This window comes from Cupressus sempervirens, chromosome 8 (genome assembly GCF_028749045.1).
Source record: "Cupressus sempervirens isolate cs-2001-9-10 chromosome 8, ASM2874904v1, whole genome shotgun sequence".
Taxonomy (NCBI): domain Eukaryota; kingdom Viridiplantae; phylum Streptophyta; class Pinopsida; order Cupressales; family Cupressaceae; genus Cupressus; species Cupressus sempervirens.
In genome coordinates this window covers 781,463,405-782,040,120 of record NC_143125.1, presented here as the reverse complement: position 1 = coordinate 782,040,120, position 576,716 = coordinate 781,463,405, and the positions used below count along the sequence as shown (strand labels likewise).

General features: G+C 33.8%; 1 protein-coding gene across 2 annotated transcripts; it reads right to left on the bottom strand.

Annotated features, from left to right (window-relative positions):
• Nucleotides 1-386,647: 386,647 nt before the first annotated feature.
• On the bottom strand, nt 386,648-391,241 carry LOC149544739 (uncharacterized). Of its 2 annotated transcripts, none has more exons than XM_089795322.1 (3): nt 391,099-391,241; nt 387,983-389,955; nt 386,648-387,560 (listed from the first exon to the last, which is right to left on the bottom strand). In XM_089795322.1, exons 2-3 carry the CDS (start codon nt 389,647-389,649, stop codon nt 387,338-387,340), a joined length of 1,890 nt encoding a protein of 629 aa, XP_089651448.1. In that variant the 5' UTR covers nt 389,650-389,955; nt 391,099-391,241; the 3' UTR covers nt 386,648-387,337. The 2 variants fall into 2 exon arrangements, with proteins under 2 accessions (XP_089651448.1, XP_089651449.1); XM_089795323.1 differs by lacking the exon at nt 391,099-391,241 and adding an exon at nt 390,779-390,992.
• Between the last annotated feature and the right edge of the window lie 185,475 nt (nt 391,242-576,716).

The following is a 576,716-nucleotide window of genomic DNA, read 5'->3' as shown; positions in this document are numbered from 1 at the left end:
AAAAAATTAAAAATTCACAAGGTACATGTCAAGATCCATTACTAATGCTCACCTCATTGATTAACATGTTACACCATCCCTTTAGCTACAAAAATAATATTCCACTTGCAACACACTAACAATCAATCTATCATGATATAAATTACCAACCAATCTAAAGACATGCACCAACCGAAGTATTTTATCATCCTTTATTCTTGCATACCTTACTATTTCTTACTAACAATTTATATTAAAAATACTAGAAATTTCTCTAGAATAACTCTTTGCAACTAGCTTGTAGTCAGTCTTCACAATTTAACAATTATAACTCATGCAAATAAATACATAAAGAGTTATAACTATGAACATGAGGTCTACACTCATCATACAACAAACATGCATGCTCACATACTCAAGAATAGTATAAATTATTTTTTTGTACTGATCAATATCCTATAACATATATATAATCAATATCTATTTAATCTAATCTAGAAACTATAGAAAATATGTTTGCATCAATGAAAAAATCGTTTTATCAACCCATAAAGTCAAAAGTAATTCCAACTAAACAATCATAAAAATTTAGTAACACATCTTAGGATTCTTTCATATCCATGTTCAATCTCTAGTTTTACTTCATCTTGAACTTTTTTTTTTTGTCATTAATCATATGTTCAATGTGTCTACCTCTCCTCTAGGACATTTTCACAACTTTTGACCTCGATGTAATGTTTGTCAACATGTTCATCATGTATGAAATGCATCTCTCCTTCCAACAACTATCTTTAGACAAGTTCTTTGTAATTTTAAATCAGATCTTCACTCTTTCACCTCTAAAAAATTGATCTAGAGATTTGTAAAAACTAGAATTAAGATTCAACTACTAGAAGGAAAGAAGACTTTTTCTAATACCACTTGGTGTGAAATCAAGGATAGGATAGACCTTGAAGATCTATACAATCTTCTCATCAAGAGAATGGTAATGAAAAATAATATAAACTATTTGAGATACAACAAAGTTCATCCTTCTCATCATCAGTAAACTTAGTTACAAAAAATATAATACATGTAGTTCTACATGCAAGACATACTATCCTGATTATAAATGAATTCCTTAGCTTTTATCTTCAAATAAATAATCACATCCTTCAATACTTGCATACTACCAGACCAAGAACAACTACAAAAAAAATTATACTTGCACAAGTCATAAGATGGGATAATAAAAGAATATATTTTCCAAGAACAAGGAAACATATTACAAATATAGTTAAAGACCCAAATCATGTGATTCTTTCATAATATAATGGAATAGGAATATTTATCCAACATAGATGTTAGACAAGGACCCAAAAAATCAAGATTCAGTCCATTGAGATTTATCAATGAATAGATAATTTTGAATGATAAAAACAAAAAAACTTATCATGAAGCATATAGAACATATACGTCTCACAAGGAATCCATCAGATTTCTCTAGCTAAATTCAAAATAAGGTGTAATTCTAAAAAATAGCACAATATGACTTTAGGAGTATGCCATAAGGTTCACAATAGCAATAGAATCTAATTGAATGTTAGCCAAAGAAAACTTAGAGACTACAAGAATAGGAAGCACAAAGAAAGCATTATTTTTAGTTGATGTAATAATACTAAGATCCCAAGATGCTTTGACATCAAATAGTAAAATGTATTCTCATGTAAGCAATCATCCCAATGAAGAAAACTAGTTTCAAATGACAAAAATACTAATATCATTATTCCTCATTCTTTTTCTCTGATTTATAGTATGACCTTATTATAATATCTAGCCATTAGTTGTTACATGTCAACCTCCACTAATTTTTTAAAAAGTGTTTTTTAACTAATACCAAATCTTATCAATTGATATTTGCATGACATAATTTCCTTAAAAATAATTTTCTTCAACAATGAAAGCACATTTTATACAATATGATCAAATTTAATATTTATTTCCTACTGCACAATTGTACAATTTTAAATTTATCTTTCAAACCTTATAAATTTATGTAAACATTATATTATTGTAGTGCATGAACTAATAAACAATCATAAACTCTGAAAACTCATGTATGGTAAACCATATATTTATGATGTTAATTGACATTACTATTTTATTGATTTCATATTACATATAAATGACTTTTAAGCCATTTTCCTTATATAATCATTTGATGATATATATATTACAAAATAACAAGACTAACTAATAACTTATGGTCAAATTTTAAGGAAAATTTATATTTTTAAATGTATTGAAGAAAATCTAGAAAGGACAATGTATCACAGTAATAGGGGTAAGTACAACGTAGGTCATGGACTATGATTTTAGTGTGGATGACATATAATTGGTGGAATAGATTTTCCTTGATGCTTCTAATAATAATTTTAATGTGGTGTGTTTGTCAATTTGACCTTAATCATTAACATATTGATTGACATGGAAAATCAAATATTTGAGGTCAATATAACCCATTAAATCTTTAAATAATTTTTATCTGAAATCAACATGAATAGTTAAAAATTGTTATGTATGTAGGACTCATATGAAATGGAGGAAACTAGAACTATGAATTTAGGGATCTTGAAGGCCAATAAAATTAAAGTTCTCCACAAAGAAATGCGTGAAATTATATAATAAACTATAAATGTTTCAATATAAATTGAATCTCTATGCCACTCAATAAGATGTTAGCCTTAGTGTTAGGAGCATGTGAAGGAAGAGTAAGGTGGTGAAAGTATTGAAAAGAAAATCACATAAACACCTCATATTAATAGAAAAGGGATGCTAACATTTCTTTAATTGAAGTATAATTTTCCTTATAATTTCTCTCATGTTGTAGTTGCTTCCTTATTTGAATTTTGTATTATTTTCCTAAATTATTCTTTTACTAGCTGTTGTGTTTTAAATATAGCTAAGTAAACTTATTGAAAAGAATCATGATACAAGGCTAATCATAGAAAGAAAATTTTGAACCACATTTTTATTAATGATTATAGTATTAGAGATAGACTTATTAGGAAAGATAGTGAAACATACCACTATGCAGCTAACTAAGGGTTCAACAAAATTTTCATATAGTTCATTTCATAGATGTTTTTGTTATATAAAGAAATATATGGGAAAGAAAGTTGCTGAAAAGAGTCTGCGATAAATTAAATTGGATGTTAGTGAATTTGATTGTATAAATTAGTTTATTCTGAACGTTTTCTTAATTTTTTGATTCTAATAATTTCTAAATTTAACTATATAAATAATTTTTTTATTCTAATCAAATGCTTTTTTCCCCACCGACTTAACATCTCAGATCCAACCTTGGGTTAATATCAAATCATCGCTTATAGAAGTTTCATTGGTTCTGTCATGTCATCATACTCACAGTGCGTTCCTCCAAAAACACTAGTGAACATCTATCTCTTCACATTTGAGTGAACAAATATCTTAGAGCTTAACACAATTAGATATAAGGTGGTACGTTTGACTTAACAAGAAAATGACCGTATTATTTACCCAAGAATATTACATAGATGGAAAATACTCTGCCATTTTTAAATATTATTTTGTATGGTGGGAAGATAATTTTAAGCTATAAGTCTAAGAATAAATTTTAGTTTAAAAAAATTTAACTATCACTTGATAGATTTAAATATATGAAATATAGTTTGTTTTAAAGTATATTATATTTACAAATCTATTATATTTTTTCCTAATGTGGTTATAAACAATTGTAATACATAGTTATATATAAAAATCTATTATTCTTTATCATATTTTTATTATTTAATTTTAATCATCAAATATTTGTTTAAAACCCAAAAATATATAACAAAAAACTATCATTTTATTAATTTGACAAACTAGTATAACTTTTTTATAAAATACTTGTATATGAGTGATCCTTAAGCATATCATGTCCACAAAAACCATTTAATTCTTTTTGGTTTATAGTAATTCTTGAAAAATAAATATAAATAAATTAAAGCAACATTAATGAGAGATTTAATCAAATAAAAGACCATGATAACTTAAACAAGAGAATGACAAAGTAATGTCTATAAGATGGAAGAAGGATATTATTGGTAATAAACATAATCGAAATGTACATAATTTGAACAAACAACAAGATCATCAAAGTGGAAAATTGGTTCACACAAGCCACCATCAACATGATCAAATATGGTATCATAAACTATAGATTGAAAACCTCTCCAAATTACACAATCTTCATCATGACAGATTTTACTATACAAATAGGGCAATAGATTAGAAGAATTTTCCAATAAATAATACTCACTAGGATAATTGAGAATGAGATTACTCCATTGCTTATAGTTATTTTTTTCTAAAGTGATACAAAAGACCATGATTACATCAATGATATATTTCTCACATTACAAATTGAGACCAATAATTGGGCATACCTATAACTAAACTTTTATAGACTTAGATCACTATGCAAAAGATCAAACTAAGGTCTATTCACTACAATTTTAAAACATAGCCAAAAATTGAAATTGTATATATATTTTTATCACAGTCACTACAATCTTATAGTACCACAATAAAACATAGAAAACATTTGCACTTGAAAAACAAATTCAGCCTGAAAAGTAGTGTGGATGACTGGGATATCGTTGTTTGAAAATCACAATCATAATTAGTTTTCCTAAATCCATCACAACTCTAAACTTTAAATGACTTTATAATTTCCATTTAATGTTTGATTTCGATGATCTAAAAGTCAATTTAGGGGGTTTCGGACCTCCACTATATGATGCCAACCAAAGCCAAAAAAAATGAAACCTCAAATTTCTTTGAATAAACTATACAATGTTGATGTCCAAAGAGCCTTATTCCTCACCAACAATTGATTCAAGGAAAAATTTATATTCTTAAAATATATTATTTCTACATTAAGAGCATTGATACCACATTAGGCTTGCTCTAATACTAGGTTAGAGTTGTGGGCAACCTTGCAACACTCCTAGAATAAAATAATAGACCAAGATATTTTTCACAATAGAATGACAAGAAAGTTGTAATAATATCAAGATTGATATTAAATTGATAATGTACATAATCAATGTGTACATTGTAGAAATACTTATACAAGAAATGAAGTAAGATACTATGCTCAAGAGAGGATAAATGATTACCTACACAAGGTGGAATCAAATATCCACCAAAGATAGATCATCCTCCATTATATAGTTAAGTATGTGAAATCTATAGGGAATTATAACGTGCTATGTGGACTAAAGATAAATTTCACATACAAAGTGAATTTTGATAACAACTATTCACACCTAAAGTGGTTTATTTTTTGTACTATGTGTTAACATAGGTACAAACCCCTATGTGTCTCATATGCAAACTAATATGTAGGAATTATCCTAAGTAGGTTAATTAAGCTGTAATTAGTGAACATATTTAAATACACAAAAAAAATTAGAAATAAATATTTGATTAGATCAAGTTTGTTGAGTTTCTCAAGTCCCTTGCATATTTGTTCTTTGTTTTATCCCTGGTTGTACTGGTCTATGGTCTATTTGTGGGCTCTATCCTTTCTTGTTGCATTGTCTTTTTCTCTTTTTGGTTTTTTTCCTCTACTATGTTTATCTTTTGATGGATATTATTTTTTTGTTCAAGCTATAATATTTAGTATCTTTAGTCTTCTATTGCAAAGGCTTTCAAGGCCCCTCCAAAACATGTTTTCACTTAAGGAAAAATAATAAGTATCTAATTAAATTTAAAGCTTAAAATTATCACTTTAAGAAAATCCTAATATAATAAAAAGTAAAATAGAAATGAAATCAATTAAAATAAATATGAGATTAAATATGTCAATTAGCATATAAATTATAGTTTTTTATACATCTATGTAAACTAGGAGATGTTAGTTAATAGGTGGGAAGAAAAAAATTTGAAAAAAAAAGGGAATGGTTTTGATCAATTCAAACAAGACAGTAAACATAAAAAATAATATGAAGATAAGAGGTGAGTGAAGAGGGAGGACTTAAAAAGAGTTGATATTTGAAAATGACTAGTACAAATCAAATTAATACCAAAGATGATTCTTTTGAATGGAGAAATAACATTATGCTAGTAACCTAGTTGTTGAAGATTTTGCATTCTTCTAAACAAAGGGGTTATGCAAGGGACCCTAAACCAAATTTAAACCAAATTTTAAATAGATTTTGATTTTGGGAGAGAGCTAATCACAAAACTTGATTACACACAAAGGGTTTTGAGAGGTCTCCCATGACCTATCATTTCTCTTATCAGCTTGATGATATATATATTTAGAAAATAATTCTCACAAAGGTTGTTACCTTCTTTCATCATGAAAAAAAGAGAGAAACACATCAGATTAGTTGCAAGACCTATAGTTCTAGCTAATGATGCCAATTGACAAGTGTTTGACTCTAGTGTACAAATTGTCAACCTTTTGCAAAGTGAGGCAAAATTCTCTAATAGTAATTAGTCCAAACTACAAAGCCAATATGGTGATCAGATCATGAACCTCAACTCCAACAAGTTGCCTAAGGGTCTAATCACCTTAGAGAGTATTTTCAATACTAAAGATCAAGCAAGGGGAAGAGGTTTGACCTAGCTACAAAAAGGGATGGTCACATACTAATTGCCACTATAGATGGAAAGGTTTTTAATTTGGGAAAGGTATGCTCTAAAGCTGAACAAGAAAAATTTGTTCATTTATGTCAAGAATTTAATGATTTATTTACATGGACATATGATGATTTAAAGGGTTTGGACCCAAGTTTTTTTCAACATACCATTCAATCCTAAGATTGAACCTATGATGAGAAAGGAGCTATCCAAGCTATCAGAGGCTGGTATTATTTTTCCTGTCAAGCATTCCTCTTGGGTAGCCAACCTTGTTCTTGTTAGGAAGAAGAATGGGTAAATCAAATTATGTGTGTATTTTAGAGATCTAAATAGCACATCTCTCAAAGATCACCATCCTATACCTTCCATGGAACAAATCTTATTCAAGGTCATTGGCTCTGAAAGATTTTCTTTCCTAGATGGGTTTTCAGGTTATAACCAACTGTTAGTCTAGGAGTATGAAAGATACAAGACAACCTTTACTACTAAATGGGGCACTTATGTGTATAGAAAAATTCCTTTTGGACTAACCAATGTAGGTTGTCCCTTCCAAAATGGAGATGGCTTTCAAGAGTATGCTTGAGAAATTCGTGTTGGTCTACCTTGATGACATAACCATCTATTCAAAGAATTTGCCAAACCCCTTTGGTCATCTGAGGCAGGTGTTCATCAAATGTAGGGAATATGGTGTGTCCTTAAATTTGAGCAAGTGTTTTTTGACACCACTTAAGGAAGATTTCTAGGACATATTGTGTCTAAGGATGGCTTAGCTATTGATCCACAAAGAACAAAAGAAATATGTGCTCTACCACTTCCTTTTCATAAGAAAAGGTCTATAGAGCTTCCTTGGTACAATCAACTTTTTAAGCAGATTGATTCCTAACCTTGCTACAATGGTCAAACCTCTTACAACCATGTTGAAGAATAATATTGTGTTCACTTGGACAAAGGAAGGGAAACCTAGTTTTGAAGAGATCAAAATGACAATAGTATTATCTCCTACCCTTATCAATTCCAACTTTGATAAGGATTTGTTTCTCTATACCCTTGGTGGTGACTCAATCATATCAGTTGTCTTGACATAGTTGAATGGTATAGATATAGAACAACCTATAGCCTTTTTTAGAGAAGGGCTAAATGATAATGAGGAAAAATATAGTTATTCTAAAAAGCAAGTTCTTTGTATCACAAGAGCTTTAAATAAATTTAGACATATGTTGTCACATAACAAGGTCTAGCTCCTAGTCCCACATGCAAGTGTGAAGGATTTCCTCTTTAATAAAGATACTGATGAAAAAAGAGTTGGATGGATCACCAAGGTCATGGAATATGACATTGACATCAAGATCACAAAGCTTGTGAGAGGTAAAAGATTATGTGAGAAGATGATTTCATTCTAGGAGATGATTGAAGAGGTTGCATTGGTATTAATAAATGAACAACTAACATGGGATGGAAATCTAAATAATTGGATACATTACATGACAACCTACTTGTTGGGAGTGGGATATCCATAAGGATTAGACTAAGCTAAAAGGAGATAGTTCAGATTGCATTCTATTCATTTTGTCCTAATAGATGGAATTATTTTTAGGAAGGATCTCAATGGAGCCCTATCAAGATCTATTAGCCTTGATTAAACAAATAGAATGATCAAAGAGTTACATGATGGCCTTGATGGTGGTCAATTCTTGGCTAGAACAACAACCATGAAAATAATGAGAAATGGTTCTTATTGGAAAAAAAAATTCAATGACTATCATAAACATATGAGGAAATGTGAGAAGTGTGCTTTATTTTTAGGTAAACATAGGCTAGCAGCTCTTCCCCTTCATCCTATTCAAGATGATCAACCATTTTCCTACTGGGGACTAGATTTTATTAGTCTAATCAATCCACCATCTAGCTTTGGTCACAAGTGGATCTTAACTACAATAAATTAATTTACAAGGTGGATGGAAGTAGTAGCTTTGAAGGATGCCGTAAAGACTTTAGTAGTGGAATTTCTTGGTAGAATTATTATTAGGTTTCGTGTCCCTTCAATAATAATAAGAGATAATGCCAAGTCCTTTGTTGGAACACACATTTTCTCTTGGGTAGTTGACCATGGTATCTATTAGAGAACTTCCTCAAATTACTATCCAAAAGTAAATAGCTTCAATGAGTCCTCCAAAAAGAACTTGATTAGGATTATCAAGAGGAAAATTGAGGACAATAAGAGGTGTTGGCATTCAAAGTTAAGGACAACCCTTTGTGCTAATAGGATTACACCTAAGAGAGAAATTGGGAACTCACCCTTTATTCTAGTATATGGAAGGGAAGCAAGACTTCCTATTTCACTTGAGTTTCCCTCTCTTCAATCAGCTCATCAATTAGAGCTAATTGAAGATAGTGCCATGACAATCAGGATGGAAAAATTGATTTAACTAGAACAAAAGAGATAGCAAGCTATGCAAACACTTGAGACACTTCAACAACAAGTCAAAAGGATTTTTGACAAGAAGGCTAAAGTTATGGTTTTCAGGGAGAGAGACCTTGTTCTTAAGTGGGATGCAAATAGAGCTAAACTTAGTAAATACTCCAAGTTTGATGTTGTGTAGAGTGGCCCATATGTTATCACTAGCTACAAAGAGGCCAATGATTTTTTAACTATCCAGGCCTAATGGTGAGATTCTTCCAATTCCAATCAATGTAATTTACCTTAAGCCTTGCTTCTAGATAAGGTTAAGGCTTTCTATACATAATAAAGTCATTTTCTACTTTCAATAAGTGCTCAAGCACAAGCTATTTCTCTATGAGATAGAAATTTTTTAAGGTTTGCAGTTGCAGAGGTTGCAATTTTGTTGTAGAACAAGGCACACTTTTTGTGACTCCAGTCGAATGGATTTTTTAAGGCCACTAGTCCATGCTTAGTAGACAAGAAACCTTCCTAGTTCACCATAAATATTATCAATTTTTAGCCCTTTGCTAATTTTCCAAAGGTTGTCATTCTCATGAAACACCCAGGCTGATGATCATGTCGCACATTCATTAATTTATTTATAAATTGTCATACAAGCATATATGAGATACATAAAAACCTTATTCCTTCTTTTATATCCCCAAGTCACTTATATTCTTCACATCAAATGAAATATTTAGAGTTGTGACAATGCAAAATTCCTTCATCGCTCTGCCACTACAACTTCTTAAGAATGAGATGGGTTACAAAGGTCAGAAATAGTCAAATTTATCCATTAGTTTGGCTTCACAACTAATGACGCTAGCATTCAAACCCAAGTTACAAAGAAGAGACTCACTGTTAATCTTACGATCACTAATTATTTATGCATTATTGGATCTTAGGTTATGAAGTTATGATTCAAAGATGGTAGTCAAGTTTGATGTTCTTCACATCTTCTCTTCTAGTCAAGGTTATCCAAGAGTTATGGTAGTGATGATGCAATTCTCTTTGTTTTCTCATTTTCAAGGTTAAAAATGTGGTTGATATTTTAGGTTGTGAAAGGGTGATCAACAATTGGGGTTAGTTTTTGCAACTTTACAGGTGGCAATACAGTTAAAGTTTTTTAACTTGCAAAGCCACAAGAAGTGCCATGCAGTCAAGGTTAGATAACCATCACAATGTCACTTACATAGTTAATGGTAATCTAAGGTTTAAATTGTGAGGTTTTGGAATGTTTTTTTTACACTCTTTCAAGAGCTAAGTTGAGGTTATGAACTTAAGTCATGAAACTATGAACAAGGAAATGTGGAGATAGTTAAGGGCTAGATGCAATGTAACATGGATTCATCTACATTTATGAGTTTTGGTTGTGAAACTACAAAAGTAGAGATGGAAGTGATCAAAATAGTGATCATGGAATTGCATTTTCTAGATAGGTTTCATGTTTGGTGGTTTCAATAGAGAGACAAAGGCATAAATGACTGCATTGCAGTATCACATAGTTAAACAATAGTTAGGTCCTAACCATTATGAGTGTGAAGCAATCCATTTTATGATGTTTGCAAGGTTGTTGTAATTAGAAAGTTAAGGTGAGTTCATGTTGTGAAGTACCTATAAAGCATGAAATAAAGGTGTTGTCATTTAATGAGGGAAATGAGTTGTAAATTTGCAAATAGGAGTAGGTGTAGGTCAACATTTAAAAGAGAAAAAACTAGGTGAGGTGGTAGAGTGCTTAAAAGATATAGAGCCATGTGGAAAATTTGGATGGTTAAATTCAGTTGACATGATGACATAGCTAATCTAGCATGGTTGTGAACATGAAACAACAACTCTTTGATGGCAAATAGGTCATTTGATTTCCTGCAGCCACCTTGTGGTGTTCTCTATGCCTAGTAAATGCAAAAGATACTCCATCGCTACAATGGTGATCCATCTATTGAACTAGACTAGTTATGGTCATCATTTCTATCTCTTCAAGGCCTAAATTACATGAAAATATCTGATTTATACATGTGAACATGTACCCAATTAGATCTTCCTAACATCACTAGCTATTGTTCTCTACATCTTGAAGGCAATAGTTGAGTTTTGGCTTTTAGTAGAAGTTTTCTCAGTTATTCTTAAGCTATAAAAGAAAGTTTTGTAACCCTTTCAAGTGTCAATATTTTATTTGATGTTGTGTCACCTATATTTGCATGCTCTACTATTGTAATTTCCTTTTTCCTTTGAGTGAATATAATTCTTTCTTGTATCTCTTTCTTCTATTAATGTATTGTGCAATCTCTTCTTGCCTTATGTTGATGTATTGTCTCCATTCTTCAACTATATAATTGTATCCATTTGTCCTTTGAATGATATAGAGTGAAGCTACTTCCTTATAGAATTATCTTGTTTTTTTATCTACATATGGTTGTAGAATTAAGAAAGAATTGAATCTGTATATCTTAAGATTATATCCCGAACTATGTTTTTCTAGGCAGAGATAAGTTTGAACATACTATTTGATGTATCAACCCTTTAGATTAGATTAGGTAGTTTGATTTTCATGAATTTATTTCTCCCTTTTCCTCTCAAGAAGTAATTAGATGAATCCTGATAGTAAGGAAGTTAGCCTTCTCTGCAGACTCAATCTCATTGTTCAAGTCCCACAACTTAGAGATTGTTTCCATGCTTCACAAGGTTTCCTTTAGGTCAATTTTTAGGAAAGGGTGAAAACTTTTGTGACAACAACGTGCCAAATATCTTTGTAGCCTTCTCTATACCAAAATTTGTTTGTGGACTACTAGAGAAACTATCTAATACTTAGACAAATTTATGTATCTAACTAATAAATCTTCAATAGTATATACTTTCATCTCATCCTAAGATATATGTTTCCATAAATGAAAACACTAGCTTATCCTACCTAGCCATATTTTCAAAACTAGGGTCTTCCAAGCAACATGTTGATCCAAGATCTTGCTACATGGAAGCATTTGAACACAAACAAGAATTTGTAAGCTCCCTGTAAACATTTTAGCCCCACCAAGGACATGTGGTACATTGTTATGTTGTTGCAATGAATATAAACCATGCTTCTTATTATAGTGATAAGATAATGACTATTGATATAAATTGGCATTGACATTGTTAATCAAGCTCTTAAAAGGCTGATGGCTTACTATGATCATTCCTAATTCTAACATGTATCCATCATATGCAACATAAATAAATGAATAAAATTGATTAGTGTCAAGTCTCCACTAGACATACATGTCACTACCTTTCTATGTTGCAATGAATCAAAACCTCACATCTTGGTATAGCGATAAAGTGACTACCCTTGATCTTGTTTTGATCCAATGATCTAAAACACCCTTCTTCTAGTGCTTTTGATGGTCCATTGAAGACATGTCAAATGGTCTCATTCTCACAGTAATTAAAACCTCTACACATCACTATAGTGGAAAGATGACAAGTGTTGATTCAATCACAATCTAATAGCTATAAAATAATAAATAACTAGGTCCACAAAATGTAAGGTACTATCAAGAGAAATTAAATATTAAAAAAAGAGCTTTGACATTATCAACATTCATAAAAAGATGAGAATTAAAATAAAAATATAGAAGACACGGGCTATAAAAACTTTTTAAAATCCCCCAACTTATGATAAAATTCTTTAAAAAAAAGATTTTCAAAAGTAAAACAAGAGTAAACCCTCTCTTTGAATGGTTAGGATTTTTATATGATAAAATCCAACTCTAAATTTTTTCAAAATGCGACCATTGAAAACTATGTTTCAAAATCCTAACTTAATGAAATATAACCTCCTATAAAGGGGCTAATAGTACTTCATTGTAAGTTTAAATCCTTTAATCAAGGTAGACTTAATAGACTTGTAATGTCTAACCAAGAAGACCGCTTACAAGGTAGATCATTAGAACTTATCAACATTGTAGCCCTAATAGAAAAACTTTATTTCTTTACTACTAGAGATTTGTGGCTATCATCTATGCACTAGTTTTACCTTCACCTTGCAATGTTTTTGGGTAACCAAAATCTTTGTATTATGTACTTTACATTTTCATGTTCATGGATTTCATGCATAGTTAGATTTATTTCAATTTTACAGTTCATGATTATATAGTATATGATGTATGATATCAGATGGATTAGAAGTGAATTTAGTTAGTTTGTTATTTTGTTCAAGTAGTTAAAAGTTTTATAGATCCTTATTCACCCATGTCTCATTATCTTTCTTCCCAATAAGACTTCCAACACATTGGCTATAAAATTTATTTTCTTCCTATGGGTTATCTTGGTATGCCTTTAACTACAACCAAAGTGGTCAGAGTGTGTGGGAATTTTTTTTGGAGAGGATTCAAGTGAAAGTGAAGGCATGGAAAGGAGCTCTTCTAAGTAATGATGTTAAACTTCAAATGCTTATGAAAATCCTTCAATGATCAACTCAAAATCTAATGTTTCTCTTCCATATACCTATTAAATAAATTGAAAAACTAGATGGTATTAAGAGAAAATTTCTATAGGCTAGTGTTGAAGAAAAATAGAGGCTCTCTCCTTTGAATTGGGAGATGATTTCTTCCAATAAGGATTAGGGTGTTCTTAATAATAGGGATTTTGATGTAGGAGCATCTTGGGTGTATGAGACATCTTGCAATAACTAAAAATATTTTATTTCAGATTTTTGAATAAGGATTGTTTTAATTAGTTTTTCACTGGGGTTTTAGTAGTAGTTCAAAGATTCCTCCATGAAGAGAGTGTGGTGGGAGATTTATAGGTGTTACACCTAAGGGTTTTAGAGCCCTCTATAGGAAAATGCAAGCATTGCTAGAACAAATTCACATAGGAATGGACCTTGATGTAGGAGCATCTTGGGTGTATGAGACATCTTGCAATAACTAAAAATATTTTATTTCAGATTTTTGAATAAGGATTGTTTTAATTAGTTTTTCACTAGGGTTTTAGTAGAAGTTCAAAGATTCCTCCATGAAGAGAGTGTGGTGCGATATTTATAGGTGTTACACCTGAGTGTTTTAGAGCCCTCTATAGGAAAATGCAAGCATTGCTAGAAAAAATGCACAGAGGAATGGACCTTGATGTAGGAGATGATGAAAGTGAGGATGAAAGAGAAGAAGGAAATGTTGATCAAGCAGTAAAAGATGAAGTTATAAACCTAGAGGAAGAGAGGATTTTTAATGCTATTTACAAAATTGGAAAAAGACCTAAGTTTTTTGTTCCCACATTTTTGGGAAACATTAATCCAAACAAATTGATCAATTGGATCAATGAATTTTAGTAATACTTTGAATATGAAGATATTAAAGCTCTAAATAGGGTCAATTTTGTAAACACCAAATTGAAGGGTCAAACAAAGATCTAGTGGTAGGAGATCCAATTAGAGTGAAATACAAGAGGGAAAGAAAAAATCATTAGATGGGATCAAATGATAGGTAGAATGAAGTAAAATTTCATTCTCATGGACTATGAGCTTGAAGTGCTAAGGAAGATACCAGGGTTAAAGAAAGTAGGAAGATATGTTCAGGAGTATACATAAGATTTCTCCTAAGTTCTCATCAAATTAGACCACATGAAATTTGATAAGGAGAAAATTGCCCATTATCTTAATCAGTTGAGGAAAAGAATTTAGGAGGATCTAAGTCTAGTATCAATGAATAGTATTGAGGAGGCATACTAGTTTTCCCTAAGAGTAGAGGAGAAGTTGTGAGAGAAATATGATAAAAAGAATAGTGGAAAAGGTCGTCGTGGAAGATCTGATGGATGGTATTATGTAGGTAAAAATGATGATCATAAGAACATTGATGAGGCTAGTAGTAGAATTTAGAATGAAAGGGGAAACAATTCAAATTATTTCCATGACCAAGATAATAAATATTAGAGATGAAGAGGAAGAGGAAGAAGACACCATTTTGGAAGAGAAAGTTTTTATGGGAAATGTTTTTACTGTGGAGAAGTTCATAGAGAATTTAAATATTCTCAATGGTAAGAAAGGATTGATAGAAGAACTAAAAGCCACACTAGAGTTGTGCATGTTGATGAATATTCTAGATCATCACACTTTAAAAATGTTGAAAGATGAGAAGTCCTAGTTAACAAATGGTCTTGCTAAGTGGTGAGAATGAACTTGATCAAAGAAGGTATTGGAAATTTGGTCAATGCTCCCTTGAAGATTTGTGACAAGGGCTTAATGACCTCCTATGTACTATAAGTTGAGTGGTTATAGCTGAAATTGATAGATTAGTCTTTTGGTGCAACAAAAACCCCACTCTAACAAGTGCTATTAGAGCTTGGTCACAAGTTTGAATCCTCACACCCTTAGCTAACACTAGGGGGGAGATTGTTGGAAATTTGGTCAGCACTCCCCTCGAGATTCATGATAAGGGCTTAATTGCCTCTTGTGTATTATAAGTTGAGTGGTTGTATAGGGCATTGATAGATTAGTCTTTTGGTGCAATGTTAACCCTACTCTAATAGAAGGAGTTTGTTTCATACAAGGTGAAAATGTGAAGATAAATATTGTGATGTGATGATTGATGGTGGAAGTACTGAAAATCTAGTGTTAGAAAAGGCAGTCACAAACTTGAATATGAAAAGGAAAAAACATCTGTGTCCATTCCATATTGCCTAGGTGCAAGATGACCACAAGGTCATGGTCAGGAACAAATTCTCTATGAGTTTCAAGATTGGAAGCTTCTAGTATGAGGTGATGTGTGATATCATACGTATGGACATATGTCATATGTTGTTGGGTAGGCTATAGCAATTTGATAGGCATGTTATACATGATGGGTGTGAAAATACCTACACTCTATCAAAGGATAGAATGAAACATAAGCTAAAGCCATTGAAGGATATAGATGAAAAGATATGTAGTATTTCTAGACTCTAGTTTTTTAATGGAATGAAGTTCCTAGAGGGTATGAGGCATGAACCTATGTGTTTTATAGTAATTCCAAAAGAGAGCAAAGAAAAAGTAGAAAAGGTACCTATAAAAGTTGTAGATTTATTGAAAGATCTTCTAAATATTGTATTAGATAATGAGCTTTATGGATTACCACTAGTAAGGAAGATCAATCATCAGATGAATTTAATTCTAGAAGCTAGTTTTCCAATTAAGGTAGTGAATAGAATGACACCAACTAAAGCTAAGGAGGTGAATAGACAAGTGCATGAGTTATTATAGAAGGGGTTTATTTGAGAGACTTTGAGTCCATGTGTACGACTAGTAGTGTTAGCACCAAAGAAGAATAGAGAACGGAGGATGTGAATAAGTTCATGGGCTATCAATAAGATCACAATCAAGTATAGGTTTCTAATACCAAACATGGATGATATTATGGATTGTTTGAGTGGAGCTATGTATATCACAAATATATATCTAAAGAGTGGGTACCATTAGATTTTAATCCAAGAAGGAGATGAGTGGAAGACTACCTTTAAGAAAAAGGAAGTATTGTATAAGCGGTTAGTCATGCCTTTTGGGCTAACCAATGCACTGAAAACTTTCATGAGGCTCATGAATGAGGTACCGAAGGAATTTTTGGGTAAGTTTTTCATTGTTTACCTAGATGCTACTATGATCTTTAGTAAGATGTTAAAGAAAAACTTGATTCATATTTGAAAAGTTTTTGATAAGTTGAGGGAAAAAAAGTTGTTGATAAACCTAAAGATGTACAATTTTGTGAAGAAGTTAGTGTACCAGGGCTTTGTAGTTTTAGGAGAAGGTCTAAAAATGGACCCAAAGAAAGTGAAGGATATCCTTGAATGGCATATTCCAAAGAATTCTACAGAGGTGAGAACTTTTTATGGACTGACTACTTTACACAAAAAAATCATACAAGTTCTAAACATTATTTGTGAACCCTTGATTGAAACAATGAGAGGGGATAGGAAATATTTTAAGTGGACTATAGGAGCATATAAGAGTTTTAATTTTTTGAAATAAAAAGTTTTAGAGAAAACTATTTTAACACTTCTAGATTTTAACAAGGTGCTTCAAGTAAATTGTGATGCTAGTGGTACTATAATAGGAGTTCTATTCTTTGTTGTGTTCTGTCAAATACCCATACTAGTATTTCAACTATAACTTGGACCATATTGTCTGTACACTTTTGCACACTTAACCATGTCATCATGAATTTGTCATAAATCTATCCTCAACTGTGAATAAAATAATTTAAAGTGTGTCATCCATACACATCGTATCAATCTCTATGTTGCTGCAAATTGTCTAACACTTAGACAATTTTCTATCTCTAAATGCATAAGGGAAATGCTAAACATATGTTACCATAAATGACAACACTGAAGACATCTTATTGACAATATTTCTAAAAATCTCCCCCTTTGTCATTAATGGAAACATTTGAAAAAATTAGATAAGTCCCAAAATGATGTCATACACAACAAGAAAAAAAAAAAAGTAACTACACAAAATTGTCTTCAAAACATAACAATTTTATTCATGTTTTGGTGGATCATTACATTCCTTGTCACTCCTTATATTGATACATATGTGTACTCCCCTTACATATACAATCATATCATTTACATATTAATACTCCTTTCCATACATACAATTTTCCCTACATATTACTTCCCCTTTGAATTTAATGGAAAAGGTGTCACAAACTATATACAAAAATGTGTGGCTTGTTCATCAACTTGATATCTTGCAAAAACAATCTACATATACAAGTTTCAGTCTTTCTACTTCCTTCTTCCAATTCTCCTTCACTATATTAGATGTACTTATTAGTGTGCATAGTGCATAAGATGCCACTTCAACTATGTTCAAGTTAGTATTGGCAAACTTAAAATAGGAAGTCTTTGCTACAAGACATTCCTCTAGTTGCCTTTGAAAAATGATGATCTTCACTAACAAGATTTATCTAATAGTAGATAATATTTTATATACCTTTTCCTTATTAGACTCCAAACCTATGATCAAATTGTGGACCTTATCCACTTCTTTTCTATAGTCCTCAATATTGGTCTTAAGGAGTTGTAATTTTTTAGTGAGTGTGTCAAGATCACTCAACTTACCCTTCATCTAACTCTCAAAGTCTATCAAGTATTTGTATGACATTTTACACTATCCATATAACTTCTTACCCTCATGAATGTGTTTCCTTAACTCCTTCAAGATCAAACCAAGTTCCTTTAAGTCGTTTCTCACATTTATGCACACTATATCAAATAGTGTTGCATCATGCTTGACTTGTGCTTGTATTGACATTATCTCAGCTAAATTTGTGAATTCCTCATTAAAGGTCTTCACCAATGCCTTTTATTTTGATTGGAAGATTGGATTAGCTATAGTTGGGGTAACTGTCTTCTGCATTTTCTCTAGGACTTTAGTTAGAGCCTTCTCCAAAAAATTTGCAATTTTTTTCTTTTGGAGAAACTTGCTCAAAGAACTCATTAGTGCTTTTTTATCATCATCATCATTAGATGGAAATGCTACTATTTTTTTGCTGCTATCAGAGTTACTATTGGGATAAGTGTTACTTATTTTAGTTCAACACTCTTCTTCTATTCCTCAACCTTCTTCCTCTATTATTCTAGTCTTTCAACTTCTTTCTTTGACTTCTCTTCAGCTTTCTTCCTTTCATCTTCTTCTTCTCTCTTTCTCTTTGCCTCTTCTATCCTCTTTTTCTCTACTAATCTCTATGTTACTTTTTCTATTTTTCTACCTTTCTCCTTTCTTCTTCTCTCCTCTTTATCTCTTTTTTCGTCTTCTCCTTAGCCTATTTCTTCTTTTCCTCTTGTTCATTATCATTAGAGCATGAGTAAGTTATGATATTGCCAATAGTGGATTGGCCAAATGTTGTGAAAGGATTCCCTTTGCATCTACAGTCATGTGTGTACTGTCCACTTGCATGGATTCAATACCCATAACAATATGTGGTGGTAACAATGCTTGTTGTTTCTCTCTTACTTCCTTCAACATCACTAGAAGGTGTGCTTGCATGCACATAAATAGGGCTCTTAGGCATGGATAGTGCACTCACCTCTGCTGCTATAGGAACTAAGGTCATGTATTTCACAATGGCTTGCTCTGTTTCCTTCTTTACATCTTCATAATTGCCTTCCATTAGAAGAATTGTTATTCTTTTTTTCCTCAGCAAGGGTTCAATACTCTTCAAAATTATGCCCAAACCCTCCTTGAATTCACTTTACATAACCTACTGATCATTGTTTCCCTCAACTTGGTGTCCTCCTTTGCCACTCTTTTCTTTCTATTCAATAACCTATTATATAGGTCTTCTAGTAGCTTACTTAGAATGATATCAAATCTGATGTTCCACAAAATCATATTTCTAAGTATTGTATTCTCTAATTTCATTCTATCCATATTATTGTACAAACTATAATATTTATTCAACTATATAAAATTGCCATGATTAATTATTTACATGTTAAATTTTTTTACCTTTGGCTTTCATGCTTTCTTTCCTGCTAATGTCATACATTCCTAAGTGGCTTGCTCTACTAGTCTATCCTTGGCTTCCTCCTTAAAATCTTCTAAATCACTAAGTTGTAGTATCTTCCTTCTCTTTCCCAATTCATTGGTCATTTGTTAGACCCTTTTCTTGGTAGATGGTGATGATTATTGCTTACCTTTACCAGTTTCTTTGACCTTCTCTTCACAACTGGTGTTTCCACCTTTAACTTTCTCCTTGATTGATCACTTCTTGTTCTTATTGGTTGCACTTGTGCAACTACTACATAAGGTGTATGTGCACTGAGTTTGGCTATAGTTAGACCTACTAAAGATGTTACAACAATAATACTTATTTCTAGTATCACCTCTAATTGACCACTTGCCTTCATTTCTAGTGCAATGCCTTTAACTTCATTAAACTCCTCATGAGTCATACTTGATTCCTTAAGGATGGAACCAATCTTCTTTTACACACCCTTCTTTATCTCTTTACTATGAAGTTAAGAATGAACTCTCTCATCATCTCTTCATAGGTTCCCCATCTAGGGTACTCAATGTCCTTTTCAGATTGGAGTATGATAAGGACATATCTTTCAATAAGTTATGTGCTCATCTCATATCCCATGGGCTCTATGAACTTTACCTTTGGTTCTACAACTTCAATGTCAGTCTTATCAATTTTCACCATGAAGCATAAATCATTCTTGTATTTCTCCACCATGGAGGGAAGTATTATGTACCTCTATTTAATTTTAGGCTAAAAACTCTTCATCATTCTATCAATGTCCTTATCTCTAACATCCTCTAGCTTTGATCTATAACACTGAGTAACCAAAGTCATTGTGCACTCATTGCTCTCCCAATTAGTCACCCCTTAGAACTTCTTAGTTGCATAGAAAAATAAATGGGTCAATAAGGATTCAAATTTAAATACTGCATTCTTGGTCTTCTTCAATTTAGCAATGTTATCCAACAACTGTAATGTAATTATTTTACACATATTCACTTTCCTTCCTTGAACTTCCATTACATACGTTGTGTGCAAGAATCTGGTTGGTAGTGAATCAAGCTTGAACCATGTTTAAATTGTATCCTAAAATCTTACTTAATGGTTTTACTCTGTTATCCCAAATTGTATCATCTTTCATGTTTCTTCTTTCAAATCTTATTTTTAGGTTTGTTTCAACCATCTTCCTTACATTCTTCTCATTTATAGGATTGCATCCCTCATTACTTAGTCATGTGACCTTTTAAATTAGGTAATTATCAATTGTGACATGCACATCTCCTAACTAAAATATTTCATCATGTACCCTACTCAAAATGATTTGGGTCCATTCATAATTATCAAATTCTTTACAAAACATTTACTTTATTAGGTTTGACTTATTTAGGCGCACATACTTAGACTTAAAATTTAGTTCATTATTACACATGAAGTCCTCCTAAGTCCTTGTGTATATCTTCATCTCCTATACTCTCAATCTTGCAATGGATATAACTTCTAATGTATTCAACATGAAGTACATTATACAAGATTTGTGAAAATACACCTAACTATCTCTGTTTACCTGTAACATTGTTTTCTTTTTCAAATCTTCCTAAGAGCATATATTTTCTTGCACAATTGACCATAGCTTCCTTTCTATGTCTTCTACCTTATATCCACTATTCAACTTCTAATTTGTTCTCTATCATTAGTTTTAACCTACTGACACTTTGTCTCTAATGCAACTGCTCAATTTAGATAGGATGAGTCACAAAAAATTGTTGACTTCAATGTCACATCAAGTGCATCAAAATACTATTCCTCCAAAACTATATAAGAACTTTCTAGATCCTTAGCTTTCAAAAATGCTTCTTTGAGTTCATTATAATGTTCTTTGATTTCTTCCTTTTGACTGTTATCACTACCATTTCTATTCCTTCTATCATTTCTATTGTTGCTCCTTCTGTAATTAGGATTTCTATTGAAATTCCTTTCATCCATTTTGAAATATCTTGTTGTGTGTCCAAAGTTATTACATAAAAAACATACAGGTGCATTCATCCTCTGATTGGTTCCATTTTGACTATCAGGTGCTCTGCAATTCCTTGCAATGTGTCCAGGTTTGTTATACTTGTAACACACAAACTAGTTCTTTTCTCCATCAAATCTTCCTCCATCATTAGATATGATCTAAGATCTCCCTCTTTAATTACATGTAGGTTTATTATTCCTAAACATTCTAATACTTGTATTATTACCATCAAAATTATGTTTCTTACAATCTACTACTTTATGTCCATAACCATTACAGTTATACCAATATAAATTAGTGATAGGTTTAAATGAGTTATCTGTGTAATCTCTTTTCATATGACCAACTTCATTACATATGAAACATCTAGCTCTAAACTCATGTATTACTTCCTTGGGTGATACATCTTTCTTAGCTTTATCAACTTTCTCCTTTTCTTAGATTCATCATGTTTCACTAACTAATCAACTAACTCAACCTCTTTTGACACTTTAGTAGTTGTCTTGATTCTAGCTTACTCAGATCAGATTCTTTAGGGGATTCAACAACTAGATCTAGTTCTCTTTTGATCTCAACTATCTTGGCTGATTTCTCTCCAATAACATATCCAAGTCTTGTCTTATCATAAGGTCTCTAGTGAAATATATGTTCATCAATCTTCTCACTACTGGAATAAAGTTTCTCTAATTGTTGCTTAGTTTGTATCAATTATCCTTTCACAATGATATTGTACTTTTCTAATTCATCATGCTCAATATCAATAGAATCTAATTTATATGTTAATTGACTCAATTGGGAACTAAGGTCTGCATTCTTAGATTTCATATCAAGTTCACTCTTACTACCATATTTCTTAAGACTCAACTTCAATTCAACAATTGTTAGTTCATGTTTCAAGATGTCATTTTCTTTCTTGAGATTTCCTACTTCATCATTTCATTAGTCTAAACAATTTCTTCCTTGCCATATTTTAGATCATCAATCTTGTCTTTTAGTTTGCCAATGTATACTTTTGCATCTTCATACCTATCTTTCAGGTTATCTCTTTCTTCTGTAAGAAGGTCAATTTGTTCATGAGCTTATTCAAGGTTTTTCTTTTACTATTCCATATCCATAGGGATCTTACTCAATCTTTTAATATTTTTGAGAGTAACTTCGATCTAATACCAATTTTTAGAAATAGATAATACTAAGAGGGGTGGTGAATCAATATTCCATAAACTTTTGCAAACAATTGAATATTGTTAATTACTTTATAACTTGCATACAAAAGTAAACTAACAATGTTGAATATTAAATATAACCATACACATAAAGAAATCATAAAAACATTATGTTGGTTTAAAGAATAATTTTGATAGCTGAGTGTCAATACACTTAACCATTTTTCACTATACATGCCGAGAAAAGAGTAGGTGCCGAGTAATAACAAGTGCCGAGTAACATAAGGTGCCGAGTAATAACAAGTACCAAGTAATATAAGGTGCCGAGTATTAACAATTGTCGAGTAACATGAGGTGTCCAGTAATAACAATTGTTGAGTAATATAAGGTGTCGAGTAATAACAAGTGCCAAGTAATATAAGGTGCCAAGTAATAACAAGTGCCAAGAAACATAAGGTGCTGAGTGTTAATAAGTGCCAAGTAGCATAAAGTGCCAAGTAATATAGTTTTGCTAAGGTGTCGAGCTATCCAAGAAACAACATGTGCCGAGTCTCAGTAATGCTTCAGGAGCCGAGTAACTCAAGATATTAGCATAAGAGTTTGTGATTGCACAAACTATGATGTAAACCATTTTTGTAGCTGACATAAGATAAATCTTGAAAGATATAGAGATAAGAATGAATCTTTTACATTTTCTATCTACATGCAGCCAATTGGAAAATTGGAAAGGCATGCAACCAATCAGCAAAATGCAAGTATTGAGCAGGAAATTAAGAATCAATGTGGATCATAGATTCATATCAAACCCTAAGTCTTCAAAGTCTTTTTAAGGAAGACAAAAGTTTCATTAAAAGAGAGATGATAGAAGTACAGCAGTGATAAAGGAAAAACATAATTGAATTCAGTGAAATGAGACATAGAAAATAAGAGTAGCAATTCAATAATCAGTTGATCAGAACAAAGAAAAGAAGAAAACCAAAAATCAGATCTCAGAGGATCGAAATCAAAGAAAGAGCCAGAACAAGTACCTGCATTCAGCAAACAAGGATTGCAAACAATTAGGTTTATAATATCTAATACTCTCTTACTAGTGTATTAGAAAGGAAATCCTATGTAGATAGCTTGGCTTAATAGCTATCTGTAGATCCTTATCAAAAGGTGAATAAATCCTTTAACAAGGTGACACTTCATGTTGAGTGTTTTGAAATCCTTTAACCAGGTCACTATTGGCACAGTGTAAAGCCTTTAATAGGGCAGACCATCAGAAGTGGTTGAACAATATTGCTACAGTAATTTTTGTGGGTATCATCCCCACCCCAGTTTTACCTTCTTATTCTTGGAGGGTTTTTGTGTTACCAAATTCTAGTGTTATGTGTTGTGTATGCATGTTTTAGTTTCATATTTTCTTGATGTATTTACATGCATGCAATTTACTTTCAGTTAAAAGGTTTTATTGCTTAAATTACAATTCTTCTGATTCACACCCCCCCTCATAAGTATTCTTTCCATATTTGAATATTCCAACAATTGGTATCAGAGCCTAGTTAGGTTCTCACAAGAAAAAGTCTAACAGCTTGGAGGAAAAGATCTAAAGATGGAAGCTTTCAAACTTGGAAAGATCATTGAAAATTAGGTGATAGATGTGCAACTTGCTCTGCATAGCTTGGAGGAATTTAGAAACAAGTTGAGAAACTCATTAAAAAAGAGGAAGGATCTAGCCATAGCCGAAAATGAGATAAACTACAAGGAGATTGATATCACAAATATATTTTCCAATGGAGATAATAAAGAGTTTGATGCAACAATTGTAGAACTAATGGAGAAAAATAAAGTTCAAGAAAATGAGATAAGATCTCTTAGAATGGAACATGAATCACAGGCTATAATGTTATGTGAAATCACTGAACAAAAGAAAAGAGCAGTTGAAGATAATGTAATGATGGAAAATGACAAAAGGAATCTTGCAAATAGGCTTGAAGAAAAATGTACTGAATTGACAAGGATCTCAAACATGTAGATGGATAATCTTGCCCAAATGATGAACCTTCATCATGAACTTAATGTGAAAGACATTGAGATCTCTACACTGAAGATGCAGAATGAAAAATTACAGAATAACCTAAGAAGAGAGAAGGAAATTTCAGAAAATTTCAATAAACCCAATGAAGCCATCAAGTATTTTGAGCAATTACTGAAGTCCCCAAGATCAACCCATGATACATCAGGACTTGGATACAACAGCGCTGAAGTTGGAGAATCATCAAAGAGTGAAGAAAAAAGAAGCAACAAAGGTAAAAATGTCAAACCTACATGTCATTTCTATGGAAAGAAAGGTCATACATCTAATGTATGTAGAAGCAAGAATGCCCATCAGCATGATAAACCTAAAATTATGAACCATTGTCATAACTGCAAGAAGCAAGGTCATCAAGCATATGAATGCATAATCAAGACTATTAAGACATCAAGATTTGAGGGTCACTGTCATAATTTCAAGAAATATGGACATAGAGCTTTTGAATGCAAATCAAAGCCTATGTGGACATCAAATCAACCAGCAAGGACATCAAACCATGAATTTTGGGATTACAACACCAGGTACAGTTGTCACTATTGTCAAGAATATGGACATACACCCCAGAATTGCATAAGAACCCATTTCAAGGGAAACTATAAAAGATGGTTGAGTCAAACTACGTGTTTCAGTTGCTTAAAAACTAGTCATGTTAGCAGAAATTGCCCAACAAGGTCAAAGGCACCAAGTTCTGAGTTCAGCAATAGAAAGGCAAAGACAAATGTTGAACACATCAGAAGTGAAATGAATAAGACATGGAAGAAGAAAGATGAAAGTAGCACATCAAGTGCAGGTATCACTTCACCTAATAGGTCAAGTGATCACACTTCATCAAATTAAGCAAGCATAGGTGTGTGGGACTGATAAACTAAGGTACATCAAACATCTATCCCAAAAGATTGAATAACTGCAAAGAAGAAATTAGCATAAGAAAAGATGCCAAGTCAAAATTGAGAGTCTTGCAAAATTTGTCAAAATTGTCTTCAGATGCCGAGTTGCTAAGAGCGACCAAGTTGATAGATGATGCCAAGCTATGAAATACTAATGGGAGCTGAGCAAAGTGAGAATACAATAAGTGTCGAGTTATGTCGAAATCTTTCAAGTGCCGAGTAGATAGTTGTCAACGCACTAAGCATTAATTACTCTATTTTGAAGGGTACATAATTCAATTTTCAATCATTTCCCACCATTCAAACACAAAGAAAAGTCAAGAAGAGCAGAGAAGATCAAGGTCAGCTCAAAAGCCATTTGTGACGACTTCAACAGTGGTTCAACACAAGTTTCATCGATTTGAGGTATTTTACTTAAGTGCCGAGCTACATAGAGTTTATAAACTTATTTAAATTGTAAACCCTAGTTTGGAAAACAATGGCATCTGGGTTAGGAACCACTAAGGGTAAAGAGATTCATGAAATATAGCTGGTTAGTAATGAAGTAAAATAACTTGAATTCAAACCCATTCCAGAAGTAGCATACAAGAATGATCCAGCAGGTGCATTATCAGTTATTCCTGATAAAGTTTTTATGGTCCAGGATGTTCGCAAATGTTATAACTGCAAAATTGGAGCCATAGGAGATTTAGAGATTTACAATGCATATGACAAGCTATGTGAGAACAAGATACTGAAAGATGAGTTCTCAATAGTAGAAAGAAAAAGATTAACCAAAACCCTAAAAATTTTGATTGTTTTCAAAATTGAATGTGTATGGATAGTTTTGAGCAGAATACATGATGGAGCCTTTTGGTTAGAGTCAGGGCCAGTAAAATTCACCAAGAAAACTATCCATAGGATTACTAGCATTCCAACCCTAGATCGACCAAAGACCCTGTGAAATGACAAAAGGGAAGTAATAGAGAAAAACACAGGTGCTAAATGGAATAATAGAGGAATGACTATTGATATAGTCACAGATCCTCTACTAGATTTTGCTGTGAGAATCATTTCACACAAATTCTATCAATCAAGCAGATTGAATAGTGTGCCTTGTATAGTAGTTGATGTTGCATATAAGATAATTAAAAAGTATCATACCTATGATCTAGCGGAGCTCATGTTTCAAAAAATTAATGAAAACTTGGGAGCTATAAGGAAAAGCAAGGGAACTCAATGCAAATTCGGATAAGTTTTGGTATGCATATTTTTCTATCTGATGAAATAATTCCCTTCAGTAGGTAAGGTAAGATGGAGTCTAGACAAAACAATTGTTGAACAAATCAATGGATATATTGAACAGTTGGGTGAAAATTTTGATTCCCAAATGACTAGTTACTTTGAGGACTTTAAATAGTCCATGAAACAAAGAATGAGGATTCTAGTCTCATTGATTGAGAAATATGAAAAAGATATTTGTTTTCTTGTAGATATTGATTATACCTATATACAAGCAATCATACCTAGAGTAAGATGGCTTAGGCCACTAGGTTATGAACTTTATATTGATCAAGCTTCTGTAGCAATAACAACCCTTCTTACAGAAGAAGTTGATAAAAATGCAAAAGCCTTTGGAACTTATGATGTTGTTAAATCAAGGGTGATAATAGATTTGAAGACTGCCTCAGTAGTAAAGAAGAAAGAAAAAATGGTGAGACAAATCAAGAGAAAATTTGGTGTTGAAGGTGAAGGAACATCAGAAGAAGACATTGAAGATAAGGGAGATGAACCACAAGGTCTGACTCAAGGGTTAGGAGAAGACAAAAAGGAAAGTGCTAAGGAAGAAGAAGCCGAGGAAGCACAAGTTGAACCACAAGGTCTGACTCAAGGGTTAGAAGAAGACAAAGAGGAAAGTGCTAAGGAAGAAGAAGCTGAGGAAGCACAAGTTGAACCCAAGGTCATAAAAAGAGAGGTCACAACTCCTCCTGCTCCTCAACCCAAAGGAAAGAAAGTAGTTGCTCCTGCACAAAAGAGACCGACTACAAGGGCTACAACACAAAAAGCCCAAGAGGAGGCAAAAGAGAAGAAGAAAAATCCAAAGAAGATTGTTGCCAAGTCTAAGAAGAAAAGAAATTTTTTTGCCTAGCCTGAAACAGATGAGGAGAAGACAAAGTCAAAGGAAAACAACCAATTTCAAGTGGTAAGACACAAACCTCAGACTGCTATTGATAAATTATGTTCAAAAAATAGGAATGATGATTTGAAAGGTTTAAAGAACCTAAATCTTTCTAAGCTCACCAAAGAAGAGAAAAATAAATTAGAAGAATCTGTGTATGCTATGATGGCTGAATATAAGCACACACCTCTTGAATTAGATGAATCAATGCCTAAAGAATTGTACAAAATTGTAGAGGATAAATGGCATTTTTGTTTACAAATGGAAAGGGAGATAAGGGAGTCAACATTAGCTAGATTATTTCCTGATTTGTCTAGAGATCAAGTAGAAAATGCAGTAAAAAGGCATAACAATAGATTCACTCCCAAGCATAGAGCATTCAACATTTTATAGAACAAAATTGAAGAGGTAGTTACAAAATCCACAAGATTATGGAAAATAGATTACAAGAAAATAGATGATGTGTATAATGAAGAATATAAGGTAGAGGCAAGTGCCAAGATAAAGGAAAAGAAGGCATCAAGCATCAAAGAAAAAGAGAAGGAACAAGTGGAGAAGAAGGTTGAAGAAGAAAAGAAAGAAAAGGCACATACTGAGGAGAAAGAGGAAGAGAAAGATATAGCTGAGCCACAAGATCAAAGTGTTCAAGACACATAGGTATCCCCTCCTAGTCCTCCTCATGCCACTGTCACACCTGCATAGATTATAAAAATCAAGGATGTTACAGACACTTCAAACCCAAACATCAACCCATTAACTACAAAGGATTTAGAAATCTTTGACCAATCATCACTAGTAGCAAAATTAAGTTCAAATCTTGTATTGGTTAGTGTTGATGAATTACAGAATCTAGAAGTTAAAACAAAGATAGTCAAGGTGAAAACACAAGTGCCACCTTCGACCATACAAACTACTGGTATTCTATTTCTTACACTACCACCTCCACCAAGTGTAGTCTCCTATACACTTCAAATGCTGAGTACAGCAATAGGGGAAATAAAAGAAACATCTAAACAACCAACAAGTTCAACCCCACCTTGTGATCATCAAAAAGATACACAAGTTGAAGAAAAAGATGAGACAAAGAAGAAGAAGGAATCTGCAATACAAACACTGGTTGCATTACCAAAATCTGGTACTCCAACACAGACTCTTCAGCAGCTGAGCACTGATGGGTTGCAATTACAAATCAGGACACTAGGCTCGAGCTCATCAAAGGCAGCTAGGAAACTTCACTATGGAGTTCCTGAACTTGATGAAGAAATAAAGATTCCATATTATGAATCCAACACTCTCATTGAAGAGAAGATCAATGAAATTCAAAGTGCATTGGACAAAAGAAGGAGACAAGAAGCACTAAGAAGAGAACACAAGCATAAGCTCACCTTGAATGAAATCAAAGATATATTCATAGAAGCTTTCTGCTTACAGTCTCCAGATGAGTCAAGACCAATTATAGAGAAACTATCTGATATAGTTGACCAAGTGACTAGTGAAGACCAGGAAACAAATGCCAAATTGCTAGAATGGTCAAAAAGAAAGTTCCAAGGAAAGGTAAATAATAAAATATCCGGTGATATAGCACTATCACAAGTGGAACTGGCAAAGAAAATTGAAACAGTTAAAACTGTACTAGGAAACATCTTTTCCCTGTACAACAAGTTGTGTGATTTTTCCACATTCACATAGACACTAGCCAGAAGATACTAAGCTTGGAGAAAAATCTGAAGATTTCTAGCATGCAACTCCCCACAAACCCAGCTCGAAGTGAGAAGCATTTTGCCCAATCGCTTCACACACAAAGAGAGTTAGTTGTCTTAGCAGCAAAGGAGGCAACCACTAAAGCTAAATTGATGCAAATTCAATCTTCATTTACTCCTAATTTGGAATTACTTCACAAGGAGCAGATAAATGCAGAGACAGTCCTCAAGAAAGACCCCAATCTTTCTACATCTGATGGATGTGTACACCTAGCAGCAGAGATTGCCATCCAGCATAAGTCATTGGATGTTGCACTAGCGAATTGGGATACAGCTCTGAAGGTACTCCTTGAAGCAAATAGTACATTTTTGGCTAAGTATGGCATTTCCCTCTAGAACCTTTGACATAAGTGTCAAAAAGGGGAAGAATAAGTATGGGTGAGTTAAGTACAAGAATGAAATAATAATATGATAAAAGGGGGAGATAGCAAATTTTTGACAAATTTTGATTAGTCAGAATGTAAAAACAGGACAGAAATCACTGAGTGTCCATACAAGATCAACTAATAAGGAGTCATAAGGTATATTGTTATTTGCTCCTAAAAATTTTGTAGCAAATAAAAAGATACATGCAATAATGACAAAGATACCAAGATCTTAGTTAAGTGTTTTTGCCACTCATGTCAAAGGGGGAGATTGTTGGTTTAAAGAATAATTTTGATAGCTAAGTGTCAATACACTTAACCATTTTTCACTATACATGTCGAGAAAAGAGTAGGTGTTGAGTAATAACAAGTGTCGAGTAACATGAGGTGCCGAGTAATAACAAGTGCTGAGTAATATAAGGTGCCGAGTAATAACAAGTGCTGAGTAACATAAGGTGTCGAGTAATAACAGGTGCCGAGTAATATAAGGTGCCAAGTAATAACAAGTGCCGAGTAATAACAAGTGCTGAGCAACATAAGGTGTCGAGTGTTAATAAGTGTCGAGTAGCATAAAGTGCCAAGTGATACATTTTTGTTAAGGTGTCGAGCTATCTAGGAAACAACATGTGCTGAGTATTAGTAATGCTTCAGGAGTCGAATAACTCAGGATATTAGCATAAGAGTTTGTGATTTCACAAACTATGATGTAAACCATTTTTGTAGCCGACATAAGATAAATCTCGAAAGATATAGGGATAAGAATGAATCTTTTACATTTTCTATCTACATGCAGCCAATTGGAAAATTGGAAAGGCATGCAACCAATCAGCAAAAGGCAAGTATTGAGCGGGAAATTAAGAATCAATGTGGATCGTAGATTCATATCAAACCCTAAGTCTTCGAAGTTATTTTAAGGAAGACAAAAGTTTCATTAAAAGAGAGATGAGAGAAGTAGAGCAGTGATAAAGGAAAAACATAATGGAATTCAGTGAAAGGAGACATAGAAAATAAGAGCAGCAATTCAATAATCATTTGATCAGAACAAAGCAAAGAAGAAGACCAGAAATCAGATCTTAGAGGATCAAAATTAGAGAAAGAGCCAAAACAAGTGCCTACATTCAGCAAACAAGGATTGCAAACAATCAGGTTTATAATATCTAATACTCTCTTACCAGTGTATTAGAAAGGAAATTCTATGTAGATAGGTTGGCTTAACAGCTATCTGTAGATCCTTATCAAAAGGTGAATAAATCCTTTAACAGGGTGACACTTCATGTTGAGTGTTTTGAAATCCTTTAACCAGGTCACTATTGACACAGTGTAAAGCCTTTAACAGGGTAGACCATCAGAAGTGGTTGAACAATATTGCTACAGTAAGTTTTTTGGGTATCATCCCCACCCCAGTTTTACCTTCTTATTCCTAGAGGGTTTCTAGGTTACCAAATCCTAGTGTTATGTGTTGTGTATGCATGTTTTAGTTTCATATTTTCTTGATGTATTGACATGCATGCAATTTACTTTCAGTTAAAAGGTTTTATTGGTTAAATTACAATACTTCTGATTGACCACCACCCCCTCCCCCCCCCCCTCTCATTAGTATTCTTTCCATATTTGAATATTTCAACACATTATTTGTTAAATAGGGAAACCTTGGCCAAGGGAAAACCCTAATTGGGGTGATACCCATGAGATGATTTACTGAAAAAAAGGATCATGTTAAGGATATTGACCCTATTAGGAGTCCATGAAGTACATATGGTGTCTTGAGTCCTTGTTAGAAGCCTCAAACCTGTTAGGAGTCAGTACATCAAATACATTGTGTGCAAGAAGAGCCCATTGCCTTAACATGCATTTATACAATAAGGTTCTTCACAGGAATATATATGCATACAATACTTTCTCACTATTGTAATTCATATGTTCTCTAATCATACATTAGATCTAGCATCACATAAGGCTCATATATCTTTCAAGTTGTCTATACAATAGTTTGCATATCACACAACTTCGACATCTATCATATATCACACACTTATCTGCACAAGATAATATCTTTTCTTATACTTAGAAAATTAGTAATTCTCTCCTTAGTTGGCCTTCATGTGTTCACATGTTTGATATAATATAAAATAACTTATGGAATAATATCCACAAAGTTGGCTCATCATGACTAAGTAATTATTTTGTTACCAAAATTATTCCTTAAGTCTTACAACTCAATTTTCTACTATGCTTTGTTCTGCTCTACCAAATACATGTACTAGTATTTCAACTATAACTTGTTTCATACTATCCACACACTTTTGTACACTTTACCATGTCCTCATGAATTTTTCATAAATCTATCCTCAAGTGTGCATAAGCTATTTCAAAGTATTTTATCTATACTCATCATATCAGTCTTTGTGTTGTTGCAAACTATCTAACACTTAGACAATTTTTGATCTCTAAATGCATAAATAAAATATTGAATAAATGTTGCCATAAATGACAACATTGAAGACATCTTACTGACCATATTGCCAACACTATCAAAAAATTATTTTAACTTTGGATAATCTTAAAAGAAGAGACATTCCACTAGTCAATCATTGTGTTGTATGTGAAAATGAAGTGGAAACTCTTAATCATAATTTGTTTTCTTTCCCTTTTTTCCTGGAAAACTAGACAATGCACTATGTGTTTGTTAAATTTGTATTGGTGCTAGAACAATGATCCTAAGGAAGTGGTCAACTCATGGATGTCCATTTCCTCTCATCCTTTTACATTTGGAACTCTGATGGTAGTCCCTTCTATATGGGAGTTTCTATATTTGGAAAGAACACAATAAAATGATCTCGAGAGATAAAAGTAAAAATGCCACATCTTTTTTAGGCCTTATTCAAAAATATGAAGGAAACTATGAAGCCTCCTAATCCACTATTCCAACCTATAGTCCATTAATTGGAAAGTGGGTCACCTTTGGCTAACCCAATTCGAGAGCATAGGGGTTGCTTTATAAGAGATTTAAAAGTTGAAATATTTATCAATCTAAAGAAATGCAGATATATATCACTACAGAGCTTTTATTTCTATTTTCTTTACACTAACTTAAGCTTTGTATTTAATTTCTAAAAAATTTGATGATTTATCTCCAAAGATTATAATTTTAACAAATATGAAATTTAAAGTTTTGACGTGTAAATGGTTGTCAAAGTTAACCTAAAAAGATAAAAGTTAACATTAACACACTCACACCATCCTACTCTACCCTTCTACCATTGTAGAATGCCTATTAGCATTAATAGCTTCTAATGCCATAATTATTTTTATATAAAATTTCAGATATGATATGTAAAATAATTTAAACATTTAGTAATAATTTTAAAACAAGAACTTGAATTTCAAAACAATTATAATTCGAAATGCGAATGTGCTTTGTTATCAATCACCTCACAATGAAGGTTGGCCATTGCTGGTTTAATTTGCCACGTTCTACTTTTTAGGTCAGGTTGTTCAACTGCCAATTTGTTCTTCCATCTAAATTCAACCCACTCTCATGAAGAGATCTTTTGTATATGTCACAGAAGAGACATTTGGCAGTTTCATGGTCATAGAAGATGAGAGTCTCAAAGATTTCTGGGATTTTCTAACATGGCTTATTATGTTTCTACATTATTAATCACTATAAATAGATTAAATATGTTATTAATAGTAATAATATCTCCTCAATTATGTTGATATGGATAGCATAACCTAATAATAATAATAATTCGATTTGACGATATCTGAATTTAATCATGTAAACTAAAAATTTCAGCGCTTATAGTCATACTACACGAAACTAAGAATAGGATTTGATTTTATTTCTCCGTGGGAGACGTGCCATTCCTGCAAATCACGTTGCGTAATAAATTGAGATGTGAATATCATTATAGTCAGCAAAGCTTTCCAGGTCATTCAATACGTTAGGCTTGATTAATGAATATCTTAGAACTTACTAGTATAAAATAGGACGTGGCACGTTTGACTCAAAAGGAAAATGACAGTATTGTAGAGAGAAAAATATTGAATGGAAAGATAATATTTTCATAATTTATAATATGATATTCTATGGATTTTATGTTTTTCAGGTATAGCTAAAATCAAGAGCATGGTTTTGATGTATTTCAGTTAAAGCTAAAATCAAGAGTAAATAAAGTGAAATGTCATTATATTATGATTTTGATAAAAGAGAAATTATTAATAGAATATTAGTTTTAAGTTTCAAATGTGAAAAATAGTTGATAAAATAATACGAAATTTCAAAGTATATATGTATTATGTTTTTCAGCTACAAACTATAATAAAAAATTAAAAAGTGAAAATATCATTTTATAATGATTGTGATAAAAGAGTAAACATTAAAGGAATACTAGTTTTAAGTTTGAAATGTGTGTCAACATGTGTGTGTGTGTGTGGTGTCTTATCAATTCAAATCTAGTACTAATGTTTCAAAATATGTTATGATGGATATCATAGTCATGTAACGATATAGATTTTGTTCCCAAGCTTATGGTTATTTTTTCTCTTTGCAGTCTATACCATAATGTGAAGTATATATGTATTAATTCATATGGGTGTTTGATGTCTTCATGGAACTAGAGCCTTTTGACCTATCACATATAATATGCAAAATAAACATTTAATATCCTTTTCTACATGTTGACATTTGGACTCCATGTGCACTTGGTACTTGTTCATATTTCCCAAGTCCATCTAGATTGCCACCTAGAATTAAAGGCATGATTCAAAGTTTATAGTTCATTTCACCACCCACAACTCAACCACATAAAAAGTCAATGAGGGATGAGGTATAAACTTCCTTATCAAAGAAAAAACTATGGTCATGAATAAGACATGGCTCCCACTAGAGAAAATAGTAAAATAATACTCAAGGTGAAAAGAATACTTAATTCATTCAATATTCTCTAGTATATTGATTGTATGAGACATTTATAAATGGTCTAGGGAAAGACCAAGGGATTGTGAACACCACCTTGGCCACAACTTGTTTAGTTTTTTAGAGATCATTTACAATGAACTGATGGGGTTTTGTTACACATCATCCTACCATATTGATATCATTGAGAATATTTCTCTATGACACTATAAGGAGTCGTTAATCCATAGAGAATAATATCAAATGTCATGTGTAACTATCAAGGTTAGGGATAACAAAAATGAAAATAATACATGTAAGAACTCACATATGTTAGAGTAATTAGATATTTCCTAGCTAACTCTAGTTTTCTTAAGCTAAACTTTAAGCATCTAATAACTAATTCTTTTATGAATTACTATTATGCAACCTAAGTTAGACCTTTTTTGGGTTTTGATCTCCTTTATAAGGATGATCTCTCTTTGTAATTCATAATTCATTTTTGATAATAACAATATCTTTTTTTCTCATCAAGAATGTCTCATATATGGATCTAACAATTCTAGTCTTCGTAGATTTTTGCTTCTCTCTTTCTGTGACAGGTTTTTGCATGTAGGTGTTTTTTGGGAGTTCTGGGGTTGATATTTCATCAACTTCGACATGGTATCAAAGCTCCAAATCTTCATGCCCCTATCCTATTTATGAGAAGTTTGGCTTGGCTTTCAGATTTGTGTTTTTTTTCTTTTAGAGGGTTTCATTTTTCAAAAGATTTTTGTATTGAATCTAAGGGGGTCAATAATTTTTGGTGCACTTTCAAAAAAAATGGACATTGCTATTAAGCCCAAAGTACCCAAAAACCTCTATTTTCATATAAAATTTGTCAAATTTGGATACAATTGGAATTTGAGGAAAAATAATATTGCTTCTAGATTGGGCATGTTTCTTGAGGAGGTGATTTGATTTTTTTTGCACGAAAATAAATATTTTTTGACACAAAATTTGACATTTTTCATCTAGCACCGACTCTTTTACTAGTGACAGAGTTTTTCATACTTTTTCTTGTTTCAGGCGGTTGGATAATTTTTTCCAATAGGGGCCATTTTTTCAAGCATTTTTTTACCCTAACACTATTTTCCCATCAAATTTGGGCTAGTCACTTCTTGATGTCAGTGCCATGTCAGCATTACATCAATAGATTGTGTGATCTCTTCGGGCTCTATTTGGTCACCTTTGCATTTTTTCTCATATATCAAGCATACAGACTTTGTTTTCCAAAAATGAGATATTTCCAAAAAGTCGGTTCAGAGCTCATCACATTGCTATAGTTAGTTTTCAGTTTTGATGCTTTTCTATGGCATATTCTACTATCAAAGTCAAGGGTAAAATTTTGCACTCCCAGACGCATATCTTGAGCATCTCGATTTGGGATTATTTATATCATTGGAAAGGTCATTCTAAGCACTTTCTAATGATGTTGGTGGTTTTTTAATATTCTACTCTAGGAACATGCCATTTAGTCTTTTACATCTTTGTATTCTAGTAGATATATTGGTTGTTTCTAGTTTAGGGATCAGTTTGATTGCTTCAAATGATTTATCATGACTTGTACTATCTATTGCATTAGTCTTATGTCTCTTTTGTTCTATTTATACATAATTTTATGCATTCTTACAAACACACTGAGATAAAGTGCAATGTTATATCTATACTTTCATTTCAATAGTTTTGCCTTGTTTTTCCTTCTAATTCGAGTAGTGTCATTTGAGGACACTCAAGCAGGTTATTGTATTCTTGGGATTCATTATATCTTGTGCCTTATTGTACATGCATTACTCATTATTAAAGTGTCATGAGGGATTGATATTTTTCCTTTGTTTGTCATCTTCCTTTGTCTAGTGAGGGTGCCTTTTGTGACATCAGCTTCATGACATGTCCTAGATCGATCACCTTAGTACACACATATGTACTATTTTGTGCATCTTGATCGTGGTTCCTTGACATGTAGTTCTTTTGGCCCACTTTTCCAAATTCATGTCACCTCACCCTTATCTACATTAGGGGGGTTCTTATGTTATTTCTCATGCTTCATTTGTTGAATTGATCAACTCTTTAGGCTTTAGTGTTTCATGCCATATGTACCTTTGAGTTCAGTTGTTTTCCTTTGTATACCTCCTAATTCGATGCAAATTGTAGTCTTCTCTACCTAGTCAGGTTCTACTTCAGTGGATGTTCTTCAGATCGTCAGTTACTTTTGATAAAGTTTTGTAGCTTCTACATGCTTCAATGGTGTTCTTCATGATCATCTTTTGTTCCTATCTTCTAGAACATTCCCTAGTTTGGAGACCTTTTTAGCCCTTTGTTAGTTTTGTTTGAACATTATTTCCATCTCTTTTTAGAGTAGGATTTTTCCTATGTGGTTTTCTATATTTCTCCTCTTTTCAAAGATTTGGTTGTGCTTTGGTACCTCATTAGGCTTTGTTGTCAAGACCAAAATCAACTTTCATTAGTAGTTTCTAGATTTTTAGTTACTCCTTAAGTTTATCTTAAGGGGAGGTGTTAGAGTAATTAGATATTTTCTAATTAACTCTAGTTTGATTAAGATAAAATTTAGGCATCTAATAATTAATTATTTTTAAATTATTATGATGCAACCTAGGCTAGACATTTTTTGGGTTTTGATCTTCTTTATAAGGGCAATCTCTCTTTGTAATTCATAATTTGTTTTTGATAATAGAAATCTTTGTCTTGCTCATCAAGAACGTCTCATCTATGGATCTGACAATTCTAGCCTCCGTAGCTTTTTGTTTCTCTCTTTTTGTAATAGGTCTTTAGATGCAAGTGATTCTTGGGAGATGTGGCTTTGATCTTTCATCAACATCAATAACATATATCACCAAAAAGAAATTTAGTAATCAAAACCAAATCAAGCATTGAAAAATATATGGCTCATGCATTAATAAAAGTTTATGCATATTGAATGGTAAAAAATATATTAGATTAAAAAATATATTATTGCAAGGGAATGGTGGGAACACTAGGAATAAGAGTTGAGGTTTCCAAACAATCATCCAATTATTTTATGAGCAATCTAGGAATAAATATTCCTTGATCAAGATACTCATGATGCTCAACAAATATCATAGACTTTATTACACATACTTCATCATTATATACAACCTTTAAGAGTGTTATTGTTTTAACACATGAGTATATCTAGACAACAAGATTTTAAAATTTAGAGACTCTTTCAAAAAGTACTATATTATATCACTTATTGTTAAAATATAAAAAATATGAAGATGTGCAATCTAATTTAAGTATAAACTCAAAACTAGGACACACGACTATATCCAAATCCAAAAGTAAATGTTTCTACTATTGGAAATATAAGAGGAGTAACTAAGAGGGGAGGGGTGAATTAGTTACCACTAGAATAAATCCCAAATCCCTTAGATGTCAATACATAACATTAAATTTACTAAAAATACTGATGCTTGGTAGATACACAGGCACTTGGTTTACACTAGTAAATGTTGTAACTCAACAAACACTGAAATAGAAACATTTACTCGGCAAATAAAAATCTTAAGATATTATCAGTGATTAACCTTATTTAACTTAGTTGCATACACATAAAAAAATGGCATGAACACAAGTGACACTAAGATTTAACATGGAAACCCAATTTGGGAAAACCCACCAATTGAATCTAGTTACTGAACTGAGCCCTGTTAGGAGAAAACCCTATTAAAGGTTACGAAACGCACTGCTAGGTGTGACCCTATTAGAGGATTTAATCACCCTGTTAGGAGTATCCTTATTAGTGGTCTTTAGACACTTTAATCTAGAAATACCACCTTGCTAGAGGATTACAAATAGTTATTAAGCCAATTTTGTTAAGAGATTTAGATCACCACTACAATGGTTAGAGAGTAACAATGAGATGACCTAATTTATGATGTAACTAAATTTTTTATTATAGATCTCAATTCTAATTTGTATGTACTTGATCTTTTCTGATTGAATATATCATTGTAGCTCAACAAGGATATTTTGCTTATCCTTCTAATTTGCTTCCTCTAAGCATTTTCAATTCTTCTATTACTTGTACACATTCAATCCTCAATTTGGCCTTATATTTATATCATAGACATTGTCAAGTTCGCTTAAATACAACTTAGAATACTTAATATTCATCTCCTTAGTTGGCTAGAACCAATAAACAAAACTATATAAATCAATATGCCAAAACAAGAAAATCCTTTGTTAGTTGACCTTTCTAAGTAGACACTAACTTAGAAATGTTTTTCCTATGTTAACCAAGTGAACTTAGCTAACACTACATTTCCACAAAGTTCCCTTGGTAACTGAGTGAACTTGGTTAACACTGGTTCCATCCAACTTTTCCTTCATTAATTGAATGACATCGATTAACACTCAAGTTCTTCGATCTTCTCTTTGTCACCCAAGTGAACTGAGAAAAATTATCCTCTAAACTAAGAAAACTTTAGAATGCTCGACAAATGTAGGAAACTATCTTCATCATTCAGATAAGCTTGACATAAAGTGACTGGCAATGATCTAACATTTTGTGTAACATCAAAGATAATACACAATTAACCAATTATTTTCAACAATCTCCCTCTTTGGCATTGTGGAAACACAACATGTCATAATACAATGAAGTTTTAGAGAAATAATAAAGTAATGAAATATCCTTAGTTTCATTATGATTCTCATCCATGAGAACTCCCTCTATTAGTGTGAACTCTCTCTACCTTTAGTTTCTTCCCTTGTCTACAAACTCTGCCTCTTCAACATCTTCTTCTAATAACAAACTTTGCCTATTGATATTAGACCAAGTTCTCCCTCTTTGACATCTTCAAATAAATCATTTTTGATATGACAAAAAATTGTCCCTCTTTGACATCTCATGCCAAAGATGATATTTAAAGACTATCAATGTACCTCATGTACTGATTCATATGCAATATGCCCTTTTTAATACTACATCCACTAGCTAATCTTCAACATGCTCGGGTTGATGCATCACTAAAATTCATTTTAGTTTTCTTCAAATAGGGGAATGACCCCTAACTTACCTCTCAGACACAAAAGTGCATCCTTAGGTAATGTCTTAATGAATATGTCTACCATTTTTTTTTTGATATTCACATATTTCAATCTTACCTCTTTATCTCAAGTACCAATTCTCTCAAAAAATGATATTTTTATAGCAATGTTATTGGTTTTGGTATGCATCATAGGATTCTTTAATATATTAATTGCTTTAGGTTTATCACAGAGTATAACGATTGGACCCTTGATTTCTATCTTCATACCTGCCAACAGTTTGTTGAACCAAACAACATTGGAACAATTAACTGCTACTGCCACATATTCTACCTCTTTTCTAGATTGAGAAATACAATTTTTCTTCTTGCTTGTCCAAGACACTATTTTTTTACCAAGAAAGAATAATCCACTACTGGTTCTCTTCTTGTTATCAACACTTCCTCCTTAATCAGTATCTATGAATCCTTTCAAATCCAAATTGCCTCCTTTTTCATTCTATAATCCATAGTCTTTAGTACCCTTCAGATATCTCATGATTCTCTTGATTTCCATCATGTGATTTAATTTGGAATTTTTTGAGAATCTTGCCACCATACCAACTGCTAATGCAATATTAGGCCTTGTGTGCACTACATATTTCAATTTTCCAATCATCGATTTGTATGTGGCTTGATCTACCTCTTTGGAATCATCATTTTGGAAAGCTTATCTCTAGTAGACATAGGTGTTCCAATCAGTCTTGAATCTTCCATTCCAAACTTCTTTAGTATCTCCTTGATATATTTAGACTGAGTAATATAGATACCATCTTTCTTCTATTAGATCTGCAATCCAACAAAGAATTTTATCTCTTCAAAAATGGACATCTCAAATTATTTACTCATCTCTTTTGAAAATGCCTTACATAAATCATCATTTTTTGTAAATAAAGTATCATCCACAAATATTTATGCCAACACAATTTTCTTGTCTGGTCTTTTGATATACATTCAATTTCTTTGATCTTCTCTTTAGCACCAGACTAAACTCGACAGATTTTATCTTTTGAACTAGGCAAACTCTAGAATGCTCGGCAGACATAGGACACTATCTTCATCATTTGAGTGAGCTCAACATGCACTAACTGACAATGAAATGACATTTTATGTAACATCAAAGAAAATACACAATTAACCAATTTTTTCAACAATCTCCCTCTTTGGCATTGATGGAAAAGCAACATATCATAATACAATGAAATTTTAAAGCAAGGATAAAGTGAGGAAAATATCCTTAGTTTCATTCTCATTCTCATATTTGAGAATTCCCTCTACCTTTAGTTTCTTCCTTCGTCTACAAACTCTACCTCTTCAACATCTTCTTCTAATAGAAAACTTTTACTGTTGATATTAGATCAAGTTCTCCCTCTTTGAGATCTTCAAACAATTTTTTGTGATATGACAAAAAAATCTCCCTCTTTGACATCTCATGCCAATGAAAATATTAAAATAATATTAGTGTACCTCATGTACTCATTCATATGCAATATGTCCTTTTCAATACTGGATCAACTGACTAATCTTCAACATGCTCTAGTTAATACATCACTAAACTTCATTTTAGTGAGCTTCAGATAAGGGAATGACCCCTAACTTAGCTCTTAGATACAAAGATACATCCTTAGGTAATGAATTAGTGAATATTTTTGCATTTTGTTCTTTAGTATTCACATGTTCCAATCTTACCTCTTTATCTTGTACCAATTCTCTCAGAAAATGATATTTTATAGCAATGTGATTTTCTTTGGTATGCATCACAAGATTCTTTGATATATTAATTTCACTAGAGTTATCACTAGATATAACCAATGGATCCTTGATTTCTATCATCACACCTACCAATAATTTCTTAAACCAAAAAGCATTGGAATAATTAACTATTATTGCCACATATTTTGCCTCTATTGTAGATTGAGAAATACAATTTTTCTTCTTGCTTGTCCAAGACACTATTCTTTTACCAATAGAAAACACTCCATCACTAGTGCTCTTCATGTCATCAGTACTTTCTTCCCAATAAGAATTTGTGAATGCTTTCAAATCCAAATCACCTCCTTTTTTTTTTTACTATAATCCATAGTCTTCAGTACCCTTTAGATACCTCATGATTCTCTTGATTTCCATCATGTGATTGTTTTTGAGATTTTTTTAGAATCTTGCCACCATACCAACTACTAATGCAATATTAGGCCTTTTGTGTACTAGATATTGCAATTTTCCAATCATTAATCTATATGTTGTTTGATCTACCTCTTTGGAATCATCATTTTTGGAAAGCTTATGTCTAGTAGACATAGGTGTTCCAACTAGTCTTAAAACTTTGATTCCAAACATCTTTAGTATCTCCTTGATATATTTGGATTGAGTAATATAGATACCATCTTTATTCTACTAGATCTATAATCCAAAAAATAATTTTATCTCTCCAAACATGGACATCTCAAATTCTTTACTCATCACTTCCTATAAAGAAAGTGTCATCCGCAAATTTTTTTTCCAACACAATATTCTTGTCTGGTCTTTCTTTGATGTATAGGTTGTTGTAATCATTTTTTTTTTCTGAAACCCAATATTTATCAAGTAGTTATGAAGTCTTACATGTCAAGCTCTAGGATCTTTCTTGAGACCATACAATGCTTTGTGTAATTTATAGACCATATCTCTTTTGCTAGGATCCACAAAACCTTTAGGTTGTTCTATGTAAACTTCCTCTTCAAGAATTGCAGTCAAAAATGAAAATTTTACATCCATTTTGTAAACCTTAAATATTTTATGTGTAGCATAAGTACCTTCTAATCTTGCAACAAGAGAAAAGGTTTCACCATAATCAATATTGTCTTCTTGAGAATAAGTTTTACATACTAACCTTGCTTTGTTTCTCAAAACTTCTCCATCTTCATTCAATTTATTTCTTAAAGCTCACTTAGTGCCAATTACATTTTTATCCTTGGGTCTAGGAACAATTATCCAAGTCTTATTCCTCTCTATCTATTCTATTTATTCATTCATGGCCTTAATCCAACTTTCATTATCCAAAACATCTTTTATTGATCTAGGTTCAAAATCAGCAAGAAAATATGTACCATTCAATTTATTTGTTATCATTGTTCCATCTGACTTATCTCCAATGATTTGATGAGGTGCATTGTTCCTTTTGACATATCTTGCTAACACATGTACTTTAGATTTAGAATTTGTTCAACAAACCTCATCATGATCTTTTGTATCAAGCTTAGGTCACACTATCTATGACTTGAGTCCATAAGACTCAATTTTCTTTGGAAATAGCTTAGTGGCTTCTAGTTGTGACTCAGGTCCTTTAGACCACGACTTAGGCTACATTGGTTGTAACTTAGTAGCTTTTGGAGATTTTGGGGACTTGGGTGGTGAAGTCTGCTAATTTCCATTTTGATTTGGCAATGTATTAGGTTCATAGTAGACAATCTTTTTGTAATCCTTAGGTTCTTTGTTTCTTTCTTCTTCACTCTTTTCTACAAACTCATCAATTCTTACATGTGCACTTTCTATGATCTTATGAGTTGACCAATTCAAACATTTATATGCTTTGCTTCTGTAGGAGTATCCTAGGAATATGCCTTCATCACCTTTGACATCAAATTTAACTTTCCTAGATTCCTTCAAGCTATAACATTTTCTACTAGATACTTTCAAGTAACTTACACTAGGTTTGTAGCCATACCATAGTTCATAACGAAGTTTGATTTCAGTCTTTCTTCAACTATACTTTGTTCAAGATAGGCAATGCAATATTGATTTATTTCTTCTAGTATTTGATTGCAACACTCTTTTCTATCATTAAAGTTCTTTAACAATCCATGATAGATATGTTCCTTCTTTTAGCTATACCATTATGTTGTGGTGTACCAGGAGCTAATACTTGTCTCCTAATTCCTCTTTCAATGTAGAATTTATTGAACTCATTGAAAATGAATAGACCACCTCTGTCTAATCTAAAACATTTTAGCTTCTTTCTAGTTTCTTTCTCTACTCTTGCCATTTACCACTTAAATTTTTGAAATGCTTTAGACTTTTCTTTTAGATTTATTACAATCATCATTCTGGAATAATCATAAACAAAAAGAATAAAATACTTATGTCCATTGTAGCTCTCTATTCCTATAGGTCCACATAAGTTTGTATGAACTAGCTCCAAGACTTCTTCAAAATGACAGTTCTTTCTTTTGAAACTTATCTTTCCCATCTTACCAATTTGACATTTCTTACATAGACCCATATCTGGTTTCCTCAAACTAGGAACACCTCTTAACCTTTTCTTCTTTCTTATCTTGATTATATTATCGAAGTTCACATGACATAACCTTTTTATGCCACAATCAACTTTCTTCTACTTGAGCAATAAAACATGAACTTTCACTAAGATCTACATAGAATATGTTACCTTCTATTTTTTTCCAAACCTAATAGATCTCCTTTCCCATCTAGTAGCTTGGCCTTACCATTCATGAATTCTACCTTCAGTCTAATGTTATTCAACTATGCTACACATAGTAGATTATGATCTAGTCCTCCAACCCAATAAGCATTATCACATCTAATTTCATTGGTTAGTGAGGTACAACCTTTTCCCTTTATGCATCATGGTTCATTGTTTCCAAATCTCACACTCCCACCATCATAATGTTGCATATGTTCAAACTTTTTTTTGTCTCCAATCATATGATGTGAGTAGCAACTATCAATAATCCTTGTATCATTTTTTCTAACATGAGATATACGTATCATTTTATCTACATCATCAAATTCATCTTTTACAACAATACAAACAATTTCATCATCTTTGCTACTATCTGAATCCTTAGCCATAAAACAAGATTTCTTACCTTTGTCCTTGTAGTCCTTGAGGTTCTTAAAATCCTTCTTTCCTTTGTACTTTGTGTGCTTCTTTTCATCCTTGTCTTCTTTTTTTGGGCATCTTCCAGTAATGTGTCCAACTTCTTCACAAGAGAAACATATTAAATGGATTTTACCTTTATACTTTCCTTTGCCTTTGGGATACCTTCTGCAAAGAAATTCTTCAATGGATTCAAGATCACTATCATAACTATCTTCCTCTTCACTCGTAGATTGTTTTCTTTTAGAATTTTTAGCTTTCTTCTTGAGTGATACCTTGGCATCAAGTGCACACTCAAGATTTCTATAACTAGGACTATAATTATCATAGTTAACTTGTTCAAATGCAATCAATTTTCCAACTAGACCATCCAAAGTTATCTTGTTATTTGGATCACATCTCATCTCTTGAATAGAAGACACTCTAATTGCATAGATAGGAAAAAGGGTTATGAGTACCTTTCTTACCACTGTTACATCTTCAATTGTTCCTCTAAAGGCTTTGATAGCACTACCACTAGCTTTGATTCTCTCAACATATTTTACAACATTTCCATCCTCTCTTATTTCCATCTGATCAAACTGACCTCTTAAGCTTTTTTCCTTGGCTCTTTTTATGTTATCATCACCACCACACATATCCTTCAATTTGGTTTTTATGTCATGAGTAGTTGCACATCCTTTGACCTTGTCAAAGTCTACATAGTTGGGATCTAATGTAATGTCAATCATCATGATGTTATGATTTTCCTTTACAAAAATCTCTTCTACAATCAATATTCTAGTAGGAGTCTTGTAAGAATTTTTAAAGTCTTTCAAACCTGAATCACTTATGGTTGCCAAGTGCAAATTCATAAGTTCCTTCCATGCCTAGAGTTTATCTTTGTTTAGCTTGGAAATCTCTCTCCTTTAAGACATCTTGATCATTAGCTTAGGTCCTTGAAACCTTTCTCTACACGCACCAAGAAACTCCAATACCAATTGTTGGACATATAAGAGTAGTAAGTAAGAGGGGAGGGGTGAATTAGTTACCATTAAAATAAATCCTAGATCACTTAGATATTAGTACATAACATAAACTGTACTAAAAATAATAATTCTTAGTAAATACACAAGCACTTGATTTATACTAGTAAATGTTGTAACTCAACAAATACTAAAATAATAACAATAACATGGCAAATGAAAATCTTAAGATATCACCTATGATTAAACTTATTTAACTTAGTTTCATACACAGAATAAATAACATGAACACAATTCACACCAATATTTAATGTGGAAACCCAATTTGAGAAAAACCACCAATTGCAACTAGTTACCAATTTTCACTCTTCTAAAGTGAGCCCTATTAGGAGCCAAACAAACTATTAGGTGTGGCCCTATTAGAGGATTTAATCACCCTATTAGGAGTGACCTTGTTAGAGGTCTTTAGACACTTCAATCTAGAAATGCCACCTTGTTAAAGGATTTACAAATAGCTACTAAGCCAACTCTATTAAGATATTTAGATCACTTCTATGATTTTCACTTTATCACCTGAGTGAACTCAGTAGACATTGTCTTCTGAACTAGAAAAACTTTTGAATGCTTGATAGAAATAGGAAGCTATCTTTATCACCTAAGTGAACTTGACATATACTCACTAGAAATGATATTACATTTTGTGTAACATTAAAGACAAGATGCAATTATCCAATTGTTTTCAACACCTACATGGTCATATAGAAATTTATATAACCGTAATACCAAAAGTACATACAACAATGACACAATCCTATTGGTTCCTAAATTAACAACTTTTAAATAACCCAATGATAAGAATAAATACATCTAAGGGCAACTAATTCCCATCTACAACATACCTATTCAAACACTAGGGCCAACTATAGGGCTAGACTCCTTCTTTATCTTTAGGCTTTGCAAAACCTAGGCAGGTGAACCCATAGATTCTTTATATGGTACTAGTATCAAAGTATACAACTAAATCTGGACAAAGTAGATAAAACTTTTATTTCTCCTATTCTCATGTAATAACAAAGATGTGTAGTAGAAAATTAAAAATCCTATGAAATCCACAAGATGAGTGATGGCATCCTTTTAGCTCTTAAATGGAAAGGGAAATGGATGATTAATTTAAGTTTGATTTCAACAAATCCCAAATATACAACAATAAAAACAAATTGATCCTGTAGCTGATTAGTGCCCTATCTATTGGGCAGTTCCATAAATCATACACATACATCCATGATACCAATGACATACTCCCTACATCAAGATATTAGATATATCCTATCCATTTGTAAATTATATATCAGTGTTCATAAAGACCTCATACACATGAAATATCCTTCTCATGCAACTAGCAACCTTGTCAAATATATCAAGAATTTACTTGGCCCTTTGTTCCAATAGAAAAAAACATAAGACATTCAACCTTAAGGGGCTACAAAATGGTTTAAGTTCTTTGTCCCTAAATAAAAATAAAATTGTAAATTACAGAGATAGGACATGAGAATCAAAATGAAACTAAGAAGTTTGATGTTCATTATATTCATTTCTTTGAAACTATACATTCAAGATACATGCAAGTAACACATAAAACTACTAAATATACCAAAACTACCTAAATTAGCTTTACAACTGTTGCTCATACAATAGAAAATGTTGAAGAATGGTGGAAACCTAGCTAAGTAGGCTTAGAGAATTTGGGAACCAACTAAGTGGTATCACAAACTAACTAAAACCTATCCAAGAAACTAGAACCAACCCTTACAATGAGAGAGAAAGAGAAAGATATAGGAAAGGAATAAGAAATTGGATTTGATCTAGAAGTGACACATGTCCACTTGAATCTCTAGCCCCTACTATTATAAAGCATCTCTCTTCTCTCTACAGCCTAAATCTGAAATGAATCTCATCATTATGCTCCAAGAAACCAAAAATATCTTCTCTAACTAATCAAAAATCTCATTCTAACAAAAACATTAATTATACATCTAAAATTATAATAAATCCCTCACAAAAATAACATGAGAGTGAAAAAACCATCACTAACTACATCCTTACTACCTTTGGCATGCACCCATTTTACTAGTTTGCTAAAAACCATGTCTAAACTACCCTAATAGAATGTGGTTGAAAAAAAGCACCTAGGAAAAAATCATAAAGATCTTGAATACAATGTTTCTTGTACAAAAAGGACTACAAATCTAAAAAATTAATTCCAAGGGTTTTATGAAAATATATGATAGTCCTTTATTGGCTTATAAAAAATGTTAGAAATAATAGTCCACCGAGATAACTGGGGCGAGGGGGGTGAATCAGTTATCCAATTAAAACATTTATCAACCTTAATTAATCTTAACCATCCATTCAAAGTAAATAGAAACCATAACAAGATGTAGATACATGATTACATTAGATTTGTTAAATAGGGAAACCCTTGATCAGAGGGAATTCCTTGGTGGAAATGATGCCCACAATGATATATATATATATATATATAGGAGACTTTAAATCCCTATTAGGAGATTCCAACCTTGTTAGGAATTGTAGAAGGCAGAAGGTCCCACTATCCAAACAACTTCTAGGGCAAGACCACTAAACTTCACTATCCAATTGATCTCTCAACTAATCTTTGTAGAATAATTGTTTGTATTGTACTTTAACCTTGTTCCTCTATCCTATTGACCAAACCAATCACTGTTAGACCTTGAAGACTAGGTCATGAATGTCAGATCCAAATATCAAACCTTAGATCTCAAAATAAAACCTCAACAATGAAGTTTTCTTCAAATTTTCTCTCCTCTACTTATCCTCATATTTTAACTTGTTTCTCTTCTATTTATATCTTTTTTCTTCTTTCAATAATTTATACATAACAAAGGAAAATGTCCTTCCTTTATATTGAATCTATAAAACAATTTCCTGAGTCAGCTATTACACGTTCTCAATTATTTATTATAGGACCTGATTAAGAACATGTTATACTTAGCGATAGCATTAATTTTCCACCTTATAACTTCAATAACTTTCCATATGTGTAATATTATGATGAGAAAGCTTAGCAACATCATCTCCAACATGTTATCTACACACTTTTTACCTTGCTTCTTAGAATAACAAATCTGCTAAGAGATATAACAAGTTTACCAAAACATTCTTTTATAAACTCTATCTCAGAGCAATCTTCATTGAAAGTTGCATAACTTCTTCCAAACTTAATATCTTCTACTTCTAAGGTTAGCTGTATTTACTAGACACTAAGTAGTATCTCTCTTTGACCTCACTAGTGCAAATGCTCACTGATCTATCTATCAACTAGATCTTTACCACTATTCTTCTATCAGATACCATAGAAAATTGCTACATTGACATCAATGAAAAACATAGTCATGAATGTAACATATCATCAAAATAATATTTCTACAATACTCCCCCATAGGAATATCATCAACATTCATGCTTCCAATAGGAAATGCCTAGGATGCCTCTTCAAAGATCAAGTTCAGAAATTGGTATAACATGTCTTTCAATTTTGCAAATATTTAATTTTAAATCAAAGTTAAAACTATATGATATAATTTTTTAAAATTTAAAAGGCCTTTTGCACGTTCAAAATTAAAAACAATAATTAATAAAATATCTTTTTTTAGAGCTGAATTTTTCCTCCAATTTCTAATCAAGGTCAACTTGCTTTGACCACCTATGCCATGTGGCAACACATGATTCATCTGCTTATGCTCTGTCACTACCACCTCACCTGCCTATTGGACACACTACCACATCACCAGCATGTGGCATCCTTTGATTGGTCAAAACTACTCTATATCACATTGTCAACCACCTAAGCCTACTGCCACATGGCATAACCATGCTTCTTTGAATTCATCATCATCTTCCTTGTAACTTTTAAATTCAAAGATGTGCTGGTCATTGGGTTTGACATGTGTCACAATTTGGTGAATCCCTCCTATTCTCTACCATGTAATCACTAACCACCACATGTTAGCATGGCATTTCCTAGCTTTTCTTAATGACCCTACATCTTCATTTTGTAGGTTAGCATGAGCCATCTAATCCTACCACGTGTCATAATCTTGAGCATCCATTTTGAAGTAGCCACATCACACCTCAAAATTTGTACCATATGTCTCATTGAAATTGGTCATCAGGTGCCATATGTCATTTTATGGTTTGTTGAGTCCTCTTGCCATGTCATCATACCTTGATCTACATGCTCAATCAAAATTGGCTTACCTTTCCTCTAGCTAGCTAGGTGGGTCCCTCACGAGCTTGCCTTGTGACTCAAAAGTTTTGAGCCTTTAAGACATTTCATTATTTAAATGCAAAATAATATCATCCCACAACAAATGTGGGACAAAATTTTGGCCTATTTTCCTCCAAAACTACGGATCAATTATGGAAGTCCATTAAAAAATGTCACTAGGTTTGATATACACTAGCTTGGCCTTTAATCATTTTTTTGTGCCTCTTATAGACTATTGTGTCACCTATACATGGATTGGAGGATCCATTTTGACTCACAACCTACATACAGTCCATAAATTTTAACATGCACTAGTCCACTCATGAAGACAAAACCTTCCCCCACTAGCAAAGAAATTTGAAATAGTGTTAGCTTTGTCAATTGTGTTGTTGATATGATGTCAACAATGCAATTTTGGTTGGAAGCAGTTGGTCCAATATCAAATCATGTGCAACATTAGGAAGGAACACTAGTGTTCTATTTTGAAAAAAAACCACTGGCGACCTCACAAAAATCTTCACAATTTTTTGAGAGTATCTCACAAGTTTCCCAAAAGATTCCTATAGTGGTATCTACATGCACTCCTAAGCCTTGAAGTGAGCATGGAAACCTTTGACAACTCTAGGTTCATGTGCAGGTAACATTCATTTGGTCACACATTAGGTTTCCATTCAATTTCCTTTTCCTTTTCTAATGATACAAGAAGGATAGTCCTCTTGCTATCACTAAATAAATATTATCCCCCTTCTTCAATCGCATTCAAACACTTCCCTTTCATTGTAATGCATGTGATCTATAGGAAAGGATACCAACATCTTACATTCCACAAGATGTTCACAATAGAGAGAGATGTCCCCTTCCTTTTAAACGACTTTTTTGAGATTATTCTCTTCAAAAGTTATATGTGTATCATTTTTATCTGGAGTACCTACTCTAAAATCTATATCTATTCTTGATGGAAAGGTAGGCCATAGTGGGATCACAAATACATCAAGTTGGGTCAAAGTTTTTATGGGGAATTTTACTTGACATCTAGAAACTCTGAAAGAGATAAAGTCATGATGTCCTACAAGAGCTTTGTATGCCTCCTTCATAAGAGAGATATTCAAGTCTTCTAGGACATGCCATGCCCAATCCTTTAGAAATGTAGAAAGAGGCTAGCTGATGTTGTAATTCCCATCCTAATTGCTAAAAGGCATAAAATGCTCTCCATGATGTCTAGAAAGATCAAATTTAATACTTCATCGAAAAATATCTTCTCCATTTTTTAATACCTTCAAAGCTATGGTTTCATTTTGCAAACTCAACATCTCCAAAACCTCTCAAGAAGCCATCATCATTCTTAATTAGATGAACATCTACCACATCCAAATTAGCTGCACCTTAGAAATGATCAAAAGGTTAAGTACACCTCTAGAAAGGTGATAACTAGAAAAATTTACTTGAACTTTAGATTTGTAGGGAAGATTTGAGATAAGAATCCAAGTAAAAAAGTAGGTTTTTACTCTAGTAATAATATGGATAAAAATGTTATGTTCTTTTCCTACTTCAATGCTCCTCCCCATTTTATTTGCTCATACCTCATTCCACACACTCATTGGATATTGATTAGTGATAATATGTGTGAAATGAATGCAAAATTGGTGATCATAACCATTTTAACCTTTTGAGACATTTCATCCTCCATACAATTTTGTTGATCTAATGGAATCAGTTGGACCCCAAAGTGGGTCCACCTAAAAAAAACATGAACTAAAACACCTAATTCTTGGAACCCACTAATTTGACTTCTTTAACTAATTGGAATTGATATGGATTAGAAATGATCATTAATTGATTATTCAAAACTCATTTTAACATTTTTTGCAAACTGTGACTTTTGTGCCAATGGGTCATCTAACTGGTCTTAAAAGCTAACTAAAATAGATAACTGAGCCCTCAAAATAGACATACTAATTTTATGTTCCATGTTCTTTCACCTGTATATGAGCAATGTTAGTATGCTAATAGAAACCAAATTTAAATAAAGCTTCTACAAACTAAACAAAATTCATAAACTTCAAGATAGACTAAGATGAGCTCTCAATTGAGAATATGAGCCATTAATGGACTCTCTCAATAAGAAGCTCTCTTGTTGAGTAGCTTTATCTAAATGGATAGGATGTATGCTCAATATGCTTCCAAAGGCTTCAATGAATGATTGTGGATTTTTGGTGTGGATAGATGGCTTTAGTATGGATTTGGCTCTCAAAATAGCATTATAACTTTACTTCATGGATTGTGTTATTTTGCAAAGGGGAAGGATCCAATTTATAGGCAAGAGGCTTGAGGGATTGAGGGCTAAGATGCAAGAATGGGAAAAAGCTCATGGAGGGCTTAGATTTCATGAGAGGAGAGCACATGGATTGTGCTTCCTTACAACCAATCAAGGAGTGACACATGTCACATGGTGAGAGGATGGAGAAAAGGGGAAGGATGAGTCAACAAAGGAGGCTCAAGGGATAAAATCTTCATAAAGACCCTCATAATGACTTGTAAGAGCAATAAAAGGGCTTGTAAGAGTCATTTATGACCTAGTGGACTTCATAAAGTTTTATGGTTGAGATATTTTGAGGGTGATGAGAGAAAATTCGACTTGGACTTGATTAGGAAGGTTTTAAGCTTGCTTAGGCTTGTGAAAATGATTAGAGGATGGATTAGGATGGTTTAGGATTAGCTTAGGGATAGGCAAGTGGATGGCATTTAATGAGGGTGGGTGAAAGAGGAGATATTTGTTAACTTTGGCTTGGGTTAGTAAGTCTTAACCCATGTTTAGGGAATGTGACAAGGTTAGGAAGGGATTAGGATTAGGTTTAAAGACATCTTCTAGAAGAGTCTAGACTTTGGATGAGGATAAAGACTTTCTAGAATAGTCTAGAATTTCCTAGGATGAGGATAAAGACTTTCTAGAAGAGTCTAGAACTTCTTAGGATGAGGATAAATTAGATTTTTAGGAAATAAATAAAGTTTTATTTATTTCAAGGGTTTGGGTTGAGGAGATATTTATTAAAACTTTTTTAATAAACATGAGGATTAATATTTAACTTTAATTAAATATTTTGAGTTGGGATTAGGGGTAAGAAATGATGGGATTAGCCTTTAATCAAAATTAAAGAAGGATTAGAAGATTTTGGAAGAGGTTATTGGTCATAAGGAAATTGGCCAACTTTTGGGAAAAAAATAAATTTTTTATTTATTTTAAGATTTTTGGTCAATTTATTAATTAAATAATTAATAAATAAGGAAATAATGTTTAAATAAGATTTAAACATTTTTGGGAGGGATTCCTTAATTAAATATTTTTAATTAAGATAAAAGGATTTAATGGCATAAAAATTAATTAATTAATTAATTAAATAATTAATTAATTAATAAATGATGATGTCATCAGGAATTTTTTAGAAAATAAAAATACTTTATTTTCTAAAGGATTTTTAGGTGTCTACATTTTGCCCCTCTTTGATGTGATGCCGCAAGTGGCATGACATCAAAGATAAGAAAATAAGATGCCCAAGGCTAGAGTAGAAGAGGAGAGAATGGACTGCGAGTTGCCCCCTCAAGAAGGCGGCGGGGAGAGAAAGCGAGGCTCGATGGCTTCTTAAAAAGTATAATAATCTCGGATGAACAAGGAAACTCAGATTGGCAAAGAGAAGGGGCTGAATTAGCTCAAACTCTTACTATGGGAGAATGATAAAGGGAGAATCAGAGGCACAAGAGGAAGCAAGCTTAAGATCTCAGGGATTGCAGAGGATGAAGGAGCGGAGCGCTATAAAAAAGAATCCAGGATAGGGAGATGGATAAGGGGATTATAAAGCTGATGCAACAGGATTTCAAAGAGTTAGATTGGCGGAAGATGGGTTTCGGAGATCCCTAGGACTAGGATTGTGGATCTCGAAAGATGAGGCTTGGTGGGTTGATTTGGATTGGTGGATCCCTAAGACTAGGATTGTGGATCCCTAAAGCTAAGAGTGATGAGTGATTCAAAGAGATACTGATGCATCAACTGGGGTAGGAGAGATGGATGTTGGATATGGATGGGGGATTATGGAGATGAAGGAAAACCATTGAAGCTTTTTGAGCGGGGGGATACTTCAAAGAGAAGTACCACTATGTAGTTGAGCACTAGATTTGCTATAGGACTATTGGTTAATTGCCAAGGTTACCAAGAACATCAAGGCCTGTTCACCAACTGTCCAGAGGACTAACAAACTGACTCGAAACAAACACGCAAGGGTTGCCCAAGCATCACACATGAATCCCAGAGGAAGCAGTGCGAAACCGACACTAGGTAACCCACAAGCAGAAAAGAAAAACAAAAGAAAGACTTGATCAAGACCTTACACTCTAATTGCCCCATTCGCAGCATACCATGATATGGAAGATCGTGGCAACCTTGAGGAGGGAACAAGGAGATTGCTTGGAAAAGATACTTCAAGACCCAAAGGGGGAGATTCCAAATCAAAAGAAAGTGAAAATCCAAAAGAGAGCCGTTTGCCAACGAGATGGGTAGGACGAGGTACTAACGGACCAAGATTAGACTTGAGGAAAGCTATATCCTGCAAGGACCTATCGGAGAGCACCTAAGTTGGTGGATCGGGATGAGTGGTGCGTCTGGCAAGCTGAACTAAGAAGGATAACACTTTGGTGACAGGAGATCTAGCTAAAGGATGCATTGAAATAGCTAAACAAGCTGTGTGGTGTGTACAAGATGCTGATCAAGGATGAAATGACACGAAAGCTGGATAGATACAATGGTACTAAGTTAAAGAGGATGTACAGGTTGACCGACCAAGATATGTTACAAATGTACAAGTTTGTTCATGTTTTGGTTTTTTGTGAGATGGAAATGTTTGTGAAGGATGGGATGTCTATAATTGTTGATAGGTGGATAGGTAGATGGTTTGCAAAAAGCTTAAGGAAAATGGAATTCTTTGGGTGCATGTGATAGGATACAAGCTAGGATACAAGATTATCTACCATTTGGAGTATGGTACAAGCTTTGGACAAGATTTGGATATACAAGGTATGGTACGAGATTTACAAGGTATAATACAAGCTTTGGTACAAGATTTTACAAGCTATACAGGAGGTATTTACAAGCTTCATCAGATTTTGGATATTTGGTTGGAACATCAAGGGAACAAGCAAGTGTGTCTAATGGGATGGTGGGTGAATGGATGAGGGATAAGATAGTGATAGATAATGGATTAGTCTTTAGTACACAAGGTGCCTGAATTACCAAGTTTTCACCAAGGTACCTATCCAAGGCGCTTGAATTGCCAAGTTTTCACCATTGGACGCTTATTTCTCTTTACTATTTTTTTTTTTTTTTTGTATTTTTCAAAAGCTAGGTATACCAAGGATCTTCAAGCATAGAACTTCTTGAGATGAATGATGTTGGTAGGATCATTCAAGAGTTCTCCTTTTGGTGTAGATAGCTGATAAGCTCCGGAGCCAAAGGAAGTAGTGACAACATAAGGACCAAGCCATGTAGGTTCAAACTTGCCTTTCTTTTCTCGATTTGCTTGGACTTTCATGTTTTCTTTAAGGACCATGTCACCTGGCTGAAAGTGTCATGGAAGCACCTTCTTGTTGAAATTCCTTTTGAGATGAGTTTGATAGACTGTGAGATGATCATAGGCTTGTTGTCGCTTCTCGTCTAAGAGATCTAGCTGGGTGAGCCGAGCTACTCTATATTCTTCATCTGATATTTTCCCTTGCAAAGATATGCGCAAGGAGGGAAGTTCAACCTCTATAGGTAGTACTGCTTCGGCACCATAGACTAGGGAGTATGGAGTTGTGCCTGTGGATGTACAAAAGGAAGTTTGATAGGCCCATAGGGCTGGATTTATTTGTAGGTGCCAATCACGGCCGGAATCATTGACAACTTTCTTTAGAATTTTGAGGAGGGTTTTGTTAGTTGCCTCTGCCTGGCCGTTACCTTGTGGGAAATATGGGCTAGAAAAGTGGTGATGGATGCGGAGGGAAGTGAATAATTCTTCCATGTTGAGATTTTCAAAGTTACCTCCGTGATCAGTGAAGATGGTGGATGGGATGCCGAAGCGGCAAACAATGTGGTACAAGATGAACTTGGAGACCTGAACTCTTGTAGCTGAGACTAGGGGGACTGCTTCCACCCATTTAGTGAAATAGTCTGTAGCTGTTATTATCCATTTATGTCCATCAGATGAGAGGGGTGTGATAGTTCCAACTAGATCAAGGCCCCAACAAGCGAAAGGCCAAGGTGGTGCAATAGGCTGTAGATCCTGTGCTGGAGCGTGCACAAGATTTGCATGCTGCTGACATGGGAGACACTTTCTGACAAAGTCACAGGAGTCTTCTTCAATGGTAGGCCAATAGTAGCCTGCTCTAAGGATTTGTCGCGCTAGGACAATACCACTCGTGTGGGCACCGCAAAGTCCAGAGTGTACTTCCTTTAACACCATCACAGCCTCATTTTGGTCTAAACATCGAGAGAGAGTATCGTGATAACCCCGACGATATAGGGTATTGGCTATGATAACATAGCGGGATGATTTTTGGATGAGGTTCTGGCGTTGGGTACGTGTGAGGTGAGGGGATATGATACCATCGTTAAGGTAAGCATGAATCTCATGGTACCAAGGGGATTGGGGACCAACCAAGATACAAACACGGTTTGAATCCTCATTCGCATAGGTGGGTGTGAGGAGCTGCTCCACTAAAAACTCATACTGTGTAGCTGCTTGGGGAATTTCCAAGAGCGAGCCTATAGTAGCCATAGCATCTGCTGCTTTGTTCTGTATTCGAGGCACTTGTGTAAATTGAAGCTTTGTAAAATGTTGGGTTAGCTGATCAACTAGCTCTTTGTAGGGTAATAGCTTTTCATCTTTGGTTTGATATTCATTTAGGGCTTGCTTGATGATGAGCTAAGAATCACCAAAGATTTGTAGCTCAACAATGTTCCATTCTACAGCTATCTTTAATCCTGCTATGAGGGCCTCATATTCAGCTATATTGTTGGTGCTAGGGAATTGTAGCTTGAAGGCTTTTGGAATGTAATCTCCTTGAGGTGTGACCAACAATATTCTTGCCCCTGATCCATGAGATGTGTATGAGCCATCAAAGTAAAGTTTCCATGGGGGTTGTTCTTCAATTAGACAGATATGCTCATCTGGAAATTATGTGATCAACAGATAAGCATCTATTAGAGGTACATCAGCTAGGTGATCTACTATAGCTTGCCCTTTGATTGCCTTTCTATCCACATACTGGATGTCAAATTCACTAAGGAGCATAACCCATTTGGCCAAACGGCCTGTAAGTGCTGTTCTAGAGAGCATATACTTGAGAGGGTCAATCTTGGAGACTAGTTGGATGGTATGACTTAGCATGTAATGGCGAAGCTTTTGAGTTGAGAAGACAACTGCCAAACAAGCTTTTTCCATAGGAGTGTAATTGAGTTCATAACCAACTAGGGTTCTACTGATGTAGTAGATGGCTCTTTCTCTTTTGTAGTCATCAAGCTGTGCTAGAAGTGCCCCTAGAGCAGTAGGTGTTGCTGATATGTACAAAATTAGGGGACGACCAGGAATTGGTGGAACCAAGATAGGGGAATTGATGAGATACTGCTTGAGATGGTCGAAGCTGCGCTGACATAAAGGATCCCACTTGAAGTTCTCATCCTTCTTTAGTAAATTTGAAAATGGTGTACACTTATCTGCAAGCTGGGAGATGAAGGACCGAACAGATTGGAGCTTTCCTTGAAGAGAGCGAAGTTGTCACAGTGTCTGGGGAGGAGGCATGTCTAAGATAGCCTTGACCTTCTTGGGGTCGATCTCTATACCTTGTTTAGAAACTATGAAGCCTAGAAGCTTTCCAGATGTGACCCCAAAGACACATTTCTTGGGATTCAGCATGAGATGATATTTGGCTAACCTATCAAAGACTTTCTCCAAGTCAGCAAGATGATCCATGAAGGTATGAGACTTGACCAAGATATCATCCACATAATCCTCCAAAATGCTATGGATGAGATCATGAAAAATGGCTGTCATAGCTCTTTGATAGGTAGCCCCAGCATTCTTTAGGCCAAAAGGCATCATGTTGTAGCAAAAGGTTCCCCAAGGGGTAGTGAATGATGTCTTATGCTGATCCTCTTCTGCAATCTTGATTTGATTATACCCAGAAAATCCATCTATGAGGGACAAAATTTCATGTCTAGCTGTAAGATCTACAATCATATCTATGTTGGGCAAGGGAAAATCATCTTTTGGACAAGCTTTGTTAAGATCTCTAAAATCAGTGCAGATTCTGATGTCATCGGAAGGTTTAGTGACAGGGACCATGTTGGAGATCCACTCTGAGTAGTCGATAGGTCGGATAACCTTAGCAGCTAACATTCTTTCTAATTCAGCTTTGACCAATAATGCCACCTTGGGGTGCATTTTTGTAAGCTTTTGTCTGACGGGCTTGATCTTTGGATCAACTGCAAGATGATGAACTACAAGCTTTGGATCAAGTCCTGGCATGTCCTAATATGACCATGCAAATTGGCCAATATTCTCTCTTAAGACCTCAAAGAGGAGGTCAGCTTGGTCTTGTGATAGGGATGCAGCAATGTGAACAAGTCTGGGGATCTCTGAAGAACCAATGTTGACTTCTTGAGTATCCTCAATTAGAATAGAAGACACCTCTGGTCGATTATCTTGAGGAGGCAATGCTAAATCCTCATGTTCTTCTTGTGGCTCTAGATTTTCTTGCTGAGGGGTTCTCTTCGTTGTCTTAGCTAGTCTCAGATTCACCTTAGTTCCAATTTTGGGTGTATCAGAACTAGGTTGGGGATTTTCTCCAAAATACCCCTTGGGATCTAGCTTGTAGATATAGGCAGAATTTGGCTTTGTTTTCTTGTGAGGAGTTTCAGCTCCCATGAATCTTAGAAGTTCCTCCTTTGATGTGAACTCATCGATGTGCATGACACTTGGTTGGTCCCAATCTATGAGTTGTGGATGGGCGAGTGGTAGGTCAATGAGGTGAATGGATAGTTCTTGGAGAACAGAGTCTCCGAGGGAGATTTGGTCTAGGATATCGTCGTAGGCTCTCTTTTCAACTTCCTTAGGAATGTCTTCGATTTCAACAAGGTTGCGGTGAATGTTCGAAAAAGCGTGACCGTTCTCATTGGTGCCCCCAGTTGTGGGTATGCCAAAGCCAAGACCTGACTTTGATTCCCACTTGTGTGCGTCGATGGGGCACTGCATGCCTCTTTATTCTGGTCCTAGACCACCACCTTGATAGTTCCATTTGTCAGTGATGAGCTTATGTTCTTGGGGATACTTTTGGCTAAAGTGATCAAGGCATGCTTGATTTCTTTGAGGTGCATCCTTATGTAACCATTTGTTGATATCTGGAGTGAGCTCCTCATGAAGAGGGATTTTCGAGGATACAAAGGTTGTTGGGCCAAACTGTTTGTATCGAGGAGGTGGAATTTCCTTAGCTTTGTGATATGTCAGTCGTCCATGGGCATGTGGATCAAGTGGGAGTGCCCCGACAGCAAATGCATCTGACAGACTATACTCTCCACAACCTTTGTTATTGATCTTCACGGTAGACAGGGTAGAGGCAAGGATGGTTTCTGGGTCATTATAAGTGTGGGATGAGCTGGCGATGGATGTGCCGATATCAATTCCAGGGCAACGGTTTGTATATGAAGCTTCAACCGCATTGCAGTAAGCAAAGGGTTCTGGATCGGCATGGATGGTTACCTCAGTGCCTTGATGCGGAAATTTGATGCACTGATGGTAAGTGGATGGAACGGCTTTCATGGCATGAATCCATGGGCAATCGAGGAGGATGTTAAATGGTAGGTTTAGATCAATAACATGGCAGAGTGTCTCTTGGATGACTGGCCCAACCTTGATTGGCAGCAAAATAGTTCCTTCTGTGGTTCTTTCCAAGTTTTCATAAGCTTTGATGGTGATAACCTCACTGATGATATCTGCCTCAGTATACCCAGCTTGTTTTATGAATTTTAGGGTGCAAATATTCAAGGCTGATCCATTATCTATCATTACTCTTTTTATAGCAAAGTTGGATACCATGATGGCTATGCGAAGCGAAATGGTGTGATCTGGGTCGACCACGGGTATGTCGGTGGATTTGAATGATAGGGCACATGAGGATGAGAGGTGTCCAACAAGATTACGAAAATCAGTAGCATTGATATCAGAAGGGACACGAGATTCTATGAGAGCACTATCAAGGATGTTCTTGTACACAGGACTAGTGCAAAGAAGGTCTAAAATGGAGATTTGGGCTGGCATGTTCCCAAGATGTTCCAAGATATTGTACTGACTTTTTGATGGAGCTGATGGTGTTGGTGTAACAGGTGGGCCTGCGATGTTAAATTGTGCTCTTCGAGTGGTGACTACACACTCATTGTTTGGTCCTTGGATATTGATAACATTGACAAAAGGCTCTTTCTCGGATATACAACCTATAAGGCTACCATAGTCTATATAGGATGAAGTGTGGTCATTGTTCTTCCCATGCTGTTGGTTTGGCTGACGGTTGTTGGTGTTGTTGTTGTTGGTTTGGATAGGTGCTTTTCCAGGATTATGGTTGTGGTGTAGAGGAAAAGCATTTTGATAGATCTGTAAGCCTGCATTGGGAGAGGTTTGGGCACCAACAGTGATTTCCTTCCGATCAATGAGGTCCTGCACATAGTCTTTCAGTTTCATGCATCTGAGGGTAGTGTGACGTTTTACCCTATGAAATTTGTAGTACTCATTATCTTTGTACCATGCAGCTTTGGATTGGCTTGGGTCAATTTGCTGGGTAGGAGGAAATTTGATGAGGTTTTCTTTGACTAATTTCTCAAAAATGACATCCAATGGCTCACCAAGGGGTGTATAGCTTCTAGGTGTAGGTTGGAATCTAGGCTTTTGTCCTGCAGCTACATTGATGGCATTAGCTTGATTGCTAGACCCTTGAAAGTTGGGTCTTGGAGTGTGGTTTTGATAGCTTTGGTTATTCTGTTGTTGGTAGTTGATAGCTTGTTAATTTTTTGGTTGATATGGTGGGTTGGACTGGTTGTGAGAAGGACCATTAATATTCACATGTCTGGTGTCAGTGACGCCATCTATTGCAACGTGCTTGTTTTTGTTCCAATACCTAGACTTGTCATTGGAATGTGATTGATTTTGGTTGGCTTCCTTGTAAAGCTTGACCACACCATCTTTAATGAGTCCTTGCTCAAGGATCATTCCTTTCTCTTTGATAGCTTTGTAGGTTTGCAAATAGTTCATGGTCATGTGGTGAGCCAAGCTAGGATGGGCATTATCAATAAACATTTTCACAACATGGCATTCTGGCAAGGTGCATGATATGCGGGTGGTAAGGGTTTTCCATCTTTGCAAGTATTCGGCAAGGCTTTCTCCACCTTTCTCCCTAGACAAAGCTCTATCAAAGGGATAACCTTGGTGAGATTGATGGATTTGGAAGATTTTAGGAGTGGCAAACTTTTGGCAAAAGTGACAACAATTTTTAAGGCTTGGATGTGAGGTTTTGATTGCTGGCTAGATGGCTTGATTCTAAATGAGATGGATGAGCTAATAATGCTTAAGGGGATAACCTAAGATGGCTGGCTTTTCTACAAAAATGACTCTAAAGTGAAGCTTATCCAAGAAGATGTGGAGAAACAAGGGTGTCTAATCATAGAAATCATGCCTAGTTGGTAAGGCATAAGCAGGATTAACTCCTGGATGTTGGCTAAATTTGATGGTGCGCTCTAACCAGGGCTCTTGAAGTGCTTCGTTGGTAGCTTTGTCCTCTACTTTGTGGAGTTTGGCAATTCGTGGGCTTGGTGTTATTTCTTTTCTCTTGGCTGAAAGTTCTTGGTATGCTAGAGATGGTTTGAGTTTAACTTTGTGGAACTTCTATTTGGGTTTGGGTTGCTCTGACATCAATTTTTGAATCTGCTTGGCTTTGAGAGATGTTGGTTGTTTTGCTTCAACTCGTTCAACTTCTGGAATAGGCAGTGACTACGCTAAGTATGCCCTAAGCTAGGATTGACCAAGTTTGGCAAACATTCATTCAACAAATAAAAGATCAAGCAATAGATAGAAACAACCAAATAGAAGTTTTTGATTCTCAAAAAGTGATACTTGCACCAAGGAGTGTGTATGTTCTACAAATGTTTCAATCAGTCACCTCAAACACATTAACATCCTAGATGGTTGTCTACAAGGTTGACAGTTGGTTTAGCTAAGGAGTCCTCGATATACCCAAGGTACGTGAGGCCCAAATCCGTAGATGAGACCAAAAAGATGTCACACAGCCGAGAGGAGCGGTAACCCACTTCTCCTCTTTCACTTCTCAAGGGTATAAAGTTCCTTGAGGCTTAGCCTGAGTGACAAAATCTTGATCCCAAGAGAGGTGTCTTTCGATTCACCTCCCAATTCTTATACTCTGCCAGAACGCTGGAGTTGAGGTCATCCAAGGGTGATGAAATCCCCAAGCAGGCCTCCTAAAAAGAAACAAGGTTTTGGATCCTAATCTTATGCACCCAAGATGGCCTCGAAAGACGACAAGGGGAGAGAAGACTTGGATGACCTTGGGCTAAAAAAAATGCTTGTTTTTTTACCAACTGACTCTTATGTGTGCTAATCTAGACTTTGCAAGCACTCATGTTTAAGAGACAATGTTCAATTCCAACTTGAAGCACCAACAAAAGTAAATCGATCGAAGAATGCAAACAATAAGAAGAGTTAGGGTCAACAAAAGCAAACTCGTGCGCCCAGAGGCCCTCCACGTCAAGTATCGATTAATTTTCTTTAAGGCATTCAAGATTGAGTGTGAGTTTGTTTTAAGCCCAAAACAAAAGTGTGTGAGATTCGATTTCAAGCGCTCGCTCGGAGGCTCTCCACGTCAGTTGTTGTTCAATTTTAGTGCCCAAACTTGAAGTGTGATCGATTTAATATAGAGTTTTGATCATTTAAGAATTTTGATAAAGTTAAAGCAAACATTCAAAGACCAAGTGAGTGAGTTAGATTGTGGAACATTTAACACCTTTTTCAAGTAGACCCATCCCCATAAATGGCGCTGAGATTGCAACCAATGGTTAATATTTGATGGGTGATTAGAAAAGAGGTGAGTCCAAGGAACTACTCAAATTGATTTTTGAAAATTTGTATTTTAACTTAACAAGGTTTCTTAAATGTCCAAAAATCAAACTTTACCTAGATTGCATGTGGAAAAGAGATTTGTTTTGTTCAATTTTTAGAAGCTCCAAATGAATTGTTTGATATTGCAATGGTTAATTGATCCTTAGAATTCAAAATTGGATTTTTTGTTTTAATCATGCATTCAAGGAAAATTTGATTTTAATCCATGGCATTCAAGAGTGATTTTAGCAACATGCATTCAAAGACAAGTGGTTAAACATTCAAGTGTTTTCTTTTGAGCATTCAAGATTGAGATTTTGTGTGTTGTTTTAAGAACTTTGAAGTGCTTTGTTTTAACCTTAGATCATTCAAGATTTTTTTTGGACTCAAAAGTGAAAATGACTCTTTGGACTTTGGTTTTCATTCAAGATTTTGTGTTCTAGTTTGCATGTTTTAAGCCCAAAAATGATATTCCTAGATTGTTTTGATGCATGAAAAACCTAAGAAACATTCAAGATTTTGCAATAAGACATTTGTTTGGAACAAATAACAAAGCTTTTAGGACAATTTTTGGCAACCATTTAGGACTCTTAGTTTTCATGAGATTTTTTAAAAGAACTTTAGTGTGCACTTAGTGTTGATTTTGAACCTTTTGAAATAGAAACTTGAAGTTCTTTTTAAATTCCCAAAAATGAAGTGTTCCTAATTTTGCATGAATGCATCTAAAACCTTGATGTTGCAAGGATGCAAATGATTAGATTGGTTTAGTTTCACTTGTTAAAAGATTTTTTCTTTCTTGCAAATTTTTAATTTTTCAATGGATTTAAGTATGATTTGGAGGTTCATTTTAAGCACTAAAAAGAAGTGTGTATGATTTTGCTTCCTTAAAAAAAAAATGGCCAAGATCTCCCAGAAGAAGAAGAAGAAGAAGTAGATGGAATAAGAAGAATATAGACAAGAAGAGGAAGAAGAATTTCAAGTTCTTTGTCCACCTATAAGCTTGAAAAATATGCAAACACTATGAGATAGATTATGAGTTCCTTTGTCTTCTTCATGCTCATGTGGACCTACAAAACCAATTTATACAATCCTACCAATCAAAAAAATAAGAAAAATTAGCCAAAATCAGCAAATGACATACAAAACTTGACTAAAAAAGCTAATGAAGATGACCCATGCGGGGTCCCACCGGGCGTGCCAAAATGTATATGAGCAATGTTAGTATGCTAATAGAAACCAAATTTAAATAAAGCTTCTACAAACTAAACAAAATTCATAAACTTCAAGATAGACTAAGATGAGCTCTCAATTGAGAATATGAGCCATTAATGGACTCTCTCAATAAGAAGCTCTCTTGTTGAGTAGCTTTATCTAAATGGATAGGATGTATGCTCAATATGCTTCCAAAGGCTTCAATGAATGATTGTGGATTTTTGGTGTGGATAGATGGCTTTAGTATGGATTTGGCTCTCAAAATAGCATTATAACTTTACTTCATGGATTGTGTTATTTTGCAAAGGGGAAGGATCCAATTTATAGGCAAGAGGCTTGAGGGATTGAGGGCTAAGATGCAAGGATGGGAAAAAGCTCATGGAGGGCTTAGATTGCATGAGAGGAGAGCACATGGATTGTGCTTCCTTACAACCAATCAAGGAGTGACACATGTCACATGGTGAGAGGATGGAGAAAAGGGGAATGATGAGTCAACAAAGGAGGCTCAAGGGATAAAATCTTCATAAAGACCCTCATAATGACTTGTAAGAGCAATAAAAGGGCTTGTAAGAGTCATTTATGACCTAGTGGACTTCATAAAGTTTTATGGTTGAGATATTTTGAGGGTGATGAGAGAAAATTCGACTTGGACTTGATTAGGAAGGTTTTAAGCTTGCTTAGGCTTGTGAAAATGATTAGAGGATGGATTAGGATGGTTTAGGATTAGCTTAGGGATAGGCAAGTGGATGGCATTTAATGAGGGTGGGTGAAAGAGGAGATATTTGTTAACTTTGGCTTGGGTTAGTAAGTCTTAACCCATGTTTAGGGAATGTGACAAGGTTAGGAAGGGATTAGGATTAGGTTTAAAGACATCTTCTAGAAGAGTCTAGACTTTGGATGAGGATAAAGACTTTCTAGAATAGTCTAGAATTTCCTAAGATGAGGATAAAGACTTTCTAGAAGAGTCTAGAACTTCTTAGGATGAGGATAAATTAGATTTTTAGGAAATAAATAAAGTTTTATTTATTTCAAGGGTTTGGGTTGAGGAGATATTTATTAAAACTTTTTTAATAAACATGAGGATTAATATTTAACTTTAATTAAATATTTTGAGTTGGGATTAGGGGTAAGAAATGATGGGATTAGCCTTTAATCAAAATTAAAGAAGGATTAGAAGATTTTGGAAGAGGTTATTGGTCATAAGGAAATTGGCCAACTTTTGGGAAAAAAATAAATTTTTTATTTATTTTAGGATTTTTGGTCAATTTATTAATTAAATAATTAATAAATAAGGAAATAATGTTTAAATAAGATTTAAACATTTTTGGGAGGGATTCCTTAATTAAATATTTTTAATTAAAATAAAAGGATTTAATGGCATAAAAATTAATTAATTAATTAATTAATAAATGATGATGTCATCAGGAATTTTTCAGAAAATAAAAATACTTTATTTTCTAAAGGATTTTTAGGTGTCTACATCACCTAGCCACATTTTTTCTCATGATGTAATCTTGGTCAAAAGATACTAACCATAAAATTTTCCTTCTCTAAACTACTTGCAAACAAACATGTTAGAAAACAATAGAGTGCATATAGTTTTGGCTTCAAAAATAGGTCAAATGGCCTCTTGAGGGAACAAAAGCTAGGGCATTAGTTTACTATGATTGGGGGAGTATAAATATGAAATTTGAGCTCATGAAAAATAACTAGAAAAATTTGGCAAGCGGTCAAATTGGGGTACATGGATTCGTAGAACTGCGAACAATGGTAAGAAATTAGTTTTTTTCCAAATGGAATGGACCTGGGAAAGTGTGCAGATAGAGTCATCAAGACTTGGAAACTAACACACTTAAATTATTTTTAGATTATAACATAGTGGTACAATCCATATGGTCTCATTTATCATAGATTCAAACTTATCACATCCCAAACAAGGCTATTGATCAATCTGCACTTATGACATCAGTAAAACTTTACAAATTGTGTTTGGATTCAAATTTGAAAACTGATCAAATAGATTTTTCATAAGCTCAAATTTGGAAAATAATAAGAATTTTGAATCTATAATTCAATGCAAAAGGAAATTTATCATTTTCATCAATAGGATCAAAGTTATAATAGGTCAAACAGGGCCTCTTAGAATTCTAAACAATTTACATCAACATGACAATAGTAAACAATCGACTATGAGGGATTCAAAACCTAGTCAAAACATATCAAAATGAATTAAAAATTGAAAAATAAATTCTTTGACATGCATAATAAATACTCCCAAAGTAGCAAATCACGAAATATAACCAAGTGCAAGATATTCAAATGCAAACTAGGTTTCCTATCATTGTTCGACACTTAGACAAAGATACAAATATGAACATTGCTCAAAATGAAACTTCACACAATGGCTCGTAATGGAAATTTATCTTCATGGAATGCATAGATATGTTAAATTCAAGTTATTAGAAACATTAAACACTTCATAGACCTCAATAGGACAACCAAGTACAGATGCATTTAAAATGCATATAAGATCTTAAAATGGCTTAAAAGCTTAGAAAAGGTACTCAAATTGTTGATGCAATTTTGAGTCACAAAAGATCCAACAATGCAAAAAAAATTTCAAAAAAATACTATAAAACTAATATGACAAAAAATTGAAAAGGGATCTAAATTATACCATAACATTTATTAGAAATAGAGGTCTAGTTGGCAGTTGGATGTACTATTTATGTGTTGTATTGCTGAAAGGTTTTGGATGTTACAACAATATATGTTAATGTGATCATGGAAGGAAAATATTTTGTATATTGTAGGGTGATTATTGTCACAATTAATTTGAAATATAAGAGGTTAAGACATCAAATCTTAGATTAGTATAGAAGGATGATTATAGATATCATATCTACATTTTCTATATCTTACATTTAGTTCTTGATGAGTTACAATATGATAAGTAGGAGAGTTACAATATGTTTGGTGAGGACTAGTAGTAGACCATTGTACATGAAATAATGTTAGAGGAAGATGGTAGCATATTTTATTTACCTTATTAACAAGTTGGAATTAACATCAATGAGGTTTACTTATGGTAGGAGATTTTTTAATGCAACTATGTGTTTGATAGCAAGTCATAGAGAGCATTTTAGAATGCTCACTATTGTGAAACATGTAGTATGTTTTATTGGTTGCTGACTATGTTGAGGAAACACATTATATATCATTGGAAAATCTAATAATTATATTGTAACAAGTACCTTAGTATAATATTTGTAATTATCTTATGAACACATCTATTCCTTAGCATGGTCTTATAAAATTATTTATTTCATCCCCTTTTTTAGTAGGTTGGAAAATGCTTGATCTATGTCATAAAATTATTTAAATTTTGTTGCTAAGAGGGGTTTCTATATTATTTCCATGTTGCTATAAAAATTCCTAAGTATTAAACCCTAGTATTATTATACTTTTGATGTTATTGTCCAAGTTCTTTCACATTTGTTGACCCATAGTCTAGAAAATCTATTTTTTATGTTCACAACTATTTATGTTGTTAAGGATTTATTTTTTAAAATTTTGTGAAGTCATGATGTCCTTTTTGGTCATATAACATCTTGTTTGTTTCTCTTTCTCAATGTGGAGGTTGCACTCTGGTGACTATTTATAAAGCATAGTTTTGTGGAAGTGTCTTCTTTATGAGGAGAGCTATTGCAAAGTTACGAGGTGACTGTTTAATTTTAAAGTGCAACCTTGTGCTGGTGAAAAGATTACATAACATCAATGGGTTTTGAGGTTCCAATTTTAACTACTGAGAGTTAGTGTAACATATCCATAGTTAGTGGATTAACATGATTGAAGTTGTGAGGATGTAGTAAGAAGAAGAAGATGGTGAGCACATCTTTACTATGGTTTAGGCAGACAAGAATTAAGAAATTGTGAGCTTGTGACTAAGCTTCTAGTGCAACTTTGTAAGGAGACATAAGAAAGAGGCATGCTGCCATGTGGATAAGTTAGATTGAGGGATAATTACAAATCAATGGTGTATTTTGATTCTTGTCAAATCATGTTATGGCCATACCTTGTGGAATATGTGTGTGTTTGCAACATCTTTTAAAAGAGTTAAGTTTTAATTACGAGTTAAGATAGAAATTCTACAAAAGAATAAGTGTAAGATATCTAGGTTAATAAGTTTTGTTAAGTTAACTATCATGATGGTACAAGAAGGGTTTTACTAATAAAGTGAAACTTCACAGAAGTATAGATAACAAAAGTTTAGGAGTTATGAGGTTGAGACCTAGGGTGTGTGTAACTTTGGTCAAAGTAGAGGGTCGCAAAGTTGAGATTTTATTGTTAGTGTAACATTACAAAGGTAGAACTATTGACTACCAAGATAGTTATAAAGTGTTAGAAGGAATAAAATATGTTAACCATAAGTTTTTAGTTTCAAAACAAAGCCTAAAGAAGACTACTTCATGGTTATGATAGTGTTAATGTGTAACTTTGCAATGATATAAATATTGATTCAGAGAGGGTTACAAAGTCCCAGTAAAATAAAAAATGATAAAATATACACTAAGAGTAACATTATAGAAGTCTTTGGTTTTCATAAGGGTCTGGTTAAAAATTTATAATAAACACCAATGTATGAAAGCGTGGCTTTGTTCCATTCATGAGGGTTTGTATATATCTTGTTGTATCATCTTAAAGTGAAAGCAATTCCATGTTAAGAGAATTTAGTCCTATAATTAAGTGGTCTAGAGTCATTTCAAGCATGTTGAATGGGTCTTTTTATGGATCTAGTAATTTTCACTATATATTTAGCCTCTCTCTCTCTCTCTCTCTCTCTCTCTCTCTCTCTCTCTCTCTCTCTCTCTCTCTCCATTTCTAGCCTATGTCTAACAAACTACTCTGTGAAACTAAGGAATTTCAGCTCTATGTCAAGGATGACCTTCTTGTCAAGATCAACCTCAATCCTAACCTAGGTCAAGCACAACCTTAACCCTAGCATATTTTCAATTTCTATTAATTTTAAGATCTTGGGCTTCGATAAGTTTCTTTTCCCACTTTCGGGTCAACTGTTTCAAGTTTCAAAATGGTAGAATCCCAAATTACATTTAATCTAGGTCTATTCCTAGGGGTTAAGGATAATTGATATTTGATACTCCTATGTAGGCCTTCTCTAGGAGTTCGTGCCCTAGATATCTATATAAGAAAGCCTTCTTCCCTCATTTTGACACATAAGCTATCCATAATTTCATGAGTGTATCCACTATCTACAATCTAGAAGCAATGTAACTTTCTATGAGATAGGAGCCACCATTTATGAAGTGTATCCACCTACATGAAGTTATGTTCTATCAAGAATTCAAGTGCTCAAGCATCCAATTCATCAAGGAGGACCATTGTTAACCATTGAAGGATTCAATCTCTATGGAGCCCTCTTGTTGAAGATTTCTCTATCCACATTCATCCAAACCTTTTTCTATTCAAAGATACATTCAAGATTAGTGTTGAAGATCAATGTCATTTGAGAAATCCTATGTACATTTTTTGCATCTATACTTGTGGCTTTAAGGATTTGAATTATCCACAAGGATTTCCACATAAGCAAGGTGAATAGTTCCATTTACTTTGTCTATGCATATATATATTGTTTCAACTATATTTCAAGGTTAATTCCAAACTAGGTTTTGATTTATGCAAACCCCCCATCCAACAAACAAACTATTTTTGTTGTAGATACATGTGTGGAACAATGAATTGGAGAGTAGATTCAGATACCCTTTTCATCAAACTTGCGAGATCTATGAACAAAATTTTTGTCAGTATCAGTGCAAGTCAAGTTTGACATTTTGGGGTACAATTGTGGCCTAGGGTAAGATTATGCCCTGCCAATAGGGTCAAGTTTGACCTCCCTTCAAAAAGACAAATGATTTCTAGGTTTTCTCTATCTCAACATTTTGTGTCCATAACAAGTTGTAGATTTTCCAAAAACTACATACAAACATTAGAAATAAGTATTTTCCAAATTCAAGGTTAGTATTTATCTTTTATCTATTTCATGATTTAAAGACATACTCCCCCCACACTAGAAAGATTGCATAACCCCCACTTCTCTCCCTATTTTCCATTACTTGATCCATTTTTGCATTAAACACCATCTAGTGTTTAATCAATTTGGATCATTACTTTTGGAATCAAGGTTGTAAAACAAAGTTTCCATTTTCATTCTATTCATTTTGATGAACCCAACATCCTTACCCACTCTCTTTTGTGGAATTATATGCCCTATTATGCTATATTTCCTTTCATTTTATTAGGTCTTTTCTTGTATTAAGATTAGATTTAATTTATGCACTTGTATTTTAAAATTCAAAAATACAAAAAAAAAATTGCAAAATCTCTTTCAAAATTCAAAAATATTGTTGTTTTAGTTCATTTTCCTTGCATTGGTTTATGAGCTTTATTAATTGTAGTCCTACTTCCAATATTATAGTTAGATGCAATTGTAGAATTATGGGTACCTTTGAGCTCGAGTCTTCTTTTCCTTTCCTTAGGATTTTGAATGAAACTTTGATTCTTCCTAATTCTAATCCTCTTATGGAGCAAAACTCTTCTCACTCATCTCATGATGAGGATGATTCTTTAAGAGTCTCTCCTGAACAAGTCCAAAAGCTTTCAAACAAAATTGATAAATGGGTAATTGGCTTCTTCAAGAAAACTATTCAAGATATATAGGCTCTTAAGAAAGTTCTTTATGATAGTGACCAAAGTGTTAATCACTTGTGTGATATTACACACCTTGTGCATTCCAAAATTAAACCTTTAGCTCAAGAAGCTCAATATTTAGGGTCGAATCCTCCTATCACTAGTGTAGAACCTTCTTCCATTCATATTCCTAGTGTTCCTACTTATACTCCTTTGGTGACTATGATGGCTCCCTCTATCCCTATGAGTGTTCCTCCTATGTCCCTTCCTACTTCACCACCTTCTTATCACAGTGTTCCTTTTACTTACTTTTCTCCTTTGCTAACGATAGTTCCTAGTGTTCCTCTAGTTGTGTCTTCTATTCCTATAGTTTCTTGCATTTTGCCTAGTGTATCTAATGTTTCTTGTTCTCCTATTTCTTCTCATGATTCTATAATTATCTATTTGGCTCAACTTGTATCATCTTTACAACAACAACTTGCATCCTTGACTCAAAACAAGTTTAGTATCCCTACTTTTGACATGGGAATTCCTTTGTCTTGGGATATTATTTGTACTCCTATTCCTCATTAAGTTGATATGCCTCATATTGAGAATTATAATGGTAAGGGAGATCTTGTTCATCATGTTAAAACATTTCAAATCCTTTGTAGTGATTATGCTCATGATCATATGATTTTAGAAAAGTTTTTTCCTCAAACTTTTTGTGACAAGACCCTAAAATGGTTTTGATCTTTGATTCCTTACTCTATTCACTAATTTCCTCAACTTGCTAATGCTTTTATTCAATAATTTCAAAATAACAATGACTCAAAAGTTTCTTTGACTGATTTGATGCATTGGAAACAAAATACTAAAGAAAATTTGATTGAATTTATTGGTAGATTTAAGAATTTGCATGCTCATATTCCCTATCTTGTTCCTAATATTGATACTCAATGTATGTTTATTTCAAATTTACAAAAGGATATTAGAGATAAGATTCTACTTATTGAATTTACCTCTTTTCAACAACTTTGTGCAACACTTCATCATTATCAATTACAATTTAGTCAATTTGAGAGCACCACTTCAATGACTCATATTTCTGTTAATAAAATGATGCTTCTCCTAATTCAAATAAAGTTCAAAAATTCAAAAACCATTTCAAGATAAATAAACAAGTAAATGCAAATCAAGTTGTTGTTTCATCTCACAATGCCACTTCTGTATCCACTTCTTTTTTATTGAATTGTATGTTTACTCCTCTCTCTAAAACTTTACATTCTATTATGAATAGGTTGTTAACTACTAATATGATTACTTTAACTCCTATTCAACCTCTTTTACCTACTACAATGGCAGTTAAATCTTTTGATTTGAAAGATTTTTGTCAATATCATTGCCAAAATGGTCATGATACTGAGAAATGTTATTATTTGAAACATAAGATTAAAGACTTAATTGATTCTAATTCTTTATTTGTTGATAATTTTGATGGTAGTGGGGATAAATTTGTTTCTCATCCTAATCAAAATTTTCAAATCTATAGAAATCCTTTACCTACACATGATACTAATACTATTGATCATCCATCTTCCATGGATATTGTGTATGATTCAAAGATGGATGATCTTAATCATGTGGTTAATCAAGTGGATCATGTGGCTCAATCTATATCTCAACCTCAATCTCAATCTCCACTTCATCGTCAAGTTTTAGCTCCAACTCAACTAAAACTTGTGCCTAAATTGAAGCCTCAACCTAAATCTTGACAACAACCTAAGAAAAATGACCTCGGGAACTTTTGATTACCTTTACTGATTCTAATTTTATTAAAGCTCCTGATGATCCCCTTTATATTTATGCTAAGATTGTTGAGATACCTACTAGTGGTTTTCTTGTGATCCTACCTCCTTAATCAATGTTATTACAGAAGAAAATATTTTTATGAAATGTTTGGAATGTGATTTTTATGATAAATCAGATGTGTGGATTTAGACTGGTAATGGTTTTATTTATCCATCATTTGGTTCTATTGATTTACCAATTGAACTTTGTGGAAAAATTGTGAACACCACCTTTGTTGTTGTTCATACTTCTAATCAATTTCAAGTTATGATTGGTTCACCATGGTTAAATTTTGTGCATGTCATTGCTTCACCTATTCATAAATATCTTATGTTCATTTATGATGATGAAGTGAAGATAGTTAATCATAGCTTATATCATACTTATAGGCCCAAGGATGCTACTATCATTGATTGGGGACACACTTGATTGGCTAGTCCTTCATAGTAGCCTTTTTTGTGTGTTTTTTTATTGTATTTTGTTTCTCCTATGATATGTTTTCTAAATATTATTAAATTCTTTTATATCTTCTTTGTTACTTCATTGGTGCAAGGTGATAAAAGAATCAAACCTATTGTACTATTCCTCTATATGTATCTCTATTTTTTCATATATTGTTTCATGTTATGTTGTACTTGTGCTATTGTTCATACATTTTTTCTTGTGTCATCTTCTTCGACTCACAACTTCTTAGCACTAATTCTTTTTGGTCTCTAGGTTATCATTATAAAAGATTCTTGTTTTTATTTCTTATGTGATCTTTCCTCCTTTGTGATTGTAGTTCTACATTCTTTTGGGAATGATGTCAATTTATTTTCCATAATATATATATATCTTATGGTCATACTAAACTCATGCTAGCTAGATCCCTTCTATGTTCTTTGTATGTTTATGTACCATTTCCCTTGATTTGTCTTTGTTTGGGGACATCTTGTAGTGGAAATGTAATTAGTTGAGTTGTTTATGTTTCTGTCAAAGCCATTGCTCCTATTAAAGTGTTAGAAATGACTTTAATGTAGGGGCATACACTCTGCTCACTTATTACACACACATGCACACTTTTAAATAAATAAATATTATTTTTCAAGATACTTTTTCTCTCTTTTCTGATTAGTGACTAATCCTTAGAGCATGGATTTATATTTTAGGATCTCTTGATCCCTCCAATTTTAAATATTATTGATCCCTTAAGGTTGAAGGTGTCCTTAAGATTGGATCTCTTTTAGTTTTACTCATATAGAATAGAATATTCTTGAGGCTGAATCCTTGATGTGTTGACTAGTGAGTAGCCACATTCACTAGGCAATTCAATTCTATCTTTCCAATTGAACAATTTTCTTGTGTGGTTCATAATGGGACATAAATTCTCATTGGGAAAGATAATCATGCTCTTCTTTTCTTTTTCTCTTTTTCTATAGATCTCTCTCTTATTTTGATCTTGGATTTGGTGAAGACTTGAATCTCTAGGGGCTTGAGGATTTCTTTGTTCCATTGGTTTTAATAGGATTATCTTTTCGTTATAATCTACTTTACCAAGAGTTTGCATTGAGTCCATACTCTTGCTAAAGTGGGGGCTTAATGTATCATCTTAAAATGAAAGTAGTTACATGTTAAGAGCATTATCCCTCCAAGTAAGTTGTCGAGGGTCATGTCAAGCACCTTGAATGGGTCTTTGCATGAATCTAGTATTTTTCCCCCTAATTTTCTTCCCTCTCTCTATTTCTAGCCTCTTTCTAACAAACTTCTTTGTGAAACTAAGAACTATAGCCTTTGGGTCAATGAATACTTTGACCCTAACCTAGCGTAGGGTCAACCTTTTCCATAATCCTAGGTCCTATTTTTAATTTTTAGGGTTCCAAGATCTTGGGATTCAAAAGGTTTCTTTTCCCACTTCTAGGTTAGCTATTTCTAGTTTCAAAATGGTAGATTCTTAAATTACATTTAATCTAGGTCCATTCCTAGGTGTTAAGGTTAAATGATATTTAATACTCCTATGTTGGCCTACTATAGGAGTTAGTGCCCTAGATCTCTATATAAGGAAGCCTTCTTCCCTCATTTTGACACACAAGCTATCCATAATTTCATGAGCATATCCACTTTCTACAATCTACAAGAGATCTACTTTTCTATGAGATAGGAGTTACCCTTTATGAAGTGTATCCACCTACATGAAGTGAAGTTATATCAAGCATTCAAGTGTTCAAGCATCCAATTCATCAAGGAGGACCATTGTTAGCCATTGAAGGATTCAATCTCTATGGTTCCCTCTTGTTGAATATTTCCATATCTACATTCATCCAAGCATTCTTCTGTGCAAAGATACATTCAAGAGTGGTATTGAGGTCTAATGACATTGATTTGAGACATCTTGCATACATTGGGAGCATCCATACTTGTGGATTCAAGGATTTGAATCCTCCACAAGGATTTCAACATAAGCAAGGTGAATAGTTCCATTTACATTGTTTATGTATATATATTGTTCCAACTATATTTCAAGGTTAATTCCAAATTGGGGTTTGATTGAGGTAAACTCATCATCAAACAAAAAAAATATTTTTCTTGCAAATAGAAGTGTGGAACAAAAAATTGGAGAACAAATTCAAATACCCTTTCATCAAACTTGGAAGATCTATGAATAGAAATTTTGTTGGAGCAGTGTAGGTCGAGATCAACTTTTTAGGGTACAATTGTGCCCTAGGGTAAGATTGTGCCCTGCTAATAGGGTCAAGGATGACCTCCCTTCAAAAAGGTAGAAGATTTCTGGGCTTTCTTCATCTCAACATTTCTAGTCTAGAACATGTTACAAGTTTTCCAGAAACTACATACATACATCAAAAATTAGCATTTTCCAAATTCAAGGTTAGTATTTTTATTTTATCTATTTCAAGGTTTAAGCACATACTCTCGCCACAAAAGAGAGATTATATAAGCCCTCTTTTCCCCCTATTTTCCATCAGTTGATCTATTTATGCATTGGACACCCTCTTGTGTTTAATCAATTTGGATCATCCTTTTTGGAGATCAGGGTTGTAAAACAAGGTTTCCATTTTCTTTCTATTCACTTGTTATGAGGATGCAAGAAAGTTAATGAAGTAGTATGAGTTAACTTAGTGAGAAGCGTAGTCAAAATCTCTTAAATGGGTAACAAAGGATAGATAGTTGGTGTCCCAACAAATGAAATAATGCCATGGTGGTAAGAGTAAGTTGATGTCCAATTGTAAAAATACTTCCAAGTCAATGTTAAAGATATTTTATGAACATATTGAATAAGTAATTTTTCCATGGAAGTATTTAATGTAATTAATGTTTTACATGGCTAAATAAAACCTATTCAATTATCATTGAAATTTACCTTTAAAAAGATATTGAATTCGCAGAGTTCTAGAGCTAATGGATTTTTGATATTTTGTGATTTTCAAGATAAGATTTTAGGAAAAAATGGAAGATCGAGATTCAACAAATAATGAAGGTGAAGTTGAGGAAGATCCAACGGCTCCAATTTAGACCAGAATGAGAAATTCAAATGCATATTCAAAAGAATGTATAGTTTTATTTCTTGGATCATCAAATTTATAATCTACTAATGTTTGTGAATGGAGAGACCCCTACTCTTTCTCTAGGGATTTTATATGCATTGCTACTAATGGAAATAGGTTATCTATGTTCTTTTATAGTAAAAATTAAGTGGTCCTCTGACCTGAGGTTCATTAGATATGAGTTTTTCCAAATTGGTTGTATCTAAGGATTTTTGTTGATGATGATCACATGAAGCATTTGATAAAAGCATATAATCCTATCACTTAGTCTTCCCATAAAAAAGATAGAAGCATATTGGGTACACTAGATAGGACAGTGTTCATTGAAGCATTTAGACTTAAGAAACCTATGCATCTAGAGATTAAGAAAGAAGAATATGAGGCCTTGTATGCTAGATAGAAGAATTATTATACTAGCAAGGTTATGTTATGACATATTACAAGTAGAAAGAAGAAGCTCAAAGAAATACCAAAGAACATTAGCGTAAAAGTACAAAAAATTGTCACCCTAAAGTTACGAAGGTAAAGACTAACAATAGAAAAGCGTTAAATTTCAACAATGTAAAAGTGACATTTTTGTTTTGAATTTTGAGATGGTGTAAACTGATGAAATGTGTATAAGTTGATGAAGTTTTTTTTTGTTAATTTTTTTCTTTTTTCTTTTTTAAAAGTCTTATTTCTTTTAAAATTTTCAATGGCTTTTCTTTATTGTCTAAACAATATGGAAAATCAGGGGTTATGGGGACCACCACAAAAACAAATGCAAATAAATGTTTTTTATTATGATTATAAAGTATGTTATAGATGAAAAATATACTTAGAACTATCAAACAAAAAGATTAAAAAATATTTATATTTTGTGTTATAGCTATTCCAAGTTTGACTTTCAGGATTTAATAGTTTTTGGTTTCCACCATCTTTTCCCTATAGAGTCCATTTTTAATCAATAAAAGAGTTACATATTCTTGAAGATAACTCTCTCCTCTAGAATAATTGATGATTGTTAAAAAAAAATAGGTATCATCTACTAGTTTTTATACTTTTTTAAAATGTGCATTATCTTCAACATTGAAATACCTACTTGCAATAATTTGTAATTATTGTACCATATAAAGTCAAAATTCCAAAAACATATATGTGCATAATTTTGACTTTGACCTCTATTTAGTGTTTTATTTTATTTTATTTGAAACCCTATTTTTGATATTGAAATTGGCATATGAAGTGTAAATTTTCTTAGAATTACAAAAACCATAGGAAAACTACCACATAAGATGACATATAGACTAATTTAGTCGGATTAGATCTAGCTAAATAGAATCTAGCCAACTTAGTTTCAGTCAAATCACATTAGGGTAAGGATGAAAGAATGAATTTGTCTCATTTTTTTGGCTAACATGACCGAACAAGTCAAAATGAATCTAGGCAAACTGGTTTCAGCTAGAAGGAGTCCAGCTGGAAATCCATAGCATCATTTAGGTAGCACTTGACACATATGTATGTGAGGGGCTTCTAGTCAAAATCCTTTTGGATAGAATCGCTCTTGCCAAGCTAGGTCTGTTAGGAACACTCAAAAATTATATAAATTAAAAATTGATAAATTTGCCTCTCATTTGCCTAGAACAACTTCCAAGGATTGTGAAGCGGGTAGGGGCTATATGAGCACTTCAGTCGGATCAGGCATTACAACATTTTTTCCAATATTTTACTTTATTTTATATTTTCTTAGTTATAAATTAGTTTTATAATGATTTTTTTAATGTTTTACTATTTTAAATTTGTATATGCAATATTTTGTTTTAGATTTGTGTAATATTAGACAAGTTAGAAAAAACATTTAATTTTAGTAAACTTTAGACAATATTAGAAGAAATAGGTAAAATGTAAAGAAATTTTTCATTATTTAGAAAATACAAAAAAAATTATGAAATATAGAAGATTATTTAGAGAAAAATATTTAAAATAAGTAAATTTTTTACTTTGTTTTTGTTAGAAAACATTACAAAATGTTAGACAAAAGGTTAGAAAATACTACTTGAAATATTTTAAATCCTAAGAAATGTAGAAAATACTAGACAAATTTATCTAACATAAGTAAAACTCTAACATTGAACCAAAGGAAATTGATAACTGAAACCCTCACATTGAACCAAATAAGAATCTACTTCTTATATTGAAGCTAATTAAACTCTAACTAAAATCATAACATTGAACATAATAAATTATAGCTAATGGAAACTATAAAATTGAATGTAATCAAAACATAACATTGAACCTAATCAAAGTCTTTCTCTCACATTGAACCAGATTAGAACCTAACTCCTACATTGAATCTTAAAACCTAACATTATTCACCTAATTCAAACCCTTAAACCCTTAACCTCTCTCTAACTCCTAACCTTCTCTCTCTATCTCTCTCTAACTCCTAACATGTTATTTGTAATCCCTAATCCGCTCTCTCTAACCACTAACCCCTCTCTAAATCCAACTTAGTCTCCCTAATCCTTAACTTTATCTCTCTCACTCTCCCCCTATCTCTCTAAACCTTAACCATCTCTCTCTCTCTCTCTCTCTCTCTCTCTCTCTCTCTCTCTCTCTCTCTCTCTCTCTCTCTCATTAAATTGTCTCTCTCTAACCCCTAGTTCCTCTCTCTAACTCCTAAACATGTCTCTCTCTAGCCCCTACTTCCTCACTCTCTAACTCTACCCTCATCTCTCTAATCCCTAAGAGTAAGGAAACTTGCAATAAAGATATAAATATTTCCATATAACCCAAATAGATCTAAAAAAATATGTAATTTAAATCCTCATGCAAGATAATAGACAACATACCCACAAAAATGTGACATAAGATATACCCTAGGAAATCATCATGGAGGAAAAACCCAACCTCCAAAAGTATCCATAGACATGTATTATCAACAAAATACCATTGCAATACAATCATGGAATCTCTCAAATCCATAGCCACCACCAAGAAATCTATGTGAACAAGTATGAATCCACACATTGCATGCCATGCTTCCAATCTTCACAAATGCTTCCTTGGCCAACCTGTCAAGCCTTGTCATGCTTGACTTTCATTTTTTCCTTTTACCCTTTTGTCTTCTTTATCTTTTTTCTACAACTACCCTTGTCACTTCTTATATAGTAGAAAGTCCCACAAAACCACTAAGTTGTATTATATAAGCCATGCACTACCTATCACATTAACCCCACATTTAATATTAGACATTTAATTCTTTTCCCTAATATTAATTAATTACATCAAATATTATCACAATGTTACAATACAACTCACCAAGTATATCCCATAGGAATCTTTACATGTTCGACTTCCTTCTAGGTTCTCTTAGGTGAAATATTAAATAATAAAATAAAAAATACAATACAATAATATTATACAATGTGTGCAACACACATTATCCAAAGAATCTCCCACTTGTTGAATATATTGCATGGGGTCAATCTATAGCAACTTAAATGGACAAGGAAATAATCCCTCCTAGAATATCTACCATCATGGATCAAGGTACATCATGTGCTCCATCTTGGTACCCACAACAAAATCAAAGCATCTACCTTCTCAAACATGAATGATCAAATCTCCTATTATGCCACTATCACCAAACATACATAGAAGTCATCCGAAGAGAAAACTACCCAAACAACATTAGAAGATCATAAAATCTTGTGCCAACTAAAATGTCACACTCAAACACCTTATTGAAATCTAGTTACATGTATTCATAATTGTCAAATATCCATAGCTAAAATAGTATCCACAATAAGTTTCAACCCATCCAAATATCTATACCTCCAAAAGGTATACCAAGTGAATCTTATATCATCAACATATCCAATCTGAATCCCTGGGCTTACACCTAAGATAAACATTATTTCTAGCTCCTCTTACAAAATAAAATCCTTACCCAGGATAATTTAGCCAAGAGAGGCCAAATCTTACCTAATAGATGCTGCCTTTGTAAGCAAGATCAGGAAAAGGTTAATCATATGTTCATCCATTGCCCCTTCTCCTCTAGGGTGTGGAGCCATTTGACTACTAACCTGGACTTCAATTGGTGCCCTCCAGCTTGCATCCAGGATTTCTTTAGTTAGTGGAGAAGCCACCACCAAAGATTGAAATCTTAGCTATTGAGCTCCTGGATCCTCCCACACTTCTGTTGGGGAATTTGGAAGGAGCGCAACAACAAGATTTTCAGAGATAGGGAAGCACCTAAGGTTATTATAGCTGAGAAAATTGAAGGCCTAATGATAGAGAACTATTCCATAACTAGAGAAGGAGACATTAAGGTTGGAGGGAACAACAAAGACAAGAAAAAAACAACATCAAAAGAAGATAGGAGGCTATTTGGTCTTTTTCCCCTAAGAACTGGCATAAAGCCAATTTCGATGGGGCGGCCAAGGGGAATCCAGGGCCAGTTGGATGCAGAGGAATCATAAGAAATAGCTTGGGAGGTGGCATTGTTGCTATCTCTTCCCCTATTGGCCACTAAACCAATCATCTAGTTGAAGCCAGTGCTGCTAGGTTCATTGTTAAGTTGGCACTGGCATCAGGGATTGAGTAGCTGTGGCTTGAAGGTGACTCCTTAAATATAATAAATTGCATTCTAGGAGCCACTAAACCCTCCTGGATCATCGAAAGCATTATTAAGGACCTAAAATTAGACCTAAGGAAATTTAAAAACTTCCACATCAGCCACATTTATTCTGAAGAAAACATAGTCGTTGACTAGTTTGCCAACGAAGCGGTTGTAAGTAACTCGGTGATGACGTGGGGAAGCAATAATGTTTTTTTGGTAGCGGCAACTGAGCTAATCCGAAAGGAGAAAATCCACAGCACCAACATAACATCTCTTTAATGATGATAGGATTTGATAAATGGTACTTTAAAAAGGGAAATATTTGGAGTTATGCAAAACCCCCTCCATTCCATAATCATGTGTACAGAAGACATGAGCATAAGGAAGCCAAAAATAAACCCATTAACCAACGCAAAATCATTTTTTCTCTTAGCGCCTTTTGCTACTCTAAATTTGGCAAAAATGCTAGTGGATTAGAGTTAGTTGAGCCGAAATCAGCAATGGTGGGAGAAAGGATCAGAAGAGAGCCATGGGGTGAAGCAGAGAGGTGGAAAGAGAAGAGGAAGGTCTAGAGAAATCTCCAAAAGGGTGTTATAACTAAATACATGGAGAAGCTTCATGGTTTTGATGCAGGGGTCACTAAATCTATGGTTAATTCTTGGCAAAATGGAAAGGTCAAAATTGATGGAGTTTCCCACCAAATCACTGAGGGTCTTATTGCGGAGCTAACTGGCCTTTCTCAGGATGGCTTGAACTTCTACAGGGATAAGAAGATGTTCGCCAATGCTGTCAATGACTTTGTCAAGGATGATAAGGAGAAAAGAAAATTGGTCAAGATTGACACCTTCTATGACATTGAGTCCATCAAAAAAGTTTTGGAGCTATGTTCTCAAGATTATCATTGAATATGTCACTCTTGACCCCAGGTTTGATAGAATCAGGACTCATCATTTGGTTCTGTTAAATCATTTTAGACACAAAGTGAAAATTTCTCTTCCATTTTACATTTTCACCTCCATGGCCAAGAATATAGAGGGGTTCAAGAAATTCCCTATTAAAAATCTTGCCCTCCATGAGGGTCTCCTGCTTCTGGTTTATGAGTTCTTGAAAACCCTCACTATTGGTAAAACCATTGGGGTTTTGGGAAGTGCTTTGGAGGACACTACTAGTTCTGATTCTTAGGATGAGCTTGAAGTGAAATCAAAGAAAATTGAAATCCCATGCAAAGTTACCCTTGCTACCCATGATCCCCGCATGCCTAGTAGGAAGAGCCCTAGATGTCTTCCCCCAATCCCCCCCTCTCCTCATCTCAAGGAGGTGAAAGAGGCCAGTGATGATGAAGTGGAGTTTGATATTGATTCTGAGAAGGAGGATTTGGAGATGGGGAAGGATATTGACATGGAAGAAGATAAGGGGAGAGAAAATGAAAAGGAGGTGGTGACCCCTATGGACCCCAAGGATAACCCCAAGAAAAGAAAAGTAAAATAGGTCCTGCCCCAGGAACATCCCAGTGACCTTGTTGACATGCCCCTTAGCCCCACCTAGCCCAATTCACCTCAGGAGGTTCTCATTTCACCCCCGGAGGAGATGATTGAAATCATGGTTGAAAAAGGGGGGTAGGTTATCAAAAAGAATAAGAGGAGGGCCTGGAGGAACTTCTATGGGGACAAATTCAGTTTGGGTATTATTAGAGAACCTACCAAAATCTAGGTGCTGGAGGACCTTGACAAAAGCACTCAATATGATGAGCTCATTGACCCTTCTCTTTTGGTTCTCTTCGAAAATGTGCATGAAACTGGCTTCAACTTCCTGAATAATGCAAAGAACAGTCTGATTGACAAATTTTGGTCCATCAAGTGGCTTTTTTAGGAAATTGAGGCTCTAAAGGACATGAGCAACCAACCCAACAACTAGGGAACTAACAAGGACTAGGATGCCAGAGGAAGAAATGACCAGGTGGGTAGCTAGGAGAAAGATAGAGGTTAGGTCTCCAGAGACCATCATGATTATAGGCTCACCCAGCTTGAGTAGAAGGTCCAAAGGCTGGATTCTATCCACCACATAATCACCAAATAGATAGTGGACACCCTTCACACCTTGAATGAGAACATTGTCAATCTGGGGAACTATCTGACTACCATTAGCCTTGAAAGGGATGCAGAGTAGAACATAGAGCAAGGATTCAATTTGGATGTTCTTCAAAAAGAGGCTAGCGACCAGGAAAATTAGAGGAACCAAATGAACACTCCTACCAGGATTCAGGAGGGCATGGCCAGTCAGAAGGACAATGATGCTGCAAACATCTTGTAGGCCATGGACACGGACATTCACTAGCCTACTTGCCTGTCCTTTCCTCTCTGGCCTTTGGTCACTGGCTATAGGCCTTATTTTGTCTCTGGCCTTTTGAGGCATTTTTTTTTTTTTTTAAGACTATTTTATTTAGCTCTTTTCACTATAAAACTTTGGGTTTCAGGATCCCTGTAAAACCTGTTTTACCTAATAAAAAACATATCCAATCTGAAATGTGTAATCATAAGCCTCAAGGGAAATACTTACCACATATATACCATGAATGTCTCACTACAAAAGATAATATCAAATCTATAATGAATCCACTCACAAAATATCAAAGAAGTGAATATGTGTAGTATCAAAGGCATCTACAACACATAAACCAATAACCTACGATAATAACTCTCATAAAAAGTCTCCAATGCTCTCCCAAATTATCTACAACCAACAGAGAAAAGAGATGAAGGAAAACCATGTCATCTCTCATATTACATACATGAACACAAACTAGTGATCTAAACATCCAACCAATCTCAAATCCAATGTAAGTGAAATAGGACATCTAGGAAAAATAATCAAGACCAAAGAGAAACCATGTGAATCATAACCTATATGATATTCTTCTACATACACCTCTAGATGTATATTGTGCAAGTATGATATCCTACATAAATCTGCAACCAAGAAGCCACAACAACACCAAAACCAAACCATATAAATAATCATGGATGCAAGCCTCTCACAACTAGATATAACTCATAAAATCATTCCTATACCAAGGAATAATAATTCCTAATCAAAGAAATATTCCCAATATAAAACAATCTCCCAAACTCAACCAACATAACAAAATCATATGCATAAGGAGATAACCAATGTGAAACCATCTCTCAAATCAACCCTCCAAAACTAACTCATGTACCATAGCTCAAGATTGATATCTATAAATGACAAGTATAAACAAAATGCACCTGAGAGAAACAATGAGCTATACCTCTCAAGTAGTAATACACCAAGTAGACCAAGAGTGGGTAATGAGAATGTTCATCAAGATATTCAAGTCTCCAAGAAAGACTCATTTAAGAAAAATCTCCTCTCAAGTGCATATCATGTGAATGCCCCTCAAACTTCCTATTGAAACCATCAACTATCCCAACAAATAATTCTCTAATCCAAGAGAAATCAATTTTTTGAATTCTTTAGAATTACTAAGAGGGGGTGAAATAGTAATCCAAGGTCCAAATGTTTAAAATAAAACTTTCCAGAACTTAGTGAACCCATATCCATAAATCATTTTTATCATGCATGCATCCATTAGGTCATATGATCATTTAAACTTGTAGGTTATTGTCAAATCAACTTTGTAGAAATGTAAACATAAAATATAATAGATTCAATAACACATTTGACACAATGATTTAATATGGAAAACCAATTTGGGAAAAACTACCAGTAACATGCTACTCATTCTCACTTTTCTGAAGTGATGCCTTATGAAAGATCAACTCTATTGAAGGCTACAATGCACATTGCTAAATATGACCTAGTTAGAGGATTTTAATCACCTTATTAGGAGTGAGCCTTGTTAGAGGATTTTAGATCATTCACTTGGAATGTCACCTAGTTAGAGGATTTAGAAATTATTGTTAGGTCAACCTTAATCCAAAGTATTTACCCTAGACTAATATGATGATTAAAAAGTAATAGTAAGGTTTGATCTAATAAAAACTTAAAACACACTTTCTAGATTATAGATCTTTGTTTTTAGTTCTCCATTCTGCTTGGATTTCACACACTTTAGCTTTGATAGCTTGTTCACCCCTCAAGCATCCATACCCTTAAGCCTTCTTTATTTTCTTTCCTATAATAGTCTCTTCTCTTGGGTTACTGAATGAAGCAATACACTAGACTCCTTGTCTTCCTTAGGTTCTCACACATGCCAACCCTTTCTACTGACCAGTCATCTCTATAAATAGAAAATTTAGATCTTTTGTCATTCAACCTCCATCATTCATTTTAGAGTTAGGTTTGGATTAGGTAGGATTTAATGAATGTACCCATAATTTTATTTTATTCCCTTCTATAAACTTCTCCTTCAATCCTCTTTCAATTTGCCTCAAAACAATTCATCTTGAATTCAATGCCACTAGCTCATCAAGCTTATCGTCCACATGGTTCACACAATCCAAGAAATCAAACTTTTTAGCTTAGATTCATTGAATTCATGATCTTTCTCATAATGTTGACACTTGGCATTGATGCTCAGCACATACTATGTTATTTGGCATTCATTATCAAAATACTAGCTTGAACTAAAGTTTATTGGTGCTTGACATCAACTAAAATTTACTCAGCTTACACTGTATCACTCAACATACATTGGAATTTCACTTTTCTCAGCTCCAAATGATTTTCTACTTGAATCTAACTAACATTTCTTAACACCTATTATGTATATTATTAGCTTAGGAGATGTACTTTGTTTAACTTGTTCTTCTAAACTTAATCAGTGTATCCATCCTTTGCAACCTTAAGTAGATTATCAATGCACTATAATATCACTTTCTTAACTAATCCTTGTACTTCTTTTCCATATCATAACTCAACCTTTCCTCTAGGTTCTATTATTACCTTATTTGATCAAATCCTCTTCATCAATCAAACAAATGATAGCACTCAAATCATCTGAACAATTATCTTACCAATAGATAGCAGGTTTGACATTAGCGACAAAACAATTATTGAAACACATTTCTATACTTGTATCAATAGATTTTTAATAATCAAGATCACCACCATCTCTAAGTATCCATTAGAACATGTAAGAAATCGATCCATGCCAACTTGAAATGCAACATATAAATATCGTGAAGTATCAAGCAAATGATCAATCTACTTAATACCAAGAAACTAAACCAAGATGAATTTCAAAGTTCTAACCATGAACTTAGGATTATAAATATGACAACATGATCTAAACCATCTCAACCAAAAAGATAACATTCTCTGTATGAACACACCATAAGGTGTCAAAATTGTAAATGTAAATCAAGAGTATACCATGACATCATAATGAAACCATCCTAATAATGTGGATAACACATCAAATAAAAGGATAAATCATATCTTTACCAAGAACTTCATAAGTCCTCAAGATTGAACCTTATTCACACGCCGTGAAGATAAAAATTGCACCATGAAAATTTTAAGGATGTTTTTATAATAATATGATCTAAGACTAACCTCCTAAATTTGTAATCTCTCTCTCTCTCTCTCTCTCTCTCTCTCTCTCTCTCTCTCTCTCTATATATATATATATATATATATATATATATATATATATATATATATATATATATATATATATATATATATATATATATATATATGATGCCAATAACTCCTACTCAATCATGGTATCGAGTTATCCATAGAATCATAAAATCCATCTCCTACATTAAGATCCTCCAGGTCTACACATACAACCAAAGTGTCAGTACCAAGTGAAATCAAGATCTCCAAGCCAAGAAGATAAAAACCAAACTAGGAAGTAATCATGCACTTATGCCTCATTACTATCACCAGCTCCCATTGAACCATGTATCCAAGCTAGTCATGACATCATGATGAAAAACTATCCTCTAACAATGAGAATCAACTAAAGCATCAAACCATCAAAGAACTCAAAGTACTCATTACAAGCTCCTCAAAAGAAACTAAATAACTATGATCCTCATCTAGGAAGATATTTTATGCCATCGTGACAAAATTAGGAATCCAAAAAAATGAACATCAAGGATGTACTTATATATTCAATCATGTAATGCTAATATCCATGGCACCATGATCACATCCATGAACCAAGAAACTAACTTCAAATGTGTCCAACATGTTAGCATAAAATAGTCAACCAAAATCCTCCACAATGATTGTAACTAGTAACAACGTCACATCCCTTCCACATGAAGACAAACTAGTAAATCATATGACTAAGTGCATAAACAATCCAAATCCAAGCCACCATCTGAATATGCATCAATAATGAAAGATCAATGTGGAAAGATAACTCATATCCAATTCATAAATGTAACCTATAAGTATAGACTACTTACAACACTACATAGCTTGTAGAGTCAACAAGTCATCATACATATCCAAACCAACACTAATAGTCATATGATCATGACACCAATTTGAAATATGAATTGACAATGACATCAAATCTAGATCTCCAAAATATACAATTTCATAAACTCATAATGTTTTTGAAATTAAAAGTGACCAAAAACAAGGGGGTTAGCCCTTACATCCAAAATGTTGGTAACCAACACATCACTAGCTAGAACCAACAGAGAAAATTACTGAAATGAAAGAAAACTAAGAAGTAATTTAACCAGAGTATTTCTATCCAAACTTCTAACCAAAAAATGACTATAAAAAACTAAACGATAGTATAAGTCCATAAAGATAGCTATACTAAATAAAGTTCACAAAAGAACTATTGGCAAAGTCAGGACAATTGAAGTCTGAGTAACAGCTAAAAACCAGCAAACCAAGTAGCAACATATTAACATAAAATAAAAAGGATCCAATGATCCTTTAAAACTATATAATTATTTGTCAATTTTCTCCTTTCCCTTCCCTGCCAAAAGAACCCAGACCCAATCATCACCAAGAAACTTAAAGAGAAGCTTATGATCTTCCATGCCCATCCTTGTGTCTTCCTTCTCCTATGCTAGCAATTGGAGGGTGGAGGTAGTAGCATGAGTGACCTTGAGGGAAAATTTAGAGAAGGTAGAGAATCCTTCCTCTAAAACATTAACCCTATGATTCAGCTGGGTAATCTCCTCCATTTTCTTCTCGACCTTCTCTTTGTTTTCAGTTCCCACCTTTTTGGCTTCCTCTTTGGCTTTTTCCATCTGGTTAGAATCCTACAAGACCTTTGGGTTAGTATAAACCTTGGATTTTTACTTGACCAGGGAGGAAATGTTATTGGGGGAGGTATCAAATTTGTTACTATCTTCACAAAAGGTAATGGTTTGTAGGGTGAAGCTGGCAGAAACATGGGTAGTCTCTATAGTGATACCAACTAACACTCAAGTGTTGCCTATAGACATATAGGCATCATCAATAGAATTTTTAGTAGAATTCTCACTCTTATCTACCTCCTCTTTCCCTTTTTCTCTCTTGGAGTTAGATTTATTCTCCTACTCCCTCTCCCTTTCATTATTCTCAGAGCTTTCCTCCTCCACCCCTTCAACCCTAAATCTATTAGATTTCTATTTATGCCTTGCTTGGGATTTGGCAAGTCTACCAAAACTTCTCCTATCCTTTCTGCATCCCTCCTCCTTTGAGCCCTTCTCTTCCACCTCCACCAATTTTTCAACTTTAATCTTTTTACTAGCCTTATGCTCAACAACCTCTTCAACTTTCTTCTTTTTCTTATTTTCATGGCTAGGGGAAGGCTATGGGGTATGAATTTTGGTACCAATACTAGTTCTCAGGGGGAGCCCTAGTAGTTTTTCTGGTTGTTAAGTACTACCACCCTAGGGGGGCATAGGGCAAGGTGGAATTGGTATAGGAAAAAAATTAGGCCTTGGTGGATAATGGTGAAGTTATGCCCCTTTTTCCTCTTGTCCCTAACATCACTAACCATATCCTCCAGAGAATGTAGCAAAAAAATTGGGATAGAGATAAAATCCCTATTTCTAAAATGATTCAATATGGGAAAGTGGTAATAGTAGTAAACACCAAACCTACCCTCTAGCATGACGTATTTCATGAGCACTAGGCAAACATTGTCCCACAGAGCTAGTAGCCTATCCCTCTTAAATCCTCCTTTGTAGTGCACTGGCTCCTCACCCTCTATGAAGAAACTATTCATACTATCTTCATCTATCATTTTAGTGACCTTTCTTCATTTTCTTCCTTTCATAGATAGCCTAGTGGCCATGGCTATTTCTTCCTCATTTATCTGGAAAGTAATGCCATTTATGGTTACCTATCAATCATGCCACCCATTAATGAATTAGAGGGAAAAATTTGCATCATACCCCACCATCATCTTCATGTAGGGAAAAAATCCCCCTTCCTTTAATAGGAACCAAGTCACCATCCTATCTTTGAAATTCTCAATTTTTTGGGTTCTAGTCTATTCAAATCTCCACCCATTTCTTCCTCGCTTTCTTCTAAATCCCTCACCTCAGTGATGGGCATCTAAACCTCATTTTTTCCAATATCTATACTAATTTCTTTAGCTATGTACCTCTCTGAGAAGAGTGAAATGGTTATATAAGCCCATTTTTGAGACACTTCAAAATTCCATGCGAATTCATTATGAGAATCATGCATGTTTAACTTCTAATTTTTAAACCCCTCAAATCTCTGACACTCTGTTTAATGATATTATTCATATTTTCAAAGAGGAAGTAATTTGAATTTCATAGTAAGTTACCATAATGGTGAAATAACACTATCCTTAATTCATATCCATTCAATTTACCATTTGTACATCCACATCTTCTCCTCATTTCTCTAAAACAACTATTAAATTTAGTGAATTTCAACTTTCTAAGGGTAAAATTGCCAAATTTGGCCTCGACCTTAAATTTTGTATTCATAATTAATACTCCCCCCTCTTTTCTTGCAAATCAAGGACTTAATGTCCTCATTTAGATTTTCCATATTTCTCCAGCACGTGACTGTCATTAATTCAAAACCCATGGCCACTACCACATTTGCCACCTTATTTCCTTCTCTATAGATGTGTTGCAAATGGAACTTTTCCATTCCTTCCAAAATGTGCCTAATGTCCATAGTGATAGTTCAAATATTCCATCCTAAGCGGGACACTTCATTTGTTAAACTGTAGTTCCATTGGATTGATATCATGAGATTCATTATAAATGGTAAATCATCATTAGATATATATTATTTATACATACATATTATTATATATATAATATATATATTACACATTATATTATATATATATAATACATATGGTTAGTCATATTATATATACTAACCAATGATGATTAACTATAGAGACATGTCTCTCTATGAGACATGTCTCCTCTTTCTCATATTTATATGAGAAGAAAATCTGCAATTGGAACACATCAATCAAATTGGCAATGTTACTACATTTGCAAAAATGATCCTAGAAAATCAACATGGTATCAGAGCCTCCTGCAAAAGTAAGACAATACATGCTAAATAAGTGACTATTTGATAACTGAAATAGAATGCAAGGAGAAAAATAATCCTCAACATAGATGTTTCAAGGTTGAGGAGATGACATTTCATATGCGATCAGTATTTAAAATAAATTTGTGTGATGATAGAGACTAAAGATTTATTGGGTATCACATAAACTCTTCTCAAATCACCAACGCTAAATCTATTTCATAAAAGTATTGGAAAATGTATGTAACCTGGGTGCCAAAAAATGTTGAATCATTAAAGGAGCCAATTTATATCAAAAAATAATGAAATATGGTGTGGAAGTAGTGAAGATACTTAACCACTAGGAGACTACTAAGGTCCATCTCATCACGAGATAGCCGAAGACGTTGAAAATCTATGCCAACCATTTTTTCATTATATAAATTAGAATCAGGAGATTGCAAGCTGAATTAATGGCAACTAAAGCTCAGATCAATGTTGTAGAAGCTAGAGAAGTTGCATTGGATAAACAAATATTGGGATTTCAAAGAGCCTATCAATAGAGCTTCTTCTACACAGAAGAAGACTACAAAGCATGCATTAGATGTTTTTTTTATAAAATAAAGTTGCAGTAGAAAGAGAAAAGATAGTTGTAAAGACTATAAAATTGATATGGAAAGTATTATATCTACACTCAATGCTGCAGAGAAAGTAGAAATCACAAAGGAAAAATCATATGTCAGAAGATTTGAAGCCCTCAAGAGAGCTAAAACACTACCACAACTTCTGTAAAAGCTTGGAAAGAAAGATCATAGATATCAGAGTTTCTTTTGCAAAAGATATGAAAAAAATAGTAAAATATGAATGATAATGCATATAAAATGTAAAGTAAAGATGACAATTCATTAAGAGATGACAATCCATAAGGAGAACTTTAGAGGACAATGATAGTGGCAATAAATTTGATGGGCATAATTTTTGTGTGATGTTCTCTTTGACTCACTATAAGGGTTGCAACACTTTATAGCTTACAAACACAAGCAAAGCCAAAATGCTCCTTTGATCACTCAGAGTAGGGGCCTTGGTTCCTATTGGCATCAATATGGATTTTTAGTGAAGCATTTGTGTATGCAAATCCATCATGGAAGTTCTTGTGAGCAATATGATGCCTTACAATGCCTTAAATGCTTCTAGTGTGCTTGCACAATCAAGCTTTAAAAATGAAATGAAAGGTGGAAGGTGTTTGATTTTAATTTCTTTGTTGTTGCTAGAAGAGAAAGGTGTATGAAATAAAAGATTAATTTCTTGGATGAGTGTGATGTTGAATATGACTGTTTCTAGAAACATTAATGTTGAAATAGTCATTTCTTGTGTTCTTTTATGTTTTCTCCCACCATATCAAAATGGATTGACTATCATTGTCTCTAGATTACTTTTTCAACAAATGGTCCTTTGATGACTACCTAAATGAGGATAGCTAGCATTCAATGATAGTTTTGGCAAACACTTATGGATTTCTCCCTTGAATTAAAGAATTGAACTCGAATATATACTCTTCTCTTTACATTCTTGTAAGGGTTTCTTAATAAGAGGACTATTCTATGGAAACCTAGCTACAAGATGTGGCTGCCATTGTAGTGTTCACAATAGCATTCTAATGTTCACATAACCTATGACGATCGATATTGTCCTAGAGGACATTAATATAATGGATTTTTGTGGAGTCCAACAATAATTTTAATACAACTCATATCCTTTCGTTAAATTTGATAAATGAATTATATTCAAGCTATTAAACCCTTGATGGAAGGAAATCATAAAGATTTGTATAAACCCTTGATGTTGGAAATAAATAAGAAAGGAGTGATGTGGAGGTAAGTATTTATCTCTTTATTATTGGATTCTTTTGTGAATATGAAAATTAAAGTGATAATAGATTTAAGATCAACGTACATCTAATTGGTAAATATATTTGACATTGATAAAGAATAGATTACTAAATATGTAGGGGTTATTCATTGTTATTTTTGAATGAGAATTTCATAATCATTGTTATGTTTTATTGGTAACAATCACTTTGGAAATATTCATTCATATGATAAGGATATTATAATTGAAAGTACATATAGAACATTATGAATTTCTCAAAATAGATAATTTATGTCTATTTAAGAAATGAATTATAATATCTTAAGCATAGGGGCGAAAGAATTTTAGTTTAGAATACCACATCAGTAATAATAAGGACAATTAAGGATGTTGGTATATAGATAAGTATTCTTTGAGTATTACAATTATCTAATCATTGCAGACTCTAACTTATTTATATTTCAATAAGAGCTATGTGTCTTAATCTCCTTCTCTAAGAATGTTATTGCAAGGAGAAAGAGATTAAGAGTTAGAAGGAGTAAACCAATGTTGTGATGGAAACTTCAATGATCAATAAAATTGTAACAGTCAAGAGGACTAAAATTCATGCAATAGGCCTACCCCTTGAGTACATCATAAGAATGTTATGACTTTAATTAAACTATCGACAAGTCTCTCTTTGATAAATGAAACTTGACAGTTGAGTTGTAGAGTCATTCAAGTGGTACAATCATACTCAATCAAGATATTGGTGTATTGTGGAAGAGTTTGAGTTTGTTTCTACTATTAAGCTAAATAAATGTTTATATTTTCATTGGATAAAAAGAGAAAGTTCAAATTTAGATAGAGGTTATCATATTTGATACAAAAAAATATAAGAATGAGTGGAAATTTTACATTGTGGGGGGAATAATATTCAATGTGTCATTCCCACATGAACCTTCATTAGAAGAGATGTTCTATTCCCAAATATTCTAAGAAGACAATTTTTTTGAATCTTCATGTGTAGACATACTACCAGATATTGTGCAGACTCAATCTTACAAAGTAGCTCCAAAGAAGTCATTAGTCTTATGAGGATCAAGTTGAATAATGCAACATTGGAGCTTGGATTATTTATAATTAGAGGAAGTCTAGAAATACATGGGTGTGACTTCGTGATTTTGATGGGCCTATCTCCATGTAATTAATGAGGAAGTATTGACTATCACCTGAAGGTTGAAAAGATTAAAATATTCAAAGGGAGTTCAAAAGTTTTTATGAGTAATAAAATGATTTTAATCAGTCTACACCTTGTGAACATCATAAGAAAATGAAAGGATCCTTAAATAACTTGCATGATCATACTCTAGATACCGAGTATGTAAAATTGTTCGATGATATAAGAGTTGGAACTTCACATTGTGGATGGTAAATATAATTAACAATGTTTGAATTCCCACTTGAAACCTTCTTTAGAGAGGAGAGTTAATGATTTGACATTTATGTATTTTCATAGAAATATAAGTAATTCTTACTCTTGAGTATTACAGTTATCTACTTACTAAAGTCTCTCTCTTCTTGGTTATAAACTTATACATACTATAAGAGTTAATTGCATTGATCCTTTATATCTAAAGATATTCTTGCAGAAAAAGAAAGTTGGTACATTTTCTACCAATATTATTGTGTAGCCTTTGGAAGTGAACATTTTTTTATGATTAAGATTATGAAGAGGGAATCTGACATTGCTTCAGATTGAGAGTGAGCAAATAGAGAACTTGATTCTGTCAACTTTTTATTCAGAGGGAGTAGACCATATCACTTTAGAGGTAAACTTGATATGATTAATGTTTATTATTTCTTATGCACTTATTGACTAACATCATATGGTTGATGACTATATGAATACAGTGATAAATCTACTCTTGTAGAAAATGCTCAATGACTTAATGTCATGTGACCTTGTGATACTAGTGCACTTATCACAAGGATGAGTTAAATTTACCAAGCTTCTTACAAAGTTGAAATTTTGTACTTCAGAGGTAAACTTGGTATGACATTATTATAAATACATTAATTGAACTATATATTCATGAATATAAAATTCTTTTCTTGCAAGCTTGTTTTGTGAAAAGTGACAACTTTTCTTGTGAAAGGTGATGATCTTTCTTTTGTTTTGATCCTATTTAAAGTGATGACTTTATTATAATTGATCTACCTTCAAACAATGGTTAAATTTAGTGTTATCTTTATTCTTTGGGCCATATTTTTTTGGACACATTGATAACTTTCATGGTTCTTTGGGCCATATCTTGCCGAACACCATGAAAACCCAAGTTATCCTTGTTCTTTGGGTTGAATTTTGCTGGACACATTAATAACCTTCATGGGTCTTTGGGCAATGTTGCCAAGCACCATAAAAATCCATTTGTTATTGTTCTTTGGGATAGATCTTGCTAGACACCATAACTTATTAGACCAAATTTCAAGTGGTGTTTTTATATCTACTTTAATTCCCCCTTTGCTAAAGAGAGAGTGTTGAGGATTCTATCCTCTTAGTGTATTGAAGTAAATTCCATATGTTAATTTACATATGTGTGTTAATGAATTCATATTGATGTGCCATTCTAGGGATATCATGGTGAGATGATATCTCCTCATACTCAAGATCATAGTATGTTCTATATCAATTCTTCCTAACTAAGAGAAAGTGTTAAACTATAGTTCCATCAAAATAATATGATCATGAGATTCATTATAAATGGTAAATCATCATTGGATATATATTCTTCATACATATATATTATTATTTATATAATATATATATATTACACATTATATTTTATATATTATAAATATATATATATATATATATATATATATATATATATTGTACATATGGTTAGTTATATTATATATACTAATCAATGATGATTAACTATAGAGACATGTCTCTTATTTCTCATATTTATATGAGAACCAAATCTACATTTGGACCAGATCAATCAAATTGGCAATGTTACTACATTTGTAGAAATGATCCTAGAAAATCAACACCGTTAACCAAATCAATAACTAATTTGGAGTCCCTGCCTATAGTTATTTCCTTAACATGCATTTCACTAATCAATTGAAGACCCTAAAATTGAGCCATAGCTTCAGCCAAATTATTACTTCCATCCCCCACCTTCCCAGAGTAGATTAATAGCACATTACCATTCCCATTTCTTAGCACTCCACCTACCACTCATATACCCCCTCTAGCAGCCCCATCAAAATTTAGTTTGAACTGGGTTAGGGTTGGTGATTTCCATCTTGTTTACTATCTCTTTAACACTTTTGAGTTATCAAAAAGATAAAAGTCCTCTTGAACCCCCCATTTTTTAACAATCTGACCTTCCAGCCTACCTAGTTCTTCCTTCGATAACTTACAGTTGGCTACCCTTAAATTTTCCTTCAACATTTTTTCCATGATTCTCATCACCACCTCCCCAAGTTTTTTCACCTCGCTAAATATTCTATCATTTCTCTCTTTCCAAAAATGCTATCAAATATATGGTGGAACAATTTTCCATAGAAAAACTAATTTTGGGCGGTAGAAGGAACAACTCCAATTCTCCACAAATTGACCTAGGTTGTCCTTCAGAACCCAATTCAATCCAAATTTCTCCCACACTATAGCACAAATATTCAAGGTATACTAACATTCAAGGAATAGGTGAGAGATACTCTCCTCATTTTCTTTGTAGAGACAACATCAGTTTGTGATAAAAAAATCCCCTTCTTTTCAGATTGTCAAGAGTTAAGGTTTTACCATGCTAAATAGTCCACTAGAAAAAAAAAAATTAGGGAGGAGATTACTAATCCAAACTTTACCCCATAATGGTGGGCAGAAATCCTTACTAAAGAGCCATTTATAAGCCAATTTGACTATAAATTGACCACTAGATGTTAAGTCCCAAACTATAGCATCCGCTTGGATCCTAATTGGGGGTCTTTGTACTCCTACTATCATTTCCAATTCCTTAATAAGTTGAATATCCTCCTAAGTGTAAGTTTCTCTACATAGTTTCTTCTACTTCCTCCCTTGATCCATATAGTCTTCCACCTTCCTTCCCATGTCTTCTTTTAGTAACTCCATTAATATTTTAAATTTTTTGTAAACCAGCGATTTCCCCACCATCCAATTATCCTCCTAGAATCGGATACTACAACCGTTCCCCACAATCCACCTTGTACCTTCCCTTAGCAAGCTTCTACTCCTAAAAATATTCATCCAAATTTTGGAGCCTCCAGGAAGGTCATTGCTAAAGAGATTCTAAGTGAAAGGAGAATTTGAAAAATATTTAGCTTTCATTATATTACCCTAGTCTATCTTGTCTTGCCTTAGTCTCCATCCTATCTTAGTAAGGAGTGCTTTATTCAGATCTTGGACTCTTCTAACTCCTAACCCCCCTTCTCCTTCAACTTACAAACCTCATCCCAATTGACCAAGCTCAATCTTTTCTTCCCTCCATCCTTGACCGGAGGAAATTCCTCTATATTCTCTCAATTTTGTCTGCTATATTTTGGTTAATTTTAAAAAGGGATAGGAAGTAAATTGGAATGCCTTGTAGAGCTGTTGAGAGCAATTGTAGTTTTCCAGCATTGCTTAAGATTTTCCCTTTTCATCCTGCTAACTTCATTTGAATTCTTTCCGTTATCATTAGTCACCTCCTTAGTGGTTAATGGTAGACCAAGATAAGTATCTGGGAGGTTGGTAGACTGACAACCTAAAATGTTTCTTCTCTTCCTTTGTAATGAGGCATTAGTATTAAAAAAATAGATCTTACTTTTATAGTAGTTAACTTGCTAGCCTAAAATTTCCTCATAATTATGAAGGATAGTCTTCTATGTTTCAACTTCCATAACCAAAGATTCTCCAAAGAGGAAAGTATCATCAACAAATTGTTGTAGTACTTTAGTATCAACTATAGTAGTAGGCTTAATCCCTTTAACACATACTATGTTAACTAATTTAATGAAAGACCTCCCCAGTATGTCAATAACCATAATAAAAAGGTAGGGTGATAGTGGGTCACCTTTTCTTAGAACTTTCTCTGCTCCAAAATTGCCCCAGGGGGAGCCATTTAAAAGAACTGAAAACTGAACTGATCCAACCATCTTCTTAATTAGGTTTATCACTTTGTCATTGAACCCCACTCTTTTAAGCACCTCATAGAGGAAGTCCCACTTCACCTTATCATAGGCCTTAGAGATATCTAACTTGAAGGCCATACCAAGATTTGTCTTCCTAGAACAAATCCCTTCTTTGGAGTACCAATTATTTTTTCCAAAAGTGGTTTTATCCTATTGACAAGAACTTTAGAAAAGATCTTAAAAATAGTATTAATTAGGCTTATCACTTTTTCATTGAACCCCACTCTTTTAAGAACCTCATAGAGGAAGTCCCACTTCATCTTATCATAGGCCTTGGAGATATATAACTTGAAGGCCATACCAGGTCTTTTATTTTTTTCCATAGAATGAATGACCTAATGTTTGGTTATCACTACATCTGGAAGATTTATCTTCCCAGAACAAATCCCTTCTATGGAGTACCAATTATTTTTTCCAAAAATGGTTTTATCTTGTTGACAAGAACTTTGGAAAAGATCTTATTTTTTCCATAGAATGAATGACCTCGTGTGTGGTTATCACTACATCCAAGATTTGTCTTCCCAAAAAAAATCCCTTCTGTGGAGTACCAATTAATTTTTTCCAAAAATGGTTTTATTCTGTTGACAAGAACTTTGGCAAAGGTCTTTTATTTTAAACTCACAATGTTACCATAGTCAATATATATAATAAATCATTTTGATCAATGTATCACCAAATCAATCATGCCAAACATGTAGAAAATCTAAACCAATGTATAGAGATCTCTACAACTTTTCATTGACTACTTGAAGTCTAAAATCTGATTCTATATGCCTAAGTTATGCCCTTATTACTGCTCAAAATTAATAACATCTTAGTTTTGAGCTTGTAAAACCTAACTAAATATTAAAATGAGAAAATCAAGCCTACACCAAGTTCTAGTGCTCTAAATTAACTTTTCAATGACTTTAAGAAGTCCAAAATCCAATATCTTGGGTGAAAGTTATGGGCATTTTACCAAGATAGTCTTTGTACCATTTTCATTGTGTTTTTTTTCTATGGTGACAAAAAAATTGAAGGGATTAAATTTGATGGCCATCATGAACTAAAACTAAATCTTTTTTTATTTTTCTATCAACATGGCCAAACTAGGGTATATTATATATCAAAATTTATGGAAAAAATAACCTGGATCCAATGTTGAGGTCTATTTTTTCCTAGGAGGTCATTTCTATAGGCTCACAACTAAAACCCTCATTTAAATGAAATGTCCAAAAAATTCATTTGACCAATAATTTCACATGCCCACTTTCTACAACTATCTCATCATTATAGCAAACCCAAAATCCTCATATCTACAATAAACAACCTACAAAACCCAGATATCTTGTATTTTCTTGTGTCCTCTCATGTATCCCCATGGAGTCAATCTAGGGTTACAACAATAATACCAAAGCTTTGATACCACTCATAAGAAAACTTGCATTATAAATATAATCATTTCCACATAACCCATAATAGATTTGAAACAAATATATAATTGAAATCCACGTGCAAGTGAATAGAAAATATACCCAAAAAATGTGACACGAGATATACCTCAAGATACCTTATTTGAAGGAAAAAAGATTTGCCTCCAAAAGCATCCATCATCATGTATTATTTAGAAAAATATCATTTCAATACAATCATGGAAGCCTTCAAATCCATAGCCACCACTAAGGAATCAATGTGAATAATCATGAATCCACACATCCTATGGCATTCCTCCAATGTTCACAAATACTCGGGCTTGGATAACCTCTCACGCCTTGTGTTTCTTGTCTTTTCTTTTTTCCTTTTACCCTTCTCTCTTTTTTTGTATATTTTCTTCAACTACCCTTGTAACTACTTATATAATAGCAAGTCCCACAAAACCACTAAGTGATATTAGATAAACATGTACTACCTAACCCATTAACTCCACATTTAATATTGGAGATTTAATTCTTTTTCCCATTATTAAATAATCATATCAAATATTATCACAATGTTATAATACAACTCATTAAGTATATCCCATAGGAATCTTTACATGTTGCATGTCCATCTAGCTTCTCCTAGGAGCACCATTACATATTAAAATATAATAATATAATATAACAATATTTTGAAATGTGTGTAACACACATTATCTCAACACTAACCTCATCTCTCTAATTTCTAACCCTCTTTGTCTAAATTTTAACCCCATCTCTCCAAACCCTAACCCCCTCTCTCATAACCTTCTCTCTCTCATAATCATAACCTTCTCTCTCTCTATCCCCTAGTTCCTCTCTCTAACTTTTCTCCCACCTCTTTAATCCCTAACCTTATATCTCTAACCCCTAACCTTCGCTCTCTCTCTAACTCTTAACCCCATCTCTCTAAACCCTTACCCCCCCTCTCTCTATTCCCTTAATCTCTTTATAACTCCTAACCTTGTCCCTCTAATCATTATTATATTTTCAAGTATGACTAGGTTCATTTTTAAATTGTTATCTAAATGTGATTTGCAATTATTAATGAAATCAATAAGTAAAGTATTTAAATTTTCTTTATATGTTGTACAATATGACTCAAATTTGTACTTTAATTTCATGTAGGTTCATTTTAAAAGATTCATTTAGTTTGTTTTTATTAAATTAGTTTTTAAAATAATATTTGTGTGTGTGTGTGTATATATGCATGTGTGGATCTCTATTATCAACTCTCTTGTTTTGTTTGTATTTATATTTCATCATTATGGCATTTTATGGTAGTGATTTTAAAGAGGAAAATGTATATGGTCATTTATGTGGTGCATCATCACATTGATCCACTAATACTACCCATGATAGACAAAAACTTTTCACAAAAGAAATAAATATTTACAATTAATATCTCTCTCTCTCTCTCTCTCTCTCTCTCTCTCTCTCTCTCTCTCTAATTACTTGTATAGATTTCATAAGGGGATAATCTATACCTTCAATAACCATTGAACTAGTTGGACATGACTTGTTATTATTATCTATAGTTGGTTTAGTCAATTTCAATTTCACTTTTGTGCATCTTAGTACATAATAATCAACACCTTTAAACATTTTTCAAGATCCCCATACAAATCAAAGATGTCACCTACAACTATTACATTTGGGCCCGAATTGCAATGGTAGACCATTGCGATTGTAATGGCCACTTGTCGCCAAGCAATAGTACAATGAATTGGCTCCTATTAAATGGGCGTTCAACTTTTGCTATCGTAAATTGTGACAAAAAGGGCATCCATCTCAATTGCAAGGGATAAAGTTTTCATAACTTGGAACAAGAAAAGGTAAAGAGTTCATCTTCACATCATCCTAATTGTGACAATAGACCATCACAATTATGATGATTTAAGCTTTTAATCTACTATAGGACCAACAAATAGCTATCAAAGTGGGCTGTCACAAGTGTGATGCATATTTGGCAATATTTATGTGGGAGTGATAGCTATCCATCAGAAAAGTCTATTGTAATTGTGATGGGTATGTGATAGCAATGTTGTGGGAGTGACAACTATCTATCACAACAAGTTGTCGTAATTGTGATGACTTAATGAGTTATTTAAAAAAAAAAAAATTGGCAAAAAATATTTAATAAGTATTCCCTGATTCCCCATGAGGACATCATGGTGCAAAGAAGATCAGAGTCAATTGTGATGCTATAGGGAAGAAAGGGAAGGAGATGTTCTTGGATGCAACATATTTTTCCATTGGAGAAAGAAGAAGGTGCAACCATTGCAACATGGGACACTAAGTTTTATGAATCACTTGGTTGGGGAACTATTTTTAGTAGATGTCTTGTTGAGGAGGATGAAGATGGTCAGATAAGAATGCATGATCACTTGAGGGACATGGTGAGGGATATTGAAAATAGATAGTTGCCATACCATATTTGGTCTCCAAAGTAGGTTATCAAGGTGAAGTTGGATGAATTTCCATGTTATTTTAAGAAGCTAACACTTCTAGAGTATCTTAGTTTAGAAGGGTTTCATAGCTATTAAAAACTAATCCAATACAAGGGACAGAGATTCACACGATTAGTTGTCATGCAATTATAGGTTAATGTTGTGCTTTACTTCCTTTCGAGAATAGTTTAATATTTTCTACTAATCAGGGCCAACCACATGAAGGGGGAAGCTTATTTGGCCCCACCACCCTATAATCTAAATTCCTCATTAATATCTAAAATGTTTAAGAAAGGATCAATCATTAAAGTACCAAAAATGGTTCTAGACCTATAAAAGAGACATCATTTTCCCATCTTCTAGTGCATATAATTTTTTTGTCACATCCAAAATAAGAGTTTGCCACTTTAAATTGAGAATGTATGTGCAACTAGATTATATATGTTGACAATTGGCTATATATGTAGTGATGTATTATTTCCATTTATGGAAACACATGATGTACTTGCAAAAAACCTCGGTAATAAAGATACTTAGCTTTTGGTACTTAGAAAATTGTTTAAGTATGAAATTGTCTTACACTAGTACATTATTTTATATGTAAATGTTTCTAACATCATATTATGACTAGAAAAGTTAGATGGAGGGAGTATACATGTTGATGATGATTTTTATAACCTTGAACATCTGTCCAACCAATACAAAAAAGAGATATTCATGATTTAGTAAGTGAAATAGAATAATGAAATTAAAGGAAAGGAATTATTTTGTTTGCAAAATAATTACTTGACTAGTTAATGTTAATTTCCTAGATATTTAATCTCAGGTGAAAATGTGTATTGTCGTCTTAGCTAACCTAGGAGAAATTTGTGAAAAGGCGCAATATTTATACAAAGGATATTTTGCAAGAAGTGATATATGTGAAGCTTTTGAGAACTTGATTTCATGATTTAAGATCAAGCTAAGGTTAGAGATTAGTCAAGAAAGAGGATACAACATTTATATACCTAAGGACTAATTATTGTTTGGGTAGTGACCTCTTCTTGTAATTGGAAATGCATGTTTGGGCATGTTAAAAACAATAGTTCACAAAGATAACTAAGAAGGCAAGTGGGAGAGATGTGAATTAGTTATCCAATAGTTAAAAACATTTATCCTCTTTAAACAATATTAGTAAACAACAACCATAAAGATGCACATAAAAAATTACACCAAATATGTTGACTAGGGAAATTCTTGATCAGAGGGAAAACCCCAATGGGAATGATGCCCGCAAGATGATGTACTAATATAAATATTTGTTATTATAGGATGGACCCCATTGGGAGTCTATTACAACATTTAGTACAAAGAGTCCCTATTACAAGACTTTGAATCCCTATTAGGAGATTCCATCCCTATTAGGAGTTGTGTCAACCCTATTAGGAGTTGTGGAAAACAACTAAACCTACTATCCAAATAACTTTAGGATCAATTCAATGAACCATCTATCTAATTGACCTTGGTAATATTCCATTCAGAATAATAGATGTGAAATAATCTTCTACTTCTTCTTCTATCTAGTATGTCAGACTTCTTTTCCCTTAGACCATGCAATCAGATTTGGAACTTAATTCTTAATAACAATAACCCTTAAGGTCACTTACATGTATAGGTAAATTAGTATGCTTCTTTAGTGCTCTACTTTCTCAATAGTTCACAAGTTTCATGTATTCTCTATATATGTTAAACATGGAAAAATATATTTCCTTTATACCATGCCTAATAATAAATCCTTGAGTCAGCTTCCCACTTAATTAAAATATGTCAATTAAATGAATACACATTTAATTAATGTTGTTGGCTCATAGTCATAAGAAAACTTTTACTTGTGTGACTTTTGTACATGCACTTTCTTTGACATCATCACTAGTTAGTATACTATCTCGAATTAACTATGCAACCTTTTATTATATTTCTGATGAACTATAGTAATCACACTATAGGAACTACTTTTGTAATACTCCAGTTTCATATGATTCTCTATAGATGAGTAATATCTTTCATATATTGTCAATTCAAGTTTCATGCACTTACCCTTGTAACACACTTATTGTAGTGTACATTTACAACTGTGCATCAATAGATGAGTTATGCATTGTTCTTAATACAAAGATCATAGTCTATTGTTCTATTAGTCTTCACAAACTTACTACTATGTTGTTGTCAATGACAAACACAGTCATGAATACATCATATCAATGTTTTTCAATGCTCCCCCATAATGATAGCATCATCATTCATGCTAACAATCTCCCACTTTGGTATTGATGGCAACATATATGAAAAACATCTAAGTTCCAAGAATACCAAGTATATAGATCAATTAATTCTTGCTTCATTTTTCTCAATCAAACATCATGCACCATGTTCTCATTTCTTCCCCATTATACTACATAGAGTATTTTTCATGTCACTCCCCCATTTACATCAATGTGAAAGGTTAAAGTGTAATACACAAATAGTTCAATTTCTCAAAGATACAATTGTATGCACCCTAAAATGGTCACCTAGATTATGGGCCCCCATTATTCAATTGATCAATTTATCAATTTCCTAAATCAATGATTTGCAATATTTTATTAAATCAATTCAAATCAAATTCCTTGATCAAATTTGATTATTTTAGTATTTTCTAAGGTTGGTCATTTTATCCTAAGTCTTATTTAATTAAAAGAAAATCTCTCTTTTAATTAAATAAAATAAGTCCCCATTTAATTAAAAGAAAACCTCTCTTTTAACTAAATATTTAATTCACATTTAATTAATTAAGAGAAAACCTCTCTTTTAATTTAATTAAATATTTCCTATTTAATTAAAAGAACTTGCTCCCTTTTAATTAAATAAAATTCCCACTTAAATATCTCTTTGTGATGAAAAAGGAAACTAAATAAATAAAAATAAAATAAATCTTTTTTTAAAAAATTTTCTCTACACTTGAATGCACATATCTCTAAGTGGGAGTCCTCTTTTTCCTCTTTCCACTTTCTTCTCAAACACTCATTTTTTTTCATTGGTGGAATTTTGTCTCACATGGATCAAACTCTATTATCCCATATTGGTTGTGAAAAGCCTCTCACCTCCATATTTTTCTTTATAAGGAGCCCTCTCCTTCTCATTTTGATATAGAGCAATAGAGAGAGATATAGAGAAAATAGCTCATTACTATAGTATTGTTATGCTACAAGTTTGGAGAGTGAATTTTGGAGGAGTTTGAGCATTAAAGCTTTTTATGGAGAACTTCTATCTTCTTTTTGTATTCTCTCTTGCATTCATGGCTTCCATCATGAGGTTTCATCCTTGCATTTTCATATTATCTTAGAGTCATATTTGTTTTCATAGATTAATATTGTATTGTTATTTTCTTTCATAGATTAGATTTATTTTCTTGCATTGCTTTGCATTGTCATCATTTAGATTAGTTTTCATCTTCATTTGAATTCATATTTTTATCCTTGAATCTCTCATTTATGGTGTACTTGCATGGGCACAAACTAGGTTAAACTGAGGGCCTCCATTACAAACCCTTGCACTCCATGAATAGAGAGCTATGAGCCACCATTGGAGACCTCATTCTTGAGAAACCTTGGATATAATGACTCACAAAAGTGTGCTTACATTTTAGGCATATATTTTTTGGTGCCCACCATGGGGCAACCCACCTTTGCTTGCTGGTTTTAGATATTTTTGAAGTTAACCCCCTTATGCAGATTTGTTTGGAGACAAAGAACCCTAGATTTGAAAGATTTGATCATATCTCCCAAAAAATAGTTATTTTTATCTAAATTTATTTTTACATGGTGGTGACATATCAGACAAGCTTCAATCCAATTTTCATATTTTTTTGAGGTATTTTTAATTTTTTTAAATTTTTCTTTATCTTTAATGAAAAATCATTTTAACAAGAAAACTAATTTTTTTAAGAAAAGTCTACATTTTTAGAAAGCACTCTAAATTCTAAATAGAGTTGGTTCTTTGTGTTTTGATTTTAGAGATCATATTAGGGTCCAATAATATGATTTGCAAAAACTGGTCTATTTTGACAAAATGGCTCCCTAGGGCACAAATAAAAAGATATTTTCAAAATTCTAACATTTTTTGAAATATTTCTAATTTTTGAGATGGGTCACCTTTTTCTATTTTGGGTTTTGGATCCAAATTCATATCCTATAGGTCCAATCTTGATGACTAGGTCAAAAATTAATTTAAAAAAAAAGGGCATTTAATGAATCGTGTGCATTTAATTTTTACAATGGATCAATGCATGATGTGAGCTTTCATATGGATTATTTTTTGATTATTATCACTCTTAAAAATTATATTTTTAGATCTAACCCTAGTTTTGCATAGGTTAGATATATATTGCATGTCTTGTGTTTGATTATTTTGCATTCAAGCATGAATGAGAGGTACAATAAAGAAAAGACACGTTGCAAGGATTACCAATTATTTTGTTGCATCTCTATAATATTTAGATTTGGAAGTAAAATTAACATCTCATGTGTTTCCCTTGAGTGTTCTTACATACTTTCATAGATTCACACTTCATTTGGTGCTCTAAAATTGGATCTAGATTTGCTTTCGCATATCTGTGTTTCACATAGTAATTAGGCTCTATGAACACTATTTAGGAGATTTTGAGAGACTAAGCTTAATTTTTTTGATTTACATGTGAAGCTCCTTTTGAAGATGAATCCCCTTGTAGGCAGGGAAGGATATTTGCTATTATTTCATTATTTCACTTGGATTTGTCCTCAACATCCATTAGTACTTTCTCTTTTGAGATTGGTGGTGTTTGTTGTTAGATTTTTTAAAAATTTGGTGAGGTGATTTAAAATTAGCATGTCAAAGACCTTGATTAGAGAGGGTTAAACTATAGTGGACATTCCCTTTATTAGGTCAACCATGTCGATGAAACCTCAAGCAATAATAGTCATTTTTGACATGGTAGTAGCAACTGCTATATAAATATTCTTGTTAGGGAAATCCTCATAGGTGTAGTGTTTTGTTGGGCTGTTAGATCTCCTCAGTATCTTTGATTGATTAACTTCTTAGAATATGTCAAAACCCTAGTGCACCAAGATTAGACTTTTTTCACTCTAGATTGCAAAAGCTATAGAGTTGAACATTACTAATAAACATAGTGCTACCAAATTTTCATTTCTAAGAATATGTGCGTGATTGGAAAACATTTTGAGAACATACATAGTAGTAGCTCTAGGGATTAGATTGATAATATGATACTATTCTTGTTCATGTGCAAGGCTGCTTTGTCCCTTGCTCATTATTTGAAGACATTTGCTTTGAATCCTTGATTTTTGTCTTGCGTACACAGTTCATGTTTAAAAATCTATTGATACACCTAGTTGGACATTTAAAATAAACAAAATCTAAGTTCCTGAGTCAAGACTTTATGATCAAACTACTTTGTTGTCCTATTATTTCCAATCTGTCTAGGTTGATCTAGTTTAGATTAGGCTACTTACCACATTATTAGAAGCTTGTTTGTACCTTTGGTTATTGTGCTTTGACCTCTTGAATTAGTAATCATTGATTTCAAAAGAGACCTTGTTTGGAGTTGGTGAGTTAGAGACCATCCTTGTTGAGAAAGATATACCTTGGATTCTTTGATATTATGCTTGGAGAGTCTTAGTAATCTCTTGTCTATTCACTTTAATCAAAATTAAATTTTAATTAATTAAAATTTGGGTAAATCATCCTCCCAATCTCTATGTGCTAGGGTATTCACCCAAATTTGTGGGCACTTTTGTGGCAATTTTAGTTTACACCTATTGCAATATTTTATCTTATCATTTCTCTTTTGGACAATTGAGTGCTTTTACTATCCTATTTTGGTACCAACATTTCTTAGGGTTATCCTATCAACTAGTACATTTTCTTCCATGTTGGTTACAAGTGCTATTACATGTTGCTAAACATTCAAATGAACTCAATAGGTATCAAATTTCACAAGATGACTCTTGGTCTTCTTTCTTATTTATCTTCCATGTCTTTCTAGTCTCTCATTTCCATTATTCCTCTTCTTCAAGTCTTCTTGATTCTTTTCTTCCTATTATCATATAGTCTACCTACTTCTATTCATCCTTTCTCTTCTTCCATGCTTGATTCTTCTTCTTCTAGAACCATGGACCCTCATTTGAGCATAGATGAACTCAATCTCCTTATTTAATTTGAAAAATGTTGTTACTCCAATAGATATATAGATGCCAAACTTGTGACCAAAATGATGGAAAAAGTGAAGAAATGAAACATTCTTGTTAGGATCATACACAAGATCATATCACAATATCCTTATTCCAAATATTCTTCATCTTCTAAGTCTTATCATGATTCTTCTAGATACCATTTATATTCTTTATCTTCTAAGTCTTATCACGATTCTTCTAAATATCGTTCACATTCTTCATCTTCTATGTCTTATCATGATTTTTCTGAATATCACTCACATTCTTCATATTTGAAGTCTTAACATGATTCTTATAAATATCATTCAATTAGGTCTTCACCTACCTCTTCTTCATGATATCATTCTTCTTCTACTTCTACCAAGAATCTTATTCCTCTTACTGAAACATACCATAATGAACAACATGAAAAGTCTTGTGATATACCTATCTATAATACCTATAGTGACAATGGTTATGATGATGATGACTATTATATTCCTATGCATCCTAAAAGTCCTCCTAGTCCTATGTTTGTGCTTAAAGGGGATGACTCATGGATAGATATTTATGGTAATCCATATGACTCAAATTTTGAAAACAACATTGATAAATTTTGTGAACAAAAGCTAAATGATAAATCTGCAATTTTTTGAGGAAGAGAAAGCATTTTTTGTGCTGAAATAAAACATCAATGGTTTAAGAGTTCCTCTTCTAAGAACCCTCATTCTGAAAATAAAGATTATACTCTTGAGAAATATCATGTTAATGTTGAACATTTTTCTTTTGATTCTCTCCTTCCATCTTCTACTTCCTCCACTATCCATACATTCCCTAAAGATTTCGAGTCTCTCAAATCTTCTACCAATCCTTCATCCAAAAAAGATTCTAATGCTTTTCATATGGTTCCCTATAGTTATCCTGAAAAGGCTACCTCTTAATGAAACTCAAGGTAACCTTCACTTAGCTTCAAATACTTTTGATAATGCTAAACTTAAATATCCTAAGCCTTCATGCACTATAATGCCTACTTTAGGTAGTCCTTCATCATCTATTACAAAGTCTTCCATACAATTCCAACATGCTTCCTTCTCCTTAGGAGTGGATTCATGTCAAGAGGACTCTAAAAATGATAAAGAAAATAATATAAAGAAAGATCAAGATCAAGAATCCTCCATGTCATCCAATTATTTTCACGATGTCTTTGATCCATTTTATGGTTCATTTTATCCTTTGTACCCTTCCTCATTCATTCCACTATGTCTTAAGTCTTCTGCTAAGCAAGATCAAGCTACTACTTACACCACTAAGCTTATTGACAATCAAAATGACCTTAATATAGTTGTGCCTTCCAAATATGATACTTCCATTAAGGTTATTAAAAATGGTGTTGTTACTTCCAATGTTGAGTGTATTAAAAATCAAGAGAAAAACTCTACACTTATACTATCCAAAGATCCTTGTCAAGATCAAAGTCTTCCATGTTGTTGTACCACTCCATGTTTCCTTCCACTTTCTACTCTTCCTAAGTCTTCTCAAGCTTCATGTACTCCTATCAAAGAAGTTTCTCCTATTCAACATGTTCATGATCCTATTGAAAATCCTAATACTCACTCTAAAGATGCTAATGTCCTTGATTGTCATATAGATGTTGATGAACTTATTGATTACCCATTTGCATCTTTCACATCCATCCTTGGACCTCCTCCACCAATATCAAATGCATCACATCTTCCTTCCATCTTGGGTCCTCATGTCCCTTTAGTTTCCCCTCCCAACTCTCCTAATTCATCATCGATCTTGGGTCCTTATGTCCCTCCCTCTCCTATATTTCCTCAAGATCAATGTAGATGCATATCCTTGAATCCTTTTCATCCACCCAGTCACCTAAACCAATCATACCATCCTTCTTCTTTCACAAGTCCCAAATATTTTTGAAGTAACCTAAATATTCAATGCAAGAAAAAGAAGCAATTCAAGAATACATATAAAAAAGAAAACCACCATGTCTTCTCTAATCAACATGGGGACATAAAGTCAAAAGAGATATCTAAGAAAAAAATTATAAAACAAGTATGGGTTCCAAAATCCCTCATTGATGATATTATCTCTAAATCATTAAAAATAAATGAAATGAGACCTATAGCTATATGGATTCCAAAGTCTCTCCCGAGAGAGTCTAACGTTGAACAAAAATTGAAGTTGACATTTAACCTTCCAAAGAATTCCACTTCATCTTCTTTCAAAAGTATTATTCCATTCCATGCACCTAAACTGTTGTAATACCCCAAAATTGGCTCATTTGCCATGATATCAATTCTGATATATTTTTGATTAATCCTAAGTCCTATGTCGCTAGGCAATTCTTATTCTGCTACTCGCTTCTTGACTTAATTGTCAAATGAAAAAAACCTAAATCTGCATTTATCATACTCTTTATTTAATTCCTATAGTATTGACTCACATTAGTCATATTAAACCTATTGATTAAGATTTAATTTAATTATTAAGTATTTATACTTAAATTAAATTAAATTAAATTATCTCCTAAGGCTAATGTACTATGGAATTAAATTTATTTAATTTAATAAATATGCCTATTTTAATTAATTAAACAAAATTATTTAATTAAATGGAGAAGCTACTTATAATTAATTAAGCAAAGTTATTTAGTTAAATGGGAAGCCATTCCTGATTAATTAAATAAGTTATTAAATTAAATAAGAAAAGTGTCTCTAATTAATTAAATAAAATTATTTAATTAATACGAAAAGGTAATTATGAGATTATATCTCATTTTATTAAATTAAATATCTCTCCAAATTCTCTCTTTAGTTCAAAAAAGCAAATTTTCAGTTCACTACTGATCAAATTGGAAATGACTCAAATCACTTACTCTGACACTAAAGTCTATCTGAGTTGACTGACTCTTACACTCAGATTTGAGCTAGTTAACTCCCTTTGATTTGGGAATCTTCCTTTATGTTAGATTATGGTGACTGATGAGGAAATTATTGTATGTACTTCATAATCAGAAAAATATTGTACATCATAATTCGTGGGGTTCGGAGCATCGTCCCAAAAAAAAATTTTGGGATGTGGCCGACGTTTTAGCCAACATATTATGGCCAACATATGACCAACATGTTATAATCCTAAAGTGGTTTAATACTTGTATAAAAGGGTTTAGGGATGGGTATTTTCATTATGTTGTGATGCAAAATTGGTTCTTGCGGCGGTACTAAGCTGTAAGGGATTACGGATTGTAATCAAGTTGTAATCACTAGATTGTAATAAGATTGGACTTGCTATTTGGTGGACATAGCCCAGGGATTGGGTGAACCATGTTAAATCTTGGTGCCTTGTGTTCATTTTTGTGTGATCTATTATTTTTTTGTTAATGGTTATATTTGCATGTAGTTTTTATTTCTGTTTGTGGTTTATCCTAACAAGTGGTATCAAAGCCTAGTTGTTTTTCAGTTATTCTCTACAAGAAAGTTTCACAGTTGAGTGGGAGCAATGGTAGATGAAGGTAGGTTGAGGGTTGATAGGTTTAATGGGAAGAACTTTCAGTTATGGAAGATGTAAATGGAAGACTATCTATATCAGAAGGATTTATGGAAGCCATTGGAAGGCAAAGCCAAGAATCAAGGAACTATGTCAGAGACTAAATGGGATCTTTTGGATAGAAAGGCACTCAGAAGCATTCGATTATTCTTGGCACCATCGGTGGCATTTAATATTACAAAAGTAAAGATGACAAAAGATTTGATGAAAACCCTAGCGACACTATATGAAAAGCCCTCCGCTTCAAATAAGGTATTTCTCATGAAGTGTTTATTTATTATGAAAATGGCAGAAGGTAGATCTATTGTAGATAATTTAAATGTGTTTAATACTATTACTAGTCAGATATCTTCTGTGGGTATCAATTTTGATGAAAAAATTAGGTCTCTCTTGATTTTGTGTTCTTTTCCTGAAAGCTAGAATGGCTTGGTAATGGTAGTGAGTAATTACGTTCTTGGATCTAGTACCATAAAATATGATGATGTGATCGGTGTTGTTTTGAGTGAGGAAACTCATAGGAAATCCTCAGGTGGATCTACATCAGCAAGTGCTTTGAGTGCACAAAGCAGGGGCAGAATGAGCGAGAGAGGAAATAACTCTGGAAATCATGGAAAATCAAGAGGAAAGTCAAAGGGGATGAGGTCTCAATCGAAAGAACCAAATGACTGCTGGTACTGTGGGAAACCAAGGCACAAAAAGAAATATTGCTAGAATCAAAAGAAAAATGAAGGAGATAAATCAAATGGAGACAAGGAGGCAAATATGGTAAGTAACAAATCCAAAGAGGATGCTTTGCTTCCATCTTTAGAAAATGTTGATGATTCATGGGTTTTAGATTCTGGTGTTTCATTTCATGCTACACCTCATAGAGGTTATTTCATTGATTATGTCCAAGGGGATTTTGGGCTTGTTTATTTGGGGGATAATGAACCCTGTCAAATTGTTGGAAAGGGAAAAATTAAGATTAAGTTGCAAAATGGGAATCATTGGCTACTACATGAGGTAAGACATGTTCCAAAGCTGACTAGGAATTTAATTTCAGTGAGGCAACTCAGTGATGAGGGTTGTGTAGTTACTTTTAATGATAAAAATGGGAAGGTTTCAAAAGGTTCCCTTGTAGTAGCAAAAGGTGTGAAAGTAGGCACCTTATATCTTTGTACAAGTCATATTGTTCCTTCTACTTTGATTTTCTTAGAAAGAAATGAATGTTCAGGAATAATTGCTACAGTTGAGCATGGAGAACAAATAGCTACTATAGATTTTGATATAGCGCCCTGACATAATAGACTTGGGCACATGAGTGAGAAAGGTATGAAAGTACTTCATTCAAAGAAAGTTTTTCCAGGTCTGAAATGTGTTAATATGGATTTCTATGAAAGTTGTGTGTATGGAAAACAAAAGAGAGTGAGTTTTGTAAAGACTGGGAAGGAAAACAAAAAGGAGAAATTAAAGCTTGTGCATACAGATGTATGGGGACCAACTTGGGTATCTTCCCTTGGTGGCTCTCATTATTATGTTACATTTATTGATGAGACAACTAGAAAAGTGTGGGTTTATTTCTTTAGACAAAAATCTGATGTATTTCAAACTTTTAAGAAATGGAAATGCTTGGTTGAAAATGAGACTAGTAAGAAATTAAAATATCTTAGATCTGATAATGGTAGTGAGTATTGCAGTCATGAATTTGAAGATTATTGCTCCACTAATGGTATTCATAGATAGAAAATTGTTCCAAAGACTCTGCAGGAAAATGGAGTGGCTAAACACATGAATAGGACTATAATGGAGTGTGCAAGGAGCATGCGATTGCATATTGGGTTGCCCTTACACATGTGGGCAGAGGCTATCAATAATGTAGTATATTTGATTAATAGAGATCCCTCTACTCCTTTGGGTTGTGGTATTCTAGAGGAGGCATGGACTAGTAAGAAGGTGAGTTATTCTTTTCTCAAGAGCTTTGGTTGTGAAGCTTTTGCTCATATAGACTCTAAAATAGAACCAAGCTAGAAGCTAAATCAAAGAAATGTGTCTTTGTTGGATATGACATTAATGAATTTAGTTATAGGCTTTGGAATTTTGAAAATCATAAAATTATAAGAAGTTGAGATGTCATATTCAATGAGAAATTGTTGTACAAAGATCTATTCCAGCAACATGAGAAGAAAAAAGATGATTATGTAGTGCTGGATGATACTCCAAAAGCTGATGTTCCAACCATTCCTCATGATGTGCAACAACTGCAATAAAAAATACCACACACACCAGTGAATGTTAGATGGTCAATGAGTAAAATTAGACCTCCACAAAGATTTTCTCCCTCTTTGTATTCTATTTTACTTATTGATGTTGGTGAACCTAAAAGTTATGATGAAGCTATGCAGGTGGATACTAAGATTTAGTGGGAGTCTACAATGAAAGATGAAATGGACTCTTTGCTCAAGAATAAGACATGGGATTTGTGCAAGTTGCCTGCAGGTAAAAAGGCTTTACAGAATAAGTAGGTTTACAGGTTGAAAGAAGAAGAAGGATGTAAGCAAATATTTAAGGGCATGTTAGTTGTAAAAGGATTTGCACAGAAAAGGGAATTGATTTTGATGAGATATTTTCTCTTCTTGTTAAAATGACTTCTATCCGTACTATTTTAAGTCTTGTGGCTACTGAAGATTTGCATTTAGAGTAGTTGGATGTTAAAACAACCTTTGTTCATGGTGATTTGGATGAAGAAATATATATGCCTTAGCCACAGGGATTTGAGGTCAAAGGTAAGAAGAACTTAGAGTGCAAATTGAAGAAAAGTTTATATGGCTTGAAGCAAGCACCTCGAAAATGGTATCTAAAATTTGATAGGTTTATGCATGAGCATGGCTATAAGAGGTGTCATTCAGATTATTGTGTTTATTTTAAGAGGTTGGATGATGATAGCTACATTATTTTATGTTTATATGTTGATGATATGCTTGTAGCTGGGTCTAACATGGATCATATTAAGGGGCTGAAATGCCAGTTAGCACATGCATTTGCTATGAAGGATTTGGGGGTAGAAAAAAAAATCCTTGGTATGAACATTTGCAGAGATAGGAAGAATAGAACATTAACAGTATCTCAAGCTGATTATGTTGAGAAGGTGTTGCAACATTTCTCTATGGAGAATGCTAAAGCTGTCAGCATACCTTTACCTGGTCATTTGAAATTGACTAAAGAGATGTGTCCTAAGACACATGAAGAGGAGGATAAGATGTCCAAGGTACCCTATGCTTCAGCTGTAGGAAGCTTGATGCATGCTATGGTATGCACTAGGCCAGATATTGCCCATGCAGTGGGAGTCGTTAGCAGGTATATGAGTCATCCAAGATTTGTGCATTGGAATGTTGTCAAGTAGATTCTCAGATATTTGAGAGGAACATCCAATAAGTGTTTACACTTTGGGGGCTCTACTACTGATTTATAAAGCTATGTTGACTCAGATTTGGTAGGGGATAATGATACCAGGTAGAGTACTATAGGTTATGTCTTTACTATTGGTGGGGCAACCATGAACTAGGTTTCTAGGTTATAGAAGATCAATGCTCTATCCACTACAAAGGTAGCCAAGGAGATGATATGGCTTCATTTCTTCTTGGAAGAATTGGGACATCCTTAGAAGGATAATTATTTGTTCACAGATAGTCAGAGTGACATTCATCTTGCAAAGAATTCAGCTCTGCATTCTAAGACCAAACACATCTAGTTGTGGTACCATTTCATTCAGTTAGTTTTGAAGGATGGACAATTAAAGTTGGATAAGATCCATACAAATTACAATCTAGCAGATATGTTGACAAAGGTTGTAACAACGGAGAAGCTAAGCTTTTCTTCAGCTTTGGTTGGTCTTCTAGACTGAACATGCATAACAAAATAACAGAGTCCAGGGTGGTTTGATCCAGTGGGAGCCCCATGCAGTAGTGGTATTGCTCCAAGATCAGTCTCCAAGTGGGAGATTGTTGTTTAGTGTGGAGCCTGATCAGTCCCCAAGTGGGGGATTTTTAGATTATGGTGACTGATCAGGAAAGTACTGTACACACTTCATAATCAAGATAGTATTGTACATACTTCATAATTAGTGGGGTTTGGGGCATCATCTCAAAAAAAATTTGGGTTGTGGCCGACATTGTATCTGACATATTATGGCCAACATATGGCCGACATGTTATAACCCTAAAGTGGTTTAATACTTGTATAAAAGGGTTTAGGGTTGGGTATTTTCATTATGTTGTGATGTGAAATTGGTTCTTGTAGTGGTATTGAGCTATAAGGGATTACGAATTGTAATCAGGCTATAATCAATGGATTATAATAAGATTAGACTTACTGTTTGGTGGACGTGGCCCAGGGATTGGGTGAACCACATTAAATCTTGGTGCCTTGTGTTCATTTTTGTGTGATCTATTATTTTTCTGTTATTGGTTATATTTGCATGTAGTTTTTATTTCTGTCTGTGGTTTATCCTAACACTTTATAACTAAACTTCATCTTCAATCCTAACCATTGAATGAAATTGATCTCAACCATTGATGAATTCCAAGAAAGTCTATTTAAGAGACCCTTATCTCTTCATTTTTAAGATGTTGAATAGAATTTGCATCGAATTGCTATCAAATTGCACACTCGTTTGAAGCTTATTGCATTTCAATTGATTCTCATTTAGCTTAATTTTCATATAGAAGTAATATGCATACATTTTAGCATAGCTTTCTTTTACATGTTCTTAGATTAAACATGCATACTCCATTCTAGATTAATCTGCATTCTCATATAGATTATTTGCATTTTCTTTTAAATCTTCTGTTCTTAGAGGGTTTGGTTGCTTAACACCTCAAATCTAAGGATATCTAACAAACAAAATCCCTTTAGATAGAAGGCAATAGGTCGCCTTGCTGGCTGATTTTTGGATGAACAATCCAATGTTCATTCTAAGATGAATCCACAAAGAAAGACCATGTTGAAGTGTGTGTGTGTTAGCATAGGCCACATATTCACCCATACATTTCTGGTGCCCACCATGGGGCAAAAAAAATCAAATTTTCTAGCCTCTTTCTACATTTTAAAAATCATTTTCATGTTTTCTCTTCGTATTGTTTCGTACAAATTCAAGAATTTTTGCGCGAGACCGTTCATTTTTGTGCGAGGATCCAAAATCTTCATGTGAAGATTCTTTTCATATCATGTGAGAAAGTGCTTGAGTGCATGCAACTTCACGCAGCACCTTTTTCTTCACCCAAGCCATTAAACAATTTTTCACAGGCTCTAAATAATTTTGTGCGGCTCTGACAGAGATTTTGTGCAAAATTTTGTGATAGCAGTTTCAATTTTAAGCGTTATTTTTTGAACTTTAGATCATTTGATTTCACTAACGTGCTTATCTTGATCTATTTCTCTAGATTTCTTGCAGCTTAACTGTTGTTTGTAGGACATTAGCCAAAGACTCCTTTTAAAACCCACTCAAAAATAGACTGACTATTTTCTTGTAGGATGCTTGTCGAAGATATGCTTGTCAAAGACCATATTTCAAACCCACAAAAATAATGTGTGTCTTCTTTTCTTGCTTTCAAAACTAGTCTAATTAGGGGCTTGTGAACTTCCTAGGGTGCAAGATGGAAGAATAGGGGAATATGCTCTTCACTTCTTGGAGGTCATGACCAAGAGTGAATCAGAAACCTAGATGCTTCCGAAAGATGACATTCCAAAGAAGGCAAGCAGCTTGGTGGTTCTCCAAAAGCTTGTTCTCTTCTATGATAAGACAGTGATTTCCTTTAAGGGAATCAAAATCTTTAAGGAAGAATGAGTTTGGATTGATTAAGCCAAGTCAATAATTAACTTGTCTTGCATGTTTGGGTGAGGAAATAAGGTAGAGCATTATGCTCTTTCCCTTTGAGGGAAATCAGAAACTTGGACCCTTAGATCTAAACCACCAATCCATGTCAATCCTTTAGAGGGCCTACCGGAGTGATCCAACCTCTGAGAATGATCCAAGTGAGCACACTCCTTTTGCCAGAGATTCCAACTCACTATAATCAAGATTCTTTGTAGAGTGAAAGACTCCAAAGCCGGATTAATTTCTTCCCCTTAACTCTTGATATCGCATATCAAGGGGAAGCTCTGTCTATGCATTGGTTGGTGCCGGCCCCTGGCTTGTTAAGCAAGTAGTGTGCATTTTTAGATTCTGGTGTGGGCTACTAGCCTCAAATCTGCTTGTGGAGCCACTGGGGATTAATTTGAACCAAAGCCAAGTAAAAACCTCTTAGTTAGAAGCCACCCAATTCACCTTCGAAAGGAGGCATAATCTTTGTGCAAGGAGGGGGAAGAATCTCTCCTATAGAACTCACCATAGGAGTGCTACTAGACATTTTAAGGTGGTATATGCACTTGTCCCCTACCACAAGGGTGCTCATTCAGTGTATACTATTGAGTCCTTTGAACATACCAAAAACATGGGCACCCTCCAGGGGGTGACACGGCTATGTGAGGTACACACATGCACATAAGATGTGGGACAAAGGTTTTTCCTTCTCTACCAATTTTTATTTCTAGGGATAAAGTGTGTTTTTTATTGAGTCATCAACAAATTCCAAACTAGTTACAACAAACAAAGGTCAAGACTCCCTTATCCTGTTGAGTTGCCTTGTCCTTAGCAGGACTATTTTCAACTACTACTTGCCTCCCACTATCTTGTTAAACACTTTTCCTGGATTGAAAACTTGAAAACTTTGTCCAAACATCTTACTCGGTCAACCTTGCTGCCTATCCAATCAGATTTTTCTGATAAATCCATCTACTCTATCCAAAAAGTCTAGAAATCTTGTCAAATTTAGTCGCTGTTCTAAAATTGGTCTACCTTCTTGCGCAAAAAATTTTTCAGTCTTGCACGAAATCATTTTTTCCTCGCATGAAATTAAATTGTTGTCATGAGTCTTCACACAACCCTCTAAACTTCTTCACACCAAATTAAACCACTGTCACTGACTTTCGCGCGATTCAGGAAACTTCTTCATGCAGCTTAGAAAACTTCTTCGCACGACCTATAAAAGTTTCTCGCATGAGACTTTGTGCCAGCATCACCACTTTTGGTCTATTTTAGCTATTTGCAACCTATATGCTACCCTTTTCTACGTCTATTTATCACTTTTTATCTGCAAATAGTCCAAAAATGGTGACATTTTGCTTTGCTAAGGGCTTGTATCTTGCACTTTGACTAGTCTCATCTCATAAGTTATTTTTGGTCCTCGTCTTAATACTTGTGATTCTTTGTGTCGCATTGATCATAATCTCTAGTTTTCCTAGCCTTTAAATTAGACCATTTGTGCCTTAGTGAATAGAATTCTTACTATTATCTTGTCCTTTTTGAGAATAAGTCTTAGTGTAGTCCTTTTCCAGGTTCTAGCTTCTTGTCCTTGTCTATGACCATCACAACCAAAAGTGACAATGTGTTTTATCCTTATAACTTTAGATGTGGTCATGCTAGGGGTCGTAATCATGATAGAGGTTGCTTACCTTTCATTACACAATCTATATCTAGTTCGGCTAGTGAGTCATCTTCACAATATCCCTCACCTGCCAGGTCATCTTGAGTTCAACGAACATTTTCCATAAACTTGCAACAAATTAGGAATCCTTTGTACCAAGAGAATACTAAGATAGGTAGAGGTCCTGCATTACCAAACACGATGTCCGATCCTTTTTTCAGAGGATCTTTTGAAACACAACACACTGAAACTAAACATGTTCCTATAATGACTAATTGTGAACCTGAACATGGTAGTTATAGTCGACATCAAGAACCATCAAGGAATGCTAAAGAGAAAGAGAAAGACTATGACACTGATGAGGAACAAGAAGAAGTAGAGATCCTCCCTGAACACATAGCAAAATATCAAAGAGATAAAAACTTCCAAAAGATCATGGGAATCTTACTCAATGAAGAGAAAGAAAAATAATTTCTCAAACTTGCCCAAGAGGGAGAAAATTTACCTTCTCATTTCAATGTGGAAACCATTGTCACAATTGAAGAAGAAACTGAGACCTCTAAACTCCAAAAATAATTGAAAATTATGCAAGACCAATTGGCTCAGATGATGCATGAGAAAGAAAAATCCACAAAGACATACACATTGGATACTCTTTGTTCATTTCCATTTGAAAAATGCATAAACATGCCACCTTTCCCATGAGGCGTAAAACTACCCAAATATGACAAGTACTTTGGTACTACTAATCCCCAAGATCACTTGCGGGAATTTGGTGCTTTGTCTATGGAGTTTATACACGATGAAACCTACCTCATGCATTTATTCCCTAGAAGCCTAGGTGGTTAGGCTTTGGAGTGGTTCTCACATTTACCTCCTAGTATCAAGACATTTGACAAAATTGCCAATCTATTTGTTCAGCAATATTCTCATAACATACAACACCTTGTCAATATTTGAGATCTATGCAACCTTAAACAGAAGGTTAGTGAAACTTTCCTCACTTTCCTCCAAAGGTGGAGACAACTATACACTAAGTATTCCTATAAAATCCCAGAAACGGAGAAGCTTGACATTTTCACTGATAACCTCTTACCTAATTTCAGGTATAGAGTCCAACTACAAGGTCCACGTACCTTTGAAGACATGATTACACAAGCTATTCATATCGAAGTATTTATTTTCAAGAAAGATGAACTCACTCTTCAGACAGACATAAAACAAGGTTCCACTTCCAATAGGGATAAAACCAAACATGTCAAGAAGAGCTGAGAAATTGTACATGATGGAGTTGTTGACAATGTCACACCCAAACTTTCTAAAGCTGCATTGAATCTCATAGATGGCCTCAAAGTGGCCAAAAACAATGAGAAACCTCCTCCTAACAATAAGATGTCTGGGAATAAATTGAGAAAATCTTGGACAACATGCCCCAAGTGAGAATATATGCCTTTGGGAGAACCTTTGGATGTGCTTTACAAAACATTGCTACAACATAAGCTTATTTCACCAATGGAGTCCCTATGATCCATAACCACATCCACCATGGTGGAATGAGACCTCATTCTATGAGTATCACCAAAACAAGGGACACAAAACTAGAAACTGTATAAACTTGCACCATAAAGTCCAGGACATGTTTGATGCTAGTGATCTCGTGGTAGATGGACATAACAAAAACTCAGATCACAAGTCGTTCAAAGAACCTTTCCTAGCTTATGAAAAAGGAGAGACTTCGAAACCACAACCCTACAAAAAGGTCAACTATACATATTCCAATGATGACAATGTCATTAACATGGCTGAACCTGTAGATTCTGAATACTACGATGTTATTACCATTAAGGGCAAGCAAGATAACAACAAACCCATGACACCATTTGTTTTTAGGGGCCCTACTTCATGAAATGTGATAATACACCTTTGCAATACTATGCTAATGCTATCACTTGCTCTTGCGCCAAGTTGGTGCTCAAAGTCCCTACACCTCCTACTTTGAATCTTGAACAACACAAAGAAAAAGCCCTTGCTGGTCCATTTAGCAAAGGTGCAAAACCCACAACGAACTTGATCGCAACTAATTATAGTATTCTCGATCAACTAAAATGAACTAATGCTCATATTTTTATCTTTGAGCTACTTAAAATCTCACTTGCTCATAGGTAGATTCTAGGTAAAGCCCTCCCTGAGGAAAATGTTCCTCAAGATCTTGATCTTGACTGATTTTAAAACATGGTAGGTCACCTGACCTCACCATATCTTATGACTTTTTTTGAGGAAGATGACAACTCACTGAGTCACCTACACAATCAACCTCTACACATCGAGGTTATGATCCATCAAACAAGTGTTCGTTGGGTACTCATTGATAATGGTGCTGGCCTAAATATTGTCTCTGCTACTCTACTTAGACAATTGAATTATTCTGAGGACTCTGTTGATTGTCAACAAAAGATCACTATCAAAGCATATGATGAAGTGGAATGAAAGTCTCTAGGTCCTGTGGTTTATTCGCATTGGTCCTATCGAAAGGGATGTCACCTGTCAGGTGCTTGACATTCCCTTGGCCTACAACATTTTATTAGGATGGCCATGGATACATGAGATGCATGTTGTGCCATCCACTTACCACCAATGCATCAAGTTCCCATTTCATCACTCCAAAGTTACTACTTTTTCTACTACTAGCTACACCTACAATATGCTCAAAGCTGCCAAAACTTTCATCCCTACTAACCTTGAGTCTACTGATTATCACAAGAATAAGCTAAAAAAAATTGAGTATTCATTCAAACTAAAAGAAACTGGTATGGGAGAGTACCACATTGAACCAGTGCTATCATTAACATCTCACCCAAAGTCTCCTTGACATTATGGGAGACCCTCAGAAGTAAAAAAGCCATTTGTGCTGACACCTCAGACCAAGTATAATGACACTTTTGTCAAGGCTACAATTCCCTTGGAAGATGAAAGTGAAAATAGAGCCATTGCTGCATGGCTTTATAGAGAAGAAGCTCTAGTGGACCTAACAGAACAAGCTCGAGAAATCACTCCAAAGAAATATGGACCTAGTCTTAGGCTTATGAAGCATTTTGGTTACAAGGGAATTGGCCCTATTAGGTGCAAAAACAATGGCCTAATTGTTCCTATCAAAGCAAAAGGTCGAAGTAATCATGATACAATTGGCCTAGGGTTTAAGAAGGTCCCTTTCCATTTGGGATCAAATAAATTCATCCCCAAACCTGAGAGTTCATCTAAAAATGAGTCACAAGCGAAGTCAAATACTCAAGAGGAAGAATCTAATGATGAGGATTCCTATCCTCATCCTATCCCTTATGATCTCACTAAACTCTTTGTTGAGACAAATGACTTTGTACCATGTGTTAGCACTATGGATGATACTAGTGATTCTTTTGAGAATGATACTGAGCAACTCAAATATCATTCAGAAAAGGGAGAATCTAAATAGTCATGCCATGTTGAGTATTTGTGTAAGAACCTAGAGGATGAAGGTGACTATGTCCCTATCACTATTGGGGAGTTCTATAATCTCTCGCCATGTAGCACTTATTCAAAGGAATATGAGTTTTACTCTCTTTCAAAAGGGACTACTGATAAAGACATTGACCAAGTGCATGTCTATGAAAACCAAATCGAAGTGGGCAAAATGTCTAGGGTTAGGTCACATGGGTCAAATCTAAATAGTGTCCTAGAATCATCAATTACTAACATTTGTACTTTGAGTAATTTGAACACATGTGTGGATGAGGTCGTCGTAGGTCTCAAATTGTTGGTCCAAGCACTTAATGACTATACTATGAACGTAATTGAACCAGAAACTACTCTCTCACTCACACATCTCAAGCTTATAGACTAGAACCCCAATACATCTAGCAAAATCCCCACGTTCTAGAATGAGTATGCTCTCACCTATTACATAAATGCTATCAAACTCGTAACATCTTCCACCAATCAGTAGAGAATCAACATGATTGAGGCTAACATTAAATATCTCAGTCACACAATTAAAAAGAAAAAATGCAAAAGGTCTGATGGTGAAAACCACATTGTGGCAGTGTCAGAACCCAAAAAAGTAAAAACAAAAGACACATCCAAGGGTGAAAACCTCTTTGAGGCACCCGCAGATGAGATATTTGATGTCCTTCCTAGTCACTTTTAGGAGAGATCATCAGTGTTGATAGAGATGACACAACCAATTAACCTAGGCACAGAAGAACATCCTCATATGATACATCTAGCACAGTCATTGTCACCTAAAGAAAAGGAACAATTCATTTCCTTTTTCAAGGAAAAGAAAATAAATTTTGCTTGGACATACTCTAACATGCCTAGATTAGATCCTGATCTTATCATGCATCATTTTTCCATAGCACCAAGCATCAAACTAGTCAAGCAGAAGCTTCAAAAAATGCACCCTCATGTTGCATTGCTCATCAAAGTAGAATTGGAGAAACTCCTAAAGGTTGGTTTCATCCATGCAATTGATTATGCTGAATGGATATCCAATATTGTTCTAGTTTCCAAGCACGATAAATCTATTAGGGTTTGTACAGACTTCTTTGATCTTAACTTGGCATGTCCTAAAGATGACTTTCCACTCCCTAATATTGATATGATTGTGGACATGATGGCTAGCTATGAGATGTATTCGCTTATGGATAGTTTTTCTAGATACAATCAGATAAAAATTTTGCCAAAAGACCAAGAGAAAATGGCTTTCACATGTGCATGGGGAACCTTTTGTTGGAATGTGATGCCATTTGATTTGAAGAATGCTGGTGCTATGTATTAGCAAGCTATTACTACAATTTTCCATCACATGATGCATAGAACCATGGAGGACTGCATTGACGATACCTTGGTCAAAAGTGCTAAATGCAATACTTATCTGCAAAATTTGGGGCCCATCCTAGATCGCAAGGAAAAATTTAGTCTTTGGCTCAATCCTAAGAAATGCGCATTTGGTGTCACATTAGGGAAGTTTCTAGGGTACATTATTTTTGCAAAAAGAATTGAGGTAGATCTAGCAAAAGTACAAGCAATAATGGACATGCCACCACCTTGGGACATTAGTCAGATGAGAGGGCTATAGGGAAGGCTTCAATCTATTCACAGGTTTATTTCACAATTGGTGGATAGATCGCAACCCTTCACAAAGACCTTATATAAGGGTGTGAAATTCAATTGGAGCCAGGATTGTGAGCAAAGCTTAACACAGATCAAACAATATCTTGTCAATACACCCATCCTGATGCCTCCTATTCATGGGAAGCCTATGCTTTTATACATTTCAGCCATTGAGACATCTCTAAGCATCCTATTGGCTTAGGAAGATAGTGACAACAAAGAAAGAGCTATTTACTACTTGAGCTGAACATTGGTCTCTTATGAGAAGAACAACAACATTATTGAGATAGCTTGCTTGGCAGTTGTCTTTGCTTCCCAGAAGTTGAGACACTACATGCTTGCTCACACTACATGACTTGTGGCTAAAATAGATCCACTAAAGTACTTGCTTAGTAAGGTAGCTCTCATAGGAAGATTGGCTAAATGGGTTATGATACTCAGTGAGTTTGACATCCACTACGTTGAACACAAGGCTATTAAGGGATAGGCAATTGCAGACAAACTGGCTGAGGCACCCATACAAAGTCTTCTACCAATGAACATTGATTTCCCAAATCAGTCAATTATGACACTCATGCACCACACATGGGTTATGTTCTTCGATGGGTCCTTCACACAACAAGGATCAGGTGCTGGATTACTCTTCATTACACCACAAAGATACTCATTGACCAAAGCATAAAAGATTTTATTTCTTTGTACCAACAACATTGTTGAATATGAGGCTTTGATCAATGGCATGAAAATTGCAGCTAAATGGAGAGTAGATCAGTTAGATATCTTTGGTGACTCTTAGCTTGTTGTTAACCAGGTTAATGATGTGTACCAAAAAAAAATGAGAAACTAATTCCTTATAGGCACATGGTTGATGACTTAAAGAAGTATTTTGCACACATCACTTTTTAGCAAGTTCCTCGAGTAGATAATAAAGTGGCTAATGCCATGGCCACCCTGGCCTCTTTGCTACAAATGCCTGAAAATGATCTCCAACACGAGTTCTTGGTGGAACCATTGCACTACCTAGCCTATGACTCCCCTAATTCTAAGATGATTTATTCCATTATAGGACAAGAATCATCTCTCTACCATCACATCTATTCTTACCTTCATAATCAAACCATTCTGGAAGTTTGATCGAAATGAGAAACATTACCTAATCCGTAATGCTTCACATTATGTGATTATTGCTAATGATCTATATAGGAGAGGTCTCAATGGAACACTCCTTAGGTGTTTAGAACCTAAAGAGTAAAAATGTGCACTAATTGACATTCATGAGGGCATTTGTGGATCTCATTCCAATGGCCTGACACTAGCTCGCAAACTCCTTCGTGTTGGTTAGTACTAGCCCAAAATGGAGCAAGAAGCTATCAAGTATGCTAGGTCCTGCAAGCAATGTTAGTTACACAAGAATCTCATCCATGCTCTAGCCAAAGAGCTGATTCCCTCTACTTCAACCTGGCCATTTCAACAATGGGATTTTGACTTGGTGGGATAGATCCACCCAACCTCCTCTAATGGACATAAGTTTATTATCACGGCTACATATTATTTCACGAAGTGGGTAGAGGCAGTACCTCTTATAGTTGCTGATGGAAAAACTGTAGCACTTTTCATCACAAACTACATCATCTGTAGATATGGTGTACCATCCTTAATTAATATTGGCAATAGAGGACAATTCAAGAACAAAGACCTCAAAGAGTTGTGCAATAAATTCAAAATCACACAACATTGGTCTTCCATTTATTACCCCCAGGGTAATGGCCAGGCTAAGGCATCCAATAAGGCAATCCTCAAAATTCTTCATCGCACAGTAAGTCAAGGAGAGGCTGGCATCTCCAGATCAACCTAGCCTTGTGGGCATATAGGACAAGCATCAAAACTCCAATAGGCACGACTCCCTTTACTTTGGTGTATAGAGTGGATGTTGTGCTTCCAATAGAGGTTGAGATTCCTACCTTGAGAATCTCTATGAAGGGCCTTATCACTGATGATGACTATAGGATAGCTCAACTTCAAGAGCTTGTATTACTGGATGAATCATGACAAGTGGCATGTGATCATATGTGAGCATATCAACAAAGAATGGCCAAAAGCTACAATTAGAAGGTCAAGCCATGTGACTTCTAGCTAGGTGATCTCATCTTGAGAGAGAACCCCAAGAATCAACAATAGCGAGTACAAAAGGGAAAGTTCAAACCAAATTGGCTCAGTCCCTACATCATCACTACAATATATGGATCTAGCACCTATCAAATTTCCACAACTGAAGGAGAAGTGCTTAAAGAACCTATCAACACTCTCCACCTGAAGCAGTTTTATAGTTGATCTGGTATCAATAAGCTCTTTGTATATATCTAAATGTCCTAAAAAAAAAAATCTAAAAATTAGAAAAAGTCCTGAAAAATTGTTACTCTAGTGAAAACCTAGCAATAGGCGCCTTGGTAACACCAAAAAAAGTAAGAAATCTCAAAATACAAAAAAAAAAAAAAAATTCTTGCTAAGAAGGTGAAAACCTAGTAAACAGGCACCTCTTGTTCCCAACGCTCCATCTTGCAGTGCATCTTTTGGCTTTTTGTACAGTCACTTTCATTCTTTTGTTTTTTCTACTTTTCCTGCTTTCTGCTCATATATCCATGGATTGAGTTTTGTTACAGCTCGAAGGCATTCCCCTTTAGTGTCACTCTTTTTGAGATTCTCCTCATAGAATCTCTTTCATGACAATCACTAGTGGTCATCACTGCATCTGCCTATTGTAGCTAGTGTCACTCTTTTTGAGATTCTCCTCTTAAAATCTCTTTTGCAATAGTCACTAATTGTTTCAGCTATGTCTAGCTACTGTCTCTATTGTCACTATTTTCAAGATTCTCCTCATAGAATTTCTTTCATGACAGTCACTAGCTGTTCTAGCTATGTCTGCCTACTATTGCTTGGGTCACGTCTCTAGATTCCCTTATGGAAGATCTCTCTTGCATCAATCACCAGTCATCCTGGTTGTGTCTGTCTACTATCACTCAATCCCTCTTTGGTTCTTCATCATGAAGATCCCTCTTTGACCTCAGTCACCAGTCGTTTTGATTGTATCTGCCTACTGTCATCATCCTACTGAAGAGATTTCTTTCAAACATGTTTTGGACATTGACAAATGACATCAATCCCAAAAACATTGAACTTAAAAATGATATACTTGTTTGGATATACTGAGCTCTTTCTTTGTTTGTTTTTTTTTTCTTTATCATATCTCCTCAAGCAACTTGATGATGTCATCTTCGACTAGAGAAGTAATGACTAGGGGCATGATCTTTTCTTTGCTTTCTGTTTGTGGTTTAGTTCCAATTTAGTTGACATATTCTTATAAGAGGGGTGTCCACTATAAGAGCCTACATCTTGTATTGGATGGTTGTGTGTACCTTGACTCCTTTTATATGAATATGTCAATAATGTTGGTTCTTCTCCTTGATTATTAGAGTAAACTCTTCATGCTATAGTAAATACTGATATTAGTAAAATTTGTGTGGCCTCCATATAGTAAATTTGCTCTCAGTACTACCATATTGTGTCCTGTACCCCAACTGAAGTTTGATCCAGCATGTCCTCATCAAGCATCTCAGGTGCTTGCTGCTATGGTGGAGCCTACTGCTGTGGTGGTGCCTGTGTCTATAGTGACACCTGCTGCTATGGAGCCTCCTATCGAGAGGCTTGCTCCTCAGTCCTTTGTATCTACCATCGACTATGTCCTATCCCACTACCCCCGACACCTAGGTATGATCCCATTTGACATAAAGGAATCTACATCTACTGTACCCAGTATGAGACTTGTAACTGCTGCTATGGCTAACTTGGTGGCTATGGCTATGCCTACTACTACTGGGGCACTTGCCTCTATGGCTACCTTGCCATACCCACTAGATCTATAAATCATGAGAACGGATGGTTAATAAAAATGCCTGATACGCAGACATCATCCCTGCATCTACTACCTCTAGTAGGTAGTCCCACTGAACTACAGCTAGGCTATGAATATCTATCATGGACCACCCTGGATCCATCCATGTTGGCCATCCCCACTCAAAATCCTTTTGCAACCTGGCATAGGTGCAGTACTCAATAGAAATGTCTTTTGGTTGGCCATACTGCTACCACACTCATGAAATCACAAACCTCTCAATAATTGATGTGGTCCTACCCGCCAAAGGGTGAGAACTGAACATCCATGGTAACTCTCTAGGGGCATCATCACAGTGCTCTATCTCTTGCCAGGGTCACCATACAAAGGACACCAAGTCATCAAGACATATCCTCCAGTGCTTAGTCTTACCTAGGTGCACCTGGGTAATGTGCCCTCTATACTTGCATATATAGGGCTCCATAGGCTCTCTGGTATCCTAAAAAATGGGACTACAAACAAGAAGGTGCTCCCATGCCTATTCTTGTAAGACATAAAATCCAGCTACCATCATCTTCTTCTCATGGAAGACAACCTCATGCATCTCATGAAAAAGATGGGCCAACATGCATTGACCCAACCCAAAGATCTCGGGTGCCTCCAACATCCTATGAAGCATGGCTCCCCACCCACACTCCAAACCATGCTGTCCTCTATTAGGACATAAGAAACAACTAAAAAATATACCCAACATAGATGCTAGCCTATGCGTTAGTCCATAGGTGTGCATTAGCTCATCCCAGCAGATGGCCCTGCCCCTTGATAGCTCTCTCCCAAACATAATGGACAGTGCCTCTGTACCTGCTCTAGGAACTATATCATAAATGACCCAAGCACCATGAAAGGGGATCCTTGGTATCCTCCATATATCCTCTGAGGTGATCATCATCTCACCCATCAGAAAATGAAATGTGTTCATCTCCGAATGGAAATGCTCAACCAAAGCTGTCAGTAAGCCATGATTCACCATCACGGCTAGAATCCAGCACAGTGAAGACAAACCCAATCGAGCAATGTGTGCTTGATCAACATCACCAAGACTCTGCAATAACTCCCCATTTGGTATGTAGTACAATCTAAATATGACATCACCGAAGACCTCTTGCATGCACAACAAAAATGACAAATGAAACAATTAGTATCAAGTTGAAATAATACACCAAAACAAATGAAAATGCAATTTTTGAGCACAAAATTGAAAATTTTAAGCATGACTGTCATGGTATTTTGCCAAAAGTTTGTGAAATCTTGCATGAAGCCATGATTTTTCATGCGAAGTTCTCCAAGTCTCATGTGAAGATCTCAAGTCTCACATGAAGAATCACGTCATCGGGTGAGAAAAGATCTTCATGCACAAAGAATGAATCCCCTTCGTGCAAAGAATCTTGTTCTTCGTGTGAGAGATAAATGCCTCTCACATGAAGATCCTCCTACCATGTGCGAAGAAATAGTGCACCTTGTTTCTTCGCGTGAAGAAAGAAGATCTTTGCGTGAAAGATGATAGGTCTCACGCGAAGAAATATTGGACCCCCTAAAAACATGCTAATAAATGCAATAAATGACCCTATAAAGCGTAAAAGTGAAACTACAAAGAGGGGAAATCAATGACTCATCAGTGGTCCATAATCTACTGGCCAGTTGTGCCGTCTAGAGTGCTCAAAATGATGGTATCTCATATTCACTGCCATATCTCTATTAAAGCTCAAAATCGCTAGAAGAAAAAAGCATAAATGATTTTGAAAATGACACCTTGGACCCTTATATAGCTATTGATCAAATTTTTTAAAGTGCTCCAATTTGCGCAAAAATCACCCCCTAGCTAATTAGACCATTCTGAATCCATTTTCGAGATCAAATTCAAAATTTGACACACCTAAGTGTCTCAAAAATGTCTTTTAAAGTTTTGGGGACCGATGCAATCAAATGCTTGTGTAGTCTAAATCTTTCTGATACTTTGCAATTCTTGGAATCCTTTCAATTCTAAATTCTTCATATTTTTAAAATTCATTTTGAAAATCTTCAACTCAAGTCAACTATGCTTAATTCTAGTTAACTAATGGTCAAACTTGGTCTTCTAGACCAAAGAAGCATACTAAAATGACTCTGAATCATCTCTTGATCATTATGATCTCTTCCATATTCTACTGAATCCTGGATTTCTCCAATTACTCTTTATGCTACCTACATCATATTTTTGGTGTGTCATCTTTCGATTTCGCTCCCGAGGGGGCAGAATGATTACATCATTGAACTAAATTTCAACTCAATCTCAATCTCATTACTTGGGGCATATGGTTCCCATCTTATGTCCTTATCACTTGGGGCATCTCATCACTCGAGGCATCTTGCTCCCTCTTATCTGGCATCTTTGTCATCTATCTTATATTTTCATCAAATTGATCAACCTTATAACAGCTCTTCTCAGAGTTTCATGGATAGGTATTGGGACAGTCTAAACCCCAACTCTTGAGAATCAAGCCTTGTTCTAGGGATGATTCTACGACTTGTGATTGGACCTTATTATCTTTTTTCAATCTCGAGTATCTAGGTGTTCTATATCGATCCTTGAAGGTTATGCTCCATTCTAGAAATAATCTTCTAAATGCTATCAATCTTAGGTATCTAGGTGTTCTATTTGGATCCTTGAAGGTTAAGCTCTATTCTAGTGATAATCTTCTAAATGCTTTCAATCTCAGGTATCTAGGTGTTCTATCTAGATCCTTGAAGGTTAAGCTCCGTGCTGGAGATAATCTTCTAAATGTTATCAATCTCGAGTATCTAGGTGTTCTATCTAGATCCTTGAAAGTTAAGCTCCATTCTAGAGATAATCTTCTAAATGCTTTCAATCTCAGGTATCTAGGTGTTCTATCTAGACCCTTCAAGGTTAAGCTCCATTCTAGAGATGATCTTCTAAATGCTTTCAATCTCAGGTATCTAGGTGTTCCATCTAGATCCTTAAAGGTCAAACTTCATTCTGAAGAAACTTTTTAAATTCTTATCAATTTTAGGTATCTAGGCATTCTATTTTGATTCCTTGGGATTAAGCTCTGTTCTAGAGATAGTCCTTAAAAGCTTATCAATTGCTCTTCGTATCATCAACTTCAAAACCAATCTCAATTTTGCATCATGCTTTCTGATTTTCTTTGAATTGAACGTGTTGTTCGAACATTCATTTAAAGAGGGGCAAAATGTAATACCCCAAAATTGGCTCATTTGCCATGATACCAATTCTGGTCTATTTCTAATTAATCCTAAGTCCTATGTCACTAGGAAATTCTTTTTTTTCTACTCGCTACTTGATTTAATTGTCAAATGCAAAAAATCTAAATCTGTATTGATCATACTCTTTATTTAATTCCTATAATATTGACTCACATTAGTCACATTAAACCTATTGATTAAGATTTCATTTAATTATTAAGTATTTATACTTTAATTAAATTAAATTATCTCTTAAGGCTAATGTACTATGGAATTAAATTTATTTAATTTAATAAATATGCCTATTTTAATTAATTAAACAAAATTATTTAATTAAATGGAGAAGATACTTATAATTAATTAAGCAAAGTTATTTAATTAAATGGGAATTCATTCACAATTAACTAAATGAAGTTATTTAATTAAATAAGAAAAGTGTCTCTAATTAATTAAATAGAATTATTTAATTAATAAGGAAAGGTAATTATGAGAGCATATCTCATTTTATTAAATTAAATATCTCTCCAAAATCTCTCTTCAATTCAAAAAAGGAAATTCCTATTCACTACTGATCAAATTGGAAATGACTCAGATCACTTACTCTGACACTAAAATCTATCTGAGTTGATTGATTCTTATAGTCAAATCTGAGCTAGTTAACTCCCTTTGATTTGGGAATCTTCCTTTATAATTGAACTTCATCTTAAATCCTGACCGTTGATTGAAATTAATCTCAACCATTGATGGATTCCAAAAAAGTCTATTTAAGAGACCCTCATCTCTTCATTTTTAAGAGGTTGAATAGAATTTGCATCAAATTGCTATCAAATTGCACACTCATTTGAAGCTTATTACATTTTCAATTGATTCTCATTTAGCTTAATTTTCATATAGAAGTAATATGCATACATTTTAGCATAGCTTTCTTTTACATGTTCTTCCACACATTCACACATACAACTACAACTTCTTCTATTCACTCACCATGTTCCATCATGTATTCCTTCATTCATGTTTTCTCCATCATCTTGCCACCCTTCAAGGTGTGTGTTGACATTGATCTTGCCTTCATTTCCATCTTCCAATATCACTCACTTTGCATAAAGTCATATCCTCCATTTTTGTATTCTATCTTCCTTTCCCTATTAACAGCATTGAGCATATCATTTCAACTGCTTTGCATGTCATGGTTTAAAATTTCAAGGAGCATCATCTAAAAAGCTTGACTTCTTCTAAAAATATTCAAAAAGTTTGAATTTTTTATTTTTTTTAAGAGAAATAAAAATATGAAAAATTTAAAAATGTGCCTTGGTGAAAACCACTCCCTTGTTGTGCCTTGGATAAGTACCATAATGAAAATCTAACAATTAGGCATCATGCACAGTTCTTCTACATCTTTCATCCATTCTATCTTCTCTCTTTGATCTTGGCAATGTTGACCTATACACAAACATTTGGCTATCTTGTGAGCTATCTTATGATTATCTTGTTTTCATTCCTTTTTTTTATAGTCTTCATATCTATTTTCCTCCATTCATTCTAGTATTTCACTATCCTTTTCCCATTTACCCCTTTGGTGTTGATCTAATAAAAAAAGAGTAAAATACAATGCTATGGAGCCTCTTAACATGTCTATGCCTTTGGATTGCATCTTTCCAACTATTACATTATACCTTCATGAATTATCTTATGATGGCCTTTTATTTCTTGTCCAAATGTTTTTTACATGACAATTTTTCCCTAGCTTGGGTACTACTGAGGAGTTTTTCCTTGAGGGTTTCTTCCCTTTATTCTCCTCCATTCTCTTGTATATATACCATACTTCATCTAGTATACTTGTAATCTCACAAATAATTTGATCTTTTCGAACATAGACATTTCAAATTTTTGTTTCATCTAATTTTTAAACTCCTTACAAAAAGCATCTTGTCCTCCAAATATGATATCATCAACAAATATTTTGGATAATAGTATACCTTTTCCTTCTTCTATCTTCATATACATATTGTTGTTATAATCTATCCTTTAAAATCCCACAAGATAAGTATGAAGTCTCTCATACCATGCTCTTGATGCTTGCTTCAATCCATATAGGGCTTTTTGCAGTCTTCATACCGTGTTATTATTATTTTCATCAACAAATCTTTCTGGTTGTTCTATGTGCCTTCCTCTTCTAGTATGCCATTTAGAAATGCAAATTTAACATCCATCTAATAAACTTTGAAACCTTTGTATGCAACATAAGCAAGTAGAATTCTCACTCCTTCCATTCTTACAATAGGGGCTAATGTCTCACCATAGTCAATTCCTTCTTCCTATGGATATCTTTTACAAGCTACTCTTGCTTTGTTCCTTGTCACTTCACCATTATCATCTAGCTTGTTTCTAAATATGCATTTGGTGCTAATCACATTCTTGTCTTCTAGTCTAGGAACTAGACTCCATGTTTCATTCTTCTCTATCTACTAAATGTAAGGTCCCTCCTTGTATGTAATTATCAATACGAATGCTCTACTAAAACTACTATAGGAGATTGAAATGGATAAGATGTAATGCTTTATGTTGTGAATGCCCTAATGAAATTATGACAAGTTAATTCTTCCATGTTTAAAATGCTCAGTGATTCAAGAACTTCTACATTATCTTGACTATGTAAATATTAAAATTCTACTAATGATAATGCATGGCATTTTTCACCTAGTGATAAGGGTGTTGATTTTGGTACCTTGATGATTAAGTTTCATACTTTCAAATAGTTCATTATTCCTAAATTAGTGATGTTATGATGTTAGGTAGATGCATGCCTAACAATAATTATCCTAGTATGTTAATCCGAATTAATGAATAAGTTATGTTATATTGATTTTGTGTCTATTGATGATTAAATGTTAGAAGAAATAAATTAAACAGTTAACTATATGAAAGATTCATGTTTCAATTTATGTAACTATACAGATAAGTTTTGAATTTATGTATGTGATTTTCTTGAACTACTGATGTATGCAATTAGTGTGCAGGACATTTAACCAGGAAATCAAATGGAAATACGAGACTGAACCCCTTGCTATTTGTGCTAAATTGCATTTTCATTCTTTGAAGGTTGTTATATAGTCTTAAAATTTTTCTAACTTTTGATTGGTTCCTATTAAGTCTTTAATGCCTAAAAACATTAAATTTAAGTACCCTAGGGGTAAGGGTATGGGTTGGGAGTACTTTTCACCCCCGTAGTCTCCTTGGTTGACTTTTAGGGTCACTCAAAAACCCTACTTTTGGTTGATTGCGAAAATTGAGTTGTCTCCTCCATGAGTTGGTGACTGAAACTCCACCTTGGGGTTAACTAAAGTCTAGTTGAGTTAGGATCATATTTAGATGCATTTTGGAGAAGTTTTAGGGGTTGTTACCCAATCTCTAGTTTTTAGCGAGAAGTTGAAGATTGAAGGAAAGAAAGGATAAGCTCTTCTCAACTTGTCATTTTACCATAATTTTTTGTGAAGGTAGGGCTCTTCACTCTTTTGATCTTGTTTCTTCTTATTGTTCATGCTTGATTCATGCATAAGGCATTGTGATGATCTTTGTATTGGTTGTATGTGTGTGTTGAGGGTGTTTTGGGAGGGATCTTAACTTGTTCCTTGGATGTCATTTTTATGCTTTTCTTTGAAATTTTGAGGAGATTTCATGGGGATTGTTTTGACATTACTCACCCTTGGATAGGGAAGAAGTGGCCAAGTATGGGGGAAGGGCCTTAGTTGGACCTCAATAGTGTAGAGTCTCCTCTCATGGTGAGAAGAGGGAAAGAGGGTAGGGTGTATGGGCCCCTACTTGTCATCACATACTTTGTATGAAAATTTGAATTCTTGCGGAAGGGAAGGAATGAAAATCCTTGTTGCATTGGCCTCGAAAGGGCATTGGTAGAAGAACAAAAGTTCTTGAATTTTAGCCCTGAAAGGGCTATGTTATGGTATGGTGATTAACGTCTCCTAATAATGTCAATGTTGAACCAATTGTGCAAATCAGGATGGGAATGCATGCTTGTTTTTTTCTTCATGTTATGTTTGATTTGTCTCCAAGTTAGTTTCGTCTTCTCCATGATCACCATGATGTATTGAAGAGATTGAGAAGGATCCTTGTTAAGGACCAAGAAGAGAATTTGAATTGTATTGTAACATTATGTAAAAAAAAATTTAAACTCTTGTTGAAGTGGAAAGGATGTCGGGTTTTCTTACTAGTTCTTTCTTGATAGCACCTTGAACTAGGTTGATTAATAGAAAAAAAAAAGAGATTGAGTAATGTTTTCTTGCATATGAGATTTTTGTGTTTTAATTTTTACACATATGAGAAATGAAGAATAGGTAGATTGGTGATGTTTCAATTATGCAAAATTCAAGTCCAATTATGCTAAGGAAGATATTATGTTAGGTTGAAATTTTCAATTTGATTTGTGAATATTGGGAGATAAAACAAATGAATCTTGTATTGTTGATGAACTAAATTATTCAATCTCCCTTGTTAAACTAAGTAGTTAGCAAAGATCCAATTTGGAAAGGATAAATACACCTCTTGTTAAAATATAGTTGCAAATATATATATATATATATATACTCATACTTCAAGCAAACAAAAAAAAAGAGAAGAAAAGAGAGAAAACAAAATTTCAATAAGCACCTGCAGGATGCTGGAAAATGCATGAGGAAAAGATAAAGCTTTTCAAAAAAAGCAACAGACTTGATAGGGATTATTATATTATGTGATAACTTAATATATAAAAAATATATAGGTATTATAAGCAATTTTAAAATATAAAAGGAATTGTTAATGATCTTACCACTACCCTTATCTACTCCTAGCCCTCAGCTAGAAAACTTTTCATCTTAACTCCATCTCTATTCTCTTTATTCCCTAGGCGTTGACTAGGCTTTTATTAAATCTACACAACAACAACAAAAAAAAAGAGGGAGTTAACTCACATGCCCCTAGGTGAGTTGACATGTCACCTTTCTAACAAATGAGATTTGGGAAAATTACTTCATTGGAGAAAATTGTGTTAGACAATTCAAAGTTTGTATGCTTTCTCCTTCCTTGCCTATCTATCCATGCATACACTTCCTCTAGTAGGCATATTAAATAACCTTTGACCCATTCCTCATGCAAATCCATGCCTACACTCTCCTGCGCTAGCTGCAAGTGGGAATGAAGTGAAGTTTTAAAGAACAAACATTTGATGTTGTAAGTTTTTTTTGCACTCCCCCTTGATTTGACATTTCCTTCCTTACTCATTGCCTCCTTGGTAAGTGCCCAAGGTAGGTGGGAAACAACATGGGCTGCTTGGTCATCATACTCCCACCTTGGAAAATGCATGGGGGGAGTCAAGTCTAAGTGGTAGAGAGTTTGGGGGTAAGTTAGAGTATGGTTAGGATGGTGAGTTGAATTAGAATTAGGATATTATTTTAGTATAGTTAGTTGAGGGAAGTTAAGTTTAGATAGGATTAATAAAGTGGTGGTTAGTGATGTCATTGTAGATGTTAGTATTATGATAATTAATTTGTATTAGGGAGTTTAGTAGTATCATATTTGGGTAATGTGAATATTGGTATTCTTTTAGGATTTTAAGATTTTTAATGAGTTAAATGACTTAACAATATTAAATGTTGTTAGGATTTTAAATGAGTTTGGGGGGATTTGATATTAGGGTTTTAAATTTTGTTAGTTTTATTAAGTTAATTTGTAATAAATAGTTATAGCATTTTGTTAATAGGATTTGTTTTAGTAAATTTGTAATAGAGTGATGTAATTTGTATATTTCAAATGTTAGATAGAGTTAGTTGTTAAGAAAGTAATGTTAGGTTAGTTTTAAATATAGTTAAGTTTATGGATTAGTAATGGGTAGTTTATGTTGTTTGAATATTGGTTATTTAATATTCTAATGCTTAGAAATTTCAATTGATTACTTAGATTTTAGTTGTTTCATATTGTTAAAGTTTTAAAGTTAATTAGTTTTATGTTTGTAGTTGTAATGTTTTAAATATTAGTAATTGTAGATAGATAAGTAGTTAAGTTAAATTATTTTGTTGGAATACTTTAATAATAAGAATAACTTATTAGTATTAAGTTGTATATTTCAATCAGTGTAATTCGATTTTAGTTATCACTCTAGTTAGCTATTGAATAGATTTAGTTTTAGTTAGTATGTTATTAAGTTAGTATATAGTTGTTAGTATCTTTTGCTATTGACATATAATTGGAGAAAGTTAATTTTCCATTATTAGTTTAATATATTGTCGAAGGTTAGTCAATTTATTTAATTTGTTTAAAGAGATAATTATTAGTGTCCGTTAAGCTGAAATTTAGTGTAAATTAAAGTTGAATAGTAGATTTGTAAATTAGTTCTTTTTAATATTAGTGATCATATTGTCTTTAATTATAGATAGCATTATTGTATCTTAAATTTGACTTGGATTAATTCAAGTTATAGGTTGAGTTTGACCATTAGGTTTAACTTAAAGTACTAAATTCCTAACTCAATAGTTGTCTAGCATTTCATGTTACTTTTGTTCTAAGGATGTAAGATCTCAATTGGGTTAAATCTATATGAAGTGTTGAGTGTTATGTTTAGGTTAGAAGGATACAATTAAGATTGTAATTTAGTAATTATTTTATCAAATTTTGGTAATTGTATTTTAAATGTTAGTTAATTATATTTTTTCTTATTGGCAATTACAGTTGGTTTTAATTAAATATAGTTGTTGTATAGTGTTAGCTTCTAATTAAGCGGTCTTTAATATAAGTTAAAATTAGAAATTATTTTTAAGTGTTAATTACGAAAGTAATTGACTTATAATTGCTTTAATGATTGAATAATTTAATGTTAGAATCAATTTTAATATTCATAGAAATTGGCAAAGTTAGTTTCCATTACGAGTATGTATGTTGTTTAAATTAAGTTAGTTGAGTTATTTGATTTACTTAAAGAATTAATTTAGAATCATTGTGTCAATAATTAGTGGATGTTAAGTTGAATTTTAGCATTAATTAAAGTTAATTGTAAAAGTTAGTTAATTTGGCTATTTTAATGTAGCAGTTATATTATTCTTAAATTGAAAGATAGTGTTATTATGTCTTCAATTAGTACAAGTTTCAAGCTGAGATAGTCTATTGGAGTAAACTTTAAATGTTGAGTACAAACTAGATTTAAATAATAATAAAAAATTTGTGTGTGTGTTTTTGCCCTTGTATTTTGGGCATGACACTAAATTTCTTCTTCCATAGGCTTGTACAAGTCATCATCTTCCATTACATCTTTTAGTATCTTAGGTTCCTTCATGCTTAACAAACATGATTCACTTCTCAATCTATTTCTTGTCATTGTCCTTGCATCTTTGTTTCCATTGATTTGTTCTGCAAGATGGTGGTTTTTGACTTAGTTGGACAATCTTGGCTCAGTTCTTGTAACTTCATTTTGTCTCTCAGCTTTAGAGTCATTGTGTACATCTTTGTCAGGTATTTTAGCATCTCTTTTATGTATATTGATCTCAAAATTAGAATGTTCATTTTCTTCATTCTGCAACTTAGCATCTAAATGCAACTTAGTTCCTAAATGCAACTCGACATTCACAGGTTGTGACTCAATAGTTACTAGGACTTGTTGTCGGTTTGCATCTTGATTTGGAGCATCCTCTTTAGTAGGCATTTCTTCATATAAGTATACAAATGATTTGTATTCTTTTGGTTCTTTCATAGGTTCAGCCTAGTGTACTTCTATAAACTCATCAAAATTCACATTTTCACTTTCCACAATATTGTTAATGTTAGTATTTAAACACTTGTAAGCTTTACTTCTTATGGAGTAACCAAAGAATATACCTTCTTCACTTTTTGCATCAAGCTTTCCATTCCTAACATTTTTAAGAACATAACATTTGCTTCCAAACACCTTAAAGTATGTCACATTAGGTGGATATCCATTGTTGGAATTCTTTTAGAATAACTAAGAGGGGAGGGGGGGGGGATTGAATCAGTTAGTCAAGGTCTAGATATACAAATAAAACTTTTCACAATTTAGTAAACCCATAAAACATGCATACCCATGCATGCATTCATTGTATATAAGCTAAAACTTATATATTACTATCAAATCAACTTGTGGAAATGTAAACCATGAAGCACAACACATCCATCATCACATTTGACACAATGATTTAATGTGGAAACCAAATCTAGGAAAACCCACGAGTAACATGCTACTCATTTTTCACTCTTCTAAAGTGATGCCCCATTAAAGGCCAACCCTATTAAAGGTTACAATACACACTATTAAATGTGACCTAATTAAGGGATTTCAATCACCCTATTAAAAGTGAGTCTTGTTAGAGGACTCTAGGCCATTCACTTGGAATGCCACCCTATTAAAGGATTTTCCAATAACTATTAATTCAACCTTACTCCAAAGGATTTAGAAAGTAACAGTTGAGCTTCAATCTGATACAACTTACAACCTTACTTGCAGATAATAGATCTCTATTTAGTCCTCAACTCTACTTGGCTTCCATTCTTTGTAGCTTTGGCAACTTGTTCACCCTTCAAGAATTCATCCTCTAAAGTCTTCTTGCTTAGTACACCATTACAAACTCTTATCTTAGGTCACTTGATGAAGCAAAACCCCTTTTTCCTTCTCATTCTCAGGCTTTTGCACCAAAATCTCTTCTAGCTCTTTTTCTTCATGACCAAACATTCATATATATAGGAAATTAGAACATTTTCTTATCCATCATCTAAATTAGGGTTTTAGATAGATTAGGTAGGATACAATGTACCTACACCATATCTTATCTTCTCCAGAAACTTCTTATAGAATCCGTTTGAATTCACCTCCAAAATAGTTTACATAAGATTCTATGGCATTAGCTCATCAATCTTATCTTCCTCTTGATTCACAAGTTCTAAGAAAATGAACTTTTCAAGCTTTATTTGGAAAATCTTTGATCTTTGTCATAATGCAGCTTTTCGGCATCATCAATTTTCTGATGCTCGGCACCTACTACATCACTTGGCATCAACTGTAAAATCACTCAACATCAACTAAAAATTATACAACATCTAATATCTTGCTTGACATCCACTAAAATTTGTTTTCACTCAACTCCAACTGACTTTTTGCTTAGTTTGAACTAACTTTTCTCGGCACCTAGTATCCACTTGGTCAAGCTTGACAAATGAACTTTGTTTAACTTATTCTTCTAAACTTTCTAAGTGTAGCCAACCATTATGTAACCTCAAGTAGATCATCAATACACTATGTTATCACTATCTTAATTGATCCTTGTACTCCATTACATAATCATAAATCAACCTTTCCTCTAGGTACTTTTGTTACATCTTATTGTTCAAATCTTCCTTATTAATCAAGTGATAGTACTTGAAACATATAAAAAATTGTCTTACCAGAAAATAGTAGGTTTGACATTAGTGACAAAATAGTGATTGAAAGACATAGTCTTCTTCAAAAATCTTTCTAATCAATGACCTTTTTAATTAGATGTCAACAATCTCCCTCTTTGGCATTGATGGCAAACCAAACTGATCAACCAAGTCAATCAAATGATAAACATATTGTTGAATCAAACTAACTAGGTTAAAATAGTAAGAAAATACCAAAAAGAAAACTTGTATTGAAATTTCTCCCTCTATCAACAACTTCAATCTTCTGATTAGGTTACAAAATACAACTCCCTCTGAGTTCCTTCTTAATTCTCTCTTTCATACTAAATTAATCAATAGAATATCTCCCTCTTTGTTATGATCCTTTCTCTGATTGCTTTTTGCTTTCTCCCTCTTTCTTTCTTGATCCTTTGATGATGTACTTTCTCCATTGTTCCTCTTGCACTTGTTCAATTTAATGTACTTTATCCCTCTTTAGCAAAAATTCATAAGACGTATACTCAATCACTTGGCATCTTTAATGTATGAAGATATAGGATTTTGTAGGTTCTTTAATTTTTTCCTCTATCACCCTACTTGTGACTATTTTGCAATTCCAGTTTTGTGATTACTTTAGGCAATTTCTAAAGCAAGATCCACTACATCAATTTGTATTAAGTAAATGTCAGCTTGCTTGAGCAAGGCACTCCCTATGTCTTTTACATATCCTTTGATAGGGGTATCACCCCTAGTTTACCTCTTAGATACTCATAAGCATCCTTAGGTAATGCTTTTGTGAAGATATCAAAAATTTGCTCCTTTGTGTTAATATATTCCATCTTCACCTCTTTATCTTGAACCAATTCCCTTATATAATGATACTTGATTGCAATGTGATTTGTCTTTGTATGCATTATAGGATTCTTTGATATATTGATAGCATGTGTATTATCACAATAAAGTGTCACCGGTTCTGTGATTTCTTCCTTCATTCCCTTGGGTAGCTATTTGATCCATACAATGTTTGTGCAGTTAATAGCACTAGTAACATACTCTGCTTCAATAGTATATTGGGAAGTACAGCTTTGCTTCTTGCTAGAGTCCATGTAACAAGTCTTTTACCTAAGAAGAATGCTTCTCCACTGGTGCTCTTTCTGCCATCAATATTTCTAGCCAAGTCAGCATCTATTTAGGCTTTTAGTTCAAACTTTTCATTCTTCTTATAGTATAAACCAAACTCTTCTATTCCTTTCAAGAATCTCATTATTATTTTCACAACCATCAAGTGATTCTCTCTAGGATTAGCAGAGAATCTTGTAACTATCCCCACAACTAATCCAATGTCAGGTCTTCTATGTACTACATATTGCAACTTGCCAATCATGGATTTGTATAATGTTTGATTTACCTCAACTACATCATCATTCTTTGATAGCTTGAGTGTTGTTACCATAGATGTACTTATTGGTTTGGAATCCTATAGTCCAAATGTCTTCAATATCTCTTTGACTTATTTTGACAAAGTGATATATATACCATATTTCATCTGACATACTTGTAATCCCACAAAGAATTTGATCTCACCAAATTTTTACATTTCAAATTCTTGTTTCATCTAATTTGCAAAGTCCTTACACAAACCATCTTGTCCTCCAAATATGATATCATCAACAAATATTTTAGATAATAGTATACCTTTTTCCTTCTCTATCATCATGTAAAAATTGTTATTATCATCAGTCCTTTCAAATCCAATCTTCACAAGATAAGTATGAAGCTTTTCATACCATGTTCTTGGGGCTTGTTTCAATCCATATAAGGCTTTGTGCAATATACATACCATATTCTTATTATTTTTATCAAAAAATCCTTCTAGTTGTTCTATGTAGATTCTTCCTCTAGTATGCCATTCAGAAATGCAGACTTAACATCCATCTAATAAACTTTGAAACCTTTTTAGATAGCATAAGTAAGTAGAATTCTCACTCCTTCTATTCTTACAATAGGTGAAAATGTCTCAATATAGTCAATTCTTCTTCTTGTGCATATCCTTTGCAAACTAGTCTTGCTTTGTTCCTTGTCACTTCACCATTCTTATCTAGCTTATTTCTAAATACCTATTTGGTGCCAGTCACATTCTTGTCTTCTAGTCTATGAACTAGACTCCATGTTTTATTCTTCTCTATTTGTTGAATTTCTTCTTCCATAGCCTTGTAGCAGTCGTCATCTTCAAATGCATCTTTCATTGTCTTAGGTTCCTTCATGCTTAAAAAACATGATTCACTTCTCAATCTATTTCTTATCATTTGCAATGCACCTTTGTCTCCAATGATTTGATCTATAGGATGATTTCCTTTGGCATATTTGGAAAATCTTTTCTTAGTTCTTGTAACTACATTTTATCTCTCAACTTTAGTGTCACTATGTATATCTTTGTCAAGTATTTTGGCATCTTTTTCATGTATACTGATCTTAGAATTAGAATGTGTATTTTCTTCATTCTGCAACTCGACATCTAAATGTAGCTTGGTTCTTAAATGCAACTTGGTATTCACAGGTTGTGACTCAGTAGTTGTTGAGACTTGCTATTAGTTTGCAACTTGATTTGTAGTATCTTCTTCAGCAATCATTGCTTCATAGAAGTATATAAATGATTTATATTCTTCTAGTTCTTTTGTAGGTTCAAGTTTGTGTATCTCTATAAACTCATCAAAATTCACATTTACACTTTCCACAATTTTGTTAGTGTTAGTATTTATACACTTGCAAGCTTTACTTCTTGTAGAGTAACCAAGGATCATACCTTCTTCACTTTTTGCATCAAACTTTATACTCCTAACATCTTTAAGAATATAACATTTGCTTCCAAATACCTTAAATTATTTCACATTAGGTGGATATCATACCATAGTTCAAAAGGTGTTGAATGAGTACCTTTCTTGACTTTCACATGGTTCTAGGTATATACAAAAGTACTTATAGCTTCTCTCCATTATTCTAGAGCAACATTCTTCTCCATCATAAGTGTTATGGCATAGTCCATTATAGACCTATTTCTTCTGTTAGTAATTCCATTTTGTGGAGGGGTCCTAGGTGCAGATGTCTATCTTTTGATTCCTCTATCATTATAGAGCATCTCAAACTCATTTGAAGTGAATTCTCCTCATCTGTCTAATCTCAAGATTTTTAAGCTTTTACCTATTTCATTTTCAACCCTTGCCAAGTACCACTATACATTTGAAAAGCATTATATTTTTTTTTAGAAACATGACTATTATCATTCTAGAGTAATTATCAATGAATAGCATTATTTACTTGCCTCCTTTTTAGCTTTGCACCTCAATAGGTCCACACAAGTTAGTATGAACATTTTTTAGTATTTCTTTACAGGTATAAGCTTTACTTTTAAAGCTTGAATTTGTCATCTTGCCTAGCTGACATTGTTTGCATATCATATTAGCATGTTTCTTCAACTTAGGAAAATGTCTAACTCTTTTCATGTTACGAATATTAATTAGATTATCAAAATTAACATGACACAATCTATTGTGCCAAAGTTATACATCATCAAATTTTGCAATATGACTAGTAGCATCTTCTATATCCAGATAGAACATATTACTTCTGGTTTGATCACCTTTTCTAATCAAGTTCCCATTCATGTCATATATCTTGGTAGTTTTATTTTCAAACTCAATTTTTCATCCCAAATTATTCAACTATGACACACTTAACAAGTTATAATTGAATTCTTCAACATAATAAGCATTGTCACATGAAATCTTGTCTTTGAGTTTGATAGACCCTTTTCCTTTTATCAAATATGGTGCATCATAATCGAACCTTACACTATTTCCATCATAACAAGTTAAGGTAATGAACTTACTTTGATTTCCAGTCATGTGATGTGAGCATCCATTGTCAATAATCCATTTATCATTCTTGTTCACACAAGTCACAAGCGCAGTTGCCTCATGCTCATCAGATTCATCCTTCATTGCAACATATAACACTTCATCGTCATGTTCATTAGAATCATGTTCGTCAAAAATGTAGCATGACTTCTTGCATTTGTCTCCATAGTCTCTACCATCATCTTCTCTTCTATTTTTGTACTTGTTTCCTTCTTTGTAGTTCTTCTTATAGCAATATGACCAACTTCATTGCAATTGAAACAAATGATGGGAAACTTACCTTTGAACTTTCCTTTCCTCTATAAAATCTTCTTGCCAGTAGTGCTTCCAATTTTTCAATGTCTTCCTCATCTGTGTTACTATCACTAGATGAATATTTTATCTTTCCTTTCTTCTTCCTCTTCTTTTGCTTTACCTCATTTGAATCCTTAAATAACAATTTTTATTTGAAAGTTGATTTGATACACTCTAGTTTGTAGTTGTCAAATTTAGATAGCCAAAAAGTAGTGAGTCTACCTACCAGACCTTCAAGGGTTAGATCATTTCCTAGTATACATCTTAACTCTTGGATTGTAGAAACTCTAATGGCATAAATAGGAAATAATGTCCTCAAGACTTTACTTGACACACTATCATCATCTATTTTACAGCAACATATTGAGAAATATTCTCACCTTCTTCCATTCTCATGTCATCAAACTTACCTATGAGACTCTCTAACTTGGCTCTTTGAACATTTTTGTCTTCTCCATAGATGGTGGATAGGGCATCCCACATCTTCTTTGCACTAACAAGACCTTTCATATCATCAAATTTGGCATAGCTTAGGGATGAGGCAATCTCCAACATCACCTAATGTGTTTTTTCTTTTGTGGGACAAATATCGGTTCCACTTTTGTGGGACAAATAAAATCCAATAACTTTGCAAAATGCACTAATTGCATTTATCATTTGTTCACGCAAACATATAAGCATGTTCGCAGTGAACATATATTATAACAATGTTTGTAGCAAACATATTGTACATTTATTAGGTATGTTCACAATGAACATAATTAATATGTTTGCTATGAACATATTTTATGGAAACTGCAATAGTTTAAAATGTTGTTTTCTTAATTTGATTGTTCATTTTTATGGCCCATTGATTTTGACTTATATGTTGGAGTGAACATGCTCGACCCAAGTAGCATGCCCCATCATTCTCCTCCAAATTCTCATCATTGCACTATTTCAAGTATGTCTATATGTTATTATTTGAATGTTTTTAATGTTAATTTAATATTTTTATTGTTTATTTATGTTACTTAATTCTATTAATTTAACATTTTTATTTTTATGTTGTATATGTTCATTATATATTAGAAAAATATTAATATAGCATTAGAAAACAAATTTAGAAAAAATTAGTGTTAAATTAGATAAATATTAGAAAAACAATAGTTTAGAATATTAGAAAAGTAATAGTTTAGAATATTAGAAAAACATTAGAAAATATTAAAAACATTAATTTCTAGAATATCATAACATTAGAAAAAAATATTAAATAAAAAATATTAGATAAAACATTACATTCAAATATTAGTATTTATTAGAAAAACATTAAATTTAAATATTTGAAAAACATGTTAGAAAATATATTTAAAATAATATCAATTTGGAAAATATTAGAAAAATATGAGAGAATATTAGGAAAAACATTAGAAAATATTACAAAAATATTACAAAAAAATATTAGAAGATATTTTTAAAAACATTAGTCTTGAAAATTAAAAAATATTAGAAAAACGTTATAATATATTAAAAAAATAAGTGTAGAATTTTAGAAAATAAAATTTAGAAAAGTATTAGTTTTAATAGAAAAATAAATTAGTTTAATTAGAAACAAATTTTTTAGAAAAATATTAGTTTTATTATAAAAACATTAGAAAAAACAAATTTTAAAAAATGTTAATTTTATTAGAAAAAATTAGAAAAATAATTACATTTTTAAATATTAGAAAATATATTTAAAAATATGAGTTTGAAAAATATTTAAAAACTATAAGAAAATAGTTTTTAAAATATTAACTTCTTCAAAATTAGAAAATATTAGAAAATTATAAAAATATTAAAAAACTAGCAATGTGGAATTATTAGGAAAACATTACTAAGTGAAATACTAAAGAAATGTTAATTTCTTGTACAGTATTAGAAAAATAAATTAGTATTATAACATTAGGAAATATTAGTATTTAACATTAAAGAAAATAAATTAGAATATATAGCATTACAAAATATTAGATAAAAACATTTTATATTAGAAAAGCATTATAAAATATTTTGAAAAAACATTACAAAATATTAGAAAAAATATTAAACTTGAATTATTAGAAAACCATTAAAAAAAATATACAAATTAGTGTAGAAAATTAAAAAATATTAGAATGAGCCAGATCTAGACATAACCCTAAAACTAACTATAACCCTAAAAAATAACAGTAACCATAACCTTAATCCTAACTCAAAATCTAACCCTAATTTCTAACCCCAACTAAAACTCTAACCCTAATTTGAAAACTCTTTAACCCTAGAGTTCCATAACTGAAACGAGCTAATGTAACCCTAGGTTGAATCGTAACCATAATCTAATCCAAACCAAATTTAACTGAAACCCTTAGATCTCTAACTCAAACCCTAACCTAAATCAAACACTTAGATCTAATTTCCTAACTAAAAACTCAAACACTAATATTGACCCATTCTTCCTACAAATTTAATCTTAGTTCAATAAGAACAATAAAAACTCTCTTATTAATTTAAATATTAATAGGATTACAATAGATTTTTTTAATTAAGTTATATATATATATATATATATATATATATATATATATATATATATATATATATATATATATATATATTATGTTCATAATTTGTTCCCTAGCTTCCACTAGAAACCCAAGTGGTCCAGTATGAACTTGTAAGACATGTATATATGATGCAAGTGTCAACTTATTCAAATAACTTATATTCAAGGACCTGTATTATAGACAACAACAAACTATAATTGTATATATATTTTTGATAACTTTGCTTTATGTCAATTCTACACATTTTTAGTTGTGAGCCTTGAATTGTATTTCTAAATCATTTTCAAACCCTAATAAATATTATATCCTAACCTCAAACTCAAACTATAATCTAAGTTCTCAAACTAGATCTAATGTTACAATCCTAACTGAAAACTCAAGCCCTTATCTATCTAGAAATGCCACCCTTTAATCTAACTCAAACTCTAACATGTAAGATTTCAGGTAACTGAAAACTTAGTTAAACCTAATTTCTTTAACTCAAACTCTAATGTAATCCAAAACTAAAAACTCAAACCCTTTTTAATTTAAATGAAATCCTAATCTAACCCTAATCTAACTCATTTCAAACCCTTTAAGTCAAACCTAGGTACTAATCTTTAATTGGACTAAAGTTCTAAAAACTCAAGTTCTTTAACTCTAGCTCTAACTCTCATATATGTATGTGATCATATGAATTTTATTGATATGTGCATGTGTTACAAATTATCTAGACATGTGATGTATGTGATTACATATATCTTTTAATTTAAATAAAAAATTGTTTGTACTAGACTTAGATAGACATACATGTACATGTTATAACATATGTATTATATGTACAATTTATAAATTTTATATAATGTAGCTCCATCAAATGTTGTACAGATATGACTTTACATGATTAGCTTGCTCATCATCCTACTATGGCTCCTGCTATGGATCCTACTGCAGCTCCTACTGTAACTCCTACTATGGTTCCTACTGTGGTACCTAATGCAATTCCTATTGCAACACCTGATGCAGTTCCTATTCTGGCTCCTCATGCAGTTCATCATATCTCTCATGGTCAAGCTCATGATGCTACTCGTGGTGGGCTCCTATCTTACCTCATCATAGGGCTTTTTGTGGGGCTCATGTTTTAGCTCCTGGTGTAGCTCCAAGAGATGTAGGTCCTAGCATGGCTCTTGTGCAGATCCTATTGGAAGTCCTACACCTGTAGCTCCTACTAGAGGTCTTGCACCTACAGGTCCAATTGGAGGTCTTGTTGTACCACCTCCATGCATCAATATTGATGCATTATTTGCACTTTTAGAGTAGGAGGTTGAGATATTATTGCACTCTATATTGTCCTTCAATGACGGTCTATATAGAGATATATGTGCTACTATATGTAGGAGTTTACAAGATTTGACTACTAGATTTAGAGCTCACCATTCATTTACCCCTAACATATTAGCTTCTATATCAAGGAAGCTTAGGGCTGAGATTTCAGGAGATGCATCTTTTGATGATGTCAAGAGGGTGGCACCCAAAGACATTACCAAATGAGATCTATTTTCGTCATATGAGGGTGCATAGGGTAGGGTGAGAGGCTACTAAGTTACATGATGCAAAGATCCTATTATTGCTAGCATGATCTTTCTTTATTTTTTAGCTGCACATGGTTGTTATCTTAATAATGACTACATACCTATATATTTTGCATAACACTTGTACACTGAGTTCCACATAGCAAGATCAACATTAAATACTTAGACATTTCAGATTATTACAGACAGGGGCATGGTCAGATCATAGATTGTGACCAGTATCGTAGTGCACAAAGTCTACCACCTCTAGATGTGGGATAGTTTGTTGGATAGAGACTACCTCCAGTGACTCCAGCACATGCACCTATTGTAGATAGAGTTTTCATTGCTTCCTAGAGGGAAGCAATTGATAGTATTGGAAAAATTGCATCTATGGCTACTAGTATCACATCTAATTCTCTTGGTCATTATATTCACAATCAATGGAGTCATCTAGGTTGACCATCTTCAAAGGCATCTAATAGCACTTTAGGCACCTCCTCTAATGATGCATATTGAGCTGTTGGATTACCAATACCAAGAAATGTTCGTGCTCTTTCAGGATAGCATACACATATGGATTTAGCAATATATTTTTGGAGGATCTATTGCATAGTATTAGTTATATTTCTAATACATTGGGGATGCCAATTCACTTAGTGATGGATGCCATTAGACACCATCAGAGCCTCATAGTTCCACAAGCATAGACTACACCAGTGACAGTTGATACACCTATGCATAGGTCACAACATTTTGCACCAAGCTCACAACACTCTATAGATGGCTCAAGAATATGAGTTGGAGATGTTAGGATCATAGTTGAGGGCCTTGATGATTTTGGTAAGTAGTTGCGAGGGCTTTATGAGATTGATACTAGTTTGAGCATGGGATTATCATCATACATGGACATGTTATTCTGACCTAGCACTAATTCTACACCAGTACCTAGCTAGTTACACAGTCCAATTCGCTCATCGTTACTAGTAGTTGGAGATTGTGGTGTTGAGGGTGGTTTAGTACATGTCAGAGTTTCAGGAGATGATTCTAGAGTATTAGGATGCACTCATGTTTCAGGCAATAGAGGTGCATCAATAGATGATATGATGGAGTCTACTTCAGATCATCCTCCACCTTCGGAGACCTAGGTACACACACACACACACACACACACACACACACACACACCCACATATAAAATTTATTTTTAAATTAAAATATATGAAATTAAAAAATTCAGCTTAGATAGATATTTAATTTAAGAACTATAATAAATCATGCAGGCATAGGTCGCTGAGCACATGATTACATCTAGTGTTGGGTCAAGGCATTTACATCAGAGAGATGATTCTATTGAGGCACCCAGTAGTGCACAAGTATAAGTTTTAAATAGTTTGTCAAGTTATTTATGTTTCAAAGAAGATATATATGCACTCGTATTTAACTTGAACATGTACACACACATGTGTGTGTGTGTATATATATATATATATATATATATATATGTTTCTAGATAGTTCTAATGTATATATATAAATATTTGTAGGGCTTGATTGATGTACCTTAGCCATAAGATGGACATGAGACTTGATCAAAGGGTCATTCTTTTCATATGGGTCTTGAGGGGTCCCTCTAGTAATAGTAGATTTATATATTAGATGGACGCATTTATATATTGGAGACTTTGTATATATTGTAGAGACCTACATGTTGCATGTGTATTTTAGTACCTTGATAGAATACATACATGTTTCACTATTTATTTGACTATTTAGTACTTCAGTAGTTGGATGGTCACATGTATATGACTTTTTATATTTTGTTACATGTATACATGTTTATTCAAGACTTACAATTTGCATATGTATGCATTTCAATATCTAGTCTATATCAGATGTAGATATTTATTCTTGAGACATACATGTATGTGTATTTTAAAAAATTTTAGTAGAACACTCTTCATCAATTCAATTATAGATTTTAAACTTTAGATTTTATTACATGATCATTATAAAACTTTATTATGGACATATTTAAACTTTAGCTTTTAGATTTTATTCTGATCATTATAAAATAATCAAATAATGTATTTCATGTGATTAATTTCACCATGGTCATTAATATTATTATTAATGTAATTAATATTAAAATGTGAAAGGTGAAATTAATTAACATGTTAAATGTGAAATTAAACACATGAAAATACTCTTGAGAATGTAGGGAGATCAAATGTATCATTCATTAATATACAAGTTACCCTAACCAAGTGCATTCTATCCCAAATGAGCAAGATTAGAGTAGTTCACTAGTTGGAATGCACATAATAAAAGGACATATGCATATAGATAAAGGTTATATGCATAGCAAGATTAAATGTATGCATGGGGAAATAACCATATGCGTAGTTCCATCTAGTTTGAGGCAAAATACATAAATCTAAGTACTGATACCAATGTGTAACCTATATCCACACCAAGGAGTACCAAATAAACTAAATCAAGGTGAATTACACTTAATTACATCTAGATAATCATTATATGAGCATGATTTGGTAATTAGAATTACAATATGGGTATATAATTAGAAAAGAGAGAGGAAGAGAGAAAAAGGGAAGAAATAACAATCCATTTTACACAAAGTCTCTCAATAAAGTTCATCATCTATGCATTGGTCCCTAATATTTCTTGATTGTGTCACCTGACCATGTGGAACCCACATGCTCACCCTAAAATGCTTGCAGAGATAGTTTCACAACCAAAATAAGGAATAAATCACACAAGGGAATATAGGTATACACTCATGCCAATTAATGAAATCAATGCAAATAGTCAATAACATTTGGAGAATACTCAAGACTTGAAAAACACCCATAACACAATACCAATGCAATAAAATCATAGTACACTAGGGTTACTACTCAATACTATAAATGATTTGGTGTAGGGAATCAAGAATGGAGTTTCATGACAAGAATGTGGAGGCCCATTTAGCATTAATTCAATGATCAACATTTGAAAATTATTAGAATCATTATATATCTTCAATCAACTTATAGAAAGAGATAGATACCATGCTTTCAATTAAAGTTACTAGATGACAAGAAGCAATACCTTTAATAAATGTCCTCAAATTTGCATACATTGACTTACATTCAATTAATGTCCTTAGATTACGAGGTAGTCATATTAATTCTTATTAATTTTTTTACCTGATATATTTATTTATTTTTTACTTCATTTAGACGTCTAACTTATCATGATGACCCATATGTATTCTAGACAAGCATGGAGGGATACTCCACTCCATTATCCAAACACCAACTAGGCTAATCTTATTATCAAAAAAAGAAATAAAGAAAAATAATACAATAGTCATAAAGATATGTAAATCCCCCACAAATCTATTTGACTCCACATGAAAATATGCATACATCAAGACCTTATAAAGTTTATGTCATTATAATAATTTGTTTTAAAAAAATCCTTAATCCTCACAAATGTCATAAATCTGATGAAATTAGTCGGGCCTAAAGTGGGTCCGACTTTTTTTTTTTGCTTTCATACAACTAAATTTCCAAATTGATCTACTAAATGCTTGATTATAGTTGGAATCAATCTACGTCATTGATTCAACTTTTGAAAATCACTTTACCTCTTTTTGACAACTGTCAATTTAGTTCTAAGGGATCTGTTGACTAGCCTTTAAAACTGATCAAAAAACCTAACCGAGCTATAAAACCATATAAATTAATTCCTTTTTCTACAATATCTTACCTTGTCGAATCTCATCTTGTGAAAAATTATCAACCAAAAGATATTGACTATCAAAGTTGCCTTCTTAGAATTATTTGCATGAAAATATGTCAGAAAATCATAAATTGCATTCAAATTTGGCTTTGAAGACTGGGTAAATTGATGCTTGGGGAAATGAAAACTATGGTGTTGGTTTACTATCATGAGGACAATATAAATCTACAATTTGGGCTCATGAAAAATAACTAGGCATAAATGGCAAGGGGTCAAAGTAGGCTACTCAAAATTTGTGTCTTGGAAACAATGACAAAAAAGCATTCTCTGCAAATGGAATTGACTTGGAAAAGTGTGCAAATGGATTTGTCAAGACTTGAAAATTGGCACACTTAAAGTATTTTTAGAGTAGACCATAATAGTACAATCTTCTAAATCTCATCTATCATGGATTTCAAGATATCACATCATGCACAAGGCTTCTGACAAATCTTCACTTCTTGACACCAGTAAAAGGTTACAAATTGCATTGAGAATCATGTTCAAAAATTGACCAAACAGATTCGTCATAGGCTCAAAATTGAAACATAGCAAGTCTCTGACCTCCAAAATTCAATGCAAAATAAATTTAACATTTTGGTCAACTGGGTCAAAGTTATAACAAGTCAAATAGGGCTTTCCAAAATTTAGAATAATTCACATCAACATGACATCAATAAATGGTCAAATTTGTGGGATTCAAAATGTAGTCAAATAGATTCAAAATGACTCAAAATCTTTAAAAAAGGCTCTCTGGGATGGAAACTAAACATTACCAAAGTGGTGAGCCATGACACATTATTTGGTGCAAGATATTCGATTGTAAACACAGCCTCCTATCGCTATTTGACACTTGAGCAAAAATGCAGAATTGGAAATTGCTCAAAATGGGACTTCATGAAATGGCTCAAAATGAAAATTTATCATCATGAAACACATAGATGCACTAAATACAAGGTATTAGAAATATTAAACACCTCTTATGCCTCAAATGGATGGTCAGGTACAAATGCATCAAAAAGCACTTATAGGGCTTGATTTTTCAATGGTACTCAAAATCAAGGCTTCAATTTTGAGTCCCAACAACCACAATACTAGAAGAACTCAAGTGGTCACATACCAAGAGTACAAGAACCTCAAGATCCCATCAAGTATAAATATCTCAACTATGATAAAAGTTTTTATTCCAAACACATGCATTAATCAATCTAATTTGAACCAAATGTGGTCATAAATAAATCCAAGAACACAAGGCAATAAGATAAGATAGTTATTAAAATGTATGTACATTTAAAAACACATTAATAAACTAATAAAATAGGGGTTATGAACCTGTATAGTAAACTAACAACTTTAAATTGATTCAAATTATTATAAAATAAATCTCAAAAGTCAATTCAACCATTATGTACACTTATAACATGTAATCTCTTCTCATGATCTTCACTATCTAGTCTCCACTTGCAATGTACATGCTTAAGTTTGACTGGATGTAGACAAAGCCTAGTAGAAATGACCAGGTGGCTATATTGCAAAACCTTGTTGTCAAGTTGATAATCAACAAAGTGTATTCCATGTTAGACTATTTTGACTTGCTTCAAATATGTTCCCTCTAACACAACAAAACCTGCACCCAAATTTAAATATTTTAAAATTTGATAGATATAAAGTTACCTAGATATATATATTTATTTATTCATATATGTATGTGCAGACATGTATGTATAATACCTATGGGGAACAAAATTCCATCACTTTCTTCAGGATCATATAACTTTGTCTTCTTTGTAGTACATTGCAATAAATAATAATGGACACCTTCATGATTTCTAGGCTCACCAATCACTGCAAAGACATCTCCTGCATAAAAACTATACATACATGTGTACAGTATATATAAGATAGTTCAAATTGATAATTAAATAACAAGCTGAAATTAACTGACAAGTTGAGATTAATTTTTATGATACTTACCCACTTTTACCAATCTAAAGATATGGTTACAATCATCAAAAATTAATGGAATATCATCAAAAAATTTATTATCTTTATCAAATGTATCAATAACATCAAGTGGTACTAAAATCCATGCACCTATATATCCATGTCTTTGATTGATGTATTCGTGATAGTCTTCATCAATGCAACCATCACAAAAAATTGAGTATTCACTTGTCTTCAATGTCCAATTGCAATTATCTATACTCATGATCGAATGTAAGGAGCGTGTCTTTTCTATCCTCTTGCAACCATGCTTTTTTTTCTATTAACACTTCAAAGTCCTTTAAACTGAAAATATGGACAAATTAAATTTAAAATTCAATGAATTGAAAGATAAAACTTAACAATAAAATTTTATAACTTAATTTCATAAAATTTAAACAGATGTACATATCCATACCTACTATCTCCCAAAAGATTCTATATGGTACCTATTGGCTCATTTTTGATGATGTCGCAACCTCATTTGATGCAAAATGTGTCTTACACCATTCAACAACATCATGTGCATCATTTACACGAATTCCCTAGTAATTTATTTGATACTTTCATAGAGCACATTTGATGCAAGCTCCAACACCATCATGTTCACCTTTTCCATGGCCACTCTCGAAGAAATTCCATATATTTTTTATATTCTCATTGCAATGATATCTACATAATGCATAAAATGATCGAGATAATTTGAAATGTGTGGCACATCCATCAAACCAAACATAATGTTTATCAACATTTATGTCTCTTTCTTTCAAATAAGAAAAGAACATATTGAAGAAATGTTCTACATAGTGAATGTCATGTTCTTTATCATCACTTATATAAAAATGGTATTCCTTTTCAATTACTCATGCTTGAGCTGTACTCTTAACACCATCCAAATCTAACTATGCATGTCTATAACAAACATGTACCATAATAGTGACCTACTTAGAAAAGTAATGATTTGATTGAATTTCTTTATGATGAAAAAAGGAATAGTTCTCTGAAAAATCAACAACTGATACAATCGTTCCAAGTTGGAAATTATCTCTCAAATTTTCAAATTGTTGTACTTGCCACTTTGAAAAAAATGTGTGATGAATATAAGGTTGAACCAAATTCTTAAATCTATTCATAAATGTTAGAATAGGTAACTCATCTTCAACATATTCCAACATTTTTGTCTCTTTCACCAACTTTGTTTCATTCTTCACATACTTGTAACTTTTGCAATTCAATTTTTTGTTACATCAATATTTTAAAATTTCAAAGGAAATAAAGCCAATTCACCACATGTTTTCATGACATTAACTTGTAGAGAAATAAAAGCGAAACCTACACCATATTTTCGTCGGGATCCTCAAAATCACTTCTTACTTCAAAAGAATGCCATCTTTTGCAAAATTTAGGCATTCACTATATTGCCACCGGCAAGTTGCATGGATTTTTTGGTAACAACTTAGAAAATTCCTGGATAAATTTGAACTTCGGTGACACCACTTGCAATTTTTTTCCACGTGCATTTCTTCTTGAAGTTGACAGGCCTAGGACATAGTATGTGGTCATAATGTCTTTATGTTAACACATTTCATAGTGTCGGATTTCACTTTTTAGTATCACACATAATTCTTCGATGATCACTACCTCGCTATGCGTAACCTCATTTCAAAAAGACTCAACAATGATCCCAAGCAGGTAGGAAAACTCCTTTTCAATTTATTTGACCAACTAGATTATCTATTTTGTCACATAGAATGGATGATATAAACTCACTTCTCCTACTAGGAGGAGCAACATGAAAACCATATGTGTCTTCTACAAACTTTCAAAATACTTTATAGTGGAGATCAAACTCAATATGATGATGGCAACAACATGTTTCAAACACTTTTTTTGACCTCACAAAATATGGGTTCAATTTTTCAAACAATGGTTGCCCAACTTTTACATTAGGATGTTCACTACAAAATGACAAATATAACTCATGTTGTGTTGTGTCCAACCAATGTTTTTCATGATGTTCATATTGACCAAATGCAATCCTATGCCTAATAACATCTATACTATTTGATGAAGGATGAGTGTTATCAATCCAAAATGATATGATTATATTTTTTGATAACTCTTCAATCCTATCAGAATGAGGTGCTCTACACATGATTGCCCAATTGCCCTGCATGGTACTATCATCCACAATTAATCTTCTAGTAACATATTCTCTCATTGTTTTCCTACTAAAACCCATTTTAGATGAAATTGAAGATATTTATCTATTTTTGGTCATATTCTTATTTACAACAGACATCAACATCACTTTTCTTGCCATAGACTTATCTTTAGTTTGAGAGTGTTTTCCTATGTTTCTCAAACCTTGTTTAACATTTTCAATCACATCAGTTTGCATGTTAGAAAATATTCTCTTCTTTGATGTTGTGTCTACACCTAACAATTTCAATGCCTCTTGCAACTTCTTTTGTGTAAGAAAAAGTGAAAGCAACTGAGCTTGTTCAAGTGTTTCAGTGTTATCAAATTTAGTTATAATTTCTCTTATCTTCTTATTCATTGACCTTTTCTTAGACAAACTTAAGGGCTAAACAATAGTTGCAAGTCTTCTCAATTTATCCACATCCATTTTATCTAAATGATCTAAATTTTTTTATCAGAAATATCATTCTTTACAGATTGGGCAATATTTAGGGGTTCATCCATACCAATTCCTGCACCTGATCCTGGCCCTTCTCTAAATTATGTTACTGAAATTTCTATAGGGAGCGATCTTGAGCCTTCTCCAAAATTCATTTTTTGAGATTCTATAGTGAAAGATTCTAACTGTTCTCTGACTTCAATTATTTAAACCACTATGGGGAGTGATCTTGAACCTTCTTCAACATTCATTATTTCAGATTCTGTACGGAGTGTTCCTGACCTTTCTCTCATATGCACTTCTTCTACTTCTATTGAGCCTTCTTCAACATTTCCTTCACCTTGTTGATTGTCTACAAATAATTTATAATTAAATAAAATTAGATAAAAAATAATATTGAAACATAATTAAATTTAATACCATAAAAAAAATTAATATATAAAATTACATACTTTGTTTAATTCGATGATAATGTGCAACAATCTTCTGAAGATTTCTTTTTTTCTTTGTCAGAACTCTTCCTTGCATATTTTCTTTGCCTTCCTTTCTTGTTTCCCATTATAAAACCATATAAAAAAATTACTCCTTGCCTCAAGATAAATTTTGCATAATAACTATATAAACATGTTGCCTAGCATGGCTTCACAAGTATAGCTTCACATTGTTTTAAAACTGACCTATTTGCAGGTGATGTCAGCATTTTTTGAATGTTTGGGTGAAATATATAGTTTTAAATATTCATGCAAACATGCTAAATTGAATTTATAGCAGCTAGAAAACTAAGCTATGTATGTTCACTACGAACATGTGTTCGTTGCTAACTCATAAAACATGTTCACTAGGAACACCATGTTCGCAGCGTACATATCAAATTATAAATTTTTGACACTCTTTTTTGAATTTTTTTTCTTTTGGCTCTTTTGAAATGCAAAATTGAAAATGAGTGATCTCCTACTATAAAACAAAAAAAGCCAATTTGTGCTACTCATAGCAAGCCTTCCAATGAATATAATTGTAATGCATATTATTGGTCTAATTTTTTACGTATCAAATTTTCTTAAGATCATGGTAAAAAAAAATCAGACGAGAGTTTTTCTGTTAAGTCATAGGGTTTTAGGTTTTGGTTTAGTATATTTTGATAGCTTTAAAAATCTGTAAAAAACCCTAGGTTTGGCCTTTTAAGTTTTATCTTGGCACGATAATTTTAAAAAACAAACAACAAGGAGCGAATATTCTTTTCCCGCCTGCTTGGGCATCATTGTTGATTCTTTTTGAAAAGGGGTTTTAATCCTACTATTGGATCTATTTTGAATCTATAGTTGTCACATATTTGCTATGGCAAGATGCTCACATGTTATGCATAGCGAGGTAGCGATCATTGGAGAATTATGTGTGATACTGAAAAGTGAAATTTGACACTGCAAAATGTGTTAACATAAAGACATTATGACCACATGCTATGTCATAGGCCTGTTAGCTTCAAGAAGAAATGCACGTGGAAAAAAATTGCAAGTGGTGTCACCGAAGTTCAAATTTATTCAGCAATTTGCCAAGTTATTACCGAAAAATCCATGCGACTTGCTGGTGGCTATATAGTGAGTGCCCAGATTTTGCAAAAGATGGTGTTCTTTTGAAGTAAGAAGTGATTTTGAGGATCCCAAGGAAGATATGGTGCAAGTTTCACTTTTTATTTCTCTATAGGCTAATGTCATTTGTAGTTCCTTTTTCTTAGCGCCATTTTTAATGGTTACTAGAACTCGCCATATCGTTAGCCGGATTGTTGGTATTTTTTTTGGTAGAGATGTAGCAACCCACCTAAAAGTCACAAACATGGCAAGGCCAAAAACATGTGATGTCATTAAGAGATTAGAAAATACATATGTGTGCCAGCATGGGTATGTGCAAGATCATGGTGTACCAAACTATGGCCTTAAGTGGCAGTGAAAAATCAGCAAATCAGGTTTATGTCAACTTGACACATAATTTTGAAGTGGTTATGGACTTTATATCAAAAAGTTGTAATAAAATAATTTGTAGAAAATTGAATCTAGTTTCTAAACTACTAGGCCTTATCAGGAGAAAAAAATAATTGATTGGTCAAAAGTTTCAATTTTAATGCAGTACTAAGAAAATTTCAGGGTGAAAATAAAAAGTAGGTGTATGTCTGACCACCTTAATCAAAATCAAATCATAATATTTCTTTAATATAATTATAGATATGAAAACTAGACTCATGCCCGGATGTGACGCATATTTTTTGATATTTTTATTCTAAATAAATAATTAAATATGAATTTTCTACCAAAACTTTTTCGGATTAAAAAAAGTCCCGTGTCTGACCACCCTAACTAATAGAAAATTTGATCAAATTTTTTTTTTTTTTTTTTTTTCTTATACTAGGCGAAGTATAGAAGGTGACGCAACTTTTAGATTTAAAAAATGTTATACTGTTTGAAAGTTATAGCTATTTTTCATTCAGTATGTCAATCAGCACTTTACAATAATCTTCATTGATAATTAACTAATAAATACTTATCGAACTCAGAATTTGACAAAAATTATATTCATGGAATCTAGAGAGTGATATTAAAAAACCCATTTCGTTTCATTCAATTTCAATCAAAATAACATTGTCAGATGGCTACCCGAAGTTTGAGTATCACTAAAACTCTCTATAAACACGTCTTTGGGGTTGACCGGGCAGGCTTGGTAAATACCAAGCCTGATTGGATATCCGACTCAAAATCGGATATCCGATTTGACATTGGATATCCGATATGACTCGGTAGTCCAATTTAAAAAATCTTCAAATTTTGGAGGGAAATTCGATTTAAACGTTCTAGTTTTTTATTTTTAAATTATTTCACTTATATTAATATGTAAAGGCATATTTTAATATATTATATATATATATATATATAATAACGTAATGTAAACATACAAGATATAATCTAGTAATATATAATAATATCTTATGTTAATCTTATTACAATCTATAAATATAATATATATTATTATTATTTTTACTAAATATAATAACATAATTTATATATATATAAAATACGTATTATATATTATTATATTAATATGTATAATAATATAATATTTATATAACAACGTAATATTTTTATTAAATATAATATATATTATAAATATTATTATATTAATATGTATGTTATTAATATATTTATATAATAACGTAATATTTTCATTAAATATAATAATGTAATATGTATTTGTATATATATATATATATATTATTATATTGATATGTATATTATTAATATATATGTATATTATTAATATGTATATTATTAATATATAAGAGTCAAAGGGGGTCATAGGGTGACCTATAACACTCTTTGACCCATTAAACGACGATATATGTCTCTAGGGGTCCTAGGACCCCTAGGGACATATGTCGTCCTTTAATGGATCAAAGATGGTCCCTTTGACCCATTAAATGACGACATATGTCCCTAGGACCCCCAGGGACATAGCTAAATCGTTCATATCGGTCAAAGGGGGTCATAGGGTGACCTCACCCTATGACCCCCTTTGACCCATTAAACAATGACATATGTCACTAGGGGTCCTAGGACCCCTACGGACATATTCGAATGGGTATTATGGGTCAAAGGGGGTCATAGGGTGACCTATGACCCTTTTTGACCCATTAAACGATGACATATGTCCCTAGGGGTCCTAGGACCCCTAGGGACATAGTCGAATCGTTCATATGGGTCAAAGGGGATCATAGGGTAACCTATGACCCCCTTTGACGCATTAAATGACGACATATGTCCCTAGGGGTCCTAGGACTCCAGGGACATAGTCAAATCATTCATATGGGTCAAAGGGGGTCATACGGTGACCTATGACCCCCTTTGACCCATTAAACGATGACATATGTCCCTAGGGGTCCTAAGACCTCTAGGGACATATTCGAATGAGTACTATGGGTCAAAGGGGGTCATAGGGTGACCTATGACCCTCTTTGACCCATTAAACGACAACATATGTCCCTAGGGGTCCTAGGACCCCTAGGGACATATTCCAATCGTTCATATGGGTCAAAGGGGGTCATAGGGTGACCTATGACCCTCTTTGACCCATTAAACGACGATATATGTCTCTAGGGGTCCTAGGACCCCTAAGGACATATTCGAATGGGTAATATGGGTCAAAGGGGGTCATAGAGTGACCTATGACCCTTGTTGACCCATTAAATGATGATATATGTCTCTAGGACCCCTAGGGACATATTCGAATGAGTAATATGGGTCAAAGGGGGTCATAGGGTGACCTATGACCCTCTCTGACTCATTAAACGATGACATATTTCTCTAGGGGTCCTTGGACCCCCAGGGACATATTCGAATTGTTCATATGGGTCAAAGGGGGTCATAGGGTGACCTATGACCCCCTTTGACCCATTAAACGATGACATATGTCCCTAGGGGTCCTAGGAACCCTAGGGACATATTCGAATGGGTAATATGGGTCAAATGGAGTCATAGGGTAACCTATGACCCTCTTTGACCCATTAAACGATGACATATGTCCCTAGGGGTCCTCAGACCCCTAGGGACATATTTGAATCTTTCATATGGGTCAAAGAGGGTCATAGGGTGACCTATGACCCTCTTTGACCCATTAAATGATGACATATGTCCCTAGGGGTCCTCGGACCCCTAGGGACATATTCAAATCGTTCATATGGGTCAAAGGGGGTCATAGGTCACCCTATGACCCTCTTTGACCCATTAAACGATGACATATGACCCTAGGGACATATTCGAATCGTACATATGGGTCAAAAGGGGTCATAGGGTGACCTATGACCCCCTTTGACCCATTAAACGACGACATATGTCTCTAGGTCCTAGGATCCCTAGGGACATATTCGAATGGGTATTATCGGTCAAAGGGGGTCATAAGGTGACCTATGACCCTCTTTGACCCATTAAACGACAACATATGTCTCTAGGGGTCCTTGGACCCCAAGAGACATATTCGAATGGGTAATATGGGTCAAAGGGGGTCATAGGATGACCTATGACCCTCTTTGACCCATTAAACGACAACATATGTCCCTAGGAGCCCTAGGACCCTAGGGACATATTCGAATTGTTCATATGGGTCAAAGGGGGTCATAGGGTGACCTATGACACCCTTTGACCCATTAAATGACGGCATATGTCCCTAAGGGTCCTATGACCCCTAGGGACATATTCGAATGGGTAATATGGGTCAAATGGGGTCATAGGGTAACCTATGACCCTCTTTGACCCATTAAACGATGACATATGTCTCTAAAGGTCCTAGGACCCCTAGGGACATATTCGAATCATTCATATAGGTCAAAAGGGGTCATAGGGTGACCTATGACCCTCTTGACCCATTAAATGACGATATATGTCTCTAGGGGTCCTAGGACCCCTAGGGACATATTCGAATGGGTAATATGGGTCGAAGGGGGTCATAGGGTGACCTATGACCGTCTTTGACCCATTAAACGACGACATATGTCCTCAGGGGTCCTCGGACCCCAAGGGACATAATCAAATGGGTAATATGGGTCAAAGGGGGTCATAGGGTGACCTATGACCCTCTTTGACCCATTAAATGACGACATATGTCCCTAGGGGTCCCAGGACCCTAGGGACATATTCGAATAATTCATATGGGTCAAAGGGGGTCATAGGGTGACCTATGACCCCCTTTGACTCATTAAATGATGACATATGTCCCTAGGGGTCCTAGGACCCCTAGGGACATATTTGAATCATTCATATGAATCAAAGGGGGTCGTAGGGTGACCTATGACCCCCTTTGACCCATTAAACGATGACATATGTCCCTAGGGGTCCTAGGACCCCTAGGGACATATTCGAATGGGTAATATGGGTCAAATGGGGTCATAGAATAACCTATGACCCTCTTTCAACCATTAAATGACGACATATGTCTCTAGGGGTCCTAGGACCCCTAGGGACATATTCGAATCGTTCATATGGGTCAAAGGGGGTCATAGGTCCCATTAAATGATGATATATGTCTCTAGGGGTCCTAGGACCCCTAGGGACATATTCGAATGGGTAATATGGGTCAAAGGGGGTCATAGCGTGACCTATGACCCTCTTTGACCCATTAAACGATGACATATGTCTCTAGGGGTCCTAAGACCCTTAGGGACATATTCGAATGGGTAATATAAGTCAAAGGGGGTCATAGGGTCACCTATGACCCTCTTTGACCCATTAAACGAAGACATATGTCCCTAGGGGTCCTAGGACCCTAGGGACATATTCGAATGGTTCATATGGGTCAAAGGGGGTCATAAGGTGACCTATGACCCTCTTTGATGTATTAAACGATGACATATGTCCCTAGGGTTCCTAGCACCCCTAGGGACATATTTGAATCGTTCATATGAGTCAAAGGGGGTCATAGGGTGACCTATGACCCCCTTTGACCCATTAAATGACGACATATGTCCCTAGGAGTCCTAGGACCCTAGGGACATATTTCAATTGTTCATATGAGTCAAAGCGGGTGATAGGGTGACCTATGACACCCTTTGACCCATTAAACGATGAAATATGTCCCTAGGGGTCCTGGGACCCCTAGGGACATATTCGAATGGGTAATATGGGTCAAATGGGGTCATAGGGTAACCTATGACCCTCTTTGACCCTTTAAATGACGACGTATGTCTCTAGGCATCCTAGGACCCCTACGGACATATTCGAATCGTTCATATGGGTCAAAGGGGGTCATAGGGTGACCTATGACCCTCTTGACCCATTAAACGATGATATATGTCTCTAGGGGTCCTCGGACCCCTAGGGACATATTCGAATGGGTAATATGGGTCAAAGGGGATCATAGGGTGACCTATGACCCTCTTTGACCCATTAAACGATGACATATGTCCCTAAGGGTCCTAGGACCCCTAGGGACATATTCGAACTGGTAATATGGGTCAAATGGGGTCATAGGGTAACCTATGACACTCTTTGACCCATTAAACGATGACATATGTCTTTAGTGGTCCTAAGACCCCTAGGGACATATTCAAATCGTTCATATGGGTCAAAGGGGGTCATAGGGTGACCTATGACCCTCTTGATGCATTAAACGACGATATATGTCTCTAAGGGTCCTAGGACCCCTAGGGACATATTCGAATGGGTAATATGGGTCAAAGGGGGTCATAGGGTGACCTATGACCCTCTTTGACCCATTAAACGACGACATATGTCCCTAGGGGTCCTCGGACCCCAAGGGACATATTCGAATGGGTAATATGGGTCAAATGGGGTCATAGGGTGACCTATGATCGTCTTTGACCCATTAAATGATGACATATGTCCTTACGGGTCCTAAGACCCTAGGGACATATTCCAATCGTTCATATGGGTCAAAGGGGGTCATAGGGTGACCTATGACCCCCTTTGACCCATTAAATGACAACATATGTCCCTAGGGGTCCTAGGACCCCTAGGGACATATTTGAATCGTTCATATGAGTCAAAGGGGGGTCATAGGGTGACCTATGACCCCATTTGATGCATTAAACGATGACATATGTCCCTAGGGGTCCTAGGACCCCTAGGGACATATTCGAATGGGTAATATTGGTCAAGTAACCTATGACCCTCTTTGACCCTTTAAATGATGACTTATGTCTCTAACGGTCCTAGGACCCCTAGAGACATATTCGAATCGTACATATGGGTCAAAGGGGGTCATAGGGTGACCTATGACCCTCTTTGACCCATTAAATGATGATATATGTCTCTAGGGGTCCTAGGACCCCAAGGGACATATTCAAATGGGTAATATGGGTCAAAGGGGGTCATAAGGTGACCTATGACCCTCTCTGACCCATAAAACGATGAGATATGTCGCTAGGGGTCCTAGGACCCCTAGGGACATATTCGAATGGGTAATATGGGTCAAAGGGGGTCATAGGGTGACCTATGACCCCCTTTGACCCATTAAACGACGATATATGTCTCTAGGGGTCCTAGGACCCCTAGCGACATATTCGAATGGGTATTATGGGTCAAAGGGGGTCATAGGATGACCTATGACCCTCTTTGACCCATTAAACGATGACATATGTCCGTAGGGGTTCTCAGACCCCAAGGGACATATTCGAATGGGTAATATGGGTCAAATGGGGTCATAGGGTGACCTATAACCCTTTTTCACCCATTAAACGACAACATATGTCCCTAGGGGTCCTAGGACCCTAGGGACATATTTCGATCGTTCATATGGGTCAAAGGGGGTCATAGGGTGACCTATGACCCCCTTTGACCCATTAAACGACAACATATGTCCCTAGTGGTCCTAGGACCCCTAGGGACATATTTGAATCATTCATATGAGTCAAAGGGGGTCATAGGGTGACCTATGACCCCCTTTGATGCATTAAACGATGACATATGTTCCTAAGGACATATTCGAATGGGTAATATGGGTCAAATGGGGTCATAGGGTAACCTATGACCCTCTTTGACCCTTTAAATGATGACATATGTCTCTAGGGGTCCTAGGGCCCCTAGCGACATATTCGAATCGTACATATGGGTCAAAGGGGGTCATAGGGTGACCTATGACCCTCTTGACTCATTAAACGACGATATATGTCTCTAGGGGTCCTAGGACCCCTAGGGACATATTCGAATGGGTAATATGGGTCAAAGGGGGTCATAGGGTGACCTATGACCCTCTTTGACCCATTAAATGACGATATATGCCTCTAGGGTTCCTAGGACCCCTAAGGACATATTCGAATGGGTAATATGGGTCAAAGGGGGTCGTAGGGTGACCTATGACCCTCTCTGACCTATTAAACGATGAGATATGTCACTAGGGGTCCTAGGACCCCTAGGGACATATTCGAATGGGTAATATGGGTCAAAGGGGTTCATAGGGTGACCTATGACCCCCTTTGACCCATTAAATGACGACATGTCTCTAGGGGTCCTAGCACCCCTAGGGACATATTCGAATGGGTATTATGGGTCAAAGGGGGTCATAGGGTGACCTATGACCCTCTTTGACCCATTAAACGATGACATATGTCCCTAGGGGTCCTTGGACCCGAAGAGACATATTCGAATGGGTAATATGGGTCAAAGGGGGTCATAGGGTGACCTATGACCCTCTTTGACCCATTAAATGATGACATATGTCCCTAGGGGTCCTAGGACCCCTAGGGACATATTTGAATCGTTCATATGAGTCAAAGGGGGTCATAGGGTGACCTATGACCCCCTTTGATCCATTAAACGACGACGTATGTCCGTAGGGGTCCTAGGACCCCTAGGGACATAGTCGAGTCGTTCATATGGGTCAAAGGGTGTCATAGGGTGACCTATGACCCCCTTTGACCCATTAAATGACGACCCTCTTTGTATTATATATTATTATATTAATATGTATAATAATATAATATATATATATAACGACGTAATATTTTTATTAAATATAATATATATTATAAATATTATTATATTAATATATATGTTATTAATATATCTATATAATAACATAATATTTTAGTATATATAATGTAATATTTTAGGATATATTATTTATACTATTTTAGGATAATAATTATAATATAAATAAACTTTTTTATTATAAATAAATAATTATACTTTTTTATTATATATTATATTATAAGATATTACTTTTTATTATTATATTATATTATATATATATATTATATTACATTAATATAATATGTTATTATAATATTATTATTAATGTATAATATTATACGATTATAATATAATAATAATTATAATAATATTATTATATTATAGTATAATAATTATTATAATAATAATATTATTATATTATAGTATAATAATAATTATAATAATATTATTATATTATAGTATAATAATTATAATAATAATATTATTATTATAATATAATAGTATGATATATTATTTAATATTATTATTATTATTTTATATCAATAATAATAATATTAAATAATATATCATACTGTTATATGATTTTAATTATTAGTTGGATATTGGATTTAAAATCGAATATCCGATATCAAATTGGATATCAGATATGATATCGGATATCTGATAAGGCTCGGCTTAACCTTCCAGGTTTGGTTCCTGGATAGGTAAAAAAAAGTCAGAGCGGATTTTGAAGCGCTTTTAGGCATCTTCAAACTCTTTTTTTTTCACATCGCCACTTTTTGGCACACCATGATCCTGCACATACCCGCATGTTGAGCTAGCTCAGTGACAGCAGTATCTAGGACCCAAGCCCAATGTATAAAACCTACGAAGAATTTTGATCATTAGATCAAACCAAGATCAACATCCATCACTAGCTCACTATGGAAAAGTGCTCGAAAGTTATGAATAGTGAGTTAGTGAGTTGGGGCCCACCACTATTGTAGTAATGTGTATCCACAAGATCAAGTATGGATCAACGATGCTCATCAACTAGCTATGGAAATATGTGCGAAGATTATGTATAGCGAGTTAGTGAGTGAGGGACCCACCATTATTTTCTTAAAAGTCATTTCAAATATCTACCACATGATTAAAGCAAAATTAGTGTTTATCACTAGCTCGCTATGGAAAGGTGCTCGAGAGTTATGCATAGCGAGTTAGTGAGTTGATGACACATTTCCTTGGTCATCCATGGTCCCAATTTGAAATGCCATCCTTGAAGGAAAAGTATAGATGTAGGTAGTTTATTGGTTTGACTTCCAGTGTGCTAAGAAGAACATTGAGCTAGCCTAGTTTTCATTCTTGGATCGTATGATTTTTCAAAGATCAACAGTGTAAATTTAAAATAAAGTGTGATGTTACTCTATTTTTCTATTCTGTACATTTATGATGAATGAAAGCTTCACTTGTGGGAGAAATAGAGTATAAAATAGGAGATTTTTATTAATTCCAGTCCCATGCAAACAAAGATTGCATGTTTTCTAAGCACAAGAGCCTATTGATTGTGTTGTGTTAAGCCTGGTAAAGACGTGAAGCTATTCCTCCATTGTTTGAGATCAATTATAGAGGTTCAAAGAAGAACACGTTCAGCAAGTCAAGTACTCATAGTACAACCTCTGTGGCATTCCAATTCTTTCAATACTATCAAGATGTCTCCTAAGAAAGCATTTTCTAGGAAAATTAATTATATCGATAGGAATGTCCACGATGATTTATTAGAATTACTCCTAGAATCCACTAAAAAGCCTACACAAGTTAAAAGTTTACTCTCCTTAAACCCTAGGCTTAAAATTGTTGATGGCTTATATGACAAGGGGAATTGGGTTAGGGATGCAACAACTACTCAAACTAGTCTTATTTTGTTTAAAAAGTGGTTTTTAGAAAGGAAGTTGTTTGCCCCACATGCTAATGTCTGGAATTTTGATTTGGGTAAGTTAGTAGTTCTAAGTGTTTTTATGGATTATGATTTGCTTGAAGCCATTTCCAATAATTATAACCCAACCATTAGGGTTGTAAGAAGACAGGATGGTGTGCTAGGAATCTCAATTAGTCTTGAATAAATTAGAGAGGTTTTTCACCTAGAACCATTGTCAGATTACCATGTGCAAATCAATCTGCTAGAATTAGAGAATGAATACAAAGAAAATAAGGATGTAATTAGGGGAGGTGTACTGAGGGCACATATTGGTACAATAGGAACTTTTCCAGTAATTATTGTAGCCTCTAAAGAGCCTTTTCAAAAGATTCTTTTCACTTCTCGGGCTATGGAGATATATAGGACCTTGTGTCGAGTTTTTGGTGAAGATGAGAAGGAGTTCATGCCCATTGGCTTCATGTACATGATGGTTCAAATTGCTTCTTTCAGTTTAGATGTTATTTTTTACTTTGCTTCCTTTTTGGCTAAAGAAATTCACATTGGTTTAGTTGGGATTTCCAAAGGCAAGGTGGAGAAAACTTTTGGCCACTACTCTCTATTAATGCATATGTTTTTGTTCAAAGGAGTGACATATTTTGGTAATGAGATGGAATTGAATAGAGAAGAGAATGGTGAAACATTGCCAATCTAGTTGTGGAGTGCATATATGACTTGGGATGCAAGTAATGCCAATTTTGTCAGATTTGATAGGTATTTTGCTTCTAAATTGAGATGCCTCATATTGAGTGACAATCCCATAATCCCTAAGGTACTAATGAGTCTCATCAGGCCTATGGATTAGCCCCATAATTTGAAAGTTTCACATAATTGGGGCGATATAATCACTTACTCTGTTTCTACTATTTTCAAAATCTATGGTTTTAAAGGGAGTCTTCATGTCTTGCCTTACCAAGTACCTTTGAAGGTAGGAATGGCTGAAGTTTTGTGGCAATTTGGGAGAGTAGAAGAAATGTTTTTGTTGAAAAGGAAATTAAGGTCAATTTTCCCTACCTACATAGTAGCCCATTAGTTTGTGATTACCAAAGGAAGTTGGATCTTTTTGCATAAAATTTTGGAGCAGTATATGATGGTTGTCTCTCATCCCTATTTTTGTGATTCTGAGGGATTTTTAAATCAGACATTAAGGCATAGAATTAAGCTGGGACAGGTCAAGCATGATTCTTATTATCTAGAGGACATTATATGGAATGAATTCTCATTGCAGGAGTAGGAAACTAAAATGGAAAAATGGAGAGTTTACTCCTGGGTCCTAAAATTCATTCATTGTTTTCATCAGAACTATAATCCTTTAGATAATGCTAATACATAGGCTAAAAAAATAAGTAAGCTCATGAATAACTTCCCTGAAATAATGGAAGTTATAAATGAGAAGAAACAATTTTTTATTGATTCCTATCCTGATAAGACCAAAGAATTCATGAGGAGGTTGGCTTTCACTCCAAATATAGGAGCTGGTCAAATAATTGTACAAAAGAAGCCTGGGTGTACTATAATTTAGAATAAAAGGGCTCCTGTAGATAAGGGCAAGCAAATAATAGGATCCACCAGCATAGCCCAAGAGGAGAGACCTAATGAGCCTAGTCCTAAGAGGCAGAAGGTAATAATAGAAGAAAGGCCTCAAGTTGAGGAATATTCACCCACTCAATCCCCTTTGAGGATTGGAGAAGAACAACTCACTGGTGAGCAGATTGAAGAAATGGGATCACAGAGAGGCATTTTTATTACTCAAGCAGAATTAGATGAGGGTAACCCTCCAGAACCTCCCCTCCCAAGTTTGGATCTAATAATAGCTTATTATAGAGGTAGGGAATTGGATCCTATATTAGAATAGGCAAGTCATCAATTATTGGCTGATGATAGTTTTGTGAAATCTAGGGCTTTTCAGCAGTTTACATGGAGGGAAAACATGAACATTTTTTAGGAGAAATGTAAAAGGATGAAAATAGAGCATCTAGAAATGGATGAAACTTCCATGCGGAACCAAACTAAAGAAGAAATGATGAAATAATTGTAGAATATAAGCCTTGAGGAGGGAAGGAAAATGATAAAGGTATCTAACATTTTATTATTGCCCAACTGGGATATTGCAGATGCATTGATTTTAAATTCAGTTTCTAATAAATTGGAGTTGCAAGACCCAAATAAAAGAGACTTCCACGAAATTGCATTCATTGAAGATCAAACTACATTGGTCATTTGGTCATTGAGAAAAGGATCTATAGCCACATCATTGCAACCAGATGATTTTGGGTTGATGGGAAATATACTTGTAAGAAGGGTTTTTGATACCTCACATGTGCAGGCAGCATATTGGAATGTGGATTCTTCCAAGTTTCATTTGGCCACTGCTAAGAAGGAGGAATAGGTTATATCTAAGTTACAGAATAAATATGAAACAATTCTTTTGGCCTATAATAAGGAGGTAAAAAGGAGAATTGAACTTGAAAACAAGGTAATGGGGAAGTCCACAAGGCCAAGAATAACATACCCCCATCCTCCAGTGGAACCTTTTAAGTCCAACCCCTTGTAGAAATACTAGAAACACCTTAAAGGCCAGAATATTACATAGCTGAGGATTTTGAAGAAGAGAAAAGAAAACTATGGGCCTTACATGTAGAGTTAAATATGCAGTATGAGGATAAGCTTAGAAAGGCTCTAATGTATTTAGTAGATAAAATTGAATGGCCCTTATTCTTTGATCAGTTGGCAAGAGTAATAAGTATATGGGAGGAAATAAAAACCCATGATGAAACCCTCAAGCCTATTGTTAGTAAGTGGGGAAAAAAGGAAAAATAAATTACTCTTTTATGTTATTTAGTTATAGGGTCTTCCCATGACCACATTGAAAAATTGTATGATATTGCTAATGACCTGTCAGATTTTGATAATAGGAGAGTTTCTCTGCAACTGAAAGTTGTTTCTTATTTGAATAAGCACAAGAATCAAAAATTTGATCTGTTTCCTTGTGCCTTGGATAAAAAGAATAAATTGAAAAATAAGGATGAATGGAGTAAAGAACTGGATGACCTTTTCTGCGTAAGGATAAATAAAGTTATCAATGAAAAGGGGTATGTCTAGTGGGCCACCACGACAAAGGAATTGGTTAAAGTCTAGTTATTTTTTTATTCTTTGAAGCAAGAATTTGTTGGTTTTGAAAAGTAGGTTGACTATATATTAAAGAAACAAGATTATATCATGCAGTTTAGCTAGCCGAATGATATACAATTTAACACCTGGATGGCAGATATTCCTTTAGACAAGAAGTTAGAAGAAGACAGTCCAGATGATGATATGGAACAAGAAGGTGAGGTGCAGGTCATTGACACATCAGCACCAAATTTGAAGAAAGAAGAAGGTGAAAAAGTAATAGTGCCTGCTCAAGGTGAAAGCAGTGAAAACTCGCAGGAGAAAACTGATCTAGAGGCATCATGTTGAGATAATGGGTGTTACACACATTGCATAATACTGTTATTTTATTATTTTATTTTATTATTTAATGTTGTACCTAGATGGACGTGCAACATGTAAAGATTCCCATGGGATATACTTGATGAGTTGTATTGTAACATTGTGAAAATATTTTATGTAATTATTTAATATTGGGGAAAAGAATTAAATGCCCAATATTAAATGTGGGGTCAGTGGGTTAGGTAGCACATGGTTTTAGCACATGGTTTATGTAATACCACTTAGTGGTTTTGTGGGACTTGCTACTATATAAGTAGCCACAAGGGTAGTTGTTGTAGAGTGACAAGAAGAAGACAAAAGGCAAGAGTCGAGCGGGACAAGGCTTGACAGGTTAGCCAAGGGAGCATTTGTGAAGGTTGAAAGCATGGCATGGGATGTGTGGATTCATGCTTGTTCACATAGTTTGCTCGGTTGTGGCTATGGCCATGAAGGCTTCCATGGTTGTATGGCAATGGTATTTTTCACTGAATAATACATGGTGATGGATGCTTTTGGAGGCTGGGTTTTTTCCCTCAATGAGGGTTTCCTAGGGTATATCTTGTGTCACAATTTTGTGCGTATGTTGTCTATTCTCTTGCATGTGGATTTTAATTCTGTGTTTATTTTAGATTTGTTATGGGTTATGTGAAAACGGTTATATTCTTTGTTGCCAAGTTTTCTTACAAGTGGTATCAGAGCTATGGTTTTATTATTGTGACCCTAGATTGAATCCATGGGAATGCATGAGAGGATAAAAGAAAAGGGCAAGGTATATGAATGATTTATTGCAGATCTAAGGGTTTTGGATTTGTTGTTATGATGAGATGTTAAAATATTTGGGCATGTAAAATTGTTGGACAAAATGATTTTTTCGGATGTTTCATTTAAGTGAGAGTTTTGGGGGGTAGCTTGCATAAATGACCTCCTAGGTAAAAAAGACCTCACCATTGGATCCGGGTCGACATTTCCATAAAATTTGATATATAATATGCCCTAGTTTGGCCATGTTCAAAAGAAATGGAAGAGGTTTTTTGGTTTCAGCTCATGATGGCCGTCAAATTTAATCCCGTCAGAATTTTCGTCACAGAAAAAGTAAAAAATGAAAAATTGTACTGAAAATGGTAAAAAGACTGTCTTAGTAAAATGGCCATAACTTTCTCTCAGAATATTGAATTTCAAAGTTCTTATAGGCGTTGGAAAGCTAATTCAGAGCACTAAAACATGGTGTACATTTGGTTCTATGATTTTGATATTTTGTTAGGTTTTAAGAGCCCTAAAGTTAGATATTTTTTATTTTGAGCACGAATTAGGACATAACTTGGGCATACGGAGTCAGATTTTGGACTTCGAGTAGTCAGGGGAAAGCTCTTGGAGAGCTCTACACATTGGTTTAGATTTGGTGTAGATTTGGCATGATTTATTTGTTGATATATTGATCTGAATAGTTTATAAGTATATTTTGACTATGGTAACATTGTGAGTTTATGGCATTGGAGATTTAAGATTTGATGTCATTGTATACTCAGTTCATATTTCACATTGGTCTCATGATAATATGGTTATCAGTGTTTGGTTTGGATATACATGATGAATTGTTGGGTCTACAAGTTGTGTAGTGTTGTAAGCGGTCTATACTTACAAGTTTCATTTATAGCTTAGTTATGGGTTGTCTTTGCCCGTTGATATTTCATTATTGATGCATATTCAAATTGGTGGCTTGGATTTGGGTTTTCTATGCCCTAAGTCACATGATTTACTATTTTCTTCATGTAGAAGGGATGAGATGTTGTTACTAGGTACAACCATGGTGGAGGATTGTGGTTGACTATTTTATGTTGACAAGTTGGACACTTTGAGAGAGAGATACTCTGTTCATGGATGTGATCATGGTGCCATGGATTTTGGCATGACATGATTGGATATAAAGGTACATCTTTGATGTTCATTAGCTTAGATTTTTGATTCAGTTATGGTGGTATATCTTCTTGGTTGAGGATCCTGGTTATTTGGTTTCTTTTGAGGAGCTCATGATGTGCACTTTGAGTTCTTTGATGGTTTGATGCCTTGGTTGATTCTCATGGTTAGAGGATGGGTTTTCATCATGATGTCATGGATAGCTTGGATACACGGTTTAGTGGGAGCTTGTGACAGTGATGGGGTGATAGTGCAGGATTAGTTTCTGGTTTGATTTGGATCTTCATATAGGAGATGGATTTTATGATGCCATAGGTGACTTGGTACCACGGTTGAGTGGGAGTTGTTGGCATTGATATATTTATTGAGTGTTTGCAGATGTTGGAGGTTTGTCTTAGATCCTGTTGCTACAGAAGCATCTTTGACATTTGCATGGTGCACTTGTTATCTTCATGGTGTGTGAAGATGGTTAGATCTTGAGGACTCATGGATTTCTTGGTTATCTTCATGGTGTGTGGAGATGGTTCTTCATGGTATGTGGAGATGGTTTTCTTCATGGTGTGTGGAGATGGTTGCATCTTGAGGACTCACAGGGTTCTTGGAAAATGTGTGGTTTATGCTTTTATTTGGCATGTTATCCTTGGTGTGAGGATGGTTTCATTATTATGTCATGGTATACTCTTGATACGCATTTAGAGTTGTGACATGTTATGGTGTGGTCATATGGAGCATGTTATCTCTTTAGTTGAGATGGTAAGATCATGTTGTCATGTTTATGTTCCTGAGGCCATGGTTGGAACTTTGACATTGATCTTGGTTTAGTTTCTTGGTATTGAGTACACTGATCATAAGCTGGATACTTCATGATATTGCTATGTTGCATTTGGAGTTGGCATGAATTGATTGGTTACAAGTGCTCATGGATACTTAGAGACGGTGGTGACGCTAATTTCTCTTGGATTAGAGAAGTATTTGTTGGGACGGTTGATGGTTTCAGCAGGAAGTCCGAGAGGCAGTCACCTGATATGGACTTGAGAGGAGATTGTTCTTAGATGAGTCTTGGTTGGAGACTTAGGTATCTTGATAAGCATTCTCATTCCCCACTCTTGGTCTACTCGACGGTTTGCTACTTGAGAGGTATAGCCCATTGTTTCTCTCAGTTGCATTATATTTATGCTTGTCTTTCATAGATATGGATCTTGAGTTATGGTACATGAGCTAGTTTTGGAGGGTTCATTTGAGAGATGGTTAAGCATTGGTTATCTCCATGTGCATATGTTGTTATGCTGGTTGAGTTTGGGAGATGGTTTTATATTGGGCATATTTCTTGATTTAGGAATGGTTTATTGAGTTTGATCTTCTTGTGAGAGGCTTACATCCATGATTAGTTATATGGCATAGTTTGGGTGTTGTTGAGGCTTCTTGTTGGGGTTTTATGGAGGAGATCATACTTGTACAGTTTACATCTAGAGGTGTGTGTAGAAGGACATGATACAGGTTATGATTTGCATGGTTTCTCTGGTCTTGGTTATCTTCTTGAATGTTTAGTTTTGCCTACATTGGATTTGAGATTGGTTGGAGATTGTGATCACTGGTTTGTGCTCATGCATGTCATGTGAGAGATGACATGGTTATTCCTTTATCTCTTTCCTCTGTTGGTTGTGGTGAACTTGGGAGAGCATCGGAGACTTGTTATGAGAGTTGTTCTTGTAGGATATTAGTTTATATATTGTGGATGTCCTTGATACTACATGGATTCAATTCTTTGAGATGTGTTGAGTGGATTGGTTATAGATTTGACATTATCTTTTGCAGTGGGAGCTTCTTGGTATATATGTGACAGGTATTGCTCTTAAGGCTTGTGATTGCAAGTTATAGATTGGATATGTCGGTGATATGTGATTCACTTGTTATACCTTTGAGGTATGGATAGTTGGATGGGTTTGGTACTTTGTTGTGGGTGCTATTTCAGCTATGGATATTTTGACAACCATGGATACATGTGATTACCTTTGGATCAGGTTATTGTGCTTGGAATTTTAGTTGGTAAAGGATTTTATGCTCTTCTAATGCGACAGGTTGGGTGGCTTTCTCTTTGGATGGCTTCTATTTATGTCTAGTGGCAGTGGCATAATAGGAGGTGAGATCATTCATGATTGAGATGCTGGATACTTTGATTTTGTTGTAGGTACTAGGATGGAGCACTTGGTGTATTTTGATCCATGATGGTGGATGTGCTGGGAGGGATTGTTCCCTTGTTCATTTATGTGGCTACGGATTGACCCTATGCAATGTATACAACAAGTGGGAGATTGTTGAGATAATGGGTGTTGCACACATTGCATAATATTGTTATTTTATTATTTTATTTTATTATGTAATGTTGTACCTAGATGGATGTGCAACATGTAAAGATTCCCATGGGATATACTTGATGAGTTGTATTATAACATTGTGAAAATATTTTATGTAATTATTTAATATTGGGGAAAAGAATTAAATGCCCAATATTAAATGTGGGGTCAATGGGTTAGGTAGCACATGGTTTATGTAGTACCACTTAGTGGTTTTGTGGGACTTGCTACTATATAAGCAGCCACAAGGGTAGTTGTTGTAGAGTGACAAGAAGAAGACAAAAGGCAAGAGTCGAGCGGGACAAGGCTTGACAGGTTAGCCAAGGGAGCATTTGTGAAGGTTGAAAGCATGGCATGGGATGTGTGGATTCATGCTTGTTCACATAGTTTGCTCGATTGTGGCTATGGCTATGAAGACTTTCATGGTTGTATGACAATGGTATTTTTTGCTGAATAATACATGGTGATGGATGCTTTTGGAGGCTGGGTTTTTTCCCTCAATGAGGGTTTCCCAGGGTATATCTTGTGTCACAATTTTGTGGGTATGTTGTCTATTCTCTTGCATGTGGATTTTAATTCCATGTTTATTTCATATTTATTACGGGTTATGTGGAAACGGTTATTTTCTTTGTTGCCAAATTTCCTTACACATCACTAGATAACCCTTCATTGGCTAGCTTGGTAGCCACATATTTTGAAGATCTGAAATAGTGAGAGACAAATCAAAAGTTAATGATTTATAGCAGTAACAGGAATTGGCCTACCTAAAGAATATTTGATGTGCCTAACATTCTGTTGTGACTATCTTTGTCTTTTGAAAGATGTTTTGTTTCTTGGACACTTGTCAAATCACAATTGCCTTTTGCTTGTTGCAACTCATGCTATATAAATGAGTTTTCAAGGCATTGTGAGGGTCTAAAACTGGTAGAATTTTGGTGTTCTCTCAAGAAAAGTACATTCAATCAGTCCAATAGTATGTGGGTGTTTTGAGTTTGCCTCCAATTATACTCTCTAATAGCATATTGAAATGATAAAAAAGGCAATCTATTCTAGGTTTTCAATTGGTTTTCTATTGGTCATTGTATTAGTCATCTAAAAGGATAATACAAAGGGGTATTTATAGTATATTTGTGTCATCAATTTATGTCTCCTTTTTATGGGTTTGTCTACTTTGATGTCATTTTAAATAAGGTTTAATTTTGCTAAATGCAATCTGGATGGATTGTATGCTGATATCATAGTTGCTTTTAATTCAAGGAATTATATAAATGCTTCAATGAGTCAGTAGGGTTTTTTATAGAAAGGATATTTCATAAGAATGGAAATGGGTGATTACAATTGATTAATTCATTTACAAGTTATTTGAATTAGATTTTCCACCAATAGTCAATATTCTGCCCGATGGATAAGGCACTGGTCATATAAGTCAAAAGTGAACAAGGGTAAATTCTTCTATTGCATATCAAACCAATTATAAAATCAAAATCATTTTCATTCAATTGTGTTTAAAGTTGTAAATGTTGGTCAATACTCATTTATATCTATTCTATGAGTCTCAGGTAGCTGTTATTTCTAGGAATATTTGTAAATTCAAGGAGAAAGATGACCAGATCTGCTAATAAGAGATGCATACAAGTTTGAGAATATTATTTAAGAAGTGAAGTAAACTGCTCATGTGTTAGTGGGTAATAGATGAGAATCAAAATGAAACTAGAAGAATCTTTACACAGTAGTTTGCATTAGAATCATCCCTAGGTATACCCACCTTGGTTCTACAGAGCCTAAAGAGTAGGAAATCACCCATGGTTTTGTTGAAGTTGGGTCCAAATGGTTTACTCATTGTATCTATTAATAGGAATTAGCTGATCCTTAGGTTATATGAGTGTTATCGTCCTAGTATTGAACATTTTGTTCAATAGTTTTCAAACCCCAACACATACTATATTCATTAAGACTTTCAAATGTGAGTTTAACTCATTATAGGTTCATTACCGATTGAACATCAACTGACTTTGACACTTTGGGAAAATTAGTAAATTAGGTCAAAAAAATTGAAAAATATCTAGGAAATAGGTTATTGAGATAGCTTTCTATTAAAAAAAAAAAGGTTTATGATAAATTGAGTTCAAGTTATCTATGTGAGAACAAATGTATGTCTGAATTATGATTGTTGTCACTTCAAAACTTTATAAACTTCAATCAAACCAAATGCATCCTCTAGACATTGATGTTATAAATCTAGCATTGAAAGAATTACCTCTTTATCTTTTCTAGAAAAAGAAGTTATGTGTGTCAAACTGACTACCACTCTTTAAAAATATTGAATTTTAACATGTACCACTTTTTGGAGAAGAAAAAATTGGCACAAATAATTTTTTTTTTAAATTAAAAAATATAGTTACAAAGAGGAATAGAGTACTACAAATCACTAGTTTATGTCATCTTGAAATTATTCATAGTTTTAAAGATATAGCCACTTGAATGTGAGTTTTTTTTCAAAAGTATTGATTTCAGTGTCAAAATTGGTCAAAAAGTGGAACCCATTATCGTGGCATTACCCTAGGGCTCTTGCTGGATCAAAATGCTTCACTAAAATGAAATATTGTGCATGATCTCCAAGTCCTACAAGGTGTAGTTTCATCAAACTTTTCCATGTACGAAAGTTATCTCTATTGAGCATGGGTACTTTTCTTTTTGACATCTTGATCTTTCTGCTTCTAGTACCTTAAAACTAATCATCTCAAGCAGATGGCTTTGATACCAATTGTTGGAATTCTTTTAGAATAATTGAGAGGGGGATGAATTAGTTATTCAAGGTCCAAATGTACAAATAAAACTTTTCATAATTTAGTAAACCCATAAAACATTCATACCCATGCATGCATTCATTGTATATCAACTAAAACTTATATGTTACTATCAAATCAACTTGCAAAAATGTAAAGCATGAAATGCAACACATCCATCAACACATTTGACACAACGATTTAATATAGAAACCCAATTTGGAAAAAACCACTAGTAACATGCTACTCCTTTTTCACTCTTCTGTGATGCCTTTTTAAAGGCCAAGCTTGTTAAAGGTTACAATACACACTGTTAAATGTGACCCAGTTAAGGGACTTCATTCACCCTATTAAAAGTGAGCCTTTTTAGAGGACCTTAGGCTATTCACTTGGAATTCCACCCTATTAAAGGATTTTCCAATGACTATTAAGTCAACCTTAGTCCAAAGGATTTACCCTAGACTAATACAATTTTTAGAAAGTAACAATAGAGCTTTGATCTAATAAAACTTGCAACCTTACTTGCAGATTGTAGATCTATGTTCAATCCTCAACTCTATGTGGTTTTCATTCTTTGCATCTCTAACAACTTGTTCACTCTTGAAGCATTCATCCTCTTAAGCCTTCTTTCTTAGTATGCCATTGTAAACTCTTCTCTTGGGTCACTTGATGAAGCAAAACTTTTTCCTTCTCCTTCTTATATTTTCACTCCAAACTCTCTTTCTAACTCTTTTTCTTCATGACCAAACATTCCTATATACAAGAAATTAGAATATTTTCCTACTCATTATCCATCATCTAAATTATGGTTTTAGGATGATTAGGTAGGATACAATGTATCTACCCCATATCTTTTCTTCTCTAGAAACTTCTCTTAGAATCCATTTGAATTCACCTCTAAAATGGTTTACATAAGATTTTGTGAAACTAGCTCATCAATGTTCTCTTTCTCCTAATTCACAAGTTTCAAGAAAAAAAACTTGTCAACTTTTATTTGGCAAATCTTCAATCTTTGTTATAAAGTAGTATCTTGACATTATCAAATTTCTAATGCTCAAAATTGTAAAATCACTCGGCATCAACTAGATTTTATTGGTGCTCAACATCAACTAAAAATTACTTGACATCTACTATCTTGCTTGGCATCCACTAGAATTTGTTTTCACTTGGCTCTAACTGAATTTTTTCTCAGCTTGAACTAACTTTTCTTAGCACCTACTATCCACTTGGTCAAGCTTGGAAAATGAACTTGTTTTGTCTTATTCTTCTAAACTTTCTAAGTGTAGCCAACCATTTTGTAACTTCAAGTAGATGTCAATATAGTATGTTATCACTATCTTAACTAATCCTTGTACTTCATAACATAATCATAACTCAACATTTCCTCTAGGTACTTTTGTTACATCTTGTTGATCAAATCTTCCTCATCAATCAACTAAGTGATAGTACTTGAAACATATAAGCAATTATCTTACCAGAAAATAGTAGGTTTGACATTAGTCACAAAATAATGATTGAAACACATAGTCTTCTTCAACAATCTTTCTAATCAATGATCTTTTCAATAAAATATCAACAATCCATACCATAGTTCAAAAGGTGTTGAATGAGTACCTTTCTTGAGTTACACATAGTTTAAGGTATATACAAAAATACTTATAGCTTCTCTCTAGTATTTTAGAGCAACATTCTTCTTTATCATGAGTATTCTGGCATAGTCCATTATAGATCTATTTCTTCTTTCAATAATTCCATTTTGTGGAGGGGTCCTAGGTGTAAACGTTTTTCCTTTGATTCCTCTATCATTACAAAACATCTCAAACTCATTTGAAGTGAATTCTCCTCCTTTTTTTGATCTCAAGGATTTTAGACTTTTAACTATTTCATTTTCAATTCTTGCCAAGTGCCACTTAAACATTTGAAAAGTATCAAATTTTTGTTTTAAAAACATGATTGACATCATCCTAGAGTAATAATCAAAAAATAGCATTATATACTTATCTCCTACGTAGTGTTGCACTTCAATAGGTTCATACAAGTCATTATGAACAATCTCTAGTATTTTTTTAGAGGTATCAACTTGACTTTATCATTCTGCCTAGCTAACATTATTTGCATACCCAAATATTTAGGTTTCTTCAACTTAGGTAAACCTCTAATTCTTTTTATGTTACTAATACTATAGAGATTATCAAAATTAACATGACATAATCTCTTGTGCCAAATCCATACATCATCAAATTTTTCAATAAGACAAGTAGCATCCTCTATATCCAGATAGAATAAATTACTTCTAGTTTGATCACCTTTTCCAATCATTTTCCCATTTGTGTCATATATCATGGCAATTTTATTTTCAATCAACTTTGCATCTCAAATTATTCAACTGTAAAATACTTAACAACATATAATTTAATCCTTCAACATAGTAAGCATTTTCACATGAAATCTTGTCTATGAGTTTGATAGATTGTTTTCCTTTTATTAAATATCATACATCATTCCTAAACCTTACACTATTTCAATCATAACAAGTTAAGTTAATGAACTTACTTTTTTCTCTAGTCATGTGATGTGAGCATCCATTGTTAATAATCCATTTATCATTCTTGTTCATACGAGTCACAAGTGCAGTTGCCTTATCCTCATTAGATTCATCCTTCATTGCAACATATACCACTTCATCATCATCTTCATTAGAGTCATGTTCATCAGCAATGTAGCATGAATTCTTTCCTTTGTCTCTATAATGTATGTCATCATCTTCTCTTTTTTTTTTGTGCTTGTTTCATTTTTTATAGTTCTTTTTTTGTGTACATCTTTTAGCAATATGACCAACTTCATTGAAATTGAAACAAAGAATGGGTAACTTACCTTTGAACTTGCCTTTTCCTCTATGAAATAATCTTTCCAATAGTGCTTCCAATTGTTTAATGTCTTCCTCATCTGTATTGTTGTCACTGGATGCATATTTTATGTTTATTTTCTTCTTCTTCATATGCTTTACCTTCTTAGAATCCTTCAATAATAGTTTAGATTTGAAAGCTGATTCAAGACTCCCTGGTTTGTAATTGTCAAAATTAGATAGCTCAAAAGAATTGAGTCTACCTGCTAGACCTTCAAGGATTAGATCATTTTCTGGTATACATCTCAACTCTCAAATTACAAAAACTCTAATAGCATAAATAGGTAGTAATGTCCTTAAGACTTTATTTATCATAGTATCATCATCTATTTGACCAATAACAACTTTTATTGCACTAACAACTTCTTTTATCCTAGCAACATATTGAGTAATATTCTCACCTTCTTCCATTCTCATGTCACCAAACTTACCTCTGAGACTCTCTCAATTGGCTCTTTGAACATTTTTTTCTCTTCCATAGATGGTGGCTAGGGCATCCCACATTTTCATTTCATTTTCAACACCTTTGATATGATCAAATTTTCCATAGCTTAGGGCAGAGGTAATCTCCAACATCTCATGATTATGTTCTTTATTTTTCCTCATAACTTTAGTAGTTATGGCTCCTGTTGGATCAACATGCTCCACTATAATGGAAGATTGTGCATGATCTCCAAGTCCTCCAAGGTATAGCTTAATCAAACTTTACCATGTAGGAAAGTTATCTTTGTTGAGCTTGGGTTCTTTTGTTTTAGACATCTTTATCTTTGTGCTTCTAGTACCTTAAAGCTAGTCCTCTTAAGTAAATGGCTTTGATACCAATTGTTGGAAATATTTTAGAATAAATGAGAGGTGGGGTGAATTAGTTATTCAAGGTCCAAATGTTCAAATAAAACTTTTCTCACAATTCAGTAAACCCATAAAACATTCATACCCATGCATGCATTTATTGTGTGTCTAATAAAACTTATATGTTACTATCAAATCAACCTGAAGAAATGTAAATCATGAAACATTACACATTCATCAGTACATCTGACATAATGATTTAACATGAAAACCCAATTTGGGAAAAACCACCAATAACATGCTACTCCTTTTTCACTCTTCTGAAGTGATGTCCTATGAAAGGCCAACCCTATTAAAGGTTACAATGCACACTATTAAATGTGACTTTGTTAAGGAATTTTAATCACATTGTTAAAAGTGAGCTTTGTTAGAGGACTTTAGGCCATTCACTTGGAATGCCACCCTATTAAAGGATTTTTCAATGACTATTAATTCAACCTTACTTCAAAGCATTTTACCCTAGACTAATACGATTGTTAAAGAGTAATAGTAGAGCTTTGATATGATACAACTTAAAACTTCACTCACAAATTATAGATCTCTCTTCTGTCCTCAATTCTGCTTGGCTTTCATTCTTTGCAACTCTAATAGCTTGTTCACCCTATAAGCATTCAACTCCTTAAGTCTTCTTACTTAGTATGCCATTGCAGACACTTCTCTTGGGTCACTTGATGAAGCAAAACCCTTAATCCCTTCTCCTCCTTAGGTTTTTGCACCAAAATCTCTAACTTTGTTTTGTTTGCTTCATGACTAGACATTTCTATATATAGGAAATTAGGATATTTTCCCACTCATTATCCATCATCTAACTTAGGGTTTTGGATGGATTAGGTAGGATACAATGTATCTAACCCATATCTTGTCTTCTCTACAAACTTCTCTTAGAATCCATTTGAATTCACCTCCAAAATGGTTTACGCAAAATTCTATGCCACTAGTTCATCAATCTTATCTTTCTACTAGTTCACAAGTTCCAAGAAAAAAAATTTGTCAACCTTTATTTGGAAAATATTTGATCTTTGTCATAATGCAACAACTTAGCATTATCAATCTTATAATGCTCAACACATATTGCATCACTCAGCACCAACTGTAAAATCACTTAGTGTCAATTAGATTTTACTACTACTTGGCATCGACTAAAATTCATTCAACATCTATTGTCTTGGTTGGCATTCAGTGGAATTTTCTTTCGCTCAGCTCCAATTGAGTTTCTTCATGACTTGTACTAACTTTTCTTAGCACCTATTATCCACTCAATCAAGCTTGATAGACAAAATTTATTTAACTTGTTCTTCTAAACTTTCTAAGTTTAGCTAACCATTTTGTAACCTTAAGTAGATCATCAATACATCATGTTTTCACTATCTTAATTGATCCTTGCACTTCATTACATAATCATAACTCAATCTTTCCTCTAGGTGCTTTTGTTACGTCTTATTGATCAAATCTTCCTCATCAATTAACTAAGTGATAGTACTTGAAACATACAAGCAACTATCTTACTAGCAAATAGTAGGTTTGACATTTGTGAAAAAAAAATGATTTAAACACATAAAAATCTTCATTATAGTAATACTCTTTTCAAATGATCTTTTCAATCAGATTTCAATAGCATTTATAAAGAAGAACTTTCTTCTTTAACTACTTATACTCAACTTTTCACTAAAGTTACTCTTCTAGTAGTGAGAATAGCTTCTATAAATTCTTGGGAGCTAAGGAACCCTAAACCTATGCTACATTTTCTTGAAACATGGGATAAGTTACTACAAGATTCAGTACTTCATAACATTCTAGATCATATAGCAATGCCCAAATTAACAATAATAGTAGATGCTTAGGATACTCATAGGGATACTGTACCAATACATTAATGGTTACATCCTTGGCTTCCATTATTGGGATAGCATATGGAGCCTTTATATCTGATCATTAATTATAAATTGGAGAATGTGTTTCATACCTAGCATGCAAGTGATGCATCTGCATATGCAATTTTATCACCATGGAAAACTATATTTGATCTTGCTAGCTAGGAACAACTGATTGTTCATTTTACTATACCTAATTTGATGAAAATTCTACAAGAATTTGTAATCAACCTAGCTAATCAGTATCTAGACCAATTTAACTAGGTTATGGCTTGTTTATTTCTAAAAGGATCTTATATGATATATTTTTGTAAAATTTCTTGCGAACTCTGCCCATTTTTCCTAGTCTACGTTATTTTTGTGTAGGACTACGCATATCAAATGTAGGCATATTAAACTTGGATTAAGGGAAGCAAGTTTTTATTTCAAGGAAGAAATAATTTAATAAATATTAATGATAGGGGAATCAATAGAGGTAATAGTTTTCAATGACACATTCGACACACTTGGAAGAGTGTTAAAAATTAGCTACAATAGAAGGTGCTATAAGTGGGACATTTGGAACCATAGTATGAGGATAAGGATAAGTGTAATGAATACTATTATATGAAGGTTGTGAGATAGGAAATGAAGTAGGTGGAACACTCATAGGTAGAGAAGAAATAGTAATACTACTAATAGGAGGATTAAATCAGCTCTTCTCTTGCTACTCTAACTACTAGGGTTAAATGAATCATACTTGTTACAAGCCTTCATCTAATTAGAAATTTTATTTCTTTTTCCTTTCCTCTTAATCACAATATTAGATAACTATCTTTCAATAGTAGGAACCTCAACCATAGGTTTTTATATCTTCAAACTAAAAGTCATAAAAACACTTAAGTTCACTACAACATTTTGGGTCAAATTGTGATGAAAATTTGTGACAATAGGCTAATTTGTGGATTTTCATTTTTTTTTGTAATTGTCGTTGATTTTTGTGTTGCAATTGTGATGCCTACATGAGTATTAGAAAAAAAACACAACATAATTCATTCCCCATTTTTTTGATTGATAATGGATAGTAGCACATGAAAGAGGGTGGAGAGCTCTAAGTTCTAAACTTTGGTGGAGATTTTTTTTCCATGCCCTTTGGATAGCTGCATTTTGTTGTCATGCCCTTCTAATCTCTATATTTTTTTGTTGTTTCATTGGTGGATATTAGTAGAGATCTAGGATTTTAGTGTTGTGTTCTTTTAATCTCTACATTTCATTGTCATGCCCTTGTGATCTCTATGCCCTTGCTCTATGATTTTCTTTAAGGGGACAAGAGGTAACTATGTAAATGTTCATTTCTTTTCCTTCTAAACATGTATCTCTTTATATTTCCCCCAAAAGGTAATTAGAGAAGCTTCTCTTTATGTATATGTATGTATATATACATACATACACACATGTGTTTTTTTATGTATGTATGTATACAAATGTACATACATACATACATACATACAAACATACATACATATACAAAGATCACAAGGGCATGACAATGAGATGTAGAGATCACAAGGGATCAACAACGAAATACAACAATCACATATGTACATACATACATACATGCATGCATACATACACATACATACACATATTAATACATATACGTATACATATATATACATACATACATGCATACATCTACATATAAAATTTTATCACCTTAGAAAACTATATTTCATCCTACTAGTTGAGAATGACTAATTGCTCATTTTATTATACCTAATATGATGATAGTTCTATAGGAATTTGTAGTCAACCCATCTAATCAGCCACTAGAGCCATTTAACTAGGTTATGACTTGTTTCTTTCTAAAAATATCTGCTATGACATGTGTTTTTAAAATTTCTTGCAAGCTCTGCCCATTTTTCCTTGTTTGCATCATGATTGTGCAAGATTTTGAAGTAAGTCACTTAGCATAAGTTGAGTGAGTATTATTCTTTTCTTATTTAGATTCTATAATATGTATGCATTTGGATCAATTATTCTATTGTGATAAGATGTAATAACCACCTTAAAAAATCTATCTATCTATCTATCTATCTATCTATCTATCTATCTATCTATCTATATATATATATATATATATATATATATATATATATATATATATATATATATATATATATATATATATATATATATATATATATATATATATATATATATATATATATATATATATACATGCATACATATATACTTGCATACATATTGACGTGACAACTAGGCTTTCTCCTACCCTAGCTTCTTCTAAGGTCTCCTTCAATCTATCCTAGTTACCCTAATCCCCTTAGGATCCTAACACTAAGGTCCTAGTCCATTCAACTAGTGCACAACAACTAGGTAGAACAATCATGCCTTTACAACTTTCTAGGCTTGTTTTTTTTCATATTGTTTCTTCTTCACTAACTTCAAAAACCTCCCCAACTTCATGATTGACCCCCAAAATGGAAATATGAGTGTCTTAGAAGAAACTATATCACCATTTAAGACTTACTACCACATTTGGAGTTGAAACCCTTAATGAGTCCCATGAAACGCATCAAATTGTACAAAACTACTTGCAAAAAGGCTACAAGCAATTAGCCCTATTAATGATGAAAATTGAGAATAACTTGGAAAGTTCCTTAATAAGGGGGTAACCTATTTACTGATCCATACACCCTTTTTAGATAACTAGAGGATTCATGAGATCTCAATCTCTCAAGGAATTCATACAATACAACCTATATTAGTGCCTAAAAATTAGGAATAAATTGAGATGGTCTAGAAAGAATGAAGTTTCCCCCTCCTTAAAACCTTCAAAAATATCTCATCCTGTGATTTGAGATTCTACACACATTCTCCTATTGCAATCCACCCTTTGATTGATGCATTTCAAGCATTCAATCGCTCCTAACACCTCTATTGCATATTGTGATCCCTAGCCTCACATCATTGGCTCACCTAGAGAATCACCATAAAAAAAAAATCCCTTGATTCCTAGGGCCCCTCCTTCACTTTATAGTATGTACAAAGAGTCATTTTCCTAGTCTCAAGAGACTATATTGATCCTATGATGGGAAGAAAAGTTATGACTCCATTTTTTTGAGGGACCTGGTTCAGAATGATAGGCAATCAAGAAACAAAATAATTTATTTTAGCAACATAAACCCTAAAAAGTCACAAAATAAACTTATAAAGAATCTCAAATAGAACTCTACTACAAATATCAAACACTATAGTTCCAAATTCAATCAATGTAAATGCCAAGAACCACAAAAAGCATAAAACTATAACAATTGTCTTGTTGATAGTCCATACACCTCAAAATGGATAAAAATTTTGAGCCTTTAAAAAGATTGAGGATGACCTTAAATACACATACCAACTCCAAGTCTAACTTTTTTAGACATTTATCAAGATCCAACCAAAAAATTTCTTGAATGCAACAAAAAGTTGTCAATGTTATCAATGATAACATCGACAATTTCTTAGTGAGTTTTACATCTTTAAGTGTTTGACCCTCAAACTTTCTCCAAAGATTATCAAACCTTACTGAAAGCCTTAAGTGGATACAAAACATGTAAAAAATAACTTTAAGAACTTTTTTAGCCATTCTACCCTTCAAAACACAAAGATTCTCTATTTGACCTAACCATGCAACTAGGAGAAACTAGGGTCTCAAGAGGCTTTCTAAACTTAGCTTACCTCAACACAGGACTAGATTGGCCCTATTATTCACCTAGTAGTGTGGCTAAAACCACTATAAGATAAAATAACCTAGGTTTCCCAACACCATACTCCTCCACAAAAGAAAAATATGTCACTTCAATCAACAATAGGTCTTGGGGGATGCTGACCTTGTTGAAGTCTACCTTAGCAACCCAAGTGGCCTCTAAAGATGGATTTTCTTTCCACTTGATAAAGTGCCCCATTTACACCTTATGTCTAGTGACCTTCTTAACTATTGACTCCAATAGTTTTTTGACTTCCAATTTTCTTATGAAGGTACTACTATAGGCTCCAGATCAACACTAATTCCTTGACTACTCTAAGCTAGTGTACCTTTTAATTCAACTAGATCTTGCACATTAAAAATAGGAGAGATGCCTAAATCTAATGAAAAAACAATTTTATAAGCATTGGATTCATATTTGGCTATGATTTTTCAAGGACCCACTCTCTTCATTTGTAGCTTAATTGGTACATCATTCTACAAGCCGCAGTAGTTCAAATGCACCATGACATAATCTCCAATGGCAAACTAAATTCCTTTCCTTATTTCATCTATTTTGGCTTCTAGTTTTAGTGTATTATCTTGGAAATTTTCCTTCACTTGCTCCTTTATTTCTTTCATGGTTTAGGAAAAATCTTCATCATGCCCACTTCTATGTTCTATTCCTCCAAGATCCATCAACTCATATATAGCCCTTAGATGCATCCCATACACAATTTTGAAATGGTTTCTACTTGTGGTTCTATTCTTACTATCATTGTAAGCATACTCTTCTTTAGGAATGATGGTATCCAATGTTTTCCCATACTCCTTAGTTAGGAACTTCAAGAGATTACCTAACATCCTATTAGCAACCTTAGTTTGACCATCAATTTGAGGAAGGTATGTTGATCCAAATGAAAGGTTTGTACCAAATCTGCTCCATAAAGTCTTCCAAAAGTGGCTCGTGAACATCATATTTCTATATGAAACAATTCTTAGTGGTAGTCCATGCATCCTCACAACCTCCTTAAATAATAGGTGTGCAATGTGGCTAATATCATTAGTAGTCTTACATGGAATGAAGTGTCCCATCTTACCGAATCTTCCAACAACCATATAGACACTATCATAACCTTATTTTTTCTTGGGAAGACCTACTATTAAATCCATGTTCACATATTCCCATGGCCTATTTTCTACTGATAAGTGCTGATATAGACCTACATTACTCATTGCACCCTTAGATTTCATACAAACCATGCATTGTTCAACATACGTAGTCACTTTTAGGCCAATAGTAGAACCTTTGGACTATTTCTAGAGTTTTTCTCACACCAAAGTGTCCACTTAGACTCCCATTATTCTTTCCCTAAATTAGGTTTTCCCTTATGGATCCCCTTGGTGCACATAACTAATTGTCCTTAAATAATAATCCATTTTGTAAGGTAAATTTAGACAACTTGCTATGGAAATGGTTCTCAAAATTAGAACATACCTTATATGCCTCTAAAAAGTATTCATCCTCCTTATAGAGACTATTGAATCTCTCCTTCCCAATTCTATGAAACTGAACCTCTAAGACAATTAACAACCTCCTACTCAATATATTTGTCACTTTGTTCATCTGCCCTTTCTTATGCCTAATTGTGAAAGTGAAAGCTTGTAGATACTCCATCCACTTCAAGTTTCTATTACTCAACTTTTCTTGAGTATTAATATAGCTAAGAGTTTTATTGTTAGTAAACACAAAAAATTCCTTGGGCAATAGGTAACGCCCCCACTTCCTAAGAGACTAAACTAGGGCATAGAGTTCTAGATCATAGGAAAAATATTTATTTTTGGCATCATTTGGTTTTTAACTAAGGAAGGCTACTAGCCTACCTTCTTGATGCAACACTTCCACTATTTCTAGGCCACTTGCATCATACTTTATGGTGAAAAATTCCTCAAAACTAGGTGATTTTAAGACACATTGGGTAGCCACTTGTTTGTTTAGCATCTCAAAGGATTACTATGCTTCTAAGGTCCACTTGAACTTAGACTTGACCCCACCCTTTATGGTATCTATCAAAGGTGCACATATGCCACTAAAATTCCTAATTAACTTCCTATAAAATTGAGCTAGACCATGAAAACTTCTTACTTTAGTAGACATAGTAGGTCGTGTCAGTTGACGATAATAAAAAACTTCTCTTGATCCATCTTCAAGGACCCCTTTAACACCACAAAGCCCAAATACACAAGCTCTTATTTGGAGTCATACTTGTCCAATTTTATAGAAAGCTTCTCCTCATGAAGTCTCCATAATACTACTTTCACATGTTTGATATGCTCTTCCATTGTCTTGAAAAAGATAATTATATCATCTAGATACAAACCACAAATCTTCAAGGTGAAGTCGTTAAGCACTTCATTCATGAGCCTTATGAATTTTCTTGGAGCATTTGAGAGACCAAATGGCATCACAAGCCATTCATACAACCCATCTATTATCTTGAATTTCATCTTCCATTCATCTCCCTCCTTAATCTTGATTTTGTGGTATCCACTCTTTAAGTCTATCTTTGTGAAGTACATTGCCCCTCCAAGACAATCTATGAGATCCTCAATCCTAGGTATGGAAAACCTATAACTGATTATGATCCTATATATATCCCTTGAGTCTATACATATTCTCCATTTTCATCTCTCCTTGGATGCTAGTACAATAGGGACTACACATGGGCTTGTGCTTTTCTTGATAAGACCTTGGTCCAAAAGTTCTTACACTCATCTTGCTACTTCCAAGTTTTGGTCTAGAGTGAGCTTGTATACTACCTTGTTTGGAAAATATACACTAGGAATAAAGTTTATTTGATGTCTTGTCACCCTTCTCAGAGGTAAAGTGGTAGGAGTGGCATAACTCACATTGTATTTGTAATTTTCAAGCAATGCTTGTACCTATGCTGGGAATGTATCTTTGACTATCTTGTCTTCTCCCTTAGACTTCAACAAAAAAACATAGCTTTGGCTCTCATCATCCTTGAGGTCTTTGACAAATTCCTTCCCACTAAATAGAAACACACTAAGCACCTTAGATTATGGTTCTTCTCCTTCCAACAAAGATTAGGTTTTAAAATTTATTCCTCCTTTCTTGAATGATATGGAGTTTTCCCTTCCATCATATATTTCTTCTCCATCATATTGCAAGAATGTTCCCAATAGTATATGGAAATCATCCATGGGAAAGATATCAAAACATAACCTATCCCTACACCCTGGAATGGAGAAATCAACCCAAGTCTATTCATTGACCAATATACTTTGACCCTTGTTGAGCAAATTCACCTTGTGTAGATTCACATGGGGTGTCTTAGTTAGTTTAAAGTTTTCACCCAACTCCTTAGATATCATGTTATCAGAAGAGCTTGAATCCACTACAACCTTCTAGTCCTTTCAAAGAATATTACATCTTACTCTAAGAAAATCCCTCTAATGCTTAGGTTTGAGTCAAAATGTAGTTGCTTGATTAGTACCATTATAAACATAAGGTTCTCATATTTTTTCTGATTCTATGTGATCCACTTCATTCTCCTTTCCACTAGAGTAATTGTTTTGAGCATATGCTACTCCTTTTTCATGGTTTGAAGAAGAGGGATTTTTAGGACATATGTATGTTGGATGGTCTAGTTGACCATATTTATAACACTTCATACTAGAAAATTATGAGTTACTTCTACCTGATCCCCTTCCTCTACCTCTGTGGAACCTCCTTGGTTACCTCCTCCTCTACTATAACCTCCTCCAGGAATGCTTTCAGTGGCTTTCTTAGTGAGCTTGGTCTCATCTTGGTTCCTTTGCTCATTACATCTACCTTGGTATCCTCATCTTTGCTCCCTATGATTTCTTCCCTTGCCTCTATCCTTAAATTTAGATTCCCCTTTCTTTCTAGTCTTCTTTTTAACCCTTAAGATTGATTAAACCTTTGAATAGTAGTAGATGTCCATAAGCTTATCTCCTCTTGGATGTTCCACTTCAAACCACGCAAGTACCTACTAACAATTGGCTAATAGTGATATGCAATTGTTGTCATTAATGGCAACACATGATGTACATGTTGACAAGAAACCTCCGAAATAAAGATAATTAGTATGTGGCTATCAAAAAATTGTCTAAGTATAGAATTTGGTTTAAAGAAATGTATTGTTTTGTTTATAACATGTTGCAAACATCATTTTATGTCAAGTGAAGTTACATGGAGATAGTATAAATGTTGGTGATAATGTGTATAACCATGTATAAATGGAACAAATTTAATCATGTTTTGATCAATTAGGGTAGCAGAACTAATGGAAAGAATTGTTTTGGTTGTAGAACAATTAGTGGATCAATTAGGGCCGATGTCCTATATGTTCACTCTAACTTGGAAAAGTGAATTGTGGTCTTAGCCAACCTAGCAATATTTGGTGTAAAGGAATGGTATTTATGGAAAGGAAATCTTGTGATAAGAAGTGTGCTATTGTGTACAATCTTGGTGTATTAGTGCTATCTTGTAAGATTACAAAGTGAGTGAATTTTTGTGAAAGTGATAAATGTGAATTTTTATCTGGTGATCCCAAATCAAGATAAAGATCAAAGGTTAGACAAGGGAGGAAAGTAATAGTAAATTAATTGTTTAAGAAATGAGCTCTTCTTGTAGTTGAATATTCATCTTTGGGTGGTGGGCTCCTCTTGCATACATTATACTACAACTCCTAACAAGGTTGGAATCTCCTAACAAGGATTTCAAAGTCTCGTAATAGGGACTAGTTGTACTGAATTTTCTTATCGACTCCTAATAGGGTCCATCATCTAACAAGGAACATATATATTAGTATATTATCTAGTGGGTATCATCCCCACCAAGATTTTCCCTTGGCTAGGGTTTCCCTAATTAAAAAAATATGGTGTCATGAGTTATCTTTGTGTATTGTTACTATTACTATTCAAAATTACCTTATTGCTTTGTTATGCATCATTTAAAGTAAGTAATAATATCGAGTTGGAAATTAAATTTTGTAGATTATTATTCAACCCCCACCCCCCTTAGTAATCCCTATTTCTAACAATTGGTATTAGAGCATAGTTACTTTTAAGAAGCTTAACAACTTAAGTAAGATCCCTATGGATATGGAACAATTGATGAAGAACCTTGAAGAATCTCTTGAACAAATTGATCTACTTACTGAAGAAAGAGACAAGCTAGAGGATAGATATGAAGACTCCAAAGTATACATTGGTTAGTTGAAAGAAAATATTGAACATCTAAAATCAAAGCTTGAATCTACTAAATCTAGAACTATTGATGATGACTATTCAAAGTTGAAGACAGAGTATAAGATCTTGATGCATGCTAAAGTTGAGTTTGAGAAATGATCTGATTAAAGTTGAATCTAATTTGAAGAATAAAAATGAAGATCTCAGAACAAGTCTAGCAAAGAAAACATCTAAGTTTAAAACATTGAAAGAAGATTGTAAAGAACTCCATAAGTACAATACTATTGTGAAAGGTGAATTGACATAGTGCAAATAGCAGCTTGAGAAACTCTATTCTAATCAAGAAAAACTTGATGATTCTATGTCTATACAAAGATCATCTTATGACAAGACTAGCCTTGGCTATCTAATTAACATGTCTGCAAAGAAACCTAAGATTAGATTAGATCCGAAAGAAAAAGACAAATCTAATGATAAGATTAAATCCAATCAATCTCTTGAGAAACCTAAAGAAATTAAGAAAATCAATTAAGTTGAAATCTTGGATGAACCAAAGAAAGTGGGGACTCCCATGACAACCAAGTATGAATTTAGAGGTAAGTGTTTTTAATGTAATGAAATAGGCCACATGAAAAGAGATTGTACTAATAAGTCACTTAATCATGTTAAGGACTTTTATTGTCATAATTGTCATTGTATAGGTCATAATGTAATTGATTGTAGGAAACCTAAGTATGATAATGATAGAAGACATACTAGAATGTCTAGAAATACTAAACTTGCAAGTAGAAGAAGATCTAATGAAAGGACATTGAGAGAAAGAAGATCTTATGATAATAGAAGATAGATCATGTGTTATAAGTGTAACAACTTAGGACACACTTCTTGGAATTCTCATGCACCTGATGATCAGCAAAATCTTAGAAGAAAAGAACCTGCATTTTAGTTATGCAACGAATTTGGACACATGGTGAAGTACTAAAAAATGGAAAATCTTCGAAGATAGAAGGAATAATAGAAGAAACTTCAGAAATAGAGGGAATGATAGAAGGAACCTTGAAAAGAACTCTAGATCTAATAGTAAAGAACAAAGAAACATTGTGATTGAACTTTGAGAAGAACTTAATGAAGCATTCATGAAAGGAATAGATATCTTAAGAGAAAAGTTAGATGATGAGACAGGAAGATCAAAGTCAGTTGTTGAGTTTGATTCAATCAAGTTGAATTAAGCTTGGTCACAACATCATAATTTGATAACATTAGTTAGGAACAAAATTAGGGGTAGCAAAGTTGGGAAAAGGTGTATTGAGTCATGTTTAGATGGGACATAAGCTCACTTATGATTTGGAGCTCATCTAAACAAGTTATGATGAAATTTAGAGTTACTGGTAATATAGTAAAAGTTAATTCTATAACAAAAGATAAAAAGTATATTTTTGCAGAGAATTTCATGATGTGAAGTCTTGAGGATGTTTTCCATGATGGAAGGAGGCTATAGTAAACCTAAGTTGACGTCCAAAGATTAGATTGACAAGTTTGGGTAGTTATCTAATTATAGAATGCAAATAATAGCTATTTCATATTTGTGATGTACACAATTAATACAATCTTTAAGTTGATGGATAAATGGAATACAAAATTAAATTTTACTTCATTAAAAACACATTCAAAGAAAAGAGCATCCACAAGTAGCTTCTCAAAGAAATTTTGTAGAAAACCCTATTTTTAGAAAGAGGTATTTTATCATTTTTCTACAACAAATTTTCAGTAAAAGATATTGTTGATAAAAATTATGGATATGTCAATTTTTCATAGTGTTGAGAATGAGGATAGACCTAAGCTCAAGATAGTTTCTGTAAAACTTAGGGATGGAAACCCTAACTCTACATTTTCTATTACTCCAAACAATGTAGTTTACCTTGAAGATGTAGAAAACTATTTGCATTGCAAGTTTGATTTGATTGATAGTGAATATATGAATAATAATATGTAACTAGTCTTTAACTATGACATGACTATGAAGCCCAAACTTGATTAGTTAAAGCAATTTGGTTTGTTCGTATCATTTTTGCTGCAAGCTAGATATAGATGAATGGATGCAAATCATATTGAGTAGATTACATGATGGAAAATTGTGGATGCAAGACAATGTAGTAGACATTTTTGCCAACCTAATTCATGATGCAACTGGTCTTAAAAAATAAGGAAGTGTACCCATAGGTGAAAAGATGGTTAAGAAGAAAGTAGAAAGTTAGACTAAGGTAGTATACAATGGGAAAGCCATGGTAATCAGCTCCATCAGGTAGGATGATGTGAGATTTCTTAATAGAATTATTGCTTACTAGGTTTGTGTGAGTTCTAAGATAGATGAACTTTCAATTTATTTATGCAGCTTACAAGATATGTGTTGAGAAAGAGAAACTTAATTTGAGTGAAATACTAAGGATGCAACTCTTGGAAAACCTTGGAAAGATTAAGAGAACAAAGAATGGTGCATTTAGATTCCAATAATTAATAAATCACATATTCTTTCATGTACTAAAGAGATTTCCTTGTTAGTAACATATATAATGAGTAGTGATAGATGCATTACGGAAAAGATTGCAAAGGTATGCAGAAGGCACCCTAAAGACAAGGTATTGGATAGTGGTAGTTTGATTATGAAGACATTCCAAAAAGAGATGAAATAGAGATTTAGGATCTCACCTAAAATTGTGGGTAGGTTCAAGGAGGAGATATGTATTCTAGTTGATATAGACTATACATACATTCAAGTAGTAGAACCTCAGGAAACATTTTTAGACCCTTTGAGCTATGAGTTGAGTGATGATGTTGTAGTGAGCTACATTGACTTGTTGTTGAATTTAGATAAAGATAAAGCTGAGTATAGATCTAGCATGTATGATGAGATTACACAACATGCTCATCAAGAAACCTTGGAGAAGGCATCTCATAAGAAGGTTGATTCAATTATGAAGAAAGCATTATCTGAGGTTAGAATGATAGAAAGTGAATCTGAGGCCATGAGATAGATAATTAAACAAGGTGTATTGAGCATATAACCCTTGTCGATTTAAGTTTCTAAGACAACTTTAGGACATAGCATTCCTTATGTGGCAGTATCTGACGTTTAGCCCAATGAACACAAGAGAAAATCAAAGAGATTGGCTGAAGCAGTGTCAAAAAAGACTAAGAGAGTCAAATAGATGGCTATAGGACCTAACAAGAGGTCGAGAGCATTGTTGAAAATTGAATCTAGTGATGATGAAGAAGTTGAGGTACAAGAAACCAAGTAAGCTCAAAAGGTGAATCCACCTAAATAAGCAACAAGGAAAGCTCGACAACCATGGAAGTTGAAGATTGAGGAGATAAACACAACAATTGCAAATGAGGGAAACTTTGTTGAGATGAAAAAGTTTTATGATCTATACAATAATTTTGAGAGAGATAAAATTGGTATATCTATTATGAGACATATCATTTCAAATGATCTAAGTATGAAAGATATCAAAGGAGTAGTAAACCAGAAAGTCTATGAGAGACTAATAGAAAGATGACTCCAACTATATATGTGAAATGTGGGCCTCAAATCCTCGCATACACTTTAACATGGTCATTACCTAAGAGATCATCTTGGAATGAACATTGAATTTTCATCTGAGTAATCCAACAGTGCAACCTGTTGCCTTCTAACTAGAAAGATTTTTCCTTTGCTCTTAGATTGAGAAGTAGGCAACCAAACCTCTTAGTATGAAGGATTTATTTAGCTATATGATAATTCTTTTAATCTAGATGAGATGTAATTTAATCTAATAAAATGAAAACCAAATTACACTATATGAATGCATTTTAATCTATATGATAAGAAGACTAAGCAATTATGAAAGCTATGAAAGTATTGAGAAAGTGAGTATCTATTTCGATAGTAATTCAATGCAATTTGATTCCCCTTGTACTGAGAAATTATAAGCCTCCTAAATAGAATTCCCAAAATCAATCAATGGTCTAGATCAATTGGGATGGACGGTTGAGATCAAAGATGATATTGAGTTAGGATGGAAGATTCCATGTGCAAGTGAGGTTAACTAACTTAAATCCTAAGTGTAATGAAGAGTTAACTAAAATTCAACTAAATGCGAGAACAAGTTGATTAGGTTAATTCCAATTTGAGAAATAGATCACTTAGAATTCCCTTTCCTGAACTAAAGAGAGGATTTGAATAGAATTTTTAATTTAATAAAATAAGATATTTCCTCAAAAATGTTTACTTTAAATTAATTAAACAATCACATTCAATAATTAAAGTGAGGATATTATTAAATTAAATACATTTAATTCCCTTGCACATTAACTAAAGAAGTAATTTAATTTAATCAAAGTATGAACACTTTTGATTAAATCAAATTTGATCAATACGTTTAATAAAGCTAATTTGAGTCAATACTTAGGAATTAAATAAATAATAGATTAATACATATTAGGGTTTTCTGTAGTTGACACCTAGGTCAAGTAGCGAGTAATTAGAATCAAAATTACCTAGTGAAATAAGACTTTGAGTTGATCAAAATAGACTAGAATTGGTTAACATGGCAATGTGCCAATTTTGTGGTATTATATTCACCCCTCTTTGAATGAATGTGCAAGCAATACATTTGATTAAAAGAAATTAGAAGTACAATGTAAAGATCAAGAAATGAGATTAGTTCCAAAATTGATGATACAAAGGCCAATTGATAAGATTTTAAAGGTTACCTCCAAAATGAAGCTTAACCTTAGGGGATCTAGATATAACACCTAAATACTGAAGTTGATAGCACAAAGATTTTCAAATTTCATAGAAATATTCCCAGAACAAGACAGTTCTCAAGAGTCAAGGTTTAGACTATCTTGATACTTGTCCATTAAAAGATGATAAGATTAATCATGATTTATAGAATTATCCCTAAACAAGGCTTGATCCTTAGGAGTTAGAGTTTAGACTGTCCTGATACCTATTCACTGAATAGTGATTGAAAGCAAGAGCTTAAAATCATCCCCAAAACAAGGGTTAATTTGCAGCAATAGTTAGGATTATCTCTAGAATGAAGCTTAATCCTTAGCAAGAATTTAGAATTATCTCTAGAATGGATCTTAATCCCCCAAATTATAGATAAAACACTTGAATGCTGGTCCATAAAAAATAACAAGGCCTATCACGAGTCATAGAATCATCCCCATGATGAGGCTTGGTCCTCTAGAGTTAGGGTTTAGATTGTCCTAATACCTATCCATTGAACTCTAACAAGAACTAATATAAGATAGATTAGTTGATCAAAAGATAAGATAGATGACATAGATGCTAGATAGAGGGGAACAAGATGCCCTAAGTGATTAGATACTCTGAGCAATGAGAACATAAGATCAAGATTGAGTTGAAGAAAGTTTTGAAATATTCAATGATGTAATCATCCTACCCCCTTGGGGGAAAAATCGAAACATGACACACCAAAACAATGATGTAGAGTAGTATATTAAAAGATATTGAAGAAATCTAGGGATTAGAAGAATATAGAAGAGATTAGAAGGATTTGAAGAAAAAATGGAGTTGATTTGAAGTGATTTTGAGATCTAAAAAGCCAAGTTTGATCATAGTTAGATTAAGTTGAATTTTCTAGAAATTTGGAAAATTTTGAAGAAAATGTGATTTGAAAATATTCCAAGATTTAAAAAGTATCAAAAAAATAGACTGCATAAGCATTCAATCATGTCAGTCCCAAAAATTTAAAATGTGAATTTTAATTGTTTAAGTGTGTGAGATTTTGAATTTGTTTCCAAAAATGAGTTCCAAGTAGCCAAACTATCCAAGATGGTGATTAATCGATTATTTGTGTAGTTGTGAAGAAATATGATACTTTAAAGAAGCTAACAATTCTTCATCACAAGGGATGCAAGTGAATTAGTCATCAAACCATATGCATATGCAAAGCAACCATATGCTAGATGAAACCTTAGACTAGATACAACCCTAGGTTTGGTTACCAAGCTTTAAAAATTATCATCACTAAGTGTATAATGAAACCCCACATGTTATACAATCTCTATTAAAATTTTAGTCATAGAAATATGAATAGGACATCTGTTCTAGCTTTGTTAGGATTAAATATAAGCATTTGAGGCACAAGCAGCAAGAATGACTAGAACATTTGTCCCTTTTAATGTAGCAAGCGAACATAAGCATCAAAGGACAAATGTTAGGATGACCAAAATGTTTCTTTTCTATAAACACATCAAACACATGAGACATCATTCTTATGATAAGTAATCAGTAAGTATTCTATCCACAATGACCCTTACATTCATAACTTGAGATTGAAGTGTACTAGGTATACTTGCAGTGACCCATACTTTCACTTAGCAAAATGAGTATTAGTATTTATGGTAGTATAAAGAGTTCACTCCAACAATCAAGGAGAAGAACCAACCTCACTAATTTGTCCATATAAAAGGAGTCAAGGTATACGATGTATATGTGAAAATGTGGCCTATGCTAACACACACACTTCAACACGGTCCTTATTTGCGGATTCATCCTGGAATGAACATTGGATTGTTCATCCAAAAATTAGCTGGCAAGGTGACTTGTTGCCTTCTATCTAAAGGGAATTGCTTGTTAGATATCTTCAAATTTGAGGTGTTTAAGCAACCAGACCCTCTAAGAATGAAGGATTTAAGGAATGAAATTAATCTATATGATTGTGCAGATTAATCTAGAATGAGAAATGCATTCTAATCTAGGAACAATTGAAACAAAACTAGATTAACCTATGCATATTAAGCTAAATAAATTTAAACTAAGAATGCAAGATGTATGAAAAAATGTGAGCAAATGTGAGAAAATGTGAGTATGAATTCTAGCAGCAGTTTGATGCAAATTTCAAATTCATCCTCCCTCCAAAATGAAGAGATGAGGGTCTCTTAAATAGACTTTTTTGGAATCCATCAACGGTTGAGATCGATTTCAATCAACGGTCTAGATTAAAGGTGAACTTTAGTCATAAAGGAAGATTCCCAAATTAAAGGGAGTTAACTAATTTAATTTGAGTAAAATAAGGAGTTAACTGATTCAATTTGAGTAGAATAAGGAGTTAACTAATTCAATTCCTTTTTGATCAATAGTGAACTGAGAATTTCCTTTTTTGAACTGAAGAGAGATTTTGGTGAGATATTTAATTTAATAAAATGAGATATGCTCTCATAATTACCTTTTCTATTTAATTAAATAATTCTATTTAATTAGTTAGAGACACTTTTCTTATTTAATTAAATAACTTCATTTAATTAATTAGGAATGGCTTCCCATTTAATTAAATAATTTCATTTAATTAATTAAAATAGGCACATTTATTAAATTAAATAAATTTAATTCCATAGTACATTAGCCTTAGTATATAATTTAATTTAATTAAAGTATAAATACTTAGTAATTAAATAAAATATTAATCAATAGGTTTAATGTGACTAATATGAGTAAATACTATAGGAATTAAATAATAAGCATGATGAATGCAGATTAGGGTTTTTTGCATCTGACAATTAAGTCAAGTAGCGAGTAGCCAAACAAGAATTTTCCTAATGGAATAGGACTTTAGGATTGATCAGAAATAGACCAAAATTGTTTGAGATGGCAATGAGCCAATTTTGGGGTATTACATTTTTCCCCTCTTTAAATGAATGTGCAAGCAACACGTTCAATTCAAAGAAAACCAAAAAGCATGATACGAGGATCAAGAAATGAGATTGGTTCTGAAATTGATGATACGAAGACCAATTGATAAGCTTTTAAGGACTATCTCTAGAACAGAGCTTAATCCCAAGAAATCCAATTAGAGCACCTAGATACCTAAGATTGGTAGCACTTAAAAGAATATCTCTAGAACGGAGCATAATCTTTAAGGATCCAAACAAAACGTCTAGATACTTGAAATTGATAAAAATTTAAAAGGTTTCTTTAGAACAAAGTATAATCTTCAAGGATCTAGATAGAACACCTAGATACCTGAAACTGAAAGCATTTAAAAGATTATCTCTAGAATGGAGCTTAACCTTCAAGGATCCAGATAGAACACCTAGATACCTAAGATTGATAAAAGATATCAAGGTCCAATCATGAGTCATAGAATCATCCCCAGAACGAGGCTTGATCCTCAGGAGTTGGGGTTTAGACTGTCCCAATACCTATCCATCGAACTCTGAGAAGAGTTGTTATAAGGTTGATCAATTGATGAAAAGATAAGATAGATGGCAAAGATGCCAGATAGAAGGGAACAAGATGCCCTGAGTGATGAGATGCCCCAAGTGATAAGGACATAAGATGGGAACCAGATGCCCCAAGCAATAGGTATTTAATGATGTTTAATCATCTACCCCCTCAGGAGTGAAATCAAAAGATGACACACCAGATATATGATTTGAAGCAATATATCATGAGATATATGAAAAATTTGAGATTCAATAGAATATAGAAGAGACTAGAACAATCAAAAGAAGATTCAGGGTTGATTTGAAATGATTGCGAAGTTGCAAAGACCAAGTTCGACCAAATGTTGACTAGATTTAGACATAGTTGACTTGAGTTGACTTTTTTCAAAAGCGGATTTTGAAAATATGGAGTATGTAAAGTTGAAAGGATTCTAAGAATCACAAAGTATTAGAAAGATTTGGGCTACACAAGCGTTCGATCGCGTTGGTCCCTAAAATTTTAAAATGCATTTTTGAGGCTCTTAGGTGTGTTAGATTTTGAATTTGATCCCGAAAATGGAACCAAAATGGTCCAATTAGCCAGGGGTGTGATTTTTGCGCAAATCTGAGCACTTTGAAAAATTTGGTCAACAGTTATATAAGGGCCCGAGGGGTCATTTTCAATTCATTTGTGCTTTTGTCTTGTAGTGATTTTGAACTCTGATAGAGACATGGTAGTGAACGTGAGATATCATCATTTTGAGCACTCTAGACAACATAGCCAGCCAGCAGAACACGGACCACTGGTGAGTCATCGATTTCTCATCTTTGTACTTTCATGTTTATGCATTTCGAGGTCATTTATTGCATTTTTAGAATGCTTTTAGGATTGTTTAATATTTCTTCACACGAGATTGATCGAATTTTGCATGAAGATCTTCTTTCTTCACGTGAAGAAACAGGGTGCACTGTTTCTTCGCACGCGATGGTGAGGATCTTCGTGCGGGAGGCATTTGGTTTCATGCAAAGAAGGAAATTCTTCGTGCGAGGTGATTTGTTTCTCATGCAATAACATCTTTCTCTGCGTGAATAGTTCTTTCTTCTATGATTAGATCCTTTTTGACGCGAAGGCAAGATTCTTCGCATGAAGAAATAATAGAATTTCACGCGAGATTTCACAAATTTTGTACAAAATTTTGTGACAGTTATGCTTAAATATTTGATTTTTGCGTTTAAAAATTGCATTTTAGTTCATTTTGATGCTTCATTTTGACTTGATACTGATCATTTGTTTGTCGTTTCTTGTTGTGCATGCAAGAGGTCTTTGGAGATGTTGCATTTAGATCTAATTTCCCACCATACGAGGAGCTATTCTAGAGTCTTGATGATGCTGACAAACACACATTGCCTGATTGGGTTTGTCTTCTTTGTGCCGAATTCTAGTCGTGATGGTGAATCATGGCCTTCTCACTGCCTTGGTAGAGCATTTCCATTTGGAGACAAACACCTTTCACTTGCTGATGGGTGAGATGATCATCACACCAAAGGATATATGGAGGATTTTGTGAATTTTTTTCCATGGCACTCAGGTCATCTATGATACAGTTCCTTGAGCAAGGATAGAGGCATTATTAGTTGTGTTCGAGAGAGAGTTATCGAGGGGTAGGGCCATCAGCTGGGATGAGCTCATGCATACTTACGGACCGACACACAGGTTGGCAGCTATGCTGGCTATATTTTTGAGCTATTTCCTATGTCCTAACAGAGGACAACATGGTTTGGAGTGCGGGTGGGGAGTCATGCACCGTAGGATGGTTGAGGCACCTGAGATCTTTGGGTGGGGTCAGTGCATGTTAGCCCATCTTTTCCATGAGATGCATGAGGTCATCTTCCACGAGAAGAAGACCATGGTAGTGGGAGTATGTGTTACAGATCTGAGCCTAGGAGCATCTCCTTGTATGTAGGCCGATATTTGAGGATGCCAGAGAGCCCATGGAGCCTTACATATGCAAATATCAAGGGCATATTACCCAGGCCCACCTGGGTAAGACTGAGCACTAGCAGAAGCATCTTGATGACCCGGTGTCCGTTCTATGGAAACCCTGGAGAGAGACAGAGGACTGGGATGATCCCCCCAAAGAGCTACCATGGATGTTTAGTTCTTGACCTCTGGTGGGTCGGACGACATCAGTGATCGAGAGATTTTTTATCTCATGAGTGTGGTGGCAGTATGGTTGTCCCTAGGGCATTTTACATGAGTACTGTGCCTATGCCAGGGTGCAGAAGGATATTGAGTAGGGATGGCCACCATAGATGGATCCAGTGTGATCCATGATAGATATCTGTAGTCTAGCTATAGTTCAGTGGGACTACCTACCATAGGTAGTAGATGTAGGGATAACACCTGCATATCAGACATTTTTGATCAGCCATCTGTTCCCATGCTTCATAGATCCACTAGGGATGGCAGGGAAGGTACAGAGATAGGTGCCCCAGCAACAGCAGGCACAGCCACAGCCACCAGGTCAGTCACAAGTTCTGCCATAGGTCTAGCACTGAGTATAGTAGACAACTATTCCACCATGTCATATGGGATCAGACCCAGGTTCTGGGGGCAGTGGGGTAGGACACGGTAGACAGCAGAGGCAGAGGACAGAGGAGCAGGCCTCACAACAGGAGGGTCCATAGTAGCAGGTGCCTCCACAGCCATAGGTACCTCCACAATAGCAGGCACCAGAGATGGTAGATGAGGACATGCCGAATCAACCGGTGGGTGGCATGCATGACATGGTGCGATGGTATTGAGAGTGGGTTTGTCAGGCCTCCTGACAGTTGAGAGAGTTGCAGATTGTAGTGGCAGTTTGGGATGCGTAGCTAGTAGAGTGAAAGCGGGACACTGATCTTTGGAGAGAGCACGCTAAGATGGCAGAGTGAAGATTAGAGTTGGCACAAGATGAGATCCGCTTCTAGTCAGCTCAGGCAGCATATTACTATGTTGCATACACCAGCACCATGCTTGATGAGACACTTTAGGTGCAGTGATATTCTCAGTATGCGTGAGAGTTTGGGGCGCACGACCTCCTATCAGGCCAGATATGCCACCGTCAGCTCTACCACCTGCTGCCCCTACTCCCCCTACTCCTCTTGGAGGTGAGGGTTCAGGACAAAGTTAGACGCTCTATGCCTGATCTTTGATTTTGATCCTTGGCTATGTATCGATTGGTGTGCCAGCACCACATGTATCATTTTTGATCGATTGCACTCGAGTAGCACCCATTTTTGTACTGATCCATTCTTTTGATATATATATATATATATATATACAATATTTTGATCCAATTTTCTATGTACATGTCATTGTCTATTTTATTTTGCTTTGATGTACATGAGATGTATGTTGTACTTAGATAGAATGCATATGTATGAATTGACATCTCATGTAGTGTTGCATTTTTTTCTTGATAGTCACAGGTATTCCATTGAGGAGCGTGAATCGACGAACCAAATGCTTGTTCAGCCATGGAAGAATCTAATGCATATGGAGTATGAATAGAATGACAATTGAATTGCATGCTTATGCAAATGAAGTATGTAATGTAAGACTATGTTAAATTAAACCCTAGGTCTGGTTACCAAGCCTCGATGATTTATCATCACTGGATATAAAATAAAACTAGTATATTATACAATTCTCATTGACATTACAATCATGGAAATATGAATATAACATACGTTATTGATTTGTTGAGATTAAATGTAAGAATTTGAGGCACAAGAAGCCAAAATGACCAGAACATTTGTCCCTTTTAATGTAGCAAGTTAACATAAGCATCAGAGCATAAATGCTAGGATGACCTAAATGTTGCTTGCATGACAGGCACACCAAACACACAGGAGATCCCTCTTATGCTAAGTATTCAGTATTCATTCTATTCGCAACAACCCTTGCATTCGTAACCTGAGATAGAAGTGCGCTAGATATACTCACAATGACCAACATGTTCACCTAATAGGACGAGTATTAGTATGTACTATAGCATGAAGATTTCACTCCAACAAACAAGGAGAAGAAATAACATTATTGGCATATTCATATAAAAGGAGTTGAGGTACACACGACCATCCAATACGAGATGGAGGCTCTTATAGTGGACACCCCTCTTATAGGAATAGATCAACTTATTGGAACTAAACAACAAATAGAAAGCAAAGAAAAGATCATGCCCCTAGTCATTACTTCTCTAGTCAAAGATGACATCATCAAGTTGCTTGAGGAGATATGATAAAGCAAAAACAAAGCAAACAAAGAAAAAGCTCAGCATATCCAAACAAGTATATCATTTTTGAGTTAAATGTTTTAGGATTGATGTCAAGTGTCAATTTCTAGAACATGTTTGGAATAGATCTCTTCAGTAAGGTGACAATAGTAGGTAGACATAGTCAAAACAATTGGTGACTGAGGTCAAAGAGGAATCTTCACGATGAAGAACCTAAGAAGGATTGAGTGATAGTAGACAGACACAGCCGGGACGACTAGTGACTGACATAAGAGAGATCTTCCATAAAAGAATCTAGAGACATGACCTTAGCAACAGTAGGTAGACATAGCTGAAACAACATTTGACTATTGCAAAAGAGATTCTATGAGGAGAATCTTGAAGAGAGTGACACTAGCGACAGTAGGCAGACATAGTGAGAACCACTGGTGACTATCACGAATGAGATTTTATGAGGAGAATCTTGAAAAGAGTGACACTAGCAATAGTAGGCAGACACAGTGAGGACCACTAGTGACTGTCGCGAAGGAGATTCTATGAGGAGAATCTCAAAAAGAGTGACACTAGCAATAGTAGGCAGACACAGTGAGGACCATTGGTGACTGTCGCAAAGGAGATTCTATGAGGAGAATCTCGAAAAGAGTGACACTAGCAACAGTAGGCAGACGCAGTGAGGACCACTGGTGACTATCATGAAGGAGATTCTATGAGGAGGATCTCAAAACTAGTGATAGTAGGTAGACGCAGTGAGGACCACTAGTGACTATCATGAAGGAGATTCTATGAGGAGAATCTCGAAAATGGTGACACTAAGGGGGGATGCCCCTGAGCTATGACAAGACTCAATCCATGGATACATGAGTGAGAAAAGAAAGAAAGCAAAAGCATGAAAGTGATTGTACAGAAAGCCTGAAGGTACACTACAAGATGAGGCATTGGGAACAAGAGGCACCTATTTACCAAGTTTTCACCTTCTTGGAAAGCTTTTTTTTTTTCTTTTTTTGCTACCATGATGCCTATTTCTAGGTTTTCACCAATGGCACCTTTTTTTGTTTTTCAAATTTTTTTTTGTATTTTTCTCATTTTTGATTTTTTTTAGGACATGTAGATATGTACAGAGAGCTTGCTGAGATCAAATCAACTGTAAAACCGCTTCAGGTGGAGAGTGTTGACAGGCTCTTTAAGCACTTCTCCTTCGATCATGGAAAGCTAATAAGCACCATATCCATATACTGCAGTGATTATGTATGGACCTAGCTAGTTTGGTTTGAACTTTCCCTGTTGCACTCGTTGTTATTGATTCTTAGGGTTCTCATTCAAGACGAGGTCACCCAGTTGAAAGTCACATGGCCTAATTTTTTGATTGTAGCTTTGTGTCATTCTTTGTTGATATGCTAGTAGATGATCACATGCCACTTGTCATCATTCAACTAGTAACACAAGTTCTTGAAGCTGAGTTATCATGTAGTCATCATCAGTGATAAGGCCTTTCATGGAGATTCTCAAGGTAGGAATCTCAACCTCTATTGGAAGCATAACATTTGCCCCATACACCAACGCAAAAGGAGTCATATCCGTTGGAGTTCTAATGCTTGTCCTATATGCCCACAGGGTTGAGTTGACTTGGAGATGCCAGTCTCTCCTTGACTTACTAACTGTGCGATGAAGAATTTTGAGGATCACCTTATTGGATGCCTTAGCTTGGCCATTACCTTGGGGGTAATAAATGGAAGACCAATGTTGTGTGATCTTGAATTTTTTGCACAGTTCCTTGAGGTCTTTATTCTTGAACTATCCTCCATTGTTAGTAATGATTGAGGACAGTATACCATATCTAAAGATAATGTAGTTTTTGATGAAAAGTGCTACAGTTTTGCCATTAGCAACTGTGAGAGGGACTACCTCTACCCATTTTGTGAAATAATTTGTAGCCATGATAATGAACTTATGTCCATTGGAAGAGGTTGGGTAAATCTACCCCACCAAGTCGAAGGCACATTGTTGAAATGGCCATGTTGTAGTAGATGTAATTAGCTCTCTAACTAGAGCATGAACGAGATTCCCATGTAGTTGACATTTCTTGCAGGACCTAGCATACTTAATAGCTTCTTCCTCCATTTTAGGCCAGTAGTAACTAGCACAAAGGAGTTTGCGAGCTACTGTCAGGCCATTGGAATGAGATCTACAAATGACTTCATGAATGTCAATTAGTGCGCATTTGGACTCATCGGGTTCTAAACACCTAAGTAGTGTTTCGTCGAGACCTCTCCTATACAGATTGGCAGCAATAATGACATAATGTGAAGCATTACGGATTAGGTAACATTTCTCATTCTGAGTGAGACCTTCAAGAATGGTTTGATTACAAAGGTAGGAATAGATGTGATGGTAGTGGAATGATTCTTGTCCTATAATAGAACAGATCATCTTGGAATCAGGTGTGTCATAGGCTGGGTAGTGTAACACTTCCACCAAGAACTCATGTTGGAGATCATTTTCTGGCATTTGTAGCAGGGACGCCAGAGTGGCCATGGCATTAGCCACTTTATTATCAACGCAAGGAACTTGTTGAAAGGTGATGTGTGCAAAATACTTTGTCAAGTCATCAACCATGCATTTGTAATGAATTAGTTTCTCATCCTTTGTTTGATACACATCATTTACTTGGTTGATAACAAGCTAAGAGTCACCGAAGATGTCCAACTGATCTACTCTCCATTCAGCTTCAATTTTCATACCATTGATCAAAGCTTCATATTCAGTAATGTTATTTGTACAAGGAAACATAATCTTGTACGCTTTGGGTAATGAGTATCTTTGTGGTGTAATGAAGAGTAATCCAACACCTGATCCTTGTTGTGTGAAGGACCCATCAAAGAACATAACCCATGTATGGTGTGTGAGTGTCAAAATTGACTCATCTAGGAAATCAATGTTCATTGGTAAAAGACTTTGTATGGGTGCCTCAGCTAGCTGGTCTACAATTGCCTGTCCCTTTATACCTTTGTGTTCAACATATTGGATGTCAAATTCACTTAGTATCATGACCCATTTAGCCAATCTTCCTATTAGAGCTGCCTTATTGAGCAAGTACTTTAATGGATCTATTTTAGCCACAAGCCATGTAGTGTCTCAACTTTTGGGAAGCAAAGACAACTTCCAAGAAAGCTTTCTCAATAATGTTGTAGTTTTTCTCATAAGAGACCAATGTTTGGCTCAAGTAACAAATAGCTCTTTCTTTGTTGTCATTATCTTCCTGAGCTAACAGGATTCCCAAAGATGTTTCAGTGGCTAAAATGTATAAAAGAAAAGCCTTCCCATGCATAGGAGGCATTAGGATTGGTGGATTGACAAGATATTGTTTGATCTGTGTTAAGCTTTGCTCACAATCCTAGCTCCAATTGAATTTCACACCCTTATGTAAGGTCTTTGTGAAGGGTTGTGATTTATCTGCCAATTGTGAAATAAACCTATGAATAGATTGAAGCCTTACCTATAGTCCTCTCATCTGAATGATGTTCTGAGGTGGTGGCATGTCCCTTATTGCTTGTACTTTTTTTGGATCTACTTCAATTCCCTTTGCAGAAACAATATATCCCAAAAATTTCCCTAATGTGACACCAAATACGCATTTCTTAGAATTGAGCTAAAGACTAAATTTTGCCATACAATTGAGGATGGGACCCAAATCTTGTAGATGAGTATTGCGTTTAGCACTTTTGACCAAGGTATCATCAACAAAGTCCTCCATGGTTCTATGCATCATGTCATAGAAAATTGTAGTAATAGCTCGTTGATATATAGCACCAGCATTCTTTAAACCAAATGGCATCACATTCCAACAAAAGGTTCACCATGCACATGTGAAAGCCATTTTCTCTTGGTCTTCTAGCGCAATTTTTATCTAATTGTATCCAAAAAAACCATCCATAAGTGAGTACATCTCATAGCCAGCCATCATGTCCACAATCATATCAATATTAGGGAGTGGAAAGTCATCTTTAGGACATGTCAAGTTAAGATCACGGAAGTCTATATAAACCCTGATAGATTTATCATGCTTGGAAATAGGAACAATATTGGATATCCATTTAGCATAATCAATTGCACAGATGAAACCAGCCTTTAGAAGTTTCTCCAATTCTACTTTGATGAGCAATGCAACACGAGGGTGCATTTTTCAAAGCTTCTATTTAACTAGTTTGATGCCTAGTTCTATGGACAAGTGATGCATGATAAGATCAAGATCCAATCCTAGCATGTCAGAATATGTCTAGGAAAAATTTATTTTCTTTTCCTTGAAAAAAGAAATGAATTGTTCCTTCTCTTCAGGTGATAGTGACTACGCCAGATGTATCACATGAGGATGTTCTTCTGTGCTCAGGTTAATTGGCTGTGTCAGCTATATTAACACTGATGATCTCTCCTGAAAGTGACTGGGAAGGAAATCAAATATCTCATCCATGAGTGACTCAGAGAGGTTTTCACCCTTGGATACGTCCTTTGTTTTTACTTTTTTGAGATCCGACACTGCCACAATGTTGTTTTCACCATCGAACGGATTTATTTTTCTTTAATTAATTAAAATAGGCACATTTATCAAATTAAGTAAATTTAATTCCATAGTACATTAGCCTTAGGATATAATTTAATTTAATTAAAGTATAAATACTTAGTAATTAAATTTAATATTAATCAATAGGTTTAATGTGACTAATATGAGTAAATACTATAGGAATTAAATAATCAGCTTGATGAATGCAGATTAGGGTTTTCTACATCTGACAATTAAGTCAAGTAACAAGTAGCCGAATAAGAATTTTTCTAATGGAATAGGACTTTAGGATTGATCAGAAATAGACCAGAATTTGTTGAGATGATAGTGAGCCAATTTTGGGGTATTACATTCACCGTCATCCAATACAAGATGGAGGTTCTTATAGTGGACACCCCTTTTATATGGATGTTTCAGATCATTAGAACTAAACCACAAATAGAAAGAAAAGAAAAGATCATGCCCCTAGTCCTAACTTCTCAAGTTTAGAGTGACATGATCAAGTTGCTCAAAGAGACATGATAGTGAGAAAGAAAAGCAAAAAAGAAAGGCTCAGCATATCCAAAACAAATTCATCATTTTGAGTTCAATTTTCTTTGTTACAGGATTGATTTCAAGTGTCAATGTTTAGAACATGTATAAAAGAAATCTCTTTAGTAGGGTGATACTAGCAACAATAGGTAGATGCAATTAGAACAACTGGTGACTGACACTCAAAATATTCTTGACACTATGGGGTGCTAACCCCTGGTTATGAGAAGATTAAACCCATGTATACATGAGAAAAAGAAACAAACTAAAGTAGGAATGCAACTATACAGGAGCCAGAAGATGTATTGCAAGATATAGCATTCAGAACAAGAGGCAACTATTTACTAGATTTTCACCTTCTTGGCAGAGATTTTTTTTTTTTGCTACCATGATGCCTGTTTCCAAGTTTTCACCAATGGTACTTCTTTTTTGTTTTTCAATTTTTTGAATTTTTCCAATTTTTTTGGTATTAGCAAGGTGCCTATTGCTAGGTTTTTACTAGGGTAATGATCTTTTTATAGGAAATTTTGCAATTTTTAGACTTTTTCTAGGACAATTAAGTATATAGAGAGAACTTTGGAAACCAGATTAGTTGTGGAACCACTTCAAATGGAGAGCATTGATAGGCTCCTTGAACAACTCTCGCTCAGTTGTAGAAAGTTGTTAAGCACTAGATCTAAACACTATAGTGACTATGTAAGGACAAATCCAGTTGGATTCAAACTTCCCTCTTTGTACCTATTGTTACTGATTCTTAGGGTTTTCCCCCAGAATAAGATCACCCAGTTTGAAGTCACATAGCTTAACTTTCTTATTGTAGGTCCTAGACATATGCTACTAATAAGCATGAAGATGATTGCACACCACTTGTTGATGTTCATCTAACAATACTAACTCTTGAAGTTGAGATATTATGTAATCATCATAACTAATGCAGCCCTTCATAGAGATTCTCAAAGTAGGAATCTCAAACTCAATAGGAAGCACATGTTAGCATGTATGCTAGTGCTATGGGGGAGTATTGTAGAATATTGATATGTTGTATAACTATGTTTTCATTGATGACAACATAGTACTAAGTTAGTTAAAAATTGGTAGAGTAGCAAACTATGATTTTTATGTTAAGGACAATACATTCTGTATTTTCTCATGCATAGCTACTAGCATGTATGTGACATCTGGGCAAGTGCATAGAACTTGAATTGACAGCATATGGAAGTTATTAATGATTCACAAAGAACCATAGGAAAATAGAGCATTGGAAAAAAGTTTCTATTGTATGATAGATATAGCACATTGTATTTGGAATGAAGGGTTACATAGTTAATTAAAGGTAGCACACTGACCATTGATGATTTCAGTGAGTGCACAAGTATGAAAATTTCACGTGTGGAAGATTGTGTATAACTGTGAGCTGATAGCATTAATTAAATGTGTATTTTATTTAATTAACTTATGATAAAGTATGGAACTCAAGGAATTAATATTAAGTGTGGTATAAAGGAAAGATTTTTTTTGAGTTTTTGATATAATTATTGGAGATTAAGAAGTAGAGAAGAATTATGAACTGCAAAGTAGAGAAGAACAGTAATCTGCCAATGCATGACCTCAAGGGTTACTATTGATGAGTTCAGAGTTCTAGATCCAACTACATTATCTGAAGGTGAAGAAGTCTGATGTACTAGATAGAGGAAGAAGCTAAAGATTATTTCACATCTATTATTCTAAAAGGAATAGTAACAAGATCAATTGGACAGTGGGTTTAGCTATCTTCTATAACTTGTAACAAGGTTTGAATCTCCTAACAGGGATTCAAAGTCTCCTATCAAGGACTCTTTATACTAAGTGTTGTAATAGATTCCTAAAAGGGTCCATCCTCTAACAAGAAATATACAAACTAGTACATTATTTTTTGGGCATCATTCCCACCAGGGTTCTCCCTTTGATCAAGGGTTTCCCTAGTCAACATATCTAGTGTTTTATGTATGCACATTTCTTTATGAATGTTGTTTTTCTAACAATTGGTGTCAAAGCTTTAATTCCTTGAAGGAAAGTTTAATAGCTTTGGGAGATCCATCGAAAATTTTTCTGAAAGGAATGTCCTAGATTTGATGGTACAAACTATGATAGATGGAAGGATAAAATGAAGACTCATGTCTTGTGCATTGGTCTAGGATATTGGCTTGTAACCAAGACATCAAAAAATATTGCAAAAGAAGGCAATCTTGAAACCTGTACTAAGGAACAAAGAGAAGTTTTTATGTGCAACGTAAGGGCAAGAGAAGAAATACTGTCAACATTACCTGAAAGTAAGTAGAGTAATGTAAAATTACTTAAGACATCTCATGAAAGTTGGAAAACATTAGAGGCTAATTATGAGGGTGATACACATGCAAAAAGGGTTAGATTGCAAAATTAATATTGTACTTTCCAAGATGCTAGAATGATGGAAGTTGAATCTATAAGAAGTTATGTTGGGAGAATATTTGAAATTGTTTCAAGAATCACATCTCTTGATGGAAAGAAATTTGATGATGAAGTGATATGGAAGATTTTGAAAATTTTAACACCACCTTTCAAGTTAGTAGCACAAATGATTCAACTGATGATACACTATACTACTAATTTCACCAAAGAGACATTACTTTTTAGATTGGAAGCTACAGAATTTGACCTAAAATAGTCTAGAGAATTGGCAAAAGTTGAGATAGAACTCAGTGCACTAAACATCAAACTTGGTTTAGCAAGGAGCATAAAAGCATAGGGAGACATTTCTAGTAGCAGCAAGACCATTGAAGGAAAGATCCAAGAGGGAGTAGCTCTTCTTGTGGAAAGAGAAAAGGATGGTAAGAATATCTTCAAATGTTGGACATGTAATGAATATGGTCATTTATGCTTCTAAGTGTCTTAAAAGAGAAAGAAAGTAGAAGGGAATAGTAAAGTCTAGAAGACCTAAAAATTGTTTATATACTAATGAAGAATAAGAAGAAGAGGAATCTAATGAAAACATGAGTGAAGATGAATTAGGATTTGTAGCTATAAAGGAGGATGATCTTGACAAAAAAATCAAAGAAGAAAGTGCACTGATCTCACAAGTTGAAAAGAAATATTGGATCATTGATAGTGGTTGTTCCCATCACATGAATGGTAATATGAACAAGTTTGTTAAATTTAGAAGCCATGATGGAGGAATTGTCAGAGTGGGGATCAATGCAGCCTATCATATTACAAGAATTGGATCTATCACACTTCATGGAAAAACATATACTGATGATGTTTACTTGTTGATGGACTGAAGCATCACCTGTTGAGCATTAGACAGCTTATGGACAAAGGTTAGTTTTGTAATAACATATGCATTATCAAAAATAAGGAAGGAAAACTTCTTAGTATTGGCACAAGAACCAGAGGTAATTTATTTCAGTTAAGCTCTACTAAAATAACATGTTTGGTAGCTAAGATTGATAACAGTTGGCTATGCCATAGAAGATTTTGTCACATTAACTTTGATAACATTGTAAAGGCTAGTATTACACTTTCTATAAGAGATTTACCTAAGATCACTAAGCCCACTAATACTATTTGTAAGGAATGTATTTTAGCTAAGTAGAAGAGAGTCTCATTTCCTAGGAATAAGTTTTGTACAACACAAAGTTAGAATTGATTCAGACAAATCTGAGTGGTCCTGCAAGAACAAGAGGATACTATGGAGAAAGGTACTTTGTGATTTTTGTTGATGATTTCACTAGAATGATGTGGGTAACTTTTCTTAAAGAAAAATTAGAAGAATTTGAGAAATTTAAGATATTTAAGAATAAAGTTGAGAATAAATTTGGAGTTAAAATCAAAAGCTTAAGATTAGATAGAGGAGGAGAATTCACCTCTAGAGAATTCAATATCTATTGTGAAGAGCATGGTATTAGGAGACAACTATCTTCACCCCATACACCTAAGTAGAATGGGATTACTAAGAGAAGAAAAAAACAAATTACTACAGAAACAAGGGCTATGTTGTTTGAGAATGATGTACCAAAGAACTTCTAGAGAGAAGCAATCAATATAGCAGTATACACACTGAACAAAGTAAAGATTAGAAAAGTTATGCACAAAACACCTTATAAGTTATGGTTTGGTCACTCACCATCAGCCAAGTATTTTAGGATATTTGGAAGCAGTATTGCATTAGGAGAGATAATGATATTGGTAAGTTTGATCCAAGGAGTGATGAGGGTATGCTTCTTGGCTATTCATTAAAAAGTAAAGCTTATAGATGTTTCAACTATAGAACAAAAACTATAGTAGAGAGTGCAAATATTAAAATTGATGAAAAATTTGGCACCACAAAGAGGATAACAGATTATAACTTTGATGGAGATGATTACTCTAGAATGACAAATAGAAGTAATGAATTATTTCTCAAGATTAACAATAACTTGCAAAAAAATGTGCAAATTGAAGATGTAAGAGAAGAACAGAGCACAATGCCTGAAATAAGAGTTGAAGTAGCAACTCCTACTCCAAATAGGAACATGATAAGACATCATCTTGCTAACTAGAAAATAGGAAGTAAAGAAAAGGAAGTAGTGACAAGGAGAAGAATTAATGAAGAACTCAGTTTGATATCTCAAGTAGAACTAAGAAGAATAGATGAAGCAATCAAAGATGATCACTGGATAAGAGAAATGGAGGAAGAACTCCAGTAGATAATAAAAAATGACACATGGAAATTATTTTCTAGACCTAAGGATAAAAATGTGATTGGCACAAAATGGGTATTCAGAAATAAAATGAATGAACAAGGAGAAGTAATAAGGAATAAATCAAGACTTGTATGCAAAGGCTACTCTCAAAAAGAAGGAATTGATTATGAGGAAACATATGTACCTATAGCAAGGATGGAAGTAGTTAGAATGTTCTCGGCATATGCAGAAAACAAGATTTTTAAAGTATATCAGATGGATGTTAAATTAACATTCTTGAATAGAGAACTTGAAGAAGAAGTTTACATTGAACAACAAGAGGGTTTTCCTTTAACAAAAGAGAAGGATATGGTTTGTATACTAAAGAAAGTATTGTGTGGACAAAAGAAAGCACCAATAACCTAGTATGCAAGGTTGGACAAATACTTAGCAAAGATTGGATTTTCTAAAGGAACAACAGATAGTAACTTGTACTTGAAAAAAATAGGAGATGAATTGCTAATAGTCATTATATTTTTTGATGACATCATTTTTCGTGAAAATGATGAAGCCATTAAAAAATTCTCAAAAGGCAAAAAGAATGAATTTGAGATGAGCATGATAGAAGAAACGAGATTCTTCTTAGAATTGTTGATTGTTCAAAACAAAGAAGATATTTTTATCTCTTAGACCAAGTACTTAAAATATTTGCTAAAAGGATTTGGTCTAGAAAATTGTAAACCTATTGGAACTCCTATGGTAACTGGTCACAAGTTATCAAGCAAGGATGAGACACCTACTATTGAACAAAAGAAGTACATATCTATGATTGGAGGATTGTAGTATCTAACTCATAGTAGATTAGAAATAGCTAATGTAGTCAAAATTATGGCCAAATTTCAAGTTGATCTTAAAGAATATTACTATGCAGTAGTAAAAAGGATATTCAAATATTTAAAAGTGTAATGCCTCACCAAGGGATCCAAAAAATTTTACTAAGTTTGTCAAACAATTATTTTTTAAACATGAAAGATAAAACCATTCATAACATTTGCGAAAGCAATAGCAACAATTTAAATGAAAATAAACATAACATATATACATAACAGGCTACATTCTTTAAAGATCCCTTAACGTTGTATCACATCTAAATTAACTATTCATCTAACATCCCATCCTTATGAAATAACAATGATACATCCAATGTACTTAAACAATATACAAGTGTCTTCTTGTAATTATATTTTAGTTTAGCTCAATCATCCACTGTACATATCACAGGGTATGAAAAGCTTAAAAGAATAAACATCCAAGTAAATAAAGTACATCATCATCATCTAATATTAATCCATGATGCAATAACATAAATGAAACCACATATCATACATGATAAATCATCACAAAAAATATAAACATCCATCACAAAAGATAACCATATATCACAAACATAAATAACTAAGTGCATGGTTCCTCTCAACCGTAAATAGCATCATTAGACCATCGTGGATCCTAGCCATCCCTCCGTGTGTAACATCCCAAAGCATCGAAGAGATCATCAGTATAAACATAGTAGGAATGTCACTCCTAAAACATCCTACTAACATGCAAAGTAAATCATAAAATAACATCATCTAACATATGCAAATCATCAATTTAAGAAACATACTAGTAAATACATTCATCATAAGGTATATCATCTATCATAATGATTCAAGAATAGAATGAAGATAAATACCAACCAAGAATACTCCAGCCATGGTGTCTCGAACGGATCTCAAATGATAAGAGTAAAAATACACTACCACCCGACCGCGTGGAACCTAAGTGGTCCACTCCCACCGTGCTGAAGAGATAATCTCAAGTTCCAAATAGGATATTAATACACATAACATAAAAAGTTAAAGAATCCTAAAAGTATACTAACTCAAAGGTTCTAACACACACAAAATCGACATCTAATTCCTAGAGGCATACAATGACATGTAGGAAACCTACTCTGCAAGCAGAAAAGTGTCATCGCAATTATCACGTACAAGTTACCCTGACAGTTAGTTAAACTCCACGAGTCCATACTAATCTCATGCGGCCACTAGTATCCTCTCATACTGACGAGGCATACTACGAAATGCACGGTCGCAACCATGCATTTTCACTACTCCCATCCTAGCCTGTACAAGCACTCAAGGTATAGGCAAGAACATCAAAACAATTATCTTTTTAGGTTCATTTAATCTCTATTTAGCGTGTAAATGTTATCAATTATTAACCAAACTTACAATGAGTTACCCTAGCAGCCACTTAGGGCCCCGACCCCCATTGTAAGCCACTTCTCGACACTACAAGTAGATTACCTACCCAAAGCTCATAGAATTATAAATTTCAAAATCATAAAAGATAATCCATAATAAAATCATCAAATATGCATAAAAGTATCAAATATCCATAATAAGAATCATCAAATCTCCAAGATAAGAATAATCAAATCTCCATGAGCATCTGAAAAAGCATCCATAGAAAATCATGACCACAATAGTTTTCTATTGGGAACTGAAGGCATCACTGATAATCATAAGTATCCATTGGTTCTCAATAATCAAAATATATCTCAAAATAAATCACAATATCCATTGGTTCTCAATAAGCAACCAAGAATATCTCAAAATCATACTGATTGAAGACTCCAAAATGGTTGAGTTAAAACATGTCACAACATGACATCATCAAGAAATAAATCCACATTTTAGTTTCATCATGGCAACTAGAAAGTAATTCAAAGATAACTGATTGAGAACTAAAAAATGATTAGCTCAAGCATCTCAGATATATATACATCTCAGCTTCACACATGAAGGCTGAAGAACAAATACAAACATTTCATAGAGCATACGATCACATAACTATGGTTGGGCTTATAAAGATCAAGATTAAATAAGATCAACATGCCATCACATCTCATAACCCCTGAGCCTCTGGTAACAACCTAAGACTGGTCAACACTAATCAACCCAAAATCCAAAACAAGAAGCATATAGAATACACGATGCAAACACATATTTTGGTTTACTAAATTCACATAGTTGAATAATGTGTAGGGGTTTCCAGTTTTCTATTTGCAGGTATACTTCAAGTGTTTTAAGTTCCATCATTTGACCTACAAGTCAACCCAATTGTTCTTCAATAGCATTACCCTTCCATTATTAAGAATTACATTCTAAGAATAACTTAAGGATAAATATTTACTAAACTGATCATCATTGACCTTAATTAAATTGTCATTTATATTTAACCATGATCCATATTCTAATTGATTAACCTTTCAACTTTTTTTAAGATCATTATTCGTTATATTATAAGAGGACCAATTATCATTCTTCGAATAAAAGATTATAACTTTATTATAATGATCAATTACATCAATCAATTAACATAGGTCCATATTTTAATAGTCTTCAATTAAATATTACTAAGTCTTCACCATCAAATATCTAAGGTCATCATTCAAGTCATAAGAATAAGACCTATCAACTTGATATCAATATTTCTACAATCTTATTAAAAGAATTATATCAATTAAATCTTTATTACTTAACTTAATTGTTAATTAAATCTAATTAACTCTCATTGATTGATTTAATTAATAATTAAATAACCATAACAACGTTCCAATTAATATCAGTTGACTAATAACTAACTATAATTTTGTATGATAAAAGTCAACTATAATTCAATACTCAAAAGATCATATTAATAATTCAATAATAATTATTAAAAATCTTAAATGACCATATTCGTCATCTTTCAAAGAATACCAACATTTCTTTAACAAATTCGTATTATCATTAATCTTTTCAAATAAGACTTTATCACACAACTTAATTATTAATATCATAGTTATAATATCAACTCAATGAATATCAATTGATTAAAACTCAATTATAATCCAACTCCAAAAATTATTATCTTTTACCAAACTTCAATCAATAAATGATCTCCACTATATTAACTCTAATCAAATTTGTTGATATCTATTTAAACCATTATTTATTAATAGTTTGCTAGTCCTTACAAAAATTAATAAATAATAAACTCCTCAAACTATATATACTCGATCTATAGAATCCTTCCATAAACTCATTAGTTAATATTTGGCTAACTCTAAACTCCATTAAGGTATTTAAACCTATTAACCAATAACATAATAATTCAGTCTTAATCCAATATCATTCAGAGTTTCTAAATTTAAATTAACATAATATAAATTATCATCTTACAATTATTTAATCAATATTAAAATCAACCATTAGACTCCATTTTCTAATTGTTCTAATAATATTTTGTCTATATAAACGTTGTTTGAAAGAGATCCCTATCACAAACCAATAAAACTCATTGTAGATTTTAACATGAATAATCTCCAAATTCTTAACATTATTATCTTCATTAAACAATTCTAAAATTGTATAATATATATTAAATAGTATCCAATATATATTATAAAAAGTCTACTATATAAACTATATTAAAATCTCTTTTCTTTTAATTTTTTCTCATCCATTTATTTAGATTAACTAATAATTAATTACACTTCTTCTACTATTAATTAATCTTAATTAAATTTGATTTAATTAGATTAGATAATAAACCATATAAAACTAATGCATATTAATAAGATTCTAATAAGGGAAGATTTCAATAATATCTTTAATTCATTCCATTCTTTGATATATTATTTTTGTGAAGTTTAAGCATAAAGAACTCTTGGTTATGAGAAATGGAGAAATATTTGTCTTTGAAGAAAACAGTCTCAGTATGACGGTCATATCTCCCTAATGAACCGTTGAATCGAGCTAAAATTGAAATATGTTGGACAGGGCCAAGTTGCACCAATTTTGACAGGAGCGATCGAATAAATTCGACCCCAATAAAAAGTTATGAATAACTAAGTTCGGGTCTATCCAAGGGGCAGCGACAGGTCAATTTGTGATGAATTAAGAATTTTCTGTTAAAATAATTATTCTCTAAATTTAACCATAAAAGGGTTTGTTTATATGCATCTAAAAATATAATTGATAGAAAGATTACATCTAATCATTCAAATTTTCACCATAAAATTTCTATTTTAATTTCAAATCTTGTCTTTCTAATTTAATATAAATTCGAACCCAAACCCGATTAAAAACTAATTTCTTTCTCATTTGGAACTAGAGTTTTTTTATTATTTTCTTCTCATCCAAATAAAATATCTAGATTCCAATTTTAAATACAGAGAGTATTCAGACACATAAAACAAATATGATGAAGACAGGAAGAGAAAGAGTGCATAAGGAATATGAGAATATCACGAGTGTACCTGGACATTGATGTTAATTTGTCATGTCTTAGAAGTCTATAGAAAATCTCTTCTTTCTCCATCATTCACAATTCTTCCAAGAATCCAAGCCGATTGAATCCTCTAAGTGATTAAAAGAGTTAGAAGGAGCATAGAAGCAAGTAGAAAATATATGAGCATATGAATCTTCTTCCATGCATGTAAGCTTTGAAATTTCTATTTTTTTTAATTTTTTAAATTTTTTTTTAGCTTGTAGCTCAAGACTTACATTAAGCTTGTAGCTTCCATTAAACTTTTCATTTAAGCTTTTATGAATGCCTGAATATCAAGAGCTCTCAAAAAACTTTTGGAATGCTTATTAAAACCGCTAAAAGGTGTCACCAACTAAGCATGGGTCTTTTCCAATTCTTTTTTGATGAGTCATAGAATTGTAGACACCTTATGCTTAATTGATGCACTAACTCCCGTGTTATTGACACATGTTAATTCTCATGCAAGCTTATAACTCCAATTTACTTTTTAAATAATTTCTATTTAAATTTTATAACTTTCATTTTAATTTTTATAACTTTTATTATTATTATTTTATTTATTACTTTATTATTATTTTATAAATATTATTAATTTTAATTTCTAATTTTTTTTTATTTAATTCTTTTTCCCTAATAATTCATATTTAATTAATTACAATCAAAATATCAAAAATCATGATATTTTATTAATTTTTTCAAATAAATAATTTATTAATTAAATCTATTTATTAAGACTTAATTAATAGAAAATTCACCATAGACCTCCAAGATCAAATATGAAAATCCATCATACAAAATAAATCTAAAGGGTTAAAAATCATGAAATATGTCATCTGACACATTCGGTGGATATTCAACTCAGATACTTGTCCTAATTTTTCGATTAGGACAAACTCATTCTAGCAATTCAGAGAAGTCGATACCCGATACTTACAATCTACATAAAAAATCATGCATGTACAAACACAATATATACTAAACTAAACAAACAATGGTAGGAAGTGGTGCATCGTATAGATCCTGACTAGCAGGTGACTATGACTCCCTTTCTTAACCACATCAGACACGCCATACAAAAGCAAACACGCACACCATACACATGCAAGTATGGGGTAAGTATCCATAAGAAAGCACATATGATAATAAATCATCTTACTAATCATCATTAATAATTGAAAGCAATGTAATAATCATCATCAATAATTGTGAACACTAAAAATAATCATCATACATACATGAAATGTAGAGTCTAAGTAATCTCATCACATAATAAACTAAATCCATAGCACAATATCTGATAATCTCAAAAGAATGCTGCTAACCAACAACATAAAACTAGTTTTAAAAAAGTTCAACAACGATAACAAAATGTGAACTAGCGGTAGGTACTACATCCACCCCCCCCATAGGATTAGGCTTACTCTTGGAAGCTTACAAGAATGAGAAACTAAGATACTCACTATGTGGGTCTCATTGAACCCTTTCCCTCTATAGGGAAACATGTTTCCATTGAAGATATTACAACACCCTTAGAGCAATATGATTCTGGTTTAATGGTAAACCGAAAATCATATCGATCCAAAATTTATTCTTTTAACAACTACTAAAATAGATCCCTTAATTCATTCTAAACAAAAGCAACTTAATGATTGCAAAGATAAACAGAGGTTTACTACCTTACAATATAGATAAAAGATACATATTTTGCAACTAGAATGAGTTTCAATTTTTAGTTTTTCTTTTGTTTAAATTTTGAGTAAAAATTTTTAGTTTTGAAAGATAAGTGTTGAAATATAAAAAAAATATGCAAGTAACAGTTTTAAGTTCTGTTTCAGTTCATCTAGTTTCAAGTTTTCAGTTTGAAAAAGATACACATGATAGTTTTAGATTTTCGTTTTATTCAACTAGTTAATAACTAGTAGCATTCCAATATACCTAGAGCTCTCAATGTTGAAACTCGGGCTCTGATACCAAATGTAATGCTCCGCCAAGGGATCCAAAGAATTTTACTAAGTTTGCCAAACAATTTTTTTTAAAACATAAAAGATAAAACCATTCATAACATTTGCGAAAGCAATAGCAACAATTCAAATGAAAATAAACATAACAGGCTACATTCTTTAAAGATCCCTTAACGTTGTATCACATCTAAATTAACTATTCATATAACATTCCATCCTTATGAAATAACAATGATACATCTAATGTACTTAAACAATATATAAGTGTCCTCTTGTAATTATATTTTAGTTTAGCTCAATCATCCACTGTACATATCACAAGGTATGAAAAGTTTTAAAAAATAAACATTCAAGTAAATAAAGTACATTATCATCATCTAATATTAATCCATGATGCAATAACATAAATGAAACCACATATCATACATGATACATCATTACAAAAGATATAAACATCCATCACAAAAGATAACCATATATCACAAACATAAATAACTAAGTGCACGGTTCCTCCCAACTGTAAATAGCATCATTAGACTATCATGGATCCTAGCCATCCCTCCGTATGTAACATCCCAAAGCACCGAAGAGATCATTGGTATAAATATAGTAGGAATGTCACTCCTAAAACATCCTACTAACATGCAAAGTAAATCATAAAATAACATCATCTAACATATGCAAATCATCAATATAAGAAACATACTAGTAAATACATCCATCATAAGGTATATCATCTATCATAATGATCCAAGAACAAAATGAAGATAAATACCAACCAAGAATACTCCAGCCATGGTGTCTCGGATGGATATCAAATGATAAGAGTAAAAATACACTACCACCCGACCACGTAGAACCTAAGTGGTCCACTCCCACTGTGCTAAGAAGATAATCTCAAATCTGAAATAGGATATCAATACACAGCATAAAAAGTTTAAGAATCCTAAAAGTATACTAACTCAAAGGTTCCAACACACACAAAATCGACATCTAATTCCCAGAGGCACATAATGACATGTAAGAAACCTACTCTACAAGCGGAAAAATGTCATCACAATTATCACGTACAAGTTATCATGGCAGTTAGCTAAACTCTACGGGTCCATACTAATCTCATGCGTCCACTAGTATCCTCTCATACTAATGAGGCATACTATGGAATGCATGGTCACAACCATGCGTTCTCACTACTCCCATCCTAGCTTGTACAAGCACTCAAAGCATGGGTGAGAACATTAAAACAATTATCCTTTTAGGTTCATTTAATCCCTATTTAGTGTGTAAATGTTATCACTTATTAACCAAACTTACAATGAGTTACCTTGACAGCCACTTAGGGCTCCAGCCTCCATTGCAAGCCACTTTCCGACACTACAAGTAGATTACCTACCCTAAGCTCATGGAATCATAAATCTCAAAATCATAAAGGATAATCAATAATAAAATCATCAAATATGCATAAAAGCATTAAATATTTATAATAAGAATCATCAAATCTCCATGAGCATCCAAAAAAAGTATCCATAAAAAATTATGACCAAAACAGTTCTCTATTGGCAACTAAAAGCATCACTGATAATCATAAGTATCCATTGGTTCTCAATAACTAAAATATATCTCAAAATAAATCACAATATCCATTGGTTCTCAATAAGCAACTAAGAATATCTCAAAATCATACTGATCAAAGACTCCAAAATGGTTGAGTCAAAACATGTCACAACGTGACATCATCAAGAAATAAATCCACATTTTAGTCCCACCATGGCAACTAAAAAGTAATCCAAGGATAACTAATCGATGATTCAAAAATAATTAACTCAAGCATCTCAGATATATATACATCTCAGCTTCACACATAAAGGCTGAAAAACAAATACAAACATTTCATAGAGCATACGATCATATAACCATGGTTGGAATTATAAAGATCAAGACCAAATAAGATCAACATGCCATCACATCTCATAACTTCCGAGCCTCTGGTAACAACCTAGGACTGGTCAACACTAGTCAACCCAAAACCCAAAACAAGAAGCATATAGAATACACGATGCAAACACATGTTTTGGTTTACTAAATTCACATAGTTGAATAATGTGTAAGGATTTTCTATTTTCTGTTTGCAAGTATAATTCAAGTATTTTAAGCTCCATCATTTGACCTACAAGTCAACCCAATTGTTCTCCGATAGCATTACTCTTCCATTATTAAGAATTATATTTTAAGAATAACTTAAGGATAAATATTTACTAAATTGATCATCATTGACCTTAATTAAATTGTTGTTTATATTTAACCATTATCCATATTCTAATTGATTAACCTTTCAACTTTTTTTAAGATCATTATTCGTTATATTATAAGAGGACCAATTATCATTCTTCGAATAAAAAATTATAACTTTATTAGAATGATCAATTACATCAATCAATTAACATAGGTCTATATTCTAATAGTCCTCAATTAAATATTACTAAGTCTTCACCATCAAATATCTAAGGTCATCATTCAAGTCATAAGAATAAGACCTATCAACTTGATATCAATATTTCTACAATCTTATTAAAAGAATTATATCAATTAAATCTTCATTACTTAACTTAATTGTTAATTAAATCTAATTAACTCTCATTGATTGATTTAATTAATAATTACATAATCATAACAACGTTCCACATAATATCAATTGACTAATAACTAACTATAATTCTGTATGATAAAAGTCAACTATAATTCAATATTCAAAAGATCATATTAATAATTCAATAATAATTATTAAAAATCTTAAATGACCATATTCGTCATCTTTCAAAGAATACCAACATTCCCTTAACAAATTCTTATTATCATTAATCTTTTCAAATAAGACTCTATCGCACAACTTAATTAGTAATATCATAGTTATAATATCAACTCAATGAATATCAATTGATTAAAACTCAATTATAATCCAACTCTAAAAATTATTATCTTTTACCAAACTTCAATTAATAAATAATCTTCACTAGATTAACTCTAATCAAATTTGTTGATATCTATTTAAACCATTATTTATTAATAGTTTGCTAGTCCTTACAAACGTTAATAAATAATAAACTCCTCAAACTATACATACTCGATCTATAAAATCCTTCCATAAACTCATTAGTTAATATTTGACTAACTCTTAACTCCATTAAGGTATTCAAACGTATTAACCAATAACATAATAATTCAGTCTTAATCCAATATCATTCAGAGTTTCTAAATTTAAATTAACATAATATAAATTATCATCTTACAATTATTTAATCAATATTAAAATCAACCATTAGATTTCATTTTTTAATTGTTCTAATAATATTTTGTCTATATAAACGTTGTTTAAAAGAGATCCATATCACAAACCAATAAAACTCATTGTAGATTTTAACATGAATAATCTCCAAATTCTTAACATTATCATCTTCATTAAACAATTCTAAAATTGTATAATATATATTAAATAGTATCCAATGCACATTATAAAATGTTCACTATATAAACTATATTAAAATCTCTTTTCTTTTAATTTTTTCTCATCTATTTACTTAGATTGACTAATAATTAATTACACTTCTTTTACTATTAATTAATCTTAATTAAATTTGATTTAAGTAGATTAGATAATAAACCATATAAAATTAATGCATATTAATAAGATTCTAATAAAGGAAGATTTCAATAATATCTTTAATTCATTCCATGCATTGATATATTATTTTTGTGAAGTTTAAGCATAAAGAACTCTTGGTTATGAGAAATGAAAAAATATCTGTCCTTAAATAAAACAGTCTTAGTACGATGGTCATATATTTTTAATGAACTGTTAGATTGGGTTAAAATTGAAATATGTTGAAGAGGGCCAAGTTGCGTCAATTCTGACCGGAGCGATCGAATAAATTCGATCCCAATAAAAAGTTACGAATGACTAAATTCGGGTCTATCCAAGGGGCAGTGACAGGTCAATTTGTGATGAATTAAGAATTTCCTATTAAAATAATTGTTCTCTAAATTTAACCATAAAAGGGTTTATTCATATGCATCTAAAAATATAATTGATAGAAAGATTACATCTAATCATTCGAATTTTCACCATAAAATTTTTATTTTAATTCCAAATCTTATCTTTCTAATTTAATATAAATTCGAACCCAAACTCGATTAAAATCTAATTTTTTTCTCATTTGGAACAAGGGTTTTTCTATTGTTTTCTTCTCATCCAAATAAAATATCTAGATTCCAATTTCAAATACAGAGAGTATTCAGACACATAAAACAGATATGATGAAGACAGGAAGAGAAAGAGTGCAAAGGAAATATGAGAATATCACGAGTGCACCTAGACACTGATACTAATTTGCCATGCCTCAGAAGTCCATAGAAAATCTCTTCCTTCTCCATCATTCACAATTCTTTCAAGAATCCAAGCCGATCGAATCCTTCAAGTGATTAGAAGAGCTAGAAAGAGCATAAAAGCGAGTAGAAAATATATGAACATATGAATCTTCTCCCATGCATGTAAGCTTTGAAGTTTCTATTTTTTTATTTTTTTATTTTTATTTTTTAGCTTGTAGCTCGAGGCTTCCATTAAGCTTGTAGTTTCCATTAAGCTTTTCATTTAAGCTTCTATGAATGCCTAAATATCAAGAGCTCTCAAGAAACCTTTGGAATGCTTTTTGAAACCACTGAAAGGTGTCACCAACTAAGCATGGGTCTTTTCCAATTCTTTTTTGATAAGTCATAGAATTGTAAACACCTTGTGCTTAATTGATGCACTAACCCCCGTGTTGTTGACACATGTTAATTCCCATGCAAGCTTATAACTCCAATTTACTTTTTAAATAATCTCTATTTAAATTTTATAACGTTCATTTTAATTTTTATAACTTTTATTATTATTATTTTATTTATTACTTTATTATTATTTTATAATTATTATTAATTTTAATTTATAATTTTCTTTTATTTAATTCATTTTCCTCAATAATTCACATTTAATTAATTACAATCAAAATATCAAAGATCATATGATATTTTATTAATTTTCTCAAATAAATAATTCATTAATTAAATCTATTTATTAAGACTTAATTAATGAAAAATTCACCATAGACCTCCAAGATAAAATATGAAAATCAATCATAGAACAAATCATACAAAATAAATCTAAAGGGTTAAAAATCACAAAATATGTCATTCGACACATTCGGTGTGTATTCAACTCAGATACTTGTCCTAATTTTCCAATTAGGACAAATGGCTCAAAGGGTTGGGATTTGGACTTAAAAATTTATCTCCCCTCTCTTATTATTGAGATAATGTGATAGGTTACGCTCATCTTGGCAATTCAGGGAAGTCGATACTTGGTACCTGCAATCTGCATAAAAAACTATGCATGTACAAACACAATACATACTAAACTAAATAGACAATGGTAGGAAGTGGTGCATCGTGTAGATCTCGACTAGTAGGTGACTACGACTCCCTTCCTTAACCACATCGCAAGGCAAACACACACACCATACACATGCAAGTATGGGGTAAGTATCCATAAGAAAGCACATATGATAATAAATTATCTTATTAATCATCATTAATAATTGAAAGCAATGTAATAATCATCATTAATAATTGTGAACACTAAAAATAATCATCATACATACATGAAATGTAGAGTCTAAGTAATCTCATCACATAATAAACTGAATCCATAGCACAATATCTGATAATCTCAAAAGAATGTTGCTAACCAACAACATAAAACTAGTTCTAAAAGAGTTCAGCAATGATAACAAAATGTGAACTAGGGGCAGGCACTACAAAAAAGAATATTAGATTATGACATTTGGTATGATAGAAGCAATGACTTTACTCTTTTTACTTATACAAATGCTAATTGGGTTGGAGATAGGGATGACAGAAAAGGCACTAGTGGAGGAGCATTTTTTCTTAGAAGAAAACTAGTTTCTTGGCTCAACAATAAGAAAATTTGTACCTCACAAAGTACTGGAGAGGTAGAATATGTTGCAGTAGCAAAAAACTATAATCAAGTCATATGGATGAAGCAAATGATAAAGGATATTGGAATTACATTCATAGAACTTGTTGGCCTAGTTTTTCACCACCCTTGTTTTGTTGTATTCAATAGTGAAAAACCCTAAATGTGCACTCAAAGTAATTTGAAATTTGGTCAAAAAACCCTAGGCAAAAAATTCACCAAATAACCTTGTGCCTTGCCTTGTTTGGCCCTAGCCTATGAAAACTTTAAGAAGTATCATTTCAAATAAGTTTTGGCAAGACATTTCTATCCCAAAGGTTTATTTACGTAAGATTGACCTTTTTAATTTTTTGATAAACCTTATAAAGCTTGTCTTAATTGCAATTTCTTTCCTACATCATAGATCCTTTTGAGATTGAGGGTTGAGGCTTGCCTACAATATGGAGATGCAAGGTCTTTAAATATTGCGGGCAAGAACCTTTTTGACATGTAGCCCTTCCTGATGTTCTAGCCTTAATGTGCCACAAAAGTTTCATAGTTATCAGAGCTAGTCAGACCTTCTTGCAGAGTTGTTAGTGTTCTCGCACATGTTCTAGAATTCCTGCAATATCATTGGCTTGCACTTTAATAAAGGTATTATTTTATAGTTTAGATTTTCTGATCATTGATTTGACAGTCATCAAGGGCTAGCACTTGCCCGCAATATGGAACTGATTGAATTTTAAATAATATGGGCATGCATCTTTGTGACGCATGGAAAAGTGGGACAAAGCCTTGCAAGGGAATGATGAGTCATGCCATGCTGGAAAGGCTAGATAAAGTAAAGTACACTCATTGGTGGAATATGATAGGTATGCCAAGTTGAAAGTGATGATGTCATGGGCATGGAAACTTCAAGTGCTATAGTCAGGTGAGTTAGAGCATGTAGATGGAAAGCAGTCATTTCATTGGCCCAAGTGGATGATGCAAGCATAAAAAGTAGAATTGTTTCACACTGTTGATCATGTCCTGATCAATGAGGGATGCTTGCCTGCATTAAAAACTTGAATGAAGTTTAAGTAGAGTGCATATGTTCCTTGCAGACACATGTCCATGATGACATCTAAATTCTTAACTCAGAAGCTTTGTAGGGTATAATCACTATCAGCAATGATCTTTCGAAAATCAACGGCTGATGTAATCTCGCAATAAGGAAATGCTCGATAAATAAGTAAAGCGGGAATGTGCCAGCTTGACATGTGGAAATAATGACATCAAGCACCTAGTTGCTTAGAAGAAGAGATAGGACCCACTGGCGTGGAAGTTGTCAAAAGGTGCAAACTCATATAAAGGCTTTGTATTGGTCAGTATAGTTGACTAGACCTTGTCCAAATATGAATTGATCTTATCATTGATCTTGTCTTGATCAATGAGCGGCACTTCCCTGCAATTCTAAAGTGCAAAAAATTTAAGAAATATGAGCAAGTGATATTGTGACACGTAGCCTTGTTTTTAAAGCCATAAAGCTTGTTTCCTTTTAAATCAGAGCCGTCCGATCTGATGAAAATCTATGGATAGGATTCAAACTTGGTTGCAATTTGGAGGTAACAGTTACAGGAGTTAATATGATTCAAAATTCCTTCGTGCAACCTTAATGCATGGGTATAACATAAAAATTCGCCATTACTGAATCACAAAGTTTCAGATTTTCTCGGAGCAAAAGGATTTCCAGAGAAAGGGCATGGAATTTCACAATGGTTTTAGCTAAATTATAAAGAAAATTGCAGAGAAAGAAGGGAAAATTTAGCAGGTAAGTAACCTATAACCATAAGAAATCCAAAAGAATTTGTGATAAGAGTTTAATTTTTTTAGAAAGATGCCTCCACGAAAGGAGTTTTATGGGAAAACTGATTACTTAAAGAGGGTTGTGCATGATGACTTCCTAGAACAATTTCCCTTATCAGTAAATAAAATAACTAAAGGAAGACAACTCATTCCTAAGAACCCTAAGGTAGTTATCGCTGAGGGTTTCTATGATAGGGAAAATTGGGTAAGAGATGCCCAAGTATCTATGGGAGGTTTGCAATTGTTCAAAAAATGGTTTTTGGAAATGAATTTAGATACCCCCATGAGCAATGTCTAGAAATTCGACATTGAAAAATTAACAACCCCTACAGTTTTCTTAGATAGTGATCTATTTACTAACTTGGCTAAGGAATATGATCCTATTATGGGATGGGTGAAGAATCATTCTGGAGTGAATCTTTTTAGGGTTTTCCCTGAGCTGTTCAGTGAAGTTTTTTATCTTAACCCTAACCATGTTGTACATGAAATCATTGATATGGATGATTTGCAAGCAAGATATGATCCATAAAGAATATACTTGAGGACAGGGCCATTGTAGGAGCATGTTGCTAAAGTTGGAACCTTGTCTATGATTACTGCTAGCACACTTGAGCCATTACTGAAAAGACATTTTAACCCTAGGGCTCAGGCATTGTATATTTCTCTTTGTAAAATTTTTGGAATGAATGAAGTTGAGTAGATCCTAAGCTCATTTGTCCTCATAATGGCTCAAACTCTTCAATTTGGGATGAGGACTATTCTAGATTTTGCTACCTTCCTTGCAAAGGAGATTCACAATGGTTTGGTGGGAATAGTAAGGGGAAAAGTGGATAAACCTTTCTATTGGTATTCATTCTCATGCATATATGCTTATACAAGGGATTCACCTTTTCCTCTAAGGGTATGGAGCTAGAAACAACTAGAAATGGAGAGAGGAATCTAGTATAGTTGTGGAGTGTGGATATGACCTCAGAAACCATAGATGCTAGTTATTTGAGGTTTGATAGATATTTTGCATCAAAGCTTAGATTGATTTTGAGAGGAGATAGCCCTAGAATTCCACAAACATTGTTAGAATTGGTCAGACCTAAGGACCATGCAAAAGGGCTACTAGTTAGTCATAATTGGGGGGATATCATTCCCTATAATGTTTCAATAGTGATAAGAGTATATGGCTTCCTGGGAAAGTCTCATGTGTTGCCATTTCATGTGCCTTTGAAGATAGGAATAGCTGAGTTGTTATGAAAAATAAGCACTATAGATGAGAGGGAATTTCCTAAGAAAGGTACATTTTTCCCAATTGTTACTGTGGCACATGATTTTGTCTTTGTAAGGAAAGGGTGGAAGCATTTGAATTTTTTCTTAGATAGATATAACATGCCAAAATATCATGCTAGTTTTATTGATCCTGAAGGATTCTATGACCTCTTAAGAGAGAGAATAAAAGCTTCCTATATGGTCCAACAAGTTTACTATCCAGAGGATGTCATTAGAAATGGTTTTACTTTACAAGAGCAAGAATTGAGAAAGGAGAAATGGATAGTATTTAGCAAAACCCTAGAATTCATTAATACTTTTGAGTCCCCCTATTATGATCCATTGAAAGAAAAGAAATATTGGGGAGCCAAGAGGTAGGCATTGATGAATTATTTTGTTGTGATAATACAAGCCATGAATGAGAAGAAGGACGCATATGTCAAGGCTTATCCAAACAAGGTTGTAGAGGTGCAAAAGAGAATAAACAGTAGAAATATGGTGTCTCCTAGTCAATATACTTTGCAGAGAAGGGTAGGTAATGTGATGGTTCAAAGTGTGCAACAGAAACCCCTTCATCAAAGGCCAAGACCAAAAAGTCCACCTGCAGCCAGTGCTCCAAAAAGACAAAAGTTAGAGCAAGGGTCTTCTTCTCAAGTGGAGCAATATTCCTCAAGCTAATCTCCAATTAGGATTGATGATGAAACATCTCTAAGAGAGTAGCTTAGACAAATTTGTGGAGAGAGAGATGTAATTATTACCTCCATAGATTTGGAGATTGGAGAGCCACGAGAACCACCTACACCTTCCTTGGATTTAACTATGGCTGATTGCCAAGGTAAGGAAATTGATCCAATAGTTTCCCAAGCATTTGAGAAATTTATTAATGATGAAAATTTTGTGAAATTTAGGACATTTGCTCAATTTTTATGGAGGCTAAATATAGGAAATTTAGAGAAGACTTGTGAAAAGATAAAGGCAGAGCAACCTGATAAATTAGACTCTATTATTAAAGAAGAGGTAAAGTCTAAATTTTTGAATGATTTTGTTAAATTTAACCCTGAAAACAGAAGGAAAATAATTAGATAATCAAGAGTCCTTATTTTGCCTGAATGGGATATAGTGAATGCTATAGTTTTTGATTCAATAAGAAAACCAATGGATGTCCAGTTTAAGACTGAGGAAGAGATATTACAGGCCCATAGGGGAGTCAAGTTTAGTGATGACCACCAAGCCCTTGTTATTTGGTCAATGGAAGAAAGAGACAAGACCAAAATGCAGGAAATCTCTACTGCACAACATATTGGTGCATTGACAGTTTTTAAGGCTGGTGAGGTAGGCAGTAAAAAAAAAAAGGAATGACCTCAGAAATGCTAAAATTTGGTAGTGTTGTATCTGGCCAGGAAGAAAATAGATTTTCCCAACTCAATGCTAGGTTTGGAGAAGTTTTGAAAGCATATGAGGAAAGGGGTATGCAGATACAATCATTGGAAAAAAAAGTATCTCAAATGGAGAAGGTACTGGGGAAAAGAAAAGAAAAATTATCTAGTAGACCCAGGATTATATACCCTCCTAGGCCACCTATTGAACCTTTCAAGTCCACTCCAATTGTTGAAGTACTAGACACCCCAGAAAGGCCATCATTCTACACTGCAAAGGAATTTGAGGAAGAGAGGAATAAATTATATGCACTAGATGTAAAACTAAATAATTAGTTTGAGGAGAAAATAAGGTAGGGTGTAATGTATTTAGTAGATGAGATTGAGTGGCCATCATTTTTTGATTTGTTATTAGGGATTGCAACCATTAGGGATGAATTGAAGAAAAATGAAGCTACATTTAGACCCCTCATGCAAAAATGGATAGAAAGAAATAGAGATATCACTATTATGTGTATATCCATCATTCAACTACCATGTCATCAAATAGAACAGATGTTTGATTTGCTTAATAAATTGCAAGCTTTTGATAACAAACAAGATTCTTTTCAAAAAAGATTAATTATTTGTTTTTCCCAGTATATTATAGAGAAGTTTGATTTATTTCCTCATGCTTTAAAGACTATTGATAAAGTGAAGGAAAAGGAAGAATGGAAGAGGGAGCTAGATGAACTCTTTTGTGAAAGAATAAATAAGGTTGTAAATGAAATGGGTCATTTGTTATGGGCAATGACAAATGAGGAGTTGGTTAAAGTGAAAATAGTCTACAACTCCATTAGAAAAGAATTGGTTGATATAGAGGTAGTTGCAAATTCTCTAATAACTATACAAAGGGAGGTTCTAAATTTTGATTGGCGAGATAAAACTGCTTATAATGAGTGGAAAGATAAATTCATGTCTACAAAACAAACAGAAGGAGATGATGAGGTGGAGGATGATGATAAAGAAGAGGGTATAAAAGTAGAAGCCACTCTGCCATTGATGATAAAGACAAAGAGGATCCTCAGGTAGCAGGAGATGACTCATCACTGTCACATTTGATGGCCACCTCTGAGGAACTTGAACACTAAAGGAATTTGATCATATTGTTTTTTTTTCCCAAAGGGAATAACAAAAATGGACCCACAAAAGGAATTTTTGATGTATAAGTCTTTCTATTACTCTCATTTTGTCATTTTGTGATAGGTGTATGTAAATATTTCTTGTAAATGACATCCATCATTTTCTCTTAGCCTAAAGCTTGTTGCATCTCACACTATATAAGTGAGATTCCAAGGCTAGAGAAGGGTCCAATTTCTATTGTTTCTAGGGGATGTACTTATTTAGTTTTCCGGTCCAATATGTTGAGCAAGTCTATGATGTATTTTCTTTGTTAGTTCTTGAGAATTCATGAATATATAATGATCTTTGTGTTTCTTCCTAAGGTCATTCTGAGTTTACTGTAAATGTATACAATTTTAAAAGAAAATGAATACAAATTTTGAGCTGTCCCCATATTAGTTCTTTTTGAATTTTGTCTACTTTTGATTACTTGGTTATCTTGATGTTGTATTAGTAAAGGCTTGTGCAATTGAATGCAATCTAGTTAGGTTGTATATATGTTCATCACTGCTATTAGTTCAATGGATTAAGTAAAAGATTTGATGAATTTGATAAGGTTGCTACAATAGTAAGAAGGATTTTTGAATGATAAATTCTGATAAGAATTGCTGATAATATTTTTTGTAAGGCAACAAAGTAGATCTAAGGATTTGTAGTAGACTCTGAACCCTAATGGATTAGGCACTAGTCAAATTGATTCAGCTGGAAAAGAGATGTGTCATCAATGGTTTTCAAATGCAGAATTATAATCAATTTTACTTTTATTTCCTAAAGTTCTTCAAAGTTGGCTAGTACTTGTTTGCAGGGAATGTTTTAGCTTTAATTAGCCACTATTGCTGAAAACACATGCAGACCTATAGAAGAATTTTGTCCAAATCTATTATAGGGATGTGTTTATTAAAGTGTCATGAATTATGAATGTATCTGAGGATTTGAGATGAGAATTAGAATGAAACTAAAATAATCCTCCTACAGTGTTTCCCAGTCTTGAATCATCCCTGGGTATACCCACCCTAGTTTTGCAGAGCCTAAAGGGTAGAAAACAACCCTTTGTTTTGTTGAAGTTGGATCCAAATGGTTTGCACATATAATTTTTAATAGGAATTGGCTAGTCCTTAGATTGTGTGAGTGATGTCATTTTGGTATTGAGCATTTTGTTGCTTAGTAGTTTTTCAAAGAACCAACAAAATGGCAACTCTGTTGGGGAGTTGTCCAACACATTTGTAAATTGTACTACGTAGTCTTTGGTCTTGCTATGTATGTGTGTGTCAGTTTTGCCCATGGTTATAAAAGGATATTTTAGTGACAAACCTTGAGAGTTTAAAGAGAGAATATCCCAAATACCATAGTGACATATTGACGTATCCAGTTTCTCCAAGTGTCTTATCTAACGAGCAAAGAGTTGTAATCTTATGATCTCAATGATTGGTCTATCTGTGTCAGATATTTCTTTTCCTATTTGTGTGCTGTTTCCTTGGAGTCAGGAATAATTGTCATTATGTATATTCCCAAGAATAGGGTGGCAACTCAGTCAAGGTTTTGAAGCTAGTGCTTATTTTAACAAAAGGTGAATATGGCTGACAAGAGAAAGAACACAAGAGCTTACATGAGAGCCAATCCTGATCTACCAATGTATACTGATTTACCCCATGGTGGTAGGAAGAACCAAAATAAGAAAAGGATAGATCCAAATCCCACCTCAAAACCTATAAATAGTGTATCTATCAATTCACAATATCAACCAGTATTAGGGAGAGATTCTTCTTCACTCAATTCTAAATCTGAAACTACAAGACTCTTCGGAGGTATTTTCAGTACCCCATTACTAGATGAGAGAGTTTTTTGGGACAAAGATGTGTCCATAGTAGGAATTGCTTCACCAAGGCTAGATCTCATAGCAGATATGAACCGTAGGCTAGGATTTAGGAGTTCATTTGATGATCCTTTTAATCCCAGAGTAGCCCCATACATAGAACCCAATCTTATAGATTTGGATGATCCTACTGATTCAAAGGCTACTTCTACAGACCCTAAAGAAGTGCAATCTGAGATAGGAGTTCTAAAGAAATGCATTGCTGAGAAAGAAGCTAAACACATTCATCTTAAAAGAGAGAAGGAGCAAGCCACCTTCGATGCCATAATAGAAAGGGATGCTCTGCTGAGAAGGATGGCTGCCTTGAGGGAGCAGAATAAAAAGTTAGAAGAAAAAACTATGACTCTCCATACTGATGTTTTTGGAGATGTAGATACTTTGAGATCTAAGGTTCAAGAACAAGAAAAGCTCTTAAGACAAAGACAAGGGCCTATTATTACCCAAGTCTGAACCTATAAACCTTTTCAAGTAGATCCTATAGAACCCATTGTAAAAGCTATAGATAAAGGGAAAGGTAAAGCCATAGGAATCCAAATAAATGAACCTCAAGCTCTACCAAGTAAACCTATAAACCCCCCATGTCAAATTTAGATCTAGACTTGGAAAAAGCTAGAAAGGAGAAGGAAGATCTTGCAAAAGAACTTGAGAAGGTTGAGAATGAAGCTCAAGCTGCAAAAACTAGGAGAAAAATCCAATTCGTAAAATCCAATTTTGCATTAGCTTCATGGCCAAAATTGTCTATCCCACCTATAACTCCTACACCAGTTAGTGGTCCAATAATCTCAACTCAAAGAATATCCCAATTTGCCCCTAACTCATCATCCACCATTAGCACCCAAGTCTCCTTTGTCCAACATCAACAAACTCAAAATATAGTTCCTCTAAACCAAACTAACATAGTGAGTATCTCAAATGTTCCTGGTTTCCAGAAGAAACCTGTATACCTGGAAAAGTATAGACAAATATCATTTGCTGGTATCCCTGGTGCTCCACATCCCATATTGTTTGTTTTAAGAGACAAAGTGCTTAAGTTTTATGGGAATAATGTTGTTACTAGTGAAGAACATTTGAGAATTTTCATTGATATGTTAAATGATTATGAATTGAACATGAAGATATGGTAATGAAATTGTTTGTGCATTCACTAACAGAGGATGTGAGGGATTGGTTCAGAAGGCTACCTGATGACAGTATCACCTCATGGAGTGACTTGGAGAAATTATTTAAAGAGTAGTATGGAGATAATACCAATGTTGGGTTCATGTTGAATGAATTCAATAACATCAAGATAAGAAGTAGAGAAGAATTGTAATTACAAAGAAGAGGAGCAGAGTAATCTGCTAATGTGTGACCTCAACAATTACTATTGATGAGTTTAGAGCTCTAGATCTGACTGCATGATCTGAAGGTGAAGAACTCAGATGTATTGGATAGAGGAATAAGCTAAATATAATTTTACATCTATGATGCTGAAAGGAATATTACTAAGATCAATTGGACAATGGGTTCATTGATATGATCCTAAAGCTATTTGGATAGTGGGTTTAATTTCCTTCTACAACTCCTAATAGGGAATTCAAAGTCTCCTAATAAGGACTCTTTGTACTAAGTGTTGTAACAAACTCCTAATAGGGTCCATCCTTTAACAAGGAATATTCAAATTAGTACATTATTTTGTGGGCATCATTCCCATTGGGGTTTTCCCTTTGATCAAGGGTTTCCCTAGTCAACATATCTGGTATTATTGCGTATGCACATTTCTTTATGATTTTTTTTTACTTGGTTGAATATTTAAGAATTGCTCAAGATTAATAAATAACTGATTCACACCCCCCCCCCCCCCAAGTTATATTAGTGATCTATTATTTATAATAGCATAGCATCCACTCCATAGGCTAAAGCAAAGGGCATTGTACCTATTGGGGTTTTGATACTTGTTATGTGTGCCCATAAAGCTTGATTAATCTGAAGGTGCCAGTCCATTCCAAATTTGCTAACTATATGATGTAAGATCTTAAGGATCACCTTGTTGGATGCCTTGAATTGACCAGGATACCTTAACTTGACCATTACCTTAGGGGTAATAGAAGAGAAATGTTGCATGTTTCTGAACTTGTTACATAACTCTTTAAGATCTTTCTTTTTAAACTATCCTCCATTGTTAGTAATAATCGAGGAAGGTACACCATACCTGTATATGATGTAACTCATGATGAATAGAGCTACAATTTTTCCATTTTCTATAGAGAGAGAGATTGCCTCTACCCATTTAGTGAAGTAGTTTGTAGTTTTAATGACGAACTTATGTCCATTTGAAGAAGATAGGTGAGTCTAAATCACAAGATCAAAGGCCCATTGTTGGAATGGCCATAATGTGATAGATGGAATTAGCTCCTTGGCTAAAGCATTAGATTACCATGGAGCTGGCATTGTTTACATGACTTGGCATATTTGATCGCCTCTTGCACCATATTCAGCCAATAGTAACCATCTCTAATAAGTTACGAGATAGTGTCAAGCCATTAGAGTGAGATCCACAAATGCCCTTGTGGATGTAGATATAGGTGTATTTCGACTCATCATGTTCTAGACACCTATGGAGTGTTTTGTTGAGACCTCTCTTAAACAAGTCATTAGCAATAATGACATACTATAAAGCATTGTAGATAAAGTGATGTTTTTCATTTTAGATTAGGCCATCCGGAATGGTTTGGTCACATAGATAAGAGTATATGTGGTGGTAGTGAGATGAATTGTGTCCTACAATAGAACATATCATCCAAGATTTACGGTTATCATAGGTAGGGTAGAGTAACATTTCCATAAGGAACTTGTGTTGAATATCATTCTTTGGCATTTGTAACAAGGAAGTGAGAGTAGCCATGGCATCAACTACTTTGTTATTTTCTCGAGGGACTTGTTGGAAGGTGATATGAGCAAAGTATTTCTTCAAGTTATCCACCATGCATTTATAAGGGATCAATTTCTCATCTTTCATCTAATATACATCATTTACCTAGTTGATTATGATTTGTGAATCACCAAAGATGTTTAATTGATTAACTCTCCACTCAATTGCAATCTTCATTCCATTAATGAGAGCTACATATTCTAAAATATTATTCATACAAGGAAATAGAATTTTATATTCCTTAGGTAATGAATGCCTTTATGGTGTTACAAATAGTAGTCCAACATCAAATCCCTATTGTGTGAAGGAACCATCAAAGAGCATCACCCAAGTTTGATGTGTGAGTGTTAGAATTGATTCATTAGGGAAGTCAATGTTTAGTTGAAGAAGACTCTATGTGGGTGCCTCTATTAACTAATCAAAAATTGCTTGTCCTTTGATAGCATTTCATTCAGCATATTGAATGTCAAACTCACTCAAGATCACGACCCACTTAGCCAATCTCCTTGTTAGAGCTACCTTGTTGAGTATGTACATTAGTGGGTCAATTTTAGCAACTAGTCACATAGTATGAGCAAGCATGTAGTGTCTCAACTTTTTGGAAGCAAAGATGAATCCCAAGAAAGCCTTCTATTACTAAGATGTATAGAATAAAAAGCTTCCTGTGAATAGGAGGCATCAAGATCAATGGATTAGCAAGGTATTGTTTTATTTGTAGTAGACTATGATTGCAATCTTGGCTCCAGTTATATTTCACACCTTTATGTAGAGTCTTAGTAAAAGGTTGTGACCTATCTTCCAATTGTGAGATGAATCTATGAATGGATTGAAGTCTTCCTTGTAAGTCCCTCATTTGACTGATATTACAAAGTAGAGGCATGTCCATGATTTCTTAAACTTTCTCTAGATCAACCCGATTCCTTTTGTAGGCATGATGTAGCCAAGTAATTTCCTAGATGTTACATCTGAGACTAAATTTCTCCATGTGATCTATTATAGGTCCCAAATCTTGAAGTTGAGTGATGCATTTTTTGCTCTTAACCAAAGTATCATCCACATAGTCTTCCATTATTTTATGCATCATGTCATGAAAAATCATAGTAACTACTCTTTTATATGTAACACTAACATTTTCCAAGCCAAATGGCATCATATTCCAATAGAAAGTTCCCCATGCACAAGTGAAAGTAGTCTTTTCCTAATCTTTTGGTGCAATTTTGATCTAATTATAACAAAAAATCTATCCATGACTGAGTACATCTTATATATTATTTTCATTTCCACTATCATATTAATGTTAGGGAGTGGAAAATCATCCTTTGGACATGCTAAGTTTAGATTGTAGAAATCTATATAGACTCTGATTGATTTGTCATGCTTGGAGACTAGAACAATGTTTGATATCCATTCATCATAATCAATAGTGTGGATGACACTAGCTTTTAGAAGCTTTTCTAGTTTATCTTTGACAAGCAATGCAACATGAGGATTCATTTTCTTAAGTTTTTGTTTAACTGGTTTAACTCCTAGTGCAATAGAAAAGTGATGTATTATGAGATCAGGATCTAATCCTGAAATGTCTAAATATGTCCACACAAATTTTATCTTTTTCACTTGGAAAAAGGAAATGAATTCCTCTTTTTCTTGTGGAGATAGCAACTATGTAAGATGTATCATGTGAGGCTATTCCTCTATTCCCAAGTTGATCAGCTGTGTTGGTTCTATCAACACTGATGATCTTTCCTAAAAATGACTAGGAATTGTATCAAATATCTCATCCATAGGCACCTTAGAGAGGTTTCCACCCTGTGCAATATGTCTTATATATTTACTATTTTAGGATTTGACATTTTCATAATGTGGTTTTCAACATAAAATGTTCTAGTTCTTTTCTTTTTTTATTGTATGAATAAGATATTTGATGTCAGCTTCAGTCATGTTGATGCTTTGTTCATCAATGGAAGATGTTATAGGTTCAGTAGTGTTTAAGTAGCAAGCAAGAGCATAGTCATTCTAGAATGTGAGGACTTCACTAGATGCATTATAATTCCATTCTATGAGCTCAAAATAGGTGAGTGAAAGAGATGTAGTGGGTTCTATTGCATTCATAGTATAATTATTAAATGCTTGGACAAGCAATTTGAGACCTAAAGCGGCTTCATCTGAAAGTGTGTTTGAATGCCTTTGAGTACTAATGTCATTAATCAAAGACTCAAGGACACTAGTTGGATAGGACTTATTCAACTTAACCCTAGATGATTCACCTACTTTTAGGAGGTTTTCATAGACATTAACTTGATCTATGTCTTTTTTTGTAGTTGCTTCTAAGAGAGAGTTGAATTCATACTCTCGAGAATTTGGATTGCATGGTGATAGACTATAGAATTCTCCAACAATGATAGGAACAAACTCTCCTTCATCATCTAGATTTTTTCAAAGGTTCTCAATGCATAAAGCATGACTAGACTCTCCTTATTCTTGTTGGGTATGATGTGAATCAATAGTATCCTCAAAAGAATTAATGTCACCATCCATGTTGCTGACACATGGTACAAAGTCATTTGGTTCTACAAAGAATTTAGCCAGACATCAAGAATTGGATAAGGATATAGATTCTCATCATCAACATTCTCTTCATGGTCATCAGACTTAGCTTGTGATTCATGTTTAGATGAACTCTCAGGTTCAAGAATGAATTTTTTACCCCGTAGATGGCAGGGAATCTTCTTGAAGCCAAGACTAGATGTGTCTTGATTCCTTCTAGCTATCACTTTGACAAGATCAATTAGACCATTTTTATTGCATTCAATCAGACCAATTCCCTTGTAGCCAAAGCATTTCATGAGTTTAAGACCAAGATCATACTTTTTAGGAGTAATTTCATGATACTATTATATGAGGTTAACTAGAGTCTTCTCTTTGTATATCCATGCAGCAATAGCTTTAGTCTTAGCTTCCTCCTCAAGACTAATAGTAGCTTTGACAAAGGTACCATCATACTTAGTTTGAGGTGTCAACATAAAAGGTCTCTTTGCTTCATATGGTCTCCAATAATTATGGGGAGACTTAGGAAGAGATGTCAGAGATAGAACTAGTTCTATGTGATATTCATCCATTCCAATTTCTTTTAGCTTGAGTGAATGCTCAATTTGTTTCAACTTGTTATCATGATGGTCTGTAGATTCTCTATTAGCAAGAACAAAGTTTTTAGAAAATTTTAGCATGTTATAGGTATAGCAAGTACTTTTGGGTATGGTGGCTTCAAAGCCATGAAATGGAAATTTTATGCATTGATGGTAAGTGGAAGGCACAACTCACATATCATGTATCCATGATCCTACAAGGGAATGTTGAGGACCTAACTAGTGACATCCCTTTCTATAAGACGAATGCAGAGAGGCAACACCAAAAGACTTAAATTTTTGTGCTCAACTTCATCATATTCTTTAATAATTATCTTTTGACAAGGATCAATGGACTCCTTACAATAGTCTAATTGTTTGAGAAAAGTAGTAGAGACAATCTTTAAACTAGCTCTAGTATCAATAAGCACATGAGAGACACATGTATCATGACCTCAATGTATAGAGCTTGGTTATGTGGATGATTCAGTGAATTGTCATCCTCCTTAAAGAATGACATATAGTAAGGTGAGGTTAGATGACCAACCATAGATTAGAAACTCTCAAGATCAAGATCTTGTGGTATGTTTACCTCAGTGAGGGATTTGTCGACAATCTTCCTATGAGTAGGCAAGATTTTGAGCAGTTCAAAGATCATGATTTGAGCATTAGTTTGCATTAACTAATCAAGGATATTATAGCTAGTAGCCACAAAAGTTGTTATAATTTTTGTTCCTTTTCTAGAAAAGCTAGCAAGAGGTTTGTCTTTATGTTGTTTGAGATTAGGATCAGAAGATGTAGGGCCTTTAAGAACCAACTAAGCATATGAATATGTAACAATGTTAGCATAGGATTGTGATGGTTCATTGTTAGATGTATCGTAAGAAGGGCCGCTTAAGACAAATGGTGTCTTAGGTTTAATTTTTTCTTGTTTTCCCTTGATGGTGATAACATCACAATACTCAGCATCTATGGGTTTGACCATGTGGACTATCTAATCATCATCATTAGAGTAGATATAGTTGATCTTGTTATGAGATTTTTGTTTTACATTTCTCCTTTTTCTTAAGATGGAAATAGCTCCTTGAAATCCTTGTGATCTACATTCTTGTTATGTCCATCCACAAAAATGTCACCATCATCAATGAGGTCTTGGACTTTGTAATGTAATTGCTAGTTTTGTGACCTTTTCTTTGGTGATATTCAAAAAATGTAGTTTTGTTCCACCATGGTGGTTGTAGTTGTGGATCATAAGGATCAGAGTCATCCAATGGAGAAATGGGCTTGTTTTGTAGCAAGGTCTTGTAGATCACATCCAAAGGTTCACCAAGAGGTGTATATTCTTATTTTGGTTGTGAGACACTAGAGGTGTTCTTTGATTTGTTTCTAGACATCTTATTGTCAAAAGGAGGTTTCTCAACATCCTTGGATGCTTTTAGATTGTTTGTAAGATTGAAGGCTTCCTTAGTAGGTCTAGGAGTAATTTTGTCAATAACTCCATCATGCACAAACTCTCTATTTTTGTTCATGTACTTGAATTCTTCCTTATTAGAAGTGAGTTCTTGTTTAGTGTCCTTTTGAAGAGTGTGTTCACCCTTTCTGACCATGAATTCCTCTATATGGATAGCTTGTGTGACCATGTCTTCAAAGGTGCATGGACCTTGAAGTTGAACTTTATACTCAAAATAAAGTAGGAGATTATCAATGAAGATATCAAGATTTTCTATTTTAGGAATCTTTCATGAATATCTGGTGTAAAGTTGTCTCCATCTCTGAAGGAATGTGAGGAAAGGCTCCCCAACTTTCTATTTAAGGTTACACAAGTCTTGAATGTTAACCTGGTGTTGTATGTTGTGAGAGTATGTTGAACAAATAGATTAGCAATCTCATCAAATATTTTGATGTTAGTAGGAAAGTGTGAAAACCACTCGATAGTTTGGCCACCTAGACTTCTTGGGAATAGATGCATAAGATATGTTTGATTATGCCTAAATTCCATAGAAAAGGCAATGAATTCCCTCAAATTATCTTGGGGATCATTAGTTCCAAAGTCTTATCATACTTAGGTAACTCAAATCCTCTTGGAAAAGGAGGCATGTCTATACTCTTGTGAAAAGGGAATGGACAAAGAGTGTCTAACGTGTATGCTTTTGTAGATTTGTCTTTATCAAACATCATTTTGGCTAATTGTTCTTGCATGATCTTTAGTTTTTTTTGTAATTTGGAAGTTTTAGTTTATTCTTTAGTTGTAATGATAGTCTCAACATTAAAGTGATAAGGTATCTTGGCTCCCTCTTGAGAAATTTTTAGAAAGTATTTCTCTTTCTCTTCATTAAGCAAGATTTCCATGACTTTCTAGAAGTTTTTGTCCTTACAAAATTTTTTGATGTATTCAGGAAGCATTTCTACCTCTTCCTCATTTGTGCAAATGAGGAGAGGTCCCCTATGTTTTCCACTCTTGTTTTGATCTTGGTCTCTAGTATGTTCTCAATGTTTAGGTTCTTGATGAACCATTGTAAGAATGTGATAATTTTTGGTGTGTTTTGGTTGGAAACATTCTCTAAATAAGAATTCAATTGTGTTGTTTGGAGATGTATGACCTTTTCTAGCCATTTTAGGAATGTGATAATTTTTAGTGTGTTTTGGTTGGAAAGATTATCTAAATAAGAATTCAATTGTGTTGTTTGGAGATGTATGACCTTTCTAGTTTCAAGATCCTCTTGATACAAGGGGTTCCTAGTTTGTTGTAAGTTTGTCGAGAATGTTCTCTGAATACAAGGTGGTATGATAGTAGAAGGATATTGTAAAGACTCCTCACTAGATGAACTAGACATAGACCGTGTATAAACTAGAAAGTGACCTCTACCATGATTATGACCCCTGGCTCTACCTTGTCTAAATCTAAGGGAATAAAATGTGTTTCTACTTCTTTGTTTCCATAATCATAGACAAGGGAAAAAAGAAAAAAGAAAACCTAGACAAGGACCACACCTAGAACATAGTCTCAAAAAGTGAGATAAGAGTGTTTTATACTAAGATACAAGTTGTCTAAGTAATTTCTAGAATAGCTAAAGATTATGACTTTCATGATAAGAGTATGAAAAGAATGAAAGGAAAAGGAAAAGATAGAAAAGAGATGAGAGTAGTTTGTGGTTTAGGTCACAAGTTGTTGGCTGAGCAAGATGTCATTATTTGACATTGTTTGTAGATAGAAAAGTATTAAACTATTGTATATAATAGAGTAGATTTAGAGAGTAGATAGCTCTGACAAAATAGGTTGACAGTTTTAAGATAAGATGCCAGGCAAGGATTCCCAAGGAACCACATGAAAAGACACAAAGAGCCAAGTGAAGATTCAAAACAACAAATTTTGGAAAGTTTTCTCATGTGAGGACTTGTACAGAGCTACAAGAGGATGTGCTAAAATGATAAAAAGACAAGATTTTGACATAAAAGGATAGAATTTGCAAGATCTTGCACAAGAGCATACAAGGACTTGGGCAGGGTTGTGCAAAGAAATGTTGATCAAAAAGGTTCTCATGCAAAATTTTGCAAAATCGGATGTAAAATAGGGACTAGATTGATAGCTAAGACAAAATTTTGAATAGATTTTGCAAGTTTTAGATAGTTTTGGATAGATTGTTGGTTGTTTTGATAGGTTTTAGATACATAGCAAGATGGTTTTCAAGTTTTCAAATAGTATTTTTCTTTTGAACAAGATAGTTTTTTTTTAGATAACATGGGAAGAAAGTAGTAGTCATAAATGATCCAACTGAGAAAAAAGAAACTCAAAGGGATGGGGGAGTCTTGACCTTCAATTTGTTTAATAGGTTTGGACAAGTTTAAGACTAAAAAAAAAACATGCTTTATCCCTAAAACATAAAATGGTAGAGGAAGCAAAATCTTTGTCCCATAACTTATGTGCATAAGTTCTCCTCATATAGCCATGTCATCCCACTAGAGGGTGCTAGTTTTTTTGGTGTTTTATAAGGGCTCAATAACACATTTATTGAATGAACACCCTTATGGAAAGGGTCAAGCACATATACCACCTTCCAACACCTAGGTATATGCCTATGGTGAGTTTTATAGGAGAGATTCTTCCCCCTCCTTACACAAAGATTATGCCCCCTTTCAAAGGTGAACCAACTAGCAACTAAATAAGAGGTTTTTAATTTTCATCCATTCATATTAACCCCTAGTGGCTTCATAAGAAAATTTGAGACCAATAGCCCACACCAACATCTAAAGGTGCACACACTTGACTAGTAAGATTGGGATCAGCATCGGCCAATGTAATAGACAGAGCCTCTTCCTAATATGCGATATCAAAATGAAGTAGAGGAATTTAATATGGCTTTGGATTCTTTCACTCTATAAAGCTTCTTTATTATAGTGAGTTGGAATCTCTAACAAAAGGAGTGTGCTCACCTAGGTCATTCCTAGAGGTTGGATCACTCCAACAGGCCCACTAAGGGTCCAAGTTCTAATTGCCCTGAAGGGGAAAGAGCATACTCCTCTACCTCATCACCTTAACCAAACATGCAAGACATGTTAATCACTGAGTTATCTTAATTGATCCAGACTTGTCCTTTCTCAAAATTTTGATTCCCTAAAAAGAAATCATCATCCCTTCATAGAAAAAACTTGTACTATATAACCACTAACTTGCTTGCCTCCCTTGGGTGTTGTCTTTTAGAGGCTTTTAGGTTTCTGATTTACTCTTGGAATCACTTCCAAGTAGTAATGAATTTACTCCCCTATTCTACTATCTTGCACCATACAAAGTTTACTAGCCCTAATTATACTATGTGTGGAAAGGAAAAAGAACACATGACATTTAAAGTGGGTTTGAAATAAGTCTTCAAAATGCATTTCTTTGACAAGAACTCTACAATCACATAGTACATGTTTGAAGTGTTTAGATAAAGGTGTCTTCATCAAAACATCCTGCAAACCACTATTAAGCTATAGAAAAACCAGAAACCCCAAAGAAAATGCTTCTAATAAAGCTGTTAGTCAAACATAACGATAAACTGAATTCTAGAAAATTGTATTTTGCATGTACTATTGCAAAATTTTGCACTAAATCATGCACATGCTTGCGTGAGAAAATCTTGTGCACCATGTGAGAAACTACATAATTATGCACTTTTTTACATGAGGAAGTGCAATAAAAGTGGCAAAATATTCAGCTTTTTGAGCAAAAATGAGATTTCTAGCACAAAAATATGGAAATTTGTATGGACGAATGTAATAGAATCATTTTAAAATAGGAAATAGAGTAGATGAGGCCAAAAAAATTTATTTCCCAACCCCATGGTGGGCACTAGAAATGTATCTATGAAATGTGGCCTCAGATCCTCACATACACTTCAACACAATCATTATCAGAGAGATCATCCTAAAGTGAAAATTGAATTGTTCATCTAAGTAATCTAATAGTATGACTTGTTGCCTTCTAACTAGAACGATTTTTTCTTTTCTCTTAGATTGAGAAGCTAGCAACTAGACCTTTTAATATGAAGGATTTATGTAGCTATATGAGAAAGCTTTTAATTTAGATGAGATGCAATTTAATCTAATGACAAGAAAACCAAATTATGCTATATGAGTGCATTTTAATCTATATGATAAGAAGACTAAGTAATTATGAAAGCTATGAAAGTATTGGGCAAGTGAGTATCTATTTCGATAGTAATTCAATGCAATTCAGTTCTCCCTAATGACGAATTAGAAGCCCCTTCAATGGAATTTGATAAATAAATCAACACTTGAGATCAACTGAGATGGATGGTCAAGATCAAAGATAAGATTCAGTCAAGATGGAAGATTCCCTATGCAGGTGAGGTTAACTAACTTAGATCCTAAGTGTAATGAAGAGTTAACTAAAATTCACTTGAGTGTGAGAACAAGTTAATTATGCCAATTCCAATTCAATAAATAGATCACTTAGAATTCCCATTCTTAAACTAAAGAGAAGATTTGAACATAATATTTAATTTAATAAAATAAGATATTTCCTCATAAATACATACTTTTAATTAATTAAACAATCACATTCAATAATTAAAGTGAGGACATTATTAAATTAAATACATTTAATTCCCTTGCACATTAGCTAAAGAAGTAATTTAATTTAATCAAAGTATGAACACGTTCAATTAAATCAAATTTGATCAATAGGTTTAATGAAGCTAATTAGAGTTGATACTTAGGAATTAAATAAAGAGTAGGTTAATGTAGATTAGGTTTTTCTACATATTAGAATCAAAATTTCCTAGTGATATATTACTTACTATTGATCAAAATAGACCAAAATTGGTTAACATGGAAATGTGCCAAATTTTGCATATTACACCAGTAAGACAAGAAGACCTTGAACTTTAGAAGTCTATGCTAAGAACAATTTGCAAGACTGATGATGAAGATGAGATTAAGAGATTATTGAATAACCTCACACCATACCTAAGGAATAAGTTGAGGCCATTCTTATTTATGGTTGGTGAGAATGATAATTTGAGAAAGGAGACTATAGTAGCTATCAACAAGATGTTGATAGAGTCATAGGAAACATATCCTCTAGCTCCTAGAATTTCAGAAGTGTCAGTCAATGGTGACCCTATAAAGATTAATCAAGCCAATGTTACTCTTAACATTGATGAAACCAATCCATTTGGTGATTTTGAACCAAATCTACCAAACACCAAAGATGTTGATGAAAAGTTGAAATAGAGGAGGAAGAAAAGAAAAGATTAGGAGAGAAGAATGAAATAGAGGAAAAGGAAAGGAAAGAAGAGGAAGAGAGGAAAGCTAAGGAAGTGGAAAAGAAATAGGAGGATGAGACTAAACCGTCTATTTCATCTACTCCACTCTCTTGCTAATTTGGCTACAGATGATGATGATCAGACTAATCTAATTTCATCCTTATCCAAACTTTTCTAGAAGAATAAGATAGTTAAGAGTTTTTAGAGATCACTAATGGAAGTGATTGACAGATTTCACAGTACTTTGACAGCACAACACGGTGAGTCAGATCCCAAACTAAGAGCATAGGCAATGGTAAAGTCTTTTGATGAGGAAGTTACTAATTTTTTGAATGTTATAGAAGCAAAAGATTAAATTTTCCATGGTGCTAATGTATTTAGCACCATCTACCAAAACATTAAGAATGACTTAGTCAATATTGATACATACATAAAAGAACTTTAGAAATGTCACCAAGAAGGGAAAGCTTTGTATGTTAAGTGTACCTTATCATACAAAATAACTAAGGATTTGGAAAGTTAGATAAAGGTAAAGATAAAAAATCTAGAGGCTTTATCCAGCCTAATCCAACACCCATCTAACAAAGTTGATGTTGAGAGTCAATTTGCCAATATTCATAGTAATATCAAGAAACTGGAACTTTGGAAAGAGAAAATATTAAGGAGAACATCTAATTTTAGATAATCCATTGCTCTAAAGTTATCATTTGTTGAGAAACATCTAGAAGAATGTGTCAAGGCCAAGGATGCATATACAAACTTTTTGTATTCAGATATCAATGCAATTAAGATTGCATCATATGCATTATGTGCAATTCTCACATCAATAGAGTCTACCAAAGAGACATGGAAAAAAGGTGTGAATATCCTGAAGATTATTTTTGATGATTGTATGAAGATAATATCAACATAAGGGAAGACAACAGTTTCAGCAATTTTTGATAGTTTTGGACAGAATCTTAACATTTTTGACATATTTTATTGATGTCAAAGGGGGAGAGATTCATGTGAAAATTCTATGTGTCATTTTGGAAATTGTAAAAATTTAAGGTATATTGTAAGCGGGAGCATATGTAAAAACTTAACTATTAGATGTAAGGTGGTAGTTACTTTTGTTTTGGTCACTTAGCCAATTTTCCTTGTTTTGTTGCAATCAATGCCAAAGTGGGAGATTGTTGACAATTGGCTAATAGTGATATGTAATATTTGTCATTAATGGCAGCACATGATGTACATGTTGATAGAAAACCTCAGAAATAAAGATACTTAGTATGTGGCTATCAGAAAATTGTTTAAGTATAGAATTTGGTTTACAATAGTGTATTGTTTTGTTTATAACATGTTGCAAACAACATATTATTTCAAGTGAAGTTACATGGAGATAGTATACATGTTGGTGATGATGTTTATAACCTTAGAAGTTTGTAGAAACTGTGCAAAATAGAGTTAGTCATGTTTTGATAAAGGAGGACAATGGAATTGAAGGAAAGAATTATTTTGGTTGCAAACAATTACTTGTCCAATTAAGGCCAACATCCTAGATGTTTACTTTAACTTGGAAAAGTGAATCGTGGTCTTAGCTGACCCAACAATATTTTATGTAAAGGAATGGTATTTATGCAAAGGACTTCTTGTGATAAGAAGTTTACTATTGTGTGCAATTTTAGTGTATTAGTGCTATTTTGTAAGATTGCAAAGTGAGAAAACTTTTGTGAAAGAGATATATGAAAATTTTTATCTGGTGATCTGAGATTGAGATGAAGATTAGAGATCAAATAAGGAAGGAAAATAACAATAAATTACTTGTTTGAGCAGTGAGCTCTTCTTGTAGTTGAAATTGTAAGTTTGGGCACTGGAATCTTCTTGCATAAATTATACTACAACTCCTAACAAGGATTCAAAGTCTCCTAATAGGGACTGGTTGTATTTAATTTTCTCATTGACTCTAATAGTGTCCATCCTATAACAAGGAACATATATATTAGTATATTATCTAGTGGGTATCATCCCCACTAGGGTTTTCCCTTGGCTAGGGTTTTCCTAGTTAAAAAAAATGGTGCCATGAGTTATCTTTATGTATTGTTACTATTACTATTCAACATTACTTTATTTCTTTGTTATGCATGGTTTAAAGTAAGTAATAATATCTAGTTGGTGACTAATTTTTTTAGCCCCCCCCCCCAAGTAATCCCTATTTCTAGCAGTACCTGGCCACCTTTATTGGCTTTCCCTCTTGCTTCTTTTTTTGAAGGCATACTATTTGAAACTACTCTATAAAAGAGGCCACATCCAAATTTATTTGAATCAGTTCTTGTCTCCTCTTGTGGAGTTGAATCTCATAGTCCTATGGTATGAAATTCTCCCTTAGTTTGGTTATCATGGCATTCCAATTGGCTATAGGCTTCTTGACCATCCTAACCCTCTCATCTTGGACATATTTCTACCAAGTCAATGTGAAGCCTCTGAGTCTTGACTTGGCTACTTTGACCTTTTGGGCCTTTGACACCCATTCACACTCAAAATGGTTCTCCATCCCATATATCTAATCCATCACTCCATCTATTGGTGTTACAAAACTACCAAGTTACAAAATACCCAATACCAGGGTGCAAAAGAAAAAACCCAATCTAAAGATTAGTTAATTCCTATATTCAACTAAATTCATCTCTGATCTGGACCAACTTCAACAAAGCACAATGACTCTCTACACTTTAGGCTCTATAGGGCCAAAGCAGATGCACCTTAGGGATGGAAATGATTAATTACTTGATATTATTCTTCATAACTCATTCACTCAAACTCTTTCTTTTAGATCTATTGTTGGAAATATAGATGAAGTAACTGAGAGGGGAGGGGTAAATTAGTTACCACAAAAACAATTCCAAAAATCCCTTAGATGTCTATAATACTTACTTACTATTGATACTCGATAAATAGTGCAGCAATACTATAACTCGATAGGTTAACTAATTACTAATCATCTATCATTCATTATTTATTAATGTGCATGCAAAGGTTATATAAATGAACACAAGAGACACCAGATTTAACATGAAAACCTAATATCGGAAAAACCACCAAGTAACTAGTCACCAATTTTCACTCTTCTGAAGTGAGCCCTGTTAGGAGCCAACCCTATTAAAGGTTACAATACACACTATTAGGTGTGACCTTGTTAGAGGATTTAATCACCCTATTAGGAGTGGCCTGGTTAGAGGTCTTTAGAACAATTCAATTGAACTGTCACCTTATTAGAGGATGTACAAAATGGTTGTTAAACTAATTCTATTAAGAGATTCTAGATTCACTATTACAATGATTAGAAAGAAACAATGAGGTGACCTAAATGATATGCAACTTATCTTTTGCTGATTATAGATCTTTGTTCAGCTTCACTGGATCCTTACTGATTGAATACAACTTTGTAGCTCCTCCAAGATATCTAATCCTTCATCAAAATTTGCTCAATATTTGCTTATTCCATCCTCAACCATATATTCACACACACCATTTTTTTTTTTAATTCACAAAAATGAACATCTAAATATATACCTATCAGATTATCAAGTCGGCTCAAATATAAGTTACAACAACTGAAAAAATCATTACATCAATCGGTTGCATGAAACAATTGAACTTAATACTAAAACAATAAAATCCTTCGCTGGTCGACCCAGCTCAGTGACCACTGCTCTACAATGGTTTTCTAGTGTTAACCAAGTGAGGCTCGGTAAACACTACAAACCCTTCAAAAATCCTTTGGAGACTGAGTGAACTTAGTTAGCACTGACCTTCCTTTGCTGACCTTGTGAGCTCGGTAGAAGCTAACTCTCTGCCACATTTCCTTTGATAATCGAGTGAGCTCGGTAGATGTTGAATTTTCTTTGTTAACCTTGGGAGCTTGGTTAACACTAACTTTTTGTTACAAAATCCTTTGATGCCCAAGTGAGCTTGGTAAACATTAACTTTTCTTTGTTAACCTTGGGAGCTCAATTAATACTAACTTTCTGTTACAAAATCCTTTGATGCCTGAGTGAGCTCAGTAAATATTAACTTTTCTTTGTTAACCTTGGGAGCTCGGTTAATACTAACTTTCTATTACAAAATCCTTTGATGCTTGAGTGAGCTCGGTAAACATTAACTTTTCTTTACTGAGTAATCTTCAGGAACATTCGGTAGACACTGTAAATTTTTTTGTTGATCATCTGAGCTCAGTAGACTCTATCTGATGACTGATATGACATTTTTGTAGCATCAAAGACAATACACAATTAACAATTGTATCCAACAATCTCCCTCTTTGGCATTGATGGCAACACAACATGTCATAGTAGAATGAGATTTGAAAATAAGTTTAATAAGTCTTTTTCTGTCAGAACAACCTTTTATATTAGATAGCAAACTCTCCCTCTTTTAGTAATCTCCCTCTGTAAAGGAATGTCATAGCAAACTTTTCTTCTCAAATTTTTTTTAGAAAGATATGATAGTAAAACTCTCCCTCTTTGACAACACATGCCAAAGACAACACAACTTAAATGAATTTTAATGTACCTTTAGTACTGATTCATATGCAATATTTCTTGATTATGCTGCATCAACTAATAGATCTTCAACTTGGTATGTGTTGATGCATCACTAAAACTTCATTTTAGTGAACTTCAGATAGGGGAGTGACCCCTAACTTACCTCTTAGATACAAGAATGCATCCTTAGGTAATGGCTTTGTGAATATGTTAGCAATTTGTTCCTATGTATGAACATATTCCAATTTGATCTCCTTATCTTGCACCAATTCTCTGACAAAATGATATTTTATTGCAATGTGCTTGGTTTTGGAATGCATCACTGGATTCTTATATATGTTTATTGCACTTGTATTATCACAGAACATAACAACTAGTTCTTTGATTTCCACCTTCATGCCTTCCAACAACTGTTTAAACCAAAAATTATTAGAACAGTTTACTGCTGTAGCAACATACTCTGCCTCTGTTGTAGATTGGGATGTACAATTCTATTTTTTTCTTGTCCAAGAAACCAACCTCTTTCCAAGAAAGAATGCTCCTCCACTTGTACTTTTTCTGTCATCAAGGTTTCCTGCCCAATCAGCATTAATAAACACTTTCAAACTAGGTTACCTCCAAATTTGTACCATAAACCATAATCTTCAGTTTCTTTCAAATATCTCATTATTCTTTTGATTGCCATCATGTGATTTTCTCTTGGTTTTGCTGAAAATCTTGCTACAATACCAACTACAAGGGCAATATTTGGCTTAGTATGAACTACATACTGCAACTTTCCAATCATAGATCTATACAATGTTTGATCTACTTCTTTTGATTCATCTTCCTTGGTAAGTTTTAATCCAGTACACATAGGAGTCCCAACTGGTTTACAATCTTTCATACCAAACTTTTTCAATATCTCCTTGATGTATTTTGATTGAGTAATGTAGATACCATTTTTATTCTATTGAATTTGAAGACCAACAAAGAATTTGATCTCTCCAAACATAGACATTTCAAATTCTTTGCAAAGATCATCATTCCCTGTGAAAACAATATCATCTACAAATATTTTTGCCAAGACAATCTTATTATCTAGTCCTTCCTTTATATACAAGCTATTGTTATCATTAGTTCTTTGAAAACCAATCTAAATAAGATAGTTATGCAATCTTTCATACCATGCTCTAGGGGCTTTTTTCAGACAATATAATGTCTTGTGTAATTTGTAGACCATGTTCTTCTTATCTGGATCAACAAAACCTTCGAGTTGTTCAATGTAAACCTCTTCATCCAGTATACCATTGAGGAATACTAACTTGACATCCATCTGATAAACTTTGAATCATTTGTGAGCAGCATATGCTAGTGAAGTTCTGACTCCTTCCAATCTTGCAATAGGAGGAAAAGTTTCTCCATAGTCTATTCCTTCTTCTTGAGCATATCCTTTGCATGCTAGTATAGCTTTTTTTCTTGATACCTTACCATCTTCATCCAACTTGTTTATGAATACCCACTTAGTTCCAATCACATTTTTATCTTTAGGCCTGGGTACAAGAGTCCATGTCTTATTTTTCTCTATCTGCTCTATTTCTTCATTCATAGCCTCAATCCAACTATCATTTCCCAATGCATCTGTGATATTTCTAGGTTCAAAATCAGCAAGTAAACAAGTTCCTTTCAACTTACTTCTTGTCATGGTTCCTTCATATTTGTCTCTAATGATCTGATCTGATGAATGATGTCTCCTGACATATTTTCTTAATATAGGTACCTTGCCTTTTGAATTAATTTCATCATTATCCTCTTGCGCTTCAACTTCAGGTTCTGGCTATTCTAGCTCAGTAGATATTAGCTTGGGTCCTTCAAACTCGATAGAAACTTGCTCGATAGCATCAGAATGTAGCTTGGGTTGATGTAGCTCAGTTTGAACTTCCTGTAACTCGATTACTGATGACTTGGGAGTAGAAGATTCCTAATTGACTAGTGTTGTATCAGGTTCAATGAAAAAAAAACTTCTATAATCTTTTAGTTCCCTTTTGCTTCCTTGTTCAGTCCTTTCTACAAACTCATCAACTTTCACATGTGCACTTTCTATGACTTTGTAAGTAGACAAGTTCAAACATCTATATGCTTTACTTTTGCAAGAGTATCCCAAAAATATTCTTTCATCACTTTTTACATCAAATTTTCCTTTTCTAGATTCTTTCAAAATGTAACATTTACTTCCAAATACTTTTAGATAACTTACATTAGGTTTATAGCCATACCATAGCTCATAGGAAGTTTTGAATGAGTCCTTTTTAAGATGTACTCGGTTCAAGGTATGAATTGCAGTGTTGATAGCTTCCTTCCAGTATTTGATAGCAATGTTCTTTCCAATCATTAAGGTTCTTGCACAATCCATAATAGATCTATTTCTCTTTTTAGCTATTCCATTTTTTTTAGGAGTTCCAGGGGTTGATACCTATGTTTTGATTCCTCTTTCAATGCAAAAGTTATTGAACTCATGTGAAATGAATTCTCTTCCTCTGTTTGACCTCAAGCATTTCAATCTTTTTCCTATTTTCTTTTCTACTCTGGCCAAATACCATTTGAATTTCTCAAATGCTTCTAATTTGTTCCTTAGATACATGACAGTCATCATTCTTGAGTAATCATCAACAAAAAGAATGAAGAACTTTTCTCCAGTATAGCTTTCAATTCCAATGGGTCCACATAAATTAGTATGCACAATTTCTAATATATCTTTAGACTGATAGTTTTTACTTTTAAAACTAGTCTTTCCCATTTTACCAATCTGACAATTCTTGCATAGACCAACCTTAGGTTTCTTTATATTAGGAATGCCTCTTACTTTCTTGAATTTTCTTATCTTCACCAAGTTATCAAAATAGACATGACACAATCTTTTATGCCATAACCAACTTTCTTCAACTTGAGCAATAAAACATTAACATTCACCAAGTTCAAGATAAAATAAGTTACCTTTTGTTTGAATGCCTGATCCAATTAATTTTCCTTTGCCATCTTGCAGTCTTGCTTTTCCATGCATAAATTCTATTTTGAATCCATTATTGAGTAGTTGTCCCACACTAAACAAATTATGCTTTAGTCCTTCTACCCAATAGGCATTATCACATATAAGTTCTTTGGTTAGAGAGATTCTTCCTCTTCCTTTTATACAACATGGTTCATTGTTACCAATGTTGGAAATATTCAAGATATAACAATTTACTGAGAGGGGAGGGGTGAATCAGTAAACATAAAATCTTAAATCAATTCATATTAACCAGTACAATATTTAATCACCTAATTCTACAGTATGTAGACATTCATAACACATAAGCACAGAGATTTTGGTGATCCAGAAACCTTCCAAAATAGAAAGTAAAACTGGGGTGGGGATGAAACCCACAAATCTTCTTTACTGCGGTAGGAAGTTAGCCGGTTAAGGCATACAATGATCACTTCTGGTGATCTACCCTATTAGGAGCATAAAGGATTGTTATATCCACCTTGTTAAAGGATTTGAAACATACTTCATAAGTATGCACTCTGTTAGGAGATTTAGTACAAAGACTGTTAAGTCTACCCTGTTAAAGGATTTATAAAAACTGATTCACCTGTTAGAATGAAACAGTGGATCTGAATACAACTGATTGCTGATAAGATCCACTACGCTCTGATTGTCCTTGATATGACAGATAAAACATTTCTGCTCCAATGCTGACCTTGCTGAAAACCTTCAAAATTCAGCTTACATGCTTTCGCACACATTCTTCACATACTTCATATATATCACATCCATTTAGAATGATACAATACATTACATATATATACCATCCAAGTTAAAATTACATGCAATGGTCGGCTGAATAAAAGTAGACAAAATTTAACTGAGTCGGCCAAATAGCAAAACAAACTCGGTAGAACAAACTTCTTTGTTTACCGACTGAGCTCGGTTAACACTGAGTCCTATGTTAACCGACCGAACTTGGTTAACACTGCATTCGTCTTTACTCGGTTAATATTGAGTTCTTAATTAACCGACCGAACTCGGTTATTGCTGAGTTCTTAGTTAACCGACTGAACTCGGTTAATACTAAGTTCTATGTTAACCGACTGAACTCGGTTAACACTGAGTTCTTCTTTACTCGATTAATACTGTGAGAAAAGTGTTGTCACTAATGGCAAATAACTTTATGCCAACAATCTCCCCCTTTGGCATTAGTGACAAAAACAATTATGTATCAAAGTTTATGTACAGAAATTGACATACATTTCAAAAAGTTTCCAAAATTGTAGATCTTATTAAATGTATGTCTCCCCCATACAATATGCACAGTATTTACAGATCAATACATATATCTTTGCATAGATAGCTCTGAAGTTCTGTCTCCCCCTTTTTGACAATAATGTCAAATAACATATATTTACACTAAGATTTCAAAATGAGAGAGAAATTCTAAATGTACCTTGAGAATAAGAGCCAAAGTCTTATCCCAATTTTCTTGCAAAATTTTGCTGGAGGAGAGTGCAATTTGAATTTCTGCAGAAAGTTCAATCATATGATCTGCAACTGAGAAATTGTTGTCATGAATCAATGCTCTAGAATGAGCAATATGCTTTTGCATTGAAGTCATGATAGGAAGAATCATACTCTGGATATCTATGAGAGTAGACCTGATTCTTGCTTCCTCTCTCAGCAATTCTGCTTGTTTCTCCAAAAAAAATCTTATTTTATGATGATGGGATGAACTTGTACTGAGGTCAGATTGCAGCACTTGGGCACTGACCTTCATATCCTCATCAATTTTATTCAACTTTTCTTTTATATCTTTTGTATACTTAGTAACATCACAGAGTTTTCCAAAAAGTGAAGTTACATTATTAAAAGAATTCTCAAAATTATTCAAAATTGTAGACAATTCTACCTGATTTAATGCAATATGCTGAGCAATGTGCTCAAGCACCTTATTGTCAAATTTCTTCTCTGCCTTTTCAATCAACTTTTCTTGGCCGGAGGTATCCTCATTGAATTTTTTTACAGCCTCTTCCAACTGAATCAAAATGTGTTGAGTAGAATCTACTTCAACACCTATAGCCTCTATTATAATATTTTTAGCACTCTCAATGATGCTATATTCCAGATCTCTTTCATGCCGTAGCTGTTTCTGCCTAGCCTTCTGCTCTAATAGCTAACTGAGCATTCTCATTTCATCAACTGATGCTGTATCAAGATCTATTTTAGGAAGGATAATGTCCTTATCCAAATCAATTTCCTCATCCAGTGTCTTGCTGGAAAACATGTATCTTTTTGCTTTTCCAGCAAAGACTTCATCTTGACCCTTGTGAACTGAGACGATAGTTGATGAGGCAGGGCTGGCTGATAAGACTGGAATAGGACTATGTAAAGGAAGACTAAGAGATGTGCAAATGGTATCAAAAATTGATGTTGCTGTACAGGATGGAGTGGAAGAGCTAATAGTTGCCAAAATTTGATTAAGAGAAGTCAAAATTGTAGTATCTGTAGGTACACTTATTATACATTCTGCAGTAGAGGTTGATGTGCATGATGAACTTACTGCAGAGACTGATGGAGACTCAGTTAATGAAGGTGGCTGCAGCTCGGTTAATGAAGTGATTGGCACTTGCATAGATGGTATACGGAGCTGAGAGGACTTACCAGTAGAAGCTATTTCCATAGTTGATGTAACTGTTTTGGATGGAGAGTGTGGAAGAGATGCAATGACTTCAGCTGCAATTTGTACTGGATCTTCTTCCACCTTTGCTTGTTCATCTTCTTTCTCCTCCATTTCTTTTTCAGCTTCTTCTTCCTCTAACTGTTTCTTAGCCTCTTCTTCCACTTCTAACATGATTGAATGAAGATCCTCTAGAATATCTTCAATATCATCATCATCTTCATCATCATCACTATTGTCAATGTCCTTGATTTCAACAGTATCATCACTGGATTTGTGTAGATGATAGATATTTTTCCACATGTTTGTTGCATCATTTACCACATGCTCAATGTCTTTGACAAGTATCAAACAGGTGTGGAATCTAATCATCATATTGCCTTCGTGATCTTTCAGTGATGCTTTCACTTCAGCATTAGTGAAACTCGGCAAGAGATTCTTCAGTGTCTGCTCATAGATGTCTTTTACAATCTTGGTTGCAGCTTCCCATCTGATTTGCAACCTCTCCAATAGTTCTTTGGAGATCTGGGAGGCTATCTGGTCCGGTGAGTATTTCCATTTACCCATCTTGTTCAGTACCAGTTCCTCAATCTGCATCTTTTCTTGTTCTGTTCTGGTTTCAAACTTCAATGCTTTGAAGTTTGTGAAGCTAGCACCTACTTCTAATTGCTTCAATCTATCCTCAAATGTGAGTGGAGGCTTAACAAGTACAGGTTCTTTCTTTCCTTGTCTTGTTCTCCTGGAGAAGACTGTAGAGGCTTGCCTTTTAGGTTTGGTGATGATCACCTTGCCTTTCTTTTGTTGAGGCTCATTTTCCTTGTCTGACTCGGTTTCCTCTTCTTCTTCTTCGTCTTCTCCTTTGCCTTCTGTTATCATAAGAGAGCCAACTTCCATCTTCAGTTGGGTTATCCTTCTCTTTCCTTTGCTAATGGCCTGAGAAATTTTAATTTGGAGCTCAATTCTGGCCTTAGCTTGATCATATGTTCCAAAAATTGGTTGCCTTGGGTCTACTGGTTCATTCACCAGTGCTTCTATGATATCCCTGGCTTCGTCAATTTTTACCTCATAGGGAAAAGGTTTCACCCATGCTACTTGAGGCCTGGCTGCCTGAATGTATACCTTGTCGCAATCTACCATGAAGCATATGTCTTCCTTGTATTCTTCAACTAGTTTGGGTGGAATTCGGAACCTATGATTCATCTTTTCCTTAAATTCTTCAAAATAGTTATCCAAAATAATATCAAAATTTTCACCTAGTTCTGCAATGAACTCGTTTATCTGATAAAGAATTGGTATATCTTTTCTCCATACTACTGATCCCTTTGATGGAAAAGATTTCTGAATATAGAAGAATAAACAAATCAAAAGTGAACCGAATTTGCAGGGATTGTTCTTGGAGGTTCTAATGCTTTCCATATTCTTATTGACTTGGGATAAAAGTAATTCTGATAAATCAAATTCTAAATTCTTCTTCACTATTTTGTACGCCAGATCCACAGCTTCACAGGGTACACTGTTTGGACGGCTTGAACTATAGATTTTGTGAGCAATGATGTGAATGCCAAATCTCAATTCGACGTCAACTACAGTATTCAGCTTAAGTCCCCTACCATCCCATTCTGCTTGGGTCAGTTTCTGCAATTCCTCCCAACCTAGGGTTTTGGTAAACTTGGCTTTCCTCAGCATGGGGAGTCCAGTAATTTTGTTAATCATTTTCTTTGTGATGAGCACTGGTTGCTCTAACCACAATTGGCCATTGTGAACTCGACTAAGTACATACCTAACCCATTTAACTTGAAATTTCCTTGGCAAGTGCGAAATGTGGGTTAACCCTTTCGTTTCAAGATGCTTATGTTCGGGTTTTAGGTTTCCATCTATGCTCATTTCACCTAGGGCATTATCAATTTCTAGGTTTCCAAGTTCTTGAATAGAGCATTTAAAATGAGATCTTATATCATTGACAAGAAGTACCTTTGAAGGAATTTGAGATTGGGCACCATTAGGGTCCAGTGATTCTGCAATAGCTGGTGCTAATTTGAAGTTCGGCGCCTTCCATTCCTCTCCTCTAACCAGCATTTCTGAGCCTTTCTTAGTCTTAGAGCTTCCACTTCCGGATGCCATTGTTACTTGGTAGGTGTAGAAAAATTCTGAATTGATTCTTTCGCTCTTTTGAAAAATTCGCTCGAAAATGTCTTAAGCTTGCTCTGAAATTGCAAAAAATACCTTAGCTCTTTGTTCACAGTAAAAATTTAGATCAAATTTTGCCCCTTTTGATAACAAATTTGCCATAAATATTTTGGTACGATGGCAGAAGAAATGACAGGTTGTCATCCACTAGCTCGGTAGATATTATCAACTCGGCGATCGAAAGAAAATATTGAAGTACCGACCTTACTCGGTTAGGTCACGAACCGACCTTGCTCGGTTGACACAACATGGTCAATGAAACTTAGTTGTGACTGACCGAACTTGGCAAAGTCTCTTACCGACTCAACTCGATAACTGCTACTCGGTTAATGAAGCTTTGTTACATCCAACCAAACTTGATAAAGTATTGAACCGTCCTGGAGTCAGAGTGTATCTACAATACTAATTTGATCCATCTTCTTCCTTTGGAGCTGCATAGGATAAATCTTGGAAGATGCAGTTCCAATGTTTCTTATATGAATACTAATTGGAAATGGTAGAGTCACCCACCTCTTGAGTGACACTCCTATCTGACTTATCTTGTTCGGTAGATTTTGGAATCCATTGCTGCTTCATTTGCTTTCGAATGTTATCTGCTTTGATTTTCTTTTCATCTTCAATTCTTTTGATATTCATGCAATTTTTGGCTATATGACCGAGTTCTGTACATGTATAGCACCTTACAGTTGTGTCCTTTTTCCTTAGGTGATGTCTGGCACAATTTATGCCAGTATGTCCATACTCTCCACAATAGTGACATCTGCACCAGGTGTTGTAGTCCCATCTGAATATGGCTTTGACAAGTTGTTTAGCTGGATTGAATGATTTGGATTTGCACTGGAATGCCTTGTGACCATGCTTTTTGCATTTGTAACAATTGCCTTCAAATTTTGGTTTTTCTTTACACTCATTTGCCTTGTGACCATGCTGATTGCAGTTGAAGCACTTGCCATTGAATTTTGCTTTCCCATTGCTCCAGCATTTGTTTGATGTATGACCTATCTTGCCACAATGATTACAAGTGGATCTTTTATTCCTTTGTTCACCTTGCTTGGAGGATTCACCAGCTTCTTTGTATCCAAGACCAGCTTTGCTTGTTTGTTTTTAAAGATTCTACTCATTCAATTGATTTACGTCTACCTGAGATTTCATCATCCTTTCATTGACTTGCCTTTCAGAGATTAGGTCATTTTCCAAGCTTTCTTTGATTTGTCTTTCTGATCTCAAGTCATTCTGTAGACTTTCATTGATTTGCTTTTCAATGTTCAAATCATTCCTTATTCTTTCATTGTGTGCTCTGAGAATCCTGATTTCTTCATTTGCATTGGTGAGTTGGTCTATGAGATCTTCATACTGATGAGTTTGATTGCGGATTTCATGACTTCTATCTTCCAGTTCTTCTTGTGCTTTGTTTCTTTGATCCAAAGCTTCACATAGCCTGATTGACTATATTTCTTGTTCTCTCTTAAGCTTTCTTACCTCTTCTTGCAGAGATCCATTCTTTTCTAGAAGTTCTTTGATTGCTTGGTCAGCTTCTTCTGAATTGCTTGATGGTAACAGGTCTTCAATCTTTACTTCAACATACTGATGATCATTCATTTGTTTTGCAAGATCCTTTCTTCTTTTTAGGGATTGAGAAAGATGTTCCTTTGCTTCTTTAAGTTGAACCATGGCCATTTCAAGATCTAACTTTTCATTTTCTATAACTTTCTCCAATCTGAATATCTCCATTGACTTTGATCTTTGCTCAAGCTGTCAAGCTTTGTCCTGAGAACCAAGTTAGCTCTGATACCAATTGTTGGAAATATTCAAGATATAACAGTTTACTGAGAGGGGAGGGGTGAATCAGTAAACATAAAATCTTAAATCAATTCATATTAACCAGTACAATATTTAATCACCTAATTCTGCAGTATGTAGACATTCATAACACATAAGCACAGAGATTTTGGTGACCCAGAAACCTTCCAAAATAGAAAGTAAAACTGGGGTGGGGATGAAACCCACAAATCTTCTTTACTACAGTAGGAAGTTAGCCGGTTAAGGCATACAATGATCACTTCTGGTGATCTTCCCTGTTAGGAGCATAAAGGATTGTTATATCCACCTTGTTAAAGGATTTGAAACATACTTCATAAGTATGCACTCTGTTAGGAGATTTAGTACAAAGACTGTTAAGTCTACCCTGTTAAAAGATTTATAAAAACTGATTCACCTATTAGAATGAAATAGTGGATCTGAATACAACTGATTGCTGATAAGATTTGCTACGCTCTGATTGTCCTTGATATGACAGATAAAACATTTCTGCTCTAATGCTGACCTTGCTGAAAACCTTCAAAATTCAGCTTACATGCTTTCGCACACATTCTTCACATACTTCATATATATCACATCCATTTAGAATGATACAATACATTACATATATATACCATCCAAGTTAAAATTACATGCAATGGTCGGCTGAATAAAAGTAGACAAAATTTAACTGAGTTGGCCAAATAGCAAAACAAACTCGGTAGAACAAACTTCTTTGTTTACCGACTGAGCTCGGTTAACACTGAGTCCTATGTTAACTGACCGAACTCGATTAACACTGCATCCGTCTTTACTCGGTTAATATTGAGTTCTTAATTAACCGACCGAACTCGGTTATTGCTGAGTTCTTAGTTAACCGACTGAACTTAGTTAATACTAAGTTCTATGTTAACCGACTGAACTCGGTTAACACTGAGTTCTTCTTTACTCGGTTAATACTGTGAGAAAAGTGCTGTCACTAATGGCAAATAACTTTATGCCAACAACCAAATCTTACACTACCACCATCATAGTCTTCAAAGTATTCAAACTTAGTCTTATCACCAGTCATGTGATGAGAAAACCACTATCTATGATCCATGTATCATTTTTGTTCATATGAGAAATGAGTGCCATTTCCTCATCATTATGAGACTCATATTTCACAGCAATGTAGACAATTTCATCTTCTTCTTCATCATTAGAATTATTAGAATCTTTAGCCATAAAACATGTTTTCTAACCTCTATCCTTGAATGATTTGAATTCTTTCTTGCCATTGTACTTGTAACCTTTCTTCTCATCTTTGTTCTCCTTGTTTGGGCACCTAGAATCAATATGACCAACTTTTTCACATGAAAAAGAGTTTAGAGGAACTTTACCTTTATATTTTCCTTTGCCTCTAGAATATTTTCTTGCTAGTAAAGTTTCAATCACCTCAAGATCACTATCTGAACTTTGGTCTAATTCATCTTCACTTCCTGACTGAGATTCCTTTTTCTTTTTACTTTTCTCCTTGAGTGAAAGCTTGGCTTCAAATGCTGACTCAATATTTTTGGAAGCTGGAACATAGTTATCAAAGTTGTCTAGTTCAAATGTAGTTAATCTTTCAACTATGGCCTCTAGATTTATCTTGTGATTTGCTTCACATCTTTTTTCTTGAATTGCAGAAACTCTGATTGCATAAATGGGAAGTAGAGTTCTAAGAACTTTACTTATTACTGTCTCCTCCTTGATATCTCCTCCATATTCTTTGATTGCATTGACACATGCTTTGACTCTTTCAACATATTTTGCAATGTTTTCATCCTCTCTCATCCTCATCTGATCAAATTGTCCTCTCAGACTTTTTGCTTTGGCTCTTCTTACATTATCATCTCCTCCATAGATTTTTTTCAGCTTTTCTCACATTTCAAATGTAGATTTGCAGTCCTTGATGTCATCAAATTCTTCATAATGTAGAGTAGATGCTATATCTATCATCATGATGTTGTGGGTCTTCTTTTCAGCAATGTCATTGACAGATAGTGTACCAGCTAGTTCTGCATATTATTTGTCAAGGTATTTTAGTCCTATATCTCCAATAGAAGCTAGATGAAGTCTCATCAACCCTTGCCATGCTGAGAAGTTGTCCCTGTTGAGTCTTGGAATTTTCCTCTTACAAGACATCCTGATCTTTGACTTAGATCCTTGAAATCTTGTCCTACAAGCACCAAAATCTCTGATACCAATTATTGGAAATATAGATGAAGTAATTGAGAGGGGAGGGGTGAATCAGTTACCACAAAAATAATTCCAAAAATCCCTTAGATGTCTATAATACTTACTTACTGCTGATACTCGATAAATAGTGCAAGAATACTATAACTCAGTAGGTTAACTAATTACTGATCATCTATCATTCATTTTTTATTAATATGCATGCAAAGGTTAAATAAATGAACACAAGAGACACCAGATTTAACGTGGAAACCCAATATGGAAAAAACCACCAAGTAACTAGTCACCAATTTTCACTCTTCTGAAGTGAGCCTTGTTAGGAGCCAAACCTATTAAAGGTTACAATACACACTGTTAGGTGTGACCTTTTTAGAGGATTTAATCACCCTATTAGGAGTGTCTTGGTTAGAGGTCTTTAGAACAATTCAACTAAATTGTTACCTTATTAGAGGATTTACAAAATGGCTGTTAAACCAACTCTATTAAGAGATTCTAAATTCACTATTACAATGATTAGAAAGCAACAATGAGGTGACCTGAATGATATGCAATTTATCTTTTGCTGATTACAGATCTCTGTTCGGCTTCACTGGATCCTTACTAATCGAATACAACTTTGCAGCTCCTCTAGGATATCTTATCCTTCATCAGAATTTGCTCAATATTTTCTTATTCCATCCTCATCCATATATTCACACACACCTTTTTTTTTTAAATTCACAACTTGAACATCTAAATATATACCTTTTAGATTATCAACTAAGCTCAAATATAAGTTACAATAACTAAAAAAATCATTACATTAGTTAGCTGCATGAAACAATTGAACTTAATACCAAAACAATAAAATCCTTCGCTGGCCGATCCAGCTTGGTGACCACTACTCCAGAATGGTTTTCTACTGTTAACCAAAAGAGGCTTGGTAAACACTACAAACCCTACAAAAATCCTTTGGAAATCAAGTGAACTCAGTTAGCATTGACCTTCCTTTGTTGACCTTGTGAGCTCGGTAGAAGCTAACTCTCTACCACATTTCCTTTGATAATTGAGTGAGCTCGGTAGACATTGACTTTTCTTTGTTAACCTTGGGAGCTCGGTTAACACTAACTTTTTTTTACAAAATCATTTGATGGCCGAGTGAGCTCGGTAAATATTAACTTTTCTTTGTTAACCTTGGGAGCTCAGTTAATACTAAATTTTTGTTACAAAATCCTTTGATGCCCAATTGAGCTTGGTAAATATTAACTTTTCTTTGTTAACCTTGGGAGCTCAGTTAATACTAACTTTCTATTACAAAATCCTTTGATGCCCGAGTGAGCTTAGTAAACATTAACTTTTCTTTAGTGATTAATGTTCAGGATCATTCGGTAGCCACTGTAAATTGCTTTGTTGATCATCTGAGTTCGGTAGACTCTGTCTGATGATTGATATGACATTTGTGTAACATCAAAGATAATACACAATTAACAATTTTTTCCAACATCTATCCCCTATAGGAGAAAATCGTTAAAAATCTTCTTGGATTTTCAATTAACATCTTGATTACAATAGCTAACTATAACTCAAAATAAATCTATTACAAATAAGTAATGACCAATGATTTGATTCTTTGTTATAGAAAGTAAATATTGATTTTATTTAAATGTGATTTGTGTAACAAAATAATTGAATCAATTTGCATTACAACTTATGACCATTTCGTTATCCATTTCTATACAGAGTCAAACTAATTAAATAATTGACCTATTTAATTGACTTGCAATTAAAATCATTAGCCATTAATCCTTCACTCCATTCTTATGATATCCCTCTCATATGCCAAGAAATCCTATCAATTTATGGAAGTATTTACTTAATTTCTTTAATTAAAAAGAAACAATAAATTGACTCACAATATATCCCAACAACATTAAATTGCATGAACTTTCCTCATTCAATCCCAAAAAAACAAGCGTATGAAAATGGAGACATAATTTAGAGACACAGATATTCATAACTCCCTCTTTGTATTAATATTCTTTAAAAATAATACATCACTAGTGTAATACTCAAAATATAACTAAAGATGACAAAAAATGTCATTCAAGATATATTTATATTCTTAGATTTGCACAATTGAATACATCATAAAATTGGAACACAAAAAATTGGACTAACTACAAAATAGTAGAAACAATAAAAATTATAGAAACTTTGACCCTTCCTCTAGCCTTGGAAACTCACTTATATAGTGTGAGTTCCAACAGGCTTTGGGCATAGAGGGAAAAGGACAACTATCTTTGGAACAAAAAGATTTACATAAGACAAAACTATCATTATTACAAATATGCTCAAGAAGAGACAAAAATTGTTGTTTATTTTCCTTTTTGTAATAGAATGGCTTTCTCATTGATTTTCTTGTGGTGGGGTTAGCTCTGTTGTAGCAACTTCTTGTAAATCTACTACATCTAATGATTGGCCCTACTCCATGTGTTTCTCTCCATGATGTGGGACCACTTGGCTTGTATGTACTATATCAAGCTATGTAATCTAGATATTAATGATAATTGGTTGCTCTTCAACCAAATCATCAGTTTGATTAGTTGTATCCATGATTGTAGTTTGTTTTTTTTCTTCTATTTTTTCTATTTAAACTATTGCATCAACTAAATGTACCTTTTTTGTGGCAATTAAGTTGTCCACATTCTCCTTCTCAACTTCCATTTGCAACAAAAGTGTTGTTGGGGAATAGTTAGCTATCCACTTGTCAAAAAGTGCATTGTAAGGCTAGTTGAAGCTCAATAATTCTTGTTCTTTCTTTACAAAATATTTTCCCATTCTTCTTATATCAAAAAAACCTTGTTCAAAAGAATCAAAAAATAATTTTACCTATACAACTTCCTTGGTGGTCCTAGAAAACTAGATGTAATTTTCTTTATTTACTACCTTATTCAACTTGACACTCATTAATTATTTTAATTAATTGGTCCACTCTTCCTTGTCTTTTATGTTGCCTATGCTTCTAAGTGCATGTTGAAAGTGATAAAAACTTTTATCAAGACAATTTATAAAGATTTTTTTTTTTGGAGGATTTCCCACTTGTCATCAAAATCTAGGAGATCATTGGATTGATGAAAAGTTATTTTAATCTGCTCATCAAAAAAATCAATGACAAAACAACAAATAGTTGTGATGGCATCATCCTTCCTAGTCCATTTTTTCAAAATAGGCCTCAAAGTTGCTTAATTATTAATCAATTCATTCCAAATCTCTACTAATCTTGATAATTACAAATAAAATAGGGGCCAACCTAGCCTATCTACTACATAAAAAATTGTATCTCAGATTGTATCCTCCTATTGAATGTCCAGTTCAATATGTAATGACCATATCTTTGCCTTTTCTTCATCAAGCTTCTTAGTTGTGAAAACATCTAGATTTTGAGGTGTGCAAGGAATTTATACAATTGGCACTCTATTGAAATGTGGCATAGGGGAGGAGTAGCAATTTTGAGATGGCTTGATTGTCTGCCTACTTTTCTCTTTCCAAATTGCTTTTCATATTGTCCAATTTTATTCTCCATCTGGTAGATTTGTTCGCCCCTTTCATCATATGCCTCAAGAACCTTTTCAAATTTATCATTTAATTCAAAAATTTTATTTTTATCTTTGGTTGCTACCACTACACCAAAGTCAGCCATTTCTTTATTTATTAAGGCCACCTTTTCATTTTCTATCTCTTCAACTATATAGACCATGAGACTACATGTATGCTTAGAATCTAATACTTCCTAAATTTTGACCTTGTATCTCTTTTGAATGGACTACATGACCAATTATTTATGTTTATTATTATATTTGACCCCTTTTATGAGCTTGTTAAACCTCATCCTCAATTCTAAATTGGGTCTCTTTTTCCTTGATGACTGCATTGAAAACCATTGCATTAGCAATGTCCCATTTAGGTAATATCATGATTCCCAAGTCCTTTATCAATTTCCTTCCCTTCTTAGGAGTTAGCTATCCAAACTCTTCCATGAGGCTAGAGTTGACCTCCTCTTCAATATCAAAGTCCTGTCTTTCAAGTTACTTTGTCTTGATATTCTTACACCTTGCCTCAAAATTGTCTATATTGTTCCTCCACAAAAATTGGATAAATTCTCTTGAATTTAAAAAATAAAAATTGATGTAGAGGTGGGTATTTTGGGCTTCATTCTACAAATTATGAGAGACTTCATGAATATTCTTCACATACAACAACTAGATCTCCACAAGGATCATCTTCTTTGATCCACTACAACCTCCACCAATCAGAGTGCACAAATGGTTTATAGTGTCACCACCCACTCTACATCACTAAAAATATCTTCATATCCCTCAACCAATCAATAGTTTCCTCTATCTCAAAATAATACCTAATCCGTTCACAAAACTCCCTAAATACATTCATGAAGAAAATTCCTCACAAACTGCCCTATCACTACCCCTTGTATAGACCTATAAATAGTAATGCATAACTTTTGAAAGAAATATTATCTTCAAAATTCCTCTAGTGAGGAAGTGCATATTTAGGTTATCTCTAACATATATCAAAATTAGAATGATCAATAGTTGAGTTGGGAGATATGTCCCCCACATAGGACTACATTTTCTAGAATGTTTCATTACTCATTGTTCAGGGACAGTCACATCTAAAAGGATTAAAACACTTTAAAACCTGCACAAAACTTATTTCAAAACTCATGTTAAATTAACTTCCATGCCTTATTAATCCATTTGTATGCATGCCATACATTAAAATGAAAGTTTGTCAATAAATAATCTTGATTGTACCCTCTTGGGTAGGGACTAGCAAAATACACAATGATTTACATTTTCATTGATTCAAAATAGTTTACATTTAACTTTTTTGATTTGGAAATGATCATCAACTTGGTCTTCACTTCCCTTTCCCCTAACACCCACATTGATCCAACAAATAAGCCTTTTAAGGCTGGTTGTAACCTCCTCCAACTGTCATAGTTAGCTGGATAGTGAGTTAATTTTTCCTAAGTGTGGTTGTCTAGTTGACAACAAGTTGTCAACTTTGACAAAATTAGACCCAACATACCTTTATATTATTAATATAAACTTTTTTTAAATGTTTTCCTACACCCTTAAACCCATTACACTTCCCTTAACCCACATTTATCCGTTTAGGCCTTAATTTACCATAATGAGGAAAATGTTACATTTGGCACTCTAAGTGCTTTCTCATCCATTTTTATGGCTCAATAGACCATTTACAAACATAATGGACCTTTATAGTTAATTTTTCAAATCCCATTTAACTTAGGAGCAATTCATCCTTCCCTAGTGACCCCTATGTACCCTTATCCTTTCTTAATGTTATTGAAGGCTTAAAAGTTTAATCTTCAACAAAATGATCAAATGATTACAAAACATATTTAAAGGACCATTAGATGGTCTGATTATATCTAGTTAACTAGAATGGTCATGTTGATCTCTTATTGTCCCCTAGGATCTATGAGTGACCCCAATGTCTTCATACATCTTCGTCCTCAGTCCTAGTGCTCCTACAATAGCCTTCAAGGAAGACATTATGTTTATAGAGATGGGCCATGTAGAGGCTCAAACCATGAAATTTTTTTCTCCTAGCATGGAGATGGTCCAAGTGGAATTAGTAGTACTGATTAGAATGATTGTCAGTGAGAAGTGGCAGCATGAGAAAGCCATGTTCACCTTGTTGAAAGACAACAATCCAAGATGCAAGATGAAGTTCTATGGAGTAGCATGGTTCCAAGAGTACCTATATTTTCCTAAGGTCAAGATGAAGGCCTTAAATTTTTTTTACTGACATATGTTTCTTTACAAGATTCCAAGAGGACTTGGAAATGTTTCAAAGCTGTGGAGTATGGTGCAGGAGTACTAGGATTGAGGATGAAGCCTTATGAAGACACTAGGGTCACTCATAGATCCTAGGGGGCAATAAGAGATCAAAATGGCCATACTAGTTAATTGGATGTAATAAGACTACGTAATGGTCCTTTAAATATGTTTTGTAATCATTTGATCATTTTGTTGAAGATCAAACTTGTAAGCCTTCAATGGCATTAAGAAAGGATAAGGGTACCTATGGTTCACTAGGGAAGGATGAATTGCTCCTAATTTAAATGGGATTTGAATAATGACCTATAAAGGCCCATTATGTTTTTATATGGCCTATTGACCCATAAAACTGGATGAGAAAGCACTTAGTGTGCCAAATGTAACATTTGCCTCTATATGGCTAAATGTGTGTTAAGGGAAGTGTAATGGGTTTAAGGGTGTAGGAAAACCTTTTTAAAAAGGTTATATTAATAATATAAAGTTATTTTTTGTTTAATATTGTCAAAGTTGACAAATTTTTGTCAACTAGACAACCACACTTAGGAAAAGTAACTCATTGTCCAACTATCTGCGACAATTGGAGGAGGTTACAATTGGACTTAAGATGCTTATTTTTTGGATAGATGTGGTTGTTAGGGGTAGGGAAAGTGAAGACCAAGTTGATGATCATTTCTAGATCAAAAAAAGTTCAATGTAAATAGTTTTGAAGCAATGAAAATGTAAATCATTGTGTATTTTGATAGTCCCTTCCCGAGAGGGTATAGTCAAGAATATTTATTGACAAACTTTATTTTTAAGGAATGGTATGAATACAAAAGGATTAATAAGGAATGGTGGTGTATTTCACATGAATTTTGAATAAGTTTTGTGCAAGTATTAAAGTGTTTTAATCCTTTTAGATGTGACTATCCCCGGATAAAGAGTAAGGACACAATCCAAAAAAATGTAGTCCAGTGCAGCAGACATATCTCCCAACTCAATAGTTTGATCATTTTGATTTTGAGATATGCTAGAGAGATTCTAAAAATAATGTTTCTTTCAAAAGTTATGCATTACTATTTATGGGTCTATGAAAGGGGTAGTGATAGGGCAGTTTGTGAGGAATTTTCTTCATGAATGTGTTGGGGGACTTTTGTGAAGGGATTAGGTATTGTGTTGTGATAGAGGAAACTAGTGATTTTTTCAAGGATATTAAGATGTTTTTAGTGATCTAGAGCGGGTGGTGGCACTGTAAGCCATTTGTGCACTCTAACAAATTAGAGGTTGTAGGGGATCAAAGAAGATGATCCTTGTGGAGATCTAGTTGTTGTGTTTGAAGAATATTCATGAAATCCCTCATCATTTTCAGAATGAAGCCCACCATACCCAACTCTACATCACTTTCATCATCAAAATTTTTTTTGATGCCTGCTCCACCACAAAATCAATTTCTCTTCCTCTAAAATATTTTATAGTGAGAGATAGTGATAACATGGGAGGCTCTATAGGAGCTCCTTCTTCTACCTCTATTGTGGTTACAACAATATCCCCTTAGCCACACATCTATTTCAGTTTCTCACTTAAGGAGTTTTCATCATCTATATGTATAGGGGTCTATGAAGGGGAGTGTTGGTGTAAATTAGTACTTTACTATTTACACTTACTTAAGTTTACTTAGGTTAATGCATTATCTAATTATATTGCATTATTTTATTATTTTTATTGTGAGACACTTAGGAGTTTGTGCAACCTTGTGAATTGTCATGTTGACAACACAGGAGTATGCACCTTTATTTGAGCACATGGTGTCTACAACATTGTTTTGTGTGCTCCACCCTTGTAGGCTTATCCTCTCATCACCACACTTACTTCTGTGCTTAATGAAGGATAATCCATATCTGGTGGACATGTGCTTGGTTGTATGACACATCATGGTGCTAACTTCTATGCATTCTAGAAGCTCTCTTGTAGCCTTTATAATCAGGCACTCCTAGTATACTCTATCCATCAATTATTGAATACATTGTTATTCTGATCATACTCTCTCCATTTTTGGTCTTCATTTGTGCTTGTGTTTGAGTTCTTAGTTCTTGGGTGAATTTTTCCCATAGGCAAATTCTTACATGGTATCAGTGATTGGAGACTTTCTCATCACATAGCTGTTCAAGACCTCTTGCTTGCTTCATTATCTCAGCCTGAATCTAGAGTGCTGCAGAAATTGGGAGCGTCCAGCATCAAATCTGACCTCTCCATTTCATCCGAAACACTGAACCGGTGAAAATTGACTATAAGCACACCTACCTTGGCCCATAGTTGAACGTGAGGCAAAAAAATTTTGCAAACTGGCACCCGAAGGCCTCGATTTGTGGTATGGGTATGATCTCTTGCAGATCTTATTAATTATTTTCGGATCTGTCATTTTTATTTTCTCTACTGCTATTTTCGAAAGCATTTTCAAAATTACTCTATTTGTCAAAGAAATTTTTTTTTCTAGTGCTGGCTATCAGTTCCCATACTGCACATTTTCGGGTAGTAGTATTTTATTAATTCATAGGTTATTTAATTAAATTCTGTGGGCCTCATATATTAAAGCGACCACAACCCACATCGACCGGCGAATTCCAAAGACTCCTGGCATGACTGCACTTTCTGGCAACACAGGACAGTACCTACATCAAATTTCGACCGAGCTGAGCCGAGCACAAGAGCGCATAAAGAACTCATCGGACGGACCCTTCACCATAATCCGCTGATAAGGCATGAAATCTGGGCTATGACTATGCTTTGTTTAAAGTCTGCGGTGTGTCATTTTTTAACAACGCCCACTCCGTAATTCCCACCGATGTGGGATTAATACCCACGTCCCTGACGATAATCAACAAAGATATTCGGCATCTGGTAAGACCTTTTTAGCAATCAGTTCACCGCCGACCTATGCAATGCAACACCGAAACACCTTGTCCACACGACAAAATCTACCGCAATCTGCGAGTCTCGCCTTGACATGCGCCATCCTCAGACACGCCCACGCGTACTCCACACGTACCAATCTTTAGGTGACACGTGTGGTGCCACCATGTCAACTGATATGCTATCTTCATCTATACTACCACTTTTTTTGTACAGTACGGCTCCAGTCCATACTACCAAGTCAGCACCACGTCATCCAGGTGGCCAAATTTTTGCTGACATCATCATTTTGAAAACCTAAATTTGATGCCTATTTGGCCATCATCCTAGGGCATTTCATAACTACTTTGATGGCCATTTGATCATCAAATTTAACTTCGTAGTTTCTCCTCCAGACCGCTCTCCAAATTGCTTTTCAATTTTGTAGCTTGACTTTGAGAGCCGATATCTCAGACATCTAGACTCCGATTCAGGTACAATTTTTTTTGAAATTAGGTAGAATTTCCTAAATTTTCTAATGGTTGTATTGTTTTCTAGTTTTGGTGCATGGAGTTTGTAGAATTTGCATTTTTTGGTGACTGTACCTGCATAATCTTGCATTTTTCAACTTCAGAAGCTCTATACGGGCACATCTAGTCACCTTTTCAAGTTCTATTTTTTTGAAAGTGCATTTTTTTTGTCTACATTCCAGATCTAATGTCAGATTCTAGGATTGTGTGAACCAATTTCTCACTTTCAAAATTAGGCCTTCTTTGGCATTATAAAGCTTTGTTCTTTTTCAAAATTGTTGAAAATCTGAGCTACAATGCTTAAGTGACAGATTTCAGCCTTATAAGGCAGTTGTAAAAGCCAAATCAGAAATTCCACTTTGTTCATTTTGACAAGTGGCTCATTGTAAACGCACTACTTATAAAGTGCCAAAGCATCTCTTTTGGGGGGGTCTTTTGATTGAGTGAAAAGGGGGGGTGTGTACTGTGTTTTTGTGTCTCTTTATTGTGCTCTTTTCATTTCTGCATCATGGGTTTTAAATGTCCTCCTCTAACTTCACACAACTATTCTACTTGGAAAGATATTGCATGGAGTAGATTAATGGAAAAAGGATATAGTTTGTATGTTGATGGTACAATTACCAAACCTATTGATGCTATAGAACTCATTGATTGGACAATTCATGAACAACAAGCTTTAAGTGTAATTAGGAGTTTTGTACATGGGGATCTTCTCTTTCACATTAAAAATTGTTCAGAATCTAAGGAAGCTTGGGATAAACTTGAACAGTTGTATGGTAAAGTGGATGAAGAAAAGGGATTTTAGATTGAGGATGATCTACTTCTCTTAGATCCTAAGAATTATGACACAATTCAGGATTATATCATCAAAGTCAATGAGTATAGGGCACTTCTTAAAGATTGTGGAAATCCCATGAAGGATGATAGGTTGATACATCACATCCTCAAGAAGCTACCTTCTGAGTATGCTAACTTTGTTTCGAGTTTTAATACTCACAAGTTTACCATGGGATCTACTTACCAGAAACCTTCCTTTGATGGATTTGCAAACATGTTGATTGTTGAACAATCTCACTTGGTGGATTTTGGACTTCTCAAGTTATCTAAGACCAAAGCCTTGGTGGCTAGTGATGATTCCAAATCAAGTCAAGAGGGAAAAAGCAACAACAAGAAGAAGCAGTGGAAGTAGAAAACACAATCTAAGACGCAACATGAATCCCCTCAACAAGGTGGTTCTTCTTCAAACAAGAAAGGAACTAATGACAAGAAGGACAAACTCTTTTGTGCATACTATAAAAATTCAAATCATGATGAGCATCATTGCAAAACCAAAAGAATCGATGAGTTAGAAAATCTACTCAAGAAGAATAAGATTCAAGTCCTAGGTACTTCCAAGGGTTCTACTCCTAACTCTTCAAAGGGTAAAGGTCAAGCACTTATGGCCAACACAACTTCTTCTTCAGAATGGATACTTGACTCAGGTGCCTCTTACCATATGGGTTCTTCAAAGCAAGACTTTTCTTCATTGAAACAGTCAAAGGTGCCACACATCTTCGTGGAAGATGATGCAAAGATGGAAGTTGAAGGGAAAGGACATGTTGAAATGGAAGATGGGGAATTCAAAGATGTACTCTATGTTCCAAATGTAAGAGCCAATCTCCTCTCAGTTTACCAAATCACTCACCTTGGAGATGATCGTAAGGTTGAGTTCCTTCCTGATTCAATGATGGTGCAAAGTCTCAAAGATGATTCATTTGTAGCAGTTGGGAAATTCAATGATGACAGGAGGCTTTATTCCTTCTCCCATTTTGTGCCTAAGAGTTCTTCTCAAGCCTTGTTAACTCACTCTAATTCAAACATCAACTTATGCCATGAGTGGTTTGGTCACCTTGACTTCCACTCTCTTCAGCAGCTTTGCTCAAAATGCATGCTCAAAGGTCTACCCAACATCAGCTTGTCTAAGGGGGAGTGTTCATCTTGTTTAGTGGATATGCATCTCAAGGTAAAGTATGATAAAGGGAAGTCTTCTCAAGCTCCAATTATTCTTCAACTTGTTCACATGGTATTAGCAGGACCATTTGCAGTGACTTCAGTCAGCCAAGGCCGCTACATACTCGCAATTGTTGATGACTTTTCCAGATTCACTTTAGTCTTCTTCCTTCATCATAAGAATGAAGTAGTTCACAAGCTTCAAGACTTCAAGACTCATGTTGAACGCAAGTCAAGGAAAGCCATCAAAGTACTTAGAGTGGACAATGAGAATAGATATGTTGATCGAAGACTTAAGAACTTTTGCCAAATTGAGGGGATTGATCTTCAGAACTCATTAGCATTTAGTCTGCCCAAGACAAATGTTGCAGCTATGACAATTAGGACTCTCAAGACCATGGCAAGTTGCATGATTAAGGCCAAGTCTCTTGATCCTACACTTGAAGTTGAATCCATTAGTAGTGCTACTCACATACTTAATAGGTATCCTCATCCAACCTTAGATGGCAAGACTCCTTTTGAGGCATGGTGCAGCAAAAAACTAGTTGTGAGTCACCTTAGAGTCTTCAATTGTCCAGCATGGGAAAACCTTTCTTCCAGGAGTTGCAAGGCACCGATACCTAGGCCTTGTACCTTTATTGGTTATGAAGACAATGCACAGGCTTATAGACTTATGGATCCAGAGACACATGAGATTTTTTTGGAGAAGGATGTTCACTTTGAGAAAAGTTCACTGAGCTTATCCTCTACTCCTCTTCGCACTTCATACACAATGGAAACTGATAGTGACACCAGTGATAGTACTTCAACAGGTTTAGATATGTGGGGTTTTGTCGACAGTTGTAGTGACAAGTCACATCAGTCCAGTCCACGTGCTTACATTGCCACAGTGAAAGGTCCATCTCAGCATGGTACATCTCATCTTCCAGCTCTAGCTTCATTTGACTTGGGAGACAGACTTGACAACACACATCTTCTCATTGATGATGATTCTTCTATAGTTGTTGTGAGGGCTCACTTTGACCCTCATATCCATTCTCTACATGATCAATCTACACAAGTTGGCATGATTGTGGATCCTTATGAACAGAAATTAGTGGATGTCTCTTTGTCAATAGAGGAGACACTTGGTTTAGTGGAACAGGTTCAACAAATTTCCTTGACAGATCTACATTCATTCTTTTCAGCATAGTTGGATGGGGTGAACTTCAGCATCAGTATAGGGATACTTGAGCAGGTTTCTAGGCTAGCACACATCTTCAGTACTGTAACTTGGGCTTTGTTTCTTCCTAAGGGGAGGAACACCATTCTACATTCTTGGACCAGCTTCTTCATTGGAGGAGCTTTCACCTATTGGCATTCTTCTTTTGGGGGGGAGCCTCTTCTGTCTCTCTTCCTTCTTTTATTCTCTTTTTTATATATTGGATTTATGTTGTAATGGGGGGGTCTTGATTACTCCATCCATCGATGCATCCTCCTCTATCTCTCTTTTTTGGGGATGGTTTTTCCCATGAGATTTTCCCTCTTTCCCCGCTTTATGGGAGATTTGCATTTCATTATGTACTTGGGTACCTAACATGGCCTAGTAATTGGGACCCATTATGCATCTTCATCCTAGTTCGTAAGCTTAAGGGAATCCCTAAGTTGCACTTAAGGGGGGGTGTTGGTGTAAATTAGTACTTTACTATTTACACTTACTTAAGTTTACTTAGGTTAATGCATTATTTAATTATATTGCATTATTTTATTATTTTTATTATGAGACACTTAGGAGTTTTTGCAACCTTGTGAGTTGTCATGTTGACAACATAGGAGTATGCACCTTTATTTGAGCACATGGTGTCTACAACACTGTTTTGTGTGCTCCACCCTTGTAGGCTTATCCTCTCATCACTGCACTTACTTTCATGCTTAATGGAGGATAATCCATATCTTGTGGACATGTGCTTGGTTGTATGACACATCATGGTGCTAATTTCTATGCATTCTAGAAGCTCTCCTGTAGCCTTTATAATTAGGCACTCCTAGTGTACTCTATGCATCAATTATTGAATACATTGTTATTCTGATCATACTCTCTCCATTTTTGGTCTTCATTTGTGCTTGTGTTTGAGTTCTTAGTTCTTGGGTGAATTTTTCCCTTAGGCAAATTCTTATAGGGAGTACTCCTTGGCTCTCGAAGAAGATCCCTATTCTTACTTCTACTTTTTAGCAACAAGTGTTGCATGAGGACTTTTTGAAAATTTCCTTTTGTATAGAGGAACTAATGGGATATTTACATTATTCTCCACCATGTATTGAACCTTTTACTAAAATATCTACTGGCTTAGAATTATGATAGCTTTAATTGCTATCATCTTCTCAATAGAATGATCTGGATAGGCTTGAACTGAAATTGCTTTCTTCTCATTTAGGGATTTTATGAACCCAATAAAATTACTCATAAGAATATTAATTTTGTTACCTTTATATTTTACATCATCTAGGGGGTCATATTTTAGTTTTAAGGCATTAATGAATTCAAGAACTCCATTATAACCTTTACATTTCTCTATCCCCACTTCCTATTCTTACAATAAAAATTAATTCCTAATTATATCTTTAGGAAAGTAAACAAAATGTTTATAAGATTTACCTGTAGTCCTATCCTTAAACATACCATAGAAATGCTCAGGATCAATAAAATGGGGATTAGATTGGGCAATCTACCTTTGGATCTATACATTAGTTCTTTATCTTCTAATCCTACTACCTACCATAGGAATTCTACAATCCCAAATTTCAATGGCATTTGATATAGCAATACATAGGGTTTCTCTTGGAAACCATATAGTCTAAATATAGTAGAAACTAAGTATAGGATGATATCCCCTCAGTTGTGGCTTGCCTTTAATACTTTGGCATGATCTTTAGGCCTAATCATTTCTAGCAATGATTGAGCTATTCTAGGATTATCTCCAGTTAATATAATCCTCAAATTGAAAGAAAAGTATCTATCAAATCTCATGAAGCTAGCATAAGTGATCTCCCAAGTCATATCTGCACTCCACAACTAAACAGGTGGTTTTTATCCATCATTTTCTAACTCCAATTTTATCTCCTTGGAGTAAATAGAAACACCTTTGCACAAACATAAGTACATCAGCATTGAGTACCAGCAAAAGGGTTTTACAACTTTAGTGTTGTTTATGCTTAGTAACCCATTATGGAATTCCTCCTCTAAATATGTGGCAAAGTCAAAAACTGAGCTCATAGCATATTGCAATGTCTAAGCAATGATGAAAACTATAGAACCTTGGATGTGGCCTTGTCTATCCATTCCAAAAAATTTACCAAGGTAAATATACATTGATTGTGCCCTAGGATTGAAGTATTTTATAGCAATGGCTCTGGGGTATTTGTTGTCACCAATGAAAATTGGCCTATCTTGACAACATGTTCTTGCAATGGCTCCCTCCTCAAGTACACTCTTTGATCATCATACATGGCTTGTAAATCATCCACATCAGTCTTCTGATGCATTGCATGGTTAGGGTTTAAATTTTAAAACTCCCTAATCACCTATGTTGTAACCCTAAAAAGATTATCTCCAACATGATTCTTGACCATCCTTGACACTGGGTCATATATTTTTGCTATCATTGTTAATAAATCATCATCAAAGAAAACACTTGGAAAAAATATCTTGTTAATGTCAAATTCCAAAATATTGCTCATGGGAGTATCATGTTTTCTCTCAGAAAACCATTTTTAAAATAGCTCTAAACCCCCAGTGGATGTTTCAGCATCTCTTAACCAATTGGTCTTTTCATAAAAACCCTCACTAACTAGTAACCTGGGGTTTTTTGGGACTAGCTCTCTAACTTTAGTAGTCTCATTAGTAAAGAAAGGAATCTATTCTAGAAATTCATCATGTATACTTATCTATTGGTACTCTAATTTTCCCAAGAAATCCCTTCATAGTGGCATCTTGTCTATATTATCACAATTAAAACTATAAATTCTCAAATAGCCTAAGGTTTTTAGTACCTACCCAAACAATCTTGCTTTCTTCACTAAAACTTATTTTTATAACAACTCATGACTTGAGAAAATACAACTTGAACTCTAAATCTTGTTGCACTCTAAAACATTTATTTCTCAGTACTCGATAATCAAATGAATCACAAGTCTTATGAAAATTATCTTCACACAAATTTGCATAGATCAATATTAATGTACTAATAATAAAAAATGGCAATGTCACAAAATTTGAAACCTAACCATTGATATTGACAAGATCAGATTGTTATGTTTTAAACTTTGAGGCTAAGTTAATTTTTTGAGAAGTTAGACATGTGTCAATTTGTCACTCATTTGCTTTAGCTAAAGTTTGTACACTTTAATAATGCAGGAAAGTGATGATCATAGATCTTCATTTGGTCAACAGCCCTAAAATATCTTAGCTATCACTACATTCATTTCAAAACTTTGGGCCCATTCATACATGTGTTTCTTTATTTCTTTCCTACTTTGGTTAATTTCGTACATCTTTAAAATGTAAGAAAGTGATGATCATAGATCTTGATTTGATCAATGATCATGGAAAAGGAAACACCTTCTTTTATACTCTACATTTTTGGAAAATTAGTACTCACCATCTAGAACCTCATACTGATAGCAACATCTAAAAACTCATGAAAATATCTGACCCTACCATATCCATGTGTAATCACATTTCTTTCTTGCTTTAGCTAAACATTGAGAACAACTTCAAAATGTGGGAAGGTGACAACCTTTGATAAAACAAGATTAGATAGTGTCGAGAAGATAATGGTGCTTTGTCAAAATTAGCATCTTCAACTAATAGAAATGTGTCATTTGGGCCCTATTATAAAAAATTCCATTTTTGTGGCCCACAACAAGATGCAGACCCACCATCCCCATGCGGTGGCTTGTCACTCGCATGCTTTAGCTAAAGTTCAAACACTTTTAAAATTTGGGAATGTGACAAGTGTTGATCTTTAGCTAATCAATATTTAGGAACATGCATGATCTTACACTACTTAAAACCAAAAGTAAAATGGGGGCCCATAGGGACAGATGTCAAATTGTCATATTCTCACTTTGGTTAAACATTATACATCTTCAAACTACAAAAAAGAAATGATTTTTGATCTTGGCTTGATCAATGGTCATGAAAAAAATTCACCAAGGATTAAGAATTTCAGCAAAATATTGAGTAGGCCAACCCAAGGAAATTAAGTTGAAAAAGAGTCAAGTGCTAGGTAAAGAAAATTTTTGTGTAAATAAAAAAGAGTTGCACAAACACTATATAATAAAAGGATATTCAAAGGCTTTTAGGGCTTTATAAAATATTCCCATGCACATTTTGAAAATATGAACAATGTGAACCAATCTTATAGGAACCTAGGGCACAAAATATGTTGGGCCAACAATAATTAGGGAATTTTTTAGGGCATAATCAATTAAAAGATACACAATCCCTACTTGCAACTAGATTTTTTACTACAATTTTGTAGAGTTTTAAACATGTAAAAAATCAAGCCAACACCATCTATGTCCATCTTCCCACTAAATAGTGGGACACCTTCCAATGCCTTCCCTCCTAGGGTTTTTATGACCTTCAATAAAGGCTCTTCATTCAAGATAGTGTCTAGCTTATACAAAACTTCTTCTTTTGATGTCTCCTTACCCCTAACATTACTCGCATCTTCCATTTTCTTGGCTACATCAGCAACTTCATCCAACTTTATCTTCACCTCTTCTAAGGATTCTTCTAGGACTCTATTCTTCTCTTTTTTTGACTCAACCTCTTTATCTAGGTCTGCATTAGTCACCATACTTGACTCACCCACTAACTCTCTAATAGCTATAGACATACACTTCCTTTCCAAGTCTTTAACTTTCTTTGATACCACTTTGATGTGACAACTAGACTTGCTCCTATCCTAGATTCTTCTAAGGTATCCTTAAGTCTATATCTTGACCTAGTAGGTTTTCTAGTTACCCTACTCCCCTTAGGATCCTAATACTGAGGTCCTAGTCCATTCAACTAGTGCACACCAACTAGGTAGAATAAACATGCCTTTACAACTTCCTAGGCTTACTTTGGCTTTATTGCTTCTTCTTCACTAACTCCATAAACCACCCCAACTTCATGATTAATACCCAAATGGAAGTATGAGTATCTTAGGAGACACTAGGACACTTTCCAAGAATTACTACCGCATTTGGATTTGAAACCCTAAACGAGTTCAAAGAAACAAATCCAATTGCACAAAACTACTTGCAAAAAGGCTAGAAGCAATTAACCCTCTTAATGATGAAAAGCTAGAATAACTTGTAAAAATCCTTAATAATGGGGTAAACTATTTACTAATTGATAAACCCTATTTAGAGAACTCAAGGGTTCATGAGATCTCAATCTCTTAAGGCAACCGTACAGTACAACCTATAGTAGTGCTTAAAAATTAGGATTTTGCAAGAAATTGAACCAACCTGGAATGAATGGAACTTCACCCTCCTTATAACCTTAACCAATGCCTTACACTATATTTGGGGCTTCTACACACATTATCCTATCACAATCCATCCTTTTATTGAAGCATTTCAAGTATTCAATCACTCATAACACCTTTGTTGCATACTGTGATCCATATCCATGCATTACTAGATTACCTAGGGCATCACCAAAAAAATAATTCCCTTACTTCCTAGGGCCCCTCCTTTACTTTATAGTATGTACAAAGAGTCATTTTCCTAATCCTAAGAGACTATATAGATCCTACAATGGGAAGAGGAGTTATGAGTCAATTTTACCTAGTAGTCTAGTTAAGAACAATAGGCAATGAAGAAACAAAATAATTTATTTAAGAAACCTAAACCCTAAAAAATCAAAAACTAAAGTTATACATAATCTCAAATAGAACTCCACTTAAACTTCCAAACAATATAGTTCCAAATTCATTCCATGTAAATGACAAGATTCATAAAAAAACATAAAATTTTAACTGTTATCTTGCTGACAGTTTGTACACCCCAAAATGGCTAAACCTTAAAACCATTTCAAAAGGTCAAGGATGGCCTTAAATAAAAATCCCAACTCAAAATCTAACTATTTTAGACATTTAACAAGCTCCAACAAAAAAATTTCTTGAATGCAACAAAAAGTTGTCAATGTTGTTAATGACAACATTGACAATTTTTTAGCAACTTTTACATATTTTAGTATTTGACCCTCAAACTTATTGCAAAGGTTATCAAACCTTTAAAAAATCCTTAAATGGATACAAAACATGTAAAAATGACCTTCAAGGACTTATTTGGCCATTCTACCCTTCAAAACACAAAGATGCCCTATTTCACCTAATCATGCAAGTAGAAGCAACTAGGGCCTCAAGAGGCTTTCTAACCTTAACTTGCCTCATCCTAGGACTTGGTTAGCCCTATTATTCACCTAGACGTGTGTCTAGCACCAATACAAGCCAAATAACCTAGGAGCCCTTGGTCTTCCATGAGCCTACCTAGGTGACCACAGATATATACATACATATATGTATATATACATACACATACATACACCTTGGAAAATTGTACTGTAGTGCCCGCCCCTAGTTCGCATTTATGTTATCATTGTCAAATTCTTTTAGGTTCATTTTATGCTTTGATTAGTTTTAGAGATACTAGATTTGTAATACTATGATATTATTTCATGACTTTAATCACAAATGTATCAGTTATTGTTGCTTAGTTGATTTCATTCATGTGTTGTTAATGATATTTTAATGATTCCTAGTTAGTAAATGTGGTTTCTTTTATAAAAATGTTAACATGATGTCTTTAATGATGATTATGTTGTATTGATAGAGATGCATTATTATATGTACGCATTTGATCTTAGATTTGTGATTATTACACTTACCCCATACTTGCATGTGTATGGTGCGCGTGTTTATTTTACCTTTCTGTCTGAAGTGTTTGATGTGGTTAAGGGAGGGAGTCATAGTCACCTGCTAGTCGGGATCTACATGATGAACCACTCCCCACCATTGTCTGTTTAGTTTAGATATATTATATACATGTACATGCTCGTCTTTTATGCAGGATGCAGGTATCGGGCATCGACTTCCCTGAATTGCCAGGATGAGCGTGCCCTATTACAAATACTCAAATGGTGAGAATGGGGAGATAATGATCAGGTCCAATCCTAGCCATAAGCCTATAATACTTGTCCTGCAAGGAGGACTCGTAACAGACTGTCTACCCTTTTTAAACCCGTGAGTATTTTGTGCGTATGTTGTTTTGTGAGTCTTTGATGAATTTCTATTAATTAAGTCTAATTAATAGATTAAATTAATAATTTAATTTAATGGAGAATTATTATGACATTTTGAATATTTAATTATATTTAATTAATTGAGAAATTAATTAAATATAAAGAATTAAATTGAAGATAAAAGTTTTAAGATTAAATTTAGAACGTGATATTATTTATTTAATTTAATAATAATATATTTAGAGTTCATTTTTAAATAAATGTTAAATATTATTGCTATTTAAGTTAATAAATATTTATCAAATTTAAAAGTTCAAAAATAAATTAAGAAGTTAAAAGATATTAAATTATGAAAAAGATTTAAGTTCGCATGAATGAGTTTAAAATATAAGAAATTAATTAAAAGATAAAATATGTGAACTTGATTAAGATATTTTAATAAAGTGCGCATGAGATTAAAGTTATAAATTTATTAAAGTGAAGTAAAGTGGAAAGATTAAATAAAGCAATTTAATAATTCACTTAAAGTGCATGAAGGAATAATAAAAGAATATTTAAATTTAAAAAGAAAATTAATTGTGCATGAATGAATTAATTAAATTAAATAATTATTCTAATTTAGAGTTGTGGAGACAGAAACCCTAAAGGTAATTAGATTCTATATTAGAGTTTTTTGGGGTCATTATTACGGGGGGATAGGTTTTCAGGGAACACACTTTTGGAAGAGGAACAAAGAAATCTTTGGAAGTTTTGAAGGGTTTGGTTTAGCAAGGGATCACCAGATTGTTAGCATCAGATCAAGGTAGGGTTTGTGAACCATTCTAGAAACACTTTCGGATCTTTGTCTTCTTCGTGCTTGTTAGAAATTGCTTTCTCAAATTTTATTGAATGAATCTTGCTACTTTTCTTATGAATCTTTTGCAATTTGATTTCTTCTGGGAATCGGGATTGAAAAACTATTTAAATAACCTCGTTCAACAATTGAAAGAAATTGGTAATAAATTGGGATCTGGGCTTTTGAATTAAATTGGAATTTAAAATTTAAATTTAGAAAGATTTTGTTTGTGGAAATGAAAATCTTAGGATTGAAAATTCAAAGGGTACGATTTATTTTTCCTATTAGACTGAAGTTTCAATCATGGATTAAAAATATATATACATATTTTAATATGAACTGGAAGAAGTATTGTGTAAAAATGATATATATATATATATATATGAGATAAAAGAAAGTTTATAATAAATTTTATATATATATAGACAAAGCTTTTAATTATTATAATAAAACGTTTTTCAAAATTTTATAATTTTGAAATTAAAATAAAAATAAAAATAAAATAATAATACATAATGCAGGGTGGGGATATTAAACCCCCCACCGTACCTGCTGTCGGCATTGATTGCCGCAGCAGCTGGTACCGCTGCTGTCGTAGGCAGCAATACAACTGCTACTGCGCGCAGCAGGGTACCTGCTATCGCAGGTACCAGGCCGGTGGGCCTTTAAACACGCCAAAATATATATACTTTTTTATATTTTGTTTTTTTTTTTTTTAATAAATTTTAATGCGTTTTAAAATGTATTTAATAAATGTGATTTAATAATGTTTTATTAATGATCTTTATTAATATTTAATAAATTAAATATTAATATATATTAATGTAGTTTTCATAATTATTAATAGTTTTTAGTTAAATATTAATAAATTGATAATCAATGAAGATTTTAATATAAGTATTTAAATGAACAATTATTGATTAATTTAATTAATATTAGCTTAATTAAAGTTAATTAATAATGGACATTATTTGTTAAAATTGTAAAATTAGATTATTGATTTAATAGAAGATATTAATGAGGGTTTAATGATTTTAATAAAGTCAAATTTGTTTTATTTAAAATCATTAAGGATTTTTTTTATAATATAAATAAATAAATGATTATCCTTAGCTTAGTTATAAGGTAATTGAACAATCATTTAAATATAAAAATGGGTTAGTTAAAAAGGAATGATTGTGAAAACTTATTACCTAGAACATATGTTTAACTAAAAATGAAACCTTATGTTCAACTTAACTACGTGAGTTCGATTAAACCAAACATGAAACTTACTCTTGGTATCTGTATTGTTTTACTTGTACTTCCTATGCTTTGAGATTTTGGCGTTGATTAGATGTCGACCAATCTAGGGAGTACACCAGAGGTTTTGTGAGATTTATTTTATACTATTGATGTGATTGGATGTCATGATGTGTTTTGACATTCATATTGGAGATTATATTTATGAGTTTTATTTGTGAAGCTTTTATGTGTACTCGAATGGGAGAACCATCTTGTTATCAGGTTGCCTATTAAGGAACCGAGTTTGATCTTTATGGATGTTGTGGTATGGGACACAACTGTGTTTTAATGTGCTTAGGAGAGGTTGTCTAGGTACGTGACTTGGGAGTGGCTTGCATAGGGGTCCGGGACCCAAAGTGGTCAATACCAGGGTAACCTAATGCAAGTTATGTAATAAGTGATAATCTAGTAATTAAAAATTTATGGGGGAAACACACTAAAAAGATAAGTTAGAGATATTTGATCCACCCATGCCTTTAGTGCTTATATAGACTAAGGATGGGAATGAGATGAGTGCCTCATCTTCTTGAGAGGGCTTTCTAGTTTCCATATGTGTGATGTTGAGGGTCCGGGGTTCAGAGTAACCAGTCCAGGGTAACTCAACACTTGAGGGTCCGGGTTCTATTAAGAGATCAGTCCAGGGTAACTCAAGCATCCATGTGATGACACTCTCTAGTATGTAGCCTGAGTCTCCTCTGTAGATTTGTGTATCTCTGGTAGTGTACTTATTGTTGGATGTGGTGTATCTATTGTCGGATGTGTTTATTATGGTTATTTACTTTCATTGATGATGATTGGTGATTCATGGTTGTTGTACTTTTGACATGTGGCTTTTGACTTGAGATGATTATCTTTCATTGACTTTATTTTATGATCTTGGTATTTGGTTTATACTTGGTTCGTGTATGATGTTTGGTTATGTGGTGTCGGTATTGGTTTGAGTGTTCTTACTTTTGGATTATTTTATCTTCTTGAGTAGCATGTGTTATCTTTGAGGTAGTTTTGGCTATTAGGGGTAACTTGCCTAGGAATGTTTTATGTTTGATAGCTGTATGTGGATCATTCATTATCTTCCCTGCACGGTGGGAGTGGAAGCCTAACTAGGTAACCACGCGGTCGGGAGGTAGTGTCTTTTTACCATTTGGGTTCCCCCTTTACATTGCTAGCTGTTGGATGTTCATTGCAGAAGATGTACCTTTATCATTCTTATTTCTTATCTTACAGACTTCTTTTCAGATGATGTATATATGTTATCATGTATTTTGTTGTACAGTATCTATTTTCACATACCCTGTGACATGTGCAGTGGATGTTATTGATTGGATGTACTTTCATTGTATTGTTTATACTTATGCATTTTCTTATGCGATTTATGTATCTGTTATTTCTTTATGATCATGAGACATTGTACTTGGAACTTAAACTAATTAATTTAAAAATTATTAAATGTGACTCAACGTAAAGGAACCTTTGAGGAATTGAAACTATATCTGTAATTGCAAATGTGTATTTGATGTGTATGTTCATATTGCTTCCACATTAATGTTATCTTGGTATTGTTTAAACTTTAAAAAAAAAATAGTTCAGTAAACATTGTAACATATTAGGTTTATTTCTCTTGGGTTCCCGAGCAAAGCATTACATGTATTTGATCATACTAGCTAGGAATGGTTGATTGTTCATTTTATTGTACCTAATCTAATGAAAGTTCTAAGGGAATTTTCAATCAACCTACCTAATCATCAGCTAGGCCCATTGATGCAGGAGCATCCTAGTTGTAAGAGAAATCTTGCATCACCCAAAAATATTTTCTTTTAAGTCTTTTCTATTTTAATAAGGACTAGTAGATAAGGTGGTTAATATTTATGAGAATTTTCTATTTTTAGTAATTTTTTCATATGAGCTCAAAATGTTCTCATTTTCTCTATGAAGGTTCATTTAAAAGTTATAAACCTACCATAAAAATCTCATTGTAGTAGCTTAAGTATCAGAGAAGTTATTACCAATTTTTGTAGGAAAAAATTGCAGAAAAAATCTTTAGGCTCATCGTTGGAGACCATAGAGTGCCCAAATGAGGTCCCAAAATTTGATGGAAGGGTGCTCATGCCATTCTAAGCTTGTAGATCAGGAGCTTGCATTTTTGAAAAGTAGCTATAATTTTTGGAATACTTTAGAATAACTAAGAGGGTAGGGTGAATTAGTTATCCAAGATCTAGATATATAAATAATACTTTTCATAGCTTAGTGAACCCATAAAACATTATTCATCATGCATGCATACATAAGATTATCCAATCACTCAAAACTTGCAGGTTACTATAAAATGAACTTGAAGAAATGTAAACATAAAACATAATAGATCCATCAACACTTGACACAATGATTTAAATAGAAACCTAATTTGAGAAAAACTACTAGTAACATGCTACTCTTTACTCTTTTTCACTCTTCTAAAATGATGCCTTGTGAAAGGCCAACCCTGTTAAAGGATACAATACAACCTATTAAATATGACCCTATTAATAGATTTCAATCACCTTGTTAGGAGTGAGCCTTTCAAAGGACTTTAGACTATTTACTTGGAATGTCACCAGGTTAAAAGATTTATAAATGACTGTTAGGTCAAGCTTAATCTAAAGGATTTACCCTAGACTGATACAACTTTCAAAGGGTAATAGTAAGGCTTGATCTGATACAACTTACAACTTCATTTGTAGATTATAGATCAATATTTAGTCCTCCATTCTACTTGGCCTTCATACATTGCAGCTCTAATAGCTTGCTCATCCTTCAAGGATACATACCCTTAAGCCTTCATTCTTAACTTGCCATTGCAAACTCTTCTCTTAGGTCACTTGATGAAGAAAAGCCCTTGACTCCTTGTCTTCCTTAGGTTCTCACACATAACAACCTTGCTTCATGACCAACCATTCCTATAAATAAAAAATTAAGATCTTTTACTACTCATTATCTATCATCCAATCTAGGGTTGGGATGGATTAGGTAGGATACAATGAATCTATCCCACATTCCATATCTCTTCTAAAAACTTCTCCTTGAATCCTCTTTGAATTTTCCTAAAAATGGTTCACCTTGAATTCCATGCCTCTAGCTCATTAATCTTATCTTCCACCTAGTTCACATAATCCAAGAAAATAAAATTGTTGGCTTGGATCCATTGAATTCATTATCTTTCAAATAATACAGTACTTCGACATTAACTTGCTTATGATGCTCAACACATAATGCATTGCTTGGCATCCTCTATAAAATCACTTAGCATGAACTGTTAGTGTAGTTTTTTATTTTTCCTATTTTGATAGGTTTTTCCTACACTTTTAATAATCTCGCTTAGGTTAATAAAGCATGTCTTATTAGGTGAATGGTTGTGAGGTGTCACCTTCCTACATGTGAGCATCCATTAGCTATCTTGGGAAGATACTTTGCTATCTTTAGTCCAATAGATGGTTGCTCCTCATTGGTTGGTGTTGCCACCTCCTTCCTCTTCCTAGCCTATATAAGCATGCTACCTGGCTTGTATTTGCATCTCTTGTTTTTGCATCCTCTTAATGCTATTTTGCTTCCAGCATTTGCATTACTCTCTTGGAGACTAACTCTATGATGCTATTTTGAATTTGTATTATTTGCATTCATAGTTTAGATATTTACTCTTTGCACTAGTTTTCTAGGTTGTTAATCTTATCAGATTCTAACATGGTATCAGAGCTTTTCTATGTGCAAGAGTAGATTTTAGTTTCCTTTTTTGAGAGATTCGGGGGGGGCAAATAAATTTTATTGTAGTTTTTTGAAAAATGAAGTATGCTCTTCTCTTGCATCTTTGGATGATCCTGAGAATTAGAAAATTTTTGACAAAAACAGTTTTTCTCTGAGGTTTCAATCTCAAATTTGACAACCAACTTGCATATTTAGAGTTTTCAATCAGTTTTGCAGGTTCCAGCATGTCATTGATGGACTTAAGAAGCTGATCCATCATTTGCATATCATATTTTGGTTGCTGGGGTCATTTTTTGATTTTTGGAGCCATTTTTTACTGTTAAAGGCATCTGATTTACACTACAGCAACATTTTCTGTACATCAGCAAGAAAAATGCTTTCTGGATTTTGTTCGCAGCCCCAAAAAACCATCTGGGTATCTTTTAGATTTTGCATGAAAACTGTATATTTTTCAGAACTCTGATTTTGATGATTCTTGTTATGAACTTGGCTATTTTTTTGTGCTCTATCCACTAGTGGAGTTTTTATTTTATTTTCATGCATGAATTCTTTAGAAATTGCAGATTCTCAGTCGTGACTGTGCATAGTTATCATTTTGGAAACTTCGGAGGATCATAACTTTCTCATATGACCTTGTATCGAGGTGATTCTTGTTTTGAAAGTGCATGATTTTTCGAGTAGATCACAATGATGCTATTTTTTTCCTTGATTATTGTACCCAAGTTTCACTTTTAGCATATGCTCTTCATGAAGGTTTATAATGCATTGAAATCAAGACCACTAAGTATCTCTTTCTAGTGGTAGTTGTAAATGCACTAAAATAAAGTGCCAAATCATATTTCTTTGGGGGGGGGGGGGGGGGGTGTTCTTTGATTGAGTAAAGAGGGGGGGGCATTGTCGTGGCTGGGTTGTCTTCTTTCTAGCATTTCTTCTCTGCATTTCTTCATCATGGATCAAACAAATATGCCCATCCTAACTCCATACAATTACTTTGAGTGGAAATCATGCATGAAAATTCACTTAAGAAAAGGTGGATTAAATAGGATAACTATGGGACTTGAAACTAAACCTCCTAAAGATGAAGATAAGCCTAAGTGGTTTAACAAATGTGATGAGGCATTTGGAACATTGTGTTTGTCTATTTCTCCTGACTTGCTATTTCACATTGAGTCTTTGGATACACCAAATGAAGTATGGACAAAGCTAGAAACACTATTTGGCACACAAGATTCAATGAGGGGTCATATGTTGGAAAATGAATTAATAAGTTTGAGTCTAGGCAATTTCAACACAATCCAAGATTTCTTCACCAAATTGAAATCATTAAGGCTGCAGTTAAAACAATGTGGAATTGAAAAGAAAGATGAACAACTGATTCTCATAATTCTCTCTAAGCTAAGTTTAGAGTATTCTGTGTTTGTCTCTACTTTCTATGCTACTAAGGGTGCACTTGGTACTCAATTCACCATGCCATCTCTAGATAATTTTTCTGTCAATCTCACTCCAGAACAGGACAAGCTAATCCAGATGGGCATTCTTAAGTCCTCTAAGTCACATTCCTTGGCTACCAACCAAAGCACAAAAGAACAACAAGGACAAAGTAGTAACAACAATAGTAAGGACAAGAAACAAAAGAATAGCGAGGAGAAGAAGAATCGGATGCTAGTTTCTTCAAAAGCAACTATTGATACACCATCTTCCAAGGGTGATAAGCCTAAGAAAGAAAAGGTCAAATGTGCCTAGTGTAAAAGACCTGGTCATGATGAACATAAATGTTTGCAGAAACAACTTGATCACTTAACATACATTCTTGAGAAGAATAATATCAGTGTTCCTGAGTCTATCAAACAAAGTTCTAATGAAGGGTCTAACAAAGAAAAAGAAAATAGCAAGGGGAAAGGAAAGGGCAAGGCCCTTTTTGCAGTTGCTTCTTCACCATCCACTTGGGTTCTTGATTCGGGTGCTTCACACCACATGGCTTCATCTAAGGAAGAACTTGCATCCTTGGAGCCGTGTACTATGCCTTCTATTTTGATGGGTGATAACACTCTTGTTGAGGTGTGTGGGAGAGGGTTTGTTGATGTGGGGGATGCACATTCCACGATGTTCCTTATGTACCCTAATTTTCAACTAATCTCCTATCGGTACACTAGATCACTCACACAGGTTTAGGCAAGCGGGTTGAGTTCACTCCTGATTTAGTGGAGATACGTGAGTTGCACAATGATTCTACAATTGTAGTTGGGAGAGCAGACCATCAATTATGACTCTATATGTTTTCTCACTTTGTTCTTGATCCTCCTTTGACTATTTTGCTCACTCACTTTAATGATGTGAGTAGATTATGGCATGAGCAGTTTGGCCATCTTAACTTTCACTACTTGCATCAGCTTAACCAGCAAAGCATGTTCACAAGGTTGCCTTCTACTTTGACATTGGAGTCACTTGGAATACATGATAGATATTCTGATGGGTCAGATTCACTTGAGCAGTCTTCTACCTCCACTTTTGATGCAGAGAGTGATTCAGAGGACTCACCTCCTTCCTCTCCTAGTCATCATTCATAGGTTGATGATTCTCCTCTAGATTCTCCATCTTCTAGTCCACTTTGGGCTAGATAGACCTTGCAGTTTGCAGGTGATTGGGTTGGGGATCCATCAGACACCAAGCAGACTCGTTTACAATTCCAAGATGCTCTACATATCTTCATTGCTACTGCCTCAAATCCACAGTCCTTTCATTAGGCTTCTAGTATTTCTGAGTGGGATACAACTATGCAAGAAGAGTATAGTTCCTTGATGAGGAACCACACTTGGGATCTTGTCCCTTTTCCTAAGAGAAGAAAACTTTTTCGATGTAAGTGGATCAACCAGACAAAATTTGCAAGCTTTGCTGGAGGTGCAGGATGCTTTATCTTTTGGGGAGGCCTCTTCCTCTCACTTGGAGTCCTAATTTTCTTTGGGGAGTCTCTTTTCTCTCTCTTTTGGGGTAATTTTATGTACATGGGTACCGCATCAGGCTTGACTTGTTGGGACCCATTTCTACATCCACCTAAGCTTTGCTTATGGGGGGGTGTTAGTGTAGTTTTTTTATTTTTCCTATTTTGATAGGTTTTTCCTACACTTTTAATGATCTCGCTTAGGTTAATAAAGCATGTCTTATTAGGTGAATGGTTGTGAGGTGTCACCTTCCTACATGTGAGCATCCATTAGCTATCTTGGGAAGATATTTTGCTATCTTTAGTCCAATAGATGGTTGCTCCTCATTGGTTGGTGTTGCCACCTCCTTCCTCTTCCTAGCCTATATAAGCATGCTACCTGGCTTGTATTTGCATCTCTTGTTTTTGCATCCTCTTAATGTTATTTTGCTTGCAGCATTTGCATTACTCTCTTGGAGACTAACTCTATGATGCTATTTTGATTTTGTATCATTTGCATTCATAGTTTAGATATTTACTCTTTGCACTAGTTTTCTGGGTTGTTAATCTTATCAGATTCTAACATGAACTAAAGTTTACTAGCATTTGGCATAAACTAAACCTTTCTTGGCATCCACTATTCTACTCAGGATATACTAGAATAGATGTTTACTTGGCTCCAACTAATTTTTTGCTCAATTTGCACTAACTTTGCTTAGCACCTACTATCCACTTGGTCAAGCTTGGCAGACAAACTTTGGGTAACTTGTTCTTTTAAACTTTCTTAGTGTAACCAACCTTTACAACATTATGTAAATTATTAATACATCATGTTATCATTGTCTTAACTAATTCTTTTACTCCTTTACATAATCATAACTCAACGTTTTCTCTAGGTGCTATTGTTACATTTTTTGATCAAATCATCTTCATCAATCAAATAAGTGATAGTACTTAAATCATATAAGTAGTTGTCTTACTAGCAAATAATAGGTTTGACATTAGTGACAAAACAATTATTGAAATATATAATCTCCCTCTATAAAAAATTTCTTCTTTAACAATTTCTTTTCAATCTATTATCAACAATCTCCCTCTTTGGCATTGATGGCAAACCAAACTGATTAACCAAACTAACTAGGTTAAAACAATAAGACAATACCAAAAAGAAAATAATTCCTTGTATTGAAAGCTCTCCTTCTATTAGAAACTTCCATCTTCTGAGTAGGTTACAAAATTCTTCCTTATAACTCCCTTTGGATTTCTTCTTATATCTCCCCCTTATTACATAGATGCTTAGATTTCTCTTTCTTTGTTCTCCTGATCAACAACTATCTCTATCTTTCTTGTATTTATTATCTTCCTCTTTCCTGCATTCTCCTTTGATTAGTACATATCTCCCTTGGCAATTATGATTTTCTACCTTGATCAGCAATTACTTTCCTTTGATGAGTACATATCTCCCTATTTGATAACAATGCCAAAAACTTGTCATCTTATTATGTAGATATGAACTTCTTCAATTTCTCCCTTTGTCACCTTACTTGTGACTTATTTTTAGTTTCAACTCTTTGATTACTTTAGGCAGCTCCTAAAGTAAGATCCTCTACATCAATGTGTAACATATGAACATCAACTTGTTTGATGCAAGGCCCTCCTATTGTTTCTTAGATAGACTTTGATAGGGGATCAACCCTAGTTTACCTCTTAGATACTCATGAGTATCCTTAGGTAATGCTTTTGTGAAGATATCAGCAATTTGTTCTATAGTCCTAACATATTCCATCTTCACCTCTTTATCTTGAACTAATTCTCTCAAGTAATGATACCTGATTGCAATGTGCTTAGTGTTTGTGTGCATCATAGGATTCTTTGATATATTGATAGCACTTGTATTATCACAATAAAGTGGCATTGGTTCTATCATCTCTTCCTTCATACATTTGAGTAATTATTTGATCCATACAATGTTTGTAATATTTATAGCAACAACAACATATTCAACTTCAGTAGTAGATTATGAAGTGGGGTTTTATTTCTTGCTGGTCCTTGTAACCAGCCTATTACCTAAGAAAAATGTTCCTCCACTAGTGCTCTTTCTGTCATCAATGTTTTGAGCTCAATCAACATCAGTGTAGGCTCTTAATTCAAATTTCACATTTTTTCTTAAAGTATACACCAAACCTTTTTGTTCCTTTTAGATATCTCATCATTCTCTTTATAGCCATCAAGTGATTCTCCCTACGATTAGCAGTGAATCTTGCAACTATCCCTACAAATAATGCAATGTCAAATCTGCTATGTACTACATATTACAATTTTCTAATCATAGACCTATAAAAAATTTGATTCACCTCAACTGAATCATCATTTTTTGACAACTTTTTTCATGTCACCATAGGTGTACTTACTAGTTTGGAGTCCTCCAATCCAAAAAAAATCAGTATTTCCTTGACATTTTTTGACTGAGTGATGTATATACCATATTTCATATGATATACTTGTAAACCCACAAAGAACTTGATCTCTCCAAACATAGACATTTCAAGTTCTCACTTCATTTGATTTCCAAACTCCTTACGTAAAGCATCTTGACCTCCAAATATGATATCATCAACAAAAAATTTAGATAAAAAAATACCTTTGCCTTTCTCTATCTTCATGTATAGATTGTTTTTATCATCATTTTTTTCAAATCCAATCTTCACAAGACAATTATGAAGTCACTCATACCATGCTCTTGGTGCCTATTTCAAATCATATGGAGCTTTGTGTAATCTACATACCATGTTCTTTTTGTCAACATCAATAAATCCTGCTAGCTATTCTATGTAAACTTATTCCTCTAATATGCCATTTAGAAATGTAGATTTAACATTGATTTAATAAACTTTAAAACCTTTATATGTAGAATAAGAAAGCAATGTTCTTGCTCCTTCCAATCTAGCAACTGGAGCAAATGTCTCTCCATAGTCAATTCCTTCTTCTTTCGAATCCTTCCAGTCTTTCCTTTTTTCTTGTGACTTCACCATTTTCATCTAGCTTGTTTCTGAATACCCACTTGGTACCAATCACATTTTTGTCTTATGGTCTAGGAACTAGATTCCATGCTTTATTTTTCTCAATTTGTTCAATCTCTTCTTCCATGGTTTTACTCTAGTCTACATATTCTAAGGCATCTCTCACTGATTATGGTTCGTTCATGCTTAGAAAACATGTATCATCTCTCAATCTATTTCTTATCATTGGTCTAGCATCTTTATCTCCAATTATTTTTCTAGTAGGATGATGTTTCTTTACATATTTGGACAATCTTGGTTTAGCTCTAGTTTCCTCATTTTGTCTTTCAATTTTAGAGTCATTGTGTACATCTTTGTTAGGTAGTTTAGGATCTCTTTCATGTACACTAATCTTAGAATTAGAATGTGCTTCAACTTCATTTTGTAACTTGACATCTAAATGTGGCTCAGTTTCTAAATGCAATGTAGCATTCATGGGGAGTGACTCAGCAGTCACTAAAACTTGTTGATGGTTTGTGGCTTGATTTGTAGCATCTTCTTTATCAAGCATACCTTCATAAAAGTATACAAATGATTTGTATTCTTCTAGTTCTTTCATAGGTTTAGCCTTATGTACTTCTTTCTTGACTTGTACATGGTTCAAGGTATAGATAGTTGTACTTATAGCTTCTCTCCAATATTTCAAAGCAACAATTTTCTCCATCATGAGTCTTCTAGCATAATCCACTATAGATTTGTTCCTCCTTTCAGCTATTCCATTTTTTAGAGGAGTTCTTGGGGTAGATGTCTATTTTTTTATTCCTCTATCATTACAAAGGATCTCAAACTCATTTGATGTGAATTCTCCTCCTTTGTCAGATCTCAAACAGTTCAAATTTTTACCTATTTTCTTCTCAACTCTTGCTAAGTACCACTTAAACATTTGGAAAGCATCAAATTTCTATTTCAAAAACATAATTTTCATCATTCTAGAATAATCATCAACAAGAAGCATAATGTACTTATCTCCTTTGTAGCTTTGCACATCAATTGGTCCATACAAGTTAGTATGAACAATCTCTAGTATTCTTTTAGAGGTATAAGCTTTACTCTTAAGACTTGACTTAGTCATTTTTCCTAACTAACATTGTCTACACATTATATTATCAGGCTTCTTCAACTTAGGAAAACCTCTAATTTTTCTCATGTTACTGATACTGACTGGGTTATCAAAATTGACATGACATAATTTTTTTTGCCATAGCCATACATCATCAAATTTTACAACTAGACAAGTAGCATCCTCTATGTCAAGATAGAATAGATTACTCCTAGTTTGATTACCCTTTCCAATCAATTTCCCATCAATGTGATATATCTTTGCAATCTTATTTTCAAACTCTACCTTACTTCCTAAATTATTTAGTTGTGACACACTCAAGAGATTATAGTCAAGAACTTCAACATAGTAAGAATTGTCACATAAAATCTTATCTATGAGTTTGATAGAACATTTTCCCTTTATCAAATATGGTGCATCATTATAAAATCTTACACTATTTCCATCATAATAATATAGGGAAATGAACTTACTTTTGTCTCTAGTCATGTGATGTGAACACCCACTGTCAATGATCCCTATCATTCTTGTTCACACAAGTCACAAATGTAGTTTCCTCATCTTCAACATACATGACTTCATCATCATGTTCATTAGATTCATCCTTTGTTTCCTCTTCTCCAATGTAGCATGATTTCTTTCCTTTGTTTTTGTAGTCCTTCTTGTCTTCGTCTCTCTTACTCTTGTATTTATTACAACCTCCATTGTTATTCTCTAGACATCTAGCAAAAATATGACCAACCTCATTGTAATTGAAACAAATGATGGGTAATTTACCTTTTAACTTTCCTTTACCTTTGTGGAATCTTCTTGCCAGTAGTGCTTTAAAATGTTCTACATCCTCCTCATCTATATCACTGTCACTAGACACATACATTTTCTTTTTCTTCTCATCAGGTTCCTTTAATAATACCTTAGCTTTAAAAGAAAATTCAATATTTTCAAGTTTGTAAATATCAAAGTTAGATAGCTCAAAAGCAATGAGTCTACCTACCAGACCTTTAAGTGATAGTTTATTCCCTAATATACATCTCAATTTTTAAATTGTAAAAACTCTACTAGCATATATAGGCAATAGCGTCCTTAAAAATTTTCTTAGTATAGTATCATCATTTTTATCACTAGTAGCTCCTCTTGATACATTAACAACTTATTTTATCCTTTCAACATATTGAGCAATATGTTCACCTTCTTCCATTCTATATCATCAAACTTACCTCTAAGACTTTCAGCTTTGGCTCTTAGAACATGTGCATCTCCTCCATAGATAATGGTTAGGGCATCCCACATTTTCTTTGCATTGTCAAGATGTTTGATACCACCAAATTCAAGATAACTTAGGTAGAGGAAATCTTTAGCATTGCTTGGTTATGTTCTTTCTTCTTTTTCATATCCTTAGTAGTTGGGGCGCCAATAGGATCAACATGCTCAAAAGTAATGGTAGATTGTGTATGATCTCCAATTCCTCCAAGGTGTAGCTTCATCAAAAAATTTCATATAGGAAAGTTATCTCTATTAAGCTTGAGTACTTCTCATTTTGACATCTTGATCTTTGTACTTCTAGTACCTTGAAACTAGTCCACTTAAGTAGATGGATTTGATACCAATTGTTGGAATGCTTTAGAATAACTGAGAGGGGGGGTGAATTAGTTATCCAAGGTCTATATGTATAAATAAAACTTTTCATAGCTTAATGAACCCATAAAACATTATTCATCATGCATGCATCTATAAGATTATGCAATCACTCAAAACTTGTAGGTTACTATCAAATCGACTTGTAGAAATGTAAACATGAAACATAACAAATTCATCAGCACATTTGACACAATGATTTATGTGGCAACCCAATTTGGAATAATCACCAATAACATGCTACATTTTTTCACTGTTCTAAAGTGATATCCTATGAAAGGCCAACCATATTAAAGGTTACAATACACACTGTTAAATGTGACCATGTTAAAGGATTTCAATTGCCCTATTAGGAGTGAGCCTTGTTAGAGGACTTTAGAGCATTCACTTGGAATGTCACCTAATTAAAGGATTTAGAAATGACTGTTAGATCAACCTTAATCAATAGGATATACCCTAGACTGATACAATTTTTAGAGAGTAATAGTAAGGCTTGATCTAATAAAACTTACAACTTCATTTGCAAATTACAATTTGTTGTTTAGTCCTCCATTCTACTTGGCCCTAATATATTGCATCTCTGATAGTTCGTTCACCCTTCAAGAATTCATACCTTTAAGCCTTCTTTCTTAACATGTCATTATAGACTCTTCTCTTAGGCCACTTAATGAAGAAAAAAAAATGACTCCTTGTCTTCCTTAGGTTCTCACACATAACAACATTGCTTCATGACCAGCCATTCCTATAAATAGAATATTGAGATCTTTTTCCACTCATTCTCCATCACCTAATTTAGGGATAGGATGGATTAGGCAGGATACAATGAATCTATCCCACATTCCATATTTCTTCTAGAAACTTCTTTAATGCTCTTTGAATTCTCCTAAAAATGCTTCACCTTGAATTCTATGCCTCTAGCTCATCAATCTTATCTTTCACCTAGTTCACATAATCATAGAAAACAAACTTGTTAGAATAAATCCATCAAATTCATGATCTTTCAAATAATGTGAAAGCTCGACATTAACTTTCTTGTTATGATCGACACATACTGCATTACTCAGCAACCTCTATAAAATCACTTGACATGAACTAAAGTTTACTGGTGCTTGGCATCAACTAAAATTTACTCGGCATCCATTTTTCTTCTCAACATACACTATAATAGATGTTTACTTGTCTCCAACTAATTTCTACTTGGCTTGCATTGACTTTTCTTGGCACCTACTATCCAGTTGATCAAGCTTGGCAGACAAACTTTGTGTAACTTGTTCTTCTAAAATTTCTTAGTGTAACCAACCCTTACATCCTTAAGTAGACTATCAATACATCATGTTATCATTGTCTTAACTAATTCTTGTACTCCTTTACATAATCATAACTCAACCTTTCCTCTAGGTTCTATTGTTACATTGTTTGATCAAATCCTCTTCATCAATCAAATAAGTGATAGTACTTAAATCATATAAGTAGTTATCTTACAAAAAAATAGAAGGTTTGACATAAATGAAAAAATAATGATTGAAACATATAATTTCCCTCTATAATATTCTTCTTATTCAATAATTTCTTTTCAATCTATTATCAACAATAATAGCCAATCAGAGTAATGATTCATGAGTTGTGGCCTTTCAAAGTTGGGCTACCAGAAATATCTAAAATAATTATTAAAGATTTATTTGGCTGACTCTATATGTATTGTTAGGGTTTTTCAACCCTAGGTATTAAGTTTTAATATCTAGAACCTTCCCAAGTAGCATAAAATTGTCTATTTAAGAAAGGCACAAACATTGTCTTGGACAACTCTGGGTGTAGTTTTTACCATTTTCTTTTAGATTATTGTAATGAAGGTGCCCATGTGGGTTAACATATTGTACTTGTGATTTTTGTAATTATTCATTTTTGGCATAAATAAGAATTCCATATTTTTTTCTCACATTTTCTATTGTTCCTTTATTTTTGTTATGTACATATGGTATTAAGGGGAGCATCCTTCATCAAGTGGTATCAAATCTAGAGTTCTTGAGTGTATGGATAGATCATCAACTATGAGTAATTTTGCACTAGGACTATGGTTTGGGCTAAATGTGTATATAGATCACCAATTGTTAAGTAGTTTGCACTAAGGTTTCAACAAAAGCACAAAAAATGCCTCTATGAAGAGAGCATGGAAAAAGAGCTATAGGTGTTACACCTAAGGGTTTCCTAGCTCTCCAAAGACAAATGCAAGCATTGGAAGAAAAAATGCATAGAGGAATAAATCTTCCATAAGAGATGAAAGTGAGGATGACGGTGAAGTGGAAGAAAATGTTGAAGCAAAGGCAGTTCTAAACCTAGAGGAAGATAGGCTTTTTAGGGCCATCTCCAAGATTGAAAAAAGATCTAAGTTTGAGTTTCCCACACTTTTAGGAAATATTAACCCAAAGGAGCTAATCAAATTGGATCAATGAACTAAATTAGTACTTTGAGTATGAAGATATTGATGATCCTAATAGGGTCAAGTTTGCGAAGGCAAAACAAAAGAGAGATGCAAAGATCTAGTGGGAGGAGGTTCAGTTGGAGTGAAATACAAATGGAAAGTAGAAAATCACTAGATGGGAATATATGGTAGCTAAAATAAAGAAAAAATTTATTCTCATGGATTATGAGCTTGATCTTTTGAAAAAAATGTAAGGGTTGAAGTAGGAAAATTTGTTCAAGAGTATAATTGGCCATGCAGAAGCTGATAAGGAGAAAGTGGCCCATTATCTTTATGGGTTAAGGCCAATCATTCAGGACAAGCTAATTCTAGTTTGAATGAATAGTATTGAGGAGGAAAACTAGTTTGTCCTAAGAGTTGAGGAAAAACTAAGCAAGAAAACTGACAACAAGAATAGTAGAAGAGGTCATGGTGGAAGATCTAGTAGATGATCTTATGGTGTAATGATGATAAGAATAAAAAGTATGAGGCAAGAAGTAGCCATTAAAAACAAAGGAAAAATAATTCCAATCACTTCCATGATCATAATAATAGAGATTAGAGAGGTAGAGGCTAGTGCCAAGGAAGGATAAATTGAAAAATAGAAGGTTAGTCTAGAGTTGCACATGTTGACGAAGATTCTAGATCCTCGCATTCTAAACATGTTGAAAGAGGAGAAGTCCTAGTTAATAGAAGAGTCCTACTAAGTGGTGAGAATGAACTTGATCAAAGAAGGATCTTGTTTCAAACAAGGTGTAGATGTGAAGATAAGTGTTATGATTTGATCATTAATGGTTGAACTAACAATCTTGTTGACATTACAAGTCATGTTTGTGATTAGTGACATACACTTATTCATATTATGAGTTCATACTGAGCATATTATGCAATTAACAATGTTAACCAAGCATTTTAGTTTTTGCCAAGTTCTAAAGTTGCTACTAAGTCCTATGAATGGATTTTAGTTTGCACCAAGTAGTTATTACAAAGGTGATGATTAGCAATGCAAGCCAAGCATCTCAGTATATGTCAAGTTTACTAGAGCAAACCAAGTTGTACAATGCTTACCAAGTTCATAGTTGATTTAATGTGAGTCCAATGTTAACTAAGCTACTCAATGTTAACCAAGACACTCAATTTATAATGGGCTTGCAATGATAGTGTTGACCAAGCTATGTAGTATGAATCAAGTGATTCAATTTATATGTTGAGTTTTGTAGTATTTGTTGACTCATGAGTGTAGATTGAGTTCAAGACTACTTGGAATTTATTAGTATGGACCAAGCTTCTATGTCTATCGAGTCCATGACAATGCCAAGCATTGATAGAGGATGTTGAGTATTAGAACCTCACCAAGTCATTCTTCAAAACTTAAGTTTCTACACTTTAGCCAACTTTGTAATATTTTTATAAACTTTTATTGTGGCTAAATTTTTAATTATGTGATTGGATTGATATATATTTAATGTATTATATCACATCCAAATCATCAAAGAAGAAGAAATGTAATAATTAGAGAAGAGAAAAAGAGAAAATTTAAAGGGCTACAATAGTATAAGGAGTAGCAAAGATTCATTTATCACAACAAGGTGATTTGTACACTTAAAGGAATCTCATTTAGCAAACCAAGTTGCAGATCAAAGATCAGCTATTACTTCATCGTAACTGGTGGATCAGTCAAATCCTTTAACAATGTAGACCTAACAATCTTATGTAAATCTCTTTACTGAGTGCATACTTCATTGTATGTTTGTAAATCCTTTTGCAAGGTGGACCTAGTAGTCCTTATTGCTCCTAATAGGGTAGATTATCAAAAGTGATCATTGTAATCCTTGACAAGCCAAATTTATACTACACTGCTAAAGTTTGTGGGTATCATCCCCACCCTAGTTTTACTTTCTATTTGGAAGGTTTTTGGGTCACCAAATCTTGTGTTAAATTATTGTGTATGCTTTCATGTTTTGAGTTTCTCATACATGTAATTAGATCAAAATATACATAAGGACTAATTACTAATCAAGAATAAAAGTTTTAGAAGTTATTGATTCACCTCTCCCCTCATAGTAACTTAGCTTGTCATAATATTTCCAACAATTAGTATCAAAGCATTATGGTTCTAAGAGAAAATTTTAATAGCTTGAGCAAAGATCAATGGAAATTAAGGTACTCAAACTTGACAAGGCTATTGTAAATGAGAAGCTAGACTTGGAATTGGCCATTGGACAACTCAAGAAAGAAAAAGAGCAACTCTCTCAATCCCTAAAAGGAAGAAAATATCTTGCAATCTAGATGAATGATTCACTCTACATTGAAGAAATAATTGAAGACATCCTTTTAAGGAATTTAGATGAAGTTGATGAAGCAATCAAAGAACTATTGGAAAAGAATAGTACTCTTCAAGAAGAAGTAAGAAGACTAAGAAGAGCAAGAAATTTAGTCAATAAGATTATGTGAAATAATGGAAGAGAAAAATATGACAACAGAAGAGATAGAAGGAAAGAACAATGAAATTCAACACCTATCCCTTCAGCAAGTAGACTTCATTAATCAACTCACCAATGCAAATAAAGAAATCATGAACCTAAGAAGAGATAATGAAAGATTGTACAATGATCTAAATATTGAAAGACAAACCAATGAAAGAATGATGAAATCTCAAGCAAACATGAATCAGTTGAATGAGAAAAGTCATCACAGAAAAAAAGGAAAAGAAAGAATTGGATATATAGAAGAAGGTGAATCATCCAAGTAAGGAGCTCAAAGGAATCAAAAACCTACTTGTAGTCACTATGGTAAGATAGGTCATACTTCAAATAAATGTTGGAGTAATGGGAAAACAAAATTCAATAGAAAATTCTATAATTGTAATCAACATGGTCATAGAGCAAATGAATGCAAAGTGAAACCAAAATTTGAAGGCAAATGTCACAAATTTAAAATGCATGAGCACAAGTCATTAGAATGCAAAACCAAGATATTGAATCCAATAGAGAAAATTGTAAAAGCTATATTTTGTTTGGACTATAACACTTGGTGAATATGTCATTATTGTGTAGAATTTGGACACATTGGAATGAATTGTGTAAAACATCACATGAGGAAAAGAGATACTACTAGAAGATGTTTCATCTATATAGAACTTGGTCATCTTTCCAAGAACTATATGAATACTGAAAGAATTGAAGGTGCAAAGAAGACAAAAGCTGATAACATTAGAAAACAAATAAGACAACAATGGGTTCCAAAGTCTATAAAGAATGAAAGTCTAAGAAATAATGATCGAGTCACTCAAGCATTGGGTGAGTCTACCATTTCCACTTGACTTCTTAGAGGAGAAGTGGAACTAGGCTACTAAAGAAGACATCTAAATTCATTCTAGTTGATAGGACAAAAGACCCATATCAGCATTCAAGATGCAAAGGGATCATTAAGTAAAGATGTACTAGTTACTACCAAGTTACCTTCCTTACCAAACATGGTCAGGTTACATACCGAGTGAGGTCAGGAGTAACTAAATCTTATGTGGTTACTGAGTCTTGAAATACTCCACCAAGTAATTAATGCAAGCAAATTGGATGATAGTCTATCAATTCAATCTAACATTTGTGCTAGGCATTTATGGAAAATTTTGATAAAAGGAATGAAATAAAAGTCATTTCTCATTGTGAATTTTTGAGCTATTTGTGTAGAGTGATCTTCAAGAGCATTCAAGCAATTTGAGTGAATTATTAACAAAGGATTTTAAATTCTCTCAAACCCTAAGAAGTGAAGATGATATCTACCATTAGTAAGGTAAAATGAGGATCAGACATGTTAATTCATGGTGTAGAATGGAAGGCACTAGATTTCAAGCTTACTCCTACAGTTACAAAAACCCTAGATCTAAGTGGAGTATAGCCTCAAATCAATCCTAAGGTATTGTTGATTAATGATATCTACTCCCATTTCAAATGTGCAATTCAAGATATTGGTACATTAGAAATGGATGAAACCCTAGAGAAACTATGTGTTAATGGTGTGTTAAAACTTAGGCACCAACATCTTGAGGAAAAAGGCATAACACATATTCCACATATGCAATGAGAATTTCAAGTTAAATGGATAAGATACATTATCACTCATGGGCATAATGGTTAGTTGTGTTTGGAGCAACCAATTTTGATCACCAAGAAGATGATCTGTAGGATCACTGGTCTCCCAATGTTGACAAAAGCCAAAACAACTAAAACCCTAGGTCAAGTTGAACTGGAGAAGAAAACCCTAGCCGAGTGGGATGGAAGGGGAATGAAGATTAGAAATGTGACTGATATGGAACTCAATTTTGGCATACATATCATTGCACACAAGATTTACAATTTGAGTAGATTGAACAATGTATCATGTGAAGCAGTGTACCTGGCATACAAGGTAGTCAAGAATAACCTTTCTCTTGACCTTGGAGAGCTACTATTGAATTAGTTCAACAAGAATATGGAGAGCATTAGGACATCAAAGAAAAATCCATGTAAGTTTGGCTCACTTTTGAGATTTTTATTCTTCTATGTTTAAAAATTCTTTCCATCAAAAGATATTGTTGTTTGGAGGAAATATGTGCCAATACTTTATCAGATTAATGAATACATTGCTGAAATGGGAGAAAATTATGCAAGTATAATGGAAAATTATTTTGATGCATTCAAGGAGAAAATGGATAATAGATTATGAATCCTTAGGAAACTAGTTGAGGATTATAAATATGATGTTTGTTTTATGGTACATAGTGACAAGGTATACATTTAGGTAGTTAGGCCTAGAATTGCATGGGTGAAACCTCTAGGATATGAAGTGAACATTTATGAAACAAAAGATATAATTGAAGCACTAATAAATGAGCTAGTTGACCCCAAGGCTACTTACTTTGGCACCTATGATGATGCAAAGGCTAGGATAGAACTAGAGATTAAGCTCCCTCAGGTGGTTAACAAAGGCAAGAAGATGATTGCCAAGTTGAAAACAAGTTCCACTCTCCTATTGACTAAGGGAAAAGCTGAAGATGAAGAAGCAGAGGATGAAGAATCAAAGGAAGAGGAGTCACTAAAGAAAAAGGGAAAGGTAATCATTATTGAGCCTACCAAGACATCCACTATTGTGTTCACAAGGAGATCCTCCAGAAAGAAAGTAGACAAAGAAGGAGGAGAAATAATTTTCAAGATGTCTCCACCCACGTTTGAAGAGAGAATGAAAGAATTGGAATCAAGTTCTAGAGTAACAAACTTCAAGGCATTAAAATATGACACTAGGATAGCTAATGAGTAGAAGTAGATTGAAGATGTATTGATATTCAAGATGGGTAAGTGGAAATACTCATCTGATCAGCATACTCAGAAAATTCCAAATGGTTTAATCATCAAAATTAAGACAAGATGGGAATATACAATGCAAACTAAAAAAGATATTTATGAGTAGACATTGAGGCAATTTATGCCAAATTTGACTAACAAGGAGGTGAAAGAATCTTTAAAGAAAAATGAAGAAAACTTAACATTAAGATTCAATACTTGTCTTATTTTGTTGAATGAAATAGAACATGTTGTGAAGAACACCACAAATACATGGAAGAATCTCTATCTTCTTCACAAACTAAGTGATTTTCTAGTTACTATAAGTGACAAGGATGATGATGATCAAGAAAAAGATGAAGAGAAAGATGATGAAGAAGTAACTCATTTTGGTAATATAGATGATGAAGAGGAATAGGAGCAAGAGGCTACTGAGGAAGATTCACAAGATGTTGACTAGTTAAGATTGTTTTAGTGCTTATAGCCTCACCTCCTCACTCTCCAAGAAAAATATTGATAACACCAAGCATGGAGATAGCCTTAGCAGGATTGATTGTGACTAGCACTTCTAGCACAACCTATGCACATGTTTGACTGTAAGTCCCAAACACTTCATCTACCGAGCTCCAAGTTCTACCCTCTATATCAATTTTGTCTACAATAGGTATTCCTGCCACCAGGATTTCAATGTGCGTAATAACCATTTTTGTAGTGAGTCTTGTTATTCAACTATTGTTTCAATTCCAAGTACACAAGCAATAAATGCAAGGAAAGTTGAGACCAAGCCTCAACCAAGCACAAATTTTTTGGGTAAAGGTAAAGAAAAAGAGGAGGATATAGATATTGATGAGAAGATTGTCATTCCAAAATGAGACATCTCAAATTTAACTCCAAATCAGATGTAAACTTGTGGTGAACTTCTACAAAAGAAAGACAAGTAGCAAAGGAAAAGAGAAGAAATGAACAAAGAGGTCAAGATCATTGAGGATGCAAAGAAAATTCTAGTAGAGGCTATAGGAATAGAGGTTGACACTTCTCAACCAATTTTGTATCAGTTGGTAAAGGTAGTCTAAAAATACAATGAAGATTTGAATGGATAGGATAAACTATTGCAAAGAGCTAAGAAAAAGTTTGAGAATAAAGTTTTAGAACTTATCACTCAACAAATTGCCATTCACCAAAGGTTATCTACTATGTTGATCTCTCTAGAAACCTCTTGTACTATTGTATCATTACTTTTTGGTAAATTATGTGATACATAAATTTTCACAAAAGAAATAAAAGACAATTTTCTAAAATTGATGAAGATCTAAAGGCAAGTGCATAGCAGTTGTAGCTTGACTCGAGTTTTAGCTCTACTCACTTCAACAAGATTAGATTTCTAATAGATATGTAGGTGGAACTACTAAGATAAGAAGCAAGAATCAGATCTACTTTGATAGATATCTAGAATATGATTCTCTTTAACGTGGATGCACTGCAAAAGCATATTGCATGTTTAAAAATGATCATCCATGACAATAACTTCTCTATTATAGACCACATGATTGAATTGTCAGTAGAAGTGTAGGTGGCATTGCACACATGCAAGGTATTGCAAGAGAATTGGGACAATACTTTAGAACTCATCCTAAAGGTATGTTCACAATTTTTGTCTCATTTTGGCATCAATATGTAAACATGTAGCATAAATCTTTGGCATTAATGTCAAAAAGGGGGAGAATCTATAAGGGTGAAAAATGTTAAGGAGATAAAATGAGGAGATAAAGGGGAGAAGATGTGAAAAGATTGGATAAGATGTAAAAAGGGAGAAAATTGAAAGAAATTTGAAAATTATAGAGAAAATGTATATTGTACATATAGTATATTGTATATTATGTATGGGGGAGTATTACCATGTACAAAAATGTATCCTTTATAAAACCAATTTTGAAAAATCTCAAAAAAAGTATACTCTACCGATTTGGAGACATAAGGTGATGGATAATTCAATTTTGACTAAAAAGTGTTTTTGTCACTAATGTCAAAGGGGGAGATTGGTGACATTTAAATTCATGTTTGTTATTAGTGACATACACTTATTTAGATTATGAGTTCATACTAAGCATATTGTACAGTTAATAGTGTTAACCAAGAATTTTAGTTGTTACCAAGTTCTACAGTTGCTACTAAGTCATATGGATAGATTTTAGTTTGCACCAACTAGTTATTACTAAGGTGATGATCAATAGTGTAAATCGAGTGTCTTAGTGAATGTCAAACTTACTAGTGCAAATCAAGTTGTACAATGCTTACCAAGTTCATAGTTGATGTGATACGAGTCTAGTGTTAACCAAGAGACTCGATTTATACCAAGCTCGCAGTGATAGTGTTGACAGAGCTATGCAGCATGAATCAAATAATTCAGTTTATATGTTAATTTTCATAATATTTGTTGAGTCACTAGTTTAGACCAAGTTCAAAACTACTTAGAAGTGATCAGGATGGGCCAAGCTTCTATGTCAATAGAGTGTATGACAATGCCAAGCATTAACAGTGGATGTTGAATATCAAATCTCACCGAGTCAATCATCAAAACCCAAATTTCTACACTTTGACCAACTTTGTTATTATGTAACTAGATTGATATAGATTTAATGTATTGTATCACATCTAAATCATCTAACAAGAAGAAATGAAATAATCAGAGAAGAGAATAAGAGTGAATTAAAGGGCTATAGCAGTATAAGGAGTATCAAATATTCATCTATCACAACAAGGTGGTTTGTACACTTAGATGAATCTCATTCAACAAACCAAGTTGCAAATCAAAGATCAGCTACTACTTCATCCTAATAGTTGGATCAGTTAAATACATTAACAAGGTAGACCTAACAGTCTTATGTAAATCTCTTTATCGAATGTATACTTCTATGTTTGTAAATTATTTTGGAAGGTGGACCTAGCAGTCCTTATTGCTCCTAATAGGGAAGATCACTAGAAGTGATCATTATAAGCCTTAATAGGCCAACCTTATACTATAGTACTAAAGCTTTTGAGTATCATCCCTACCCCAATTTTATGTTCTATTTGGAAGGTTTCTAGGTCACCAAATCTTGTGTTAAAGTGTTGTGAATCCTTTCATGTTTTCAGCTTCTCATGCATGCAATTAGATAAGAATATACATAAGGATTAATTGCTAATCAAGAATTAAAAATTAGAAGTTACTAAGTCACCCCTCCCCTCTCAATAACTTAGCTTGTTATAATATTTCTAAAAAATCTGGTGTCAGAAACAATGGTCACTAAGTTAAAGTTGAAGAGATAGAAACACCCACCTCCATACCTTATTGCTTGCGTGCAAGATGACCACAAGGTCATGGTCAATGAATAGTTCTCTGTGAAGCTAAAAAATGGAAGCTACCAGGATGAGGTACTATGTAATATCATACCCATAGACATATGTCATATGTTGTTGGGTAGGTTGTGGCAGTTTGACTGACATGTTGTACATGATGGGCAACAAAATACCTATACTTTGACCAAGGATGGAGTAAAACATAAGTTGAAGCTATTGAAGGATAAAGAAGAAAAGGTGGGTAGTGCTACTAGAATATGTTTTTTTGATGTAAAATAGTTTCTCAAAGGTATGAAGCATGAACATATGTGTTTTTCTATAATTCCTAAAGATACTAAAGAAGAAGTAGAGGAAGTACCTATAGAAGTTACAGATATGTTGGAAGATTTTTTTGATATTGTATCAGATAATATTCCTAATGGATTGCCCCTAATGAGGAAGATCAATCATCAGATTGATTTAGTTCTAGGAGCCAATTTTCCAAACAAGGAAGTGCACAAAATGACACCAATAGAAAGTGAAGAGTTGAAAAGACAAGTTCATGTGTTTTTACAGAAGGGTTTGATTCAAGAGAGTCTGAATCCATGTGTTGTACCAGTAGTATTAGCACCAAAATAAGAATGGAGAATGGAGGATGTGCACAGATTCTTGCATTATCAACAAGATCATAATCAAGTATAGATTTCCATTGCCAAGGATGGATGATATTTTAGACTATTTGAGTGGGACTAAGTATTTCACAAAGATAGATCTGAAGAGTGGATACCATCAAATTCATATTAGAGAAGGTGATGAGTGGAAAATTTCTTTCAAGACAAAAGAAAGACTACATAAGTGGTTAGTCATTCCTTTTGGTCTAACTAATGCACCGAGAACTTTCATTAAGGCTCATGAATGAGGTACTAAAGGATTTTCTAGGTAAATTTTTCATTGTTTACATAGATCTTATATTGATCTTTAGTAAGACATTGGAGGAGTATTTGATTCATATATGCAAGGTGTTTGATAAGTTTAGGGAAGAAAAGTTGTTGATAAACCTAAAGAAGTGTAGTTTTGTAAAGAAGGAGTTGGTGTACTTGGGATTTGTAGTCTTAGCAAAAGGTCCATATATGGATCCAAGAAAGTGAAGGCTATGCTTGAATGGTCTACTCTAAAGAGTGTGATAGAGGTAAGATCTTTTCATCGACTGGCTAGTTTTTATGCGAAGTTCATAAGAATTTTTAGCAATATTTGTGGACGCTAAGTAAAATAATTAGAGGGGATAGGAAAGAATTTAAGTGGACTGTAGGAGAAGATAAGAGTTTTAATCTATTGAAATAAAAAGTTATTGAGCAACCTATTTTAACACTTCTAGATTTTAACAAGGTGTTTCAAGTAGACTGTGATGCTAGTGGTATTGCAATAGGAGCTATTATGAGCTAAGAAGGTAGATTTGTTTCTTATTTTAGTGAGAATCTGAATGATGCAAAAAGAAAATATTATGTTTATGATCAGGAATTTTATGCTATAGTTTAAGAACTGAAGAAATGGATACACTATCTTCTTCCTAAGGAGTTTTTTTTGTATACTAGTCATCAAGATTTGTAATATTTAAATAGTTAAGGAAAATTGAACCAAAGGCATTTGAAGTGGGTTGAGTATTTGTAGAGTTATACATTTGTTTTGAAACATAGGAGTGGGAAGTCTAATAGAGTTGTTGATGCTCTTAGTAGAAGACAACTTTTGGTGAAAGAAATGTTGATAGAGGTGGTTGGGTTCAAGGAACTTAGTATTTTGTATCTAAAGGATCCTAATTTTGGTGAAGTGTGGAAGGCTTGTACAAACCCTGTTACACTTGACAGGACAAGGTGGTTGAAATTTATGATCCAGGATAGTATGTTGTTTAAAAGAAGTCAGTTGTACATTCCTAGAAGTTCAAAGAGAGAGAATATCATCAAGGAGAAGCATAGTGAAGGATTGACTAGACATTTTGGCAGAGATAAAACCATAGCTTTGGTTGTTGAGAATTATTATTGATCATAGTCGTAACAAGATGTGAAGAAGTTTTTATAGAGTTGCAGAGTATGTCAAATGGTGAAAGGAGTGAAGTGGAATACAAGGTCATATCATCCATTATCCATACTAGAGAAGCCATGGGAGGATGTCAGCATGGATTTTGTTCTTGGATTAATGAGGACTTAGCATGGGCATGATTCTATTTTTGTGATGGTTGATAGGTTTTCAGAGATAGCACATTTTATTCCTTGCAAGAAGACTAGCAACATTGTTCATCTAGCAGAATTATTTTTCAGAGAAGTGGTGAGATTACATGGTCTACCAAAGAGTATAGTTTTAGATCTAGATACCAAATTTGTTGGTTATTTTTGGCATACATTGTGGAAGAAATTAAGATAGAGTTGAAGTTTAGTTCATTGCCTCATCCAGAGACTAATGGACAAACAAAAGTAGTGAATAAGAGTTTGGGAAATTTGTTGAGATGTTTGGTTGGAGACAAGCCAAAAGGATGGGATATGATTTTACAATAGGAAGAATTTGCATATAATAATTCTATGAATAGGAGTACTAGTAAATCACTATTCTAAATTGAATATAGGAGTAGTCCCAAAAATGTTTCTAAATTGAGGTAGTTGGATAAAGGAGATATAAGTAGTGCTGAAGCAAAAGAATTGTTGAACACTTAAATAGAATCCATGAGGAGATGAGGAAACACATCATAAAGATGAACACATAGTACAAGGCTAAGGTAGATGTGAAAAGGAGGTATAAAGAATTTTAGATTGGAGATGAAGTCATGGTTCATTTGAGAAAGGAGCATTTTCCATTGGATACATATAATAAGTTGAAGATGAAGAAGTTTGGACCTTGCAAGACAGTGAAAAGGTAGGATCATGGAAATGCTTATAAATAGAGTTGCCTGCTGAGTTGAATATTTCACCAATATTTAACATTTTAGATTTGATAGAGTATTATGAAGGAGATGATGGATATGAAGTCACAAAAGAGTAGTGAGTATTCCAGTAGCTAGTTTAGCTACAAAGGAGATTGAGGAGATGTTGGACAGTCATGTTGGCAAAAGTACAAGGAACAAAACTTATGAGGAATACTTGGTCAAATGGAAAGGGAGGCTAGTAGAGGATTCATCATGGCTAGCAAGGGAGGAGGTTCACTTTCTTGGTTTTCCTCTAAGCACCTGAGACTTGACAGAGTCACTTCTCAGATTACCTTAGGTGTCTAATGCAGGAGCATCCTAGCTATAAGAGCAATCTTGCATCACCTAAAAATATGTTTTTATTAGTCTTTTCTATTTTAATCAGGACTACTAGACAGGGTGGTTACTATTTATTAGAACTTACCATTTTTTGTAAGTTTTTCATATGAGCTAAAAATGTTCTCATTTTCTATATGAAGGTTCATTTCAAAGTTATAATCCTACCATAAAAATCTCATTGTTCTAGCTTAAGTATTGGAGAAGTTATTACAGATTTTCAATGGAAAAATTTATAGAAAAATATTCAGGTTCACTATTGGATACCTTAGATTTCCCGAATGAGGTCTAAAAACTTGAGGAAAGGGTGCTTGTGTCATTTTGAGCTTGTAGATCAGGAGCTGGCATTTCCAAAAAGTAGTTATAATAGCCAATCAGAGCAATGATTTGTGAGTTATGGCCTTTCAAAGTTGGGCTAACTGAAATATCTAAAATAATTGTTAAAGATGTATTTGGTTGATTCTATATATATATATATATATATATATATATATATATATATATATATATATATATAGGGTTTGTTGGCCCTAGATATTAAGTTTCAATAACTAGAACCTTCCTAGGTGGCATAAAATTGTCTATTTAAGAAAAGCCCAAGAATTGTCTAGAATAGTTATTGATGTAGTTTGTAGCATTGCCTTGCAGATTATTGTAATGAAGGTGCTCATGTGGGTTAGCATATTGTACTTGTGAATTTTGTAATTCTACATTTGTAGTGCAAATATGAAGTCTATATTTTGTTCTCACATTTACTATTTTTTCTTTGTTTCTATTATGTGTATATGGTATTAAGGGGAGCATCCTTCATCACCCATTTGACTAGGTTATGGCTTGCTTCTTTCTAAAAATACCTACTATGATATTTTTCATAAAATTTCTTGCAAGCTCTACCCATTTTTCTTGTTCTACAGTTTTTTGTGTAGGATTTTGAGGTAAGTCACTTAGCACAAGTTGACTAAATTTTATTGTTTTATTATTTCGATTCTAGAATATGTTTAAAGTACTTGGAATGTCCTCATTGCCTCCTACTACTCTTAGGGTAAGTCCATCCTCATTTCTAATGAAAAATTCATCACAATTCTTTAGTGATTCATGTACATCTAGCAAGGGTACATATAAGAATGTCCTCACTGCATTCTATATAAAATGTATCCAATATTACAAAATTCCCCCTAAGAAACAATAGTTCAAGTGAAATAAAAAAATAAAAAATGAGGGATAAGAAAAGGAATATACTTACCTATATGTGTTGCCATCACATTTGTGGCCATGCTACCTATTGAGTGAGTTTTATTGTTTTTCTATTGTGCTAAGATCTCTTTGTATACATACATACATATATAGACACACACACACATGTGTGTAAATATGTATATATAGACATACATATACATAAAGAGACTCTTCTGTATATATACATACATAGATACATAGATACATAGACACACACATAAACAATTTTCTTTTTTGTTTTGAAATGGTGAGCTTATACTGACTCTAGCCAAATTGGTATGGTGAATAAGTTAGGAGTTGTTAGGAAAGGTGTGTGAACTATTTCTAAGTTTTTGTTTGTGGATTACAAAGGAATAGTTCTAAGACATTGAGAAGTGTGCATATATGGTGGGTTTTCATGTTTTTGTTTCTAGTTTGTAAATGGATAAGGAGTCATAAGATGTCATGTTGGAGTTAGGAAGTGGAAAGAGGTAAAAGATGTCAAGTTGTGCACCTTGCTATGAAAGTTGTCAAATAGGCACCATAGATCAAAAACATGTATATTGGTTTTTTAGGATCACGATTATGTTTTTAACAACATTCCTAACTCAATATAGATGATTTAATGTCTCCCAAATAGATGAGAAATAAAGTTTCTTATAAAATCAAAAAGTTGTCAAGATACTCAACTTTTTGCAAAAATTACTTGACAACTTTTTGAGAAAAAGTTGTAAAGAATAAGTTTGAACATGGTGGTTATGCCAACAACCTACAACCTTCTTGCAATTCTGTATATCCATTATCAAAAATAATTCCAATGGTTGTGAATTGTAATAAGCAAGCCTAAATAAGTTAATGTACATTCTTGTGAGACAGTTTTGCATTTTGATGATCATGTATGGACAAATGAATTTGATGTAGGAGCATCCAGAGGTATAAGGGCAATCTTGTGTCACCCAAAAAAATGTACCTAGACTTAGTTTATGTTTCATGTGTTTTCATTTCTAGATACCCATTTGGGTCAAATAAAGGTTCCAACTCTCACAGTTCCACTATTAGTGTTCTGGGTTAGATTTTTTAATCACCTTGAGATATGTGTAAATGCCAAAAAAAATAGGAGTATGTAATTGAGCCATCATTTTGGTGAACTAGAACGTGTAAATTTTTAGGATGATTTTTATTGTAATTTAGAGCATTCCAAAAAAAGAATCAGGTCAAAAGGCTCCACAGTTTGAAAGTTATCACATTTTTTCAATTTTTGGAGACCTCATAAGAATGCTTGAAAGTTAGGTTAGGGGCATTAAATGACCTCAAATAGGGTCAAAAATTGGGGACAAGTGGAGTTGGTCCATAGGGTTATAGAGCACTTCAAGAGCTTTCCAAAAATATAAATGGTTCATCAATCAGAGCTACAGTTCAAAAGTTATGCCTCTCGAAAGTTCAGTTACTGTTTCTGGATTCTTCTACTTTTGCACCAACTTCTAATGCAACTTCTAGAGCTTTCTATTTGGTTGGTGGATGCCAACTATCACTTTCTAGAATTTATTCCTAATCCTTAACCCTTTGGGGTCTATTTAAGAACATTTCTGGCATTATAAAAGATAGTTCAGAGTGGAGTTTGAGAGAAGGTACTAAGAGAAGAATTTATCTCTAGATTTATGCTATTGTAAGCCCATAGGGCATGTTTTGAAGTCTATTTTCTCTGTACTAAATGTACTAGCATATTTACATAGTTAATAAAACTTTCCCCTTTCTTGTTGTGTCCATTTTGTGCTTGGGTTGTGCCCCCGTCAGAATTGAATAGAAGAATGTGATTTTGAATTTGTGTTCCTCTTGTTTGTACACTTATTTTCTCTTTGGGTTGTTAGGTTGTATATATTAATTTGAGTAGATTTTGAATTTTTTTAAAACTAGAAACTGTGATGTTGCAGTTTTGAGTGTTTTTTCCATAATGGCTCTCCCATTACTTCTTGATGTGAGTTCTTCATGGTTTCAAGGGAAATGGTAGTAGAGCCCATGTACATGATGTATGTTAGTGGTAGGGCCTTGAGAATCATGGAAAATAATTTAAAGGTGAATCCAAAGGCAAGTCTGCAGACTTGGTTAGGAGATCATAGAGAAAGAAGTGGAGTGTTGGGGTTTGAAAGAGGTTAGATACTTCAACCCAATTAGAATAGAAGGAGGTATGAGTAAGGTTGAATCCTCCTGAAGGAAAATATTCCAAGATTAGTTTTGGTGGGTGAAAGGCCATATCCTAGCCAAGATAGTCTACATTGTTTTGAAACCCTTGAAAGTAGGCTCAAATTGTTCTTTTGGGTGTACATATACTTCACGGAATAGAGACCCACAAGATATTTAAGTTTTCCAAAAATGGTATCTAAATATCTAGTTTTTCCCCCCTCTAGAAAAAATTGGAGATAAAGTCCAAAAGATTAGTTTGGAGTGCTAATTCTAATAGTCCTATTTTGAGAAATTTTGACTATAAGAAAATTAGTTCCAACTTGAAAGAATGATGTCGAAAATGCCAAGGAGAGTCCAATACCATGGAAGGAAATTGTCATGCTACCTAGATGTGAGGAGTGGACAAGAAACTATAATATCAAGATGAGTAATGAGGTATGATGGATCATTTGTATGTGGAAATAGACCTTACCATTGGTGTAACTAGGTTTTAGTGGGTTTGGAGGATAGAGTAAAGATCCTCTATGGATTAGGATAATTAAGAAACACTAATATGCTAGTGATAATCCTAAGTGAATCCTTGATAAGTGTTGGTGTAAATAAGTATTTACTATTTACACTTTACTTAAGTTTACTTAGGTTAATGTATTATTTTATTATTTCTTAGGTGAGACACTTAGGAGTTTTCGTACTCTTATGAGTTGTCATGTCGACAACACTGGAGTAAGAAACTCTAATTCAGCACATATTATCTACAACACTAGAGTTTTCATAATTAACTGAGTTGTCATGTAGACAACATAGTTATTTGCACTCCCAATTTAGCACATGGTGTCTACAACATTATTTTGCATGTGACACCTCTGTAGGCTTATCCTCTCATCATTACACATACTTTTGTGCTTAGTGGAGGATATCCCATATCTGGTGGACATGTTTCTGATTGTATGACTTATCATGTTGTTGATTCTTATACATTCTAGAAGCATTCCAAAGGCCTTTATATATAGGCACTCCTAGTGTACTTTCATATATATTGAATGAATATTATATCATCATTTTGATCATACTCTCTTTGGTCTACTATTTTCTTTGTGCTTGAGTTCCTTGGTCTTGGGTGAATTTTTCCCTAAGGAAAATTCTTACATGGTATTAGAACTTGAGGAGATTCTCTACACATAGCCATTCAAGACCATTGTTGCTTCAGCACCTTGACCTAAATCTAGAGAATCTGTAGAAATTGGGAGCATCTAGAGCCAAAAAGGATCTTTCCATTGCATCTAGAATGTTGATTCAGTGAAAATTGGCTATAAATTCAGCTATGTTGGGCCAAAGTCGATTTTGAGACCAAAAAAATTTGCAAACCAGCACCCAAAGGCCTAATTTGTAAAGTTGCTATGATCTATTAAATCTGCATATTTTGATTTTTTCAGATCTACAATTATTTATTCTCTACATTATTTTGAATTGGGTATTTTTTAGAATTTATTTGGCCCTACAAGCCCCTGCTGCAATTTTTTTTTGCAGGAATCAGGTATTGACACCCCGACCTCTATAGAGAATATTGTGTAGAATATTCTTCATTTGGCAGTTTATTAAAGTCCAGTCACAAAATACTTTTTTGGCTTTGAGCTAATTAATTGATGAGAACATATTTTGGCCTCCAAATTATACAAACTCGATGACCTCACCACACTGGCTGAGTCTCATAAATACCAATGACCTCTTCTATTTGATACCTAGCTACCACAACCTTTTAAAGACCTATGGAGGACACCCCACAATGCATGTGGGACCAAACTATCCCTCCATCAGTGCCTAAAAATTTACTCTAGCCCACGATAAATCCTTTTGACACCTTTACAAATCATGTTGCCATCCATTCAAATAGCTACCTCCTAGCCCAGCATTAGAAAGTCTAACTCCTGATAGCAATTAATTGACTCCCAGTGAACATCTTTTGTGTCCCATCCTACCATGTGACATAGTAACAAATCAAAATGTGTGTTCTAGTCAGCATCTACACACATGGCTTGCCATGTCCTCCCTGCTTATACCTTGACCACCACATCAAATCCAACTATGTAGCACCACACTAACAAATATCCAGTCAGCTAGACTGTACACACGTGGTAGTTGTACGACACATGTCAAGTCTGAATGGTCTAGTCAGATACCATGTCATCCCTGGCAGGTGCCTTTTGCTAACATCAGTAGTCTACTATCCTAAATTTTATGGCCATCTTACCATTATTTAGGGGAAAATTTAAACTACTACAATGACCATATGACCATCAAATTTAACCCCTTCTTTTGCTAATCCAACCCCTCTCCAGATTGATTTTTGATTTTGCAATCTGACTTTGTGAGGCCATAGCTCATTTTTCTAGACTCCAAATCAAGTGTGACTTCTATTTTGATTTTGGATATAAAAAATTGAATGTTTTAGTGGTGGTGTTCTTTTCTAGTTTTGGTGCATGGATTTGTTAGAAATTACATTTTTTGGCGAATGTACCTATCCAATCCTACATTTTGCAACTTCAAATGCTTCATACAGGCTCATCTAGACATGAAAACATGTTCTATTTTTTGAAAGTGCATTATTTTTTGTCTACTTTCTAGATCTATAGCCAGATTATACGGTTGTGTGGCCAAAAGTGTCACTTTCAGAATTACATCCTTTTCTACATTGTAGTGCTTTGATATATCTTTAGAATTGTTGTATATCTTAGATACATTGTAATATTCTAGTTTTGAACTCCATAAGGAGGTTGTAAAAAGGAAAAATCAGAAGTCACTAAGTTCAAAATTGGCAAGTGGCTATTGTAAATGCACTACATATTGTAGGACCTAGAAAATGGGCTAATGTCTAACATCCTATGAGAAAATCACAAACCCAATAAATGTACATTAACACCCTCTAGTCTACCATCAAAGCCAAATAAACAAAGGAAAACAGCACAATGTTAAAACTCCCTCTTTCATTTTTAGCTCCCATGTCCTTCTTTCTTCTCCATATGATGTAGCTCAAAAATTCCCTATAGTGCACACAATGTTGAAGTAAAAGTCTATGATAGGGATAATGCTATGAGAATACTATAAGATGTGATTTTGGTGTGAGAGATGGAGTGAAAATACTAAAGAGCTAAGGATTTGAAAAGACTTATGAATTTGAACTAGAAATGAGAGAAAGAATGCTCATTTTATAATCAACACACAAGGTGAGAGCATTGGATTTGTCACCCTTGGATATGTGACTTGACAAGAGAATCCTTTAAGAATCCATGACACATATGACACAAGATGCTAAATCTAGGATTCTATGATGCTTAGAAGCCAAATAAGGCTAAATATGGAAGAGAATCTATGACACATCATAGGAAACCTCAAACCTACTTAAAGCCAAGAATCTCTGACAAAGGAAGTCAAATATAGATGTGCATAAGAAAATAAGAATATTGGATTATGACATATCTTGGCCAAATTTCAATGGAGAATCCATGAGGTGTCATACCCAAGTGTCATGATGATGTAAATATTGTGTGGAATATTTAACTAAAAATCCATTATCCCACACAAATAGAAATTAGTAAAATGGAATTAATGGTCAAAAATATGACTTAGGAAATTGTGAATTTCCATTGATTGTGAATGATGAATCAATTAATTAATAAAATCAATTAATTGAGGATGTTAATTAGGAAGAATAATCAATAAAATGACATAGGATTAAATTATGGGTTATTTAATCCTATAGGAAGAGTTAGTAGATGATTGGCCAAACTGATTAAATAAGTGTAACAATATCCTTTGATGAAGTGTGATGATAATGGAGATTGACTAGGATGATAATGGATAGACTAAAGCCATGGTCAAATTGATCGATTGATTAAAATTGATATCATGCCAAGGACACATGACATGAATTAAAGATATGTAATATTTAACTAACATTGTAAAATTCTACAGGATCAAGATTGATTGATAAGGTTGATCATAATAACATTGATGGACACTATCAATGTTATTAAATGGTTGAAAATGTTACTATCCAACACTGAGTCACTTGACAATGCCAAAGATTAGATGACATAAATGATAGTTTCACCTAGCACTAAGAGCCATGATAGTACTGAGGTCAGATTGATAAGATTTGATAGATTGATAGGTTTCCAACGAATTGAAAGCCACAAAAGTGCCTAGGATTGGAAAAATGATGATTGATTTAAGGTATATGACATGTTTCAGGCTGATTAGGACTAATTTTGGGTGATTTTGAGTTGATTTGAAATAGTTTCAAAATGATATGAAATTGATGTGAAAGAGGATATGAATGATGATAGACATTGTTGAGATATAATCAAGTTGGCCAAAAAGATTAGAGTTAGAGGAATGAGAAAATGGGATGAATTAGTATGAAAAGTGATGTTGATTCAGGGGTTTGAGAATATTTTCAAGGGTTACCACTTATGATAGTGACCAAATAAGTAAAGTGATAGCTCAATTTTCTCACAACAAGGATATGAATCCAATGTAACTCACAGTTCATAAATTAGAGTTGAAATGCAAAAGTTATGGCCTCTAGAGTGCAATATAGGGGTTATGGGAGTAGTTTTGCTCGCCTTACTACCCCAAGTGTGCCCAAAATGCACCCAAGTGCACCTAGTGTACACTTGGTAAGCCCAAGTGTGCTATGACAGTACCAAGTGTTCCCATGGTGCACCTGAGAAGCCCAAGTGCACTTTGAAAGTGCAAACTGCACCCCAGAAGGCTCCAAGGGCCAAAAATAGCCTGACTAGAGTCAAAATGACCTAAAACTTTGTGTGATTGTCCAAAATGGTGTAAAAGGGTCAAAATATGAGTGAAATCAATCAAACATGGTCACATTTGGTCAAACTTGGTCAAACCAAGGTTGGACTAGGTGGAAAGCCCTAGAAGGTTGACAAATAGTGTCGAATGATGCAAGAATGTAGGAATGCAAGATGAAAACGATTTGGTGTATTAGAATACATGATCATGGTGGTGAATAAAGATATGAATGAAAGAAGACTGAAGAGATGAGATGAGGACTAGTTAGAATGAAGAGAAGACTTTTTATTTCAAAAAGTGTGCTATATTGCAAATGGAGCTTTGTTTTGATAAAATCACAGATGCAAACCATTTTTGAGAATCTACATTTTTCCCCTCTTTGATACAATGTGATTTAGAGCATTGTGTCAAAGAAAACTAATGAGAAGGCCATAACAACATGCCCTAGTAGGAATGATATATATGGGTGCCCCCTTGAGCAATTGACTAAGATATGCATATGGTAGGTTGATTTGTCAATAATGAGATGCAAGGTAGAGGATGAAGAAGACAAAGAGGATGGAGAAGATGAGGTGAGGAAGTGTTAGTATGATGAGAAGACTTTTCCTTTTGTAAAGTGCACTATATGTCAAATGGAGCTTTATTTTGATGAAATCATAGATGCGAACCATTTTTGAGCATCTACACATATAAATTGCCAAAAGCATCTTTTTTGGGGGGTTTTCTTTGTTGAGTGAAAAGGGGGGGTGTTCTTAGTGTTGTGTTCCTCTTTTTCTATTGTTTTCTTTCATTTTTTGCATCATGGGACATTTTATGTTTCCAAAATTAACTCCACATAACTATACTACATGGTCCATTAAAATGTGGTGTCATTTAATCCATAAAGGATTTTCTTCATATGTAGATGGTACCCTTCCTAAACCAACAAGTGATCAAGTATCTACAACTAAAATCTTAGCTTGGGACACAATGGATCAAAAAGCCCTAGGTGATATTTGTTTGGGAGTTGAAGACAAGATCATATATTAGATCTAGAAGTCTTATACATCCAAGGAAGGTTGGGATAACATCCAAAACCTATATGGTAAAGTGTCTGAGGAACGTGTTTTTAGAATTGAAGATGAGCTTGTCTCCTTAGATCCAAACGAATTTAATTCCATAGAATATTTTATCATAAAGGTGAATGAATTCAAAGTGAAACTTTATGATTGTGGGAATCTTATTAAAGATGGTAGGTTAACCTACCTCATTCATAATAAGCTGCCATCTAAGTACTCCACATTTTTTTCTTCTTATAACACCTCAAAGACTACATTAGGGTCTACCTATTAGAAAGTCTCTTTTGATCACTATGCTATAATGTTGGATGAAGAAGAAAATAGGTTGAAATCAATGGGGATTCTTAATTCATCCAAGTCTAAGGCATTGTTGGCAAATAATGAGGGTTCTCATAATTTAACTAGTCAATCTTCAAATAAAGGTAAGGGCAAGAATAAGAAGTGGAAGAATAACAAATCAGAGGATGCAAAAAACACAACACCATCATCAAATCAATAAGTCAAGTCTTTCTCAAATTCAAACAAGACTGGGGACAATAATAAGGAGAATAAATTGTGTGTTTATTATAAGAGGTTGGGTCAAGATGAACATGAGTGTTATCATAAAAAGATTGATGAGTTAATGAAAATCATAAATAAAAACAATGTTTCACAGCCTAATGCTTATAAGGAGAAAGGGTCTTCTTCAAATTCAAAGGAAAAAGGGCAAGCGCTCATGGAAAAGTCAAGTTCTTGAAAGGAATGGATTCTTGACTCAGGCACCTCATATCATATGGGTTCTTAAAAAGGAGATTTTTCTTCATTGAAGTAGTCCAAGGTACCACACATCTTTGTAGGAGATAATAAAAAAAAATGGAAGTTGAAGGGAAAGGACAAGTGGAGATGGAAAATGGGGAATTCAAAGACGTTCTCTATGTTCTTAACCTAAGCTCTAATCTCCTCTCAATTTACCAAATCACTCACCTTGGAGATGGAAATAAAGTTGAGTTCTTTCCAGATTTAGTAATGGTGCACACTATAAAAGATGATTCATTGGTTGCAGTGGGGAAAGTTAATAATAACACAAGGTTGTATTCTTTCTCCCACTTTGTGCCAAAGTCTCCTTCACATGCTTTGTTGACTCAATATCATACACAAATCAAATTATGGCATGAGCAGTTTGGTCATCTTACCTTTCACTATCTTCAACAAGTTTTCTCAAACAACATGGTCAAAGGTCTACCTACAATCAAATTTTCCAAGGGTGAATGTTCAACATGTTCAATGGATATGCATCTAGAGGAGAAGTTTACTAAAGGGAAGCCTTCAAGAGCACTAGTTGTTCTTCTGTTGGTTCACATGGTACTAGCAAGTCCTTTTACAGTGACATCAATTAGCCAAGGTCACTACATACTTACTTTTTATTGATGGCTTTTCATGCTTCACTTGGGTCTACTTTCTTCATCACAAGAATGAAGTGTTGGATAAGTTTCTAGCCTTCAAGACTCATGCTGAACAGAAATCTAGGAAAGCCATTAAGGTTCTAAGGATGGACAATGAAAGTAGATATGTGAACAAAAGACTTAAATACTTTTGCAAACTTGAGGTTATTGATATCCAAAATCCACCAACATTCAGTCCACACAAGACATATGTTTTAGCATTGAGGATATAAACTCTAAATTCTATGGCAAGTTGCATGATACAAGCTAAGTCTCTTAATCCATCACTTGAAGTCAAAGCAATTAGTAGAGCCAATCACATACTAAATAGGTCTCCTCATCCTACCTTACATGGTGAAACTCCTTTTGAGGCATGGTATGGTAGAAAACTAGTTTTGACACATTTTAGAGTCTTTGGTTGTCCAACATGGGCAAACATATCTTCTATTGGATGCAAGGAATTACCACCTAGGCCTTGTACTTTCATAGGATAGTGTTAAGGCATGTAGGCTTATGGATCCTGAGACACATGAGATTTTTGTAGAGAGGAATGTACACTTTGAGGAAAGTTCACCAAGCTTATCCTCTAATCCTCTCCACACTTCATACATTGTGGAAACTAATACTAGCACTAGTGATAGTGATTCAATAGATTTAGATATGTGGGGTTCTATTGATAGTTACAGAGAGAGGTCATGACATCAGCACATTCCACATGCATATATTGCCATAGTGATAGGTGTAGCATAGGATGGTACACCTTGTCTTGTAGCTCCAACATCAGTGGATGACTTCTTGATAGACATTTTAGGTTTGTTTGTGGATTCATACCTAGAGGATTTGGGGAACATCATTAATGATATACATCTTCTCTTTGATGGAGAAGATCCTTCTTTAGTTGTTCTGAGGGCTCACTCTAACCCTCATTTCCATTCTCTACATGATTGATTTTCATAGGTTGATGTGATTGTGGATACATATGTATAATATTTGCAAGTGGTCTCTTTATTAGTTGAGGAGATAGTAGATTCTTTGGGACAAGTTCTACATCCATCCTTGCTAGATCTAACATTCTTCTGTTCGGCAGCATTAGAAGAGGCGACACTCAGTATCGACACAGGGATAGTTGAGTAGGTTTTAGAGGCATCATTGATCATTGGATTATTTCTACACATAGAGGAAGCATCTCTTATGTACCTATGCTATTATTTCTTCCAAAAGGGAGGAATATTATTCAGCAGTCCTAGATCAGCTTCTACATTGAAGTAGCCATCACTAATCAACACTCTTCATTGGGGGGGAGACTACTGTGTCTCTCTTCTTCTTTTGTCTTCTAGGGGGACCTTTTCCTTTTTTTGGGATGGTGTTATTCTCACATTTTTGTATATTGTATATACTTGATGTATGTCATAATTGGGGGATCTTGATTAATCCATCTATCCATGCATCTAGCTTTTTCATCTCTCTTTTTGGAGGGTTTTCCCCATGAGGTTTTCCCTCTTTCTCCACTTTATGAGAGATTGCATTTCATTATATACATGGGTACCTAACATGGTCTAGTAGCTAGGACACATTATGGATTTCATTCTAGCTTTTGTAAACTTAAGTGCATTCCCCTAAGTTGCACTTAAGGGGGGTGTTGGTGTAAATAAGTATTTACTAGTTACACTTTACTTAAGTTTACTTAGGTTAATGCATTATTTTATTATTATGCATTATTTTATTATTTATTAGGTGAGTTGCTTAGGAGTTTGTATACTCTTATGAGTTTTCATGTTGACAAAACTAGAGTAAGCAACTCTAATTCAGCATGTAGTGTCTACAACACTCGAGTTTGCATCTTTAACTAAGTTGTCATGTAGACAACATAGTTATTCACACTCCCAATTTAGCACATGGTGTACAATATTATTTTGTGTGCTACACCTTTGTAGGCTTATCCTCTCATCATCACACTTACTTCTATGCTTAATGGAGGATAACCCATATTTGGTGGACATGTGCTTGGTTGTATGACTTATCATGTTGTTGATTCTGATGCATTCTAGAAGCATTCTAGGTGCCTTTATATACAAGCACTCCTAGTGTACTTTCATATATATTGAATGAATATTATATCATTATTTTGATCATAATCTGTTTGGTCTATTGTTGTGCTTTTTCTTGAATTCCTTCGTCTTTGGTGAATTTTGACCTAAGGAAAATTCTTACATGGTATTAGAGCTTGGGGAGATTATCTACACATAGCCTTTCAAGACCATTTTTGGTTCTGTATCTTGACCTAGATTCAAAGAATCTACAGAAATTGGGAGTGTCTAAAGCCAAAACAGACTTTTCCATTATGTCTAAAACATCAATTCAATGTAAGTTGACTATAAATTCACCAATGTGATCTATTAGATCTGCACATTTCAGTTGTTTTAGATCTATAATTAATTTTTCTTTACATTATTTTTGAATCGGGTATTTTTGGAATTTTTTCAGCCCTACAGGTCCTTACAAAGAAAATTATTTTACAAGAACCGAGCATTGACAACCCAGCCCCTATAGAGAATATTTCATAGAATATTCTTCATTTGGTAGTTTAATCATAGTCTAGTCACATAATACATTTTTTGGCATTGGGCTAATTAATCAATAGGTACACTCATATTTCGACAGTTAAATTTTACAAAATTGGTGAGCTCACCACATTGGCCAAGTCTCACAAATACTAGTGAGCTCTTTCATTTGATACCTGGGTACCACAGTGTTTTAAAGAACTACGGAGGACCCCCCACAATGCATGTAAGACTAAATTGTCCCTCTGTCAGCACTTGAAAATTTACTCTAGTTCCTTTATAAATCATGTCACCATCCATTCAAATAGCTACCTCCCAGCCCAACATCAGAAAGTCTAACTCCTAGTGGCAATTAATTGACTCCCAACGAACAATGTTTGTGCCCCATCTTGTCATGCAGCACATTAATAGACCAAAACATGTGTTGCAGTTAGCATTTGCACATGTGGCTTGCCACATCCTCCCTACTTGTACCTTGACTGCCATGTCAAATCCAACTATGCAGTGTCATGTTAGCAAATATCCAGTTAACTAGACCATGCACATGTGGTAGTCATACAACATGTGTCAGGTCTATATGATCTAGTTAGCTACCATGTCATCCCTAGTAGGTGTTTTTTGCTAACATTAAAAATTTCCTATCCTAAATTTGATGGTTGTCTAACCATCATTCAAGGGAAAATTTGAATTGCTATGATAGTTGTATGACCATCAATTTAACCCTATCTTTTGCTAATCTAACCCCTCTCCAGATTGATTTTTAATTTTGCAGTCTGACTTTGGGAGGCCATATCATAGTCATCTAGACTCCAAATTAGGTGCAATTTTTTTATTTTGGGTAAACTTTTTTAAAAAATTTAGTGGTTGTGTTCTTTTATGGTTTTGGTGCATGGATTTGTCAGAAATTGTGTCATTTAGAACCTATACCAATCCAATCTTTCATTTTGCAACATCAAATGCTTCATATGGGCTCATCTAGACATGAAAATAGGTTCTATTTTTTTGAGAGTATGCTATTTTTTGTTTACTTTCGATATTTGTAATTAGATTATAGGATTGTGTGGACAAAAGTGTCACTTTCATAATTAGGTCCTTTTTTGCACTGTAATGCTTTGATATATCTTTAGAATTGTTGTATATCTTAGATACATTGTAATGTTCCAGTTTTGAAATCCATAAGGAGGTTGTAAAAAGGCAAAATTAGAAGTCTGCTAAGGCCAAAATTGGCAAGTGACCATTGTAAATGCACTACATATAAATTGCCAAAAGCATCTTTTTTGGGGGGACTTCTTTATTGAGTGAAATAGGGGGCGTTCTTAGTGTTGTGTTCCTCTTTCTCTACTATTTTATTTCATTTTCTACATCATGGGACATTTTATGTTTCCAAAATTAACTCCACATAACTATGCTACATGGTCCATTAAAATGTGGTGTCATTTAAAGCATAAAGGAGTTTCTCAATATGTAGATGGTACCCTTCCTAAAAAAACATGTGATCAAGTATCTACAACTAAAATCTTAGCTTGGGACACAATGGATAGAAAAGCCCTAAGTGATATTTGTTTGGGGGTTGAAGACAAGATCATATATTAGATCTAGAAGTCTTGTACATCCAAGGGAGCTTGGGATACCCTCCAAAACCTATACGGTAAAGTGTGTGAGGAAGATGTTTTCAAAATTGAAGATGAACTTGTCTCCTTAGATCCAAAGGCATTTGATTCCATACAAGAATTTATCATAAAGGTGAATGAATTAAGAGCAAAACTTGATGATTGTGGGAGTCCTATTAAAGATGACAGGTGTTGGAAATATAGAAGGAGTAACTGAGAGGGGGGGGTGAATTAGTTACAACTAAAATAAATCCCACATCCCTTAGATGTCAACAATAAAATCTAGACTCACAAAACTTATTGCTACTATTACTCGATAAACACAAAAAATATTGTAACTCAATAAATGTAGAGTGTGAATTACTTTTAGCAAATCTTAAAACATTAACTGTAATTAATTTTTAAGCATAAGAGAAATAAGATGAACAAATGAGACACCAAGATTTAATGTAGAAACCCAATTTGGGAAAAGCCATCAATATAACTAGTTATTGTTTTTCACTCTTTTGAAGTGAGTCCTATTAGGAGCTAGCCCTGTTAAAGGTTACAAAACACACTGTTAGGTGTGACCTTGTTAGAGGATTTAATCACCTTGCTAGGAGTGGCCTTGTAAGAGGTCTTAAAAAAATTCAATGGAATTGCCACCTTGTTATAGGATTTACAATGGGCTGTTAAACCAACTCTATTAAGAGATTTTAAATCACTACTACAATTGTTAGAAAATAACAATGAAATGACCTAATTGTGATGCAACTGAATTTTTGAATCTAGATCTCTTTTCTAATTAAACTTAATCCTTCCTTATCAAATATATCTTTCCTGCTCCACAAGGATACCTTCTTATTCTTCAAATTTTCTTCCTCTCTTTTCTTTTCAATTCAATCAACACGCTTGCACACACACTAGAAATCTCAACTTGACCTTTCATTTATAACTTCCAAATTTTCATGTTGGCTGATAGGCCAACACTAGGACAAATAATAATAAATAATTGATGATTTATAATAAATTTCAGCTAGTCTATACGTGTCAATCCGAGAGCATAAGCTTGTGAAAGGTGTTCGAGCAATACGCTATCAAGGGGTGCAACTTGTGATATGAGCAATTATGAATGCATCTACGACATGCAAAATTGAATCTATGAAAAAGCCAAATAAATTCCAGTGACAAGAACTGTCACTTCCTGGCAATAGGAACATAAGAAACATAAATGAACATAAAGACAATGATAATAACAAATGTAAAAATTTACAAATCCGATGAACATTAATCTAGAAGAAACAAACAAACATCATTCCAAAGAAAATAATAATACAATAATTTTCTAAATAGAAATCTGACATGAATTTCTATACATATGATAGGCATCCGATAATCTACACATTAATACAAATAATTTCCTATACAGGTTTAAGAGCATAAATTTGCAATATCAATTACTTCAAAAAAATGAATACAAACTTTAAACCATTTCACTATCTTTCTCAATTAAAACATTAACTAGATTAGATACGTACTCATATGAAACCTTAAATACAAACCATACTAAATTTCTGAATTATGAATTATACAAACCATAATTATATTACAAATATCACCAGCATTCTGCAGAGTGGGCCCTTCCTCCTCAGTTTGCTGAGTGCTGAAATTCAAATGCTTCTCTTAAACTATTTCAATCATACGTTGTTCTATATTTCTGATCAAGGTCTTGTTCTTGCTGAAAGCTATATTCTAATCTACCTCACACACTATGTCTCACACTGCTTATATATACACAGCAAACTTAACAACTTATTAACAGCTTTGTTATTCATGCCATCTAAAGAATGGCTATTACATAGAACAATCTATAATAGAAATATATGACTTGCAAAGAATAGATAACTTTGTTGTATCGGTTCAGAACAATATTGTCTTCATCCACCATTTTTGAGCCAAGGTTGTTGCCACGTATGGAGTCCTCCATCACCATACAAATAATGCCAAGAATAGGAAATTGTTTTGATCATTCCAACAAAACTATATTATATGTGATTTTTGATTAACAGTTGGAAATGGTTATTGCATAATGGAATTTGGTCCACATGAGAATTCAGTTGAGCTAGTAACAACAGCAAAAGAAAAAGCCATAGTAGAAAATTCGCGTTTTAAAAATGACCTCTAACTTTTCCATCATGCACTTTTTGAAGATTATGCCACGTGGGATTGTAATTGGGGACATTATGGACAATACCCATTTCGCGGATTTTTGAGATTCATCTGTATCTATTTGCAAAAGGAAATACAAAATTGCTTATCTTTATTTTTAGTTGCTAATTATTTCGGTTAAGCTATTTCAAAGTTGATGAAAATTTGTATTTCTGAAATAGCTATATGAACATGCATAGTGGGTGACAGGAAGAACCATAACTTGTTAGATAAATACAATTTCATTTATTTATTCACATATTCTATCTAATAACTATATTAATATTACTCATAAATATTCGATCATATGTAACATAGAAGGAGAAAATGGAATAGAAGATGGGGATTGAAATGCATGTAAAGGCTTATACAAAGGTTGAAATATGGTATAATTTAGGACAAATATTGCTCTCATCATTGGCCCAAATTTGAATTACAATAACCAAAATTCATCACCATAGTTGGCTAGAATCAATACATAAAGTAATTTAGCTTCATATGCCAAAACAAGAAAAATCCTTCGAGAGCCAACCCTACTCAGTAGAAACTAACTTTGGAATGATTCTCTATGTTAACCAAAAAAGGCTTGGTTAACACTATAAACTTGTGGAAATCCTTTGGCAACTGAGTGAACTCATTGAACACTGACTCTATCCAACTTTCCCTTCTTTAACTGAGTGAGCTCAGTTAACACTTTTTTCTTTCTCAATTCCTTCGACACCTAAGTGAGCTCGGTAGACACTATCATCTATTCAAAGTAAACCTATGAATGCTCAGTAGATAAGGAAAACTATCTTCACTGACCAAGTGAGCGTTGTAGGTACTATCTATCAACTAATATGACATTTGTGTAACATCAAAGACAACACATAATTAATCAATTATATCCAACAATCCCCCTCTTTAGCATTGATGGCAACACAACATGTCATAGCATAATGAAATTTTGAGAACAAGACTCCCTCTAACAAAAAAAATTCTTCCTCTTTGATTTTACACAAGAACTTCTTCTTTATTTTGAATTCTTCCTTTTCAAAATTCTCCCTCTACAAAATTCAAACTTCATCCTCTACAAAATTTTAGAAGGATAAAGAGATGATAGTAAACTTCTCCCTCTTTGACAACACATGTCAAAGACAACACATACCAAATTTGTATCAATGTATCTTGAGTACTGATTCATATACAATATTCTCTTGATTATGCTACATCAACTAGTTGATTTTTAACTTGGTTCTTGTTGATGCATCACTAAACTTTATTTAGTGAGCTTTAGATAGGGGAATGACCTCTAGCTTACCTCTTAGATACAAGAATGCATCCTTAGGTAATGGCTTGGTGAATATGTCTACAATTTTTTCTTTTGTATGCACATATTCCAATCTGATTTCTTTGTCCTACACTAGTTCTCTAACAAAGTGATATTTTATAGCAATATGCTTTGTTTTGGAATGCATCACTAGGTTCTTTGATATGTTAATTGCATTGGTGTTATCACAATACATGACTACTGGCTCTTTGATTTCTACCTTCATTCCTTCTAGCAATTGTTTGAACCAAACAATGTTAGAACAATTAACTATTGCTACTACATACTCTATTTTTGTTGTAGATTGGTATGTGTAGTTCTACATCTTGCTTGTCCAAGATACTAACCTTTTACCAAGAAAGAAAGCTCAACCACTTGTACTTTTTTTGTCATCAATATTTCCTACCCAATCAACCTTAGTGAATAACTTTAGGTCTAGATTTCCTCCAAATTTGTACCATAAGCCATAGTCCTCAGTACCTTTCAAATATCTCAAAATTCTTTTGATTTCCATCATATGATTTTCTCTGGCTTTAGCTGAGAATCTTGCCACTATCCTAACTACTAAAGCAATATCAAGCCTTGTGTGAACTACATACTATAATTTTCTAATCATTAAACTGTATAAGGTCTAATCTACTTCTTTGGAGTTGCCATCTTTGGTAAGCTTGAGTCTAGTACACATGGGGCTACCAACTAGTTTAGAATCTTCCATACCAAATTTCTTGAGTATCTCTTTTACATACTTGGATTGGGTGATATAGATTTCATTCTTGTTCTATTGTATCTACAAACCAACAAAGAATTTTATTTCACCAAACATGGACATCTCAAACTCTTTGTTCATTTGTTTTAAAAATTCTTTGCATAGGTCATCATTTCTTGTAAATAGAGTGTCATCCACAAATATCTCTACCAACACAATTTTGTTATCTTGTCCTTCCTTGATGTATAGACTACTATTACCATTTGTTCTCTAAAAACTATCTATATCAAGTAGTTATATAGTCTTTCATACTAGGCTCTAGAAGCTTGTTTAAGACCATAGAGTGCTTTGTGTAATTTACATAGCATTTCCCTTTTGTTAGGATCAAAAAAACCTTCTAGTTGCTCAATTTAGGCTTCTTCATCAAGAATTCCATTCAAAAAGGCAAATTTTACAACCATTTGATATACCTTTAATCCTCTATGAGCTGCATATGCAAGTAGGGTCCTAACACCTTCTAATCTTGCAATAGAAGCAAAAGTCTCACCATAATCAATTCCTTCTTCTTGAGAATAGCCTTTACATACTAATCTGGCTTTGTTTCTTGATACTTCTATCTTCATTTAGCTTATTTCTGAATACCCATTTTGTTCCAATCACATTTTTATCTTTAGGCCTAGGAACAAGAGTCCAAGTTTTTTTCATTTCTATCTATTCTATTTCTTCATTCATTGCATCAATCCAACTTTCATTTTCTATAGCATCCTTAACACTTCTAGGTTCAAAATCAACAAGTAAACATGTACCTATGCAACTATTTTTCTAGGTCAGATTGTGTAGAAAGTTTTTAACCATTAATGTTTTGGATCATACTCTATGATCCACCATCAAGATGAGATAGTGTATCAATGAGAGAGTGTAAGAATGCCAAAAATGATGGATCATGGAGTATGATCTGAAATGTTGATGATTAAAAAATTTCTAGGTTCAAAATCAACAAGTAAACATGTACCTATGCAACTATTTTTCTAGGTCAGATTGTGTAGAAAGTTTTTAACCATCAATGTTTTGGATCATACTCTATGATCCACCATCAAGATGAGATAGTGTATCAATGAGAGAGTGTAAGAATGACAAAAATGATGGATCATGGAGTATGATCTGAAATGTTGATGATTAAAAAATTTCTACACAATCTGACCTAAAAAAATAGCTGCATAATTCATGGATTATGGAAATCTCCTAACTAAAAAATGTACCTTTCAATTTGCTTCTTGTCATAGTACATTCTAATTTATCTCTGATAATTTGATCAGGTGCATGATTCCTTCTGACATATTTGACCAATACAGGTTCTTTTCCTTTTGAATGAATTACACTGTCTTCATTTTGAATTTCAAATTTAGGCTCTAGTTTTTTAGACTTGGTAGGCATTGGCTTAGTAGCTTCAGAATGTGACTCGAGTCCTTGTGACTCAGTTTGTACTTCTTAAAACTCAGTACTTGTGGAAGACTTAGGAGGTGAAGTCTCCCTAGATGTGCCTAGCAATTTATTAGGTTCAAAGTAAACAAATATTTTGTAATCTTCTAGTTCCCTTTTTCTTTCTTCTTTAGTCTTTTCTACAAACTCATCAATTCTCACATGTGCACTTTCTATGATTTTATGAGTAGACAAATTCAAGCATTTATATGCCTTTCTTCTGTAGGAATATCCTAAGAATATACCTTCATCTCCTTTCACATCAAACTTGCCTTTTCTAGACTCTTTCAAGATATAACATTTACTACCAAATATTTTCAGGAACTTATATTGGGTTTGTAGAGATACCATAATTCATAGGGAGTTTTATGTGAGTCCTTCTTCAACTAAACTCAGTTCAAAGTATGAACTATAGTGCTGGTGGCTTCCTTCCACTATTTGATAACAACATTATTTTCAATCATTAGAGTCCTTGTACAATCCATGATGGATCTATTTCTTCTTTTAGTTATTTCATTATGCTCAAGAGTACCAGGGCTTGATATTTTCCTTTTGATTCCTCTTTCAATGAAAAAATTATTGAATTCATTGGAGATGAGTTCGCCACCTCTATCTAATTTTAAGCATTTCAATCTTTTTCTAGTTTCTTTTTCTACTCTTGCTAGATACCATTTGAATTTCTCAAATGCTTATGACTTTTCTTTGAGATACATAATAGTCATCATTCTAGAGTAGTCATCAACAAAAAGAATAAAGAATTTTTCTCCACTATAACTTTCTATTCCAATGGGTCTACATAGGTCAATATGCACAATTTCCAAGACATCTTCAAATTGATAATTTTTTCTCTTAAAACTAGTCTTTCCCATTTTTCCAATCTGACAATTTTTGCATAATCCAACATTTGTTTCCTTCAAACTAGGGATACCTCTTACTTTTCTGAATTTTCTTATCTTGACCATATTATCAAAGTTTATATGACATAGTCTTCTATGCCATAACCAACTTTCTTCCATTTGAGCAATAAAACATGAGCAATCACCAAGATCAAGATAAAATAGGTTACCTCTTGTTTGTTTTCTTGATCCAATTAGATTCCCTTTGTCATTCAGCAGCCTTTCCTTGCCATGCATGAATTCTACCTTAAATCCAATGTTGATTAGTTATGATACACTTAGTAGGTTATGTTTTAGTCCTTTGACCCAATAGGAATTGTCACATACAAGTTTTTTGGTTAATGATATGCAACCTTTCCCTTTTATGCAACAAGGTTCATTGTTTCCAAACCTTACACTACCTCCATCATAGTGTTCAAAGTGTTCAAATTGTGTTTTGTCTCCAGTAATATGATGTGAACATCCACTATCTATGATCCATGTGTCATTTTTACTGACATGTGAGATAAGTGCCATCTTATCTTCTTCTTCATTAGATTCATCTTTTACAGTAATGTATACTATCTCATCTTCATTGTTATTAAAATCAAAAGCCATAAAACAAGTCTTCGTACCTTTATCTTTGAAGAATTTGAGACTTGGATTCCTTCTTGCCTTGTGATTATGGCTTGTTTTCTCATCTTTTTTTTCTTTGTTTGGGTACTTGGCAGCAATATGACCAATCTCTTCACATGAAATGCAGATTAAAGGAACCTTACCTTTGTACTTTCCTCTTCCTCTACAATATTTCTTTGCAAGTAAAGCTTCAACAACTTCTGGATCACTATCAGAACTTTCCTCTATTTCCTCTTCACTTTTTCACTAAATTTCCTTTGTTTTCTTGCCTTTTTTTTGAGTGAAAGTTTAGCTTCAGTTTCAGACTCAACATTTTTGGAAGCTAGAACATAATTGTCAAAGCTATCTAGCTCAAAAGTTGTCAATCTTCCTACTAAGGCATCCAAACTTAATTTGTGATTTCGATCACATATCTTTTCTTGAATAGAAAATAATCTAATTGCATAGATAGGAAGCAATGTTCTGAGAACTTTACTTACAATAGTTTCTTCCTTGATTTCTCCTCCAAAAGCTCTAATTGCACTAACACTAGCTTTGATTATTTCCACATATTTGGCAACATTTTCATCTTCTCTCATTCTCATCTGATCAAACTATCCTCTAAGGCTTTCTATTTTGGCTCTTCTTACATTTTCATCACCACCATAGATGTCCTCTAGCTTGTTCCACATATCAAAAGTAGTTTTATTATCTTTGATCTCATCAAATTCATTATAGCTAACAGTAGATGCAATATCAATCATCATGATGTTATGGTTCTTTTTCTCAGAAAAATCTCCAATAGATAATGTACTAGTAAGAGTTTTGTAATCTTCATCAAGGTATTTGCAACCTAAATCATTAATGGTGGCCAAATAAAGTCTTATGAGTCCCTACCATGCTGAAAATTTTTCTTTGTTTAGCTTTGGAATATCTCTCAAGTGTAACACATCTTGATCTTTAGCTTAGGTCCTTGAAACCTTACCTACAAGAACCAATTGCTCTGATACCAATTGTTGGAAATATAGGAGGAGTAACTAAGAGGTACATTGAATTAGTTACTACTAAAATAAATCCCAAATCCCTTAGATGTCAACAATAAAATCTAGACTAAAAAAACTAATTATTGTTGTTACTCGGTAAACACATAGAGAATTTTATAACTTGGTAAATGGAAAGTGAGAATTAGTTTTAGCAGATCTTAAAATATTAATAGTAATTAATTTGTAAGCATAAGAGAAATAACATGAACACATGAGACACCAGGATTTAACATGGAAACTCAATTTGGGAAAAATTGCCAATGTAACTAGTTACTATTTTTCACTCTTCTAAAGTGAGCCCTATTAGAAGCCAACCTTGTCAGAGGTTACAAAACACACTATTAGGTGTGTGACCTTGTTAGAGGATTTAATCACCCTGCTAGGAGTGGCCTTGCAAGAGGTCTTAAAATAATTTAATGGAATTGCCACCTTTTTAGAGGATTTACAACTGGCTATTAAACCAACTCTGTTAAGATATTTTAGATCATTGCTACAATGGTTAGAAAGTAACAATGAAATAACCTAATTGTGATGCATCTGAATTGTTGAATCTAGATCTCTTTTCTACTTAAACTTGATCCTTCCTAATCGAATATTACTTTCCTATTCCACAAGGATACCTTCTTATCCTTAAAGTTCACTTCCTTTCTTTTCTTTTCAATTCAATCAACACACTTGTGTACACACTATAAATCTCAACTTGACCTTTCATTTATACCTTCTAGATTGTCATGTCAGCCCAAATTCAAATTACAATCACCAAAATTCATCACTATAGTTGGCCAGAATCAATACATAAATTAATTTAGCTCCATATATCAAAACAAGAAAAATCCTTTGAGAGCTGACCCTGCTCAGTAGAAACTAACTTTGGAATGATTCTCTGCATTAACCAATAGAGGCTCAGTTAACACTGTGAACTTGCAAAAATCCTTTGGCAACTGAGTGAACTTAGTGAACATTGACTCTGTCTAACTTTCCCTTTATTAACTAAGTGAGCTTGGTTAACACTCTTTTCTTCCTCAATTCCTTTGATGTCTGAGTGTGCTCAGTGGACACTTTCATCTATTCAAAGTAAACCTTTGAACACTCAATAGACAAGGAAAACTATCTTCACTAACCAAGTGAGCTCGGTAAGTACTGTCTATCAACTAATATGGCATTTGTGTAACATCAAAGATAACACACAATTAATCAATTGTATCCAATAGATAGGTTAATCTATCTCATTCATAATAAGTTATCATCCGAGTACTCCACATTTGTTTCTTCTTATAACACCTCAAAGACTACATTAGGGTCTACCTATCAAAATGTCTCTTTTGATCTCTATGCTATAATATTGGATGAAGAAGAAAAGAGGTTGAAATCAATGGGGATTCTCAATTCATCCAAGTCTAAGGCATTGGTGGAAAATAATGAGGGTTCTCATGATTTAGCTACTCGATCTTCAAATAAAGGAAAGGGAAAGAATAAGAAGTGAAAGAATAACAAATCAGATGATGCAGAAAAGACAACACCATCATCAAATCAACAAGGCAAGTCTTCCTTGAATTCAAACAAGAAGGGGGACAATAATAAGGAGAGGAAAAAGTGTGCTTATTGCAAGAGGTTGGGTCAAGATGAACATGAGTATTATCATAAAAAGATTGATGAGTTAACAAACATCATAAAGAAACACAATGTTCCATTGCCTAGTGCTTATAAGGAGAAAGGGTCTTCTTCAAATTCAATGGGCAAAGAGAAATCACTCATGGAAAACTCAAGTTCTTCAAAGGAATGGATTCTTGAGTCAGGGGCCTCATATCATATGGGTTCTTCAAAAGGGGATTTTCCTTCATTAAAGCAGTCCAACGTACCACACATCTATGTAGGAGATAATACAAAAATGGAAGTTGAAGGGAAAGGATAAGTGGAGATGGAAAATGAGGAATTAAAATATTTTCTCCATGTTCCTAACCTAAGCTCTAATCTCCTCTCAATTTACCAAATCACTCACCTTGGAGATGGAAACAAAGTTGAGTTTCTTCTAGATTCAATAATGGTGCACACTTTATAAAGATGATTCATTGGTTCTAGTGGGGAAAGTTTATCATGACACAAGGTTGTATTTTTCTCCCACTTTGTGCCAAAGTCTCCTTCACATGCCTTGTTGACTCAATATTATCCACAAATCAAATTATGGCATGAACAGTTTGGTCATCTTGCCTTCCAATATCTTTACCAACTTTTCTCAAACAATATGGTCAAAGGTCTACCTACAATCAACTTTTCCAAGGGTGAATTTTCAACATGTTTAGTGGATATGCATCTAGAGGAGAATTTTACTAAAGGGAAGTCTTCAAGAGCACCATTTGTTCTTCAATTGGTTCACATGGTACTAGCAAGTCCTTTTGCAATGACATGAGTTAGCCAAGGTCACTACATACTTACTTTCATTGATGACTTTTCACACTTCACTTGGGTCTACTTTCTTCATCACAAGAATGAAGTGTTGAATAAGTTTCTAACCTTCAAGACTCAAGTTGAACAAAAATCCAAGAACACCATCAATGTTCTAGGGATATACTATGAAAGTAGATATCTGAACAAAAGACTCAAAGACTTTTGCAAACTTGAGGGTATTGATCTTTAGAATCCATCAACATTCAGTCCGCACAAGACAAATGTTGCAAAATTGAGGATATGAACTCTTAATTCTATGGCATGTTGCATGGTACAAGCCAAGTCTCTTGATTCATCACTTTAAGTCAAAGCAATCAGTAGTGCCAATCACATAATGAATAGGTCTCTTCATCTTGCCTTACATGGAAAAAATCCTTTTGAGGCATGGTGTAGTAGAAAACTAGTTGTGACACATTTCAAAGTCTTTGGTTGTCTAGCATGGGAAAACATATCTTCTAAGGGATGCAAGGCACCACCACCTAGGCCTTGTACTTTTATAGGATATGAAGACAATGTTAAGGCATACAAACTTATGGATCCTGAGACATATGAGATTTTTGTAGAGAGGAATGTACACTTTGAGGAAAGTTCACCAAATCTATCCTCTAATCCTCTTCACACTTTATACATTATGGAAATTGATAGTGACACTAGTGATAGTGATTCAATAGATTCAAATACATGGGGTTCTATCAACAATTTTAGAGAGAGGTCACAACATCAACACATTCCACATGCATATATTGCCATAGTGATAGGTCCAGCACAATAGGGTACACCTTGTCTTCCAGCTCCAACATCAGTGGAAGACTTCTTGGTAAACATTTCAAGTTTGTTCATGGAGTCATACATAGTGGAATTGGGCGACATCATTGATGATATACATCTTCTCTTTAATGGAGAAGATCCTTCTTCAGTTGTTGTGAGGGCTCACTCTAACCCTCATGTCCATTCTCTACATGATCAATCTTCACAAGTTGATGTGACTGTGGATACTTATGTACAATAGTTGCAAGAGGTCTCTTTATCAGTTGAGGAGACATTAGATTTTTTATGATAGATCTTGCATCCATCCTTGCTAGATCTGACATTTTTCTTCTTAGTAACATTGGAAGGGGTGACAGTCAGTGTCAACACACAGATAGTTGAGCAGGTTTTAGAGGCATCATTGATCATTGGAATTCTTTCTACACATAGGGGAAGCATCTCTTATGTACCTATGATATTGTTTCTTCCAAAGGGGAGGAACGTTATTCAGCAATCCTAGATTAGCTTCTACATCAAAATATCTATCACTGATCAACACTCTTCATTGGGGGGGAGACTACTTTGTCTGTCTTCTTCTTCTCTCTTATGGGGGGGACTTTTTCAATTTTTTGGGATAGTGTTCTTCTCACATTTCTCTATTGTATATACTTGATGTATGTCGTGATGGGGCAGTATTGATTACTCCATCCATCCATGCATCTAGCTTTTCCATCTGTCTTTTTGGGGGAGAGTTTTTCCCATGAGGTGTTCCCTCTTTCTCCGCTTTATGAGAGAATGCATTTCATTATGTACATGGGTGCCTAACTTGGCCTAGTAGTCGGGACCCAACATGAATTTTATTATAGCTTTCATAAGCTTAAGTGCATTCCCCTAAGTTGCACTTAAGGGGGGGTGTTGGTGTAAATAAGTATTTACTATATACACTTTACTTAAGTTTACTTAGGTTAATGCATTATTTTATTATTTCTTAGGTGAGACACATAGGAGTTTGCATACTCTTATGAGTTGTCATATTGACAACACTGGAGTAAGAAACTCTAATTCAGCACATGGTGTCTACAACACTGGAGTTTTCATAATTAACTAAGTTGTCATGTAGACAACACAATTATTTGCACTCCCAATTTAGCACATGGTATCTACAACATTATTTTGCATGCTACACCTCTATAGTCTTATCCTCTCATCATCGCACTTACTTTTGTGCTTAATGGAGGATAATCCATATCTAGTGGACATGTGCCTAGTTGTATGACTTATCATGTTGTTGATTAGTATGCATTTTAGAAGCATTCTAGAGGCCTTTATATACAGGAAAACCTAGTGTAGTTTCATATATATTGAATGAATATTATATCATCATTCTGATCATACTCTCTTTGGTCTACTGTTGTGCTTGTGCTTGAGTTCTTTGGTCTTGGGTGAATTTTTCCCTAAGGAAAATTCTTACAAAAACGAAAGGATTTAGGTAGTAGTAAACCTTGTGTTACATCAGCCTCCTTGAGAGGTTTTCAGTGTCTAACTTTAAAAATTTCAAAACAAACCTTAAAAAAATTAGGGTCCAAGATATCCTTTTTAGAGTTATATCCATTCCCAAAGCATCAAGACATGGTTCCACTCTAGCACTCCCTTTTCTTCACTGAGCAACAGAGTCATAATTGGCCTAATTAGGATTGGCTTACAAAGAAACTATGGGAAAGTGGGGTCATGGAAACACACCCAATACCTAGAAATTTCTATTAACCTTCATCTAACTTCAAACGAAACACTCAACCCTCCAAATGGTCTCCTTCTCCTATTATACTCCAAAAAATAGGCTCACAAGGTAAAATCCCCATAGGCACTTGACCTAGAGCTAGTTAGGAAATATAGCAAAACACATTGCCTAGCCTTGAAACCCTAGAATCATTGAGAGGACCCATCCAACTATGATTTCCCAAGAGGCCATTAAAAATCAATAGTTTGAGTCACAACTATGGACCAATCTTCGAAGCTTGCAAAAAATTGTTGTCTTATAAACCCTCCTATAGAAAAAATGAAATAACTTGAATATAACTCCACAAAAAATGATGAAACCAAAAGAAATAGAAAGATAAGTCAAAACTATTCTTCAAAAATTATCTAATCATGCATGCTAATCCATATAGTATAGATAAAGTACAAAAAACCAATAAAATTGCTTCAAAACTAAAAAATCTCTTATTGCAACTTCTCCCAATCCATACAATCTTCCCTTTGTGATGTCAAAAAAGGGTATATCCTTCCTAAATCCATCCTAATGGTTATAACTATTGTTTGAAATTCTTTGTGCAAGTTGGAGACCCTAAATTAAGGTTCCATACTCAGACACATTGTTACTGAAGATGAATTGAAGTCTATATGAAAAGTGATATTTCTCCAAACTAGGGGAAACAAGCATTACACCAACACCTGGACCATTTTTGTTCCTTGATCCATCAAAAAAAATATTCCATAATCCATTTGTTTCTTCTTAGGATTTCATGAGATTGGGAATAGGAGCACCCTCTTCAAATATACTATAATTTCTAAGACTTATCTCTTTAGCTTCTTATATTGGGTCAGGTTGAAAATCATTAGCCCATTCATCTAAAAGATAATCAAGAACCTCTATTTAGAGAGTAGCATGTTCTTGAGTTATGCATTCCTCATCTTCTTCATGGATTGTTTAATTCATACTGATGGGGCTAGGTGTATAAGTCTTTATTTGATTAAGGACCAATGGTTTTTCCTTTATGGAAGCCTTTTTTCCATATCTAGTCCTAAAGAACATGTGGGACCTATTGGAGTTCTTTCTTGTAAAGAACATATCAAGTAGACTTAAACCTGATACCAAGAAACAAAGACCAGGGACAAGCCTAAGGATGACCTAAATCTTATATTCAACAAGGCTAAATCTTAGTTCTAGGAAAATTAATAGAGTCATCATGACTCACTTCACTTTACGCTCTACTAAGCCAAGGCAAGCAAACCTAAGGGGTCTATTTTATTAACTTCATATTCTTTCTATAAGATTTTCCCCTGTAGTAGAAATGGTCAATATTTTTGTTTAGTATGTTGACAAAATTTATGATTATAGTAGCTAATTACAACCAAAAAATAATAGCAAATAAGCCATGATAGACATTTCTAGTTCTTCAATACATAAAAAGGGAAATTGATATTCAATTAAAGTTTTGATATCTTAGCATAACCTGGGTATGCAATAGTAGAGGACATGCATTCTCCAAGCTAACCAATCCCTTATCCATTGGGCATCAACTAAACCTTAACATACAAATGGATATCCTAATATACTCATATATCCAGACATCTGATCTATCTATTTGACTTGCAAATAGACATCAATCTTCATAACAACTCTCATACTTATGGTGAAATCCTTCTAGTGTAACCTACAACCTTATCAATGTAAAAAAGCATTTACATGGATCTTTGTTCTAATAGAAAATTCATCATGACATACAACCTTAAAGGATTGCAACTAACTTCAAGCTCTTCATCCTCAAAAACAAAACATTACAGATAACAAAAAAGCAGATGAGAATCAGAATGAAACTAAGAAGGTTAAACTCTTGAATTAATTTCCTTGAAACCAATACATCATCTACATGTTAACACTAAGAAAATACACAATGAATGACTTTATAATATTAAATGTCTCACAAGAAATACACTACTATTGTTCATAATAGAAGAAAACTGAGAAAATGGTATCACAGTAATGGGAAAGGATTTCAACCAGACTAGAACCACAAAGTTGTTACACTGTAATGAAAAATATCAAAAAACTAGAACCCTTACAATAAGCAGAAAAGGAAGATATATAGGAGAGAAGATATTTCAGGAATTGCCATTTGAAACTAACATGTGTCCCCTTGAAATTATCTTCAATTTGAAGTTGTTGAAATTGAACTTCCTCAACCTGCCTGCAACTAAGATCATAAATGATGCACAAATATCTTATATATCTCCTTTTAATCTGCAAAATATTTAATGGAAAAAATATCAAGAATTCATCTCAAATTGTACTAAAGCTTCAAAAATTTGATCTTTGCTTGTCACTTCTACCTTTGCTGGGCAATATCAACTTGTGTTGTCAAAAACACTATTACTTCAACCACCTTCAAAAACATTCAATTCATCCTTAAAGTTGTTGGAGAAGTCAAATCAGATATAAAATGATCAAAATCTAATATCAACTCAAACTAGAAACACAAATCTACAAATTTCACTAAGAAGCCCCCAAAATTAGAAAACCTCCTATAGCTGCTTCCTATAAACACCTGGACAAAATATTATAGAAAAAATGGAAAATTTTCTCTTTATTAGTTCTATCAGTATATTACACTGTACATTTTGCACAAAATTCACCCCCTAAGACCAAATCAAAATTCTAGCTCCTGAATTGAACAAAGCATATAAAATGAAAAAATTAAAAGTTATATAGTATAAACTATATAAAACTTTAAAATTCATTCAAAATTTTCCATTTGATACTTCATGTGTTGAACCATTTTGAAATTTTGATTTTAAATCATTTTATTCCCCAGTCCACTTGTCCCTTTTTTATTCGTTGAAATGTACCCAGGTGAGCCCCTTGTCATTTTATGCAGTTGAAATACTTTTAAATTATCCCCCTTCCATGATATTACAACAAGCTTATCTCATAGTATGGAGGGGCCAATCTCATCGTTTTCACAATATCGCGCCTCTTCATTCCTAGGTCTCCCGATGATACAATGAACATATAATTAATATATTAAAACCTTTTTTTAACATCCCCATCATAGCATCTAAGCGCTCAAATTGGACCCCTCCAACCAGTGACAAGCTTGAATTCGTAACATCTTACCTTGATTTTAGTTGCTTCCTGACATCATGACCACATTGTAACATTGCACACCTCCAATTTAACATCTCTGATCTCGCAACTAGGCTCAATCTACCACATGGCACTATTTGTTTAGGCATGTTATTTGTTCAAAACTTTTCTTTATCACCACAAAGTTGGCCACAAGCGGGCCCCTCCAAGTATGCAATGGCTTTCAAAAGCTAGGTGTCCCTTGAGACATGTTATAATGAGTGTGCTCGTGGTTTTAAAGATTATAAAATCAATGTTGTGGACAATGTCGGACAAAAGCACCCAATGCAAAACTCATTTTGCATGGACTGTGGGGTATATGGCATGCACATGGAGCATCTTGTTCTACTCCCACCTTGCCAAGAGCCTCCTCTTTAACCTGTGTGCTTTCTTATTCATGCAGCATGAATGTTCCTACCTATGTGTGAGGTTTGACCCCTATTTTCCCTTGGGCGTGAAACTGAAAGCAAAGACCCTCCTATTTGACATGGATAACTTCATTCACATGCCCCTGTTGCTTAGATTGCCTCCCTCCTACCCTACATGGTGAGTGGCTGCCATGAGTTTTCTTTCAATGCATGGCCTGCAATTTCCTCATAGGTGGAGGCATGGCCTTCCATCATTAAAGGTTTTATTTCCACAAGAATGCTCCCCTATTGCGTGGACTACTCCAACTATGATGGGCTTCTTTCTTGCTACAAACTTTACTCCTTGCCTCCTCACATGAATGGCCTCTTGCACTGATGTTTATTCTAAGGAGACCCCTACTATGTCTTACCTTGGACTACCCCAAAATGTGGGTCTTACTACTAAAGTCATCCCCTAAAAACTCATTTTGCCACATGTGGAGTGAGCTTGAAACTAAAAGGAATACTCCCTATCATGTGTGGACTCTGTTTCCAATGTATGGCCAGCTTCTTTAGCTCTTGTGGATATTTTGCCTCCTGCAAATGGTGTCCCCACTCAAATACATGGGCATGCCTTGCTCATTGGACATCTTCTCTATTAATTGCAAGTTTCTCTCTATTTATGCAGGGCTCCACAATCATTTGCCTCTATCATGGACTGTCCTTCGTTCATGGCATGAGAAGCTTCTTCCTTCATTGCCTTGGATTTTTGTGATCCTTCTCCCCATGGCATGAGTTGATTTGGATGTGAAATAAGAAAGTATTCTCGATGTGCTATGTTGGGAATCCATGGAGTGCTTCAACATATATCAAACTAAATTATAAAAATGTCCATATTCATGTTGAGTCTACACCTTTTCATAATTTCATGACAATCCAAAAATAAACTTTTCATTTTACTTCATTTAAAAGGCTTATGCTAAGTTCCTTATTTAATAAACTCCAACATTTTGCTAGTTTTGATATAAGAGACAAAGACCTTTCATTTGAGGAAAAAACCACTACATCTAACATGATGGAGAAGAAATGAAACTAATATCCATATTTATAACCACGAAAATAGGAATCCCTTGTGTTCAAGAATTGCAACCTGAGCAACTTCAATCCATACATAATTTCATCCATCTGATGTAATCAGTCAAACCTGAAAGTGGGTCCGACTAAAAAAAAAAATTTATTTTTGAATAACAGATAATGCAAACTGATCCAATAATTTCCTTAAATTTTCTGGAATTGAAATCGAGCACTGAATCATCACTTAAAACTCATTTTATCACTATCTTTAAACTATGATTTGCTGATAGGAAGGCATGATAACCAGCTTTAAAAACTGACATAAACACCTAGTCGGGCCCTGAAACTCTAGATATCTTATCTCTTTAACATACATAACAAGCCTACAAAATCTTGTGACACGACGACATCAGGGTCTAAATATATCAACCTCCGAAGTTATATACTTAAAATCACTTGCAGATAAACATGTCAGAAAACTAGAAAATGTGTTTGGTTTGAGCTTCGAAAACTAGGCAAACGGGCACTTGAGGTTATGAAAAATGAGGCAATGGTTCACTATCATTAGGAGAATATAATTTAGTGATTTGGACTCATGAAAAATAATGGGTCGATTTTGGCAAGTGTGCAAAGTTGGTTACCTGGATTTGCAGGATAGTGAACATCACCAGAGAAGTGTTTTTTTGCAAATGAAATTACCTTAGAAAAGTGTGCAAACAGATTTTTCAAGACTTGAAAACTGGCACACTTGTAGTATTTTTGGATTATAATATAGGGTAACAAACCATTCAATCCAAAAAAATATGGATTTAAAGATATGACATCCCGAACAGGGCACCCGATCAATCTACATTTTTGATTACTAGTGAAACTCTATAAATTACAAATAGAATCATGCTTGAAAACTGATCAAATGGATTTGTCATAAGCTCAAATTTAGAGCGTATAAAATATCTAACCCATAGGATATGATGCAATAGGAATTCTCTCATCTTGGTCAACTGGACAAAAGTTATAACTTGTCAAACAAGGCTACTCAGAAATATGAACAGTATGCAAATTTACAACAGATGCAATTGACCAACTTTGAGACATTCAAAACCTAGTCAAAATATATTGAAATGGCCTAAAACTTGGAATATAGGTTCTTTGATATGCATACTAAAAATCCTCAATGTAGTGAGTCACGAATCCTAACCAGGTAAAATATATTCAAAGTCATGTTGGGCCCTCTGTCGTTGTTTGACACTTAGGTAGAAAATGCAAAACTAAAGACTACTCAAAATGGGACCTCACAGAATGGTTCAAAATGTTAGTATATCATTATAGAACATATGGATAGGCTGAATGAAGGGTTTTAGAAACATAAAACACCACTTAGGCATTAATTCAACAGTCAGGTACATATGCAGGAAAAGCCTTCATAGGGGTTCACAATGACTCAAAATTTGGAATGGACACTCAAATCGAGAATGCAAATTTGAGTGCCATCAGTGGTTCTATCTGAGGATGCATGCCCTTTGCAAGCATGGCAAGAAATCAAATCTCTGGTAGGAGCAGACCACTCAAAACTTTCTTGAACAACTAAAACCAAGAGAACTATTCTAACTGTACAAGATGGTGACTCTGGGTCACCGAAACTTCTTCAAACCTCCTAGCTCTATCAAACACTTGATTTTCATTTATATCTCTCTTAGGTAGGCTGGAAAAAAAAAATTCCATCAGTTTCACCAAACACATACAAATGCTCAATTAGCTCTGCTGGTATAAAAAAAAAAATTCCTGACTTTCATAGTGCATACTAGGGACATCCTTAACATAATGCTCACTATGAAAATAGGGTTCAACATGCTCAAATATAAAAGGATCAAACTGATAACTATCTTCAATAGATGAATTGTGGGTGCTATCAAACTTCAAAAAAAGATTAGACACACCTTGAAACTATGTATATCTATGCATAGCTAGTTGACATTCAAATGAGTACCCAGGCTTGTACTCACCCATATCTTTATCCATGACTGAAACCAATCCTGAGATCTCCATTGATTCTTCACAATTAGCAAATGGATCAGTCACATTAAAGCATTCATCATAAAATTCCATGCAAGGTGCAGGCAAATTTTCAATAACCATTTCATCTAACACCTCACCCTCATAACCATAATTGAAATGTTGATTAGCTTTTACCTCACATGAATCATCATAAAACTTACTATGAAGTGTTGGTTTATTTTCATAGACAATCCCATCAAGCACCTTATCTTCAAGCTCACAAAATATAGCATCATTAGAATATTCACTATTACATATGGAAAAAGAACAATCTAATTTGTTACAACAATATGACAGTGTGTCACCATTTGTATCTAGCTTGGCTAAATCTGAAACCTCCATGTCCTCTTCAAACATTGGATTGATAACTCCATGCAAGGATCCTCTTTGAACATTCTGACAAAGGATGGATTGATCATCATCAAGATCTCCATCATATAAAGCATTAGTATAAACTTTAAACTCACAACCCATTTCATCTTCATGGAGACTCTCAACATATGAAGAAAAATTAGAACTATATGAAGACTCACTTGCTATTTCTTCTACCATGCATATAGTATCCATAATTATGTTCTCTTCATTATCTTGTTTAGGATAACCATTATGAAGAGACCATGATTCATTCCTAAACCCTTCACTACATGCTACAAGTTTATTGTCTAATGTAAAAACACTTGACAACCCTTCCCTTAAAATCTTCATATTCAAAACCACTATCATCAGCTAGATTCACCATTTCTTTATCTTCATAGCTGGAGGACAAATCACTCTCAAATCCTTTATTGACTAACTTATTTGTATAATGAATAAACTAAGATGCACTTTCACTTTCAGATTCAAAAAAATAAATGATATATTCACTTTCATATGAATGTTCACTTCCATCATTGCTTTCCTTTTCTCTTGTTGCATCTGAGTTATATGAAAACATCTCACCATCACTTTCAACATTTTGTTCCTCTAATTATGACTGAGATAAATGTGATTCACATTCTTCATCTTGTGTTACTTCTCCATGGAATGTCAAATCTGTAAGGAAACTCAAGTGCGGAAACAGCTTCCTACACTAATCTCATAAGGAAAGTATGATGCAAATCCTATTAAAATCTTCTACACTTACAAATTCAATATCATGTAAACAATAATATTGCAGCCAACCATGCATACAGAAAATAGACAGAGAAAGAAACACATAACACAAAGATTTTTCGGTGGGGAAAAACCTTTTGGTAAAACAACCCCACCCCTTCAGAACCCGCACAATGTATTATCTTCAACACAAGGTTACAATACACTTGCAATGCAAGTTCATCGACAACAAAAGACTCCAATAGCTACTCACTGTACCAACAATACACTCTCACACATCACTTCTCTTCGTAACCCTAAAAATTCTTATAACATGCACTTCACTTTAGGGCTACTCCCAAAGATAAACCGTATTAGGGTTTTACCATTCTCTGAGAAAATAGGAACCCTACTATTGGGGTAGAGTGTATAGTACTCCAATTTATCAGTTGCCACATGTCTTCACCTATTATTTAATCTTCCTAACATAGCTCTTACATGTCATAGGAATCCATCATAGCCATTTTAGCCATGATCTCCTTACACACAATTCAAGATGTCGAAACATCAACATTATTTACAAGAAATACATTTTACAAAACAAATAATAAGAATAGGAATTATACAAGGTTGAGACACCTTATTGCTAACAAGATAAACAACATTAAACTCATCATCAGAGATACAACTCTCAACCTCCTTACTTGCACAAGACTAAGATCTAGATGTAGCAACTTCATGTTTAGAAACATTAGCAACATCATCATATACATAATCAGCACTATAAGAATTCGTTGTTGTATCTAATCCTTGATTTATAATATCATCGCATTGGTCATTTCTATCAAAATCTGAAATACATCTTACTACTATAACATCATGAACATATGTGTCTTCATTTGCAATAGATTCATTCCTCTCTACACACACATTCTAATTTGAAATTTCAATCTGATTATTCATTATAGCAGGGGTGTTGATATTCTACTTTGGAATTGAAGTGTCAACACTATGTTCAACATTTCTTTCATAACCATTAAACTAGAAATCATTCATAGAGAAATGACCTCTAGTCAATCCATACTTCAAATTATTTTCAATATCCATAGTGGTCATAAAAGCCTGGTATAAAGTCTAAGGTTCTTTGTCCCTTAACTGATAACTCATTTTCTTATCAAATGCACCAAGATAAACTATTAGGCATACTTGATCCTCTAGTCTACATTTCTCAGGGATCTCATTCAAGGTTCTTACAAATATAATATTAAATTGAGGAACAAGTTCACCATTCTCAATATGAATCCTTAAAAAATTTCCATATGAATCAGATATGCTTACCCTTTCTCCAAATTGCTTCATGAACACTGAATGAAACTCACTCCAAGATGAAATAGAATATGTTGGTAAAAATGAAAACCAGACTCTAGCATCACCTTCCAAAGTTTGAACAAATAATTTCATGTGCACATCCTCATGAGCAATCTCATAGTCACCAATCAAATCACTGAAAACTTGAACATAATGTCTAGCTAAAATAGTATGGTTCCCACTAAATTTAGGCAAAAAATTTCTAATGTCATTAGGAATGACATTTGGGAAACCATAGATACCATCAAACTATAATGGCATGTATCTCTTGGTAGAAAAAGATCTATGATTTTGGTCAATGGACTGCATATTGGGTGAAAAGAAATCTGCCATGTCTTGCAAACTTGCAACTCACCAAAATAACTTTCAAAATTTTTAGCTTGCAGCAGATCTGAAAACTCATTTACCAACTTAAATCTCTAACATATTCCTAGATGTAAATACATTTTCTAAAATAATCTTTCATAGAATATGCTGAGATGCATTGAAAACATCTCCTATTTAGTGCTGAAATACCACTTGATGGAGAAAACTTTTGTATCACTTTCTTTCCTGAAAAAGAAATCTCAAGAAAAAGGAAAATACCTTAAACATGATGCTTGCAAACCTCTTCAATGTTGTGAACAATAGAAAATTCAAATCTTGTCTTGATTTAGTAACTCTTGCATAACATCACCCATTTTCTTCACAACTATTGCCAAGGGCCTAAGATGACTTCTTCAAATCTGAATTCCAACTGTTGCAAACTTCACAATACCCTCAACTTCACAATTGCACTAGTGTAGAGATATAACTTTGAGTCACCACTCACTAAATGAGAAAATATTTTGCCAGCTTTACACAAAACAACAAGTTGTTCCAAAATTTATACCAAGTATTTGAAAACACACACAACCTTGGAATTTCACACCCTTAACAAAGTGAAAGAAAATTGATTCTTGACCCTTGAAAGCATAGCAACACTTTGTGTTCACTTATCTTCTGTTACTAATCTTCAAAGTTACTATTGTCAAGAATAAGGCATAGCTGAGAGACACAAATCTAGTAGGGAGATGAAAAATAACTTACAATTCCTTACCCCTATATTATTTACATTGTGTCATCCCTAGTAGAGTCGCCATTTTGTTGGAGTTCTTTCTTGTAAAGAACATATCAGGTAGATTTAAACTTGATACCAAGAAACAAAGACCAGGGACAAGCCTAAGGATGACCTAAAACCTATATTTAGCAAGGCTAAATCTTAGTTCTAGGCCAATTAACAGAGTCATCATGACTCACTTAACTTTAGGCTCTGCTAAGCCAAGGGAAGCAAACCTAAGGGGTCTATTTTATTAACTTGATATTCTCTCTACAAGATTGTCCCCTATAGCAGAAATGGTCGATATTCTTCTTTAACTTGCTGAAATTTTTTTTGATTAGAGTAGCTAATTACAACCAAAAAGTAATACCAAATAAGCCATGACCAACATTTCTAGTTCTTCAATACATAAAAAGGGAAATTGATATTCAATTAAAGTTTTGATATCTCAGCATAACCCAGGTATGCAATAGTAGAGGACATGCACTCTCCAAGCTTACCAGTCTCTTATCCATTGGGCATCAACTAAACCTTAACATACAGATGGATATCCTAATATACTCATATATCCAGACATTTGATCTATCTATTTCACTTGCAAACAGACATCAATCTTCATAAAAACTCTCATACTTATGGTGAAATCCTTTTGGTGTAACCTACAACCCTCTCAATGTAAACAAGCATTTACAGGGATCTTTATTCCAATAGAAAATTCATCATGACATACAACCTTAAGGGAATGTGATTGAGTTCAAGCTCTTTGTTCTCAAACACAAAATAGTACAAATAACAAAAAAAGGAGATGAGAATCAGAATGAAACTAAGAAAGTTAAACTCTTGCATTAATTTCCTCGAAACCAATACATCATCTACATGTTAACACTCAAAAAATACACAATGAATGACTATAATATGAAATGCCTCACAAGAAATACACTACCACCATTCATAACAAAAGAACACTGAGAAAATGGTATCACAGTAATGGGAAAGGATTTCAACCAAACTAGAACCACAAAGTAGATACACTATAATGAAAAATATCCAAAAAATGGAACCCTTACAATAAGCAAAAAAGGAAGATATATAGGAGAGAAGATATTTTAGGAATTTCCATTTGAAACTAACATATGTCCCTTTGAAATGATCTTCAATCTGAAGTTGCTAAAACTAAACTTCCTCAACCTGCCTGCAACTAAGATCATAAATGATGCACAAATATCTGATATATCCCCTTTTAATCTCCAAAATATCTCATGGAGAAAATATCAAGAATTCATCACAAATTGTACTAAAGCTCCAAAAATCTGATCTTTGCTTGTCACTTCTGCCTTTGCCGAGCAATATCAACTTGTGTTGTCAAAAACACTATTACTTCAACCACCTTCAAAAACATTCAATTCATCCTTAAAGTTGTTGGAGAAGTCAAATCAGATATAAAATGATCAAAATTTGATATCAACTCAAACTAGAAACACAAGTCTACAAATTTCACTTAGAAGCCCCCAAAATTAGAAAACCTCCAATAGCTACTTCCTATAAACACCTACACAAAATATGATAGCAAAAATGAAAAATTCACTCTTTGCCAGTTCTATAGGTATATTACACTATACATTTTGCACAAAATTCACCCTCCTAAAACCAAATCAAAATTCTGGCTCCCAGACTGAACAGAGCATGTAAAATGAAAAATTTAAAAGTTATATAGTATAAACTATATAAAACTTTAAAATTCATTCAAAATTTTCCATTTGATACTTCATGCATTGAACCATTTTGAAATTTTTATTTTAAATCATTTTACTCCCCAGTCCACTTATCCCTTTTTTATTCATTGAAATGTACCAGGGTGGGCCCCTTGTCATTTTATGTAGTTGAAATACTTTTAAATTATCCCCCTTCCACGATATTATGACAAGCTTATCTCATAGTATGGAGGGGCCAATTTCATCATTTTCACAATATCATACCTCTTCATTCCTGGGCCTCCCAATGATACAATGAACATATAATTAATATATTTTAAAAAAAATTTAACCTCCCCATTGTAGCATCTCAATGCTCAAATTGGACCCCTCTGACCATATGACAAGCTTGAATTTGTAACATCTTACCTTTATTTTAGTTTCCTCCCAACATCACGACCACATCGTAACATCATGCATCTCCAATTTAAAATCTTCGATCTCATGATTGGGCTCAATCCACCACGTGGCACTATTTGTTTAGGCATTTTTTTTGTTCAAAACTTTTCTTTTTCACCATGAAGCTAGCCATAGGCGAGCCCCTCCAAGTATGCAATGCCTTTCAAAAGTTGGGTGTCCCTTAAGACACGTTATAATGAGTGTGCTCATGCTTTTAAAGATTATAAAATCAATGTCGTGACTATGTGGGACAAAAGCACCTAATGCAAAACTCATTTTTCGTGGACTGTGGGGTATATGGCATGCACGTGGAGCACCTTGTTCTACTCTCGCCTTGCCAAGAGCCTCCTCTTTAACCTACATGCTTTCTTATTCATGCAGCATGAATGGTCCTACCTATGCGTGAGGTTTGACCCCTATTTTCCCTTGGGAATGAAACTAGAAGCAAAGACACTTCCATTTGACATGGATAACTTCATTCACATGCCCCTATTGTTTAGAGTGCCTCCCTCCTACTCTACATGGTGAGTGGTTACCGTGAGTTTTCTTTCAATGCATGGCCTGTGATTTCCTTATAGGTGGAGGCATGGTCTTCCATGCATTAAAGCTTTTATTTCCACAAGAATGCTCCCTTGATGCATAGACTACTCTAGTTGTGATGGGCTTCTTTCTTGCTACAAACTTTACTCCTTGCCTCCTTACATGGATGGCCTCTTGCAATGATGTTTATTCTAAGGACACCCCTATTGTGTCTTACCTTAGACTGCCCCTAAACATGGGCCTTATTACTGAATTCATCCCCTAAAAACTCCTTTTTCCACGTGTGGAGTGAGCTTGAAACTAAAAGGAATACTCCATATCATGTTTGGACTCTCTTTCCAATGTATGGGCAACCTCTTTAGCTCTTATGGATGTTCTACCTCCTGCAAATGGTGTCCCCACTCAAATACATGGACATGCCCTGCTCATTGGATGTCTCCTCTATCAATTGCAAGTTTCTCTCTATTTATGTGAGGTTCCCCAATCATTTGCCTCTACCATGGGCTGTCCACTTTTCATGGCACAAGAAAATTCTTTCTTCATTGCCTTGGATTTTTGTGATTCTTCTCCCCATGGCATGAGTTCCTTTGGATGTGAAATAAGAAAGTCTTCTCAATGTGCTACGTTGGGAATCCATGGAGTGCTCTAGCATATATCAGACTAAATTATAAAAATGTCCACATTCATGTTGAGTCTACACCTTTTCATAATTTCATGACAATCCAAAAATAAACTTTTCATTTTACTTCATTTAAAAGGCTTATGCTAAGTTCCTTATTTAATAATCCCCAACATTTTGCTAGTTTTGATATAAGAGAGAAAGACCTTTCATTTGAGGAAATAACCACTACATCTGACATGATGGAGAAGCAATGAAAATAATATCCATATTTATAATCACAAAATAGGAATCCCTTCAATTGCAACCTGAGCGACTTCAAACCATACATAATTTCATCCATCTGATGTAATCAGTTGGGCCCAAAAGTGGGTCTGACTAAAAAAAATTCATTTTCGAACAACTGATAATGCAAACTGATCCAATAATCTCCTTGAGCTATCTAGAATCGAAATCATGCACGGAATCATCACTTAAAACTCATTTTATCACTGTTCTTTAAACTATGATTCACTGACAGGAAGACTTGATAACTGGCTTTAAAAACTTACATAAACACTTGGCCAGGCCTTGAAACTCTAGATATCTTATCTCTCTGACATACTTAATAGCCCTAAAAAATCTTGTCACATGATGACATCAGGGTCAAAATATATTGACCTCCAAAGTTGTATACTTAAAATTACTTGCAAATAAACATGTCAGAAAATTGGAAAATGCATTTGTTTTGAACTTCGAAAATTGGGCAAATGGGCACTTGAGGTTCTAAAAATTGAGGCAATGGTTTACTATCATGAGAAAAATATAATTCTATGGTTTGGAATCATGACAAATAATGGGGAAAATTTGGCAAGCATGCAAAGTTCATTACCTGGATTTGCAAGACAGTGAACATCTGCAAAAAAGTATTGTTTGTAAATGGAATGACCTTGGGAAAGTGTGAAAATAGATTCTTTAAGACTTGAAAACTAGCACACTTGTAGTATATTTGGATTATAATATAGGGGAACAAACCATTCGATCCAAAAAAATTCAAATTTAAAGATATGACATCCCAAGTAGGGCACCCAATTAATTTGTATTTCTGATTACTAGTGAAACTCTATAAATTGCAAATAGAATCACATTTAAAAACTGATCAAAAAAATTCATCATAAGCTCAAATCCAGCATATAAAATCTGTTACTCATAAAATATGATGCAATAGGAATTTTCTCATTTGGGTCAACTGGTCAAAAGTTATAACTTGTCAAACAAGGCTACCTGGAAATATGAATAGTATGTGGATTTACAACAAATGCAACTAACCAACTTTGAGACATTCAAAACCTAGTCAAAATATGTTAAAACAACCTAAAACTTGGAACATAGGTTCTTTGATATTCATACTAAACATCCTCAAAGTGGTGATTCATGAATCCTAACCAAGTAAAATATATTCAAAGTAAAACTGGGCCCTCTGTCATTGTTTGACACTTTGGCAGAAAATGTAAAATTGAGGACTACTCAAAATGGGACCTCGCAGAATAGTTCAGAATGTCAGTATATAATTATAGAACATATGGATAGGCTAAATGAAGGGTGTTAGAAACATAAAACACCACTTAGGCATTAATTCAATAGCTAGGTACATATGCATGAAAAGCCTTCATAGGGGTTCACAATGACTCAAAATTTGGAATGGAGACTCAAATTGGGAATGCAAATTTGAGTGCCATCAGGACCAATTAGATGCCATATAGCCACCAATTTATGTAGTAAAATCCCTAGATAGGAAAATAGAAAAATGTGGAGGAAGCTCAATAACTAATATGTCATATATAACAGTATAACCCATACATGCATGTAATGTCATCTTTACACCTCTTAACACTCCTATTGTTGGAACAAAACTACCATCCAACTAAAGAACTCCTTTAGACATTGGTTCATATTTAATACTAAGGAGATCAGAAACACACTTTGGCATAACTGAGATGCTAGCTCCAAATTCTATCATATAATTGTGAACTAATATATCTCCTATAATTAAAGAGAGATAGAAGGGGGAAAGCTTATTCTTTTTACTTATTTATTCTTCCCTTGTAGGTTGCACAATTCTTTTTCCTACATCCATGGTAGCTGGTCCACTCTGTGCTTTGATAGTCTTTAATTCTTGTTGTAGCAATTCCAATTGAGACAATATTGCAAGAATGTCCCACATAGGAACATTGATATTGATCATCTTCATTTGATCTACAATGTTGAGGGGAGTGTATGTTAACTTGGTTGGAACCTTGGTGACTAAAGGGCCTGGTATATGAATTGGAGCAACATGTGGCTCTTTAGTCTTTTTGTTGTTCTGATTTTGCAATTGAGTAGCAACATTGTGTTGTTGTACATTTGCACTTGTGGCATGTGGAATAGTCTTCAAGATTGTAGACTAATTCGATGAAGAGGATGGAGAATCCTTTATAGCTCTCCTTTTTCTTCTAGTGTTGTGTGTTATTTCATTATTAACATCATGATTTAAATGGAAGCAATCTTTCGCTTGATAATTCATGAAAGTGTGGTCCCCTTGCTATTGGGATTGAAAACCAATAGTGGGTTGATTAGCATCATATTGATGCCCTCCAATTTTCTCTTATATAACCAAAGCTTGAGAAGATTCCACTTTGTGGCATATACATTTCTCATATGAAAAATTACAAACCGAACAATATTCTTGTTCTTGAGCCAAATTGTTTTGAGCAACTATTGTCCTTACTAGATTTTCACTTGCATTTGTAGTGGTTGCATTACCCATAAGTCTATTTTGGTTATATGGGCCTTGACCATAGTTTGGATTTCTATTAAGTGGATGACATTGATAATTCGGTTGAATGAGACTTCTACCTTGAGCTTGTTGTCTCTTCAAAGTCACCGATTCGTTGTTCATTTTTTGCATCACTGCATCTTTTATCATGAAATCTTCTATCTGTATCAAAATTGTGATCAATAATTTTTTTCCATATTTTGCATCATAGTCTATATCATGGCCTTAATTTCACCTATCCCATTTGACAATGTGGAAGCTAAAGGAGTAGCAATAAGAGGTTGACATGTAGTCATAGTTGGGATAGGAGCCATTGTAGGTTGGTCTATAGGCATATCAAGAAATAGTGGCATCAGAGGCCTTGGAGCTAGCTCCCCACTTCAGATCAAAGTATTTTCTATCATTATGGAAAATTCATATGCATCTAGTAGAGTATTTTCTCCCAATGTCTGTAATGTGGTAGCAATTTTTTTATTGAAAGCCCTAAGATAACACAAGAAAGCATTAGTAGGGAGAGGATTCACTGTAACAGGAATTCTATCCCATGTTTTTCTAAAATCTATAGTTAAAATCAGTCATGCACCCATGGGGTGCTCTTTTAATTGTAGTTAGTTGCTCCAAAAGTGATATATGATCACTCTTATCTTTGAATGCATGCACAACCTTTCTCCTGTCTCATCCCAATTTTGAATAGAATTGTGTGGCAATCTTCTATACCATTTTAAGGCTTTTCCCTTTAGTGATGAAGCTAATAGTCTAATAGAAAAAACATCCTCTATAATACTATTTATATTTTAGATATTCAAAACTTCCTCAACATGTTCTATTGGGGAAATTGAAGTTTCACTAGTAAAATATGGTAGACTTTTAAGAGAAGATATTGGGATATCATGTCTTTGAGCTAAAACAAAATGGCTACCACCATTAAAGGGAATGAATGTCTGATTTCTAAGGAGGGCCATGTCAAATAGTGATCGATTCAAATGAAAGGATTGTGCCCTAGGGTGTGATCTATCAACTAGAGAAGTAGAAGGGATCTAGAAGGCGTATGTGCTAGTTTTAACCTCCTAATTGGTGATAGAGAAACTCTACTTCTCTTTCTTCTAGTATTTGAAAATGAAAGCTCAATGAACTGAAAATTACCACTAAAATATGCCCTTGTGTGAATCTTGGGCATGAATTACAACACTTCTAGTCTAAAAATATTGATGTAGAGATTGATTTTCCAAGTGCTTGAATGTGAGCCTCCTGAAGGATGAAATACTAAGAGTAGCACTATCTTCTTAGCACAAAAGTTGAAGTCCTTTAATTGACAAAAGAAAACCTATCAACATCTCAGTAAGCTTGAATGTGGTCCCAGTAGGCATGCCAAAAACTATTGACACAAAAGTCTACACCCCTACCCAACATGTTATCCCCGAGCAACCATGTGTAACATGGAAACAATCTCAATCTCAAAAGTGTGGGACTTTGCAATTAGATATTGAATCTTTAGAGAAGGTCAACTTCCTCACAATCTAGGTGCACCTAACTAAATTGGGAAGGTAAAGTGGAGAAGGAAAAATAATTTTAAAATGTTGAAGAGGAAAATGCAGTGATGCACCAAATAGATTGTTGATCTACTTCTTCCAATGACTACACTAAAATCCAATAGATTTCACAAGACATACCACTATCTATATCTTTTCAATCTTAGCATCATAAAATAAGCCAAGAAATCAACATAACCATGCAAGGAATATAACAAATTCACTTGATAGATTAGTTAACAGAACTAACATAATCATAAGGCACTAAAATTACCAAAATACATACAAGAAAATTAGGCATAATAGATTGCACAAGTTTAACTAGCTAAGAATGGATGAAACAATAGTAATCTCTATCGAATAAGAGGAAAAAGTATTTATAGAGGATAAATCTGCAAAATCATATCAGGAAAGAGAGATCTAAGAAAAAGATACAAAGCTTACCTTTATAGGGTGCAAGCATAACCCAAATACAACCTTGAGTTTAAACTCCAACTACCATGGATTTAGATTGTAGATGAGAGAAATAACTAAGAATTAGAAGGGAAATCTAATCATGAAGTGTAATCACCCATGAAAGTGAAAAGATGACACCGAAATAAGTGCACCCAACCCAAAGTGATCAAATCACTAATATTTCATTATATGCATTAAAGAAGCATGGAGTGCATTGTCGTCATGCCAATCGAGGCCTAAGAAATAGCTAGGCATTGATGAACTAGCCCTGATGGCAAAAGAAACCATGGGGAGGGAACCTAGTTTTTCCAAAATTGAACATTAACTATCGATGAAGGTCTTCTCTTTGAAATGGATGGCTAGATGTAGTGAAGAAACCCCAAGATGCACTAGATCCAATGGTTGTCATGGAATTTTGGGTAGTAGAGTCTCACAAAGACTCCACCACATGAATAAATGTCAAAATGGTGACACATTGTAGTATCTCACACTTTTACTATTTAATAGATTGGACGAAAATCTTGTAATCCTTTGTTGAGTCTTTATCATCAATCTCTGTGTGTGTGTTGGGCTAACCTAAATGCTAGAGATGGGAACCTCATCCACGTAGTGGAATTATGGGTTCCTGGAGCGTCACAGAGACTTGCAATAGGAGAAAACATTTGAAAGGTGACACAGAGAAGCATCTCATGCTCCCATAAAAATGGGTAGATAGATCATGAGAACATGATAGTCATTGGATCTCATAGCATGAAAATCAAGCCCACTGAGATCTCTCATGTTGGTTATCAATGTCAGGCTGAATGGGGGCAAAAATAGCCAATAGAAAACCCTAAGGGGAAGTTATCATTAATGGAAGAGAAGTATTATATGTGAAGGAAAGAGGAAATTCATGATGGAGAAGATGTTTAAGTGAAGGATAAGCATTGCAGAACTAGTTGATAAGAACATATCAGTTGAGAAGATAAGTAGTGAAGGGTTAGAGAAGAGAAATTAGATCAAGAGGATCAAATACAACTACTAAAGAGGAGATTTGTTATCTAGTAGATGGTACTAACTGAAGGATCATATTTTGAATCATTTTGATAGGTGATACAAGTTAAATCTCTTAATAGAGTAGTCCTAATAGAATTTTGTAGATCTCCTAACAAAGTGCTTACTTAGTTGTGAGTTTAAATCATTTAATTAAGGTGAGACCTAATAGTCTTGAAAGCATTTAACAGGGCAAACCTTTCACATGGTAGATCATAGATTATGATCAAACCTTTGTAGCCATAATTGGACGCACTTTATTGTTGTAGTAGTGAATATTTGTGGCTATCATCCCCACCCCAAGTTTACTTTTGCCTTGAAGGGTTTCTGGGTAACCAAAATCTCTTGTGTTATGTGTTGATTTACATTATGCTATGGATGTGATACATGGTTAGGTATTTCAGTTTATTCGATAAGTTATGAGATGGATGAATGGTGAAATGTTTTATGGTAAAAGTTTTAAATATTGATTGGAAATGGGCTCCACAAATATGAAATTACAAATTTTAGGAAATACAATATGCAGAACCACAAGGAAACTTTCTTTACAATATTCAAGAAAAAAAAGTTCTAAATGACCACCACAAAAAATTGTCCCAAACAACACTACAAGCCCTCCTTATATAGATCATTTTTCATCACCCAAGAAGGTTCTAGACACATAACCTTAACCCTTGATGTTGATCAACCCCCAAATAATTATTATTTTTATATTTATTACATAAATTTGGCCCAAAATAATTATAAATTATATTTTAGGTACCCCATATTTCAAAGGATGTAACTTTTTGCAAATAAACTCCAATTGACAACTGTAAATGCTTTTTAGAAATGATAGCTCCTCATCTACAACATCTTATTGGAATATGCACCATCATTCGAAGTTTGACTTCATTCTAAAGTTGTTTAGGCCTTCAAATTTGAGTTCAAGTTTGTACCCAAAAATTTGAATAACTTCTCAAATACATATGGTATGAGAATGAATCTCTATTAGCAAGCTAATATGACTAAGATGAACCCCCACCTATGAAATTGAAACATTCCAAACTTGTATAACCAACTTATTAAAAATAGTAAGTTTCTATAAGTGGTAACTCTACAATGAAATAGCTCTTATTGAAAATAACAAAAATAAAAATATTTTTGGTTGATGCAAGATTGTTCTTATATCTAGGATGAGCACTCCTACATCAATGTTTAATTCACTCTTCTTAATAAAATGAGGATTAATTATATTTATGAACACCTTATAATAGTTATCATTATGTCAGTAAGGAATGTGTTTGGGTAGTTCAACCCTCCAAATGTATGTACCAAAGAAAAAAAAGATGACACAAGATAGAATGGCATATGTAGTTTTTTGTCTCCTTTTAATGTGCCAAGTTGAAATGTTTCACTAAACTTTCTCCTTGAATACTTTTAGGATGAGAGATTATGAATGCAAGGAGAAGTCAAGTGTGGATGAATACCTTTAAATATAAGTGCATAGCATCAAACTATGTAAACATCTATTTAGTTAGGTGAAAATAAGAATGGGCATTCAAATTTGAATTTGAATCTCAAAAATATAATGGTCAAAATAAAAATCATTAGGTTTAGATCTGTTGGCTTCTGATTTAACAAAATTTCAACTACCTTTTACGATGTCAAGAAATCTAGAAATTAGCTAAAAACTATTTTGGATATCCTGGAAAGAAAAATAAAAGCACCAACCAATAAGACCTTCAAGTCTTCTCCACTTTGAATTCTGCAAGAGTCAAGTGTATTAGAATTCTTTGAATAACTGAGAGGGGGGATGAATTAGTTATTCAAGCTCCAATAATGTCCAATTCAAATTTTCTAATAAAATAGGAGTGAATTAGAAGTACAATCCTTTTACTTTATTATCATGCATACAATTAAACATTAAATAATCATGAAAAGTAAACATGCATCACACCATAACACAAAGGATTTTGATGACCCAGAAACCCTCCACGAATAAGAAGGTAAAAATGGGGTGGGGATGACACCCACAAAATAACTGCGCAATTGATTTCTACCACTTCTGATGGTTTGCCCTGTTAAAGGCTTTACACACTGTAAGATGTGACCATGTTAAAGGATTTCTACACCCTGTTAGGACTGTGCCTTGTTAGAGGACTTAAGAACATTCAACTTAGAATGTCACCCTGTTAACGAATTTATATAGAGTTGTTAGGCGCACCCAAGTCCATGGGATTTACAGTCACCTTCTAAAAGAATCTTTTATCTCTCTCTAAAGATCTCCTATCCTCCTCCTGAGGATCTCCTATCCTTCTCCTAAGGATCTCTTATCCGTCTCGTAGGGATCTTCTATCCTTTTCCTGAGGCTTATCCACCTAGCTATTAAGCTAACCTAGCAATGTAGGATTTCAATATCTAATACAATGGTAAGAGAGTATTAGAAGGGTTTTGACCTGATAAAGATTGCAACCCTAACCTTGCAAATTTTAGATCGCTCTTCAGTCCTTTTCTTTTCTTGGGTTTCCTCCCTTGCAATGTTGACAACTTGTTCACCCTTCAAGATCTGTCTCCTTGAGTTCTTCCACTCATTATGCCAATGCACTCCATGATCACTTGATCAACTCAGAGTCTTGATGCTCTGTACTTACTCCTCACTATGCCCTCCTTCACATTAGCCTTCTCTTGGCTTCAACCACACTTGTGACCAACTCCCCCTATTTTGATCTCTAGCCTGTAACTTCTTATATAGAAGTCTTGTTCTTCACTTCCCACTTAAATCTTAATTTTATCTAAGAAAATGATATTATTTTCCCTCCAAATTGCTTCTTCTAGAAACTTCATGATAAATCCATTAGTATTCGCCTTGAATTAGTTTGCATGGTTTACCTAAAATTCTCTGACATCTACGCATCATCCTTATCATCCAACTAATTCACAAAATTTGATGTAACAAACTTATCGCTACTGATCTAGCAAATCTTTGAATTAACAAATAATGCAGCAACTCAGCATCATTGGTTTACTAATGCTCAGCTCCTTCTGTGTTACTCGGCTTCTACTGCTTTTACCGATGCTCAACACCTGAAGTCTTTTCCTGAGTTACTTGGCACTTGAACAATTACTTGGCACTTGAAGGATTCTATGTTACTCGGCACCTGAAGGATTCTGTGTTACTCAGAACTTGAAGGATTTCTCAGCACACACTAAAGTTGAACTTGCTTGGCTTCAAGTAAGAATTTGCTTGGCTCTCTCAAATGAACTTTGTTAAACCTCACATCTTTGACATGTCTTAGTGTGTCCATCTTCTATGTCTTAAAGTATGTCATCAATACACTATTTCATCACTAGCTTAGTTGATCCTTATACTTCTTTACAACATCATAACTTCAACCTTTCTCTAGGTGCTCTAATTACATATTATTGATGGCCACCTCCTTGTCAATCAACCAATTGATAGTACTTGGATCACTTAAGCAATTGTCATTCCTATAAGTAGCAAGTTTGACATCAATGACAAAACAATGATTGAAAACATTCTTTACTAGTTCCATTATTCTTCATTCATAATCTTTTCAATCATTTCCAACAATCTCCCTCTTTGGCATTGATGGCAAACCAAATTGAACAATTAATTAAGCTGATCAACTTAGTTACCACCAAAATTATATACATTTTCTACTTCTCCCTCTTGACTATTGCATCCTTACTACTAATCTCATACATCTCCATATATTTACCATTTATTGATCAGTTTCTCATAAATCTTCCTCTTTGACATAAATGCCAAAGATGTAGCAACTTTAACATGCTAAATATAAGCTTTGCATCTCATGTTTTCTCCCTCTGTCACCATGCTTGTAACTGATCTGAATTTATGTTCTTGTTGTCACCATCTATATCATTCTTCTAATATTTCAATGATTTGTTCCTGTTGATGCAGGGTAGCTTCTTTGTTGCTTTAGACTACTTGAGTTAGGGGCATTACCCCCAACTTGCCTCTAAGATGTTCATAAGCATCCTTGGGCAATGGTTTGGTGAAGATATATACAATTTGTTCCTTTGTGTAAATGTACTCCATCTTCACTTGTTTGTCTTGCACCAATTCTCTAACATAGTGATACTTGATTGCAATATGCTTGATTTTTGCATGCATTACTGGATTCTTGGATATGTTTATAGCACTTGTATTATCACAATATAGTATCACAGGTTTGGTTACCTCTGCTTTCATTCCTTTCAATAAATGTTTGAGCCACACAATGTTTGTGCAATTGACTGTTGCTGCCACATATTCTGCTTCAACAGTGGACTGAGATGGGCATGTTTGTTTTTTGCTAGAAAAAGTAACTAGCCTTTTACCTAAGAATAATGCTCCTCCACTTGTACTTTTCCTGTCATCAATATTGCCTCCCCAATCTAAGTCTGTGTATGCATTGAGCTAAAACTTCTCATTATTTTTGTAATATAGGCCAAAATCATTAGTTCCTTTGAGATACCTCATTATCCTTTTTACTACCATGAGATATTTTCTCTAGGATTAGCAGAGAATCTAGCCACTATTCCAACTACTAGTGCTATGTCTAGTTTGTTATGTACAACATATTGTAGTTTTCCAATCATGGATCTGTACATTGTTTGATTGACTTCAGTTGATTCATCATTTTTGGATAGCTTATGTCTTGTTGCCATTGGTGTGCTGGTAGGTTTGGAGTCTTCTAATCCAAACATCTTGAGTATCTCTTTGATGTACTTGATTGTGTCACAAATATACCATGTTTTAGTTGATGTACTTGCAATCCAACAAAGAACTTGATTTCTCCAAACATAGACATTTCAAACTCATGTTTCATTTTGTTAGCAAAACTTTTGCAAAGTACTTCCTTTCCTCCAAAAACTATGTCATCCACAAAGATTTCAAATATAAGAATATCCTTACCTTCTTTTGATTTGATTTACATGTTGCTATTATCATTAGTTCTTTCAAATCCTATTTGCACTAGATACTTGCGAAGTCTCTCATACCAAGCTCTAGGGGCTTACTTTAATCCATATAAAGCCTTATGCAATTTACATACCTTGCTTCTATTATTTTCATCAACAAATCCTTCTAGTTTCTCTATGTAGACTTCCTCTTCAAGTATACCATTCAGAAATGCAAACTTAAGATCTATTTCATAGACTTTAAATCCTTTGAAGGCTGCATATGCGAATAAAGTCCTTACTCTTTCCATTCTGGCAACTGGAGAAAATGTTTCTCCATAATCTAGTCCTTCTTTTTGTGCATACCCTTTACAGACTAGTCTTGCGATGTTCCTTGTGATTTCACCATTCTCATCTAACTTGTTTCTAAACACCCACTTAGTTTCAATTACATTTTTGTCAGCTGGTCTTGAGACTAAGGTCCATGTCTTTTTCTTCTCAATTTGTTCTATTTCTTCTTTCATAGCATTGTACCAATCATCATCTTTTATGTCTTCACTTACTATTTTTGGTTCCATTTTTTTGAGAAGACATGTCTCACTTCTAAGTCTATTCCTTGTCATTGGTCATGCCTCTTTGTTTCCAATAATTTGATCTGTCAGATGATTTCTTGTTACATATTTTGCCAATACTGATTCTTTCCTTGTTTGCATGTTGTTTCTTTCAGAATCTGAATCCTCATGCATATTTTCATCAGGTATTTGTTCATTTTCTTCTTGTTGGCTATTCTCAGAATCTGAATGAACATTCTCTATATTCTGCAGCTCAACTTTTGAATGTGTCTGTTATTCGGCATTCACTGTCTGTGACTCGACAGATACTAGATTTTGTTGTTGATTGTCATTCTAAGTTGCAACTTCACCATTATTAGGTATACCTTCATAAAAGTATACAAAGGTCTTGTATTCTTTTGCTTTCTTGGTGTTCTCAACACTTTGAACTTTTGCAAGCTCATCAAATTTCACATTTGTGCTTTCTACTACTTTGTTAGTATTAAAATTCAAGCACTTATAAGCTTTGCTTCTAGTAGAATAACCAAGAAATGTGTCTTCCTCACTCTTTGCATCAAACTTTCCATTTCTAGACTCTTTATATATATAGCATTTGCATCCAAATATTTTGAAATGTTTTACATTAGGAGAATGCCCATACCATAATTCAAAAGGTGTTGCATTTGTACCTTTCTTGACTTGTACTTTGTTGAGTGTGTAGACTGCAGTACTTACAGCTTCTCTCCAGTACTTGAGTACAACATTTTTCTCCATCATTAAGGTCCTGGTACAGTCAATAATTGATCTACTCCTTCTTTCTGGTATACCATTCTGAGGTGGAATCCTAGGTGTTGATGTCTGTCTTTTGATTCCTATTTCATTACAGAATTCTTCAAATTCTCTTAATGTGAATTCACCTCCTCTATCAGATCTAAGACATTTTAGACTCTTCCCAGTCTCTTTCTCAACTTTGACCAAGTACCATTTGAACATTTGAAATGCATCTGATTTTAGTTTCAGGAACATGATTGTCATCATCCTTGAATAGTCATCTACAAATAGCATTATGTATTTGTCACCTTTGTAGTTTGCACTTCAATAGGACCACACAAGTCAGTATGAACTAGCTCTAATACTTCATTAGAAGTATAATTTTTACTTTTGAGAGTTGACTTGGTCATCTTGCCTAGTTGGCATTGTTTGCATAGGGTGTTATCAGGATTTTTCAACTTTGGTAGGCCTTTGACTTTCTTCATTTTGATGATGCTTATCAGATTGTCAAAATTTACATGACATAGCCTCTTGTGCCATAACCATACATCATCAGTTTGAACAATGAGACAAGAAGCATCTTCCATGTCTAGGTAGAAAAAATTACTACTAGTCTGATCACCTTTTCCTAATAGACTTCCTTGGGAATCATAGATCTTGGCAACTCTATTTTCAAATTCAACCTTACATCCTATGTTGCCTAACTATGATACACTTAACAAGTTATAGTTCAGGCCTTCAACATAGTATGCATTATCACATGTTATCTTTTCAATAAGCTTGATACTACCTTTCCCTTTGATCTGACATGGTGCATTGTTACCAAATCTAACACTATTTCCTTCATATTGAGTAAAGGAAATGGACTTACTTTTATCTCCAGTCATGTGATGAGAGCATCCGCTGTCTATGATCCATTTTTTATTCTTGTTCATGCAGGTTACCAGGGCAGTTGCTTCTTCTTCATCTGATTCATCTTTCATAGCCACATAGACTACTTCATCATCATTTTCGTCAGTCTTCTTCAACAATGTAGCATCTTTTGCCTTTACCTTTGTAGTCCTTGTTGTCCTCCTTTTTGTTCTTGAAGTTGCCTCCATCCTTGTAATTTTTATTTTGTGTGCATCTGGCTGCAATGTGACCAACTTCATTACAGTTGAAACAAATGATTGGCAACTTACCTTTGAATTTTCCTCTTCCTCTATGAAATCTTCTTGCTAGTAATGCCTCTAATTGATCTACATCATCTTCATCAGTGCTGCTATCACTAGATACATACTTTCCTTTTCCACTCTTTTTCTTTGTTTGCACCTCATCATTGTCTTTTATTGTCATCTTGGCTTTGAATGTAGATTCAAAGTTTTCTAGCTTGTAGTTGTCAAAGTTGGATAGATCAAAGGTAGTGAGTCTTCCAATTATTCCTTCAAATGACAATGTGTTGCCTGGTACACACCTTAGCTCTTGGATGGCTAATACTCTAATAGCATAGATAAGAAGCAAAGTTCTCAAGTATTTTCTACATACTATTTCTTTTGCTAACTGTCCTCCTAGGCTTCTTATGGCACTTACTACTTCCTTCATCCTTGCACCATATTGAGCAGCATTCTCTTCTTCTTCCATTTTCATGTCATCAAACTTTCCTCTTAGGCTCTCTCTTTTCGCTCTCTTTACATTATCATCTCCTCCATAGATTCTTGATAATGTTTCCCACATCTAATGTGTAGTACCAAATTCTTTGATGTCACCATACTCAGTATAGCTTAGTGCTGAAGCAATATCTAACATCGCTTGATTGTGCTCCTTCTTCTTTCTCATATCATCTACAATGAGGGGTCCTGCAAGGTCTACATGATCAACTATGATTGAGGTCTATGCATAGTCACCTATTGATCTAAGGTGTAGCTTCATCAGACTTTTCCATGCAACAAAGTTATCTTTTTTTAGCTTAGGAACTTCTCTCTTGGACATCTTGATCTTCCTGCTACTAGTACCTTGAAACAAATCAGCAGTGGGCTCTGATACCAATTGTTATAATTCTTTAGAATAACTAAGAAGAGGAGTGAATCATTTATTCAAGGTCCAATAATGTCCAATTCAAATTTTTTAATAAAATAGGAGTGAATCAGAAGTACTATCCTTTTACTTTCTTATCATGCATACAATTAAACATTAAACAATCATGAAAAGTAAACATGCATCACACCATAACACAAAGGATTTTGATGACCCAGAAACCCTCTAGGAATAAGAAGGTAAAACTAGGGTGGGGATGACACCTACGTAATTTATTTCAACCACTTCTAATGGTTTTCCCTGTTAAAGGCCTTCCCTGTTAAAGGCTTTACACACTGTACGATGTGACCCTGTTAAAGGATTTCTACACCCTATTCGGAGTGTGCCTTGTTAGAGGACTTAAGAACATTCAACTTAGAATGTCACCCTATTAAGGGATTTACATAGAGTTGTTAGGCCCACTCAAGTCCATGGGATTTAGAGTCACCTTCTCAAAAGAATCTTTTATCCCTCTCTAAGGATCTCCTATCCTCCTCCTGAGGATCTCCTATCCTTCTCCTAAGGATCTCTTATCCTTCTCCTGGGGATCTTCTATTCTTTTCCTGAGGCTTATCCACCTAGCTATTAAGCTAACCTAGCAATGTAGGATTTCAATATCTAATACAATGGTAAGAGAGTATTAGAAGGGTTTTGACCTAATAAAGATTGCAACCCTAACCTTGCAGATTTCATATCGCTCTTCAGACCTTTTCTTTGCTTGGCTTTCCTCCCTTGCAGTGCTGACAACTTGTTCACCCTTCAAGATCTATCTCCTTGAGTTCTTCCACTCGTTATGCCAATGCACTCCATGATCACTTGATCAACTCAAAGTCTTGATGCTCCTTACTTACTCCTCACTGTGTCCTCCTTCACATTAGCCTTCTCTTGGCTTCAACCACACTTGTGACCGACTCCCCCTATTTTGATCTCTGACTTGTAACTCCTTATATAGAAGTCTTGTTCTTCACTTCTTGCTTAAAGCTTAATTTGATCTAAGAAAATGATATTGTTTTCCCTCCAAATTACTTCTTCTAGAAACTTCATGATAAATCCATTAGCATTCGCCTTGAATTGGTTTGCATGGTTTACCTAAAATTCTATGACATCTACTCATCATCCTTATCATCCAACTAATTCACAAAATTCGATGTAACAAAATTATCGCTACTAATCTGGCAAATCTTTGACTTAACAAATAATGCAACAACTTGGCATCATTGGTTTACTGATGCTCAGCTCCTTCTGTGTTACTCGGCTTCTACTGCTTTTACTGATGCTTGGCACCTGAAGTCTTTTCCTGAGTTACTCAGCACTTGAACAATTACTTAGCACTTGAAGGATTCTGTGTTACTCGGCACCTAAAGGATTTTGTGTTACTCAATACCTGAAGGATTGCTCAGCACACACTAAAGTTGAACTTGCTCGACTTCAACTAAGAATTTTCTCAGCTCTCTCAAATGAACTTAGTTAAACCTCACATCTTTGACATGTCTCAGTGTGTCCATCCTCTGTGTCTTAGAGTATGTCATCAATACACTATTTCATCACTAGCTTAGCTAATCCTTATACTTCTTTACAACATCATAACTTCAACCTTTCTCTAGGTGCTCTAGTTACATCTTATTGATTGCCACCTCCTTGTCAATCAACCAATTGATAGTACTTGGATCACTTAAGCAATTGTCATTCCTGCAAGTAGCAAGTTTGACATCAATGAAAAAACAATAATTGAAATATTCTTTACCAGCTCCATTATTCTTCATGCATGATCTTTGCAATCATTTCCAACAAAGTGGTTTTGACGCAGTGCAAGGCAAGAGAATCCCCAAAGGAGATGTCTGAGCCCCCAACAAACAACCACCTAGCTGAAACAGCACAATAGTATAAGAACAATGCGAGATCTGATACCAATCACAACTCTTTATTCATATAATAATTGATTACATGTAATATGCCTAGCTATAAGGCCTTCTAGGTTAGGACCAAATACAAACATCAATTACAAAATTAGTTTTGCAAGATCTAACAAGATCCAATTACAAATCCAATCCCAGATAGTCCAGATACACAATTGGTTAAGAACACTAAGAAGAATTCACACTTGTACCCTTAGGTCCACCAAGTAATCCTAAGGTTCTCATGTCGTAGCCCTAGCTCTTTAAAATTTGCATCTATACTTCATCCCCTTCTCCAAGCTGGAATGAATAACTATTACCTAAATACTCCACAAAACCCCTTACTTATACCCAACCAAGCCACAAGTTAGCCTAGCTCATTACAAACTAAATTAAATCCCTTACATTAAATATAGGTTGAGCCACAAGTTAGCTATAACACTAAATTAAATACCCATACAAAAATTAAATGCCAAAAGTCAATTCACAAATAACTCAGCACCAATAGAAACCAAGACAAAGCCAAGCACCAGTAAATTCCTAAGAAAAGTCGAGCTCCATAGACCATGTTGAGTTCTAGGCCATGTTGAGAAACCATAGACAATGTTGAGTTCCTAGACCATGTCAAGCTTCTAGACCATGTTGAGTTCCTAGACCCTGCTAAGCTTCCAAACCCTGCTGAGCTCCTAGACCATGCCGAGCTCCTAAACTATGTCAAACATTAGTATCTACCAAGCTCCATAACACTTAACCAAAATCTCTCCAAACATGCAAGATTGCAAGTGAACCCAAGATGCTCCTACATCAAACACCCCAAGTTCGAAAAGATGTTCTCAGTAGCTACAAGAACATCTTCTAGGATTTAACACATAAATCCCAAATTGGTTCTTCACATACATATCTACCAAGTCTGCAACTTGTACACTCTTTACCTTGTTCTTCTTCTACTTCTTCACATTCATCTTAGGTGTGTTACAAGTCTGCCTTCCATGTTGATCTCCAAACTTCTAAGAATCTATCGACTCAACTCGCTTCCAAATACTCACGTTCCTCCTACCAAGTTCTTCATTCTACAAAGGAATCAGGAAAAACTTCTTGCTACCTTTCTCAATAGTAAATGCATTCTTGACACAATCATGCACAACCCTGCAATCATACTACCAAGGTCTACCAAGCAACACATGACAATTGTTCATGTCCCAATTATCACACAATACTTGATCCTTATACTGCCCAATATGGAAATCAACAAGGCATTGCTCCCTTACTTCCAAAGCATGTTCACCTTGCAACCAACCAATCCTATAAGGTTAAGGATGTCTCACTCTCTTCAAACAAAGTTTCTAAACCATCTCCTTAGCAACAAGGTTATTAGTGCTACCACCAACCACAATCATCTTGCAGACTTTACCACTAGACTTACAATGAGTCCTAAATAAACTAGTCCTTTGACAAGATCCCAATGTCCTCTCACCAACCAGTACTCATCGATCCAACAAACTTTCTCCTTCCTTAGGCTGACTGTCTTGAACTACAACATTATTCACAATAGCAGTTGTCCTACCAATTGGACATTTAAAAGACCTATGCACTTCTTGACCACACTTTAAACAATTACCTCCAAACCCACCTCCACCTGTCCTCCTTTTCTGTTCAACAGGTTTTGGTTCACTTTCTGCATTCAGTTTAACTTGTGCCAAGCTATCTTGCTTCTCCTTCCCTCTAGCATTACTTTTAATTTTCCTTTTTCAACTTATCCTCTACCTTCAGGGTATCTTGATAAGCATCCTCAACTGAAGAAATATTCAGCATACCAACCTCATCCTGAATATTGAATCTCAAACCATTACTGTACCAAGCTACCTTTTCCTTTGACAATTCTCTATGACCAGACTGAATAGTCAACTTGTAGAATTCCTTGGTATAATCCTTCACATAGATATCTTTCTATTCAGATTCTATAACCTTTTAAATAGCTCAAATTCATAATCAGCAGGGATGAACTTAGCCTTAAACTTAATCACCATCAATCTCCATCTAGAGATCATCATTTCACCTTCCTCTTCTTTGTCTCTTTGTAATTCTTTCCACCAAAGAGCAGCATGTCCTTTCAACTTAGTTTGTGCCAACCTCACTCTGAGTGGATCCTCAATATACTCAAGCTCAAAGTAGTCTTCTAATTCACCTATCTAATCAATTGAGTCTTTAGGAGTCAAACTACCTAAGAAATTAGAAACCTTCATCTTATGCTTCAGTTTCAACTGTGATCTGGGTCTAGCAAATTGCCCAGCCCTAGTTCCAATAGGTCTCTCCACATGATCAGTTTTATCCCCCCCACTAGATCCAACAACTTCAAAGTCTTCAGCAACTTCCTCATAACTACCTTTAGTACCCACATGCTTAGGTACACCACCTAAAGCACTTACAATTTCAGCGATCATGTCACTCTTCATCAATGCAATCTCAAATCTAAACTTTGCTCTTATCTTCCCTGAGATCCTTTCTTCTACAACATCATCGAGATCATTAATTTCCCTAGGGTCCAATCTTCTTGGAGGCGTCTTCCAAAATTTTAGCAAACCCTAAGCAACAGATCCACCAATCTAGAAGATCAATCAGCCACAAGATCAACCTTCTCTATAAGTCCTAGTGTAAGTTGCCTCAGCCTTAGTGATCTATCAACACATTTAGGAATAACCTTTTCTCTAGTACCACTTGATGTAGTGCAAGGCAAGAGAATCCCCAAAGGAGATGTCTGAGCCCCCAGCAAACAACCACATAGTGGAAACAACACAACAATACAAGAACAATGTAAGATCTGATACCAATCACAACTCTTTATTCATATAATAACTGATTACATGTAATATGCTCAGTTGTAAGGCCTTTTGGGTTAGGGCCAAATACAAACAACAATTAAAAAATCAGTTTTGCAAGATCCAACAAGATCCATATACAAATCCAATCTCAAATAGTCCAGATACACAACTGGATAAGAACACCAAGAAGAATCCACACTTGTACCCTTAGGTCCACCAAGCAATCCTTAGGTTCTCACATTGCAACCCTAGCTCATTAAGATTTGCATCTATACTTCATCCCCTTCTCCAAGTTGGAATGAATAACTACTATCTAAAGACTCCAAAAAACCCCTTACTTATACCCAACCAAGCCACAAGTTCGCCCAGCTCATTGTAGACTAAATTAAATCCCTTAGACTAAATATAGGTCGAGCCACAAGTTGGCTACAAAATAAATTAAATACCCATACCTAAATTAAATGCCAAAAGTTGGCTCACAAACAACTCAGCACCAATAGAAACCAAGACCAAGTCGAGCACTAGTAAATTCCTAAGCAAAGCCAAGCTCCATAGACCATGTCGAGTTCTAGGCCATGTCAAGCAACCACAGACCATGCCAAGCTTCCAGACCATGCCAATTTCCCATACCATGTTGAGCTTCTAGATCATGCCAAGTTCCTAGACCATGCCAAGCTCCTAGACTATGTCGAGCTCCTAGACTATGCCAAACACCAGTATCTGCCAAGCTCCACAACACTTAACCAAAATCCCTCCAAACATGCAGGATTGCAAGAAAATCCAAGATGCTCCTGCATCAGGTTTACCTTAGGAATCCATTCTTATTTACTTTTAGAAACAATGTTCTTAACATGAACTCCAAAAAATAACAGATGACTTAGGCTTCTTTCTTCTAGTGCAATAGAAATAATGAGATGATAACTAGCTATTTTACCAAACCCTAAACTCCATGAATCAAGTGCAAGTTGACATTTCAAGCTTGAACAATAGAACATTAAAATATTGATTGATATAAGTTTTCTTCATGCAAAGTATTCCAGTTAGATCAACGTATAAGGATGGTCGGTGCCTTATCCATTAGGTTATAACTCATAGAGATCACACACCTACTTTTGGATCTTATCTTGACACTTTGTACAAAGACTTATTAGTATTCATTTCTAGATCTCATACTTATCATATCTTTACTTAAAACTACAATGTTCTTTTAACTTGCATCAAGCATTAAGGTAATCCATTAGATTATCAACAAAAGAAAATTGAAATATAATCTAAAACAAATTACTTTTGAAACTAAATAAACTTTTCTATTAAAATCTCAAGAATAGAATGGAAACAAGAAAAGAGACCAAATGTGGGAGGAACAACCGAATTTTTGCATTTATATTAATTTCTTTGAAATTGTATACAATTCAATGATTATCCCTATCAGAAAGTAACACCAATAGACCAGCAACTATTGACTTTCATGTTTAATTCTGGAATAAATTTATAGTATGCATGGATCGACTTAGAAATCACAAAACTAGTGAAGAAAAAGAAATTTGGACCCTTCTCTAGCCTCGGAAACTCACTTATATAGTGTGAGTTGTAACAAGCTTTGGGTCTAGAGGGAAAAGGACAAATATCCCTAAAACAAAAAATATTACAAAAGAGACAGAACTGTCACTATCAAAACTTCATGAGAAGAATCAAAACTTGTGGCCTTTTTCTAATTGATAACAAAATGGTCCCTTCATTACTTGCTTTATGGTAGGGCCAGTTCTGTTTAGGTGATTTCTTGTTCCTCCACTATAGCTGATTATTGATCTTTTTTTTTCTATTGCTTATTAGGTTGTGGGACCACTTTATCTTCTTCTATTGTGCCCGGCTCTGACACTTGGGTGTTTTTTGGAAGTTGTTGATTATTTTCCATATCATCAGTTTGAGTAGCTATATTAACCAACTATAGTTCCACTATTGTTGTTTCTTTATCTGTGAGCCTTTCCTAAGAAGCCACTTGTAACAATTATGTAGCTAAAGAATAGTCTTCCATCCACTTGTTGAAAAATGTGTCATCTGGCTAATTGAAGTTCAGTATCTCTTTTTTCTCTTCTCATGACATCTTTTCCTAACCTTTTTATTTCAGAAAAATCTTCATGGAAAGAATAAAAAAATAACTGTACCTATACTAACTTTTCACTAGTTCTAGCAAACCAAATTAGTTTTCTTTATAACTACATCATTCATTCTAATACTTAGTAGTTCCTTTAACTTGTTCCCTCATTCTTCCTTATCTTTTATACAACTTGAACCTTTTAATACATGAGGAAAGAGATCAAAATTTCTACTGAGATATTTAGAGAGGCATATTTTCAATTTTCTTTGTAGCATATCTCTTTTCTGGTCAAAAACTAGTAGGTCACTTGCTTGGTCAAAAGTCTTCTCTATCTGATCATCAATTAAATCAATGATAGAGAAAAACAAAGCAATGATGACATCATATCTACTGATCCATTTATTCAAAATTTGTCTCAAGGTGGCTTCATTGTTATTCAACTCTTTCCATGTATCCACCAACCTTGACAATTTTAAATGAAATATGGGCCAATTAAATCTATCTACTAAAAACAAAATTGTGTCCCTTATTTTGTCCTCATCCTGGATTCCCAATTCTACATGCAGTTCCCAAAGTTTTGTTTTTCCTCCATCTATTTCCTCTGTAGTAGTATGTCCTTGATGCTGAGATGTATCAGGAATTTCCACTATAGGTCCAGTGGCTGGTGGAGGAGTTGGGGAAGAAGCAATCAAAAGCTAGTTAGGTTCTTCTCTCACTTGTCTTTGCCTTGTTTCTTTTGAAAGTTTGAAATGATCTTTTCTATATCATTTATTCTTCTTCCTCTTTCATCATAAGCGTCAAGCACTTTTTCAAACTTTGCATTAAGTTCAAGAATTTTGTTCTTTTGCTTAGCAGCTACCTCCACCCCAAAATGAGTCATTTCCTTATTCATTTGGGCCACTTGCTTATTGTACACTTCTGCTACCCTGTATACTACCAAGTTTCCAGTATGTTCAACATTTGAGACCTTTTGAATTTTGACCTTATCTCTTTTCTTTATTGACCATATAACCAAGGCCTTGTGGTCATTGTTGAATTTCACCCCTTTATGGGCTTCTTTTACCTCTTCCTTTGTTTTGAAATTTGTTTCTTTTTCTTTCCTCATTGCATCAAAACTCATTGCATTAGCAATGTCCCATTCTGGTAGTATCATTACTCTTGAATCCTTCAGCAATTGTCTTCCCCCTAAACGGGTTATTTGATTGAACTCTTGCATCAGATTAGTCTTTACTTCCTCTTCTATGTTAGTGTCCTTCCTAGTAGGTTACTTTACTTTTATCTTTTTACACCTTGCCTCAAAAAGTTCAATGTTGCTTCTCCATAAAAATTGTATAAAAGCCCTAGATTTTACAAAATTGTCATCATCCAAAAATTTCCTTGCTTCCTTCTCTACAACAAGATCAATTTCCTTCCCCTTGAAGTCATCTATAGTATGGGCTAGGAGTGGCATTGGAGGCTCCTTAAGTTCTCTCTCCTCTACTTCTGATGGAGTTATCAGTACATCACCCTGGCCTCCCATTTTCTTCAGTTGTTCCCTCAAGGAATCTTCTTTGTCAATATCGATGGAATTCTATGAAGAGGAGTATTCCTTGGCTTTGGATGAAGACCATTGTTCCAATTTTTTTCTTTTAGCAATTGGTGCTGAGGGTGGGCTCTTTGAAAATTTCCTTTTATACAAAGGAACAAGTTGTAAATCAATATTCCTAGCCACAACATATCCTACTTTTCTTTGTAAAGTGTACTCTTATGGGCTTATGATTACCCTATTTGCCAATCTTTTCTCTATTTCTATGGCTTGGTCTGAGTATGCTTGTACTAATATCCCTTTCTTCTCATTGAGGGTTTGCATGAATCCTACAAAATTTTCCATAAGTTTATTTATATTATCTCCCCAGTATTTGATGTCAACAAGGGGATCATATTTCTTATCTAAAGCATCTATAAACTCTAAGACCCTACTATATACTTTTCATTTCTCCTTCTTCACTTCTTGTTCTTGTGAAGAAAATTCATTTCTTATAATATCCCCAAGAAAATCAACAACATGTTCATATGATTTAGCTTTAGTCATATCTTTTAAATGTGTCAGAGAAGCCTTCTGGGTCAATAAAATGAGGATGAGACTAAGCCAATCGGTATCTATTAAGAAACTTACCTAGATGTCTCCATCCTCCTTTGGTGAGTACAAAATTGTGGACGACTATGAAATTTGGAAAAAAAATGTTCCTCTTGATCTGCCCACTAGCTCTCTTTCTTCAAGCCCTCCTACTTGCCATAGAAACTCAATGATTCCCCACCTTTAGAGGCACCTGATATGGGAGGACATGAGGTTTCCCCTAGAAACCATATACTCTGAAGATAGTGGATACAGAGTAAGGGAAATTATCTCCCCAGTTATCACTAACTTTTAAACCATTAAGTTGATCCTTTGGCTTGATCAACTCCAATAAGGGTTGGGGTATCTTGGGGTTATCTCCAATCAATAAGATCCTCATCTTTGAGGAAAAATATCTATCAAAATGCACAAAACAATCATTTGTGATTTCCCCTATCATATCAACACTCCATAGCTAAACGGGTAGCTTCTCCCTATCCTCTTCTAGCTCTAATTTCATATCATTTGAAAAGACAGAAAATCCCTTGTACAAGCACATGTATACTAATAAATAATACCATCAAAAGGGCTTGTCAACCTTACCCTTGTTGATGCCAATCAGTCCATTGTGAATCACCTCAGTCAAGTAAGAAGAAAAATCAAAGATAGAGCTCATCCTATACTACAATGTCCGAGCAATCATAAAAATAAGAGACCCTGAGATGTGATCTTTCTCATCCATGCCAAATATTTTGTAGAAGGCTATATAAAGGGTTTGTGCCCTGGGATTGAAATATTTCTTCAACAAGGGATCAGGGGGTATGAGATGTCACTAGTGGAAGATACCCTACCCTTACAAAATGCTCTTGCAGTGGCCCTCCCCAAAGGTATACCCTCTCAACATCATATCTTGCTTGCAGATCATTGAAATCAATCTACTCATGTAATGCATGATTAGGGTTTAGCATGAAAACTTCCTTAATCACTTCTGCTATCTCCCTAAACAAGTTATCTCCTGCATGGTTCTTCACAACCCTTAGCATAGGATCGTACCTCTTTGCCAACATGATCAGCAAGTCATCATCAAAGAAAACACCAGGAGCGACCAACTTCCCAATGTCAAATTCCCATACAGTACTCAACGGGGTATCATGTTTTCTCTAAGAAAACCATTTTTTGAACAATTCCAATCCACCCATTATTGTATTTGCATCCCTCAACTAGTTTGCCTTGCCATAAAAACCTTCATCAATAAACAATCTAGGGTTCTTAGGAACCAACTCTTTTCCTTTAGCTACTTCATTGGTGGAGAGGGGCAATTGCTCAAGGAAATTGCCATGCACATTTCTATGTTGATAATCTATCTTTCTAAAAAAATCCCTTTGTGGAGACGTTTTTATCAATTCAATAAATTTAAAACTGGAATTCTTTAGACAACAAAAGTTCGAGCACTTACCCACAAATTTCTTACTTCAACAAAATAGTCTATTCACAACAATTCACTATATGGAAAACTCAAACTCTAAGCTTTGCTTCTCTATGCTTCAAATCTCTTTTTCTTTGTAATTGGTTATGGAATGAATCACATATTTTATGCAAAATTCCTTCACATGAATTTTCTTTGATACACCATTAATGCTCCAACAGTAAAATTGTGTATGTTATGCCATGAATTTGAAAAATGGTCTTTGATGTGGGCATAATCTGATGGTCATAGTTCAAACTTAGCAATTGCATCACATTTTACTTAGTGGGACATGTGTCAAAACCTCATATTCTCACTTTGGCTAAAACTCGAGCACTTTCATTATGCGAGAATATGACCATAGTTGATCCTTTCGCATCTCATGGTCACGAAAGATCCTCACTATCATTACATTCCTTTTTCAGAGCTGGGCCCATTGAGATACACATCACCACCTCGCATTCTTTCTTTGCATAAAAACTGTGTGCCTTCATTATGTGAAAATACATCTATTGATCTTCAAGCAACATGTGGTTAAGATATCCACTCGCGACTATATGCATAATATGGCCCACATGGACATGTGCCAAGTTCTCACATTCTCACTTTGGGTAAACTTTGAATATTCTAGTTTTGCGAGAATGCAACAACCATCGATTATTTGAAGATCTAACAACTGAGAGAAAATAATAACCTTTTTTATACTCAATATACATAGCAAATAAAAATATGCCATCTAGAAGCCTACACTAACAACATCCTCTTGCAACTCATAATATAGGCTAGACCCACAAATTCCACGTGTCAACCTCTCATATTCTCACTTTGGTTAAACATTTTGCATGTTGGTTGTGCGAGAATATGACTACCGTCGATCTACGACTAGAAAGATGCTTGTTTTCATACTACTTTGAACATAGTGTGGACCCATAGGGACACTTTTCAACTTCTCACATTGTCACACTTTTTAAAATGCTTGCATCTTCATCTTGCGACAATACAATAGCCATCGATTTTCCTTCTGACCAATGGTGGAGAAAAATACATTTTATTCTATGCTTTGAGGACCCACAAGGACACGTGGCAATCTATCATATTTTCACATTCCTTAAACATCGAACACTTTCCACTTTGCGAGAATGCAACATCAATTGATCATCACTTGAATCAACGATCAAGGAAGAAAGCCCAATCTAACTTTGGAACCAATTTGAGTGTAATAGATGGCATATTTCAGCAAAGCATGTTGTAGTAAGAAGTTATGGCCCCCACGAGGACACACATCAACATGTCGCATTCTTGCACTTCTTAAACATTGAGCACTTTGAATCTGTGAGGATGTGACATCTATTGATCTAGAAGGAGATCAACAACATCGTAAAACAAGTGACTTCTACATTTCCTTAGGTCCCATAGGACATGTGTCATTATGTCGCTTTCTCGCTTTGGTTAAAGGCTTTGCATCTTAAATCTGCAAGGATGTGACATCCATTGATCTTCGAGGAGATCAACAACTAAAATAAAACAACTCACCAAAAGGGTTATGAACAAGGAAAAGGCAAGACATGGGCTAACCACAACACAGCCCTAGGTTAAAACTAAGTTACAAGCTAGGGCAAAACAATAATCTCGCAAAAGATTTTTTAAAAATATCACAAAAAAAACCTTAGAATAAGAAATTTTAAAAGGTATTAGAGCCTTTTCAAATCTCTCGCCTCAATTTTAAAAAGGTGTAAATTAAAATTTCAAACACCTAGGACAAGATGAGACAATATGGCACAACAGTTAGGGGTGAAAAACCAAGCCAACAAGCTCATAATTATATAAAATGAAACTAGATGGATGAATGATGATATCTTAGATAACAAATTAATTAAAATAAATATAATAAATACATAGACGAGTAATTTTATTTTTGAAAAAACCCGTCAACAATTATACATATAGGTTTGTAACTAATATAACCTCAATTGTCATCTTAAACAAAAGAGCGTCGTGGTTATTTGTAAGGCTAGAGCAAATATTTTGGTTGAATATGTCAGCCTCAATAAAGCACTTCCTTGGAATAACATGGTAACTATTTGTTATAGTTAATTGAGACATCATCAGTTGAGCCTTCGTTGCCAATTGAATAAGCTCTTCCTTAATATAATACTTGACATATAATCAGTTGACCTTAGTTCACATGCTATTTAAATTTACTGCACCATATATAATCACTAAGCTTTGTCTTAATTTCAGACTAATGCATTTGCTTCTTGTTTTGTTCTTCGCTTCTTAATGATGGGCTTTGTTGATTTAGAAGTGGACAAATAAATTCATACATTTAATATCAAATGCTAAGCACAACAACATCACATGACTATAAAGTAATCTAGTTGGATGGTAACATCATCCAGTAATACTTCTGTACGTGCTTGGGAGCAAAATATTTTTTTTAATGTAGTTAGATGGCTACATCATACACTGATACTTGTGCAAATGCTTGGGAGCTTTATAATGAGCTCTTTTTCATTTCTTCTTCATAAAAGCGTTTGATCTCAAAACACTAAGAAAAAACTTACTGTACAGATCATATAAACATAAAGAAATGTAATTAGATGATAACAAAGTTTTAAAAGAGAAAAATAATAACCCAAGAGTCAAACGAAGTTTTAAACTCCCATCTAAGTCAATGGGCTCGTGATTTGAATGTGTAGGCCAACAAATAAAAGGAAGGAGAAGATAATGTGAACTAACTTACCAAGAATTGACGTTATCAATGGCCACGCTATGAAAGCTCTGCAGTCATGGGAAAAGTCATTACACTTCCCTGCTTTCTGTGAAGGTAGTTCATGCACGCAATGTAATTGTTTTTTTAAATGACCAATAAAACAAGTTGAAGATGCAAGGCATGTTCTCAAAATGGTCAAAGAATTTTTTTTTAAGAAATCATATCAACGAATTATATTTTTTTTGCTGCGGATAATGATTATCCGTCATAAATGTATAGTAATGCCTGTTTATCTCGTCCCGAATTTCATACTAGAAAATGGGACTGTCTATCCATTTCAAATTTGGGTGGACCAGAGTTTCTTTGTAAGTCACTTCTTTTTTTAAGCTATTATGGTGAGTCACGTTACTTGGGAAAAGTAAGCAATTTATCTAGAAATGTTGACATTTCACATTGTGGTAGTTATCAAAAGGCTTGAATTTTTACACTCTGGTTGGTTGTTTATAACACCATATGAGTCGACATAAAGAAAAAGGATCGATAGAACTTCAAATCTACACTCAACCTCTGATACATGAACAGCCAATAATCAAAATGTTGACATTGTACGGTACACTTGGCCATAGTCTTAAAATATACAATTTTCAGATCTAATTTAGCCTAGTTTGTTCAGAGACTGATATGAACTTGAACCTAATCTTCCATCGGCCTGTATCACCTCCCATGGCCTCAACTAACTCTCACCATATCTATTCCCACCTGTTTTCACAGCCCCTTCAAAACTTCTTTTTACGTAATCAAAACTACTTTCATCATATCTATTTGCACATCAAAAAGTTCCACCATATCATTTGCACATGGGGTCAGAAGAGATAGAGCTGTCCAAGTATGGCCCCTTCAAAACTTGTTTTTACCTAATCAAAACTACTTTCACCATATCTATTCGCAGATCAAAAAGTTTCACCATATCATTTGCACATGGGGTCAGAAGAGATAGAGTTGTATTAGTTAGACATGATTACACCTGCAATATCAATTTCTCGCTTCTAGATTGGATTGTATATGAATTTTGAACCAAAGTTTCTGTTAACCATCTCCAGGATGAATGGACGAGAGCATAAGGTGAAGCAAAATCCGTAAATAAGAAATAATATTGACATTGGAATCTGTTAAGACACTTTTCACCAAATTTTGATCATTCCCCATCAGCTTGTATGTTTGAATATTCAAACTGACCTTGTGTTCCCATGTGGCTGCTTAAATGCATTTTGTGCTTATATTTAAGCAGTTTAGTGTTCTCATGGAAATTTAAAAGTATCTATAAAGGATAATTTAGAATCTCGAGCTATTTTCGTGGAGCGGCTATTATTTAGCAATTGAAAATAAGCTATGAAGAAAGAGGAGGGGCTGAAAATAAGCAGTCAATGCTTATTGCAGAAAACACCACGTGGCTCCACAAACTTTTTTCTTTCCCTTTTAAAAATATTTTATTTCTAATTTCATCTTTATAAAAATATTATCTAGTTAATTAATTCAAACTTTAAGTTTCCTACTTAAAAATATTAAAAATAAGCAGCAAAATATATGTTCATGGGGCCACAAGCTCCACAATTATTTCCTATAATTGTTGAGCAGCCACTGCTTATCAAAATAAGCTAAGCAGTGCCATGAGAGCATGCTCTGAGTGCCTTGTTTAACGAGAAGTGTGAGCATGCTCTGAGTGCCTTGTTTAACGAGAAGATCTGGAACACTAGAAATCATCAAAGGTTCAGATCAAAAAGCCAAAATCGATGATGGGATGGACTTATATTTAGTTGTAACATAAGGCTTGCACAATCATCAACAAATAGTATGCTGAGCAGTGTCTTTCATTCTTTCGTCTTGTGAAATTAGAAATGAACTTTTACGAGGAGCCTTATAAATTTCATACTTCCCCTTATGATCAAAAAGCCAAAATCGATGATGGGATGGACTTATATTTAGTTGTAACATAAGGCTTGCACAATCATCAACAAATAGTATGCTGAGCAGTGTCTTTCATTCTTTCGTCTTGTGAAATTAGAAATGAACTTTTACGAGGAGCCTTATAAATTTCATACTTCCCCTTATGACAATTCCAGAGGTAATTCCAAAAATCCACATTGATTCCATTACTTCGCTTCTCTTAAAACATCCCCAGAGGTACCTTCCAAAATCTACATTGTTCAGAGCATAAGCTGAACAAATTGGTGGAAACAGAAGATTAGAGTTTTGTGGGAAAAAGGCACATCACTGATCACACCAATCAAACAAAATCACGGGTGCAACTGTAAATTTCATACTTCCCTTACGACAATTCCAGAGGTAATTCCAATAATCCACATTGATTCCATTACTTCACTCTCTTAAAACATCCCCAGAGGTACCTTCCAAAATCTACATTGTTCAGGGCATAAGCTGAACAGATTGGTGGAAACAGAAGATTAGAGTTTTGTGGGGAAAAGGCACATCACTGATCACACCAATCAAACAAAATCACAGGTGCAATTTTGTCCCCCGGATAAATAGAAATGAAGAGAATAATTGTCTCAATAGTCAACAATTTTCAGCGTCATAGCTCAGGCTTAGTAGCATTAGGCACAATACATCAATTATCTCAAGAACATCAAATTGAACGACATATTAAATGATCTACACATATATTACCCCCCTTGTGTCAATTGTCAATTTATCAGTTGCCTATTTATCTTAATTCTTATATTTTGCTACAATACATGATTTATTATTCAATTAGACCCTAGATGTAAAGGGTTGTTTTATTACTCCGCTCCATGTAATTACGGCTATGAAAATAGCATCTACACAGTATAATACGCATACTTTTAAATTTTCAATATGGCATGTAATGCCTGATCTATTTCCAATTATCCTGACATAACACACATGATGAGCTTAGAAAGCTAAAATTCCACAATAATTTTGTGTCTCCACTGATTGCGTTGGAAACAATTTGTAATACTCTTAAACATGCCCATGTTCTGAAATTGCGATTTTACAGTTTTTACCTATCCATTTTTATGTTGCTGTTGCCGGTCCACTACCTTGTGTATTTAAGGTAAATATGTGCGTTTCGTTAGGATAGTGTTTTGAATAGGCTTGTGCAAATTGAGTATAGCTTATTATCAAGAATTGGCATTAACGTTGATGGGTCCAGCATTGACATTGCAACTTACACAATCTACTACAACGCAAAGTGTGTTCTCTGTTTTAAAATGGTAAAATAAAATTCTTAGAATCTCCATTTTCAGTACCCCCGGCTGAAGAAGTTCTGAACAATCAGGCCTTGAACATCAGCATTGACATATGCGGGGGTTGGCATTAAAACCCAAACCTCCTCGGCTCAAAATTGACTCGAGTATTCACCAAAAATGACAAAAACATATATTTATTATTTCACCACTCTCCAAGCATATTCCTGGAATGTTTCCCTATTCAGTAACCCCTCAATGCTTTATATACCAGCATCGAGACTTACAGTCACAAAGGCCCATTTATTTAAGAAACTAGATCATAAAACTTAGTATATTTACAGTAGAGCAGAGCTACGTGTGCTACGCTTGAAATGTTCCAAGAACGATAGAAATGTGTGTTGATCTTAATACTTCTTTAGTATCCAGCACATTCCAATTTTAGATATGTAGGTAAGAATGAATCCATTTATATCAACATGTAATTACACTCATTACAAATAGCAGAGAGTCATGTATCATGTTACTTGGTTCAAACTGATCCCCCTGACAACCAATTATCTTTAGTCTGTAGATCAAACTCTTTGACCATTCTTGCAAATCATGCAATCAGACTTCCGCATTACTTTGTTACAGCCTCTTAGACATCCCATTTTGTTTTGAGGGACATATGAATCTGTCTGCTCTGCCTCAGTTGCAAAAAAATATTTCAGCATGTACCAATACTGAATTCATGAGAGATTTCACAGTAATTTCCAATACCCAGTATAGACTAATCCAAAGGATATCTAAAATTTGATGCAACACCCACTTCTACAACATGATATAGCAGACTGAAGTATGGTTAGAATGTCCTCAAGCTAGATAGGGTAACATGTGTCTTCACCCCCAGTATTCCAGAGGAAATGTGCATAGCTACCAGCATGAATAGGATTCCCAGGATCTGCTGCAATAGCATCTAAAAAGGCTTCTTCTGCAGCAGAAAGGTCACCCCGAGCCAGCCACAGAAAGTTTGCATACCGGCTGATGACTTCGGCATCAGAAGCATCAACTTTCACAGCTTTCTGAAAATACTCTTCGGCTCTGTTATGAAAACCAGCAATTAGATACTTGTGAATGCACTACACAACCAAAAAGAGAAAAAATAGTGATACTATAATTGCAAATTAAACAAAATAAGATGTTTTATCTTTTTTCTGAGTTCAATTGTGTATGTTTTTCTTATCATCCACATTTTGGATCACACTACATGATCCATCATCAGGATTAAAGAGAGTCAAAAAGAAAAATAAGATGTTCTATAAACAATGTCTCAGATTATTGTCCCATAGACATCAAGCAGAGCTTTTCATTCTCATTTCATTTTTATCTCCTAAGTGTTGAAGAATAAACACTAACTGATTTCCCCAGTATGAATGATCAAAATTTTGCACATCCAATTTCCTCTCTTTATAATTTTGTATGTACTACTAATGTAGGAGAGATTTGTAAGAAAAGATAACTACCTGTCATAATCCTGAGTCACAAGATGCAGAAATTGAGCATAGTTTGAAAGCAGAAGAGGATTTTCAGGATCAGCCCTGATTGAATTCTGGTAGTGCAGATTTGTACGATCATAACATGCATAATTATCAGGCTCAAGCTGCACAGTAATTGGGGCGACAAATCTCTGCATGGTTTCATGATCAATAGCTTCTTCCTCGGTCCCAGATTCTAGCTCCTCAGAAGCTTCTTTCAAGAATGCCTCCCATTGTTTTACCTCCTTGGCAACATGGTCTGCCACAGGAACAGAGTCCTCAACTCCGCTACCATGTGATGATGGATTGCCAATTGAAGATACACCGCGGTTCACTGAATTGTCTTCTGGAAACATTGCTCTATTTTGAGATGAACCATCAAAATGTGCATCCCCACCATCCATCCCCCCTGCAATTGCTGAATTTTTTCCACCACTACCACCAGCCCCGTCTCCCATATCGATTAGCCTCTGTGATTCAGCTGATAGATCTCCAAGGCGAGAGGATGATGAGAGCATCTGATTAATAGATGGATGCTCACCACCAAGGTTATTTGGAAGAGCTTCCTTTGTGCCACCGACTATGTCCTCCATAATCGATACCATCGCAACTGGGGATCCAACAGAGGGTGGAACAGCAGCTAAAGCTACATTGTTTCCCATTGAATAAACTGTAAAATTTGCAAGCAGAATCATCACTGAAACCATAAGACTAGGGGTACACGCAAAAACCTGTTGAAAGAGCCACACGAAGGAAGCGTGCATTTCTCTCTGCACACTACTCAAAAGCTCCTGCAAATCACCGTAACAGAGGAATTGTCTCATCTGGAGAGTATAACTCTGAAGCTCCCGGATCATGAAAACCATTGAAGAAAAGGCCTTCCTAACCGAACAGCAAGCACTTTCCCCTACTTCTTTCAAACTGTCTCTAAAACCCACTCCAACTTGATTTGAATCCATACCCCTCTCTTTGTTCTGCTTCCGCTTCAAAATCCGCAAGGACAGAGGCAATCCGACTCCGTCAGCCTTCTTCTCCAGACTTACAGGAGAAATTCTATTCACTTTCAGGCTCTCTGCATTCCAATCTGGCTCGGGCCAGCTAAAATTGGTGTCAAGCTTAACAGAAGGAAAAGGCCTGGAATGCGCAAATCTAGAATTAGAATTGCCCCCAAATCTATGATTGGTTTCATTTCCAAAACTACTGCTTTCTCCTCCAAAGCTTCTGCTGCGGAATTCTACAAGCCCTTCCTCACTATGATCTGTGGCAGGGTGCAATATGGCAGCCCCACCTTCTTCCTCAATTTCATCATCCAAATGGCATTCTAAGGGCAATTCTTGTAGCCTTTGCAAGTACTCATCACCAGAATTAATGTCGTCATTGTTGGTATCTCCTAACCTTGCACTGGAAGCCCTCCTCAGCCCGTTTTCCGGCCTCTTAGAGTCCTCCAAGGAGCGCGTTCTATTGAATCTTGGTCCTCGCCTTCCAGCGGACAGGAAGGAGCACCGATTTCTCGCAAACGGATTCGCACCAAAAGGGCCACCTCCCTTCAAAGAAGCCGAAACCCTTTTCTTATGATCCAATTGCGAACTACTAGCAGATGGAATAGATAGCTGCAGAGGACGTCGATCCAAACAGTTTGCCACCTCCAGGCCCATTTTTTAGAGCTTTACTTCAAACCCTCCCCTCAATCAAAACAGATATTCCCTATAGATGCAATTAGTGTGTTCTCTACTTTTCAGCAAAATCTAACTACAACTTCCTGCCAATCTCTTTCTTCTATCTAGATTTGATGATGCCTACTCCCTAGATACAAATTCAGCAGTATCCTGCAAGATTATTTTTCCTTAAAAGAGCCTAAACTTATATTTTCAAACGTCTGGCAAAAGAAACAAGACAGTGGGGTATCTCTTCAGCGTTCTGATGAAATTATTTCAAATCAAAATTTTGGCACCTGCCTCTCACTGCAAAAAAAAACGACGATAGAAAACTATCAGCGCAAATCCAAATATCAATCTATTAAGAGAAAGCAAATAACTAGCCGCCCAAATCCAAGGATGCATATCAATCTATAACGCAAAACAAATACAATAGCAGCCCAATTTCAACAGCATTTATCACTCTGTATGAAGATTTTTTAAACCTAATTGCAATTATCAATTTGTATTAATTTTACTCGCACATTAAAGAGCAACTCCAACTGTATTTTATAAACCTTTTCAAATGCGATCAAGGAAATTTAATCCAAATGCTGAAGAACATGAAAAACAATGTCAATCCTTAAACAAAAAAGAAAATTTATGCAATTCCTGAAGAAAATGAACGCAAGCCCTGCGTAAAAGAAAAACACATAAGAAAAAGAAAATTGAAGCCGGAATTCCAACAATCGTAGAGCTCACCGCTACTTAGCCAGACAAAGCCCAATTCCAGCAAATGCTTCGAAAAGAACACTTCTAAACTGATAAATTTATAATAGTTGCATAGTCAATGGACCGAATTTCTAGCCTAAAACGCTCAGTTCCATTAATTTCGCCTAATTTTCCCAACTATAGAAAATAAACCGCTGCAATTCAACAAAGTTCCTCTACACATCCTTCGCAAATCCATAGCTTATAAATCCAAGAAGTAGAAAAATCAAATGCACCTCAAACGGATGAAAAAAGACTAAACAACAATAAAGTAGAACAAAACGTCTAGAAACCTTAAATTTAGTCAAAAATTATCTCAAAGATTAACGTCGCCCGCGATCCGAGGCAGTTTTTCACCACGAAAATCAAAGAAATTCACCTCGTCAAGCGGCAACACCAACTGAAGCCCCGTCTGCTACCTTGCTTCGATGCAAAGCACAAATACAAATACACAAAACAAATATATATATATATATAGAGAGAGAGAGAGAGAGGGAGAGAGAGAGAATGCAAAATCAGTAAAACACAGACAAAAAAATTTACACATTTACACAAATTACCAAAACAAAGACACAAAATTTCTACATCTCTACAGGCCTCACCGAACACGTACACACAATCTACACGTTCATAGAAAGCCTCAAATCTTCAGAGCAAGAAAGCATCCTAGATTTATACCAAAGAAACTCCACAACTTACGGAGAAGTGGAGCGGTCCCTGAGATCTGAGCCTCGACAGAAAGCTATTACAATGCAAAATTGTCTCCCAGGTCCCAAATCCATGTGAACGCTCTGCAAGTTCTCAATCGCCGACCTCGGCCCATGCCGATGCATATTCTGTGTATATATCCCCCCTCTATTGTGTGTATATATACCTCGAATACTTTTCAGTGTGTATATACCTTAACCCTAGCCTAAACCCTCCCTATGCGGACCGACTGGGAAAAAACATTTCACCCGTTATCACAACCGCGTGTATAAAAATTTCCGAAGATTTTTCCTCTTTCCGTTCTGACCAGCAAACCGCAGCGCCACACGTCGCTTTCGCCGCGGTATAGAAAATTTCACCGCCGCTTTATATAATCCACGCTCCCACGCGTTTGGAGACGTCCAATAACCAGCCTCAATTTACATCTCGATCCGACGGTCAAAATCATCTCTACCCCACGCGGAGAACTGCAACCGTCCGATTCCTGGACCACGCGACGCTACTTCTTCCGTACATATGGTCCCCCGATGGGATATTTAGAACTGACAAGCTGTACGTATGTCGTGCGTATCAAAATACGAATATACGGCGTATTTTTTGCATAGACATACGGGGATAGATTTTTCTCCCTCATATCTGAGCTTGAGGCGGTGTATGAAGTATCGTGAAGTATTCCTAGCCGCCCCAGTTGGGTGACCTGCGGGGCCAGTCGCCCGGTAAACTCGGAGCAGACACCGGGTAAAGTCCTTCGGTGGTGACGCCTTGAAAAATGTGTATACAGGTGGCAGTACGGGAGTGCACGCAGATGTCCTAACGCGACCCACGTGGCTAAATGTTGTTGTCACTAGAGGGGGTGACGTGGAAACGGAGTGCGTTACAAGGAGCCTAATTGTGACATGGGCTGACTCGTATTGCTGATGTGGCAATAACAATGGAGCTGGTGAAGTTAAAGTTAATCCGAGTTGGGAGTAGAGTGAACTCAACTAGTGTCAAAATAGTTTATCAATTAAATTATTTTTTAAATTTTGCAAATATAAAAATAATCAATGGGCTTTATTGAACTTAAGTAATGCTAAATTAATTACCAATTAAATTATTTCTCAAATCTATATATTTGAAAACAAATCATTTTTTTTTGTTTTTAATAGCAATTATTAATTAGATATGTGAATGCCTACATCCTATGACTATAAGCATTAGTAGTTTTTAAGTTAAATTTGTAAGTAATTCTTACATTAACATTTTTGGCTCATGCAACATGATTCATGATCTGGAGCATGATTTGAAACATTAGGACATGTCCCCATGCTACTACTTAGTTTATTTTTGGAGAACAATTTATGGAGCAGTGGCAAAAGATATAGAAAAACATATAATGATGTAGCTTCTTACAGTAAAGAGTTGCTCCTTATTTCTAGCCTCTCATTTTTATTAAAAGTTTGCAATAAAGAGTTAAGCTGCTTAAACTTAAACTTAATTGAAACCGCATGGAGACATGTGTTAATAATAAAAATTGTAGACATGGTTTAATCTAAAAGATATCAATGTTTATATTATTAATTTGCTAAACTTACTTTGTTCAATTTTTATATTTTGATTTATTTAAATTATTAATCCATGCTATTTTATATTAACTAACAATTATTTTAAATCAAAATAATAAATTATTAATCCATTAGATCTAATATGCTATTGTATATTAACTAACAATTATTTTTAATCAAAATAATAAATTGGCTTGAAAGAAAGTTTTTTTCTTCGAATGTTTAGTAGATATTTATTGTTGATTTTGCTACAGTTTCATCTTTATGTCACTATTGTATATTCAAGCCCAAAATCAATTTGAATTTTTCTACTTATTGTAAAAATTATTGAAGCAATTGAATAATGTTAATTGCAAAAGAATAAATAGTCTCCAAGGAGAACATTGCAATACTTTTATTATTAAGTACAAATATTTTAGAATATTTTAATAGTAACTAGAAATAGCATAATATTTTTATTTTATTTTTTAATTTAAAAAAATAATAATGATTTTTTCAATGTTCTAGATAATTTTATCAATGTTCTTAGTCATTGCCCAAACTTGGCTTTGGCATATTTATGTCACTCTCTTTTAATACAAATCTAATATTTCTTACATTTTTAATTTTTTTAAAATCAAATAATTATTTAATAAAAAAATTTACAATAAAAAATATTAGTGAACGAAGGAAAATAATATTTAAATATTCATGTTACCCATAACCTAATAGGTGCTACTTTTTTAATCAAAATAATAAATAATTGGTTGAATTTAATATACTATGTTTTAATTAATAAGTAAAGTTGTTTGGTAATGGTATAAAGACAATAGCTTTGTTCTTACTACCAAGATTATTAGTGTTGTTGGAATGTTATTTTTAGGAGTTCATGTTTAGAACATGTAACTATAATTATTATCTTACATCATTGTTGTAAAAGAATTCAATAGAGAAATACATTTGGACTTCTATATTCAAGTATTTATTGAAGCAATTGACGTTTTCTATTTTTAATATATTGAAAAATGTTGATGTTAGAATATAAAAAGTTTTATAAACAATGTAAATTTTATTATTATAAAAAAAGTAATACGAGTACCTTAACTAGAACTTGGAGAAATCTAGGTACAATTTTATTTTGAAACATGTAAGCTTTAAAGAATAGAATTGTTTACTCTAATCAAAAGTCAAAGACTTTCTTATGAAATATAATATTTTTCATATTTTGTTCAATATTAATATTAGAGGAGCACATTTATTTTCTATTTGTAATATATATAACAATGTTGATTAGAGTATTAAATCTTTCAAAAAAAAAGTTGCAAAAGTTCTCATTATCAAATAGTAATACTTCTATTGTTGTAAGTAGAAATTGGAGAGAGTGGAGTGAACTCAATTAGTTCTTCTTAATTTTAGGATTAAATTTTGTTTGTAATTTGTACATTAAGGTTTTGATCATGTTTCATTATTCATCATCTTAATGAGAGAGCCCCTAATGATGAATCATGAAGCGTGATCTCAAATGTTAATGATAAAACCAATACTTATTGTTAATAATCTGTTGAAGTTAATATGTTGTACTTCTTATATTTTAATATGTTTAAAGTATTAAGCTATTATATTTAATAAACTAGTTTTTATTAATTAATACTTAATTTGAATCAAAATAATAAACATTGTTTCAAAGAAAGTTTATTTTTTTCAAAAAAATTGTTAAATGTTTATTTTTCTACAATTTCATCTTACCTCACTATTGTATAGAATTCAAGCCAAAAATCAATTTGAACTTTTCTTTTTATTCATGCACTTATTGAAGCAATTGACTCTCACTATTGTCTAGAATCCAAGTTAAAAATCAATTTGAACTTTTCTTTCCATTCATGTAGTTATTGAAACCATTGACATTTGATTTCTATGTTTTCTAACATTGACAATATTGACTACAAAAGAATAAATAGCCTTCAAAAGATAAGATTGCAAAACTTTTAGATATAGAGAAAGAGAGATATTTCAACTTCTCTTAGATCTCTACGATCTTTTATAATGTCAATTATAATTTAAGAACATTCTTATTGAATTATATCCCAATAAAATTTTTATTTTCATTTTCATATACACTTTTATTAAAATTTTATAGTATGTACCATTAACTATCAATTTTAATTTGTCACAAACACAAACATACCATCATACTCCATTCTTTACGACCCTTACAAGCTATACCTCTTGACACACTTTCCCACAAGATAAAAGGGGAAAAGTCGTCTACTTTGCTCTCATAAAATGCTAAATGATGAATTTATCTAAATAAATAATGTGCTCAAAAGGATTTACACTTTATACATTTACATTTACATTTACATTTTACGTGGTTCCGGGCCTTTAAAGTTGAATGCTGCAAATGATCATAAATGCATCGGAGTCAATTGTTGAAAATGTTACAAGGCTTCCCCAAAAGTTGCGCTGCTTAATTATTACGTTTCAATCACATGCATCTTGTGAGAAGTTGGAACAACTTTTTCTTTCATTTGAATTTGGATGTTCTTTTTAGATAGTTTACCACTTTTAATAATGTTTAATTTTAAAATTGCTTATAAATATTCTTTGCCAAATTATTTAGTAATAGTAATATAAGTGTGGTGTAATGATAAAAGAAGTTTTTATATTTGAAATTGTGGTCTCTTTTCTATGTACCCATGTGAGCTGTTTTGCCTCTTGTTTCTCTATTGTAATGTTGTCTTCATTCTTTCGAGCAATTTTCTGTGATCTGCTCTTCTTACCATTGTAATTTGCATTATTTCAATATTAAAAAAAAATGATAAAAGAAGTTTTTATATCGTGATCAATAATATTATGGTATATTTTAACAATTTTATGGTATTTTGGTGATGTTTTATAGTAAATACTTTTATATTGATATATAAATATTTTTAATTTTTAATTTTTTAATTTTTTTTTGGTTATTGTAAGTCTTTTTACATAGTTCTAATTTTGTTGTATTTATGATTTAGACATAAATACATACATATAATTTATATTATGAAGTTAGATTCTTATTCATTGAATTAGAAATAAACTATTACATCCAACAAGATATGGTAATAATCTCTTTGCTTAAAACATTAATCTCTTTATTTGAAAAGCGAATATTTTATTTCCATATGTAAGGGAATAATAGTATTTTTCTTAGGCCCCTCCTAAAACAATCCAAAGACTTCAACCACCATTTTCCCCTTACCAACTTTTGCATCAAAGATATCATTTTTGGCATATATCTACTATCAAGGTTTACATCCTAGTTTTTTTAGCTTGAAAAACTTAAAAGTTTATAAAATTTTGAATAATGAAGTAAGAAAATAAAGACATTAACAATTATTCTGAATCTACACGTCAAACTTGAAAAAGTTTGAATTGAAAGCCATGTCTTCATTTTTTCAACCATAATAATGAGGTATTTGACAACCTTTTAAGACTATTTAGTTATGTAGTTTTCCTAATGTGGAGGCGTCTTGAATGTTGTTGAAAGCTTTTTCATGTTTGATCCCATCGACCTCCTTCATTCTTCACCAAATCAATCTACATTTTCTCAACTTCACTAACCAAAGATGGAAATGAGCCTTGAATTTCCAAAAAGAAGATAACATCCATGTGTAAAAGAATGGTAACTAGACAATGCCAAAGATGAATCTCACATAATCTAAGAGATACTCATAGGCCAAGATGTCCTAATATCCAGTAAATGCAAAAATAGAGTGAACAATTAAGGTAAAATAACACCATGTGGTTTACTCCATATGGAAGAATCCACTTAATGACATTGTTAGAATGTTTAGAATAACTAAGAGGGGGGTAAATCAATTATCCAAGGTCCATATGTACCAATTGAACAAACAAACACTTAAATGACCTCAGATCTTAACATTCCATAGCTCAGTCTCTATAATCAATCAACTAGCAAATAATTGTCCTAAATAAAACAAACTTGAAGAATGTAAACATTAACAATAAATTACCACCAATCACATCCACACAAGTTTGACACTAGGATTCAATGTGAAAACCCAATTTGGGAAAAATGACTAGTAAGATGTCACCAATTTTTCACTCTCATGAAGAGTACTCTTTTAGGAACCAACCCTATTAAAGGTTACAAAACATATTGTTAAATGTGGCCTTGTTAAAGGATTTAATTGATGTAGGAGCATCGAGCTTGGATTTTTGTGGAGTTATGCTTTTCATGATTAGTGATGTGTTGGAGACACATTGGGGAATCTTTCCTCATGATTGCATAGAGATTGGATGGATTGAGTTGAAGTTTGAGTTGTTTGTACCTTGTTGCTGGAACTATGCTTTTTGGTTTCTGGGTTCCTGTTGTAGGGCATGTAACTAATTTTTCACAATGAATGAGAGGATGCTCTTTTCAGGGATTGAAGAGGGCCTATAGTAATTCCTTGTGTCAAAGGTGCAAGTTCTAATTCCTGATAAGTTGGGAGATATGGCAATTCTCCTAGAGTATTGATTTTTGGTAGTTTTGCGCAACAATTTTTTGTGGTTGACTTTCAGGACGGATTTAAGGGGTTGTAGAGGACCTAAATTTATATCCACAATTTGAAGAGTGAGTTCTAATTCAATCAGAGTTGGGAGATATCATAATTTTTCTCAGATATTGATTTTGGGCATTTAATTTTTGTTGGAATCTGACTTGTGGTATTTAATTTATGTATGGGTATATAATTTATGTTCTAGGCTGACTTGTGACTTAGTTGGATATAAGTAGGGGGTATTGTGGAGTCTTTTAGTCATTCATGAGGGAGTGATTCATTCAGAGGAGGAGGAGTGAGTGTGGGAGCAGCTAAAGGGTGAGTTTTCTTGAGTTTGTGGATAGAGCGCCAAATGCGAGGTAGTTTATAGCAGGATTATAATGGAGTTGTGAGTGTGTGGACATAGCACCAAATGTGAGGCAATCTACACTTGGATCTTGGATAAATTGGAGCAGAGCTAGGGCTGTGACTAAAAAACAAGGAGATTTCTTGGTAGGCTTGTGAGCACAAGTTTAGATTTCCTTGGTGGTTTCTTCTAAATTGCTATTATGTTATAGATCTGGGCTATTTGGGATTGGTTTTGTAAGTTGGATCTTGAGGGATCTTGTAGAATTGTTATCGTAATTGTTATTGTATTTGGCCATAACCAGAAGGCCTTACAGCCCGACACATTGCATGTAATAGTTATACTATATGAATAAAGAGTTGTAATTTGGTATCAAATCTTGCATTATTACTTCTTGTTGTTGTGTCTCCGTTGTGTGGTTATATTGTTGGGGGCTAGGACATCTTCTCCAGGGATTCTCTTTCCCTGTGTTGCATCAAATGGTATTAGAGTGAAGGTTGTTCCTCAATGTGTAGATAGATCATCGAAGCTAAGGCAGTTTGCACCAAGACTTGGGTTGGAGAATAGATTTGAGAAGATCTTGATCTGGTGGTGTATTGTTCTTTCTGGAGTCCTAGATCTCTTGGTTGCGAGGTGGAAGATCATGGTTCTGACTAGCAATTGTAGAGGGCTTATAGATGGATCGTTGGATGTGAAGATGGAAGACTAATCTTATTGAGACATGATCGTAGAGAGTTTGTGGATTGCAAATCTGTGGTCCTGGACTTTTGATGTGGTTCCTGATTATTCATGTGAGGTGGCAGGTTATGATCTGACTTTCAAATAATTTGGTTTTGTCACAAGGAGCATAGGAAGGATTTTTTGTAGAGGGTTTGCGAAGATCTTAGAAGATGGCTCCAAGAGGATTGGACCCTGAGATGATTATGAATTTCCATGACATGGTGGAGAGGAATTTTTCTGAGATGTCTGCTCAGGTTGACACTAGTTTGGCTAATCAAGCTAAGAGGGTGGTTGCTCAATTTGAAACTAGTTTAGATGATTGAGATAAGGATAGGATGAGGAAGGCATTATATAGATGTTTGTGGAGTTGGATTCTACCAATCCAAAAGAGAGTTGTCTAGCTGGTTAGGAGACTTGTTTGTGAGAGAAGATGGCATAACAAGGTCGAGATAGGAGAGGTTGGTTTTTTGGATCATTTTGTGAAGTTTGATATAGAACTTGTAGAGTAGCTAGAGGTTGTTGTTGAAGATATTCCTAACCTTGTCGATGTTGGGACAGAGGTTGGTTTTCATGATCATTTGGTTGAATCTAACATGAAAATTGCAGAACACTTGGTCATGGATGATCTGGTTGTTGTTGGTGATGAGTTGTGTATTGCAAAGCATCTTGTTGTGAGCAATGAGGTTGTTGGTGTTGAGAGTTTGGCATATGTTGTTGAGGAGTTACATATTGCTGCTAATATGGAGTTTGTTGTTGCTAGTGTGGATTCACTAGTTGTTGATGTGAATGAGGTTTTGCTGATGAAGCATTGTGTTTAGTTTGTTCTTGGGTGTGAGCATGTTGGTTGGGTTGCTAATATGTATTTGATTTTGATGTTTCAGTGGATGAAGCATAGATGGTTGATTTTCAGATTTGTTCTATTGACTTTGATGAAGTTGAAGCCTTTGGTAAAGATGAAGTTGGTTGTAGATTTTTTTTGGGCATCAAAGTATGGGACATACTTTTCTATTTACCTCGAGAGTCTAATGCAGGAGCATCGAGCCTAAATTCTTGTGAATTTATTCTTTCATGATTAGGGATGTGTTGTAGATACATTGAAGAACCTTTCCTCATGATTTCCTAGAGATTGGATGGATTGAGTTGAAGTTTGAGTTGTTTGTACCTTGCTGCTGGAACTATGTTTTTTGGTTTTTAGGTGCCTGTTGTAGGGCATGTAACTAATTTTCCACAATGCATGAGAGGATTTACTTTTTAGGAATTGAAGAGGGCCTAGACTAATTTCTTGTATCAAAGGCACAAGTTCTAATTCCTCATAAGTTGGGAGATGTGGCAATTCTCATGGAGTATCAATTTCTAGCAGTTATGTGTGACAATTTTTTGTGCTTGAATTTTAGGATGGATACACACTTATCCTTAAGGAAACAACCTTTGCAAATTTAAGAGCTTGTAAAGGACCTAAAATTCTACCCACAGTTTGAAGCATGAGTTCTAATTCAATCAAAGCTAGGAGATATTGCAATTTTATTTGGATATCAATTTTGGGCATTAAATTTCTGTTGGAGGCCGACTTGTGGCATTTAAAAATTAATGTATGGGTATTTAATTTGTGTTCTAGGCCAACTTGTGGCTTAGTTGGGTATAAGTAGGGGGTCTTGTGGAGTATTTTAGTCATTCATGAGTGAGTGATTCATTCATTTGGAGGAGGAGTGAGTGTGGGAGCAACTAAAGGGCGAGTTTTCCTGAGTCTATGGATAGAGAGCCAAATGTGAGGCAGTTTACAGTAGGATTATGATATATTTGTGAGTGTGTGGATAGAACACTAAATGTGAGGCAATTTAGACTTGGATCTTGGATAAATTGGAGTAGAGCTAAGGCTACATCTATAAAACAAGGAGATTGCTTAGTGGGCTTGCAAGCACAAGTTTAGACTTCCATGGTGGTTTTCTTCTAGATTTCTATTATGTTATAGATCTAGGATAGCTAGGGTTGGTTTTGTAAGTTGGATCTTAAGGGATCTTGTAGAACTATTATTGTAATTGTTATTATATTTGGTTGTAACCGAGAAGGCATTATAGCTCAACACATTACATGTAATAGTTATATTTTATGAATAAAGAGTTGTAATGTGGTATTAGATCTTGCATTGTTGCTTCTTCTTGTTGTGTTTCCATTATGTGGTTATATTGTTGGGGGCTAGGACATCTCCTCTATGGATTCTCCTGCCTTTTGTTGCATCATTAATCATCTTATTAGGAGTGACCTTGTTAGAGGACTTTAGAATATTTTGTTAGAATGCCACCTTGACTAAACGATTTACATATGATTTTTAGGTCAACCTTGATTAAAGGATTTCAAATACTAATATAATGGTTAGAAAGTAACAAGTTTTAATCTATCAAGTACAACTCACTTTGCAAATACAAATCTTAGGTTGACTCACAAGTTGATCCACTTACAAGCCTTCATTTTCATCTCACTCTCTGATTAACTTATCAACCCTTCAAGCAATCACACTTCTTCTCTTCTCAATTCTTCTTAGCCTCCTACTCAAATTCACTAGTCAATAGAATAAACTACTGCTCCAACTTTCAACCATTCACTTAAGATTTTGATGTAAATAGAAGCAATGTATAAAACCACATGTTGGGATACATGAGTATCCTTTAAAAATCCATGAAATAAGTTCCATTTTTAGACATCTCATGAGGCAAAACAAAACTCTTTCCAACATTAGTTTACAATACTTTGCCATTCACATGGTCTGACTGCTATACCCGAGTACATTAATCATAACTTTCAATCCTTACATTTTCTTGCAAAACCCTTTGGATTATTTGTTCTAAATTAGAAATTCTAAAACATATCAAAAGATGAGCCAAAATAACTCAATCCATTAGATGTTATAGTCTATGCATGTAGACCCATTTTCTCTGTGATAAATCAGAAGTGATGCAGGAGCATCCAGAGGTATAAGGGCAATCCTGTGTCACCCAAAAAAATGTACTTAGACTTAGTTTCTATTTCATGTGTTTTCATTTTTGGATACCCATTTGGGTCAAATAAAGGTTCCAACTCTCACAGTTCCACTATCAATGTGTTAGAAAATCCTAAAAAAATAGGAGCATGTAATTATGCCATCATTTTGGTGAACTAGGAGGTGTAAATTGGCTAGATGAATGTAATTGTAATTTAGAGCATTCCAAAAAAAGAATCAGGTCAAAAGGCCCCATGGTTTGAAAGTTATTGCAGTTTTTTGAGTTTTGGAGATCTCCTAAGAATGCTTCAAAGTCAGGTTAGGGGCATTAAATGACCTCGAAAAGTGTCAAAAAATGGGGAACAAGCAAAGATTGTCCATAGGGCTATAGAGCACTTCAAGAGCTTTCCATAAATGTAAATGGTTCGTCAATCAGAGCTACGGTTCAAAAGTTATGCCTCCCAAAAGTTTGGTGACCGTTTCTAGATTCTTCTAGATTTGCGCCGACTTCTAACGCAGCTTCTGGAACCTTCTATTTGGTCGATGGATGCCTACTAGAACTTTCTAGAATGTACTCCTAGTCCTTAACCCTCCGGGGTCTATTTAAGGAGATTTCTGGCATTGTAAAAGGCAGTTCGGAGTGGAGTTGGAGAGGAGGTATTGAAAGGAGAAATTATCTCCAGATTTATGCTATTGTAAGCCCTTAGGGCATGTTTTGAAGTTTATTTTCTCTGTACTATTTGTACTAGCTTATTTTCTCAGTTAATATAATTCCCCCTTTTCTGTTGTGTCCATTCTGTTCTTGGGTTGTGTTCCCATCAAGAAGTAAAACCAATAACCCTTCCTTGGGAGCCTAATAACTTTCTCTAAACAACTCCAAATAAAACCAAACCAATTTTAAAGAAACCTTAGATGAGTTTGATTTCTGAATATATAAGCTATTAAATTTTCCAATTCATAAATTGTTCTACAAGCACCAATCATTGCCTATAACTTCAAAACAAATTTTTAAAAACCAATCTTCATTAAACTGACCATAACTGACACATATCTAAATGAAAATTACTCAAAAAAATTGAAAATAAAAGCTAATTCATATATCTTTCCAATGAATATAACTAGAACTTTTGTTTCATCCAAATATGCCCGTACCAAACATATAAATCCGACTATAGCTGGGCATCCTCAAATCTGCAAATGACCACTTTTACCAAAACTAGCTTAACTTCTTCAAAACTTAATAAAATTGTTCCAAACCAAAAGGAGAGAGAATATTATTCATCCTACTCTTCAAATATATAGAAAATACAAGGGTTCCAGGCTGTAGATGACTATACAAGACCTGGAACCAGCACTAAAATAGTTAAAACCAATCAAAATGGCAAATTCTTGAAAACCAATTGCTTCAAAATGACTTTTTTTTGTTCTCATTCACCCCTCTCTATTTGGAAAGACCAATACAATGATTTTAAAGTGGCTTTGGTGGTTTACAACTTCCCAACCACCTTTTTAACCAACCCAACACAATCTTTTAACCCTTGTACATTTTTCAATGCTTTTTGAAGCACTCCCATTACAATGAAAATGTTTTTTTTTTCTACTTTTAAATACATCACAATGCAAAGTTATGCATTTTAACCATTTTTTCAACATGGTTATATGAAATCTAAATGACTTAAATATTACAATATTATGCAATTCATCATAATGTATGAAGGGTCAAGATGCTCCCGCATCATACTCCTAGGCTTAAAAGATTTCCATGTCCCATGGAAATGTGTAGTGGAGAGTTCTGCAGTAAAATCTTTCACATCCTTGTCTTTATCACTAGGTCCATGCTTCTTTTGCATACTCTATCTTTCTCAAATGACTCCCGTCAATGGAGTAAATATGGCTGCTATCCATCATGCTTTATGCTGCTTCTTCATACCACCTTATTGTCATCTTACCCAACAATAGACTCGATCCGGTGATGTACTTCCCACTCTCACTCAGTGGTTGCTCTCAACATCCTACTCCAAACGTATCTCTAGTGGAGACAATACCAAGATCCCAGCTTGAGATCTTCACATGCACAATTGCAAATGCATCCTTCTTGCAGCTATGATGGATCCACATACCACCACAAAAACACTAGACCTTTCACTGGCTCTGATACCAATCTGTTGTGATAGGAAATCAAGTAAACAAGAAACATAACTAATGCTAAGTTCAATAGAACAAAAAAACATTAAGAGGATAGAAAAGTTATGATGGGACTTTGAAACTCAAAACTAAAACATTAATAGCTGACTCTTTCCTCACACTTATGCTCTCTCCCTCTCGTAACTCTTTTCTTTCCTACTATCCTCTATATTCATTCAGTTACACTTTTTCTCTATTTCAAGAGATGCGAAGGTAGTTATACAACTAAGTTATTTTCTCAATATTCCCATTCTCTCAAGCATTTAACAATGCAAATTACAATGCTATTTTAAGCACATTACAATGTAATTCTTTGGGATTTTAACCCTTTCACAACATGGTTCCATTAATCTTTCCAATGAATATAACTAGAACTTCTGTTTCATCCAAATATGCCCATACCAAACATATAAATCCGACTGTAGCTGGGCATCCTCAAATCTGCAAATGACCACTTTTACCAAAACTAGCTTAACTTCTTCAAAACTTAATAAAATTGTTCCAAACCAAAAGGAGAGAGAATATTATTCATCCTACTCTTCAAATATATAGAAAATACAAGGGTTCCAGGCTGTACATGGCTGTACAAGACCTAGAACTAGCACTAAAACAGTTAAAACCAATCAAAATGGCAAATTCTTGAAAACCAATTGCTTCAAAATGACTTTTTTTGTTCTCAATCACCCCTCTCTATTTGGAACGACCAATACAATGATTTTAAAGTGTCTTTGGTGGTTTACAACTTCCCAACCACCTTTTTAACCAACCCAACACAATCTTTTAACCCTTGTACATTTTTCAATGCTTTTTGAAGCACTCCCATTACAATGAAATTGTATTTTTTTTCTACTTTTTAATACATCACAATGCAAAGTTACACATTTTAACCATTTTTTCAACATGGTTATATGAAATCTAAACGACTTAAATATTACAATATTATGCAATTCATCATAATGTATAAAGGGTCGAGATGCTCCTGCATCAAATTTTCGCTAGTTCCTCCTTAAATGGGTAATTCTAATCTTTTGTCTCTTAAACACCACTGCAGATCTTAGGGTTACAATAAAATTCAACATATACAATGAATCCATCCATCTTTTTGTTCACCCTCTTCTTTTTTAGAAACTTCTCTTTGAATCATTGCATAGAAATGCATAAGCATGGTTTCCCTTGATTTAAATATTTCAGGTCATCCATCCTTATCTTCAACATAGTTTCCATATTCCAAGAAATCAACTTTGTCGGCTAGAAATTATGATTTCTCATAAACTGTAAAAATGTTGTTCCTTGACCAACACTATGTTTTGACATTTTGTCATCACTAGGTTACTTAGTCACTACTAAATTTCTTGTTTGGCACATATATTGTCACTTGGTCAATATTGATGTTTGGTCAACAATATTTTTGTGCAACACATATTGTGGCTCGGTCAACACTAGAATCACTTGGGATATACTTCAAGTTCTTTAATCTTCTTCTTAGTTTCTCGGTCAAGCCTATGCATTTGGTCTGTCTTTGATATCTTTTTCATGGGTTTATCTCAATTGTCTTCTTCACTTACAACATGATTTAAACAATCACTTTATCTTGTCAAAGTCCAACCAATCAAGTGTTCATTTGTAGTTTCCTCTTCATAACTCAATCTTTCCTCTAGATACTTTTGTTATGACCAACTTCTCAAATCTTCTTTGTTAATCTAATACATATGACACTCAAATCAGATAGAAAATTGTCTCACCAATAAGGTTTGACATCAATGACAATGTAACAATTATTTTAATTGTAGTTTCTAGTAATCTCCTTCTCTGGCATTGATAGCAACACCTCTAGTTACCATACAATTCAAAACATGTGCTATCTTAAGTAACTCCCTCTTTGTACAATATTAGATCTTCATTTATATCCTTAGTTTCATTTTGATTCAGATCTCTATGTCTAACAATCTCTTTCTTTATTTTTATTTTGATTCTCATACATGTGTTGGAAATAATCAAGACTAGCTAGGTTACTAAGAGGGGAGGGGTGCATCAGTAACCTTGAAACTTTTAACAAATTTAGCACTTAACAACATAATCCATTTACCATTAATTGATCTAATTTATTGCATACATGAGAAACTAAAAGATAAACATTCATGGCACATGAACACAATATTTGGTGACCCAGAAACCTTCCAAATATAAAGTAAAACTGGGGTGGGGATGATACCCACAAAACTTCAATACTGTAGTATAAAGTTGGCCTATTAAAGCTTACAATGATCAATGCTGATGATTTTCCCTATTAGGAGCAATTAGGACTACTAAGTCCACCTTGTTAGAGGTTTTACAAACATATAATGAAGTATGCACTCTATTATGAGATTTAAAGAAAAGACCATTAAGTCTACCATGTTAAAGGATTTAAATCTGATTCACCTATTAGGATGAAACAGTAGATCTGACTTACAACTTAATTGTTGATTAGATCCTTGAAATGCTGATCACCTCTTTGTGATATATAAGACTTGTTTATTCCTGATTTGACCTTGTTGAATACTTTTCTCTATTGCTGATTCACATTTGTATTATGATCATCATATTCACATTCACTCTTCTAAAAAAAAATTACTACTTCCTTATTCATGCTTGGGTATGATACAATACATTACACATATACCTTCCCAATTCTTATAATTACAAGGTCGGCCAAAATACAAGTTAATACCAATATTATTGAGTCATCCCAAATGTAGAAACTCGGGTTTTGAAAGTTGACTAGGTGACCTTCTGATACTCGACATCCACTACATTACTCGGCATCATCATGCATTCGATAGAAGTAGAGGCTTGGTCCATGCTAATCACTTAACGTAGCTTTGAACTTGGTGAACATTGGAGACTCAGTAGATATAGTGTAACTCGATAGAAACTAAATACCATGTTTACCTTGCTTGCATTCGGTAAACACTTCTCATCCATTACTCAGTTGACACTGGCTTCACATCACAGGAACTGATGACTAGTTAGACACTACGAAGCTCGGTAACAACTAAACTACTCAGTGATAACTGCTAGACTTCACACTACCTATTTTCACTTGGTAACCTCTAGAATGCTTGGTGTGAACTGTGAAACCTGGTAACCACTGAATTTCTTGGCAAACAGTAGAGATTGAATGATGAAATCGGTAATCATATAGAATTATGAATAAGTGTTTTCACTAATGAAAAACATAACTTAATGCCAACAATCTTCCCCCCTTGGCATTAGTGACAAAAACACTTATTAGCCAAAACTTATGTACAGTGTCATGCTAATTTTTTGATTTTTCAAAATTTGTCTTTGTAATGCATTTGCACATGCCTCCCACATAAAATGTACATATCACATCATAATTTTGTATATACAAATATTTATTCTTCTTAATTTCTCCTTCTTTATTACTATGTACAAGTCTCTCTCCTTTTTATTCTGTACATATGTCTCTCCCCCTTTTTGACAATAATGCCAAACATTTATACACAACATACTTATACAAAGAGACTAAAATGTGAGAGAAACTCATAGCGTACCTTGAGAATAAGAGCTAATGTCTTATCCCAACTTTCTTACAAAATTTTGCAGGTATGAAATGCAACTTGAACTTCTGCTGAGAGTTCAATCATATGCTTTGTAATTGAAAAATTGTTATCATGGATCAATGTTTTTGAATAGGCGATATGCTTTTGCATTGTATCCATGATTGGAAGGGTCATGTTTTGGATGTCTATAAGTGTAGACCCGATCCTTGCTTCCTCTCTTAATAATTCTACCTGCATATCAGATATAAATCTGACCTTCATGTTATGTGCTGAGCTTGAGCTGGGGTTAAGCTGCAACTTTTGGGCGTTAGCCTTTAGATCCTCATCAATTTCATTCAATTTTCCTTTTATTTCTTTTGTACACTTGGTAGCATCATATAGCTTGGAAAAAAGAGATGTTACATTTGTAAACGAATTTTCAAGATTAGCCAAAATTGAGGAAAGCTCTACCTGATGAATAGTGATGTGCTGAGCAATGTGCTCAAGTTCTTTATTGTCAAACTTTTTCTCAACTTTTTCTATCAAGTTTTCTTGACCAGTAGAGTCCTCATTTAATTTATTTACTACTTCCTCTAACTATAACAAAGTATGTTGAGATGAATCAACATCTATGCCTATGGCCTCTATCAAGATATTCTTTACACTTTCTATGATCCTGAATTCTTTGTCCCTTTCTTCTCTTAACTACTTTTGTCTAGCCTTATGTTCAAGAAGTTGGCTGATCAATCTCATTTGTTCCATAGTAGCATTATCAAAATCCAACTTAGGAATTTCAATTTCCTTGTCCAATTTTATATCTTCATTAATTTCTTTTCTAGTAATAAGAAGTTTAAGTGGTGTCCTTGGTTCAACTTTTGACATTACTGCTTTGGACTTTGAAATAGAAACAATGGTAGAAATAGTAGGGCTTACTGTGAAAACTTGTATGGGTCCTACTAATGGAATACTGATTGGGGTGCTAATAGAATCCAAAATTTATGTGCTACCCAAAATTGAAGTAATTATAGGAGTACATACAATAGGAGCACTGTCCATTTCTAGGGTTCCATTTTCTTGCACAACACATTTAAAATGAGTATGAATATCATTTACAAGGAGCACCTTTTGTAGAATTTGTGACTAAGCTCCATTGGGGTCGAGTGATTTCGCAATTGTTGGTACCAATTTGAAGTTCAGAGCCTTCCATTCAACACCTCACACCAACATCTTAGAACCTTTCTTCACCTTGCTACTACTGTTGGTGGATGCCACGATCTCTCAGTAAGATGAGAAAAACTTTTGTGAAAACTTTGCTACAAATTATGCTCAAGATTTCCTTAATGCTCTCTAAATCGCTTTGCTCTGGATATACTAAATTTGTAGTGAAAATGAAGTCAAAATTCTTCCTTTTTGATGAAAATTTCCTATTAATGCTCGATACAATGAGAGCCATAATGACATAGTGCTTGACAGGCTGTCATTCACTATCTATCCAGATTGCTTCGTAGAACCTTATAACTCAATGACCAAACAAAACTTTGTTACTCCTAATCTCACTCAGTATGATCTAGCCTTTCTCAGTGAATACTGATGTTAAACTTTTGTGATCCCTCTGTATCTAAAATACTGATTTGGATCTTTCCTTCCATTCATTGGAACTGCTTGAGACATGACCCTAAGAATGCAGTTCTAGTTCTTCCTTGAGAACGTAATTGGAAATGGTGGAGTCACCCACTTCTTAAGTGACATGCCCATCATCACTTGGACTAGCTTGCTCGATAGATTTGGGAATCCACTACTGTCTCATCTACTTCCTAATGTTATCAGCTTTAGCTTTCTTTTCATCTTCAACTCTATCTATATTCATGCAATTCTTAGCTATATGACCAAGTTTAGTACATGTGTAACATCTTATTGTAGTATCCTTCTTTCTCAAGTGATGCCTTGCATAGTCTATGCCAATGTGTCCATATTCTCCACACTAATGACATCTATACCAAGTATTGTAGCCCCAACCAAATATTGACTTTACAAATTGTTTAGCTGGATTGAATGGTTTAGATATGCATTTAGATGCCTTATGACCTTGTTTCTTGCATTTGTGACATTTTCCTTCAAACTTTGGTTTCTCCTTGCATTCATTAGCTTTATGACCATGTTGACTAAAATTGTAGTATTTTCCATTGAATTTTGCCTTTCCATTACTCCAACATTTATTTGATGTATGACCTATCTTACCATAGTGATTACAAGTAGGCCTTTGATTCCTTTGAGCACCTTGTTTGGAAGATTCACCTTCTTCTTTGTATCCAAGTCCTACTTTGCCCTTTTGCCTATAGAGATTTTTCTCATTTTGTTGATTCAATTCATCCATGTCTACTTGGGATTTCATTATTCTTTCATTGAGTTGCTTTTCAGAATTTAGATCAACCTTCAATCTTTCGTTGATTTGCCTTTCAGTGCTTAAATCATTCCTTAACCTTTCATTTTCAGATCTTAGACTTATGATTTCCTCATTTGCATTATAGAGCTGATTGATAAGACTTTCTTGCTGAAAGGATTGATTTTGAGTTTCATTGTTCCTTGCCTCCAAGTCTTCACTTGCCTTATTTCTTTGTTCCAAAATTTCACATAGTCTTATTGACTAAATTTCTTGTTCTCTTTTCAATTTTCTTACTTCTTCTCACAGGGAGCCATTCTTTTCTAGGAGTTCTTTGATTGCCTCATTTGTTTCATCTAAACTGCTTGAAGGGAAAAGGTCTTCAATTTTTTCTTCAACATACTAGTGATCATTCATCTATTTTGCAAGTTCCTTCCTTCTTTTTAGGGATTGAGAAAGATGCTCTTTTGCTTCCTTGAGTTGAGCTATGGCCGTCTCCAAATCTAGCTTCTCATTGTCAATAGCTTTTTCAAGTCTGAATATCTCCATTGTCCTTGATCTTTGCTCAAGCTGTCAAACTTTTTCTTGAAAACTACAAAGCTCTGATACCAATTGTTGAAAATAATCAAGACTGGCTAGGTTATGGAGAAGGGAGGGGTGAATTAGTAACCTCAAAACTTTTAACAAATTTAGCACTTAACAACATAATCCATTCACCATTAATTGATCTAATCTAATGCATACATGAGAAACTGAAAGATAAACATTCATGGCACATGAACACAATATTTGGTGACCTAGAAACCTTCCAAATAGAAAGTAAAACTAGGGTGGGGATGATACCCACAAAACTTCAATACCTGTAGTATAAGTTGGCCTGTTAAGGCTTACAATGATCACTTTTGATGATCTATCCTATTAGAAGCAATAAGGACTGCTAGGTCCACCTTGTTAGAGGTTTTACAAACATACAATGAAGTATGCACTCTGTTTAGATATTTAAAGAAAAGACTATTAAGTCTAACCTGTTAAAGGATTTAAATCTGATTCACCTATTCAGATGAAATAGTAGATCTGACTTAAAACTTAATTGTTGATTCAATCCTTGAAATTTTGGTCACATCTTTGTGATAGATAAGACTTAACTGTTCTTGATTTGACCTTGTTGAATACTTTGCTCTGCTGTTAATTCACATTCGTATGCTGATCATCATATTCACATTCACTCTTCTCAAAAAATATTACTACTTCCTTATTCATGATTGGGTTTGATACAATACATTACATATATACCTTCTCAATTCTTATAATTACAAGGTTAGCTAAAACACAAGTTAATACCAATATTACTGAGTTGGCCCAAATATAGAAACTCGGGTTCTGAAAGCTAACTAGGTGATCTTCTGATACTCGGCGTCCACTACATTACTCGGTATCATCATGCGTTCGCTAGAAGTAGAGGCTCAGTCCATACTAATCACTCAACATAGCTTTGAACTTGGTGAACATTAGAGTCAGTAGATATAGTGTAACTCGGTAGAAACTGAATACCATATTTACTTTGCTTGCACTTGGTAAACACTACTCATCCATTACTCAGTTGACACTAGCTTCACATCACAAGAACTAATGACTCAGTAGACACTACGAAGCTTGGTAGCAACTGAACTATTTGGTGATAATTGCTAGACTTCACACTGCCTGTTTTCACTTAGTAACCTCTAGAATGCTCGGTGTGAAATGTGAAACCTGGTAACCACTAAATTGCTTAGCAAACACTGGAAATCGAATAATGAACTCCGTAATCATATAGAATTATGAATAAGTGTTGGCACTAATGAAAAAAATAACTTAATTCCAACACCATGTAGCTTTAATATACAACACATATGCTTCCCTTGTCATATCAGATTCTTTTGTATTGCTAGCAATACCTCTTATAAGTTCTATGAATTCTCTCTTCCATTTTCTCTCTATTTCTTATGGAAAATTCTTCACAATATCCCTCCCTCTTTTTGTGTGGGTAACTAACTTTCATTCTCTCCCTCTTTGATATCAATGCCAAAGATATTTTGACTTGTACATCTTTTCATGTAGATATCTTCATGTCAATTTTGAATTTTCCATCTATCATCTATGCATGACTGATTGAACATTATGTCCTTCCTCACTGCTACCTTAGGCAACTCCTAAAGTAGGGTTGTCTCTATCAATTTGTAAGATAGTATGATCAACACATTTAATGCAAAGCACCATCTTTGCTTATGTATCTTTGTCTAGAGGAATCACCCCTACTTTACCTCTTTACTATTCATGAGCATCTTTAGGTAAAGCTTTAGTGAATATATCAAATATTTTCTCATTAGTATTCACATACTATAATTTCACTTCTTTTCTTGAACTAGCTCTCTCAAGTAATGATACTTGATAGAAGTATGCTTTGTCTTTGTGTACATTACATCATAAGATCTTCTTGGTTATGACCAATTACATCCCAAATTATGAACCAAAGTTTAATATCATTAGCTTCCTCTAGGTATCTTCTTGATCACTATTTCCATGAGACTTCCATCCTCCCTTCTAAGACTCAAGAGCACTACAGATATAGCCATAAGGACACATAGGTCATCATAGAGTTCACAATCCTTCAATAATAGGAAGCTTGCATTACATTATAGGATTGACTCATGATGAATTAATAACTAAATACATAATACATGATATAACATTATGTTTCCTCGAGCATAGGTCTACACCTTAACCAATTGCCTAGATTCAAGAACTCATAAGATGACTCTTAAAAATAGAACCTTGTTAAGTTAAATACTAAGAATCACATAAAGAGCAACATAGGAAATCAACACCTAAGAAGATGAAGCATAACTTGTGCCAGTTGTCACATAGGATTATGTGCACTTAATAAAATGATCCATGATATGTCAATAATATTAAGCCAAGCTCATAGAATCTAGAAATAGAAAACGAAGCATTTTCCAATACAAACTACTAGATGGGTAATTGAAAATAGAAAACAACAAATATATTTCTAGGTGATGCAAGATTTCCAATAATTTAATGATTTTTTTATATGTGATGACTAATCAAGAATGTACTTTTCATAGAAAAAAATTGAGCCTATTTTATCAATAATTTTTGCCTGACATGTAATTAATTATAACAATAAAGTGGAAAAAATAAAAAAGCTTAGGGCTAGGGATTTTATATAAGGTTGGATGTGAAAATTGCTTCTTATGGTAGTATTGAGCTATAAGGGATTACATATTGTAATTAGGTTGTAATCACTAGATCCTAATAATATTGGACTCATTATTTTGTGGACATAGCCCCAGGATTAGATGAACCACATTACATCTTGGTGTCCTATGTTCTCTTCTGTGTGACTTATTATTTTTTGATATTGTTTATATTTTCATGTAATTTTTATTTCTATTTGTGGTTAAACCTAACAAGTGGTATTAGAGATTTTTTTTTTTTTTTCTTTTTTTTTAGTTATCCTTTGTAGTAAAGTCTCACATTGAGTGTGACTCTCATGACGAGTGGGAGTGATGGCAAACAAGTGTAAGCTAAAGGTTGAGAAATTTAATGGACAAAAATTTCATCTATAGAAAATGCAAATGGAGGACTATCTTTATCATAAGGATTTATGGAAGCCATTGGACGAAAAAACCAAGAAAAAATTGTGATAGATAAGGAATGACAGGTTCTAGATAGAAAGGCACTTGAAAGTATTTGATTTTTCTTAGCACCATTACTGACATTTAACATTACAAAAGAAAAGATGAGGGAAGAGTTGATGCAAACCCTAACAATGTTGTATGAAAAGCCCTCCACTTCAAATAAGGTATTTCTCATGAAGTGTTTATTTAATATGAAGATGGAAGAAGGTAGATCTGTTGCAGATCATTTAAATGAGTTTAATATTGTTACTAGCTTGTTATTTCTATGAATGTCAATTTTGATGAAGAAACTAGGGCTCTCTTAATTTTTTGTTCTTTTCCTGAAAGATGGAATGATTGTGAGTAATTATATTTCTAGATCTAATACCCTAAAATATGATTATGTGATTGGTGTTATTCTAAATGAGGAAACTCATAGGAAAACATAAGGTGGATCTACATTCAAAAGTGCTTTGAACACACAAAATAGAGGAAAAATGACTGAGAGAGAACGCAATTATGGAAATCACTAGAAAATCAAGAGGAAAATCAAAGGGAAAGAGGTCTCAATCCAAAGGACTAAGATATTGCTGGTACTGTGGTGAACTAGGCCATAAGAAAAAGACTGATGGACTCGAATGAATAATTAAGGAGATAAACTAGAAGGCAAAAAGGAGGAAAATGTGGTAAGTAAAAAATCAGAAGAGGATTCTTTACTTCTTTCTTTAGAAAGTGTTGATGATTCTTGGGTTTTAGACTTTGGGGCTTCATTTCATGCTACACCCCATAGAGGCTATTTTATTGATTATTTCCAAGGGGATTTTGGGCTTTCTTATTTGAGGGATAATGAATTTTTCTAGATATTTGGAAAGGGAAAAGTTAATATTAATTTGAAAAATGAGAATCATTAGCTACTATATGAGGTAAGACATATTCCAACAATGACTAGGAATTTAATTTTAGTAGGAAAACTCAGTGATTAGGGTTGTATAGTTAATTTTAATGATAAAAAATTGAAGGTTTCAAAAGGTTCCCTTATTGTTGAAAAGGTGTGAAAGTAGGCACCTTAAATCTTTTTATAGGTCATATTGTTCTTTCTACTTTAATTATTTCATAGAAGGATGAATATTCAAGAAAAATTGCCACAATTAAGCACAAGGAACAAATAGTTGTTGTAGATTCTAATACAGTGTTATGGCATAAAAGACTTGGGCACATGAGTGAGATAGGTATGAAATTACTTCATTCAAAGAAATTTTTACTGGGTTTGAAATGTGTCAATATGGATTTTTGTGAAAGAGGTGTGTATGGAAAATAAAAGAGAGTAAGTTTTGGAAAAATGAGAAGGAAAAGAAAAATGAGAAATTAGAGCTTGTGCATTTAGATATATGGGGACCAGCTCAAGTATCTTCCCTTGGTGGCTCTTAATATTATGTTACATTCATTTATGATTCAATTAGAAAAGTATGCATTTATTTTCTTAGACAAAAATTTGATTTATTTCAAACTTTTAAGGAATGAAAATGCTTGGTTGAAAATAAGATTTTTAAGAGATTAAAATGTCTCAAATCTGATAATGGTGGTGAGTATCGCATTCATGAATTTTAAGATGGAATTCACAAGAAAATGGAGTGGTTGAATGCATGAATAGGATAATAATGGAGCATGCAAGGAGAATGAGATTACATGTTGGATTGTCCTTAAACATGTGGGTGGAGGCTGTCAATATTATTGTATATTTGATTAATAAAAGGTCCCTCTACTCCTTTGGTCTATGGTATCCTAGAGGAAGAATGGGCTAGTAAGAAGGTGAGTTAGTCTTTTTTCAAAACCTTTAGTTGTGAAGCATTTGTAATATAGATTCTGAAAATAGAACCGAGTTGGAAGCTAAGTCAACAAAATGTATTTTTATTGGATATGACATTGATGAATTTGGTTATAGGGTTTGGGATTTTGAAATTGTAAAATTGTAAGAAGCAAGGATGTCATATTCAATGAAATTTTTTTGTACAAATATCTATTGCAACAACATGAGAAGAAAGAAATTATTATGTAGTGATGGATGATACTCCAAAAGATGGTGTTTCAGTAGTTCCTGGTGATCTAAAACAACTGCAACAAAAACTACCACACACCCTAATGAATGTTAGATGGTCAAAAAGGCTAAGTAGACATCTAGAAATATTTTCTCCCTCTTTGTACTCTATTTTACTAACTAATGTTGGTGAACCTGAATGTTATATGAATCTATGCAAGTGGATACTAAGATTTAGTGGGAGTCTACGATGATAGAAGAAATGGACTTCTTGCTGCAAAATAAGAAACAAGATTCATGTAAGTTGCTTGTAGGTAAAAGGGCTTTATAGAATAAATGAGTTTATAGGTTGAAAGAAGAGGATGGAGGTAAGAAAATATTTAAAGCCAAGTTATTTGTAAAAGGATTTGTACATAAAAAGGGCATTGATTTTGATGAGATATTCTCTCTTGTTGTTAAAATGACTTATATTCGCATAGTTTTAAGTATTGTGGCTACTAAATATTTTCATTCGGAGCATCTTGATGTTTAAAAAAAAATTCTTCATGGTGATTTGGATGTGTGTGTGTGTGTGTGTGGTATAACCATAGGGATTTGAGGTCAAAGGTAAGAATAACTTAGTGTCTAGATTGAAGAAAAGTTTATATGGCTTGAAGGTAAGCACCCTGGCAATGGTATTTGAAATTTGACAATTTATGCACAAACATGGTTACAGTCAGTGTCATTCATATCATTGAGTTTTTCTTAAGAGGCTTGATGATGACAACTACATTATTTTATTTTATATGTTGATGATATGCTTATAGACGGGTCTAACATGGATCACATTAAGGGGCTGAAAAGTCAGTTAGCACAATCATTTTCTATGAAGCATTTGGGGATAGAAAAATAAATCCTTGGCATGAAAATTTGTAGAGATAGGAAGAACAAATATTAACATTATCTCAAGTTGATTGTATTGAAAAGGTGTTGTAATGTTACTCCATGGAGAATGCTAAATTTGTTAGCACACCTGCACCTGGTCATTTGAAGTTGACTAAGAATATGTGTCCAAAGAAACAAGAAGAGGAGGATAAGATGTCCAAGGTACCTTACTTTAGTTGTAGGAAGCTTGATGTATGTTATGATATGTATAAGGATAGATATTGCAAATGTAGTGGGAGTTATTGTTGGAAATATAAGAGGAGTAACTGAGAGGGGGACTAAATTAGTTACCACTAAAATAAATACCAGATCCCTTAGATGTTAACTTTAAAATTTAGACTGATAAAATTGATTACTTCTGATACTTGGTAAACACATAGAAATTGCTATAACTTGGTAAATGCAAAGTGTGAAGTACATTGGTAGATCTTAAGATGTTATTAGTAATTTACTTGCAAGCATGAGAGAAATAACATGAACATATAAGACACTAGGACTTAATGTGGAAACTCAATTTGGGAAAAACCACCAAATGTAACTAGTTACTATTTTTCACTCTTCTGAAGTGAGCCCTATTAGGAGCCAACCTTATTAAAGGTTACAAAACACACTTTTAGGTGCAACCCTATTAAAGGATTTAATCACCCTATTAGGAGTGGCCTTACAAGAGGTCTTGAAATAATTCAATGGAATTGCCACCTTGTTAGAGGATTTAAAAATGGTTATTAAACCAACTCTGTTAAGAGATTTTAGTCTACTGCTACAATGGTTAGAGAGTAAAAATAAAATGACCTATTTGTGATGCAACTAAATTGCTTATTATAGATACTTGATCCTTCCTAATCGAATAACACTTTTCTGCTCCACAAGGATATCTGATTATCCTTCAAGTTCGCTTCCTCTTCTTATCTCTTTTCAACTCATTCAACTTGTATATCACACTTTGAAATCACAACTTGACCTTTTACTTATACCTTCTAGATTGTCAAGTTAGCTCAAATACAAATTAGAATAACCAATATTAATCATCTCAGTCAACTAGAATCAATAGATAAAATAATTAAGCTTTACATGCCAAAATAAGAAAATCCTTTGGTAGTTGACCCAGCTTGGTAGAAACTAATTCTAAAGCGATTTCCTATGTTAACCAACAAAATCTTGGTTAACACTGTGAACTTATAGAATTCCTTTGGTAACCAAGTGAACTCGATTAACATTGACTTTGTTCAATTTTCCTTTGTTAACCAAGTGAGCTTGGTTAACACTCTTTTCTGCATAACTTCCTTCGACGCTCGAGTGAGCTCGGTAGATACTACCTTCTATATAGAGAAAACTTAGGAACACTTAGTAGAAAAGAAAAACTATCTTCACTAACCAAGTGAGCTCGATGTGCACTAACTGTCAACTAATATGACATTTTTGTAAAATCAAAGACAACACAATTAATCAATTGTATCCAACAATCTCCCTCTTTGGCATTGATGGCAACACAACATGTCATAGCACAATAAAATTTTGAGAACAAGACTTCCTCTATCAGAAAGTTTCTCCCTCTTTGATTTTACAAAATAAACTTCTCCTGTAGTATTCTCCCTCTATGAACCAACTTCTTAACTTCTCCCTTTACAAAATTTTAGAAAGATATGACTATAAACTTCTCCCTCTTTGAAAACACATGTCAAAGATAATTTTGATTAGTAACAATTTATCTTGAGTATAGATTCATCTACAATATGTCCTTGTCAATACCACATCAACTGATTTATTTTCAACTTGGTTCTTGTTGATGCATCACTAAACTTTATTTAGTGAGCTTTAGATAGGGGAATGACCCCTAGCTTACCTCTTAGATACAAAAATGCATCTTTAGGTAATGGCTTCCTGAATATATTTGCATTCTATTCTTTTGTATGTACAAATTCTAATCTAATTTCTTTGTCTTGTACTAATTCTCTTACAAAGTGATATTTTATAGCAATGTGCTTTGTTTTGGAATGCATCACTAGATTCTTTGATATATTGATTGCACTGGTGTTATCACAAAGCATGACTATTGGCTCTTTGATTTCAACCTTCATTCCTTCCAACAACTATTTGAACCAAACAATGTTAGAGAAATTCACTACTGCTGCTACATATTCTACTTTTGCTATGGATTGAGGTGTGCAGTTTTGCTTCTTGCTTGTCTAAGACACCAACCTTTTACCAAGAAATAATGCTTCACCGCTAGTGCTTTTTCTTTCATCAAGATTTCCCATCCAATCAACATCAGTAAATACTTTTAGGTCAAGGTTGCCTCCAAGTTTGTAGCATAAGCCATAGTCTTCAGTACCTTTCAAATATCTCAATTTTTTTTTTATTACCATCATGTGGTTTTCTTTGAGTTTTGCTGAGAATCTTGCCACTATCCCAACTGCTAAGGCAATATCAAGCCTTGTATGTACCACATACTTTAATTTCCCAATCATTGATCTATATAAGGTCCGATCTACTTCTTTGGAGTCATCATCTTTGGTAAGCTTAGGTCTAGTACACATGGGGGTTCCAACTAGTTTTGAATGTTCTATTCCAAATTTCTTGAGTATCTCTTTGATGTTCTTAGATTGAGTGATATAGATACCATTTCTATTCTGTTGTATCTACAATCTAACAAAGAATTTTATTTCACCAAACATGGACATTTCAATTTTTTTATTTATTTGTTTTGATAATGCTTTACATAAGTCATCATTTCTTGTGAATAGAATATCATCCACAAATATTTCTACCAACACAATCTTCTTATCTAGTCCTTCCTTGATATATAGGCTACTATTATCATTTGTTCTTTGAAAACCAATCTGTATCAAATAGTTTTGTAGTCTTTCATACTAGGCTCTAGGAGCTTGTTTAAGACCATATAGGGCTTTGTGTAATTTGTAGACTGTGTCACTTTTTTTTGGATCAACAAAACCTTCTAGTTGTTCAATGTAGAATTCCCCATCAAGAATTTCATTCAAGAATGCAGATTTAACATTCGTCTGATATACTTTGAATCTTTTTTTAGTTGCATAAGCCAGTAAAGTCTTAACACCTTCTAATCTTACAACAAGGACAAAAGTTTCATTGTAATCACTACCTTCTTCTTGAGAATAGTCTTTACGTACCAACCTTGCTTTGTTTCTTGACACTTTTCCATCTTCATTCAGCTTATTTTTGAATACCCATTTTTTACCAATCATATTTTTATCTTTGGGCCTAGGTACAAGAGTCCAAGTTTTATTCTTTTCTATTTGTTCTATTTCTTCATTCATAGCCTCAATCTAACTTTCATTTTCCAATGCACCATTAACACTTCTAGGTTTAAATTCAACAAGTAAACATGTACCTTTTAGTTTGCTTCTTGTCATTGTTCCATTAGATTTGTCTCCTATTATCTAATCAGGTGCATGATGCCTTTTGACATATTTAGCCAATACAGGTTCTTTATCTTTTGAATAAATTGTTTTATCTTCATTTTGAATCTCAACTTCTAGCTCGGGTCCTTCTATCTATGGCTTGGGTTCTTCAAACTTTGTATGCACTAACTCAGTAGCCTTTGAATGTGACTCAAGTCCCTGTGACTCAGGTCCCTATGAATCAGTTTGCACTTCCTGCAATGCGGTAACTAATGGAGATTTAGAGAGCTCAGGAGATGAAGTCTCCTTTCTGTCAAATGTGTTTTGCAATGTATCAGGTTCATAGTAGACAAATCTTTTGCAACTTGGTAACTAATGGATATTTGGAGAGCTTGGGAGATGAAGTCTCTTTTTTGTCAAATGTGTTTAGCAATGTATCAAGTTCATAGTAGACAAATTTTCTATAATCTTCTGGTTCCTTTTTGCTTTCTTCTTTAGTCTTTTCTGCAAGCTCATCAATTGTCACATGTGCACTTTCTATGACTTTGTGATTCGATAAATTCAAACATTTGTATGCTTTACTTCTACAAGAATATCTTAGAAATATAGCTTCATCACCTCTTACATCAAATTTTTCTTTTCTAGATTCTTTCAAGATATAACATTTGCTACCAAATAATTTTAAGTAACTTACATTGGGTTTGTAGCCATACCCTAGTTCATAGGTAGTTTTTTTTGAGTCCTTCTTCAATTGAACTCAGTTCAAAGTATGAACTATAGTGCTAATAGCTTCCTTCCAGTATTTGATAGCAACATTCTTCTCAATCATTAGTGTTCTTGCACAAATTTGTGATGGATCTGTTTCTTCTTTTAGCTATTCCATTCTACTCAAGAGTACCAAGAGTTCATACTTGTCTTCTAATTCCTCTTTCACTGCAAAAATTGTTGAATTAATTTGAGATGAATTCACCACCTCTATCTGATCTCAAGAATTTCAATCTTTTTCTAGTTTATTTTTCTACCCTAGCTAGATACCATTTGAATTTCTCAAAAGCTTCTAATTTTTCTTTGAGATACATAATGGTCATCATTCTAGAATAATCATCAACAAAAAGAATGAAAATTTTTTCTCCACTATAAGTTTCTATTTGAATGGGTCCACATAAATTAGTATGCACAATTTCCAAGACATCTTCTGACTGATAGTTTTTCTTTTAAAACTAGTCTTTCCCATTTTACCAATTTGGCTATTTTTGCATAATCCAACATCAAGTTTCTTCAAACTAGGAGGACCTCTTACTCTTTTGAGTTTGCTAATCTTGACCATATTATCAAAGTTTACATGACATAGTCTTCTGTGCCATAGTCAACTTTATTCTACTTGAGCAATAAAACATAAACAATCACCAAGGTCAAGATAAAATAGGTTACCTTTTGTTTGTCTGCCTGATCCAATCAGATTTCCTTGGTTATCTAGCAGTCTTTGTTTTTCATTCATGAATTTGACCTTGAATCCAATATTGTTTAGCTATGCCACACTCAGTAAATTATGTTTTAGTCCTTCAACCCAATAGGCATTGTCACATACAAGTTCATTGGTTAAAGAGATTCAGCCTTTTCCTTTTATACAACAAGGTTCATTGTTTCCAAACCTTACACTACCTCTATCATAGTGTTCAAAATGTTCAAACTTAGTTTTATCTCCAGTCATATGGTGAGAACATCCACTATCTATGATCCATGTGTCATTTTTGCTAACATGAGAGACAAGTACCATCTTATCTCTTTCATCATTAGATTCATCTTTTATAGCAATATACACTATTTCATCTTGACTAATATCAAAATCTTTAGCCATAAAACAAGTTTTCTTAGCTTTGTCTTTGTAGGATTTGTGATCTTTGAATTCCTTCTTGCCTTTGTACTTGTAGCTTTTCTTCTCTTCCTTGCCTTCTTTGTTTGGACACCTAGTAGCAATATGACCAATTTCTTCACAAGAAAAACATATTAGACGGATTTTACCTTCTTACTTTCCTCTACTTTTAGAATATTTTTTTGCAAGTAGAGCTTCAACAATTTCAAGATCACTATCTGAACTTTCTTTAGTTTTTTCCTCACTTTCAGATTGATTATCTTTTATTTTCTTGCCTTTTTCTTTGAGTGAGATTTTAGCTTCAAATACAAACTCAATATTCTTAGAAGTAGGAACATAATTGTCAAAGTTGTCTAGTTCAAAAGTTGTTAGTCTTCCTACTAAGGCATCCAAGCCTATCTTGTTATTTGGATCACATTTCTTCTCTTTAATTGAAGATACTCTAATTGCATAGATGGGAAGCAAAGTTCTAAGTATTTTACTTACAACAATTTCTTCTTTGATTTCTCCTCTAGATGCTCTAATTATGCTAAGACTAGCCTTGATTCTTTTCACATATTTTGGAACATTTTCATCTTCTCTCATCCTCATTTGATCAAATTGTCTAATGCTTTCTGCTTTGGCTCTTCTTGCATTGTCATCTCTTCCATATATTTCTTTTAGTTTGTTCCACATATCAAAAGAAATTTTATAGTCTTTGACCTCATCAAATTCAACATAATAGAGAGCAGATGCAATACCAATCATCATGATGTTACGATTCTTTTTCTTAGCAATATCTTCAATTGATAATGTTCTAGTGAGAGTTTTATATTCTTCATCAAGATATTTGCATCTTGAATCACTGATGGTAGCTAGGTGAAGCCTCATAAGTCCTTGCCATGCTACAAAGTTGTCTTTGTTCAGCTTTGGAATCTCTCTCTTGTAAGACATCTTGATCTTTAGCTTAGGTCCTTGAAACCTTCTCTACAAGCACCAAAAGCTCTGATACCAATTGTTGGAAATACAAGAGGAGTAACTAAGAGGGGGTTGAATTAGTTACCACTAAAATAAATCCTAGATCCCTTAGATGTCAACTATAAAATTTAGACTAATAAAATTGATTAGTGTTGATACTTAGTAAACACATAGAAATTGATGTAACTTGGCAAATGTAGAGTGTGAATTATATTGGTAGATCTTAAGATGTTATCAGTAAGTTACTTGCAAGTGTTAAAGAAATAACATGAACACATAAGATGCGAGGATTTAGCTTGGAAACCCAATTTGGAAAAAACCACCAAATGTAACTAGTTACTATTTTTCACTCTTCTAAAGTGAGCCTTGTTAGGAGCCAACCCTGTTAAAGGTTACAAAACACATTGTTAGGTGTGATCCTATTAAAGGATTTAATCACCCTATTAATAGGAGTGCCCCTGTAAGAGGTCTTGAAACAATTCAATGTAATTGCCACCTTATTAGAGGATTTACAAATGGCTGTTAAACCCACTCTATTAAGAGATTTTAGTCCACTGCTACAATGGTTAGAGACTATAATAAAATGACCTATTTGTGATGCAATTGTATTGATGATTATAGATACTTGATCCTTCCTGATTGAATAACACTTTTCTACTACACAAGGATATCTGCTTACCCTTCAAGTTCACTTCGTCTTCTTATCTCTTTTCAACTCATTCAACTTGCATATCACACTTTGAAATCACAACTTGACCTTTTACTTATACCTTCTAGATTGTCAAGTTAGCTCAAATAAAAATTAAAATAACCAATACTCATCAACTTGGTTGGCTAGAATCAATAGGTAAAACAATTAAAGCTTTACATGCCAAAATAAGAACATCCTTTTGTAGCCAACCCAGCTCAGTAGAAACTAATTCTGAAGTAATTTCCTATGTAAACCAATAGAAGCTTGGTTAACACTATGAACTTAAAATATTTCTTTGGTAAGCATATGAACTTGGTTAATACTGAGTCTGTTCAATTTTCCTTTGTTAACCAATTGAGCTCAGTTAACAATCTTTTTTGCATAACTTCCTTCGACACCTAAGTGAGCTTGGTAGATACTGCCTTCTGTATAGAGAAAACTCAAGAATGTTTGGTAGACAAGGAAAATTGTCTTCACTAAACAAGTGAGCTTAGCATGCACTGACTGTCAACTAATATGACATTTGTGTAACATTAGAGACAACACACAATTAATCAATTATATCCAATAGTTATTAGTAGGTATATGAGTCACCTAGACATTGAGCATTGGAATGTAGTCAAATGAATCCTTAGATGTTTGAGAGGAACTTACAATAAGTGTTTACACTTTGGGGGCTCTACTACTAACTTAAAAGGCTATGTTGACTCAAATTTGGTAGGGAATATTGATACTAGGTAGAGTACTAGAGGTTATGTATTTACTATTGGTGGAGTGAGATGGGTTTCTTGATTATAGAAAGTGAATTCTTTATCTACTATAGATATAGGATATGTTTCTTCTATAGAGGCAACCAAGGAGATGATATGGCTTCACTTCTTCTTGGAAGAATTGGGACACCCTTAGAGGGATAATTATTATTTATAAATATTTAGAGTGTCATTCATGTTATGAATAATTTTTTTTTGCATTCAAAGAAAAAATCCATACAGTTGTGGTACCATTTCATTTGGTCACTTTTGGATGATGGAAACTTAAAGCTAGACAAGATACATATAGATGACAATCCAACATATATGTTTAGAAAGGTAGTGATAAGGGAGAAACTACACTCCTCTTTAGCTTCAATTGGTCTTATTGACTGAACAAGATACAAGAAAATCTAAGTCCAGGGTGGTTCGATCTAGTGGGAGCCCCATGTGGTAGTGGTATTGCTACATGATTAGTTTCCAAGTGGGAAGTTGTTGTTTAGTGTGGAGCTTGATTAGTCCCTAAGTGGGAGATTATTGATATATCATGATGGGCTAGGAATATGCTATACACTTTAATAATTCTTTGGGCCGACATGTTGTAATTAATTATAACCCTAAAGCAACAAAAATCTTGTATAAAAAAGGCTTAGGGTTAGGGACTTTATATAAGGTTGGATGTGAATTTTTTTGATTATGGTGGTATTGAGCTATAAGGGATTATAGATTATAATCAAGTTGTAATAAATGGATTGTAATAATATTGGACTCCTTGTTTGGTGGAAATAGCCTAGGGATTGGGTGGACATTAAATCTTAATGTCTTGTGTTCTCTTCTATGCGACTTATTAATATCTAATACTATTTATATTTGTATTTAATTGTTATTTCTATTTGTGGTTAATCTTAATAGGATTCTCCCCCATCAATATGCTACTAGGAGATAATATAGATTGTCCATTTAGGTCATATTTTTATAAATTTCAAAGGATTATACAAATAAGGGAAAAGATACCCTTTACCCTAGTGGAAGAATACAAAAATTAATTGTGTTTTCTAGCATGCATGAACTTCTTCATGATACAAGTTGTAAAGCCTATAATACACTAGCTTATGATTTTTCAATATGAGATGATATAGAAAGAAGCAAGGCCCTTTATTAATATACTTATGTAAATACCTATTGACCCTAAATTGCTAAAGCATAACACAAGCACAATAAGGAGGGGCATGGTCATCAAAATTAAGAAGGACAAAGATCAAGCAAAGAAGGCAAGGAAATCAAGTAAGAAGAAAGGAATAAATTGATGTTAACATTCACTTGGGATGGGATACTCACTTGCACTTAAATGATCACAACACACATAGGAATACAAGAAGCCACGATTACACAACAACCAAGAGTGAATACAAGAAATAAGAAGAATAGAGAAGAAGCAAAGAAGAAACCCTCTCCAACTCACAAGAGATGAAGCCCATCTACTAGAAATTTCATCATCAAGGACATCCAAATTGATAAATAAAGGTAAGAATTTATCTACTCAACTTTCAATTAAAGACATAATAAATGAGATGGAATATAGCAATCATCAAGAGCAGGTATGAAATATTGTAATCATATTTTGTCAAGATTGGATTTGTTAGAACAAGTGAGAAAATTTACCTACACTTAAAAGTGAAGCTGGAAAAATATGGTATTGATTGATGAAATATTTAGTGGTAATGACTTGCTATGCAAATCATTTTTTGATCAGATGACTAAGGATTTTGAGATGTCTATGTTTGGTGAGATTAAAATTTTCATTGATTTAGAAGGTGATCAAATAAAAGAAGGTATATATGTGACTCAATCTAAGTATGTTAAAAAGATCTTGAAGATATTTGGTATGGATGAGTCAAGGTCAATTGGCATGACTTTGGTTATTGGATAGATGCAAATTATCTAAGAAAGACACTACTGCTGAAGTGAATGAGATTCAATATAGATCAATGATCGGTAAGTTACAATATGTTGTACATAGTAGACCTGATATTTCACATGCAATTGGTATTGTTGCAAGGTTTTCCTCTAATCATAAGGAAACACACATGCTTGCAGTTTAAAGGATATTCAGACACCTAAAAGGAATATAGTAAGTATGTCTAAGAATCATGTATTGCATTCTAATACTAATCATATACCTATTAAGTATCATGTTTTGAGAGATAAAGTTACAGAGAAAGAAATTAGATTGGATTATGTTTGCATAAAAGATCATATTGCAGATATATTTATAAACCCCCTACCTAAAGATATATTTGAGTACTTGAGAGGGATGCTTGGGGTTATTCTCCTTCCAAATTTTGAATAGATGATGTAGAGATTACATTGGTCTAGTGGTATAGAGTACTATTGTTTGACTAGACCGAATGCTGATGCTTCTTGTATGGGGGAGTATCTAGAATGAGGAGAGTCACCAAGGACTCTTGTAAATTGGTCTTGAACAATGCCTTTGGACACTTGAGCTAGTTGAAGACTTGGAACAAATAAATTGACATAATGAGGCCTTTGTCATTGATGTCTATGGGGGAGAGAATGCATGAAAAAAATCTCCTAACAAAAGGGGGAGAGAAATATGATAACATCTATTGATATTAAGTCAAGTTTGTTATTAGTGACAACACTTATTCAGATTCTATATGGCAACTGAGCTCATTGAATAGTCTACAGGGTTTTCCATGTAATTCAGTAGCCATTGAGCTTTATAGTTCCTACCGAGCATCTCAGTGGTTACCAAGTGAATTTAGTTAGTGTGAAGTGCAATAGTTCAAACCAAGTAGAATCAGGTAGTGTGAAGTCCAATAACTCAACCCAAGTAGTTCAATGGTTACCAAGCTTCATAGTTTCAACCAAGCTAGCAGTTCATGTGAAGTGAAGTTAGTGTTAACCGAGCTATGTGATGATTAGTGTTTATCGAGTGCAGTCATGGTAAATGAGTAATTTAGTTTCTACCAAGTTACACAGTATCTACCAAGTCATTAGTGTAGACTAAGTTTGAGACTACTTTGAGATGATTAGTATGGATTGAGCTTTTACTTCTACCAAATCCATGATGATGTCAAGTAGTGACAGTGGATGTCGTGTATCAAAACTTCACCAAGTCAATCTTTAGAACCTAAGTGTCTTCACTTGAGCCAACTTTGTAAAATTGGTGTTAACCTGTATATTGGCTAACTTTTTAATTTTTTAAATTGGATCGATATATATATAAGTTATGTATTGTATCATATCCATATATATGGAAATGGGTGTATGTGAAAAAGAAGAGAAGTATGAAATAATAAAAGAGTAAGAAGCATGCAAATGTGAATCAATAGAAAAGTGTATTGTAAGACCATATCAACAAAGGAGTAGCAGAGTCATATCCATCACATAAAGGTGATCAATACTGCAAAGAATCTCTATCAGCAAATCAAGTTGTAAGTCAGAGATCTACTGTTTCATTCTAATAGGTGAACCAGTCCAAATCCTCTAACAAGGTAGACTTAATAGCCTTTTTTCAAATATATTTATTGAGTGAATACTTCATTGTATGTTTGTAAAACCTCTAACAAGGTGGACCTAGCAATCCTAATTGCTCCTAACAAGGTAGATCATCAGAAGTGATCTTTGTAAGCCTTAATAGGCCAACTTTATGTTGTAGTATTGAATTTTTGTGGGTATCATCTCCACCCTAGCTTTACTTTCTATTCATAAGGTTTTTGGATCACTAAATTATTATGTTCAAGTGCCATGAATGTATTATGTTTTTATTTTCTCATGCATGTAGTTAGATCTAATGAATTAAATGGTTATTGGATTATTGTAATTAAGATCTAAATTTGGTAAAGTTTTGAGGTTACTGATTCACCTCTCCCCTCTCAATAACCTAGCATAGTCTTGAATATTTCCAACAATTGGTATCAGAGCATTGTGGTTCTCAGGATAAAGCTTGATAGCTTGAGCAAAGATCAAGGACAATGGAGATATTCAAACATGATAAGGCAATTGACAATGAAAAGCTAGATCTAGAAATGACCATTGCATAACTCAAGAAAGCTAAGGAGCAACTTTACCAATCCTTGAAAAGAAGGAAGGAACTTGCAAATCTAATGAATGATCATCAATAGATTGAAGACCTTTTCCCTTGAAGTAGTTTAGATGAAGCAAATGGTGCAATCAAAGAACTCTTAGAGAAGAGGTTCCCTACAAGAAGAAATAAGAAAGCTCAAAATAGAACAAGAAATTCAATTAGGAAGGCTATGTGAAATCTTGGAACAAAGAAAAAAGATGAAAGAAGAAATGGATGGAAGAAACAATGAGATCCAGAACTAATCCCTTCAGCATGCAAGTCTTATATATCAAATCTCCAATGCAAATGAAGAAATCATGAGCCAAAGACAAGTAAATGAAAGATTAAGAAATGTTCTAAATTCAAAAAGACAAATCAATGAAAGAATAAGAAGTGAGCTAAGATTTGAAAAGCAAATCAGTGAAAGATTAAAAAATGACCTAAACACTAAAAAGAAAATCAATGAGAGAATGATGAAATCCCAAGTAGACATGAATCAATTGAATCAATTAAATGAGAAGAATCTCTAAAGAGAATAAAGTAGGAGTTGGATACAAAGAAGAAGGTGAATCCTCAAAACAAGGTTCTTAAAGGAATCAAAGACCTACTTGCAATCATTATGGTAAGATAGGTCATACATCAAACAAATGTTGGAGTAATGGTAAAGAAAAATTTAATGGTAAATGTTAGAATTGCAATTAATATGGTCACAAGGCTAATGAATGTAAAGAGAAACCAAAGTTTGAAGGAAAGTGTCACAAATGCAAGAAACAAGGTCACAAGGCATCAGACTATAGAACCAATTCATTCAATCCAATATAGAAAATTCTGAAAGCAATATTTGGTTGGGACTATAACACTTGGTGTAGATGTCATTACTATGGAGAGTATGGACACATTGTCATGAAATATGTTAAACATCACACAAGGAAGAGAGATACCACCATAAGATGTTTCACTTGTACAGAACTTGGTCATCTAGCCAAGAATTGCATGAATACAGGTAGAATTGAAGATGAAAAGAAAGAAAAAGTAGATAGCATCAAAAAGAAAATGAGGTAGCAATGGATTCCTAAATCCATCAAGAAAGCTAGTCCAAGAAATGATGGTCATGTTACTCAAGAAGTGGGTTACACCACCATTTCCAACTAAGTTCTCAAGTAAGAACTGGAACTGTGTTATCATGATCACATCCAAACAGTTCCAAAATTGAAAGGAAGCAAAGATCCAAATTAGTATTCAAGATACAAAGGGATCATAGAAGACCAATATCAATGAGTTACTATCTCTGCCAAGCAAGGTTGGGTCATGGACTCTACTGAGCAAGGTTGGGAGTAACTAGTCACACATGTTTGGTTACCAAGTTATGAAGCATTCACCAAGCGATCCAAATAGATAGTGGATGAAAAACTATCATGAATAATGATTTCATCATAGCTACCTTTGTACTAAGCATTAATGGCAAAGTGTTATAAAAAGGAAAGACATAAAATTAATTTTTCACTGAGAATTTTGCATATTGCAATTAAGCGAATTGCAAAGTGGTCAAGCAACTTCGAGAAAAAATTGTAGTAATATTTTTCAAAATTTTCCATAACCTACTAAGTAGCCATGGCAAAATCAAGTAGTAGAAACAAGGAAAAGAAAAGGTCAGAAATGTTGCTCTAAGGAGTCAAATGGAAACCACCAGATTTCAAACTTGTGCTAGCAATTGCTGAAACCTACAATCCAAATGGAGCACAATCATAGATCCCTCCTAAGGTACTACTGATTGAAAATATCTAAACTCATTTTAAGTGCACAATTCAAGAAATTGGAACCCTAGAGATGTATGATGCCCTAAGTGAATTGTGTGTGAATGGTGTTCTTAAACCCAAACATAAGCACTTGGAAGATAAGGGTTTAATCCACATTCCCCTCCTGCCCCAAAGTTTCCAAATCAAATGGATTAGATCCATCCTAAGCCAAGTTCACAATGGTTAGTTATGGCTTGAACAACTAATTTTGATCACTAAGAAGATGATTCGTCATGTCACCAACCTTCCCATGCTCTCCAAAGCAAAAACTACTAAAACCCTAGGTCAGGTGGAATTAGAGAAGAAAACCCTAGCTGAGTGGGATGGCAGAGGTATGAAGATCGGTAGTGTAATAGATGCAAAACTAAAATTTGGCATACATGTGATAGCTCACAAGATCTATACTTCTAGTGTGAAGTAGTAGACTTGGCATTCAAGGTCATGAAGAACAATCTGTCATATGATCTTGCAGACTTATTGTTGAAATAGTTCAACAAAAACATGGAAAGTATAAGGACATCCAAGAACAACCCTTACAAATCCGATTCATTTTTGACATGTCTATTTTTCTATGTTTAAAAGTTTTTCCCATCTAAAGGTACAATCATATGGAGAAAGGATGTGCTAGTTTTGTATTAGATTAATGAGTATATTGCAAAAATGGGTGAGAATTTTTTTAGCATAATGGATAATTACTTTGATGTCTTCCAGGAGAAAATGAATAATAGATTCAGGATTCCTAGGAAATTGGTTGAAGATTACAAAGATGATGTTTGTTTCATGGTAGACAGTGACAAAGTCTACATTTAGGTAGTGAAACCCAAAATTGTATGGGTAAAACCTCTTCCCTATGAGGTGAACATTTATGAAGAAAAGGACATAATTGAAACCTTGATAAATGAACCTGTTGATCCAAAGGCACCACACTTTGGAACATATGATGAGGCCAAGGCAAGAATAGATCTTGAAATCAAGCTTCAATAGGTGGTTAACAAAGGCAAGAGGAGGATAGAAAAACTCAAAACCAACACACCTCTTATGTTGATTAAGGGTAAGGGAGAAGATGATGATGAATTAGAGGATGAAGAAGAGTCAAAAAAGGAAGAAGAGCCAGTGAAGAAGAAAGGAAAGTTGATCATCACCAAGCCACCCAAGCTATCCATTGTAGTGTTCACTAGGAGATCTAGGAAGAAATGCAGTAAAGTTGTGTTTAGCAAGCCTCCTCCCACCTTCCAAGAAAAATTGAAACAACTAGAAGAAGGTGCATACATAACTAACTTCAAATCATTAAAGTATGAGACAAGGATAGAGGTTGAGAAGAAATAGGTTGAAGAATTGGTGCTAACCAAGATGGGAAAATGGAAGTATTCCCCTAATTAGATAGCCTCCCAAATCTCTTATGACATATTAGAGAAATTAAAGCCAATATGGGACTCAGCTATGCAAACAACAAAAGATATCTATGAACAAACCTTGAGGCAGTTGTTACTGAGCATCAAAAATGCTGAGGTAAAAGAGTATATGAAGAAAAATGAAGACAAGATGACTCTTAGATTTAATACTTGTTTAATTTTACTAAAGAATAATGGGTTCATCTACCTTCTACAACTCCTAATTGTTGGAGTTGATGAAAACCAACTCCGAAGATGCCCAAGATCACCTGCATGCAAAAACCTGTCAAAGGGAAGCCAAAGAAGGAAGAGCGTGGAGCAAAGAAAAAACCCTAAATAGACATGAGAGAGAAAATATTGCAAACATAAGAAAATATGTATTTACAATATGTAATAATGTGATATGAGTAATGAAAATACAATGAGGGAGCCCGAATATAAAGAGCTCTAGGAATCTCCTAGAACAAGCTAGAAGAAGCTAGGAGATAAGTGTGATAACTAAGCATACATCCACAAGAGGTGGAAAGTCCTTGAACAATGTGAGAGGATAAGTATGAATTAGGAGAGAACAAACTCTTGTATTGTCAAAAACTTATAACAAACTCCTACACTACAACTAATAAATAAAATGCATTTACCTAAGTAAGCTTAAGTACATAGAATAAATAATTAATAAATAAATTATTTACTCTAACACCCCCCGCCACGTGGACCTACCATGTGGCTTCTTTTTTTCTATGATGGCCACATGGACATCAAATTTAATTCAGCTATTTTTTGATGTCAGCATGACATCATCAACATCTTAGCCCTTGCACCTCTCCATGATTAGTTTTAGACCTACTTGTGGTTTTTTGGCCATAACTTCAGCATACGGAGGTATTTTTCCAATCTGAAAGAAGCGTCGAAAAGTTGGTTCCGAGATAGAGACATTGGTGTAGGTATTTTTAGGTTTTGATGTTGTTTTATTGCCCTTTTTTCAGTTAAAGTTCAAAGTTGTGTTTTTGACTCTGACATGCATATCTTTTGCATCCCATGTCAGTTCTTTGAAAACTTTATATTTTTGGAAAGATGGTTCTATCACCTTTTCAGAAATGTAGTTCTTTTTCTTAGTTTTTGGCCCATGCTCTTTCTATCATATTTTTGGCATTTTTCTATATGGTGGATATCTTGAGTGTTTTAGGCCTGAGGATCATTTTTCTAGTATGGTTTCCTTTGTTTTAGGCTGTACCTTATTTTGTATCAGCTTGTTTTCAGTTTTGATCATTGTAGCTATCATTTTGAAGCACTTTTATGTATCACATTGAGATAAAGTGCCATTTTTGAATTTAGGGGTCATGAACATTGTTTTTGAGTCAGTTGTACATGCACTATTTTTATAAAGCACCATGGGGAGGATAGTTGTCTGCTGTTTTAAGCCTTCTCCCTTTGTCAAGTGAGTGTCCCTTCCGTGACATTAGCCCCATGTAGCATCAGTGTGACCATGTCTTTACAAGTGTTTGTACCTCTTCCTCTCTCGTCATTCTTGGTTCATCTGTAGGAGACTTTGGCCCACCTTCTTAGTTTCCTGTCATCACCTTATCTGCATTAAGAGGGGGTTATGCTATTGTTCTAATGCATCCATGGTTTGATGGTTTGTTAGTGTGAGCTATATATTTAGTGGTTGATCCTATATACTAGGCAATTGTAGTGGCTGGCTACTTATGCATTTCAATGAGATGGATCATCTACCATATAGACATGCTCGATTCGTGCCTTCTTCTTCCATGGACATTCTTTAGATCAACAATTTTCTTTTTGGTGGTAGATTTGCAGTTTCTACATGCTTTAGTGATGCTCTTCATGATCACTCCTTGTTCCTATTTTAGGGTACATTTCCCTAGTTGGAGGCTTCTTCAGTTCTTCACTAGGTTCTTATCTCATTTTGGAGAGGGGTTTTTCCCATTGGGTTTTCTCCTTTTGTTTGGTTATAGAGATTGCATTGTTCATGGGTACCTAACATTGCCTCGTTGTTGGGACCCATTCTGCATTTCTTAGTTTTGTGAGCTTAAGGCATTTCCCTAAGTTGCACTTAAGCAGGGGTGTTAGAGTAAATAATTAATTTATTAATTATTTATTCTAACACTAATAGGGTTGGAATCTCCTAATAGGGATTCAAAGTCTTCTAATAGGGGCTAATATGTACTAAATGTTTTAATAGACACCTAACAAGGTCCATTATCTAACAAGAAATATTTATATTAGTGCATCATCTTTTGGGTACCATCCCCACCTAGGTTTTTCCTTTGATCAAGGGTTTCCCTAGTTAACAAATATGGTGATATTATGTATGAGTATCTTGTTATAGTTGCTGATTATATTGATCATATGGTTAAGGTTTAATAAGGTTGATAATTGTGGTAATAGTTGGATAACTGATTCACCCCCCCACTCTTAGTTATATTGGTGGACTATATATTCTAACAAGAATGTACATATGAGGTTGTATGTATGCCCCTTATTTAAAATTGATACACAATAGACATTTAAAGCTATAGACTCAAAGATTCCTACTTCAATATGTTGGAAGATTAGCAAGATTTATGGAAGACTGGAGGATTGGTTTGATGGTGATATGTTACATTCATGACTGAGTTTGTCATTGATGTCAACATATTATGTTTGATATCTTCTATGGTATCTAACAAAAGAACATCGAAAAGATTAAGTTGGTACGAACAACTAGTTGACATTGACAACCATCCCAAGTTATAAGAGATACTTTGGAGTATATAGTATATGCCTTTAACATTGAAAGAAGAAAGGATAAGTCTAGAAGAAGTTATGTAAGTTTTGGTGATGTCTATTCTAAGATAGAGTTTACAGAGGCATGTTCCGGTAAACTTGTTATATCTCTTAGCATAGTTGATATCTTGAGGATTGAGGTTGAGGACATGAAGAAAACATGTTGAGGATGATGTGGCTAAGCTCACTTATCATAATATTGTGTATATGAAAGGATATTCTATTTTCAAGTGAAATATTTGTGTTATCACTAAATGTAGCATGTTCTTAATGAGGTCCTATAATAATTAATTGAGAATAACTGATAGCTGACTCAAGGAATTGTTTTATGGACTTAATATAAAGGAAGGAAAGTTTCCTTTATCATAGTATTGATTGAATACATTGTGAATGTTTGAGAAATAGTAATGAGTGCTAAATGAAAAGTTGAGTAGAGTAGTGCAAAAGTGAAGGAAAATTCATTGCCAAGATTTTGCTAAGTGATCCAAGGTTTGTCATTTGGATCTGAGGTTTGTGACTTGGTCTATAGGGTCTAAAAGTGATTGGTTTAGTTGATAGGATAGAAGAAAGAAGAAGATACCAGTAAATTACTTGTTTGAGAAATGAGCTCTTCTTGTAGTTGAAATTACATATTTGGGCAGTGGGCTCTTCTTACATACATTATACCACAACTCCTAATAGGGTTGGTAGAACTCCTAATAGGGTTGGAATCTCCTAATAGGTATTCAAAGTCTCATAAAAAGGACTCATTGTACTAAATGTTGTAGTAGACTCCTTATAGGATCCATACTATAACAAGGGACATTTATATTAGTACATCATCTTGTGGGCATCATTCCCACCGGGATTTTCCCTCTGATCAAGGATTTCCCTAGTTAACATATTTAGTGTAATTATTTACATGCATCTTTTTATGGTTTTTGTTTACTTTGGTTGAATGGTTAAATTTGTTTAAAGAAGATAAGTGTTATAATTATTGGATAACTAATTCAACCCCCCTCCTCTTAGTTATCTTGGTGGGCTATTATTTCTAACATTTGGTATCAGAGCATCAGTCCCTTAAAGAAGAAGTTTAACAGCTTTGGGAGGTCCATGGAAACCATGTTCAGAGAAGATAGTACTACATCTAAAAGAAGAAATTTCAACAAATGAGTTATGGAAATTCTTGGTGAGTTATTAGATTTATGTAAAGAGCAGAGTATTGAGTTTATAGATCCAAAATCCTTTAGTTGAATAGTAGTGCAAGCAAAGATAGATCTAGAACAAAAGATGACATAAGGATAAAGGAAGGTATTGATCTACTTACAAGGAGAGAACCTAAAGGTATGAAATTTTTTGTTTGTTGGACATGTAAAGAGTTTGGTCATTTTTCAAGTAAATGTCCTAAGAGATTGAGAAAAGCTAGGAAGAATCTACTTTCTGATAAAGTTGAAGAGTTTAGAGAAAGTATGGAAAGATCCTTTAAAGACTGTGTCAATGTGTCTAGATTGGTTAATGAAAAGAATGTATCACAAGAAATAGATTTTGTGACTATTATGGAAAGTGCTAATGTTAGAATTCATGAGAAATTAAGAGTACAAGAGAGAATGATTGATTATAATTCAGATGATGATGTTGTTACTAAGCCAAGGAATGATAAGATATTTCTTTAGAATAACAATGATTTGCAAAATGAAGGAGAGCCAAAGCAAGAACAAAGCTTAGAACCTTTAGTAGATCCAAGAGTTGAGATAAAAACTCCTACATTAGGAAAGAACATGATAAAGAATCACCCAACTGAACAGATCATTAGAAGCAAAGATAAAGGTGTGATGATAAGAAGCAGAGTGAATGAGGAATTATGCTTGATATCTCAAGTTGAGTCAAAGAATGCAGATGGAGCATGTAAAGATGACTATTGGAAGCAAGCTATGAAAGAGGAATTGGATCAGTTAGTAAAGAATGAGACATGGGAATTGGTCCCCAAATGAGTAGATAAGAATGTGATAGGAACCAAATGGGTATTCAAAAACAAAATGAATGAGCAAGGAGAAATTGTAAGAAATAAAGCAAGATTGGTATGTAAAGGTTACTCACTACAAGAAGGAATAGATTATGAGGAGACTTATGCTCCAATGGCTAGAATAGAAGTTGTAAGAGTATTCTTAGCCTATGCAACACAAAAGAAATTCAAAGTATATCAGATGGATGTCAAGTTAGCATTTCTAAATGGAGAACTTGAAGAAGACATATACATTGAGCATCCTAAAGGATGTCCTTTAACAGATGACAAGGACATAGTATGGAAACTAAGGAAAGCATGTATGGATTGGTATGTGAGGTTGGATAAGCATTTGAAAAAGCTCAAATATAGCAAAGGTATGATAGATAGTAATCTATATTGGAAAGAAACTGATGATGGTTTGATAATTTTGGTAATATTTGTTGATGATATCACATTTGGAGGAAATGATGAAGAAAGTAAGAAGTGTGCAGAAGAAATTAAGAAAGAATTTGAAATGAGTATGATAGGAGAGATGAAATATTTTTTTGGATTGTAGATAGTACAAAATAAAGAAGGAATCTATATTTCTCAAACTAAGTACTTGAAGGATTTGCTGAAAAGGTTTGGTTTAGAAACATGTAAACCCGTTGGAACACCTATGGTAACTAGACACAAGTTATATATGAAGGATGAGACACCTACTGTTGAGCAAAAGAAGTATAGACCTATGATTGGAGGATTGCAATATTTGACTCACATAAGGCTAGATATAGAAAATGTAGTTGGAATTGTTGCAAGATTCTTACAAGATTCTAGGCTAATCCTAGAGAAGCAAATTATGCAACCATGAAAAGGATATTTAGATATCTAAAATGAACTTCAGAATTTGGATTATGGTATGACATATCTAATGATTTTACTCTAAGTGCTTATATTGTTGTAGATTGGGCATGCAATATGGATGACAGAAAGAGAAACAGTGGAGGAGCTTTCTTTCTTAGAGGAAGATTGGTTTCTTGGTTAAGCAAGAAGTAGGATTGTACATCTCAAAGTATAGCAGAGGCAAAGTATGTTGCAATAGAAAATAATTGCAACCAAGTTATCTGGATGAAGCAGATACTGAAGGCTATCAAGATAGAGATTAGTGAATCTATGGTTATACATTGTGACAACACAAGAATGGTAAATATGTCAAAGAATGTAGTACTACATTCGAGGACTAAACACATTTCTATTAAGTATCGTATGTTGAGAGAAAAAGTTGCAAAAAAAGAAATTAGATTGGAGTGTGTGAGCACAAAAGAGTAGATTGCATATATATTCACTAAGCCTCTTCCCAAAGAGACTTTTGAGTATTTTTGAGGTATGCTTGGGGTTATGCCCCTTTCTACACCAAAGTAAAAGATTCAAGAGTGTATCTGTTTAGGATAATAGGGCACCATTGTTTGTTTGGACTAGATGTTGGTGCTTCCCGTATGGGGGAGTTTCTATGATGGACAGAGTCATCTAGGATGCTTGGTGATATTGTACTAAATAGTGTGTTTTGACACTCAAGTTGAGTAAGTATCAGTTATTGTAGAGTTTGATGCAGAGATGTTGGTTGCAAAAATGTTTGACATTGATGTCAATGGGGGAGTGAAAAAAATTATGCTAATAAGGGAGAAGTATTGTAGGAAAGTATTATACTAGAGGAGAAGTTTGGCAGTATGTTGTGGAAGATGTTCGACATAAGCACAATAGTTGTAATGATAGTTTGGCATACAACACATTGAGCTATATCAATGGGGGAGTATGATTGATGAAAAGGATTTGAAGATGAATAGTCTTTTATTGGTATTCTTAGAACTAGATCTTTTTCATCTATGTTGCCATCAATGCCAAAGGGGGAGATTGTTGGAATATTAGAGGATTAGTTTGATGATGATATGTTATTGGCAAGATTGTTCAAAGATTGGAGGATTAGTTTCATGATGATATGTTACATTCATGACCAAGTTTTTCATTGATGTCAACATAGCACGTTTGATGTCTTTTGTGGTATTTGATAAAAGAACAACATAAATATTAAGTTGGTACGAATGACTAGTTGAGCATGATAACTATCTAAGGTTATGAGAGATACTTTAAAGTATCTAGTATATGTAGCTAATGTTATAAGTAGAAAGGATAAATCTAGAAGAAGTTATGTAAGTTTTGGTGATGTTTGTTCTAAGATAGAGTTTACAGAGGCATGTTCTAGTAAACTTGGTATATCTCTTAGTAGAGTTGATATCTTGAGGATTGAAGTTGAGGATATGAAGAAGACATGTTGAGGATGATGTGGCTAATTTCACTCATCATAATATTGTGTGTATAGAAAGATATTCTAGTTGCAAGTGGAAGATTTGTGTTATCACTAAGTGTAACGTGTTCTTAATGAGGTCCTATAATAATTAATTGAGAAAGACTAACAACTGACTCAAGGAATTATTTTATGGACTCGATATAAAGGAAGGAAAATTTTCCTTTGTTATCGTATCAATTGAATGTGTAGACACCTAAAAACCTTTAGAAAATAAAGTATTTTTATTTTATGAAAAATTCTTGATGACATCATCATTTATTAATTAATTAATTAATTAATTTTTATGCCATTAAATCCCTTTATCTTAATTAAAAATATTTAATTAAGGAATCCCTCCCAAAAATGTTTAAATCTTATTTAAACATTATTTCCTTATTAATTATTTAATTAATAAATTGACCAAAAATCCTTTAGAAAATAAAGTATTTTTATTTTCTAAAAAAGTCCTGATGACATCATCATTCATTAATTAATTTATTTATTTTTATGCCATTAAATCCCTTTATCTTAATTAAAAATATTTAATTAAGGAATCCCTCCCAAAAATGTTTAAATCTTATTTAAACATTATTTCCTTATTTATTAATTATTTAATTAATAAATTGACCAAAAATTCCAAAATAATTAATTAATTTATTTTTTCCCAAAAGTTGGCCAATTTTCTTAAGACCAATAACCTCTTCCAAAATTTTCTAATCCTTCTTTAATTTTGATTAAAGGCTAATCTCATCATTTCCTACCCCTAATCCCAACTCAAAATATTTAATCAAGATTAAATATTAATCCTCATGTTTATTAAAAATATTTTAATAAATATCTCCTCAACCCAAACCCTTGAAATAAATAAAACTTTATTTATTTCATAAAATCTTATCCTAGGAAGTTCTAGACTCTTCTAGAAAGTCTTCATCCTCATCCAAAGCCTAGACTCTTCTAGAAGATGCCTTTAACCCTAATCCTAATCCCCTCCTAACCTTGTCACATTCCCTAAACATGGGTTAAGACTTGCTAACTCAAGCCAAAGTTAACAAATATCTCCTCCTTCACCCACCCTCATTAATTGCAATCCACTTGCCATCCACTTGCCTAGTCCTAAGCCATCTCTAACCCTTCCTCTAATCATTTTTACAACCCTAAGCAAGCTTAAAACCCCCCTAAACCCTCAAATTCGAATTTCATGGTATCTCTCACAAATATCTTCAACCACAAAACTTTATAAAGCCCACAAAGTCATAAATGTTCTTACAAAGCACTTATGAAGGGTATTTATGAAGATTTTATCCCTTGAGCCTCCTTTGTTGACTCATCCTTCCCCTTTCCTCCATCCTCTCACCATGTGACATTTGTCACTCCTTGATTGGTTGTAAGGAAGCACAATACATGTGCTCTCCTCTCATGCAATCTAAGCCCTCCATGAGCTTTTTCCCATCCTTGCATCTTAGCCCTCAATCCCTCAAGCCTCTTGCCTATAAATTGGATCCTTCCCCTTTGCAAAACAACACAATCCATGAAGTAAATTCATAATGCTATTTTGAGAGCCAAATCCATACTAAAGCCATATATCCACACCAAAAATCCACAATCATCCATTGAAGCCTTTGGAAGCATATTGAGCATACATCCTATCCATTTAGATAAAAGCCACTCAACAAGAGAGCTTCTCATTGAGAGAGCCCATTAATGGCTCATATTTTCAATTGAGAGCTCATCTTAGTCTATCTTGAAGTTTATGAATTTTGTTTAGTTTGTAGAAACTTTATTTAAATTTGGTTTCTATTAGCATACTAACATTACTCATATACAGAATGTATTGTGAATGTTTGGAAAGTAGTAGAGAGTGTAGAATGCGAAGTTGAGCAAAGCAATGCAGAAGTAAGGGAAACTTCATTGTTGAGGTTTTATTGAGTGATTCAAGGTTTAGCATTTGGATTTGAGGTTCGTGACTTGGTCTACATAGTCTAAAAGTGATTGGTCTAGTTGACGAGATAGAGGAAAGAACAAAGGAAGGAAGAAGATACCAATAAATTACTTGTTTGAGTAGTGAGCTCTTCTTGTAGTTGAAATTGCATCTTTGGGTAATGGTCTCTTCTTGCATACATTATACCACAACTCCTAATAGGGATTCAAAGTATCCTAATAGGGACTCATTGTACTAAATGTTGTAATAGACTCCTAATAGGGTCCATCCTCTAACAAGGAACCCCTATCCCACCCCACCCAATCCCCCCCATTATCTTGGTGGACTATTTTTTCTAACACCATAAATAAGGAGATACCATTGTAAAAATAATACATGCCACAAACTTAGGTAAGAATCTTAACTCTTATAGGAAAAGAAAGTAGATAATTGTGAAATAGTATTTATATTATGGGAAGAGACCCTTGAGAACTAGAGATCCTAGTTACAAGACATCCACCTTCAAGAAGAGTACTTGAAAAAAGATAAAATCTTCAAGAAAAAAAAAGAGGAGGACAACAATTATTCTCCCATTTATCCCCCTATCACTAAGTGAAATAGGGTTTCTTGATGAAGGATCACAAACTTTGAAGCCCAAAATAAGGTAATGAATTTATAATGAATATAGTTTTGCAAATAGAAATGATGTGATGATCAAAAATTCACACCTCTTTCATAGGAGATAATCCCAATCAAAACAAAAACTTCCTTATAGGAAAATAGTGTTACATGATAAAATATTGCATTATACTAAGGAACGCAGATCCTTATTGAAGAAAGAGGAAGAATATAAATGAACCTTCCCCTGCAAGAGTGAAGGCAAGATTATATATATATGTAATAAACCTTGAGTGATAGCTACCTCATAGTATATCATCAGTTCCCAAGAAAAAATTAAGTTGCAAACACAAATAACTTTGAAAATAGACATGTATGCTAGAAAACAAATCACATATGAAGAAAGAAAGTTAGAAATGAAAGCAAGGAGAGAATAATATGATGGATTCTTATTGAATGAAAAGCATCCCCTTTTAAGGCATGAAAGTATTTCTAATTAGAAGATGTTAGGATCTTGCATATAACAAAGTATCTCAGGCCAAAAGGAATGTACCATAAAATAATGAAAAACCATAGTGAGAGATAAAAAAAGAGAAAGGAGTATACATTATATCCACTTAATGGTCATCCCAATTATACTAGACATGCATGCATAAGTAAGAAATAATTATGAATAAAATTCTAGTCTGAGTAAGAGAAAGAAGCTAAATAACAAGTTTGTACATGAAAGAAATCAAAGTATAAAAGGGATGAAAAAAAAGATAATGGATCCTAAGAAGCAGGAAAGGGGGTGCTAATGAAATATAAACCACAAGTAATAGATATTTTATAAATAATATTTTCTTTCCATGTAATTAGAAGGTTACAACTCATGATATAAATATCCTTACATTAAAAAACAAATTCATATATGAAAGAAAGAACATGCACACAAGGGATACTAAATAAAAAAAGAAAAGAAAAGAAAAGAAAGGAAAGAGATGACATATATTACCTCCAAAAATGGTGTCTCATTTATGAAAAATATGAACTTCATTGTCAAAGGTTGTGATCTATGCAAAGCAAAAAGTATATGTTAGGAATGATATCATTGTATAAAGAGACATGCTAATAAAGGGAGAAAATGTTGGAAATATAAATAGGAAAGTAAGTTCTAAGAGGGGCAAGGGGGGTGGGGGGTTAATAAGTACTTAAAAAATTTCCCATAAAAACATTTCACCCTTCATCCATCTCATAACTTATCTAATAAACTAAAATCTATCTATCTATGCATCATATTCATAGCATAATGTAAATCAACACATAACACAAAAGATTTCAGTTACCTAGAAACCCTCCAAGGTGAAGGTAAAAATGGGGTGGGGATGGCACCCAAAAATCTTCACTATTGCAACAATAAAGTGTGGCCAATTGTGGCTACAAAGTGTTGATCATAAACTATGATCATACTCTATGAAAGGTCTACCATGTTAAAATCCTACAAGATTCTTAGGTCTTCCCTTAATGAAAGGATTTAAAAATCACAACTAAGTAAGCACTCTGTTAGGAGATTTACAAAAGTATGTTAAGACTACTATATTAAGATATTTATCCTGTATCACCTAACAAAATGATTCAGTACCCAATCCTTTGGTTATCACCTTCTGCTAGATAATAGATCTCCTCTTTACTATTTGTATCTTGATTCTTTTGATCTAATTTCTCTTCTTTGACCCTTCACTGCTTCTCTTCTCAACTGACTTTGTTCCTATCAACTAGTTTATCATCTCTAATTCTTCACTTAATCATCTTCTCCATCATGAATACCTTCTCTTCACTTAGTATTCACTCTCTTTCACATATGATACTCCTCTTTTCTTCATGATAATTCCCCCTTAGGGTTTATCTCTTTAAATTGGCATTTGGAGATGATATTAGGTCATAATCAATGAATCTAGTTGATTAATATTGCCTCCTTAATCTTCCCTTTTCCTTATTGGTTTCTTAGGTAATCTAGGGACATGTGATATGATTTAATCCTTATCCCTAAATATCATAAATAAAAGATTATGTTAGACAAAAATGGTTTACATACAAGTTTGTGGCATTACAAACTTGCATCTCTAAAACTAGTTTCTTGACATCAATAGGCTTTTGATGTTTATCCTTAACTATGTTCTTTTTGTTGTTACTTAGCTTCTAAATAGCTCATCACATACTTTTTCTAAGTGCATGACTCACTCAACACCTTTTGTTTTCTTGGCACCTGAGTGACTTAACACATACTATTGTCATATCACTCAAAATGTATTGTTTAAACACTAATGCTTGACATTCTCTATTCACTCAACTTTCTCTTTTGACTTGGCTTGATCTATCTACTCGGCCTAAGTAGTTGATCAATTGTAGTGATGACCAACTAACTTTTGTTGATAATGACTAAGTGTTTTATCACTAACTTTGTCAAAACTAGAATAAGATCAACAATCTCTTCCTTTGAAATGAGTGGAAAAAATACTTTGTCATGGCATATATTATCTTATAACATTGATGTAGTGCAAGGCAGAAGAATCCCAAAGGATATGTTAAAACCCCCATTAAATAACCACACAATGGAAACACAACAACAATGCAACACGAATGCAATATTGGATACCAAATCACAACTCTTTATTCATAAAATAATTAATTACATGCAACATGGCTAGCTATATGGCCTTCCAAGTTAGGGCCAAATACAAACAATAATTACAATATTAGTTTTGCAGGATCCCACAAGATCCAACTTACAATCTCAATCCTATTTAGTCCAGATCCCTAACTAGATAAGAACACCAAGAAAATCCACACTTGTAACCTCAAGCATGCCAAGAAATTCTCTAGTTCTTAGGCTGTAGCTACTAGCTCTTCAAAATTTGCATATACCCTTATCCCGTTCTCCAAACTAGATGATCCCAATGCCTAAAGACTCTACAAATGTCCCTACTTATATTGAACTAAGCCATAAGTTAGCATAATGAATTACAAGCTAAATTAAATCTCTTACATTAAATATATGTTCATCCAAAAGTTAGCTACAACACAAATTAAACACCCATATAGAAATTAAATGCCAAAAGTTGTCTCATAGAAAAGTTGGCACCAATAGGAACCAAGACTAAGCCAAGTGTTAGCTAAGCCAAGCCAAGTACCGGTAAATTCCCAAGTATCATTGAGATCCAAGACCTTGTTGAGAACCACAATGCATATCAATCTCCCAAAGCATGTTGAGCATTATAGAGCATGTCGAGATCCATAGAGCATGTCGAGATCCATAGAGTATGTCAAGATCCCAGAGCATGCCGAGATTCTAAGCATAAACTAAGCACAATAGTGACTAAGCACCACTCCTTTGGTAACTGAGTCAAAAACTTCTAAACAAAATACCCCCAACATGTAGGATTGTAAGAAAGCCTAGGGTGTTCTTACATCAAACACCCTAGGTTTGAAAAGATGTTCTAGCAACTGGAAGAAAATCTTTTTGGATTCAACATATAAATCCAAAATTGGCTCTTCACATAGATATCCTCCAAGTCTTCAACTTGTACACCCTTTCCTTTATTGTTCTTCTTCTTATTCACATCCATCCTAGGTGTTCTATAGGTCTTATTTTTATGTTGATCTCCAACCTTCTTAGAATTTGACAACTCAACTCGACTGCCAATACTCAGGTTTCTTCTACTAAGCTCTTTATTAAGCAAAGGAATTAGGGAGAACTTCCTAACTTCCTACCACTTTTATCAATAGTAAATACATTCTTGACATAATCATGCATAGTCCTGCAATTATATTGCCAAGGTCTACCAAGCAACACATGACAACTGTTCATGTCCACAATATCACACAACACTTGATCCTTATATTGCCTAATATGGAAACTAATAGGGCATTGCTCCCTTACCTCCAAAGTATGCTCACCTTGCAACCAACCAACCTTATAAGGATAAAGATGTCTAGCTCTCTTCAAATAAAGTTTTTGAACTATCTCCTCAACAATAAGGTTATTGGTACTACCACCATTCATAATTACCTTCTAGAATTTACCACTAGACTTATAACAAGTCTTGAAAAAAATAGTCCTCTAACAAGAATCCAATGTCCTCTGACCAACTAGTACTCACTAAGCTAGAAAAATCTCTCCTTGCTCAGGCTAATTATCTTGGACTACAACCTCATTCAAAACAATAGTTGTCCTACTATGAAAATATTCAAAAGATCTATGCCCTTCTTGACCACATTTGAAACAATTATCTCTCAACCCACCTCCACCCATCCTTCTTTTTGGTCAATAGGTTTTCATTCATGCTGACACAAAAAATTGTACCCTTACCTGAATTCTTACCTAAATACAATATCTTGTAACATGGAAACAATCTCTAAAGTGTGGAACTTTGCAACTTCAGATTGAGTCTCTAGAGAAGACCGACATTCTTACTATCAAGATGCACTTAACTATTTCTTGAGAGGAAAAGGAATAAGGAATGCATGAAAGAAAACTACCTAATGTAATCTAAGAGAAGGTGATACACCAAATAGTATGTTCAACCTTACCTCTACCAAAGTATGTTCAACCTTAATCCTTGCTTAATCCAATAAACATACGTAGATTAGAACCAAAAGAATGCTACAAGGAAGAGACTTCACTTTATATCATTCAAGAGCCAAATAGATACAATCATACAACTGATAAATGAAGACAATACATTAACACAAGGCAAGAAGGTCTCACACAGTATGTTAATGGAAGAAGGAGATATAATAGAGGAGTATATTAACTCAGATTCAAAGTAAATTATAGTAGTAGGGCATAGACATGCTATACTATAGAATTACAAAAAAGACTGACCTTAAGAAGGGTTACAAAATCTTCTTTTATAGTACAAGCATAACTCATATAGCTTCTATCTTAAGGAAACACTCAACAACTACATTCAAGATGGCAAAGAATAGTCACTACAAATCTGGAAAAGATCTGATCATACCTCACATCCAAATATAGAAAAATCACTTATTCACCAAACATAACCCTGACAAGACAAAAATGGTGGCCATTATTGTTTTGACTGATTAGATGGACCAATAGGTGGTGATGGAGTTTTCCTTTACATTTATTAAACATGGAGAATGATGAAAGTGATTGAAGGAGATTGAAAATATCAGATCTCCCATTGAAGAGCTACTTCTTCTATTATCAGTATGCCAAGTTAGCAATGCCATCAATCAATAGGAGTCAATACTCAAGCTTGACCATGTGGACTAGTCATGTTCTATCATTTCACCACTCGAACATTCTTCTATCTTTCATGTTTGACCTATAATTGCAATTGATTGTGGCTTCACAACCCTTTATATTTATTAATTGATTTACCTTGCAAAACTATGAATAAAACATATTGTTTCTTTGTAGCTTGTCTTTAGCATCTTGCTCTAACAAATGTGATTAGATGACAACGTGAAATTGGAATCTTGCATCATCTTCATTTGATATCCAACTTAGCATTAGATGCATGTTGTTGGGACTCAAAATTGAAGCCTTGATTTTGAGTACCATTCAAAAAATCAAGCCCTATAAGTGCTTTTTAATGCATGTGTACCTGCCTGTTCTTTTGAGGCATAAGAGGTTTTTAATGTTTCTAACACCTTACATTCATATATCCACTTGTCCCATGAAGATAAATTTCCATTCCAAGTAATTCTGTGAAGTCCCATTTTGAGCAATGTCCAAATCTACATTTTTAAGTGTCAAACAATGATAGAAGGTCTTGTTTGCATCTAAATATCTCGTACCTAGTAATGTTTCATGAATTTCTACTTTGGGAGCATTTAATGTCCATACCAAAGAACCTATGTTTCAGATTTTGAGTACTTTCGATATGTTTTGACTAGGTTTTGAATCCTTCAAAGTTGGTCATTTATTGTTGTCATGCTGATACAAATTGTTTAGAAATTTGGGAGGCCCTATTTGACTTGTTATAACTTTAACTAAGTTTCCCAAAATGAGAAAATTCCTTTTGCATTTCATTTTAGAGGTCAAAGAGATGTTATGTTTCAATTTTGAGCTTATGAAATATCCATTTGAGAAATTTTCAAATGCAATTCCAAATGCAATTTATGATGTTTATTGGTGTCAAAAAATGTAGATTGGTTAGTACCCTTGTTCGTGATGTCATATCTCTGAATTTGTGATAGGCAAGATCGAATGGATTATACCATTTTGTTCTACTTTGAAAATTCTCTAAGCGTGCTAGGTTGCAAGTCTTGAAGAATCCATTTGCACACTTTCTTAGGTCCATTCTATTGGTGAAAATCACTTTTCTAATAGTGTTCCCAATCTTGCAAATTTGAGTAGCCTACTTTGATTGCTTTCCAAATGCATCCATTTATTTTTCATGAGCCCTAATCATATATTTATGTTTTCCTCATGACAATGAACCAATGCCTTGGTTTTCATGCCCCCATGTATTCATTTACCCAATTTTCAAAGCCAAATCCAAGCATGATTTATTATTTTCTAACACGTTTGCTTGCAAGTAGTTCTGAGAGGGAAACTTTGACAGTTAATGTCTTTTTGACTAAAAATTTTTCATGAGATGAGATTTGGTAGGAAGTAAGAATGTAGAATAAAGAATTGGTAGGCTTGATTTTAGATCCCAGTTATCTATTTGGGTCAATTTTTAAAGCTAGTCGACATGCCCTATTAGTAGAAATCCACAGTTTACAAATAAGATGTGAAATGAATTTTAATGATCAATTAGTGCTTGAAATTAATTACAGTCAGTATCAAATTTTCTCTAGATTAGTTTGGCATATCAATTGTTTAAAAATGATTTTTTTTTAGCCGGACTTGCCTTGGGGCTCGACTAAATTCCATCTGATTAATAAGGCATCATGGAGTTTTCAAAGTGACTAAAATGGGTTAGAATGAATGTGATCTTTTGAAATATAAAGGTGGTATAGTAATAATGGTTGGAAAATTTTCTCAAAAACATTGGTTGATATCAATGCAATGCATAATTGAATCATTTGAACATACAGATTGGGACACTTGTAAAGAGATAAGTGATACCTTGAGCAGGATGGTATTGAAAATATGGAATTACATGCATTTTTGATAGACAAGGAGTCATTTTGTGGGGCATTGTCAATAATGAAAGAGACAAAGGATAAGAAGAAAATTAGATGAAGGAACATCTCTAGCATAAAAATCACTTGTCTCCATGGCATTGAGAAAGAAGGAGGTCTGCATTGGAGCCTGAACTTGCTTCGCAATGTAGTGCTTTTGCAAGGGACATAGAATTGATATGTACATCTTTAGTAGCCCCATGCTCTACCATTGATACAACCTCAATCCTTCCTCCATGGATGTCTAGTGTACCCTTTACACCAGTACACTCAAATCATTGTATCTCAACTATCAATGGTGTGTTGGGATGAAAGGGATCAATTGTACATACTCTAGTGCTTGATTTCTCCAATTGGTTGATGTCAGTCACATCCAATGCAATTATTTCTTCATAGAATGAATTAGAGAGAGAGATTGTGAGCATCTCATGAATGAATCAGAAGATAGTGAACACTTTAATACACACACACACACACACACACATTTGTATAGTGTATAATTACAACACATCACAAGATCTTATTGTTTCCTATACTCTAATGTATATCTAAAATGCAAGAATTACAAAATGAAGCCTTCAAAAAAATCAAAGATGACAGGTCATAAAATAAATGGCAAGGAAAGGGTAGTGGTAGAAGAGGATGTGTCTAAGGAGGAGCATGCCATTGATTTTGAAGAAAAGAATATGTATTAAATATTTTGTAGCTTACTTGTATTGTTACTAAGATTTAGAGAATATGGATTTATTGGTTACTCAAAACATCTACAGTATTGGAAATTTCCAAGACACATAAAGGATATGAAATTTTCCCATCATATTTAAGGCAAGATATTCATTGCATGGTGAGAAAATGACTCCTTGCTCTCCTAAGGGGCCAATAAATAGTGGGCACGACCATCTTTGAGTTGAAATCCATGAAATTTCACCCATCAATCCAAAGACTTAGTGAAAAGGAGATCTCACTACATGCCATACGTGCCATGACAATAGAGAAAGCCATGAGCATGGTGAAGGAGGCCCTGCCACTAAAGATGGAAGCTGCACCTAGAGGCATCATAAAGCTATGCATATTATAATTGGATAGTGTATGACTCAACCATTTACTACATAAGGTATAAGAAGCAGGAGTCATGGTAGAGGCCTGAAGAATGTTTGTCTCAAGTTACAAAAGTTGTGTTTTCTTTTAGAGAGAAAGGAACAAGGGAAAAATCTTGTTGGATCATATAACTGACAACAGTGGAGTGAGCCAAAATTTGGGGTGAGAGGGCCCTATTTTAGAACTAATTTTTGGAGACAAAGAACTAAAGCATTTCCATTAGTAAGCAACTTGGAAGGAGGCTACTAGGACCTTTTTGGCCACTTTGAATCTCATAGAGAAGTGGATGTGAACAATTCTAGAGGATCAACGGATTACTAGATTGAAAAAATCCCTGTAATGATATAAACAAAGAAAATAGTGTTACAAGATAAAGAATCCTATTTACTATAGTTTGAATATTTTTTAGTTAAAGTTGGCCAAGAGAATGTATGTTTATTGAAACACAAGCTTCCTTTCATAATGACAGAAGCCAAGAGAATGCACTTTTCTTGAAACGTGATTTTCTCTTCATTACAAGAGAAGCCTAATTTGCCTTGGTGTTTTGTAGATAAGCCATAAAGCATAATTTTCCTTGGTTTTCTATAGATAAGCTAGTTGCGAAATTATCTTTTGATCTAATTTTAATTTCTTCCAAACAAGGAGTGGATAACCTTATCACACAATAACTACCCACATTTTTTTGTTTCAAAACTTGAAGGATCTTGAAAAGGGTCATCAGTCTTGGTTAATGCACAAAAAAGAGGCTACTTGGAGACTCAAGTGACTCAAACAATAGCTTGAATCTATAAAAAAAAAATTAAGTGGAGAAAATAATTGAAGATGTCTAGTCAAAAGATATATGACAAGAGCTTCATGTTAGGGGCTTCATGATAGGTCAGTAGGATCAAATACTTCACCGTCAATTGTAGGAAGGAGTTTCTTTGTGTTGGATAAGAATTGGGGTTTTAATCCCACATTGATGCCACACAGGGATTTTAAAAAAAAATACAAAACCACTCAATATACTAAGTGTCTTAAAGACACAAAGGCTTTTGAAGCCTCAACCATGCATGTGGGTCCCGACCAAAGGAAGGAAGGAAGATAAATTTTGACCAAATAGATGCCCTAAATATTGCTGACATGGATTTTTAGGCCAACCACATGATGAAAAATGGTAGCACATGGTGATAGACTGATGAATCAAGCAGTGACATGGTAGTTAGATTTCAACGATGCACCAGATTGTATAACATGGAAAATCTGATAGTGGTCGCTATCTCGCTAAGGAAAAGATGCAAGGAAGATAACCATGTGACATGGTGACCAATAGAGGTGGAACAATACTGTGGTGAATGACTGAGCTAGCAGTAACATGGATTGATGACATGGTGAGCTGAGGTGGATCAATGACTAGATGTTGAGGTGGTGGAAGATGACACATGTCACATAGTCGCTATGTCACAATGACATGGCATGATGCTGACTCATCATGTGACATGGTGACTAGTGACATGGAAGACATGTGGTAGATGTGTTAGCTGACCATGCAAAAATCTATCCAATCACACGTCAAAATATGGCAGTGCCAGTCAACCAAGTTTGACCCACAGGGAAAATGGTGGGAAATTTTCAAAAGTGCAAATTTTAATATTTTATTATATTTTCTCTCAAAAAATCATGTTGAGTTAGAGTATTAAATAAAATTTGATGCATTCTAAAGTTTAAACTTTAGAAATTTTTAAATATATGCCCAAGTGCTATCTAAAGAGCCTAGTTTTCAAACTAAGATTTTGGGTGTTTCTGCTAAGTCCATATAGGAGTATTATATATTGCAAGAATTAGGAGAAAAAAAACTTTCCATTTCTAGAGTTTTTTTTGTATAGGAGGTCACTAGTTAGTGGTATACAATGATTATTCTTAGGTACCTAATTTCCAGTTTCATTCAATTGAGGTAGTTTAGTTCATAAAAGGCAGCATGAACGCAGTTGTGGGTGAGTTTTGTCATATCCAAATTAGTTGAATGAAGGTTTTATCAAAATTTATGATGCATTTTAGATATTTTGGCATCATAAGATTTTTCATCATTGAAGAAGAGATATTTATGGTTTGTTACAAAAATAATGATGAAAACCAAATCAAATTTCATGGGCATAAAGATGAGAGAGGTTTTACAATAGCAAAGAATGAGGATTCAAGTTGACACATGTCACTTCGAAATCAAATCTGGGATTCCATTCCTTGTCTATATCTTTTTTTTTTCCTCTCATCCATTGTAAAGGTTGTTGGTATTTTCCACTATAAAACCAGTAGGGTTCTAGTTTTTACTGTGAGATCAGGTTGTTGTTGGTTTTTCTTCCTATCTATTGAGTAGAGCTCTAGCTATGAATGCCACACATCCATTCTTGTATATGTTTCTAGTTTCATTTCATGTCTTGTTCCTTTGAGATAATAAAAATTGATGATAGATCATGTAATATATCTCTAGTTTCATTTAGTGTTACCAATTAATGTATTTAGTCTTTCCAAGGATAAATACAAAAGGGGATTTACAATGAATGATTTGTGTTCTATTATTTTGTCTCCTAATTCTTCATATGCTACTAATTTTTTCATTGAAAGAATAAGGTTCATTTAATTTAAGATAGCTTGGATGAGTTGTGTATCAGATTTGTTGTTGCTTTTAATTCACGGAGTTAAGTGAATGCTTCAATTATTTGATAGTGTTTTTGGGTGTATGAAGGGGATGCTAGTAAGAATGGAGTTTGGGGATTTTAGTTAATAAACTTAATTGTAAGGAAATCAAGTTAGGTCATCCTACTGGTAATGCCTCTATGTTGCAATGGATAAGGCACTAATCACTAAATCAGATACAAGCTGAGATGAAGGTCATTTTCACAAATAATTTTAATCAAATCAGTTAAATTATTCATGTTCTGTAGTGGGTTGAAAGGAATTAACCCTCACTTGGCTTATGGGTTCATAAGTTATGATTTGTAGCTATTTCATTCCTATGTTATTGCATAAGTATCAAAAGATGTAAGGGTTTCATTTGTTGTTAGTAGGTTTAGATTATATGTATATTTGCATGGGTAACATATATTAGAACCTCAAGGTTAACCCACCTAGGTTTTGTAGAGCCTAAAGTGAAGAAGGAGTTATGCCTTATAGTTGGCCCAAGATTTGCAATCAAGTCTATCCATCATAGGAGTTCACTAGCCTTAGATGTATTGGTATGGTTTCTTGGTTATATTTAAATCTATTAAATTAGGAGTCAATACCTATGACTATACAAAACCATGATCCAAAATTCTAATCATACCACTTGCACTATTAGAGCTTGAACCTTGACTTGGCATGAAATTCCCATGACCATGTGAAAAGGAAGGGACGTGTGATTACAACACTAACTATTGTTCAAGCAACAACTCTAGTGAAACTATGTCGACCATCTAGTTTTATCATTTCATGTTATTGTTACTTTGAGACCTGATTCCTTAACCCATCACTAACCACATGAACCATGCACACAAGGTGATTCATGAATTTTCCATCTTTCCTATGGTTAATGCTAAACTCTTTGTGATCATACAAATGAGGAAGGGTTGTGGCATCATAAGTTAGATCCCGAGTTAAGATCATAACCCTGTGATCAAGTGATAAAGAGAGATCACTAAATCACCTCTAATAACTAGATGTTATCCTTCTAAACTATGAAGCCATACTAACCACTAAAAAAAACTATGTTGCACATTCATATCTCCTCTAATGGTCAAGCTATAGACTATATTGACTAGGTGATGAAGGATAGTTGCACGATAACAACTTGAATCTCCAAGGAGATAAAACATAGAAAGCTTGAACTTAGGAAAGTAAGGGATAAGCCAAAGTTTTAATTTATCTTTTATTACATTTGATCATTTGAACATTTGAATAGATATGATTGGCCATGCTTGACAAGAAAAACTCAATTTTTGGCAGGAGGAAAAATATGTTAAACAATTTTGGAGACTTATAGGGGATACTAGCCTGCTATGTATATGACCAATGACCTTAAGCATCTATTGGGCTATAAAGCCATAAAAAACTAAGATATTATGCATTGTAGAACCATAACTCTTCCTTTAACTTCCCTGTAACTACAAAACTTCAAAACCTAGGTATCTTGAAAGAGATAATCTGTGCTCAACACTTCTTGGAATTTGAGAAAAAAAAAAAAACTACTCTTATATATATAGAAAACCTTAACTCTCTCTAGAAGAAAGGTTTGAGGTAAATTCCATTGATCAGAATTGGTAAGATATCACCATTGGGCCTAGATAATTGGAGTGCATTAGCCTACTTACAATTGGTGATAACAAAAGGCCCACTCCAGATAGCATCAAACTTAGAATGCCTTCCTAGCTTGGCTCTATTAGCATCCCACTTGAGAATAAGATCTCCTTCCTTGAAAATCCTGGCTGTAGTCCTTCCATCAAAACTTCTTTTGACCTATTTTTTATGAGCCTCAAGTGCATGCATAGCCTATTGCCTTTTCTTTTCTAATTCAATCAGTTCTACTAACCTTATTGTCATGGGATCATTTTCCTCTAGCTCCAACTGATGAGCCAACTCAAGAGAGGGAAATTCCAATGAAATAGGAAGCATAGTGTCCCTTGCATAAACTAGCATAAAAGGTTAATTCCTAGCTGCTCTCTTTGGTGTAATCCTGCTAGCCCAAAGGGTTGTCTTCAATTGTCCTCCTCATGACCCTAATTAGATTTTGTTAGAGGATTCAACCAAGCCATTTCCTTGGGGATAATAATTTGAGGAAGTGCTAAAATATATCTGATATTCTGATCTCTAACAAAAGATTTGGTATTATCAAATATGATAGTTGAGGGGGCACACAATCTTGTCACAATTCTATCAAGGAATTCAACTATTGAGATCTCTATTGTATCCTTCAAAGCCACTACCTTAGTCCATCTTTTAAAATAGTCCATGGTTGCCAAGATCCACTTATGACTAGCACTTGAGGGTGGGTTTATTGGACCAATAAAATCTAAACTCCATTGGGAAAAAGGTTGGTCAACCTGAAAGGGGTAGAAGGGAAGGACAATCAATCTTTACTTTCCTAAGAAGAAAGAACATTTCTCACACTTCATTACCCACTTACAAAAGTCATTAAATAGGGTGGTACAATAATAGCTAGCCCTCATTATCTTCATCATAGTGACTTTGGCTGAGAAATGATCACCAACAAGACCATCATGAAATTCCTTCAGTAACCTGCTGACCTAATCTATTTGTATACATCTGAGTAGGACTCCATCGTCAGAGTCCTTTTTGAATAATGCTCCATCCACCAAGATAGAGGGAATAACCTGTAATCTAAACTATCTTCTCTTGGCTCTATTTGGGCCTTGGGGACATCTTCCTTCTATGAAGAAGGAAGTCATATCCTATAACCAATCAATTTGATCTTTATTCTCCATTACTTTCTTATTTTGGATTAAGAGGGTAGCTTCTTCATGTGTTTAAAAAGATGAAGCCATCTGCTCACACAATCCTTTACCTCTTACCAACTTGGTGATCTTGATATTAATATCATATACCTGTTGGAAATATTCAGGATAAGGTAGGTTACTGAGAGGGGAGGGGTGAACCAGTAACTTATAAAACTTTTAAACAATTCAGCATTTTAACCATTCATCTTTCATTCATCTAATCTACTACATAACTAAAGGAACAAATATTTATTGCACATGTACATAGAGATTTGGTGACCCAAAAACCCTCCAAATAGAAAGTAAAACTAGGGTGGGGATGATACCCACAAAACTTCAATACTGTAGTATAAAGTTGGCCTGTTAAGGCTTACAATGATCACTTTTGGTAATCTTCCCTATTAGGAGCAAGTAGGACTACTAGATCCACCCTGTTAGAGGATTTACAAACATACAGTGAAGTATGCACTCTGTTAGGAGATTTACAAAAAGACTATTAGGTCCACCTGGTTAAAGGATTTATAAACTAATTCACCTGTTAGGATGAAGCAGTGGATCTGCTTACAACTATTTTCTGATAAGATCCTTGTTGCATTGATCACTTGATGTGATAGGTATACATTTTCTACTTCTATGTTGACCTTGCTATATTCCCTTTTGTTCTGCTGTTGATTTGCTTTTACTTTTCTCAAAATATATCAATACCTTCTTCATATGCGAATATTACTTTTCTTTTATACAAGATACCATGTTACAAATGATATCATACATTACATATATACCATTTCAATATTTACAACTACAAGGTTAGCCAAAACACAAGTGAATAGAACATTACTGAGTCGGCCAGATAGTAGAAAACTTGGGTTCCTTAAGCTGACTCGGTGACCTTCTGATACTTGGCATCCACTAGATTACTCAACATCATCATGCACTTAGTAGAAGTAGAGGCTCGGTTCATATTAGCCACACAATACTACTTGGAACTTAGTAACCATTGGTGACTTGGTAGATATAGTGTCACTCGGTAAAAGCTAACTTCTTCATTTACCTTGCTGTGCTCGGTGAACACTGAGTCCTTAATTTACCTTCCTCTGCTCAGTGAACATTGAGTTCTTTATTTACCTTGCTTTACTCGATGAACACTGAGTTCTTCATTTACCTTCCTTTGCTCGGTGAACAGTGAGTTCTTCATTTACCTTGCTTTACTCGGTGAACACTAAGTTCTTCATTTACCTTCCTTTGCTCGGTGAACACTGAGTTCTTCATTTACCTTGCTTTTCTTGGTAAACACTGCTGAACTACCCATTCACTTGGTATCCTTAGGAATGCTTGGTAAGAACTGTTTACCTGCTGAACTTATAAGGTAGCCACTGAATGCTTGGTATACACTATAGACTAATTGATGAGCTCGGTAAGCATCCAAAATCGAATAAGTGTTTGCACTAATGACAAATATATCATAATTCCAACATATCCCATGACACTAGTAATCCATCTAGCTCTCTTCTCATTGATATCCATGTTCAAGAGGAAATCCTTGACACTGGCATGTGGAACTAAAAGTCGGACCTTATTATGAGATAAGAGATGTCTATATTTTTTGAGCACCCTCACAACAACAAGGACCTATTTCTCTACATAATTGTATCTTTCTTCATAATCATTAAGCCCTTCATTGAAGAAAGCAATGGGCTATTCCAAATTTTCATCATTTAATTGTATAAGAACAACTAAAATGCTTGACTTTCCTTTAAAGGAGTACAAGATGAAATTTCTATCAAATTTGGGGTTGACAAGAGTAGGGGTTGATGCAATTGATTTTTTGATTTCTTCAAAACTAGCCTTTCTCTTTGGTCCAAGTGAACATTAGGTTCTTTTTTAACATACCTGTGAGAGGCTTTACCATAGAAGCAAGGTCTAGGATGAACCTCCTTATGAAGTTGATCCTATTAAGGAAACTCTACAATCCTTTCTTATGGGTGGGAAGTGGAAGAGAAAGAATTTCTTCTACCCTCTCTGGATCTATTTTAAACCCATGTTTTGACACAATAAGCACTAAGAGCTTTCCTTGGTTAGTAGAAAATACACACTTCTTGGAGTTAAGGGACATGCCATACTCTCTGCATCTTTCAAATACCTATCTTAGATTATAAAAATGATCTACTACATGCTTTGAAAAGGTAGTTTATTCATCTAAATACACTAGTACTAAATTTTCTAACATACCCTCAAAGGACATCTCCATTGCCTTCTAAAATATGGCACCTTCATTGGTTAGTCCAAAAGGAATCTTATAATAAGCATAGGTGCCTCACTTAGTAGTGAAAGAAGTCTTATATCTGTCGAATGTTTGTATTAACACTTGATTATAGCCTGAGAAACCATCTAAGAAATAAAAATTTTCTAAACCACTAACCTTGGATAGGACTTGTTCCATGGAGGGAAGGGGGTGGTGATCTTTAAGAGAAGCCCTATTAAGGTCTCTAGATTCTACACATAGTGTGATCTCTCCACTCCTCTTTCTAATAGGAACAAGGTAGGCACCTATGAGGAGTGCTTGATAGGGGGAATAATGTTGCAACTTTGACAATTCTTTTCTTATTAGTGGTTTGATCTTAGGGTTAACTGGCCTCTACTTTTGCCTAATAGGCTTGTAATTATCATATAAATCTATGGTGTGCTAAGATAATTTTGGGCCAAAACCTTTTAAGTCTACATATGTCCAAGCAATAACATCATTGTATTCTTGATTTGCCAAGATGAGGGTTCTTCCATTAGCAATAGTGATAGTGTATGATCATCCTTTCTTATAGTCAGGTTTGAACCCTTACCCTTTGCTTGATCATCAGAGTTGAAAATTCCCTCCAAGGTGACTAGACTTTTAGGTAATCTGCTGGAGTTCAAGTTCAAAATCTGGTCCCCATACTAACTTTGGAGCTTAGACCAATTCTTAGCAGAGAACTCTACTTTATTTTGTAAGAAATTGACAATCTACACATTAGAGTAAATAACCTACCAATTTGTGCCATTATCAGGGAAAATAGGCCTTACAACAATTCTGATCTGTTGCTCCTTTTCATTAGCAACATGTTGTGGTATATCATAAAAATTACCAATTGTTGCAAGCCTATTAACATGATTATTTTCTTTTCTAGTGATACTATGGATGTTGAATTCTTGGAAGCCTTCAAGAAAATCCCAAACTCTATGCTTGTATGATTTAAGGAGGTTGTGCTTTGTAATATTCTGATTTTTACCTTGATGAATGACCAACTCACTATCTCCATATATGCTCAAGGATTTGATTCCTCTCCTTTGAGCTAGGCAAAGACTTACATTATTAGTGCAACTAAATTAGAGCCTATAAGAAAAATGGTATTTCTCCCATTCAAGGGAAATGAGCATAACACTAGCTCTTGAACCATTTTTATTTCTTGAGCCATCCAAGAACATGCTCCATAATCCATTAATAGTTTGAGATTAGGAATAGGAGCATCCCTTTCTAATATGCAATATGTGCCAAGGCCTATCTCTAGAGCTTCATGTACTTGATCAAACTCATAAGCAATGGCCCACTCATCCGAAATAAAGTCAGGCACATCTACCAAAAAAGTAGCAGGCTCATGTGTTATGTCTCCATAATCTTTTTCAAAAATAGTGGAATTCATGTTTATGGGACTAGGGGTGTTAGGGTAGGCATGCAGTGCCATATCTACATTTTTTAAGACTCCTATGGTCCTGACATAGTTGCCATCTAATTGGAACACATCTCTGACCATTGGTTCATATTTGATACCCATGAGGTTGGCTACACACCTAGGCATTACAAAGCTACTAGCCCCTAAATTTATCATACAATTATGGACTAGTTTATCTCCTATGATCAAAGAGATATAGAAAGGAGGAGGCCTAATTTTCTTACTTGTTTCTTTATCTTTGGTTGGTTGCACCAGGATTGTTTCTATATGACTGAGGGCCAAAGGCCCTTCTCTTATGGAAGGTTTTTTTCTATACCTTATACTAAAAAACATATAGGACCAATTAGATGAAATATAGCCACCTATTTGTGTAGTAAAGTCTCTAGAAAGATAGATAGTAAAATGTGATTTGACCTCAACTACTAATATATCTTGTGTTATAGTAAAACTAGGGTAGGCATGCAATGCCATCTCTACATTTTTTAGGACTCCTATGGTCCTGACAGAGATGCCATCTAATTGGAGCACATCTTTGACCATTGGTTCATATTTGATACCCATGAGGTCTTCTATACACCTAGGCATTACAAAGCTAATAGCCCCTAAATTTATCATACAATTATGGACTAGTTTATCTCCTGCTATCAAAGAGATATAGAAAGGAGGAGGCCTAATTTTCTTACTTGTTTCTTTATCTTTGGTTGGTTGCACTTGGCTTGTCACATTCTCCTCTCTAGGTGGCTGATCTTTCACTTATATCCTCTCTAGCTCCTATTGCAATAGCTTCTTCTATGATGGTATAGTTGCAAAAACATCCCATATAGAGATATTGACATTAGTCTATTTTGTTTGATATGCCACATTAAAGGGAGGAGCACTGACTATTTTGATTGAAGCTTTAGGAACTATATAGATAGGTGGCTGAATTTGAGAAGTATAGGGTCTAGTATATTTTTGGTTTCTCATATCTTGTCTCTATTGAGGAGCAACAGTAGATTGTACATTCATCACCAGCACATGAGGAGCAACATCTAAAGATGAAGCTTGAACTGGTGGAGGAATGACATCCTCAATAGCTCTTCTCTTACTTCTAGTGTTGTGAGCTACGACATCATGATTAGTATGGAAATGTTCCTTTGAATAATGGTTCATGAAAGAAAAATCACCTTGTTGTTGTAGGTGAGAAGCATGAGTGAGTTGGTTAGCATCATGTTTCTACTCTACTACTTGTTCTTATGTAGTTAATGCCAAGTAAGACTTTGCCTTCTAACACATGCAATATCCATAGGAGTAGTTACAAGAAGGAAATAAATCTTGATCTTGAGCAAGATTATTCTAAGGGACTAAATCCCTATTTAGGTTGGTATTCATAGCAAGGGGGTTTTTGATAGGTCTATTCAAATTGTAGGGGACATTTAGGTTGGTATTCATAGAATGGGAATTGTTAATAGATCTATTCTGATTCTAGGGGACATAACCATGATTTGGGGATCTATTATGTATGGGACCTTGATACTCAAGTTGGGGAGGATTATTATTTTGAGCTTGTTTCCTCTTCATAGTCACCAATTCATTACTCATTTTTTTTCATCATCAAATCATTCTCCTCCATCCTCCTTTCTTGATCTTGCAACCTCTTGTCTATATTCTACATCAATGTTTATATCATAACCTCAATCTTATCAACTCCATTAGAAGATGTGGAAGCTATTGGGACTACAAAAAGGGACTAGTTTGAAAAGGAAATAGGAATAGGGACTATTACAGGTTGATGATTGGGCATGTCAAGAAAGAAAGGTATTAGAGGTGTTGGGGCCAACTTCCCTCCTTGTATCAATATTTTTTTTTGCCTTTATGGCTACCTCATAAGAATTTGGTAAAGTATCCCCTCCCATAGATTTTAGAGTGGTAGTAATATCTAAGGTAATACAAGAATGCATTACCAGGGGAAGGCTTTACTGTAGTGGGTATTCTATCCCATGTCTTTTAAAACCTATAATTAAAATTAGTCATATATTCATGGGGCACTCTCTTGATGGTTGTCATTTTCTCTAAAAGTGATAGGTGATCACTTTTGTCCTCAAAATGCTTACAAAGCTCTACTCCTAACCCATCCCAATCAGTAATAGAGTTATGAGGCAAACCTGTATACCACTACAATGCTTTTCCTTTTAAGGATGAAGCTAGAAGACTAACAATAACATCATCCTCTTTTATACCATGTATATTACACACATTTGAAATCTATTGAATATGTTCTATAAGGGAGATGGAAGTTTTAGTAGTGAGATCGAGTATACTTTTGAGAACTGACACTGGGATATCATGTCTTTGAGCTAAAAGGCGAGGGCTCCCACCATTAAGGGTGGAAAATGCATGTTTTCTAGGCTATGCCATATGGAATAATGATCTATTTATATGGAAAGATGGAAACCTAGGCTATGATCTATCAACATGAGTAGTAGATAGAAATCTTGTAGGTGTATGTGCTACTGCTACATTCCTAACTAATGATAGAGATAATCTATTCCTCTTTCTTCTAGGGTTTGAAAATGAGAGCTTAGCATACTAAAAATTACCTCTAGAAGATGCCCTTGTGTGAACCTTGGGCATGAATCACAACTTTGGTCTAGAAACCAAAAAGTAGAGATGGAGTTGCCAAGTACTTGAAAATGAGCCTTATGAAGGCTCGGAGTACTAAGAGCAACACTATCTTCTCAGTATATATTGGAACTTTTCTTCTTTGACACCAATGAACTTATAATACTTCTAGCATTTTTCCCACTGGACATGCCAAAAAATATTGACACAAAATCTTGCACCCTTGCCTAAAGTCTTACCTAAAGAAAACCTCATTTAACATCGAAACAATCTCTAAAGTGTGGGACTTTGCAACTTGAGATTGAGTCTTTGGAGAACGTTGGATTCCTTACTATAAAGATGCACCTAACTATTTCTTGAGAGGAAAAGGAAGAAGGAATGCATGAAAGAAAACTACATAATCTAATCTAAGAGGAGGTGATATGCCAAATTGTATGTTTGACCTTATCTCTCCCAAAGTATGCACAATTCATCAATATAATCTCAAAGAATGTAGATTCAATCCTTTCTTAATCCAACAACCATATATAGATCAAAACCAAAAGAATTTTATAAGGAAGAGACTTTACTTTATATCATTCAAGAGCCAAATAGATACAATCTTATAGTTGAGAAATGAAGACAATACATTAACACAAGGCAAGAAGGTATTGCACAATATATTAATGGGAGATGCAAATACAATGGAGGAGTATATTAACCTAGATGAAAAGGAAATTATAGTAGTAAGGAATAGACATATAGTACTATGGAATTAGAGAAACGATTAACACTAATAAGGGTTACATAATATACTTTTATAGTACAAGAATAATTTAGATAGCTTCTATCTTAAGGTAACACTCAACAATTGCATTCAAGATGGCAAAGAATAGTCACTACAAATCTAGGAAAGATCTGATCATGACACACATCCAGATGTAGAAAAATTACTTATTAACCAAGAAGAACCTTGAGAAGATAGAAATGATGACCATTATCATTTTCACTAATTAGATTGACCAACAGGAAATGATGGATTTTTCCTTTACATTTATCAGACATGGAGAACAATGAAAGTTGTTAACAAAGATCAAAAATATCAGATCCACCTTCAAAGAGCTACTTTTTCTATTATTAGTACACCAAGTCAACCATTTCATCAGTCAATAGGAGTCAATACTCAAGCTTTGCCACATGGACCAATCACATTCTATCATTTCACCACTTGGCCTTTCTTCTACCTTTCATGTTTGACCTCTAACTACAATTGATCACAAATTTGAAACCCTTTATCTTTATTAACTATTTTACCTTGTGAAATTGCAAACAAAACATATCACTGGTTTGAAGCTTGCCTTTAGCATCATCCTATAGCTTTCACAATTAGGCAACACCATGAAATTGGCATCTCGCACCATCACCATTTGATATCCAACTTAGCATTAGATGCCTATGACTATACAAAATCATGATCCAAACTACTAATCATATCATTCAAATCATCATGTCTTGAACCTTGACTTGACATGAAATACCCATGACCATGCAAAAAGGAAGGGATGTGTGATCACAACACTACTTGTTGTTCAAGCCATAACTCTAGCAAAACTGTGATGACCATCTAGTTTGCTCATTTCATGTTATCACTACTTCACAACATGATTCCTTAACCCATCAATGACCCCAACAACCATGCACACAATTTGATTTGTGACTTTCCCATCCTAACTATGGTTAACAATAAACTCTCTACAATCATGCAAATATGGAAGGGTCATGACATCACAACTTAGATCTTGAGTTAAGATCATAACCCTATGATTAAGCAATAAAGAGATATCGTTAGCCTTCTAAACCAAAAATTCATACCGACCACTTAAAAAGACCATGTCACACATTTGCATCTCCTCTGATAGTTAATTTGTAGACTGTAGTGACTGGGTGATGAAGGATAGTCACATAATTGTGACTTAAGTCTCCAAGGGGAATAAAATATAGAAAGCTTGAACTTAAGAAAAGAAGGGATAAGCCAAAGTTTAAATGTATATTTTATTACATTTGATCATTTGAATATATGAATAGATATGACCGTTGGCCACACTTGATAGGAAAAACTCAATTTTTAGCAAGAGGAAAAATATGGCTAACATTTCACCTTCTACACTTGGTTTAGCTTGTGTCGAGCTATCCTACTTCCCTTTCCCTCTAGCATTACCTTGATCTTTCCTCTTCAACTTATCTTCTTCCTTTAGTGCATACTGATAAGCATCCTCAAATAAAGAAATATTCAGCATACCAACCTTATCCTGAATATTGAATCTCAAACCATTAAAGTACCTAGCTACCTTTTCCTTTGACAATTCTCTATGACTAGACCATATAGTCAACTTGTAGGACTTAGTATAATCTTTCATAGTCATATTAGTTTATTTTAGATTCTACAACCTCTTAAAAAAATCAACATCATAATCAATAGAAATGAACTTATGCTTCAACTTACTCATTGTCAACCTCCATCTAGTGATCTTCATTTCACCTTCTTCTTCTTTGTCTCTTTGTAGTTCTTTCCACAAAAGATCAACATTTCTTTTAAACTTAGTTTTTCCCAACCTCACTCTAAGTGGATCTTCAACATCCTCAAGCTCAAAGTAGTCTTCTAATCGACCAATCCAATCAATCAAGTCTTTAGGAGTTAAAGTACATAAGAAATTAGAAACCTCCATCTAATGCTTCAACTTTAACTAAGATCTAGGTCTAGAAAATTGACCAACCCTAGTTCTAATAGGTCTCTCCACATGACCTATTTTGTCCTCACCACTAGATCTAGTAACTTAAAAGTCTTCAATAACTTCCTCATAGCAATGTTTAGTACCCATATGCCTTGGTACACCACCTAAAATACTCACAATTTCAAAAATCATGTTACTCTTAATCAATGCAATCTCATATTTGAATTCTACTCTAATCTTCTCTAAGTTCCTTTCTTCCACAACTTCACTAAGTTCATCAGTTTTCCTAGGGTCTAATATTCTTGGAGGTATCTTCCAAAATTTTCAAAAACCCTAAGAAATAGATTCAAAAATCTTGAAGTTCAATTAGCTTCACTTGATCAACCTTCTTTGCAAATCTTGGTGCAAACTGCCTCAACTTCAGTGATTAGTTCACACACTTAGGAACAACCTTCACTCTAATACCGCTTGACATAATGCAAGGATGGAGAAACCTCAAAGGAGATGTCCAAACCCCTAGTAAATAACCACATTGTGAAAACACAACAAAAATGAAACACAAATGCAAGATCTAATACCAAATCATAGCTCTTTATTCATTAAATAACTGATTACATGCAATATCCATGTACAAACAACAATTACAATATTAGTTATGAAAGATCCCACATGATCCAACTTACAATCTCAATTCAAAGTAGTCTAGATCTAGAACTAGTTAAGACATGAAGAAGAATCCACACTTGTACCCTCAGGTCTACCAAGAAATCTTTTGGTTCTTAGGCCGTAGCTACTAGATCTTCAAAATTTTCATTTGCCCTTCATCCCCTTCTCCAAATTGGATGATCCCAATGCCTAAAGACTCTACAAAACCCCCTACTTATACCTAACTAAGCCATAAGTCATCCTAATGCATTACAAAATAAATTAAATCCCTTATAATAAATATATGTTGAGCCACAAGTTGGCTACAACATAAATAAAATACTCATACATAAATTAAATGCCAAAAGTCAGCTCACAAACAACTCAACATCAACTAGAACCAAGACCAAGATGAGTGTTAGTAGTACCAAGCTTAGTACTAGTAAATCCCCAAGTATCATTGAGCTCCAAGACTTTTCCAAGCTCTATAGACATCACCGAGCTCCAAGACCTTGTTGAACACCAAAACCTTATCGAGCACCATAGGTCATGTCAAGCTCCTAGAGTATGTCATGGATCATAGAGCATGTCAAGCTCCATAGAATATGTTAAACTCCCAGAGCATATTGAGCTCCCAAGCATAAACTAAGCCCAATAGAAATTGAGCACCACTCCTTTGGTGATTAAGTCCATAGCTTCTAAACCAAATACCACCAACATATAAGATTTTAAGAAAGCCTAGGATGCTTCTGCATCAAACATGCATAAGTCAGACAATCTAGAATTTCTGCTCAGTTGCTATACAAAATTTCAAAATCTTCAAAATTTTCAAAATATTATCTCTTTACTTGTTTACACCCACTAATTAAATCTTCATGTTGGTTTTGTAACTTCCACTTTAAAATTAATATCGCCCCTATTGTCTACCTTGACAAAATTCTACAAAATTTATAAAATTCCCCTTTTTTGACACTTATGTATTTGAGGGTGGTATAATTAAAGTGTATTTATCTAAAAATGGTCTATGTACTTGAATAATGATTCCTAACATGGAATCCCAATTATCTTTGGCTGCATTTAGATTGGATTTGAATTTCAAATTAGTTTCCATGTCCGCTAGTCCTTCTTGAGTTGAAAGATGGGTATCTTTCTTCAACAATGTTTCTACAAATGCTAATACTATTTGCAACACTTCTATGGGAGGGGTCAACATGGAATAAATACTAATCAAAGTTGATCTAATGTTTGCATCTTTCACTTATAATTGGCAAGTCTAATTTCGATAAGAAGTAATCTTTGAAATTGTAATTGACTAGTGCTAGGAGATGATTTCAAGGTAGCTCCAGTAGACTGTAAATCTTCTTGCAACCTATCAATAGTTTGTTGATTTTATTAAGTAAAGAAGACATTGCATAGTTTGGTATATAGAGAATATAAATTATCCAAAACTTTCTTCAAACTCTCCATCTTTGTTGATAAATCAACCTATCTAAGTTCAATTGAACTAGATATTTTATCCATGACCTTAGTGTAAAACTTCCTTTCAAACCATTTCAATAAGTTGACATTAGTCTCTATGTCCTCATCTTTTATCATATCAACTATATGCACAAGTTTTTCAATGATAGGCTTATTGGATAATGAATTTGAAACATCAAAATCATCTACAAAAATATCTTTATTCTCATGTAAAACCTATATCTGTTTGTGCTCCCTCCTGAGTTTTTCTTGCTTTGACTTGCATTGTAGAGATTCCTGGAATATTTACAATTCTTCAAGTGTGATTATTGTAGGATTGAACTATGGAAAAAAAATCACTTCATTGAAACTAACATCCTCTAGTGATGTAGTGTTAGCACTCTTGAGTGTGTTGGTACTCAGTCTTAATATTTGCAATGGAATTTTTTGAGTATTTAGTCTTTGAAGAGTTTGATTGCTGAGAGGTAATGTAGTAACTAGAAAGGTAAATAGTATTTAAATAGCTACCTACACCTTTATTTCATTAGTATTCTTATCCTTTTCTCCTTTTTCATCCTTCTTTTTACCTTCAATAGGTTTTAGTTAGGTGGGTTTAGGTCTAACTTCCTTACCTTCATTCTCTGCATTTCCTTCTTTATCAATTATTTCAATTGATGGTAAACATAAACTTTGTAGAATAGGAAATGATATAGTTGGTGTATCTACCCCTTTCTCTTTCATTTCAATGAAAAATGTTGGCATTGAAGATGGTTCCTTGTTAAGCTCATCTTGACATGTAGTTTGTTCTTGGGACTCTTTCTTCTTAACTTCTCTAATATTGGGTGACATTGTATATATATCTTGTCCTTGTTTCTTAGTGGATGAAACTTAGCCTTATGAGATTCATCAACCCTTATCATTATAGGATTTGCACATGGAATAGGAGCATTAATAGATTCTTGTGCTAATTTCTTGATGTCATCTTCACCGAGTGGATTAACATTCTATGTGGTTTTTTTTAGAAATGTCCTTAATAGTAATAGAGTCTTGTTGACTCTCTTTCTCTTCATGTAGAATAATAATGTTGGACATATTTGCATCTATATCCTCTTGTGTGTCTTTCTTTTTTGTTTCATCCTTCTCTTCCAATGTTTCTTCCTTTTCTTGAACTACTTTTTTTGGTAAACCCAAAGAAATGTACTTTGGGTTACCACCTCTTTCACTTTATTCCTTGTTTGAAAAACCTTGTATTTAGGAGAACATATCCTTTTATACTTTTCCATGGCTTTTGTAATCATCTGCTTATCTAGAGTAGGCATAACTTATGCTAAGGTAGCCTCCCTTATGTTCTTTTTAGTTGTCATGTTGAATTTCTACTTCTATTCTACTTGATCATACAAGCTCTTAAGTATTGAATTTGTAATTTCTAATGGAGTATTATTTAATGTAGCCACCATATCAAATATAACCTCTTCAACAATTTTTTTATCTCCATTATCTAACATATCAAAATCAATATGTTAAAATCCTAAAAAATCTATATTATTCTTTATATTTTCATAGAAATTATATATATTAGATGAAGGATTGTGGCTTACCACTTTGAATTGACTCGTGTTATCTGATTCATTCTTCTCCACATCTAATTCATCTTGTAATTTAAGAATTTTCCTCAGTCTCTTTATAGGCTTACTTATCTCTATAGTATCATCCTTCTTCTTTCCTTTTGATTGTGTTTATTTGGTTAATACAGTGGCTTACCTTGTGCTTGACCTTGTTAAAGGTGCAATAGGATTCTGTTCATTCTTCTTTAAAATTTTGTTGAGATTTTGAGTCTTTTGTTGTTTCTTTCTTTTGTTTTCTATTTCCTTTATTTCTTCCTCATCAAAATATTGGTCTTTACCTAATCCTTATGTTAATTGCAAAGGTCCTTGACCATTTTCTTCTTCATCATCTTCTTCTTCTCTAAGTTGCTCTTTAAGTTTCTTCACCATTTTTTTTTCTTCCTAACGATGGTAGAATTTTACTTTTCTTCTTCATAGTTGCCAAATGATGTAGCATCCTTATCTATCTTCTCTCCTAACAATGCAGTGATGGCTATTGATGCTTCATCTACATTCACCTCATAAGGTAGAGGTCTCAACCATCTCACCCTTGGAATAAATGCTTGAACATAGGTGTAGTCGACATCTACTAGGAAAGAAACATCATTATAATGTTGCTCCACTAGAGATACATGAATACTTGATCTTTTCTCCATTGACTTTTTAAAGTCTTTAAAATAACTAGTCATAACTAAGTCAAAATTTTCTCCCAAATTCTAAATGTACTCCCCTATTTTCTAGGTAATGGACCAATTGGTCTTCTATACAAATTTACCAAATCTAGGAAATGTGCTTTGCACATAGAAAAATCTACAAAAAATAAGGGAACCAAACTTACATGAGGAAGTCATGGCTTTCCTAATTGTTCTAAGATTTTATAATATTTATTGAAGTTGTAGCTCGTCTAGGTCATAACTATGATCTCCTTTTACAATCTTATAACTGAGGTCTATTGTAATACATGGCACACTGGTGAGTCATCTTAACTGGTAGAATCTGTTTTCAATCACACATACTACAAATGTAATAATATGGTCTATGAAAGTGTCTATGGGCATTCCCCTTTTGTTCCATGTAGCTCATGTAGCTTTTCCAATTGCTTCCTTAGTGTCGTGCCTCAAGGTCTTGGGTCTATCTAGAGTAGGATACCCTATTACCCTATGTATGATTCTCATTGAGATTTTAATAGGAAAATTCTTGAACCATAACTAATTATCATGAATTCATCTCAAGATCACCTCTATCCATTCTGTCTTGAATACTTATTAAAAATGTAGGGCACAAGTTAACCCTTTCTACTCAAAAATTGTGTATTCCTCCTTTAGAATTCCATTGTCACATAGTTTCTGATATGATTATCTAATTTCAAGGTCGAAAACCTCTCCAAAATTTCACATACATCAACATCTCACATCTTGTATCTATTAGTATTTTTTATTACTATGTAAAAAAGGGTAGAAATGTTGACCACTCTTTTCTTTAGGGTAGTGGCCATAATTCATGTTCGTCTATTGGTTCATTAAATACCATGCATGCATGAAGGGTATATATAAAATGTTTGATCATGTTTTATCTTTTATATCCCTAGGTTTTCTAACCTTTTGAATCTACATGCCTTATGCTTATGACCAAGCTTTATTAAAACTTTTTAAGCTTCTATAGGTTATATTTTATGCCATGACATCATAAATTATGAAATCCCTTGATCTTTCAATAGGTCAAGGGTCATTGTTATGTTTCTTTGTGAAGTTACAAGGTCATTACTTATAGTAACATAATGACAATTAGACACCTATCTTGTAAGCCCTATTTTGACTTTCGAGGTAGAGGATCATGCATCTTTCAAGTTGTTTGATCAAATAAAGATCAGTGGATGTTGCATTATCGCTTTCTCAAGATGAATACTATTTAATGAAAGAGATAAAGAGAGGCTCATTCACCAAGTGGACATGTGGGACCAATTTCACTCTACAAAGTTAGGATGTGGAAGGATGTTAGAATGAGTTGGCATAAGTAAAGGTATTGATTTGTCAAAGATACTAATGAGGATGGTAAATTATGGTTCTCTTTTTAGTTTTTGATTAGTTTAAGATCAATGCTCATTGTTATGTCACTATTAGAAGTTGCAATATCTTTAGCCATAGAACATAATGGCAGCTTGACATGTAGCAAGTGGTACAGCTAGTCCATGCAAGGAGTTTTTGAAATTCTTTTTTCATAAATAAAGTTTTAGATGTCAAGTTTTTAATTACCATGAGTATAAACATATTGGGGATAGGATATTATGTTAGGACCATCAAATCAAAGGGGGATCTATAGTTATCACTTTGTTGCTAACAAAAGATGCATGATGGATACTTACAATGAGATAGTGATAATAGGACACGTGTCCTATTGGGCCCAATATAGTTGATAATGTAGTTGTTGGTTTCCACCATCAAATCTTAGTTGGTCGAGGGATGTCATTATGTTGCTAAGAAAAGAAGCAATAAGGTTACCTAAATTGACATAATGAGAGGGGGAAAAGTGGTGTAGATGGACCACTTCAAGAAAGTTTGAGGTTGAACCAATCAAGTGTTGACATGTGGTAGATTCTAGTGATGGTGAAAAGAGTCAATAAACAAGGGCAAGGTAAGATGTTATGCCAAGTAGAGTGGATTGTAAGATCATAACATCATGTCATTATGAGTCAACTTGGTCATAATGGAAATATAGCTATGAGGATGCAAAAAGGTGGCGAGCCTAGCCTATCAAATAATGGCATATGACTCTCACTAGGCAATCAGTTAAGAGTTTCACCAAAGGTGGCTAAAAAAATAGGTTCAAGTTGTAGAGCTAGAACAAGGAAATATGAAGATTTGATCCTAGATAAAGAAGAGAAGAAACTTTGAAAGAAAGGATCAAATATTTTGAATGGCCCCAAATAAGAAATGGGTGTGGTAAGAGTAGTTAAAGATATCATGACTCTATCAGCTGATGTAGTTGAGGAATTTCATGATGAAATGCAATAAAGATAAATTAAATCAGTTAAAGAACTCCTACAACAAGTACCACCTGGAATTTTTTATGATTATCTTCTTGGTTTTACCCAAATATAGAGAATGTAGAATGTAAATGTAAAATGCACTTTCTAAAATATCTCTAACCTTTTGACATGTGCCCACACATCTAAAGCCTGTTGGGGTCCTTGTCTTTGTAAGAATACCCAAAATGTGGAAAAAGGGTTGGAATATTGAAGTTTTGATGCAAAATAGTGCTATCAAGATTTCTTAAGAATCCTTCATGATTTCTCTATAGATTGCTTTTCTTTATAGTCAGACTAGATGAATGTTGTGGAAAAACCTTTGATATCTAAGTAAAGGAACAGTTCAAGAGCCCTTATTGTGTGTTTTTCTTCTTAATTTACTTATTTGATAGGATTTCTTATCATTTACTCTAAATCCCTATGTTTTTATCTTAGTTTTAGCTCCAAGTGAAGTCCTGGAATGTTTATATAGGTTGCAAGTCATGAAATTGCACTTATCTCAAATAGTTAACTACGAATGTTAGCATTACCCTTAGCATCTTGTCTGAAGTGCTTCATTCTTATGAATTATTCATGTATGAGATTTCCTGAGGTCAATATTGTGCTCATCTCAACTATTTAGAATTGTTTCATCATGTTAGGCCAACAATATTTTTATCTTAATTTTTGGTGTATCACCCTTTTTACTATTCATCATTTACTTTCAAGTTATCCTTCCATCCCTTTTCCTCTCAGGTTTAATATTTCTATCTAAAGAGATAAATAGGTCAAATATCACAAGGAACCAACCAATAACCTAGATATTCACTCTTGACCCTGGTACTTCCCACTACCTAGGAGTGTTTCCATGTTACTCAAAGTGATAGAATCCTAGAGTTGTTGTTTCCAATCAAGGTGCAACTTCTAGAGATAAAAATTTTGGAACACCCAATGGGATTGAGAAAAGTTTTTTCAGTCTTTCTCCATGTTTTCTTTCTATTTTTGGTGTGTACAATGGTAAATCAACCTTTCTAGAGGTTTAAAAAAATACACATCTAGCGACTCTAACTATTGAAAGAAAAGGATTAGTGCATATGATTTATGAGAAAAGTGCAAATAAGAAGTAGTTCTACAAGTTTCAAATATAAAGAGATGTCCCCACCTAGAAGGAGAGATAGAATAGTTGAGAGAATCTAGGATACCCTCATTCATATGAGAAGTACTAGATCTACTCCTCCACCAATAATTTCTATCATCGTTGCAAAGCTAGTCACTATTCCAGTGAGAAGAAATTTTCAAGTAGCAATGGAAAGAAAATTTACATTTACCCCTTTTAATCAAGGGAGCCCACTAAATTTTTCTCAACATCATGATATTCCTCTAGCTACTTTGAAGAGTTACTAGATTTCACTGGAGAAGGCCAAATGACAACATTTGAGCATATTAGAGATGTTGCAAAATTATGCAATGTATGTCACATCACTAAGGAAGATGTTGCTATGACATTACTTGCAACCTCATTCAAAGGAAAGGCTATACAATATTTTTGAAGCCTTTTTATGGGTTCAATCAATTCCTGGGATGCATTGGGAGATGTCTTGACAAGGTATTTTGAAGACAAGTTAGATTTTATATCTCTTGTTGAACAAATCACAACCATCAAGCATGCTCCTCATAAGAAGATGATGGACTTGAACTACAAATTCCAAAGAACCTGGAGTAGAATACCAATTCAAGTAAGGCCTTTAGAAGAACATTCTTTTCTATATTATTTGAGAAACTTCAATAGTGATATCTCTGTCATGATACAATCTATGGGGGTTTACTCATTGGCACAAGGTTATGACATTGCTATAAGAGCTGAGAATAATCTTTTTCAAGTGGGTAAGATTTCCCCTAAGCCTCACATGCCCATATATCAAGATATCTAGCCTAATACACCTCTAGTTGTACCACCTTTTAATTTATTACTAGTTATTCCAAGCTAAGAAGTCATAGTTGCATGCCCTTCATCAGAATTGCAAGAGCTAAGAAATGGCCAAAAAAAGATGGAAAGCCTCGTGCAAAACCTTACTAACAAGTTAGTAAATATTAAGAAAGGAGGTTGTCAAGCTAGGTAGCCATCCCAATCTCATAATTAGACATCAAATCAACCTACCTAGCAATAGTTTCAAAGTCAATATCCACCTAATAGGTAGAATTATAACCAAAGACCTTATAGGCCTTATAATCCTTCTCCTTTGGATATTGCTTCTCCTCCAAATACTACCAGAGATATGGTATCTCCTCAACATAAACTAGTAGTAGAATATGAATGGTGTTACCCTTGTTATCAACAACATAACTAGGCTATATGCTCTAATGGAGTGATGAATCAAGCCTTAATGGTTCAAAGTGCTTCTGTTTCACAACCTACATCTAATGTTGATGTTGGGAGCCAACTAGAGGTTCCTCCTGTAGATTATACATTCATGAACTATCAAGAGGGAGAACATTGTGGTGTGAATAGAGATAATACCACAAGTGATTTATACACTAGATCAAAGAAAAGAGCCCTAGATAGTGACATAGGGACAAGTAAGGATGTTTCAACTAAGAAGTCATCCTCAGTTTAGGGATAGAAAGAGAAATAAAGAATTCCTCCTGTTGCCACTCAAGAGTAGTCACAAAGACAAGTATATCTTGTCATCTCTAAAATCCAATCAAAGATACATGCTACTATGCCATTTAACATTTTTGAAACAATGAATGAGCATCACCACATCTATGTGGGATTCTATAGCTATTCTAGGACAAGATGACTTGTTGTAGGAAGCCTTGGTAGATGATATTCCAAATCAAGTTGTCGATGAGCCTAGTAGGGCCGTATTCACAAATCAAGGAGTTGTTTCTTAGGATAGCAGCAAGAACAATAATCTTATCCAAGGTAAGGATGTAAAACCTCCACCATTTTATGTCTCATTAATTATTGGAAACAATTTGATTCATAATTGCATGGTTGACAATGGGACCACAAGCTCTGTTAGGCCCAAGAAGATAACATACCAACTAGGTTTAAAGTATGAGCCCTTAGAGAAAGGTGTAGTCCAGCTAGATGTTTTATGTGTTAACATAATAGGTCTCATAAAGAATGAAAGTTTAACACTCCATGTATGTGCCACTTTCTCTATTGCCCATGATATCTTTGTGATAGGTCTTCCTCCATATTTTTCCCTTTGCTTTTGAGGAGAATTTATAGCCAAGATACAAGGTTATTTATCTACAGATTGGTCATACATGCTATTTAGGACTAGACATGAAACCAAAGTAATAATCAGGCTTGAGTTACTTGTAAAAGACCACATTGGAACTTATACGCCTAGTGTGATCAATGCCAATTGTATTGCGCTTGATCAAAAGGAAGACCTTGTTGTCCAAGAGACAAATAACCAAGTTGATAGTATCCTTGGCATCTTGCTAGATGAGTGAGAAATATAAAATATTGCAAAAAAGGAGACTAATGATGTTACCATTAAAGATATTATAGAGGTTGGTCCTGGAAATTATGTCTTTCAAGAACTTGGGCTAGTAATGCCAAACCTTGTCAAAGATACAACTAATCTTGCCAAGCAACAAAATGAAGTTAGGGAGTTATACTTTGATGGCTCTAGGAGCAAGTATGGTTTAGGTGGGGGATCAATGTTGATCTCATCTCATAAGGATAAATATTATGCATCTTTTCATTTCATTTTTGCATGCACAAGCAATACAATTGAATATGAGAGGCTAGTTTAAGGATTGGAATGGGCTAGAATGAGAGGTTTCAAATGCATAAAAGTATATGGAGATAGTGAGTTGGTTTTCAAATAGATGAGAGGGTTGTACATGACCAAAAATGACAAATTAAAAAGCTACAAGAAAAGAGTTTGGGATCAAATTGAAGATCTTGATGCTTTTAACATAGTTGCTATATCTAGAAGATTAAATCAACATGTTGATATATTAGATGTTGTAGGACCATAATTTGAAATAGTTGAAGATATGAGGAAAGAAGTTGTACAAAAACATATCAAAGTTGTAGTTAGACCCTCTATACCTAATAATGATGTTAATTGGCAAGTTTTTGATAGTGATGAATAAATTTTAAATTTTTTGCTTGAAGAGAACATGCATTTAGCTTTCAATCAACATAAAGTGAAAGGACAATATGGTGATTAGATTATACAACTAAGTTCCAATAAACTACCCAAGGAGTTGGTTTCTCTAGTGTTTATTTTTAACACTCATGACCAAGTCAAGAAGAATAAAACTAGCTTGGTGGTTCAACAACATCACTATGGAGATCTTGAGATTGCAGAGGGGAAAAATTTAAATTTTAGAAAAGCAATTCTTTCTAAGGAAAGACAATATTACATCCAACATTTTGAAGAGTTTAATGATGTTTTTTCTTGGGGATATGTAGATCTTAAGGGGTTTGATCCATGCCTTGTCCAACATACTACTGCGTTAGAACCAAATTCTTATAAGGAAGAAGCAAAGGATGGTCAACCCAAAGCTAGAACCCTTAATGCAAAAGGAGGTTTTTAGTCTCATTGATAGAAGAATAATATTTCCTATCAAACACACTAGCTAGGTGTCAAATCTAGTTCCTTTGAGAAAAAAGAATGGGGAGCTGAGATTGTGTGTTGACTTTAGAGACCTCAATAGAGTGTGATTGAAAGACTATCATCCCTTTCCATCTATGGAACAAATGCTCCAATATGTTTTAGGTTTTGAGAGTTTTTCACTCCTTGATGGATGTTCTTGCTATAATCAAGTTTTAGTTAAGGAGGAAGACAAATTCAAAACTGCATTCACCACAAAGTAGGGTACCATGGTGTATAAAAGGATGCCTTTTTTCTTGTCTAATGTAGGGGCAACTTTTCAAAAAGCCATGGAAATGGATTTCAATAATTTGATATACAAATTCAAGCTAATCTATCTAGATGATATCATAGTTTTCTCCAAATGTGTTGCAAATCATATTGAACATCTAAGGAAAATCTTAGAGAGATGTAGAGAGTTGGGCATATCTCTCAATCCAAAGAAATGTGTGTTTTCTATCCATGAAGGAAAACTATGGGGATATGTTGTATCCAAGAAAGGCATCACCATTGATCCTAAAAGGGTTATAACCATTCTAAAGTTGCCTTTTCCGCATCATAAAAAGGGATCATAGAGTTTCATTGGGAGAATCAACTTTGTCAGATGTTTCATCCCAGGTATTGCTAACTTGTTGAAGCCATTGACCTCAATACTTATGAAAAAATTTATTTTTAGTTGGTCAAAAGAAGACAAACACAATTTTGAAGCAATAAAAGAAGCATTATTAGTTGTTCCTACTTTTTCAAATCCTAACTTATCAATAGACTTTGAATTGTATGGTACAATCTCTGGAGTGTCATGTCAATAGAATGATCAAGGTTTAGAATAACTCATTACTTTCTTTAGTAAGGGTTTAGAAGAATATGAACAAAGATACAATTTCATTTAGAGACATGTTCTTGTTGTGGTAAAAAGCTTTAAAATGTTTAGACACTTGGTGTCTAACAACAAGATCCATCTTATGGTAGCTCATCCTAGTGTGAAGGAATTCTTGTTAAGAAAGGACCTCAATGAGAAAAGGGATGGTTGGATAAATAGAGTTATGGAATATGATGTAGATATTTGGGTGACCAAGCTTGTTAGAGGGAAGGGCTTATGTGAGAAATTAGCTAATGAGAAGACTCAGACTATAAATGATATAGAAGGAACTATTCTAGCTAATCAGGATATTCCCCAACAAGATCAATCAAAAAGTTAGCTACAAGATATGATTCATTTCTTACAAATTAGAGAATATCCTTCATTACTTGACAGAGCCAAGTGAAGGTATTTCAGATTGTAGATTGTGTTGGAAATACATATGATAGGCTAAGTTACTGAGAGGGGAGGGGTGAATCAGTAACTTATAAAACTTAATCCTTTATTACCAATTAATTCTTCATGTGTATTTAGATCTAATTGCATGCATGAAAAACTAAAAACATCAAAATATTCATAACACTTTGACACACAATATGGTGACCCAAAAATGTTCCAATTAGAAAGTAAAATTAGGGTGGGGATGATACCCACAAGCTTTAGTACTATAGCATAAATTTGGTTGGTTAAGGCTTACAATGATTACTTTTGATGATCTACCTTGTTAGGAACAATAAGGACTACTAGGTCCACCTTGTCAAAGGATTTACAAACATACAATGAAGTATGCACTTGATAAAGAGATTTACAAAAGACTCTTAAGTCTGCCTTGTGAAAGAATTTAACTAATCCACCTATTAGGATGAAATAATGGCAATTCTTTGATATACAACTTGGTTTTCTGAACGAGATTCCTTGAGTGTAACGATCACCTTACTGTGATAGATAAATCTTCACTACTCCTTATACTACTATAGCCTTTGTAATTTTCACTTCTACTCTTTTCTACTTGTTACATTACTTTCATATCTTATTTGGATGTGATATAATACATTACATATATACCAATTCAAATTACAAGTCAAAAAAGTTGGCTACAATAAAAGTTTACACAAAATCTACAAAGTCAGCCCAACTATAGGAACTTGAGTTCTAAAGACTAACTCAATGAGGTTCTGATACTCAACATCCACTGTCAATGCACAACATCATCATGCTTTTGGTAGATGTAGAAGTTTGGTCCACACTATTCACTTTCAAGTAGTCTAAACTTAGTCTGCACTAGGGACTTGGTGAATACTATGAAACTCAACATATAAACTAAATCACTGGATTCACACTACATAGCTTGGTGAATACTATCACTATAAGCTCGGTATAAAATAAATCACTTGTCTAAAACTAAGTGGCTTGATCAACACTTGATTCACATAATTGTAAGTGTGAACTTAGTAAGCACTGCTCAAGTTTGTTTGCACTAAGATGCTTGGTAGACACTAAGAAGCTTGGTTCACACTACTGATCACCATCTTAATAGAAACTGCTCAGTGCAAACTAAATATTATTCCTTGAACTTGGTAGCAACTATAGAACTTGGTAAAGACTAAAATACTTGGTTAAAATTGTTAACTATATAATAAGCTTAGTAGATACTTACAATCTGAGTAAGTGTGTGTCACTAATAACAAACTTGACTGTAATGTCAACAATCTCCCCCTTTGGCATTAGTGACAAAAACACTTGATCAATCAAAACTGAATTCTCAAAAATTCCAAACACAATCTTTATTCTTCAAATTAGTAGAGTACTTTTTTCTTGAGCTTTTTCAAAATTTCTTTAGTAAGAGATGTTTCTCTGAACATTTGTACATGTATATAATATGATGCTTCTCCCCCATACATATATATTTAATATTATATGTATCTTCTCATCTTCTCCCCTTTATATATCACACCACTTCCCCCTTTAAATATGCTTTTCATGTTATAAATTTTCTCCCCCATTTTGTATACTACATCTTATATTATATCTTTTTCTCTTTACAATATACTATTTACATCTTCTCCCACTTTTTGACATAAATGGAAAAGGTGTAATCTATATAGTAATACCAAAATGTGACAAGAAATTATAATTTACTTTTAGAATCAATGCCAATGTCTTGTCCCAATTTTCTTGCAACACCTTTCTTGTGTGCAATGCAACCTAAACTTCTAATGATAGTTCTATCATGTGATTTGAAATAGAGAAGTTATTATCATGGATGAGGGTTTTAGCATGTGCAATATGTTTCTACAATGCATCCATGTTTAGGAGAGTCATGCCCTATATGTCTACCAATGTAGCTCTTATTTTGGCTTCTTCTCTTAGTAATTCTTCCTGCATATTAGTTAGAAATCTAATCTTTATATAGTGGGTAGAGCTATAGCTTAGGTTAAGTTGCAACTATTGTGCACTTGTCTTTAGATCTTCATCAATCTTTGAAAGTTTATCTTTAATTTCCTTGGTGAAATTTGAAGTATCACAAAGTTTATCGAATGAGGAAGTCACATTGTTGCAAGAGGTATCCAATGAGCCTATAATAGTAGACAAATATACATGATGAATTGAAATCTTTTGTGCAATTAGCTCCAATAACTTATTATCAAATTTCTTTTCTACCTGTGCTAACTAAACCAATATTGGTTGAGAAGTATCAACATTTGTGCTAAGTTCCTCTGCAAGAATGTTCTTAGCATCTTCAAGTACTTGAAATTATTTCTTTCTTTCTTCTCTAAGATTTTGTTGCTTAGCTCTCTTCTGAAGAAGTTATCCCACTATATGCATCTAATTAGGATTAAGATTGGAGATATCCCAATTTGGGATGACTATCTCCTCATCAAGATCAATTTTTTGTTCCTTCTCTTTGCCTTTACTCAAAAAAATTGTACTTGGTTGAGGCTTTGTCTCAACTATCCTGGTACTTATTATTTGTAGAATAGAAACAATAGTAGAAATAACAGGACTAGCAAAAAAAATAGATACTGCACTTATTGAAGAAATACATTCTGTGACCAAAATTGATGGAGGAGGAAGTGCTAATTTCTTAGTAGATGAAGTGCTTGTCACTTTTGTCAATGAATTTCCAAGCTGAATAGGTGCAAATATTGGTTGAGTATTTGTATTTGCAATGTTTGACACAACCAATTCTATAGTAGCTTTCTCTGAGCTTTATATCTTCAATGCTTCACTTGGAGAATGAGGAAGTGAGGCTATGATCACTGCTACAATCTTCTAAAGATCGGTCTCCTCAATGTTCTAAACCTTAGTGAGATCTTCCTTGGTAGCTTCTTTTTCTTGTTCCTCATCATCAATATTATAATAACGTGTTACTTCTTCATCATTTATTTCCTCTTCCTTGTCATGTTTACCATCATCTTCCTTGTCAGTGATATTAGCAAAAAAATTACTTTTCTTGTGAAGATTATAAATGTTTTTTGATGTTTTGATGACATCCCTTACCACATGTTCAATGTCATTAGTCAATATTAGACAAGTGTTGAACCTCAATGTAATCTTTTCTTCATTCTTATTTAAGGATTCTTTCACCTCTTTATCACTTAAGTTTGACATAAGGTTCCTCAAGGTCTACTCATAAATGTCTTTATTAGTTTATCTTGCATGCTCCCATCTTGGCTTAATGTTCTCCATTAACTCACTTGGAATATATTGTGCAAGTTGATTTGGAGAGTATTTCCATTTACCCAACTTAGATATTACCATGTCTTCAACTTGCTACTTCTATTCTGTAGTTCTAATTTCATACCTTAATGCTTTAAAGTTTGCTATGCTAGCACTAGAATCATTTTTCTTCAACATTTACTAAAAGGTGGGTGGAGGCTTGTTGAAAATTATATCCCCACTTCATCACCCATCTTCAATTTCTTTCTGGAATTCCTTGTAAATACTCTAGTAGATAATTTTGTAGGTTTGGTTATAATAACCTTACCTTTCTTCTTTACAGTCTCTTCTTCTTCCAACTTCTCTTCATCTTTTGCATCATCTTCCTCAATGTCATCTCCTTTACATTTAGTCAATAGGAGTGTGGTTCTGGTTTGTTTCAACTTTTCTTTTCTCTTCTTCCCTTTGTTAACCACTGGAGAAAGTTTTATTTCAAGTCCAATTCTTGCTTTGGCTTCCTCATAAGTGCAAAAATATGTAGCTTTTGGATCAACATGCTCATTTAATAGTGCTTCAATTATATCCTTTGTTTCATGAGTGTTAACCTCATAACCTATAGGCTTTACTCATACAATTCTTGGTCTTATTGCTTGTATATACACTTTATCACAATCAATGATGAAAAAAACATCACCTTTGTAGTCTGCAACAAGTTTCTTTGGGATTCTAAATCAGTTATTCATCTTGTCCTTAAATGCATCAAAATATCTATCCATAAGACTAACATAGCTTTCTCCCATTTCAGCTATATACTCATTGATTTGGTAGAGAAGGGGTATATATTTTCTCCACACAATTGTACCTTTTGATGGAAAGATTTTTGCACAAAGAAAAATAGACAAGTTAAGAGTGAACCAAACTTACAATGATTGTTCCTTAAAGTTCTTATGCTCTCCATTTTCTTGTTGAACTAATTCAACATTAACTTGGTTAGGTCAAATGACATATTGTTCTTAACCACTTTGAGTGCGAGATCCACTTCTTGACAAGATACGTTATGGAGTCTACTCGAGTTGTATATCTTATGTGCAATCACATGTATCCCAAACTTTAATTATATATCCATAATATAGCTGATTTTCATTCCCCTTCCATCCCACTCAACAAGGGTTCTCTTTTCCAATTCTACCTGACTTAGGGTTTTGGTCATTTTAGCTTTTTCTAATATTGGAAGACTAGTAATCCTATGAATCATTTTCTAGGTTATCAAAATAGGTTTCTCCAACCACAACTTCCTATTATGCACATGACTGAGAATAAATCTTATGCATTTAATTTTAAAGTCTCATGGTGTGTGAGGAATGTTATTCAAACCCTTAGCTTTAAGGTGTTGGTGTTTTGGTTTTAATACGCCATTCACACATAGCTTCTCCAAGGTTTCATCCATTTCTAGGGTTTTAGTATCTTGAATAGCACATTGAAAATGGGAATGAATATCATTAATCAATAGTACCTTGTATTGAATTTAAGATTGTGCTCTTCTTGGATCTAGGGTTTCTACAATTGCCAAACTAAGCTTAAAGTCTGGTGCTTTCCATTCCATGCCTCGAATCAACATTTCTAACCCTTTTCTTAGCCTTGTTGCTAGAGGATGCCATTTTCTCAGTAGGGTTTGTAAAGACATGGAAATATTCAATAGTAATTTTATTAGATCACTTTTATGCACTAGAAATTTCTCTACACAAATAACTCTTGAAAATTTGTGATGACAAATAAATTCAATTTTGGCCTTTTATCAAATTTCTCCTTTTGATTTGCATAAATGCTTGGTATGATTTTTGAGTTAATGATAGACTATCTTCCACTTCACTTGCCTTAAATTCTTGGTAGAGTCATCCATGACTCAATGTCCTCACAACAATTTTAGTGACTCCCAAACTTGCTTGGTAGGGTCTCGCAACCTAACCTCACTCGGTAATGACTAGCATTTTCTTGATTGCTTAGTAATCCCTTTGCATCTTAATGCTAATATGGATCTTCCCATTCTGCTGATGGAACTAATGTAAGATATATACTTTAGAATCCTAGTTCTAGTACTCCTTGGGAAGATCAAGTGGAAATGCTTGAGTCACCCAATTCTTGAGTGACATTTTCTTCATTGCTCAGACTAGCATTCTCAGAAGATTTTGGAATCCATTGTTGTCTCATCTACTTTTTGATGTTATTAACCTTGTCTTTCTTTTCATCTTTAATTCTTCTAGTATTCATATAGTTCTTGGTAAGATGACTAATTTTTGTAAAAATAAAGCATCTTATGGTGGTGTCTCTTATCTTGATGTGACATTTTACACAATTTATTCCAACGTGTCCAAATTATCCATAGTAATGACATCTACACTAAGTGTTGTAGTCGCAACCAAATATAGCTTTTATAATATATTCTATTGGATTCAATATCTCAGTTTTGCATGCAAAGGATTTGTTCCCATGCTTCTTGCATTTGTGACATTTTCCTTCAAATTTAGGTTTTTCATTGCATTCATTAGCTCTATGACCATGCTGATTAAAACTATAGAATTTTCCATTGAATTTTTCTTTCCCATTGCTCCAAAATTTGTCTGATGTATGACCTAACTTACCACAATGACTACAGGTAGGTCTTTGATTCTTTTGAGCTCCTTACTTTGATTATTCACCTTCTTCTGCATATCTAATTCATTCTTCACCCTTTCGTCTATATTAGATTTTCTTATTTAGTTGATTCATGTCTTCTTAAGATTTCATCATTCTTTCATTGGTTTTCTCTTTAATGTTTAGATCATTCTGTAATCTTTCATTCTCTGATCTCAAATTCATGATTTCTTCATTTTCAATGGTGAGTTGATCAATGAAGTTTGTCCGCTAAAGGGATAGATGCTAAATTTCATTGTTCTTTCCTTCTATCTCTTCTTTTATATAATTTTTTTCTTCCATGAATTCACACAATCTTACTGACTAGATTTCTTGCTTTCTTCTTAGTTTTCTTACTTCTTCTTAAAGGTTACCATTCTTTTCTAATAGTTCTTTGATTTCTTCATTGGCTTCATCTAAATTGCTTTCTGAATGGATGTCTTCAATTCTTTCTTCAATGTAGAGTTTGTCATTCATCTGAATTGCAAGATCTTTTCTTCTTTTCAAGGATTGAGAAAGTTGCTCCTTTGCTGTCTTGAGTTACCTAATAGCGAGTTGCAAATCTAGCTTTTCATTATCAATAGCCTTATCAAGTCTAAATATCTCCATAGCCTCTGATCTTTTCTCAAGTTGTTAAGCTTTTCTTTGAGAACCACAAAGCTCTGATACCAATTTTTGGTAATATATAATTTTTGGTAATATATATGATAGGATAAGTTACTGAGAGGGGAGGGTTGAATCAATAACTTATAAAATCTAATCCTTTATTACCAATTAATTTTTCATGTGTATTCATATCTAATTGAATGCATGAAAAATTGAAAACATCAAAACATTCATAACACTTTGACACACAATATGGTGACCAAGAAGCCTTCCAAATAGAAAGTAAGATTGGGGTGGAGATAATACCCTCAAGCTTTAGTACTGTAGTATAAAATTGGCTAGTTAAGGCTTACAATTATAACTTCTAATGATTTTCCTTGTTAGGAGCAATAAAGACTACTACGTCCACCTTGTAAAAGGATTTACAAATGTAAAATGAAGTATGCACTTGGTAAAGAGATTTAAAAAAGACTATTAAGTTTACCTGGTGAAAAGATTTAAATAATCTATTTGTTAGGATGAAATAGTGGTTGATATTTGATCTAGAACTTGGTTTGTTGAATGAGATTCCTTGAATGTAATGATCACCTTGCTATGATAGATAAATATTTATTGCTCCTTATACTATTGTAGCCTTTGTACTTTTCACTTCTATTCTTTTCTACTTGTTGCATTACTTTAATATCTTATTTGGATGTAATAGCATACATTAAATATATACCAATCCAAATTAAAAGTCAACAAAGTTAGCTATAATACAAGTTTACACAAAATGTACAAAGTCAACCCAAAGATAGGAACTTGGGTTCTAAAGACTAACTTAGTGAGGTTTTGATACTCGACATCCACTATCAATGCTTGACATCATCATTCTTTCGATAGACATAGAAGCTCGGTCCATATTGATCACTTCCAAATAGTCTAAACTTGGTCTACACTGGTGACTCGGTGAATACTACAAAACTCAACATATAAACTCAATCACTAGATTCATGCTGCAACTAGGTCAAGGCTATCACTTTGAGTTTGGTATAAACTAAATCACTTGTTTAACACTAAGTGGTGTAGTCAACACTAGATTCACATCACTTTAATTGTAAACTTGGTAAGCATTGCTCAAATTAGTTTGCACTAAGATGCTTGGTAAACACTAAGAATCTCGGTTCACACTATTGATCACCATCTTGGTAGAAATTACTTGGCGCAAACTAAATATTGTTCCTTAAACTTGATAGCAATTATAGAACTCTGTAAAGCTTGAAATTCTTGGTTAATATTGTTGATTATATAATAAACTTGATAGATACTTATTATCTAAGTAATTGTGTGTCACAAATAAAAAACTTAACTGTAATGTTGACATATTGTACCTTACATATTAGTGGATGGTCTTTTGTTTAGAAAAGACATGAATGAAATCCTCATCAAGTGCATTGACAAAAACAATACCGATGAGTTCTTGAATTAACTCCATGATGAAGGAGGTCACTTTTCTCCAAAGACAACATCTTATAAGATCACCCAACCTATTTAAGGATGCTCACTTTTGGGGAAAAAAATGCAAGCAATGCACATTGTTTTCTAGAGAAGAAAGGTTGGCTACCTTACCCTTGCATCCTATTCTAATTGACTGGCCATTCATGAAGTGGGGTATTGATTTTTTGGGTCCTATAAATCCAAATTCTAGTGTTGGCTAGAAATCGATTCTAACTATCACAGACTATTTCATGTGCTAGATAGAAGAAATAGCTTTGAAGGAGGCCAATGAAACATTTTTTTGAGTTTCTATGATGATGTGATTCATAGATTCAAAGTCCCTGACTCCAAGGTGAACCCACAATAATGGGTTCTAGTTTTGTGGGATGAAGAAATTCCAAAAAAATTGCATAATCTGCAAATTGCATTTAACAATTGTTCACCCAAACATATTAACCATGTTCGTTGTGAACAATTATTATAATAATGTTCACTACAAACATATTTCCTATATATTGGGTATGTTTGGGCGAACATATACCTCATTAATATGTTCAACCAAACACATTTTATGGCAAATTCACTTTCATTTAAACACCATTTTTTTCATTTAAACATCGTTTTGTCGAAAAACTTAGCGGTGTGTGTTCATGCGAACACTTGTTCACTACAAACACATTATGTATGTTTGCAACGAATATTATGTTTGCACGAACATGTCAAATTACAAATTTTTAACCCTCTTTTCTAAAAATAAAATAAAATTGGCTCTTTTGACACCCAAAATTGAAAAAGATTGATCTCCTACTATAAAATAAAAAATGCCAATTTGTGTTGCTCAAAGCAAGATTTCCAACAACTATAATTGTAATACATATTATATTCATTAAGAATTTCAAATATGAGCTTAACTCATTATAGGTTCATTATCGATTGAACATCAACTGACTTTGACACTGTGGGTAAATTAGTAAATTAGGTCAATTTTTTTTTGAAAAATATCTAGGAAATAGGTTATTGAGATAGATTTCGATTCTAAAAAAAAAAAAAGATTTATGATAAATTGAGTTCAAGTTATCTGTGAAAAAATGAACATATGTCTGAAGTATAATTGGTGTCACTTCATAAACTATATAATATTCAACCAAATTGAATCAAACCAAATGCATCCTCTAGATATTGATGTTACAAATATAATATTGAAATAATTACCTTATTATCTTTTCTAGAAAAAAAGTTATGTGTGTCAAGTGGATTGTCTCTCTTTAAAAATATTGAATTTTAATATGTACCACTTTTCAGAGGAGATGAAAAAATTGACATAAATAATTTTTTTTAAAAATTAAAAAATATGGTTAAAAAGTAGGAACAGAGTACTAGAAATCACTAGTTTATGTCATCTTGAAACTATTCATAGTTTTAGAGATATAGTCACTCGAATGTGAGGTTTGTTTCAAAAATATTGAATTCAGTGTCAAAATTGTTCAAAAAGTGGAACCCATTATTGTGGGATAACCCTCCATTATATTTGATAATGCCTTGGCATTTGTGGAAACAAGAATATCTAAATAGGCCTTACAAATTAGTGTATATCTCAATACTTCATCAAAAAGGAAATGGTCTAGCTAAGAGTATGCATAAGAACTTGTTCAGGATTTTGAAAAGGACTTTAGCAAACAAAAAATGTGATTGTCATTCCAAGTTGAGATCAGCCTTATGGCTTGATAAAATTACTCCCAAATGGATTCTTGGTAATTCACCTTATGTTCTAGTATATGGAAAACAAGCCAAACTACTTGTTTCTATAGAGTTCTCTTTATTAGAGCTAGCTTATAATTCAATGCTTTTTGAAGAAGATGATCCATTGAAGTTGAGGTATGCTAAATTACTAGAGCTTGAAGAAGAGAGGAATAAATCATTATAGACAATGGAATACTAGCAGATCTAGACCAAAAAGGTGTTTGACAAGAAATTCAAGATCAAAATTTTTAAAGAAGGAGATTTCGTTCTTCACTAGGATGTTTTAAAAAGTACACAAGGCCACCATAAGAAGTTTGATCACATGTGGACTAGACCATTCATGATTTTAGAATGCAAAGAACATAATGCCTGCCATCTATTAACTATGGAGGAGGAAATTCTTCCAATCCCTATGAATGGGATGCACTTTAAGCTTTTCTTTGAGGTATGATCTTCCTAGTGTCTTTTTGTGTATATCTTTTCTACTTTAATTTTCCCTAAATTTTATTCTAGCATAAGGTTTTTTAGTTTCAATCTTTTTCCTGCTTTCAATAAAGTTCCCAAGTTTCAAGAGGCTAGTAAGCAAAGTATGTTGCATGCAAGCTAGTGTAGGGGCTCTCTTTTGCTACCATTTTTATTGCCATACATGATCCAAATGCATATACTTGAGCATGGGCAATTGGTTTTGAAAACCATTATCATATCTCATCTAACTCTGTGCACAATAAATTTTCTAAGGCCACTGGTTTGGTGTCTAGTAGGAAATCATTTAGTAGAAGTCACCAAAAGTGTTACCATTTTTATCACTATGCAAAAATGGGTAGAAATGTTGACCATTCTTTTCTTTAGGGTAGTTGCCATATTTTATGTTCTTCTATTGGTTCATTAAATACCATGCATGCATGAAGGGGATACATAAAATGTTTGACCATGTTTATCTTTTATATCCATAGGTTCTCTAACCTTTTGAATCCACATATCTTATACTTACTGATGTAGGAGCATCCTAGGTTGCCTTGTTATCCTTCTCATTTTTGTTCATTTTGCAAGTTGGTGCCTAGCAATTCCTTTATGTGCCTAGCAACTCCTTCATGTGCCGAGTTACTATAGCAATTCCTTCATGTATTGAGTTACTATAGCAATTCCTTCATGTGTTGAGTTACCCAATGTATGCCGAGTGACTCTTCATGTGCTGAGTTACCTAGTGAATGCTGAGTGTTAGCATTTGGACATGATTTTTGTAAGTCGACTTGTGGAATTTATTTTGATCGCAACATTTATGTTAAGATCTTTTCTTGGGATGTGTCTACACCATTATTGGTTTGGCCTTCCTGTTATTTAATGTTCTAGAATAATATGTAAGCCATTTTTTCAAATATACATAGAGAGTCTTTAGGCTTAGAGTTAGGCAAGATTTTAGGGAAGAGGAATTCTGGAGAGTAGAACTAAAAGTGTAAATTTGTAGTTGGATCATTGAATGTGAATGTATTTGTAATTGTTCGTAACCTAGAAGGCCTTATAGTTGGGCATGTATGAAGATTTTTTGATGAATAAATAAAAGTATTTCTCTCTTCTTCCTCCTTTGGTTGTTGTTCCTTGTGTTTGCTTCTATTGTGTTAACTCTTGCAGGGTGGTTTGGATAGTTGGGTGAGTGTTTGGGCCTAGTTATTCATCCTTTGTCTATGTCACTTACAACCAAGCTTTATTAAAACCCTTTAAGCTTCTATAGGTTATATTTCATGTCATGAAGTTAGAAATCATGAAAGCCCATGATCTAGATCAAGGGTTGTCATTATGTTGCTTTGTAGAGTTGCAAGGTAATTACTTATAGCGACGAAAAGTATATGCCTATCTTGTGGGCCCTATTTTGACTTTCAAGAGAGAGGATCATGCATCTTCCTAGTCATCCAATCAAAGATAGATCAATGGATGTCATTTTTTTTTTTCTTGAGATGCATACTATTTAACAAAAGTGAGAAAGTGAGCCTTCGCCAAGTGGACATGCGAGACTAGTTTCAATTTGTAGAGTGATGACATAGAAGGGTGTTAGATTGAGTTGACATAAGGAGAGGTATTGATTGGTCAAATATATTGATGAGGATGGTAAATTGTGGTTCTCTTTTTAACCATCGATCAGTTTAAGATCAATGCTCATCATTATGTTGCTATTGAAAGTTACAAGATCTGTAGCCATAGTGACATAATGATAGCCTGACATGTAGCAAGTGGTAGAAGTGGCCCATGTAGGGAGTTTCCAAAATTCTTTTGTCATAAATAAAGTTCTAGCTATCAATTTTTTATTTTCCATGAATATAAACATAGTGTGGACAAGATATAATGTCAGGACCATCAAATCAAAGAGGGATCTATAGTTATCACTTTGTCACTAATACAATATGAATAAAAAATACTCACTGTGGGATAGTGACAATAGGAAATGTGTCATATTGGGCCCAACATAGTTATGATGTAGTTGTTGGTTTCCACCATTAGATCTTAGTTGATTGAGGGTTGCCATTATGTCGCTAACCAAAGAAGCAAGAAGGTTACCTAAAGTGACATAACAAGAGGGGAACATGTGGTGCAGATGACCCACTTTCAAGAAAGTTTGAGGTTGAACCAATCAAGTGTTGACATGTGGCATATTCTAGGGATGGTAAAAAGGGTCAACAGACAAGGGCAAGGTAAGATGTTATGCCAAGTAGAGTAGAACTTAAGATTGTAACATCATGTCAACTTGGTCATAATGGAAATACAGCTACAAGGATGCATAAAGGTGGTCAGCCTAACATATCAAATAATGATATGTGGCTCTCATTATGTAGTCCGTTAAGAGTTTGATGAAAGGTGGCTAAAAATAATAGGTTCAAGTTGCTGAGCTAGAACCAAGAAATACAAAAATCTGATCCTAGATAAAGAAGAGCAAGAATTTTGAAAGAAAGGATCAAATATTTTGAATGGACCGAAAGAAGAAATGGTTGTGGTAAGAGTAGTTAAAGATATCATGACTCTATCAACTGATGCAATCAAGGAATTTAATGATGAAAGGCAACAAAGACAAACCAAATCAGTTAAAGAACTCGTGCAACAAGTACCACCTGGCATTTTTCATGATCATCTTCCTAGTTTTTCAAATATAGAGAATGTAGAATGTAAATGTAAAATGAAATTTTTGAAATATCTCTAACCTCTTGACATGTGCCCACACATTTAAAGATTTTTGGAATCCTTCTCTTTATAAGGATTCACAAAAATATGGAAAAAGGGATGAAGTTTTGAAGTTTTGATGCAAAATAGTGTTGTCAGATTTCTTAAGAATCCTTCATGCTTTCTCTATAGATTACTTTACTTTACAATCAGTCTAAATGAATGTTGTGGAATGACCTTTGAAATCTAAATAAAGGAATAGTTCAAGAGCCCTTCTTGTGTCTTTTATTGTTTAATTTACTGCTTTGATAGGACTTCTTGTTATTTACTCTGAATCCCTAGGTTTTTTTCTCAATTTTAGTTGCAAGTGAAGTTCTGGAATGTTTATATAGGTTGTAAGTCATAAAATTGCACTTATCTCAAATATTTAATTGTGAATTTTAACATTCCCCTTGGTATCTTGTCTAAAGTGCTTCCTTCTTTTGAATTATTCATGTATTAGTTTTCTTGAGGTCAATATTATTCTTATCTCAATTGTTTAGAATTGTTTCATCATATTAGGCTTGCAATATTTGTATCTTAATTTTTAGTGTATCATACTTTTTACTTTTTAACATTTACTTTCAAGTTATCCTTCTATCCCTTTCCCTCTCAGGTTTAATTTTTCTATCTAAAGAAGTAAATAGGTGAAATATCACAAGTAACTAGCCTATAACTTGGAGATTGACTCCTAACCCTAGTACTTCCCATTATCTAGGAGTGCTTCCATGTTACTCAAAGTGACTAAATCCTAGAATTATAGTTTTTAGTCAAGGCATAACTTCTAGAGATAACAGTACCATTAATACCTTTGATGGAATCACTAATAATGCACTTGACAGATCTCCTTTATATGCTATCTTAGGTATTACATGAAATGAATGTTGTCAAACATAATTACTAATCAATTAAACATTTGTAAACTCTTTTCCTTCCTTCCTTATTGTTGCTAATGAATTTTCTACTATTTTAACTTGCTAGGGTTTGATAATCAAAAAAATAATGTAACTCAACAAAGTAAAATACCTCAAAATTTGATGAAATAAGTCAAGTAGCTATTGAATCACCTTTCTAATCACTTGAATCTCTTTAAAAAAATTCCTAGTTTCTCTCTGATCACCTGGTAGATGAAAATTACTCAAAAATTTAACTATATAGCCTTGAAAACCTTGCATTTAATGCTTCATGCTTACACAACTATCAACTTAATATCCATAGGACTTACATTGTGCTTGGCCAATATAACTTACTTATCTATCATAACAATTTCTCTAGTATTCAACAATAACATATAAGATCTCATAATGATAAAATATCTCAACCTTCTAATCACTTTGTTTCATCTTGATTCATGTTGATAAATCCTTTCCATACCTTAAATGCTTGGAACTAGTACAAACTATATCATTTCAAATATCAGTTACATATATCCCTCTGATTTCTTAGTTGGGGCTGATGTGATCACCTTATCCATTGGATAAAGTAACCTCATCTTTGGTTGATGTGCTACAATCTTCTTTCATTCTCCATGTCTTGTTCAACTAGTTCTTTACCTTTTCATCATCTACATTTCCTTTGTCTTTGTTGAATTCATTGCTCGATGCAGGTGATAGAGTTGGATAACTTCTGCTTATGTGACTAACGTTAAGACAACTAAAGTCTACAATCTCTCCATTTAACCACTATTTATAATTGTCTCCAAAATGAGTTCTTATGTAATTTTCAACAAGACCATATTCTTTGCAATAGTTACAACTATACATTGTAAGAATTTCCATGATGATATACCTGTTAGGAATAAGGTGTCTCAACCTTGTATAATTCCTATTCTTATTATTATTTGTTTTGTAAAATGTATTTTTGCAAATAATAGGTAAATGTGAGTGTACATGTCTAGTTGGCATGTTGATCACTTACATGTGTCGACATCTTGAAGTGTGTGAAGGAGATCATGGCTGAAATAGTTATGATGGATTCCTATGACGCGTAAGAGCTATTTAAGGAATGAGCTATGATAGGTGTATGAGCATCTTATGACATGAGGCCTATTTGGGTGCCCAAGAATGAGTGGTTGGTGTGTGTAAGAGAATATGCCAAAAATAGGTTGGTATGACGAATTCCCTTACACTTCTCTTGTGACCGCTATTTTTGGCAGATTCTATGACAAGCTGTCATTGCCTATTTAAGGGATGGATGCCCTTTTCTTGGTATTGGATGTACATGTGGAATTTTGCATGTTTCGTGGTGGTTGAGCCATGAAAAATGCCCAACTCCTTTGTGGGCATTTTTTTGGGTCTTAAGATGTTCATAAAATGGGTATTGCATGTTGTAATGCAAGAGAGTGGAAGAGTGAGATGAGAAGATATTTGCACAGGGTCATGCTGTTGGATTTTCTCTAGAATGGAGCAAGATGTAAATCTTCATGTGAAGGCTGAAAATGTATTGTAACTTGTTATTGAATAATACATTAGCTTGATGGTTTGGAGGGTGGGGTTTTTTACCTGAAAAGGTTTTCCCCACGTATATCTGTGTTCTCTATTTTGTATTATTCTTCTAGTTCTATGATTGTAGAGTAATAATCTATATGTCGTAATGCTGCTGAATTTTGTTTAGATTGGTAAATTGCAATCACTTTCCTTTAAGGTTTTAATTGTGGGAAATCAACTATGTCTGTTTTTGCTTTTATGGCATAGTAGTATGCACTTGTATTTTCTGATTAGAAGTTGTACAAGAAACTATTGTATACAAGATGTGCATACTGATATCAGATGAGTTTCTGGGGTGCTCTCATTTCCTTTCAATACCTTTTTTTGTTTGTTTGATGTCCACTTAGGTTTGGATCTACATTCATATGCTTTGTGTCCATACTTCTAATAGTTGTAACAATATCCTTGAAATGTCTGAGTTTTGATGGTCTTTGTCCTACATTCATGTGCTTGATGTCCTTGCTTCTTGTAGTTATGGTAATATCCCTTGAATTTTTGCTTAGGGTTTTAGTTTCTAGTGTATTTCTACAAACATTTGTTGTGTGATCTATTTTTCCACAATAATGACAAGTAGATTTGATGTTCTTTCCTTTATCACTTCTTTGTTCACCACTTTTTGATGATTCTCCTTTCTTAGTAGTAGAATATCCCAATCCAACAGTATCAACATTTATTCTTTATGTTTTCATAAGTTTTTCAAAGTAATTTATGGCTTCATTAGGCTTATTAAACCTTTCAATGAATTCCTTCTTAGTTTTCAATTCATTTGGAAATAGGTAATTTTGTGATTTCAATGTTGCAATCTCAATGTATTTTCTATTCAATTCTTGATTTGCAAGCATCAGATGATTCATTAAATCCAGTTGAGCATTTATCAATTTTTGCTCATCTGATGACTTCTCTCAAGTCTATTTTCCAGTAATCTTTTGTCTTCTTCAATCATTCATTTATCTTCCTTGACTTTCTTTTTCAATTTAGCTATCTCACATAATAATACTCACTAAGTTTCTTGTTCCCTTTTCATATTCCTAACTTCTTCATTTAGGGAACTATTCTTTTCCATCAGATCTATAATTGATGCATCAAATTCTTTATAGCTTTTGTCCTCAAACAATCCCCTAATGTCTTCTTCTTGATATTGAGTGTTATTTTGTTGAATGACAAAATCCTTTCATCTCTTTAATGATTATTGCAATTCATCTATTGCCTCCTTTAGTTGGTGTAGGGCAAGCTCTTTCTCAATCTTCTAGTTCTCAAAAATCTTTCCCTATTTGTAGACATCCATCTTCAAGATCTTCACTCCCAAGCTATCACACCTTACTTTCTAGAGAACAAGGCTCTGATACCAATTGCTGGAAATATAAATAGGAAAGTAAGTTTTGAGAGGGGGTGGGGTGAATCAAAACTTAAAGCTTTTACCATATAAAAGCATTTCACCATTCATAATATCTCATAACTTATCTAATAAATTAAAATATATCTAACTATGCATCACATCAATAGCATAATGTAAATCAACACATAACACAAAATATTTTGATTACTCAAGAACCCTCTGGGGTGAAGGTGAAAAAGGGGTGGGGATGACACCCACAAATCTTCACTACTATAGCAATAAAGTGTGGCCAATTATGGCTACAAAGCTTTTATCATAAACTATGATCATACCCTATGAAAGGTCTATCCTCTTAATCACTTACAAGACTATTAGGCTTTACCCTGATGAAAGGATTTAAAACTCACAACTAAGGAAGCACTCTGTTAGGAGATTTACAAAAGTTTGTTAGGACTACTCTATTTAGAGATTTACCCTATATCACCTATCAAAATGATTCAGTACCTGATCCTTTAGTTAGCACCTTTTACAAGATAAAAAATCTCCTCTTTACTTTTTGTTTATTGATCCTTCTAATCTAATTTCTCTTCTTTTCCCTTTCACTGGTTGTCTTCTCAACTGACTTTGTTCTTATCAACTAGTTCAACATCTCTGATCTTTCACTTAAGAATTTTCTCCATCATGAATGCCTTCTCTTTACTTATTATTTTCTCTCTATTGTATATGATACTCCACTTCACTTCATGATATCTCCCCCTTAGGTTTTACCTCTTTAAATAGGCATTTGGAGATGACCTTAGGTCATAATCAACAACTCTGATTGATTATTATTGTTGCCTTAAGCTTCCCTTTTTCTTATTTCTTTCTTAGGCAATCTAGGGATGCATGATACAACTTGATCCTTATCCCTAAATATCATAAATAAAAGATTATGTCAGCTAAAATGGTTTACATACAAGTTTGTACCATTCTAAACTTGCATGTCCAAAACTAGTTGCTCAACATAAATAGGCTTCTAATGCTAGGCCTTAACTAGATTCTCTTTCTACTGTTACTCAACTTCTGAATGGCTTGACACATACTATTTCTCAACACTTGAATCACTTTGCACCTATTATTTTCTCGATACCTTCTAGTTTCTTGAAACCTGAGTGACTCAACACATACTTTTGTCATATCACTCAAAATGTATGTCTGAACACTTATGCTCAACATGCTCTATTCACTCAACTTGGTCTGTTCACTTGAATTTTTCTCTTTGTTTGACCTAAGTAGTAGCTCAATTGCAATGATGACCAACTAACTTTTCTTAATAATGACTAAGTTTTTCGTCACTAACTTTGTCAAAACCACAATGAGATCAACAAAAAAAAATCCCTCCAAGAAGAAAAAGAAAGATGAACGCCCCCCCCACCCCCAAGTTTAGAGAGAAAAAGAAAATTCCCTATTATGTCACCCCCATGATCATCACACAAGGTATATTAAGATTTTTAAAATAGGGGAAATAAATGCTAATTATGAAATTTGGAATGAAGAAAATGTATAATATATGATGTGAAATAAATAAGACTTCCTTTTAATGCAATCTTGAACAAAATAATTTAAATTGAGTACAACTACAAAGTAAGTATTTTTTTCTATTATGATAGAAACACAATAATTCACCATTAATAGGTTTCTATACATTATATAAGTTTTAGTAAGGGAAAAATATCTGAGGATTGTATTTGAGACTTCAATATATCCATTTTTTCAGTGATAAGTGGTCATCAAAATAGCATATATCAAAAGATAGAGTGGGCAAGAGAATGTCAAGATGAGGTTTTGGTTGATATAAAGACAGAGAAAAACAATCATTATGATGGGTTTAGGATTATTATGTGTTGATAAATAATCATCCATTATTAGTGGAGGGGATTCAAGATGTTGGTATTCATCAAAGAAATTAGCAACTTCTTTGAAACTATGCATGATAATAGTTTGAGGATTTCTAGGTCTTTCTATCATAAGATCCTTAACAAGTTTGTCTTGAGAATTATTAGAAGGGGGAATGAAACCTAAACCACCTTTATGAGTTTGTTGAGGAGCATTAATCATAATTTTAATATTTTGTTCATTAATACCATGTATTAAACCTTTATATCCTTATTAAGTGGTGATATCATATCCCATACTATAAGAATATTTTAATGTAGAGGGAGAAGTGATTCATCTTGAGGTTTATAAGCATGTTTGGTATAAGGAGGAATACTCTCTTTAGGAATATTGGTACTCTCATGATTTGTAGGTGATGGAAAAGGAGCATCATCCAAAGGTCTAAAATAGAAGTTGTCTAAAAAATGTCTAACATCTCGATCATGGATAATGTTTTGAAGACTATGAAAATAAATATTTTGAAGATATTGAGGAGGTTGAGCTTGAGTACAAGGAATAAGATCATGAGGATTGATAATAGGCTCATTGACAAAGACCCTTATGTAATCTATATATTCCAAGCACTTACTTAAAATGTGAAGAAGGAAGACACATGCAATATTGATAATGGTCTTGAAATATGCCTTGCAGGGAAGAATCATATTAGTTATTTTCATTATGCCACATGCAAGAATATAATGAAGGAGGAAAAATATAGTAAAATATAGGGAACTATCAAATACTCTACTAGTTCATTAGAAATATGTAAGAAGAAAAGTGATGACATAAGTGATTACACACCACTTCACTATAGAGAGTTCCATGTTGACAAAAACACTTAATTATGTCTCAAAATGTATGATAGACTCCTAGTTCACCACCATACATTGGAAATGGGCCCTAAAATGTTACCCCTTTTAAGAGATAAATATTATTAGCACAACACATGTGGATGTGGGGGTGCTAATGCATGGTCTAGGACTAAAAGGAAGTGTTGATTCTAGGGTCCTTTCTATTTAATATATGGATATATAGAAAGAAGAGTACATATGCTAGTAAAGTGAAGCAAAATGAATTAAGCAATCATGCAACAAAAAACAAAAAGATATCAAATTTAGAGTATCAAAGTAAGTGCTATGAAAGAACAAGGATGAATATGTACTCACCTTGAGAGATATTAGAGGAAGCAACTTGAAATCTATAGAAACCACATCAAAATGTATAAAAAATGGAAATAGTTTAGGATTTGAAAACATGGAGGTTGTATCTTTTTGCTATCAAAATTTTAGATATGTAATAATACATCAAACCTAGAGTTTCACCTACAATGTTATAGGTCACATTAAATTGACCTATACTTGGGAGGGCAAAGTCTGAAGGTATAAGGACTGTAATTGAAACTGCAATTCTATAATTACAATTTTGAATCTGAAACTCCATGAATATGCACTTCCACACAAGATAGGGAAAATTATTGAAAGGAATGAACTTTCTTGATAAAAGAAAAAACAAAGTATGCTATCACTATATTTTATCAAGACTGAATAACTTACTCTAGAAAATATCTTTTACCTATTATCCTTCTACTTCTAAAATCTCTAAATTAAAATTATAACTTTGTCTCATTTTATCTTAAATTGAATTATTTCTCCTAACTTTCAATATTTCCTAAAGTTACCATTGATTTTCAAATAAAATCCCCACAAATTATAAAAAACAATCCACTAAATTATCATTTATTTTACAAACAAATAAAACTAAAATGTTTTGCCTACATAAAAAATTGAGGTAGTCAGAATAATATGAGATATTCTTCATGGTAGGGATGACCTAACATATGAACTAGGTTAGTATATGTAGGATCACCTCAAAATTTTCATAAAAACTAATTGGCCATTGAGGTGTCATGCATGACTAGCCATCAAATCAAAGAAAAAATTTGATAAAGATCACTTATTTAGGATCATGCCCATAAAAAAATATATTATGTATAACAAATATCTCTCTTAGAGGAATTTATTATTAAATTTTGTGTCAAGAATTTTATTATATTATCTAGTATTTTGGGCCAAGAACTATATTATATTCTCTAGTACTTTGGGCCAAGGCTTATATTCTTTAGTGAAGTTACTTAGGCAAACACTCATTTATTTTAATATAAAATCCAATTAAATTCATTGAAAAACAACCAACATTCTATAGTATAAAATTCAATTACTTTAATTAAAAATGAGTTCTCTTCAACTTAATATTTAATTTTTTTCTGTAATCCAAAATTCAATTATGCTTATTGAAAAGATATAGTTAGGCTAATAACTAATATTCCATAATATAAACTTCAATCAAGGTAATCAAAAAGTGTTATATTTGGACCAATGAGTTATTTTCTATAACATAAAAATCAATTATATTCATTCACAAAGAGACATGATCCCAAACTTAGGTTCAAATGTTACTTTTAAAAAAAATTGTAATGAAGGACAACTTTTTTGTTCGATTCTTTTCTTTATTAATAATAAATGGAATAAAGACTACAACCCTTCCAAAACATGAAAAAATGAAGGAATGGGGCTACATCCAAATTTACAACTATGTGTGTGTTTTATGTGGCCAAATGTGAAATGAAATGGACAATTGAAAACCCCTACTATTCATGTTTTGAGAAAGCCTTTAAAAGCTAAAAGGAATAAGACCACTTACCAATTAAGAAGGTAACAAAATTCATGCAATGACAAACAACAAGATATCAGATTTAGAGCATCAAAGTAAGTGATATGAAAGAAGGATGAAGATATACTCACCTTGAGGGCTATTATAGGAAGCAACTTGAAATCTATAGAAATTGTATCAAACTACATAAAAAATAGAAATAGCTTAGGATTTGAAAACCTAGAGGTTGTATATTTTTGCTGTCAAAATTTTAGATATGTACTAATATATCAAACCTGGTTTCACCTACAATGATATAGGTCCCATTAAATTGACCTATACTTGGGAGGGCTCAATTTGAAGATATTAGGACTATAATTGAAACCGCAATTCCATAATTACAATTTTGAATTTGAAACTCCATGAATATGCACTTGCCCATAAGAGAGGGGAAATTGTTGAAAGGAATGAACTTTCCTTGATAAAATAAAATAAAAAGTATGCTATCACTAATATCATATCAAGACTGAATAACTTACTCTAAAAAATATCTTTTATATATTGATATTTTAAAAAATGATTATCATTCTCCTTCTAAAGTCTCTAAATCAATTTTATAACTTTATCTCCTTTTATCTTAAATTAAATCATTTCTCCTAACTTTGAATATTTCCTAACTACCCTTCATAATCAAATAAAATCCCCTCAAATTATAAAAAATAACCCACCAAATTATCATTTATTTAACAATAGCTCTTTGTGAGCTGGAGTCCTTGCCTTTTGGCTACAAGATTGGAGTGTTTTTTTTTTTTTCTAGGTGGAAAACAAATCTAACTAGAAATCAATTTGGTACAATTGTGTATCATTGTGAGTTGATGCAAGAGAACCACATAACATATTGTAAAAACCAGTAAAATAGGTAGTAAGAGTGACATTGATCTGAAAAATGTTTAATTTTTAAGATAGACATTACTATAAAGAAGTAAACAATTGAAAGCATTGTACACCTATCATTCAAACATAGTTGCCAATCTACAATAAGAAAGTAGCAAAGAACAAGTGATTATTGCATGATTAATTCCAATTTGTTATATGCATTTTACAACTAACTTGTTAGATACAATGGTCTCCAAGTGTATCTAATATTCATATTCACCCTTGTCATGATCAAAGACATCAAGGTCAATATTGTTCAATTCCATTTTAACTACACTCCATGCCACTTAGAGTAACTATACATTGTGTGATGCACAAGAGCTTCATGTTAAACAAAATAACTACCTAACATAATTTGGTATTTGTTTCAATAGAAGAAATCCTCAATAAGTATCACCATAAATCTAAATAAATTATAGTTGTTGCACTTTGGGGTGTAATAGGTACACTCAAAAGATCCATAAATATAGTAGTACATTTGTTTGTTATTCCTTTTACTTCTCAAATTTTTTATAATATTTAATCAAATTAATCAAATGGTATTGCTTATTTATTTAATCATAACGATTATTGTTAATAAAACTAGTTAGTAGATATGTTTTGTATTGATTAGTATATTAGTAGATATGTAATTAATTGTTATTCATTTCACTTTTCAAAATTTTTATAATATTTAATAAAATTACTTTATTGTATTACTTAACTTGTAAATATATTAATGATTTAAAAAAAGTAAATAAATAATTTTAAATAATAAAATTAGTTTTACTATTGTATTTTAAAAAAATATTTTAATGATGAAATTATAGATTTATTATCTAAATTTGTGTCAGACATTTGAACAACAATAAATTGAATGTACCAAAAATAAATACAAAAAATAATTCACCATTAAAGCTTTGAAAATTGATAGATAATAATAAAATTAATGTTTATTTTATTAAAATTTAAATATTAAATATTCACTTAGAAAAAAGTAGATGCTTTCAATATTAAAAGAATTAAATTGAAAATAACTATACAAAAAATCTTGCTATGAATTCATGCTATGATGTTGGTAAATATTGAAAGAATGTGCTATATTTCATTATAGGTGTAGAGACTTATATTTTGAAAAAATTAATCTCCCACTTTATATCCACATATACAAAGTGAGGAAATCAAGTTGGCACATTCTCCAAAGCACAACACACCACAAAGATTCACTAACTCCAATTTGACATGTGTTTAACTTTTACCGATAGCTGTTTAGCTTGATTTAACATTATAGGAAAAATGTGCATGTGAGTGATACAAAACTAGATTTTTTATTTGATGTTTGGTCTGACTACAATGACATTAATTGCATTTCTGGCATGAAATGAATGAATCCATATACTTGTCCTCACATATTCATTTTTTCCTAATATTAATTTCCAGGAAAATAATAAAAGCCCAACAAAAATAGTGTTAGCCAATCAAAAATTTGAAATTGGCATATAATAATTATATTTTTTAAATGTAACTTTTCAAACTTTGAGAAATGATGTGTGTTTAGGAGAAAAAAGAAATGGATGGGGGTGAAAAGAAAACATTAGTTCCCTGCCTTGCAAAACTAACAAATAAATAAAATTAAAATGTTATACCTACTTTAAAAATTGAGGTAGTGGGAATAATATGAGATATTCTTTATGGTGGGCATGGCCTAGAATATCAACTAGGTTAATCAATGGAGGATCCCCTCTATCTTTTCATAAAAACAAATTGGCCATTAAGGTGCTCACACGTGACTAGCCATCAAATCAAAGATACAATTGATAAATGCCACTTGTTTTGGATCACACCCATAAAAAAATCTATTATGTATTCCACATATCTTCTCTTAGAGGATTTTATTAATAAAACTTTGGGCCAAGAATTGTACTATATTCTCTAGTATTTTGGGCCAAGGCTTATATTCTTTAGTGAAGTTACTTGGGCAACACTCATTTATTTTAATATAAAATCTAATTAAATTCATTGAAAAACAACCAACATTCTATAATATAAAAATCAATTACTTTAATTAAAAATGAGTTCTCTTCAAACCAATATTAAATTTTACAAAATTCAATTATGCTTATCAAAAATTTATATTTAGGCCAATAACTAATATTCCATAATATAAATTTCAATCAATGTCATTGAAAAAGTGTTATATTTGGACAAATGAGTTTAATAAAAAAATTAGTTATGCTTATCAAAAAGTTATATTCTAGCCAATAACAAATATTCCATAATATAAATTTCAATCAATGTCATTGAAAAAATGTTATATTTGGACCAATGAGTTATTTTATATAATGTAAAATTCAATTATATTCATTGAAAAAGTGACATTATCCTAAACTTAGGTTCTGATGTTACTTAAAAAGCATATTGTAATGAAGGACAACTTTTTATTTGATTATTTTTGTTATTAATTATAAATGGAATATAGACCACGACCCTTCCAAAACATTAGAAAATTAGGAAATAGGGCTACATGCCAAATTGACACCTATGAGTGTGTATTATGTGGCCAAATACTAAATGAAATGGACAATTCAAAATCCCTAGTGTCCAAGATTTTTTTCATTTAGGACAATCATCATCATTATCTAGTTTCTTGAGCTAGCCTCTAAAAGCTAAAAGAAATAAGGCCACTCACCAATTAATAAGGAAAAAGAAAAGGGAAGGATAGAAAATGGACATGCAAACTTACAAGATCCCTTCACTATCTTAGAAAGATGCATACTAACTATAACCACATTCTCTAAAAATATCACAAGCACATGAAAAATTAGAAAGGACAACTTTAAAATATCAAAAGATGGGACAAACTAGGGAAGACCAAGGGACATGGATTCAGGGACAAATAGGGACAAATGTCTCTTAAAGATATAAAGATATTTTGTCTTTTTTAATCTTAGCAATATAAAATAAGACAAGGTTTTGTTTTTAGAAGAGATTATATCAATTTGTTTATAATTATTATTATTTTAGTATTAAATTTATGTAAGAATAATTATACAGGACATTAATTGATTAATATATTATCAAGAAAATAAATTAATTTAAAGAAATACAAACAATTCAAAATGGGGTTTGGAGAAGGAGAAAAGAATTTTAAAGTCATTTTATAAATCAAATATCTTGTGGCACCTTCACAAATCACATCCCATTAAGTTTAGCGACTTAATCGGTACCCACATTTTAGTTATTTTTTGTTTGTTTATTCTAGTAGGGTGCTTGTTAGTTAGTCACATCAGGTGGGTTAGATTGTGAGATTTATGTCACTAATAGTTTGATGTCTAAACTTGATAAGGGGTTTTTTTTCTCTCTCTCTCTCTCTCTCTTTCGTATTTTTCTCTTATTTTCTTATTTGTTCTTTTCCCAAGTTAAATTTGGATTACTTTTGAGCATTTGAGGGTGAGAAATAGTTTTAACCTCCATACACCTTTGATGCCTTGATCCTTGAAGTCCCAAATCCCTAAGGGCCCAAAATCAAAGATTAATGTTTCAAGGTTTTGGAGGCGTGTGATGGTCCTTAGACCCTCAACACTTCAATACCCTACTTCTCGATAGGAGGTCACTTTTCCTTCATTGAGTTGTTGTGACCTTGCATTTTAAGTAGTTAAGCCTTTTGCATCTAAGAGCTTCTAATAATGAACTCTAGGATTGCAATGCCCTCATTAGGTCATTGTTCATTCATTGAGGTATTGTGCCCTTGCATTTGAAGTACTTGAGCCTTTGCTTCTTAGAGTATGTAATAATGAACTCTAGGATTTGTGTGCATTCATAATCAACACTTGTTATGTTGCATGGTATTCAATGTTATGTGATTTGCAATCTTGTCTTCCTTTAGCTTAGGTTGGTCTTATTTTGCTTCTTCCTTCAGTACTTATCTCTTTGGGTTTCTTTTAGCTTTTTTCTTGGGTGTTTTTTTTTTCTTAATGTATGCCAATTTGAGCCCTAAAACAAAGGGGCCTACCTTTGTTTCATGCCCTAGTAGTGTGGGTAGATTTGTAGATGGGGTTTTAAAGAAACATATGTGCTTCAACTTTTTTTTAATCAAAGGACCTTAATGCTAAAAAAGGGTCAAGCATCACATGATCCTTGTTTCACATTTTCTTCATTATCGACTAAGTGATATTAGAGTGTTAGGAGGTTGTGAGCCATGATCCCCAAAAGATTGATTAGGGACCCTTGAATTAACTAATGGGGCATTAGAGGTGTCTTGGACCCCTACCCCCAAAAGAGTGATCAAAGGATCAAGCATCCATTAAACATCGATTGCTTCCTTTTTGGGCTACCTTTGAAAGATATGTGAGTTTTTATGATGTCGAGGTACTAATAACCCTAAAAAATAAAACCCTAAAAGTAGATAAAATGTAGTTTCAAAGGATTTTTCTCTAATGATAATTTTCTCTATCATCTTATTCATTTATTTCTTAAGTTAGGTTTTTTCTTTCTCTTTTGTAGTTTTTAGAAATTTCTAATTAATGATACTCATAAGTGTTTTGTTTCAAGTGCAAAATCTCAATAATAAAAACAATGTAATAAATAAAGTTCTTATATGTAGGCTATAACAAGCCCTCCAAGCTAGGAAATTTGCATAGAGAGACCACATACACATCAAAGGTGTCTTGAACCCCTACACCCAAAAGAGTCATCAAGGATAAAGCATCCATGAAACCTCAATTTCTTCTTTTTTGGGATACCTTTGAAAGACATTGCAATGTCGAGGTACTAATACCCTTAAAACATAAAACCCTAAAAGTGGATAAAATGTAGTTTCAAAGGATTTTTCCCTTATGATAGTTTTCTATCTTTTTTTTACCTCCTAATTTTCTCTATCATCATATTCATTTATTTCTTTAGTTAATTTTTTCTTTCTCTTTTGTAGTTTGTTTGATTTCTAACTAATGATATTCATAAGTATTTTTTTTCAAATGCAAAATCTCAAGAATATAATTAATGCAATCAATAAAGTTCTTATATGTAGGAAATTTGTATAGAGAGATCACATACACTAATATTGAATACACAGACTTCAACAATTTCTTACAAAGGATAGGAAACCCAAAAAAATAAATTCTTGATCCCTCATCTATAGTGATGTCAAGATTGACATGTACAGTGGAGTTCCTAGTAACCATTCAATCACCACATCTCATAACAATTGTTGCTGAGTGCCATAAGCTTGAGGAAAGAAGAGTTTAGAATAAACAAGGGGAGATGATGTTGGACATAAGGCTATATATCATTGAGGAGGATTTCCATATTTCTCGTACTGATGAATGTGTAAACATCTACATAGGGACAAAAGAGATTTGGAACGAGAATGTGCCTAATGGCTAACATCAAGTAGGAAATTAATAGGAGCTATCTACAATGTTCCCACAAAGATTAAAAATTGGAAAATATCAACCATTATAAGCCCTACCTCATGGACGATATGAAGAACACTATAAAAATGATGAGAAGAGTCTTTAGTCCCCCATAGGAAAGACAACTAGAGACATGGGTGTTGTTGTACATCAATACTATCTAAAAAATGAAGAAGGTAGATTGGGGATAGTAGTCAATGATAATATTGACCCAAAACTACAAAAGGGTTGAGGCTAACCCTAAGTTCTATATGGCTTCTTACTTTGTGTAACTTCTTGCAGCTCAAGCTTCCTATGTGGGTTGGCTATTAAGGGGTCCCTACAAGATTCAAAGGCATAAATACAAAAGGTCTACCCCTAACTATTGAGGGAGGATAAATTAGATGAAATCAATCTCAAGTATCACATATCAATTATGCATTAATTTTTTTCATCGTCCCCTCCACTAAAGGAGAGTTTTCCAATATAATGTCAATAGATGTTGTTTCCCAAATCAAGAAAGTATGAAACTCTTTCATCCAATTTAGGACCTTTACATATATTATAGCGAATCAGTTCACATTGCAACCAAAGAAGTCCTTCAAATAATTTGGTTTTGATGGAACTGTGTTGATAGAGCATTGTACACTAACTGATAGTTGACATAAAAATCATTTCTAGTTCTTGAATGGGATATCTACACATTTGGCTCAAGATGTGAATGTGACAAAGGAAATTAGTCTTGACTAGGATGAATACCCACTCAATAACTTATCAATAGTTAGTAGTAAATTTGACCCCATAGGTACACTCAATTAAGTAATGAGAGTTCATTTCAAGCATGTGCCTTAGTTTGATGATCATTAGGCAAACTGTGGAGATGATTATGAGGTTAGAATAAGAGATTATTGTAGGATGAGCTTGGACTTGTCTTGAGACATGCTTGGCTTATTAAAGAGGAATTAAGATTTGGATTCAAAGAATGCTTTGTTGCCATTGCATACTACCCTTTGAGCTAGGCAAGCAGTACAATGCACCAAAGATCGGCTATAAAAACCTTTGAAACTACAACCAATGCTAATGAGAGTAAAGGTTCATATCACCCAGAACCTTGGGAGTAATTCATATTATTTCAAGAGAGGAATTTGGTCTTCTCGTCCCTACTGTTACATCGTGCTAGCACAACAATCAACACATCTTATTACAAAATTGTTGTTTTAAACTTAAACTATAATAATCATAATAAACACTAAGAGTACAATGAATATTTTTCATGTTGCTGCAAAATTTTAGAATTACAGGCATGGTATGACATTTTTATGCTAATCAAATTTTTTCTCAAAGCCAATTGTTGTGTTTTGATTAATTTTTATGATTTATGTATTCAATTCGAATAGATTCGACCAACATTGTGTTATAGACTCTTGCCTTAAAATAATTTGATTTCATTAATATAAAAAAAACTAATAATAATTTATAATATTTTAACGTATTGCATAGTTTTAAATTTGTAGAAAACACCTAATTTTAGGTTTACCTTGACTTTCGTTAAACGTTAAAAATCTCAAAAATAGATAGGAACATTAGGAAAGTCCCAAATTAATGGGACAAAAATATAATAAAATACAAATACGCAACTGGAAGACAATAGAATGTGGGGTGCATACCATTTCACATCTTTTCACTGAAAATAATACTTGTCTTTCTCAATGTATAGTGGTCATCACTCAATAATCTAATCAAACAACTATACATTATTTTAAATGAAAATGATGCAAGTTGCCAAAACAATATTTTATTTGATTAGGAGATGTAATTGAAAATCAAACGTTGAGAATGTGCAAGCCTCCAACAAGTTGGATTGCGTTGAAAACATAGCTGCATTCCATGAAAAAGAAATGAAAGTGGAATATTTTACTAATAAATTAGAGCTTATAATTGATTAAATTTTCTAGTGGTTTATCATGAAAATCTTAAGAAATATTATTGTTTATAGAACTCAAACTATGGTATTTGACATCTATACTAATCATATTAGATATTGAAAGCCACACACAATATTTAATTGCAAGTTGGTACCTTTCAACGAAAATATCCAAGTAAACCTTGGTAGTAATCCGCTTAGGATAATCCAACTCATTGTTTTTCCCTATAAAAAATAAAAATATCAAATGACCTGTTTTTGTTTGTAGTAGTTAGTTGGTTATAAGGACCGTAGACTTCCATGTCTATCTATAGTGGCATAACCCTTGACGTGATATATTACTTCACGCCTATACCGTTAATTTTAATTGAGAATAATTGTACATATTGTTATTTTATTATATAATATAATTGTTTCAGGAATTTCAGGTGTGCATCTATCATGTTCAAATTAATATAATTTTAATGGAGAATAGTTGTACTCTTTTTTATTATTATATTACATTATATAATTGTTTCTAAGAAATTTCTAAGATATGCATCTATTATGTTGATATTAATATATAACTATCAATTAGTTATTAAATTACTTCTTAAAATCATATATAAAATGTTTGTAAAATAAATAAATATTGAATTTAGGTTAAAGTTTATAAAGTTAAAGTATTTTTGCAATTATAAAAAGATTAAATAATAAAACGAGAAATAAATTTAATATATTCTTATAAAGAAAATTATGTATAAAATGTCAAATATCAAGTTTTAGATATAAATTTAGAGAACAATAATCACATTTTTAAATTTATTAATCAAGTTATTTATGGAAGATTCTTATGGAGTTTAGAATAATATTCTTTATTTTAAAAATCTCAACCAACATTTATTGACCTCAAATAATGAGAACATTATCATGATTGTGCTCATCTTTTTCCATCTATTATAGATGCCAACTATTGATTATGTTATTTTTAAAAGAGAAATGATCAAGGTTAACCAATAAAACTTAAATTACCTAGAAAGAGATGTTCATCCATGTCATTGAGAAGAGGAAGCTAAGCAATGTTTAGCTTGTGAGAAAAGAGACCAATTAGTGTAGAATTTATTGTGGTCCCTGATATGCATATACACAGTTACCATAAATATATTTAGCACATGGCAATACAAGTTAGAGAGGATGAAATATGGTACAACTAGGTCTAATATGGTACAATCATGGTGAAATTTCTAAGCCATGTGACATAAGAAGAATGTTATCAAAATAGCTCACTAGATCTACCTTTCTATATTGAGAGTGGATCCTTTCCCCACAATTTATGTGTTAAAAACCATTAGCTTTAGCCTAGAAGAATGTTTAGCGAGGAAAACATCCAACCTTTAAAAGATATTTTATTGACTCAACTTCACGAACATAATTTCAATTGTCTATAGTGGCTTTGCTCACATGAATGAATGTATATTTGAAAACAAGTAAAAATACACAGTCATGTCAAACTTTTATAAACAAAATGACAAGCAATGATTTAACTTTTAAACTTTTAAACTTGAACCACTAGAAAATGACATAAATATTTTAAATGTCATAGGTTCATAGGTCTAACTCAGAAGCATGTCAATGTGGTTTAAAAGAGTGTGCTGTGTCAATGTCATTAGTCATGTTAAGAAGTTTACTCGACATCTAAAAGAAAATTGTGTATTTGTAACTTAAACTCTAATGCATAAATTTATCCCTGCCCTAACATTTTTTCTAAATAAATCTTAAAATTAATGTGCATTGACAACACAACATTTCCATGGGATCTTGGATTACCTTAACTATTTATCAAATATAACATTCTTACAGATGACCCATTGTCTAAACAACTTTAGTACTATCCTCGTTGAATATACAAGTGCACATCAACAACTATCCAACAACAACTTATCTTTCCAAATATAGTTCCTTGTAAGCTCACTGTGCCTCAATTGTACCAATCTTTGCTTCGATCCAAAAGATATTTGCATTCAAGCTTGCAGAATACATAACATGGATATGACCGCATATCACACAGTACCACAAGGCAATGATCTTTTATTCATACTAAGTCCTAGAATAACTTATTGAGCTAGCCTTGAGGCTTTCCTAATTTAAAATAATAATATAGGACCAACTTAAGCTATTGCAATATGCATTTTATTATAATATTCCTTCTTTTCACAATTACAAGCAATTTGTCAGCTCACAGTCTTCATAACTTTCCATATGATGAAAATTTGATCATGCATAATTAACCAAGCCATATTAAACATGTCTTCAACCTATTTCTTAGCTCACTCAACCATATTCCATTTCCATTTGGAGATACAATCCAAACATCAATGCTCGCTTTCCAAAGATACTATCAGAAAGCTACTTTTACCAAATCCTTCATAATTCGGTCATGTCTTTTTATTTATGTATGCACTTTTTATGTAGTATCTAGACATACTCTAGAACATAATCTTGAATGCACATAAGTCGATCTTTAATCCTTGAACCACATGAAGCCAATGTTTATTTTGTACTCTACTAGTCTTCATAGAATAACCAGTATGTTGACAATGATGAAATACTCTATCTTGAATACATAAAACTATTGAAAATATAAGAGGAGTAACTAAGAGGGGAGGGGCGAATCAGTTACCACTGAAATAAATCCCAGATCCCTTTAGATGTCAGTACAAAATAAAGTCTAAAAACTTAATACTGTTGAAGCTTGGCAAACACACATAAAATGTTGTAACTTGGTAAAGAATATGCTCAATAAGTTCTTAACATGCAAATATTAGATGTCATTTGTGATTACCATTATTTTAACTTAGATGCAAGCACACAAAAGAAAATAGCATGGACACAATTGACACCAGGATTTAAGGTGGAAACCCAATTTGGGAAAACCACCAATTGCAACTAGTTACTATTTTCACTCTTCTAAAGTGAGCCTTGTTAGGAGCCAACCTTGTTATGTTACAAAACAAACTGTGAAGTGTGATGTTGTTAAAGGATTTAATCACCCTATTAGGAGTGGCCTTGTTAGAGGTATTTAGACAATTCAATAGAACTGTCACGTTGTTAGAGGTTTTACAAATATCTCTTAAGCCAACTCTGTTAAGAGATTTAGATCATTGAATTGCTGATTATAGATCTTTGTTCTGGCTTGTACTTGATCCTTCTTGATTGAATATATCTTTTTAGCTTCACAAGGATATTCTTCTTATTCTTCCGATTCACTTCCTTGCTGCATCATTAGATCTTCAAAATCTTCCATGCATTCACACTTTTACACACTTTCAAATTCTCAAATTGACCTTATATCATTCACATTGTCAAGTTAGCTCATATACAACTTAGAATAACTAATATTCATAACCTCATTCAACTAGAACCAATAGATAAATTAATTAAACTCAATATGCCAAAATAAGAAAATCCTTCGTTAGTCGACCCTACTTGATAGACACTAACTCAAAAATGATTTTTTTGTGTTAACCAAGTCAACTTGGTTAGCACTAGATATCTGCAAAGATCCTTTGGGAACCTAGTGAGTTCGGTTAACACTAGTTCCATCCAACATTTCCTTCATTAATTGAGTGAGCTCGGTTAGCACTCATCTTCTGTAAAATTTCCTTTGATGCCCAAGTGAACTTGGTAGACATTATTTTCTAAACTAGGCAAACACAGGAATGCTTGGTAGACATAGAAAACTATATTCACTACCCATACCTAGTATGCAAGGTTGGACAGTTGTTTGGAAAAGCTTGGATTTGCTAAAGGTATGACAAATAGTAATTTATATTTGAAAGAAATTGAAAATTGTTTGCTGACAATAGTAATATTTGTTGATGACTTCATATTTAGAGGTAATGATGAAGTAAGTGATAAGTTTACTAAAGAAATAAAGAATGAGTTTGAAATGAGCATGATAGGAGAAATGAAGTTTTTCCTAGGATTACAGATTATGAAGAATAGTGATGATATTTTTATTTCACAACCTAAGTACCAAAATAATTTATTGAAAAGGTTTGGATTAGAAAGTTGCAAACTTGTTGGTACATCTATGATAACTGGTCACAAATTATCCAGTAAAGATGAGACACCTATAGTAGAGTAGAAGAAGTAAAGAACCATGATTGGAGGTTTTTAGTATCTGACTCACACCGGACTAGATATAGCAAATGAAATTGGGATTGTAGCTAGATTTTAGGACAATCTTAAGGAGTATAATTTTGCAATAGTAAAGAGAATATTTAGATATTTGAAAGGAATATCTGACTATGGAATTTGGTATGATAGGTCAAGTGATTTCACTCTATGTGCATATATTGATGTGGATTGGGCAGGCAGTATGGATGATAGAAAGAGCACCAGTGGTGGAGATTTTTTCTTGGAGGAAGATTGGTTTCTTGACTAAGCAAGAAGAAAGATTATATTTCAAAAAGCATAGCTGAGACAGAGTATGTTGCAGCAACAAATAACTATAATCAAGTTATGTGGATGAAGAAAATGTTTAAGGATATCATAATTGAGTTTGAAGAACATGTTATCATTTACTATGATAACACTATTATAGTGAGTATGTCTAAGAATCTTGTATTTCATTCTAAGACTAAGCATATATCTATTAAGTATCATGTGTTGAGAGAGAAAGTAGTAGAAAAGGAGATCAAATTGGAGTATGTGAGTACTAAAGATCAGATTGTAAATATCTTTACAAAGCCTTTTCCTAAAGATAAATTTGAGTACTTAAGAAGTATGCTTGGGGTTATGATCTTTCCTACATCTGAGTAGAGGATGTAGTAATTGCATAAGTCCAATGGTACATAGAACTATTTTTAGACTAGACTGAATGATGATTCTTCCCATATGGGGGAGTATCTATGATAAGTTGAGTCATTGAGGACTCTTGGTAATTGGACTTGAATAGTGTCTTTGGACACTCGAGCTAGTTAAAGACTTGGAAAAGCATGGTAGTGATTGGTATTTAACAAATGGTATATTGTAATATTGAGGCCTTTGATATTGATGTCAATGGGGGAGAGAGTATGCATGAAAAACATCTCCTAAGAAATGGGAGAGAAGAACTCATAAGTATGAATGGGGAGAGATATCTCTTTAGAGAGATTTAGAAAGATTCATGTAAGGAAGAAGGAATATACACCTAGTTTATTATGAGTTTTTTTAGTGCGAGGTAAACAATTTTTGTCAATCCAAAAGAAGAAGAAGCAAGAGATATGCACTTGTTGTGTTGAGAATTTATTTTTAGCATATGGATAACTAATGCTGGTCAACAACAGTAGCAGAACACTATTTTGGTATTCTTGGAGATTAGATGGTTTTTTATCTATGTTACCATCAATGTCAAAGGGGGAGATTGTTAGCATGAATAATAATGATACTACTTTGAGGGAGTATCCTAAGCATTGGAGAGTATTGATATGTTGCATTCATGGCTGTGTTTTTCATTGATGTCCACATAGTATGGTTTCTGTAAAGACTAGTTGAGTAGCAAACAAAGATCTTAGTTGTACAAACAATGTTTTGATTGTCTATTGATCCTCCATTATGAACATGTTCAGTACTATGTCCTGATGACATGGTCAAGTGCATAGAGTCTAAGTCAAAGACATACAAAAGTTGTACTTGATTTATAGAGAGCAATTCATGATGCTTATTTGCTATCTTACATCTATAATGTATTAAGAAGATGTGCAATTAGGAAGTGATAGAGGATAATTTGTTGGTGACATTAACAAGTGTGCAAGCCCTAGTATTGCACGTGTGAAGTTTTGTATAGACTATAAGTCCATAGTTCTATTGTAATTATAATTAATTAATTATCTTATTATAATTAATTGGTAAAGTCTTAAGGCTGACTCAAGAAATTATTTTGAAGATATGTTATAAATGAAAGATGTTTTCCTTGTTTGTAATGTGTTGTGATCATGGTATGAAGTGCGAAGTGAGGAAAGGAGCAGAGTGTTTGGTAAATGTGTGTAAACGATCCAAGGGATTATTGGATGTGAGATTTGTGATCTAGTTACAAGATCTAAATGAGCAGAGGCTTGGTTGACAAGACAGAAGAAGAGAAAGGAAGCGGATTTCATTTCTATTATCTTTCAAGGAATAATATAGAGATCATTTGGACAATGTATCTTGTTTTCATTTCTGACTATACTACTCATATGGTTAAAATTTAATAAGGTTGATAATTGTGATATTAGTTAGATAACTTATTCACAAATCCCCCCCCACCCTTCTCAATTATATTAGGGGACTATCTATTCTAACAGTATATCTATATTTAAAAGTAAGGAGGAGGTGGAAAGAAGGAGATATATCTATATCTATATCTATATTCTAACAGTATATCTATATCTATTTGGGGACTATCTATATTTAAAGGTAAGGAGGAGGTGGAAAGAAGTATAAATTTGGAAGATAATTCTATTAATAATGCATAGACTCAGGTTTCTACTGGTAATGTTGATACCACGGAGGTTACACATGTGTCCGCAAGTTTTTCCGTCCAGCCCATAACCTTTTGTGAAGAAAGCAGTAAAATGGATACCTTCCCCATAACCATTTCATCCCCAGCCAAGGAAAATTCTAAGGTTTTTACTAATCCAAAGGTTTTGTAGGATAAAATCTAGGTCCAAAAAATCGAGGAAACAAGGAAGAGACCAAGGAGCAGGTGGAGTAGTATGCCAAGCTAGAAAAGAGGGTTAAAGTTTTATAGGAAGGGTTCTTTACCTTCTCTAAATTTAACCTCAAAGTCACCTACACCATGGCCACCACCCTCTAGCTATTGGAACAGGAAAAGGAGGATACTAGAATGGATATGGAGGACCATAAGATGCTTTTCAAATTCCTTGCTGATGATTAGTCTCAGATTCTACTAGCTGCAAAGGGGAAGGAGAAAAAGGAAATTTGAGTTTTTTAGTTTATGGGATCCTCGGATCCAAGAATTTAATGTTTACCTAATATTTTTGGTTTTTCTGGTATCCATCTATAATTAAGACTTGGTGTTGGCCTGTTATGCCGATAGTTATCTAGATGAACTTTCGTAGTATTAGATCTTCTAGATTTTTTAGTTTAGTTGTTCCTAGTATTATGTTGTTTAGTTTGTAGTTGATGGATCTTTGGTTTTTTGACGTTTTAGTTAGTTTTTTTCTTGTTGTTGGACATTGTTGGTAATGAGCTAGTTACCAGCATTTTGCTTGTAAGGGATGACCCCCTAGTTTTGGTTGCTTTTTATTTCAAAAATAACAATAACTTTAAAGTTTATCAAATGGATCTCTTGAGTTAACTTTTCTAAATTGAGATCTTGAAGAAGAGGTATACATTGAGAAGCTTGATGGTTTTCATTTAACAAATGAAGATGATATAGTTTGTAGATTGAAAAGGGCACTATGTGGGATAAATAATTGACAAATTTAGGATTTGTGAAAGGTAATGTGGTTAGTAATTTGTATCTAAGAAAGAATGGTAAATGATTGCTGATTGTTGTAGTATTTATGGATACCACAATTTTTTGAGGTAATGATAAAGTAAGGTATTTTCATAGGAGATGAAGAAAGAATTTGAAATGAGTATGATTGGTGAGACAAAGTAATTCTTGGGATTACAAATTATACTAAACAAAGATGGTATTTTCATATCATAAGTTAATTATCTTAAAGATCTATTAAAAGTATTTGGATTGGAAAGTTGTAAACCTATTAGAACTCCTATGGTAACTAGATGTAAATTGTTTAGAAAAGATTATTCCCCTACTATTGAACAAAAAAAATACAAGTCTATGATTGGTGGATTGCAGTATTTGACACATACTAGACCTAATATAGCTAATGTAGTTGGAATTATGGAAAGATTTTAGGAAGATCCTAAAGAGACACATTATGCAGTCATAAAAATATTTTTTATATATTTGAAAGGCACACTTAATTATGGATTATGGATTATGGTATGATAGACTACATGATTTCACTTTATGTGTATACTATTAGCATGGATACTAATGGTATTCCTTTGGGGGAGTATCCTAATCATTGCTAGAGTATGTGGGAGATTATTAGCATGATTGACATGTTTCATTCATGGCTATGTTTATCATTGATGTCAACATAACAGTGTCTGTATGAAGATTGGTAGAGTAGAATATAAAGAGAGAGGTCATAAAGATCAAGTATTGAAGATCAATTGAAGTAAAATTATGGACATGTTCTACACTATGTCCTAATGAAGTGGTTAAGTGAAAATTAGTGAGTCAAATCCATGCAAAATATATGTTTGATTTACAAAGAATAGTAAGAAGAGACAGTACTTGAGAAATAGTTTTTGATGATTACTTTATATCTCTTTACTGAGATAGAATCATGATATGTGAAGTTAGATAGTGACAATAGATAGTTTGATGATGGTGTTAGTGAGTGCACAAGGTCTAAAGTCACACGTGTGAAAAGTTGTAAAGGTTGTGAGCTAACAGTGTTGTGTAATTGTAATATAATTAATTATCTTAATGTGGTCCTATGATCATTGATTGGGAAAGCCTCAAGGAATTTTTTTGAGGAAATAGTATAAAGAAAGGATAATTTCCTTGTTTGAGATATTTGTGGAGTGTGAGGTGTGTAAACAAGAGAAGCGTATTTGGTAAATGCAAGTAAGCGATCCAAGGGATTATTGGATGTGAAGTTGGTGATCTGGTATTGAGATCAGAAGAAGAAGAAGAAGAAGAAGAAAAATTCTAGTTAAGAGTATAGAGGAAGAGGAAGTACCTGCACATTTCTTTTCTATTATTCTACAAGGAATAATATGGATATCTATTGGACAATGAGTTCAATGATATTTCCTCTGAAGCTATTTGGACAGTGGGTCCATCTTCCTTCTACAACTCCTGACAAGGTTGGTACAACTCCTAATGGGGTTGGAATCTCTTAATAGGGATTCAAAGTCCCCTAACTGGGACTGATATGTACTAAACTTATTTATTGACTCCTAACAAGGTCTATCCTCTAAAATGAACATTTATATTAGTACATCATTTTGTGGGTACCATCCCCACCAAAGTTTTCCCTCTAATCAAGGGTTTCCCTAGTTAACATATCTGGTGTTATTGTGTATGAGTGTCATGTTATGGTTGTTGGTTATATTTTTCACATGCATAAGGATTAATAAGGTTGATATAATAGTTATATAATTGATTCATCCCCCTCCCCTCTCAATTATATTGGTAGACTTTACTTTCTAACACATACATTGATGTGGATTAGGTAGGAAGTGTAGATAATAGAAAGAGCTCTTGTGGTGGACCATTTTCCTTGGGAGGAATATTTATTTCTTGGCTAAGAAAGAAATAGGATTACGTTTTATAGAGTACAACAGAAGTAAAATATGTAGCAATAAGAAACAATAGTAATCAGATTAGTTGGATGAAGAAAATATTAAAAGACATTGGGATTGAGTTTATAGATCACGTTATCAGACATTGTGATAACATGAGTATGGTGAGTATGTCAAATAATCCAATCTTACATTCAAATAAAAAGCATATATCTATTAAGTGCCACTTTTTGAGAGAGAAAGTTGTAGAGAAAGAGATTAGATTGGAGTACATTAGCTCAATGGAGCAGAGAGTGGACATATTTACAAACCTTTGGCTAAGGAAATGTTTGAGTACTTGAGAGGTATTCTTGGGGTTATGCTCTAGACTAATTTTGAGTTGTTGATGTAGAGATTGCATTAGTCCAATGACACTAGAGCACTATTTCTCTAATCAAGACTAGATGCTTGATGTTTCTCCTATATGGGAGTATTTGTGTTTGAGATGAGTCATTAAGGACTCTTGGTATTGGTATTTAACAATTTCTTTGGACACTTGAGCTTATATTAGATAATACTCAAAGAATTGGCATAATGGTACCATTTTCATTGATGTCAATGGGGGATAGGAATGTACATGAAAAACATGTTTTGACATGCATGTTTGGAGAGAGAGTAACACATGAAAAGCATCCTATGAAACATTATCTTTTGGGGAGAGATGAGTACATTAAACATGATACCTTATATGGGGGAGGGATATGCTTAAGAGAAAGATTCATGTTGATTGATGGACATGGTATTATTGATGAAGAGGATTTGAAGATCATTTATAGACATCATGAATGGAGGAGAAATTGCAATAGAGATATATTTGGCACTCATGGAACTTAGATGTTTTCCATCTATGTTGTTATCAATGAAAAGGGGGAGATGGTTAGCATTAATGTTGATGTTATTCCTATGGAGAAGTACCATAGTATTATTGGAGCCATGATTTAGTGGTTGTTTGTGTTAGATACAATTGATTAATTGTGTATTGTCTTTGATGTTACAAAAATTTCATATCATTATCAGTCAGTGCATGTCGAGCTCACTCAGGTAGTGAAGATAGTTTTCTGTCTATCAAGCATTCCTATGTTTCCCTGGTTTAGAAGCTAATGTTTACTGAGTTCACTCAGGCATCAAAGGAAACTATAAAGAAGATGAGTGTTAATTGAGCTCACTCTATTAATTAAGAAAATTTTGGATGGAACCAGTGTTACGTGAGCTCACTTAGTTACCAAAGGATCTTCCAAGATATGCAGTGTTAACTAAGCTCACTTGGCTAACATAGGAAAATTGTTTCTCAGTTAGTGTCTACTAAGCAGGGTTGACTTATGAAGGATTTTCTTATTTTGGCATATTGAGTTTAATTAATTTATCTATTGGCTCTAGCCGACTAAGGTGATGAATATTAGTTATTATAAGTTGTATATGAGCTAAATTGACAATATGAATGATATAAGTATAAGGTCAAGTTAAGAATTTGAAAGTGTGTAAAAGTGTGAATGCATGGAAGATTTTGAGGATCTAATGATGTAGCAAGGAAGCAAATCAGAAGGATAAGAAAAATATCCTTGAAAAGATATATTTGATCAGGAAGGATCAAGTACAAGCCAAAAAAAAGATTTGTAATCAAAAAATTAGTTGCATCATCAATCAGGTAATCTCATTGTTACTCTCTAACCATTATAGAAATGATATAAATCTCTTAATAGAGTTGACTTAACAACTATTTGTAAAACCTCTAACAAGGTGGCAGTTCTATTGAATTGTCTAAAGACTTCTAACAAGGCCACTCTTAATAGAGTGATTAAATCGTTTAACAGGGTCACACCTAACAATGTGTTTTGTAACCTTTAATAGGGTTGGCTCCTAATAGGGCTCGCTTCAAAAGAGTGAAAATAGTAACTAGCTGCAATTGGTGGTTTTACCAAATTGGGTCTCCACGTTAAATCCTAGTGTCAATTGTGTTCATGCTATTTCATTTTATGTGTTTGCATCTAAGTTAAAATAATGGCAATCATAGATAACATCTAAGACTTGCATGTTAATCACTTACTAAGAATATTCAGTATTACCCGAGTTACAACATTTTATGTGTGTTTTCTGAGCATCAACAGTATTCAATTTTTAGAGTTTATTTTGTACTGACATATAAAGGGATCCGTGATTTATTTTAGTGGTAAATGATTCATCCCTCCCATCTCAGTTACTCCTCTTATATTTCCAACAATTGGTATTAGAGGTTTTGGTGCTTGCAAAGAAGGTTTCAAGGACCTGAGCTAAAGATTAGCATGTCTTACAGAAGAGAGATTCCCAAGTTAAATAGAGACAATTTTGCAGCATGGCAAGAACTTGTGAGGTTACATTGGGCTACCATCAATGATTCAGGTTATAAATATATTGATGTTGAATACAAGACTCCCACTAGAACATTATCAGTTGAAGATATTATTGAAAAGAAGAATCATAACATCATAATGATTGATATTGCATCTACTTTTAGTTATGCTGAATTTGATGAAGTAAAAGATTGTAAAATAGCTCATGAAATGTGGGCCAAACTAAAAGACATTTATGGAGGAGATAACGATGTAAAAAGAGCTAAGGTTGAAATTCTATTAGGTCATTTTTATTAGATGAAAATGAGAGAATATGAGAACATTGCAAAATATGTGGAAAGAATCAAAGCAAGTGTGAGTGCAATCAAAGCATCTAGAGGAGACATTGAAGAAAAAAAAGTTGTAAGCAAGGTATTTCGAACTCTTCTTCCTATTTATACAATTAGAGTGTCTTCTATTCAAGAGATGAGATGTGATCCAAATAATAAAATATCTTTGCATTTTTTAGGTTGAAGATTGATAGCTTTTGAGTTAGATAACTTTGATAACTATGTTCCTAGCTCAAAAGATATTGAGTCTGCGTTTGAAGCTAAACTCTCACTCAAGAAAAAGAGTAAGAAATCAAAGTTCAGTCAATCAGGAAGTGAAGAAGAAGAAATAGAAGAAAGCATAGACAATGATCTTGAAGTTATTGAAGTCCTACTTGTAAGGAAGTATTCCAAAGGTAGAGGAAAGTGCAAAGGTAAAGTTCCTCTGATCTACTTTTCTTGTGAAGAAGTTGGTCATATTGCTGCAAGGTGTCCAAATAGAGGAAACAACGATGAAAAGAAATCCAATAAGCACAAAGGCAATAAGGATTCCAAGAACTATAAGGAAAAAGGTAAAAAATCTTGTTTTATGGCTAAAGAGTATGATAACAGTGAAGATGAAATGCTATATATTGCAGTAATAGATGAATCTGATGATGAAGATAAAGTAACACTTATCTCTCATGTTAGAAAAAATGATACATGGATTTTTGATAGTAGCTATTCACATCATATGACTAAGAGAAAATAAAATTTGAGCACATGGAATATTATGATGGAGGTAGTGTGAGATTTGGAAACAATGAACCTTGTAACATAAAAGGAAAAGGATGTATTTCTTTGACAACTTGGAACTTGTATGTAACAATGGTTATTGGGTTGAAGGATTAAAGCCTAATCTACTAAGTGTAGCATAGTTGAATAACATTGGATTCAAGGTAGAATTCATGTATGGAAATGCCAAACTACTAGATGGTAAAGGAAATCTAGTTGGATTTGGCAACCAAACAAAAAGTAATTTATTTTATCTTGATCTTAGTGAAAGTTCATGTTTTATTACTTAAGTAGAAGAAAGTTGGTTATGGCACAAAAGATTATGTCATGTAAACTTTGATAATCTAGTTGAGATAAGTAAACATAGAAGAGTAAGAGGCATTCCTAGTTTGAAGAAGCCTGATATGGGTCTATGCAAAAATTGCCAAATCGGTAAGATGGGAAAGACTAGTTTTAAAAGCAAGAACTATAAGTCAAGAGAAGTCTTAGAACTTTGTGCATACAGACTTATGTGGACCTATTGGAATAGAGAGTTATAGTGGAGAAATTTTTTTCATTCTTTTTGTTGATGATTATTCTAGAATGATGACTGTATCTAAAAGAAAAATCCAAAGCTTTTCAAAAATTTAAGTGGTATCTAGCAAGAGTAGAAAAAGAAATTGGAAAGAGATTGAAATGTTTAAGATCAAAGAGAGGTGGTGAATTCATCGCCAATGAATTCAACAATTTTTGCATTGAAAGAGGGATGAAAAGATAAGTATCAGCTCTTGGTACTCCACAACAAAATGGTATAGTTGAAAGAAGAAACAGATTCATCATGGAATGTGCAAGAACACTGATAACTAAAAAGAATGTTGCAATCAAATATTGGAAGGAAGCTATCAGCATTGTATATCATACCTTGAATAGATTACAATGGAGAAAAGACTCAAATCAAAATCCTTATCAACTATGGTATGGCTACAAACTGAATGTAAGTTACTTTAAAGTATTTGGTAGCAAATGTTATATCTTGAAAGAATCTAGAAAAGGAAAATTTGATGTCAAGGTTGATGAAGGAATATTTTTAGGATACTCCTGCAAAAGTAAAGCATACAAATGTTTGAATTTTTCTACTCATAAAATCATAGAAAGTGCATATGTGAGAATTGATGAGTTTGCAGAAAAGAGTGAAGAAGAAAGCAGCAAAGAGCCAGAGGATTATAGAAGATTTTTTTTACTATGAGCCTGATACCTTGCCAAATCTATCTAAGAGAAAGGAAGCTTCACCCCCTGAATCCCCAAAATCTCCAACAGTTACCAAGTTGTAGATAGTACAACCTGAGTCATAGTCTAATGGACCTGAGTCGCAGTCAGAAGCTATCGAGCTATTTCAAATTGAGTCTGATGGACCCAAGTAATAGGAAATGGAACCCAAGCTAGATATTGAAGTTCATGATGAAAATAGTGGAACTCATTCCAAATCCAAAGAACTTGTGTTAGCAAGATATTTTAGAAGGCATCATCCACCAGATCAGGTCATTAGAGACAAATCTGATGGAATAATGACAAGAAGAAAATTAAAAGGTACATGTTTACTTGTTAAATTTTAACCTAGAAATGTTAAAGATGCTCTAGATAATGAAAGTTGGGTTGAAGAAATGAATGAAGAAATGTAACAAATAGAGAAGAACAAAAATTGGACCCTCATTCCTAAACTCAAGGATAAAAATGTAGTTGGCACAAAATGGGTGTTTAGAAACAAGATGAATGAAGATGGAAAAGTCTCTAGAAACAAAGCAAGATTGGTGTGCAAAGGCTATTCTCAAGAAGAAGGTATTGATCATGGTGAAACTTTTGATCTTGTTGCAAGATTAGGTGTTAGAACTCTACTAGCATATGTATCACACAAAGGATTTAAAGTGTATCAAATGGATGTTAAATTTGCATTCCTGAATGGAATTCTTGATGAGGGAGTCTACATTGAACAACTGGAAGGTTTTGTAGATCCTAACAAAAGAGACATGGTCTGCAAGTTACATAAAGCATTATATGGTCTCAAACAAGCTTCTAGAGCTTGGTATGAAAGGCTTTATAATTACTTGATACATGTATATTGGCTTTCAAAGAACAAATGATAATAGTAGTCTATATATCAAAGAAGGACAAGAAAAGAAGATTGTGTTGGCAAAAGTATTTGTTGATGATACCTTATTCATAGGAAATGATCACTTATGCAAAGCATTTTCAGAAGAAATGAGTAAAGAATTTGAGATGTCTATGTTTGGAGAGATAAAATTCTTTGTTGGATTGCAGATTCAGTAGAACAAAAATAGTATATACATTACTCAATCCAAATATATCAAGGAGATACTAAATTTTTTTGGAATGGAAGATTCAATACCAGTTGGAAATCCTATGTCTAATGGACATTAGCTTTCCAAAAATGATGATTCAAAGGAAGTAGATCAGACCATCTATAGATCAATGATTGGAAAATTGTAGTATGTAGTGCATACAAGGCTTGATATTGCATTAGCACTTGGTATGGTGGCAAGATTCTCAAAAAATCTCAAAGAAAATCACATGATGAAAATCAAGAGAATCATGAGATATCTAAAAGATATTGAAGACTATGGTTTATGGTACAAACTTGGAGGCAATTTTGACTCAAAGGTGTTCACTAATGTTGATTGGGTGGGAAGTATTGATGACTAGAAGAGCACTAGTGGTGGAGCATTCTTTCTTGGTAAAAGACTAGTGTCTTGAACAAGTAAGAAATAAAATTTCATCTCTCAATCCACATTGAAGGCAGAATATTTGGTAGTAGTAGTTAATTGTTCTAACATTGTTTGGTTCAAACAATTGTTAGAAGGAATGAAAATAGAGATCAAAGATTGAGTAGTCATAAACACCAGTGCAATCAATTTATCAAAGAATCTAGTGATGCATAACAAAAAAAAGTGCATTGCAATAAAATGTCACTTCTTGAGAGAATTAGTGCAAGATAAGGAAGTTAGATTGGAATATGTGAACATAAAAGAAAAGATTGTAGACGTATTCACCAAGCCATTACCTACGAATGCATTTCTATATCTAAGAGGTAAGTTAGGGGTCATTCCCCTATCTAAAGATCACTAAATAAAGTTTATTGATGCATCAACTAGAACCTATTGAAGATCAATCAGTTGGTGTAGTATTGACAAGGTCATATTGCAAAGGAATCAATACTTAAGGTACATTGATATTAATAGAGTTGTTGTTTTTGGTATGTGTGTCAAAGAGGGAGAAGTTTACTATCATGTCTCATAAGAAATTTTAATTAGAAGGATAATTTTTCTATAAGAGGGAGAATTATGCTATCATAGAGATGTCTATGAGTGAGAATGAACTTGGTGATAGTTGTTGATAGAAGTTTTCTAATATAGGGAGAAACTGAAGACAAAAAGAGTTCATATTGACAGAGAAAGTTCTCATAGATAAAAATTTTAATTTTCTTATGACATGTATTTCCATCAATGCCAAAGAGGGAGGTTTTTGGATACAATTGATTAATTTTGTATTGTCTTTGATGTTACACAAATTTCATATCATTATCAGTCAATGCATGCCAAGCTCACTCTAGGTTCTTTCTTTAAACCATATAGAGATTTCTTTAGTTTTCATATCATGTCTTTGTCTTTTGATAAAGGAAAACCTTCAGGCTACTCAATATATACCTCTTCTTGAAGTTCTTCATTTAGGAAGGCTGATTTAACATCCATTTAATAAACCTTGAACTTCTTATTTCTAGCATAAGCCAAGAACATCCTTACTGCTTCCATTCTGGCTATAGGTGCATATGTCTCCTCATAGTCTATGCCTTTTTGCTATGAATATCCCTTGCACACAAGTCTAGCCTTGTTTGTCACAACTTTTTCTTGCTCATTCATCTTTTTTCTAAATGCTCATTTGGGTTCTATCACATTATTATCTTTCAGTCTAGGAACTAATTACCATGTATCATTCTTCACAATCTGATCTATTTCTTCCTTCATTTCTTGAATCCAATCATCATCTTTACATGCTTCATTTGCACTCTTAGGTTCAACCTAAGATATCAAACATATCTCCTCATTTACTGTGTTTCTTGTCATTGCACATTTTTCTTTGCTTCCAATTATCTGCTCAAGAGGTTTATTCTTTGTTAGATTCTTGTTAGGGTAGGAGTGGACATCTCAATTCTTATCTCATCTTTAGGTCCAAATATCTACTATCCTATTTGCTCAATAGTTAACACATCATTCCACAAATTATTGTTAGTTTTGAAGAAAACTTTTGCATTTTGTCTAATAATTCCATAGTTATCTTCTTCTTCATCTAAATAATAATCTACCATCTTTTCCTTAGTTCCAAACTTTTCATTAATCCTTACACATGTGCATTCAACTTGACTTAGTTCTATAGTTAAAACATATGTATGTCTTGGTTTTCAATGAATAGCCAAGAAACATACCTTCATCACTTCTTAGATCAAACTTACCAATGCCATCATCTCTCTTAATGTAACATTTGCTCCCAAATATTTTGAAATACTTAACTGATGGTGAATGACCAAAGCATAGTTCATAAGGTGTCTTGTTCATACCTTTTCTGATCTGTACTCTATTTAGAGTGTATAATGTTGTATTGGCTACTTGTCTCCAAAATGTCTTACTCAAACACCATTTCTCTTGCTACCTTTGATACTAACTTATTTATTCTTTTAGTAATCCCATTTTGCTCAAGTTTTTTAGGTGAGGATAACTTCCTTTTGATTCCATTCTCTTCATAAAATATTAAAACATCTGTAGAGGTGAACTCTCCTACTTTATCTTATCTCAAACACTTTATCTTAATACCAAATTCATTTTTAACTCTATTATTAAGTATCTTAACCTTCACAAAACCCTCATATTTCTCTTTGAGAAATGCTACCCACATCATTCTAGTGAAATCATCATTGAAAATCATAAAGTACCTTTCACCATAGAATCTTCTTGTTCTTGAAGGACCACTTAAACCTATGTGAGAGATCTCCAACTTCTCTATGGTAGTGAACTTCTCGCTAGGAAATGACACTTTCTTCTATTTAGCCAAAATACATTATTTACAAAAAACATTAGTAGGCTTTGTATCATGGGCAAGTCTCTAACTACAAACGTGCTACGTGATAGAATCTTCTATGCCACAACCAACTGTTGTTCACTTTAGCTACCAAACATGTCATTTCTATAGGAATCAATTGAAATAAATTACCACTAGATCTTTTACCTATTCCAATTAGCTTACCATCTCTATCTTTGATAATGTAGGCCTTCTCAGTGAACTACAACTGATAACCCTTGTCCACCAACTATCCAACACTCAAATAATTATGATTCTATCCATCAACAAAATAAACATTATCAGTGTTAGTTTTACCATCAATAGTAATGGATCCAATTCCTATTATATGATAAGATGCATTGTTACCAACTCTAACAATACCTCCATCATGATTACTAAACTTGATGAACTTATTCATATCACCAATCATGTGATGTGAACAACCACTATCAATTATCCAATTAGATTTCTTTTGCACTCTTTGTCAAGATCCAATAACCTGGACTCATGTACAACAAACAAATCTTCATATTCTCCTTCCAACTATCATAGTTGATCCCATCAAATCTAGGACTATCTTTTCTGAAAAGATTCCCAATTGGTCTCCCAAATTTGTTAAGCTTATGCTTCAAGGACCTAATGCTTTGATACCAATTATTAGAATATATAATCCACCAATATAATTAAGATAGGGGGTGGGAAGGTGAATCAATTATCCAAATAATATCACAATTATCAACCTCAATATAATAAGAAACTAGAACAAGATACTCATACACAATAACACCACATATGTTAACTATGGAAATCCTTGATTAGAGGGAAAACCCTAGTGGGGATGGTACACACAAGATGATATACTAATATAAATATTCCTTGTTAGAGGATTGACCCTATTAGGAGTCTATGAATACATTCACTACATATGAGTCCCTATTAGGAGACTTTGAATACCTATTAGGAGTTGTGGAAGATAGCTAGACCCACTACCCAAACAACTTCAAGGGAAAGACCAATGAACCCACTATCCAAATGATCTTTATATTATTCCTTGAAGAATAATAGAAATGAAATGTACTTGCTTCCTCTTCTTCTATCCTATTAACTAGACCTCTGCTCCTACAAATCTTGTAACCAGATCACAAATTTTGCATCCAATAATCCCTTGGATCACTTACACACATTTACCAAACACTATGCTCCATTTTAGACTTTGCACTTCATACCATTATCACAACACATTAAAAAAAAGGAATAAATATTTCCTTTATACCATATCTTCAAAATAATTCCTTGAGTAGGCTTTGAGGCTTTCCTAATTAATTATAATAAGATAATTATTAATTACAATTACAATAGCACTATCGGCTCATAGTCTATAAAAAAATTTACATGTGTGATACTAGGGCTTGCACACTTGCTAACATTACCAACAAACTATCCTCTATCATTTCCTAATTATGCATCTTCTTACTGCATCTCAAATGTAAGATAGTGAACAAGCATTAGGAACTGCTTTCCTAATACTCTTTCTCTGAACTACTCTCTATAAATTAGGTACAACTTTCGTATGACTTTGACTTGGACTCTACACACTTGACCACATCATCAAGACATGGTACTGAACATGTCCATAATGGCACAGCACTAGAAAATTAAAACATTGTATGTATGACTAAGATCTCTATCTTCTACTCAACTAGTCTTTATAGAAACCATAGTATGTTAACATCAATGACAAACACAAATATGAATGCAACATATCAATACTCTCCAATTCTTAGGATACTCCCCCAAAGTAGTATCTTCAACATTCATGCTAACATCCCAAAAAATATCTTACTCTTCTAATCTAGCAAGACGTGCAAAATTTTCTTGAAAATCAATTCCTTCTTGTTATGAATAAGCTTTACATACTAATCTCCCTTTGTTTCTTACAGCTTCACCTTGTTCATTCATCTTGTTGATGAATACCCATTTAGTACCAATAAAATTCTTATCCTTAGTTCTGGCAACCAACTCCCAAGTCTTTTCTTCTTAATCTTCTCTAGTTCTTTATTCATATACTTTATCTAGTAATCATCTTTACAAGCTTCATCCATCTTCTTAGTACCAACTTCAGAAATCAAATACAATTCTTCTTATACCATGTTTTTTGTTAACACTCATTTGTCTCCACTTCCAATGATCTGTTACATAGTGTGATTCTTTATCAAATTGTTTTTAGGTGTTACTATCTCAAGTCTAATTTCAGCTCTTGGTTGGGATCTAGTTTCTTCTCTATGTTCTTCTCTTTGAATTTTAGTCTACAAATCGGTGTCAATCTTATTACATAATTTTTTTTCAACATTCACCTTGTTATCTCTCCAATTAGTCTCTTCATTAGAATTATAATCAAGTATCCTTTCTTGAATCCTAAAATTTTCATCAAATTTCACATTAGTGCTTTCAATAATATTCTTAGATATTTGATTAAAACATCTATAAGCCTTTCTATTCAATGAATATCTAGGAACATACCTTCATCACTTCTTGAATCAAACTTTCCAATGTCATCATAACTATTAATGTAAAATTTTCTTCCAAAGATTTTAAAATACTTCATAGAAGGTGTATGTCCAAACCAAAGTTTATATGGTGTCTTACTGGTTCCTTGTTTGATCTATACTCTATTCATAGTTTATACTATTGTATTTACTACCTCTGTCCAAACAATTTTTGATACACTATTTTCAAGCATCACTTCTCTTGTGACCTCTATCGTTGTTCTATTTCTCCTTTTTTCTATCCCATTTTTGTTCAGGTATCTAAGGGGTTGAAAGTTGTCTCTTTATACCATTATATTAGCAAAATTTCTAAAGTCATTTGAAGTAAACTCTCCTCCTCAATCATATCTAAAATCTCTAATATTTAGACCAGATTCATTATCAACTCTACTCTTAAATATCTTGAAAAAGCTTCTAATTTTTCTCTAGAAATGCAATCATAAAATACCTTTCACCATATAATTCTCTTGTCTTTGTAGGACCACTCAAATCTGTGTGTAGAATATCTAATTTCACTGAGGTGGTAAATTTCTTTGTTGGAAATGAACTTTTATTTTATTTTTCCATTGTATACTATTTACACACCAGGTTAGTAGGTCTCACAATCTTAGGTAAATTGGTCACTACAAATGTAGTACCAACCTTCACAATGTTACCAAAGTAGATATGAAAAAATAATTTATGCAATAACCAACTATCATCCACTTTTCCAATTAAGCTTGTCATCTCAGTAGGATTTCGATGAAATACATTACCCCTTTTCCTTATGCCAATATCAATCAACTTACCATTTTAATACTTCATAATGCAAGTCTTGCCTGTAAACTATAACTAATATCCCTTGTCAACTTGCTATCCAAAAATCAAAAGATTATGTTTTAGACATCCACAAAGTAAACATCATTAGCATTAGAGAAGGACTGAGGGTAGCTTAGAGAGGTGATTCAAGGAAGCTATGGGAGAATGATACAAAGGAAAACCTTGTGCCCAAGGATAACCAATGGGTAAGAACATTGGCTTTAGGGAGAGGGGAGAGGGTGATTGGTTTTCTAAATTGAACCCAAGGAAGTGAGTTAGAAGATGGGAGATTTGGGGAGATTTATGATTCGAGGATTTAGGATTGGTGATGACTAAGATTTGGATTGATGCAAGAACTATGATTATGATTGATGCAGGAGCTATGATTATGCGTGGTCAAGGAGATAGGATTATGATTGATGAAGAAGCTATGATTATGATTGATAAAGGAGCTATGATTATGTTTGATGAAGGAGCTATGATTATGATTGATGAAGGAGCTAAGATTATGTTTGATGAAGGAGCTACGATTATGATTGATGAAGGAGCTAAGATTATGATTGATGAAGGAGATAAGATTATGTTTGATGAAGGAGCTATGCTTATGATATGGATAAAACTATTAGATCATGATTGTAAGACTAATTGGATGGGATGCTTGGATAGGATGGGATGTTTTGATAAGAGGGGAGTGTGAAGTAATCTAGTGAAGCTTGAGCGTGTGGGTGTTCCAAAGGGGATTAACACCATGTAGTTGAGCACTTATTTTGATATAGGAATATTGGGAATATGCCAAGGTTACTAAGAACATCAAGGCCTTTTTACCAATATTATAGAGAACTGATGCAAAACAAACACACAAGGATTGCCCAAGGATCACACATGAACCTCAAAAGAATCAAAGTGGAAATGATACCTGGTAATCCACAAGCAAACAATATTTTCCAAGTTCACCATGTAACCACAAGTGATCACATGTTTCAACTATGCAAGGGTCATAACCGACTGACTCACAAGAAGAAAAGAAAAAGAAAAAGACTTGATCAAAACCTTGCTCTTGAATTGCCCCATTCACAACACACCATGATATAAAAGATCATGGCAACCATGAGGAGGGAACAACCCAAATCACTTGGAAGAGATACTTTAAGAACCAAACTTGGAAATCCTAAAAAGAAAACAAATCGAAAGAAAATGTAAATCCATGAAAAAGTAACCTTTTGCCAAAGAGATCGGTAGGACTGGGTACTGAGGGACCAAGATCAAACAAGAGGAAGGATGCATCCTAAAAAGATATATCAGTAATATCGAGGACTAGGATCAAATGGGAAATTATAACTATTTAGGACAACATTTTGATGACAAGGGAACTCGTACAAGGATTCGCTAAAGCACCTAACCAAGAGAACTACAAATTTTTATTTGTATTTAATTTTTTGATCAAGCAAGAAGTGACACAAAGAGATGAGAGATATACAATGATACCAAGTGAAGGATGGACATGCAAGGATGGTATAGTGGAAAAACTAAAGTATTTATAAGGCATTACCATACAAAAGTTCAACATGATAGGAGAGTGGCAGGAAAGATGAAGATGCGAAGATTAGTAGAAGAAAATCTAGGGATGAGGAGATAGTGCAAGGAAAAGCGTGAGATGAGAAGCTAGTGGAAAGAAATAGGATATAGCATACTGTTACTATAGGGGAGGTGAGGTTTGGAAAGGATGAAAGTAGTTGCCAACTTAACTATTATGATGGCAGGTATTGAAGCTTATTTTCAAAGATATGGATAGCGTGTAATGGAAGCGATGGAGAATGTTGTTGGTTCTATAAAAGGTGAGTGAATTTGATGAAAGCCCAACAACAAGAAGTTTTAGCTGAAGCATAAGAAAAATGTAAGTGAAGGAATTAAGCTGTGAGTGAAATACAAATGGCTGATTTGCAAGAGCAGAGGTAGAAAATGCTAGAGGTGATAGAAGGAGGAACGAGGGGATGGAGCAAAGAGGAAAATGAAAGCCAAGGAGAAAGAAAATGGTTGTAGGGGTAGAAGCGGGGCATAAAGTGGAGCCAACAGGAAGGAAGAGAAACCTTACCACATCGAAGTGTGTGATATTGTGATCGGGGAGTGGTGGAGGCGAGCAAAATTAATCTAGCTCAAAATCAGCCAGAAGAAAAAGAAGAAGATCTGACCTTGCTACTAGTATTAGCAGAAGGTGCGATGCAACAAATAGAGGTGAGGAAAAAAGAGAAGGAGAAAAACTTACCAAGTGCAGGAATGTTGTTAGAGGGAGAAAGTGCAGAAGATCAGCCATCTATAGAAGAGACTCTTCCAGAAGAGGAACAAAGATTTGTGATGCGACCAATAGTGGTCTTATGGAAGAAGGGAAAAAGAAGTCTAGGGGATATGATGCAGAGCTCTGGGGAACAAAAGGGTGACCCAATGTTGTCTGCATTTTGGCCATTTCAAGCATTGCAATCCAATGTTGCAATATAAGTGGCTCATGATGTGGTTGTGGTGATGGAGAAAGCATTGGTAGTGGAAAAAGAATGGGCTGACCAGGCAGAGAAAGATGCAAATTTCTTTCAAGGCCTGATTGAAAGAGCACAAGAGGATGGTGCATGGACAGAAGCTAAGCACCTAGGGATGATGTTAATGATGGAGAAAACAAGAGTGGAGACTGTGGAGGTGACTTTGGCAGTTGAGAGAGCGATGATGGAGACATGTGAAAATGAATTAGTGCTCCTACGGTCACAAGTAGAAGCATTCAGGGAGTCAGCAGTGCAGACCAATAGTTTAGCGCGGAGGTCACAAGAGCAGCTAAATGCAAGTAATGCACACATTACATGGTACCAAAATTAGTTGAATATAGTGAAACATGAGAGGGAGTCAATGAAAATTCTAGTGAATAGATATGAAAGAGAACACAATATTGCATAGACGACAACAACAATTCCAGGAGCAGAAAGACTACAGGCAGAAATGAAAGATGTCATGGAGCAATTAGTGAGGGTTGTGTGAGAGGTGGCATACTATATGGGATTATATCACCAAGTGGTCCCTTTGGAGTAAAGGAGAGGAGTTGTATACTCTGAAAAACATTTTATGGAGCAGATAAACACATTCTTGAGGCATGGTAACATCTCGATTCCCATGGATACACTTTGGGCAGGTGTGAGGATGACTCCAGGGGCATCATTATGTGGGACTGGGTCTGAAGGAATGCCATTGATTAGACACCCTATCTTGCCACCTCCCCTAGGGAGGCCAAAAATAAAAAATATGCTAAACATTATTAGTTAAATGGAATGTTGTTGTTGTTGTTGTTGTAGGAGAATAGAAAGTTTGTGCTTGTTGTTGTGGCAATCAAAGGGACAACAGATGTTGTTCATAATGTAATGTCATGTTTTGTTTTTGGGAGTTTTATGGAAGATATATGGATGTTTTTGTGTTTTTTGTCGAATATTTAAATGTTTTTGGGATGTTTGATATATATTTGAATGTTTTTGGGATGTTTGATATATATTTGAATGTTTTTGTGTTGTTTTGATAAATAATGAAATAGTTTGACTCTTGTAAAAGTGGGAACAATATAATCTGTAGAGTAAGGGTAACGATGACTCATAGGCAAAAATGTCTGTGTAGATTTAGCAAGTATGACAGACAATATTAAGACAAAATGTGGGGACGTTTCTCTAGGTGTGTGATGAGATAGATGTTTATGAGGCGTGGAAAAGGCATTGGGACCTACGCAAGGCTTGTGATGGCCAAAAGAGTTCAAATAGGGTCTTGAAAAGGCCAAAAGAGGGCCTTGAAAAAGGCGTGTGGGCGAAAAAAGATGTGTCAAGGGCCTGAAAAAGGAGCTTGGGCCTAGAAAGGCATCTTAAGGGCCTAAAAAGGTCAAAATAGGGCCTTGAAAAAGGCGCTTGGGCTTAAAAGGGTAGTTTTTGGGGCTTGAAAAGGTCAAAATATGGTCTTGAAAAAGGTGCTTTGAGCCTAAAAAGGCATTTTGGGGGCTAAAAAAGACTTTTGTACCTTGAAAAAGTTATTTAAGGCCTAAAAAGGCACTAGAGTGGTCCAAAAAAGGACACTTGGGTTTTGGAAAAAAGGTTTTAGGCTTAAAAAGGTGCTAGAGGGGACCAAAAAGGACACGTGGGCTTACGAGATAGTATTGATATATTTGTTGAAGTTGGGTAGACTAATTGTGGCCACTGCAACTTAAATAAGACTAAAAATCCTTCTTGATTCACATTAATAATGGTTGCATGGAAGGAAGGCGACAATCGGCTTTGCGGCATCTCTTTCGCAATCCAAGTTATGCTAGATTTTCCTAAGCTTGGAATTATGTTTCAAGACATTACCATGCTTCTTCTTAATATCAATTTCTTAATATCAAAATTTTGAGAGGAATTTTGGGGTGGTGTTTTAATTTTTCAAGCTTTTATGGCCATATTTGACATTTATGACCCCCTTTTGAATGCTTTAGAATTTTATTTTTTTATTTTTTTGATATTGTTTGGGTAATTTTTGAATTTATTTGGTATTTTTGGGTGATTTTTGAATTTTTTTGGTAAGTGTGGATGATTTTTAAATTTTTTTGGTATTTTTGGGTAGTTTCAATAGCTGTGTCGGCTATCAGCGCTGTCTTTCCCTCCATCCTTGTGGGTTTGATTTTTGGGGTGTTTTGTGCATAATCCTCTCGCAATCCAATGGAGGACATTGAAGAGAAAGTTTGGCTTCATTTTCTAGATGTATTGATGGTCACTAGAGGAGTGATGGGGTTGGTTCTCCTTTTATGGTGTGAGGCAACTGGCATAGGCCTTGCAAAGGGTTACTACTCCAAAAGATTCTCCTTGAGAGGTCTATGTGAAAGGGTTGTAAGTCTATTGGTTTCTCATTGTGTAGGGTTTGTGAAAGGTTTTTTTGTCTCATGTCAAGGTCTTTATTGTGGAAAGTAAGGTGTGTGTGAAAGGATTGTGAGAGGAGGAAGCTCTTCTTCTTTTTTCTTTTTTTTGAGTGATTTTTGAAATATTTTTGGTATTTTTGAGTGATTTTTGAATTGGAACTAGGATGTGAGTGAGATAGTGATGCAGGATTTTGCTGTAAGGCTCAAAAATATACAAGCATGAATAGGAAATGGGTGGATAACTCAGGAATGTAGGATATAATATAGTAGTGGATGTGCATATGATAGGAACAAGCTCAGGATGAGAAAATAGCATTCATGCAATATGGTTATTGTTACATGGGTATGATACATAGAATTATTGGTTGCATGACAAGGATATGGTACATAGAATATTGTGGATTGGTATGGGTATATGATATAAAGGCATGGTTTTAAGGATAAAATACACCTAATATGATATATGTGGTAAGGTACAAGGATGGAATAAATATGCTAACCATGGTAGAATATCTGATCTAGGTAAGTTTTCCAAGCGGGTGTCATGAGTTGTTGGAGCGCAAGGAGGGAACTTTTGGAATATTTTAGAAAATGGGGAGATGGGCGATGAGATGTAAAGGGGTGATACTGGATACGTAGGTCATTAATAGATAATGGAAAGGCTGTAGTACACCTGGCGCCTATTTGCTAGGTTTTCACCAGGGACCTATCCAAAGCGCTTGAATTGCAAAGTTTTCACCATTGGGTAGTTTATTTTTCTTTGTCTATTTTTGATATGCAAATTCTACCCTCATGCATAGAATTTCTTGAGGTGAATAATGTTGGTAGGATCATTCAGGACTTCACCTTCAAGGGTAGATAGTTGATAGGCTCCTGAGCCAAAAGATGTTGTGACCACATAAGGACCAAGCCATGTGGGCTCAAACTTGCCTTTCTTTTCTTTGTTAGCTTGAACCTTCATATTCTCTTTGAGGACCATGTCACCTTCCTGAAAAATGTGCGGATGAACTTTCCTTCTAAAATTGCACTTGAGGCGATTCTGGTAGACCATGAGGTGGTCATAGGCCTGTTGCCTTTTTTCATCAAGTAGATCAAGTTGAGTAAGTCGAGCCACTCTATATTCTTCATCAGATATCTGTCTACGTAGAGAAATGCAGAGTGATGGGAGTTCAACCAATAGGTAGGACTGCTTCAGCACCATAGACCAAGGAGTATAGAGTTGTGCTAGTGGTTGTGCAGAATGAATTGTGGTATGCCCATAGGGTGGGATTAATTTGCAAATGCCAATCACGGCCAGAGTCATTGACAACTTTCTTTAGGATTCTGAGTAGGATTTTATTAGTTTCCTCTGCCTGACTATTACCTTGTGGGAAGTATGGGCTAGAAAAACAGTGATGGATATGAAGGGAAGTGCACAATTCCTCCATATTTAGGTTTTCAAAATTACCTCCATGGTCAGTGAAAATGGTAGCTGGGATGCCGAAGTGACATATGATATGATATAGGATAAAATTGGACACTTGAACTCTTGTAGCAGTGACAAGAGGAACTGCTTTGACCCACTTAGTGAAGTAATTAGTGGCAATGATAATCCACTTGTGCCCTTTTGAAGAAAGTGGTGCAATAAGACCAACGAGATCAAACCCCCAGCAGGAAAAAGGCCATGGTGGTGCAATGGGTTACAAGTCCTATGCTAGAGCCCAAATTAAATTAGCATGTTGTTGACAAGGTAAACATCATTTCAAAAATTCACATGCATTATGTTCTAGAGTAGGCCAATAGTATCCAACCTAAAGGATCTGCTTTGCTAGCACCATCCTGCTCGTGTGAGCACCACAAAGTCAAGCGTGTACCTCTTTGAGAGCCATCACAGCCTCATTTTGATCTAAACATCAAGAGAGAGTATCATGATAACCACGACGATATAGGGTTTGGGCAATGATAGTGTAATGGGAAGCTCTGTGAATAAGGTTTTGGCGGTGGGTGCGTGTGAGGTGAGGAGATATGATACCATTTAGTAGGTAAGCATGAATTTCGTGGTACCATGGGGATTGGGGACCAACCAAGATGCAGACTCATGTTGATTCATCATTCTCATATGCAGGTTCATGCAACTACTCAACCAAGAATTCATATTGCATAGCTTCACGTGGCATTTCCAAGAGAGAACCAATAGTAGCCATAACATCAACTACTTTATTCTGGAGGTTAGGTACCTGTATGAACTAGATCTGAGTAAAATGCTCCTTTAATTGATCAAAAAAATCTTTGTAAGGTAGTAGCTTGTCATCCTTGGTCTGATATTCATTCAATGCTTGTTTGACAATAAGCTGAGAATCACCATAGACCTAAAGCTCTGTGATATTCCATTTAATGGCAATTTTGAGTCCCGCAACAAGGGCCTCATACTTTGTAATGTTATTGGTACACCAAAATTGTAGCTTGAAAGATTTAGGAATATAATCGCCTTGAGGTGTAACCAAGAGTATGCCTACATCAAAGCCATGAGATGTATACGAGCCATCAAAATATAGCTTCTAGAGTGATTGTTCTCCGATCAAATAGAGGTGTTCATTTGGAAATTCCATGATGAGTGGGTGATCTACAACTAAGGTTGGATCAGCCAAGTGATCTACAATAGCTTGGCCTTTGATGGCCTTTCTGTCAACATATTGAATGTCAAACTCACTGGGAAGCATAACCCATTTTGCTAGGCATGCGGTGAGTACGGTGCGAGAGAGCATATATTTCAATGGATCAATCTTTGATATCAGTTGCACAGTATGACTCAACATATAATGACATAGCTTCTAGGTGGCAAACACTACTGCTAAGCATGCCTTCTCCATTGGCGTGTAGTTGAGCTCATAGCCTACTAATGTTTGGCTGATGTGATAAATAGCTTGTTCCTTTCCTACATCGTCAAGTTGTGCTAGAAGAGCACCTAATGCTGTGGGAGTAGCTATGATGTATAGTATGAGTGGGCGCCCTATAGCTGGAGGAACCAAAATAGGTGGATTAGCTAAGTATTTCTTGATGAGCTCAAAATTGTGTTGGAAAGCTGAGTTCCATTTGAAATTTTGATCTTTCTTAAGCAGGTGAGTGAAAGGTTGACACTTATTAGCAAGTTGAGAAATGAACCGCCAGACTAATTGGAGTTTTCCTTGCAAAGAAAGAAGGTGCCTAAGTGTCTTAGGAGGAGCCATATCCATGATGGCTTTGACCTTCTTAGGGTCAATCTCAATACCATGCTGTGACACAATGAAGTCTAGGAGCTTGCCTAAGGTGACACCAAAGACACATTTCTTTAGATTTAGCATGAGATGATATTTTGCCAATCGATTAAACACTTCTTCAAGGTGAAATAAGTGATCAAGAGCATTGAGAGACTTTACTAAAATATCATCCACGTAATCCTCAAGAATCTTATGGATTAGGTCATGGAAGATGACCGTCTAGTGCGCTGATAGGTTGCCCCGACATTCTTTAGCCCTAATGGCATCATATCATAGCAAAATGTGCCCCAAGGTGTAGTAAATGTTGTCTTATGTTGATCTTCCTCTGCTATATGAATCTGATTATATCTAGAGAAACCATCCATTAGTGACAAGAGTTCATGACTTGTGATGAGATCCACAATCATGTTGATATTTGGTAATGGAAAGTCATCCTTTAGACAAGCTTTATCAAGATCCCTAAAATCAATGTAGATTCTGATATCACCAGAAGGCTCGGTAATAGGTACCATGTTAGAAATCCATTCAGAATAATCTATTGGGTGAATGATTTTGGCCTCCAAATTTTTTTATAACTTTGGTTTAACCAATAAAGCAACTTTGGGGTGCATTTTATGAAGCTTTTTCTTAATGGGCCTGGCCCTTGGATCCACTGCCAAATGGTGTACGACTAGTTTGGGGTCCAACCCCGGCATGTCTTGATATGACCATGCAAAGCAGCCCACATTTTCATGAAGAACCTCAATAAGAAGATCTGCTTGTTTAGGTGGTAGAGAGGCTGTGATATATGTGATATGTGGGATCTTTGTCAAACTAATATTTACTGGCTGAGTTTCCTCTGTCAAAATTGAACAGATAGGATGCGTATGCTCTTGTGGGGGAAGGATGAAATCTCCATCTTCAGGTGCCTCAGAGAGGTTTTCACTAGTAAATACATCCTTTATTTTTATTTCACTTTTTGAGTTATCCAATGATGCTCCAGAGGATTTTTCACCAAAGGACATTTTTCCTTTGATTTTTTGCTTTTTTGTTTCTTTTTTTATTTCTATTTTGCGATTGGAGATTTCCTCCTCCCCGAAGTAACCTGCGGGATCTAGCTTGTAGACATATACTGATGGTGGTGGTGGCTATTTATCTGGCATTTCTACCCCCATGAATTTAAGGAGCGCATGATTAGTAGAGAACTTGTCAACATGAACAACACTTGGTTGGTCCCAATCTATGAGTTCAGGGTGAGCGAGGGGGAGGTCTAAGAGATTCAAGGATAATTGGCAGAGGACAAAGGCTCCAAGGATTATTTCGTCAAGGAAAATATTATCGTAAGATTTCTTTTCAACTTCCTCATGGATGTCTTCAACCTCAACAAGAGTGTTTTGGATGTTCGTAAAGGCGTGGCCTTCCATTGTAGTGCCCCTAGTTGCAAGGAGTCCATAGCCCAAGCTGTTGGTTTTCTACACTTGGTGTGCTTCTATAGGCTATCTCATACCTAATTCCTAGCAGCCTAAACCACCTCCTTATAATCCCATTGCTCTGTGGCCAAGCTATGTGACCAGGGATATTTCTGTTTAAAGTGATCAAGCAGTGCTTCACTTTTAGGAGGGGGCTCTTTGTATAGCCATGTGTTAATGTCTAGTGCATTCTTTTCTCCATCAAGAGTACCTTTGGTAATAAATGTGGTAGGGCCTAGTTGTTGGATTCGAGAGGTGGTTTCTAGTATATGCCCTTGATGTGTTGGGCATCCTTGAGTATGTGGATCAAGTGGTAGAGCACCAACAACAAAAGCATCTGTAAGACTATACTCACCACAACCTTGGTAGTTGATCTTAATTATAGAGAGGGTGGAGGCTAAAATGGTGTCTAGATCATGGTAGGTGCTAGAGGAATTGGCTGTGGTGTGGCCAACTTCGATCCCAGGACAATGATTGGTGTATGAAGCTTCAACTGCATTGCAATAAGCAAAGGGTTCAGGGTCTGCATGGATGGTTATCTTAGTGCCATTATGTGGAAGTTTGATAAAATGATGATATGTGAATGGAATGGCCTTCATGGCATGAATCCATGGGCGGTCGAGGAGGATGTTGTATGGAAGTTTAAGATCAACTACATGGCAAAGTTTCTCTTGAGAGGCTGGGCCAACTCTTATAGGGAGCAAGATGGTTCCTTCAGTGGCGCGCTCCAAATTGTCATAGGCCTTGATGGTGATTACTTCATTAATGATATCTACCTCAGTGTATCCTACCTATTTGATGAACTTTAAAGTACATAGATTTAAAGCCGATCCATTATCTATCATGACCCTTTTCACAGCAAAGTTAGAAACCATGATGGCTATGCAGAGTGGAAGGATATGATTTGGTTCAACTATTGGGATATCCGTGTTTTAGAAGGATAAGGTACACGAGGCTGAAAGATGGCTGACCAAGTTGTGAAACTCGGTGGCATTTATGTCGGAGGGGATGCGTGACTCGTGCATAGTATTGTTGAGGATCTCTTGATAAAGTGGGCTTGTTCGTAAGAGATTCAGAATGGAGATCTGGGCTAGTGTGTTTCCAAGGTGTTTCAAGATGTTATATTGTGGCCCTAATGAGGATGATTCTAATGGAGATGCTCTAGATGGAGGTGGTCTTGATGGTGCAGAAATAGGTGGGCCAACTATATTGAGTTGAGTGTGGCAAGTAGCAACTGCACATTGGGTATCTGGGCCTTTAATGTTAATGACATTGATGGATGGCTCAACCTATGATATGCAATTGATAAGGCTTCTATAGTCTAAATATGCCAAAGTATAGTTTTGAGACTTGTCTTGGTTATCTCCTTGTTTGCCTTGAGTATTGTTCAGTTTGTTGACAGGTGGGTTTGCGGGTACTTTTCCTAGGTTTGTGTTATGAGGAGGGAAAACATTTAGATACATCATTAATCCTGCATTAAGTGAAGTTTGTGCCCCCACTGTGATTTCCTGTTGATCAATTAGGTCTTGGACATAGTCCTTGAGTTGCATGCATTTGAGGGTGGTATGTCCTTTGACACGATGGAATTTGCAAAACTCATTATATTTATACTAGGATGCCCTAGATTGGTTTGGTTCCAAGGGTTGTGTTGGTGGATGTCAAATAAGATTATCCTTAGCTATTTTTTCATAGATTGCATCAAGAGGTTCCCCCAATGGGGTGTATACATGAGGTTGTCTTTGAACACGCGGTTTAGTACTTGCCGAAAGTGTGATAGCATTGGTTTGATTATGATGAGCAAGTATTTGTTGATTGTTCTATATGGGTGATAGGTGATACATAGGGGGTTGCTGTTGATAGGGTTGTTGCTGACAAAATGTGGTAGGAACATTGGTAGCTGCCCCAGCGATATGAACTTGTCAGGTGTTGGTGGCACCATCTATCACTGCATTTTTGTTTTTGTTCCAGTATCAGGTTTTGTCATTGTTTGGTCCTTGGTCCTGGGTGTTTTCCTTGTAAAGTCTAATAACACCATCCTTAATGAGGCCTTGTTCAAGTCCCATCCCCTTTTCTTTAATGTCTTTGTACATCTGTAAATAGTTCATAACCATATGATGGGCAAGACTAGGGTGTGCATTGTTTATGAACATTTTGACAAGATGATGCTTAGGGATTGTACAAGAAATCCTAGTTGTGCGTGTTTGCCAATGTTGCAAGTATTCTACAAGGCTTTCTCCCCCTTTTTTCTTAGTATGAAATAGGTCCACAATAGATAATTTAGTTTCAACAAGATGGGTGTATTGAGCCACAAAGGCTTCAGAAAGATCAACAAAAGTTTTAATAGTGCCTTGAGGGATACGAGAAAACCATTCTAAGGCTGGGCCTCCTAAAATTTTGGGAAAGAGTTGCATGAGGAAGACATAATTACAGGCTACCTCCTAAAAATGCATATAGAATTCCTTAACATGTGTGACTGGATCACTTTTCCCCCTAAATTTGTCAAACTTGGGGATCTCAAAATGTTTGGGAAATGGTGTCATCGTGATGGTTTTGTCAAACGGGTATGGATAGTCATTCTCAAACTTGAAAGTTTTGGAGTCTATCCCATCTTTGAGGGCTTTGAGAGAATTTTTCATCTCTTCCCATTCAGAGTTTATAGGTGGGGGAGCAAGTGCCCCCAGCCTAGGATACATGCCAAGATCTGAAGGTTGATATGGAAAACCTTAGTTGCCATATGGCATCTGAGGAAAAATAGGTTGCACAGCTGGTGAGATGGATTTTATGGGTTGTTGGAATGTGTTTTGGGTATATTGTTGCATATGTTGAGAAGTTTGTTGATGGGGAAGATAAGTATGAGGCTGCTGCCCTATGAGATATCTTTTTGTGGGTGCTTGAGCATACTGCTAGTGTGAAGAATGTAGTTGAAAGAGTGGTAAGGTGGGTAATTCCTGTGCCATGCTTTGGGAATACATACCATGTCTAATATATGTGGGTTGCACTCCTGCTTGAGAGTATGATTAATTATGAATAGGTGCAAAGTAATTAACTTGCGGTAGAGTATTCATCATAGGAAACTAGAATGGCGGGGTGGTTTGGCTATTTCCCAAAGGTGGCATGGAGAAATAGTTGGTACGGGATGGTAGTGAATAACAATGTGAAGTGGTAGATGAAAGTGTTTGAGGGGCAGACATGGCTACATTGCTAGGGGGAAGACTAGTGCTAGGTCCTTGTGCCATAGAAACATTCCAAGGTCCCAAAGGAAATGAGGCTGAAGAGATTTGGCTAGCTACAAAGGGGTTGATAGTGATGTTGGGTGGGATGGAAGATGAGGTATTGGACACTAGTGGTGGCATTTGAGTAGTAAATAAACTAGGTGTGCTGTGAGGTGGAAGTGAAAAGGTAGTATTGATGGATGTAAATAGAGGATTTGGTGGAGTAGGGAAATGAGTGGTTGAAGAAGAGGCAGATGATACACATGAGGTTGGTTGGGATGTAGTATGTACTAAGGGTTGAGTGAGGATGGGATGGGTGTTTTGTGGAATGGGAGTAGGAACCTGGGTTGAGGGTATATTTGGGTCTACATGTTCTGTTTGACGTGGTTGATATCCAGAGAAAGGATTGGTGAGGACAGATGACTCTGCAATTGGTGGTTGCTACCCAAACAGAGGGTGTGTAGGATCTGAAATGTCAATAGGTGGTGAATGCCCAGATTCAAAGGAACCAACACTATCCCTTAAGAAATTTTCCATGGTGGTTTCCTTGTTTTGGTCTATGATGGCATTAACAATGGTGGCATGACCAGGTTGATTCATGAAATCATCAATGTCTATGGAGGAACTATCCTCTTTGGGGATTTGTGGTGGTGGATCTAGTGCCATCATGGAAATGATAGGGTATGATTGAGCTCAAGATGTGTTATTACTATGACTAGGATCCATGTCCTTTTTCCTTGTGTTCCTACCAAAAGGAGTGGTGGGTGGCATGAAAGGATGACTTTACTAATGATGAAAATGCAAAGAGGGATGATGCTAAGTGTGTATGATACTTTTAGGAATCTAGATGATATGGTGCTATGTGGAGGAGATTGTGTTTCCCTTAAGTGTGAACTTGAATATGTGGTAGCAATATCAAACCCTAAGGTAGCCTTGTGACCGTTGGGAAGACTAATGGGATCAAGTGTGTAGCCCAACCTTTTGCTTAAGGTGATGTGGGACACAAATGATAGTTTATCCTAAACAATGCTTAGTTTAAGGACAACTATGATGGTGAGATGGATGGAGATTTCTTTAGGGAGACAAAGCTTTAATGAGGTGATGTGAAAAATGTTTCTAAGTATGGAGCAACTAATGGAGGATTCTAGGGTTTAGCGATGCTTGATTTGGAGTATTTCTAAAAACCTAAGGTTTGATGACAAAAAGTAGAGGAGATGATTATACCAAATGTTTAGATGGGATGAAGAATTAACAGAGAGACTAAACCTACAAGGAGACAAGTGCATAAGTGTGTGTGGGAAAAGATGGACCTAATCAAAGTAGTTAACACGAGAGTTATTGATAAGGCTATGGTTGACACCTTGTCTAAGAGTTAGGTTTTGAATCTTGTAATCCCATTCGGTTTGTAATGCAACATCTACTCCGTCTTTCTTAATTTCGTCTAACTTGGCAATCCTTGGGTTGGGGGTATGTTTTTGATGTTCAACTTCTATCTCTATGTAAACAATATTTGTGGAAGTTTAGCATTTTTGAACTTGGCCTTAGGTTGGCCTGACATGAGATATTTCCAAGGGATTTTGATCACAACTATGGGGTTTTGGAGGTAGTGACTATGCTAAGTATACCTTCTAGACCTTGGGTTGGAACATAAATCAATTAAGAAATAGCAAGTTTTGGATTCTTTCAGGATTAATTTGGCTAACTATCTTCTAGTCAAGGAAAACAATGTGTCATTTTCAGTCAAGTAGATTGGTAGCAAAAAGGTATTTTGAAAAGAGAAACTTTTGGATCTTTTTAGAGCAAACAGGGGTTTGTTGGTAACTAGACTTTTGTGGGGTATTTCTAGGTAATAAGTGTAGGCAAAAGGTAAACTTAAAAGTACGGTGTTGTGAGTGGGCTTGCTAACAAACATTTCTTATATATTGAAGGTGAGGTCTCTCAAAGATAAGATTTGTGATATTTTCAGTCAAGTAGGGTAAATGGCAAAGTATTTTTGAAAAAGAACAAGACTTTGGGCCAACAAAGGATCTATAACTTTAGGTTCTGTTTAGTGATTCTTGTGTTTTTGAGGGAATAAGTCGATCATGACAAGCAGTTGTTGCGAATGAACTTGCTAACAACCATTATTTTGAGATGACAAAGGTGAAACTTTCTTTCTTCTGATATGGGGATAAATGAGCAAACAATTTTTCAAAGGACAAAGAAACTTTGAGAAATACAAACAATTGATCTCTTTAGCAAAAGGATTTTTTTGATAGTAACCACTTAATTGTGTATGTTCAAAAAATGTTTTCACAGGTCTTGAGCACAATTTAAGACAGTTCAAATACACATTTTATCCCTACAAGTCAGAATTTGATTGTCATATACTATTCAATGACCCACAGCTTGATGTCTCCTAGTTCTAGTGCAATATTTCCCTCTAATTGAAGAGGTGAGTCGATACAAGAGTCCATCGACAAAGGATACATATCAAAGAACCTGCAAGGCATGACAAATAGAAGTTCCCCTTCTGTAGGAACAATGACCCTTGGAGATGAAACCCAAGTGGCCTTATGCCTCTACCAGGGGAGTACAATGGTGAGTAATCTTGAGGGATGCTATTTCCCTTGCACCATGAATAACATACCATGAAAGAAAGTAAGATACTTTTAGACTAAGAGGGTTGTAAATGGGTCTGTGGAGTCTTCGCAATGGTTGTTACTGGCTGTGATCCACTTAAGGGTCTATTCTGGACATGTTGAAATCATGGGAAAGTTTTCCCACCTCAGGATGCCGCCCAAATTGAAGAGATGGAGCGAGAAGGTTTACCCTTCCCCTCATTTATATACCAGCCAGACTATTTACCAGTTTGAGCTTCTCACCAACAAGGATGTGCTTCTCAGAGGTGGATGAACTCACTAGAAGCACTCCTAAGTTGTTGCAGATGATCTTGCTAACAACTTTTGGTACATGCGTCATGTATTTTAATGGTCTTACTTTGCATGAAAAGAGAGAAGTCTAAGATGTGCTAAAATGCACAATCTCAAAACACATAAGACATGGGGTTCATTGCTATTTGAACACTTTTAGATTCTCTATCATACAACTTTGAAGACACATGTGATTAGCATTTAGATGTTCATTCCAACTTGACAACGTCAACAACAAAAGTAAAATTGAGTCAACAAAAGTAAATCACGCACATGAAAGCTTTTTAAAAAAGGAGGGAATAAGAACATTTTCACTTTAGAGCATTTGAGATTTGATGAATTTATTTTAAGCCCCAAAATTGAAGTGTTTGCACATAATATTCATTTGCACCTTAAAATAAATTGTTCATCGCATTCAGTCTTTTTAACCTTTAGCATCCAAGATTGTGTTGATCATGCATTCCAATGAAAATGTTATATTCTAATCCATGGCATTCAAGATTTTATTTGAGCAACATGCATTCAAAGACAAGTGTTTAAAAATTCAAGTTCATTTTCCAAGAGCATTAAACCATGTAAGGAGAACCTGGAAGAATTATGATTAGTGGTTTCATAAAAGTCTTCAACTGATAATGCATGAGTTAGCAAATATCCTTGAAAAAATCACCAAAGTTTAGTCATTGATAGTGAAAATGAGTATCTAAAAGGCTACAAAATATGATAAAAACCAATACCATCATGACGGGCTTGGAACCAGCTTTTCGACGATATTTCATTTTCTAAAAATAGAGTCCGTATGCTCAAGTTATGAGAAAAACACCAAATGTTGGTTCTCAAGGCTTAAAAAGGCATGTAGAAATGATGTCGTGCTGACATCATCAAAGTGCAAGTTTAAATTTCATGGCCATATGGCTGTCATAGGCATAAAAAAAAATATTACAGGCGCATATTTTACACTTTTTTGAATTTTTTGAATTTTTTTTTAAAACACGTATATATGAATATGCATATTTTTACCAAACTTTCACGAAAAAAGGTGTACCCAATATATAAATAAATAAATAAATAAATATATATATATATATATATATATATATTAGTGTTTTTTTTAAAAGAAAATTTGAAGAAGAGAGAAGATGAGATTTAAAAAAAAAAAAAAAATTAGGATATGTTTTCTTCCTAAATGCATCTTTCAACTTGCATAAACAAGAAAAACACCTTGCAACACCCTCAAACAACAACAAACATTAGATCATTAGTTTGTAAACAAACAAAAATGGATTGAATATGGATTGAAATGGATGAATGAATGACCCATAGTGGGGTCTCACCAGGCATGCTAAAATGTAGAACAAGATTTAGTGTGCAAAGAACATTAAAAATAAGGAAAACATTCACAAACTAAAACTATATTCACATATAAGATTAGACAAAAGAAGGTGTAAGAGAGTGCAAACTAAGATCAAGATCACTCCAAAAGCCTCCTTGACTTTGTAGATGTGTCTTTTGATGTATATGTGTGCTCAATAATGTTGCTCAAGCTTCAATGAAAAATATGGATCAAAGTGGATATATGGATGGATTTTGCCATTATGATGGTATTTTGATAGTCCTTAAGCTCTCAAAATAGCATCATAACATTAGCATGGAAGTGGATGATTTTAGTGAAGGAAGAGGCTTCTATTTATAGGCCAAGGGGTAGAGGGATGGATGGCCAAGATGCAAGGATGGCAAGATGGTGAGGGAGGGCTAGGATGCACTCAAAGGAGAGCACATGGATTGTGCTTGTTTGAAGCCAATTAGGAGGTGACACATGTTATAGGGTTATTAGATTTGAGAGGGTAGGATATGGGTTGGTCAAAGGAGTAATGAGGGAGGTTGAGCCATAAAGAGGGATAATTGAGCCATAAATAGAGATGGTTGGGTCAAATAGAGATGGTTAGGTCATAAATAGAGATGGTTGGGAGGAGGATGAGATTGTTGACTTTGGCTTGGGTTATAAATACAGATGGTTGGGAAGAGGATGAGATTATTGACTTTGGCTTGGATTAGCAAGTCTTAACCCTTGCTTAAGTTGTGCACATGATTAGAAGAGGGATTAGTATTAGCTTAGGAGTTGGCTAACCTTGTTTAGGGAATGTGACAAGGTTAGAGGGGGGATTAGGATTAGAATCAAAGATAAGGATTGACATCTTCTAGAAGAGTCTAGGATTTGGATGAGGATAAATAAGGTTTTATTTATTTCAAGGGTTGGAGTTGAGGAGATATTTATTAAAATATTTTTAATAAACATGAGGATCAATATTTAATCTTAATTAAATATCTTGAGTTGGGATTAGGGTTAGGAAATGATGGGATTAGCCTTTAATCGAAATTAAAGAAGGATTAGAAGATTCTAGAAGAAGATAGTGGTCTTAAGGAAATTGGCCAAGTTTTGGGCAAAAAATAAATAAATAATTTATTTTTAGATTTTTGGTCAATTTATTAATTAAATAATTAATAAATAAGGAAATAATGTTTAAATAAGATTTAAACATTTTTGGGAGGGATTCCTTAATTAAATATTTTTAATTAAGATAAAGGGATTTAATGGCATAAAAATAAATAAATAAATTAAATAAATAATTAATTAATAAATGATGATGTCATCAGGGAATTTTCTCAGAAAATAAAAATACTTTATTTTCTAAAGGATTTTTAGGTGTCTACATTTATCTGTTGTGCATCTTAGTTCTTGGATTGCGAAGACTCTAATAGAATAGATAGGGAGTAGAGTCATCAATACCTTACTTATCACTATTTCATCTTTGATATCTCCATTTGCACTTCGAATAGAATTAACAACCTCTTTAACTCTTATGTAGTATTGTACTATGTTCTCACCTTCCATCATTTTCATTTCATCAAATTCACATTCCAAGATTTTTAAATTTTCTTTTAGGACATTGTAATCACTTCCATATATGGTCTTCAATCTGTCCCACAGCTTCTTTGCATTGTCATAGTCTTTTAGGTCATCAAACATGACATAGATTAGTGCTTAGGAAATATCCAACATTGCTTGGTTGTGTTTTAGCTTTTGTTTCAATTGTTCAACACTTAGAGTAGTAGTTGTTATCTTTACATATTAATTTCTCATAAAATTGATAACAACATCACTGATACTAGATATGTGCAACTCCATCAAGGTCTACCATGCAAGAAAACTGTCATTGTTCAGATTGGGCACATCTCTCTTATTAGTCATGATCTTTAGCTTTAATTACATTCAAAATTTTCTTTGTAAGAACATAACTCTAATACCAATTGTTAGAAATTTTTAGAATAACTTAGAGGTGGGGGGTGGTGAATTAGTTACTCAATTCCAATATGTACCACTTGAACAATTAAACAATAAACACTGCATTGCTTTGCTTATCCTATTGTTGCTTAGTCTCTACTATAAAACTATCATAAACATAACTTGCATTGCATAATGAAAACATTATCAAATGTAAACAAACATATTACATTCATCATAATTTTGACACTAGGATTTTATGTGGAAACCCAATTTGGGAAAAACCACTAGCAACATGTCACTCTTTTTCACTCTTTCAAAGTGAGCCCTATTAGGAGCCAACTTTGTTAAAGGTTACAAAATAGACTATTAAATTCAATCTAGTTATATGATTCAATCACCTTGTTAAAAGTGGCTTTGTAAGAGGACTTTGATCATTCTATTAGAATGTCACCTAGTTAAAGGATTTACATAGACAATACTTTCTAAGAGGACTTTGATCATTCTATTAGAATGTCACCTATTTAAAGGATTTACATAGATTGTTAAGTCTTCAAATGACTATTATGTCAAGCTCTATTAAAATGATTTCAATACAAACTATTTATAATCATAGGGAAGAAAATAGTAGGTTTTGATCTATGATTAAAACTCACTTTTATAGGTTTAGATCTCTATTCAATCCTTATGTTGGTTTACTAATAAGAATTTCATTGACATCTTTGATCTTGATTTTCTTGGACACCCTTCAAACAATAAGTCCACTCTTCTCACCAACACTTAAGCCTTGTTCTTTGATTCATTTATCAATAAAAAAACCATATCTACAAGCTTTCTCCCTTATCTTCACATTCACTCACACTCTTGTATGATTTTGATCCACCTTTGTATGTATGTGCCTTGTAGTTGCACTTCTTTGATCTCCCAATTTCCTAAATGATCTCCTCGATAATTTTTTCAGCTTTGTACCTCTTTAAATAGGAAATTCTTTCTTTACAATTTTCCATTTCCATCCTAGATCTTAGGGTTTACGATAAGGTTCAACTTGATTCAATGTATTTGCCCATCTTCTTGATCATCCTTGAGAAAATTCTCTAGAATCCATCTGTTAGGTCTTTACCTAATCCTCTCCATGAATTGAACGATCCAATTCATCAATCTTATCTTCAAAATGGTTTACATATCCCAAGAAATCAACTGAGTTAGATTGATCTTAGGATTTTCTTGGATTTATTCTATTACTATCACTTAACAATCTCTAAATTCTAACACTTAGTCATCACTAAAATACTTAGTTGATGTAAATATTTCTTGCTGAGTATTAACTAACTTTCTCAATTGATAGTAATGCTTAGTCAAAGCTATATTTTCTCAAGACACTAACTGTAGATTTGTTGACACTAACATTACTCAACACTCCTTAGTATTTCACTCTTCTGCTTAGCTTGGCTTAGCTTTCTTGACATAAACAATTACTTTTCTTTATCAAAGTCTATCTAATCAAATGTCCATTGCAACTACCTTTTCATAACTTCAAACTTTCCTCTAGGTGGTATAGTTATGATCAAATTCTCAAATTCTCTTCATCAATCAAATAGATATCACATTTAGATTAGGTAGCAATATGTCTCATCAATAGATTTGACATGAATGACAAAACAAAAATTGTTTTGATTGTAAATTTAAAACACATAAACATTGTTGTCTCTTTACTACCTCGCATGGTCATGCCCCTTTGATTTAACTATGTTTCATAGGCTACAAAGTTGCGAACAACCCCAATTGCATCATCAATGCTTGACTTTAACATTAGCATTTTAATCTAGTGATCACATGAAACAAGTTAAATTTGAGAAGTCATGTGGTCACTGACTAAGTTTCTCTTTATCATTTTAACTACATGACCATGCGATCAAATAAAACTTCAAAGGCTCTTAACTATTTCCCTAATATGCACCTTCCATGTCATCTTAAGGTTCTATTTGCATGACCATGCGATTAAACATCTTATGCACCATACTAATAGCTTCACAAGGTTGTAGATTCGCTTCATTATTCATCTTCTAACCACATAACCATATAATCAAAGCTTAATCCACATGCTCTTAATATTTTCACCCATTCAAATCTTATATCCTTCATTATTATTTTAACGACAAGACAAAGAGACCAAGCATCTCAGACACTTTGATTGTTTTCTTTATCCATGTGACTGTGTGATCAAAGTTGATCACCAGGTTAAAACTTGTATTACTTATTACCCTTTAGAACTTGTGACTAAGTGATCAAGTATTTTCATATGCCATATTGAGTGTTTTGCATCATCATGACTCTTATATCAAACTAGAACATTAGTCACATGAATGCGCAATCAAAGAGATTGCCAAGTTGGTCCATTACTTTAATTGTTTTAGTTTTAGGATACGAAGCTGAGAATAACCTCCTTAACCTTAGTCACACTTTCACACCATAAAATTTATGTTAAAAATGTTGAAATCTGATTGAAAATATCATTGTTAAAGAGATTGTTAAGAAGGAGATTGTTGAAGAAGATTATGTGTTTCAATTATTATTTTGTTACTAATGTACTACTATTTTCTAGTAAGATAATTTTCTATAAGATTCAAGTACTATCACTTAGTTGATTGATGAGGAGGATTTGATCAATACGATGCAAAAAAAGCACCTAGAAGAAAGGTTGAGTTATGATTATATAATGGAGTACAAGAATCAATTAAGATAGTGATGACATGATGTATTGATGATCTACTTAAGGTTACAAAATGGTTGGCTACAGTTAGAAAGTTTAGAAGAATAAGTCAAACAAAGTTTGTCTGCCAAGCTTGATCGAGTGGATAGTAGGTGCTAAGAAAATTTAGTGAAAGCCAAGCAAAAGGTCTGTTGGAGTTGAGTGAAAGAAAATTCTAGTGGATGCCAAGTAAAGTTTAGTTGATGCTAAGCACCAAAAAACTTTAGTTGATGTCGAGAAATGTAGTACATGTCAAGCATCAGAAGGTTGATAATGCCAAGCTACTACATTATGATAGATATTGAAGATTTGCCAAACCTAAGCCAACAAGTTTGTTTTCTTGAAACTTGTCAACCAGGATAAAGATAATATTGATGAGTTGGTGGCACAAAATTTGATGTAAACCATTTTTGGGAAAATTCAAATGGATTCTAGGAGAAGTTTCTAGAAAAGACAAGATATGGGGTAGATACATTATACCCTACCTAATCCATCCAAATCCCTAATTCGGACAATGGATAATGAGCAGGAAAATATTCTAATTTCCTATTTATAGGAATGTTTGGTCATGAAGAAAGAGAGGTTGGTGTCATTTTTGAGAACCTAAGGAGGAGAAGGAATTAAGGTTTTTGCCTCATCAAGTGACCCAAGAGAAGAGTCTGCAATGGCATGTTAAGCAAGAAGGCTTAAGGAGATGAATGCTTGAATGGTGAAAAATATTTTAAAGCTACAAAGTACAAAAGCCAAGAAAAATTAAGGACTGAACACAAATTTGTTATCTACAAGTGAAGTTGTAAGTTGTATCATATCAAAGCTCTACTGTTACTCTCTAACAATTGTATTAGTCTAGGGTAAATCATTTGGTTTAAGGTTGACCTAACAGTCATTGGAAAATCCTTTAACAAGGTGGCATTCCAAGTGAATGACCTAAAGTCCTCTAACAAGGCTCACTTTTAATAGGGTGATTGAAATCCCTTAACCAGGTCACATTTAATAGTGTATATTGTAACCTTTAACAAGGTTGGCCTTTCATAGAGCATCACTTTAGAAGATTGAAAAAGGAGTAGCATGTTATTGGTTGTTTTTCTCAAATTGGGTTTCCACATAAATCATTGTGTGAAGTGTGCTAATGAATGTGTTGTGTTTCATGCTTTACACTTCTACAAATTGATTTGACAGTAACATACAAGTTTTAGTAAATAGACAATGGATGCATGCATGGGTATGAATGTTTTATGGGTTTACTGAATTGTGAAAAGTTTTATTTATACATTTGGACCTTGGATAACTAATTCACCCCCCCACCCTCTCTATTATTCTAAATTAATTCCAACAAAAAAAAAAAATAGTTTCAAATGTTTCCACATGTCTTAGCTTTTCACTCTTAACAAGAAAGTGATTGAGCATGAATACCCTTTTTGTATGGTTGTTTCCTATAACTTTGACTCCATACTTAATTGTGTGACCTCATGATCAACTCATAGTAAAATATGTCACATCTTCGCTATCTAGATCAACCATTTTCAATTAAATTTTGTGACCAAGAAAACATTAAGCACATAAATACATTAGAAGATCATACTATAAAAGAGTCAAGGTTTTAAAAAACTAGCGATAGAGCAATAACCTTTGGTTGCATGGTTGCACCTTAAAGTTTCAACGATCTTTTGAAGCATGAAACATCATTTAGAGAAAATAAGGTTTCTAACATAAAAACATGCATGCACATTATGAAAGTAGGATTTTTGTAGGGGAACTATTGGAAATATGAGGTAGACAAGGTTACTAAGAGGGGAGGGGTGAATTAGGAACCAACAAAAAATTATCTTACTTCAACAATTAATCCTTCTGATAATATTCATGTCTAATTGCATGCATGAAAGAATGAAACAAAATAAAAATTCATAACACTTTGACACGAGATATGGTGACCCAAAAACCTTCCAATTAGAATGTGATAATAATTTAGAATGTGCCTTGAGAATAAGTACCATTGTCTTATCCTAATTAACAAAATATGACAAGTATTTTCTTGTCCCAATTTTCTTGAAGACGCTTGCATGTAATGAAATCTGAACTTTTTTTTGATAATTCCATGATGTGATCAGCTATGGAGAAGTTGTTATCATGGATTAGTCTCTTTGCATGAGAAATATGTTTCTACAATGTATCCATGTTTGGAAGAATCACACCTTGGATTTCTACAAGTGTGGCCCTAATTCTGGTTTCTTCCTTCAATCATTCTACTTGGAAGTTTGTCACATATCTAATCTTTGTGTAATGTACAAAACTATGGCTTGGGTCAAGTGACAACTGGTGCACACTTGCCTTCATGTCTTCATCTATATTGGATAATTTATCCTTGATATCCTTTGTAAAGATAGATGTATCATTTAACTTGACAAATAATGATACAACATTATTGACAAAGGTTTCTAATAAACCAAGAATAGTATCTAATTCTACTTGATCTATTTCAATTCTTTGTGCAACTTGTTCTAACACTCTAATTTCAAATTTTCTTTCATCTCTCTATAGAAACTTCTCCTTTCCATTCAAGCCTTAATTAAATTTGTGCATAATTTTTTCTAATTGATCAAGAATGGTTGAGTACTATCAACCTCAATACACAAAACATCAAAAAAATGCTTTTGATGTCTTTGAAAACTGGATTTTCTTTCTTCTTCTCTTCTCTAAGCTTTTTCTTCTTAGCTCTCTTCTTTAGTGATTCAACCATGGTGTCCATTTGATCTAGAGTGAGGGTAGGGATATCCCAATTCAGAATAACTATATTTGCATCTAGATCAATAGATTCTCCTTCTTTTCCTTTTTCTTTCAAAATGGTGGAAACAATTTGTTTACCTTTGTCTAGAACTTCAGTACTCAGTTGAGACTGGATCTCAACTATTATTGTACTAACTATGGATATACTTGGAATAGAAGTAATTTTGGAAAATGATGGACTAGCAAAAAATGTTGAAACAACACTAACAAAATGAGTACCTTATTGTTGCTCAATCAAGCTTGATGGTGGAGGAACTAGTTTCTTGGAAGATGAAGTGTTGGGCACTTTAGCCATTGTAACATTCAACTAAATAGATTTAGAGCTTGGTTGGGTGCTTGTTATAGTAGTGGTATCCACAACCAACTTAGTAGATGGATACTTTAACCTCCTTCTTACTGAGATTAGGCATGAGTTTCTTTAAGGTCTGTTCAAAGATTTCCATCGCATTCTTCTTTGCATGCTCCCATCTAGGCTTTATTTCCTACATAAGTTCATTAGGAATCTACTGTGCAAGCTCATCTAGAGAGTACTTCCATTTACCTAGCTTGGTCATTATAACATCCTCCATCTTCCTTTTCTCTTCCTCATTCCTTGTCTCATACTTGAGAAATTTGAAGTTTTCCATCTCATCTCCTTCTTCCATCTTCTTCAACCATTCTTGAAGTGTAGGTGTAGATTTTTTGAAGATTATCTACTCAACTTCATCTTCACCTTCATTTTTTTCCTTAACTTGGCTGCCCTTCTAGTGAACATAGTAGGAGATTACTTGGTAGGTCTGGTTATGATAACCTTTCCTTTCTTCTTGAGAGGTTGTTTCATCCTCAGACTTGCCTTCTTCTTCTTCATCCTCTACATCACCATCTTTTAGGTCATCACCTTTTCCATTAGTGAGCATTAAAGGGGAACCTACTTGCTTAGTGTCTTTTAATAGCTTCTCTACTCTTTTCCTTCATTTATTCACTACATGAGGTATCTTGATCTCAAGCTCTATCCTTTCCTTAGCCTCATCAAATATTTTGAAGTATGTATCTTTAAGATCCATAGGCTCATTTAGAAGAGCCTCTATGATGTCCTTAGTGTCATCAATGTTAAACTCATACTCTATAGGCTTAACCCATGCCACTCTAAGTTTGACTACCTGAATGTATACCCTATCACAATCCACCATGAAATAGATATCATACTTGTAGTCTTTTACAAGCTTCTTAGGAATCCAAAATCTATTATTCATCCTCTCTTTGAATGTTTCAAAGTAGCTATCCATGATGCTTTCAAAATTTTCATCCATCTTTGTTATATAGTCATTAGTCGGATATAAAATAGGAACATCTTTCCTCCATACTACAACACCTTTGGAAGGGAAAAATTTCTAAACAAAGAAGAATAAATATTTTAAAAGGGATGCAAACTTACATGGATTATTCTTTGATCCTCTAATACTCTGCATGTTTTTGTTGAACTGATTCAACAATAACTTAGCAAGGTTGAAGGATAGGTTATTCTTCTTGGCCTTGTATGTGAGATCAACAACTTCACATGACACATTGTTTAATTTTCCAGAACTATACATCTTGTGTGTAATTACATGAATGCCAATCTTCATCTCCATGTTTGTTACACCACTAATATTCATAGCTCTTCTATCCTACTCAACAAGAGTGCACTTTTCTAGTTCGACCCAACCTAGGGTTTTGGTTTTCTTTTCTTTATTAAGCATTTGGAGCCCAGTGATTTATGAATCATTTTATTCATTATCAAAATAGTTTGCTCCAACCATAACTTCCCATTATGTACATGGCTCAGAATATATCTCATCCACTTGATCTAAATGTCTCTTGGCATATGAGAGATATGTGTCAAGTCCTTGGTTTCCAAATGCTGATGTTAAGGTTTCAATGCACCATCCACACACAATTCCCTGAATGCTTCATTCATCTCTAGGGTTTTGAGTTCCTATATTGAACAATAATAAAAGGAACAAATGTTGTGCATGATTAATACCTTAGGAAAAATTTGAGATTTTGCACTAGTTGGGTCAAGGTCCTTTGTAATTGCTAGACTCAACTTGAAATTTGGTGTCTTATAGTCAACTCCACAAACCAACATTTCAGATCATTTCTTTACTTTTCTCTGAAGATGCCATGCTCAATAGGGCTTTTGAAACTTCAAAAATTCTTCAACAAAAAATGCTCAATTTGCTTGGGGGCTCTAAAATTTCTTTGTAAATTTATGATGAAAACAATGCCTTTGATTTATTTCTTTTAATGAATTTCCCATGATCAATCACCATTAATGCATCATGCATCGCAATTTCTTGGTGATAGATTATCCTCCACTCAGTTTATTTATTAATGCTCAAGAGTCATCTATAGCTCAACAGAGTCATTACCACTCAATAAGAACTCCCAATTTGTGTTTGCAACAATATGCAACCCAACCTTGCTCGATAAGGTCTTGTGATTCAACCTTGCTTGATAAGGTCTCCTACTTCTCATCATGCTTGACGATCATTTTGCATCTTGAATGTTAATTTGGATCTTTCTTCTTGATGGTTGGAACTGATGTTAGATTACTTCTTTTGAATCATAGCTCCAATGATCTCCATAACGAACTAAGTTGAAATGATTGAACTACCCAACTCATTGACTATAGTGTCATTCACTTCATGATCTTGGTCTTCATTTTCTAGAGATTTTGGTACCCACTGCTACCTCATTTTTTTTCTAATTTTGTCATCTTTGGCTTTCTTTTTATCTTTAATTCTACTTATGTCCATACAATTCTTGGTAGGATGACCAAGTTATGTACAAATAAATCATCTCTTAGTAGTATCTCTTTTCCTCATATGATGTTTCTATTAGAATTCTTTTAGAATAACTGAGAGGGGGGGTGAATCAGTTATTCAAGGTCCAAATGCCCTATTAATACCTTTTTAATGAATCCATACCCTTTTCATCTATTCAAACTTAAATCAGTCATATAAGAAAATTACTGTAAATCAACATGCAAAGATAAAACATTCAAGATCAACACATGACACAATGATTTACGTGGAAACCCAATTTGGGAAAAACCACCAGTAACATGCTACTTGATTCTCACTCTTTTGAAGTGATGCCCTGTTAAAAGCCTGCCCTATTAAAGGCTTACAACACACTGTTAAATGTGACCTTGTTAGAGGATTTCACCAAACTGTTAGGAATGGGCTTGATTAAAGGTCTTTAGAACATTCACTAGGAATGTCACCCTGTTAAAGGATTTATCTAATGGCTGTTAAACCAACCTAAGTCCATAGGATTTATCTTACTGTTACAATTGCTAGAAAGTAATGATATTGGTCTTTTGATCTAACATAACTTACAACATACTTTTTAGATTTCAGATCACTCTTTCAGTTCAATCCTTATGCTTGGCTTCAATCACTTCAACTCTGACTACTTGTTTCCCTCTCAAGCTTCGTCTCCTTGAGTCTTATTACTCATTCTGCCAATACAATCATTCTTGTGGTCATCTATTTAAACAGAGTTCCTGTGCTTTCTTCTCCTTAGCACATTCTACATCACTTCATGCTTTTATGTTGACCACGACTCTCTCTCTCACTATCCCCTCTTTTTTTCACTTTTTTTTATTAACTTATGTCTTCTTATATAGAAGTCTAATTTTCCTTTCCAATCTTAGGGTTTCAAAATGGATTAGGTAGGATACAATGTATCTACCCCATATCTTGTTCTCTTCTAGAAACTTCACCAGTTGTATCTTAAAAATGTTTTACATGGTGTTCTGTGCCACCAACTCATCATTCTTATCTTCCTTTTAATTCACAGATTTCTAGATAACAACTTTGTCGGCTTAGATCTGATGAATCATTGATTTCCAAAATAATGCAGCAACTCGGCATTATTGAGTTATTGGTGCTTAGCACCTCTGTGTTACTCAGCACCTATACCTGCTCGGCACTTGATTCTATTTGGCACTTGATTCTGCTCGGCACTTGGTTTTTCTCGGCACTTGGTTCTGCTCAGCACTTGGTTTTACTCAGCACTTGGTTCTACTCGACACTTGGTTCTGCTCGGTACTTGGTTCTACTCAGCACTTGGTTTTGCTCGACACTTGATTCTGCTCAGCACTTGGTTCTACTCGGCACTTGGTTCTGCTCGACACTTGGTTTTTCTCGGCACTTGATTCTGATCAGCACTTGATTTTGCTCGGCACTTTAACTAGGAATTTGCTCAGCTCTTACTAGCTTGCTTGGCTCCTTCTCTCTAATGAACTTAGTTTGAGCTTTACAAAAGACTTAGCTAAAACCTTAGATCTTTGATATGTTTCAGTGTTCTCATTCTTTATATCTTTTAGTATGTCATCCAATACACTATTTCATCAATGGCTTAACTGATCCTTGTACTTCATTACAACATCATAACTTCAACCTTTCTCTAGGTGTTCTAGTTACATCTTATTGATTGCCTCCACCTTGAAAATCAACTAATTGATAGTATTTGGATCACTAAAGCAATTGTCATCTTGCAAGTAGCAAGTTTGACATCAATGACAAAAAAATGATTGAGGACATTCTTTACCAGTTCCATATATTATTCCAACAAATTTTCTTATGATCATTTCAATCATTTCCAATAGTTTCAAATGGTTTTATCCAATGTACTCAAATTCACCATAGTAGTGACATCTACACCATGTATTGTAATCCCATCCAAATATTTCTTTCATAATTTTTTTTTCTAGGTTCTACTTCTTGGTTCTTCACTCTAAAGATTTGAGTCCTAATTTCTTACAATTGTGACATTTACCTTCAAAATTAGGTTTCTCTTTACAATCACTTGCTCTATGACCATGCTTATTACAATTGTAACACTTTCCACTGAATCTTTTTTTACCATTACTCCAACATTTTTTGATGTATGAACTATCTTACCACAATGATTACAAGTAAGTCTTTGATTCTTTTGAGCTCCTTGCTAAGATGATTCACCTTCTTCTATGTATCCTATTCTAGTTTTGCCTTTGTGTCTGTACTAACTTTGTTCATTCAATTGATTCATGCTTTCTTGAGATTTCATCATTTTTTCATAGTTTTGTTTTTCAATATTGAGATCATTCTGCAGTCTTTCATTCTCTAATCTTCGATTTATAAGTTCATTTGTATTGGTGATTTGATCAATGATGTTTTCTTGCTAAAGGGATATTTGTTAAATTTCATTGTTCTTTTTGACTATCTCTTCTTTGGCTTTGTCTTTTACTTCCATGACTTCACATAATTTGAGTAACTAGATTTCTTATTCTCTTTTTATCTTTTTGACTTCTTCTTGAAGATTCAAATTCTTTTCTAATAGGTCTTTGATTTCTTCATTAGCTTCATTCGAATATCTTTTTGGAAAAATATCTTCAATTCTTTCTTTAGTGTAGAGATTGTCATTCATTTTTACTACAAGATCTTTTCTTATTTTCAATGATTGAGAGAGTTTCTCCTTTTCTTTCTTTAGTTACCCAATGGCCAATTCAAGATCCAACTTTTAATTGTTAATAGCCTTATCTAGCCTATACACTGAAACAATGCAAGGTAAGAGAATCCCCAAAGGAGATTTCCTAGCCCCCAGCTATACAACCACATAGTGGAAACACAACAACAAGAAGCAATAATGCCAAATCTGATACCAATTTACAATAATTCCTTCACAGAATATAATTGATTACATGCAATATGCCCAACTGTAATCCCTTCTAGGTTAGGGCCAAATACAAACAACAAATTACAAAATTAGTTCTACCATATCCAACAAGATCTAACTTACAAAACCAATCTCAACTACTCCATATACAAAATTGGATAAGAACACCAAAAAGAATCCACACTTGTACCCTTAGGTCCACCAAGAGATCCTCTAGTTCCTAAGCCCCAACTCTAGCTCTTCAACTTCACATCTATCCTTCATTCCATCCCAACTCAATATGACTAAAAGAATCTACAAGACCCCTAACTATACTAATCTAAGCCACAAGTCAGCCTAGAACAAAAATTAAATAAAAATACATAAATTAAATGCCACAAGTCAGCCTACAACAACAATTAAATGTACAAAAATTGATATCTGAGAATAATTGTGATATCTCCTAGCTCCAATTGAATTAGAACTTGTGTTTTGAATAATGGATATTACTTTAGGTCCTCTACAACCTCTTAAATGCACAAAGGCTAATTCCCTAAGAAAAAGTGTGCATCCATCCTAAAAGTCATGCGCAATAGACTATCACACAAAACTGCCAAAAATAGTACCTAGACCCTCTTCAATCCTTGAAGTATGTAGCCTCTCATTTGTTATGAAAAATTATTTACACAGCCTACAATACGCACCTAGAAACTAGAAAGCACAGTTTCAGTAGCAAGAAAACAACTCAAACTTTAACTCAATCCATCCAATATCTATAAAATCATGAGGAAAGGTTCCCAAATGTGTCTCCAACACATCCCTTACCATGAAAAGCATAAATCCACCATAATCCAAGTTTGATTCTCCATAATACTTAACCAAAATAACCTCCAATCATGTAGGATTGTAGGAAATCCTAGGACGCTCTTGCATCACACACCCGAGGTTTGAAAAGATGTTCTTATAACTAGAAGAACATCTTCTAGGATTCAACACATAAATCTAAAATTGGTTCTTCACATACACACCCTCGAAGTCTTCAACTTGCACCCTCTTTCCCTTGTTTTTCTTCTTCTTCTTCACATCCACCATAGGTGTTCCATAAGTTTTCTTTTCCATGCTTATCTCTAACCTTCTTAGAATTTGTGAACTCAACTTAGCTGCCAATACTCAAGCTCCTCCTACCGAGCTCTTCATTCTGCAAAGAAATTAGGGAAAACTTCCTACCATGTTTCTCTATAGTAAACACATTCCTAACATAATTATGCACAACCCTGTAATCATACTACCAAGGTCTACCATGTAACAAATGACAACTATTCATATCCACAATATCACACAACACTTGATCCTTATACTACCCAATCTAGAAATCAACAAGGCATTGCTCCCTTACTTCAAAAGCATGGTACCTTGCAACAAGCCAATCCTATAAGGATAAAGAGGTCTCACTCTCTTCAAACCAAGTTTCTAAACCATCTCTTCAGCAACAAGGTTATCAATACTACCATCATCCACAATCATCTTGTAGATTTTGCCATGAGACTTATAACAAGTCCTAAAAAACAAGTCCATTGACAAGAGTCCAATGTCCTCTCACCAATTCTTACTTGCCAAGTCAACAAATTCTCTCCTTCCTTAGGCTAACTATCCTGGACTACAACCTCATTCACAATAGCAATTTTCCTTTGAATTAGAGATTCAAAAGGTCTATGCCCTTCTTGACCACTCTTGAAATAATTACCTTTGAATCTACCTCCACCTATCCTCTTTTTCTGATAAAAAAGTTTTCGTTCACCTTCCCCTTTTGGTTTAGCTTGTGTTGAACAATCCTACTTCTCCTTCCCTTGGGAACTACCTTGATTCTTCCTCTTTAAATTCTCCTCTACTCTCAAAGCATACTGATAAGCATTCTCAATAGATGAAATATTTAGCATACCAACCTCATCCTAAATATTGAATCTCAAACCGTTAACAGAATGAGCTACCTTCTCTTTTGACTATTCTCTATGCCCAGACTGAATAGCCAACTTGTAAAACTCCTTTGTATAATCTTTCATAGTCATATCCTTTTTCTCTAGATTTTTCAACCTTTCAAACAATTCAAGTTCATATTTAGCAGGAATGAACTTAGCCTTCAACTTAGTCACCATCAATTTCCATTTAGTGATCTTTATTTCACCTTCCTCTTCTATATCTCTTTGTAGTTCTTTCCACCAAAGAGCAACATGACCCTTCAACTTTGTTTGTGCCAACCTTGCTCTAAGTGGATCCGCAATATCCTCAAGCTCAAAGTAGTCTTCCAGTTCATCAATCCAATCAATCAGGTCTTCAGGATTCAAAGTACCCAAAAAATTAGAAACCTCCATTTTATTCTTCAACTTCAACTAAGATCCAAGTTGATCAAACTGACCAACCCTATTTCCCATAGGTCTCTCCATATGATTAGTTCTAGCCTCACCACTTGATACAACAAATTAAAAGTCTTTAGCAACTTCCTCATAACCATGTTCAGTATCCACATGTCTAGGTACACCACATAAAACACTTACAATTTCAACAATCATGTCACTCCTCAATATTGCAATCTCAGATCTGAATTCTGCTCTCATCTTCTCTAAGATCCATTCTTCTACAACATCACTAAGATCATTGATCACCCTAGGGTCTAATCTTCTTGGAGGCATCTTCCAAAATTTTAGAAGACCATAAGCAAAAAAATCCATGAATAGATCAAGATAAACTCAAATCTACTTCTTCAACCCAAGCCCTCATACAAACTGCCTCAACTTTGGCAATCTGTCTACACACTCAGGAACAACATTCACTCTGATACCACTTGACATGTTCATAAGGTAGGAGAATCCCCAAAGGAGATGTCATATCCCCCATCTATACAACCACACAGTGGAAACACAACAACAAGAAGCAACAATGCAAGATCTGATACCAATTTACAATAATTCATTCATAGAATATAACTAATTACATCCAATATGCCCAAATGTGAGGCCTTCTAGGTTAGGGCCAAATACAAATAGAAAATTACAAAATTAGTTCTGCAAGATTAAACAAGATCCAACTTATGAAACTAATCTCATCTAGTCTAGATACACAACTGGATCAGAACCCCAAGAAGAATCCACACTTGTACCCTCAAGTCCACCAAGAGATCCTGTAGTTCCTAAGCCATAGCTCTAGCTCTTCAACTTTGCATCTATCCTTCATTCCATCCCAACTCAATCTGAGTAAAAGACTCCAAAATACCCCTAATTATACCAATCTATGCCACAAGTTGGCCTAGAACACAAATTAAATACAAATACATAAATTAAATGCCACAAGTCAGCTAGCAACAATAATTAAATGTCCAAAAATTGATATCTGAGAAAAATCATGATATCTCCTAGATTTGATTGAATTAGAACTCATGCTTTAAAAATTTTGTAGTACTTTAGGTCCTCTAAAACCCCTTAAATGTGAAAATTCTAATTCCCCAAGGAAAAGTGTGCATCCATCCTAAAAGTCACGCACAATAGACTACCATGCAAAATTGCTAGAAATTTATACTCCAGGAGAATTGCCATATCTCCCAGCTCATAATAAATTAGGACTTACACCCTTAATTAGAGATATTAATGTAGGAATTCTTCAATCCCTAAATCTCACATAATCTTATTCATTATAAAAAAAATAGTTACATGCCTGCAACAGGCACCTAGAAACTAGAAAACATAGTTTTAGTAGCAAGGTTCAAACAACTCAAACTTCAACTCAATCCATCCAATCTCTATCAAATCTTGAGAAAAGGTTCATCAATGTATCTCCAACACATACCTTACCATGAAAAAAATAATTCCACCAAAATCCAAGCTCGATGCTCCTCAACACCTAACCAAAATCCCTCCAAACATCCAGGATTGCAAGAAAGCCTAGGATGCTCCTACATTGGACACCCTTGGTTTGAAACGATGTTCTAGTAACTAGAATAATTTTTTTTGGGATTCAACACATAAATCCAAAACTGGTTCTTTACATACAAGTCCTCCAAGTCTTCAACTTGCACACTACATGACTCGGTCAACACTAGATCCACTTCATCAACCCTATGAGCTCGGTAGACACTGTTGGACTTGGTTAAGACTATAGAACTCGGTTAACACTATGACCTTCTTCACTTTTACTAACTAGCTTAGTAACCTCTGCTATGCTTGGTTTGTAGTGAACTTTTTCTTTGAAGCTTGGTAAACATTATTTAGCTTGGCAAACACTGTAAACTAACTCAGGTGCTCGATAGACACTTTATTCTAATTACTTAGATTGGGAACAACTAAATCACTTGGTGAACACTGCAAACTAAATGATGAGCTTGGTAGTAATGTAAGCAATTGAATAAGTGTTGAGTCACTGATAGAAAAATTGACCTTTATGTCATTAAGAACCCTTTGCACATGAAACTTGTAAACCCTAACTACACATAATGAAGACTTGGTTTTCATAACATATTTTTAGGATTCAAACAAGGTGAAAATATAGGCAAACACTTGCCACATAGTTATCACCAATGGAATAGAATTTTTTTGAAATTATTAGCTTTAAAATTTGTTGTCTAAGGGTTGTTGGAAACATTGTCAACTAGAGTAGTATTCTCTGCATTTTTTCCTTTTCTAGAATGATGAGAAACTCCAAAGGTTCTATGGTGGGATTCAAATGTTAGTTAACTAGAGGAAAAGGTTCTATAGTAGCATTAAGGGATTAAATTTAGAATGTATTATACAAGTGAGATAGATGACCATTTGTGAGAGACTAGCCACCAATTTATATTTCAATGAAATGCTTGAATTTTTTTACAAAACTTTGGGCTAAATTTTAAAACTTTATCTATGGGTAAGGAAAAGAGAAACATGTTCTAGATAAGAAAAATAGTTGAAGGAAGAATACTATAGAAAATTTGATCTAGAGGGACATGAAAGGTATCCTATATAAAGACCATAAAGACAAGTACAAAGGATAAATTGAGAGAGAATTACAAATTTTCTTATTTTTCTTAGAAAATAATTTTATCTAAATTAATTTATACATGTTGAAGAAAACCTTAGTAATATTATGGATAAATTTTAGATAAATTTTGTAAAAGGTCCATATTGAGTTGACCTAGGTCTTTAAAATTATTTCAAAGGGAATTATGAAAACTAAATACCTAATAAGAGTAATTTTTAAGCTACTTACATAAATTATCAAAATATTAAATTAAAATTTAGAAATGTCAATATTAGTGTTACATTATGAATACCTTTTGTGCAAACTTGAAAAGGAAGTTTAGTATCATTTTCCTATATATCCAAACTAGTGAGTCAATTACCAAATTTTGGCCTTTTATGGTTGGTAACCATTTACAAGGAAAAGTACTCAAACATGAGGGAAAACTTGAATGATCACAATAAATGAAAAGGTTCCTCAGAAAAGTGAAAATAGAACCAAGAATGATAAGATAATATAAAATATGCTAGTACAAACATAAAAGCCAAAAACTCTAGTAAAGTCATCTTAATTATTTCCACTCATGGAGAACAAAATTTGAAGTCATCCTTTATGAATTATAGGTTAATATAGGTTAATATATATATATATTGATTGCATTTATTTGTATGTGTTCTTGAGAATAAGAATACTTAGAGATGGATGTTTCATATAAAGTGGTGTAGGAGCATCTTGGGTCAATTAACAATCTTGCATCAACAAAAAATATTGCTCTATTTTATTTACCAATTTTTTGTTTGAGGAGTAGTCATTACTACTCATAGTTTTAAGTTGGGCATGATTGTAATCTTATTATAGAACTATTGGTGATCCTTACCTTAAGTGCATGAAATCTAATATTTTCTTTGCTTGGAGTTATGTGCCTCTTTCTTCACTCTCTTTTCATTGTGTTTTTAATGTAGCACATTGTGTAAATCCTTTCAGTGTGGTTTTCTATGATGACATAACATCTTACAAATTTGAATGATGACTCTTGGATCAAATGTGGACCTATCCTCATGAACTCGGATTCTATATTGATCATTAAATAGTTCTTTTATTTTTTCCTCCAAGGGTGGACCTATTTTATAATTAAAATTCAAATAGGTTGACTTGTGGTTTTGCTGGTTGTATAACAACTTGGATTAGATTTAATAAAATAAGTTTCTAACTAGGAAAAAGGAAGACCAGTAGAAGTAAGTCTCAAGATTGCAATCTTCAAGCTATAATTTTGTAATTCTTTTTACTATTTTCAAACCAAAAGGCCTCAAAGATGAGCTTGTTGGATGCTTAACAATATATTTAATCATTTGAATTATCTAATAGACTAGTGCTTGATTCATGACTAGAGTTGTCTCTTATTGCTAAACATCTAATTTCATATGTATTTACTCTCGAAAAGATATTGGGAGTTTGGATTTCCTTCCTTTAGTGTACCATCCTTGTGTCAAGTGGTATTAGAGAAAGGATTATTTCCTTGTGAGTTTTGTATCATGGTGAACCTTAATTGGATCATTTGTTGGGTAATATATCTAGAATTTGACCTACAATTTGCAGAAGATTATGATCTTATAGGAACTATTATCAAGATGGTTTGAGGTAGAGGAACTACAAATAATGTTATAATTGACATGTTGAGGTGGATTGCAGCAAGACTTGAAGTTGTTGAGACAACCCAGAGAAGAGGTGTACATTTTGAGGATATTTGTGATGATGAAGAAGTGATAGCTAATCCTAATCTTGAACTTGAAGTAGAAAAAGATGAGGAAATGCTTCTAAGAGTTTTTTCTATGAAAAAAAATAGACCTACTCTTGAAGTTGCTTTCTATGATGGAACACTTGAGACTAATGTTGAATTAGATTAGTTCTTAGAGATATATAAGTTCTTTGAGTATGAAAGTACTCCTAAGAATAGAATGGTAAAAAAGTAGTCACCAAGTAGAAGGGTCATGCTTCACTTTGGTGGGATCATTTACACATTTAAAAGAAGAAAAGAAGAAAGGAAAAGATCAAGGCATGCGATAATATGTTTAGAAAGATGAAGAAGAAGTTTCTCCATGCAAATTATTAGGTTAATATGTTGAAAATAATACATAATTTAAGACAAAAGGACATGCATGTGAAATAATACACTGAGGAATTATAAAAATTGGATGCCAAGTTTGGACATGCAAATGATGAAGTTTATAAAGTAACTAGGTACCTGAATAGTTTGAGGACATGAATTCAAGATAATATTATTTATGTCAGGATGGATAGTGTGGAAGAAGCATATCAGTATGCCTTGAAAGATAAAGTATCTTTGGAAAAGAAACATGATCAAAGATACAGAGAAAGAGGTGGTGTATTTCAAAGGAGAGCCATAAGCTTTGGAGAAAGTAGAATATCTAACAACACAATACAAGATAAAGGAAAGAAAAAATGGAAAGATGAACCTACTGGTGAGAGATTTAACTACACTCAAGGTAGCTATAGTAGTTACTCTAGGAATAATAATGATGGTAAGAGAGAAGGTAGATCTTTGTTTAAGGGAACTTTTCTAAGTGCGGAGAAGGACATAGAGAAATTGAATTTTCTAATAATAGAAAGATATAAAAGGTAGAAGAAGAAATACTTTGGCTTATGAAGAAGTGGTTGAAACATCTAATGAACTTGTGCATGGTGAGAACTTGATGTTGAGAAGAATCATGTGGAATAAGGAGACTAATGGAGATGTAGTGCCTGCCCCTAGTTCACATTTGTGCTAACATTGTTGGACTCTTTTAGAGCTAGTTTCATGTTGTTGGTTAGCAGCATTCTTTTGAGATTATCAGATATTGTGCTATGGATTCAGTTTATTATGTGATGAGATCACTTAGACTTTATATTTCATGTATGCATGATGATTATTACATTGCTTTCAGTTATTAATGATGATTAGTAAGATGATTTATTATCATATGTGTTTTATTATGGATACTTACCCCATACTTGCATGTGTATGGTATGCGTGTTTGCTTTGCGTGTTTGCTTTTGTATGGCGTGTTTGATGTGGTTAAGGAAGGGAGTCGTAGTCACCTGCTAGTCAGGATCTACACGATGCACCACTTCCTGCCATTGCCTGTTTAGTTTAGTATATATTGTGCTTGTACATGCGTGGTTTTTATGCAGGTTGCAGGTACCGGGTATCGACTTCCCTGAATTGCCAGGATGAGCATACCCTATCACACTATCTCAATGATAAGAGAGGGGAGATAAATTCTCAAGTCCAAATCCCAATCCTTTTAAGCCATTTGTTCTAATTGAAAAATTAGGACAATTATCTAAGTTGAGTACCCTCCGAATATGTTGGATAATGTAATTCGTGATATAAACCCTTGGTTTGATTTTGTATGTATTTTGGCTATGATGGGTTTTCGTATTTTTACCTTGTGAGTCTTTGATGTATTTTCTATTAATTAAGCCTAATTAAAAGATTTAATTAATGGTTTAATTTAATGAAAAATTAATATGATATTTTAATATTTATTTTATTTGATTAATTGGGAAATTAATTAAATAAAATAATTAAATTTGAAGATAAAAAGTTAAAAGTTTAAATTTGGAATGTGACAATATTTATTTTAATAATAATATATTTGGAGTTCATTTTTAAATAAATGACTAAATAATATTATGATTAAAGCTAATAAATATTTTAGCAATTAAGTTTTGAAAAATGAAATTTAAAAGTGGAAAATATATATTTAAATTAATAAAAGATTCTAGATTTCATGTGATTAAAATATAAATATATTAAGATTGAAAAGTGGAATTATTAAAGTTAGTGCATGAGATTTAATAAATAAATAAATTAAATTGAGAAGAGTAAATTAAATATTATATTAATTAATGTGTATTATTTTTAATATTTGCTCACATAGGAGTTTGTAAATTCTCGAGAGTTGTCATGTAGACAACACTGGAGTTTGCACTCTAAGAATGCACTAGTTGTCTACACTTAGAAGTTAGCATTTTGATTTGAGCACATGGTGTCTACAACCTTAAGACTTATCTAGAAGGTTGGAGAAGGCTCATGCTTGGTTGTCATGCTTATCTTCTAGTTGTTTCTAGAGACACTCTAGATGCATCTTAGAGGCCTTTAAATAGAGGCTCTCCTAGTGTGTTTGGACAAGCAAAAAAATGAAAGCGGAAGAAGAAGCTTAATGGAAGCTACAAGCTACAAGCTCATATTCTTCTTCATGCTCATATGCTTCTATATACTTCCATGCTTCTTCTAGCATTTTTAGTCACTTGGAGAATCTCGGTTGGCTTGGATCTTGGAAGGATTGTGAATGATGGAGAAGGAAAGGATTTTCTATGGACTTCTGAGGCATGGTGGATTAGCATCAGTGTCCAGGTGCACTCGTGATGATCTCATACTCTATTTGCACTATTTCTCTTATTGTCTTCATCATGTCTATGTGTTAGAATACTCATTGTGAATGAATCTACAGTTGAATTGGAATCTAGATATTATGTTGGTTGATTAGAAAACATTAGAAAACCCTAGATCCAATTAAAGAGAAACTAGATCTAAATCGGGTTTGGGGTTCGAATTAAAATTGTGAATTTTGGATTAGCAAGGAATGAATAGAAGATTGAAATAGAGATTTTAATTTAACAGAAGCTTGAAATATAAAATAGAAAATTCCAAGTCAGATTTGGATCGGTAGTTATTACGAAACAATGCATCTATATTAACCCTACGTTGGAAAGGGAGTTTTATTTAATTTGATTATATATTGGGATGCAATGCATTATATTGTTATATAAATTGAGAATGATATTATGAAACATTTATAAAACTTGTGAGCCTTTAAAAATATATATACAATGTTGGGTCTACGATTTAAATCGCATGTAGAGAGGTTCTTTTAAAAAGTTAATAAAACATATTTATAGGGTGATGGTTACATCATCCCAACCCCCTCCTCCATTCCATTTTATTTTCTCACGAAGGCGTATTTAACTCTGCTGCGTGGATGCAGAGTGTAGGGTATCCATTTGCGACTGATGTAAACTACAGCGATTTAATCATCGCTTCCTCCATGTTTCATGCCTTGATAAATTCATTTGTAAACATATGATAAATTTTGGTAATAAAATTTATATATAATCTGGGGTGGGCGGGATTTATACCCACTGCACCCCGACCACCTCTGAATGTCGTGCGGTCCCTGCATCAAGTAGCAGGCACGACCTAAGTCGCTTCTATCTCTTCATTTTCGTCAGAGTACGTGGCCATAGAGCAAAATATTAACAAAAAATGTTGTACTTGAACTATCGTACGACCTGCCACACTTATGGACAGCTTTGAAGGGACTCAGCGATTAATAATCGCTTCATTTATAATAGTTTTATGATAAGTTTAATCGTAGGTTATATCTATGCGTAGTTTTAATATTAATTGGGACGCGGTTTTATTTAGTTAGTATTGAGTTAGATGCAACCGCTCGGTCAATGCCCTAATGCTGCAGTTTGTAAAGCTTACTTTGAAATTTATCATTAGAAAAGTGGATATATATAACACTTAATTAGGGAGAGGTGAGATATCCCTTAATTGTCTATTATGTGTAGAGTTTATGAATTCCGATTCATAATAAATTTAAGTTTATGTAAAATGTTTAATCATTGCAAAGCACTTTAAGAGTTTAGAATTTATAAAGTAGGATTAAATGGTGTGTTACCCAATTGATAATTGAGGGGTTTAATCTTTAGTAATATTCAGTTATATTTTAAGTTATCATTATTACATTTTAGAGGTATAGACTGTGAATCTTGTATGTATCATATTGATTATTTTAATTAAATACCATTAAGGAAGATGTTCTAAAATGATTATAATATGGGTGTATATAAATATTAAACAGCGGTAATCATTGTTAGTACGATTACTATTAAGATAATCTTATTAATATGTTAACTATTTGTTAGCATTTCAAAGTGTAGATGACTTTTAATTGGTTTTATATGGTTGATCTAATTAAACTAGATCTGATTACAATTGGATAATGGTTGAGGGAGAATATTTAATTCATAGGTGGAATATTATGGTCGATTTATTAACAAGATTTTTATAATAATTTGTTATTATTAACAAGTTATTAATAAGTTTTAATTTAAATAATATTGGGATTAGAGTAAAATTGATTTTAAACCAACTGATATTCATTAGGTCATAGACATGGTTATAGTTAATCAGATTTAATTAATAATTAAGTTGTTTAATAAAGTTTTAATTGATATGCAATTATCGATTCTACATCGAAGTTGATAAGTCTTATGACTTGAATAAAGACTTTAGTTATTCTATTGAGTTATTAGTGATAACTTTATTAAGAGGCTTAAATTTTAATAATATTTAATTAAGTCTTAATTAAGAATTATTAGAATGATAATAGGTCATAGATGGTGTGCCTATGTTAATTGATTGATTTAATTGATCATTCTAATTAAGTTAAGATATTTTATTCGAAGAATGATAATTGGTTCTCTTATAATTCAACGATTAATGATCCTTGTCTTATGTGAAAAGTTGAAGTAATGATAGAAAGAGTTGATCAATTTGAATATGGATCTTAGTTAAATAAAGAGAATAATTTAATTAAAGGTCAATGATGATCAGTTTAGTGAATATTCATCCTTAAGTTATTCTTAGGATGTAATTATTAATAATGGAAGGATAATGCTATCGGGGAACAATTGGGTTGATGTGTAAGGAAAATGATGAAACTTAGACATTTGAAGTATACTTGAAAATGGAAACTGAAACCCCTACACTTGAAAATGGAAAAAAATGAAACTCTACGCATTATTCAACTATGTGAATTTAGAAAACCAAAACATGTGTTTGCATCGTGTATTCTATATGCTTCTTGTTTTGGGTTTTTTTTTGGGTTGACTAGTGTTGACCAGTCTTAGGTTGTTACCAGAGGCTCGGGGGTTATGAGATGTGTTGGCATGTTGATCTTATTTGGTCTCGATCTTTATAAACCCAACCATGGTTATGTGATCGTATGCTCTATGAAATGTTTGCATTTGTTCATCAGTCTTCATGTGTGAAGCTGAGATGCATATGTATGAGACACTTGAGCTAACCATATTTTTGAGTCATCGATCAGTTATCCTTGGTTTATTTTCTAGTCGCCATGATGGGACTAAAATGTGGATTTATCTCTTGATGATGTCATGTTGTGACATGTTTGACTCAACCATTTTGGAGTCTTCGATCAGTATGATTTTGAGATATTTGAATAGTATGATTTTGAGATATTCGTGGTTGCTTGTTGAGAACCAATGGATGTGATGATTGATTTTGGTTATTGAGAACCAATGGATACTTATGATTATCAGTGATGCCTTCAGTTGCCAATAGAGAACTGTTGTGGTCATGATTTTCTATGGATATTGCTCATGGAGATTTGATGCTTTTATGCATTTTTGATGATTCTTATCTTGGTGATTTGATGATTCCTATTATGGATATTTGATGCTTATATTGTGGATATTTGATGATTTTTTTTATGGATTATCTTTTGGATTTCTTTACAGTCGCTTGTGTAGGACTGTGGTGATTTATGATTCCATGAGCATTAGGGTAGGTAATCTACTTGTAGTGTCGGGAAGTGGCTTGCAATGGGGGCTGGAGCCCTAAGTGGCTGCCAAGATAACTCATTGTAAGTTTGGTTAATAAGTGATAACATTTACACACTAAATGGGGATTAAATGAACCTAAAAAGATAATTGTTTTGGTTCTCGCCCATGCCTTGAGCGCTTGTACAGGCTAGGATGGGAGTAGTGAGATGCATGGTTGCGACCTTGCAATCCATAGTATGCCTCGTCAATATGAGAGGATACTAGTGGCCGCATGAGATCTGTATGGACCCGTGGAGTTTAGCTAACTGCCAGGGTAACTTGTACAAGATAAATGCGATGACACTTTCCTTCTTACAGAGTAGGTTTCCTACATGTCATTGTTGTGCCTCTGGGAATTAGATGTCGATTTTGTGTGTGTTGGAACCTTTGAGTTAGTATACTTTTAGGATTCCTGGATTTATAGAGATATGTGCTTTGTGGTTTTGATATCCTGTTTGGGACTTGAGATTATCTCCTCAGCACGGTGGGAGTGGACCATTTAGGTTTCACGTGGTCGGGTGGTAGTGTTTTATCACTCTTATCATTTGAGATCCATTGAGACACCGTGGCTGGAGTATTATTGGTTGGTATTTATCTTCATTCTATTTTTGGAGCATTATGACAGACGATATACCTTATGATGGATATATTTACTGGTATGTTTCTTACATTGATGATTTGCATATGTTAGTTGATGATATATTATGCTTTACTTTGCATTTTAGTAGGATGTTTTAGGAGTGACATTCCTACTATGTTTATAACCGATGATCTCTTCGGTGCTTTGGAATGTTACGCACAGAGGGATGGCTAGGATCCATGATGGTCTAATGATGCTATTTATGGTTGGGAGGAACCGTGCACTTAGTTAGTTATGTTTGTGATGTATGGTTATCTTTTATGAAGGATGTTTATATCTTTATGATGATGATGTATCATGTATGGTATGTGGTTTCATTATGTTATTGCATCATGGATTAACATTGGATGATGATGTACTTTATTTACATGGATGTTTATTCTTTTAAGCTTTTCATACCTTGTAAAGTGTATAGTGGATGATTGAGCAATCTGAAATGTACACTTGTAAATGGTTTAAGAACATTGGATGTATCCTTGTTATTTCATTGTTAAGGATATAATGTTAGATGAATAAGTTATGATTAGAAGTAATTCAACGTTAAGGGATCTTTAAAGAATGTAATCTATTATGTTATGTTATTTTCAGATGAATTGTTACTATTGCTTCCGCGAGTGTTGTGTATGGTTTTACTTTCATGTTTAAAAAAAAATTGTTTGGAAAACTTAGTGAAATTCTTTGGATCCCTTGGCGGGGCATTACAGAAGAACCTGTCCTGAGAAAATGTTTATTCAAGACTAGATGTAAAGTTGCTAGAAAATATTGCAAGGAAATCATTGATAGTGGGAGTTTAGCTAATTTGGCATCCAAGGAGCTGGTTAACAAATCATAGCTAAAGAGACTAAGACATCCTAAGCCGTATCATGTTGCTTGGATCTAGAAGTTGCATAAGTTACTAGTAAGTGAACAATGCCTTGTTAATTTTGAAATTGGAAATTATTATGGTGAAGTTTTGTGTGATATTATGCCTATGGATTGTTGTCATATTCTATTTGGTAGACCTTGGAAGTATGGTAGACAAGCTTTGCATGATTGTAGATTGAATCAATATACTATTTGGGTTGACGGGAAGAAAGAAGTATTGTTTCCTTTGGTAGAAAAACCTGATGATAATTAGTATACCATAGTAAGAGTATGTTTGGTTGAAGGAAATAATTTTTTTAAGGATGTCAAGGAGAAGAATGTATGTTTTTCCTTGATTCCTCAGAAGACTAAGAAACAAGATGAACTAAAGCATGCACCTAAGATTGAATTTAAGATGGATGAATTTCAAGATATTATTTCTAATAATGTACCTGATGGTATACCTCCTATAATAAGTATTAATCATTTTATGGATATTATACCTAGAGCTAGTTTTCTTGATAAAGAAGCAAATAGGCGAACACCTACTGAAAGTTAATAATTGAATAGAAAAGTGAAAGAATTTCTTGATGAGGGTTTTCTTAGAGAAAGTTTGAGTCCTTGTATTGTACCAATTGTATTGGAACCTAAAAGGAAAGGAGAATGGAGAATGTACACTTATTATAGAGCTATAAATAAGATAATAGTAAAGTATGGATTCCCATTTCCTCAGATCCATCAGATCAAAATTAGAGGAGATGAATGAAAAAATATGTACAAGATAAATGAAGCTTTGTACAAGTGGTTTGTTATGCCTTTTGGTTTAACTAATGCACCTATACTTTAATGAGCCCAAGTTTCTATAGGCTATCGTTAAATTTGAGGGGAGGGGTTCTTGGGTGAGCAACCCATAAATTTTGGTTAGTGAATGATGTTTTAAAGAATTTCCTAGGTGAGTTTGTGATTGTATATCTGGATGACATTCTGATATTCAATAACACTAAGGAAGAACACCAAGTGAGCATATAAGATCTATCTCCTTGTTTTGTCCTCCAAGGTAGGACCTATTTTATAATTAAATGTCAGATAGGCTAACTATAGAAGAACTTTGATTATATGTAGGAAAGTAATTTTTTAATTAGTAAGAAGGAATACCAATAGAAGAAAGTCTCAAGATTGTGAACCTTAAGCTTTGATGTTCTAATTCTTTGTATTGGAAGCAACTCAAAAGGCCTCACAACCGGGAATGTTGGATGCTTAGCAATATATTATATAATGTGAGTTATCTAATCAATTAGAACTTAATTTATGAGTAGATTTGTCTCTTGCTACTAAACATGTGTTTGCTTCTATATATACTCTAGGTAAGATGATAGGAGTTTAGATTTTCTTCCTTTCCCCTGCAAGCCTTGCATCATAAAGAGATGGATGATTCATATAAATGAAATAATAAAAAACATTTCAAAGCATGATAAAAATAGTTTAGTGAAAAATATGTCCTTGCTGACTTTTTTCAGTATTGTCTTTAATTTGGGGTAATGCATTAATGCATTTGTACAAATATAAATAATATAATGTTCATTTTTAAGCTTGTGTACTTAGCCTTGCTTACACTTAGCCTTATGTCCATTTTTATTTAAATTATCATGTCCACACAATCCTATTAAAATTGGTTTATTTATTTGATTTCAGTCATTAGTTCAATCCTTATCTAATCTAATATCTTAGATAGTGATTTGATAAGAGTTGAACCATGTCATTTCTATGTGAGTGAAGTTATCTTTGTAGTTGTGATCTTGATTCATTTTAATTGCAAAATAATAATCAATTATTTATGAAATCATCCCCATCTTACTATTTGGTTCTAAACAAACTTTGCTTATAAATTGTTATGTTTTTGTATGGAAGAAATCCATCATGCCAATTTTCATAAAATTGAAGAACAACAAATTATTTACTATCATCAATTATCACAAGAGGATAATTATCATCATCTCTATTGAATTGTTCTAATTATATGAATCCTAACATGTGTGAATCAATCAATTACCACTCTAGAATTCATGTGTATATTTGAATCTTATTGTTCATTAAGGAATTGTAAACATTACCATAATGGAATGAAACGTTAAGGGTGCATAGAAAACAATTCTTTTTCATTGGTTCACTTTCCTAATTTAATTTACAAAGTGAAATCCAAATATCATCACAAGTCAAGTTCAATTTATAATATCTGTATATAAGAACATTTAGATCCAAATTTATAGGGCCAATTCAACAAAAATAATAAATATTTATATGCTAGTCCATATAAGTAACTATATAGAGTATTTGCAGAGTTTAAAATATATCAACATCATTGTTTACATAAACCAACTTCTATTTTTAATCACTGAACTAAATACGAGCATCCTTCACTATCACAAATTGTAACACAATATTGATCACTATCTATATAACACAATACTTACATTCTTGATTCAAATTCATCAACACTATTTTATTTCATTTAAATGTAACATCCCCTAAATCAAATTATACTTTTAATATGTATATTTAATAAATAAGAATTTATAGATCAAAACTATAACACATACACAAGAGAACCAAATGATACCATCCTTTAATTATCATTATTTATAACATAATATTTATAATCTTACTTTAAATTTATCTCACACTATTAGATACTTTATCTCCACCCATCTTCTATTGAATCAATTTGCACTTCTCATATATCTGTATGTACACACGCCCTAACAACTTCTGAGCAAAAACAATAAACAATAAAAACTATAAGAGATACACAATAGTTTAATATTCCATCTATCTCTGCACCCATTCTTTCCTCTCACTAATCCACACATCTACAATACACAGATTATAACACATAAAAAATAGGCCCACAATTGTAGCCATCAGAGATGCTCTCTAGTATTAAGTTCTAATGCATTTTCTTCAGACCTTGGAAATTTTGCAAGCTTTTAACATTAAGCGAGATGAAGCATTCATGAGAGGGTGCAAGAAGACAGACAATTCATTCCCTACTGCCGTCAAAACTGTGCTGCCAATGAAAGGCAGCTGTATATTCTCTTGTTTTATGTCAAATGATGTCACCCATCTTCACTGTATTCAGAAATAGACTGAAACATTTCAGAGCCCATTCAAAGCCAGAGTTTCAGCCTCAATAATTCAGTGCCCATCATTTTCTTGCATACAATAAATATATGCTAAAATGGACGGAGCACAATACATGAACATTCAAAGTCATTTGGAATGTTTTAACTTATATAACGTCAAAATCTGAGCATGGGCATAAAAGGAATCACAGACTTTTGAGGAAGATAAATGGCATTGACACCCATGCCCATGCATTTGTATCTGTGGGCATTCTATGTGGGCTCCTTATAAAAAACAACGATAATGAGCTATTACAAGCTTAGTATCAAATACCCAAGTTTGTTTTGGATGAGACATGGACATGCTAGAACCCTAAACTACAAAAAATGTAGGGCACTATAATCACATATGTTAAAAGAATAGACAAAGAGTTTGGGATTGGTAAGTACGTGGTATTAGATGACTATGATTCTAAATATGTGAAATAGTTATTGTATATTATAGAATTATTCTTATTAGGCCTGTTGAAGTATTTTCTAGTGTCATAAGAATTAAGACAGGTTAGGTGAATGTATTGGAAGCAATAGATAATATAGTTTTCTGTTTGGAACATATTAATAAATTTAGTTTTGTTTTGTCCTACACAAGAATTTAATTGGCCTTGCATGTTGCAGATTTAACATTTAATAATTTTTCTGTTTTGAATATTATTCACCTTTGTTTTTAAATTTTCATTAAGATATGACATCTGAATGTATTAGAGGTAATAAAATTATTTTGATTAAGATATGACATCTGAATGTATTAGAGGTAATAAAATTATTTTGAGTAAAATTAATGTACTTTTTAATATAAGATTTAAGATATGTTAGGTGAATGTATTAAAATCAATAAAAATGTCTTTTTTATATTTAGATTATTTGATCAATATACATTTGTAATAAAGAAATATAGAAATATAGAAATCATTATGCAATTGCAAATAAGTTCAAATATAATATGCAGAAACTTGTTTATTTTGAACTCTATTTATCTTCATTTGTTTACATTTAATAAGATTAAAACTATTTAAAATATATATGTCAATTTTGGTTGCACAATTATAGGATGGATCTAGTAATTGTGAATGGGGTTTTATTGTTTGAATAGAATGTGTTACAATAATTTTCTCTTGAAAACATTCAACCTTCCTTTGAACCTTTTGTTGGTTCCCAAATCAACAGATACACTAAACTATAAAATTGGTTCCAAATAAAAAATCCACTAAGCCTTTAAGATTTGGTCATTTTCCTATATGTAGTTTCAAGATTGGATTTTGGCTAACAAATAAAATTCAACCAAAGATTAAAATCCTCTATTTGACTCCTCAAAACCAAGGCAGATTTTCCTTATAATACCTAAAGATCCACAACAATTTTACGTAGATATTATGTTTAAAGAAAATAATTCCTAGAATATATATCAAAGAAACCACATATAAACCTTGAACTAGCTCTAGACCAAAAAATGGGAACAAAATCTAAGCCTAAACCTACCACTAGAAATAGGAAATGTAAAATGATTTTGACATTTTAAATATTTCAGAGTATTTAAAATACTTGAAAGAGAAAAATAAGTATTTAACATGCAATTGCAAGGAAATTACAATAACAAATTGAAATGCACTTGATCTAATGAACTAATATTATTTGGAATACATAACTAATTTGTAGAAAAAAATATGATGGTGTTAATAACACTTAAAAAATAAATTGGTACTTTCCTTTTAAAAAACATTTAGAGTCTATAAATTTATCTATGACTCAGACTATTCAAATTTAATTTTAGTTATTTGATGGGAAATTTTAGAACTCTTTGTAATGAAAAAGGAGGATGATTAATAGGAGGGAAAACCCTAAAAGCTATCTATAGCTAATAAAAAGAAGTCGAATCCTCCCTTGATTTGTAGTTAGAATCCAGATTTCTTTTTTCCTCTCTTTGTCTTTTCCCTTAAATCTACATTGTCTCTTCTTGTAACTAAAATTTATTGTCGTATTTCCCCTTTAGACATGAAAATTTTAGAAAGCTCTATTTCTTACCTTTATCCTCCATTTTCTTTTATTTGAAATATTTATCGCTTTCCTTCTTATTTTTCTTAGGTTTTTTGAAGCAACTTACATTTTATGGAAAATATTAATTATTTGTAGCACTTTATCCTTGCTAGCATGTAATCATTTCCCTTTAGTGGAACAAACACTATATTGTTGCATTATGAATTTTTTGCTTAATATTCACACAAAATCATTTTATTTCACAAGTCAAAAACATGTCATCACATTCTCGTCTTGTGAGCTAGCCTACAAGGTGAGCTAAATTTGGATCTTCTCATAGGGACATGTGATACACCAATACATCTCAACCCAGAGAAAATTGTTATGTTTCCTATTTTTATGCATCACAAATGACCTCTACATCGTATTTCCCATGGGAATATGGGGTTGTTCATAGTTTTTACAATCATCAAGACTTATTAGACATGAGGTGCATTCATGTTCACTCACTGCTAGACACTTTTCCAAGCTAGATAACATATAGGGCCATGAGAATATTTTATTATTTATCTTTTAATATGAACCCTTTACTACCATG

Excerpts from the sequence above, each read along its gene's own strand:
- LOC149544739 (XM_089795322.1), bottom strand. The coding sequence starts at position 389,649 with ATGGGCCTGGAGGTGGCAAACTGTTTGGATCGACGTCCTCTGCAGCTA. Across the intron at positions 387,561-387,982 it reads GTGACTCAGGATTATGACAG|AGCCGAAGAGTATTTTCAGA; the intron begins GTAGTTATCTTT and ends TTTTCATAACAG.